This window comes from Hetaerina americana, unplaced genomic scaffold, assembly GCF_022747635.1.
Source record: "Hetaerina americana unplaced genomic scaffold, ioHetAmer1.1.p SCAF_9, whole genome shotgun sequence".
Lineage (NCBI taxonomy): Eukaryota > Metazoa > Arthropoda > Insecta > Odonata > Calopterygidae > Hetaerina > Hetaerina americana.
Window position 1 is genome coordinate 30,169,403 of NW_027287538.1, and position 576,716 is coordinate 30,746,118.

Below are 576,716 nucleotides of genomic sequence, written 5' to 3' on the forward strand. Positions count from 1 at the left end.
CCTCAGGTAAAAGATACGTTCTACATCAGATGTAACGAGACATGGATTGACTGCATTTCATTCATTTGGCTGACCATGGTATCTAACTCACAGTGAAGAGAGAACTAGATGAATGAGTAGGTACTTTTCAACGTATTATTTCTGGGACATTTAATAAACTTGTTAATAAGTATTCATAATATAATTTAAGCAAGTTTCCCTCGACTGTTAACCGTCCATGGCAAAATAGAGAATTTTGTATGGAGATTTGGACATGACCCATTACGTGCATGAATGTACCATGTAACATATCTACCAATCTACTGAATATATTGAAGGGGTAATTAAATGAAGTTTTACATGAAATAGTATTACAGATCTGTAATTGCCTAGTAAAGGAATTCAAACGGCATATTAAAAATCAGGTATGGAATCGGTTCCAGTAATTCTAGCTATACTGCTAAATGCCATAGAAATGTTGGCCAGTAGGACTTAAAATGTTAATAACTAATTAGGTTGTTTGAGAAGGTTATTTATGAATATTTATTGTATCTTATTCACTTATGAAATTTCAAATATTAAGTATTACCATACTTTGTTATTCTTTTCTCGTTTAAAGATCCAGGTGGTGATGAGCAAATATTAGGTTAGTAGGTGAAAATTAGTATATAAAGGGTTAGTTCCGGGGCATATCCAATGGGAGGCCATGGAGGTCTGGGCTCCTCCTTGGGGAATATGTTTGCTTTTAATGCAGTTCAAAATTAATGTTACTTGTCCAAAACTACTTTTCAATGCATTCTGACCTCCGGTCATAAAATTATCTGGAGAAGGGTGGCTTTGCGGTCTCTAAATTAGTGCAATTAATTTCCAAGTCAGCATTATTTTCTCAAATATTTTTAGGAAAGAAGATGGTACAATTTTCTTTGTGCCGGTGAAAATGTCTTCCCTCCGCAGCTGTTTTTTTTAGATCCAATTGCGGTTTAGATCCCATAATTAGTTTTTTATAAATTGATTAATCGTGCCACTTTGAGTCTAAACCTCAATGTGGTCTATCCTCTAACTCCAAGTATTTTTTTATTTGGACTGGTATGTACTTATTTCCCATTCTTAAGCCGCGTGATTATACGAGGACTAATAACTAGTATTAGCACGTAATTCAGGTCCACGAGTCGAAAAATGTCACTGTCACGATTAATTTTGCCAGCAGTCATTGAATTGGGTTGAAGATTCAGTACTATCCTTCGTACCCTCAAACGAATGTTTCCGACTGGTTTTTGTACATATTTTCATTAACATTGAGTCATATAACAAACAATTAATTCATGTTTATTGTCTTTACAGCGTGTAGGCTAATGGTGCTTTTATTCTCGCCCAAAGTTCATACGTCGGCTTGCGGGACCTTGTACGTTCAGTTACGTAAACGAAAATACATGCATCTCCTCACTTCTAAAAGGGTTGGATGGAAAAATTTACTGTCGGAACTTGCTCAAGAGTATATGTAATAAGAATATCAATATTTTTTAGTGATCTCATGCTATAGGTATTGTTTCATCAGCTTATTCACTTCTGGGGAACATTAGTCGTATTACCAAATTGGACAAAATGTACGGGGGCCACTCCTTTCATCTGGAATGTCTAGTAAAGGAACGTTCAACTGGGTAAATTTGAAAGTGATGCCCAGGAGCAGTTTAAGACGGGAAAACTAAGGATGAGATTTAGGATATTTTTCATTTGATTCGAAAATTGAAAAATAACGTAGTCTTCAGCCAATCATTTAACATATTTGACGAGAGATGAAGGCAAACCCTCAGATGGTCGTAAGTACAAACGAAATCAGTCGTACCTTCAACTTGAGGGAACGCTTCCTTCACCTATTGTTTTTACAATAATTGTATTTAAAACAGATAAACATTTTCATGAGAAGGGCTTTTTTAATGTATAAATCTATAAATAAATCGTTAAAATGGCCCTCAGAATTATTGCTCGCATTATGCTCAAGCCATCGAAATGCCAGTAGCTTTTATTCTGAAAAAAACTGCAAGCAATTGCGAATCAGTAGGCAACAGCATTCTGTTCTCTCCTCTGCCATGCATTTTAATATACATGTATGCAAAGCTTTACTTTTTTCCTTACACATTGTTTTCAACTAATTTTTCTCTGCATAAGAATTCGAGCCGTCTCCCTCATCATTCAGTTAGTTTACCTAATTATCGTTTCCTTACTGTATCTTCGTCTTGACCCTCTGTGACAGCCATATCCAGTCTGCAGGGATTATCAAACCTTTCCTTTTCTTCAAAGTCATTCATAACTTCAGCTCATTCTTGGTATTCAACCACTTCATCATAATCCAATGCGGTCACGTATACGCACAAGTATTGTACTCCTTTATTTAGATTCTATTCTAGTAATAACTATCCTTTAGTTATGCCGCCGAATACTCTTCAGTGTCACACAGAAAAATGACTTTTCTGCCCGAAAATAATTGACATGATTCGAAAATTCTGTGTAAACAGCCCTGTAGTTTTTCTGAAAAAGTCTCCTTCTTCGGTCGATTTCATTGGACTTATCCCTAAACTGTCTATGCCCATTCCATTTCGTATCCCCTGCACAACTCTCTCTCTTAAGGTATTAAGAGATTAATGAAATTTATTGAATCCATAAGTACCCTTCGCACCGTTCTCTTTTGAGCTGGGAAAAGTCATAATAAGCCTGATTTTCAAGCTAGTCATGGGTACAACCTCTTTGTCTTATTTCTCCCACACCTAACGTACTTCTTTCGACTCTCTTACATTCAATCATTCTAAGACTTCACATTTCATCGTCTTAAGATTTTGTCTTCGATCAAAATCATGCATAACTTTCTCCGTCTACTTCTTCTCTCAAACACTCCTTATTTTCCTTTATTCTCGTTCCATGTACTTTTCTGTGGTGATTCATTCTCTCATGAAGTGGTTTCAAGGGAGAAATGCTAGCCAAAGTAAGTTTTTTCAATCAACGCATTTGAATTCTAATGGGTTTGATCTACTTTCGGAATAGTCAGCGATTAGCGAAGCGAGAGAGAGATGGGAGAACCTAACTAAAGGGATATTGGTCAACCATCTGTGAAAGTACAACGCACGCCAGACAACTCTACATGCTCTCCAAGCTGGCCCCAAATGGAGACGTGAAGGCACCTTAAGAAACTCTCCTACTCTGGGAATTAAATTAATGGGCACGATATGGAACTGAAGTATTGAAGTTTCGTTTCAGTTCCAATCCCCAACTCAAGCTAGAATTTCAGAAAAAAATAACTGCCAAAATCAATACATGTTTAGTGTTGTTTTCTGTAGAGGTTAAATAGTTCAGCCAAGAGTTAATGCTGGAATGGAAATTTAATTAAGGTCATGAATTTTACATGTAAATAGATGCCTTTCTTTAATGCCATTTTTTCGTATTTCGGATGAAGTCGGGAGAAGGAGCTAGCTTATGAACGTAGGCTAATTATAAATTTCTTCTTTCGGGGGCATGACTGGATTTTAATAATTTTATGACAGCGGAGTAATAACTTCTATTGCATGCATTAGCGAAATAATGCAAAGGGTGTCTCATTTTTGTGGGGATATCGGTCTAGCTTGAATCATTTTTGTTGATGTTGGCACGGCATTGGTTTTATCAGATGTCCCTTGTATCATATTTGCCGATCTAGACTCGCGAAATAGTATATTTTCCTGTTTGAAAACGTCTCCTCAGGAAACTCGAAAGACCTCCCTAAATGGAAATCTGACGGACTCTTATATATAAATGCGGCAGCTGTGGTCCTAAACAACCAGCATGAGTTTGATTTTTCAGTAAGACGTCCAACTATTGCTATCTCAGCCCCATTAATGTTTTGAACGCCCCTTCTTATTTAAGTCCTAATCTTTGATTCTAATTTCAACCATAGATCACATTTCTAAGAAACAACTGGAGAATCCTCATATAAAGAGAAATAAAGAATCCTTCTAATAAATTTAATTTTATTTGACTGAATTATTGTCCCCTTCATTAATAGCACTTATGCATATTTTTCGCCATGTTACTCACAAATACTCGGCAAAGGAAATGTTCCCAATCTTTTGCCATTTTTTACGGAGTCACTTCAAATTATATGGTATTCGATGCTCAATGAATCTTATTTCTCTTAGCGGGCATAGTTTGATTTTACTTCACGAGAAGGGAATAATTCGTCTGAAAAAGGATATAAGGAATGAGCAAGGATGTTTGTCTTGACCATAGACCAAATAGATGACTATTATTTTGCCTGGCCACTAAAATCATACAATCACTCATCCCTTGCTATAATAAAAGCTGGTGGCATTTTGTTTCGGAAGCATTATTAAGGTAGGTTTTCGATAGACCATGGCACTGCATAATATTGTACTCCTAAACCATAACTAACTTTACAAATATTTTCTTAAACTCCAAGCCTTTTCTTTTCCATCATCTACATTTCTTTCCCAGCATTCTCCCCTCTGTCACCGTCTTCATCATCCCATTGTCTCTCCTGTATCCGCTTGGCAGGACTTACTTGAACTTAAGTTCCTGTTAGGTCACCCTGAAAACGATCAAAAAGTTTAATGTTCAACTATTGGGCATACGACTTACTGGCAAAAGTCTCGGCAATGAATATATTTTTAAATCGTGAGAAGAATTACTGACACCAAAAATCCCTTCGCCAATTAAACTTAACTTCGCATATTTTCTGTACATTACATTACTTCACACATTAATTTTCCATTGTAGTGAAGTTTCTTGGGGTGGGAAGAGTTTAGGTTAAAAAATTACATTCGTAAGGGGAAAATCGTATGGCATCCAGTCCAGATTACCCCGACCTTAAATCACAAATTAAGCGCAGCTTAACTCAAAGAGGTGGGCTCTACGTGGAGGAGTGTGCTTATAGGAGTTGGAAAGATTGCTAATCTGAGAGAAATAAAGAAAAGCCTGGGAAAAAGACGCTTCGTGGTTCGTAAATGGAGTACAATGGAGCATGAAGTTTCCAAGGGATAATGGTAATATGTTTGCTTCCAGTCAGGAGAATTAGCGGTGTGAGAGCGAAATAAGTGATTGATTCAATTCCAAAGCATGATACTTCATAATTAAATTTGAGTCACGCGATTCATTCCTTTTGGGGTAAGGAGAGTAGCAAAAGTCTAATTTTAGGCTATGACGGGGATATTTTTTTCTTATTGATTTCTTTAGGAATACCTAAAACTTGTCATTATCTTTTCCCCCAACCAACTTCACACGTTGTTCAATGCATGCTCTTGTGCTCCTGAGACTTCTTGTAATACTCCTCTTGAGAGTTCTGTTATCATTTTCATTTATGACTCTCTCTCTTTATCCTTTCCTCCCAAACCATTCATCCTAACCTTAATTCTCTGTTTGGTGGTTCGACCCACATCCATCCTTTCCAAACGACCAAGCCAGCGAAACGCGCATAAGAAATGTCATACTTGCATAATATCGCAGTATTGCATCCACGTACTATGATAGCCCATTCAACTAATCTATTTTGACCATAAATAGTTTCCCTGATCCTCGTATTCAGTAGCTATTCATGCTTATCTTGGCGCACTCAAGTTTCTCCTATACAATAATATTGGACGAAATTCACTGTTAAATACTGCCTTTTTTTTAGGTTTTATCTAAGTTTTCGTGCAAGAGTAAAACTTTTTGCATTTTTATACGTGCTAAGCAAAATCGTTCGTTCGTACGTTTTTTTTTAGTATGGGTGAAATGATTTGAATGAGTATCTTGTTATATGAATCCGTACTTCTATTCACAATACGTTCATGCAATTTATGTAGCATTTTTGTTATTGTCTTGCATTTTATTTATGTTCTTAGTAAACGCAATGCACACACACTTGCGTGCAAATCTGACAAGTGTAGGTTAAATAATCGTTCGGCCCTACGCCACGATATGTAACACTATCGCCACGAATCATGTAATACTTGTTCACACGTGCATTTCACTGTATAGAAACACCACGGAATTATATGCTGACAACGAAAATCATGCAATGTCTCATTTCTTGCTAAAATAAAGTCTAGTCGTATTTCCTGTTTCAGCAATTTTTGCAAAAATTTGGCATCAAGTATGATTCCAAGTTTTCACAAAGTGTTTTAATAGAAATTGTTTATTATTATATAATATTATTTATCTATGACAGACATTTTCCACATCAAAGCTTTTAATTGAATCTCGCAATGATATATCTCCTTCCTGATTCCACATTTATTCCCCAAGAGGCTGTACACACGTATATGTGCTTGTACGTGTTTTTATCTTTTCTGATCATGATCCTCTTCCCAAAACAGCGTTAAAAAAACCGTACGACTTTCCATCTTATATCTATAACACAATCTCAGATCAAAGTAACGATGTGAAGCTTTTATTAGGTATAAGGTGCATCTTAAGTCTTTGCTTACACTGAAAATAATTGAACCAGAATGTAAGCAGGTAGCACTACGGAAATGCATAGAAACAAGAAAGATTTAAATTAATATATTCATGAAGTACGCAGGAAAATTTTATTTTATCTTCTCTAGTTTCCTGGTTTGCTTAATAAGTTTTGCCCTAATTGTGTCGAAGTTAGAAATATTAGAAAATCACCAAAAGAACCAAATAGTGACATGTGGTGCTCTTGGAAGGTAAGCCACCAACAATTAGTTTTCATATAATTATAGTGGATCTTGCTTAGGGAAGATTTTAGCGGCGCTGTTATCTGAAAACCTCGAGAGACAAGAAGTACCAAATGTTGGGTTAAATTTAATTTTAGCCAGAGATTTTTTGAGCAACTAATACAATCTGCATTCTCCCTACCATCCAGGCTCTAATTTTCACTTTAGGCGTCTGTTTCCGCTGTACACGTACCTTAGCCCTGAATTTACGTGAAAAAAAATGGCACTTTAATAGGTTGGTGGAAAAATAAGGAGTTGATCTCAAAACCGCTGCTACCTAATGAAAGATTCAAGAAAGAATGTATCTCGTAGTGGTCACTTGTTTTTTTACGGCTACCGATTATACTCTTAACCATTGCATTGAAACCCGGGTTCGGATCCCGGCCAAGGCGAATGTTTTCTTTTACATTTTGAAATTAATTTATTTTAATGCACATTAGTGGATCACTTTCTTAAATTTACTCTCGCGACATCTCCCGCAGTTCCTTGATTTAGCATTTAGATACGCAGAGTAAGGTGGTCCATTCCCGCATTCTGTAATTCATTGATGTGTTTTATTTGAAATACTCAAAGACTTAAAAGTAAGAATATTCCTTCAGAAATTAGATGGACCATTTTAATATTCTTTTAGCACATCCAAAAGTTAAACGCCCAGTGCAACGACCTAAACTCACAGAATAGTCACGCACGTCAAATTCTTCGTCCGCTAATGAGATTAAGAGCACTTGACGTCTTACCACTGTCACGTCCTCCCATGTTATTTCATTGTCCCCTCTCCGTTCCCGTTTTCCTTCCTCCGAAAGTATTTTACGCCTTATAGCTCTTTAACTCCGTTACAACATCCTATTAACACTCATTTAGTTATCTCATTTGCAATAGAAAGGGAATTATACAATGTATTATAGCCCTCCACCCATATCCTCTTGACAGGGACACAGATCCGTGAGTAGCAATGGAAAAAAAATTTTTTAATACCCTCGGTTGATTTTTTTCATCGCCACTTTCAGTAATGCACCCTTTCCTCTTCGGGGTGGTGCATTGCTTTAAAGTCGGGGCAATGACGACTAATTCCATTAGGGCACTTTAGAAGGCCGACATCCGGCGGCTTATGGCGTTTTGCAGCCTTGCACAAAACGGCCAGTTTTATTCAATTTAGCACATTAGCGTGTTAGCAAGCGTTTGGGGGATTCCACCTCATACAATTCGACATGCACTTCTCAAAGCTTCTGGTCAACTCACGGGGGGAACTAGTGGTTCAGACGCTTCGAGGCGACCCCGAAAGCTCCAGTCTCCAGACGGGTCGCACGCACACACAATCTACGCGAAGTTTTTCCATTCGTTCATCAGACTCACACGTTCCTCGCCGTTAGAGTTTGATAGCATTTGTGAAGAGCGAATATTCGTTGAAAAAGGTGGTCTTTCACGTGGAATAGGTACTAACGATTTAAAAAAAAAATAGTTATGCGTGTGGCTTTCATCGAGTATTTCGTTAAAGGAATATCAGAGTGAAGTTCAGTGATACCACGGTGGCGAAGTACGAATTTCATGAGAGGAGGGCATAAAGTAATAAGTGATAGAAGTCGTTTTTAAAAGCGTTCTATTTCATTCGTCTTAATTTTTCCTTTTCATATTTTATTTCTAGCTTAATGCATGGCACACTGGCAAGTGTTGATGTATCGGTGGAAATTTCTATCCGTAATTTACATAAATAACTCTTCCACTTGTTCAAATATACTATTCCCAATTCTGATTTGGAAACTATCTTTATCTATAGCTACACAATGCGCCATAAGCTGTCGCAAGGGTGTGTGGCGGAACACCAGCCATGCAAGCAGAAATGTTAGTCCATATTCATTCATTCAAGATAATCTATCGGTTAAGGTAGGTTTTGGATGGACACAACAACCAACAATTCTCTTGTCTCTCCTAACAAAACCCAACCCAATATTCTACTCTACCACAGAGTCCTTCTTCATCTCCTTACACTTCCTTCCTCCCTTCATTCCGTCCAACATCCCTATCCTTTTCCTGCCCCTTCCTCGTAGTAGTAGTAGTTTTTAGGGGAGGCGACCGACAGCTAAGGTCATTTGCGCCATAGGGGATGGACAGGAAAGGATGAAGGGTGGAGAGAAACCTGGCGTCGACATTAGCCTACTCATTACGAAAGGCGCCAAGGGGTCCGCAGTTTAACGTCCCATCCGACGGACGGCGTACTCACTCAAAGTGCCCTCCAAAAAGCACCTCAATTAGGGATCGAGATACCTCTGAAAAATATTCAACACCGCCGGGATTTGAACCCGCGCCCTCAGGGTGGGAAGCCAGTACGTTAGCCCCCGCACCATCTCGATCCCCCCTTCCTCGTTTGCCTAACATTCTCCCCTCAATCACAGTCTTCAATATATGTATTTAAATATATATCAACTAATACACACAAAAACACTCTTACACACACACTCATACTTACAGAATTAATTAACATGCCTACGGAAAATATTTTATGGGAAAGCAATTCATTTTTGTGAGGAATAAATGCATAGGGAGGGGGTATACGAGTATTTCGTATTTCCACCTAAGTTTGGGAACGCTGATAGGGTTGAGATCATTCATGAAGACACATTAGGTGAAGTGGTTAACGTGAGGTTAGTCTTCAATTTGTCCCATTTAGAAACCATGGCAGCGTTGGTAACCTATACGTACCCTTCATATTTTTGACAGTACGCTTATCTGTAATTAAGAAAGTGTTCCTATATTTGTCTTGGAGCAGAGACAAAGCCGGCTCATGATTTACGTTTTGAATTACTTACAGCATCCTTTGATGATACCGTAGATAGTGGTGTGCTCTTAACGATTAATGAAAATTTTCCCGTGTTGAGTTTCTTGAAAGCCGTTTTCCCAAACGAACAGTTTCGTAAAAGTAAATCACAAATCTAATGATGTTAGCGGTGCCTAGCGTATTATATCTCGTTTTGTGTTAGGGAAGCCCCATCCTAATTTGTTCTCCGCACTCAAGGAATTTCGTAATTTTACTAGCAAAAATGAGCTTAAGGAGGTTAATTTCGTCCAGCGATATTTGTATGCACATTTAAAGTAAGATATTGTTTTCAAAATAAAATGTTCTCTTTTCGGGAACAATACTATTGGTAACGTGGCATTAGAGGGAATAAATGCGGGGTTTTTGCTGTCGGGGATGCCTCATCCCAAATGTCATTTGAGGCGGTAAGGAAACCCGCTTAATTTTGTGCACATTCTCCATGATAGAGGCCGAAAGAAAAATATGACTATTCCAAAGTTGACTTCTCTTAGAAACGACCTCGTAAGGCATTATCTTTCGATGATGATTCGTTAAAACCATGGTGATGCCTAAATAAAACGTATCGTAAAATCGTGTTGTGCTTGTTTCGTCCCTTATGTTGTCACAAACCGCTCACGCGTCCGAAATGTATAGCACAATGTGACACGGTTAAGGTCCAGCTATATGGAAAGCCAATAGAATATATCCCCTTCCTGTATCTCTCTGCTCTTGTTCTCGTGTCCCAGCGCCACACGGCCCCGAAGTGTCATGATTGTAATGGGTGGTGAATAGTTTCTTCATTGAATCTCTACCTTTTTATGTCTTCCTTACATGAAGTTCCGCTCCTATTCTAGGAAGCACTTAGTGGACCTATCGTCGACCTGAAGATGCTACCTGGCATATTTAACGTACGTCTTCAGATAAAGTCTACTTATGTGGATGAACACCAGAAACCCTTCACGAGCCAACCTCGCCGTAAGCCTTCGCACAAACGTGATAATTTAATTTTCATCTGCAGGCCCGTCTATTTCACCTAATTATATCGGCTGCTTAGGATTGAAGTGAATTCACTGCGTCAATAATGGGACTTCTTGTCGAAAATTGGCTCTATAGAAATAACTACACCAAAGATAGGAATTATCGATCGTTGTTGAAATTTGTATTCTTGAGGATCCTCGACGGACACTCTCTCTAAACTATTTTGTTAATTTCCAGTCTCATTGTAGTTTCTTGCGATGGCGTCTTCCTTTGCCTGCTTCCCGTAACTCCTATAGTTCCCCCTTCTTTCGTTTCTTCCATTTTTCTCTCCAGTAAACTATCGCTCCTCAGGATTTATCTTAGTCGTCCCATTTTATGTTCGTCATTATTTTTCGCCACATTTATTTTCACGTAGCTTTATCGTTTTTTTGCATTTTTCCTGCTGTTTCTATCGATCGTAGGCAACAACCAGAGTATAGGAAAATCCAATTATATATGTATAATTAACCCCTTCCTTTTGTCTACGTTAGTATTTTTCGGCATTGTTACCTTGTAGTTTGTCCTGCTTCCACATGTTTCACTGCTAGTGATTTCACTGCCAAAATAGCAAAACTATTTCAATTTTTCTAGTATGCAATTCCCGATTCTTATTTGAAAGTTAACTTCATCTAAATTCAAACTACTTCGTAAGGTATCGCAAGAGCGTGTGGCGGGGGCGTTGGGCGTTAGGGCATTAGCATAAATATCAGTTCATAGATGCATTTGAATATACGTTTGCAGGTCAATAAATAAGTCGCAAACGTCAGCAAGATGAACTCGGAAGATGTTACGAACACTTAATTGAGAAGGCTTGGAACATCTACTGTACAGTTTCGACTTAGCCCCCAGACATTTTCACCTGTTCAGGCCCCTAAAAAGTCATGTGAGTGGCCGACGTTGTGGAAAAATTTCCGTAGGCCCTTGAGGTTACTCGTTGGCTGCGACAGCAAACGAAAGACTTCTTTGCTGCAGGAAATCGAGGACTTGTTAAGAGATAGAATGTGTCTGATTGTACAGGGTGAACATCTAGAAAAGTGATTTAAATATCAGGAATTTACTTCGATTATTATTGCCTCTGTCCAGTTTTGCGAGTTACTTATTGACTTGCCCTCGTATATCGCTAATATGCAAAAACACTTGTACACATACATACCTGTATAAATAATTTAATATTTGGTGTGTTTAAGTGAATCATTAAATTTTAGTCAGTCAGCTAATATATTTAATCCCTTGGGTTAGATTTTGTTGTGATTGCATTTCCCTAATTACACTGCATTTCGGTTTCATTCTCTTTTATCTTAAGGTTGTACTATTTCATCCACATCTCCGTTCTGACATGCCCTCTTAGCGTGTTCTTTCTTCTATACTATAAGTGTATCCATGACGTCCGCAAATCTCAGTAAGCTCATATTTTCCCATGCATTCGTAATCTGCCTTTAATATTTTCCTTGTTCTCGTTTATTGCCTCTCCAATTCACACATTTTAAAGAAAACCCGCCTTAAAGCTATGGTTATTTTAACATATTTGTTTTCACCACACCTAATCACTGCTCTATTCTCTTTATATAGAGTATGTATCATCAATCTTCTTTCGTAGTAATTCATTTAATTTTCTTTCAGGATCATTATGATTAACAGTGTACCGGTGAAGAGGGATTTTCTGCGGAAACAAAAACCAACCACCGCCACATTCCTGACAAGACAAACCTGACGCCCCACACTACAATACAATGAACACTTCTTCTATTCCGCATACTTTCTTTCGCCCTTCATTACGTTCAACATTCCCATTCTTTTTCTCCCTCTATCTTGCTTGCCTATCTCCGCTATCACAGTCTTCGACATTCCAACACGTTGCAAGGCCTTGCATTCACTTCTCTTACCTCCTTTGGATTCCTCCCAACAACCCTTTCTCCCTCCCTGCCAGACCGTGCACTTCGTTCGTATTCCTTTCCGACCATATAACGTTTTTCATTCATCTTTTCGCCAACATACCTGTACATGTATAAAAATCCTCCTGTCTACGCCTATCCTCTTGCCTAAACGATCAAGTTTCCGCGCGGTAAAATATTACTCTCCATATTACCTTTCAATCATCTTCTTCTTGGATAAATAGCGTGATTTTCATGTCATTGTTGTCAAATGTTTCTCCAGATCCCCAAAAAATGTTAAGGTTGGTAGATTTTACTATATTCTCTCATCCACGATATTCTTGAGAGCAAGAATATCTTTTATTGCTCCTTCGTGTACATTTGTCCGCCCATTCTTCCTTTCGTGTAGAGACAATATTTATCCTTCCCATTGTTAAATCTATATTTTTTTCGAAATTTGTTGTCTCAGGCTTAACTTTATGGAATTTGCATAACATATTGAAATGTAATGAAATAATTGACTTTGTAATTCCACACACTTTATCAGGTCCTGATGATGACGTTCAACGTCGAAACCTGGTTCGTGTTTTTAAAATAAAGTGTGTGGAATTACAAAGTCAATTATTTCATTACATTTCAATATATATTTTTTTCCCTTTTATATCACGTGTGTGTTAAGTTTTAGAGTTGTGTCATTCTTAATTTCCTTTTTTTTCTGCATTGGTTCCCATGGTATTTCGTCGATCTCTAGTGTCTTGTTTTGCCGCCAACCTTTTGGTGCTGCGTCGGATTCATCTCTGTGAAAGTAGTTTCCGTTCTCATTATCGTCTACTTCGAGTATTCTTCTGTATTACATTCATTTTTGTCATAAATGTTCTCCAAAGAGTATTTTCATCTGTTCTCCCAATTTTCATCTTCAATTAGAATTTCTCAATTGATATTTAGAATGGCGTTCATTGAAGCTCTGTCTGCCGATTTTTTAAGCCGCTCATCTTTTTCTGGCGCAAGTGGCAGTCAGATTTATTGTATTTAATGACTTTCTTTACACAGTTTCTTCGTCCATTCTCCTCTAGCTTTAACATGCCTTGCGGATGATTTTAGTCCTAAATCTTTTGATGTATTTTTACCCTTCGTTCATTAATTTTTGCACTTTCTTCTATAAGATTCAGTACTTGGTTTATGGTCCATGGTTTTCTTTTCATAGGTTCCTTTCGACTCCCAAAACTCAAATGCTCTGATATATTTCTTCCATCGATCCTATGCCGTTGTATTTTCCATTTTATTTCTCCATTATCTGCTCAAATAACATCCTTAGGTCAATCCCATTCAATAGTTTAGGCTTCCATTAATTCTTTATTTTTTGTGATTCTTGTTGAATAAAGTTGATTCAGGGTGCGTTCCGAAAGTAATGCAATTATTTTTTTTAATTTATTGAACAGGTTTGCACAAACACTTAAAATTCTTCAAAGTGCTCTCCTTGGACCTCTAGACATTTTTTCCAGCGACTCTGCCATGACCGGTACACGCCCTGGAAGGCGTCTTAGGGGACCACTCGCAAGGTCTTCGTCACGGCTGGTGGGATCTCTTCTATGGACGAAAAACTGGTTCCTTTCAGGGCCTCCTTAATCCGAAGAAACAAAAAGAAGTCTGCTGGGGCGACTTCATAACTATAGGGGGGGTGGGGCAGCGTTAATACGTGGCATTTGGCCAGGAACTCGCGGACTCGTTGCGCGTTTTGGCTTGGCCCGTTGTCGTGATGGAGTTGCCAGGTAGCGGAGATGTCTTTTCTCGTACTGATGACCCTGTTTCGAAGTCTTTCCAGCACATCCACATAGTAGTCAGCGTTAACTGTGTGTTCTTGAGGAACAAACTCCTTATGGACCACTCCTTTACTGTCGAAAAAGACAATGAGCATTGTTTTCACTTTTGATTTGCTCATTCTTGCCTTTTTTGGCTTTGGGAACTGGTCAGTGTGCCACTCAGAGCTTTGGCGTTTTGTTTATGGGTCGTATTAAAAAACCCAAATTTCATCACCAGTGATGACGTTATCCAAATAATCGGGTTCATTTTCAATACGTTGAAAAAGTTCCCTTGTAATTTCCGCTCGGTTGGTCTTTTGGTCGTCCGACAACACCTTGGGCGCGACATTGGCGCACACTTTCCTCATCGCTAAATCTTCAGTAGCAATGCGAAACACAACAGTAGACGACAAGTTTAGTTCATTGGCTACCATCTTGATACTCAATCGATGGTCAGAGTCCAACAATTGGAACACGAGCCACATAGTTGTCGGTTTTGCTCGTAGACGGCCGCCCAGGGCGTTGTTCGTCGTGGACCTCTTCCCGGCCCTCCTTAAATGCCTTAACCACCTCGAAACTTGTGAGTAGGGCAGAGTAGGGTCCCCGTAGGCATCACGAATCACGTTGTTAGTCTCCTCAAGATATTTATTTCAGTTTAGCCCAAAACTTAATCGCGTAACATTGCTCGATCGTCGATTCCATTTTTTTCGTGACACGGTCGGCGCCCAGAGGTTTACAATAACTGGCGTCCTGCCGATTTCACAGCTTGGAGAGCACTAAGACCGGTTTTGCGGCAAAGCTTAGTGTCTCCCACACCTACTCCAAGTGGTTCGATCCCACTCCGACCAATAGGAGCGGTGCGGGAAATTTAGTTGCGGTAGCATTTAAGGTTGGTATGATGATACGCCGTCATTATGACTTTCTACCGTTTTGATTCATGCAAACAAAATATTCCTTTTTGCGACCAAGCATTCGAAAATATGCAATGATTTAACATAGATCATTTGTATTTCTCATTCAATATTTTTAATAAAATATCGCAGGAATTTTTTTCATTATATACATACCCTAATTCGCAGGTGTAACATTGAGTGTAACTTGTTTCTATTTGCATTTTAGTTGATAAATAATGGAAATTATTAATAGGAACTCTCCTCGTAGACTACAACCTTGATGCGGTGAAAGCGTTTGTGAGTTATGATGACCACCAGAGCTGTGCTAGCGGGAGCCTCCTTAATGATACGGTCACCCATGCTAGATAAGTCGGAGGGTAGGAGCCAGATGAATGAAAGGCAGTCTACGCAGCATCGATTCCTCTGTGAGGCGTCTGATCCCAGAGAGGCGGCCATTTGGGCGATATATTTCAGGTTATAAACGCTATTGAGGCAGACATGAGGAAACCACGCCTATTACTCATCCCACGGGTGTTATGATGGACACAATTATGAAAAGGTGTCCGGCAACTATGTTACTCGGCCCACTGAGATGTGTGAGGAGTGGAAAGGATTCCCTGGTTGTCATCGCACGATATTCACACAAAGGGGATTCGACAGCGGAGAAGGAGATGCAGAAGAGGCCCGAACCAGTTAAAATAGGCACTTGGAGGGGTTGGACAATGTTGAGGACATGGAAGTTAGAACATTACAGTGGAACCTCGCTCAACGAGCCCCTCGCACAGCGAGCAATTCGCATAACGAGCAAAAATATTGGCCCTGAAAACGACTCGCTCAACGAGCGACTTTTCGCGTAACGAATGACGAGAAGATGGAAGTTCCCAGTTTCATTTCGCACCTGCTACTGCAATTTGTCGCTAGCACTCGTTCTGATAGCTTCATAGCATCGCTAGTGATCACACATTTTCCTTTTCCAAACTAGGGTTCAAACATATTATTAGTGATTTTTTTGCAACATTTAATAATAATTTGAGCATAGCTTTAAAATTAACCTCGGATTAAAATCCGTAAGAAGAAAGCCACAAGGGAATTGAAATAACACTAGAAATGAAAAGTAAAATCATTTAAAATCGGGAACAAGGTGGCTGATCTAATACGCACATCAACACAATCGGTCGACATCAACGACTGGCCTTTCCTTCAAGAACACTGATCTAAGGAGATAGATGCTTCAAATAGAGCGACAAGAGTAATTACGCAACGGGCACGATTCTCAACGATGTTGGAAGTTTGTATTTCAAAAATATAAACGAAAAGCAATTGCAATGCGACCCCTTTGTCGAGAATATAATTTTAGCGAAGGGGAAAGTAATTTTTGCCGACCTCGTTGATAAGATTTCAGGATCATCAACGGCCGAAAAATGTATTTAAGGGGAGCCTGGTGTGGTTCGAGAGGTTAACGAGAAAAATCATCATCCACGGCGTTATGATGCATGATGAGGCAGAAAGCTCTATGTCAAAGGTAACAGTTAACATCATCGGCTACTTCAAAAAGCTCTTATATTCTGAGGGTACTTGCCACAATATTTTTTTAATTGTGACGAGACGGTTCTCTTCGGGAAGAAGAAGCCGAAGCGAACCTATATTTCTCCACACGGCAGTTGAAGAGGATGCATTTCCCGACCACAAGGCAATGAGAGGTCGTCTCATCCTGCTATTTTACACAAACTCGAGCGGCGATTTGAAAATTGAACCTCTTCTTGTTTACCATTGAGAAATTTCACGAGCCTTCAAGATGTGTTTAGTCCCAAACAGCAACTACATGTGATGTAGAGGTCACGGGAAACTTTTGCATTGTACCATGCGAGGCATCGCCCTAACAAGGTCGATGCCTCGCATGTGCCTTGCCTCGCAGTGCCGATGCGCGCCATACATTTATTTAACGGTCATTCTGAGTCTCATTTTTACCAATATTTGAAGCGTCGGGGAAAACTAATGTGCCTAGACAGCTTTCTAGTGAAAATGAATCAGGTATGAATCATAAATAATGAACTAAATGTACCGATTGTTTTTTGCTTTTACAAATCGAGTTCCTAATCCCGGTTGCATCATTCCGCGATTGAAGAAAAGGTGACGTTGAACCACGATCTGAAACAAAAATCATAATTTTCCTTGAATAAACCTTGTGCACAATTTATATTTTTCGGTATGGAACGCATTATCGTATTTTACATTCATTTGTATGTAAAATGTTGTTTCAATAAACGAGTGTTTCACATTACGAGAAATATCGCGGAATGGATAATGGTCGTATTATTAGGTTCCACTGTATCAAGTGAGAAATGGAGAGAGAAATAAGGTATTTTACGGCTGCCCGAGATGAGATGAAAAGATGGATTATTGAAGCGATAATTATAGCCGTATACAGTGGAGGGGAAGCAACCAGTGAAGGAATGCAATAGTTTTGAAGAAAACGGTAGGAAGTAGTGTAGTAAACAGACCAGGCGAGTGATAGATTATTTATTTGTAGAAGTAAAATCTGTATCAAAGAATTTGGTCATTGTTCAGGTCAACATATCACCAAGCACCCAAAGGGAGGAAGAAATCGATGGGGTGTACAAGGAGTTCCAGAAAATGATTGTGGTTGTTCCGAAAAGGAAAAACATGCTAGTGATGGGACAGCAGTGAGTGGGAATATAAGGAAGTAAAGCAGGCGACTATGGTTTAGAAACAAGGGATGACCACATGGAGAACGCAATCAATTTTTGAAGAAGAAATGGTTTAATCACAACGAACAAGAGGTTTATGCAAAGATCTAGAAACTGCAATTATTTCTTACAGTTTCCAGAGAGTGGATGCAGCCTCCAATCTTAATTTAGTAATAATGAAGAGAACCATCTTATTCAAAAAAACATAATATGGAAGACGGTTTAGAAATTGGAGTATAAAAGTATTAACCAGGACAAGAAGGAAGGAGTACCATGAGGCCATGGAAAAATTGATGACTGAAGGCAGGGAATCGGGTGCAATAGAAGAAAGATGGAAGCATCCCAAAAAAGCGATATCGAAAGCTGTAATTGAAACTATAGCATTCAGTTATGGAGTAAATATGAACATGACAGGGAAACCATAATGAGATGATTACGAAAATACCCAAAAAAGTACATGGAAGATTGAAACAGAGAATGAGGTAGAAGCAGAAATTTTAATAATAAGTTGAGGCGGGGAACTATTAAAATGAAAGAAGAAAGGTAAAAGATGCAGTGCGAGAATATAGAGAGTTTATAGAGAGGTAAAATTGGTGTTCTATTCAGGAAGGTGAAAGCATTATCAGTAAGTAAGAACGTATAATCTATTCACACTATCAAAGGTAATGAAGGAAAATTATTAATTGATACAGAAAGTATTTAGAGAGATTCAAAAGAATAAATATTGGGTCTGTCTATATTACAAGGATATTAACCCGGCAAATTTAGACAGAGAATTTCTAGTAGATGTGGATAGCCTAGGCTTACTCCATGATGAAATAGAAAGGGCACTGAAGTCATTGAAATCTAATAAGGTCTGAGGGGTTAGACAATTTTCCCACAAAACTACTTGATAGACAATGTGGGAGGAAGAGTTTTTATGGGTTAATTCATTGCATTTGTGAGGGTGGAACTTTGTCAGATCAGTGTTAGTTCCAATCCCAAAAACGGGAAAAGCAATAAAGAAGAAAAATAATATTCACGCACAAGAAAATGGTACCAAGGATCATCAATAAGAGAATGGAGATAAGTGGAAATAATTACTTAGGAGATGACAGTTTAGATTCAGAAAGAAGAGAGGTATGCATGACGTCATTGCAGTAATGAGGTCACTAAAATAGAGGAACATATCAATAAAAAAGTAAAACTTATCAAAGAAAAGAGTAGAACCAGGATGTATTTGTTTGTACCAGTGCTCTGGGTAGCAAATGGGGAGTCAGGATGAGCAATATTAGGAAATGGGGCATGACAGGGATACCCATTATCACCTATTATTAATTCATATGTGGAGCTCGGCAAGGGATAAATGGGTAGGGCTAGAGGCAGGAGTGAAGTAGATGGGAAATTCATAGAATCAGTTAGGATTCTAGATGATCAGGCTTTTATTTAGTCAGACAGCCTGGGGATAACAAACATTGCAGAGTCAATTGGAAAGTCAGAGCCAAAGGTATGGGATGATTATCAATATAAACAAATAAATATTATTAGGCTTCAGGTAAAGAGGAGAGCTAATTTAAATGTAAAACAGGGCAAAAAATAGATAAGTTGGAATACTATACCTATTTCAGAAGTGCTTTGGACCAAAATGGGTGAAGTACTAGCGACAATAGGAGAAGAATTGCATTAGGCAATGACAGGGATGTTAAGAAAATACTGTAAAACTTTGGTACAGATTGTGGTTTTGATTGCTGCAGAAACATGGTCATTGAAGCACTGAATGGTTGAGGCCTTAAAATTGAGTTGAGGAAATTCAACAGTGATTATGGACCCCCAAACTTACATTGACAAGTGTTTAATCTTCATTACAGAGAACAATGTTCAATTGTTAAAAAAGGACCCTACAGTGAGATTTCAATCAAGAGTGCAAAACAGTGGTTTCCGAAATTAAAACTGCCCTCACCCCCAGGGAAAAGTGGGAAGTAATAGAGATGAATCCAACCCCCCCCCCCCCAGATTTTACGGTATGCCCAAGGTGCATAAACCTTCCATACCGATCCGCCCAGTGGTTTCAGGTATCGGGTCCCCAACGCATTCCTTAGCTAGGGCTGTGAAGCGCAAATTTGTAGAACATTCCCAATTTCGTGGAAAATATAGCATAAAGAACTCTATAGAACTGACAAAGTCCTTAACAGATATAACTCCACCCAAGAATTCCATATTAGTGTCATTTGATGTTGTAAACTTATTCACAAGTGTTCCAAGAGAAGAAGCAGTGCTCCTAGCAAAGGAAGTGCTACTCAATTCCAAAACACCAGAAATTATTTGCAATGAACTCATATCTTTCATATTCTTCTCATATCTCAGAAAAATGTATATTGTACCACTAGTCCTGATGATGTTACAGTGTAACGAAACTAGTCGACGAATAAAGTTTTTTTGTAGAAAGCAAAGATATTATTTTTCCTAAGTTATGGTCATTGAAGCAGAAGTTCGGGGTAGATTGGAGGCTTTTGATTATGTGAGGTGCAGTCAAATGGCATGCTGTATTTCAGCATACTCTCTTTTACCTATATATTTGAAATTATATTTTATCTCCACTGATGGAGTGCTGATTCATGACGACAGTCTTTGAACTTTCCGGCCACTGCAGTCACGTTTTCCTCACTGAGCTGGAAGGGTACAAGAATTAATTTCCTGATGGCAGTGAAATAGATTTTTAAAATTCATTGTTACAGACTCAAGAGCTGGCAATATGTTTGTGGCTTATTTTGTTAATGATGAAATTTTCGTGATCTCAAAAACAAGTTTTTCATGTATAAAAAACTAAAAGTTGATCTAATACATTAATTCTCTTGTTTTTTGACTCATTCACTAGTTGAAAGCCATTAAATTATAATTAACCTGGACACATTTTTTTATCATTTATTTTGTGCAACTATGAAATATTCAGGCTCTGTCTAACACTTTGTCCTATAACAAATGAGGTTGAAGTAACAATTTTCAAAATCTTCTGTTATTTTGAAATGTACAATAGGTGTGTGATCTTTGGAACAAATATATTCAAGCCATTTAAAATGACTAATCTACTCGGCAACGTTCATCATTTGTTGCATTATTCCTTGATATCATCCACAAAAACCAACATTATTACTAATTTTTTTCTGGAATAGGAATTCGGCATGAATGCTACCAATTTTCCAATTTCAGTTTAGGAATCTTTTACAACATGATTCAAGTCTCAGTATTCAGAGTGATTTTCCTATTACTCAATAATATTAAAGCTTCACACACTGCTAGATGCCACTCGAATTAGTTTGGTGAAAGCAGAAAATCATAGGATGAAGGTACAATACCTGACCTGTTCTTACAATATGACCTGCGCTGTAGGTTGTCAGTAAAAGATATGAACGATGATTAGATCAGTGTTCCTGTATCCACAATGAAAAGACTCACTCCCCTACACACAAAATTTTAATTTAAAAAAAATGGGTGGTTTCCTTTATCAGGAAAGTTACAATACAAAAACATGGGTGAGATCATGGAAGCAGGAATGCTTCACATGAAGTGTGTATTATGCAGGGCAAAAACAGCATTTTTACATTTCACTCAAGAAAACCGATGTGTTTAATAAGGGTGGATATTTTAGTCAGAAATTTACAGACCCAATCGCAGAATGCAATACATACATATTTGTCTCCTTTTAAATAATTCACAATCAGCCTTCAAGTTAAATCATTTGATTTACCATTTTCCATTAAACTACACACTTTATTACACTTCAAAATATACAGGAACCAATAGGGAGGTGAAATTGTAGTTGAAAATATATATATATATTTGCATTATTTAACCCATTTACATAGGAAATGCTCTGTCCATTAAGGCAACTGCTGACTTTTAAAGACACATGAACCAAGGGACATGGTAACCATTGACATTGTTTGTACTAATTTGTGTGAGCGACAGCCATGTGAACTATACCTTTCCTATGAATATTCCATCCAAGGAATGGTGAGTCATTACTGTATGGCTTTGTATGACTCTTCGCGTAGAATAACCGTCTTTTATGATTTGGGCCTGTTCCACTTATTGAAATGGAATGGGAAAATTGTTTACGAGAAAGGTTAACTAAGTTTTATGAGAGTTCATATAATTTTTACTTTTTTGTTGCATAATTAATTATGATTAAATACAACACTGGAAGAACAAGACTGATGAAATGACTTTTGCATATAAGTACTACTTGCATGTGTAACACTTTTAACTAGATTTTATATTTACCTACTTACTAATGAAATTTGAAGAGACAAGTAATTTGAATGGGAATGATAATTACTGTTTCTCATTAAATGGACTTAAGCACCTGTTTTTGTCCACAAATTTCAGTGTATGATTTTAATCCCCCTTTTCAAATCGAAGACCTCCAACACTGTGCAACTGAAACCTATGAACACAATATAATAACAACAATTTCAAAGATTTCTACAACAAGTTCACTCAGTTTTGAGATTCTGTCTTCAGCTATTGGATAGAAAATGGACAGCATAACTTTTTCCAATTTTAACCACATTCTCTATGAACATCAAGTAATACATTTGGTATGAACAAACTTTTGGCATGAATCTTTCATACATTCCAAGGGAATTTCTCACAAAATTTCAACAAAAACATCACTCGCTCATATAATTCACTCTATAAAAGGCAGTATGTCTTCAGCTCGAACACATCACACCTCGTTTGCACACTTTCATTCACCAAAATTTAAGGGCTATGTGCCATAACAACAATAATGTCCCACAGAGATTTTCACATTATTGAAAAATAAATCGCTCACTTTGACACACATACAAGATAAAATGAGGCAAACACACAATGCTGACCTATTACATAATACCAAAATTCATAAGGAATAACTTAAATTGTCTGAACCAGACCAATTTTCACAGACTAATTAAACTAAAAATTTCTTATCCATATACATCCTCACGACAATCACATAATGGTACACACCATTTATAATAACTCTTCAAATTGCATTTTAGAGCCACGACCATATTTCAGCAGTATCACTAGTAGGCTTGATTTAAGACACGAAAATTATAACTTTCCAAGTACAACATCAAATATCATGTCTTCCCATAGCCTTGTCATTAAAAATGATTTTCTGCATGCATGAGACCATGAACAGTCATTCTCAGGAACCTGACTGTGTCCTCAGGAAGTTCCTCACACAATGGCATATTGCTCATACAGCAATTCTCGCACTCTGTAATATTCTTCTGATAAGCAGCCTTCAAGAACAACACGTCCAGCCTCATGCTGAAGAAAAGTTAATCAAAAGAAATAAAAATTAGCCAATTAATCCTTCATTCAGTAACAGGCAGTATATAAATTGACTTTAAGACCATGTCGTCCTTCAAAACATTAATAAATAAAAAAATTGGAATGGATCAATTAAAAATATTCAATTTAGACTAGAGGAAAAATCTATTTCAAAAGTATGTTGATGATTTACACGTTTAATATTTCACAGGATTGAATTACTGTTAAGATTAAGAACAAGAATTTTTTTGTAGAAATAGAAAAAATAAATATGAATTCAATAGTCCTTACCGTCAAAAATTAGACAATATTCGATTTTTTTTAAATTACTAAGCAATTAGTTTTTCATTCTATTTTTTGACACTGAGATCACATTGACTTAACTGTTGATATTGAGCAATGCCCACTGAGGACCCTGAGATATAATAAATATGTTTTACATCTTCTCAGCTGGATTTCTCTAAATTAGGATGGTCCCCAATTACATACCAAAAATCATCACTAAAATAAATATCTTACGGCTGTTTGCTACCCTAAATTCAAACTACCATCGTGGCTGTAATTCGTTTCATTACTAAGATGCTGTTTTTCGGAGTTTCAAGTTAAGTAACTTTCACAGTTTTAAAATCTCGAATTGATGTAAGACCCTCACCAAGAAAATATTTCTTTTTACCAACAAAAGAAGCAATGCCTTGATCGTTTTGAATTAATTCACACTACATTATCAGTGAATCAAGTAGTGTCAATTCAAACTTAACCTCAACAATAATTTCAAAGAAAAAATGCCATTATCATCCTGTAAATTCAAACCATATGAAAATATTGCAACATATCATTGCACAGTCACAATAAATTCCAGGATTATCCAGGAACTTTGAAATAAAATGGAAATTTCAGTCACCTTGAATATTTTGTACTATTTATGTCACATCCAAAATAGGTCAAAAATTTTTTCCAGATTAATACCTAACAAACTCACGGATTATTTGGTTTATTAATTTTCGGGGAATACCTTTCAGGTCAAAAATAGTTACTAGTCTATATTCAACTATAAAAGCAAGTAGCATTGGGCAAAATTTCAATTCTATACCATAGGAGAAATTATTTCTAGCAAAGATTAAAATAAAAAAATATTTTCTCACCCTCCTAACAGCAAGAATGCCTCCACAACACCACAGAACTCCCCCAGAAAATTCTGAAGGTATCCCATGCTTGATCAGTACCTGCTTGAAGTCAGAGAGCTTTAATTCGTTGATAAACACTGTTTGATGATCAGGGACCTGTAATTAAAATGTCAAGTCAGGTATCTCAAAACAAATTCAGAGACATCCCTTCATTTGAAAGATAAATAACATACCTTTTGCAGAAAAAAATAATGAAAATTCTAATTAGAAATTTCTAAATCCCTTACAAGCTGACTGGTAACATAACTTTTACAATTATTTTAAATTATCAAGATAGAGAGAGTTGACTCCACCTTATACACAAAGTGGATAGAATTGGCATCTGGGGAATACATCAGAAATTTTAGTAGATCACTGAATTGATCACAATATGGGATTGCAGTAGGAATTTTACTGTTTGTCAGTTACAAGGGGGAGGAAAAAAATTAAGTTTCCAATGACAATTTATTTTTTGATCTTCAGAAGAATTTTGAATATTTTCCATTAATCTTCTCACAAATATGTAAGGAATATGACTCTGTGAAAAGAGTACTTGAAAAGGATAAGAAAACATTAAAATGCTTTTAAAATTAAAATTAATTTGTACTCCAATCCTACAATCAGCTATTTCATTAATACAAACTATCAATTTTCTCTCATGCAAAGACTTAATGGCACCAAGGCTTATTTAGTTTTTCATGAATTCTCCCTTTCCAATGTTCGCCTAGTTTTCAGGAATTTAAGGATCAACAGGCCACTTAGGTAGATGCATGTTGCATTGAACTTGAATTCAAAAGCACTTAATTAGTTTATGGAGCCTAAAAATGGTCACAGAAAATATAATGTAGCTATCCGAAGTGACTTATGCCATTCCGCACCCCTACTATTCAATGGGTTTTGAGATAGAACAACTGAATTTCACAACGCTCCTTTAGATTCCAAGGCTAGCTAATCAAACCTGTGCAAGACTTCCACAAGCAGAAAGATGGAAAAGTCAACTTTCCCTTCATAACAAGTTTACTTTCGTGCATATCTTTGATACTGCAATCTTCACTAGAAATATTGCAACTTCCTCTTTAATTTTGACTTTAATAGAACTTTTGCCATATTTACCATTTGTGACACCACTAGAATACACTGCACGTATTTGGGACCAATCAAAATGATATAAGAAAGCGAGTCTTGCAGATAGACAGAACAGAAACCTGAGCATTATAGCTTCTTTAGTAATGAAGGGAACAGAGAGGGAAATTTATAGATTACATGACACTCAATTACAATGCTGATCATCAGGTTAACAGACATACCTTGCCGAAATCGGAAGCAGTGCGTTTAACGATGTTGAGCAGTAGACAAACCCCCTACTGCAACACATAAGCAGGTATGTGAGGCTATTTTTGTGATTCCAAAGAACATGGGACATTATTACTTGCTACTTCAAGTTTAAAAAGATGCCATGGGTCTCAAGTCTTGAGGACGCCCATACTCCCTGTCACCTACAGAGCTTCAGATAGCCTGCCTGCTCAGAACACTTGGACTTTCATTAATACAGAGCACGATTAGATTGAAAGAAGACTTTAATTTCAAAATAATTTAATTTAATATTTATTTATGACAAATAAATATGATGCAGCGGTCTCAGGGGTTTTTCTCAGAATGGGCTGAGTGGAGCATTTTTATCTCAGCGTTTCTTCATCAAGCATCTTCAGAAGTAAAGTGAAGTTATGCTTTTTTCCACAGTCTATATGCACTCTTATTTTTACTTTCGTTTTTGACCATTAGATTTACCTTGACAGTTGGTTTATACGGATTAAATATTCAGTGAGTTTGATGAATCCAATGAGTTTACTCATAGAAAACACATTTTCTCCCAATATCTCAATAGTTGGCAAATTCTTAGTTTCTAGACACACTGTGCCCTAGGTACTGATACTCAGATACAAGCACCTAGGAAAAGTACCACGGTCACCCTATTTTCCTTTCCCTAGGTATCGATTTATGATGGTAAAATTAAAAAAAAAAAGTTTCCAACTAACCTGATTAGCTGCAAGAGGTTCAAGGGTGTATATTTGGTCGGTCTTCAGAATATCTGTAAGAAAATAAAATTTCAAGGTAGTTAGTTATTAAATTTATCAAATAAGTCAATATAAGATGACAATTAAAATCTTGCAACAAAAAAATGAAGAATGGTTGCAAAAAAGTATAAAGACTAAAAGACTTAAAAATATAGTTAAAATTGAAAAATGGGAAAAAATATGATCAAAGTCAGGCTTTTCATCTCCGTTGTGCGATAGGATTTTACATAAATTTCAGGTTTCAAGAACTTAAATTTGAGGATCTGATTGCAGTGATTTATACTGAGAGCTATATGAAATAATACAATGAGCAAATTCAAGGACTATGTACACTCAGGATCCACAAATTGGTGCTTTCTTTGTAATTCATTCCCAAGTTCAAATTAAACACAATGGTTGAATGGTTGTTGTCAGCAGTTACTAGAATAAAAAAAAGTAGCTTTGAATTAGGTAGATTTACAGTAAGCTCTCAATTATGTGTGCTAATGGATGCATGGTGAAACATGGATAACTGAAATATGTGGAAAACATGGTCATGATATATATGAAGACTCTTCTTTTTCATTCCTTGAGATTAATTTGCATTTAAAAGCAATGGAATGAATGTATTTTCCCATTTTTCAGCCATTTTGATAAGGGTGGAATCACAGTTTTACCACAACACAGAACTATCATCACGCGAATAGCAGAATGTGTTTTCCTCAACATATTCTGGACAAAAACAACTTAAACACGCTCCACATCCAAGTTCAGGAGTGAAAAATATAAGTAGTAAAAATACCAGAGAGCACAATCATCTGATCAGTTTCAGTTGTTAGTCTGATCATCTGATCAGACTAACAACTGAAAAGACATTATTTATAGGCAAATTATATTATATTTATAGGAACAGGAACACAAAATATATAAAAGTTGTGAACCTTAAAACAGCTCATCCCATTTCATTAAGCACCATGGAAGAATTTTTGAAAGTGGGACTGAAGTACACCCGTATACATCACCTGTGAGTTATCTGCTTTAATGATTCCTCCTGAAACCTCAAACACTCTTGTGGATCATTATTCAAGTGTACTTACTTTTCTTTTCATTATTAATTTTCACATCTTCATCATCCTCTTCCATGGGTCTGGCATCACGTTCACTCTCCGTATCTGCAATCTGTGCATCCAGCCATGCAACCTCTGCCTCCTTGCCTTTTTTGAAATCCAAAGAGGATACGAGGGCATCCGTTAACCTCACCTGTGAATTGAAAGAGCCAGAAGATATTTATTGATTTGATTATTTCATTGATTAAAATAACTGATCATTTGAATATTCCTAGGCAATTTTTATGCTCCATATGATTCAGATTCAATTCTCCAGATTATATAATTGCCAGCAAGTATACGATAATTTAGACCACTATCAATCTGAGTGATAATTTCCATTTACAATGTGGTCAGATTTTTCTCTTTCTGTCTACAAGTATAGCCTGCAAGTCATCAAATGGAACATGAAACGAGAAAATTCACAAAATAAAAAAGCTAATTTTTCCGCTTTAAGAGTCAATAATTTTGATGGGAGTGTGCTAACATATGATCCACTTTCATTGATGCTGAATATAGACTGGATTTGATACTTTTTGTAATAGGTGGAATTCTTGATTTTCAAACACAGCATAGTTTACTATTAGCATCACCAGCTTTGCTCCTAAATCCTCAGAATGCAAAGGCATATCATACAGTAAATCGCTCCAGCCACCCATCGCTAGCACTAAAATCTTCATTTCCAAGATTTTTGGTAGCTCTAAGGCCTTTTCTTTCACCATCCTTCTGCTAATGGGAGCATTTTATGTACGTGCAACTTTAAACTAATCATGAACACTCTAGTTAGCAACTTTATACTTCTCTAGGCTTTTTTCTTCACACTATGGTTCTCATTATTCTGCCATTGCTTTAAAATATAAGCCCTGTTTGTATCGATCTTACAGTTTATCTGAGTGCTACCACATTTAGGATATTCTGTCAACTTCCTTTTGAAACACCTTTGTTTTTTCTCAATTACTAAAACTCTCTTCTCTAAACTCAATGACACTCTTAGATGACATCATCATCTCACATACTAGTATTGGCCACTGTTTTTTTATTAACTACAGGTGTATAGAGCTTGGAATTCTAGCTGTCCTCACTTCTGGCTGTTTTTGCGAATCTCATATGTCATGTTAGCAAACTCAGTACACCACATTAAACTTCGGAAATTCCAAATTCGTGGAAAATGCGAAGATTTTGCATAATAAATTAAAGCTATGGGAAGGACAAAAATGCAAATGAAAAGAAGGAAAAATTGACGGATGGTGAAGTCTAAATCTTAAGGGTTTTCATAATTTAGCATCAAAAGGAATTAAGGAGGATCTCTTGCCAATCCAAAACAATATTGAAAAAAAAACTTTGGACTGGAAGATATGAATGTATAAGGTAAATACCATAACACATCTATTTCGAGGTGGGATAGAAGGAAGCTAGGCCATTGAAGTGGCCATTAGTCTTGGCTGCTGACAGGAGGAGAGGGGTCATTGTGTAAGGTTAAAATTAGATTGACTTTTAGACTGATTTTTAACTTTCTAATTTCCAATCCATAAAAATCAATACTAGTATCTTTCTTAGTTCACCTTTTTTAGCAATGTACCTTAAACCATTTACAGCTTGTCCAATTATTCTAACTTTTAACTCGTTTTTGTTACTATAATATTTTGTCCTGATCATAATAAGTGCATTTAATGCACAAATACTCCATGTTTTTGCCATTCCAGGACACAGGCTTTTGAGATGCTCAAAATTCAAAACATTTACCTGTGTTCCAGGTATGTGGTCACTCTCCAGCAAAGACTAAGAAGTAGATACAACCAAGCATTTCCACTCATCAGATTCACATTTTCTCCACTTGAACCAAATTAAAATTGGGCCTTGAGTTGACCCTATTTTCAATTTCTGCCACTTTGATTGCCGGCCCATAATTACCATACTTCTTATAATAACATCTAAGTACCAAAACGATTTACACATAACATTAAATGGGGAAAACTGTCTACATAACTAGTTTCAAGATGTTCCACAAATGGAGTCACCCAAAAATTATTTGTACAATAATTTCCAAAAGCTTAATTGGAAAGGATCAATTAGATAGATTGATTCTTAAGGAAAATGCAGGAAACATACCTGGTAGATGTGTGTCTCTGTTGTGGCATCCACTACTTCTCCCCTGGCCGGTGCAAACACCCTTCCAATGCCACCCCTGCCCTTGCCATCCTCCTCCCCTGCCCAGAGCCGGCAGTGAGCTGCCATGGAGGCTGTTGCCTCCTTGGTTCCCCTCACCAGGATTATGCGCCTTGGTTTGAGCTGTGCCAGGATCTTTTGCAAAGATTCCCCATCTGAGCGACCTTCAAAGTCAATGAACTGCACCTGAGCTGCCACCCTGATGGTTCTCAATGATGATATGCACTTTGTTGGAACCTCTGTGATATCTGTCGTCACTGCAACTTTAAAGGAAGACAAGGACATTACAACCATTTACTAATTTAATACATACCCATATCATACAGACAATGTACATTGAAAGCTATAGGATGTAATAAATTTTTAAATTGTCAACATTCTTTGCATCTAAAAAAAAAGATCTTATCCCCTAGTCATCTGAATTAGAAGAGTAGGATGAGAGTTCAAATTCCTGACCACATTATAATATAAATACTGTACAATACAATATTTAACAACATACATAACAATTGCATAATTGTTACAAGCAAGAAATAGTCTTTAGGATTTCGTACTTTCCTGGCACATGATTATAGTGCAGTCTTCGTGGCTTTTCCACCAGGTCAGGGATTTAGTTGCTGAGATTTCAATGGCTAACTATGCCATCATTCTCAGGGAATTGATTCCAGGTCATCATTTAGCCATCCGGTTGATCAACAGCCAAATAGAAGTGACCTGAACCTAGGCGGAGGCTATATAAGGATGGCAAAATGATGACCCAGTATCAATGCGCCAAGGACAATGACGCAGTCAGCCATTAAAATGTTGTCAGCTGAATCCCTGACCTGGTGGAAAAGCCACAAAGACTTCACTAAAAGATGGCATTTGACTCAGTCCTTCTCCATGTAATATATGCTTAAGTTTCCAAGAAATAGCTATTCTTAAATACAGATTAGATTTCTAAAAAAGGCTTTGACATTGTATAAAATCGAAATTTAAGTAAACAAATTATTAGTTAACTCTTTTTTGACGGTTGTCAATGGCCACTGACAGCTCACCTATTTACCCTTATTCCCGTTTGGCCATTTACCAAGGTCTCATTCACTCTCTATGAAATTAAAGGTAAACACCATATCATCAAAGGTAATCACAAAATGCCAAGCAATCAATATTACAAATATAACCACCATGTTCATAATGGCATAATAACAACATAGAGCAAATTTATTCTCCAATTCTGGGATTACACACATACTAATTCCAAGTCTTTTATATTTGAATTGATTTCTGCAAGTAGAATCCTAAATGATTAAAAGAAACAGGCTTACTCTTACTTTGTAAAATACAGGACAAATTTTTGATAGTATTCTGCTAAAAGAATTCTATTCTGCAATTGTTTCAGGACATTTTCCCAGTAATTGTCCCTCAAATTTGCAACTCTCCCTGCTCTTTCACACCCAAATAAAAATTCCACACTTATCCTGGTTTTCTAGATACGAGGGTCATCCGGAAAGTAGTACTCGTTCGTGCCGCATGAAGTGCTGACGACGCGAGTAGCCGCTGGACGAGGTCAGATAGCTTCAGTGGCTTGTCTGCCTTCTCTGAGCCAAGTTGCGTGACGCTAGCATTGCCTGTGTTGTTTCTGTGATTGTTTACAATGTTTAAAAAAATTGAGAACGCCGCCAGTTGTGAAGTGAGGGCAGTGATTAAATTCCTCAATGCAAGAAACGTTCGCCCATGTGATATTCATCGCCAATTAAAGGAGGTGTATGGAGACAATGTAATGGACGAGTCGTCTGTTCGGCGGTGGTGTCGCAACTTCAACATGGGGAGGGGGAACACACACGACGATGAGCGTTCGGGGAGACCGTCTGTCATTACAGACCAACTGGTGAGCTCAGTTGACGAATTCGTGAGGAACGATCGGCGCGTCACAATTGATGACATCTGTGAGCATTTTCCCAATGTTTCTCGAACAATTGTTCATGAAATTGTTAAACACCATCTGCATTATGCAAAAATTTGTGCAAGATGGGTCCCTCGCGTATCTCAATGAGCTGGCGGCGAAGGACTATGCAGCAGGAATACAGAAACTTGTCACACGTTATGACAAATGCCTTAATTTGCTTGGAGATTATGTTGAGAAGTAGTTTAAAGTATCCTCTTTCAAATAAAATTTTTTATGTTTGTTAATATTTACTTTTGTCTTTTTATTTCACGAACGGGTACTACTTTCCGGATGACCCTCGTAGATGGAAGCTCTGTGAAGAGTTAGGTTTTAAGAATACTTGATTAACTCATTTTCAAAAATTTCAGAGATGGCATCATTCAAATTTTGTATTAGCTGGCGTCGATGATCCTTTTGCTTTTAATCTTTTAATTTGGTTTGGCTGAAGACAAAATCTTTTTATTTGAAACACATAATGAAGCATTCATTTTTCCCATTTCGTAGTTCCTTTGTACGGTGTAAAAATAATACCACAAAAATAAAAATAAACAACACCCAAAACTAGAAAATTATTTGAAATAATTGTTAAAGTTACAGACAGGAAGGGTACTTTAATTTCTAGAGATTTATATAGAGTATTAGTAAAATAAAAACCTGGAATTTCTTCTTCTTTAATTTCAAAATTTTCTTTGTTATCTTCAGCCTCAGGATTTACTTCAACCATTTTATAGTCTTCTGGCCTGAAATGAGAAAGAACATTTAAAAGGTGATGATGTTAACAATTAACTTAGTCTATAACTAATCACAGAAAGAAAAAAACAATATATTGATAACTAACTTTGTAATTATTATTATGCCATTTGTTGTTACTATTTTAGATTCTACAGTTTAAGTCCAATCCATTGCATTGCAGGACTTGAATAGAACCCAATTCACTATTCCAACTAATATCTATCCTCTAGGGATAGGGCCAAATGCAAAATTAAGCAACAAGTTGAGTTTGGAGTGGAACCATTCATCTGAACATCCATATAAGCTCCCGAGCAGTACTGGGCCATTTCCAATAAGTGATATTATCATTGCATGCATGTAAGAGTCATTGTGTAGATCACTGATAGCATGCAGCTTATATTCAGGCATTGGTTTTCATGAAACTAACAATTAAGATGGATTGTCCTGTTTAACCCCTTGGAAATGGAAAAATACTCCTTTTACATTCAGAGCAGCATGTTATAATTGCATACTATATTTAATTTGAAGAGCATCAATATATGTTTTTTCAAATAAGAAGTTATCCAAGCCTTAACCTTACATAAACCTGCATTTTGTCTTTTCAATGTTCACTCAAAAATTTAATTGGAATGTTATACTGCAAGAAAGACTTTATTTTGCTAGCCTACATTTTTTATGCTACAGAAATGATCCCTATGGTTATATTACCAATTAACATAAAATCACAATCATTTTACAAATGTTAACGGTCAAATTGAAACATTCCTTCCCCATTCCCACCAGAGACATTTATAGAATTATCCCTGCACTAACCTGATTATTTCTCCATACTCATCAAATTTGACCTTCTCCTCATAGAATGGGAACATTGGATGCTGTTTTTTGCTGCTCTTGAAGAAAAACCCTCCGCTAACTGGGGTCGAAATTTTTCCTCCTCCTACAGATCCAATTCCAACCACGCTGTCATTACCATGCTCAGTCTTCACCATAAGGTCATGCTTTGTCAAGTCCATCTCATCTGCAGACTCGTCACTGGAATCTACCACTTCACTTCAGTGGAGAAGGAAAACATTTAGACTTAGGACAAAAGCTTACGGATTTTTTCACAGCTCTTACTTTGCTGTATCAATGACCATTTAAAAAGTCTTCAGGGCACTGTTTTCAACCAGGTATGGGGTCAAAGCACAACAGACCATATGTGGGTTAAAAGGATGAAAAAGGAGTTAAAAAACTGTGCATCCTAAGAGATCAAGTAACATCTTATGATTCATTTGGAAGAGATGTTTCAATGTATTTCTTGAAACAATTCTTAGAAATTCCATTCTACTCTATAGCATTATATCAGATAATAAGGAAAAGCATTAATTTTGCAGAAAAACATATGAAAACAGGCATAACTATTATCCATTATTGTTACAACTACGAGGGTTGCTATTTATTTCCAGCCTAATAATGAAAAGATAGTAATTTATATTCGAAAATGGCTTCATTGTTTTTCGAGGTATTCTCCATGATAATTAATACACTTTTGCATGCGCTCACACAAATTTTTGCAACACTTGTTCCACTTTGATTGAGGTACTTCCTTAATATGGTTTTTGAATGCATCAACAGCTTCTTCGGGCACCGAAAAACGTTGGCCGTGCAATCTTTTCTTGATAAACGGGAATATAAAGAAGACATTTGGTGCTAAGCCAGGGCTGTACGAAGGATGACCCATAAATTTGATGTTTTGGGCAGTCAAATAGGTTGTTTATTCAGCTGATTTTTGAGATCTTGGATTGTCATGATGAAGAATGATCCTTCATTGCCGCTTGGCGATGCATTGCATGCCGGCATTGCATTGGTGATGGCCCCAGTTTTTCGGGATGCATATGGAATCATCTGCATTAATTGCTAGCAAAAAGGACAAACAATAACTGGAGAATATTGTGTGTTGCTATTACATTGGTTGAGTGAAGTAATCAAGAAAAAAATTCTCTTCCATTACAATTATGAACAGGTACAAACCTGCAGTTTCAGAAATGAAAGTTATAGAATCAAGTTTGAATTATTACAGCAACCACTGTACTCACCAGATGTGGCCCGAGTGGCTTTTTTATTTCCAAACTAGGAAAAATTGCTCAGCAGAAAAAGATGTGTCACATCAAACGACCACCCTACTCAATGAAATCAGCTGGGATAACATCAACCACCTTCCTTTAAGCCCGGCCGTTACCCCCAGTGACTACCACTTGTTTCCCACTCTGAAAAAACACCTTGGAGGACAGAAATTCAAGTCAGACCAGGAAGTGCAAGAAGCAGTCGTCAGTTGGCTTCATGACACGGTGGGAGAAAGGTACGACACCAGTATTAAAAAGCTGGTTACAAGGATGCAAAAAGTGATTGATCGTCAAGGCAACTATGTAGAAAAATAGCTAAATGCTCAACCTTTCCAATGATGTATGCAAAGTTGAGAATAAATTTGATTTTTTATGAAAAAAAATAGGAGACTTACTTTTCGAATCGACCTCATATTATGTTCTTTGTGACACAAAAATAACACACTTGTTTGAAATCACAATTTCAGTGCAAAAGGCAGAACGTCACAATGAAAGGAATGCTTAAGGTGCCACCAGAACAACACCTAAATCTAACGTATATTATGCTAAATCCATCCTGTACTGAAACTAAGGACTCTTCCATACCCTCTGTCAGGTCTCCTGCTCTCTTTGACCTCCCGCTCTTTCCGAAAGTAGTCCTCCAGCTCTGCTCCTTCAAGACGAACACGACGCTTAATCTCCATAGTAATGGGCCTCCCACCCCCTCCAGTCTCAATGAGTTTGCGGGCCAGAGTACCAGGAGAAGTCCTAAGATGAAAGGATTATAATTATTATTCAGGTTATAATCTAGGCAATAATAAGTTGAGAAGATAACTTTAATAAAAACAGTATACTTTCAGGGAAACAATAATTAATTCTGATTATCATGTTATGTCTTTATATGTGCAATGGGTGCAGAAATTGCACACATTTTTAATTATTCCTTGCACTTAGATAACAGCTACACTGCATTTTATATAAAATAAACAAATAGAATAAAAATACCTAGCAGTGGCTTAATTATTGGATTGACTTTTAAGCATGAGGCAAAAGTGGCATTTACTAATTTGTGGAAAGACTTCAGTCACAATTGTAAATATTTCGCTAATTTTTTCGTTTAATGCATATCAAGGAATGAAACTCTTTGACTCAACTTTTTAATGGTAAACTCACCTATTGGTAATTATAATACTGTTTAAAGGATTTGAACACCACTGCAAAAACAGATCCCTGGAAAATCCACACTCCATATCTGGCATACTAGCAAGAACAACCTAGAGATATGTAAAATAATAAATACAATCAATGGGCGAGATTAGTGATGAAAAATTAAACAGTGAGTTAATTTAAGTTTCAATAACAAGTATTCAATAAGTAAATTACTTGAAAAATCATACATAAAGAAGAAATGAAAATTAATTCACGACCATGAATTCATGATTTAATGCTCCATATGACTTACAATGATTAAACTATAAGTTACTTTCACGCATCAACCGAATTTTCACACCAATGGTTTCGTGTCACAAATTTCAATAGATCTCAATGTTTTCAAATATCTTCATTTCAATACATAGTGATTAAAATTTCATACAAAATTGACAACAATATATGCTTTTAAATGAATAATAATTGAGATGTATGATAACAACTAAACCATCCAATTTATTAAACGAAATTGAAGAGTCAAATTCTACACACTTACTTTAGGGCTGGGAACACGACCAAGTTCCGCTATACTGTGACAAAGCTGCAGATGCCTAAATTGGAATGGGTTGTTCCTTGCACCTTCAAATGTGCGCATAAGCTTATCACTCATCCACTCAATCTGAAAGGAGAGTTTAAAAATTCTCTTTAACCATTTTACTGTGGATTATTTTAAATGGTTGCTTTTTTCTGGATGCTGGTCATTTTTTACGTATTTCAAAATATTTTGCAGAAGTTCTATATTGCATCAAAACATGATATATTAATGGATAGATAGACTATTCTTTGTCTTTTAAATTAGCTATTAACAGTTTTTTATTTGAAAAATAGTAAGTTCCCGTCCTAAAATTGGGAATAGCATCCATATGTGAGCTACAGAACAATAAATTTGATTTTGTATGGACCTTAAGTGGTTCTCAAGATCATCAAGAATGTAGAGAGTAGGGAAAATGGTTACTTAGGGGGTGATCAGTTTGGGTTCAGGCAGGGGAGAGGCACAGATGATACCATAGCCGTAATGATGAGGCCAGCATTAGAGAGAACATAGAATACAATGAAGATGGATTTGTCTGCTTAGTAGCTTTCAAAACGGCATTTGATTGAGTGAATTGGGAAGAATTACTGAATGTATAGGAGAAAATAAATATAATTGGAGGGATTAGACACCTAAGTGCAACCTTTACATGTCTCAGACTGCTCATGTGTTTGAGGAGGATGGAGTTTGGATGGGCAGGGTTAGGAGGAGTATTAAGATGGATGTCCATTATCACATGTGTTATTCAATGTATATGTGAAGGAAACGATTAAAGAGGCATGGGTAGAACTGGAGATAGTAAATAAAAGTCAGCGGACAATTCATGAAATCAGTAAGATTTTCTGATGATCACACTTTTATTTGTCAGTTGACCAAGGGGTTGTGAGCATTGCTCTGGATATTCGAAAGTCAGAGCAATAGGTATGGGATGAGTATAAATAAAACAAGACTAAGGTAATGCAGTTGAGAAAAAGAAAGGCTAAGTTAAATAATGAAATATGAGTTCATAAACTGAAGCAGGTGGAACAGGTTATCTATCTCAGAAGTGTTTTGGACCAAGATGGCCAAAGTGGTAGGGGACATATGAAGAAGTATTGCCTCTGGAAAAGAAGCTTTCACCAGGAGGGAATTGATGTTGAGATGACATTTAGGTAATGATGTTGAGAATAGGCATGGAGTGTGGTTTTGTATGGTGCAGAAACATGGTCATTTAGGCAAGATGATAGACTTAGATAGCTTTTGAAATATGAGTATAGAAAAGGGTTGAAATGGTGACATGAGCAGAGGAAAATGCTAGATATGGTGGGGCGAGGAAATGGGATTGTTGGGAGAAATCCAAAGGTGGCAGGAAAGATGGATGGAGAGCATTTTGTTAGGCAATGGGATATTGAGGACTGTGATAGATGGGAGATCGTTCCTCAAACAAGGAAGGGGTACAAATATGAGAGGCATGCGGGACGTAATGAAGGGAGGAACTATGCGGAATCGAAGAGGGATAATTGCAGTTTTGGATGTCAAGTTGTGTTTTGTCTGGAGATGGGAGTTATCGCTGTACTGTACTGTAGCTTGTGCCCATACAAAACTTAACTTAACCTGTAAGACACCAAAGAATACATACTAATTATTATCATAGGGTAATCAATGAATATCATGAACGGGAAACTACCAAATTAAAATTTATTTCCTCAATGTTCTTGAAAGGAACAAAAATATCACCAAGCATAATGGGCAATATTCCAAACAACGGTTATATGCAGTGGTCTTGTGTTTACCAGGTATTGTTGCATGTTCTAAGGTAAAAGGGGTTAAGGTTCTGAACTCTTTATTGGAAGAAGTAAACAAAAACCTACTAACCTGTACTGAATTCATTATTCAGTATATGACTTTTGGGAATGAAAATTCATACATGGCTTAACTACATTCTTGCAAAAACTTTTACCATGTCCTGCATATCTCCTCCTATCACTTACCTGTGACTTGGCAAACTCCACCACATTGTAGCTGACATTGTTGAGTAGAGCAAGCGAATAAGCAAGTAAACCGGAGTCTTTGTTTCTCCAAAGCTGATCCAACATATGGGCCAATTCAAGAACCCGGCCAGCAGTATCAACAGCCAATAATACATTTCCATTGTTGCGCAGTGTCTGCAGAATGTTAGCTGAAATTCAACATCAATGAAATTTTTAAATGTACTATACGTGAACCTTAAATCTCAGCCTCTTGTCACTACAATATTTATGCCCCAGAAAGTTATAATGAGTAACTGATAAGTAAGTACAACACTTAAGACCTTATATGACCAGAGTATCAGGTACTTTGGTCTTTAGGGGCTACTGAAAGAACACCTCATCCAGTGGACCATCTTATCACTCAGCCAAACATACTTTTTATAACTGAAATTGGTAAAGATTTTAAATGGATGCACATAGTCTCAAATTCAGGTCGATAACACTCAACTGACAATCAATCTTATTCTTCACACATCCCTGAAAATGTGTTCCATATCCTAATTCTTAACGTTCACATTAACTATCATACATTCAACACCATACACACCACAATTTTCTTCCACCATGTTTATTTAAATTATTCTAAATGTGATATCCTCTAATATTACTATTATCCTCCCATGAACTACAACCTTAACATAGTGACAGGGCTTGTGCATTCCAATGACCCCTAGAACTAAGCTAGCAGGAGGAATGGTAATTGCTCCTGGTAGATAGGCCAGAGAGATAAGCCATCCATGCTAGACAAAAGGCAGTCCACACAGCATCTGTTCCTCAATGAAGGCGGTTGCAAAGGTGTCAGACCCCAGTGGGGCGGCCATCGAGTGATGGAGTCACATTAAATACACTATTGAGGAAGGCCAAAGAAACCACAGCAATTATTAATCCCAAGATTTTCATGATGAGCAGTATAGAGGAAATGATTCCTGTTAACTATGGGACTTGGTCCAATTGGCCCTGTGCCATGCTCGGCAATGGGAGAGGCAAGGCTTCCTTGGTTGTCATCTCATTGCTCTGCCTTGCAAAGCAATTTGACAACAAAAGCAGAAGTAGACCGAATTAGTTAGAATAGGAACTTGGAATGTTGGGACAATGTGTAGGACAGGAAAATTAGAGAATATAAAGCAAGACATGAAAAGAGGAAGCATAGATATTTTAGGTCTGTGTGATGTTAGATGGAAGGATAGCGGGGATCACTAGAGTGAAAGAGAGTAATATACAGGGTGCAGCGCTTGAATTCGGATAAATTTCAATTTGAATTTTCTGCCATATCAAAGTTCCATTGGAGGTCTCAATTAGCATTCTTGAAAGAAAAAGGCATCTAGTAAACAGTCATAACCTCAAAATGGCCAAGATGTTATGTATAAGTGCGGAGTACAATCGAAGAGCCACTATTATCAGAAGTGTTCGTGCTAGGCATTATATTTTGAAATAGTTCGATTCTTCTGGTACCCCAGGTTAACTGTTTACAATATTTTGGCTAATTGGAATGCATCAAAGAATTCTGGGGAAGGTTTCGCTAACCCGGCGAGGAAATCTCATTCGAGGAAATGCGTGCTTGTCCGGATTTAAGCGCCGCACCCTTTACAGTGGAGGGGATGAGAGCCAGCAAGGGGTTGTCATAATATTGAATAAAAGGTAGAAAGAAGAATAGTCAACATAGAGCAAGCAATAGATAAAATATTACTAGCAGAGGTAAAAGCAGAACCAATAAACTTGGTCATTGTTGCGGTTTACATGCCACCAAGCAATCATAACGAGGAAGAAGTTGATAGGATATGTGATGTTAGAGGAAATTATTGCGTGTGCTCCTTCAGAGAAACATCTGATAGTGATGGGGGATTGGAATGCGATGGCAGGGGAAGGAAGAGATGGTGATGAGGTGGTGGACTACATTTTAGGTATGAGGAATGGCTGCAGGGAGAAAGCAATTGAATTCTGCAGGGGATAGGAGTCAGTCATCACCAACAATTTGTTTAGACACCACAAAAGGTGTAGGTATACATGGAAAATGCAAGGTTACTCAGAAAGGTATTCATTAAATTGCATGTATATTATGGTTAGACAAAGGTTTAAGAACAGCGTGATAAATTTGCAGTTTCCCAAGAGCGGATGCACACTGATCACAATTCAGTAGTCATGGAGTGTAGCTTACAATTCAAAAAGATAAGGCAGGGGCGATGGGCTAAGAAATGGAATTTAGAAGCATTGACTGGAATGACACAGGAGGAGTACCAGCAGGCTGTAGAGAGAATCATGAGTGAGGGAAAAGAGCTGAACACTACTGAGGAAAAATGGAAATATACCAAAAAAGGGATATCGAAAGCTGCAAAAGAAACCATAGGAACTGTTAATACAAAAAGGACAAGGAAAACATGGACTATTGGTGAGATGATTAGGAAGATAGATGAGTGAAGGAAATGGAAGACTGTAAACTCAGAGTAAGGCAGAAGGAAGCACAAAAAGTAAAATAATAAAATGAAACGGGTAACAAATAAGGCAAAAAAAACATGGTGGAAGACCCAGTACGAGGAAATGGAAAGTTTGCACTTCAAGTGATTCTTAGGAACATCAACAAGTGTGTTGAGAGCAGGGCAAATGATAACTTAGTGGATGATCAGTTTGGGTTTAGGAAGGGGAAGAGGCACGCGCAATGTCATTGCAGTAATGAAATCACTAATTGAGAGGAATATAGAATACAATCAGGATGTATTTCTGTTTCCTAGATTTCGAAAAGGCTTTTAATAGAGTGAGTTGGGAAAAATTAATGACTATTGTAGAAACTAGGAATAGACTGGATTGATACGAGGCTAATCCGCAACCTGTACATGTCTCAGACTACTCCGGCACAAGCAGGGGATGGAGCGTCCATATGGGCAGTGCTAGGAAGAGGTGTAAGGTAGGGTTTTCCATTATAACCAGTGCCGTTCAATGTATATGAGGAAATGACTTAAAGAGGCATGGTAAGAGTTGGAGATAAAAATGAATGTCAGGGGGAATTGGTAAAATCAGTTGGGTTTGCTGATGACCTCTTTGAAGATCTAGTTTGTCAGTCAGCCAAAAAGATTGCAAATATTACTGAATGAATTGGAAATTCAGTGCCATAGATATGGGTTGAGAATCAATATAAATTAAACCAAGCTTATGCTGTTTTCCAGAAAGAGAAAGGCTTAACATTAAAATAGGAGGGCAAAAACTTGAGCAGGTAGAACAGTTCACCTATCTCGGAAATGTTTTGGACAAATATGGTAAAAGAAGGAGAAGAGAAAGGAGAAGGACAAAAAAAGGAGAAGAATGCACTAGTCAAAGAGGCTTTCACAAGGAGTGAATTGATGACAGGGCTGCTGAGTAAGGATATTAAGGGAAGACTCGTCAAAACTTTAATATGGAGCATAGTTATGCATGGCGCAGAAACATGGTCACTGAATCAGGATGATAGACATAGAATGCAGAATTTTGAAATGTGGGTGTGGAGAATGATGGAGAAGGTGAAGTGGAAAGAAAGGAAAACAAATGAGAGGGTGCTGGGTATGGTGAGGGAGGAGAGGGGATTGTTGGGAGAAAGAATAAGGAGGTAGGAAAGATGGATGCAAGGCATATTGATTGGCAGGGGGATGTTGAAAACTGTGATAGAGGGAAGAATGTTAGGGAAACCAGGAAAGAGTAGGAATAGGATAAGGATGTTGGAAGGAATAAAGGAAGGAAATATACGGAGATGAAGAGGGGCTTGCTGTAGAGTAAGACCTAGAGTGGTGTTTTGTTAGGAGAAACAAAATATTTATTTGGTAGTAGTGTCCATCCAAAACCTATTTCATGACATGAGAGATGACGTAATAATAGTCTCTTATTAAGAGAAAATACTACACTTAATGAGGACAAAAACTATACAAAATATACAATAAATTCAACTATTATAAAAAAATTAATGGCTATACACAGAGCAAAACCATGTGAGCAACAAAGGAATAGGTTAACGTTAACAAGATCACTATCATTGAGTGAGATAGAATGTGGTGGCATTTCCAGTGGAAAAGATATTCAGTAAAAGAGAAAAAACCTCGCCTTTTATGGGTAGCATTTTAAACTAGACCTCGTCTGAACCAAAATCAGTAACTACACATGACACCTAGCTAAAACTTTCCTCTTGGTTCACTTAACTTGCACTTATCCACTTTCAATAGTTATTACTCCTCTTACTTGTTATCACCATGCAAGTCATCAAGACTATACTTATGGGGTGCATAATGATTAGTCTACATCATGTGCTCATGGCATGTTAAGGAGTTATCCAAACTTAAAGTTACCACCTGAAGTAAAAATTATAGTTAAGTGACATATCGTGAATAAAAATCTTCCCTTTTACTAATAATTCCCAGAAAAAATAATAGGCAATCTTATTATAAACAAGAGGTTTTCCTTCCTAGTAATGAGCATGACAAATACTTTCTGGCTTGTCACTCCAACTCTGATGATAGTGTAACCTAATGAGAGATTAGGAATTCGAAACTAATACATACTCATCAGTTTTTCATCGCGAGTTCTCCTCCTAGCTTGTTGATAAGTTGCATTAAATGCATCTGTTATTAACAATGAGGGCCTTTGAAGTCGCTCAAGTTCACATCCATTCAAATGCCTTTCTTTCTTGTGGTTGAAGTCAGCTGCATACACTATATCCTCTTCACCAACCTTCACTATTTTCCATATTGTGCCACCAATCATATGACCAGCTGGGAGAGGTGTAATGGTTAAGCCATAGCCTTTGCCTGAAAGAATAGAAGTAGCAAAACTTTTATCAAAACTTGATTTGATGGGCTAGTTACCCCAAAGGCTTAATTTCAGGGTAATTGATAGCAGGTAAACTAATTGGTTATTCTTCAATAGTATATTTACTTTTTAATATTCACAACAAACGTATACCTTTCATTGCAACGCTCTGATTAAATTTAAGTTGCACTATCTTATCAAATGCCGCATCCACATCATCCAACGTAAATAAATCGAATTCTTCCATATTATGGCGAGACTGTAAAGATCAACGTTAAGAAAAAAGTATGTAGCATTAATTTCGTGGTTAAAAGTAAGGCCAAACATTGCAATGACCCTTACCTGGTATAAATCATACATGAACATCTGCCCCATCTTGTAGACTGGTATAGTGGCATAAATGGGACAGTTTAAGCCACACTTTCCCACCATGTAGGGAAGGGCTCCCAAATGTAGGGGATCCGGGTAGGACAAAAGAACGGCATCTATTTGGTTGACATACCTAATAAATAAATAAATACCCTGTATAATTAGCATTCTTAACATTATTTGTATTTTTGCTTTTAATAGAACATATGTGTCGCGAAAGAAAAAGTGAAATTACTTCACTTGTCTAACTACCTATTAAATTTATAAATCATTTAAATAAAATAACAATAGCGATTGTTTTATCCAAGATACTTGATACAAATAAAAAAAATATCGTATACAGTAACCTCCGTAATTCCTTGATAAAATCTTGGTCAAACGTTTCGTCCCATCCACAATCCAATAAAAACCGAAATTCATCTACTTGCAAAATATAGCAAGGGGGAGACTCGTCCATGGCCCCCGATATAGCATGCAGCTTAATAATGGATGTCATCTTGCTTGATATGATCCTGCCATAGAAAAATTAAACAAATTTGGTAAATGGACAGCGTAAATTATGGTGGGAATTCTGAGTCGTCGCAGCAAATACTTCTCATTGTTCATGCACCTTTCAGAGAAGTAGTGTAGATTTCAGGTACGAGAAGTGGCAAATTCATCCAATGATCAATGTATGTTGAACTCAAAACATTAAATTTTCTCAATTATAATATCTTTAAAAATTCATTCTGTTATTTCCCTTGCTTGTTTTTCAAGCAGGAAAAAACAAGTAGAAACAATTGAAAATGCATTAACGTTGCTCTAGTTATACTTAATAAAAGTTCCCGAAGATGTCTCTGTTGCTGCTGTCGAAATCTAAACGGCACCAAATTCGAAGTCTTTTATATCAGGATTTATAGGTAGTTTTCATTATCTCTGAAACCAGCGCTGTTTCCTTTTTTAAATTGCAATAGCGCAATAAATAGTCCCGTCACAAAAAAGGGATTGTTTACTTGGCCACAAAAATAATGTTTGCTTATTAGTGCAAATGGAGGGAGTACAAGTGGATTTCTATTAACTTCATAGGAAAAATGTTCTAGTTTAGAAGATATTATTTATTACTTGAACAATCTGATAGAAAGATAACTGCAATCGTGTGGCAAGTAAAGTGTCGTTGTCGGTAGGACCTGGATCTTATACTAGGTCTTAAGCATAGGGTTTTCTTATTTAGGCAAATTGACTAAGTTCTACACAATAGGCTATCAATTTCATGGAGATTAATGTGCTGGTTTAGGTGATATTGTTGTGGCTTTTTTGTAATCCAAAGTAAATGGAATACCATTAGGTGTGCGTTAGTATTACTAAAAAAATATGTAGTTTGTTCCGGCGGACACGTGAGATAAGTTCAGTTAACCTGGATACGAAGCAAGTTAACGGAACTTCGCCTACGACTCCCCCAAACAGACGATACATTTCTCAGTAATACCAACACATCCAGAATGGTATCCTCATTTCTTTCAAATTCCACGATCATACCTAGAACACCAGTAATTTAATTTCCCTAAAATTGTAGGTCCGGTAGTGTTGTCAACAGACAGGTTCGCATCCCTGTCTGTTGAATCCGGTCTGGTTGAAGGTTCCCAGTCCCTCTGCCTCAACTCCCCTCGGGGTTTTCCGGGTACCAGATCTGGGAAAGGGACTGATTCCCCTTACCTTGTGTGAATTTGACACGCCTTCGCGCGTAGTGTTAAGTCCCACCAGCTAGGACGAGACCGCGTATTTCTGTGGTAACTTTCGTCATATATATTTATGCTTGTTTCATCACCTTTTGAGAAATAAGCTGGAGGTTAATTTACTTAAACGTACTCGGAACAAAATAATCTTTTTAAGACAATTCAATTGATTTTAGTTTTCTAATACTGCTACATCACATGTAATTTGTCAACATAATTATTTGTAAATAGGTCCTTGCCTATTTTAAATAATATCCAACTACTTTTAAATCTCACTTTCGAAAATGCTAGATAAATATACGTACCCGTATTATGTACATATATATATGTGGGTCGCGGCAGTCCAGGGGGTAGAGTGTTGGACTACTGACCGGAGGGTCCTGGGTTCGATTCATCTGCAGCTACTTCCAAGCTATGTGATTTTCGGGTGATCTTCCTGGGAAACCATAATTGGCATACGGAAAGGAACTGCCTCTCCCCCCTACCCTGATGTGTGAATTTAACACGCTGTCAGGCTTATTACTGAGTGAACTCTACCATCACCTACCAAACCGACTTGCGGGTTGAATACTGTGTTCACGTTTTATATATATGTGTATATATATATATATACATACAAACATACATATATATAACAATAATAAATGTGTTTTTACATATATGTATACATTTCTCCGTAAAATTTGGTAGCTATTAATTTATGTTTCATTCAAGGGAAAAGTGCTCTTTAGGGAAAAAGTGTCATCTATCTATAAAAATTAGCCATTTAACTCGCAAACTTTATTATTAAACATCAATGCAAGCATTTCACTGTAATACTTGCACATATGTACAAATGCTATGAATGCAGTTCCAGCCTTGGATTAGGCAATGGGCAATACAAATGGATTCCCATCACAGCTGATAATGTGGGTCGTTCAATAACTCCTTAGAAAATTCAAGAGATGGAGCTTGTAGTATCAGAATGAGTTTTCTTTTAGTAAGCCTCATATTCCACTAAACAGCTGTTTAATTTTCAGCTACATATATTCATTATGCAGTTACATTTTCATAGTTGATTGAAGCAACCAACTTTTGCTATTTCGAAAAAAGGTTTCATGCAGTGATTAAGAACTTCTATTGAAAAGGCTTAACAGAAAAAGAGATGAAAGCAGTTGGATGAAGTACACGGCACATCTCCTGTGTTTGTGACTGTGAACTGGGTAAATAAGTTTAAACGTGGCTATGCATCCACAAATGATGAACATCATTCAGGACGTTCAGTGAAAGCGAACTAGAATGATTGAAAAAATCCATGATATAGATGTAATTGACAAATCAAATTCCGTTAAATAGTTGGGGCCATAGGCATATCACAAGCTTAAGTGTTTTCCATTTTGCACAAAACATTTGGTGAGAAAAAAATCTTGCCCCTCCGGCGCAACTTTATGGAATCGATTCATATTGGAAATGAAAAAATAGTTGCTGTAATTCCATAGAAATTTTATTACGATATGACCTGGGTTTCGGTGTTCGACGTCATCTCCAGGTGAAGATGATCAGAGAATGTCGAAACCTAGGTCATATCGTAATAAATTTTCAGTGGAATCACAAAGCCACTATTTTTCATTTCCAACATGAATTGACTCCATAAAGTTACACCGGAAGCCATCAATTGGATTTCTAAAAATGATCTGGTTCTGAAGAAGGTAAAGACAGATAAATCAGCCGACAAGGTGATGGTCACAGTTTTTTGGGATGCACGCAGAATCATCTACCGCTATTACTAGCTAAAAGGACTAACGACAAATGGAGAATATTAAGCATCATTGTTGCACTGGTTGAGCAAAGAAACCAAGAAAAAACATCCTAATTTGGCAAAGAAAATGATTCTCTCCATGTAGACAATACACAGGTGCACACCAACAGTTTCAATGGGGAAAATTATGGAATTAAAGTTTGAATTATTTAAATATCCACCGTATTCTCCAGATTTGGCCCCCAGTGTTTTTATTTATTTCTTAAAGAGAAAAAAATCACTCGGCAGAAAATGACATGCATCCAATAAGGAGGTAATGGCCAAAACATGCCTATTTTGAGGATCTACCAAAATGCTACTCACTAATTAATGAAATGCTAGGGAACGTGTATTGAGCTTAAAGGGGATTATGTTGAAAAATCAAAAATTACCCAAAATAATTTTTTTTCTATTATTCCTCTGGACTTATTTAATGATCCCCACTAATGACTAAAGATTTGTTGACCCAGGTTGATACATCCCAAAATAAACATGGTAGTAGTTCATACCTCAAATTAGCCTCAGAATATTTCTGGAACATGCAACCCTCAAACGCATAGTTTTATTCACTTGAGTATTCATCTTCAATACAATTTTCAATTTCTGTAAAAGCCATTATCTAGCAAATATTTTTGTTCTTACATTTATTTTTCTTAAAATAATTGTGGGCAATTTCATTCCTTTAAAAATTAGCTTTACAAATTTTTACAGCCAACATAACAAAGAAGAGAGCATAACCAAGAATTTCCAAAATTCATCTACCTGGTTAAAATGCTCACTCTGATACATAGTCTCTATTTCTTACAACATTCTCAATTGTATATAAAAATACTTAAAATATAAGAATTCATAAAACTGAATTAGAAAACGATTTATTTCTGCTCAGGTTACCCGAACAGCCATAAATCATTAGCAATCGCAGAAACAGTGAGTTGATCAACATGATTTGATGGTAATATCTCTATTGAAAATTATTTCCAATAACAAAACTTTTTCCTCAATGGTCTCCTATAGTCCTTACTACTGCCGTGGCTGGTCCTTGCAGTACTTTCCTGGATAATCTCATTAAACCAGACACAGGATCCCTACCAAAGTATTTCACTTTTATATCTTGCCCAACAGCTAAGCCTAATGCTTCCGGATGATTCACCTAAAATATGAAACAAATAATGAATATTAAATGCTATAGAAATAAGCAAATCACAAAAGAAGTAAAACATTAGACAAGACTTATTTTCCAACTTCATTGGACAATGTCATGATAAAAAAACCATTAGAATTCAACATCATGATGATTTAGAACCTAAGAATAATTTAAGTCATCTTGATTTAATTAATAATCATTCTATTATTTTCTTCTTCTTGAGGAAGTCACACATGAAAAATAAAGTTTTCTACAAACAATAGGACCAACTCATGAAAGTGAAGGATCACTTTGGTCTTAAAAACTGGGTGTCAATTGCGTTCCCTTGAAGTGTCATACACCCTGTTCCCAATAATGTCAGGATGAAATTGGAAAATTTTGAAATGTTTAATGGTAAAGTTCTTGATAAGATGAAAACATTAAAAATTGGAATTATGATGACTATTTACCACTAAGTGTCATTTCCTAAGCCACAATTTCCATTTTTTTCATGGCTTTCAAAAATATATTGGCAAATTGCTGCATTCACTTACCTACTTTTCACAAGTGATAATGAGATACAAGCAATGCATACTTAAATAAGCACTTAATGCACAAATCCATCGCACATAGTATGTCCTTATATATTCATAGGTAAAAACAGGTGGAATTGGAAATATACCATTCGCTGATAAAGGTGGGAGATACTCATTTTAATAAATTGAATTTTTGAACTAAGAAATGAACCATTCAAACGATTCACGAATTGAATCAAATCTCAAGGCTTCACAGGTCCCTAAAAAAAGGCATAGTTGAAATATTAGCATTACCTTCCTCTGGTCCAGCTGGGAATTGTGCAGAAGAGCAGGCATCATTCCTGGATAAAGTGTGACCATCACTCCAATTTCTCTGACCTCTACAATTTTTGCTGAGTACACAGCACCAAATTCAAGTACGGGCTCCTTTTCTGAAGTTAACCATGTATCAATCATTTCCTGTGCCTCATTTCTAGCATCAACATTTGGTGCAAAAATAGTGAAGGACCCATCCTCAAGCTGATTTACCTGTAATAGCAAGAAAAAGTTATAAATGAAGTCACTAAATAGTAGCTATTTTATCTGGCTTTTTAATCAAATATTTGATTAAACCATAGATATCACACCAACATATATTTTGCGATTAAATATTGAAGAAAAGGCTTTGGAGCTATAATTAAACAAAAGACAAAATATTTTCTTGATGAAATGTAATAGAAATGTTTTGTTTATGAAAATGTTTTCCTAAGTTATTAGTGTAAATATAAATGTACAGCGTAACCGTAACTTTCGTTCACACACAACTCTTACATATTCAAGTTTTTGGCAGAGGTACCCTGGAATATACAAGACACTATTACAATCAATAAATTTCCATGTGGTTTCATTCACATTCAAATGCCGCCAAGTTGTTCCATCATATGCTTTTTGGAGGCTTTTACAAAAGCCTGTACAATTTTCACTACATTATTAATAAATTTAATCCTGTTGTAAAAAAATTGCAGTCACCACCAAACTCCTTGATATCTATGTGATAAATGAGATTTATTCACCATAGAACATAGATAATTGTATGACCAGCCGAAGGGTTAGTTTGTAAGAAGTCTCCAAGTTATCCCGTTACCTAACAATCTCTTTATTAATTTTAAGTGCTTTGCTCATATATCTTCTATTCCTCACTCTTATTTAGTCATCCATAGCCCTTCTTCATAAATCTATGATTTGATGATACCAAACAACACATTTTTGCTGACTTGAGGAAATATATTACCTCATACCATTTTCTTACATTCTCAATAAAACCCTTGTTTCAGAGACTTCAGCATTCTGCTGCATCACAGTTGGGCATACTCTCTGGTAACCAAACTATACATTTACAAAGTTTTGTGTGCACTTACCCTGTCCACCTAAATTTTACATTTGAGGGATAGGAAATGATTTTACTGGACCAAAGAGGAAAGAAGTATTAATTGAACTATTTTAAATATCCTCTGAGACGGTAAGCTTATTGACAATCAAAATATAATTGGTTGTCAAAAGGTTTCAATGGCATATAAATATTATTTTAATAGCCGGAAGAAAGTTGGGTGACTTTTAATGCAGAGATTAATTAGGTATATTTTCCTCACTTCCTGTGGCTGTGCCTGCAAGTATAGTGGGGCAATCGAATTAAGCCATCCAGATTTTGTCTCCACAGGAAAATTGAAAGATTTGCCATAGACCATGGACCTTAATGAATAGTTTGGAATCCTGGAGAAGGGTATGGTCAATAAGATTTTTTTAAAGAAAACAGAAAATTTTTCTAAGGACTAATATGTCTCGAAGAGTAATCTCTCTCTACCCACTGTGATTAACCAAGCTTAAAAATCATGATCAATAACTTGAAAATAACCATGGCAACTGAAATAGGTTATTGGCACACGACTGTTACTTGTCTCAATATTTTTCACCCTCAAATGATAAAACATCTAGGAGACTCATGTTTCTCCCTTCTTAGTCTACAGCCACAAATCCTCACCTAATATCATTCTACTCTACATTACAATCACAATCATTTCTCCCCATTTAGTCCATATTTGCTAGGAGAGACAAGAGGGATGCCTACCTGTTCTCCCCTCTATTCCCTTGAAACTATAGCCATTGCCAACTGCCTTGTCCATTTTTCCAATCCTTATCAGCATTCACCTTCCTCGATCCTCACAAATACACATAATTTTATGTTACCTATCACATATCTCAAATCCTGTCCCATTTCTCTCTTTAATCCAATCTTCTCTATTCCTATAAATACACTGTTTTGCTTCTAAAAGTTACCTGAAGATGCCCCATTAAGGTTACACTAGGAAATGCTAGACCAAAACCTTTCAAGGGTAGACAAATACTGCTATTCCACAGAAGCAGACTTCTTTAGATATTCTGGGCCTACTTTCAACATGAAGGAATTTTATTGAGTAATTCCAGAGATTATGTTAAACGTTTAGAACTAACTGTCACTTCACACAGTTCTCTAACAGAACTGCTTTGGTTTCAAACTTTACATTCGGTGAATGATGAAAATATTAATTTCACTTTTGGTTGAACAAAATTTAAAATTTGAATGCATGAATTTATCTATACCCTATTCATATTAAAGAACTGAAATGAAGTATCCAATCGTTTTTCCAGCCCTTTTTGTGTGAAGCATAACATACCTGTGCTCCAGTTTCAGCCATCAATTTCTTTAGATTACTGCCTCCAACACCAATTAATTTAGATCTTTTTTCAGGATTAATAACAAGGTTTTCAGAGACTGGCCAATTACTCTTCCTTTCCTTTCTGAAAAACAAAATGGATTTTAAATGCTTGAAGAAAAAGATGAATTTTAGGATAATTACACATTCAGGTGTGATGTGGTGGAACTGTTCCATAATTACAGAGACGAAAACTATTACAATTTTCCACTTAATAACTGTAAGTGATTATTAAGTGGAAAATTGCAATAGTTTTCGTCTCTGTTATTATGAATCTTAGAGTTTAATCCACCTGAAACTACCCACAAAAATATACATGTACAATTTTTTAATTTCTGGGTCTTCTTTAACACACCTAGTTCAGATCATTAGAGCTGGGAATGTCACCCTGGAATCTACGAGGAGTACATTACTAGGAGTATTCCAATGGCTTAGAGCATGCTTTTACAAATACTGGCACTATACAATACTGTACTCATGAGCTTTAGCTAAAATAACAAAAAATAACTCCACAGTGCCTAAAACTCCATATTACTCATTACAATAACTCATTCTTTAGCTCTAACTACTTTCTAACTCCCTCAATTCCATCTGAAATGCTTACTCGTTTCCTCTCTTTACCTCTTCTTTCCAGCATTAGCCCCTCTATTACCGCCTGCAGCATCCCAATATCAGTTTCTCCTGCATTCAGATTGCTCCCAAAAACAACCTCCCTTCCCTTAGAAGGTCATCATTTCTTTTCCTTTACCTCCATTTTCCCTTCTCCATTCTTCTCTTCACCCAAATCTCAAAAAAGTCTATTCTAAACATATTCTCTAGCCTCAACGACCAAGTTTCTGAGCCATACAAATTGACACTCTTCCTTAAAATTTTCACCAGCCTTTTTCCACCTCCTTAATTAAGGTTCCCGTCAGAAACTCCAACCTCAGTAAAAGTCTGATGAGAGAATGAAGTATGGAAAATGGTGCTTTTTGTCTTTAAGGCCAGAGCAAACCCACACAGGAATTTCTAATCATAGCTCTAACCCTAGTACGCATGTAGATACAACCAGACTGGAAGTTAAATTCTACTTAAAAAAGTGGCACTTATCTGGAAATTTTTCAATCTAATTTAAGCTGTTTTACATAAATAGCAAATTTCTAGTATGCATGGACATTTTATTTGAATACCTACCAGTAGGTAGCTAGGTATTTATCTAGAGTATTAATTACCTTGGTTCCCTTAGGGCTTCACTCATAATGTCAATTATCTTTGACTTAGCATCAGTGGCTTTCTGTACTGTTTCCATGACAATCTTCAGTGGTAGTCCTGGTATCTTAACATCAACTTGTATGGCTGTTACACCTTTCTTAGTCCCGGCAAATTTGAAGTCCATATCTCCCATATAATCCTCTATCCCCTATAATAATGTTAATAATTGAAAATGTAAGAGTTAGCAAACATTTTAAAACAAAATATTCATCTTAGCTAGAATGATGTAATTCTATGCCTATGAAACTCTCACCATTCTCACTGCTTTTTTACTGTTCATTTGACTTTGTTTATTTTAACCTAGTAATCAGACTGTCAAAATGATAGAAGACCAGAATTTAATATGCAAAGAAACATTTAAACATTCAGAATACCAAAGAATGATTATTTTTATTAGGTATTCTACTGGTTATGGTAGATTTTGGATGGACACAACTACCAAAAACATATTTTGTTTCTTCCAACAAAGCACAACCCAACATCCTGCTCCACAGCAGGCCCCTACTGATACATGTTGCATTATAAAACCTGAAACCTACAAATTGTAAAAATTTCCTTACATGCCACTTTCTTTCATGGTGCCCATAAAAAACTTTGGACAGAATTCCAGGGACATTCCATGTTTTCCAGATCAAATTATGCAATTTATCTAGGTTGATCTTTCTACAACTTACAATTGATATAAAATCAATGGTTTCAGGTTCAATTTAGAGAAATCTCATCTGGGAGACTGGATAAAAATGCTGTGAATTTCACCAAAGTTATGTATTTGCTGCCTTACCCTTAGTTACATCAAGTGCATGACTTTTAAAGGTAAAATGCTTTAACAGGACATGCCATGGAAAAAACAGTTCTTTTAAAAGTTTACCTGTTAAAATGCCACTTAAGTCATTAAACCAATTATTGAACAATTTTTTAAAAGTTCATAAAGTTTTTAATCAATGTAGGTAAACAAATAAAACCAGAATAAAATAATTATTTGCTCAGAGATTAAAGCAGGTGCAACACTTGGCAATTAAAATTAAACTTAAAAAAATGCATAGTCATAAATTTTAAGAAAAAGAGCAATTCCCATTGTGAACACCGAAATGGAATGCGTAGACTCGATTAAATACCTAGGAGTTACCCTCACTCACAATCTCTCCTGTGTGTAACACATATGTGGATAAAATAACAAAAAATTAGGATTTATTAGAAGAGTACTGGATAAATGTGATGAAAGGGTGAAAGAAAAATGTTATCGGTCATTGGTTAGGCCTCATTTAGAATATGCTGCAAGTATATGAGATCCTTACGAAGTTGGATTAATCGCTGAATTGGATCGTGTGCAGCAGAGAGGAGCTAGATTTGTAAAACGTTGTTATGATAAACTTAGTAGCATATCCAAATAATTAGAGCAGCTAGGCTGGGAATCACTCACGGAGGGAAAGTTAAATTATAGATTGAAGCTCTTACATCAATTGGAAGATCTCTTTAGCAGTGATGTTGAAAATGTATTATTAGCCCCATTGCACTATGGTAGGAGAGGTCATGCTAGTAAAATTAGAGAGATAAAGTTTAGAACAGATAGATTTAAGACATCATTTTTTCCACGAACAATAGGGGATCATAATAACATTGTTTGACTACGGTAGGGTCATGTTCGGGTAAAATTATTCTCATGTGTATTCACCCCCTGCCACACACCCTGCCGGTGGCTTGCAGGGTATATATAAATAAAATAAAAAATAAATAAAGCATGCGCCACATGGATAATATAAAGCACATGCAAATTAGAAATTTTGGAATCAACAATAAACAGGTAAACATCACAAAAACACCATTAGTGCATATATTTGTACATTTACAAACAATAAAATATATCTCTCTCTAGAAACTCCTAAATTAATTTGAAAATGTAGGATTACAAAAATTTATAGAATTTGTTTTGAAAAGAAACATTTCTTGATGTGTTGAGTTTGTTACTCAATTTGTTAAGGAGTACTACTAGGAGTCTACATTTATAAAGGCAAAAGATTGAATACATCCATTTTGAAGAAAGATATAAGGATAAATTTAGCACATTTTTCACTGAAGCAAAGTGTAAGTAAGGTGTACAAGGTATTATGACTTGAGAGCATATGTATCTTAAAACTCATTAGACATTAAGGTCCATGTTGCATAAATGATTGAGGACCACTGCATTGGAGTAATGTGAACTACTTACCAAAATATCAGTCAATATTCTATAATCTTCAATGTGCTTAGAATCATTTCCTTGATAACGAGTGACAAGGCCCATTGCTACACCTGCTGCCGGTGACGACACAGGAACTCCAGCATCCATTAGAGCTAAGCTGCCTCCACAAATAGATGCCATTGAAGAAGACCCTTTGAAAATGATAAAGAGCTCCTTATGCAACAAAAGTATTCCTTAACTTTGATATTTTCTGCAAAAACAACAGATAAGCAAGTCTACAAAATGAGGCATTCACCATGATGATATATACGCACCATTTGATTCCAAAACTTCAGATGTGAGCCTTATGGTGAAGGGGAAATCGTTAGGAACGATTGCACGCAAACCTTTCTCTGCTAACGCTCCATGACCCAATTCTCGCCTACCAATAGGACCAGAACGACCAATTTCTTTCACTGCATACGGTGGAAATTCATAGTGCAGGAAGAAGTTTTTTGCCTTCAAGCCACTTTAATCATAAAATGGAAATTGGAAATAAAACAAACAACAAAAAAAAACAAGGCAATAAAATATATAGTAGACGAAAACATAACAACAGAGTTTTTGATAAAAAGCTGGATGCTTCTACAAAAGCTATGATCTATAAATGTGTGTGTGTAAGGAACATGACATAGTTGGTGTACTTCCTGTAAGTTCACTGCAGTTTGAAGGTGTACACTCCAAACTATTCTCAAAATTATAATTATTTTGAAAAATCACCATTGAATTATTAAACATTGGAAAAATATAATTAACTTTAAGGAGTAATATAATAATTAATTTTTATAATAAGGAGTAATATAATAGGTTGACAATTACTGAAGGTCAAATTTAACCACCCCAACAAAAGTGATGGCTTACTTTTGCAAATGAAACATGACAAAAATTACATTCTGAAAGATTAGCTACGTAAACGTTTACTCACGATGGCTTTCCATTAAAAGTCAATTCATGAATTAATAACAATTCTTACAAGTACACAAAGAGAGGGAAAGCTCAAACTATAGAGCTCTAAGGAAATATGGAGGTCTCACCTGAGCTCACACTCGGGCATTGTGTCGATGTTCTATCTATTTCAGTGCAACCTCTTTCATCCTGCTGGTTATTCAATCAAGTTATTACCTTCTGATATTACTATGAAACTATAAAATGAATTTCATTCCCGTAAAATTTTTTGGGTCCCATTTTGTTGGGTTTGTTCTGTTAAAATTCATTCAACTATCTATTAATTTCGAATTGCCCACCAAATAAGAAACATTACATCGTTATCAATTTCTGCTAGGGTTGGAAACAAAGTCTATATGTACTTCCCATTACATCAATTATTATTGTCTTTTGCTGAGTTATCAGAAATGTGAAATACAATTTATACTCAATGTATATAAACACTCAATCCGAAGTATCCGGCAGAACCCATGCAAGATATGGATTTTATTTGAATCAATGTGTAATTCCTTAAAAATCTACGAAAAATTACAGCTCATAATGCCAACCTGGTCAAGATTGAAACAGGGTCCATTCTCAGGGCTGAATCAGGTGAATCAAGAGCCACTGTACAAAAGACTTGCGTCTGCCCTCGTTGAAATAAGGCAGAACCATGAAGGGGTTTATACAAGTCTACTTCACAAGAAATATTCCTTAACTGGTCAAGTTGTCGGCCATCGCACCTATAATATATAAGGAATAAATAATATAGAGCAAAATAATGGCTACAACATTTCAGCCACAATTCCAAAACATTTTTAAAATGCAGATTCATCGATTTTAGAATTATTAAATATAGAGTGAAAGAAATACATTACAATTTTCTAAAGAAAAGACAGTAATATTTAGTCACTTATTATATTTTTTTAAAATCAGTGAATAATTATACAAATGTACGGTAAAAGTTTCAAATTTTATTTTTAGTATAAAAATGTGGTAAAATGTGCGAATATTTGTGAAGTTTAAGATTCTTACAATGGAAAATGTTTGCTAGCTTGTTTAATAAAAATATGGTCCCATACTTTGATTCATACTTTTTATCAGCGAAAATTTTCATTAAGGATTAAGTTTGCTCACATGTGCATATATCAATATAATTAAGGGTGCATGCCCATTTAAATACATGCATGAAAATGAATTCTTATTATTACAATGAAAATCTTTCATTGAATCAGAGCATTGGAGTTTATCCATTGTATTTCACATATTATTTCAATTAAATGGCTAACTAAAACATAAAATATAATTTTCAAAATTAATAAAACAATGAAATACCTAAGATTATCCTCAAAAATCATGGATCTAAACAATTCTCTGGAAACTTTATTAAAGCTATCATTTAGGTCAGCAGCACTGAATTTCTCCTGGAGTGCTTCCAACAGTTCATTTCTCACAGCAAATATAGCTTCATCCCTTGACAGTTTATCATGGGAAAATTCTCTGAATATAGCTCGTAATTTGCTTTCTACCTCACTTTTCACTGATGTCAACACATCTGTGGATTCTTCCTCCTTACCTTGGTACATTAGACAGGAAAAAATACATTATTCAAGTCAATGTCAATTAAAATTATACATAAAATAAGAACCAGATAGATTGCTCACACCAGGAGAAATAATGTTTTTGATAGGAATATTATTAAAGGGAAAATAGAAATAAGTATTCCAGGAACACAGGGACAACTGCATTGTGCAAATAAAAATAAATGCTAGAGAGTTTAGAGTCTCAACAAATCCCTGAAAATTATCAGGTCCAAAGAGAACAGTGTGCCTAAAATCCAAATTCCCGGAGTTTTTTAGGGTTTAGAGGGAATATTTTTAATTTTCCAGGGTGTTCAACATCCTCAAACAAATTTATGTTAGACAAATATTGATCATATGATAATAATGACTGACAGCAGGTGTTAGAAATGACAAGAAATGGTTGGTAGTCACATTGCTATATCAGGTATTTAATGTAATATGTCTTGATGCATGCCTAAGTATGCATGAATTGTTAAGATAAAGCCATTTTCAGAAATTCTTCTGTAATCGCCAGCTACTGACAGTGGACCTCTCCCTCCAAAGAGCATGGGGAGTGAGAGTAATGCATTGAAAAACAGTAATGCCTAGTTTAAAAAAAAATGGTACACCTTGAAAATAATGCAGCAGGGTCAAGAGCAGGACCATTTCAGTTGCATTAAAAATGTATCATGATCACTGATCAACTGGAAGCCTACAAAGCAATGACAAGGACACAAGAATATAATTTATTTACAACTGGATGATAGAGGAAAAAATTAGATATTTCCTTTTAAGTAACAAATATACATGTACCACAGTAAAAATTGGTATAAAATAGAAATGTTAAGAGAACAAAATGATTAGGTCCTTTTTTTTCACTTAATCGCTACCTAAATTTCTACAATCACAATGCAGGGACTCTCAATCGAAGGCAGGGTAAGGGAATGGCTTTAAGGAAAAAAATATACATGGATAGAAATGAATTAGTGCACCTCTTGAATACATGTCAAAATGCCAGGTGGAGGACTTCCCAACATACTCATAAAATATAGTATATCATATAATGATTTTTCCAGTATATCTACCAAAAAGCAATGAATGGGTAAGAATGAAGGGGCTCAACCAACTTATCTTTAGATTTCAGGACTAAAATAATGATGAGTTAAAAGAATGTAAAATGATTCATTCACAAATGCTTAATGACCAAAAGTTCTTGATTCAAAATGCTCACCAATAAATAAGTGACAAATGGTCATACAGAAAATTTCCACTATTTCTCTATTTAAAATAATGTTTAACTATAATCAGCCATTTTCCCAAGAGCCTGAGGAGCTTGTGTCACTTTCAAATTGAGTAAAATTATAGGACAAACATTGTCACAGGGGGAAAAAGCATTATCACAGGGAGATTTTTCGACATTAATGCCACTCGTAATGTAATTAAATTTGAATAAATTTCTTCATAAAACTATAAAAAGTAAAAATACATACTAAGGCATCTAATTCCTTCCAAACAACCTTATAGCGTATTTTTGAAGGAATGACAATGTACCAAGTAATGATGAGTGACGGTTGATTCCAAACAAGGAGCTTAAATGAGTAAGAAAATGTAAGTTACTGTCCCCTTATATTACTAGGTAATAGAAGCAAATCATACCAGGATACACATAAACGTAGACTTAATGCAGAGGGGCAAGGGGTGCTTGAGTAATGTTTGTGGTAAAAATAGTAGAGATAGGATGAGAAAGGAGTAGACCATTAGAGAATTAGAATTGGATTCAACAATTATAGACAAGAATGAAAGACATTCACTTTGCTGGTTGGGTCACATTGAAGGAATTAATCGGATTTGAACCACCACACAGATAATGACATAATTATTCATTTATGGAACATGGCTGTCATAAATAGTCATTACCTGGGAGAGAGGGGTGACCAAGTCTAGGAAAACATTGGTTGATAAGTCTTTCAAGATGGGGAACTTTAGAAATCTCAAGAGCAAAGTAACATGTATATACATGTATGAAGCATTATTTGGTGGTAAGATAGATGAAGAAAATATGAAAGGGAAGGACAGTGGTGGGAAAATTTAATGAAAGTGAATATATTTATTAAAGAACTCATTTCTGACTATTCATAGACCACTGTGAAATTAAATGGGAGGTAGTCAGTATAATACTAACATAATATTTTATAATGGACCTCAGTCTCTTGATTTTATCGAAAGCCATAATGGCATTTGTTTATTCAATTTGTTCTTAATAATAATTTTTAGTTTTTCACAATAATTACATGTTTTGTACTTTCACCAACAATCATGTTTATTTTACACTAAATTTCCCTAATCCAATTTCATATACCAATTCAAAGTTACCTTCCTGAGATTCCGAGGTCACTGGTAAACTCAGCTCTCTTTTACTACGCCCATATGTTTTCTGCAGCTGCTGAATAGAATTTATCACAGTCTGACACTCACGTACCCCTGTTTTTATTGCCTTCAAAAGATCTTGTTGAGCTACTATATCAGCAGACCCTTCTAGCATTACAACCAAGTTCTGCTTTGTTGCTGCAACCACTAAATCCAGTCCACTCTTACTCTGAGCTATTTCCCTTCTTGTGGGGTTAATAATCACTTCTGCGGGTCCATCAAGTTTTTCTCGAGCAAGGCCCACACGCACAGCACCAATAGGTCCATTCCATGGAACATCGGACAAGGCTAAAGCTGCAGATGCAGCATTTATACTAGCAATAGCAGGATCGTTGGAACCGTCCACAGCCAGCAAATTGCACATTATCTGAAATATTTATTCACGTTTTATCCAGACAATATTTAACTTCATGCTTATACAAAATGGGAGAGAGTAAAATATAATGCAAATTTTCAGGCTGTAGGATCCTTAGTAATTTATTAATTACCATTCATTTTTCCCATTAATCACTCATCTTTTTTAGAAATAATGGCATCTAGTACAACAATTTGATTGAATAATTAATTTTTTAAGTAAAAAGTACCAAAAATATGGAAAGACCAGAAAATCTCCATTTGTTTAGCACAATAGATGCTTCTTTCAGATTTCATACGCATAAAATAAAAGGCATTTATGTGCCTTTGAATTCAATTCAGGGTAATATTTTACACAAATTCAGTCCGTTTGAGTAAAACATCCAAAGGCTATGCCCATTTCTAATGGCATTGCTAACTGCTCCTTACAGAACAAGGTGATTGGAAAGGAGCGGGGCATTTGAAAGGTCATTATTTTCTCAATATATCATAAAAATAACCATAAACACATTACCGGAAAATGCGTTTGGTAGGTGATGGTAGATGGTAGTTCGCCTAGTACTAAGCCCAACGGCGCGTGAAATTCACACATCAGGATAGGAAGACCAGTTCCTTTCCCAGTGCCGGTTATAGTTTCCCAGGAAGATCTGGTGCCCGATAAGTCACATAGCTTGGGCGGAGCATCAGGTGTTCGGAGAGGCTTACCCAGGAATCGAACCCGGGCCCTCCGATCAGTATTTCTAACGCTCTACCTCGGGACTACCGCGACCCGCTCTAATAATAATATCCCAGTCAATTTTTTCACGCAAATGATATCTTTCGCTGAGATTTCCAGATAACTGGAAACTAAGTGTAAACTATATCATTCTGTACTTCTATTTACCTGCGTCTCACAACAAAATCCTTGGGGAAATAAAGGCCGCAATGACCTGTCAATCAGGCGACTGGTCAAGATTTCCCTTTCCGATGGTCCCATCTCGCGTCTTAAAAAATTGGTAGGTATCCTTCCCGCAGCTGCTGCCTTCTGCCGATAATCAACGGTGAGAGGCAAAAAGGATGAAGTAGACGGCTTCGTTTTGCTGACGGCCGTAACCATTACAGAAGTGTCTCCTATAGTTGCAACAGCGCAACCATCCGCAAACCTGGCATATTTACCAGTAGATATCGTCATCTGTCGGCTAAATGGTAATAGGCACGTTTAAATTAAGACATTTATCAATCATAATACGGTTATTAAGAGCACTCAAAAGTAATGATCACTGAAAGCAAATAATTCATTTCCTTAATACCCATTACTGAAAGATATGTCCACAGCTGGCACCCGGCTGGGATATGAATCGCCATATTTTCTTAAAAAACATACATTGATTGATGAAATTCTTGCAGAACAATTACTGAGATTTCCTTTGAACTTTCTGCATGCCCAAACTCTCCCGCTTACGGGCGCTGCCATTTTTTTAAAAGAAATGAAAGCCAATATGTGGAAGCGAATTACGTTCCTCTACTTTTTCACTTTCTCTCCAGGCGGTATTTCAAACACACAGAAGATACACGAATCTTCGGCCGTTCTCTATGAAATATTGTACACAAAATACAGGATTAAATAATCAAAAATACTGTAAATAAAGTGCTGGTTGATTATGCAATGAAGTTATATCCTTTTTTACATCACAAGTTACATTTCATTATTGTGTATCTATATAGCTTTTCAATTACAAATTACTGACAAATAAGAAAAATTACGGAAAGTTAACATTTAATTTTCAATGAAAGATTAAGAATGTAATTTAAGTAAACTGGTAAAACATGCGGATAAGGATTAAGGGGCAGTGATTGGCACAACCATATTCTTGATTTTAATGTTCATTTTATATATCTCTGAGGTTTACAAAAAACATAAACACTATTTTTTCAGGTGTTTTTCTGGTTTTCAAGTTGGTAGAGACTATTACTAAGTATCTCTTCCTATATTCCATCAAATTTAATGTAATCATTCTAGGAAACTGTAAGGACTAATATACTTAACACTAAATTGCAAACTGACTGGCTTGCAATAATTCCATTTTGTTGCCCATTTATACGAGTTCCACACATTTACGGAACTATAGCTTAATTTGTTTGCAAGAAACAAATAATCTCCCACCAAATTCATTGCTCCTTGTATTGTACTCTTCCCATTTCTGCTTATATGTTCTTCTGTTTCCTTTCCATATCTATTTGTCTATATTCCTAACAATCTCTACATTAAATCATTGGTTGCTTATCACTTTTCTGTTTACTGTTCTCATTATTTCAATCGCAGCTTTCATGACCATTATTTTTTTAATATCCCCCTTTTCTCTGATTTGTCCATCCTGTAGAACTTATTCAGTGTTTTATAAACTGCTTCCAAGAATGCTTTTATTTTTTTCATCTTTCTTTTGTGTTCCTTTTCATTATGCTTTTCCCCTTTTTTATTTTATTTGGGATTAGTCATCACAAGCAATAACTTATGAACTGAATATGCAGCTGGAGAACAGGCCACTTCGATGATATAATTCTATAAATTGTTTCTTCAAATATTATCAACAACCTATCGCTTAAGGCACACTTTTAACTAAATCAGGAACTATGTGCTACTGTTCTTAGAAGCTCTATCTAGCAAAAATTAGAACAACAAATAAAAATCTACTCTTATACTTCATATTAAATTAAATCATATTTTAGCTTTGGAAACTTTCCACCTCTCTTCATTTAATTCAAAATTCCTATTCTTTTCTTTATTCTACCTTGATTATCCAATAAGTTACTCTGTATCTCAAGGTCTTCAGCATCAATTTGCCTCTCAGTAATTCCAGTTTCCACATTATGTACCTCCAAGTTTCTCCTATTAAACCTCTGTCTTCCCATATCATCCCAAGAACTACTTTGTTTTTCTTTCTGTCCATGTTATTGTTTACATTTTACTCACATCTCTGAAACCCCCAAACTACCCTTAACCTTCCTTCAGTTATCAAGTTTTGAAATCACAGAAAATCATGTTTCATTTCATAATCTAATACATCCTTTTCTTTCACAGAATTTTCCAAATTGACCCACAACTATGGTGCTGTTTAACCTTGTGTTAGTTACATATAATTCACCTATTTCTCCTGCTAAACTCTTTTCTTTCTTTCCAATGTTATTCAATGCTTCTAAACTTGACTTCTCTGCATTTCTCCCATTACTCATTTCACCCAATACCATATTCCAATCCTCCATAGCTATGAAGGATTCCCTTTCGGGAATACCTGTCATCATTTCATCTATTAGATATACACTGCTTACTTCTTCCTTTATATGATTATATATGACAGGTAAGTCTCAATAAGAAGAAATAATGTTGGATTATTCTATCTCCACTGTTGCTATTATATCAATAACCTGCCATATGTTTGCCTTTCTTTCTCCAACATTGTTGGTTGTTACTACTGCTACCACTCACAGACTCTCTTCCCCATCTTGCATACATATTACCATGCACCCAGCTCTCATTTCTACAGTGCCCACTATCTTTCCATCTCACCTTAGCCAGACCTAAAATGCATAATTTTATCTCTATCCAGTGGTTTAGCCACAATGGTAGGATTGAGATAGAGCAGACTAATACAGTGGATACTATTCAACCATCAAAATGCATTAATCATGTCTTCAATAATATGCCATTACCAGATGTTTTTAAGTAGCTTAATGATACCTTACCTGTATCATTCATAAAATCAATCAAATGTATTTTAGTGGTGGTTCATTGAATTATGATGGCAGATGATTAAACACAATTTAAACGAAAAATCATTAAATTTCAAAAATAATTTTGTAATGTTTTCCATGATGAGAATAAAAGAAATAAAAAAGTTTGAACGGTAAATAAAGGATCAAAACTCAATGGTGCTAAAAATAAGTGAAATTCAACAAAAGAATAATTCTTTCTCCTTTCTTTATTTATTTCCTCTGGCTTTTCTTCAGGTGAAATCACAGGATAAAGAGCTTGTGCATGCAAAAATTTTTTCCAGACACCATTATTTGTCTCGCAATGCAAAAAGATCAATTTAATAAGTAATAATAATGTCTAAGTATTTAATATAGTAGTTTTCGTCTTTGATTTATGAGTGATGCACCAACCCTCTTGGTAAGGGCAGTAAATTGCTCTGAAGGGCTGACAGCTTGGTTCAGATTGCATAAAATAATATATTTATCTCTTGCAGAGTGGCAGAGCACTAAATGGAGTGATGCATGAAACGACATACACCTATGGGAGGAGCTGTGGAGTGGGAGAGGGTCAGATGACAAGCTAGAGGAGAGGAGAAGGTTGAGTATGGTTTGATAATTGTATGTTTGATGAGTCGCTATCTTAATGATAGAGGAATATGAAAGAGACTGGATAGTGGAGAGTAAGATAGGAGAAGAGGACATTAGACCTTGTGGGTTGTGAAAATAAATCTTTTTTTCTGTTTGAAGCAAGCAGTTCTTAGTGATATGCAATTATGTGTGGTTGGGCATTGGAGGCCATGGATTTATTTCCCTTTGTGTCCACGCAGATTTAGAATATATAAATTGAATATACAGAGTTCCATCATTGATAAAATGCAATTAGTACAACTGTAATTATAATTATTAGTAATTTAAAATGACTAAAACCAGACCTTTAAAATTAAATTGCTTAAGCAGCAATTTACCACTCCCTCAAATTCATTGGAATTAAACAAGCTCAAATATGGTGAGGGTATTCACGAGAATGGGTTCATACTCCTAATACGACAAGTGAATTTAGATATAGTTTTTCAGTAATTTGTACTTGATGATAAGTATGTGTACAATGTCAAAATCGAAGGATATAGAAAATTATTTAAAGCTTTAGGGCACGTTACCGTATTTTATCCATTATTTTAGTTTTGTTGAGGAATGAAGTTGTAAGTTAAAATATTTTAAATAGAAATCGTAATTTTGCCAATTATACAATTTCCTATCATTTTACTTGAAGGATACAACATTAACAAGTTTAAAGCTCCACATAGATACAAATATTATGAATAGTCTAAAATAAAAGTGTTTTACTATTTATCCTGCTTATTTAACATATTTATAAAATTATTCGCAATATTCAACTAATTTTCAATTATGAATTTTTAAAGCACATTTCAAAATTCCCTCCTCAGATAAATACTCCTTGAACACATATGTTGTAACAACAGAAACGTTTTCAATTTTGATTAAATTTTGCTGCGTCAACTGGGAAAGAACTTAAAATAAATTATATTTTCTTAAAAATACAATTTTGTCACAAAAAACACTAGTTCCTCGAGGAAGGGGCGTTTCCTTTAACCGGAGTGGGGATAGATAGTGATGTGCTGCCATCTGACAGAAAGCCTGTAACTATGATTTTCTCCGCTGCAAAAACAAGCAGTAGTCTATCGTGACGTCACATCGCGGCATGTCGTTCAGTGATGGCGGACGAATGCAGCGGAAAGGTAGCCCGAGGTCCCCAAAAAAGTCTCGTAAAACAGAGGAAAGGACTTACAAACCCGAACCAATTTCGTTCCATAAGAGAAACCTTTTCATCGTGTCTTTCCCAGTGATATTTTTATTTAATGTGCTTCGTACCCTTATATACCAGTTGTTTGTTATATTCAAATATCTGTACTCGTCAACTACACGACTTGTGCATCGCCCGAAAACTAAGGCAACTAATGTTGACATAGTAATTCCTGAAAGTGAAAGTGAAGTGGAGGAATACCCACAGGATATGTCACAGCTTCAACCGAAACATCCTACTGGCCCTGGACCAGGAGATCCGTTGCTGGCAAAGCAAAAACATCACCATCGCAGAGCTTTCGAATATATTTCAAAAGCTTTAAAAATTGATGAAGAGAATGAAGGTATGTGAAATTTTTGCTGCCACAAGTTCAGACTTCTAACTTTATCTTCTTTATGTTGCGTGTCAAGCTGAAGTTTGCGACTACGTTTAGCTGCGCGTAAACAGCTGTTCGAAATTGGCATTCATTAACACAGCTGTAGAAAAGTTTGATCATTCGTTGGTCTAGCTGTTTGGGAAATGGGTACTAGGAGAATTTTACTTTTATTTTATGCAAGACTTCGTGAATTAATCACTATGTAGTCCTTATAGAGGATTCAAATAAGCGTCACTTTAAAAATGTAACCGTTAACGGTTGACGGTTAAGATTGAATTTTTTGACGGAATTGCCATGAACATCGCAAGTGCTAATAGTAGTGCAATATTTTTTCCTGCGAATTGCCAAAAGCTTTTCACATTTGTCAGTGATTACAGCATTCATTACCTCTTCGTCGTCATAGCAAGTTATGGCGAACAACATTTTTCCGGGATTGTAGTTGGTGATAAATTTCACTTCGAGGGGGAGACATCATGAACTTCGTCAGGACTCTATAAGGTGTTTTTTTATTTTATACTTATTCGTCATTTTGATTTCCTTCGTTTTCGATTCTAGCTAAATTTCGCGTGTTCCGTATTTCGGTTTGTTTTGAGCGCAGTGAAAACTGATCGATGGCGGGATTATTACACCATGCGCTGACGACAAAGTTACAAAATAGGAGGTTTTCCTTGTTATTGTTTCTCGCTGAAATCTTGAAATGTTAGACCTCATCGTTTTTGGCGGGCTCTTTGACGCTGGTGTAGCAGTGGTCGTTATCAGAATTATCTTTCCAAGGTTGATGTTGTTGTTGTCGTCAATTATTCGTTTCCTCAGGAGATGTTACGTAACTCATCTCAGTTATAGCTAAAAATTGCAAGTGATTGAGTGTATGATTTTTCAGGGTGACATTTTATAGTGATGTCGGTAAAATTCTTGCGAAGGCAATTTGCTCCATGTAGGTAATACTCCCCTTGAGTTTTACATCATATATTGGGCATGTTTTCTTTTATATTCCTTACATTTTTTGCATTAAAATCCATGAACTTTCGGCTTGCATTTTATTTATCGTGGAACCCTGTAAAGAATGAATCCATTTTTTGCTTTCCCGTAAAACTTTTCATTTGGAACTATTGCACTCTTCATATATGAAGAGTAAATTGTATTAGGCAATTTGTATGTTGTTGAAAATTAAATTTTGTTACTTTTGAGTCATGAAAAAGCGACATGTCCATGGAAAAGTGGCAAGAATACCTAGACCGTCAGTAAATAGATTTTGCTTGTGTTATAAAATATGATTGGTGTGTTCGAGTACGGAATGATTTTTTACGATCTTATACGTTTTTAGTGTACCCATACCATGAAGAAATGTTTCGTATGAAATAGCGCCGCCGGAATATTGTGCAAAATCTGTGTTAATATATCGCTCATTTTAGTCTATATATTGTATCCTCCCTTTTGGGTGTCTATTTCGCTTACGGTGGGCATTAGTCCTTGTATATGTATTTCCGCTATAATTTCCAGGTGCGAATTGTAGATTTCTCTCATTGTCAAAGATTTCCTCCAGTCGTTTGTACCCCTCGTTCTGAAAGCACAGCTTGAGGACTATATCCAAGTGGCTCATACTGGAAATCCTAGGGCTGAGGGTATGCATATATTTTTCGTTAGTCTATTAAATCACCAAGTTTGCACAGGATGTTTTAATTCTCCGGAATTTATATGTTGGGATAAAGCAACCGATGTGCCTCGGACGAAGAATTGTTGTTTTTAAATATTTGTTTTAGTGAATGCCGCCGCCGGAAAACTGCACCTTGGTATCATCCGGGTGACATTTTGCTGCCAGTTTTAGTGTAAAGCATTATTGTGTAGTTTTCCGATCAACATTTCCCCTTCTTTTTTTCACTGGTTATAATAAGTACAGCATTAGACATGCAGAATCTTGCATCCGGGATATAACTTGATAGCTTCTTCCAAGGGGAGCCGAATTACCGAAAAACTTATGACCTGACACAAGTTCTCCACGTTTCTGAATATTTTGTGTCGCCCTTTACCTGAATTGTCGTTTGACGAATGAAGGCGGGCGCGATCTCGGGATAAGACGGGTCCGCGCCAAGGGCTTTGCTTTCCGTCTCGGCTTGGCGTCCGGACCACCCTTCCCGCCAACTTAGCCCACTTCCAATCGATAACAATACCTGGACGTGAAGCACCAACCAACCCTTCTCCCTTCACCCCCGTCCTGCTCCCCTTTTAACCTCATTCCCCAAAATTGGAGCCTCCCCTTCCTCTTCCCCCCCCCACGCCATGCCACCCCTCCTTTTTTACTAGTCCAGTTCGTCCAGTTTGTTGCGTGCCGCCCGATGAAGCATAATCGTTTTTTTCCTGCCCTCTCCCCATTTCGTTTGGCATTGCCGGCTGTTCATTAAGTTTTGAACGTTCTGCTGTTCACGTCCCAATAATTCATTCGATGTTTCTTTGAGCACCAACAAATCTTGACCTCTTAGCTGCTAAATACTATTTTAAGTTGGAATCGGCCAGTAATCATTCGGTTTTATGGAAATCCATGCTGATAGGTTGTTTTTAGTATGGCTTCATTGGCTTGTGTGCGTTTAAAAATTTTTAAGATTGTATTACACTGTCCTACTAATGGGTGTTTATTAATGACAAGAGTGAAAAACAGTAATGACGCGTGGAATTGCAAGTATAACGTATACACATTCATTGCAGTTCAGTGGTTTGTAGGAGAGCGAAGTAAGTGAAGCACGAACGTTTACGAAGGCAAGGACGATTCAAGCTCCTGTTATCGTAAAAAAAACCCGTAAAGCAGCTTGTATCCATTTTTGGTGTCTTATTCTCTACACTGTATCTAATTTTGCATTGGCCTAGTTCATGTATGTATCCGTCCTCTTAAGAATGGTACTAGTTCTCGTATGGTTTTCTGAATCTGGACGAGTTCCAAGAGTATGTGGCTGGCTTTATTAAATAAATACTTAAAACTGCATGCAATTGTAATAGCTTATCGATCCTACTTTTTCTTTCACGCAGATAGAAATGAATTAGTGATTATGATTTGAAATACTAGCGGTGGTTTCGGGTACATCATCCGTCGGCCGGAAACTATGATAGTTTTGTTTTACCCGTGAGTAGTATCTCAATCGGGTTATCTTTATATGTGGCCAATGTTGGAGTTTTATATATTTTTCTCACAGGAACAAAGCACAATTGAAAGCTTTGTTTATAGCAGAAATTATAGCTTGGCTAATTGTTTTATGGAATTAATATTAGTATTGTTTTGTAAGCCGTAAAAATTTTAGGCATCGAAGGACTCTTTTTATTTTAGAAAAATTTGTTGGTCTTGATTTTTGTTCTTAAAATCTTAAAAAAACGGAAAATAGAAAACGAAAATTTACGGTCCCGAATTGGTAACAGAGCGTTTTTCAAAATCTCCTTCTTCTCATCTCTCTTCTGGAGTTCCTGGAAGGGTTTAAAAGCCGTTACCATTGCGCCATTTTTATTTTCCCTCCTTCGAGCTCTATCCACGTTTTGAACTCCGTGTATCTTGCTTCTTGAAAAGTATGCTCCAATGATATTTCCCGCGGGTTTAACATCCTGTCACAGAAATTAACCCTGGGCTCTATCGTGCTTTTTGTTTGAGGCGAACCTGTTGTTCCCTTCAATTTTCCGGCCGGAAACGGATAATATCCTGCAGGTAGCTTTGTTATGACGTAGCTTCCGCCCCCCACGGAATATATATGGTAGGTACTTGTGGGATTCACGAAGAGGGGGGATATCTGTAGCCGAAGTTTTTTTAAGCCTCGCAAAGTCTTCTTTTATTAAGTGGCTGAAATTAGCTTTCAGTAACATTGGCAAGTCATTTTTGGTAGTAGGTGGGCGTAAGAAATGTCATTTTTAAACACTTGGAGATTCTTTATTTCATTTATTCGTTTATCTTCCCCTCCGTCCATTTTATCTTTTACATTATTCTCCGCATCCAAACCTCAAAAGCCTCCGATTAATGCCTATCATTTTACTCCAACAACCATGTTTCCGCGCTATACAAAAATACGCTCCATATCAAAGACTTATATAATAATTTATTTCTTTACTCAACGTCCTCAAATTTCCTCAAGAGAAAGAAAGTAAATTATAGTGATTCGTGAATCAATCGCACTAAATATTTATGAGCTCTACAAATACTAGATTAAATATCATTGATTCAGTATGTTTCACGGATATATTTATTCGTTTCATTGTCTGATTACAAGTAGGTTTGGCACGGCTCTGAGAAACATTCACATTGCCGTGAATTTATGTGCAACATTACAACTTTATACTGACCCTATCCCCTCGTCTATTTTTCACATTTTCCTTCTTCCTCCGCTATACTATATATGTCCTTCGAAATTCCAAGGCTACTCATTTTTCTCCGCTTTGGGAACGTCCTCCCTTCTATGTCAACTTTAGCTGTCCCGCTAACCCTCTTTGCCACTATCTCCTCCACCCACTCTTTTTTGCTCTCCTGAAATACCCCAGTTTGTTCTCTATCTTCTCCAGCACTACATTGTTTGGTTTTTTCTTAACGTGGAACCAGAAAGAATTAGAATTTCCTCCACATATGAATTCAAATCTAAAAGGCTTCCGATATAGCTTCCGCAATTTTTCTCTTTATGCCCCTAACTATTTTGCTTAGTGATGTTCAGTGCGAGTACATTAGCTGATTAAGTTGCTCTCGTTTATCAACTCTTAATTGCATGTTCAACTTAATCTTCATGTTTTGATAATCATATTATATTTGTATTCTAGTGATTTTTTTCACTCCACTTACTCCTCACATGCGACCTGTAAAACGCTCATAAATACCCCTACACCCATTTGGCTGACCATTTAAGGTTTTATGATTCGCAAAACAACTATATTTCATCAACTCCCGGCCTATTTTGATTTCTACTTCTATTCCTATCCATGCCTCTCATTATTTCCTTTATGTGGTGCCATGCCCAATAGCGCCGGCAATAAAAGTCAGCACTAGCGTGATCTCTTGTAATGTTTTGAATGACGCACCCATCCCTTGAGTCCGCTTCTATAATCTGGAATGCTATTGTTTTTCATTGGCTTTATTGCTTTCAAGTTTGTCCATCAGGTTAGGAGACATAAGTTATATAATCGCCCCTTCACCCACTCGCATTTCTGCCCCAAGGCTTTTCTATTAGCTTGCTTCCATAGCCAAAAAGTTATCAAAGATGAAGCGATATTACACATTTTATAGAATACATTCCATGCCTATCATTTGTATATTGATTTTACATCTTTTCTCCTGTAGTCTGATTCACATACAGGTTTCGATTGGAACTTCATCTCTGCATTGATTTTTCTTCAATTTTATTATGTAATTCGTATTATTCACTCTATCTCCGTTTTGAGAATTATCAAACAAAAGAACACATCCTGGCTATATCATATATTTACTTACATTAAGTTCTTATTGCTGCAATGAATTACGTAATCCGTTCACCAGTTAGACCATAACTGATCTTCTTCTATCTTTGACAGCCTTTTTTGAACCAAACATTTTCGATTGAATTATTGTAACACCCTTGTCCTTCATTTGTCGTGGAATATTTGTCTTGATACATGTAGTATATCCTTACCAACCTTAATCTCGTCGTTGGTTGTCGGCAGTGTTTGTCCCGACCGAATAGCGTGTTCATTTTCCATCTCTTGACAGTTTTCATATAATCACGTTGATTTATCCACCACCTTTTCTTCATAGGTACTCTTAGCTACCATTACGGTGTGTAGTGGGCTGTGATTCATCATCAGGCATGCAATATCAAAGTTGGGTTGATTTATTATTATTATTTTAAATGTGTGAAATAATCTCACAGTTTGAATTACTACATGCACTACTGTATAAAAATGTATAAATCTCTCTTCTTATGCGAGACGAGCTGCTAGTAACATAAGGAACCATGTAATAAGGGCTATGTTAAATTATGGCAACGTACTAGACCACTTACATAGGTAAAACAATTTCCCTTAACGCGGTCGCTGCTGGGTTCCCTTGGCATGTTCGCTGTTATCGTGATAGGACGTAGAATATACATATTGCGTTCTTAACATCGTCGCCGGAGAAACCTGTTTCAAATTTATGTAAGAGACTCAATATGTAATTTAACCTTTGCTTATTGAGAGATTCCCAGCCTAGTTCGTCTAACAGTATGGATATGCTATTAATTTTACACTAACCAATTTGAAAATCCGGCTCCTCTTCGATGAACTCGATCTAATTCGCCAATCAAACCGAAGTGAGTATCCAATATGCTTCCAGTATATTTTAAATGAGGTTTCATCAGGCGTAATACAGGGTCGCTCTTTAGCCCTCTCGTCACATTTTCCTAATACTATTCTATCAAATCCTAAATTTTTGATAGCTTTTCCATAGATGCCCTTTATATGATGTATTACATTATTCGTTATTAAATGCGTAAATAATGACAACGAAAGCGAGATCGCACTATGGAGATGCATGATCACACCCAAGGCCGGCTGGTTAGGATAAATGTAACCCGTAAGGTGACGTCATTACGTTTACAAGAAATGTTCATTAAAATATGCAAGCCGGAAAGACTCGAGAGCGCATATGAATGCGTGTGGATGCCTTTCATGTCACCGCTTCCAACCCCCGAAAATCTTCATTTTAGCGATGGACGCGTGGCTAACCATTTCCCGCCTTCCGCGACCTCGGTGTGGGCGGGTCTGCGAACTTCGGGATCATCTTTCGCACCGATGTTTCATTCCCAGATTCCAATCGACGTCCCCGGTGTGAGGGGACTTCCGAGCTGGCGCTTGGCTGGTTATTCGCCGGTTGATTAATCTCGTGTGTCGTGTTATTTGGGGACGTGTCAATGGCTCTCAAGGACTCTTCCCGTGGCCACACCCCCTTCCCACGCAACCGCGGTTCACTTTGCGTGCGTTCCGCAAGCGTATAGTCCATTGCCAAGTGTAGAAGGCGCTTTCTCTCTCTCTCTCTCTCCCTCTACCATTTCTCACCATTCCGTGCATGCCTCACGTGCGTAAAACAGCGTTCCGCCCTTCTCGGGTATCGTGTCGGCTTTCCTCTCCAGTCTGTTCGGTCGTTTCTCTCACAAGAATACGATGGCTTGGTATTTCACTTCAATGCAATTTCCACGGAGGAAATACAATCGGCGTTAATCGTACTACATCTCGTCACGCTGCCTGCGGGTTGTTGCGAATTTTTCTCTGCATGCATGCCGCGGTATATTAAAGAAACATCGTGATCTTCATTCCATCTGTAGTTGAAATTGTGAATGTAGACAAAATGCATTTATGATTGTGTAAGGGTCATTAAGTTGTTATTTTTCAGCCCGAAATGAAATTTAATAAATTTTCCTCTCTCACCAGTTATGGAAGTCGATGTGTTTGAATTAAGGTGGCTACGTAATATAATATTCTTAGGATCCACCCTTAATCGAGTTCGTGTTTGATTTGTGAGGAAATGTTACTGTAAAAACCTGATTCCGCCTTCCTCACCTCTCCCGTGTTTGTCCTTTGTATGTGTTGCTATATCTTCCCCTTATCTCTAATTCCATATGAATGACTGTTTGTTCGCCATATGGCGGGTTTTCGTGTTTGAATGTCTATTTGGCCAATGTGGCTCGTCTCCCTCTTCTGGCTTTGCGTGCCACGAAACGAATTGGTCCTATGCTTTTTGACGTATGATTGCTTTTCCTACTCTCTTGTGTCGTCCATTTCTCCTTTGGCTTGTGAAACAGCTCTCTAACGCCATCTCCTGACAAAAAGAAACAGGGCACTTGGCGTCATAAATACGCCACAGATTTCATTGTAAATTACGTTCCCTCGATAGCTCAAGTGGTTAGCGCATCGGCCCGGCAAGGTGAAAGGTCCGTGGTTCAATTTCAAGTCAAGGAAATATTTTTGCGCTTGGGATCTGCTCGATTCCGCCTTCCTCGCTTCTCCTGTGGTCGTCCTTTACATATGTGTTCCTATTCCTTTTCCTTATACGATATCTATTTCCACGTTAATGCATATTCGTTCGCGGGTTGTGTGTGTATACATATATTATTGCAAACTCACACCTATGTGTGTATCTGTATTAATATTTTGTTAAAACCATAAACATAGCAATCAACCCGAAGGTACGTTTGGTAGTTCACCCAGTACCAAGCCCGACGGCGTGTGAAATTCACACATCAGGGTAGGCGGGCCAGTTCCCTTCCCTGTGCCGGTAATCGTTTCCCAGGAAGATCTGGTACCCGAAAGCTTGGGTGTAGCAGGTGCCCAGAGACTTGACCGGGAATCGAACCCGGGACCCTCCGGTCAGTAGTCCAACGCTCTACCCCTGGACTACCGTGACCCACATAAATAAATAAATATAAATGAATATATATATATATATAATATATATATATATATATATATATATATATATATTATATACACATAAACAGATATAGAATACTAAATAAAATACAAACACCTATGTGTGTGTTTGTATTAATATTGAACTCGGATGGATTTTTTTCTTGTGGGTGCACAGTTTTTTTGGGTCCTTGGTTTCTTCTGCTTCACTAAAAGAATTTTATCTCTCGCAACTACTGCCTTGAAGCGGAAATTACATCTTCGTCCCTCTGTCTCACGTGTGGGTCGTTCTTCGGCTTAGAAATAGTTCTCGGTATTCCTGGAACGGCTCCTACCAAACGAATGGGTGTGGTGAATAATTAATTTTCTCTGAAGCGTGTTGGTAATGTTGCCTTTAAGGATAAAATCCCCCCCCCCACTTTTTTAGAATAATGCTGGGAGGGCATTGCCCCAGGCTAGAGGGATACAGGATCCATCCTCTTTTATTTTTTTAGACCAAGCTCATCTCAAAAGAGTGCCTGTTTTTCCATTCTGCTCTCGAGAGTCCAGAGTTCCTTAAAGGAGTTTAGTGTACCCCCATGACAGAGAGAAGCAAAAGAAAAGGTGGTCGATCCGCCTGCAGGAGCATGCTAATGGGCTCATATATTTTAAATGCTGTATCCCGCTCGCATTTTGGTTTCAGAGTTGCCATGACTTGTATTTTTATTCGGAAATGGACTTCAGTTAATCCCATAAGCGTATTTTAGACGTTCCTTCTTCATCATTGGGGATAAATTGGTTCTCCTTGCGAGTGACTCGATCCCACATATTCTGAATATTACTGCAGAATGCATACAAAGCGAGTTTTATCCATTTAAAGTTTTAGTAACATTGAGTGTACGGTAGTCAGTACGACATTTGACTGTTGGTTTCTTTTTCCAGAAGAGCCAAGCTCCTGTAATGGAGGGTCTAATGTCAATAACTTGTAATGCCTACATACTCTAATCAAAATAGTTTACTAACTCGGTAATCTGCTACTATTCGCCAATTTTTCCAGCATACCTCAATATGTGCTAAGCTTCTAGTATCACAATATGACTAGGAACCGTTCATTTGCGGAAATTCGTTAACATTTGGAAAAATGGCACACTGTGAACGACTCCGAAACCTAAGAGATTGTATATGTAAAGTGTATCATTTCTTCAAATATTCTGACTTTCATGCTTGGGATGAAAGTCACTGTTGGATGTTTTCGTCGGACTTCGATGACGTCCATAACATGGGATGGGGAGCAAGCGGCTTTATTGGATTTAAGCCCCCGTCGATTGTGTTTCAACAACCGGAAGATGTCACACTGGCGCACTCATTCACTCAACGTAGCACAAATTCCGAATGGATAATTGTATTTCGCCATGCTTGCCGTAGCAATATTGCTTTCAAATATAATCCCAGAAGAACCTATCGCTGTCTGCGTCGTTTCAGTGACACTGAAGGAGTTTTTTCACGAAAACTCACTGATGGTGGATAATAGTGTGGAAGGTTAAAAGTATATCAACTCCGGGCGGGTAAAACATGTATTTTTTTAATAGAGGAAACGCTTGATGATGCCCAGCGTGAAAATATATACACTGTAGATTCTAGCAAAGCAACATCGCTATGAGTTTTTCGTGTAATCAATCAACTAATTAATTTATTCATTTAGTCCAAAAACAGCATCATATTATTTCATTGGACAATCAACAAAAAAATTTCTATCAATAAATACTTAACGGATTACAAAAAGCAGCATGAAAATGAAGTTCCGTTTACATAGATGAGGGAGACAAAATGAGTAGTTAAGGAGAAGGAAATTGGGAGGGAGAAACAGTACGGTAGGAATGGACGGCAAATACATGCACATAAGGTAAATATGTCGTAACCCGGTAAACGTGCGGTAATTTAGTTTCATGCTGTTGCTTGCCAGCCCTTAAGATCACTCCTATTCGAGAATATTGGTGATGTATTGTTTATGATGCTTACTGGGAGTCAGGAAAGGCGATGAAAACGTTAGGTTAGGGCGTAGTCATTAAGGAGATCGTGAGCAATTACGAGATTCCGCAAATTTCGACCAATTTCTTAAATTCTCGTTTGTTATGGAGTTTCTATATGATGGCGAAGATCAAAATATAATGCGGGGATTATTGGAATATGTCATATGGGGATATTGAATCTAGTGCGTACATATTGGTCTTGTTGTAAGTGTGCACTGGTTGTATGTAAATGAAATGACAAAGAAAGGGTGGTGTGGAAAGGTTTGGCGCTTCTCGGCGGAGTATCTGCTGAGTGAAGTCCTCCTGGGGTTTCCACCGGATCAAGTTCTCCACCTGCACCGATGCGACGTTTCGCTCCCGCCTTACTCACTAATCGTCTTCAGGGGATCTGAATGGATGGTAGCATTCAGGAGCCCTGAAGATAAAGAGCGAGTCCCTCGTTGAAACATCGGCGGAGGTGGAGAACCTGACCCGAGTGGAGTTACGTAACTCAAAGGGAGATGCCCTTTCGCAGTATTCAGACCAAATATAGTTTATGTGGTGAATGAATATCGTTTGCGACACATCACGGAAAGTGCGACGTAAGGAATGATGTGGAATCCAAAGGAAAATACTCAGCTTGGTGAAATGTAGATTGAAGAAAGGGGCTGAGGGGTATTACAGATGCCAGATGGGTGATCCTCCAGTCTGAAAGAGGAAGAAGCGAATTCAAGACTTATTTGGCAAATGAAGGGCATACGAGTTTACTTCTGGCATCAAAGAAGGAGCTGGGGTAATAGAAGAGAATCCTTTTTCTTATTATACATTCCCATGTGAGTTATAATAGTTGCGTACTTGTTTAAGTTCAAAGAATACAAAACAGAGCTGGCAGCCTGTAATGGACGGGTAGGTTAAAGGCAGCGTGATAGGCATCTACTTCCATTGCAGTAAATGGTTGAAATGGAAGTCTTACAGTATTCAGGGATCGTTTCTTGTCCATATCAGTGTTTTCCTTGGATAGTATGCATATCGGATTGTGATTAAAACACTGTGTGATCTTTCTCTTTATAGCCCAGCTCATGTACATTGCACAGTGTTGCTCATCCACATGCACCGCGGAGATTGTATTTTATGGTATTACGTACTTTAATAACTTCAATTGCTTCTCGGGTGAAACCTCTCCATCGCCCGTCTACGTTCCCGGATGGCAATACACATTGAGGCAAAAACCGCAAAATGAGTTATTTATTCCGGTCATGAAGGCTTTTGAGTCCTTGTATTTGCTCCTGCTCGTTGTTTTGGAGTTTGAAGTGCTTTTCTGCCCGGAGAAGTTGGTCTCAAGATGGCTTATTTTTTTGGCGCCCTTCCACACTGAGAGTTTCAACTTTTAATTGAGCCCTCGGTTGAAGCTGCAATAAAGGAAAATCGGAACGACGTTCATCCCAGCGAGGAAAATGGGAGAGAGCTTCCTCTTCTATATTTGAGTTTTGGAGCTAGGAGAAACAAGTGCCCGTCAAATTTTTCGACTCAGGGTGCGTCCATTTCGTCCGTCGATAACCCATAGTACCCCTGCCATTCAGTACTTTATCCCGTGGTTAATTGAAAAGAAAAAAATAGGTTCATATCTTCTCTTCGATGGTCTTTATTTTTATACGGTATTCAAAATTTAGTACTTCAATTGATTTTAATTTTTCTTCATTTTTAAAAACCTCTTTTCTCTAGCCCTTTCGGAAAATTGATGAACAGAAACGAGTGATGGCTCATGAACCCATAAGCAACCACACGTGTGTGTGTGTGTGATATCGGGTGTTGGGACAGAGATGTTAATCATTTTATCGTGAATAGTTATGAATTTGTTTTTCGAAGCGTTCATTAAAGGAATATGCAGATCCCTTCCAGGCCCTTCCATCACGAAGTTTGGTGCGTCTAAATCTTCGTTACGGTCTGACCGAAAGCTGTGCTCGGAAAAAAGGATTTATGTAATAGGCATTGCCCTTTTTCCAAAATATTATACTCATAGATACAAAATACCTACGGTTTTTTCCCTTTTATTGCCCGGGGAGTTTAATTAATCTGCCGATACGGCGTGGGCCTTTTTTTTATCTCCTCGACGTATAATTAAATCAAATATTCTATGCCATGACCATAAATAAGTTGATCAAGGAGAATTATTTTTTTGATACCCTTCATGTGAACTGATGCTATAAATCTTGATTGAGATGCCTTTTCATAGGAAGAGTTGCATTACATATTTTTTTTGACTTCCTTGTGTAACTTTATTTTGTTTTCCGCTTCGCGTCCTATTCTGGCCTCATCATATGGTAGTGTGGATAAACCACAGAATAGGACGCGGAAAGTTGGCGAACAAAATAAACTAATATAAAGAGGCCGACAGATAATCTGTAATGAATACATTCGGTGGAATTCTAAAAAACAAGATGACCTCTTACGTCTCTCTCTCTCTCCCTTTATCTCAAATAACTTTAATTATGCTGAATCGCATGACTACGAGTACATGCGTGAGTGGGTTAGCCATTTTTTACTACGGGTTTATTGCAGGATGATGCCTTTTATGTGATTACGAGATCTGTAAGTGAAGTTTAAGTAATTTCAGAGAAACTGCATTTCTTCAGTTCCTACCCTTTACATCTGGGCAATAGTTTTGCGGTGGAGGATAGCTCTCATATCAATTGGAGATATATAATTCCTTTGGGTATAATCCCTTGGCTGGGGAAAAGTTTCTGTATCCGTCGTGGGCCGTGCATCTTTCAGAATTTTGTTTTTATCGAGTATCTTTTGTCCGAGAACTGACCGCTGTTCTCATTATTATCCACGTGCAATTTGTCCAAGCCGAAGGTGTTTTCATACTATATTGACCGCTCATTGGCCCAGGGACCTTAAGTGGCGATCTAATTTCCTCTGTGATAAAACTTCAAGTATGCCGGTTAAGCAATCCATTGTTTCTGGATGGAAATTATTTCCAGAGGAGGGAACCCAAGCTCTTGGGTGGGGTGAGCTTGCGAGGTGCCGTTTTGAATCTTGCAACAACAGCCGGAATGTTGAACCTTCCGAATCGTTCTCTTTGACCACGTTGAAATGAAGGAGGATTGGTTGGGAGAGGAGGGAGAGAAGTAAAAGCATATGACGTTGGTGAAAGCCGCCCTTTCTCGCTAGGAATGCCATATTGCGGTCCTTTTATGAGTAGGGGTCTTCCTAGCCCTGGTTATTGGTGTGGAAACGTGGCTCCTCTATTTTTTTTCCTCCGAGGGGCCAACGGATGGATGCATATTTGTGGGCGTTTGCTTCGCGTAAATTTCCGAATGCCCCGCATCCTCTCCCCTCTTGTAAAGCTCAAGTCCTGTCCCTGGGCCATAAATGCCAAAGCATTTTAATCCTCGGTGGATTAATGCTAATCCTCTCTCTCCCGCATCCGACCTCGGTTCCTTCCAATAGCTTACGGCAACCGCACCCTCCCGCAGGTACGCCTCGCGTCATGCCAAACGTTCTGGGATCATAGTTTCTCTTTTTGTGTGTTGTCTAACGAGCTTCCTCTAATTGCTCTCCCCAGTGCAATTATGTGGTTTTAAGCATGCATAGCGTGAGGATACAAATTCCACCAAATTTCCATGTTTATTTCTTCCTCCGAAAAATGATGGAAGTTTTTCTTAAGTCCTTTAAATTGTATTAACTGTGAAATTCTCCCATTTAGTTATGAGAATCTGTAACTTTAATTATCGGCTGTAGAAATGCAGTTCAATAGGGAGAATGTCACCGTATCGTCGTGAGTCTGTTTCGCCACGGCCTCAATTGTGAACTATGAAAATAATAACGCAGAAATTGGGTAGCGTGTCTTGATTCGTGTATTGCGATCAAGTAATCAGTCGGAGGATTTTAATAATTAATTATATGGAGAATATTTAGGAGGCATTGCCACGCTGCATTTATGGTGCTATGAAAAAGTATTTGCCATAGCCATTTACTTCGTGCTCTCTTCACGCGTCAAGATGATGGGGGAAATAGCTTATGGATGCATAGGCATTTATGGTTCCATTTGTTCTTTTTGGTTACCCAGAGACATATGAAGAAAAGTCTTTGAAAGAGACTGGTAATATTTCCTTTCGCTTTCTTTCGTCACGTTTAAATAATACCTTTAATACGTCGTGCGTAATGCTTAGTGCATGAGTTATTCGTGTTACAAATCATATCATCTCAGTAATCATTCGGAAAGTTGGTTTGATATGTGAGGGATATGGAAGGACACGACATATGAAATTCACGCGTCAGAGTAAGGGTGGCAGTTGAATTCCATCTGCTGCCCGTGGTTTCCCAGCATGCCTTTGCTTTGTCATGTTACAATGTTTAGAAATAAGAGGAAAGAGGAATAAATCGTTGAGTATAAAATAGAAGGCTCCGAGTTGGGCAATACAGATTAATTCAAATACTTGGTTGTCACTCTTCAGTCAAACTTTTCATGGGAAACGCGCGCCATGTGCGAGTCAGACTTAAAGGAAATAGGCCACATTGCGCGTGTTGCAGGATAATATAATAAAAAAGTGAAAGAGAGGTGATACTCCTCTTAAGTTATGCTAGGAATACGCCGCTATTATTTGGGATCCATTGGAGAAAATGTTAATTAAGGAATTGAAAAGATTATAGAGAAAACCCGCAAGATTTTTTCACTCCAGTAATTCCATGATGTAGATAGGCGTGTATGTAGGCAAGTGTACAAGTGTAAGTGTAGTGTGCTTATTCGCATGTTTAAATGTGTATTCATGTTTATGTGCATATTTATACGCGACTGGTCGGTGCCCTAACTCTCCATGGCTGACGCCGTTGTGGCGGCTTGTGGGGATTATGATGTATTTTGTGGCTCGACGTTACCCGATTATGATTTGGGGTTCGCGCGCTCGACGCACAGTGGTCAATATCTCCTGAAGGTTGGTTATATTATAAAATAATGTCACGATTTTCATAAAAATTTGCATGCAATTTTTTTGAAGATGCTAAACACGAATCCGTAATGAAATTTGCCAAAAAATAATACCCAGACAAATTATTCGCATATTTTTTGCAAATTTGACAGAATTACCGAACTTATTTTTGATTAAGAAAATTATACAATTTATAGATTTTGAGGTTGCTGAACGTGAGTCCGTAGTGAAATTTTCAGAAAAAAATCATCGCCAATTTATTCGCAAAAAATTTACAAGGTTGACAGAATTATGTAACTTTTTATTTAATTAAAAATATATATTATTTTGGATGACATAAAAAGTAGGGGAAAGTTTTTGTAAAAAATTAATTCTTGCCCATTTGTTCGCCATTTTGAGCTTCAATTACAGTAAATTTCAGGCCCCTAGACTTACATTGCTCTACCTTATTCACTCTGTGTGCACTCCCGACTTACTTGTTGGTTGCCTCCTGCGCTTCTTCTGACAGATGTCTCATGGGCAACACTGAATGTTCCATCAGGTCCCTGCCGGGCATAAGAACCTTGTATGCTGTTTTGGGCATCTAATACCAGCCGTATAGTTACGTATATAGTATATGCGGGCGGTTTCCATCGCATATTCATGGAACTTTTCGTGGCCTATATGTAATCGACAACACCAAGCCTCTAGCATTGTGCGGAATCCTCGTATTAGACCCCAGAGATAGAATATGTTTTGGCAGGGCCCTCGAAAAGCCGCCGAGCAGTGTTCCCATTAATGCTGTTTTCAGGATTAGCGGGTTCCGGTTTGTCGACTTTCAAACCCATTTCTGGCTGCAAGCGATCTTGGATCGACCGCTCGTTAGCGATAACAACCTCATAATCTGCTACTGCCTGTACGACCTACCACCTCTTCACTGGTAATTTGTATGATAAATGTAATAAACATTCATAAAATCTAATTAGTGCATGCAAATAGGATATACCATAGTGTAAGTTTACAATTTCAATTGAACGACTCAAAACTTCATCACATCCAATCTGGACATGCCAAAAACGCCTGTATCATCGCAGGTGACAGTAACTGCAACAAATAATCAAAATATATTGCATAATGGTTTCTAAGGGTCTACCTATATTAGCAGCAGCTCGTAGTAAGCCTAGAATAGTAAGATAGAATTGTCGGTTGGGCCAGAGAAATAAGTTGAGAGGCCACTGGCAGGTGCGAACTCAGTTCATGGCACAAAATTCAACTAATGAAGCGCTATAACTAGCTTATTATAAAAAATTATGGAGTTTAGTTTTTACCATTTTACAACTAATTAAATTGTGAATAATTTGATGCAGTGCATGTATCAAAATTATGCGGGCTTTTGGTTGTTTTAGAGGCCAAACGTCTTTTTCAGCTCAAAATAAACATACTTTTTGTTGTTAATTTGGTAAAAAAATTGCTCAAAAATTAAAATTCATTCAAGAAATGAAAAAAACCTTGCCGTTCTCTGGCAATTAAATTAAAAAAATAAATGTCCACCTTTTAGGAAGGAATTGGTAGCGATATTCAGTGAACGTTGCACTTCTGCATCTACGCGCTATGTACTTGCTACCTACGCGAAGGTCACTTTCGATTCGAGTAGGACGACAGGTGCGCGAGTTCATAACTACTTGCGGCGGGTACATGTTCAGGATTCTTTACCCTTGCCAATTTTATCATCTAAACACTCTGTATAGGGATTTCATTTTCCTCACTTTGGCCAGGTTTTGGGGACTTCGGACCACTGTGTGCCGTGGTGTCTGCTTGTCGAAAACTAGGGTGGTATTTCTAACCTTCTTAGGCGACGTGCGCACCCGCATGGAAAGCATGATGTTTTTCTCTTCAAATGAACAATGGAGGTGCTTTGTTTTTAAAGAGCTCTCGACCCTAATGCCTAACTTAAGCTGTATATTCTAATAAAATTAATCAAAATCGGGCAGGTTTTGTGCCAGGGTCCATGAAAACCTACCATAAGCCAGTAGACAGCCGTAAATAATGACAATATTCGTCTGCTCCTAAATTTTCACATACAAGTGATCTACTCAGCATCGATTTTGGTCTTGGGTTATATACTTCCTTCCCCTCTCTCTACTTCATTTTCAGCCTCTTGTTTCTATCAGCCGAGCGTCATGACTTCATTTTACCCCCGCATGCTTCGGCCATGGTGCCCATTCCCTGTGCATATCCTTTGCCCCCTCTCAACAATGGTTCAAATATTCAAATATCGCTCTACTCCCAATGGTTTTCAAAATCTGTTGCAATAGTTATTACTTCGCCACAACTTTAAAACTTTATTCGAAAATAGAAGCGTATTTTTATCGCCTTCGTGGATACGACTAATTTATCCCGTACTTTGAAAGTGTTACGTAATAGTTACTATGACGTTTAACAGTCAATGTCAAATGGCTCTCACGGCTGGGATATGTTACGGTCTTACGGCTCGTAATTTTCCTGTTTATCCGTATGCTCTTTGTGTTTTCGGCAGATAGATGTCTTTGTTCAATTCATACAATATGCGAAATTATTCCTTAATGGATGAAAGCATGAGTTTAAAAGGCCTTGTTCTCGGAAAATATCAATTTTTGGACGGCCAGGTTTCTTGAATTTAGGTTTAATAATTCTCCCTATGGTATTCAACGGCTGTTTTGTAAGTAATTTTCCAGATCTATAATTTGAAGGCCGAAAGTATTGTTTCATTTTACATGTCCTCTTCAGTTTTTAGTGGGTCTCCTGTTCATTTTTTCTCACAACTTCTTTTTCCCCTAGTCTCCATGTCGCCTATGATTTCATCTCAAGACGCAGGAAGCTCGTTCTGAATTTTAAAAAAATGTCTTGTCCAGTCGGTGGTTAGGGGATGAGATTCATACAACTAGTGCTGGCCTTTTATTCTTGTCAAGAAGAGGGTTTTCTTCGCGTCATAAGTAGTGGCGTCCTTTGGTGTATCTTACGTCATAGCAGCTCCTCATTTGGTTGTCACATGTGTCGAGCTCACTTTTTTAAGCCGTTCACTTTTTAATTAAAGTGTCAGAATTCATATATGCTTCCGGGAGTGTATGGGCAATCTTTTTTGCGTATCTTAACGGTAGTAACTTTGGAGCTGCGTTTTTTCAACTTTTGTTCATGTGTCACGAGATAATTTTTGTGAAAATGGCTTAAATTTTAAAGTTGACATTTAATATTTGGTCGCTTTTTGCTTAAGACACAAACGTAGTTGATTGTTTGTAAAATTTATTTAAAGTTAAAAGAAACTTGTTCTCATGAATGGAATGGTGGCTCATTTTTATCGTCATTTTTATGCTGTTGTGGAGACTTTTGAAATGTGGGCGTGGAGAAGGATGGAATAAGTGAAGTGAACAGAAAGGATAACAAACGAATAGGTACCAGGGACGGTAGATGAGGATAGGTGATTACTGGGAGAAAACTAGTGGAAGAAGGAAAGGTGGATGCAGGTTATCGTGGAATGGATGTTATCCATGGAATGTTGAAAACTAAGATAGAGGGAGATCGTTAGGCAAGGTAGGGGGTGATAGGAAAAGAATAGGAATAGTTGGACGGAATGGAGGAAAGAAGTGTGTATATGTATATGAAGAATTGAAGGGTTTAGTGTAATATATGGTTTCAGATTGTGCATCGTAAGGAGACGTAAAAATTGTATCGTTGTCCTTTCCATGCCCATCCGAAACCTACTTTAAACGGTAGTCTACCTAATAATAATAGTATTAATTCTGATTTGAGCGTGTTTCGAACACTCCTGCAGTAGACACGCTACGCCTTTTTCTGAACCAATTCCTCACTCATTTTTACCCAGGAGGAAAGTTGAGAATTACGTGTTGAATGCCGATGTTATCGTATGAATTCAATGACAACAGAGTCACAATTATAAATGATCAAATGTACCTTGGTAACATAAAGTAGGTCATATCGCAAAGCGTTGAGCCGGCAGCATGCGTGATAAGAATTTTTCCAGGACGGAGAATAAAACGTGGATTATAACTGCGGGGATAAGTTGATTGGAAGCTTATTTCTCTAGCTAAGTTAATGCGATCGTATTCTCTTCATATCGCCAGGGTCAAATTTGCCCGAGTTGAATGTGTTTTCGACAGACCAGATGAGGCCTACATGTACGTCTATGGAGGGATATCATAATCACTTGCCGAAGGCAGCATTTGGCATTTGGGTCGATGTTTTTGAAGCTTTATGGACGCATGATAAATTGCTATTCCACTGGAGATAATGCACTTTTGAAATGGGTATTAACGATTGATGATGATGTGATACACGCCGCGATTACGAAGAAAATTGCTCGCTGACAGTTCACAAACGTTAATCAAGCGCAAGGCAATGTAAAATCAGTCGATTATATTTTCCATGTTATTTTACCTTTTCTGCGAATCCCTGAATGTGAAATAAAATTTGGTTGCGTACCTTTGTCGGCATTGGGTTGAATTTCCAATTCTTTGCTGGATAGGCTTACGTATCTGGAATACGAGGGCGATTCAATAAGTACCCGTGTGTGACGACGCGTTTGATTTTCGCTAAGATGGAAAAAGAGCAGTATCGTTCGGTAATTCGCTTTTTGTTATTAGATGGGAAGAAATGCGAGGAGATAAAAGCAAAGTTGGATGCTGTTTATGTGAACACTTCGCCATCTATGACCACAGTTAGATATTGGTTCAACGAATTGAAACGTGGGCGAACATCTGTTTTTGATGAGGAGCGACCAGGACGCCCGGCAGACGTGGTTACCGAGGAAATCATTCAGAGTCCACCCCATGATTCTCGCTGATCGACGAACGAAAGTGCGCGAAGTAGCTGAGGCCGTGGGTGTGTCGACCGGAACGGTAATTAGGATTTTACATGATAAGTTGGCGATGAAAAAATTGTCGGCCCGATGGGTGCCACGATTGCTCACGGTGAACAACAAGCTGATCCGGCTGTCAACTTCGAAAACTTCATGTACCACGATATGAATTGCTGCCGCACCCCCCGTATATACCCGAGCTGGCTCCCTGCGACTTTTTCTTATTCCCAAACATGAAGAAATGGCTCGCGGGAAAAAAATTAAATGAGGAAGTTATCGCCGAGACAGAGCGTATTTTGGAGAGTTCGACAAATCCTATTTTTTGGAGGTGTTAAAAAAATGGCCGGAACGTTGAGGGAAGTGTATATTTCTAAAATGGGACTTTGTTGAAAAATAAAAAAAATATTTTCTTCATTTCTAACACGATTACTTATTGAACCGCCCTCGTATGTTTCATCAATTTATTGGTTCCACCAGTTAATTTTTCTCCTGTGAACACGAAATGAATGTGTTCATTTCGGTATTTGTCACATTTCACAGTACTTTATCTTTTAAGGAAATGTGCCATTATTTTCTACACATGGAGAATATATTCCAAGGAGTGTCTTTTGAGAGTGCAGCCTAAAAAGGCATAATGTTTTTTTCTTCTCAGAGGACGTGAAAGTCTCATTTGTATATTCCTCGGTTAAACACTTTGGCTTTTAGAATATTCGTTGTCCCGTCGATATGTCTCGAGAAGTGTTTGATTTGAAATGATGATGTTGATGTTCAAATAAAAAGGCATTTATGCCTTATAAAACAATTTGGTCGTGTCTTCCGATCTTTTAATCGGACAGGACTCTTAAGGTCTTTCGTTATTTTTACTTCGATACTATATTTTAGATTTCTCCCTCCTGTCATACTGTGTATTGCTCTTAATAATTCCTCGATATTTTTTGTCAAAACTTGATGATCATCTCATTTTAAATAAATTGAATTAATACTCGAGATGAGGTAGGTAAGTCCTCTTCTCACCTACACAGATTCCCTCCCCACCTTCATAGAATTTATGAACGCCCTATTGTGCTCTAAATTTATACATATTGTTGAATGAGTTAACTTTATGAGGCATTTTATTTTTTGCATTCATTCACATGCATTCATTCTCATGTTGCTAATATTATGGGTAAACGAATGATTTCCTCCTTGTTATTTTTTCATAAATTACCTCCTCCTAGGATGAAGTATGAATCTGCTCAGAATTGCGTAAAAGGCTTGTGGGTGAACTAGTTGTCATGGAATGTTATTTTAGTCTGCATTTCAAGACGACTTCGTATAAATTACTCGTGTTTTAGGGTATTTTATCATGCTATTTTAATTCGGAAAACTTTATTGTGCCATATTGTATTTTATATTTATTATCATACAAGTATTCCACATTTTACTCTCTCAATTTCAAATGTTTGCGCGTTTTCTTCAACGGCATAAAATGGCCAAGGAAATGACTTGGGTAATTTTCAGCATTCTGTAAGAAACATTTAAGAATTAGGTGCAGTTGTTGTTGGCCATGGGGTGCATATAGTATGGCGACTCGAGAGCAAGTTCTCCCTTGACCACGGGCTTGTGTTTCCGTCTCTGAATAGGTTCACGAGATTCGTGTTGCTACGACCACGAATATAAAGTCATTCTCTCGAAAAAGAATTCCACGTCACAGGCCTTTTCATCTGAGATTTTCCATTTTTTTGCGGAAGAACGTAGTCAGAAAATGGGAGTTTCTAACCTCCACCTCGTTGGATGAATGCTACAATCAAGTTCTCATTTATCAAAATTATAATCCCATTTTTTGGACTTAAGTTTAATCCATTAAAGCGGGACCGGTATGGCGTTCAGAGTTGTTTTTTGGGACCTAAAAAAAATTAGGAATAATAATTGTTCCTTGTTTCTCTAACGTACTTTTTCATCTTCGTATCACAGCTTAGAATTGCGTTTTTTCACCCTTTCTCCACTTTTTAGGAGAAATACGTATTATGTTTTATGAAGTTGGTGCTTTATATGCGTTGTAATTAATTCGTCATTTTTCAGGAATTACATCATGGGGGATCTTTTACATGTTATGATGTACTTTTTTCGTGGGTATACATATATTTCTTTCATTTTCGGTTTGAATCAGATCACAAATTTAACTTACCATCCTAAGGACGGCGTGTCCCACTTGAAGTGCTGTTTGCATAGCACCCCAAGTAGGGATCGAATTATCTCGGAAAAATTCTGCCACATCCGAGATTCGAACCCGATCCCATGCGGTGAGTTCTAAATTAAGAGTAGAGAACACTGACTGGTATGTTTCGTGAGGCAAATCTATAACGCTTAGGAGAGAGGACCGTATTGCCGCGTTGACCAGTTTTCCAACTCGTGGGTCAACAATATGCTTTCGGGTGTAGCAGTAAATGTTTTTATTCATAGCCTGATCCCTTTTGAGAATCTTGCGCAGAGAAACTCGACCTCAGGCTACCATCCACCCTACAGGACGTGAAAGAGTGTGTAATATTGGATATTTCGATTGATAGTTGTTAGAAACACGAGTAGAATTAGTCTCCATTCTGCGTCCGTCCCCTCATCTCTCCTCGGTAGCCCACACGTTCTTAATAGCGCGAGTGATCTCATCAGTGGAACACCATTTCAAGCGAACTGCCCAAAATTTTTACAACCCAACTTGTACTTTTCGCTACATCACGGGGAAATTTTCCGCTCTCCTTGGTTTCGCCAGGTGTGGTGTTAGTCATAGGTTGCGTTTCTCTTGGCAGTGTCGCTGCAATTGAAGTAAATATCGTCGCGCCCCGTGGGCGGACCGCCATATTCAGGCACGGCAAGGTTTGGTTGGGTCCGTGAGTCACCGTCGCAGTCTTTCCGAACGCTCCTCTGCTTGGCCTCTCTTCACGAAGGAGAGAGTGAGAGCTTCGGCGAGTCGTTACATGTCCAAGGGGGATTAACGATCCGACCCGCGTTCTCTTTCTGCCCACATTGCTGCTGACACGGGGTACGGGTGATGACCCGGCCCGCGAGTAGATCCATTTTCAATAGATTCGAATCTTTTTACGACTCGTTCATTGAACTGAAAGAATTGAAAACGAATTTTGGTTGGACGAAAAGTGAAAATCCAAAAACGTTTGTTAAGAAGATTGATTATGGTTCAGCAGAGCTAGCCACCGTTCACGGTAACACGAGAAAATAGTGTGGGTTGACGTGCTTTTATTTTGGAAATTCTCGTCAGTTGCTGAGTGAGTTAACGGGCGAAAATATTGATTTAGAGTAAATAAAAGAACAAGGAGCTATTTAATCTATTTTCTGTTTTGCTGTCATCTGCGCAAAGCGAACCTGTACGGATCTTGAATCGTTATTTTAGGCGATCTTCCTCAGGCAGCGATTATATTTTTTTACGTGCAAAGAATCAAGAATGTGTTTTTTTCTCTCGAAGCCTTCACTGCTCTACCAGTAATGAAGATAATACCTCTGTGATTGAAATCTTGAAACTCAAATTTCACTCAAATGAATTACTTTGGTCCTGTGACTCATGGATAAAAAGTGGGACGCATTTTTAAAATAAAAAAAAATGTATAAGAAGTACGACCCAGCCGATTTAGGGGGCAGCTGGACTTTATGCGATTATTAATTGGTTTATATACAGTGGAGTTTTGTCCCTAATTGGTATTTTGTTGCCGATTAAGACCCTATTTAATTGGGTCTCTTTGCCGAAGCATTAATTTTCCGTTCCTGGTCTATTCACTCAGGAGCGAACGACTCAGTGCCGCTGTAGCTTCCAAACTCTGCTCCCCGAACCCGTTGAGTTTGTAAAATATCGTTGAAATTCAGTTAGGCCTTGCTCGCCTCGCAGACGGATGAAAGTGGTGTGTCTTTGTGTTCGGCGCCTCAAGTTATCGTATCACCTCAGCGCGTAGGGTGCCGGCGAGATTGTTCCCGTCTCGATAAACCGTTTTGCGGTCCCCCAATGCCAGATTTCCCTCACATTCCGAGAATCTTAATTGATCGAATCATGTCTTCCTACTACCTGGGGCTCCTTTAGGGTGCAGCTTTAATGTAGACCCAACATCCTGGGGATCAAGCGCACGGCATGCACCATTCCCGCGGTAAAGATGTTAAAATTAGATGAGCCTTTAGATTTACGCTGAAATTTTTTTCATCCTGATAGTTTCTTGAAATTCATTAATTTTTTCGGAAATTCTGTCTTCCCTTATGCTTCCAGGTATCAAAAAAATTTGATTTTGCAAAGGCGAAAAATTTGGAATGTAAATGGGGAAAAGGCTCTAGAAAACGAAATAAAATAAACTATCGAGCATATTTTTTACCGGAAAAACCATAAAATATTAGGAAAGTAATGGTTATAGATTGCCGCTCGTTCTTTCGCGCATTCTTTGAATTTACATGAAGTTGTTGGAAACTTTTTGGAACGAATTTTTTGAGGTATGTTGCTTATTCACATTCTTGTTTTTTTAATGTATTACATGATCCAGTGTTCTTATCATTATGAGCACCATTAGTTATTATAAATCTTTCTATTCCCGGAATTTTTCCGTTCTGTGTATTGCATAAAATTAAACATTATGTTCCGTTGCTGCCTATAGTTCGCACGAGGAGTTGAAAGGATGCGTTTAAATCCTCTCGGAACATGTATTCCAATTGATACCTCTCTGCGATAATGAATTGTTTTGGACGTGGTGCGTATGATTAATTTTTAATATTTCCCAATGTTTTGTTCTTAATTCTCTAAGCCTATCTATTAAGGACTTCCGTTCCACGTTTACCACATTGCCGTTCGTTCTTCTATGCTCTCGAGAATGTTTACTAATGAATGCTGAGGAAATATCGTTTTTTTTTAAATATCGTAATCCTAATCTTAGCAGTAAATGGATTGATGTGAATAATGAGGTATGGAGTGATAAAAACCTGCTCAACTACTGGTACCATCTCCCGTGCCCTTTTGCCGCAGTCTTCCTAATTACGTGGGTCATTGCCCAGATATTCGTCACGAAGATATTTCCGGAATTCGTATCACGATGGAACTCTTAGTTCACGAATTTTCATATACATGTATAAGAAAGTGCTGTGTAAAAACAGAATATTTTTGCGTGAATTTGGTGACTAATGGCTATTCCCTCCGGATAAGTTGCTTCAATTGATCGGTTGTCACTAGGTAATTCATGCTGTGCAAATGATATATAGTAGTTATGAGAACTACTATTTTTATAAGGGATTTTTTTTACAATTTCAAAAGTGAGTTGATTAATTGTCTCAAAAGTGGGTAAAATAATTCTAATATTTGTTTCCACTAACGCCTTCTCGAGTATGGTGAATAGTACGAAAGAACTTTGCTTGATCCAGATATTCTTCTCTTTTAATTCTTAAGAGTCGTTTTCATTCACGCCTTAAGTGGCTGTGCTGAGGTTGTATGCAAAATTGAAATGGCGGAGCTACTTGTAACAATACGAATCAACGTTCTCTTTTCCGTCCTTGCCACTTTGAGTTGGGAGCACGAAATTCAAGAGAAGCGGCAGCTCTCCTTGAATATTTCTGGGGAAATTAGGTATTTCATTTTTTTTACTGCCACTAAGGCCTCGTTTACCTTTCTTTTCGTAGCCGTACCCCCGCGTCGTGTCTCAAGAGTCCTCTACCTATTTCTGTCTTCAGTTTTTATACAGCCTCATAACAAAGACTGGTTGTACGACACTGTTTCACTATCTCTTAGGCTCGGGATGATCTGCTTTCCACTTTATTTTTTCTAATTATTTTATTCGCTACTGTTTTGGCACAAATACGGTATGAGAACAGGGACGATCTTATCGCAAAGAGAGTTCATTTTCGTTCATTCTTGCTTGCGTCGGTGTTTCATCTCTTCGCAAATTTCTTTCAATTTTTGCTTTCGCCCTTGAAGCAGGTTCCATCGAGATTTTTAGTAAAATGTCATTTTGATAAAGTTTTAAGTGCAATCTATCAAATGACGATGATAAAACAGATTCATCCCACATTAGTTGTCATGCTATTGAAAACACAAGTTCTTTGGCTCATTGTTATTGAAATGGAGGACAAACACCAGTAGAATTATGGTTTGATGATGCAGAGTTATTATTTCAGGTAAAACTGATGTTGTGTGCGCAATAATATGTGTTGTAATATATTATTAATATAAGAGCATCTGCACGGCTTTTTTTTAATAATATTAAATCATTTGTGAGAAAAAGCAGCCGATGCCGCATGCTTTCAAAAATAGGCCCCTAAGAAATAATCCGAAATAAGTGTTAGACAAAGTTTCAAATATTAATGAGAACCTCGTAGTGCGTTAAAGTCGTATCTGTTTACTAACTATACATGAATAAGTGTTACGCTAATTACATCTTTCGTCATTAAAACATGAGTTATGGTGACAGTCGACTTTCTGTCACGCTCCGGCCCCCTGAAGTCGCCTTGTAACACATCAGGTAATTGCGCGTTGAGATTTTTCATATGTGTTGCATGAGTAAGCGACAAAATATTTTTGAATATTGCGTAACGGTACACATGACCTATGGTTTTAATTTAGAAAGGTTGAAGTTTGGATATAAAATCATCGCGTGCGAAAAAAATTCTCACGTTATTGTTAATTAGCTATAGCAATATTTGCTGCAGAGTATTTTGCGGCGGGCCATATTTAGTAATACTTACTCGTAAGGGGCGCTAGTTACAGGAAGATAAGTCTGCGATGGACCTAATGGCTATCAAGCCTTGAGCTAAGAAGTATCTTAGGTTAAATTATGTGTAGACATAGAAAAGATGGCCATCGCTCTGCTGCTATTCCATACATCTGCTGTTGGCGTATATTTCTCTCGTCATTAACTGTCACGTTTAAGACTGCGTAGCCCGATCTAATTAAGTTTGTTGTACATACATATATATGGTTTTTCTCGTATGGTGTGACAGCCCCTGCCATAAAGATTTTGTAGTGCAGTTTTTTTTAACCCTGATCATGATCCACGCCATGTTGTTTTCGTGAGGTGAATTTGTATTAGTTCTAATGTTTCGGAAAATTTCCGCGGCAGGTTTTCCCGTTACGATACTCATCATATACGATACTCATCGTATACTTCAAAATATCCTGCTGTGACGAAATAACTCATTCAGACATTGGACGAGGCCACACTGTGCGAAAATCCCATCGAATTGTCAATGTGTATGCTTATCCCTGTTGCTTATACTTATCTTCACCATGTATTTATTAAAATACATACGGGCGTGGTAGAGCCCATGACAACCGGTGTTTACTGTTCCGTTAAAAGGGGTAAAAAAATATTATTGACACTATCTTTCGTCGATGCATTTTTGATATTTATTATACGTTTTATTCTACCGCGAGTCGAGACATTAAATTTTTGGCCGGTGAAGTAGTCCAGTCCAATGACCGCCGTGTAGCTACGCCAGTACTCATGGGAAATGTAACGATATTGCCTCGACCTAATTAATCCATTGAGCAACGCGATCGTCGAAACCGTAGGGCGTGTTGTAATGGGTTCGGATGTTGTGTGATAGGTTATTGGATTTTATTTAACCTCGTGTCATCGGTGGGATATTGCAATAGCCGTCGGAGATAATTTCTCTCAATTGCAAATTAATAATGATTTAAGATGGGTGTATTGATGGGTACTTCGGAAGGCCTCTGAATTTGGATTTTTTTACTATTTTTTGGTACTTGCACTCGGTATTTGTAAGTAATGAATCGCCTTGATTCAATAGAGGATTTAGAAAACCCATAATGGGAGAGCATTTTTATGTATGGAAATTGAAAATCGTATTAAATTTGAGCATGGTCTAACTAATTTAGATTATTATGATTAATATTTTTAAAATTTAATTAAATCCGAAACTATTCCACTAGGGCCCACGGCCGCCATTCTCCCTTTCCTTCTCGGGTCCGATTGGATCTTTCTTTTGCTGCCATTGTGAGCTGCGTAATGAATTCCTTCCGTTTGTTTGTGTACCGCAGTTCCATTTTCCAAGGTTCTATTAGTTTTTACGTACATCCGAAACGTGAGTGCTGTATTTTATTGCAGTGGTAGTCCAGCGGGGCCGTTGAAAAAGCGTAAATTTTATTTGAAAATACGTAATTTATGGTAAATCTGCAGCTTATATTATATTTTAAAATCAGGTCGAGAAAATAAGTTTACATGCTAAACTCCTTAACTTAAACTTAATTTCAAGTACTGAATGTTAGGGAAAAATGGTAAACGAAGCAGTGCCTTACTATGATTATTTACCTAATAACCCCTGACACACACCCATATGGCGCCTCATAGGTTAACATGTGGATGCGACTCATTCTTGTTAGATCTACATTACTTGATATCTGGAGTCATCATTGTGGCGTGTGGTGTTTGGACAAAAGCCTATTTAATGTGATGAGAGCAAATTCCAAGGGATCATTCCTAAAAGGAATGGAAGATTATAGTTTGACGTTTCGTTCTTAGGCCAGTTGGTACCTAAACGTTTTTGCTATCGCAAATTGTGTATTGTGAGAAAGAAGATCTGACTGATCGAGTCTACACGTATTTCTCTCATTTTACACGGTGGTTACAACTACCCATATAATCCGGGGCTCTAATAATTCCGCCTGTGTCACTAATAATAAATTAGGCCATCGTGTACCATTCTGGTTTCGTATTCTCTATGTGTTTGGTGGCAGTCTTATCCTCTTTTCGTGATAGATTTCAATTGAGATATGATCAATAAAAATAGATAAGGTGATTTAGCTGAATAGCTACGAACAAATAAGAACTCATGTCATGCTTTAGAGAAATACGCGTGCCTAGAATTTTGGGGTGTATTTACTGCATCGGGAACGGAGTCCGAGGAGCGCTAGGGCTTACAGTGAATGCTCTACTTAGATGTGGAAAGAAATAAGATGTTCTCAATATGATCTCAGATGTCTTTTTCCTTCCGTGAACTTGTGATTCGTTCTAGAAATCGAATACCCCATTCATGTTCCGACTTGTCCGCCTTGAAGTCGCACCGAAGCGATGTCTCTGTTGGTCCTTGAACTTCTCTGCATCGGGCACTGTTTCTTGGACGTTACCGCCGCTCTCTTCGTCCTCACTTGGAGAGGCTTTTCTCGCGACCCGGCCATATGGGTCAAGCTGCTTCCCACCTCCCCGCCTCTCACCAGTACCCCCCATCCTCTGACGGCTTTGAGTCTTTCGAGTTGCGTAAGGAAAGTGGCGAAGGGGATGGTTGCCGATCGAGCTGCGCTTTCATCGTCCGTATTTGGCCACGTGTGTGTGCGCGCGCCCTCCTTCGGCTAAATCTCTCCTTCCATTCCTTTGAATTTCCATCTTTTTAAATTTTTTTCCGAACGGGTCCGCTCTCCTGTTCATTTCGTCATTCTGGCCTTGAAATGGCGGCGCGCTGTGTGGATCGAGTACAATAACCCGGCTTCTGCTTTGCCACGTTGAGAAAATTAACAATGTTCATCGGCTTCGCCGTCGTTTGACCGCGGTGACACATTCACTCTTCCACTTGCTTCCATCGGGGATAGATGTGTGCATTTTTGTCTGCCATTAAATGGTGGCTGGTGGAACTCTATGGACTTAGCGTTCCCAGGTATCCATGGCGATGGAGACGGTGAAAGGGGAAATGTAACGTAAATTAAAAGAGCATGTATATTGCGAAATATTTATTCCTTGTGAAATAATTAAAAATGAGCGAAAAGTCCCAAAACCAGCTCTTAGCACTTCCCAGTATCTAGAGAGCGTATTCTATGCTTTTACATTTCACTCTTTCCACTTCGAGAATCCTTTGTATTGAAAGCGAAATTTTGTCCCCTCGAACCTAGCTGTGCATGGGCCTTGCGTTGACGGAGGTTTTCTCGCGAAGGAAAGATCATTTCCTGCGGTTTTATCATGTTTAGAATGCCCTCGCCGTTAATCAAGCTTAGCGTGAGTCATGGAAAAAGTTCTCGTCAGTCATAAAATGGTATTCTCGTATAGTTAAGGGTTGAGTGAAATCTGTCCGGCTCCATCGAAATTTCAGAATTATTAATCGTTAGTTTTCGTTGTATCCCCCTAATACTAAATTTTCCCGGGGAGAAATACCACTTGGCTTAATTTCATTATTTTCCGTCTCCCAAATCAGCGTGTTGGGGTTGGATGCCTGAGAAAAGAATAGAGGAGGAACATTGGTCGTAGGTTCCCTACCATATTCCTGTTCCCATACCCCGGCTCTCTTACTCCAGCCCTCTTGATTATTCCCAGCTAGAAGATATGGTTTTGATTAGGCGGACTTCCTGTTCATTTCTCTGGGCCGTCGAATTTCGATTGAGTTTGTGGCTTCCGTGGCCGACAACGAAATTGCCTGTAGAAGTTTGGCGTGGGTGTTGAGGAGAGGGGCTCCTATGTCAACCTTTGTATTTCCCAGAACTCTGTTTTTCCAGCGTCGTCCCCTTGGCGATCGCGCGACCTTGTGCGTTCGGGAAATTGAAGTTTAGAAGAAAATATGGCTAATAGTTCCGTTATAAAAAAGTCGTGCATTAAATGTACCCCGGTGGCGGCGGGGTAACGTCCTCGTCTGCCATTCCAAGGGTCGCGGGTTCGATTCCCGCCTGGGTGAGTTTCGCTCCATCTAGGGCTTGGGTGTTTGTAAATGTGACCATTGTTATCGTTGTTAATAGTTCGATGTAAAGGCCAAAATGTGCTTTTTTCGGACTTATACTGAATAAATAAAATAAATATTTGATTGTCCACCGTTTCAAGTGGGTTTTGGATGGACACAAACTTAACACTCCTACATTTCTGAGCCTCTACCAAGACACAACCTGAGCCACACTACAATAAACCATCCCTCAATTTCGTGTACATTGTATTCGTACTTTCCCACATCCCGTCCAACATCCCTATCATTTTCGTATCCCTACCCTCGCCAGCCTGACATCCTCCCCTCTATCAGTCTTTAGCTTTCCATCGCCTATCTTAATGCTCTTCTTCCACCTTCGTGCCTCCTTTAGATATTAGATATTTTCAGATATTTTAGTACCCCGCAAGCCACTATTGGTGGGTGTGTGGCAGGGGGTGAATATACACCCGGCTTATTTTGACCCGAATATGACCCCAACAGCGGTCGTTCTTGCAGCAATCCTCTCTCCTCCCCCACCATGCGTAGAGTTCCTTCGCGTGATTTAATACTGAAAATACTTTTCCCTCGGGAATAAAAATGATGATAATGAATCATTTAGCGTATGGGATGGTTATTTTGTTGTTGAATCGGATCAATTGAGGATTGCTCAAGCATATCGTATATGCTCCCCATTTGAAGGTGATGAAATGGCATCCTCCGGTGATATGAAGGAAGAGTCAATCCTTAGATAAGCTTTTAGTATAACAACGGAGGTGGATATCGAGGGACAATTTGTCGTGCAATTCATCGGCAGGTAAGACAATAGTCCACGTCGCCTGAACAAATGAAGTGACCGTTGGGAGGATAGAATAAATGCTTCCATTTTGCAAACAGGTGAATCAGGAATGCATTAAAACTTATTTCCCCTTCATGGACTTCCCCCTCTATTTTCATGACTTGTGTTCTAGCGTCTACAGCCACACACATATTTGAGGGGTGTAGTATACGTTTATAAGCTATTTGAAATTACACTCTAGGAGACTGGAGTGTATTTATGCTCGGTAAACACTAATTATCGTTGTCACTAAGCCCCCACTCAAACACAATGCTGATTGACGATATGGACGTTAATGCGAATGTCCATCGATTACAGCACACAGCGGCGGAAACATTGCCTAAATTGCGAGTGGCTAAACGTCGATGTATCGCTTTATTTTTGTCGATGTTTCCGTTCAATTTGCCATATGTCCGTTAACTTCAGATGGGTCGTTGAGCACACATCAATTTTATTTAAAAACACGTAAATGTAGGCTAAAAAGAATTGTTTTTAGAATTATTTCCCATTTCATTTGTGGTATGCATTACGATATCTGGGAGCACACATAATGGAAATTCTAAACGGTCTCTAAATTCCGGCGTTCGTAGATGCCGAGTAGCCAATGCTTGCGTCTGCTATTCATTTTCATTAGATACAATACTTGCGCAAAATATGGTTTAGCAAGTTGTGTTCAAAAAGTAACGGGAATTTGGAGTGTCTGTCTCCTTCGCTATCGACGGCATAGTACACTGAGTTCTTACCACAAGGTCAAGCGATCAATAAACAATACTGCTTACAAGTTCAACGCCATTTGCGAGAAGCAATTTCGAAAAAACGTCTGTCTTTGTGGCGAAACAATTCATGGCTTTTGCACCACGAGGTAATACACCTGCTCACACTTCACTGCTTGTTCCTGAATTTTTGGCCAAAAACAGGGCTGTAATGGTGTCTCATCCTCCTTAGTCGTCAGATATTGCCCCATTTGACTCTTGCCAAAAATAAAGAGAAATTTTAATGGCCGTCGTTGTACAAATATTAAAGAACAGACGGAAGCTGAATAGACTGTGTGCCATTTTTAAAATATTGAAAGCTGACGGAGGCTGGAAAGAACTGAACGAGAGTGTAAATAAGCCATGTTATCTCGGCAGGAATGATCACCCGCTTAAAATCAAATACATGCCCCAAAGGACAAACACCGCCAAGTTTTCGTTCCTAAATATGGGAATCAAAGAGTGGAACCAGCTGCCTGATGAACTCTTTAAGCCCTAACCCAAAAGCATTAAATCATTTAGGCGTGAATGTAAAAGGTATACATGATGGGATTGTTAAATGACACTATTTAATGGCGACTATTTAATGACACTGTGATATGTTTTAAGAATGACTACATCTACATCTACACTACTGTTTGTTATATCATGTCATTGCCACCCGGCTTATCGCCTAACAGCAATGTATCCCAAATAAATAAATAAATAATAAATAAAATATAGATGAGATTAAAAACGCATCGCTGAGAGAGCTAAAAGCTATACCAAAGGTCGAGTTCGAGCAGTGTTTCGAGAATTGGAAAAAGTGCTGGTGTAAGTGGTATAATATCTAAAGGGGATTACTTCGAAGGGAATAACTTATATATAGACGAATAAATAAAATTCTTTCCAAATAACTCATATTCCTGTTATTTATTTACCAACCTCGTATATCATAAATGTAATGATACCAAAAGTGAAATTGGTGATGAAATTAGGAGGGAATGCTTGGGCGAAATATGCAGTCGTTCTTGGCATTTCTGTTGACGTAATGGATATCAACTCGATTCTTTAGTCAAGTGTAAGGTCCTGTTGACAGCCAAATATAGAAAGGCCCTTATGTAATGTAAATTGTAAATGAACATGTAAATGTAAAACTGTGATAGTAAAAATGTGGATGTGAAGTTGTGGCTATAACACTTTAACTGTAAAATTTTGGAACATTCATGTTTACGTGGACACATTTTTAATTTAAAAAATGTGAAACTTTTTTATACAGAGTTAGTTGTAATTTTAATTTTTGCAAATGGTGTTTTTGTCGGAGCCAGAATGTGTGTGGTTGCGATTTCTTTCTGAGACGCAGTTTTATTTATATATTTTTCAAGAATAGAAGATGTGGCCTCTCATTCGGGAAAAGCAAGTAACTACTCATTTTTTGAAAACGTGTTTTTTACTTAAAACTACGGGGGAAACTTGAAAAAGTACCGAACTTTTAGGAAAAGCGTGGAGCTCGTATTTCGAATCGGTAATTCCCGATGAGAAAAAAATGTTCCTTTTAGTTATGAGATCACACCAAGTTAACCCGTTGACAATTGCAAAAGCCGAAACTACATTGGAGCCATACTACAGCGAAATCAGTAACGTGAGAAGCGTATGGGGGTGATCCACAAAAAACATCGAATCAGATTCCAAACATCTTAGGGAACAATCGGAAAAAGGACGATATGTTCGTCGGGAAAATCGAGAAAAATTTGGGTATAGATGCCTGTAAAACGAGCGGCCGCCTTTGGGAGTCATACACTCGTGCCGAAATTAATGCTTGAAGCTTTTCTACGAGGGCAATTAGAAAATTTCTCGGAATGGGATAAAAATAAACGACACACCTCCGTGATTTTTTTGAAAATATTTCGATGTAGTCTTCGGGTACATTAATGTACTTGGCCCAGCGATGTTCCAATGTCTTGATTCCACCTCGAAAATTAGATTCCTTCAGGCCAGCAAAATATCCTTTACTTCGGCTATTAGTTCTTAGTTTGGAAAGAATCGCCGTCCACAGCGGAAATTGTTGAGCTTGGGGAAGAGATGGGAATCTGATGGAGCCAAATCAGGCGAATAAGGCGGTGTGGAACAATTCCTATCAATGCAACAATTTCAGAGTGTAAAAATCATTGGCCTTGACCGGGATTCGAACCTGGATCCCTCGATATCCGGCCGAGTGTTTAAGCCGGTTAAGCTATCGAGGCGCCCTCTTAAACTGATGAATGACTTTTACACTCGGTAATTGTTGCATTGAAATGCATATTAGAGGATGACTCCGTTAAAAGTTACGGCTGCGGCATCTCTCGCAGTTTCTTGGAACAATTCGTATCTTTGATTTTTGGGGTGGTGGCTAATTTTGGCCGACCACTACGCGGATCATCATCTAAGCTATCCCGACCAAACAAAGCTTGTTTGTCCTCTTTGCAGCAGTTGAATATGAAAGATCAGAGTCCCTCAGAGTGGTCTGAAAGTCGGCATGCATTTCCGTTGCTTTCATAACTCTCCTTAGGAAATATTTAGTCAATATTCGATTCTCAATTTTTTCCATCTTCAAAAACACTAGACGTGAACAGCAACAGACTGGTGTCCGCACCACAGTTCTCTTCCCTAAGTACTGATGCAGTGCGTGTTTACTCACAAAGGATTACCTATTACAACGCGGGAAACTCGTTGCGCTAGCGCTGACATCTGGTGGTGATTCCGAGAACCTTTCTACCTACCCTCATAGGTTTTTCTTAATGTCGGTTTGGCAGAACACCCTACGTTTGTTGTTCTCCTACGTTTTGAAAAAAAAACCTCGCAGCTGGCCCCCATCTGCCACTTGTTCATATTGGCACGGCGCGTGAAATATCATAGTTTCCAAATCAGCCCATCAAATAAGTGATCAGCTTCATAATCAACTTCTGCTTGCGGCCTCACGATGAACACGTCAGAGTTACCGAGCGTCACATTTTCCAAGCACGCATCTACGTCGTTAATTTGACGCTAACGGCAAGTGCCCTCGCGATAACCTCCCATATTTTGAGTCATTCACGGTTCGGGCTCGCGTGACTCTTTTATCTCTTATACCTTTCCTCCTCCCTCCTCATTCCGTTTTCCCCATGACAATCCTCCTCTGCCGTCCGCTTCCTCTTACTTTTCCCCATCCTCCAATCTCTTTTCATTTTCGCAATTTCGACCCGTGCAAACATTCTTCGCTCAGGCGAAAGACTCATCGTACCGATAAGAAGTGTTAAGGTTGACATTGAAAAGATTTGTATATGTGATACAATGTCTCTATCGCTGATTTTCGTTGTAGTGTTCTGGTGCATTGCTTCCTATTTATTTGTACTCTTTTCAGAGCCTGTTTCCGCGATGCAGTAAAACGTGCAGATTCAGTACGAAATTGCGCATCAAAATATGAATGTAATATAAGTAACGATAAATCATTGTTTAGAATACTATATGTATGCGTCTATTCATTCTTTGTATTATTTTTTCGGCGGTAGGATGGTACATAGCGCCAGTTTTCTGTCGCGAAAGAATTTCAAGCGCACTGTTGTTTATTTCTGTACATTTTCGTCTGAATTATCCTCACAGCTGCCAATCTTCGTGTAGAAAAAGCGGCTATTGTTGTTTTTTTTCCATCATGCACATATATTTGTGAGTAAAAAAATATGCAATTATGTCGCAAATGTGAATGAGAAGTGACTTTTTTTTCAGAAATGCCCCAAAAGGAAGACGAAAGACCTGATTTTTTAGAATTTCAGCTAAAGGTGAAATAAAGAATTTATTCAAACGTTATTAAAATAGGTGCACTTAATGAATTTTATTATTTCGCAAGAGAATATGCAATAAGAACAGAAGAAATATTGAGTATAGAAAATAAAGTATACATAACTCAATGATTTATTATTGAGTTTAAAATAAAATATTTTCCCATTTTCGAAATATTTTCCGGGAAATCATGAAAGGTAACCCGATAACTATGATAGGTAATAACGCGAATCGTTTCGATTACTTGCCATTAGGTCTCTTTGGCAAACCACATGCATATTGGGGTTCTGGGTTAAAGAATACTCTGAATTAGGGGAGTGGATATTTTCAGGTCATGTTCTAGGCATTCGAACAAATTTTCCGATTTACTTTATCCATGCGTTTAAATGAGTAATTAATTTCATCTGGCGTGTGACTGTGATGTATGTATGACGTGACTATGATGACGTGTGATTTCATCATAAGAAATGTTTAGACGTTTTTTTCAGTGTTCTCTACTTACACTTCAAAATGGCTGCTATGGAATTCAACAGAATGAGCGGCAGTAAATACATCTTATTTATTATGAAATATTATTTTTCTATTTTTAATTAAGTCACCAATATTTTCCCAAGGTAAAGAAGCCATTTACATTTCGGCGTATGACACCCTTTTAGGTAATTGAATTATGCAACCGAGAAGCCCTAAGGTATCAAGATTGAGATTATAAAATCTTTTTTCCGGAGTCGTGGTGATATGGTATCACCCATGAGCCAGACAGTAACGAGCAAGCATCTCCTTATTGTAAAAGTGCCTTTGGTTATCTGTTTTCTATTTAAATGAAGATAATGATGACCACATGATTAATAGTTATCAGTATATTCCCGTTTGTTATTTCAAGTGATAAACATTTTTAGACGAGGTTAATGTTCAGAATCAACTAATGTCTCTCAAACATTCAGGCTGTTGAAAATACAACAAAGCTATTCTCACCTTCCCACCCAGGGGGCTCGGGTTCAAATCCCGGCGGTGTTGAATATTTTTCAGAGGTATCTCGATCCCTACTTGAGGTGCTTTGTGGAGGGCACTTTGAGTGAGTACGCCGTCCGTCGGATGGGACGTTAAGCTGCGGACCCCTTGGCGCCTTTCGTAAAGAGTAGGTTAATGCCGACGCCGGGTTTCTCTCCACCCTTCATCCTTTCCTGTCCATCCCATATGGCGCAAATAACCTCAGCTGTCAGTCGCCCCCCTAAATACTACTACTACTGCTATTCTCACTACGGTCAGCAATTAGTATTATGATAATAACATCACTCCATTTTCCTTCCTCAGGGATGACTGATAGTCGGTGATTGTGACTTTTAGTTTATTTAACTCGGGTTCGTCGGTGACAATCTTATTAATAAATCATTCGTGTTATTTTATTTATTAATATATAACAATAATATCAGTGTGATTGAAAGGGGTAAACAAACTATAGCTTACATCTGTACCTTTTTGGCGCATACTTTTTGGGATTTTCTCCCGAATGTTGAAGATAAAACCAGTGAATCATGAAGTTCCTTTGGATTTTATTGCTGCAATAGGAGCTACTATTTTGTGAATTGGTACTGTGTGAAAAATTTATGCAAATCGCAGCAGTGCTGCACTTACCCATTTTTGACATTCTACGAAAGTTTTCCGATATTTTTCAAAAGACTGCAATGAAATTAATGACCGATTATAGCTCAAGATTTATTTTGCAATTACATTATTTAGGAGTAGCGAAATTATGCCCGAATAATTTAAGCCCTCACTTGGTGGAAGCATAGCTTACGAAACATGCGCTGCGCAAATATTTAATAATTTACGAGTGCATCAGCTTTATTGGATTAGTGATAACTTTGTTTAGATCCTTTTATTTTTTCGATGCTGAAGTTAATCCATAAGATGAAATTTTGAAAGATTTTACTGCTAGGGAAGGACGTATTAACATTAAGTAATATGCCCAGGAGGTACAGGGTATATTCCCCCAGAATGTACCTGTATTTGGGTATATTCCCCCCGAAGAATTCTGGTTAACAGATGTGTAGAAATTAGAAATGCACAAATTAGGTTGTTTTCATTTTCCAATAAGTTGTTAAGGCACATAAGGTACGTTATGTACTTAATTGAAAATTAAAAATTTTGGTGGATTTCTCCTTTTATCGCAAAACTGCTAAACAAAATACCTCTGCCAATATTTTCCTGTTTACATAAAATAGTTTGTACTCACACATGTAAACCTATGATAACTAAAGTTAATACAATTGCCTGTAGAATTTCGGGGGAGAAAAATCAATGTAAATATATATATATAGGTAAAAGGAAGGCTAAATCAAGGCTATACTATGATACGATAAACTGTTGACTAATATTACGGCAAAATGGATTGTAACTTGCTAGATAATTTTATTCTTAACGTGGCAAATCTGTTTTCACAATTTTTCTGTAAACTTTATCCCTTTAAAAAATCATTGAATGTGCAGCACAGGGCCAGATTACTTTATTATATTGAATAAAGGTCTGCGCATTCAAATGAATAAATTTATCATTTGATATTGTGAGGCGAGCGAGCCATTTTTTCTATGTGAATGGAACCATCCGCATCCGACGCGAACCCACGCCATCGGTGTGAATCATATTTTAGTGTGCTCAACATCCACTCGGTAGCCATAGAGCCGTATATATCGACAATGGGTCGGGCGAATCGAATTCCCATCATTTTCCACAGTGGACCATAGGAGGGAGCTCCTCGACGTTCCTATAGCCATAGGTTAGCGAAAGTTCGCCGAATCCTCTGTCAAGGGTCGGAATCGTGGACGGAGACTGCGGTAAACTTTACATGCGTCCCCGATCGGGAAATCCATGGTAAACGGCCACCAGAACAGTCGGAAAGGCAAACGAATGTTTGCTCAAATTTGTATAGCTGTCGATATTCGGCCGTCGACGTCGGACTTTTAAGTGTTGTCGTTGTTTACATTACTTGTGCCGTCGATAGGATTTCACTCCTTCCCCCCCTTTCTCTCTCTCAGTAGCTCTTCCCCTCCGCCAGCGTCCCAGGGCTTATGCAATTGCGGCCAACTTCTGCTACCATCGTCCAACATCGTTAAAGTTCTTCCCTTACATTCGATAGGACGGGAGCGGCTGGGAAGCGAATGTCTCCGTTTCCGTGTGTTCGTATGTATTGGATTTTGCGAGCGGGGAGCTCTTTTGAGTTTTGGCCTGTTTCCTACCGTATCTCAGTCATTGCGGTGGTTTTCTCTGCACCCCATCCCAAGGTTCCTTCCGTTTCTCAACCCCACATCCCCTCTACCTCCCTTTGGGTTAATAGCGTGCCCAAACCCTCCGGAACGGACGATAACCCTACGGCTACCACTTGGTCGGTCAATCCCCCTTGTCCCCCTCTCGAAATATTCTCCTCCCGGCTCACTCACCCCGCTCCGTTCCTCTCCTGGCGCTTTGTAGTCGAGGGGAATGGTTCTGAATTGCTGTCGAATGCGAAGTTTTCCGCTGAGGTGCCGACATGAATTTCATTGCGGGTATAGTGCCCAGCAACTGAAGATTTACATTTCCAGTGAGGATTAAATTTGTGTCTTGTGTCGTACAAGGGAATTATTATTTTATTTTTTATTATTATTCTACAGAATTACAGGCAATGAATACAACATACAATTAAAGAAAATCTTCATCATATACCCTATTGGTATGACCTTCATAATATACAATATTAGTATAAAGTAAAATGATAAATGGAATACTCATTCTGGTCCTGCTAAGCCAGTCAGTTCTGGCTTGACGGCAGGTGCCACGTAAACAAAAATGATAGCTTAAAGTGTTGCAATTATAAATCTACAAATATTCTGTGTCAAGTTTTGTCCCAAGCCCTAATCCATCCTGTGTAATAGCCAGTCTTTTATTTTCCATTTCACCGCATTTACTGACTGTAATATTTTTAAATCTTTAGTTTAAAATTAGAGGTACAGTAACCTCCAATTTTCTTCTACCTTGATTCGTATGAAATATTCTTGCTGTATACGAAAAATTATCCCTTAATGGTAATTTATTTTTATTTAAATAAGGTATTTTATATTTGTCACAAAAATAGTTTCCGATGATGATGACATATTCGTACAGCCTGTCTACGGGCAGAATTCCCAATTTATGAAAGATATTGCTTTCCGTCTATTGAAACTTAACGGTATCATTTATTGTAATTCTGGTCATTGGTTACTTAAGCCAGCATTTTTTTAAGCTAAATCATTTACATCTACACAATACCCCGCAAGGGCGTGTGGTGGTGGGTGTCAAGCCACCAGACAAGCATGCACAATCACAGTCATTACATAGTGCTTGCATGAATGGATACGCAGCAACAGAATGTATTCAAATCATGTGGGAACAATGTTAGAAAGATGGATCTATATTAAATTCATGCAGGATATCAACAAAACAGACATATACACTGCCAATACTAATTATCCCCTTCACACCTGCGGTCATATATCTATTTTCATTAGTAGTTGTGTAGTTCATTTGATTAGTATTTCAACCTACGGTCAATCAATGGCTCCCATATATTCAACAGATTCAGGCGAGATGTAGTGGAAGTTCGTCTTTTTGAAATTTTGTTTTTCTCATAATGGCTTCCATCCTAATTCTACCAAATCAAGCTCAAGGGGAAATGCATTTGTTTTACGTATCTACTCTCACGTTAGCAATTAAATGTGTTCTTTATATTTTCTGACCCGTTTATGTGTTCACATAGTTTTTGCATTTCTTGTAAACTAGGGTTACAAAATTTGTAGCCGTTCAGGATGTCAGCTCACTCCAATAACCAGCACCTTATTTTAGCATGCACTTGGAGAGAAGGAAAAGTGGATAATGTCTTATACCCTTTGAATCCTCCGGGGACTGAAATCCATTCGATTCAGTGGGTAATCCATTTTGATATGAACTCATGTTCTCAAGGCTCCTTCTACCCATTAAATGTCGTCCATCCGTTAAATGCAAATCTTCTGCTTAGTAGTTAACCGCATGATCCTTTCCTCACTCTAAACCCCGTGAATCTACGCTAGCCATTATCTCCGGCAAATTTCGATGGGTCCTCTTCCAGTTAAATACGGGTTTTATTATTTTTCTTATGATGTCCCATTTTTCTCAAATTGGTCACACAGCAAGAGTTTAAATGTTTCCTTGAACACTTAGAATGTCTCTTGACGATAGTGTTGGTGCGGTGTCTAGCGGACTGGCTTCCCATCCCTAATGCCCGCGTTCGAATCTCGACGAAAGCAGATTTTTCTTTTAGTGGTATCCCCGATCCAGAGGCGATGTTCAAGTTCATGTCCTCGCGGTTTCTGGAAATATCTGAAACCTAGTAAAACACAAAGATTGGAAATCAGCATCGCATAGACTTGATCAAGGGAACTTCGTGTTGGTAGCTGAATGCTCAACCAGCTCCTTCGCCATCAGCTGCTCCCTATGATTAACGTATGTAAATATAATCAATAGATTTTCTCTAATGAATGTTCTTATTTTGTTAATTTGGTTCATTTTGAGCAATAAATTGCTTTACCTCGTTTTATTTTCTGATATAAATATTTGTAAATGCGTAGGTATTTTCCCCAGTAAACTACTTATATAGATTTTAAATGGGATATTATGTAATTTATTTAATTATCATTAGGTAGTCAACGTTCAAGGTAGGGTTTGGATGAACACAGACTGCATCGACGCATTATTTTGTCTCGACTAACTTAGACTCATCCTGACACTCAACAGTTTAATAAACCCTTCTTTTATTCCGAATACTTCCTTCCTCCCTTCATGCCGTCCAACATGCCTGTCCTATCCTGCCTCTTCCTCATTTCCCCTACGGTTTTTCATCTGTCACTGAATTCAGCATTCCATCGCCAATGAAAATGCTCTCCATTTTTTCTCTGCCTCCTTCCGATTTCTCCCAACAATTTAAGTTATAATCAAAAAGTATACTATGGATTTAATAGGATTAATATATTTAATTTTTGTCAATTTCGCCCCTTACCCTGGAGGAATGCCTTTTTTCAATTTTTAATGTGTGGCTTGATTTTATGGTTGGATCGTTACTGAAATTTGGGATCATCAAGCTATCTACTATCTTTTGAATTTTATGTCGATTTGGTCCACGTCACGAGATATAATTGAAAATTGGATAAAAAATTGCTAATCTTCTATCTCCTACGATTCAATTTGCCATAGCGTTTTCCAATAATCAAACCATTTCATGGCATTAAAATTTTCACGTTTCAAGAATATTAATTTTCCGATCTTAATGGCCCTGGGAAAATCCTTAGAATTCCTCCCTTCTCTTGATTCATGGTAACACTATCGAGATTTTCTCCGAGAATTTTAAGGCATTTTGACATTCAACCATTTCTCTTTTATTCCCAATTCCCATAGTGGGAGAGAACTTAATCCTCGTTGCGTGGGAAATCTCAGGGTGTCTGGAAGATTTATTGAGCCTCTATTCCTGAAAGCCTTATATTTTCTTGGGGATTTTCATAATGTGATAATTTTCATTTAATATCTTAACAATTGAACGTAAAGATTGCAAAAAATATTTTCACTTTGTTCGGTCAACAGCGTTTTTGTACATGTGCGTAAACCTGATTCATGTTAAATTTTAAGTCCTTCTGAGCCAAGGGATCGTCAGGAGGAGACTTTATTTTAACGAAATTTGAGTGCAATGGATGGAAAAAAGGTTTGTTAATAACGTAGTAAGTTACTTCTCAAATTATGATCAAAAAATAAAATCAAAGCCAATACCTTGACGGTTGCTATATAATTTTTTATCAATACTCAATCACTGATGTATTCTGTTTGGGCTGGAATATATTTATAACACAGGAATATCAATTTAGGCTGTACCAGATACCTGTCCAAATTCAAAGAACTACGGATGATACCGGGACAGTAACTTTTAGCCAATATATATAGCGAGAGAATTTTTATTTACTGTATTTACAAGGGGGTTAAAGTGGAGGCGTTTTTCTCATCAATTAAGTAATTAAGATAAGCAATCAGGTCGAATATTATCGACCGTGACATCCCAGAAAATTATCCTTGTCTCTCCAAGAGTCATTATCTCGCAATCAGTCCTTGTGTCAAGGTGGAATTGTTTCAGATGGATATGTGGCACATTCATCTTCAAATGACGATGTCCCCTAAAATCGTCAGCATCGACACGTCGACGACGGTCACTTGCGCGACGCCTATTGAGATTGATTGAAACTGCTAAACAAAAGAATGGGCATTCTTGTGTGGGTTTTTTGCATTTAGGGGGGTTGTTTGAGTTCCAAGGTCTCTTTAGCTATTTTTGGCCCGCTGCTTACACTAGACAGTTGAAACTTTTGTTAATACTTCTGAACACGTCCTCCCTGTAGACGTAAAGTTTAATGACAATGTTCACGGCATGATTCCATGGTCCCATAGAACTCTCCTGTTGAATGGGTGCTTTTTTCCCCGCGGAAAAATGCTGATGATCCGTGGCCGAGGGTTCTCGAGTTCGTCGTCACAAGACGTTTGACCTTTTTTGAGCTGTCGCACCATTATATGCATATGCACCATTATATGCATATTTATCGCATCCATTGCATCATCACCAGCATGTTTCACTCAATGGAGGATGAATTATGATGTGTGTTAAATCACGCGAGTGGAAAAAACGGAATATTAAAAAAGCTGTTCTTGTACACTACACGACGCCATTTTAAGTACTGAAAACGACTCTCACTCTAGCGGCAGCTATACGAACCATGTCCATTGTGCTCTGCAGCCATATACTATTTATTTTCCTAAAGAGTGCCCGCGTATTATGCTCAACAAAATCTTTCTATCTGATACCAATAAGAAAAACATTGGGTGACCTCAGAACTCGAAGGCACCTATAATGGATTTGACCTTCGCTGTGAATAATTTCCTTTGCGACCAATTTTGTGTTGTGTATTCCTTCTTCCACTGTCGCAGAACGCGCATGAACATCATGTTTGCGACGCTTCGCGTTTATAAAGTTGTGACTTCATCTACTCCTACGGTGCGTAACTGAAAAGTTCATGTATATTTTCCCGGAGAGAAAAAAACGCGTATTTTGCTGCCTGCAGGACTGTTATAAGTTTACAACCGTAGCCGTAGCGCACGAATGTGGATCCGTCGTTATTCATTTCCCGTGTAAATGATTCCTATGTTCGAGGCGTGTTTACGTTTTCTCGCCAATCATCTTCTAGTCTGATTCCTTTCCCCGCATCATTGGGCCGAAAAATTAGTTTCCTTGGCGGCAAGGAATTGTCAGCCGTTTGCGACTTGCGAAGAGACGGGTCGTCTCTTCCATGACAATGCAGGTGAGGCAAGTAGCGGGGATGCGGTCGCTATCGTCTTTGGGACGTCAATTCTTTCACAGTTCTCGCACATGGCATAATGTTTCCATACGTATTCATGCCCTCGTCGAGGAGTCGACGTCTGTTAAAAATATCACGAATGTATCCTATTCCGTCATTTTCAACGTGAAAATGGGTTATCTTAATAAAGTATATAAAATAGTTATTTAACAATAGCAGTACAAAGGAAATTATTGACGAAATAGTGTCACTTTTACAGTATTAATGTGATGACTACATCATCCTGTACCTGAAGGTGATGTAGTAATAGTATGTATCAGTAGTGTACACATGGTTGATAATACATTTTTAACTAGTGGGAAACTGCTGCTATTTGGTTGTTAATATGCTCCAATTCCACCATAACACGCCTGAAAATACGCAATTCGTTATTAGGAAACACGCGACACACTGCTGAGATCATTTTTGTCATTCGGGAAAGTCGAGAATTATGGTAGAGGTAGGAATTTCAGGAAATGGGGATAAGGGTGAAGAGAGACCCGGCGTCGGCATTAGCCTACTCTTTACGTAAAAAATATGCCCCTGGGTACACAATTCAACGCTCCGTTCGACGGACGGCGTACTCAAGTTGGAGTGCTCTTCACATGGCACCGAATTAGGGATCGGGATCACTCTGAAAATGTATGACACTTCGGGGATTCGACCCCGGACCCTCGGAGTGGGAAACCCCGACTTGGTTAATGTATGAAATGGTTTATGCTATTTATTTGTTCCGAACTCAGTTAGTGGTCCATGCGCCCATGGAATTTTGCTGAGCCTTATGCTTGCCGCCAGGTCCCTCAATCACCCAAAAACTCAGGCTTACGTAGCACGCATTCCCGAAGCGAGGCAGTATCGATAGTTGTTAGGTTACAACCATAAGATGCACATTTCCATTGGATAAAAAAACTTTTAGTTGCGTCCTAAGTTTCGATTCATTGCATTGTCATATAAGAAATATACTACTTAACACTGTTCGCTCATTGATGAAATACTAAATCATGGGACTTATGTGAACATTTTTCATTCCGCGGAAAATTCCGTATCACAGTTGTTACGTAGACTCCCATCCCACTTACGAATGTCCTGGATTTGTCACTACTTATTTGGTAAGCCTTTTAACAGGCACATAACTGTATCAGATCCTGTGTGACATTATTGATTAAATAATAATATTAATACTTCTAAGTCGGAGTTGTACGTTTACAATTACTAGAATCTGAGGTACCGAATTTTTTTTTGGTTTGCAAAACCCAAGTATTGACATAAGAACCGATGGACTCCCATAGAGAAGCCAAGAATGGTGTGAATGAGGTAACTCATGCGCTCGATGCGCCATCATCGTGACTTTCGTGAACGAGCGGTCTGAAACTCCATCTCTGCAGCTGTTTGTCTATGCGTGTGTACACATTTTCGCACGCTCGTAATCTCACCCTCGGGACTTTGCTCGTTCGTACGATTTAATTTGCGATTATTTTTGCTGGGACGAGTCCTTGTTTCCCTAATGAACCGCCGGACGGCGAGCTCATTCGTGTCGCAGCCGTGATTTCAGTTAGAAAGGCCGTCGAAAGTTGGCATGGCACATTGCAGCAATGGTATGAGTTATTCAGTTGAAATAGACCCAATGGTTTGAGTTTTCCGGGTTGCTGCGAACTGCGTTGTAAAATATAACGAAACATTCTAACGATCTCATGCTCCCGAAAACTCTTCACGAATATCTCACTATATCTCGTGCGGTTCGGACATAAAGTTTCATGACCTCTTGTGTATTAGCGAATGATAGACCAACATTATAGTCCAGTAGTATCAATTATAGAACATGTCGATTGGGTTTGTCCTACTTCAAAAACGTAGGTAAAGCAAGATTTTGCGGAACTTAGTGATCAGTGAGTTATTAATCATAGCAAAAGAACAGTTTCAGTGAATAATTGAATCTCTCTTACCTGCGTGAAGACGTTTCATTTCAGGTTACCCCTACGAGGTGACGCTGGGTAACAAAAAAGAATTCTCATGGTTTCAATATTAGAGTGCTGTGATTACTGAAATATACTAACGGCGTAATCCAACTCATTCATTCTGAAATCAGTTTCTTACTTGAAAACTCTATTTTGCTAAAGATTATATAGCTTTTTTAGGAAATAATTTAAAATGCTGAAGAAAACGTCGAAGTTAACAAAATACTATTGCAATATATATAAAAGCAATATGAGGACATTTTGACGAATAGACATGATTTGAGCGTCTTGAAACCTGTAATGTTCTGCAGTCCTTATAAGCGATGTCTGCTAATCTACCATTCCTGTCCATCCTAAATATGGAGGGGAAATACTTGTGCAGAAAAAGAGTTCTATGTGCCATCATAAAATGTGTCTGTGATTTTATCACATAGTCAGGAAAAGGTGAATACATCAAAATATGATTAACATTGTTCGTTTATTAATGGCCCTCCCTATTGAGTATAATAAATTAAATGTAATATTATTAATTAAAAGCTCCATAGAACGAGTGCGTACTTTTCCATTAAATTAAACAGCATTAAATCCGCTGCAAAGAATATTTTTTTCATTATGAGCCTGATATGTGTGGAGTTTAATGAGACGCACACTGTAATCCTGCTTGACTAAGGTTTATGCAAGGAACAAAGTTTCGTCGCGGTGCAACGAACTGCGCACTTTCGTGTAATAAAACATTGTAGATTAATAAAGTGTGTTTCTTATTTTTTCGACCATGGGGAATTTACCCCGGAAACCCCGGTGTCTCATTGGTGTAAAACGCGTTTGCAGAACATGTAAGCTACTAGAATTACGCAAATTTAGAAATAGTGTTTGGCTCTTTCTGTACATATTTTTATGAAATAAGATGCTTTTGGATTCCACGTCCATTTTGTCGTTGCTGGTCGTGCTAAAACATATTTACATTGCCTCGCGTAGGTTGACTAAACTAATCTTGTCAGTCACTCGAAAGCTTGATAAATCTGCGGCTGTAAATTTTCTATGGTGTAAGAGTATGAGTGGGCAGTTCGTTCTTCGCTCTTTTCGTTTCTTTGCTGTCTGGGGACGTTTCATTTTGGAAAGCTTTGTCGCCGAAATATAATTCGTCGACTACGCTCTCTTGCCAAGTATCCTATGTGCACGCAGATGATGAAATCAAGGAGATAAATCCTATTGATTTCTACAAAGAACGGCCTCTTACTACATGGCTTCTCTAGGATTCCCATCTAGTGGAGACGTACAAAGAAATAGGCATCCCTTCCAAATATTAAACGCTATACGCCCGGGATATGTCCGAAATTTTGGCTTCCGGCCAATGTACATATATCTCAAGCATGTTGAACCAGCTCGGACAACTGCAATTCCTGCCAGCGAGGTCTTCCTCTTACTTGTGGTCTCACGCGAAAAATCGTTGCTAAAACCATTATACCCAGAGCAATTGGGGCGTGGAAACGTGTTTGGGAGAAATCTCTAAATTCAAGTCTGTCGAAATCTCCGCGTTGCGGTCATTGCCGATTTTTTTGAGAATGCAATTTGTTTTGGAACCAAATAGCCATGTCATATGTATCCATACCAATGAATATTTAAAAAATAATATTTGTGTTCAAATAGCGCGTTACGTGGAGTCATGGGAAAATATGACTTTGACTGCGCAGTAACTTAATGCTGATGCCTATTTAATTCTGTTTTTTGCAGCTTTTGGTAATCTTTTAAAGGAATACGCTTACGGCTGTGAATTTGCGAAAAAAATCTGTAGAAAATATTTACCGATTGTCTTCGTTACCTCGTCGGTAATGATGCACAACGTTTATTCGTTATTCTTCCCGCGGCATTCTTTTCCAAGTAATTAAAACGACCAGACTTTATGTGTTTGAACGACCGAACAGGTAGTTTCCGACTTTTTCCAGTACTTAGGCTAAAGGAATGGCTACCTTTAAAATTCACTCCAAGGATTGAGACCGTGCTTTTGGTAACGAAACAGTATTTCTCTGAAATGGTTTAGGGATAAACACCAGCTGGTCTGCGAACGCCTGTGGCTTTGGATTCTTTTGCGGTGGATGCTGAGGTCTGAGATTCTTGGCGACATGTGTTTCTGTAGCTCAGTAATTAATCCGAAACGAATCGGTGTCCCTAACTCGAGGCTTAATTCATACGTGGAGGAAGGAACCTTTTCCGCTTAATTGGTCGCTGATGGTTTTCCATAACGACACGTACACGCACGTTCCACATAAATGTGCTTTTGATTCCCATTCCAGAAATGAGATCATTGACAATTTATTGTCAATAGATGGAGCTTGAGTCTAGAATAGTAAGTGAAAGAACTGATTTAAATATTTAATTTGAAGTTTATCTATTCCGTCTCGTGTGAGGAAGCTAAAAAAAATTATAGGTGGCCCTAAACCTCACCTCATTTTCTAGTTTTCAGTTTTCCTCAGCTGCTAGTTTTCGGTTTTCGCGCTTAGTAAGAAGGCCTCCTGTGTTATTTTTGCGCCAATTCTTAATTGGAGGCAGTTCACCATTGTTTATAAGCTGCCATCGGCCCAGGATAATTCTAGTTTACTTTTCATTTACCGTGGATATTCATAGGATCGCGCATATCTCATTCTGGCATCATTAGAAATCTAACTCTTGCATAATTATCATAATGGAGGGTCGATGGTTAGATAAGTTTTCATTTTTGCGTGATGAGACCGTCATTGGCTAGATTTTGCTCCATTGTTCCATGTTCGCACTTAAACAGTCGGGTTAATTTTTAATAGAATTCCATTGGGTTGCGATGGCAATTTCTGGTGAAGGGTTAACATCCATTGGCTACCCTTCTAATTTTTCTGGTAATGGGCGCTAATATTAGACAAAATGGAGTTATTGTTCCGGGAAAAGCAATCGCCCAGGGCGGTTGCCGTAGTCAGCTGCTCTCCTCCCTAATGCGGTCGAAGTGCGGCGTCAGTGGGATAGGGGAACATGTGTTGTTAATGGCGTAATAATTATCAATAAAATTGTGATTAGTAATGGTAGCTCACTTCGGGTGCAATTGATGTACTTGTACAATTTAATCGCTTAGGTACGAGGTGCCATCGAGCGCTAACGTTAATTATCGTTATTCGACCTCTGAAATAATAAAATGGTTAGCTCCGAAGTGAAGGTGAGTCTGAAGTAGTTATGTACTGTCTCTCGAGAGGAAAGAAAAACTCATTTGAGCAATAATATATCTGAAGCGGCCACCTCAAGTGATGGTTTGAAAATATCTCTCTAATGTCTATTTAATCCACTGGGCAGTAATAGTTGATACGTCACTTTGCCCACCATTTGTAACGAAAATATTATAAAAGTGGAAACGGAAATATTATTTTCACGAAGTTAGTAATAATACGCCCACAGATAATTATGATTCGTAAATTCTATTATCAAATTTCCGTGATTCTAATTCGCCTGTTTGCCGGACCTCTAACTTTTCGAGTGAAAACGTTTGATAAAAAAGCTCAGCAATGCGCGTGATTGAGAAAGGTAATTTTTAAATGGATGACTCATCGAAAATTATTTTGTAGAAGGAATGGTTAAGTGACTAGTTTCGTTTTTTTATATGTGAATAAATGTTCCCCTGAGGATATATCCAACGAATTAGAGGTTAAGGCATTAATTCTTATTTTTTGCGTAAATGCTCCCCTCAGAGAACCCAACGAATTTTGGCAGAACTGTCCGAAGTCGGCAATTTAACTAAACACACTTTGCCTACGCAAGCCCAATAATTGGTGTCCGTGCTTGGGTCCCCTTAATTCCATTCGCCCTGATGAGAAAGCAAAATTCACTCCATTTAAGCATTTCTATAGAGGTACACTCACTGAAACGTTTTGCTTATCTAGCGAAACAGATTCCATCCGTAGCTTTGGACCTATTGCTCAGTCTATTTGCGTTAAAGATAAATGCATTCAATTTGGTTTGTTTGACGATATAACGAAGCAATTTAATTTTCTACCACTAAAGATAGATTTAAGGCATAACCCTTTGGATTTATGACGTTTTCTCTGGATGCTCTTAACATGCCGTATAGTGGTACCAATAACTCATCTAAACTGACTATAAATGCACACGGTGGGGGCCACTCACCTATTGGATGTGAATACCACGCTCGATGTCATTACCACTGCCATTGAGGTTCAACATTGATTAGAAATGATGGAGGACAAAACGCGCTCGATCGACCACCTCGTAACGTGTGTTAGTGCTTACGCGAGATGAAACTTATTTTGGGTATCGGATGCGGTGAGACTGACGCCTGTCATGTGATTTGAGGTCGTTGGGGCTAGCTGATTTATCCAGGTAGTTCTTCAGGGCTATGAGTATACAGAGTGAGGGTGTAAAATATAATGAGTCTTGAAGGTGGATTTTTTGGACCATACCTCTGATACTACAAGTTGATACTACCTGGCAGTTCCACTGGGTAACTAGAGTTGAATATTGATCTCGATGAAAGTCAACTAGTGCGCTTTTTTCCTTTCAGTGCTTAGTATTATTATTATTTATTGAATCTCACATTACAAACCCTGGGCGCCTGGCAGGTTGAAATCTAGGAGAAGACCAATGAGGCTTCCTCGCCAATCATTACATTACTATTCCAAGGATTTGGTTATTTTTCGATTCATAATATTGTTAATTTTAACTGTTTGTTTCTTTAGTTAAATATCATGTGGCGCAATCGAAGTTTTTTGATTATTATTAATGGAAGCCTACCGACTTATGATAGGTTTGTGATGGACCCTGGCACTTCACCCCGCAGCCACTTGTAAGCCCTATCTGTGTGGCACAAAAAACCCTTAAATAACACCCTACATATTAAAAAATAAAAAAAAACTGTACAGTAATCAACCCGAAGGTCGGTTTGGTAGATGATGGCAGAGTCAACCCAGTACTAAGCCCGACGGTGTGTGAAATTCACACATCAGGGTAGGGGGGCCAGTTCCTTGCCCTGTACCGGCAATGGTTTCCCTGGAAGGTCTGGTACCGGAAAAATCACATAGCTTGGGTGAAGCTGCAGGTGCCCGAAGTGGCTTGCTCGGGAATCGAAGCCGGGTCTCCGGTCAGTAGTCAGTGAGTCCATCGCTCTAGCCCTGGACTACCGCGACCCACCACACTACATTTGACAATAAATATTTTATTTATTTATTTAACAGAGAATATAAAACGGACATTGCCATAATTTGGTGGTTTGAATCCATTATTCTACTCTTCCTTCGCAACATCTCTTGACTGAGAGTTTTATCGGAGGCACCTTCCTTTCCTTATTTTTAGGAATACACCGATTCCGAATTCATTTTCACCCATTAGGGTTTCATTTAATTGAAGACCCTTTACGACCTATTCGAGGTTAATACAGACTTCCTTCTACTTGCATTGGTTTAATAATCCTCGCCAATGAGCAGAATTACCACGGAGAAATTGTGCCCAGAACAAAAAACAGCATCTGGTATGAACTTTACATTTACATGTAAGTATTTGAAATCGTGATACCCTCGTAATTGAAGAACACATTGTGTTGTCCCCTTATTTATTTGTTGTAACATACAAAGCAAGTTTAGTAAGTAGATAGTACTGTGTTCAAAATAATAAAATATTGTCTCGCCACGTAACGCCGGGCACCATTATTTATGCTCATTTGGCATATTATTGAATCCCGACGGCCTTAAAAATAATAAAAACAACAGCTAATCAAAGTTCACACATGAACTTTTACATCATTATCCGAGAAAAATCGTCATTTATAGAAGTCGGCTAGCATCGGGACAGGTGAAAATTCTTAGCCACTGAAACTGCCTGAAACCATTTCTATAATCGGTTCAACGACTCACAGATGTGTAGATTCACTCCTGGATGAGAGAATACAATTCCATCCCTTAATTTGAGCGTGAGTTCATGTAAACATGTAGTTACAGAGGACGAAGCTGACATTCACCTGCATCACTGAACTTGGCGGCTCATGGATGGTTCTCCGATTGTATTGTTCACCGCGGATCATCTCTCTTGTGTAATAACGATTAAGTATGAACCTGCCGTAAGAAGCGCTTCTCGGATAATGCCCTAATTTAGGTAGGTACATGATGCCTTAGCCTTACTTCTGTTTACCCTGAGCCGAGTAAAGACTAAAATGGTCGACCCTCGCATTATTTGCTAATAGCCATTGCACAGTCACAAATTCCATTCTATATTATTAGTTTTATTTTGAATTCCCGAATTTTTCACTCGGATCGTTTGCCATAAATTGCAGATAAAATTTCTTGATGCAATCGACTGATTCTCTGGTCCCTCTCTCCCCTCTAGTTCGAGCAAAATTTTAAATTAATGTTTTTTGAGTCCGCCCACGCTCTTTCAAATGGGTTTGTCGTGTACCGCAACTGGGCGAGAGAGGGAGGAAACAAAATGACAATCGTTTGTTCGGGCGATGTGGTCATGGTAAAAATGAAGGTAGGTAGCGTTGGCATTCATCCGCGCACAACCGCGTCTCGCTACGCGGGACGTATAAGCCATTTGATTGAGCCACGGTCGACGAGAGACCGTTAATTTCCAGCGTCCCCTCCCTCCACTAATTCCAGGCGCAGGTGCATCCACCCCTATGCCCAAACGGAGATATTGCCTCCACCCCAAAAGATCCCCTCCATCTCTTTCACTACCCAAATGTCCCTCTCACTCCCATCGAAAGGCTTTGATATAAACCAACAACAGTTATTGCATCTGTGATGGTCACCAATATCCTTTTGATTTTGTCCCTTTCGTTTGATGAGGTAAATATTTCTCCGCTTAATGCCATTCCTTTCTCTGGATATGTATTTTCGTTCCTCCCAGAGTTGTTCTAGTTACCGTTGGCCGATGTCGGCACCGCGATAATGGCTAACCCACATATCGTGGCTCTTCAGAAAAATGCACCCCTAGACCAAGGGGCTTAGTGGGAAGGTTAGTTTTTAATGGTACGTGCGAGTATAGAGATTGCTAGTACAGAAGGCTGTATGAAGAAAATACAAGTTATGCCCTTCTCAAAAAGCATTATAAAGCAGCATTGATGTTACTATTTGAAAATTGGCAGGGCACCATAAATACATACATGTAAGACGTGAAATTTCAATGATGTTTGCTTGGTGTTTGATCGATAAGAACTTTTTTCTTCTAAGCAGTAGCAAAACTCAAGCTATTGTACTCAGTATATAAAAATTAATCAATAAATTCGATCTTAGTGTTATTCACATAATCGAAATTGAGGATACTGACTGCCCTCCGCTCCTAAATCGCACACACCTTGGTATAGTTCTGAACGATAGCTGGTCTTATATTAATCAAATTTGACATACTTCAAATAAAGTAATTATGTTCTTATAAAAACGTATTTTGAACGAAACCTTACTGCCTTTACATACCGACAATTGCTCATTTATTCATTAATTTTCCCAAATTTTGATTGTTGTTTCTTTGTCTACAATGATTTAACGCTTTAGAATAACTTTAACCTGCAATGGATCCCACATTCATACGTTCGCCAAATTCTTAATCTTCGCAGATATGAGCGCTTTAGTCCCTACTAAGAAGAAGTAGGTTGTTGTGCAGTACCTGCACGAGTCAGAAATACCTTCCCGAACCATTTATATTTTCGCCAGCAACCTTCCTACTTAATTGAGATGCCTCCGAAAATAATTGCATATCCTTCTATGGTTACTAGGGCAGAATTAAGCAATCTTGTATTTCCAACCCACCAAAACAACACTTCCATAAGGCATTCATTGTGGCAGTATCACAAGTATGGAATACTATTCCAATCTATGTTTGGAAATCTCGTCCGATGGAACATTTTAAATATCAGTTCAATCATATTTTCGTGAAAGAATGCTTTCCTCGATATTGAATCCTTTGTCAATATCACTTTTATTTTTGAGGAACAATTGCAATCTAATTGTTCATTCATGTTCTTTGTTGTTCAAAGTGCCATGAGTTCTTCCGCTGTAACTTTTTTCGTTTGCTCTATAAGATAGTCCCTACTCTGGTAGTCTGTATCTGTCTTGAAAACAGATTAAATTATGATATATAGTATAGATACCTGTCTTTATGGAGGAACTCTGTCGGGAATTCGATAAAAAGTCGGAGATAACCGTTTTATCAGAAACTCGCAGAGAAGATAAAATTAAATTTGAGGAATTCTGTAATGCGATACGCGATTTAAGAATTCCCAATGAGAAGGCTTGTTTTTAGAAATGACGCTGAACTTCTTGATTCAATGTTAGAAAGAAACTTCTAATAGGACCGACTGCGGTGGTACGTGCCATTGAAGAGCGAAAAGCGTTAATTTATGTATGTGTGGTTACGAGATTGTGTACTTTATTTTCGCGGAGGCCTGTTTCAACTATCTTAAAATGATTCTGATTTTAAAAAACTTTAAAATTTTAAAAAACGAGGAAGGTGCAGAGATATAGTGAGGGCAAAGAAGAGGAAGTTTTTGCGATATGTGATACATAATGTTTGTTAAGGTCCGCCCAACACTTAGGTACTCTTGATAGATTGATTAACTTTGTTTGATATTATGCCTGTATCGAGCAAAATTCATTAAATTACAGTATCCATCATTTCGATTAGTTTTTCTGCTAATGGAAATGATACCCTCCCTCGAGTTTTGGGCAAATCGGAAATTAATTTTAAGAACTTGAGTAAATCGTGGTATCTCGCAAAGATTAAAATTTCAAAGTGTTTAGATTCGTTAATTAATTTTTTCCCATGTGTGATATACGATATATGTGAACAATATTTCATATATAGTTATTCGATTCTTGGAAATTTTTATTAGACAAATCTTATTTGGGATACGTTTTCGTGTTAAAGATGAAAATACAAATAAAGAAATAGCAAATATTAAAGGTATTGTGTTCTAGACTCGCCTTTGGTACGGATGTTCCATCTATTCTGGTGACTAGTTGAAATCAAGCCGGGTCCGCCTGTGCCGTCCCATCTACGTCGACGTTGAGTATTAATTCGGTTTATATTCTGTGTATCCTTTAGAGCTAACTGGAAATTTGGGTATTCATGCCCAACACCTCTTACACAATCAACACCCGAATACTCGATGGTGTGTGCGCAATATACTGCCGTTCTTGACTGATATCAAAAGGATAGTACCTCAAACTTAACTTTCAGTACGAGTATATGGCTGATTAGTGAGACAAAGCGTGCATATTTATTTAGCCAACCCTTTGAGTAGTTAGATACTGTTTGTCCCACCACAAATGCCAGTTCAATTCTCTTTATACCAGGCCTAATTCATGCCATTCGGTGCGGGAATATAACTCTCCGTGCAAGTACGAGTCGCATTTGCGGAAATAATTTGACTCTTTACTTGACGGCGAACGGTAAAGTAACCGGAGTGATATGATGAAATTCCTGGCTAAACTCAAGCGATGTGATTTTCTGAAAAACACCTGACGGCACGCATCAATTTCAAAGTGTACACATCATTCGCCTGTAGACCGGGATTTGAAACGGATCCCTCGATGTCTGGACGAGTGCTTTAGCCAGCTTAACTGCCGAGGTGTCCTCCTCCTACACACTGTTTATAGTATTTTCCTTCATACTCTGATGGGTAATTTTCATGTGCCGTACGAGGGGAGCACAGCCCAAATACACTTAAGATTCGTCCCTGCTGCTGTTGGTGGTTATAATTAAAGCGATAGACATATTTTGCCTACGAAAAAATGTAAAATTAAGTGTGTAGATTTTCGAACCAACACGTTTTGTTGCAAGCCACTAGAAGCTCATATTATACCTGCATGCATGTTTGTAATATATGCGTGACATGGTCGTATGCATTTCTTTTTCCTCCTTTATTGTTACATGGCCCTTAATTTCGAGCGAGGAACTTCAGCAAGGACTCCAGTAAAGCTGAAATCAATTTCTAATATTTTTCCCGCATATACACAACTAACCATTTTTGGTAACTAAATTAATATGAAGTGAAAAAGTTTTTAATTCCTAAATTTTGAAATACTGTTACTGCGAAATATTTAGATTAGGTACCGGGGAAGTTCAGTGGGGGGAAGCGCTTTGCTACTGAAAGGAGGAGCTGGATTTGGTTTCGTATACCTGATCATCCTAGGAAACCACAAGCGGTACAAGGAAAGGAATTGGTCCCATTCCATTGGTCCTGGGGCAAGATAGTCACGCAGAGTAATGACTCTTGTGTGACTCTCTTGACCCTTTGGGCTCAGTTTTACGTGAACTCTATCCTTACCTATTAAAAGAACCTTCCGAGTTTATTACCGTAGTTTTTATTTAGATTGGAACCTATTACATAAGATTTATCATTCATTCCCACAGTTTATCTAGACTTAACGTTCCCTGAAAATTTTTCCTCTGTGACTCTTTGGAGGATGGCTTGATACTCAAGTGAGTGGATCGTTCCGCAGTTGATCTGAATTTGTCGGTTACAGAAGTCGGATGATGCCTGAGACGAAAGATAAAAATCCAATTGGGGCATATTTATGGATATGCGAATGTCGTGGGAAACTAACGGTGGTCTAGGAAAACGGGATATCTCCTACTCTGCCATTTACACAAGACGAAAGACTTCTTCCGACAAGATTTATATTAAAGCCAATTTTCGCATTGATTGCTGCTCAAACCCGATGATCTGTGCTGTCAATCGATCTTCCTTTATACTATACAAATATCCTAACCTTATCTGCTCAATAAGGGATGTATGTACACATTTACATATATTTATTAACTGTTGACTACCTCTTGGTGTAAATTTACGGGTAGATCGTTTTCATTTTCGAAATTCGAACACGATGGGATTTTGACGGGCTATGTGGTGGGCAGAAAATTAGGTGTTGCTTTCCCCGGAGGTTAATGTGCAGGAGATATTGAAGGTGGGCTTCAAAACGACGTCACAGCTTCTCGCCCACCCACCTATCGGACCGCTCACTCATTCATCATCACCTCTTCCCCTTTACCCCAAGCGCCCACTCTCCCCCCCCCCCTCCTCGCCCCGTCTCAGTGGGCGTCTCACGCGGGAGTGTGGGGTCGTAGGCGGGGAATCGGCCATTCAGTCGCCGTCGGCACAATTAGCGCTTCGGACAGGAGGCAGGCGGAAGGAACCCGAGTGAAAGGATTTTATGGTGCTTCCCTTCCGCACCCACGCCTCCCCTTCCTGACTGCTGCCCCGTCATGATACCACTACTATGCCTGACCTCTTCCATGATCCGCGCGAGCCTATGCGGTCCAAGAATACGCCTAAGATGGGAATGGGGTTTCCACGTCATGTTAGAACGCTTTTGTGTCGGCCATTTTACACAAGGCATTACTCCGCACATGATGACACGCGAATTAATAGGACTGATGACTTGATAAACTCCTATATTACTCGATGAATGATTTCGGCGATTTTTCTCGAAGAAAGCAATGGTTCGATCATAGGCTGTTTATCAATGTTTTGACTTCAGTTCACCTTGATTCTTTCGAGATTTATAGCCCAGCTAGTTTGGATGGAAGGTTGGTTGTTTTAGAGTCAACATTGCTTGACGTCTTCAGGCGAGACTCGAGCGACCATAATGACTCGTTTGCTGTTAGGACTCGAAGCATGTTTGTTAAATCATCAACGGCAGTTATAAAAAATAGCTCAAAGTGTGCGCACCTAACATGTGACGTTGTTGTGTATTCGTGCGTGTCGGTATTCGGCTTATTTACTCTCTCACCGAGAAAAAAAATTCTACTCATATTCAGGTTGATATTGATTGTAATCGATCTTCGAGTGCCCACGAAATGTTACTTATGAAGTTTAATTTTGGATTGGAAATCCGGGAGGGATACTACATCATTAATACATAATTATTTACATTCTGCCTACAAAAAATATATGTTAATTTGCCCTCGTGAGGTTGGATTTTTTGTAGTTTTGTACAGTGGTAGTAGTTGTGCGTGTCTTCGTTGAAAATATTTGTTAATTATCTCGTAAATTCTTTCCTCCATATAGATTTCTCTTCTGGAAAATTTCGTTGTAAGTATTCGTGGGTTATTTCATATAGTGAATTGCCGTGGCACAAAACTCATACTTATAAATTCCAAGTAGTTGTGGTAGTGTTTTTGGAGGTAGACCGAGATGGGCCTCGGGATGATGTCAAACCCAATATGGTTGGGAAACCATTAAGTATTAAAGTTAGGTGTAGCATTCTCACGATCTATGATGCATGAATATTTCACTGGATTGAAAGAATAACCTAATGATTTTAATCTACACGATTGTTTTCCTTTTGTTTCAGTCGTGCATCACCAAAAATTTTCCATTAGACTAAACAAATCCCCCAAAGGTGCATTGGCAGCAACCGCACGGTCTTGGTGACGTCGTCGCGAAACAAAATTATATATATATTTATATATAAATGTATATATATATACAATCATATATTATATATATAATACATGTATCTATATATATATTGGTAGGCGACGATATAGTTCACCCAGTACTAAGCCCGATGGCGTGTGAAATTCACACATCGGGGTAGGGGGGGCAGATCCTTTCCCTGTGCTGGTAATGGTTTTCCAGGTATATCAGGTACCCGAAAAATCACATAGCTTGTGTGGAGCTGCAGGTTGATTTGTTTATCTTTGATTGTTAATCCTTTTGAACGGTAGTAAGCTAATTTTAGCCTTTAAAAATGCGTGCACTATATTTCGCCTAAGTAATCGAAAATGTGATTTTATTGTAAATTTACTTTTTTTCAAACTCAGAAGAAATATAATTCGATCCTTTTAAATTTAAAGTCATAAAAATGCATCTGTGACTCTCAAAAAAAAACAACCCATAGATACGCATTAATTTACCGAGTAATAAATAATCCCAAAGTGCAATATATAATTATTGCCTTCTAACCGACAACATGCTTTCCCGTCTGCTAATTATGTTATTGCCCTAATTAGATTAAAAAAACCTTTACTTCTAACTCATTTATTTGAGGTTGTTGGCGCTGTATAGCGAGCTGCTGGAAAAATAAGTTACATAGGGTTCGGGCCATGAACAATAGCCGTCGATTATTCCTGGAATTGAATGCGTTTTATATTAATTGGAGAATAGATTGAAGATTAAATCTGAGAGTGAGCCTTGTGTAGTAGCAAAATAATGAAGTCTTAGAGAAATTGTGATAACATCTTTACTGGAAGCGACTGTTTTAGTTTGACGGAGTGAAACAATTTGGGACCTGATTGGATATTAGATTTATTATATCTCTCTCTTATCCCACTCCGTAAAGGAAATTTAAATTATTTGGTTTTTCCCGGAAATTTACAATTCGTGTGCAAAATATATATATTGGAAGGAAAGCACGATTTTTAGGATTAGAGGATGTAAGTGATCGAGGATCTCTTGGTTAAAAAACCAGATCCCAAATTAAGCTCATTAAGCTTCAGATTCTTTTTATTATTTTTTAATGTAAGTTTAGGTGCGGCATTTATTCTAGTTTACTCATGTGCGTTTATAAAAACAAACTCTAATGAGCCCCTTTTCAATTTTTACTCGGTAGATCTGGAGGTATACCTTTGAATAATTCATGTTTAAGTGTATTTGTACATATATCCCCATTTTTCACTCCGGCATAAAATTTAATGGAACATAATTCTCGCGGCTTGAGCTCTCTTTCCGTCCAGACGAAGGGTTTTTTCCTAAAGACCCACCCATAATCCCCTTATCTTGGAGAAATCCTTCCTTTACCCTGGCAGTCGCTCCGTCTCGCTCCTCAGCCTTGATTTGAAAGGGTATTTCATTCTCTTCCTTACAGTACATTTTTAATGTATAATTTTCACCTACTTAATCTATTTTCATTCCATTTATCACAATCCTACCTTTAGAACTCCCCGTTGTCCGAGTTAAAAATCGAGTGTAGTTTTTTGAAGATCTGCACCTACTCTGATGGAACCGATGGTGTAGGTATGGCGTGGGGCTCTGACTCAGATGGAAAGTATTGGTGGCGTCAGAGATAGATTTATGGGTTTGTATTAGGACCTGGGAAATTTCCAATTTGTTTATCTCACGATTTGCTCAAATAATAAAGGACGGCGTCATTCAATTAGATTTGCAAGAGATTTTTCCAATTTGATATCCAAGTTCCGATCAGAAGTTAAAAAGTTTGACCACAGACTTCGGTCGATTTCATTTCAGATGCAATCCCACCAGTTTTTTTTGTGTAATCTACCATCAAAGGTAGATTTTGGATGGACACTAACTTAACACCGCAATATTTCTCAACCTCGCCTAACGAGGTTAAATCCTTACACCCAACCCTACAATAAACCCTTCCTCAAATCCACGTACGAGTACTCGTACTTACTGCCTCCATAGTTTTTTCCAACATGTCTATCCTTTTCCCCCCCCTGCCTCGTTTGCCTAACATTTTCTCCTCTATCACATATCCTTTCCGTCCATTTTACTTTGACGCTGTGCCGCACACTCACATCTCAAAAGCCTCCAAATCTACGCCTATCATCTTTCTTCAGTGATCTTTTCTCTCGCCGTACAAAACCACCCTCCTTATCAAAGTTTGCACTTATCTTTTCATAGCGTCAACTTTCCTGTCATCAACTCTACATTTCTGGTAAAGTTTTTTTGCCTTCTGCAATTTTTCTTTATATCACGACTACTTTAACCATCTTGGTCGGAAAAACTTCCAAGATAGGTGAACTGGTCTAGTTTTTTCCCTACAATGTTTAACGTTCAATTTAGCCTTCCCCCTGATAATTAAATAAAACAAATATAGGTCAAATATGACGTAAATTCATTACACTCACGATGAAATCCCAGGAGATTGAGGCTGGGCAATGCAAACAGGGGGTTCGACCGAGTCACCTGCCGTCAGGATCCGCAGTTGGATTTGTTTCCTTTGAAGTGGAGCGTGATAAAAAACCTTGTATCAACGTTGGCGACTCAAAAAGTGTTAGTGCCTTTATTCTTCTTTTCATCGCCTCCTTCGGTCTAATTGAGTCGAGGGAGCGTGTTTCTCGTCGCATCGATATGGACTTCCCTCGCAGAGCATCGCGCGGTCCCTTCACCAGTCTTCCCCCTGCGCGCCGCCAGCTTAAGTGTGCGAGGGGGAGGCGGGCGGGCGATGGTGGGGAGGGAGATCCCCCTTTCTGTCCTTCCCTCCATCTCGAAGACGTTTCCCGCTCCACGGTTGGGGTTGTCTTGGCTCACTTATCGATTGAGGGGGTCTCCTCGAATCTCGGGGAAGCTTTGGGATGAAGTGACGAGGGAGGTGGGTGGACTCGCCGACGTACGGGGGGACGTGGGGATCAGAAGACTGGTGGGCGGGTGGAGTCGTTTGCGTATAAAAGCTCCATTCCCTCGCACTCAGTCGCTCTCCGAAGCAGTCAAATAGCTGTTGTGGCGCTTTCGAATCCCGCCTATGTCGCGTATTTTCTCGACTTTCTAGTTTGCAGTGACGTCAGTTCTTGGGGAGTAATTAAAAATCCAATTACCTACCATCACTTCCACAAGCGTATCATAGTGCGCTTCGAAACCTTGTACAGGTTCTGCTTGGTGTGAACATCTTTTTTTTGGGGAAAATAATGTATTGTTTTAAAATTGCTTGAATGTATCGTTTTCGCCACCAGTGTGCAAGCGTCTCGAAGCCACAGGCAATATTTTTGATTTTTCAGGTTTCTAAATGTCTCGTTTTTTTGTATCTTTGATCTTGTGGTTGTTATCCAGAAACAGGTGCCTTAAAGAGGGTGAAAGGGGGGGGGAATATGCAGTTTGGTGAGCCAGAACGAATTCGTGCCCACTCAAGTCTGGTTTATTCCAATTACCCATAGTCTCAGATGGCGGAAGGAGCATCGTAGAGAGTTGAGGGTTCCGCCCTCTTCCATTAAAACCCATAGGACCACCCACCCACGCCCGCTCCTCGTTATTCTTGCGGACCATCAATTGCCTCCGGTGGACTGGGAAAATGGTTTGTCGACGAGGAATGGTTCGAGGAATGTTCCCTTTCCCTCAATCTCCGTCCTGTGAAACTGTTTATTTTTCATTAACCCTCCCATTTTATGTTCTCTCTTTCTTTCATATTTGTGGCTAAAACGGCGGTTGCATTAATGCTCAGGCGCTGCTCCATTCAGAGCTCAGAACATACATAATACGTTGATAATTCACGTCAGGAGTCTAATTGAAGTGGGGTCCATGTTTTCCTGCTTTTAGTTTTCGGCGATAGCGGTTAATAGGGAAGGAATAAAGGGGCTGAGATTGGGATTGCGTTGGAATGGAAGAAAAGAGCTTCATGAATCATTTATAATTTTCTCTTTGTATTTAAAAAGTCACGCATTCTTTGTGCGCCATGTTTACAACGGCGTCGGTATGTAAGTGTGCGTAAATGCAATTGACTCTAACTCTGTAATTTTCCTACAAAATTTCCGATCAATTATGTTACGTTCTTATTCGTAGTTGCTGTATCGTGTCTTTTTGTAACTAACGCCAGATTCTTTGTTCGACTTTTATTACTTTCTGGGTTAAAGGGAAGAATATTTTCGTTTTTATAACTGTTTCAGTTCAGCCATGTAACCGAGTGGGATTTGAAATTTTTTGAAGAAATATGTGTGATAGCAAATTTTCGTACCGTAATGCTTCCCGGATAGCGATCAACCTTTTAATTTGAAAAAAGCTGATCAGAAATCTCATTAAATTTGCTCCATAATTAATTGATTATATGTCCTCAAGAAAATGTATACAAGTAGTTCCACGGAGACTTTGGAACTGCCACTGAAAATTCATCCATCCTGAGGGCACTTAGATTTTTTAATCTAAATTAAAATCAGCATAATGTATGCTCGAGTCATTATTTGAGTGAGGCTCGTATTTTTTTTTCACAAATCTTGGTCTAAACCGGAGTAATTAGTTTCAGAATTAACTTAGATAGGGGAAGCTTGGCATAAAAATGAAAATGTATGCCAATAATTTCGTCTGCAGAGCAGAGCTCTCCAGGGAGTTGAAGATAATCTAACTAAGGGTTAAAAAAAAGGAAAAATGCATTTTTATCATGGTATATATTTAAGTTACGGCTGTGTGGTAGTAGTGAGAGGTTAGTGCAGTAATAGATGAGCGGAGGAAGTGGTATTTGCTTGTTGCCACGCTGAAAATCTCGATTGTTTCACCTGCTCTATCCTCATTACTGCTTTTCAATTTTATTTTTTATAATTTTAATCAAAATCAGCTAAAATGATAAAAAGACAATAGACACAATCAAATATGTGATACAAGGATGTAAGCATTTGGGCATGGAAAGTAGTTCTTGCATTGCCAGAAGTCGGGATAGTGAGGTGGTCAACGTACTGACTGCCCACCCCGAGGGCCCGGGTTCGGATTCTAGAGAAGAGATGATTTTTTTCAGTGGTATCCTGATTTCTCCTTGGGTGCTGCGTGGAGAGCACTTCAAGTGGAATACGCCGTCCGTCGGATGGGACGTTAAATTGTGTATCCCTTGGCGTCTTTCGTTAAATGAAGACTAATGCTGACGCGGGGTTTCTGTCCACCCTTCCTTCCCCGAACGTTCTACTGCCAAGTTACCTACCTATCCCTACTGGCGCAAATAATCTGTGCTGTCAGCACCGTACCCCAGCAACTGCTACGGTTTCTACAATGGCGTGCAGTGAGTTCAGATGCCATATTTTAAAATTTATATGCAGCCATTTATATTCGAGTATTACATTTTTTCCCATGTATATTAAATTAATAATTAGACCCGAAAGAGATGAATATTAACTAGTACTATGATGAAATACATGTATCCCCGAAACCGGAAAAGTAAGAAATCATTATTATTCCAGTGTTTTTTCTGAGGAAGGTTTAAGTTTGTTCGGACTTTGATTTCGAAGGTTTACAAAATGAAAAATCTTAAGCAAATATATTATAAAAACGTGGTTTGTCTATTTATTGTAGTGATTATACTAGCCCATTGAGGATCATTTGGGGAATACAGGTGAATAACATATGTCGTCTTCGTTTACAGTTAAGCAATAGAATTCGAAATTTTCAGCAACCCATCAGTCTTTCTGTGGGCAAAAATGGCGCAGATCTTTAATAAAACTTTAAATATAAAAATTCATTTTGCGTAAGATGCTCGTAAAAACTTCATTAGATGAACGCGTGTGTGTGTATACGTGGTACCTTAATTTTCAATTGTATTGATTTATGTTCGATGATTCAAATCGGCGGAAAAAGCCCTTCCAGTGCGTTTTTATTAATCTGCTGATGTACTTATTCGGGTAGGCTTGCCAAATTGAAATATCGCCTGGGCATTTTGCGTTATATTTATATGCCTACAGTCCCTACCTTCCCACAGAAACTCAAAAAATGTCGTGACGCTACATCTCTTAATCAAAGGTCGGCACTCCCAAGTGACCACGCATTTCCGATTGAATCGTTTTTAATCCCCGACGCCCGATTCTCTTTTCCTTTGTTTGCAAATAAAAATGTTTTAGAGGTCGAAACCCGTCATTTCCATTCCCCACTACACGCACACACCTCTCAATTTCCCCGTAATGAGTTATTCCACCCCTCCTTCCTTCTCCCAGTCCCTCCCAAGCTTTATAACTGTTCCATCCGGATAATCCCTTATCTGCTAATGGGAAATAGGTTGGTGGTATGAGATCTCGTTCGTTGGGGCGTGGAATGTGGACGATTCCCACTTCTTCCCCCAGCCACTTCCCCCGCCACCTACACTCCCACCGAGTGGAAGATTTCACGGAGTATCCTTCCTTTCGGCCTCCAACGCTTGCTTTGCTGGTGCTCCAATCGAGATGGCGCATTTCCCGAAAATCATTTTACTCGAAAGCTCCTTTGCACATTGTCGGCCGCTATTTGGGAAATTTGTTCCGATATTTCATTGAGTTTGCTCGTACCAAATCGCTCTGCCGTGGAGACTGATATTATTTTATTCCTCGCAATCGTCATGCTTCTCCATATTGCATACTTTATTTTTCTCTAAGGCGTATTGGGGTCATTCTGCATGACTTAAGAATGATGTATTTATTCCATTGGGATTTTGATTTTGCAGTGCACTAGTTTTAACTATTGATATTAATCAAGTAATGGAGTCTGGGAAACTAGAATGTAAAATAATATCCCTCTGTGCCCCGGGAAGAATTATTAAGGCGGGTAATATTACAATTGTGTTCAGTGGTCCACCATTTCTTTCTCAAGGAAATTGGGGTGTCGTAATAAAGGTCTCTGGAGGAGGCTGGAGGCGCCCGAATATAAATCTTACCTTGATTTGGTAGCAACTTAAGGTCATGTTGAAATTATTGCCATTTAAAACCTATACATGTACACTTGGGGTATGTTTAATTTGTGTGTATAAATTATAGTAGGTATTGTCGAGGGAAACGACCGACAGCTGAGGTCATTAGGGGAATGAGGATAAGAGGGAATTTATAGTTGTGGGATTTTCAAGGAATCCGGGGGAAGGGTGGAGAGAACTCCAGTTTCGGCATTAGCCCCCTCTTAACGAGAGGGACCCCTAAGGTTCCAAAATCTAACCTCCGATATGGCCGACAGCGTACTCCATTGAAGTGCTCCCCACACGGCCCACCAAATAGGGAACGACTGAAAACATATTAACATCACCGATATTCGAACTTGGGCTCCCAGAGTGGAAAGTTAGAGCACTAGCTACCGCATCCACCCAATATCCGCGTGTAAATTCATAAGAAAAAATAACCCAATGGTTACCGAGGATGAATCAACTTCAAAATTCAGCGCGATTTAACTGTCAAGGGAAAATAATTCCTTTGACGGTTTGAAGTGGACCTGACTGACTCAGTTGAAAGGAATACTTATATTATTAAATATCGGAATGGAGATTCGGGATTAGATTTCTTTCATTAGGTAATACTCTTATTTCGGTACATCATCTATTCAATTGTTCCGGAGACGGTACTGAAATTGAGCAGTCAATGGCCTTCATGGAAGGGGCTATAACCGTTTCGACTTAGGACAGAAGGCGCCATTAATTTACGTCACATTCTTCCTCGAAGATTTCCCCAGGGGGAAGATTCATGCTGAAATTACTTGCACGTCCTTTAAAAAAATATTAAAAAGTTTTATCTGTTTATAACATTTTTTGGAATTTCCCTTGTCTTTACAATTCTAAGGGAAATATTATTTTCGAGTTAGTAGGCTAAATTTAGTTAGTTAAGATAAATTTTTCATTTACTTTTTAACTTCATTGAAGCATTTCTGCATAAGTAATATAACAGCTTTGTAGTTTCCATAAGTTTTTCTGTCAGATACTAATGACTCTGATTCATATGCCTTTGACCGTTTTATCATAAGTGTACTCTCAATTGGCGCGAGGATGGTTGTGTTTTTTAATAGTTCTTCCTTTTGAAAGCCCCTCTTTACGGCAGAAAATTGCCGACTGATTCATAGTCTGAGCTAAATGAGATCCACATGATCTTCCCTCGCGTCTTGCATTAAATCTCCTTCGGTTGGGCCAAGTCGTAGACGACGACTTTTCCCGCTCAACTTCAATGCTGATAGTAAATGCGAGAGCCAAAATTTACTTATAATTTGGCTAGGTTCCCTGCCCCCTGTGCGCTGAACTAAGTAAGTTCAGTGCCGTAGTAATGCCTTCTTGTAATATGATAATATATCGGTCCATATACGTTTAATTAAGCAATACTTTTCAAATTCCAGAAGTGAAGAGGCTTATTACAAAACATCCATAATTCAGGTATAGGGTCCTCTTTATTGTAACATCAGTGCAACAATTTTCAGAGTGTAAAAATCATTCGCCTTGTCTGGGATTCGAACCCAGATCCCTCAATATCCGGTCGAGTGCTTTAGCCACTTAAGCTACCGAGGCGTCCTCTTAAACTCTGAAATTTTGGGGCTTTTAATCCCAGTCAAGGCGAATGATTTTTACACTCTGAAAATTGTTGCATTGAAATGCACATTAGCGGATGACTCCGTTAAAAGTTACTGTTGCGGCATCTCCCGCAGTTTCTTTGGAATTTGTAACCAGTGTTATGCGATGCAAGATGTACACATGTTATTTCCCATAAATGCAGTCGTGCTGGACTTCAAATGCTGGCGAACTGGAAATTTTCCACCACGTAATCAACTGGAACTCAATGCTTCCGTGAACGGGTTACGTATTCCTAAAGCGTTTGATGTAAATGGAATTCGTGAGACCGTAATCCATTCTCGAGTTATTGATGTTTTGTTTTACTCCTTGTAGTTACGCCCTCTGCTTGCCTGGAGACATTTAAAACTTATCCTACACGAATTGAAACAATTTACGGAGAAAAATATTCAGAGGTAAAATGTCGTGTTGGAACGTTAGTTAAAATTTCGCGTATTCACTTCCCATGCTTTAGAATCTAGTTTGAATTCTGGTACTTAGCTTTGTCATATTTTTCGCCTCTTTCCTTAACGTCCGGAGAACACGCTTGAGGTTCTTTTTTTAAATAAAATTGTCATTAAGATTTCTTTACCTAATATAAGCCTTTTTTGTAAAAACTAGCTCCTCACTTCAATATTCTCTTTTAAATCATTAGTTTTTTCCACTCTACCGTTCTTTCCATTACGGTCTCCACTGAACTAATGTTTTTCAGGACGTGCGTGATTGATTTGCCTGTACTTCTCAGTGTTATCTATAGGTTTATCTCTTCACTATTTCCTCTTAAAATCTCCTCATAAGTCAAATTTATTAAATGTATCAGTCTTCGATACCTCCACATAATGTTGTCATTTTCACTTATCACAAATATAGAGTAGTTATCTCAATATTTATATTTTCAAATTTCTTTTCCTAATGCTTGGCAAACTGTTATTTGCTGTTGGTAGATGATTCTTTTGGTAGAAAGCTTCCTTAGATAGACTTTCCGTGTTTACTGTTTTCACATTGCTTATTTCTGTTAATTTCTTGCAGTTAAAGCATATTTAATGGAGTCAATGTAGTTTTCTTTGTTTATTTGTCATGATTTATAAAAGTTGTAAAACTGCGCAAAGGCATTAAAAATGATAGATTCGAAGTTGGACGTGAACTTGTTAAATTTCCTCAGCCGTAGCCTTTGTGACAAAATAATCCCTTAAACTTTTATATGGAATTTCTTGAGCTAGTTTTGCTTAAATGAAATAACTTTAATATTTAAATTATTCGTTAAATAAGTTTTATGCATAAATTATATGATAGGAGATAACGAAATATATTTTCCAAGAGGGGATTAACAATTATTGGCATCCACGGAGATGCAGTAGTTAACAGTGATTAACGTCCTCGGGACAGTTTTAAGCTCCTGGCTTCCGAGGCGCCGTTGCTCATTTTGACCTCTGTGGCCTGACTTTACGTTTGATCGTGCGTCTCGAAAAGTGGTTATGAAGTTCTTCGTTTTTTCGCCTAAGAAAATGCAAACGACGTACCCGTAGAGTCAGAATTTTCGAATATCTTCCCTCTCGTGGACGGTCGAAGATATCGGAGGTGGTCGTAATCGTTGAGCCCAGGGCAGTACCCGTATTTGTGCTCCCGGCGACCCTGTCCGCACACCCCTTCTCAAATGCCCTCCGGTCACGTTGTCCAGGGAGCCATTACCGTTCGTCGTCGGGTGATACGACCCGGCTGGTCGGCACCCACCTCGCGTAGGGGGAGCGCGGATAAAATTTTCAGCTGCGCCCAGGGGCTTGAGAGATTTCGCCCCCGACTCAGCCTTTGGGAAGGTGCGACCTTCCCGCGCGGTAAGAGGGGGACGCTCTCATCGGGATATTTCGCGCAGGCAATAAATTTTGGTCGAGACACGCAGGCGAAAGTAAATTTATTCCGAGGGAAGGTCCTTTAGAAGAATAATTACCCAAGGTGCTCGGGATAAGAGAGTCTACGTACCAGATTTTTAGCACGTATGCCGGATGGCGAAATCTAGCGCGAAGTGTTTCCGTTCGTTCTGAATTGTGCTACTAATCGTACTTATAATTATGTGAATAGAACGGATGAATACCTATTGAGAAAAAGAGATGTGTGCTTTTAAATATAATTAGCTACACTCATGCGTCATATTCTGGTGGGGCACCATAACTAATTCCACTCCATCGGATGTATGAACTTCTAGATTAATTTTAATAGCGATGTACTTCTTATCATACCATTAGAAGTTTGTTGTTTTAATGATAACCATTATTACTATCGAATCATTCCTTCATTTTAGGTTACGTTTTGTAGCGGTTGGAAATAACCAGATAGCCAGTGTAGGCCGCAAAATCACTACCCCTATTATCAATAAAATGGGGGCAGAAATTTTATCGGTAAAAAAATTTTGAGCGAAAAAACCTATGTTTTTGTGTTATATTTAGCGCACTGACTTTCACATTTCCAATTGTTAATGGAATGATATTATTTCATTCACTGTGGTTATTTAGGAATAAATTTTACATCTGAATTTTTTATTAGGAAATTGCCGCTGGTGAAATAAAGTATATAGAATACGTAGCATGTAATGACATTTCATCATTCTTGGTCCACAGTGGCCAAAGAAATACTTATCCCCACCCAGAGAGAATGCTAATGAGAATCGCCGATTTTATCCCCTAATCAATGGATGGTAGGAATCTTCTATTCATTCTAGTTGCGAGGAGAGATTGCAGAAGGGCTTGTTGATTTTCCCTGTAACATTTTATTATTTTGATCCTTGGCTCCCCTCGACACCATCACGGTTGACTTCGGGGCGATAGCGTGCCCATGAATTAATCATGGCGGCTCCTCTCTTCCGTAGTCCGCTCGCCAGTTACGTTTATACTGGGTGACTACGTGTCCTCCAGTGCCCCAGGACCTAAAGAGTCTGCTAATCCGTGCAACTATGCTACGTCACATGCTCGCACCTAAATTCTTGGGAGTACGGGAATAGTCGGTACCGTCACTTTACATTAATTACCCTTTGCAGCCACACCACTGTTGTGAGGTGACAAGTTTATCGATCGTATACTGGTCATCTCATTTCTTGGATTCGCTGTCAGTTCAGAAAATCCGATCTGAATTGCTAATCCTGTGGATTATGTTATTTGCGTAGGCACGTATGTGTCCAAGGCTCACGAATGACTGATGTGTTCTACATTAATGACCTGAGTTTCCTCTGTATTCTCCGCCATTAACTCGTTCTGTTAAGGGTTTAAATATATTTCGTTTAGTTAGTTTTCTGCCGTTTCTCAACAGCGATAAAGTTTTCTTAACGCTCATCTATGGAACTCTTACATCTTTTATATCTTATACGATCAGCGTGAACAACGACAAAATAATGTAATAAATTTTCATTGACCAAGTTAGTTTAAATTAAATTAATTAGTATTCCCATTACGAAACGCCATAAAATATACATTTGCAAATATAAACGTACATGTACAAATATAAATAACGTAGATCTTATTTAGAAAATAACTCATGATGAACCCCATTTCTGGTGGCATTCCATCAGGTAGAAGGATAAATGTTAAAATAATGTAATTAAATTTATACTCGACAAGTGCTCTATTTTAAACAGTTAATAATAGACTTAGGGCATGAAGAACTATGTATATTTGAGACCTATAAATTTTAATTCCTATCGTACGGTCGGTAGCTCAAACTACTTGCTGTTTCGCAAGGCCAAATAAATATCGATATGTCCAAATCTATCTGTGGCTCTATCTCCAATCATATCTCTGTTTGAATAATAATAAAGTTTTCGAATTCATTCCAAGTGTGGAAGCAGATAACATTCTTGAACATACCTTTCATTCGGTTAATATTGACTGGGTTTCTTAGAATTCGCAAGCTAATCTGATATCAATATTTGATGGTGTCAATATGGTGTAGGAATGTTAATCAAATAAGAAAGATGTTCTGCCTGCGAAAAGCTAAAATTCGCGTATTTTGGTGCTCTGCGTGGAATTGTCAGTGTTTCTGTACAATATTTTATGCATTTTTTATGGCGATTGTCTATCTATTTTGAGGTTTTAATATTTATGATCGGCTCAACGAAAGATGGAGTAAAAACGTTTTGGACATCAATGTGTGGCCCACCATTAAATCCCTATTATAACGAAAAAAAATAATTATTACAAACAAGAACTTCTCCCTAATTATTTATGTGCCACTATGGAGAATATTTGGCACGCATGGCAACTGCAAGCATGATTTAAAAATGTGAATGTGGAAACTTGTTATCAATATTTTAATGCCTATTGAGGAGTGTGTAAAATTCCCAAACTGAAGGAAATATGGGACATTTTTCTGAAAGTAGTGTTTCATGGGTAGTCGATTGGTACTCCCCTGCTGTCACTCTTCACACCATTTTCTAGCCGATGAGCTCTAGGCTAGGACAATTAGTAAGGTTTTCAATTTAAATTTATGGAATTCAGGTATTTTTTTGAAGTTGTCCGGCATGCATGTAAAGATTAGGAAGGTATTATTTTCTACCCTTATATTTTTTACTAGCGTTTAATAAAGTTCACTCGGTTAACTATTTGAAGGGGATCGGGTCGATTCGGTGGCTAGTGAACTGATTTCTCACCCTGGGGATCCGGGTTCGAATCTCGGTGGTTCAGGATTTTTCATGTGTATTCCGATCCCTTCACCGGTGCCACGTAGAGAGCACTACAAGTGAAGTTCTCCGTTCGTCGAATAGGTCGCTGAATTGTGGGAACATATTTCGTTAACCAGGTAATGCCGGCCTCCAGGTATCTCTATTTCAATCTCCCATTCCCTGAAGATCCTACATATTCCAAATTACCCTCCTTTCCCTAATGGGGAGAAGAGCCTTAGCTGTCAGTAGCCCCTTCCCCCCACAAATAGCTAACTACCGTTGAAATATTTTTTCCCCTTTCGAGAAATTCCTCCGAGTTATTTTCTCGTGTTTCTGAAGTCTGTTTATGATATATTTCTTGCTCAAAATTATTTATTTAATAAGAACATGGACAAGAGAGTTCGTTGATGTGTGTAGGGAATCAGGTGCAACTTGATATATTTATCGCCGGCGTTGGTTGAGCGAGCTCCCTTCTGCAAGTGTCCTTCAGGGGGATGCAGGGACGTTTTACTTACACTGAAAGCAGACTGCGCATACAATTCCGTAGTCCAAGATATTTAATTCATCAAGAGAGTCCTTGCAATCCTTTGGTGTAGTTTGATTTCTCGTATTTCCACCGGCAGAAATGAAATCTTTATTGACTGTTCCATCGAAGCGCAGCGGTACGTGGTTTCAATAACATTTTTGGTGCATTTACAGAGGGGGGAATACGAATCAGCGTCTCGATGAAGTCTTTTGTTCTCACTCCCATTGTCTGACGCCCCTCTCAACTTCCATCCATCATTCTCAGTTTCTTGTTTCGCCGCGCTCTCCTACCCGCGCAGCGTGGATACTTTGGTTCCGTCCTGTGTTGCCAAATGTGTCCGCACATTCGGAAAAGAAAAAAAAAATATATTTAGATATCCGTCGAAAGTATATTCCATTGTCCTGGTATCCCCGTCTTCATCGGGGGATTACGAATTTTTCGATAAACACTCTCAAATCAATTACTTTATTTCACACGGTAGTAGTGTTAAATTTGGTTCGTGATAATGCTCTCTCCCATTTCGGGAATGTAGACAGAGCATCGCAAAAAGGTTTGGGTTAAAAATTTTGCGGTTTCTATGTAAATGCTTGAAGACTCAGGTATTTGAAGATTAAGACCAGCTTAATTTCTACGCATGTCAATAAGGATAAATACCCATTCTTTAATGCGAAAACAATAAAAATGTTTAAATTTCTTTTTGAACTCTCTCTCATCTTTAAGAAAATTGCTTTTGTTTATCTTACTCCTTTCAAATATATGTATTTTTCTACTTTCAAATTATTTCTCGAGTATTAAATAAAGTATATAGTTCCAAGAAACTGTGGGAGATGCCGCTATAGTAAATTTTAACGGAGTCATCCGCTGAATGTGCATTACAATGCATATTAATATGGTGAAGTATGTAGCAAAGCGTATAGTTACTTAATAAGTACTCATTATCTTGCTCTTACACGTCAGGATTATGTGCTTTGTTATTGTTAAAGGATACCTCAAATATTTAAGTATGGGCAGCATATATGTATTAGAGCAAAAGGAGCAAATTGGACTTCGATTTCCACTCTTAGTAAAAAGATCATGCCTCAATTTTCTTCACCATCAGTCATTCTGGTGACGATGCTGTTTGTTGAATTTGCTACGAGCTACTACCATAAGTTTATTACATAAATAGTTACGATTTAAGCGGAAGAGAGTAGTTATTTGATATTTAGAATGAAAACTGCAAATTTAGTAAGCTAAAAATATATACTGTATTTGGCGAACCAACAAAGATGATTATTGTCACTCAGGCAGAGTCAAGAAAAGGTAGGGCATTTGATAGCCGAATTTCCACATTATTTGACCCAAATTAAGATTTTAATTCTAAGAAATTGATTACTTTTTATAAAATTTTGAAACAATATCATCCCTCTCTGTTCTCGCTTATGGGTGTGTATAAATATTTTCATGCCATAAACATAGTTTTTGACTGGCGCAATTGATTATATGGAGTAATTTGTTTGTTTTCTGTCCGACGTAATTTTTCTGATTCGTTGATCAATATTGTTTTTTCTCACAAAAATGTAAGTACTGCAGTCATATGGGGCCCTCCTTCGTATTCCGTCGAAGTACTACCTAATAATCTCTTCGTATTCTTCCCCATTCTTTGTGGAGCTCCTTTCCACCTCATTGTGATGTCTTTCCCTCGCTCTTTAATCTCTTGCCTCCTCATTCATTCCCATTGTCTTAGAATTCCTGTGCTCAGTAGTGGCCTCCTTTGCATTGTCTGAATAACGTACAGCTTGGTAGAGATCCACGTATTTCTATCATGTCCGAAGCCACGACTGCAAAACCCTGTAGGGCAAGCGAGAGTTTCGCTCGAAGGCTGCATCACATGTTCCTCTGAGGGGATGCTTCATATCGATCTCTATTCTCATCAACGAAGAAAGGATGTTAAGGGGATGTTCAATGTTGAACTCTAGTTCTTACTTAAGAGAGTATGCACCAGTAATCATTTTAAAGATTGAATAGATGACATGCTCTGAGATTCGATTTCTTATGATACAATAATGCTGATTTGTCGCGTGGTTTTTTTCCTCGTGAGTAGTTAGTAACAATTTATATAATTATAGCATGTGAGAGCTAACTTTCTACAATTGTCCGGAAAATTTGCCGCAAACTGTCCGTAAATGAAATTTGGGTCAAATACTGTATTTGTTGCATTATCGTGAATGAAGAATAAATAATTATCTAATGAATTCTTTTTTTAAAAAATGTTTGTTATTTTTTCCAGCACTTAACTGTTCTATTATTTTTAAAATTGCGTAACTTCTGCCAATTAATTTGCTATAATGACCCTTGTATGAGGTTTTATATTTAGCGTGATGTGTGTGAACAAACACCTTGAGTTCACCGTACTGACGTCTTATATGAATGAGGGCAGCAAAACTGAAATAATTTGGGGACGAAAGACCAACGAAGCTTGGCCATTAATCATTATCTTCCCTTTCTCACCCCTTCTTCTGTATCAAGGATATAATGTCCTTCCATGCCATATTGTGGGTAGATTTTGGAGATCGGGCTTACAAAATAAAACAGTGCATGTGAAATTTATGAGAACAGCTGAAGTTTAGGGGATCTATGCTTCTCTAGAACCCTCCGGATGCCCTCTGTTAATGGGCCTGAATTCTGGTAATCCTTTGTGAAGAATCTCTGAACGACATTAATTATTTCGTGGGCATTAAATATTAGGAAGATCTCATTTCGCGAAGAGAAAAAAAATTCGGGAATTTCTCTTTATCCAAGTATATGGACTTTGACGAGGAGGGAAATAATATGCACCATACTAGTTGTTATTATAACCTTTTTGAAAACACGAAATAGTAAAAAATATTGAAAAAATTAAAAAAAAGCCATCTAATGGCTGGCTGTCTGAAAGATATGCAAAAGGCTGGCGTTGGCTCCTTAATAGATGCCTTTTTTATTTGCGATTCAGGTCAAAGTATTGGCATACAAATGTACGAGTAAAGCGTTCCTCAACATTTCATTAATCATGCGTTGAGTATATACCTCCTAGGGTTTCTTTTTAAAGCTTTTAATACGGAACACGAGGTTGCAAACAAGCACACTAGATTTAATTCCCGAATCGATCTTCATAGAATTCTGACAAAATCATTTTTATGTGGTGAATAAAATCATTTTTATTTGGTGAATAAATGCGACGGTATTTCTGCTCCGAAAATGGTGTAGTTTTAATTCATTTATTTGTCTAGCGACTTAAGTATATTTTGGCATTTTTTCTATAAGCTTTGATTTATTTTACTATACTGCGGTACTTACTATAATGCGGTATCATTCGTTCTCTCATACCAACCACAAAATATATAAAATTACTATAGAAACAGTGTTCCGGTTACAATTAGTTTATCAATGGACCACCAGAACTATGGACTATTTCACTTCTGAACTCGGTCTAAAAATGCACTCTGCATTGCAGTAAACAATTTTGCAGCTCTATATGCTTTCTAGCTCCCATCATTCTATCCATTATGCCTAATATTTTCCTCCCTCTACTTCCTTTACCAATTATGAGTCTAGATTCTTCCATTGCCACTCAGTATCTCCTGCATCCACTTTACGAGTACCATCCTTGTTCGTATTTCTCACAACTCTCTCTCTTCCTCAGCTATGCTAAACACTTCATCATATGCTTTTCTTTCCGTCCATTTGATTTTCTCCATTATAAGCGCAGTTTAAAAACGTAAAGTTGTCCACGAAGAGCCATTGAAACCAAAATATTTCGGTAGCGCATTTCCTATCCTCAGAGGAAGTCTATACGTAAATGTGCATTCATCTTTCCATTGACGAAGATTTTTTTGCTCCAAATTAAAAATTAAGTATTGTTCGTTCGTTTACTGTGTGTTACCGTTTCTTGGTGTTCTCAAAGAGACTTCTAACGAATTTTAATCCAAACCTATTAACTTTTCCTTCAACTTAGTAATAATCATGCAATATGCATATTTATTATAAGATCGCTCTTTCGTGATGGTCAAAGGAGCATGATGTAATAATGTTACAATCATGAATGGGAGCATTGCTGCTGGAAACCTTTTCATTTTTCCTGTACCAATAGTTATATTACTACTAGTTTCGATAAGTCACATAATTTTCAAGGTAACGTATGAGTTAGGTGGAAAGCTACTATCGTGTTTATTTCTCAAATGGAAAAGTTTCATCACTTCACCTCTAATATCGTAAAATTCGAGGGGGTATCGTAAAATTTTAATTATTGCTAAAAAATACTCGAGATGGAAACGTAATTTTTATTTGTTATTCTTAAGACTTCTCTTCATAGTCACCATCCAGAGTTATAGATCTCTCTTTGCGTTTCTTGACTTTTCGAAGGCTGTCATGGCAGATTGCGTCGAAAACTTTCGGTCCACCTCTTGAATGACGTCATGTATGTCGTCAAATCTCTGACCCCGCAATGGATTTTTGAGTTCTGGAAATAAGAAAAAGTAACTTAGGGCGAAATCGGGAGAAGAGGACGGATTTGGCAAAATTTTGAAGACTCATCGCTTTGATTGCTAGTCCCACCGTGATCGCTTCTGAAAAGGAGTCAGTAGTCGTGGAGCCCAACGTGCTTACACCTTTGACATGTGCAGTTCTTCGTGAATAATTTTCCATACTATGTCATAGCTAAGATCAGTCTCAGTCATGATCATTTGGATGGTTGCCCTTCCGTCTAAAAGGATAATGCCCTCCACTGTCTTCAGTGTGGCAGCATCGTCCGTGAGTTATGGTCTTCCTTTTCTTGGATTGTCTGTAAGTGACTTGTGGCCTGTTTGAAAATTCCTCCTCATAACTCTGTCATATGACGAGCTATCATATCTGTAAACAGCCATCATTTAATAGTGGATTTGACCATCACTATCATTTTTCAAATGAATAAACTTGCACTACGAGCCCCAATCTTCTCCATACTCCGAGTTACTCTTGTCTATGGCTTCTTGGTGTAAAATAAATCAGTATTAATAGCTGTAATGTACAGCATCGTGCACAGGAAGATCAATTAATATTCATAATGAATTTAATCCAGATATCTGTTATGTATCAGTAATAGTTACTAAAAAACGATATATTCACCTACGTATATTGCAGCCAATCCTCAAGCACTGCGCAAAATTTTGACTCTTTAAGTTACCATTGTGATGAGAGCCATGCTATTTACATAACTTATTTTAAACTTATTTTTGTGTTATTTTATAGATTATACTAGGACCACTAATGTAAGCCAATAAGAATAAACGACAACATGTCTACCTAAAATTATTTTACAGATAGAATACTCATTTGCATGGTACGAAGCGCCCTAAAGGACAGAAAAACTGTAACGAAATGAGTTCATCGATTAGCCTTTTTGATCATGCCCTTTGCGTATGCTTCCAATTTCACTCGGCTAATTTTCTAGTTACAACTTGCGTAGGTTTCCGAGCAACAGGAAGATCTTTTAATCCGCGAATTTATCCTAGCGTGGTAAAACGCCGGACCAAGTCTAGCATTAACGGACTGTTACAATGAATTGCGCATTGGTCCTTCACATTTGGAAGTTGCTATCCTCGGGAAAAGCCACTTAAGAAAGGCCGAATGGAATAGCTTTCTCCCCTAGTCTCCGTTCGAAATAGACTTGGGGTTCCTCGTGGTCTCCCGCATCGTTTCCACCTCGATTCCTTCTATTTTTCGAGACCCCATTGTATCACCTTCTTGCTCTCTTTCCTCTGGAGCCAGTCTTTCCAGTAATGTCTTCCTCCCGTATCGCGCCCGTCCGACTTCCCCTGCTCCCAAGGTTGCTTTGGAATAAAAATCCGAAGCGGAGAACATCCCGTCTTGGAGACTTTTTTTTTTGCCTTTTTTATTTTTTTAAATATGCCCTCCACATGTAAGATATGCACGTACACGTCCTACTGTGGTCGCAACCGTGAAAGTTCCTTATGTTTTTTCCGTCCCTTTTTACTCTACCGGCCTGTGTTTATTTTAAAAAAACTTCTCCTTTTGTCCTCAGCCCCGGACGCTTTTCCATTCCTTTTGTTCGTTCTCTTCCCTACTTGTCTTTCTATAATAAAAGACCGCTTTTATGAAAGTGAGTTTTACCTTCTGGCGAGAAAGTTGGTCTTCATCCACGTTACGTGCTGTGGTGGTCAATTTCTAGAATGGGGAACCATATAAAATCCGGGATTATCTCGGCTCTTATAACTTGAAAAAAGTTGTTCATCGTATCTGTTAGTGTTAATTAAAGGTTTTATCGATAGCATTGGTAGCGGAGAGGCGCAGTATTAATAACTATGGTGGGCCGCTTGAAATGTGGGAAAAATGTGTCAAAAATGTGTCTGTTTTTTTCGTAATTAAAATCGCTCTGGTGGCAGAAGGGTACACGGTTCTCCTTCAAATGCTACACCTCACACTTCGTCCTTGGCCTATATATGTAAAGGGCACACCGCGTCTTTCATCGGAATAAGTTGACTTGGTCTCGTCTTACGTGTATCACCCATGTAGTCACATGCCGGCGTCATCTTAGTAGTAACTCTCTAGTAGTATGTTTGGCTAATGCAGGAGTCAGCATGAGAAAAAGTCATGGACTCTAGGACGGGAGAATATTTGCTCATGAAGGTGGGAGTGCTCACTCGTTTGAGAGCGGCATTTTATTTTGGCTCTCAGGTTGGTGCTACCCTGGGAATGTTGTTCGCGCGGATTGCCGCTTGTTTGTTTTTCCTCGTTGAATTGCGAGTCTTGGGTTTCGTGCACCCTGCGGTATTCAAGTGAAGCCTTCTGTTCTTCAACGTTTAAAGTTTTTCTCGCTGCTTTCCTTCCCGTTTGGCATATTTTTTTCCCCGCTAACCTTCCTAAGCTTTTTTCTCATTCCTTTTGCCGACTGGAATTGTTTATAAAATATCTTGCGGAGAATTCATGGCCTTTTCTGCATTTATTTACGAGATTTATTTAAGTAGAGGAGGTTGACGACCTCACTTGCCCATGTATTATTTATTTTTAGATCACGTACCGGAATTAAATATATCATAGCCCTCATCGGATCTAAAACTTGCGTAGTTTCAGATGCGTCTGTATTTAATTTGCCTGGAGTTAATTAAAACCTTAAATGCTAGGGGCCTTTCACACAAATTAAAGTGGAGTATATATTAATTCAATCTTATATTGATAGGGAGGGCGAAATCTTTTGTGTTACTGTGCAAGATAGATGTTTCAAATGCCAGTGACCTTTGGCTACATTTGAAATTGCGGATGGCATGAGTGATAACATTCTGGTGATGACATTTATTCATTTGATACGTTTTTCGCTTGGAAATAACACTCTCTTTATATGGATTAACCACCGGGACCATTTCCATATCCCCATTTTGACTTTGATATTGGAGGCACCTTTCTCAGCTGAATTACTCCGACGTCTTTCCTCAATTTCTTGGTGCCACCTTCCACCTGAAGCGTTCAGTCATTTTCCCCGTACGTTTGTGAAAATGAATTGTCCTGGACGTGTTTTCTGCCACTTAATCATGTTTATGTATCGCCTCTGTTTCTTAGTAATACAAATATACTCGGTAATGCTCTTGGCGAATATTAATATTTTAGGTTATATCTGACGACCCCTTTGTGATCGTATTATCGCTCTCGTCATCTTAATGATTCCCAGCGGATGGTGATATTCTGTCTCTCGTCTCTTTCCTTTTTTTCCATCTCGCACTTCAATATCTTGTTCGCTTCATTCATCACCAAAGCATCCGTCCCCACGGCCCAATTTTTTTCGTCTCTCAATTTCCTAAGTGTCGCCTCAGTAATCATGGGACGGAATTCCGTTTTTTTTTGTTTTCCTCGCCGAAGATTTTGACAAGGATACTGGGTTTTTGCAGATAGAAGATTTAAAAAAATATATTTAATCTGAAAATTTTTCGGTAGCGTGTTGATTTCATTTTATGCCTCCTCCCCACTCTCCCCAAAGAGTAATGGATGAAGCTTTGCATACCAGGCGTTTCCGCATTCCTTCGTCGAAGGTTTTTAGTGGATTAGTTTTCCGCGGAAATTGTTCCAACACCGAGGTGGGAGAATGCACCACTAGTATTTTTTTTTAAACGCATTGGTTTTAGTCCCCCCGGATTTAACTTTGTGATAACATATAACTCGCATTATTATTATGCGAAATTTCTTTCTTAATGTCAATAATTACGTCAACAAAAGTTATATCACCTGAATTTTGTGGTTGAGAGTAAATAGTCATGTGACACTTTTCCACCCATTAGTGGCACTCGAAAACTGTGGAATGCTAGTTAACATGTCTCTAACTTCCATCGCTGTCGCAAAAATACTCATCCATTTGATAATTCTATGAATTGATTGTATTTTGCTTTCATGTTCTGCTGTTAATTAATTCGAAAATATTTTAGACAATCAGATGAATCATTCCATGTCTCCATTTTAAAAACTTTGTTTTTTTTTCAAAAAAGCTTTTGGTGGTGAATGATAAGTGCCTTTCTTTCGCCATGTAGATGAAATGATTACGCGAATAAACTTTGATTTGAAAGAATGGAATGCTCGAATGTTCCAAGTCCTAATGTCGTTACATAAAAGTAATTTCACGCGTATAAACTTTGATGAAACTACCTTTTTGCATACACCTTGGGTACTACGGATTGAGATGTATTCTTAAATGTAAATGGGTCCCCACGATGCATCTTAGAACGCTGGCATATCACTCAAGTGTGTTTTGCAATTGTTCGCGTTGCTTGAAAAATATATATACATTGAATTAAATTTTCCATTATTCTTGGGTTAGCTGTAAATCGTATTCAGTGAGCCTTTTATGGACACGTGAAGTTTTTACCTTTGATATAAACTTAGGAACTTCGACTGGGTTCAAGATTTTTGGAAAGGTAAATATTAAAATTCTTCCAAAAAATATAGTCTTTGATGGATAGGAAAAATATGTCTTCTTTATTTTGGCGTAATTTTGTTTTTATCAGCCTCCCCTCTTTTTGAAATGCCAGCTTGAAGAGCAAATGATATTTATAGAGGCTTGCGTACTCCAAAGGATGGCCATCCATAGCGCTGTTAATGGCCGTGAGTGTAGGAAATCCGGTCTTTTTCCACTAACTTTAAAGTGCTCTTGATGATCGCTTTAGGTGTTTTATTCCCGAATTATTTTTGGATTAAGTAGAGTACCTAGTTTCCTTTGTGCTTGAGTGTAGTTCTTTCTCGACGAAAAGACTCCTTCGCTTGGAAGATAGCGAAGTTGAGAATCGGAATACATAATTTGTCCCCGGGGACTACCAAAAATCGACCTAGCCTTTCCGGAAAAATCCTTACGAACTTCAACAGCTCTTCGCAAGAACTGTGTCTTTTGTCATGTAGCTCATTATTTCAAACAAACTGGTTCTACTTGAGTATACACTTACCGGCTTCGATGTGTTGAATTTGATTGTTATTTTACTTCCTCAGGTCTCTAATGTTTTCTTCAATGAACCTTAACTTGCCCTATTTTATTATTTTCAATACTTCGCGGTGATTTGGTCCAGATAATGAAATTCACATCTTCTGATACTCAATGTCATAGGTTTAAACTCGTCGAAAGTTAAATGAATATTGCTAATATGGAACTAATTAATCAGCTCTGCCAGTAAGCACTAGAGTAATCACTCGGAGGTTGGTTTCATAGGTAAGTGTATAGCTCACCCCGTACTAAGCCCTCTACGGCATGTAGAATTCACACATCTTGGTAGGGTTTCCTTTCCCTTCACAGCCTATTGTTTTTCGGTAAGAATTGGTACCCGTAAAATTACACAGCTTGGGTGAAGTTGAGGGTACCCAGAGGCGTTGCCCAGAATCTAACCTGTGCCCTCAAGTCAATACACCTACGTATCGCTATACCTCCTGCGGTATCACCCAACTTGCCGAAATTGCATTTCGTATTGGTTAAATACCGAAACTTACGGTGTTGAGTTGCGACGTTTTTGTATTCCGTATTGGATTGAAATACCAAATTTTGATTCCCAACCGAAGCAGAATGTTACCAGAGATACAATCATTGAGTGTCTGAGATAATTACGGTGTTCGGTATTTGAAAAGTGAAAAACGAAAAATCTGATTCAATTAGCTTTACTTGGACTCGGTCACGTTAACAAACGACATAAGTTACTACTTCGAACAATGGAAAAATCCGGCCTATCCTATATTATTCAGTGATAGGAAATTCGTTGAAATTGGCTAATATTGATTACTTGTTACAAAGTCAAAAAAATCTTGCTTATAATTGCTTGCTTGCTTTTGGGAGGCAATCGATCTGTCAAACCTCTCAAATGCTGGTTTTTGATCATTTTTTCACAACTACTATGATCTCCCTGAAGTGTAAACATAGAATTAACATTTATTTATCACTGCATTTATTTAGTATTTAGTAAAAGATTAGATATATCACCGGATTGTTGGACGTAAAGTGAAATGGGCTTTTTTTTAAATGTTTACTCACAAAAGTGTTTAATGAAATATCTTTTTTCTTTAAAATTGCGTGTTTGTTAGCATATGAATTGGCAGAAATAAAAGATAAATGCGAATTAAATTTGACAGAAGCGGTGTCGAAACTAAATCGGCATCCACTAGATTGGAGGTCGAATTCCAGTCCTCCTCGTGATGAAACGACGAAATGTGAGCGGCTGAATACGTTATCAATGTAGAATCAGCGAAAATATTAAAAGTTAAGCACCGAAGTGGAGGGGTTTCACGCTATGAAAGCTTCGGAATTAAAAAAAATGTTGCGGTTGAGGAGACCATCCCTTTTGTTTTCGGGCTAATATTAAAAAAACTGATGAGCTTGGTCATATCGGATTCATTTTAAAGGACTTAATTTTCTCGAAACCCATTCTATACGTATGCCCACTTATATAGCATATCGTATATATACTATTGATGCACGTAAATGCACCATGAGTGGAACGGCATCTCTTCGCCGCTTGGAATGATAAACGCGTGCATTAAGCAGTAAGGCATGGCTGGCCGCGCGAGCCGTTTGGCGACCCCGAGATTTCCCGGAAGGTTCTGCCCATGAGGTGGAGTGATGCATGGCATTGGATTTGAGGAATTTAGTCTTGGATGGCGTTATCCCCCTCCGCTCCTGTTACGGGGGGTTGAAGAGTAGCTGCTGAAAGATTCACGGTGGTGTGAGGTGTCGGGCGAAGGGGTCCGCATCCGTATGGACCGCGAGGAGGGTTCTAAAAGGCATGAATGCATAAGAGGCTCTCCAGGCTCCTCCCACACATCTCCCGTCCATTCCTCCCTCACTCTCCCTCCCTCCCGTGCTGATACACATCGCATCACCATCGTAGGGGAACCCCCCCCCGCAAGCCCTAGCTCATGAGTTTGCTCGCACGCATGTGTCCTCATTGTGTTATAATTCGTGCGAGGGAAGGAGATTTTCGCTCATGAGTTTTCGCTGACTCGCTTCGTCCTTCCCCCCCCCCCCCTAGGGGACAGTGAAAGGGTGGGGAGAGGACGCAATGGGAATGTTGGAAATGCGTGTGAAGAGTGAAGCAGCGTGCTCTCTCTCTCTGTCGCCTGTGAATGCATGTGTAGTTGCTGGGTGGAATTCTGGATTGAATGCATTTGCAAGCTCTTTATCGATTTTTAGTATATGCGCTCAATTGACTCCCAAGTTGGCCGCTGATTCGACTGCTTTTTATGCTCGTGAATTGCATACCCTCAAGTATTCTTAATTTTTCATGCTCTGTGGATGCATCTTCCTGAATCATCGATTGAATTCGCTTTTAGTTAGCATGGTTCATTGTTTTGTCATTTCTATTCGAAACTATATTACACTACATGTATATTCCGTTTTTCGAAGCTACATGCCCTTAGAAATCAATCATCTGTGCATCATTTTTAATACCACCCACTGTTTAGAATAAATGCCATTAAGAGATATTGGTTTTTATTTTCGCCATATTGTGCATAATGTTCGTCATTGTGAACGACCTTCCCTTCTTTCAATAATTCGCATACTTCTATGGGAAAAGAAACTTTGATCCCCTGGATTTGCCGTTTGCATTTTGCATATTTTAATTGCCGCCGAATTCCTAAGGAAGCAAAAAGTTTCATCTTAGCCTTCAGTTCGCTGTTTATTATTGATTATTCGTTCAAATTATATATCTTCTTTGTTAGTAACTGATTAGACGGCGACCGTGTCCAACCCTAAGATCTTTGTTTGGTCGGTTACTCTCAGAGGTCTGCTGTGTTAAACACCTTCATTACTTTTATTCAATTTGCCAGGTAATTATTTTGATTATTGCTAATTGATTTTCTATGTAATTGAAGAGGAATTTATAATCAAGAAACAAATAACGACGTTATTTTTCTCTGGCAGAACTAGTTATATGTCCTCAATCGCAGTCACAATTTATGGTTGGTATTTGTTGGCAGTGAGCTCGAATTTAGTGAAAATTTTATTAAACTGGAAACGTAAAGGCGATATACTCACTGAAGGTAATTGACAGTAAGTTTTGGTGACCCTCAGGGAAGTAAGAGGGCGTTTTCTTCTCCTTGTTGTAGGAAAAGGTAATTTGCATTTTTCAAAATAATATTGGGAAAATATATTAATTTGATAGGATGGAATCAGGAGTTCTTTCAGTGAGCATGAGACTCCATGTCTTATAGGCCACGTACTTAGTGAAATTGTGTCCAGGAAATATTGGCTCGAATTCAGCGAAATGAAGAGAAAGGTGCTGATTTTCGTGGATAATTGCAACTAGGTACGGATCAAAGCATGGAGTATCTTCGAACCCCTATAAGCCTAAAGATTCCAAATCTGCTTAAAATTATTCCAAAAGTGTCAACTTTGCGATGCTATTCTCGAAGTCGTAAAAATATTTTAACGTCCGCACTCCATCAGTGAGTGGTGGGAATGTAAGGGAGACTACCGAACAAATACTTTCATTTAAGGGTTAATTCCCCCCCCCCCTTTCCCTTTCCACTCAATACGGGAGTACGACACAAACTTGAGGAAAATCTCTCACATTTCAACAAGTCTCCAAAAAACTTCTCGTTCCACTTTTTCGGGACAGTTCTCTTAACTTGCTCCTGCCGCGTTTCCTTTTGGAGTAACATGTAGATGTAAGTTAACGCTTATATTTCAAAAGTCGCGCGAGAGGGAGTTGAGCTTCAAAAATACAGCCACTTAGTCTTGAGACATCTGTCGAAAATTCTTGGAACAGTGCCCGTGGATTATAGGGATTGCCCCGAGTAGTTATTATTAGCCATCTCCAAGGAGTGCATTGCGTCGCTGATGATGAACTACGTCTTCGGAGGAGGTGGTATTCTCTAGTCTACATCGGAGGAGTATTACTGTTACTCAAACTTGTGGGACTTAAAACTAGCAATAGCTTCCGCTTTATTCACATAAGACGCAAATTAACGACCTCGTCAATGACTATGCCGCGCCGGTCTCCTTGCTCTTTGGGGTCGGGAGCAGACTGCTGCGCGTATCGTGAAATGGTTGACGGCGCGAACATTTTATGGGAATATCACGAAAGGGATTGAGTGGGAGAGAGAAACACGACCTCCTCATCCTCTCCGGCGTTGAGTTCCCTGCTCTCTTCTCTCCACCTCCCTCGCCTCTCATCGCCCCTTTCCGTGTCTTGCTCCAGCGGCTGGAGGGGTACGCATTGCGGGCACAGCTGTTGTCAAGTGCTTTGTGGAGGGGACGACGGAGATTTTGAGTCTGCCCTCTTTGGCGGTGGCCTCGCAAGGAAGCACTGAGGTTGAGTGTGAGTGTTTGTGCGTCAAATGGAGAGAGAGAAAGACGAGAGTTGGTGCGCAGAAGTGAAAATTGGAGAACTTTTGGGGTAGGACGGTCTGTCGTTAGTTTATTGGTTTCGAGACTTGTCGTCCGCTCTTATCGCGATACGATACGGAAGTAACGATTCGCGCGGCCGAAGGTGACGGATTACTTTTAGGTTTGCGCCATTGGGTACAATTGGTTGACCGATACAAAAAAGACTCTGGGGAAACCATGTAATCAAAACCATGTAATCAAAGCTCTATCCGTCTTTAATCCGTATATCGCTGTTAGAGACTCAATAATATCATCGGGTGGAAAGAAGGGGAAGTAAGTGTGTGTGTGATTAAGATATTAATCCAGAATCAAAAAGGTATGAAAACAACATCTAATACTGCGAGACAACCTTCGGTGTATGGCAGGCAATGGAAGATGGACCAATGGAGATAGATGGTGATTGGGATTTTTGATTCTGTTAGGAATTATTGGGTTTAGGGCCTTCGGACTGTCCACGTAACATTTTGCTCGTGGAGAAATGACCTACTGAAGCAATAGGTTTTAGTAAATTTTATATTTCTGGCCAGATCGGCAAATGTAGATTCGACCATATATAATAGTTTAAACTTCTCGGCAAGATCTAAAAATTTTTTAATCATCTCAGTTCTATCCCAAATCTTTTGTTACCAAAAAGCCCCCGCCCACGTCCGAAATTGAGATAGTGACGTATTTCACATTTTATTATCAATAGGGGGAAATGTATTACTACGGCCGTTCCTCAATGCATCCGCTACTGCCATCTCCCGTTCTCTGAAAAGCCTTGAATCGCGGGATACACATTATGCTGCTAACAACTTAAAAGTCTGGGCTGATTTCGTAGAATCGTTCGCTACGGAGAACTAAATTGCTTTTTCGAATGAAAAATGTTCTTCCGAATTCCATATAATGTAGGTGTGGGGTCCAATGGGGTAACATCTAAAAGGTGTACTTTTAAAGAATAATTATTTTTATTAGCTTCAATTAATTTCATGAATGTCAGGATTTAATATTTATTATAGGTTTTGGGTTTTGGACGGTCCCTGAATACTTTTACCAGACATAATCAACTTCTGCAGCGTAAAGGACAAACGCAGACACCTTTTGCCTTCCTTCTTTAGGGCTTGATATATTGCAACCCCATTATATCATATTAAAAAAGCCTTGGTACTTTTCCACAGATTTTTAGTGTAAGGTACATGGCGTTTCACCCACTTGCAGCATCATCAGGTACATGATGATGCCGTAAGTCGGTGAAACGCGTTGTACCTTATAATAACAATCTGTGGAAAAGTACCGAGTCTTTTTAATATGGATATGAAATACTTCCACGAAGTGAAGCCTGAAACAGTAGAATATACTCATTATAGCAGTTCAGAATACCTATTAGTTTCAACCTAAATAGCATTAGTCCATAAATCACTGCCTCACTATCCCTCTGTACCATCTTTCTTTATTATGTTCATCCCCTTAAAGAGCTTTTTCTTTTCCCCGATCTTACACAACTCTCCATTTGTTTGTCTTCCCCTCTAGTCAGCTCCTTCGCTCTATCCGTCTTCAAACCAATATCTTAAAACCTTCCGACGAGTGCTTCTTCTATTTGCTTTTCAGACCAGGTACTTGAACCATGCTGCCCTCCTATTCAAAAGCTTTATCTGTATTCATTCCCTTTCATCGTTTTCACATCAATGACAATAATTTCATTTCAAACGATTGGTGCTTTTATTGCTGACGCAGTTGTGTCCTCTCAGTTCTACCATTCCGCTTTTTTTCTGAAACACGTGTAATACTTAACTTTTTCTAATTTATTTATTTGTATAATAGAAATGGTTTTTTTAGTCTTTCTAGTTTAACTTCATGGTTGCTGGCGTTTTCTTAAGATTTATCTTATTCTTATGAATCTCACAGTGGTCCCTAAGTAATAAATGCAATCTCCTGACTAACGGAAAATATCATTCGAGAGTTTTAACTGCTGTTGTGGTGATCTTTTTATCGCTTGAGTTTCGTAATTTCTCAGTTGCTAACTTTTTAGTAATGTTTAACGTGGATATTGCTCTCCTCTTGTGGTTGCTTGCCGCATATAATTTTGATGTAGCTGAACCGACTTAATGAGTTCCTCAAAATTTCTTCCCTTCCCTTTGATTATCCGATCCTTTCTATTTCCTCGACAAACAAGTCAAAAGTTACGAGCCATAACGGGGCGGTGCTCACCTGGCGTTGTCATTGTCTATCATGATTCTCCTTCCACTCATTATTTTGCAATATTTTCCTTCATAGGGTAACTTTAAGCTGCCCACTATTCCATCAATAATTATGCAATTCTATGGTTAATAAGCCACTTTAATTTGGTAGGTATTTTCTCTAAATATACGAATAAATCTTAACTAAGTTCACCCCACTCTTTATTAATGTTCTTATTACTGTTAGGGTGTATCGAATTCCATTTTCCACGATAAACTAGAAATGATCCTCACGTAAGAAGCCGTTTATCGTGCTCTCCATTGTTTTTGTTGGTGGTTCTAAGGACTACATTCTCGTCTGAGCCCTTATTTAGATTTACTGATTTGTTCTTACTGATATGAGGTTTATAATTGTTCTGACAAGGTCTCCTTCCTACCCTTTACCGCTGAAATTAATTATCCGCCCATTTAGAACCAACTGTAATCAAGGGGGTGTGATTCATCGAGACAATGGGAGGGATCTTCTCAACAGTTGGTGTAGACTCTTGATCGGAAGCCTGCCTGATAAAAATCCTGTTACGACGTTTATCCGCCTAACTTTCTAAAACCGCACCCAATTTAAGTCTTTTGGAGTCTGTGGGGTGCTAGGCATTCTTGTGCTGGGTTAAAATACAAACTAAGTCTGGGTCGTGATAAAGACATTGGAGTCACTTGAATGTTTTCTTATGCTGTGGAGTTAGATCGATTTTTCTCACTGAAGTGTTTGAGTACTATGACTTATCTGTAGTCTATTTTTGTTGACGGCGGAGTAATACTCTTGTCTCCTGCATTAAGGATTCCTTTTGAGCCCAGCGCTGACTTTTCACGACCGTCTTATTGTTTTGTAGAAATAGTACAAAAGAATTAACCGAACAAATAGTTTCGAGTGTAAGGTATTAGCATTATAAAATTCCTTCGTGGGACGGTTTTTTTTAGATCTGGACTGGATTAAGCTCACCTTTTTCATTCGAGATCCTCGTAAACTTGTCCCGAAGGAAAGTGCAAGCGGACCGTGAGAAATCCTCGGGGAGGCTCAACTAAGAGATGAGGAAGACGAAGATGCTCTTATCTCTTGCGCTTTCGCGACACTCACAGAAGAACGGGCCGGGTGATTTGCTAGTGGTTTAAGGCGTCTTACTCCCCTCACAGTTTTTCTCCTTATTCGTTGTCGGATGAGATCGGGGGAGAGGGCTGTTGGGTATAAGATGGAACAGCTTGGGGATCGCTTGATGGCGGGGGGTTTCAGATGGAGTCAAGCGGAACTGGAGCGCTCTTCCGAAAGAGTGATGGAAACGAAAGGAAATGTAAATAATTTTCATTTCAGGATGAAGTCATTCTCGGGGTATGCTCTCTCACCGACTCACAAAAGAATTACATAGCCTCGGTGAAAATATATAAGGAAGGTTGGCTATTTCTCACCTTGTAAATTAGTCGAGTATTTGGGGCCCAGCGTTTGATCATATTTCAGTTTTATGCGACATGATCAATAAAAAATCTCAATAATTGGTCAGAAAGCATCACATATTGATTGAAGTTCTTGGGTTTGGAGTCCTCTTTAGAACCAAGATTGAAGATATTCTAAAATGTTTAAAATAATGGCCTTCGCAACCAACACGTTACAAAAAATCTTCCGGTGTTCATTCTGTAGAATGAACACCGAGCACTCGCTAGAACAACCAGTCCACGCACCAACAAGGACATGGCCCAACAAAGTCGTACGCCTGTGAGTTGTCACTATGCAGTTCTTATAACGCAGCGATGGCAGTATCGATACGTAAAAAGCCTTTTAGTGGAATGTATGTGGTTTGGCGGGTGTTCGGTTTTCATTTGACTGCACGTAGTACATTCCATAAAAAACTTCCAAAGTGAAATAGTGACATCGAAATCATATTTCCGCGTGGACTTATTTAAGGTAAATTATTCAATGGCAAAAGTGGAAAATCGTGGTTATTGACTCAGCTCGAGGGCTTACCTTGGCACATCGAAATATTTCTATGCGAGAAAGCATTGCACAGATCCGGAACGCGTTGTCCTTGATGGTGGACAAGACCCAATGCAAAAATGCAGTGGTGCCATTCGTAAAATGAACTCGTTTCGTGAAGAAACTTCGCAAACAGTCGCTTGAAATCTTAGTGTTGCGATTGAGAAAAATGTTTCGGTGGGCCGAAGCACGTTAATGGACTACCTGCGTCGAATACCAGAAATGACTGAATTTTTGATCCTTCTTTCCTCTCATTTTTATTACACTTTCTCCGTCCATCGGATTAAGTTCGGTTGTATTTATCAAAAGTATATTCTTATTCGTAACTCCTTGAAGTTTATAAATGCGTAATTTTATTGGATATACATCGATTTCGTCACTCATTACGACTAAATCATAGCCATACTCTTTGTTTGTATTGCATTCAAAACTATTTTTATGGGACTTATTGAGTTAATTTCGCCACTTTTTCTCCGTTTGCCCTAAGTACTCTCCAAAATTCTTAAATTTAAATGATCCCCGAATGCGGCTAAAAATATATTGCCTTGGACAGCCAGTATAACTTGTTCCAACTGCTTTATGGTATTTTTCACGACAATTTTTGTGTTATCTTTTATTATTAAATACTTCTCCATTGAATCTAGATAAAGGAATTGTTTAGCAACAAATATTAGTTCTAGATATCTTGAGTGTAGAATACGGTTATTATGAGTTACGGCGATTTTTAAAAAATGGACACTTTAAAATACTTGTTTGGTACGGTACTTAATGTGATTGTTCCGCGGGTCTACGCACAAGATACTCCTAATTGTAAAATGTGATTTGCTGAAGAAATATGTGCTGTTTTAGCTGGAACCAATTAGATTCGTTTAATTTTTTATTCTCTTTTATTGTGCCTTGCGAAAAAAATAAAAAAGGGCACATATCCAAGTTATTAGCAGCTGATATTTTAAGGCGCATTTGGCACAGATTTTCTCGACGACAAATCGTTTCACATTGTTGATACGGGCTGTAGACTGCGAAAAACTTGGAGAACTCAAATATATTTCATAAATTAGGATCCGGAAAAATAAATTAAAATAAATAAGTTTGTTCAGAAATTAGAAGAAAAATGTACTAAAATATAGGCACAAAAATGAAAATGTATTTTTTAGCGGTAATTTATACTAAATTGGACCGTTTAGCAGAGTAATTATCAGAATAATTTATTTATCGACAGAAATGATGATGCTTAGATGGCTAAAAAAAAGAGTAATGAATTATTTAGTATGGAGCGTTCTTTGGTTCGCGAACTTTATCTTAGAGTGATTAGGACATATATATAGATTAGAGAGCTTTGAGGCATGATTTTTGAGTGTGTTGAAAAAAAGAAAGGAAAACGGAAGATTGACCGTAAAATGGAAGACAATCCACAAATTACTAGATAAAGCTTAGCAAAAAGAGGAAGTTGGTGAGGGACATTCAAAAAGGACAAATAAGAGAGTTGGAATATATATATATATATATATATATATATATATATATATATATATATATATATATATATATATATATATATATATATATAGCTACGTATTAAGATTTAAAAGTTGATTGATTGAATACTTTCGCGATAAACCCGAGTTTGGTCATAGGTGTTGCAAATACTCGCGAATAATTTTTTTTTCATTGCAGATGCACTGCGGCAATAGTCTTACTATTTATGATTAGTCACAGATTTAAAATGAAAAATCTGAACAGCTCCTAAAACTTAAAATTGTTACAGCCCACTCGAATCCTTCGATGTATAGTTATTTCTTATAGAATCGAGTTTTCCAATAAAAATTTCGCGGAAAATGAGCTTTTGGAAAAAATTATCCTCTTCATTTTTATTGGGGGTAGGAGATGGTTGCATGATGGAGAGATGGATGATGCTCCCCTATTTCTCTCGTCTCCAGGGTCCCGAAAAAAATTGTGAAGCGAATGGGTGAGCGGGATGAGGGTCGAACGCGGAGGCGGAGGGGGGCGTCGGGGTTGCAGGTGGAAGTCGTGTTGGGAGTGGGAGAAGTCGTTGGTGTGTGTCGTGTTCGAGATGGAGAGGGTGTGTGTGTATGTGTGTGTGCACTTCGTGTGCATGCAAGGTGGGGTGCGGTGGTGGCTTGTGTTGTCTCCCATAAGGTTCCCTCTTTCTCGCCGAGCCCTATCCGTACGCGGTGGCGTGCGTGCTCACAAGCGTGTGCAGTGAGCATTCGCGTATGCCCCTCTCTCTCTCCCTATCGATTCTTCTGCAGGCTGCCTTACACCCCGCCCCGCTCCCGCGCCCCCCCTCCGCCCACAGCCATTCCCCCTCTCTGCCCCTCATGAGGCCTTCCCCTCCAGTCCCCCACGCACACACACACACACACACACACACAAACTCATACATACATACACACATACACTCTCGACCCTCCATCCCTGCTTGTTCATCCCCTCTTCCTTCTGAGGCTGGTTGGCTCGTTCATTCGTGTGGGGTGGAGGGCTCGCCTGATCCGTCGGGTCTTTCCCTCTCTATTTTACATCCCCCCCATCTCTCTCTCACTTCCATTTCCTTCTTCTCCTCACCCTTGTTCCTGGGTGGCGGAACGGCGGGATAAAAGTCCGGGAATTTGTTTCGGCGTGCCGACTGTGACCGAACAGTGTGTCGCCGACTCAAGGAATTCCGGGGATGAACGAGGGGTTTATACAGTTTTCAAAAGAAGATAATGTGTTGGAATGATTGAAACTGCGTAGTGGTGATCATTGCGTTCTGAATTGGTTTCTTATTCACCTTAGACTCACTCTACAGAATTAAGGCGCTTCCTAATGTCTTCATTAAGCCTTAATGCCTTCTTTCCTCATCCTTTATTTGATACATTTCCCGGAAATTACGTCTGTCATAAAAGGTTCTTGTTACTGATGTCAGTATCTCCGGTGAAAGAAGGAAAAATTGCTTCTATCCACCGACTATTCAGACGCCCTGAAGATTTCTTGCTGTATAATGCTTGCTGGCAGAACAAAGATCGTTTTTTAATGAGATTCTTGAAACAATGAGGGCACTTATGATAGGCGTTTCTTGGTGGGTGGTCATTGGGTGATTCAGTATGCTGATTTTCAACGAGGAATTTCATTGCAGGAATACGCAATTATGAATTCTGTAAAAAGCATGGCACGGATTTACGTTGGACACGGATGACGGCAGGCCGTGGTCCAGGTCGAAAAGACAGTGTACCATGCACTGAATGTTGAAATAAGTTTCACTCCAGACAAGATAACTGTCCCTGAAACTTTATTTCGTGAATTTCAAGCAGAGTTTCCAGTCACCGCCTTCCTCTATAACTTAGTTCACTTCCCAGTAGAGTTTCCATGGGCCAGTGACTTAATCAGAGTTTTAAGTGGTAAGTTTTGTGGTAGAACGTTTTTCGGCAGTGGATATTCGTTTCATTATATTTGGTCATCTACATTTTTACCTGAATGCATTCGGCTTCTCATTTAATGTCTTAAAGTAAATTACTTGGGCTTAAATCATTAGTCAGTTTTCCACAGGTGCTTAAGCAGGAAAAGAGCGATCCCGAGCTGGGTCGGTTTTTGTTTCCATACTCCAGTGGACATTGAGTGGAACAGTCGGCATTATTGCCCCATGCCTGACGACAAGAAAAGACCAAGGCTGCCGGACTATAATTTTAAATTGCATGCTATCTAAGCTGGTCATTGATTCAATGACCGGTTCAGATATCCTGCCGGTGCCCTCCAGAATGGCTGTGCAATACTGGAAAACATCCCTTCATCCTATCCGAGAGAATTGCAATATTCCTCGTCGCGATTTTTTTCGACTACATTCGCCTTTTACTCTTACTATTCGCCCTTTATCTCATGCATCTATTTCGTTATTCGACGTTCACCTATTCTCCCAACATGGCCACACTATCGGAAGAAACTATTTCCGTGCTTAGCTAAAACCGGGATATCAATTCAAATTCTTTCACAATCCCCTCCTTCCTCACTTCTCTATTCCCTCTCAAATATTGACCGCCAACATTACTCAAGTACCCTGCCCACCGCAGTTATTCTGCATTTATTCCTGCCCTAGCGTGTTCAGATTTCCCTTTGATTTTGCTGTACTGGGTAATGCTACATTTTTCTTCGCAGAATATACATTAATTCACTGAATTTTGTGCAATGGATTAATAATTGTAATTTTTTCTGCCTTAAACATGTTAATTTTTTATGTATCCTATACATCTTCTACCCACAACGTTTCTACCTGAATTTGCTGACCTAATCTCATCTGTTGGCATTTAATAGAAAAATTGACGTAAAACGACTTAGGTGCTTTGGAGGTATTCGAATAATAATATATGTTCTCATTCATATTCATTTTTTCATGTCGCACACGCAGATGATCTGAAACAACTTGATAGCTGTTGCGGTGAATTTTATCCATCTTAGTGTAAGAACTTTAGGCGAGCGAGAAAGGGATAGAAACATGATAGGAATGTTGAACGAAGGTGAGGGAGGGAAGAAGTATTCGGAATTAAAGGTGGTTTAATTGTAGCGTCGGATGTCTTATTGTGTTTCATTAAGAGAGACAAAGAAATGAATCGTTTTTCACTCTGCGCTAAAGCTTACCTTAAACGGCAAACTGCCCAAATATAAGTGTTAGCCATCTACACTGTGAAATCAACGTAGCCCCGTTCTATGTAATTTATGGATTAGAGGATTTTAAAACAGTTGGAACTCTTAATTATTTCCTTGAAATTGAATACAAATTTACGGCTTCGAGCGATCAGAAGTATGTGAATATTTGTTAATTTTCAAACATTCGATTGGACAAATTATTTTATGTCCTTTTATGTCTAGGAAATTGAAGCACTGATGGGTTTTCATTCGTCTTAGCACTAATTATTACCCAGGTATTACACTTTTTCAACACTACGATAATAGGACCACAATAAGATTAAACAGACTCACACTGGTAATCAACGAGCTGACTCGGCTTGAAAAGCGGAGTGCTGAGTTTAAATGGAAGTCTGCATTCAAAATACGGAGAAAAAAAGGTTCCAAGCCCTTCCTCAATGGAAACAGCCCTTATCCTCCGAATACGTGCGGAATTTCGCTTTTCGTTCGATGCCTTTGCTGAGAAGGAGCCTTGATTTTCCAGAGGTAGGCTCGGAAACTGATTGTGGCGAACTTGGGCTTCCACGCGTTAGCATTTCTTATACTGTCGCTAGAATAGGCACGACTGTACTAATCATCTCCGAGTATGATAAAGTAATTCGACTGTTGTCGGTGCTCTTCTCCAACAGGGACTAATTCGGTGCTGGTGGTCTTTCATCATACGGTAAATGCAATTGAGCAGTTAAATGAAATTCTCCTTGATCTTTCTAAAATACGAAAACAGTTCTACCTCGAAATTACTATTGTTTTCCTTCTCTACGCCTATAAAGTGGGGTAACTTGTAATATTAAGCTTTTTGTACTCTTCCTTTACTTGTTCTCTTTCAACCTAACATTAGATAGTCTATTTTTTTGTATCTTAACGTATTAAATGATCAATTTTCTATTGATACCGACGCTTAACGTGGGAAATCTTTCTTTTTGTATGAAGATACGGAGAAATAATTGTTGTTACTAAGTATTTAAATCGAAAGGGCTCTATCAAGCCAATTATTTATCCTTGAATGGCTTACATAGGTAATGTTTCAACTGAACAACTGCGATTTAAAACCGCCTGTTAGCACTGAAGCCGTATTTTATTGCTATCTAGATAACTTTAAAACATTTCGGCAATCCCAAATGTCATTCAGGGGGAAAGATTTTTGTTTCTGAGCAGTTCTTATCTTCTAATCCACTTTTCAAAATTGTTTCTTTCGTCACCCCCATTATTTGTCACAGTGGGTTTTATCGTCTTACCCGGACCGGTCTGGCCATTGTAATAGCTGGCCAGAGAAGTTTGGGAAGGAAATGAAACTTAGCTCCAGTCTATCATTGTTCGAAATAGTTGGAGAACTCGCGGCGCTGCGGGAATGCTTAAGCGGCTTTTTCTATTGGGAGAGGCCTTAATGAATCCCTATCGATTCTTTTCATTCGTTTCGCCGGAGAATTAGGTTGAGGGTTCATGCCGCGTTCCCAATTCCCTGGAACAGACCGGTTCAGATGTGGCGAATGTGTGAATGTGAAAGTGCTTCCTTCTCGGAGTAGCAATTGTCCCTCAGGCCCTCCCCAAGTCCTCAGATCACTCCACCCTCACTCACGACCTTGTCTCCCATGCGGTAATTCCATACCGAGGGTTCTAATTGCGTTGCATTCATGTTTCAAAGACTCTAAAGAGAACGGTGGAGCAGCCCCAAAGTCTTTTAAGCGATGATGACGACTCCACAAATCTTTGTTCTGATCCCGTTGTTCATGGGGTGGAGCCATCTCATTAATCACCCCGTACTCACACTTCCTCATGAGTGGGATGGCCTTACCGAGAGCGCATTGATAATACCGCAGCGGATTTGCCGTCTTCAATATTCCCCATAGTTCTGCCCGTAGGGTAGAGCATTTTGGCTGAGAAGACTGGTGGATTCCTAAATCAAGAGTGATCGATTCCGTGGTATTCGAAGAAAAACTTTCCGATTCCCATTGTTCCGTCTCCTCAGTTGTGAGGCTTAAGACAGCTGAATATTTTATTTACTGTTAGGATCCTTAGAAGTCCATAAGTCTGTTAAAATTCAACCTTGAACGACTAAGCATCCTTTATGTGAAATAATTGAGGCCTTGAAGATAAGATCACTATATTTTCGAACGGAATATCCGGTGGTGTTTTCTAATGAAAAATTACATAGTATCAAAATTTGAGATTCCTTGTCTGTCGAAACTGTCAATTTATATTTCCTTTTGAACATTGATCTATTAAGTATATTTGTGCAATCAAACGAAATTTGGGATGACACTTTTTGAATAAATTTTTTAATCAAATCATTTTCATGTATTAATTATGAATACGTGACAATCAAAGTTAAACATTCGTTTACCTTCATATATAAATATCAATACAATATTCATGATGCCTTGTAAGATACAGCTAGAACGTCCGATGTATTAACTGTTGACATTAGATAATAATTGAAATGTTATGTTATCTAAAAGATTGAAATAGCTGTTGCAAGCAGATTTACATCAACTATTTCATCTCAACTACAATACTACGCATAAGAGATGAGATTATATATAAGTGCCTGTAATAAAATAAGAGAGTTTCGCTTTAAACTAGGCAACCTATTCTGAAATATTATTCTAGGGGCGGCATTGTAAGCAATCATGTTATCCACTTATTTTTGCTTCCAATTTAAATTTGAGATGTGGTGTAATATTTAACCTTAGTTCTTCGAGCAATTCCCTATCTAGTTATTCATAATAATATATCGTATTCTTATCTGTACTTTTTTAGAACCTTGCCTTAGAAAAATGAATCACTTTCATTAACATTTATCTTTCCTAGAATCGTTTTCGAGTTTTTCGTTCTACTTTCCTACCGGCGAGCCCATTCAATACTTGATAGTTCATCGTGTTTACGTATTCAATTACTGATCCACAGCTCATCCTCGGTATCTCTCAGTATTTTTTCCCTTCCCTTCACGTTTCTTGATTACCTTAATGGAGCTAATATAAATTAAATATTTACAATGAGTTTTCCACTTCTTTTATTATTTGTTCTTTTGTAATTTTATATAGCCCTCCCTTGTTAGAATTAATTCTTATTTTACTGAAAGTTCATAAAAATATGAAATTTCAGTGAAATTTTGCAATGCACTTAAATTATAATGTACTAATTTTGTGACAAAATTTAGCAAAATTTGTCAAAGATGAAATTTGAAATCGCCGGAAATCTGGAAAAGCTGGAAACAATGAAATTGTAGGTTTTAGCTACTCTGATTCAATATGTGATTACTTGACGTAATGATTTCCGGTCGTGAACGTTATTCCTTGGAAACGTTTTTTACGGCCCTAATTTTCTAGAGGAACATTATTTAATCACACTGAAAATTCTGCATTTGTTTATTTTTTACTGCCAAAAAATTGTCCATGCTCGACGATTAGGGCTGTTTCAGTTCTAAGTCATGGCAATTCCGCATTTTACTGGTTTTAATGTGGTATGTAACATTTATTACTCACCGTAACTGCAGAATAAAAGCTGTATTCCGAACCGAAAAAGATGTCTCCTTCTACACCTGTTAGATGTAGGCTTACCTTTTTCCGAGTTTTTCGAGGGGAAAAGCGGTGCTTCAGGTTATATTCTTCATTAATCACCTGCCACCGTCGAGCAAAAATTTTCTCGTGGATACAGTAAGTGGAAGTCACGGACTGAGTGAATCAGCACGGAATGCAATTCTTGAATATGCCACGGACGGCTGTTTTTGTGATTTAACTAAGCAACCGAATCGAATGTTACTGTTGACAGCTCCTAGAAAGGGAGGGATGCTATGGCAGGCAGGGGGTAGAGTGTACGAGTACGGTTCCTGTTCTCTCAGGGGGGAGGTTAATTTTTCACTCCTACAGGAATGTCCTTCATGATTTATTAGGCTTTTAATCAATTCGACGAGCCGAGGAAGTGAAATATGACCCTACGATTTCGGACTGCGTGTAATGCATCTCTAAATAAAATTAATTGGTTCGAGGATCCAGGAGGAAGGGAGAGATAGATGTAGTTTGGGCGGTAAAATAAATGGGGAACATAGGTCTGCAATTCTGTTACTTCGTGAAGACTCCAAATATTACAATTAATTCCTAGACAGCCTGATATTGACGTTCGTAACAGGCGTGTATATATGTATATTAATTAATTGTATTTCCCTGTGGCCTAGGAGGAAAATAATGACGTGATTTGTGACGTCCATTACAATTACTCTATTGGAGTCGAGAATAGAATACAAAATGTTTGAGTCAGACGAATTACTACGCATTTGTAATTCAAGGTGCCCAATCAGTGCTCTTTGATTTGTTGTGTCTTAATAGGAAATTTCTTTCGTAACCTGCCTTAGACAGGAACGTAATCGACCTTCTTGGTAGCTTAAAATCTCCACGTAATCCAATTTCCAGCGCTGATTAATTCCATCCCACAAAGGAAATGAAGATTTTCTTCTCGAATGGCTGTTTATTTTTTCAAAGCCATATTTAAGGTATCAAACCCTGTTTTCGTAAACTCCTGCCTGTGAACCCACTAAAGAACGGAATGGTGGAATACTAATTTTATTGCGAACTTTGTACTTGGGTAGATGGAAGTGTCACGTTAAGATCTTGTGATATATCATTCTTCGCATCATAAAAATTGTCCCCGTAATTAAGAAGCTCTGTTCAAATGTTCTACGTCGATATATCGCTCGTTAATGATCAGTGTAATTAATATGAAATTTTACAGCAAAGTATTCTATTCCATGCCCATTTGAGTCGAATCCATCTGATAAATTTGTCTCACGAGGGATATAGTACCATAAACCTATTTGTGAATATAGAAAATAAATTGTTTGGTGCCTTCAAGTTGAGGGTCCCCCATAAAATAAATTGCACGAGTGGTAGGTACATGCAAGGGGACTGCAATTAATGGGCGTTATGTCTCGTTTTGGAAAAAAAAGTCGAGTGTTTAAGAACCTTCATAGAAAGTGTTAATTGGGCATTCACAAGAGATTCGTCTAAACTGTCGAAACTTGTTTCGAAATAAAGTAAAACGCCGGTATTAGACCGGCATGGGAGTCCCTTCATCCGATTTGGGAAGAAGCCAGACTAAAAGAGGCCGAATGCAGTGGGGTTTACTTTTTACATGGAGTGAATTATTAAGAAACCTCAAACCGTGTCGTAGGATCAGATCACAAGGATAAAAGAAGATAAATGAGCACCCGCCCTAATAGAATTAAATTGGTGCTCGTTTATCCCGCGCATGAACGTGGACACAAAGCCAAGGTGCACGCGGTGTATAACTCCAATATTGGCTCATCATCTGCCTTTGTTTCATCAAACGAGGCTTAATGAAATGAATTAATAATTTTCCACTTTTAAATTATTGACAGTTGACCTTCCGATAACTCGCGGCCATACGCCCACGTGACGGTTTGTGGGGTGTGACGTAGATGCACTGGATGTAAATATATGGCGTATTGCTAGCATCGGAGATAGCATCCACATCTGATTTAAATCATTTCATTTCCGATCTGGCCGGAAGGGGAACAAAAAACTCATCTCCAGTCTATACTTTGAAATGGATTATGCCAGAAAAGTTAATCCCACACTCGAAGAGAGCCTTCGCGCGTCACAGGGATGGCTCCCAAACTATTACGGTAGCCACCTGACTCCCCGGAGCACCGAAGGTGAAGATACTCTTCGGAAATACTTCCCCCTCTCGCGTAACGCCTGATAAAGGGGGCGATAGAAAGAGAGAGGAGGGAAGCCCTTCTCTCCGAGGGCAAAACGGTATATCAGCCTATCTGCCCTCTTTGAAATTTGATTTCGGGAAATGTGGTGGCTGGGAGGAGGAGCGGGTGTGTGTTATGCACCCCTTCCCCCGAGGATTCTCGCCCGCAACTCCTCGCTCACCTCCCGTCCCCCACTCCACCACCTCTCCATTCGCTTCTTCCTATAATCAGTGGATATCCGGCGCTATTCCCCCTCCACTGCCTTCCCTTCGGCTCCCGAGTCTTTTATCTTGTGGATCCCTCGATCCCTGCACCCCCCTTTTCCGCGTCGTATCTCCTCCACCTCCTTTCCTCCATTCCCAGATGTGCTCCCAGTTCCCAGGCTTTCGTTTTCTGCACGATCTCACCTCTTTTCCACTTTCACCCAGCCGTTACCCCTTCGGCCACTTTATTTCTTTGCGTTGTTCCTGACGCCGACCGGCTTTTTCCTTTTCTTAGATGTCCGTTTCGTGAGCCGGGGATTGTGTCCGACATTTTCTGATTAAGGCGTGCGTGACATGAAAAATGTGTCAAGACCTTTCGTCACGTTAAATTTCTTTTAAGGGAGTGCCTCGGAACTAGAGCAGTAGTTGCTCCTCGCAAGGTTACTAGTGCTCCGCATTCTCATCGCAAAGTAGAACGATGCTTCTTATTACATAAGGGAACGTGAAAGTGATTCTAATGAATCAATGATTTAACTGCTAACTGGTTTCTTTCAAGGGTATTTTATGACGTTTTCTCATCAAGAGTCTTCGTAGAAAATCAAAATACACTTTGGACTCTTAATTTCATCATCTCTAGTTGACGAAGAAAGCTGTACTCAAAATAGGACGCCTTATAGTATTAATACGTTTGAATTTAGTTTTTTAAATATTAATTTGAGCTGTTCAAAAGTAGCTTTACGAGATTAGACCACCGGATTGTGATGGTGAATCTTTTATCATGCAACCCTCCTCGTAATGAACAGCCTCGGATATCAAAAGGAAAATAATATGGTTATTTCTTAATTAAAAAATAAATTTAAAATCTTCATCATTTTCATATTTACTCCACAGAACATGTAGATTAATGAGGTACGAATTGTCCTTGCTTTTGAATTTCTTGTTGTCTTTTATTGCATTCAGTTTTAAAAACGTGATTATTTTCAAAATAATGAGATAGTTTTTCTATAGTAAATATATGCCATGTTATACTTTTAACATAATTATCCGTGATACCTTTGTATAGAAATTGAAATAAACGTATAGAGTGAGCAATGGAGTGAATACAAATGCAAAAATATACCAGGCCAGTCATCGAAAAGTGAATACATATCTTTGACGTTAATATGCCTTACGGTTTGTATAAAATGTATAATATAGGCACCGTAGGGTGTTATGCACTTTTGTAAGCTCATCGCTGCCATTTTATTAGGGTCATGTTCGACCGAACCTGCAAAAAAAGATGGAGTTTTTGGTAGAGTGGGCGATGTTTTCGGCAAACTTGAAGAGCACAGGCACACAACTCATTCCTCCCGCCTTTTCCTCCGAGCCACATAACTTCCGCCCTGCATCCCCCCCGCCTCCCAACCGGAGCGAGAGAGTGGAGGCACGGGAAAAATTGGCGCCCACATTGAATACTCGGTATCGCCCTCCCCCCTCTATATCCCACCACGCGTCACGTGAGAAATTTATATTGCTTTCTTGAGATTTTTTTCCCGTGGTTATTTATTTGTTATTCCTATGTAGAAGCGAGCCATCATTCCGTGACGTTAAAAGAAGGAAGTTCCCAAAAAGCCGCAAACGGTTTAGCCAATATTAACGACGACAGCTCAAAGCCACGATGAGACACGGTAATGCCGTCTGGGAATGGCGTCTTTTTCGCCAGTACCTCGCTTAAGCTCTGTTTGAGGTAAGCACGGCGCTCACGTGCAAAATGGGAAGTGGAGCAGTCTCATTGGGTTGCCTTAGCGAATAATCGACTTTTAGATTGTGGCGGGTGCAGTTACAAGAACCGGTTTCTGGCTCAAGATATATGGAGTTTGGTTGCAGAACTAGATTCGATTATTGAAAGCCTCGACACAGTTTTACTAATTTTTCATGCTTCTAAAATGGAGTTAACTGTTGTTTTCTTCGTAATATTAATTATTTCGGGTACTTTTGACAGATTGATCATTAGGAAAGTGGAGATGTACATACCTAAAGATTGGCGAATCGTCTAGCGTTGATTAATATAAAAATATTATGCTGCCACGTCAGAAATCAGCCAGAATTTGCTGCTAAGCTTTCTGCCAATAGTTCGTGGAGTCAAAATTCAATTTTGATTCAGGTCGGTGATTTGTTTGTGTAGTTTCAATAATCCCTTTTCTCTATATTATGTCCATGGTGGTATTTCATTAATTTTTGCAATTATCAGTATTTTTGACGACACCAATATCTGGGCTGATCATTCTCTATGAATTGTAGCTGATTTTACCCTTATGTTATGCTTTCAACGCAGTAATGAAGTGGTTTTGAAGTATAAGGCTAGATTTGATCTTGCTCGGTAAAATTTCTTGGATGTGGTCGTCCAAAGGCCCATGATTTAATCCCAAGGGATCCTCCGCTCATAGCCTAATGCTTGACACACTCCGTCGATGTCGTCTTGTATTATCTTGCATTTAGTTACAAAAACAGACTCGCAATGAAGTCGAAAAGAAAAAAATAGTTCAAAACGTTGTTTAGACGCTTTTTATCTAGCTCAAAGATAGTCCTTCAAGAAAGGGAATACCAGGGGAGAATTCAAGGTTTTGGGATGGTGAAGGGCGGAAAAAATTTTTAGATATAGAGTCGGTCAAACGAAAAGTGTTAGGCGTAGTTGGTAAGAGAGAAAGAAGTTGTTAAGGTAACTTTTTGGAGGAAGAGTAAGTGAATGGAGGAGAAGCATTTCTCCTGTGATGGAAATATTAGGTTAGTGGGGGATAGTTAGGGAAAGAATAGTCATTTGGTACAATACGAAGGAGGCAGAAATTATGAGAAGCCTGAGAGGAAAATAGTTCATGCTAGAAGTTTAAATTGTTTGGAAGTTACTTCCGAGTTCCCAAATTAGTACATTGTAGCTTAAAAATCGAATTACCTTTTAAGAATTAAAAGAGAAGTTAAGAATGAGTCTATGTGGAGTTCACCACGGCCTTTTTTTATCATTGTAGTGCTATCTACCTCGTATGGTTTAAGTTTCCACTTGACCGACCGACACGGCGTTAAATAATGATGAGGCAGGGGATTTTATTTCGACGATCCGTGGGTGATCATCATCCTCACGGTATTCAGAAATTCCATTTCGCGAAAGAAAACTGTTTTGCGTGGTGGCGTGACTCCTTCCTCCGAAACAGTAATGCAAATAATCACTCCTGGCGTTGCATGCATGCGCAAATGTTGATATTCCATAAGTTTTGAAAGGGTCTGCTTTCGTTGGTTTGAATATCTCCTCTAATTTTCAGCGGAAAAAAATAGGTCGCGCGGTCTCCGGTTGTTAAAATGTCTCTCTGCGTAGTCTGGATGGGATGGGGATGCAAGAGAGTGAAGAGGTAGCTGAACTATATGGATAGTGGACAAGGAGAGCAAACATTTTTTTGGTTGCCTGTGAAGAGGTCAAAAGGGTCATCTCTCGGGGTTTTTCACTTTCCCATCCTCTGTATCGTTGGGGTTCCGTCTACATTCTTGTAATTATAAATGAGGTCGTGCGACTCTCCTTCCTCCGTAACCTGCACGAAGAAGAGAAAATATATGCATTGGCTGGCTGCATGGTTTGCTCTGTGGGATTTATTCACCATTTATTTCGTATATGTGACTGAGAAGGACCATTTTGATATGAAAAAGATACCAATGTCACTTGAAGTGTTTTTTTGAATTAACAAGCTTCATTAATTAGATTTTAAGCTAATCTTTACCATGAAGCGAATTTGCTGCCAGTAGTTCGAATATCTCTTGGTCAGCATAAGGAGAAGTGTGTTTAACTCACACTAGACTCTTAACTTTGCAACCCTTAAAATACTATTTATTTTTTCCATGGAATGAGAAACTTTCACGTTTATTTTCGTCGTTGGGTTGGTTGGATTTTACTCAAGTCGATGGAATACCTATGTAAAATATAATAAAGACGTCTGTTGTTGCATATTTTCTCATTTTTTCCGCATCATTTTGAAATTTCAATCCGATTACTTAAATTTACGGCTCGCCATAATTTCTCTCCTCATATTATTGCCTGAACTACTTTAGAATCACGAATAACCTTTGTATGGACGTCATATTGAGTTGTATTCAAAATCGCGGTTCGATGTAAAAGTTGGATTCCTTGCCGATATTGGGCGCTAGATGTTACTTTTTTGCTCCCTCACGGAGCCTATCGAGCCTTCGCTTATTTCTATTCGTTTTCACAGTATCCCGCAACCGCAGTGGGATAAGGCACCAGCAATTTAATTTATTTAGGACAGCAGCCGTGTAAATAGAGAGGGAGGAGTTTGTTAAGGCTAGATATATATTCCGGTGAGAACGGTCCCTTAAGGGGAACACGAATCCTTGAATACTGTTTCGACTTTTTCTCTAAAATGTTTCGCTGTTGCTAGATATGACACAGATATTCAGGGTTCGTGTTATTTTTCCGATGTCATTAGTAAAATCACACGATACCTACCTTTTTAACAAGCTGATCTCAGCGTTGAGTCCTCAAGTCTCCAGGAACTTCCAGTTGCAGTCAATTATTGTTTGATATAATATATTCCTTCATGATGCTTTTTTCCAAGTCTGGCAGCTTGTTATTGTAATAATTGTTAAGCCCTAATTGTGACAAATAATAGCTGCTCAATTTTTCTGAGATGCGTTCCAAATCCTTGCAGCTTCTCATATCTTGAGCCTTAACAAAAGGAAAATGCATGGGCCGTTCACTCGTCCATATTCCTATTGTCCAATTATGTTTTGTACGAAGCATAAACTCGTCAGTTTGGAATAATATATAATTCAAACCTTTTCCCCTAAGTAAGTTCGGATGAATTGTGACAAGTATTATGCATTGTAAGCTACCCTCGTTCTCACACTAAAGATCAAGATGCTGTAGGGATAGGTTTGCTATGCTGTCTTTTTTATTGATAAGTGTATTGCCGTACATGTTTTTTCCATGTTTAATTACCGGACCCTATTAGTACACCATTCGTGAGTGCTCTCTAAATCGCTTGAATGGGTAATCGCATTTGTCACGCCGCGCGCTTCCTATTGTGGGCTCACACTCTCCTTCTCTTCGTGTTAAAACCACCGTTTCGCATTCCTTTCGGCCTCGCAAAATCCGATGCTTATGTATATCGTCCCCTCGCAATATTCTTCCTCCTCCCCACACTCCAAAGGAACACAATAATCTGTGTGAAAACAGCCCCGCTTCGAGTTATTTTCTGCCCGTGGAGCATGGCTGGGCTGGACGGCGGGAGGAGGAGGAAAAAAAGGACGAACTCCAACCGACTGAAACCGCTCCCTCGAGTGCATCTGCCGACGTCGCCACACAAGCCAGTCCCGCTGCGCGTCCACTCCACTCCTTACCCGCCCACATCCCTCCTCAATTTTTTAATACTTTCTTCCGCTTGCCTTCGTTTCCCCGCTTCTTCATCCTCCCTTAATTTCCGTCCTTGGAAGACAGCATCTACAGCCCACTGTGGAAGGAAATCTTTTGCTTCGCCCACCAATAAGGGGCCTTGGTCAAAATTATTGAAATGGGAGAATCCATCGGAATGGTGGGTTGAAAGGAAGTACTGATTGGTGAGGCATTAACGTCAAATCTTACAGAGTGGGTGCAACTCTGTCACTGCCAAAAGATGATCTTAGAGTATTAGAACGTTTTAGAAGGTTTTGCCGAGATTAAAATCGTGTGAAAATCAAAAAGTGGATTTCAATCATTTCAGTCTTTGAGAACTCGTAATAATATATAGGGTCCTTCCATTTTTTGTCGTTTTCAATTTCTAGTTGCAATAGTACTTAGCAATGTATCTTTTAGAGTTTATCCGTTTTGTGCAGAAAATAGTTCCTTTACAGCAGAGCGACTTTTGGATAATATTTGTTCACTGGAGGACATGCTGTACCTAGATTAAATGAACTATTTATTCACGCCCATTTCTTTCTCATCTTGATCATCTTTAGTCCATCCCTCCTTTAACATTGATGTATCCTTTTGTAGATTAGACCTGAGCTTTTAGTGCATTAAAATATATTGAGCCCTTTATATACCTCACTGAATTCTTTCAACTCTGTGAAGATTGTTGTCATAACTATTTTTATTTTTAATCTCTCTTTAGACAAGAACTCATTGAAGCGATATTTTCATGGGTAGCTTACTGACTACAAAAAGGTTTTTGCTCTTAGTTTTTTTCGAGTATTTAAAATGTTTCCGCGGGAATGGACGAAAAGGGAATCAGTTAAGTAATGAAAATCGAATTAACAAAATCGGGTTAAACCTATTCGGATTTCAATTTTTATGGAGTATTCAAAAGGAAAGGGTGGAAAATAACATGAATAGGCAGAATACACGAGCGAACGAAAACGAGTTGAAGATTTTTTTACCTAGGCAACTGGATTTGGTTGTAACAAAATTGAGACACTAAGTAAGTAAGCACAAGTGCTTATTGAAGAAGCCAGAAGAAGCACTGATCACATGAAATGAATTATTTAGGCGATAGGTTACTTCACATAGCTTTCTCTATGTACGTGTATGTCAGTCGTGAACGACAATAATAAACAACAAATGAAAGAAGTACGGGAACTATGAAATTGTGTGGCTAAAGAAAAATGACGAAAATAAAATTGGCATTGAAGAAAAAAAAAGAGAAAACTACAGCCACATCTTTCACTGCAAGCCGTCACGACGATGTGTGGCAGGAGTTTTTAGGTCACCAGTCAATAAATTAATTGGTTATTGGTGATTAATGAGATTCGAGAAGTTCCTTTTGTCGTAAATTATGCTTATTTCTGTCGTGGTCTCAAAATGTACGAGGATAAATGATTCCTTTTATCGATCGGTTCGGCAGTGAATTTCCCTGAACTATCGGAACATGCAGAATGAAAATTATTACATGTCAGCGTTAAACTCAAATGATTTGTTATTGGGTGGTGAGGGAAGTTTATTGAAACTGTGAGAAGTGGAAACTAATCGGAGAGATACCGAGGCCTAAGAGTAAGCTTTGTGAAAGAACCATCAAGGGAGTGGGAACTACAAGGGTTGAATTACGAGAAGCCAATTTACAAGGACGAATGATGAAAAGCAGGTGATTGATGACGTTGAGCGCAAGGAATTATAAAGGGATGAAGAGACTTGTAGGGAGTCGGGGAGTTAAAGAGTTCTTATCTATCCAACTATCGAGCACTTAAATGAAATTCTCGATTCAATGATAGTGATTCTAACGTTAGGATTTTGGTTAGGACTTTGAACTTTGACTTCTACATGCAATTCCATGAAGCGGTTGTAAGATCCGGGTAGAACAGGTCAATCTCAATCTCGCATCAATTTAAACAATTAATTTTTATATTTAATATTTCACTAATTATTTCAAATATACTTCACTCCTAAATAAATCCAAAGAGAAATAAGACATATTTTATTTGACTAAATAAATTTCGAACGAGCATGCCATTAATATTTTCCCGTCATCAAGTTATCTTCCTCATCATTTCAAGCTGTGCAGATCATATTATTGTTTGAAAACAACACTCCGTGTCTACAAGCCACTTCATAATCCGGCACTTGGACCAAAATCCACGCACTGAGTGTCGCCGGATATTCTGGGTTCCTTGTTATGAGACTCGTTCCATTCTACCCACTAGTCCCCACTGTCTCTTTTCCTTCCTTACTGTTTTGTGCTTCCGTCGGGTGCACGACATCCATAGCTGTCACCTTTCGTAGGGTGCTCTTTTTCTCTTAAGTGCGTACCCATTTCGACCCACCCACAGGCGCCCGCTGTTGTGTGCGCTGGGTTTGACGAGTGGAGGTATCCCGGCGCTTCGAATCTCTCAGCCGGAGATAATATCCCACGCCCTTCCACCTCCACCTTGCCACACCTCACGCCCTCTCGGGGATGCAAAAAAGAAAATAGAGGACAATGATAAAATACCGCCGCGGGTTGTTCCTCTCTTTGTGTGTTTTTTTTTGGTTCTGCCGAAAGAGGAATTATTATTATTTTTTCAGGAGCAAAACTGGGAGAGAGAACGAAGGGTAGCGGAAATGGTCTCTGTTCTTTTTTATTTCCCCGGAGTGGAATGTTTACTCGGTGACGTCACCGAGTCCTTCCTCGCTTTCGCCCGCCATATTTTCCTTTTTTTATCCCATTCCCTGCCTTCTCTCCCCAGTGCACCGTCTAAGCGAAAATGTTCTCTTTCGAGTCGGAGTTATTATTTCGAACCCCGAGCAATGTGGAGCGGAGACCCCACTCTGTGTACCCCTAAACCAAGCTCCTGCGCGCTACGTCCGAGAAGGCTGGACGCCGTAATATTCAACCTGTTGCAAGTTTTTTTCCCCACCACACATTCTTTTTCGTATCCTGGGTGAGGAGGTAGCCGTGCTTTCTACCGATCAAACTGTGATACTCCGAGGTCTGGAACCTTTTTGGCGTATTTTTTACCCCACCACAACAAATGGGAATCAGTTTTTATATCACTGCGGCGACTGCAGGTTTTTGGGGTCTGGGAGACGTGAAAATATTTAGCGGTGTTCTTTCTAGACTGGGTTGTATCTTATCCCTATTAACGCCGGCAGTTAGCTTCTCCTAATTAGAAGGGCTCACACGTAAAAAGTTCCGGTGAATGATTTATGAGCAAATTTCCAAGCTCCATCTCCATCCTTCGGATTTAACGCGAGGACCATTAGTCAGGCTGCACGTTGTCGTAATATAGGGATTAATTCTAGGGTTCTTGTCAAGATAGCGGCCGAGGAATGAATTATAGTCCGTTATACAGAAGAACCATAGTTTCGTGGAAAGAATCCTGCTCAGTACTTTCGAATTGATCAATTGATCACCTCTTACTTAAGATCCAATTTAGGGGATTTAATTTTCTCCAGTCGTCATTCGAAACCTTTCAACTTTTTCCAATGAAACCGTTGTTAAACCCCTGTCCCAGAACAAACCTAAATACCGCTTTCTTTTTTTGGGGTTGATTTATTCGGCCTGGATTCTACTTTACGCTAGACGTCCTCTCCGCCTAAACTTACAGTTGCATAATTATTTTAATCGGGTTGAGAAAGCCCTGTATTTATATATTATTTTGGAGGCGTCTCGCAATATAAATGAAACGTAGACGGAAGAAAAACGTTTTTGAGTGATGGCACTTCATTCAGTTATTTCATTTTCCTTCCTGCTATCTGCCGTTCTCGTCTTGGATTTCTTATTAGAAGAGTTCTCTAATATTTCAACCTGAACAATCAGGGATAAGCCCATTAGTCAGGGTTGCTCGATGTAAATGAAGGTCTACTGAGGGCTAGAGATTATTTGAACACACGCCAATCTCTGAAATGTAACGAGTACCCTAGTTCTGGCTTGCCTGCATTTATCGCGTTAGGGCGAAAAATAAGAGTTAGTGATTGGAATCATCTGGCATCAAGCGTCTGGTTTTATCATCCAGGATGTTTTGATAAGAATTCGCGGTTGATCAGATGGCTAATAAACAAGGTGATATAGTACGTTTTAAAAACCTGACAGTTGATAACGGCGCCCTTTCTGGCTGGAATCATGTGAGAGCATATAGTTTCATCATCCAGGGTGGAATTTATTTATGACAAATATTGAGGAAAATACCAAATCCAGATTGATGCGGATTGCCTTATTATATTGCGCAATTGAAATATCCCTCAGTCGTTATTCTGATGGTAAATCTAATTGCAAGTGATTTCCAGTTAATGTTATACCATGGTTATAAGATTTTTCGATGGCGCTTAACTATTGCGGTCATCCCTGTCGGAGTATATGGTGACTGTTTGTTGAATCACTCTTTGCGTTCATTTCTTGGTTGATTCATGCTTTGTATTATAGTTATGCATAATTTACGAAATATCGTTCCATGTATTGTGAAGAGACACATTGATGACGGTATAGTTCACGTTCATGTATTTTTGACTCTTTTCCTCCTACTGTTTGGTTAAATGATATTATATGGTCTCTCTGAAATTCCCGTTTGCATAAAAATTGACAGAATTTACATGCGTGAACGTTTTTCGGCATATTAAAGTGTGTAATTATTTGATATCTCCTCGTGTAAATCAGTTATGCCTTATTTATAGGTTAAGTCGTATTGCATTAAAAAATTATGTGGAATCTGTGTCAGCTAGAATTACATGCATATATTTGGTAGCGGATATGGGTTTGAAATTTTCCAGTACCGAAAATGTTTTCATATTGTGTCGCCCCGTATATACCAGCAACGGGCACGATTGTTGTGTAAATTAGGTTGCCTATATCTTTGAATGTTAAGGCGCAAAGGTTTCATTGCCGTGTTCAGCCGTCGTCTGTTTGGTGAGGCTGCATAACTATCGTTAAATTTGTATTAGCTGAATGCTTATTTCAGTTAAGTTCCTGTTGAAAGGATTTGTGGTAAATATTTATTTTTCAACCTGCTAACAGCAAAAACCCCTGGTGAAATATTTTTCCTGGGCTTGATCCTGTCTTTACTGGATCGAAGTTTTATCTTCACAGGAATATAGGATTGGTCCCTTGTTCCTCGTCCAAATACCTGTTTTCTTTATCACTCATTATTTTCGTGTTTTAGTATTATTTATTGTTAAACTGTGGAAATACGGGGAAACTCGCAGCATCACACAAATAGAATTTTGTGTAGAATCCTCATTAACAGCAAAAAGTCTCACATGCTAATTTGGTTCGGATTTATAAATTAAATCACAGATTCTTACCAAGTGTCTGACGGTCATGGTAATTACTCTTCGTTGATAAACTGAAGGCGGAATTCGAGCCGCTTATATAACGTTGCTTGCTATCATAGAAAAAGCTGTGGAGTAAAATTGTAAACACATCAAATTTTGGTTAATTTTCAGATTTCTGTCATTAATTTTACTCAATTCAGTGTTATCCAAAGAAATCGCATCGTTACTTTGATTTTAAGCATAAAATGTTTTTCATTTCAATCGCCATTATTTTAAGACCTTATAATGAATAACTTAGTTCGAAAGATTTATTCCAGTTTTATATTCCCTTTAACATTTAAATGCATAATCTCTTCCCATTCACACTATAATTTTTGATAACACTTGATAAAATTTCACTATTATTGAAATTAGGAGCACAATTGTAAATATCAAGTCGTCCTTAAATGGCTGTGTTGGCTATTTGAAATAATATCTGCTCTATTTAAATTTTTGATGCAAATGAACTATTTTTATCAGTGTCTAATTTTAAAGGATTTTAATCGCCTGTATTCACCTGATAAGTGATTGATATATATGATCAATTTAGCCTATATATTCCTTGACCTTTTCGAAGAACGGGATCTCTATTTAATGCGCGTAGAAATAGATAATAGTGATAAGTGTTGAGCAATTTTGCTGAATGTTGAAATTTGAAAACTTGGTGTTAAAAACGTCGGCATTGTTAATTTTAAAGTTGATGATTTTTATTAATATCTTATTATCTGTGCGCTACGACGTGATATCGGACGTGGTTTTCTGCATAGTTGATGGAATACGTTCTATAGCCAACCCATTCATTATTTCTGGTATAGGTGAAGTTGTTATGTGCAGTCGGTAATTCGTCCGCTCACGATATTTTCCGGATCAACTTTTTTTGAACCCGAATATTGAAAGTATTAGGCAAAATTTTACCTCATTGACGTTAATTTTATTTTTTTAGTGAGATCCTCGTTTTACTTCATTACGAAAATCGATTTATTTGTTTGAGTGTTTTCAAGCCGGGTATCCAATTCATCCAATTTTAAGCATGAGCGTGGAATTTTGGTATGCCATTCGTTTTGGATTTTTTTTCAAATTCATTTACTCGTGAATTTTCCTGTTTGGAAATGTAGCTCTTTCTGTTGACTCTTTCGATAGTTAATGACAGGATTCGTTTTAAGCCTTTAGTTTACGAGCCTAAGTCGGGCTCCATCCTTTTTTTTTCTAAGGCAGTTTTGCGTGTTTTGTTTAACCTTATGTGTCGATGGGTTTATGCTATAAATTATTTTTTTTCCATTTCCAGATTCGAGCGAAAGATTATGCATTTTAGGTTCTATAAATCTGTGTATTTTCAATAACTGGTTCACTTGTCATCTGCTCTATTTTTCAAAATTTCTATTTTTAAATTAAGTTTGAATACAGATTTATTACATTAAAAAAAATATGATTTTAGTTTCAGGGATAAACGGATCATTTAAATGTATCCCCCAACAAGGAAATGCGTGTATACGGCTGTAATCCTCTTACTTCGTAAATCAACAATATGTAATGGCGATTTGACACGTCTTGTTTACCTCGTTTCAGGTGGATGTGAGATGTAGAGTGCAGAGAGGCAGAATGTTTGCATCATATTTCTCTTAATTACCAATCGTCATTAACGTTGTCTACAATCCATATCCTCTGATAACACACTACGCAATCATCAGGGTGTTAATAGTAATCCATTCTTTCTCTGACTTCTTGGTCTAACCTACTCCATTAGCATTTAGTTTCATATGCAGTTAGGTAAAGTCTTTGGTCAAAATAATGGTTGTGTATTCATTTAAAAATAACATATGCTAGAGACTTGTTGTGCTATCATGCCTTGGATACCACTCGTTAAATTTCTTAATGAAATTTTAATTTGAAGAACGCTTTTTTGATGAAAAGTGTGTTGATTGCCTTCGTCGGAAATCTGAACGACACATTTTTTTCTCCCGCTAATTCCTCCTGTTTTGAATTATATTTTAAAGTACATTACCTTGTACTGGGGTGATGTTACTGCAAATATGGAATAAATAAGAATTCGTACACAAAAATAAACACGGATGAATGGTTGCGCAGTAAAATCTGGCTGACAAATGTAGCAATATCTCTACATTTTTCCAGATACGTTCAGCATTTTTGTTCGAACATGGGTGACCGATGTTTTCCGGGTGAACTAACGCTTTTGTTTCCCGCGGTCTCAGTGAAAGAGGGAGTGTTGCGCGCTAGTCCCATCATCCGTCGGTCACAATTGTTTACGCCGGATTTATAAATGGTTGTGGTTGGAGATAATAAGGCACGATTTACATGATAGCTCCATAGTGGATGTCGATACGTTCGGCCATCAATTGTCATACGTGCTAGCGTTAACGGCTCTGCCATCTAACAAACGACCGTTGTCAGTAGCCGGAACCCTCGGTTATTCGACCGTATGCCATAAACGTATTTACCAGTGAAGTTTTTTCCGTTTCGTTTTCATCTTCTCATTCGACGTTGGATCCATAGGTCGCCGTTTGTTTCCATGGTTTCATTTCTGGACCTCGCTCGTCGACTCGTTTCGTCTTGATAATTCCCTCCCATTCTTTTTTTTAAAGATCGGTGCAATTTGAATTTTTGACTTATGGCGACAGGCGACCAGTAGAGATTTATAATTCGGCTTGTAGGGACGCAAAATTGATGGGTGAAGCGTGATTTTCGTATCTATTGCTTGTTCAAACTTGTGCTAATCCTCCCTGGGGTATTTTTGGAAACTAACTTTTCTTCCCCTATTTCTTATCAATATTGCGTCCTAAGATAGGTGAAACGATTGTTTTTATCCCCCCTTAATTTTATCTGGAATAAAAATTAATAAGATAACGTGATACTTTTTTCACAGGAAAAGATTCGTGTCCCAATGCCATATTAGGAAATACTTTTACCACCTATTTTTTACTGGCGCAATCGTAACTTTTATTTCATTAATGTACCACATTCCTTTGTTATTTTTTGGAATAAAATATTTTAATCAAGGTGTTTTTTTCTGTTTTTAGTTTGACCTATATCATATTTTTTTATTTTTTCACAGGTAAGTCACCCGATCGGATCCGGAACACTCCTGCTGAATTCCTGACTTGTTAAGCCGTTCCCATCGTCAGCGATATCGGCAGCCGTTTCGACTGAGTTGACGCGTTCAAGCTAAGGATTCAAAAGTATTTATCTTTTCTTCGTTTGAACATATTTTTATTAGGCATGATCGATTAGATTAGGAGCGATATCGATTCGATTAGATAGGCTCTCTTCTTCCATTTCTCCTAGAGTTAGATAGATGTTTTAGTGAGCAGATAAATTTGAACATTAATTGACTTTAATTAGCAATAAAATGTGATTCTTAAATGGGATAGTCATTTTTTATAGTATTAGTCATCGATGTGATAGTGGCTTTAGAAAAGTGTTACTTTCTCGTCGTAATTAATGTTAGGTTCATTGCCACGTCTGTGTCCAATAGTATGCTACCTGAAGAGGTCAGAGTGAGTTTATCTGGAAGGTGAACTCTTTTATAGTTGTAGAAAAAATTCATTCATGGATTAATATCCAATATAAGATCCTTTCATGCATTTTTACATAATATCATGAACCATCGCTTTGTCATTTAAAACTTCGTCTTAGCGCCATTTCTACTCGTAATGTAATTGTTAGGTCACAAAAATGCTGTTGTATTGAATACTTAGTTTCTCCTTTCCATGAAAAAAGCAAGTATTTTATCGTCGTAATAGTTACAATTCTCTCTCATTTCATGGTCCCAGTCTTCTGTTTTAGTGTATTGAATTCATTAATATGTTTTCAAATGTCGAATGGAAAGCATATATATTCTAGCGTTATGTTAAGACTTGTAATCAGTGACTACTACTAATCCTCGACTGCATACTTTGTTACAAAATGTCGGTTTTTTGTTTTTTAATATGTCAAGACATAGAATTCGCTAAATGGCACTTGCAAATATGAAGTTAGTAATTTAGGTTAGGTCCTGTTCTGGGTTTTAGTGCTCATATGAATGAAGAAAATGTTTCTTCGTTGGTATATTGGTACTGTTATTTCGTTACATAAAATTATCCCAATGTTCATCCCTGCTGAGATTAGGTTAAATACGTTTATTTTTACACAACTGGTAGGTCATTGGCTATAAATGTGTCGAGCGAAAGTAATTCTAGTAGATGCTTTTCTTCGCCAAAATATTGCATCTTCATGTATAGATCATTAGTATTTTGTGTGCATGTCTAATTTTTCGGATTGTCTTGCTTTGTGGTTATCATCTATTGTTATCGTTATTGAACCTTTTATACGTATATTTCACTCGTGTTTATGTAGATTAATTTTTATACGGAACTGATGAGCTCGTCGGACACCGCTCATGCCGGTTGATCCGTATGTCACGTTATGTTATAATCTGTTACGCGATGAAATTCCACGTTGAATTTGCGGTGCCTTATAACCTTAGCCGTTAGACTATTGTATTAAAATCATTTATTAATCGATTCATTGTAATGGCTTTTTTCAGAATTTCAAGTCTTCTGCTGATTTAATATTTGAAATATTTTAGAACAGGGATGTTTTTAATGCGAATGAGATATCGTCAGAACCATGAATTTTAGGTTGCATCGGATTTTGTTTTCAGACGGTGTGGATAAAAATAAGGTTATAATTCAAGGATAAAGGTATTTAAGTAAATAGGTTTTAGTTCTTAGAATTATTTGGTCACATTTGCCGTTTTTGATGCTCGTATATGCAAATTCAAAGAAACTGCGGGAGATGCCGCAACGTTCTTCTAAAAGTGTTTTCGTGGAGTCATGCTCTGTAATCCATGACCAAACTTATGAATCTGGACCTTCTGTGGTATCATAATTACTCTTGTTTGGTATTAAAATTTTCTGCGCAATAATACTGGTAATATTCATTTTCCCTTAGGCAATCCGTAAGTAGCTGTTAAGTCGAGGACGCCAACGCTTGGAGAGTTTTACTAGTTTAATATGTGCTGGCAGTGCAAAAGTAATTCATTCCTCCCAAAATTCATGATTTGCCCACTTCAATAAGTCGATTTGGGGAAAGTCGTTGCAAGGGTACCTTAATGAAATTTTTACGAATTATGATTATTTTACGATTATGCTTTGCACTCAACCATATCGCTAGTGTATTGTAAATTCACGTCATAAAATTGGAAGCACTTTTATGGACCTGTAGACCAGTTTGAAACCAACTTTATGTATGTGTTTTTCGTCATACTAAAAAGCATTTACTGGTCTTGATCTGTAAAAATATCGTTCTTAATTGTTTAGTCGTAAAAATGAAAACTAGTTTTTATTTTAACAGCAAGTGGTTTGAAATGTGTCATCGATTCAGTTTACTTTCTGTTCATTTCAAAGCAGAAAAAATGCTGTAGGGATGTACTGCTTTCACCTTGGATCAATATTGTAATATACAGCCTCTTAGATCATAGTAAAAAATCTCCTCCGGAGTTGGTCGTGTTATAAGTTTATAAGGCAAAGAAATCCCTCTGGGTTCTATATACATTCATTCTGATCCACCCACGTTGGTTAAGACATGCGTATGAAATACCTGTGTAAGGAGCGCACAATATAAATTCCAACTTGGGGGGGATTTCGTATCCTCGTCCCCTGAAAATGTATCCGTCCAGGGTTGCCTCGCTTTAAAAAAATCATAAGTTCTCAAGCCGCACCTACACTCTGAGTGGGAAAGTGCTCCTGCTAAAAATAGTGCAATCGCCGTTACGCTGTCGCGGAACCACTCTGATGGTAGGTAATATATCCCGCAGGAGCGCGTAATTCTTCTCGAGGAGACGTTGACGAGCTCCCATCATTCCTTGTGAGCTTTGATGGCGTTGATCTCTCTTATAGCGCGTGCGTCCAGGGACGCTCTTCCCAGAAAGGAAGCTCATACGTTTCTGAAACCGCGCTACGAAATTCCGCAGAAACTATTAAATTTTGTTTATGTTCTTATCACAGTCATTGCTCCAAAAGGCGGGCGATTTTGATGAACAACTTATCTCATTTACATGGCTTCCAGCTCTGAGAGCTTGAATCCCATATAATTTTGTGCACGGAATTTATATTTCAATCAGTCAGTTACCGTATCGTGTGATTTGAGTACCGCAGGTGTCTTATCAAATGTGCGGAATGGAGATGAACCTGCTGTATGTTTTTTCTACGCTTACATAAAACTCCTTCCTCGTCTCGCCAAAGAGAAGTGAATTTCTAGGTTTGAAAATAGACTTTTCCCACCTGGTCAGGGCAGATCTTTTGTCGGCTGGTATTGTGCTTAACTGTGGTTTCTTCCACGCCTTGCATGTCTTGTTATAATTTTGAATTAGTAAATTTTGTCGGTGAGTATACAGAGAATTACGTAATCATCGAGGTATGTACAATTTTGCTAGACTTTACATCATCTGTCTCCACTGATGACTTATCTGTACACTGACAGCTAAATTGAGTGGTATTGGATTCACAAGTGTTTACTGCTCTCTTTTATCTTGCTTACAGACAAACGTCTTTTAGAGTAAGATAAAATATCTTCGTGAATGTCCATTGAATGCAGATTAAATCAATGCTTTTGTTTACATCTCTTCATTGAATATTAAAATTCGTGTTGGATAAAACTGTGTTATGGTATAGTTTCCGTTGAGTCTAAGTATTATCCATCAATACGTTTTATTTTTTTAGTAAAAATAATATAGGATGCATTTTCGAATTAATTACGGAAAGGAAAACTGCAGCTTGGATTTAGTCACTGTGCGTCTTCCTCGGGCTGCAATGAAAATATTTTATTCATTTCCTTTATGCCCACACACACGTACACTAGCGCTAAAAGTTTACGAGAGGTCGTTGTTTCGTGAGAAAAGTAAAAAGTGAAGGATAGCATTCTTTTTCCCTCACCGCGGAAATTGCACGGCTCTAGTGGATTCAGTAGTATTGGCTGTCTCAGAAACGTAGGTGTTCATTCGTTTATCGGTGAAACTTTTATTACCGGGAGCACCACTGCAGCTTGCCCAAACGGTACTATAGCTGGTCACAACTAAACGGTTAGCTAATTTTAAACCAATCGATATTATTTTACCGATTATAAATTATGAATTGAACGAGGTATTTAATCGATAGTAATACCAAAACGTAACATTTGACTTAGTGTACATACCATCTTATCTATAATTCAGTTTGGATTGAAATATCAAAGATAATTTCCCTTTTTGTGCTGATTCCGTCGCGCGTACTACACAGTCAATATCCTTAATCATAGTTTCCAGGGAGTTGCGTTTGGTGATTCATATATCTGACTGAAGTAGTAGTCTTTAGGGGAGGCGACCGACAATTAAGGTCATTTGCGCCATAGGGGATGGACAGGAAAGGATGAAGGGTGGAGAGAAACCCGGCGTCGGCATTAGCCTACTCTTTACGAAAGGCGCCAAGGGATCCGCAGTTTAACGTCCCATCCGACGGACGGCGTACTCACTCAAAGTGCCCTCCACAAAGCATCTCAAGTAGGGATCGAGATACCTCTGAAAAATATTCAACACCGCCGAGATTTGAACCCGCGCCCTCAGGCCAGTACGTTAGCCCCCGCACCATCTCGATCCCCTCTGACTGAATACCGACTTAAATAATCGTCTCTAAAATTCCAGTATTAGTTTGATCGTAAATTTTTTAAAGTGTCATTCGTGTTCCATTTTTGAAGCGAGATTGGCCTTATCATCCATTCCATTTGTCGAACCGTTCCAACGTGACGCATAATTCCCTCGCCAGACTGCGCATATGCCCTCTTTATAGTCCAGCCTGAAATGGAACCTATTCACATCAACCGTACCGTTTTGAATTCAGATCCGCTTGCCGTATTCTTATGCATATTTCATGGTGTTGGTCCCTACTGTGGCTCTGAGTTCTGTCATGATTCCAATTGCTTAGCAACGATGATTTCTCGCGGAAGATATTGTGAATTAGTTAATATGTGACAGAGTATTATTATCCATCATAACGTTTGGGAGAGTCGACCTCATCGTTAAGAAAATATTTCCTACGTGGTTCATTAATTAATAGATAATATTTAGGGCTCTGCTGTAAATACTGCGTCTAATAATTAGGAACATTCCGAGGATATGCAGCACTAATCAATATTCGGTATGTAATGCAGCCTATTTCTTTATATCCGTTGGTACTAGTGTTCCAGAGACTTTTTAGGTGCTCATAATGTTATGTAAAAATGACGAATTTAAATATGTAGTTACCAATATTATGTATAGATTGAAAATGTTAAGGATGCGGGATAAGTAATTATACATAAGCATACGCTATTGAATGTGTTCGCGAATATTTGCACAGTCAATCGGTCCCATGTTTTGAAAGACGCAGTTCCTTTTTGTGAGGTAAATTCAACTTTTTTCATTCTTTATATCAGTACGCAGTTTGATTCATTGCCGTATAAAACCTTACTATGACTTCTAAAATTATTAAAGGCATTTTGGATTGAGTTATAGAACCGTACAATAGCTACATGAATGATCGAAAGTAGGTTTTGAAGGTTAATTTGTTCATTTTCATAGCTTTGTTTGAAAGGATATGTAGGCGTATTAGATGCGCACAGCGTGTGTACATACTGTGTGTAATGTTCTGTGACTGGCGGAAAAATGCAGGACGTTCTGCCTCATCAATAGTAGTCCTACTCCTTTTGCCGACCAAGATTTCAGTCCTTCTTGCCAGCAGATTCTTAAAAGCTTGCATTCTTTGGGGAAATAGAAGCGCGCTACTGCAATGCAGAACGTGACTTGATTCTAAACGGGTAAGAATAATGCCGTTTTCTTTTTTTATTCCTGGAATAAGATTTTTATTTTCTCTCCCCGTTATTTATTTAATTTTCTTTCATTTTGTTCTCTCTTATGGACGTTATTGTACAGCTTTTACCGTTCATTTCACAAAACATGCCGGAAATTTTACGATTTTATTTTGTAAATTCGCGAATATTCCGCGGTACTCTCATTGGGGATATAGTGGTTCTTATGATAAGGGATGTTGAGATTTTGTTGAGGAAGATGGTGGGTAACAAACTAAAGGGAAAGGGACAAAGGATTTGCGGCATGCCGTGATATGTTCGCCTCTTTTGTTTTCTTCGAGCCGACGCGACGCCCAGTCTCCACTTTAGTCCTCAGAGAATGTATTCGGTCGCTACGGACCATTTATCACGATTCAATTTCGCCGGGCTTTCCGTAAGAACGCACTATGATGGACTGCCGGGTCATATGTACTTTTCTCGTAAATAAAGACCCACGATCCATTCCTCTTTGGCTGTTTGCATTTACATATTTATCGAAGAGGATGAGTGTTTCGGTGTGCATCTGCTTGCGGAAAAGGCTGCGTTTTAGCAAACGGATTGGCATTTCTTTTTCGCTCTGATATCCTAATGATCCATTCACCTTCGACGCGTTTAAATGGAGAAGGGAGCAATAAATCAGTGTTCCCTTAAGCGAATTAAAGTTTAAAAATAAAAAAATACAAAAATATTTACGATTCATTTTATTTGGGACATTATCACTTTTAGAATAATTTACCGGGAACGTTCCTTTTTATAGCGGAGAAACGACTGCTTCTAAATCTATTGAAATTTGTCATATTTTTTGATGATTCGTATTTCAGAAATTGTGATATTGAAAGGGTGTAGATAATTTTGAATGTTGTGATAATTTTGAATTATTTGTGAAGTGATTATGCTCAGTACTCCGACTCATCATTTATGTGGAAAAAATTATTATTTTTAAATAGCCTGTTTTCTAACTTTTTCATCAGTATTACTTCATGTATTCCAACCTTTAGTATTGGTATTGTTGTTCGTTCTTCCTTGAACGTACTCGCTATTTTTCGAAATGATTCCGTCTGCGTTTTGTTTTGTTCAATCTTCCTTTGATTTCTTTTGTATTTGATATATTTACGCGTCATCACTTATAAGTTATGATTATCCCCAAACGTAGTTAAATTTGAGAATCACTTGTTTGCGAAATTGACATGCCTAATGCATGCTCAACGCCATTTCATGATTAACATTCAGTCAAATTAAGGTAACGAAATCGGCGGGTAAATTTGTCGTTTTATCTTTTTCAGCACCTCTTAGCTTCCGATAAATAATTCATGAATTCCTTTGCCGATTTGGAATATCTCTTCGCATTCGAAATGAGAGTTTTCTTTCAGAGATTCGATTGTACCCCATCGATCGTTCCGCCGATGTCGACATCTTTCTGCTCTGTGTTTCGTTTTTGAATTGATTCGTATGTTAGAGCAGTTGACGTACTTCTTTTTATTGGAGATGAGTAGAACTCCTTTCCACAAATCGACTAAAACTCGGGGATCTTGAGTAGTTTCTATGACTACGAAAATTCCGGTGAGGTAATTTGTGCTAGCTGGTATGTGTATAATCGGACAAGAATGGTATGGGTATGATGAGATGCACTTTCCATTTACTTCTTGTGGGTGTGTGTATACATGTGTGTATATACACTTATATACGCAGGACACATGCACATAACATGAAATAACACGTTCTCAAAATACATGCCGTGTGTAATCTTCGTTTTGTAGTTGCTACTACTATATTTGGGCCCAATTGTAGTCTGAGAAAGACTATGTTTATTCCTGCTGGGATACATCTTCCTGCCTCCTGCAGTTAACAAAAATGAATTAATCAGAGTAATCACTAAATATTTATCTGCATATATGTTCTGATTATGGGTGGATTTTGTTAAAATGAATTTCTGATTGCTTCATAATAGGGGCAGCTTTTGTTGGCAGTCACACATTGCGTGTTCATGGTACTAATAAATACCCTCGTCGTACTTAAATGTTTCTGCGTCTCCTTCCTCAAATCCATCCATTATTTTCCGGCTGCCCTCACTCTCTTCCTTCGTCCTCTTTTCAGAAACGCCGAAATACGGGCTTTTGCAGTTGACTTTTCGCCCCTCCTCCCTCTTCCTGCAGTTCGGAAGATATCCATCTTTTTATACGCTTCGGAAGCCATTTCATGCCTCCTTTCCCGTATCGCACGAAAGAAGACCTTCAAGCAAGTGAGGTTTTGCGTCTGGCGTCGCATGGATGCAATGCGCTAGGCAACATTGGGTGAACGAACGTATTTCTCGTGCGCGCTGTACTTTCCCAGCATTTAACTGCCGTAGTTAATGACCGAGAAAGTTAAATTTTTCCCCAACGTAACTCCGATACATATTTTATTATTGCCTCCCTTTTCTCTTAACTTTCAATCTTAATAGAAAATTTTATTGAATTTCTCGTATATCTGTGTGTGTAATATACATACAGTGATGTTTCAGATAACAAGCGTATTCGGTAGACCTCATTATTTCACATACACTCGCGTATTTTTCAATTCCGAGTATGGAACATTAATAGGCACAACCTTGCACCAATTCCCGTGCGAGGACACTTGAATAATTCTTAATGAATGCTCATTTAAATTAAACGTGTGCACTTTGTGTGAAAGGTGTGAATCGTCAGTTATTTTTTTATGCTCCTGTTTGTATGTCATCATACAGATGATGTTTCTGATGTGTACACGTTTGTACATTAGTTCCATAATTCTGCAAAATGTTACTCAGACCGAATATTATTTTACTATTTTACAGCGATAATATGTAATTTTTCGACGGTGACCTTTGGAAATATTTGCTATACATCGGTAAGTGTATCCGTAAGATCAAGTAAAAGGCGTCTCGACCTTTATTGGAGACATTTTTTTTGTCTGTGAGCATTGCATTCGGCTTAAATGTTTTGATGTCTCTATTGTTTTGTTTCACTATGTCGTTGGTGTCTTTGAATCCAGCAAAATGAAAAATAAATGGCGCTCTCTTCACCGAAAAAAGAAAGTAACTTATTTAAAGGCTTAAAAGTCTTTTCCATGAATTCTTAGGGTCCAGTTACCCGAATCCATGCGACGCAATTCATTACGTGCAAACTGCCGAAGCGGATCAAGGAAACCGTTCCTTCTGTTTAATGATATATGTTGCGAAAAACTTTTTCTTTCCGGTTGTTCCCTACTCTCCGCTGATTTACGGTACTTCCTATGGAAAGACATAGATTATTGCCCATTGAGTAAAGTTTTTGTGACACGGTACATTCGCAACCTAAGTGACGTAAATCCACCATTTATCTAGCAAAAACAAGACTGAAAGCAGTACAATGAAGGATCGGCAGCGGAGTTAAGTGGGTTATTTTGCCTCTCTTCTGACTTTAATACGTCTTGTACACGTTACAAATGGCAATTCTTGCGTCATAAATGAAGAGGAAAGTTTTACCCTCCCTCTCTATCATTGAGATGGTATTTCTCTGGAGTGCCGTTTCGATTCGGTGACGTAATAGCTTTTGACGATCCTCGAAAGGGCTTTTCGTGGGAATGCGGTGGCCCTTGGCTCGTAGGGTTGGTTGCCAGGTGACAGCGGTTTTCCCTCGTGAGGAAGGACGCGAACGTTACCGCCCCGGGAGGCCTCCTCTCATAGGCCGCATTCATTATTCAGCGGCCCACTCTGCTGATACCCGACGCCATCTAAAAAAAGGAAACTGTGCCGGGGATAGAACCCTGTGGAACTCTATCCATTGAACTGTTTCAGTCGTGTAAAAACCCTATCTCGCGGTGCTATATACTTCATCAATTTAGTTAAGAATCTTGTTTTGCCACTGCTAATGCCTCATACGTTAACTTATGAAATTTTTGGTATTTTGTGGGAGAGAGGGTATTTCAAGTGGTTAATTTGAGGTGGAGAATTAAGATTGACCGTCTTGGTCTCGCGTGTGCATGAAGTACTTCTACGTGTAGTACAGGAAAATATTTAAGAATGAAAACGAGGTAACTTTTGCCATCAACGATATTTATAAATAAAAATTGTGGTTATGTAAAATAAACAATCCGACCATAATTTTATATATAATCCGGCCACTTTTCTCTCTCAGTGATCACGAGCCTTCATAAAATGATGGCACTAATTCCAATTTGATTGAAAATTAGAATACTTTCTAACAATTTCTTGATCGGCATAACGCTGCATTTTAAGATTAGTTTTATTTTAAACGTGAAAATGTTAATTCAGGTTTTCAAGGCGGCTGTATTCTCTCGTTTTTTTCATGAAAACAAAGCGGTTTAACTAATTTCTTGATTACTCTTTGTAAATAATCAAGTGTGTTGCAAAATGAGCAATGCCGAGCACAGTGAATTCAATACATGGTATGAAACTTTAGAGTACCGGAAATAGATTTTTTCGGAGTTAACAATGTGTGCGCTCAGCGTGTTTGATTTTTCAAAATGCTATTTTTTATTAATTATAGTATAGTTTCAGATTTCTGTAGCATTTTAAAACTCGGAGGAATCCAATTAATTCTATTAAGATTTTGCAGAGGAAAACTTGTTTAATTAGAGTGCTCAACAATATTTTGTGTTGCCTTAATTAAAGGAATCGTTATGATGCGTGACTTAATTTTAAAGTGAGCTTATTAGTCGTTTCCATCGTATTGAAGCCCAATTAATAGCACTTAACGTTATGCTATTTAAATTATACGAGTCTTCTTGAACTTTATGATGAATTTTCAAGGCTTCGTTAGCAGAAGTTGAAGGGCTATTAAAGGCATATCAACCGAAAGTTTTACCTTTTTCATATAGTTCTGTTCATCAAATTTCATTGACCTTGCCCATGATAATTATCCGTACCAGCTACCGATACTCTCATCCATTCATTACATGCTGGAACTATGATGTGGCTGTTTCCGAAGCTTTCCTTCGCTACTGGAGGCTTGCAAATATTGCCATTACATTTCTGTCAACACCTCTTCTATCTTTTGAGCATTTTCGTACAATGCATTTAAAGATATATGATTTTTGTGACTCTTATCGTTTTTAGTTCTTTTTCTGCAATTTGCTTTCCTCTTGTGACTATGGTTTTGCTCCTAATGTGCACGTAGAAAAAATAATGCAGCTACCTGCAATAATTAGTTTGAGTATGTATGCGCTTGAAATGTTGTTCAAAGCAGTAAATTTATGAGTTTGCAATATCATTCATAGTTTCGTCGATAGCGAATTTTATCTGTACAAATTATGAGCATCGCGATATTTTACTGTGTATTCTATGCTTGACTCTAGGTACACGGAGAAATCATATGAGGGCGAATTAATGAACTTTTAGATTAATACGTCTGGGAAAACCTTAGTTCCTATGTCCTTACGTGATTTTGGTGTGCTATTTAGAGCTAGTGTATGCTAAATAAGATGTTTATAATATATTTACTCTAATATGAGTGGTTGTCTACTCGACAATACGAGGTATCTCATACAATTTAAAATTGACTACTGTGATTAGATCGTAATTTTTTCAATATCCCTTGTCTTTATTAAGGAAATTAGGGTAAGAAATTCACAGGGTCTTAGGGAACCTTCAGCCTCACGTATCAGTTTGACTTAGTCATTAGGATTGATAACTATCCATTTGTACGATAGTTGTATACATGGGGCTTAAAGTATGTACATTGTACAATATCTTAATATGCCTGAACACTTCCGACGAAATCCCGCTATCCGACTGCGTCCCATGTTATGCCAATAAGCAAATTTGTATGAAGTGAATCAAATGATTTTTGAAAATTTTATCGGTCAGCTTCAAAGGAAGGTTTTCTTTAATATCTAATTGTTTTGATCGTTGATTCAATTTTCATTTTGGTATTATAAGGTCTATTTTTTTAGTTCTTGTGATATAGTTGACCTTAATCTTGTTTAGGTGGTTTTCATTGGACAACAATAATAGTATGATACGTAATTGCCTCTTATAACTGTCTTCGGAAACCTGATAGCCGATTGATAATAGCATTTGGTCGTTGAACCGGTTATTAGTTCAAATACAGGTGATGCCTGTTAGCAACCCCCGCTAATCAAGCTATGTAACTTTCTGAGGACGTAAGAGAACCTACGGGGTGATTTCAGGTGGGACAGGAAAAATAACTGTCCCATTTATCCTGAATGTGGGAAGTTAAAGCGTGACTACGGAGTTAGTCCGATAGAAGAAAATACTTTCCCCGTCAAAACAATCTTTGGGTTAATATCTTCGATCGTGATCACGGTTTTCCATATTATCCTTTCATCTCATCGAATCAAGATCGTAAGTTTTGATTGGATTCGATACCACACTGCCATATGCCCATAATTATGACCTTCTTTACTTTGGCCGAGGTTATTCATTGTAAAATTGGATTAAAGACAGATTGCAGCTGAGAAGGCACGCAGTATGCTCCTAACAAATATTGATGTTATCCTCCAGCTTGGCTATGTTAATTACGTTAACTACGCTAATTAAAAGTAGACTAATATTGACCGTAGTACTGAATGGGTCCAGAATATGGTTAACGAAGCAAGACAATGACAATAGATTACAGACTTCGGAGATGTTTTCATGGAGACGAATAGAATTATTTAAGGAAAATAAGTTAAGCAGAAAATAAGACTTACGGGGAAGTTTTGCCTGCAGTAGGAGAAGAGAGGAAGTTGCCAGGTTGAGACGGAAGAAAACAGAAAGACTGAGTGGTGCAAATATAGATATGCAGCATAATGTTGAAAGTCGTAATAAAGGAAAAATTTTTGGTAATTGAGAAGGGGAAGGAATAGTTTTTTTAGATGACATGAAGAAAAAAGTATGAAGGATTGAGGTAGGAAACATTAATGGCCACTCCAGGACGTCCACGTGAAACTAAATACGGAATTCTTTGTCGCTAGGGATTGTCTAAGGCCTGCTGTATATTTTTAGAATACTATTGATGCTGATGAAAATATAGTCGATGAAATGTGTGGTTTTGATTACTACCTAAAATTACTCAATTTAGAGAATCTTTTCTTTTCGGTCAGGCCGATACAATTTTGTCCTAAATGTACATGTATGTTTATAAACTTGCTTTAAGTTCCAGATCTTAGCAATTATTTTCTTTTTCTCCGCGCCCATCGTCACTCCTTGTCCTCACTCAGTGATCCCTTCTCCTGCCTCCTTCACTACACCCTTCCCCTGGGGATTCATCTTAGATTTTTCGCGGCACATAAAGTAAAGGGCTCGCTGCCCTCCCTTTCAGGTAGTCCACGGAGAGGGAAATGGGGTTACGAAAAGTAAGGGTGTCCGGACAGTGAGGGAAAGGTAATGCTTCGACATAAGCGCCGCTATGATGTGGGCGGGCTCCCTCAAGGGCGTGCTTGTGTGAAGATGTGGTCCTTCGCACCTGTGGTGGCAGAATGGTTCGGTCGACTCAGCCTTTTATCGACTTACGTTTCCATTCTCTCCTTTCTCTACCTCCGGTGCTTTATCCGTCTCCACGCACCGATCCCATTGTCCTTATGTCTAGTCTCCTGTAAGTTCTTGTGCTTTTAGTGGTTTTATTTCATTCGGGGTTTTATTCTTTTCTGCTTTTGGTTCAATATGGCAATGCTCGAAAATTGTACGCATTTGAAATTCACTTGGTTTTAATAAATTAACTAGTGTCAGTAAAGAAGACTTTCTTCCGTCCGTCACAGTAAAACTAAGCGAATTCATGTACGTATATACTCAATCATGCATATTGTCTTTAAGATGGCGCGCAGAAGCAATGACTTTGGTACGTACTGGTTATTGTCTTTGACTACGTCGGTAAGTTCATCTTTTTTTCTGAAATGAAACTAACCTCATGCATGAATGCAAATTTCCTAGATTCAAAATTTATAGTGTAAGGCATTCAATAGCGTATTGGAAGTAAGAGCTAGAGATACACATTAATGCCTCATTTCTTTTAAGACTTCGGAGATTACCAGTACTATGATAATTGTCTTTTACTAAAATGTTTGCGTGACATATACCTTCTTGTAATGCCTCTGGGGCACTACATTGTTATAATTTATCAGATCATCAAGAGAGCGGTAGATCACTAAAATAACTTTCACTTGACTCATCTACATCTACACAATACGCCGCGATGGCGTGTGGCGGGGCGTGTTAGTCGAGTCTATCTTCCTCCTTTTTGTGGCATTTAAGGTTGCTTCCAAACCCTCGCGTCTTTTTGTTTAACGTGTATTTTTTAATTTTCCTAATTTTTATGAATATACGTGGTTTAGAATGTGCTAAAATATCGACGGCCAAATTTAATAAACTCAACTTTGTTCTGAAACATCTTTAAATACGTCTTTAATGTTTATTTAATACGTTTTTAAATATGGACAAATTAAATTAATGACTGATTTATTCAAAATCACCGAACAGTATATATTTTGAGGTTCCTCGCAAAAACTGCTATTGTTTGTTCTGAGTTATCTTTTCCCGGAGTGCTCGTACATGGCGCAAGTTATGCAAGGCATTTGGCTATTTGGATTTATATGTGAGTGTAGTTTTCAGGACTCAAGTTATCTCTTAGGAAATTGCGTCTTGTCAAGTTCCATGAATGTGCTCCATGAATTTATCCTTGTCTTTTCTCCTTCGCAAGTCCTTCGTTGTATTGCTATTATGTCGTCCCAAAATAGTTTCTTCCGCAATTTCCTTTTCCTTATGATACATTTTTTTCTTCAATTTTTCTACCGCTGCCCTCTCTCCCAAGTTATAGTCGCCATTTTGACCACTTAGGCTATGCCTTATATTCAAGAGAAAGTTTTCGGCTTGAAATGTACCCGTGCATTTTTATATTCCAACATTCATTTTCAAGTTTCACTCAGCCCGGGATCACATCATGTGGCGAATTACTCTTTGGGAGGTTAATTCGAAACTCATTACGGCAGTGTCTGAATATTAAATGGTAATACGAAATTTGGAGTTTTTTATCTGCCCCAAGTTCGAAATTAAAACGTGTTTCGGTAATGGGCATGGCTTGAGTTTCTAACTGTTCTCGGTAAGGTTAAATGTGTTATCGTGTTCGTCTCAATTCGTAATTTCCCTCCCGTGCGGGAAACTCCTTTCCTGGGGAAACATTTCAAGGCACTATAATTTTCTTCTGCAATTAAGGGTTTAATGGTAGGTCACATTAAAAGAGTCTCTCGAGTGTGAAAAGTTCCCTTGCATGTCTCTCGTTTCGGAGTGTGAATGGATCGGAAGAAGAAAAAAATTTCCGCGAAACTGAAAATCTTTGGTCGTATTAAGTAAATCCGTGGAGTATGAAATGTGCTATGATGGCTACCAGCAATTTCGTCTATTCATCCCCGGTTCTTAGTCTTGACGTTTGCTGCATTCATTTGATCTCTCAATATCTGCTTCATGTCTTCTCTCTATGTGACAGGTGTTCTGTTGCCTCCTCCGTCGTCCCATTCTTCCTGTGGCTTTCCATTTTCACTTGGATCCAGTTGACGAAGGAGGCGAGATGCGATGTGGGATCAAGCGAGGCATTATTGGGTCTCAGAATCGAATCATCGTCGTCTTGCGGCTGCCGACGGCCCTTCTTGGGAATGTTTTCCCATTTTTTCCTGTCATCCCCGGAGTCTTGAGTCTATCTGAGGGAAAAGGCGAATGCACGAGCCCCGTCTCCGTCTCGCAGTGATAGCCTTATTGAGTTCTAACCGGACATTAGCGATTATAAGCGTGCATTTACTTGCGAAGGTGTATGCTTAGGATATCCTAGGATGTATGATGCTAGTATTAAAAACTGTCGAAATGGCATGAAAGATGTTCATCGCTTATAGCCGTCGTCGTTTAAAATATTGGTGCCTCTGTATACTTCCTTTTTCTGCTGAAAAAAAAGCAATCTCATGTTAACTTTTACAATTACTAACTTAAAATAGGTGATTTTTATTCCCTTTTACAATTGATATGTAGGGTACGTATAAAGTGATTAAAACTAATTACTGTGCACGCTTGTGCCGATTTAAAGGTCGTTGTGAAGTGTATGTGAGTAATTGGCCTATAGTCCTGACATATCTTCGCCACTAATAACAGCCAGCGGTGGAAATATTATCAACCAAGTGTTCTTTCTTAATGCTGTGTGTTGGAATTTGATATTCTTTCTGCTTCCCCATCCATTCAAAATATCTGTTAATAGATCGTATAACAGGTATTATGTACATCTACATCTACATAATACCCCGCAAGCCGCCGCAAGGGCGTGTGGCGGGGGGTGTTAGGTCACCAACCGTAAAAACGAAAAATACCACATGCAAAAAACAACACGGAAAATTACACCCCAGCAGCGCACATACTCATGCAAAACTCCCTCCATCCAATACTCATGCAAACACATACACTGCAAAACAACAAAAAACTGCACCCCAGGATACAGCACGAAAGCCATCCTAAAACACGCAAGCCAGGACACAACAAGCAAGAATGTGAAACATCACTACCACATGAAAATGCACCACAAAACACTCTACCCCCCAAAGAGACAGTAAAAGGAAGGGAATGCGACCCAACGTTGCAGGTAGCAGGAATTTCCCCCCGCCGGGAGGGAAGAGGGACTGTAGTGACAGATTTTCATGTTTCGTCTATAAAAATTAGGAAAATAATATAATGAAGTGACCAATATTCGTGCGAAACATCAAAGTCAGAGGTGCGAATACAGCTTGATGTGGGAGTTCCTTATTTCTAACTAGTTGAAGCAATTTGCAGGTAGACAGTTTGTTACTTTGGTTAAAATAAGTACTGTTAATTGCAAAGCGAAATCCGACTATTTTTAAGGGTAGAATGTGCTGGCTAAATTTATTGTGAATAGAATATATTTCGACTTTATTCGGAAATACTATTTTCGTTACTCCCTTCGGCATCAGGATAAATATTTTCTATTTTGTTGCTATGAATTTTTCTGCTGCTGTGTATCTCTGTATGAATTACCCGCTAAGTTTTTATTTTGCGTTGATTCCGAGGAATATCTGCTTACTAAGATCGATCGTATTCTGGTTAACTATTCAGTAAACAGGAAAGTGCTAATTAACTGACGAAAGCAAGCCATGCGATTATGTTTGCTCACGGGCTCAGCCTGGGAAATGTAATTGCACCAGTATCAAGTTTGGACCGCAGGGTATCGGTAGTTTGATCAATTTCTCTCAAGTGAGCTACTTGGTCCTCAATGAGAATTGGCACGTTTATACGTTGTGAATTGACTTCATAGTAGTTACATGATAATAAATATCGTAATGCGTGTGTGGATAGTTATCCCGTTTAGCTATAAATTACGTACCTTACACTTTAGCGATGCAGTAATTGCCAAGTATTAATGCGGAACATACATAATTTATTGCCATCTATGAAAAATATCCACCAATTTCGGAATTCGTTAACACTTCACTATTATGAAGCTAAGTCACAACGCATGAACCTTCAAATTTTTGCCGTTATTTTGTGTCATTTTCGTCGGCCAGCCATAATCCCCTGCGTCACCCCAAGCACCATAACACTTGTGCCCTGTCGATAATTGATCAATAAGCTTAACGCGTCGTTTTAGTGAGCCGTGAAGATAAATGAGTGCTCGTGATGTTTTTGTGCTTAACGTATCGGCATTTAAAAATGAGGCTAGTTATCGTAACTTGGTGATAATGGGCATTAGTTTAGTAGAAAAAAGGCAGTTGACTGCCTTTAAAAAACTAGTAGACTATGCATATACGCTCGGCATTTATCCTGCAAATGCGTACCATTCAGCTGTTAGGTTTCAGTTATTAGAAGAGAGAAAGTCTCTCATAACTAAAGTAGTCTGAGATCTGGGAGGTTTCTGGTCCTGAAGACTGTATCCTTTTTATGAATTAAAACGTTATTTTGAACTTAAATATTTTTAACCTGCGATCCATTTAATATATGGATGGCATCCGGGGTAACTGATATTTATTTGAATTCCTTCAAAATTATATGCATGAATTTGGTCATTAAGGAAAATATTCAGGTTCTTTCATTAAATTCTGAGGTTCTACAAATTACATGATAAATATATTAGACAATATTTTGAATAAAAGTGGTATCGGAAATGGGGCATCATTTTAATTTTGTGCTAATTGCCTAACGGAAATTTTTAGTAATTTTCCTTTTTTCAAGCAAAATAATGTTATTTCGAAAAAACTGTTTCTTAAAGAAATCTCGCACAAAGACCCTAATGAAAACTGTGTTCATAAATAATCATGGCCATTGTACTAGCTCATTTCAATGCAGGGAAAGTAGTCTAGCGTGGTTTCCGCACTTGCGATCCTTTCTTTGTCCTTACTCTTCGCTTTTCATTTTCATTGGTGGTGAAGAGTATTCCTATACCCTCCCTTCTGCTTCTCTCAGTGGCACACCCAACTCCATTCATCTCTGCCTACTCGGCCCCACTGCCACCTTCTCCCCTTCCCGGGGACGTGGTTTCGTTCGCGACGCGTGCCCGTCCGACCCCAATTTTTCCCAGGTCCCGGTGAATAGTCGCTCCCCCGGGGGGTCGAGGGACTTGAAAAACGGCAGGGATTACGCCTTGCAGAGCCACGCCCGGTCGCTCTTCGCTATCTTCCGCCTCTTGCCTAACCCTTGGGACTACCCTCAACGTCCACACTCACAAGCTGCCGTAACATTTCAAACAGCATACACAAATTTTTTAACTTTTTTTATTGACTCCGACCATGACCTTCAGGTTAGGCCCTTAAGTAATACGGATAATTTGAATTCCACTCTTGGTATATCGCGGGGAATGGTATGTAAGGGTTCAAAGCAACGAAGAGAATTTCATTGGGGAATATAATTCCTTTTGCCATCACGGTTATCCATTTCAAAAGCCCAAACGTTAATGCGGCTAAGTTGGATGAGGCACAGGGGAATCGAGGGATTATATCGACGGGATATAACGAGAAAATTATGGTCCTTTACCGATCCATTTCTAGAGTAAATGAGTCCATTTCTCTCGCTCCATTTTCGACCAAAATAAAACTACATTTAACGATCCAAAACATGTTTTATGTTGGCTTTGATATCACCTGCATTCTTCTTCTACGACCTTTTCATAAAACAAATTCCTTACTTTCCGTCGTCATCATAGATTATTTATCTAAAATTTGCTTGTGGAAGCCCTGCAACGTTCCCTATCTTTTGCCATGTGATTTCCTCCCTCGCGTAACTTAACGTAGTCTTTCAATAACGTCTTCCTTGGTTTTGTTTTCATTCATCTTTTTTGTTGTAGATTATTTTGCAGTTCTCCACTTCCGTCGTTACTTTATTTGAAATAGACGGTAAAATATGGATTTACAAATAGAGTCCAATCAATTTCCTTCCTCTATCCAATGTATTCTGTAGATCTCTCCGATAACACGGGCATATATCTTACATCTTATTTTTACATTTTAGGCGTTCTTGTTGATGGAGCATAGTTTTTGCTATTACGTGCTCCCTGTTAAATTGAGATGTTCGTCTTTGTTCACTTCGATGCACACCTTTAATTGAAAAAATTCATTTAATTATTTTACGGTTGAAATGGCTAATTATATAATATAATCTCCTATAACTATTAAGAATTCTTTGTTCGATGCAAGTAAGTGTATCATCCCAAAAGAGTGACATGGTTATTCTGTCTCCATATATCCATAATCCGTCTTTTATAGTTTATTTATCCTGAAATATTTTCTTATTATAGTTTGTTCCTCCCTGTTTTTACTACGTTCATCATTTCTGTTTTCAGTGAAGGAAATTTTCCTGGGCCACCACAGGATAAGATAGATATTCTTTTTAGGCATCAGAAGAAAATGTTGCCAATTCTCCAGGCTAATGTAATTAAGGATCGGTGGGATAATAGCCCAGGTCTCGCATGCATAGTGCCATTCATCGATCTTATGTGTCGATTTGATTTTGGTCAGTCAGTTTTTTAATCCGACAATATCGTTACTTTCCGGAAAATATATAATTAAGGTGGCTTACTTTTACTTTGAGAGTCTGTGTATTTTGTTCCATAATTAAGAATACTATACACAGCTATTTCCACTTCATGTGGCTCAAATTGGGTTTCACTAATTATAATAAAGATGTATATTGCAGAAATCTGTAATAAACTCTCCTCTAAAGTTCAACTTTAATGACTTCGGTTAGCGCTACCATTATCTTCAATTAATTAGTCCAGGAAACTTTCGAAGAAACTCAAAACATTAATAATTACGATAACTACATTTTATTTAAAATATTTTAAGAGCGTTTGTAAAAAGGTTTCTCTAGGGTATGTTTGTTGTTTCTAATGCTTTCCAATTTTTCATTTATAAAAAGGGATGTGGAGATTAAAATGCCATCTAGCAGTTGGCAACTCTCAAAAGCTTTATGTCTGGATAATAGTTTTACACTACTTGGACAACTAGGGCATGAGATTAAATTAATCCATCTATTAGAAGATGCCTCTGAGCAAAATAGCTTCCTTTTTTGTCAAAGTTATGGCGTACGCTGATACTATTTACCACCTAAAGGAAAGTTTATACTAGAGTATCAAAGATTTTTCATTTCCAAAAATGAATTTTAGGTACACTCTAATTCAGAGCATAGTGCACCCTAACTTCCTTTAAAATGTGGTGTTCTAAATATATATGCGATTTTTTTAACCATGGTCGAATTTTTTTGTATTTTGAATAAATTGTTTTAATTCCGATTCTTATGCATATACACCTGCTTAAAAATTGACATCCTGCACGGTCGACTACTTGTGATTACAGCGATTTTACGAAGTTTTCGTTTCTTTCTCCTAGTTTGAATCATTACAAGTGCAATTTCTAATTAAATTATGTGAAGGTTTAATGGGCACCAATTGTGAAAAAGGGGCAGTAAAGAAGGCAGTCTATGAGGCAAAGGTTGGAGATAAATAGGAAATAGTAACTTTCAGGCAAAGTTTTTGCTGTTTACCATTTATTTCATTTGCGTTTTCAACCATTCTTATTCTCTTTTATTTGTACATCCTTCCTTGATGGCCATTAAAATTCACGTTATTTAATATATATATATATATATATATATATATATATATATATATATATATATATATATATAATACAGCAATCAACCCGAAGGTCGTTTTGGTGATAGTACAGTTCACCCAGTACTAAGCCCGACGGTGTATGAAATTCACACATAAGTTCCTTTCCCTGTGCCAGTTTTGTTTTCCCAGGAAGACTTGGTACCCGGAAAATCACACAGCTTGTGTGAATGTATCATGCGGAAAACCAACGAGGAAAAAATGGTGGGGGGTTAGAGAGAATTTTGCGGAGAAATCAAAGAGAGGCAGGAAAGATGAATTCAGAGCGTTTTGATTGTCAATGGGGTGTTGAAGACTGTGATAGAGGAGAGAATGCTTGACAAACGAGGAAGGGGTAAGAATAGGATAGGGATGTTGAACGGAATGGAATGGAGGATGTATACGAAGTTGAAGTGGGGCTTCTAGTAGAATAGGATATTGGGTTTTGTTTGTTAGGAGAAACAAGGGAATTTTCGCTGTACCGTTTGGTAGCTTGTGTCCGTGCAATAACATACCTTAACCGGTAACTTACTAATAACGATGATGAAATGGACATGCACCAAGAGGTTCGAGTAATAAATTCTATTAATTCTATTATTCGGTTTATGTTAAAGTGCACATTAACTGATGCTCCGGCACTGCGAAAACAAATTTATTGTGAAACTGTTACCTTTCAAAAGAGTACCTTAATGTATATGGGCAATACCTTCGGCTGTTGGTCCGTGAAATGCCGTATTGAATTCTTCCAAAGTAGATTAATTTTAAGTGTGAAAATTGAGTGAATACCATGTCCTAAGGAATGGCACAACGCCTAATAACATTATTATTTTGACTTTATTAGACAACATATCATGAAGTCAATATTATCACTGAATGAGTCAAGTCCAAACTTCGTGCTTAAAATTTTATTTTGGATGCACACCTCATTTTACGGTGAAAAAGAGATACGATGTTTTTCAGTGGAGATTGCGATAAATTTTCTGTGTATAAGTTATTTTTGTTATTAATATAGTTCGTTCAGAGTTACCGAAGCCTCTTTATGACATTGCCTCTCTGGAGAGGCGAATGGGAGAGCAGCTGTGGATTAAAAAGGTGGACACCTCCGTTCCAGAAATTATGGCCGGAAAAAATAACTACATATCTTGTATCTTTTTCCTTGCAAACAAACGCCTAGTTTTTCATGCGTGATTTATGGGTGTTGGCTATTCGGAATTGAGGTTATAACCCCACCCCCTCAGTAAGCCGATTCATTTCTTGCAGATAAAAAACGTGGGAAAGTGTTGGAAATTAGTAGACACAGACCTACCCCCGATTTGCGGCCTTTGAAAAGCTGTCGTGCCTTTACCGCATCCTCCCTTGTGTGTTTCACAATCTCACCGTTTCCTACTCTTCCATTCAGCCGCGGTACAAACTCTCCGATGCCTGGCACCAAAGTACGATACTAGTTGAATACCGCAAGCGTGGTTTTGTATCAGCGCTCCTCAGTGTATCGCAGTAACCGAAGGTTTGTGCGGTGCGGGAGGAATTTAAAAGTGATGGCTATTTGAAAATCTTCTTCGCTCCCGACATAAGCGAAAACGATGCCGATGAATGTACTTGCGTTCTTACCACGTGGTGACGTGCTAACCTTGTGGGTGGAGCGTTCGGCCACTGACGGGAGGGTTCCTTGCTAAAATTTCGAGTGATATTTTTTGACGTTCGGTTTACAAATCCAAGTGATGAAATTTTCAGGCTGCCAGAACTTCATGGAAAACCGGAGGTCGCTCAGGAAATTGACTCCCTACCTTGCATGAAGCAAGTTCACACACTGCAGGGCTGGTTCGTGTTGAAATCTATACTCCCCGGTAAAATAAAAGCAACCTTCAAGGTGGTTTATATGGTCCTGCATAATAATATCGATATAATCTGTATATTTAACCCCTGTTTACCCTCATCACTTCCATATCTGTTAAATCAAGGATCAAAATTGGAAACGGGATATCACTCTGCTCATGTTTGATGTCTCATCGTCAACTTTCAGTGTACATGAAATACTTTGCATGATCGATGCATCGAAACATCGCGAAGTGAGGCGCGTCTTCGCCTCAAAGTCGGGAGTTCCTTAGTCCCTTTGTTTTTATTATTCTAGGCCAAATAAAAAATATCTCAGCTACACCCCGCACCTACAACGTCTCTGTTCGATAAGCTCGGTGTGGAGTTCGATGTGGGGGTGATGAAAGTGTTCGTGAGATGTTTTTGTGTATGTGTGTATGTACGGAAAGTTCAGGTTGAGATTGTGTGCGGTTCTTGGGGAGGGGGGCTCAGGAGGAGGGCGGGGGTGGGGGTCGGGAAGGGTTGGGGCAGTTATCGCCGGCGCACCGTCTAGTTCGGCCGCGAGTTAACAATGGGGAGTAGCTCAATGGAAATTCCGCACAGTTTACTGCTCCGCCAGTGGCTTTGGCGATTACTTTATGAGTTCAGCGGGCAAATGATGACGGCGAGAGGCACAAGTCTTGGACCTTTTGGGGTTGGATTTCTAAAGGTGGTTCGGGAGAGAAGGGGGGAGTGTGTGTGCATTTACAGATTGCCCGGTAAAATATCATGACTCGGGAGTCAAATAATAGCCAGGGCATTTTGTCCTCTTTTCCCCTGAGGGATCCATCCATCTCCCTTACGCAATTCTTTCTCTATATTCGTCCAGCGGGGACCTCTCATTCTCCATTTTTCCTCTCCGGTGTTAAATCGTGCAATGGAACCAGATTTTTTTTCGTCGTTCCTTTCTCTTATAGCCGACTAAAGCCTAATTTTCTGCGGCGGTCATTAACTCCTGGCAGTTTTGTGCTTTATTTTAAAAAAGGAGGGTATTCAACTGGATCATGCGCTGCAATCCTACACACGAACGCGTGCCTTTGGATGTTATGGCTCCCAACTTTTTAATATTCTTTTTCACCATCTATAATTTTAAAAAATGCAAAGAAAAACTGCATAGCAATTGAGAAGCTATCATAGAAATGCTTATGATTATAGTTCATGGAAACCCAAAGACATTAAAACTTATTTTAAGGGCATATATGAAGCAGTTTTTCCTGCGACATCGGGGGAATTGTCCCTGTAACTCCCACGATTACTTCCTATCTGCGTTATTGTTGTCTGACAAACATTTTTTCTTCCTTCTCCCGCCTCGACTACCTAATACTCTCCCCTCCGCCGCGGCCTTTAAAATTTCATTATGTTTCAACATTTTATCCATCCTTATTTGGGTTTCACCAAATGATATAATTTCTTCTCCTGCTGTATTACCAACTTCGTTTTTTTCCCTTTCTGTCCAACTTAAACTTACTTACTTTTCAGTTCTTCTCCAAACGCTCTAAATGAGGATCATCTTCTTGCCTCATTGGCATAGTTTTATGCTCCATATTAACGTCTTTACCAACTTTTTTAAATTTCTTCAAATGACCTACTTTTCATTATGACCCTCCTATAAATGTTCCTTCTGGGAACGCATTTCTTCTCCCAATGTCCTCCATACTTATTGCTATCACATTTCATAACAGTGGTTCGACCAGTCCCATTTGTGCTGGAAAGTTCTTTCACTTGTATTATTTGGGATGTACAATTATGATGAAAAATTGATTACAATATAGATGGTACCTGGTTAAATACAGCACTTTTATCATCACAATGTTTTGGTGTGTTTTATTTCTCATGATGGGGAAACTTAGCGCTTTATATCCTCAATAGATTCAGACGAGATGTAGTGGAAGTTTGTCATTATGAGAAAACAAATTTGCACTTCTCCACAAGTTTATTAGTAACGTGCTACGCGTTTTGGTTCACAGAACCATCACCAGTTACAATTCTTGCACTTGATGATGGCTCTGTGTACCGAAACGCGTGGTACATTTCTAATTAACTAGTGGAAAAGTCCAATTTTTTCTCATAATTTTATACCTTCGTTCAGTGTTTTAGATCGTCTCATTGTATCAAAACAGATGTGTGCTTTCATGGGCACGCATGAAATTCTACCATTGTGCGGTTCCAATAGTTTTCGGTCTTGCTTCCACGGTTTGGGGACGTTTTCCCTATTCTTGTGTCAAGGCGCCCGAGATTTATGTTCGGGCGTTGTCATTCCATTTCCGGCCGTACCTTCAATGGGAAGCGTTTCCGAATTGAAAAATAAATTTGCTTTCAAACAAGTTCTTGTGGGCGTGAGCTCCTGGGACTACCTTTCTAGTTTCGGCGGTTGTTTTCGAAAATGTTTCTAGAGGGGAAGGAAAACTTTTTGGCTGTGAATTTTAAGCTTGTGGCTCAATGCAGTTAGGAATTATTTTTCACCTTTCTTTCTAAGGATGAACATCAATCAATGAACTTAGAGCTTTATCACCTCGGGAATACTCCCAGATTTCATTCTTTGCATTTTGTTGGTTGTGGGAGCACAGTAAATTAAAGAGAGAAAAAAATCTCCTGAGCAGGCCTCTAAATCCGTGGTTTTGAAAGTGTTTTTATCAATTTAATTTTCTCATATTTTAAATTTTCTCAGTCAAAGTTCATCTAAACCCGCCAATGTTCGACAATGTTTTTGTCAATTTAATCATCCCACATGCTCAGGTTTTTCACGTGAAAAATTCACTGGTTCCCCTTGATTTCAAATTAAAAGTTTACCTAGCCTCGTCCTCGTCAGCGCTATTCACAAAGGCGATTATTTTTACAGCCATCGAGAGAAGCTCCAATATTAATAGCGTAACCCATATTAATCTTAATTTGCAATTCATCAGCTGGTCGGTGTGCCGTAGCATATGTAATCGGAGAGGTGAATTGAGGAAAAAAAGCACGTTAATTTGGCTGCTATTCATCCACTTGCTTTAAAGGAGACGGGCGGTCATTTCGAAAACAAGCCACCGTGTGATGGAGCCGCCCGATGCAGAGGGCCCTCGGTCTGGGCCCCACACACCCACGAGCCTATCTTTTGACGTCGGTTAGGGGATAGGAGCTAATGGGGTCGCCGAATTTAAAACAGCCCTTTGCTTAAGCGGTGTCGAGTGTGCTGAATCTCCGCGATTTTGGAAGCGGCTCTCGTGAACGCGAGAGCGAGCACCACTGCAGAGTCCAAACATTCCCCGCGGGGTTGTCGGTGGTCAGCTGCGTAGATTGGGTGCGGACCCTCGGTCGCACCGCCAATTTTCTCCGGCTGCTTCTGTTCTTCCGCTGAATTTCACTGCGGTGGCATCTCCGGAGGCAAATTACGCGGAGAGGGATACAGTACGCAAAGTTATTTGAGCTCGAGATGACACGGCTTCCGTCGACTGTCATTGTTTCACTACTGCAGGAGTTTTGACCGAGAGCGCAGGCCATCGTGGTCCGTTAGTCGGATGCTATTCAGTTCCTAGAACGGTGTAAGGGTAGTTGCTTTAAATTTCCGAGTCGTGGCCGCTAATCCTCTCCCTGACTTTAACTCTGGCCGGTGATAATGTTTTTATTTATTTCAGTCGTGTGCATTTGAAGCATATGGAATGATTTCAAATCTGCTTAATCCTGTGGACACGTGTATCTAAGGCGCATAGTAAATGTTAACGCCAATGAACACTTCATTATATTTTGAAAATTAATTCTGTTAATGCTTGTTCGCGTTATTCATAACTAGGCATTCGTATTCATCAAATGCATTAATTCCCGTTTCCGGTGCCTGTCTATTTATTCGTTTAATGTTTAAAACGACTGGACATAAATGCATATACAGGCATTGTATATGCATTTATGTATTACTAAGACATAATGAGATTATTCATAAAGCCACAGGCGAATTTCATAGTGGGGATTTGTGCTTTTGGAGTTAATAATGAGAAGATGAGGTTGATGAAGTAAAGATATCTTATCTTAAAAAATAGACCAAGATATGTTTTTTGAAAACATCTTATAATAGCAGTTGGACAGAAAAGAAAATAAAACAAGGAAGTGCGAGGTTAGGTGAGGGGGTAGAGGAGATTTATGGGCGAAATCCAGAGGCAAAAAAATTCATACAGAATCTTGAATCGGCAATGGAATGGGATATTGAAGATTGTGATAGAGATGATCACGTTGGGCAATTGATGAAAGGGGAGGAAAAGATTGATTGTATAAGAATATTTCTTGAGAGTAGATGGTATTGAAGATCTTGGGTGCAATAAATGCAGGAAGTGTGCGGAGTTGAGGGTCTTGTTGTATCGTTGAATATCAGGTTTTGTTTTGTAGGAGACGCAATTCCAGAATTTTCACTAGTTATTGCAGCACCAAAATAATCCGTAACTTTTAGCCGAAGTTGTGAGTATATACGAGTATTTTGATATAACTTAATTAAGAGCTGTCAGAGTTCAAGTCACCTTCGATGCATTTAATTCACTTAAGTTCAGCTAGTTCAGGGCGACTTTATCTTCGCGGACGAAAGAAATTTTATTAATATTGCTAAGCTTTCAGTAATCGTTTCCGCCAATGGAAACATTCTCGACAAATTCGCAATGTATAGTGTTTACTCTTGTGATAGTACGCCGAACAAACAAAACATAGTGTTTCATTTATATCGAATCTGTGTTGAAAACCCAGTGTTCTAGTACAGAAAGGAAATTCATCACCTATTAATATATTTTAAAAATCACTTTGGAATGCCTCAGTATAACCGCGCAAAGGTTCATGCTCTGATAGTTAACTAATCCATTATGATTAAAGTTCTATTTTTCCACAGTGCTACAGAGTACAGGAACAGCGTACGAGGCTCTAAAATAGCATTTTTTAACCAAATACATGGGAGTTACACGTACATAAAAGATAGGGGATTTTCCTTACCTCTAACAAATTGGCAACTGACGCTCGAATCTCTGTAAAAGCCAAATAAGTTAAACTGGCAATCAGTATTACTGATAAATCGTTTACGCAGCTGCTCAAGTGAATCAAATGTACAGCATTACGGAACTAACCATTTTGTAATGGTTTAAAAAAAACAAAAATTTGAAATTTCCTGTATAATTATAATTACCTATTTGACCTAAGGGTGGACACAAATTGATTTTTTGTGATTTTACGGTATGTTACAGCGTAATATGAAGCCAGAGGATCACACAAGGATCCTTTGGAACGGTAAATTCGCTCGGCGTCCTACATGAGAACGAATGCATTATCTCAATTTCCGTTATAAACGAAAATTTATTCAATTTTTATATGGTGATCTGTAGTTTATAATCTTAAATTGGAGAACATTATTTATTCAGTGGGGATTTTATTTAATTTAGTTATTATTATTAAATATGCTATCAATGAAAAACCTATTTTCCCGACGCATCAATCTCTTTGATGAAATTTGATGCTAATGTGCCCAGATGTTCGGTTTCGAAGATAAAGTGACTTTGATCCTTCTATCATATGCAAACCAAATTTGACGTGCCGCAAATATCTCTTGAAGATTGCTAGATAATCCAGATGACAGCTGCAAAGCAGGTGTCACACTCCCCGCAATATTAAGGATTTGAGGGATCTGTTTAATAGATCCATGAGGAAAAGTGGATGAAAGAGATTTGAGAGGCAGTAATGTGCTGAAAGATGAGGCAGAACGGAGATTTTTTGGGTAAATCGAGGATGAAGGAAAGCGAGCGTGGACAATCCCGATAGAATGAGAGTTATAAAGTTTGAAATGAATAATAAGGAAATAATGACTGGCAAAGGCAATTTCGAATGGGAATAGTGATTGACATAAAACAAAGCGCATTGGTTATCGCTCAAATCCCTTGACTGACCATAAAAGTGTATCATATACTCTGTTGAATAAAAATGAAGAGAAAATAAATTTTTCGTCGTACATAGTTTAGACGAAGTCACATTTATAGCGTAAAGTTTTTTCGATGACATTCTAATATCTGCCGTTGCAAATGTTTTCATATTAATGTACCCCTGCAAATGTTTCCACATACCTAAATGAATTTATGCATTTCCGAACGACTTAACTATCTCCTGTTCTACTGTTCTACCTATGGATCTTTTACAAAATCCTCCCTATGCTAATATATTTTGAAAAGCATGCTTTTTAATGAACACCCCGTCGTACCCCTAACATAGCCCATCCCGACTCCTCATCTGCTATTCACAGCTCTGCAGTCTTAGACGTCTACATATTGTGGATGTCTCTTATTTACTCCATCAAAAGCCTTATTAAAATTGCGAAACAAAAATGCTTCCCAAACTTATTTCATGTTCCCCTCTAATAGTGTCGCCGTTAATGCTTTGGCATCACAATTGCCTCTTCTTTTTTTGAGCGCAAACTAATTTATTTTCTATAATAATATATTATTATAAAGCTACTTATTAGCGCATAAAAACTTTTCCTGCAACGTTTTCCTAAACTCTTAGGTAATTCCGTTGTAATGCTATCCATATCCACACCGCCTACTGCCTTTTATGGTTTTAATTTCCTTAAAGCCCTTTATATCTCGCCATCAAGATTGCCTCGACCTAAGCTATCCCCATTTATGTCATATTCTCAATGCCTAAACTTGCTGACCTGATGTATTTATCATATAGGTCCTCTACCTGTTCTCTTTATCCCTGTTGAATCTTACCTATCTCAGTTCGTATTATTCCTGATGTATCTTTGATAGTTTTCATGACTTTTCCCTCTGTACTTCCTGACTGGGCTTTCACCTTCCGGTACAGCGCATTAACTTCGCCCTTTGGTTGTAAACTTGCCGGATCCTTGCAGTGCAACTTCCATCCCGCATATTTCGCTCTATTTGTTTACCGCCCCAGTTTATTATTTATCTCTTTATACTTCATCCTACTCAATCCTGTTTTCCTGTTTTAAAATTCTTCCATTTCCTTCCCTCGTCAATTTTTCTGATAATATGTAGTTTCCTTGTCCTTTTCCATTTTTAATGCTCATATAGTTTCTCACACCCCAGCTCATCTTTTAGCACGAGAAAAAATGGGTAATAAAAATATAAAGTTTTCATGCTCGTGTACTGTGAAGAGTTCCGTCCGTCTATTCTTTTCCCGGAAAGAAAAAGTCTCCGTCCCGCTTGTCTATGAATATTGTTCTAAGTTAAACTGGAAACTTAATGCAATAAAGGAAGAAATAAATGCCGTCTTTCTATGTCCAGATTGCATCACGCAGTTATGGATCTTTGAACAAAATTGCCCGGGAATTTGTAAGGAGGTAGTCCTCTTTTGATTGGATAGGAGTATACATGTATATCTAGTTCTGTCGATCCGAAATTCCTTTACGCCATTTAATGATTATGACCCTTAAGATTCTAGCTTCTTTCGTTCAACTTCAGGATTTAATGATTCCTGGAAGGTTTTCTCATCGCTAGTCAATTCTTTTAGTTGTCGTTTACGAATGAAAAAGTTCCGGGGAATTGCTTGCGGATTCATTCATTACAGCTGACGTCCCAATCCCCGAACTGTTTGCCTCGTCCCTTTTCTTCGTTGCCTGTTCCAAACCAACTCCAATCCCTTTGTTACTTCTCAAATTCCGAGACGAAATCTGGAAATAGACCCTCATCAAACCGGTCTGCTTATCTCCTCGCGGAAAGGCTCAGGTGAGGCGGAGACACTCTTCCTAATTGCTGCAATTGAGATTTCGGTCTTAATGGACGCGCTTATATGATGGAAGCGTGAATGGGCGTTGGAATGATTGGGCCCATTTTTCTCAGTTGAAAGAATCCGAGAACCTTTACTTTTTTGGGAAACAAAGCGAAGTTTTCCAGTCTCGAGGGTTAAATATGGCTTTAAATTCCTGCAGGTGACTGGACGGTTGCGCGTTTGCAGAAAACCATTTGAACAAATGCGAGAGATCCGACCCGATTTCATTTGAGTTAAAAAAAAATAAATTGTGATGTTATTTAACGGTCAGTTATCGGGACGATAATTTGCCGAATATGATCGAGAAGAAAAGATTAATTTTTCGGGAACATGATATCTCGAAAACATGGGAGGTCGTCTAGTTACTTGAAGATGTTTTATCCCCTTTTTATTTTTCCCTTTTAATAACTAAATCTGGTTTATACCCTCGCTGTCAGCCTTCTTGCCTTACCGACAAATTTTCCAGGAGTCGAGGTGAACGTGGAAAGGGAGAGTTCGTTCTGTGGGCATTGACCTTAATAATTCATGTAAGAAGGGGAATGCAGCTTCCTCGAACTAAGAAAATTCTCATAGTTTGGGCCTTGTATTCACCCATGTGAAAGATTCAATCCGCACCGTCAAGAAGCCATCTAAATTCACTGCTAATTATGGAGGATACTTTTTTAATTAGGAAGGTACGTGTAAATACATTGAAAATTAGAGCTGAGAAAAAGAGAAGATATTTTCTCTTAAATTCCCATTAAAGATTTCTGCTCACGGTAGGCAAATGGTGAACAATCAAATAGTGTGGACGCCTTCGAAGCTTTCTCTTTCGTCTAGTTATTTTGTTATTTTCCAAATATTCCCGTTATCCAAATTATTTAACTTTTTCCAGTTGAAATCATGTTACCTACTTAAAATTTTTGCCTTATTTTATTGTCGCTCCTCAGCAGTGTTAGTTTTATATATTTTATTTCTATAATAGGCACACAGAGTAGCGTTGTCCTTTTTTAGTTCCGCTGAGTAAAAATTGGCGGAATTCCTAATGTCGTGAGCATGTAGAGTTTTAGTCCAAACTTTTTTTGACGTAGCTCTTTCAAGACTTTTTCCTAAAGTGTGGCCATGATGGCCTCTCTAAAAAAATATGTTTTTTGCATGTCTGTACTTGGTGCTTGTTTTTTCATGAAGTTATCTGTAGCGTATGATGCATTTTTTTATTATAGCATTCAAAATTTTCACACTCTGGCCCCAGTATTTTACAATGCTTTTTTATCTTCTTGTACTGTGTCTTCTTTATTCAAATAACCTCTCTGCGTTCTGCTGGTGGCTTATTGTGTGAAATTTTATTTATGTAATCAGATTCTGTAAGCATTTTATCAGTTTGTCAACAATATATTAATTTAAATTTCATATTATCCATCCTAAGATCCTAAATTTTTCAGTGTGATCCAGAGATAGAATTCTGTCAACAATTAGTTATTTGATTTAGTTGATTCATAATTTTTTTTCGAGTAAGACGCTTTTCTCGTGTGATGTAGTGAGCTCTCAAATTCAGCCGATCAGTTATTATGAGGGTAAGAAGAAACTTATCATTTCCTCCATAAATATTTGATATTTCACGACCATGGTTTCGATGCTGCGCATAACCGTGGCCGTGAAATATCAAATCTTTATGGTGGAAATGTTAAGTTTCTTTTTGCCCTCATGATGAAGGAATTCCACAAAGTTAAACCTGAAACCGTTATGTTGATCAGTTATTCTTTGAACTCATCATCTTGGATTGTTCTGCCGCGTGGCAAGTTCTCTCATGGTTGACCTCCATGCCTGTCTATCGTGAGCCAGTCTCTTGATTTCTTCATACTTCTTTCAATATTAACCATGTCCAACACCGTATAATTCTTTCTTCCTCGTCTTGTCTTCCCCTATATCATTCCCTCTAACAAAGTCTTCAACAAGCACTCATTCCTCATACATTCCTGTATAATACCCTATCCACTTCGTCTGTTTTTTCATATTCTCTATCAATTATCTCTCTTCTCCAATTCTACGTAGCGTCTCCTGATTCTTCTTTCTGTCCTCCCATGTAATTCCTACCATCCTCCTCAAGATCCACATTTCGAAGGCTTTAATTTTTCATAATACAAGGTACTAATGAAAATTTGTTTAAAAAGAGGGGAGAATTTTATGGTTGTTCTAATGGCCAAATCCCAATCATCTCGTCTTGGATTTGTAGAAACGCTGTGTTTTGAAAACCCGAAACTATTTACTCATAGTTGACATAAAATACGAAACGAGCGAGTGCGATTGATGTAGCCGACCCAATAAAGATTACAAGTTGTGACATGGAACATAATCATTTGCATAAATATTGGGAAAATAACACTCTAATAAGCTAACGCCCTTACGTAGTTACCGTACGTAATACTCAATTGTTATTGGAATAGTTTCTTGTAACTCTGCGACTAACCAACAAGTTTACCGTCGTACATTAATTCAGGAACCTAATCGTTTAATGTATATTTTTTTGATTTAGGCTTGACTCAAATAGAATAAACCGTCAATCAATGTAGAAACACATAATTAAGTTCAGATTTTAATAGTATTTTAGGATTATATGACATTCCATATTAAAAGAAAGTTGCTTTGGCATTAGGTTTTCAACTCTTTCGAAAAAGATTTGTTTAAAGCTTATTAATGCAATGATTGTAATACAATAAACTTAATACTGTTTAACTTTTAGTTATTGATTCCCCCTGGAGTTGAATTTCTTCCCTTGGTATAAGTTCAGGAAAGAGTTTTGAAATGTTTTGATAGGATTTATCTTCGGATGAAGTCTTAAAGCCCTATTTAAAGTTGCCAATGTGAAATATCAAAAATTTTTCACACTTTTATGCATGCCCACTTTCGTCAGTCTTTTCCCTTGAAAGGGCAAATATTTCAAATTTCTTCGGTTGTTTTCTCAAGTAATGTAGGTAAATCTTGGTTTGACTTTCATTACACAGAGTACAAGCTCAATTCGAAAAGACACACACTCCTTGAAGATCCATAAAATTATACTCCCATTAATAGCGTGGACGGTAAGGAGGCGAATACTCATTGCAAAAATCGACAATAACGCTAAAAAATGCAGAAAAAACTTCCGTGCAATTCTGAATATAATTAATATAATTATGATTTTCGTTATGGCCTCCACTGATTACATTCATATAACCTTTTAGAGCTTCTTCAGCATATAACGTGCTTGCCGGGAGAAATTAACCTTTTTCATTAGCGTCGTACGTGAGGGCTCGTGAACTGCTGTTTCTTTCTCTTTGAAAATAAATTAATTTTCCGCTTTTCATCCGAGGTATAATTTTACAATTTCAAATAAATTCTAGCTGACGCAGGAGGCGGAAGTAATTCATTTAAATTAATGAATTATTGATCAATGTTATTTCTCGCGAAATATTTGCCCACCAAAGCACATGCGCTTTCTCCATGTAATAACCTCAGTTGTTATCGTCTGAATGCGAAGCCTTTCTCACTCAGACGCGTGCTAGTGAAATAAGCCATCCTTCCCGACTGCTGTGTCTGTGAAAAGCGGCGTCTGATTTTTAATTTAACGGTCTTTTTAATCTTTTCCCATGCTGCGAATCCTCATTTTTGTCTCTTATATGCGTATTTCGTCCAGTCATATACCGCCGTTTTTGTTTCCTCATAATGTTTCCCCGGAACTGCTCGGGATATACTGAACAAAATTTTATTCAGTAGATTTTACTTTACTTAGTGAATAGTATGGTATTATTTATGGTACGAAAGGCGTGGAGTTTTGAAAATTCGTGGATCCCTTGGTCGAGTGAAATCGACATTACCCCTTCTCGGGAGTTATTTGCTTTCTCTTAGTGCTCTTGCCGTTCTTGTTGGATTTACAAAAGAAAAAATCTTATCCCCAATGGCTTCAAGGCGCCATTAAAAAAAATATTCCTGTGGGAAGTGGCTGGATGACGCTGTATTAAAGCTTAAGGAGGTTGTTTTAGCCATGCGGAAACCAATTGCGTTGGTTATACGAGGTTATATTTTGCATCATGATCGCAGGAGACGTGGACAGCAAGTGGAGTCTGAAATAGTTCAGCATTTGTTGAAATTTTAATAAGTTAAATTATCAAAATAATGAAATATTATAACTTTACTGATTATGTTTTTGTGATTGATTTTTCAGTTTCGCCTGCAAAATGCTCATCTATGAGGCACGGTTTTACGGCTCAATGTACAGAATGGTTTTACACCAGAGGCTTCAGCTGAGTTGCGATCATAGTTCTAATTTTTGCGCCTTGTCGCGATGCATACACATACTCGCAGACCAATGGCGAGATTTTCTCCAGTAGCGTAGTATGTGACGACTGGTATTACGAGCCAGCTGAAATGATGCGTGGTAGCTCCAAGATTCGTATTTTTCTCGAGCCTATGGATTGCAATCTGGAAATTTGCCCTGGCGTTTTCGTCACATATCAAGTTACCGATAGCAATGACGACAAAGCTCATGTCGTGGCATATTTCCATTCAGGTAAGCCCTGAAAAGAGCATTGGAATGCCAGATTCGTTCCTCTACCGCCCATCCTCCGTTAAGGTTTCTACTGGAAAGAAAATTTGAATTTTCTTCCCTGTATAGTCAAAGAATTTCGTTAATCCAAAGCTGTAGGTGAGGTGTTTTCACCTAATCCCTATATCATTTTGCTTATCCAGCGGACATAAATGGAGAAAATTAGTATAGCAGTCACTCCCCTCCCATAATAACTCTCTATGGAATGGAGATATTTCTTTACCAATTTCGAGAGAACTCACGTAAAAGGGGTTGCGTGAACGTCCGCAGTTTCCCCGAGGAAATGGATAATCACTGGATTCCCGCCAATGTCAGTCACGCCGCCGCTAACTGCTTTCGCGACGAGCATGGAGCATTCCCCGCAATGAATGATTTGTGATCTCCCCTTGTCTTCGTGGCTGGAAGGCGGGTTAGAGGTTGTTCGGAGTGGTTTCCCTCAGCGGCGGTAAGGGCTACGGAAACCCGATAAAGGGGACAGTGGGGCGGTTGGGGAGGTCTTCTTCAGGTCCCTTCAATCCCAGTCCCCCGTGGAGTCCCTCGGGCTAATCCCCGGGGGCTTTTGAAATTAGTCCATTTGAGGGATGGGGGCCTTGGGTTGTGCCAACCGCGAATTTAATTAAGGAAATCTGGTATCTTCCGCAGCGATACTGGCTGCTGGAGGTAAAGTTTACGCACGGCACATGAAATATGGGATTGGAGAAGAGATTGGATATGGGCAGGGTGTGTTGAGAGATAGAAGAAAGAAGGGGCTACAGGATTAGGACGAGAGTCGTCATGGAGATCAATCTTCGTCTGGAATGAATGTTTACGTTGCGAAGGCTGACGAGGTGGACAGTGGTGGTTGGAGACTACGTATTTACCCCGGGAGGCAACCTAGGTTTCTCAAAATCTGAAGCAATATATTAGTCTATGCTATGTTGCAGTAGAGGTACAATAAACACTTCTACCATTATAATCCTTTACGGGTCTTCTTCTTCTCATCTCCATTTGCAAGTTTGAAGGCGGAAATATGAAATGGTAAATGAAACCGAAGCATGTTTTAGAACCATGGTCAACATTGCTAGAACATGGTGAAGAATATGTAATTAGACCGAAGGATTATATTTCAATGAATATATATGAATTTATTTGTGAACGTCCTGAGTCTTCTTTAATCCAAGTCACTCCAAAGAAATATGGCAGTGTAAAAAAACCAATTCATAGATCTTTTAAGACTTTTAATTCGACTCATTGTTCAATTATTAAAAATATCACTTGTATCTGCGGCAACCAACTATTTGTTTACATGTTTGGGTTTAAGTAGAGATTTGTTTTAGTGATTACTTCGATATGGAATTCGATTCAAAATATGTTAAGTATGCCCGAAAATTCCAAGGAGAGTGGTCATATGTTCGCTTTTGACTTAAAGGTTTACATATAAGCCTAGCTGCCGTTTTCCGGGATACCGGCAGTGCTTGTGCTATCGATCTCAGTCCATGCTGTACTGCGTGAGAAGTGTATAGTGTGGGCTTCAGGTCATCGCCGCAAATTTTCTTTTTGGAATGCAAGTTTATCCATAGCAGGTGTTGAAGGAACAAGGGTGCGTTATGATGGTACTCCACCCTCCCATAAGGAAACTCAAAAGAGCCCCGACCATCATCAGTATTTCAATCCTAGGATTGGTTTACTGCAGCCCTCCATTCTACTCTATTTAATGTCAATTCTCAATATCCTTGATACCTTCTCTGTTTTACATCCTAATTAATTTGTACTATGTACATGTCTCTTGGTCTTCCTCGTAGAATCTTAAATTTTTTTTTTTAAAGAGCCCTATTACTCCGTAATTACCATCCGTTCACATCTTTAATTAGCTATATCAAAAAATGCTGTAATACGTTTTCCAACGAACTGCAGCTGTCACGGTGCGACCGTGTTAGCTTCCACAGCCGTTTTATGACATCTTAGCAACAATGCTGAAAGGGCGAGGGCTTTAATCAGCAATGCTTTTAATGCACGTATCCATTCAGAAGATCTGAGCTCCATTAACTTAATGGCTGTTAAAAAAGTATTTCTTTCGAGCCGACGATTTATTCAAACGTAAATAATTCTTAAAAAGCAGACGTTCGCCGTTCGGCATTATGAATTCTCCAGAGTTTTAATAAAGCGCAAAACGGAACAAAAACAGGAAAAATCTCTCTAAAATTCTGAGAACCGAGATAAATTTTGTACAAGAGTTATGTTGGTTTTAGACAATACAAGAGAGGAGCATTTAAATGTTATCGCGAATGATGGTTTCAACCTTTCCTTTTGGTTGTATGATATGATTTAAAATCAGTTGAATACCTGTATTCTTTAATTCAATGTATGAAATTCCCCCTCAGTTTGTACCTTCTCACAGTAGAGAAAAATTAAATCTAACCGAAAATCATTGAAATACGGCATAGATTTGAAAAATAAGGAAGTCTCTAATAGACCTAACTAATAACCGTTAAAATTGTAAATTTTTTAATAATCACTAAATACATACGGAAATCTTCAGGCCACTGTTACGCTGTTTCCATGAAAGGTTTGCATTGTCCGCATTACATATTGTCTGATTATTGGGCAGTTACTGAAATTCTATTCTATATAATTCTAACGATTAAACTAAGTTTTAGCAACATGTATTATAGTGTCCTAGTTTCAACCACTGTCCTACGCGTGCAAGACCAGTCCCTAGTTGTGCCTAAAATGCGATTTATAATAATGGCTACATAGATAGCTGTTTGGTGCAAATAATTAACTCAGTGACATAATGTTGAATGGAATTATTGCGGACTCTTTACGCTCGCAGATATATAGTATTTATATGATAAAAAGTTTCAGTTTTATCTCAACCAAATACGATGCATCTCGTATTCCGCCTCTCCTATCGTAATGCGATTGAGTTTTTAATATTTGCATTATCCCTAAAGAGGCCTACTTATTAACCATAATTATATGGTTATATTAACGATTTAAGGTTATTATATGAGCGATATCAGCTTAGTTCTTCACACGATCAATTTACGCTGAATGTTTAAACTGAATCGTTGTTGAATTAAAGCATTGTTATTGATGAGCGTATTTGTGAGAATAATTGAAAAAAGAATTTGAGCTGACAGAATATCTTTTATATTAAATTGTTTCCAGCTGTTGGATTTTTTCTTACGCGTTTGAGGGGAAGGTTAAAATGCATCTTGTGTATCAAGAGGTGTCCTCCTCGCAAAATTCTTCATTTTCGCTTATCGGTGGTTCAAACCTCGACCATCGCGTCAGTTCTCGCGTGGTCCCCCCAGTGGATGAGAGAAGCGGAGAGCTGTTCGTCTCGCCGTCACAGCTCCACGATTTCCCGCTGGAAGGGATAATGGCTTCAAACTTGAGGATCTCCCGCAGGAAGGATTCCGGTTCTTTAAATCGTACGCAATATCTCATCCTTTATGTATTTCAATATATCAGAGGGTGTTGGAGATGGGAGGAGGATGTGATGGCGGATGCCTCCTCATCCACTAGGGGGACCGAAGCGGGGGAGCGCTGACAGTCGGAAAGAAGCACGGCAAACGGAGGCGAGATGTGGAGGACAGTTGGCCGACGATTTGGCTTGGGAGGGAGGTAGAAGGAAGGGAGAGAATGGGATTCAATAATTCTTTCATTTAATCCTTTCTGTGCTGTATAAGCGGCGTGGGAGTAATGGCAGAGGGCACAGCCAGGGGTCAGGAGTCGACTCTCGATCGATATGAAGGGGTGAAAGAACCCCTTCCCTTCCCCACGAGTTCCTCTGCCTCCGTCTCGGCCTTCTGCGACTGCAGTATTTGAGTTATTAACTCCAGTTTGAACTTTTTGCGCTCATTCGTCTGCCTCCGTAGGCGCTTCCCCGCATTCATCTCCACCCTGTGGTATCACTCTTCTTTTACCCTCCTTTCCTAAGTAGCTCCTCTGCGGAGTCTCATTCTCTTTTCTTTTTAATTCTCCGTTACGCGTTTTATTTGAGATATAAACTGACCTCTAGAGTTTCACGATACTGTGCTGTGGCAATATTTCGTATTTCAATTGAATGATATATTGAAATATCCATGAAAGATTCGAACCTATTCCCACCCAGCCACGAAACTTAAATTATTCTTGTCAGAATGATGTTTACTTTCGTAATCCGTTGTACTTTTTCGACTGACATGAAGAGATAGGACCTAAATAATTAATTTTTGGCAATTTATTATTGTAAAATTGTAACCTTTTTCAACTTTTACGGTCTCGAGATGTACAAAGGAAATGTACTTAACAAAAGTGAGTTTTAGGAGATCTAATCAGTAATCATAGAGCCGCATAAAACTGTAAGAACAAAGTTATAGTTATTTTATTCTTTTATAAGTGCTGCAAATGTGAAAGAGAGCATTTTTGCTAATAATACAATGCTAAAAAGATACGATAAAGAGGTAATTTGCTGCTACTACTAATAATACACAAAGATTAGAATGTTTTGGGATTATTTCTAGCCACTCCTCTCGTTCCATTTCAATGATTTTTCGTTTCAAAGTCACCGATGTGTTTAAAAAACTCTTAAAAAACGTGGCGATTTAGTTTTTGAATATTTTACAAATTATTCATCCAGCATTGAGGTTTTTCTTGGTTTTAGTTGCAGTTATTCAATAAATCTCAGATAGGAAACAATCTACTATTAATACACCAAAGCAAGTATGTTTTGGGATTATTTCTGAGCGGGAATTCGTATACTTGGGGCTTCCTGGACATTTGAGCAATGGAAGAATGCATCCGTTCCGTCTTTTTTTCGGATGGTTTTGCTCACAATGTGTCTTCCTCCCCTGCGTGAAAAAGAAGCATGAAAGGTTGCGTGTATTTTCAGTTTTCTGAATTTCATGTATTAAATATTTTTCACAAATCTCTAATGGCTCTACAAAATGGATTTATGTTGTTTTTGGTCAGGATAACTCAGTTCCCTAGCGAAGAGTACCTCGTCCTTTTCGCTCACAAAATAAAAAACGGCTGTTTGTGGTCCGAATGGTCATGTGCCTACGAAACTCGTGGGCTGTTGATTAATATCGGGTTCAATACTCCTTGATCAAAAAGTTCCCGGAATAACCACCGTGTGGCGCTCCCATCGTTCCGATTTGAGTTCTGTTTTTTTGTTAAATTGGTACATCTGTTTTTGATATTCCCTTTAAATCTTAGTGTCATAACTTGACATTTGCAAAAGTTACGTAGCCAAGAGTACATCTATCTCTGTGTGTGTTGGCGATTTTTTACAATTGCAGAAATGGATTTAAATTTGCAACAACGAACTTGTATTAAATTTTGCGTAAAAAACGGATTTAGTGGCGCACGGACGTTGGAAATGTTGGAAAAGTGTTTCGACAACGATTCTCTAAAAAAAAACGGTCGTTTACCAGTGGCACGAGCGGTTCAGAAGTGGTCGTGAGTCAATCGAAGATGATGAACGCAGTGGCAGACCATCGACATCGAAAGTCGGTGAAAAAATTGATAAAGTAAAAGAAATGTTGGTCAATAACCGCAAATTAACCATCAGAGAAATAGCGGAGGACTTGAACATTGCCTATGGATCCGCCCAAGACATTGTGGTTAATGATTTGGGTTTCCGTCGTGTAGCAGCAAAGACCTCAATTTCATGCAAAAAAGAGACCGTGTTGACGTCGCAAAAGACATGATTTGCGAGGCTGAATCCGATCCCACATTCATCAAAAGGATCATTACTGGAGACGAGACGTGGGTTTATGAGTACGACACGCAATCCAGACATCAGGCAAGTGAATGGCGTTCACCAAATGAGCCGAGACCAAAAAAACCACGTCGTTTTCAGTCAAAAAAAGAAGGCAATGCTGACGGTTTTCATGGATTACAACGGTGTAGTGCATCATGAATTTTTGCCAGATGGCCAGACAGTAAACAAAGAGTATTATTTGGGCGTTATGAGACGTTTGCGTGAAGCAATTCGCCGAAAGAGACCAGAAATGTGGGCAGAAAACTCGTGGATTTTGCACCATCGTCGCACAGTGCTATCATTATTCGTAATTTTTTGACGAAAAATGCAACAAATACCATCCAACAGCCACCGAATTCACCTGATTATGCTCCCTGTGACTTCTTTCTGTTCAATCGAGTTAAAAAACCATTACGGGGAACGCGTTTTAGCAGCCGAGAGGAAGTAATGGAAAAATCGCAGGAAGCACTGATGGACATACCGAAAACCGAATATAAAAAATGTTTCGAGGATTGGATCAAGCGCTGGCATAAGTGTGTTGCAGTCGATGGGGATTACTTTGAAGGGGACAATATAGATTTAGATGAATAAACTTGTATTTTTAATTTTCTGAATAAATTCGGGGAAATTTTTGATCAAGGTAGTATTCGTGCCAAAGAAGCAATCTCCCTCACGTCTCGTTGTTAAATCACTGAAATAAATACCATCTTGATTATGACATTAGTTTTTGCGATTTGGCATTTTAATTTATGTGTCTCCAATTAAATGATATCAAGCTAATACTTATCGTTAATCCGTGCGTCCAAGACAATTACGAGATTATTATTGTCCTAGCGGGTATCTTTTAATTGATTAGGAATATTGGAAACTCGATGAATTGGCGAGGCTATTCAATTTTATTCGTAGATTTTTTTTGTGGAAATACAATTTAATTTGACAGTAGTCCGAATGAGAACAATTTTTAGGGATACAAGAACCAGTGGTACCGAAAAAGTATTTCAGCCACTGGCCTATGCGGTATCTAGAACAGAGTGTCTTCTTTAATTCCCATTGCCCCTTTCTTTTGCATTCCGTAACTTTTGGACGGCAAAATGAAGTCATTCACGTTGCGAAACATTTTTTTCTTTGCCTGCGTAATTAGCAAGTCTGGCGTGCATATTGGCTGAGCGTGGAAGGTACGTGGGAAGTGCGTCCCAATGGGAGTGGCCCTTAATTTGTTGGACACGTCCATGCAGATGAACCTAGGTGGGGTTTCGCGGAGGCCGTAGAAGCGGAACGTGGAACGTCGTAAGTGACGACATTACTTCTAATATAACAAGCAATAAAGGGATCTTGCGTGGTAAATATTTAGAGATTCAGGATGGCGTTTAGGCGTGACTATGCATTGCTAATTGCCCGAGGATTTGTAAGCCGAGCCCGTTGACGCTTTAGTTTCCATTGTGAGATGATTAAGATTTAGAAATGAGGACGCTTCTTAGCGCATCCTTAACAGCAGAATAACTTCCATGTCAACAGGAAATATTTTATTAGAGTTAGATGGTCAAACATTTATTTTATTCATAGTACTATTTTTCTCGTATATAAAAATTCAATTTTGTCAAACACAATTTCTCCTCGGAATTAACATTGTCATTTCAACTCCATAAGAAATTTCGCTCACCTTTTTGTTCCATTAAGTATTACGGAAACCACCGACTCAAATAAATACTTACCCTTGCTTCTACGATGTTTAAGAACTTCTTTATGTGACTTAAGATCGCCAATTCGGTCAATATAATATTCAATTTTTGTGAAATTATTTTAAACTTCCTTCAAAATATGCATATCAGATATGAGATAAATTAAAAATAGCAATTTTCCACAAAAATTTGTGGAAACACATTTTTGTGGAAAATTGCTATTTTTAATTAATCATGATATTCCACCATATCACGCCTGAAACTTCTCTTTTTATAAGATATAAGATACTATCTTGAAAATATAGCAACAGATTAAAATGCTTCCCTTTTGTTTGTCTTGTGTGTAGAGTGGTCAGAACCAGTTTTTACAGTGATAGGCGGCTAATGCCATTCCCATTGACTTTTAACGCGATTCCTCTATGTTTAATTACAATAGTAAGGTTAAACAAGACTTTTGGAATTTCATAAATTTAATCCTAATCATTACCCGCTGTAAAATCGTGAGAATTCAAAATGAAAGGGAAGTATTGCTTTCCAGCTAACTGGAGTTAATAATAATAATGTCTATTAATAATAATAATATTATTCTTATAAATGCACCTATCATTTCTGCTTGCGGGATATTGCATTTTAAAGGTGAAATTGCCGATGGATTAAGTAATAAATACCTAATCATTGCGACTTTATTTTTCCGTCTTTACGACGATTCAGTATCATGGCTCACACCTGTGCGTGTTCACGTTTGATGCGCGCCGATGAACCTTCTGTTAATTAATAATCAGGTCACTCTTTTGCCTCCTGCCCACATGCGTCTTTCGCAATGTTTAATATAATAATTGTGTGATGTAGATACTTGCAAGTGTTCGCCACGCGAGTACGCCTGTTGTTTACTTGTGTAAATATGTGGTAACGCAGGTAGCTGCGATTATTCCGCTAAGGGAGTTTTTTCGAGAGACTTTTTTGTGAGACGACGAACCGCATGTGCGTCTCCCTTCTCGACTTCGGGTTCCCCTCCTCCATCATTCAAACCCCCTCCCTCCACTCTCGGATTCGCACTCGCTTTACTTCCCCGCCTCTCATTCCCGTTTGTTTTCCCAGCTTTTTATTTGCAAAAAAAAACAAGCAGCCGTCTCGCCGGTCGCCTTTCTCCACCGGCAGCCACGAACTCTTTTTGTGCATCGCCTCCCCCGTTTTTTATTTTCCGTCTTTGACTCCACAAAGCGTGTGCATTAAGGATTCATATCCCAACCGGCCTCCTTCAACTGTTAAATAGCTCAGCTCACGTCATCGATGATGCGTCATTTCGCAACGGCCAAACGAGGCGCCGCCCTTAACGACGTGTTTATGCGCCATTATTCCCTCGCGGTAAGGCGGCGCCGGGAGTCCTCCATGAGAGACGGAAGCATGCAGCTACTGCGTACTCTTGGCTGGAAGTGTTCAAATGGCCCCTTCTTACTCTTTTGCTGGCTTTTCCTTAAGAATAATATTTCCAGTGTGTCATAATCAGGGAACTTTTAACGTCCTGCTATGATTTAGGGGTAAACTTGACTCCTACAGAAAATCTTCATTACGCAGACGTATACCTCCATGGTCGGTCGCCTTCTCGAAATTTTTTCACCCTCCGCCGCCTTGGTACTTTTCTCGTTACACTATTTTATTTCCCATTTTGTCATAATTTTTTGGTCTTCCTAGATTCTGTCCTATTGTTGGAAGTGCTAAGTTTCATCGTTAAAAGCTTTCTAAAGTCAGCTCTTTCGTAAAACAATGATTCATAGCCACTTCGAATCGGAAAATGTGTTCACTACCTCTACTGTTGGTTCCTTGATGAAATCGATTCTAATGCCCCAATCAATGTAAAATAGGGTCATAAAAAACAGACCAATTCCTGAAACTGCAAAATGTTTAATTGCTCGCTGTTGATCGATCTGCGTCTTGTTTTATGTATTGATTGTTGACTCAGAATTTTTTTGTGTTGAAACGTGAATTCTGACAGTTACAGTCATTATTTGACTATTGATCGATGTGGTGGAATGTATTCTGTTCAGTAAACATTCGCGGTGTGCCTCTAATAACTTAAATTTAAGAATGCGATATAAGTAATCGGCCATATAATATTCAAAATGTGTGGCTATATCTTTTTTACCCATAGGTAATTTTCTATAAAAGGGTAATTAGGTCCGATATAGGTATTGGTACTGATATCAAGGAGGCAATTCATGAAACGTCAGAAGAATAATCCATATATTAAAAAAATCACGCATCAACTATGCAAATCAAAAATGCAAGGAAATTAGAAGCCAAAACAAACAAAGAAGTTATACAAGGATGAAACCTCTCACCAGCACTAGTCAATATGTTCTTAGGTGGGATAAATAAAGGAAGGACGAGAAATGGGCATGAGCGACGAAGAAAGAGCATATTCTGATTCGCAGGTGACATCGCAGCAGTTACAGAAAAGCGAGAGGACCTGCAAGCAACTCTGAATGGTACGGATCAAGTACTTCGGGAATATATGTAATATATGCATAAACCAGATGAAACGAAAATCCTTGTGTGTAGAAAAGAGGAGCTGAAGACATAGTACATTTCAAGGAGTGAAACTAGAGCAAGTGAATCCCTGTATACACATACCTAGGCAGCAGAATAAATTGCGATAGAAGAAGTTCGACAGACTCCAAGGAAAGTGTAACTCAAGTTAAGAAGGGGTTCACGGAGAAGATGAACTGCTATGATCCAAAAAACTGAGGTTGGAATCAAGGAAGGAGTTAGTCGAAACGTTCGTATGGAGCATGCCACTACAGATAAGAGAAATGGGATGTTAGAAAAGAGACCAGCGAAGAACAGAAGCCTCGGAAACATGGTGCTGAAGGTGAATACTAAAGGTCAAATGGACAGACGAAAGTGAGGGTCGAGGAAGTATATAGAAGAGCAGATGAGGATACTTTTGGATAATAAAGGCGTAAGAGGTCCTATTGGAGAATTCTTAGAGGAGATGACTATATGGAAAACTCTATGGCGAAAAAAAAATGGATTGGTACAACTTAGGCACAATGGATTAGTTAGAAGAAGAATAGAAGATAAAATTGAAGGGAAGATTCCACAAGGAAAATCAAGAGACATGTCCATATGACAAATTAAGAAGGGTTTAAAACCGTGAATCTATTATAGGGTAAGGGAAGTAACCTTGAAAAGAGAAGAATCGAGGGCTGCAGTAAACCTATTTTAGGAATGAAATAGTGATTAATTTAAGCCCTGGGTGAAGACTATATTCCCCCAAATGGGTGAAATTGAAATTTTTGGGTAACAAAAAATTAATTTTAGTTTAAATGATAATAAATCAAATTCAAATCAGCTAGTATAGATGTTTTATTGATTGCAAACAGCGTCGTGCTAAAAAGCGTGGGAAGTTTAACATAAATTAGCACGATTAGATTACGGGGTAATGCTGTCAGTTACTCTCCGAGCGCTGCTATTAGTGATAATTGGTATTTTATGACTATTTAATTATGACCGTTTTTTAATGTCGATATCGAAGTGCTGCTTGCGGTACCTGGCATATACCACTCGGCCTTCAAGCCAGAGGTTTACGGTATATGCCGATAGAAATGCTCGCAAACCACATTTTTTAATCAATATCATTCATTTGTTTTACATGGTAAGGTCCTCGTTAATTGTTCATCTTTTATTGCAAAAAACTCCAATGCATCCGTGATAGATATTAGACATCCTTCTAAATATTCTAAATAACTCATTATATTCCTATTAGATGATAAAGAATTTAATTTTGTCCGCTTACTGACGTAAGGCCTCCTTACCTACCAGAGACTTAGTTATTTAGCTTTCGGTGTCCCTGGGGGAATAATGAAGGATATTTCTTGAAATAGGGAAATAATGGCTTGCTCGCCAGAATTTGTCAGTGGGATAAGTGAACTGTATTGCCGTCATAAAATCATCAAAAAAATAATTAAAACCGTCGCCATATCGCAATAATGCCGTGCCCCAAAATAAAAACAAGTTCCAGGTACACGAATGGGGACTTTAACCCCGTCTGGCTCCGAGGCCCTTTTCTCGGAACACCTTCGCGTGTTGCCGTGCACGGCATCGCATAGCAACGACCTTCGGAAAGACCTTTCCTCTGTTCTTATTTTTCATTTCTTTTTTGACTTTTATTTTCTCTCTCATTCCCGCTGGGCTTCTACCCTCAATGCCTTCTCTCCCTTGTCCCTCGATCAGAAATTCCTCCGCGGTCGACAACACGCCTCCTTCCGTGAATTTCATTTTTCGGAAACTTCTCTCCCCATCTCGTCTGGACATGCGGGTCGAAACCTTAAGCGACACGTGACACCCACCCCAATTTTTCCTCCCGTCGCCCTCCGCTCAACTCTCCCCCCATTTCCTCCTACTTCCGCCCTCGCCCTTCCTGCCCTTGTCTGCATCCACCTACCAACCACCCAGCCAACGAGTCCCAACCACCCTCAACCCCCATTCTCTTGTGCCCGTATAGTACTTGCAGGTATGGTCCCTCAAAACTCGGGAGAAAGCCTGAGAGCTCCCCGATTTTGCTCTTCAGGGAAAACGCGCTGAAAGCTCAGGGAACCCAGTGGCTTTCACTGAAAAATCCTGTTCATGACACGTTGTAGAATTATGTACGTTTTGGGGAAGACTTGTGATGTAATGTGATTTTTTAAACTTGTGTTAAGCCTTCTATTTTTATGATGTTCATTTCACTTATGATGGGAGTGATTTTGGTCACTGTGTGATTATCTTTTGATTGAGAACTCTCCTGCTGTTTTTTTCCGTCGATTTTTGGTACTAATTAATTCGTACGACAATGCCCTACGTGTCAAGTTCCAGTACAACATTTTATCGGTGTACAATTCACTATCAACTCTTTTCCAATTTGGTGCTCTTTCCCAAGATACGACTCGGAGAAAATTCAATACGACTTCAAAATGCTTACCGTTATTGTTTTTGCCTTATTTTAAGTCATGTCAACTGTTTTCAAATCTTTGACATTTCCTCCACTTTAGGTGATATAATATCTAACGTGTCTTCGCTCCAGTCCCTATATATATTTGTGTGTTGTTTTGTCTTTCATGTTCACCTCGCCACTACATATTTCCAGCTGCGGCTGCGACTAATTTGTAAAAGTCACGTAGTCACACCACCGCGATTGATAGCTGCATGCAGCTTAAAGAAGAAAATTGAGTCTGTCCTAAGCTTTTCCCAAACCTTTTTCCAAACCACTTTCATTTGATTTGGGTATTCCAATGATGCCTCTTCCCTAGCCACGTGACCACTCTTATTCGCGTACATTTTCTTTATGAATAATGAAGAAAATCCCTTTAGAAAACTGATAAAAACCCCCTCACAAAGGTAGGGTTTCGAGGATTACATTATAGCTGAAAACTGGTAAACCTGGCATATTGCTGTCTTATTTAGATTATCGCTTCCATCTGCTATCTTCGCCTCTTATTAAATAGTGCAGATCCATTTTTGCATGGAAATTTTGCACGGAGTTCTTATGAAAGCAGTTCTTATGAAATGGGTGATCAAAAACAGGCGCCCTAAGTATTTAAAAAAACTGAAGCCCTCGTTTTCCGTGAGTCTCGATGAGCCTACATGTATTCAACCATTTATGAGTTCATAACGGTAATGCAGGTAAAACTTATTTATCCCGCTGGTAAAAGCAACTGATTGTTTCCTTATTTTTTTAGTTCTGGGAAAATCAAGAGATATTCCCTTGCGCTAAAAATTAACAAGGCTTAAGGTAAATAAATTGAATTCAGAATTCAGTAATTAACTTGCAATGCGTTTTCCGGTTGGTCATACCTCGACTTAATAATTTATTTTTATTTTATGACCTTTGCCAACAAATACTTCTTAATCACCCTAAGCCTTTTTGTGTTCATAGAATTGTGTTTATAGCTTTGAATAGGTCATATGTATATCAATTACAAGAATATTCTGAAAATGGGTGGCCATGCCATTTTCCCGCTGAAAATACCAATGAAGCATTAAATATGCATCATCCTGTCGTAGTATTTTAGAGTAATTGGGAAAAAGGTTTTTTTCTATCATGTAGAAATTGGACACATGAGAAATATAAGCTGGATCCATCGAAAATAATCCACCTTCTTTCACTATTTAAAGTAATAATTAAGTAAGGGTTTCGTTACAAAGAGAGTAACGGAAAATAACGTGTCATTTTCCATTTTGGTTAATAGTTTTCTGAATATCGGTAGTATTAAAGACAGTGTTTCTGTGGTGTATTATCTGATTTTCTAGCAAACTGCTCAAATTTCTCAACATTTTTAATTCCTATGCTGTTCTCATTCTAAAAAATTAAGATAAGTTTGAGTCGTCAATATTTGATATTGTTTCTCCGATTTAAAATTTATTTAAGTACTGTCGCGTCTGTCATATACTTGGAAGAATTTTATAGCTTTCAATATTGGATCCAGGTATAGTTTTTTTGCGAGCGTTCGACTGCTGTCTTAGAATATGCCATTTAGAAATGATTAGTGGTTGATATAGAATGGATGTGCTTATTTAGAAGCAACATGTATTGTCCTTCAAGATGCTCAGAAGCCAGGCTTCTCAATTTAATTGCTTTGTTGAAGTATGTCAAAGTGTGTCATTCCATAGTCCACTGTCGCACAAGGCGGACAATAGACTGCTCTTGATGTGTCTCTCTGAAGGCACCGAAATCGGAACTGATATAAAATCCAAGTATTACCCGTCAGTAACTAGAAAAGAATCTGCCTCCTCTATCCGTGTGCCATTACGCTAGCCGATGGCGGGATGAGTTCCCTTTGTTATATTCTTTTGACGCATCATACTTTGTAGGGATTACGAAAACGGAAGTAGACATGCAGTCTCTGGATTGACAGGTGTATGACCTAATTTTGAGAATTTTGCTATAATTTTATTAGAAATGGCGGCACGCTTCATTGGCACCGATGAAAAATATAGATTAGCCTAAAAACATATCGTTTCAGATTTCTGAAACCGTCGGCAATTTGCACGCAAAATTTATTCTTGCATGCAATCTTGATACTCAGAAGTTCGACGAACCTGTGCGAGGACACAGATTACGTTCGATAGGGTGAACATTTGGAACAAATGATGGCCGCAGTCTTCCAACCGAAATCCTTAGTGTGCCGGGAGTAACAAGTCGCGCTGCGTGGATTCCGACACTTGTGATTTTTTCGCCACTCCTTAATGACTCCACTACATGCCGCCTCTTGGTTCACGCTTTAGGTTCTCGCCCTCCCCTCCCTGTACTCGCGTCTCTCTTCTCTCCTCGCTTGACTCCCAACCCTAGCCCGCTTTACTGCCCCTTTTCTCCATCTTTCCGTCGCCCCATCTGTGTCCTCTTACATCATATCTCTTCTCGTCCCCATCCCTTTTTCATCTCCTCTGAACCCTGTCCACGTTCCAAGGAAAGAGGGTGACCTTGTCTCACCCTCAAAGCCCTCTCTCTCCCCTTCCTCTTTCTCTCTTCTCGTCTTTTTTGCCGTATCTTCCCTTCTCTTGGATCTTTTTTTTTTCTCGGGAGAGGGCGTGAGTGTGTTTTGTCGTGCTTTTACCTTACCAGTCAAGCCCCAACTCCGGTTTATCATACCCCTCTCTCTCTCATCTACCGCCCATGGTCATGCGGCACACACGGAATCCTCCTTCCTTTCTCTCTCTACTTTTTGGTGCTCTCCACCTATAATAATCAAAGGTCCCGGAACTCTTAGTTTAGCTAGAGTGATATTCTGTCTATGCTGCATCGAATTTATTCCGGGCGATGTGTATGAGCCCGTTTTGTATATTGTTTCCATTGTCGACTCTCAATGTATAAAGTTGAGCTGAATAGGATAGCCCGGTCATGCATCGAAGGCATAAATCCAACGTATCTTTTTATGCAGGATATGGTAGATGAATTATTAGGAGATAATGTGCTAGTTCACACTTCGTATGGTTTATTGAAAGCGTGGAATAATACTTGGATTATTTTATTCTGTCCACACATTTCTATCGATTACTTCCATATAAAGGTGGTGACGGGGTTATTGAGATATCGCATGAGGTTCCCCAAATGCATGTGCAGAAATGCTTAATTGGTGTGTAAATACGAGTATATGGTATGTGTGTATATATATATATATATATATATATATATGTGTATATATATATGTATATATATATGTATATATATATATATATATATATATATATATATATATATATATATATATGTGTATAATATATATATATATATATATATTGTATATATATAATGTTATATATATATGTATGTATATATATATATATATATATATATATATATATATATATATATATATATATATATATATAGTATATGCTTTCATAGACGTAACACGGAAGTGCCGAATAGTACAATACACAGTAACACATAATATAGAAACACAAAAAAAGAGAACACTCACACGTATTTTCTTGATATTTCGACGGAAACAATCCGTCTTCCTCTGAAGATGTAGAAGTAATCATCTTCAGAGGAAGACGGATTGTTTCCGTCGAAATATCAAGAAAATACGTGTGAGTGTTCTCTTTTTTTGTGTTTCTATATTATGTGTTACTGTGTATTGTACTATATATATATATATATATATATATATATATATATATATATATATATATATATATATATATATATATATATATATATATATATATATATAGAGAGAGGAAGACGGATTGTTTCCGTCGAAATATTAAGAAAATACGTGTGAGTGTTCTCTTTTTTTGTGTTTCTATATTATGTGTTACTGTGTATTGTACTATATATATATATATATATATATATATATATATATATATATATAACATTTGGATGGCAGAATAGAACACAAAAATAAAATAGGTAACCCGTAAAAGGAGTCTGATCTGAAGAAGGACGAAAACTCAAATTTATCGATGTATATCGAACATAAATACGTGGGTGTGTGTGTGTGTATATTTTATAAATATACACGTATATATATATATATATATATATACACGTATATATGTTTGTGTGTGTTTTTGGACAGCATTGTAAGACAATTTCTCCATTCCGTTCACCATTTGTTCACCATATGCCGGCCCCGGTGACGGCGGGGTATCGTCCTCGGCTACCAACCCAGGGGTCGAGGGTTCGATTCCCTTCTAGGTGGATTTCCCTCCATCTAGGGCTTGGTTGTATGTAATTGTCTTCAATGTAATGCCTCTAATGTAAGGGTTAGGTGGAAGAAGGGATTATTAGTCTCCACCTCGCCCAATTAAGTCGATAAATAAATAAACCATATTGATGTATCGATCTTCTTGCGGTATTCAAATCATATCGTACTTCGGTGTTCAATATCGAACATCACTCGGCTGTTTAAAGGACTATCTAGAACGGAGCGGAATCCACGTATATTTAAGAGGTATTTTATCTAATGCAAAAATCTATCAGGATTTTATTTTGTTTTATACCCATTGGCCAATCAATGGGGATAGCTCGTCATTTTAGCCTCAATCTTACTGATAACGCTCATTCTTCTTCATACCTGTACATAATAGCTGCATATATTTTGGAGGCAATCGATCTACAAGACGATCATTTAAAAGTAGCCGTATTCCGCAGAATTTTTTGGCTGGACTTGTGCGTTAAAATCTAAGTAATTTGCTTCTATCGAAGATTTAATTTTTGTCTGTTTTCTTTTCATTTTTAACAAATTCTAATGTAAGTTTTCCGCTGCAGACTTATTCTCGTCCAAGCTTTAAATCGGCATCACCGAGGGCCATTCGCTATAAGTATTCCCTTTTAAATTTGTGCTCTCAGCAAGAAATGTTTTTTTTAATATACCCCAAATCTCCCTTCTGTTCATCAATCCATAAATTGTATATGCCGAGCTCTTAGTTGGAGTACAGGAATGGTGTGTACAAAACTCTTACGCCCTCAAGGTGATTATGCTCGGATAGGTATAAAATGATGTTGACAGCTTCCACAACGTAGAAATTAAGTTTTTTCGATTCTTAAATAAAATGAGGCAGTATCGTAATAGTTTACCCGAGCTCCACTGCCCACTAGTTTGGTGTGCCGCTCAAGCACGCTGTCGTATACTTTTTCCTTTCTCCCACTTTCACTGCAGTATGTTTTCCCGCATCACCCGTCCTTACTTTCCATGCCACTTCATTTCCCTTTCTCCTCCCTTGGGTATGTGCATGCATAATTCGCACCTCAACCTCGAGCCTTTGGCCTTTCATTTCTGTTCTCTTTGTGAACACGTTTCTCTGCTCCAACTTCTTCCTCCTCGCCAAAGTCGTTTTTACCTTCCCTTCAACTTTTCGCACCATAATTAGAGGACCTACACACAATCAAGGAATGAGGAAAAATCACTTCTAGAAATAAACAGTATAGCAAATAGAGTTTTGAAACATGTTTATCTAATATTTTACCTCAAATTAAAAATTTTTGTTTTCAGATACAAGTTATTTCTACTACTGATATGAATTTTTTCGTTTTTAATAGTGTACTTTAACTCCCTCTAATTAATGTTTTACGACTCTCGGAATTCGAAAGAAGATTTTTTATAATTTAATGCAACTATAAATGCATTTTTATTCTATAGTGTATCTTGTTCAGAATGCAACTTAAAATCTATTTAATAAATATATTTATCTTTTTAATCTTAATTATCAGTCATTGAACGGAAAGGTAGGAAAAAAAATTAATTCTCCTAAAAGTTAACAGAGGTTGGTTTTCTTAAACAAAGTGCTTAGTTAGCGCACAAATTATTTAATCTATGGTTGATTTATTCCTATAACTTTGTTTATGATGCCAGAAGGGGCAAATTTGTTTCAGGCGTTACAAGGGTGCAGTTACTTTATAGGGAAAAGGAACAACTTAAATTCCGCCGTGGAACAATAAAATTGTAGTATATCTGGAATTACAAAGTTTGTTTGCTCTCAATATCAAGAGAGATGAGAGGAAGCAACCTCTGAACAGGTTTTTGGAAATATATTTCAGAAGAAACTTATTTCTTAGTACGAGTACTTGAATTAAAATTGCTGTAACATCAATTTATTAAATGAGGAAAATAACTAAATGAATGACTACCCGATAAAATGTTGGCAAATTAAGCATACTATTATGCGCAAAACTTTGTGCTATAAAATGTGCAATATTTTTTACCTCTACCTTTATATGTCAGAGTAAAATTTAAACTGTAGTTCATATTGTAATGACCAATTTCGAAATTATAAATAGTAGAAGATTTTCTTACATAGCAGCGATGAAAGTACAGGACTCGAGGAAGATCAAGAGGCATTATGGATTCAATGTTTTGAAGGTTCTTGTAATTAAGGCAAAGAACGGATGTCGAAGATTAAAATTCAACTGAGTCATTTCATCCCCAGTAAAAAACTTGTGGCTTTGATTTTTTTGGTGAAGCCAGCCATATATTCCTCGAGTTTCAAGCCAATTATCCTTTGTTAGATTTCTTTTTTAGAAGGTAATCATCATTATGCTCATAGATGAAAAATATGCTTGATTTGACATTTAAGGTGAATGACGCAATTTACCAAGATTTTTCCGTAGGAAATGCTCTTATTGTTTACTGACTTGCTTCAAATTTGTCATTGCAAAGAGCTGCGAAGTCAGTTCAATATCCGTGAATGGATTTGTTACCACGTTCCATTCCGTTGTCTTCTCATTGAATCTTATGATTTCTTCATAGCTCCCGACTTAATATCTTTCGGTATCTCTTTAATGTACTCTACGTTTTAATTTTTTTGTTTCATGTAATAACTTATTCGTTTACTTCACCTGATTAGCAATTAGAATAATCCTTTTTCGAGAGTTCATACCCGCTCCTTGCTTATTTCACTGTTTTTTTTATCTGTACATTACTTCATAAGTGCGAAGTGGAATGTATTATTGTTAGGAATGAAGTATTTCTAAAGCGATAGGCTGCGCCGATACATGAGCGCGGAATGTCTCGTCCTAGGAGAAAGGATTTGGTTTGAATTCAGAGTGAAAACAATCTCTCGCACTCAGTTACTCCATTTATAACACCCTATTTTTACTGCTCACGCACTTAAACCCGGAAAATATTTCATTTTTTTATTTTTCTTGTTAAAGCTTAAAAAATAATTCAGATCCAGTTCCTTTATGTTAAAAAATATTGCATTAATGGGTTTACCCCACAGTATAAGGGTTATTTCATGGAAATAAGCGTCCTCATTCTCATTGAATTCATAATGGAATTGTGACTATATTTGCATCCAACTTTATCCTCGTGTGTGTTCCCCGCATTTATGATGGCATTTTACCGAATATTACATTTTAATTCAATGATAATGCTTTAGAATTGAAACAGTATTATCATGAATTCTATCGAGAAAGTTTGAAGTTTAATCTTTTACTCCAACTAAGTCGGACTCATTTATTTCTAAAGGTTTACTTGCTCATTTCAGTATGCGATGACATCCATCGAATCAAGTCATAGCAGACGTTTATATACTTTATAAACAGCGCCATACTTCATCAGCATAATTTATTTCAGTGGAAGCTCATACTAGCTCGTAAACTTCAAATGTGACTTACTGTCAAGAGGTTCTCTACTGTTATTTAGTCACAGCAAATTAGAGACTACTGGTGTTGCTGCCGTAATTACCACTTGTCCGTGCCCCAATATGTTGATCATTAATCTCATTATTTGTAAATGTTTATCCGAAATTAATATCGAAATCATCAATTTTCCATAAAGCTGTATGTCTTTGCTCCATACAGAGACATGAAATAGCGACCCATCGGACATCGCGTTACCTTTCGGCCACCAACTAACCGAACAGAGGTCGGTTTACACTTTGCAGCTGGTAGTAATATGCTTTTAATGGTCTAATATCTAGATTATGGTGACCGCCCTTCCAATCCTTCCCGAATTAATTTCGTTAAAAACCCTAATTCTTCCAACTCTTTCCTTTTTAATCACCTTTCTCTCATATCAACCTGCAAATCGTATCGTATGTCTGTTCCCGCGCGTGACATGTGGTTTAATTCACGATAGTGCATACGAGTCGAAACCATTCGTACCATGCTCGATAAGCGGCAAGTTTTACTCAAGTTTTCATGCTCACTGAACATTGAATGTTCACCAGATTTAAGCCCCAGTACATTGAATTCACTTCACCAAGCATGTTGGAGCTGCAACCTTCCATGAGCGTTAAAACTCGACCGTGTCCCCTGTGAAGTCTCACTACCATGAGCAGCTAGAAGCGTGAACGAAACTGGATGAAAATCTTTGGAGGGAGGAAGCCCCGTGCTAGGAGGTTGAACAAATTGAAGATTATTGATCAAACTTCGACTTTGGTGGAAACTTTACTTTCGAGTACACTTAAACTTTTCGCCCGTTAGTAACGCATTTTTTTACTCCGTGTTGCAAGCACCTCTCTTTCTCCCCTCCCAACCCCCTCACCCGCTCTTTCACGAGTTCCTCAACGAGCCTCCCCTTCAGCGCCGACTCATCCCGCACCGAAGCGTTCGTGCCGCTGCGCTCATCGCACGGCTGCTCTCCATCCCCTTTTAAAACACATGACCGTTTATTTTTTTTTTCATCTTTCCACTCCTCCCTACCTCAGACTCTCTCTCCTTTCCTCTCTTCCCCGATACTCCCATCGCCTTCCTGCGACATTCAAACACTCCTCCGCGCCCTCCTCTTCGTCCATCATTAGTGGACAACAACAAGTGGGCCAGGAAACTGCTGGGCTGAAGATTTCCTTGCCCTTCTCCCGCAGGAGGAGGACAAAAAGGGACCTCTCTCTCTCTCCGCATCTGGTGTCGCCTGGCTCCTCCTTCAACACCCTTTTCCCCTTCTCCGGGCTCCTCTTCTTCCTCCTTCCTTTTCCCACTTTTTATGCCTTCGCGTTTGAATTCATTCATCTCTCCTTGTTCTATCTTTTCCATTTTCCCTTCATCATCCCACCCTTGAAATGTGAGCTTTGTCCTTTCGGGTGTGCATGTGTCTAAGAGTGGGAGACGAACGAAAATCCTCCTGCCGTGATCAGTCCCCGAGAAGATATTTCCTCTCTTCTCATGAATTGAGTTCCAGACGTAAAGGTGTGTTATGGACTGCGTTGGAGGCCCTCTCGTTCATTATTTGGCTTTGAAAAAAAATAGGTTGAAAGGAAATTGTACTCTCGGTGACCTAAGCTACATCTCTTCGGTTTTTGCATTCCTCATTAACCGTCCAAGCGTCATTTTGAATCACCGAAAATGGGGAGGTGAGAGGACTCGTGTCAATGCTGTTCCTCTCCTTAATGAAGAATACTTTGGCTCTTCTCCTCCCTTAATATGTTGTAGTGCATCTGTTTTCAATCTTCTAAGAAATCTGTTCCGGCGCTATACTACGTAGCTAACTTAGAAATTTTGGTTATTTTGCCCGTTTTTGGTCCAAGGATATCTATGTGTATATACCATTTTTGTGGTAATTTCCATATTGAAAATATTAGCAAAACATGAGGGGATAAAATCCCTAAATTCACGTGCCACATTATAATATTTAGAGTTGAATTGGTAATCAAATTTCTTAAAACTTCATACCCTCTTAAAGTTTAAAAAAGCTAAAAAAATTATTTCATGAATGTATGAACTTAGTAAGGACCACAAAAACGATTGTATATTCCGAGTTTTTGCATACATTTCATACAATGCATGCATTTTGCATGCATAAAATGTATGCAAATATCATATTCAAGTGTTTGTGGACTTCACTAAATGTATTTTATTCATATATTAAAATGAATTACCGCACCATGACGCCTTTTAATATTAAACTCATTAGCCAAATTATTGTCAAATGAGGTTTATTACGGCTTGAATGAATATCTAGATGTGGATACGTGAAATATGCTTTTTGTAAAGGAAATAACGCATTGCGGCACCTGTTGGTTTTGTTGAAATCCGTAGTATAATCTGATAATTTCCACAATCATTTATTCGTTTTGACGAGGAAATTAAAGGCTTATGCAAATGAGTAATTGTGGAAGAATTGACAGTTTTTATGACGAGTAAAAATGTGTAATATTGTAGCCTTTTTAATATTAAGTAAAATATTCCTAGACGCTTATAGCAAAAATATCCTTGGCGAGATTACTTCATTTTTAAAAAAATAACAAAATATAGGGCCATGGCGATTTTTTTTCGAAAATGTTTACGAGAGAAAACGACATTTTTGCTATTTTTAGAATTATTCTACGAACTTAAGGCTGGTTTTTAATGAACCCTGGCACTACACACTGCTGTGCATCTACGCTATGTCTACCATGACACAGCATTTCCATTGACTCCATAATACATATTAAAATAACTCATTCCTAACTCTGAATATTTTAGACCTCCCTTCATCCATTTGAAATTCCTATCATAGCCTACGGATGTTATATCAAAAAGACAAAATAAAGGAACGAAATTGTTCCTAAATCATTGTTGAAGTAAATTCCCTAACCTCCGAACTCATAATTGCCCGTGTTAGCACATTTTACCTTCGGAATTCGAAAAATATCCCCTGTGAAGTGAAATTAGTCATTCCCAGATGATGTATCGCACGGAAGCAACACTGAAATTTCAGCAGCGTTCTTCCAAATAGCTTAGTTTTGAATGATCTCGTGGCTCTATTTTTATAGCTATTTCCGAAAGTTGATTAATGCATGACGGCAGTTTCCACTTTGTTTTCCTGTATATTGAAACAAAGGCGTAAGTGCTTAATCGAGTGAACTCAGATATTACTCAACGAATGTTATACGCGTGCGTCATGTTTTATCCGGGGAAGTGAACCTAATTGCGCTTTCTGCTTTCGAACTAACCGGGTAGGTGTAAAAAATTGTTTAAAATTGATTGTCCTTCCTTCAATTTTTATCCATTTCTTATTTTTAACCCTTCTTTAAGGGATCCGTATCCAGCAAATATGCGAGATATATGTCGTACATCCTTAGTAGTAGTATTAGTAATAATTGGGAGAGAATACCTAAAGCTGAATCTATTCAAGCCCTTAGGTATAAATGAGTAATTTGGTAGAGTTCGGATTTCCAGGGAATTGAGCAAAGGGTGAAGAGAAACCCGGCGTTTGCATGGCCTACTCTTAACAAAAGGCGCCAAGGGGGCCACAATTTTACTTGCTACCCGACGAATGGCGCACTCCACTTGAAGTGCTCTCCATAGAGCACCCTCAATAGGGTTCGGGATGCCCTTAAAAATTCTCTTCCCGCCGTGATTCGAACCCGAGCCCTCGAGGTGTGGTAATTCAGTACATTAACCCCTACACAATCCTGATCCCTGGGAACGCAAGAACTATATCCCATATCCTAGTCCTAATATCCGTATGTTACAGATGCGGGGTTATAAGATTTTTTAATTATATCTAGCTTTGATTGATGGGAGAGATGATAAATTGGCCCAGGAGTAATGAGGTTAAAGCATAAAAGCAATCGAAATATGTAACGTCGCAGCAAGCAAATACCCCTCCCTCCGCTCATCTTGGTCTCCACTAGCCTCCCCCTACTAATTCCCACCCCTAACCTATTTATATACCATGGCGACAATGCCTGTTTCCTTTTTTTCTAAACTCTAGTTAAATTATCTTCAAATCCCTGAAGAGCTCTACTCTGCTGGCGAAATAAAATGTGATTTTTATGCCACGACGCATTTTGCTATTATAATTTTAACGATAATAGGATTAGTCGCTCCCCCTACCTTATTTACTTCTTAAACTAATAAATACATTAAGAAGTACACTTTGTGAGACCAATTACGAACCCTAATCAAAAGATAGCCTTAGCCTATAATAGGCAGATTTGAAATAAAATTGAAACTCATCACGTTTGTCACCGCGCCAATCTGATCTTTATTTCCTTCCTTTTTGCTCAAATGCGTTACGTGCATTTTGAAAAAAATCACAGTAAGTCGAGTCGAGAGTTGAACAAAATAGTGATAAAAACTTTTAGATTCGTGAAGAACTGAATGTCAAGGTAGAACAAAAACGTCGAAATAGGTTTGTTAACCGCGTGATCTAGTGTCACTATCTCTCTTTCTCTCTAAACGCTATATTATTGGTATAACATGAATATTTTAACGGTTTATGTGTATAGATTTTATCCTCGACGTCAAGAATATAATACGAACCCCGTACTATTTCTACTGGGCGGTCCGTATTGACAAAATTGAAGAGATGAGTCGTCCCACCTAAATTCATTATTCGTCGGAATGTATTATCATAAAGATTCACTAATATTTTGCAAATTAACATTAATTTCCTCTTTACCGGCTTCCGCCAATGGATATATTTCCATGACTGATGTTCCAACATCCACTGCCTCACGCCCTTGCGTTCCACGCCCCTTTCTAGTTTTTCGTTTTGGAGCCACTTTGGACTTGTTTTTTAGTTCCCCTCCCACGTCGTTTTCGTAACTCTCGCATCGCCCACTGACGCCTTCGAGGCAGCACCTGAACGACGTCGCACTCCACGTTTCGACAAAAGGGACAAAAGAATTCAAATAAAAAAAGAACAAGGCCGTCTCTCTCAGTTAGTTTACTCATATATGCGCTTCGGGTTCCGCGGATGGTTACTTTTTTTTATCTCACACCGGTCGTAAAAATAAATTCGACGCTGCCGCGACAATGTTTCCTTTTACGAGTAATATCCTGGGTGGAGTGCACTCGGGAGCGTTGCTTTAAATTCAGAACGCTCAGCCTAGAGGGTGATTCATCTGGTGATATTATCCACATACCTTAGCCTAGGTGACAAGAACCCAAGTGCAGCCTTCTTTTATTTACTATTGGCGATTTATTTCGGACTTCGCCCTGTTACAGAGTTTCGCGTTTGAAGTTTTGAAATGGTTGGGGATTTAAAATTTTGGAGTTGGGACGGTTTTACTTCGAAATATTAGAAGTAACTAAGTGTAAGGAAAAGGAAACATTAATTTTCCTGTATTATTTAAGTCATATATATTTTAAATTTGTAGGTTTGTAGATTATCAATCTTTAGTTATCCATAAAGCCCAGTGTTGAGCGCATTGGAAAGTCAGTGCAATAGGTATGCGATGAAAATCAATGTAAGCAAGACATAGTTAATCCGTTTTTCGAGAAAGAGGAAAACTAAGTTAAATATCAAAATAGGACTTATGCCCTAGAACAGGTGGAACAGTTTACTTGTATAGGAAGTATATTCGACCAAAACGGTCAAAGTAGTAAAGCCATAAGAGTTCATTAGACAAAGAAGCTTTCAGAAGGAAAAGGAAATTGATGGCAGGGGCGTTGAGTACGATATTAAGAAAAGGCTCGTTAAAACTTTGATATGAAGTGTGGTTTCGTATGGCGCGGAAACAGGGTCTTTGAAAACGGTATAGGCGAAAATTAGAGGCTTTTTAAATGAGGGTGTGAAGAAGGATGGAAAAGAGAGATGGACGGAAAGGGAAGCAAATTAGGATATACTAGGAATTGTGAGGGAGGAGAGAGGGTTGTTGGAAGAAATCCAAAGGAGGCAGAAAAAAGGATGCAGAGCATTTTGATTGGCAGCGGGATGTTAGAGACTCCTATAGAAGGGAGAACGTTAGGCAGGCAAGGTAGAGGGAGGAAAAGGATTGGTGTATGTTGGAAGGAATGAAGGGAGGTAGAGTGTATGCGGAATTGAAGAAGGGTTTTTTTAGTGTGGGGTTGGTCTAGTTTGACGAAGCTAAGGAAATTTGCGATGTTCAGTCTTGTGTTCATTCAAAACGTACCTTAAATGGTAAACCACCAATAATAATATTTTAAAACTGATGTCCAAGGAACACTTTCTCTTAGCTTTTTGAAATTTTTTGCATGGAGTGTAATCCCTAGAATAAATAGAACTTTGTCAACATGTTTTCGTATATTATTTATAATATGGAGCTTAATTTTCATGTGTATGCATTAAAAAATACTTCTGATATTCGTTTTTCATCTAAGTAAGGCCTATGGTCTTCAATAAGAGTAAAAAACTCGTTGAATGATTTTGAATGTTCCTTTTCCTTTGCCCTTGCATTGGCAGGGGGGATATTCAAGATTACCTCACTCAAAAATGGCTCGTGGATACTACTGCACAACTCATGCCCTCGCAACTCCCACATGTTTAAAAAATGTCGAACAAACAAGCGAAAATTATTGCAGATCAGTTCAAAGTTTCTCGAGTTATAAATGGGTCTGGTTTTTTTACAGACATATATTTTAAACCGAGTCATACCGGGCGCAAGTGAAAGCAGCTATAAAGGTGGCGTCAAAACTTTATTTTTGGCCGGTCCTTTGCTAATCCTGCACTGTGCTAGTCATGCCGTAACAATAATTACGTGATCATACGCTGCCCTTTGTCAGGGAACCTTTTTTGTTGTACTATTATGGATCATAACAGTATTTATTGTTGTGGGTACATATTGTTTCCTGTAATGTATTTATTTATCCTTGTAGGAGTCATCTTTTTCTGCGAGAAAATCGTGGAATATTTTTTTTACCCCTTTTGAAAGACCTCGCATGCGGTACTTCGCGGAAGATTCTTTTTACCTGGATGAGTGATCGCCGAGAAAAATGAAATAGACTGTTACTACGGGAGACCTTTATACGTAAACTTTGTACATTTTAATAGCCTATGATGGCGTATTTTCTAGCTTCTTCCTCCACGCCCTCGTAAATGATAGTATGAATTTCATGGCAGGGCAGTTTGAAGAACGCTCTTTCCCTAGGATCCTGTTTTCCAAAGGTCCTCTACGAAAAAATATTGAATTTTCATATCGGTGAATGATCGAGTTTTATGCGCTATAACACTTTAGCAGTCGTTTTTTCCACCTCACGCGAATGTAGGTGTTCATCATCATTTTTTTGCTAATTTCTATTTGTATTTCCATAGTCATTTTTTATTCGCAAGTTAATACCTCGACGAACGTTTGGAAAAAGCGTGGGGCTATTTTATTTTCAGGATGAATAGTCTACATCATGCCTAGTGGTGGGAGTTCAAGGTGAAAGACGTAGTAACCTCTGGCAAAAAAATCATTGTGCTTGTTTGCGTTGAAAACGTCTTCATAAAATCTCGTTAAAGCGGAGGAGCCTTAAAATTGAAATTTTCGTGGATATATTTTGTTTTCTAGGGACGGAAATGGTACCAAATTCCAATGCACATGCAAAGTGAGGGGTTACATTTTGCCGTGAATATATCCTTTAGCTCCTGATCTTTTTGAGAGAGTGGACGTGACGGAGTAGTATGATTTTTGATATATTTTAGCGTGGGTTAATATTTTTGCATATTCTATACAATCGTAAATAGCATTTGGTGCTGGAAATCCGGAGCGCATATCTTCCCGGTAAACCTCTTTGGAGAATCGATGCATTTTTGTTACTGCTGTGGGAACTCACTGTAGAGGTAATTAATTGAGACGAACGCGAGACCCCTCCGAGTATGGTTGAAACCTTAGCGTGTTTCTCATCCTATCCGCCACCTTTTTCCTAACGATTTCTCGATTTAGGTATTTAATTCAAACTTTCGCAGTTGCCATTTTATTTAGCATTATAATTACTTCCATCTCTAATCTAAATATATTTGGCGTTTAATTTGTGTGCGCTCTGATAGAGCTTGTACAGCAGACCAACTTATGTGGTTTTAGTTCACATAATACACTTACCTACATCTTCCATGCTCTGTAAAAAGTTAGTTAGCTCTATCTTCCATGGAAATTTTGATGTTTTTTTCTATACTACTAGGTTCCAAACGTGGTATTGTCCGTTGTAAAGGACCCATTCTCGTTATAAAACTTAAAAGCTAAAATCACACTCCAATATGGTGGAGCACATGCTGTAAATAACTCATTTACTTGGGATTGGTCTAATATAAAGCGAAAACAATTCGAGAATCTGTGTAATGCTTAATGCAAATGAATCGCCCTCAAACTGTGGGGGACAGCCCTCGATTTGAAGGCAAGAGCGCGCTTGCAATCTTCCTGGGAGATCATCTTCTACTTGGCTTTTTGCCTGAGGTAATTACGTAGTCATAATTCATCTCGCTCGAGTGCACAGCCTTGGAGCACCATGAAAATTTAATTGAATGCTGTCCCAAGAGTGATAGAACGCATCTCAACGTATTCCCTCTATCCAGTTTTCTTAGTAAAAAAAATACTGATGAATAGCATTTCTTGCGTTATGTTACATGTCCAAAGGCATAAGAAACAACTCGAGCTTAAGTGTCAGTTTGAAAAGTCCATATTTTTGAATTGTTAACAAAATACAGTCTTAAACTGAAATGCGTAGGTGGACAAAGGAGAAGATGAGCATAATCACGTCAGCTAAGTTGTCTCGTGAAGTATAAGTTTTGATTACGTAATGTATTGCAATAAATCTTCAAATATAACAAATAATACTCATAATTAAACTGGTATTATAGAACAGTTTTTGGTAGATCATTTCGTTGTTTGAATGGGATCCGTTTAAAACTGAGAAACTCTGGAGTAGTATCGAGGAGCTCCACCACTCCATCAGGTCTCAGCTGACCTGTATTTGTTTTAATTGGGGGGTATTTAGCTGGACTACAGGGCTAGGACAGCATAAGGGTGTATTGATGAATCCTTCTCTTTATCAAATTACCTCATTGGCCTGTTGGATGCCGTAATTGAATAAACCGTTGTGGCATATAGCATAGCATTCAAGCCTAGCATATGTATAGCATTCAAAGGCTCGATTATTTCACAGCGTTGTTAAGTTATGAAAAGTTGAATAGACTCCATCATTGTTTTCTAATCCCTGCAGTATGAACAGTCAGTAAATGTGCTTGGATTCAAAATAAAAGGTAATAAGTTTCGAAATAGTAGATTAGTTAGTTATCTGAAGCGCGTGTTTTAGTTCAAGTATCGAGATAAACAATATTGAAAAATGTGTGATTTTAGTTATTTCAAATTCAGCGAGTATACTTTTTATGATGTAAATATGATAGCCAATAATTGCAAAATGGAAGTTACATTCTAATTCACCCCAAATTTTGCTGAAATGTATCACAAATTATGTAAAAATACACAAGTATAACTCTAAAATTAAATTTGTCTGCGGACTAAAGTATGTCTTGAACATCTATACCGGTACATTCATACTTAACGAATACGGTAACGAATTACATAATGTGCCCATTTTGCTAGGATGAATAAAGCAAGATGAAATTTTTATCTCCGACATTATGAAAGCTTGGTATACGTAAGCAAGTCTAAATATTCCAGAAGTTAGGAGGGTGTGGAAAAAGTCGCATGCCCATCAAGGGCGAGGCGATGGCAGGTAAGCGATTACTTCGGAGCATAACATGATTCGATAATGGCAAATCAGTTGATGCGCCAGTTCTGTCTTTTTCAAAGTTCTTCAAAGATTCTTTGCCTTTCAATGCTGGGGAAGGCATGCATATTACGACGTCCATTTCGTGGGAAACCGTAAATGCTACTGGATTCCTGGAGACATTTTCGGCTTATCGTAGTGCTTCCATGCCTCCACAGTTCTCACCTTTATCTCTCTGTCGTAATTCCAAATAATCCTCTCAAGACTAAAAGGCAGGCAAAATGTAGAAAACTCAACACCACTTATAAACCTTTATCTATTTATTTTTCTTCCATTCATTCATTTTATTCAAAGTATGATTTACAGGTACTGAGGATAAAGATTTCTACTTGAAATAACGAAAACGGTTGAAAAAAGAGTCATGGGGATTTTTGTAAATGTACATAAAATTCTTTATTGAGCTCACAGATTTTATTTCAACAGTTCCTGGTCGCATTTCCTCGTGCTCCGCTTGGTGACTTTTAATTCTTTGATTAGATCTCATGGTACATTTTTTCGCAAAAAATTTTATTTTTTAAGATGCTGATTTACTACGAATTAAAAATCTTTTTTAAATTGATCGTCATTTACTAACATTTGTACATTAGGAAGTGTAGGAAATCAAAAGTTCAAGTGGAAGAGAACATCAAATTAGGTTCAAAAATGTACGAATATGGGTAGTAATTTGGAATAAATGAATATATCAATAATGGCATGAGGGCAGGACGTTCACGTAAAGGAGTAAAATGTGAGCAAAATTAATGAGAAGTTACATAAAGGAAAGACCAATCAAGACACCAAAAGGGATTGCGGATTATACAGTTTAGAAATTTCATCTCTCGTTAATGAAGTTTGGGTTATAAGAAAGTGTTGGAAGAAACGAAATAGTTGGTGGAGAAAAAGTGGATGGATGAAATATTGAGAGGTCGTGGTATGTTGAAGGTTGCAATGGAATGAGTGTGTCGTCTAGGCAAGATGGGGAGAGAGACGATAGAAATACGTAGTTGTGAAGTGTAACTTGATGGTTGGTGAGGAGTATGAAGAACTATAAAGGCGAAATTTATTTGTGTAGCGCGGGGGATTTTAAAAACTTTCAAGGTTACTTCACACTTCTAGGAAATAATTTGGTACATAATATGCTGTGCTTTTACGCACTAGTAATAGGTATATTATGATAAAGGGTGAAAAATAATCTTTATTATTTTGCATATTAATTCAAGTTTCTCGCAATAAAATCGATCGATGAAGTATTTGGTTTGATGTTATATAAGGATATCCCTTTTTCGCGAAGGAATACCGCAATATTTGAGCTCCTTCGATTAGCTGAAGACGAGAGAAATAAAGTTTATCGATACCTCACTACGTCTTGTACCGAGGAAGCGTAGTGGCTCAAGAGGAAGATCCTGGATTTGAACCATCCATTGCATCTCGGCTAAAATCTACGCTGTGTGATGTATCTTCTTTGTGTACGTTCTTACTTAACATAAAATGGAAAACACCATGTCACATAGGGGAACTACCGTAAGAGGAAGATGTATAAATTTCTTATGGACTTGGGGCTAGGTGAGATTGAAAACTGTGATTGTTTTCTCAACCTTCCAGTATTTTCCGTTGGCCCTTCCTAAGCGTTTTCGTTTGCACGTGCTACCGTCAAACCGCAGAAGCAGCGGACACCGGCAGAGTGAGGGGGAAGGGGCAGGATTTTTCCTCCCAGGGATTCCCTTCGGATATTACATCCGCGTCGCAGTAGCCCTAGGTCCCCTCGCGCGTCTTATCTACCGCCGTCGAAAGAGGTCAGCTTCTTCTCGTTTCGCCTGGTCTGATGAAGTCGCAGCCCGCGTTCCCGGGTGGGAAATATCGCTCACCCGCGTCCATTTATCACGTCGCCGATCTCGCCCGCCGTCCTTGTCATTGCGGTCCTCTCTCCCCCCCCCCTCTCTCTCTCTCTCTCCTACATCATCTGCTATTCATGAGCTGCTTCTCTCCCCAGTGGTCGTCTACCATTCTCGCCGTTCCCCTTCTCATTTCCTAACACTCATCGCCTCCCTCACTCGCTCACCCATTCGCTTCGCTTTCAGATTCCATCCTTACCGTCACTCGGGCGTCCCCATCTTCCCGGGAACCTTTTTTGCTCATTCCTTCCTCCTTCCAAGCCGTTTCTTTTTGTCCCACTCCGGCCGCTTCCACCATTTCCCCTGCCACGCCCACACGCCCTTTTCTTCCGTTTCCCGTTCATGCTTCCGGAACCCGCGTGGAAATTTATTCCGGGAACGCGCTGGGCTAGGGGTTTTTTTTTGGGTATCCCTCGACGAAATGTTCTTCTCTCTTGGAGGAAGGTCGTCTCTTAATTGTGCGATTCCCAATTATCTGCCACGGGCCAGCGAAATTTCGAGCGAATCCATATCCCCCCTTTCTCTTTTACATGCGTTGATGACGCTTTGCATTAAGTGAAATCTTATCAAAAATCAGAATTTATTATCAGAAATCAGATTTATTAGATTCGATATAGCCTAAAATAGCAAATATCAAGCCCACTACGGTAATCAACCAGATTGTTTTTATAGGCGAGGTTGGAGCTCACTTCGTACCAAGACCTAGGTGCCCTGTGAAATTTGCACATCAGGGTACGTAGAACATATCCTTTCCCTGTGCTACCTGCGGATAGATTAGTTAACATTTAAATCACACTGGTAGGTGAAACTGTAATTGCTGAGGGTTATTACCTGCAATTGAACCCAGGCCTTTCAGTAGGTAGACCAGTGCTGTATTTACTGCACTAGAATACCGCCGGCCGCAACCTAAGGTATCAAAAATCAATACCGTATTTACCTGTCTCCTTCCTTGTGTGTTAATTTTTTGATAGGTTCTTACAGCTCTACTGGCACAGAAATTGGTATAATAATGAGACTATGATGACATACGTTGCACTTGTTCCACAAACATATGTAGACAGTTATATATTTCAAAGGTTTTAATGCTTAATTGAGAATGTTACCAATTAAAACTGTCTAGAACGTTGTTGAACGCCCATCACGACACGTAGGTAGATAAAAAATATTAGAACCGAGGGAGGGTTCATGGTAAACATGTTTAGATAGGGCAATACAATAAAATTAATGTCATGCCAAAATTTTCAATTTTCCGCGACTAAGAAGTTACGTATATTTTATATCATTAAATTTTCTCATCCTAATAATATTTGACAGGATACGCGCGACGTAGTTCTATTTTACAGGAATTGTAATAGGAATCCAATTTCCATATCAAAACCCTCCGCTTTTCGTACTCAAAAAGGAATTTTTGTATTTCACGATGACAGTATTTTTTGATTTACTACTTTTGTACTTCGTGAATACCGTAAAAAACCAGTCGTGCTTTATTTCACTGTAAGATTGCCAAGGAATGTGAAATGCTGTACGTGTGAATTCTTTGGATATTGTAAACACGGTATAGTTTTTCTCTTTTAATGGTTTTGTATTTTTCGCTGACCGACATGACTTTTCACTTCTTCGGCAACAGCCCACGAAACCCTCACGTTGTTATGATAAATGCGTTCCCTTGCCGTGCACCGATTGTTTCGTATCCTCCACCGTTCATTGAAAAATGTCCTCGCTCAAAAAGAGTTCTTTTTACTGTGAAATGGTACTTACTCTATTTTCTGGCAGCTTATATAGAACGGCTTTCGCAGTGAAAGAATCGAGACGTAGCTATCTATATTTTCCCTATTCTTTCAATGACTTCTTTGAATTTTTAAGTGGACGATTCGTCAACTGCTTGAATTCGAATCAAATGAATCAGTGACCGACAATATCTTTTGAAATGATTGGAAGAAGAAAGGTTTTTCCTATTAAGTGGGCTTTTAAACTATTTCTGCAACATTTTTATTGTAATATAACAGATTCCGAATTTATTAGAGCTTGTATATTTGAATTTGGTGACGCAATCATGAAACAACATTTAAGTACGTAACTTTAATACGTTACAAACTTTTTTGGAAGTATTTAGGAAAAATAATTTGTTCTATTGGACTTCAAGATGAGACCAATGAATAGGAGTATGCTATCGAATATGTGATATATTCACCAATACCAATCTGTCAAGGTGCTCATAGTGGAGTATTTGCGCTGTCGAAGAATGTTTTAAAACCCGGAAAAAATCAGAATCTTTTATAATATTGCGAGATTTTGGCCTAAAAGATTAAAAATCAGAAACATGGGAATTAAAATATCATGCTTTTAAAAATATAGAATCATGACCGCCGAAATAATCATCTAATTTTTATTCATCGTAGAAGTAATAAATAAAACGAGCTGGTAAATATCGGCGAAGATAAATTATAGTCGAGTAGGACTCCGCATTATTTTTGGAGTTTTGTCTATTAACTACGTTTGATCGTTGCTGTCTAATGCGCACTTATGAATCGAAAGGACTTGTCGCATTAAGCTCTTTTTGTTCCCTCGGGAATTTTTTTGGTTGTTTATTTCTGTGTGCGATTTCACTATCGAATTTTTCGTTGAAACTACCTCAGTGATTTTTCTCGAGTGAAGGTTTCCATGGAAATTTGCTCGCATCCGGTTTGATCGTCTTCCCCCCTCCCGTACACCGTCCGGGTTCTTATCATTCCCACCCTTCACCGAAGAGGCATTATCATTTTCCTCCTCTACGTCTGTTATATTTATCCTATAAATCGTCTTACTGCCTCCCTCGCAGCCCACACCACGCCCGCTCCTTGACGGCCGGCGGCGACCAACTCCTTCGCCGTTATCTCTGAGTCCCTGCGCCTCTCTTGACGCGGAAAGGGTGGCTTCGGATATTTCCCAACTGTGGCGCTCCCGTGCCCAGGGTTTGCTTTATTTTTTATCACCATTTCTGTTTTGGTCATTTTTTCCAGCCGAAAGCTGTTGATGCAGTTTTTGTCGTTCATTTTTTTTTCACCTTCCCTTACTTCCACCAATCCAAGCAGACCAAATCATGGACGGCAGGGTGGGCATAACAATAGAAAATACGAAAAAATAAGCAATCGATTGGGGAAAGAGATTTTTATATACCCGATCGTAAACATAAATTCGTTCAACTTTCAAACCCTTTTGAGTTTGTTGCTATAGAAAGTTGGATGCCGTTGTCGTCACAATCCCTTTTCCTTCAGAACGGTTTTTTTTTCAACTAGAGATCATGAAAAAACAATAGAAAGACGATTTATGGTCATTCATCGAAGCTTTCTTTATTTCTGTCATCAGAAAATAGAATAGTATCGTTATAATAACGTGTCATCCTCTCGTAAAATGGAGAATGCTTATATGATAGCATAAATTGAGGCAGAAATCCGTTGTTTTTTCCTTCCATGAACCATACCGTGTATTCAATTTTAATGCAACTGCGCATCATATATAACCTATCATTACAGCAAAACATTCCATTAGTTTTTTCAGTAGAGATAAATCCGCGCATGTTATAGCAAGAGTTTATGTGTTTGGATAAAATTTGGCGTTGTAACAAATATTTGAAACCTCAGAATGGAACCCGCCGTTGCATTATTATTTTGATACCTGGTTATTTATGGAATTGAGTGAACGTTGGTTGGAGGCCTTTGAAATGTAATTTGGGATGGAGGATTTGGCATGCTATAAAAAAGTAGCATGCGCGTGTCGTACGTAGTATGTGGAAGCAGAAGATATGAAGTTTTGTGGAAAATTGTAAAAAAGGTGGAGAAAGTTGATAGAAGGTGTACAGGGGACCAGAAGTCTCTCCTAGAAGGGGGATAATAGAATTATGGAAATAAAAATGTTTTCTAAACAACGGAGAGATGAAAGAAATTACATTTCGGTCGACCTGAGAGTGGGAGAGGAGACGGAAAGACATAAGGATTCGAAGCAGCGAATTACGTAGGACCACGTAGGAATCTACATCTACATAACACTCCGCAAGCCGCCGTAAAGGCGTGTGGCAGGGGTGTTAGGTCACCACCCGTGAAGAGGAACAAAGCCACATGCAAAAACAACACATGCATGCAAAACTATGCCCACAGTGGCGCACACTCTCATGCGAAAATCCCTTCATCCCACACGCATACAAACACATGCACCATAAACTAACAAACAATTGAACCCCAGGATGCAGCATGAAATCCACCCAACAACGCGCAAGCCAGAATATGAAAAGTAAGAAGGCGAATATGCAATGCCACCTGAGTTGCAACATAAAACGCTCTCCTCCCCAAGGAAACACGTAGGGGGAATGTGGCCCAACGCTGCTGGCAGCGGGAGCCCCCCCCCCCCACGGAATTGGACGAGGGATGGAAGGGGATCCTTAAAAAGATTAAAGATAGGACTAATAATACTGTAAAGAGCAATGCATTAGTTAAAGGCATTCTAATGAGGTAATGCAGAAAGAAAGGGTTTTGACAAAAACACACACGAAGTTAGTGCGAGTTTAAAGTGGAATGTTATGCCGAATTGATTTTGAGATCCATGGTTATATGTAATTGTTATGGGATCCGTCCAAACAGATTTATAAATGTTTGAATATCAGTTATAGTAATGGTAATAACAGCTGGATCCTTCATTGTTAAATGCATAAAGGCGCAACTCCTTTTGGGTTGGAATGGATTGGCGCTATTAAACCCATCGAAGTCGATCGTGATTAGGGATGGCATCGAGCAGTCGAGCGTTTCGTTCATCCGCCCCAGCAATGCTTCACAATTTCGCCGTGCCAGCGAACAAAAGGGATTTAATTTTGATGAACGGGGTTTTCATTTTTAATACCTCGTGATAAGCGTCATTGGTGTGACTGAAAGTCGATTGAATTTTGGTTCAGTCGCAGTTCAAGAGCTTGTTGTTCGAACTCATCTACAAATCTCCTTTTTTTTAATTGTTTGTCACTCAATTTGGATTATTTTTGAACCTTAATAATTAATTTCAGTTTGATGAGATCAATGTTGGTGAAATGAATTCGACATTTGCCCTCATTGAAGTAGATTCCGATTTCAATATTTCTACTCCTGGTTGAAATTCAATTTATATTCATGCCTTTCAATTCATTCATACCCCCTAACCACAAACCATATTCAATTGCATTCGGAGTACCCTGAACGTCATAGCGGTGGTTGAAATTTTTTCCTCTATCCTTTCAACCTAGAATTCTTCAGTAAAGGCTTTTTTCATGAATCTGCGGTAATGAGTCTGACCTTGCTCGCTGCCGATAGTGTCTGCAAATACACTGCTCCCTAAAGGTTGACCACTACCACTTGATATTTCACTTTGAATTTCTAAAACTCTGATCGAGATTTTATGGTGGCTACCCTACTGGCTTCCCACCCAGAAGGCCCGGGTTCAAATCCCGGCGGTGTTGTATATTTTTCAGAGGAATATAGATCTACTTGAGGTGCTTTGTGGAGGGTACTTTGAGTGAGTACGCCGTCCGTCGGATGGGACGTTAAACTGCGGACCCCTTGGCACCTTTCGTTAAGAGAAGGCTAATGCCGACGCCGGGTTTCCACCCTTCATCCTTTCCTGTCTATCCCCTGAGGCGCAAATGACCTCAGCTGTCGGTTGCCTCCCACAAAAACTACTACTAATTCTAAAACCCTAATGAATTGAGGGAATGGAAAAGAGTATGACTTGCTGCTTTCGTCGTCCGAGAGGCTGACGCATTGCTCCCAAAAAGTGTCATCAAATGTGGTAACTCTGCGTGCTGGTTTGTGTAGGGGCTCAGAGAAAGGGAATTCATTTCAAGACCGGCAGAAAGTAGTCACTACGTAATAAGTCGCCTGGTATGTGAATTACCGCCTGGCGAATGATCTAAATGCCGTGATCAACCAATGACAACTCACTGTTAGCGGTTCAATGATAGATGGTATTCCAAGAGTTCGGATACTGTTCGGAGAGCGTGCGCTTTGGGAGATCAGTCAATGGGCTTTTTCATCGATTGGCTGTCGTGTACTTTTTTCGATATCGCCCGATTCAAACGAGTCGCCGGGTTAATGAGCTGCCCCGAAATGGTTTCAGTGTTTGCTTTAAAGGAAATCTCCCCACTGCATTGCTTAGCCTGCATGGAATGAATGATAAAAGACTGCTCCGCTTTGGATTGCCTTCCGCATCACTAATGAAGCCATAGTGACGCGTAAACTCTTCCGAAAAGTGTGTTTAGCTTGTTGGCGAATAACTAGATAATGCTTGTAAGTCATACTCGGAAAATTTGTTTACATTTCCGTCCAAAAGCCCACCAACGTTTGAGTGTGCAAACACCTGTAAAAATAATGGAAAATATACGTACTCAACGGCTGAACTTTTTGCCCTAAAAATCTGCTGCTTATTAATGTATCTATTATTGAATATCTTACGCTGTGATGGAATAATATTTTTAAGGGAATATTAATTGATCATGGGTTATTGCAGTCTAATTTCAGTTCACTTAAAAAATATTTATTGATATTTACAGTTCTAGGTTAATTAATTGACTCAAATTCAGTTGGATTGCTCGTTACCCGTAAACTGAGTCGATCGTTACATTATTTATATTCGGAAAACTTCTCCATGTAGTTTTACGATATATTTTCCACACTGATGGATATTAAAGTAACATATTTACCTATGGCGGAGAATTATTCCATTTATCATTTACGCTTGTGCATTTGATTTAATATCAAAACATAACGACTCCAACACTCTGATCTTTTATATTGAGTGCTTCAGTTTTGATTCAATGATTAAGTAAAGAAAAGAAATACTTTTTCATTTGTAACTTTCATAGAAAGGCTTACGTTAGTAAAAATGCTATAAAAATTTTTTAACCTCCAATTAAATAAAATTTCTGCCGAGGCTAAACGAATACTTTGATCTCGTATTTGGAGAGTCCTTGGTCGGAGAGGAAGGATTCAAATGACTTCTTCGATTGCAATCCTGAATTGTGCCATTATTCAGGGTATCCCGCAATTCTTAAATTCTTAATAAATAAGAGGAGGGCGCCGTGAATGAGAAAACCCTTTCAATATCAGAATGTTACTTACAATTAGGATTGGGTGGATAATCTTTTAACGCTAAAATTTTGAGTATAGTAGAAATTGGGTTATAGGGCAATTTTCAAAAACTTTTTTCTACAAATCCTCATATATTGTATTGAAATTATATTACGGAGTACGTACAGAGTATCAATTTTGGATCAACGCTGATGGTATCACGGAAAATGAATTCCATGTAGAAATATTGTGGTGATGTTATTTTGAAAAACAAATTTTAAGCCCTTGAAAAAGTGTTTTGTCCTTGAAATATAATTTTCTTTTTCCGAGAAATCCCGAATGTCGAACATATCTGATGGATGGCCTCAGTGGTCCGCCGAGAGTGTACATTTTTTATGCGCCACTCTTTTTATTTCGTCGGGGCTCTTATTTTTATCTACATTCGTTCTCTACGTAGCTTAGTAATTTCTGACTACCTTTTACGAATAAATTCTGATTTTGCAAAAACGAAAAAGAATCATAAAGCGGGGCTTCACTTCGTATTCCTGGGAATTAAGAGTAAAGTCCCCATTCTCTGCATCCAGCCTGAAATATTATTCGAAGTGAAAAATTATTGTTATGTAGCATGAAAAAATATTGGCCTTGCTCTAATTCGTCATCTCGCTTCTTAAGTTTTTAGTTTTCTATTTTATTTTTTTGCTCTAATCTCTCATATTTTTTATTTCTCTGTTTCCCCCTGCACTGGATTTCTCATTCCTCTGATGCGCTTCTCATGCGCTTAGCGTTCGTCTCTACCCTCGCTCGACAATCCGTAATGGATGGCTGAATTTTTGTGTGCGATTAATTAGTTCTATCTGGATGCCTTTGACGTACATCGCTACTGTCTCCTAGTTTTCGTGTCCTATTCCTGTCCTCAGTTCTTGTGTCCCGTGTTTATTTTTTGCATAATAAATGCCGTTGTATTTTTCCCTTATATAATACAGAGAATGCTCGACGAGACTACAGGTAACGTAGGCGCTTGACTACAGTGATCATCACCTCGTTCCTTTTCTTGCATCGAGAGTATATTGCTAAAGTTTTCTCCTATCTATTGTACTTTCCGTACATATGGAGCGTCACTCTCGTCAAAGTTCTTAATCAAGGAGCCCTATTTGAGCGTGTTAAGTACGTAATGAATAATTTCCTTGAATCGTATTTTCTCGGAGAATTTTGAATATGATGTGCTGGTTCATATTTATTGTTAAGAAGTACAAACGTTTCAGTATTTAGTAATATATTAACATGTGATGAAATCGTTAAATTAAAGACATTTTTATCCGTTTATCATCAAGCATTTAGCTTCAGACTTCAGTCTAAGTCTCATTTTACGTCAAGGATGCTCGATCACCCTAGGCACCCTCGGGTGATCGGGTACTGAGTTCCTTGGCATAACGGGGAAATGAAGTATCCATGATCCGGTAAAATCGTTAATTTAGCAGTGATAATATGTGGCTTTGTGGAGCAGGCATAGAAAACACTCGAAACTGGTACTTATCGCTGAAAACTATTTTTGGTAATGGTGTGTAATAAATTCTTGACTGATATCCCTTTATTCTACCTAGCTTTCTCTATATTTTCCCGCTGCCTTTCGAGTAATTGTTCTGTAAAGGAAGTAAATAGTTCATTGTCGATTAGAAGAAAAATTATGATATTGTAAGTGAACAAAATTACAATGTTTTCAAGAATATGTCCATATAGAGTGAGATTAGGTCTATTTTTATACGTGTTGACGTTAGAAGATATAAATTATGTTTATTACTTAATCCTAACCATGGAGGAATTTTAGAGTATTATCATGTAGGCTTTTTATCGCGAGGTTAATCTTTCCTGTCAGTATTAAATTCTAAGATAAACAAATGGGAGTGTCAAAATATATTTACATGACGCTTTAGAAAAAAAGAGAAGATGCTGTACCGTCAATGCAATAGAGTCCGTAGTCTGTGAGTGTCGTTCATTATTATTGGTTTACTGCCGTTTATTGTAAGTTTACGATGAGCACTATAGAACGGTAAAGCAATACTTTCTTTGCCTTTCCTAACAAAAAAAAACAATCTGACATTTGATGTTACGTGAAAACATACTTCAGTTCCGCTTATTTTCTTCCTCCCCTCAATCCGTCCAACATGCCCATCCTATTCCTACTGCTTCATCGCTTGCCTAATACTCCCCCCTCGATCACAGTCTTCAAAATCCCCATCGCCAATCAAAAAGCTTCCACCTTCCCTGCCTCATCTGGATTTCTCTCAACAATCCTCTACTCCACACCATGCCTAGGATGTTTTTCGTTCGTTTTATCTCTATTTATTTCGTCTTTTCCATCTGTCTCCTCGCTCACATATCAAAACCCTCCAATCTACGCCTATCGTTTTACTCAAACCACCATGTTTGCGTCAAAGAACTCTAAAAAATTGAAAGCTTCTTTGTCTAACGTAATTCTTCTCCTTATACTACTCTGTCCCTGATACTTTGACCAATTTGATCCAAAACACTTCCGAAATAGATAAACGCAACATAAAACCTTTTTTTTTGTTCACATTTAATCTCATCCCATAACTGTATCGCACTGACTGTCCAATGCATTAGGCATTGCTTGCAACCCTTTGGCTGGCTGACGTGCTAAATCTTTGCAATCCGTAAACATAACTAATTTTATGAATTGTCCATCGTTTTTCAATGCTAACTCCAGTTCTTCCCATGACTCTCTTACCATATCCTGCGCATATGCATTAGATAGCGCAGGTGATAATGGACACCCCTGTGTCATCCAGTTTCCTAAACACCGCCCATTCCGACTCTCTATCCGCCACTCGTACATAAGCTGTATGTGACAAGTACAGGTTGAGGATAAGTCTCCTATCTCTCCAATCAATTCCAATTTTTTAAAAATACGTTCATTCATTCTGCCAAATTCACCCTATCGAACGCCTGCTTGAAATCGAGATAGCGAACAAATCATCTTCCAGGTCGACATTTTAACCTGAGTGGCGTTCAAGCGTCGAAATAAATATTTTGCAATGCAGAATGAGGATAAAAAAATATTTTACCATAGATAGTAGTGGTAAATGTGAAATAAATGAGGATGTGTGTGATATCATTGTAATAATTCCAGTACAGGCCTTACAAGATTAAATATTGTTTGATGGAGGGCCTGCATTCACCTAAACCTATTATTTATACCAATCGGATTGTCCTTAACGTTGCCTTTGATTGCTTAAATAAGCTCTGTTGAGCCTGGTAATAGAGTAAATTATCTACGACCGAGTTGTGACCTCTATGCAACGTCATTTCCCGAAGGTTAACTAATTTGAATATTCAGGTGAACTAATGCGATCTATGTCATTCCTTTTTCCACATCAATTTCTTCTCCTCCCATGTCCATTTTTTCACTTCTTTAGGGATAATATTAAATGGTCTCTTTCAATTTTCCTCACCTCACAGTCCGATTTTCCCCCGACCCACAGAACGTGGGAAACGTCTTTCAAACCGTTCCGTCATCCATTACCTTTTGACCTCAGCGTCTTCGTTTCACGCCTTCCACCGTTATGTCCCTCTGTGCACTTCTCACATCGTTACTGAAAGCATTTTCCCTAAAATATGGCCCGGTCATTTTTTACCACCTAAGCGTCCTTGGTGATATTTTTAACTGCTATGTGATTTTGATGTTCGACGATGCAAAGCTGTGATAAAAAGGGATAATTCGAGTGCCAAAATCAGGCTTAATTTACGTACGAGTACAAGAGAGGCTTAAGTAATCTATTTATATGAAATTTTAAGATCGATACCCTAATATTGACTTAGCTATTGGAAAATTATCTTGGAGGTATTTCAATGCGGTCGAATATTGGTTTTGCGTATGCAAAAAAAAAACTTTAGATATGAGGGCATTACTTCGTGTAGGGTATTCAAACGAAAACGGGTAGTGAAAAATGGGTTTCATATCTTATTTCAATTATAGCTTTTGGTGTAAGCTCGGGGTGAGGTGAAAATCAATTGAACCATGCCTCCGACGTCTGAGCTGGTGGAAAAAGTGTGAAATCGATCCGAAATTCAATCGACTCTTCCAATATCCCATGCGAAGATTTTGCTCATATGAATTGACTTGCGCGAAGTGAAAAAAAATACTCTTTGCGCCAGCGGATTGGAATCTTTATGGTTGCCAAAGCACGCTATTGAACTCGGGGATCGTTTCCTGTCGGGTGCTCAATTAAATAAAAGCGATCCGGGTGCGAACTTGGTGAACCGTTGTGCGCCCTTGTTGAGCTCAATCTGCGGTTACCCTTTTCAATACGGCAGTTACTTCCCATGCTTTCTCAGCTTCGTTGATGTCCACGATCGTTGTTTACAGGATGCCAGGATGCGTACATTTTCCTTATAATCCTTTATCTTCTCTGTAATATTTAAATTACGGATCTTTCATATCATTTACAATAAACACGTCTTGTTATTTATCTATATCGATACCAAACTCCAGTAACCTTCCATGATTACTCATTAATTACCTGTAATTAGTATTGTAGAAAATGTTCACTTTTAATTTTCCAATATCTTACCACACTACCTGCTACACCTTCATACTTCCGTAGGAAAGCCCAGGACAGTCATTGGCTATATAATGCTGTCGTAAATCTCTAAACTGTAATTAATGAAATGAAAAATGCGGTATTTTTAAATTTATTACATAATATTGATTATTTGAAAACAACGGCGAAGATATCAAGCTCATTCAATCATGTAGATATCAGTGAGTAAATTTTACTATCAGGAATTTGAGCCAATCAAAAAGACCCTAGTAGTAACTGCAGTAGAATACATTTGTCAACCCAATTTTTTCGCAAAATAAATACGAGTAGTAGTAGTATTTAAGGGGTGGCGACCGACAGCTTAGGTCATTTGAGCCACAGGGGAAGGACAGGAAAGGATGAAGGGTGGAGAGAAACCCGGCGTCGGCATTAGCCTACTCTTTACGAAAAATAAATACGAGTGAATATTTTTTAAACTATACCTGTTGTCAAGGATATCCGATTGTTTTCAAACCATAATTTAGAAACAAATTCATACTTTACCTTCACACATCCCCGTCCGAAAAATCTTCTATCTTCATTCTTCCTCTTCAGCTTCCATCATTTCTCCCTTCTATCACGGCCTTCGAGGTGTAATAACATCTTAATATCCCCTCCATCCACATGGCTCATCTCTTCCCATCAATCTCCGCCATGCCCCAGCCGTATGTGGAAGTTCGTCGCCTGTATTCCTCTCTCAACAAATATTTTGGCATGATTTTCGCTACCCTAATGTCAAATACCTCCATCTGTGATGTCAAGGTTTCAGTAACCTACAGAGGTCAGCTAATTTGTTAACTATCTTGTGCACTAAATCAACTCTGAAAGAGAAAATATTTTATGTTTGCAAAAATTGTAACAAACGTGTGCGCATGAAACCTTTGAGTGGGTTGGCTCACTAGGCAGACGGACAGTGATTGAGTTTAATTTGGTCTAAGTTTATCGATGAGCATTATGTTAAATGCACGCTCCACTTAATTTCATCTCTTGATTTTTATTCATCCTGGGTATTTTTTCCTTTTCATCTCTTATTACAATTGGTGACCCTTCGGCTATTTTATCCAATTGGGACCAAACAGAATTAATACTCTAAATTACCTTTTAGTTTTTACTGCGCATGCCTCTTGTCCTAGTCTTTAGCCTTTGAGAGTTTTCACACTTCGAAATAAAAATATTATTCAAATTGAATCACAATAGCTGGTTTTTTAAATTATATATATATATATATATACATATATATATATATATACATATATATATACATATATATATATATATATATATATATATATATATATATATATATATATATATATATATATATATATATATATATACATATACATACGTATGCATACACACACACACCCAAACATATACATCCATACACATAATAATAATAAAACGTTTGTCTGAGGGCAAGATTGGAACTAAATAGTCCCTTCTTCCATCTAACCTCTCATCGTTCATATGCATAAATGCGTCAACAATCATCACAACAAAGATTCAATTTTCTAGTGACTATAGGAAAATACGAAGTAAAACATAAAAGTGATAAATAAAACAAATACATTGGAAAAAGAAGATATAAGGATTTTATTTAATGCGTTTCCACGAGTCAATTTCTGTACGCAAATTAAGTTTTCGTTCCTCGAATTCATATTCAGTGATTTCTTTATTGGCTTTTTTTCCCATTTCCTTCTTTTTCTTCATTTTTAACTTTTCCTTTTTACGAATTCTTTTCCTGTGATTGATGTCCTTAGGGAAGTTAAAAAAAAGAAGCACTCTTGCATAAATCATCATACGTCATTCAGAGTCAGACGGTTCTCGTGGAAGTTAAAGGGGGAAACAGTAGTTATTTTTCCTATCCCTTGAGTTTTTATTTTTATTTCCCTCCCTTATCAGTGAGGACGAGTCGGGCCGCATGAATAGGAAATTGAAAAGTAGTGGAGTCGCCCTGAGGTCTGCTATTAACAACGTAGATACGTAAATCAAAATGGTCCCCCACCGGCAGCGTCTCAGTTTCCTCCTCCTCCTTTCCACGCCGGAGACGGTGATTCTTAAAAGGTCATTTGCTTTCTCGCTCTGCTCTCTATCCGTTTCTCTTCCGTCCCTAGCCCTGTCAGCGATCCCCATGAGTTCGCTCTCCCTCTCTCTCTCTTTCTCACTGCAGCTTCCCACCGTCGTCGTAATTTTCAGTTAAATCGATTGGTAAGAGGATTCCAGGGGTCCTCTCGGCTTTGGGGAAGTTCGAAAGGGAAGCGGAGGGCAATGAAGCCATGAGACACCGTCTGCCTCACTTCCCCACCACCACAATCCCCTACCCTCTCCCCCTCTTAACTGAACCAGCCCACCACACCCTCCCCTCTCGTCTCCTCCCCACAGTATCTCCCCCGATTGTTACTTGAATCGACAAGCCAAGCTTACCTTAATCGTAGTGCTGTTGGGGAGTCCAATTTTGAAAAATCTCTCGATGCCTTTCTGATCTCCGAAAGGAGATATGAAGTCCAGCTACCCTAGGCTCCGTAATCTGAGCCATTGTGCAGGATGATTCGATTGAGTCGTATTTTTATCACCCGAGCATGTCGTTCCCGGCGACAAAAAATATTGAATCTAGGTACTTAATTTCCAGTAGAATTGACGAACAGTGTAAAATGAAACAAACTACTTAAATCTTAAGCATATTTTATTAAGATAGCATATATCCTTTTTTCGCTTGCTTTAATATCATTAATAATTTGGTAGATTATTAAGACGCTATTAATATACAGCTGCGTTTAATTTTACTGTTGGTTGTGATTTTAGTCGTATTAGTTGTGTTAGGTGGTACTTCCTAATACTCATTTGTTAGTTCACCGTTTTTTCCAAACTTTCCTACCTTTTTGTTAACATGCTTAACGTGTGAATTGGAGATACATTTCTCTAATCTCTAATTATAATATCTCTAATTATTTCTCCTGAACTCGCACACAGGGATTGAAACCTGGAGAGAGAATTCATATTCTCTTGATCAAATTTTCGCTTTAGTTTTAATTTCTTGGAAACATGGCGCCAGAAAGAAGAGAATCTTTGACAAATATCTTACTAAATTCATAATGTTAACAATATTTTCCCTGATTGATTAATTCCCATGCCCTACAATATTACCGATGCGTCTGTAAGGTTTGAAAAGCCATCGATTCCATTGCCACCAAACCTCATTGTATCTTAGTAATATAAGTCAATCCTATTAGAGTGTATCATTTGATGTATGGATTAATTAAGCGATAAAGGCTCAATTATTATTAAATACTTCTTCATAATTTTGCGAAATGTTGTCTCAAATTGTAATACCCCAGAAAAAGTCCAAAGATTTTTCTACGTGATTTTGGTCTTAAATAACCATTTACAAGTTTTATCATAATTAATCTCTCCATATTCATATTTCCGAATAAATATTCGAGTAGTGGCCTAGGCACGCCAATTTAGGGGCATTTGCAGCGGGCGGAAATATTGTGCATTTCAAAAAAGTTATTTGTTAGACACCAAGCAAATGAAGTGAGTGTCTGTATCCCACTTCTTTCACAGCCGCTCGTCTGATTCGAGAATTGTTAGCTAGCTCCCCTCGCTTCATGCGAACTCGTTATTGTGTCTTTTGAGGTAATATTTGATCTTATGGTGAAGACGGATATTCCTCTCGTTTGTTTGGCCTGTAAACACGACGGATATTCAGTTCAGACGAAGCGAAGTTGCCTCAATGCATCGTGAAGTAGATGAAAATTGCCTTTAGCAATGTACGTGTTACGTGCTTAATAAACAAAACATAAGCCCACGGTCTTGATTTTTATGCCCCCAAATATTGTTCTAAGTCTTAATGCGGCTGGTTACTTAGTTAGAATCAAATGTAAAATGAAAGTGTGATATTTTTGACGAGGAGGTGATTTTAGAAATGTTTCCGCATGCATATAAATATGCTTAAATGTATTGAATACACGTTATCTCTAATATCGCTACCTGGGATCTCGTGCAAAACAAAGTACATCACTGCAATAACATTCGCTGTAAGAACTTCTACAAAAACACTATGTTATGTAGAATGCGTTTTTTGAACTGTGGAATAAATATGGTTATTTATAAGTTAGCAATTCTGAAATTAATTTCCTGGATAAGAATAAGGTCAACGCAGCAATATTAAAATTTTTCTGAATCCTTGGATAGCTATTTTAAATTGCCATCTTTTTAAAATTCACTGAAAAAGTTACAACAAATGTATTGTTTATTAAGATTATATTCATATATAGGATACATCTGACCAGATCAATGATCAAAATGGAATAATATCTTGAAAGGTCAGGTCATGAATAGAAAGCCGACATTTACTTACGTATTTACTAATCGAATGATTTTCTATGAAGGGCTCAAATTTTATCACTTTACATAAATTTTCTGTATGGCAAAAATATATTTGAATCAAATTGAAAAATGCGTAAATTAATTTTAGAAGGGATGCGTGATTTGCAGTGAAAATAAATTTAATTTATCAGTAAGAACTTCAGAAAAACTTCAGTGATTACATTAAGTTATTATTTTAGTGGTGTAATGTATAAATAGGGAAAGGGTATTAAGAGAGGTGACCGACAGCTGATTTCATTCGCGCTATTTGATTTATATAAATAATCTGCTAGAAATTAGGTTTTCACGGAAAAAAGGCAGGGAGGAGAGAAACCCGCCGTCGGCAGTAGCCTACTCCTAACGATAGTCGCCAAGGGTCCATAGTTGAACGTCCTATTCGATTAATGGCGTACCGTACTGAAAATGCGCTCCACATAGCGCCACTAGAAGGGATTGGGTCCCGCTGAAAAATTCTTTAATTGCCGATATTTGGACGCGGGCCCTCTTGTTGGGAAGCCAGTACATTAGCCATCGCAGCAATCCGATATCCAAGGCTATTATTTCTTAAAATAATATTTCCTTTCCCTTATTTCTTTTCGTACATATAAGAAATATTTTGAATTACGATGCTATTTCTTCTGGAGGTGCGAATTATTGAAATTATTATGCGCAGTTAGCCGTAGATAGCCCCCTTCATCGTATTGGCATCATTCATGAACTGGCACCAAGAGTCTGGGCCTGTTCTAATGGTCAGTATGTCGAACTACATAAAATACATTAATCAATATGGCGCCGGGGACGGTAAACATTATCTAATGTCAATTTTGCTCGGACTCATTCGACCATTGATGGTATCACGGAAGGTACTTATGTCATCAGCGTCATTCCCAGGCTATATTTTCACTTCAAGGCCGTAAACGAACAAAGAGTTGCATCTTGGCCACAGTATCATAAATATGCCTGATGGTATTTTTCGATCTACATGTAATTATCCATGTCTATATTAAAATCATTGGGTCAACCAGTCCTCAAACTTAAAGTACTTAAGTAAACCTGAGTAAATGACGCAGTTTCAGGGGTGACATGGTGGAAATCCTTCATGATGAAAGCAGACTTTTTGCTTTTCCGCTTTTTTTCTTTCATCATAAACCCAAGTATTTAGAAAGGCCCATCGCATTACTCATGATGAACTCTATTGCCATATTTCTTTTTTAAAATGGGAGATCGTATCGAGAAACAGAGGTTGTGGCTGGTGTTCTACCTCCAGGCAACTGTAAATTTAGATTCTTTATAACGAGGGGATGGGTAGCATTCATATGAAAAGAATATGATTTGAATTTTCAATTTCCGGGCATAAATGAATCCATGCTATCGATATTTCCACTTGATCAGGGTTGTTAATGCCCAAGCTCTTTTTTCATGTCCCTGCCCTTAAGCGGGGGAACCTTGGGGTGTTGTTCTACCGAAACATCCACTCAGCTCGTCTTCCCAATGTATTCCATCCATTCGTGTCGCATCCCCATTACGTTCTTTTGTGTCACAACGTTAACCATTCGTGGTAAAATTTAATGAAATCGTCAACTGGTTACTTAATACTTTTGCTTTTTTTAGATTACTAGTTATATTTTTTGTGATCCTGCGCTATTTTTTCCAACTTTGAGTATTTATTGACCACCTGTGATTGTCCAATGTGAATTTTGACTTTCATATTATCGGATAAATTATCGTAAATTTTGAGGTATTTTGGGAAATATTAGCTTGTGACAGTTATAAATGTGGAAAAAAGTATACACCTGCTTATAAGAAAAGTAATGGATCTATATGAATAATTATTAACCTTCTTCAATAGAATTCCACCGGCGAGATTCAAACGTATCTCAATTTACATAGCCTGAGATTTCTTAGGAAGATCTATTTTATGAATATTTGGTACCTCTTGACATCGAATTCCTCCCTATCTATCGACTCATTTACGATACATTTGTATCCTCTCCCATATAGCAGGAAAACATTACCATCTAATTGTGCATTGAACAAAAATCTCAGATGATAAATATTTAACACTTGTACTTATCTGCTATTTCAAGAAATATTACCAGAATCTCAAAGATGTCAGCTGGTTTTGACTATCTATATTGTTTTCTTGAAATTGACATGGGAATAATAAGTCAGAATCCCACCAATGGAAGATCAAGATGGTTGCAAAAACGATTTTATGTCATCTATTTGATTTTTTTTACATTAAGACTAGGCCGCGTTATTCCAGGGGTAGAGCGTAGGACTACTGACCAGAGGGCCCGGGTTCGACTCCCGGGCAAACCTCCGGTCACCTGCAGTTCCTACCTATGTGATTTTTCGGGCCCCACATCTTCCTGGGAAACCATAACCGGCTTAGGGAAAGGAACTGGCCCCCATACTATGATGTGTGGATTTCGCGCACCGTCGGCTTAGTACTGGGTGAACTTGTCACCCGCCAAAACGGCCCTCGGGTTGATTACTGTGTTTATGGTGTTAATATCAAAACGACCTTATATTTTCTGATTTTATGTTGCTTTTAATATCCATAGCCGCAGATTTCCTAGCTGTCGTCAAGGCTTTCGTAATATTTCCCTCATTATGACATGCTATTGCTTCAATTAGCCATGGTTAGTGGATGAGCAAAAACTGAATTCAAGTATGAACCTTCTTAGATTTGCTAAAGGGCCAATTCAAGATAATACTTAGAGTAGATTTTAATGCAATCATTGAGTGGTATATTTAGGAAATGTAGGTATGAATGCGTACTGTTAATCTTTGGAAGAACTTGATTTATACTCCACATTGAAATTCAGGAACTTGAGTTATTATGAGTAAAAAGTTCTAATGACTTCCGCAAACAGTTGCGTACTTTTAATAATGCATCGTCCGAGCTCACCGTTGTTTGACCCTTCGAGTAGGGGAAGCAGTGTATGGCGGCTCTAATGAAGTTTGTGCGTTCCAGCCTGAGTCCAGGCACACCTCCTGGCAGCACTTGCCTCTCCCCGAAAAGAATGCGAAAGAAGAAATTACGGGCCCCTTCCCGGACCCATTCCTCTTCCTCGCAGTCCTTCCCTCGCTCCCTTTCCCAGTCCGCATTTCCATTCCAAATCGCATCCTACATCTTAATAGCACCCTCCTTCCTTTCCCTCCTCCCCTACGCAAAACCACTTCAGGGGCACCCTCGGAAAGCCCTGCATCTTTCCGTAAAAACCTCTCTTCCGCTCCTTCCCATTTAGTCATTCCTTGGGTAGGGGAGTTTTTTATCCTTCTTCGGGGAATGGGTCAAGTGAAACTCCAACCGAGGGTATTTTCGATGGGGGTACTGATGCGGTCCGACGAATTCACCCTCCGTACCAGCTAGTGGGCCTACCTGGGTCTCCTTAATCCCCTTTCCACCAAGGCCTTTTAGTCATAGACCGTTAAAATATTAATTCCATAATTTCTCGAGGCGATACAATATTATGTTCAGTTCAATATGTTTTTTTTTAAATAAACAACAGGGATTGGTGACCTCAGACGTTATAATTCGAGAAAAAAGCAATCTGTACGAGTTAACATTCTCACCTAATGTTCCACTGGTTAATATTCCGGGTGTTGGTGAACTGCTTCTTCTTCAAACATAATTAAGTGAATATTAAAAAAAATCATGGAGATATTTTTCTTCTTCAAAATAATTCATGCAGAGGGTTTTGTCTCCGAAGGTGAAATATATGAATGTATGTGCATTGCAAGAGTGACCGTTGACCAGACTTGACCGTTGCCACCAGGATAATTGCCTAATTGCAACGAGATTTATGTAATATCAATAAAATAATAATTTCTCATGATATCGTTGTGGTGGGATAAATTCAGAGAACAGTAGGTTGGCACTGTGCGAATGTGACGTTTAAGTGTGATCTTTCGCAAAGGGTAGTCTGTTAAAAATTTACTAAGTTGTCACGTTGCCCTGCCCGGTCCTGTATGAAAGCGAGTATAATTAGAAAATATCAAGTAAATGTGAATGAAAACTAAGGATCATCGTAGGAAATATAATTTTCCATATGCAAATAAAGTTTTAATTCTGTGTCAGGTCCGGCCGGCGTTGTTCTTACTGATTATTTAAATACGGATTCTACTACTGCTACTAAAGTTTAAGCTTACCCCAGTAAACTTAGTTAATTTGTAAATTGCGGAAATGACGCAAAAGCTCCGCGGTAGAATCGAACAAACGGTCACCTGGTTTTTCAGGAGGCACGCCACAAAATCAGCTAATTAAGATCCACTTTAATGGTTCTGCTGCCATCGATTTTTGAAGTTAACTGTCGCGAGTTAAATTTTTTCCTCAACTTTTAGGTTCCCAACCAAATGGCTTTAGATTGCATCTCCTTGCTGTTTGGATTTGATATCATGTGGGCATTTAACTGAGACGTAGTAAGCGAAACTCAGTGATAATTATTCTCCGCCTCTCCCTTATCCACTTTTTTCACACCTTTTTTTTCGCTACCTTCCGTTTCCTTCCTCCTGTTCTCTCTTTCTCTCTGTAATCCCTGTCTTTCCGCACTCGTCAGCGGGTTGAAACAACTCTCCCCGTGCAAAAAAAACCCTTCCTTTATTTTTCTACGCTTTATCCTTTTTTTCTGTCTCTCTTCCCTTGACGCTTAAATCCAAGCTTATTTTGTTGCGGCCTGTAGACTTCTATTGGAGGGATCTCGAAATTGTTAACATCTCTCCTAAATGTCTCCTTTCAACCGCGTACGCTAAATAAACATGGTTAGAGGCTAAAAAAGAAATGGTGTTCGGTAAAACTTATCATTAGTTTCGTTTATAGTAGAGTGCGTTTTTATTAAATATACAAAAATAAACTTAAGCTAACGCTCTCCAGGTAGTCGATTATAACAATTTTCTTTCTAATTACTACAATTGGAGTTAAGCAATTCTTTTGATTTTTTAGCCCTCGGCACTGGTTTAGAGTGCTACGATCTTGACTCAGTTTTGAAAAATGTCTTTTATTTTATCCCAATGGATTATTTTTAGGGAAATAGAGATTGTGTTCCTATGCTAATCCACTTTAGTAACTTACGTACTCGTATATTTACAATCTCAAATTAGAATCAAATCCTTTGCTACAAATTTTCTACCCGCTTTCGTGAAATCTTAATAGGATGACGACAGGTCTGAATTAGTTGTTGGATAGTGTATTACAAGTTACGTATTATTTGATTGTCTACGAAGCATATTTGTAATTGGTCATGTTTGGCTTAAACTTACGAACATGATTCTCTTCGAGGTGTATTACTTAATGAAGTCGTAAAAGAGGAATCGGGCTCACGCGGTTACAAAATTCTATAGATAGATCTCAATGAATACGTATTCGTGATTCGCTATGCTGCAACTCTTTACTTTCGTTCCCATTCCCGATTCAATGTCTTTTTTTTCAAACTTTCACGTGTCTTTGACTCTTTTCACATCCAATTCAATGGTCATAATTACCGTCAGATGGTAGCTTTAAATTAGCAAAGGCCTCGCACTTGTATTTCATGATGATATTCATTTATGTTCATTTATATTCATATTTCATTATCGAGTAATGAATAGCTCACTTCACCGCGGCTAGGAAGAATTTAATTGAAAGGGGTTCTCCAAAGTTCTGGATTTTTCATTTGTTGATTCATTTTGTATCAGAATATTTAACAATCACAAAACATTTAATATCAATAAGATGAGGACTTGAACGTATGCACGTAAAGCTCGCAGTGCGATGTACGAGTATCCGTGCGTCTCAAATCTCGTTACGTTTGTGCGTGATTAAATTTCGTGGAATTGGAGAAATATGACGCTCTAATTTTATCCTAGGAGTGATGATTGATAATCATTTTGCGTTTACGGAATGTTCCGCTTCCTAATTGAATTTTGCGTAACTTTGGATCACGTTTAACTTTTGTAGTGCCCGCAAAGGGCGCTATTTTGTTATGGTGAAATTGCACGTTTGAAATAATATTTAATTATCGCTGGAAAGTTTTGAGTGAATTCTCTGCAAAAGACTTCGTTCTCAGTCAGTGGGGCTATTAAATTGCGAGCGGCGGGGGGCAGACTTAATCAAAATCCCTGGGGAGACCTTTTGTATCCCAGCCTGAAAAGGAGCGCTTGCTAACGAGGGGAGCCACGGGACTAAGGTCTTACAGCTTGGCCTAAAAAGTTTTGGAGGTAAATGCTTTAAGAGAAAGTTATTTCTCGCATGTTTAACACAAACAAATTTTTTACTCTTTATAGGGGCCACGGTGGCAAGTTCTGCTGCTATTTAATGTAAACTGCTGGAAACTACGGACGTATTACAATGAAGAGCACGGACAACCGTTTCAATATAGCATAAATAGTAGAAAATAGCCCTCGAAAAATAATGTTTAATAGCGCTCGTTGGGTCCGATATAGACGTTGAGTCAAACTTTTGAGTTATTATATAATGTGTGTCGTGCCCTATTTTATCAAATGATGTCACTGTTTTGCATTAAAAACTAATAAAAACTATTTATTTCTTGATTTTTATGTAAATAATTCTTTGGAAGTGATTACTCACGTATTTATATAATATATCGTAGTTTTTTGGGATTTGGCTTTTCCCACGTAGGTCGTGATTCGCAGGAAGTCGTCGGGGCTCATTTTCTAATATTGATGATATTTGGGATGGGTGAATCGAAGAACTACAATGAGAAATGAGTGGAACAGACGAAAAACACCCGATCGAAGTATGAGCTTGGTATTAGTTCACTCTTGTTGAAGAATTCCCTGGGGGCGGGGGCAGGAAATCACGAACGTGAACAAGGAGTATCTAATATCACTCATTGTTTAAATGTGACGACGCTGAACGTCTATACTCACAATTTCTGACATCCCAAGCACAGTAAGCACAAAGAAGTAAAATCACAAACAAAAGAAGACTCAAATTTGATATATTTCATTGTTCTCTGAAAACTTCGTCAGTGCGAGGGAAGTTTCTGACGGAAAGATAAGAGAGGAGGATGGGGGTGGGATTGAAGAGGGAAGGATATTCATATAGAAGAGGGGTGAGCGTTGGATGAACGGCTGGTGAAGAAGCCGCAAGGGACCATTAATTAATGAACAAGATATACTGCGGGAGGTTGTGGGGATTTTAATAGCCATGTGGATTCCTCTTCTATTATCTATATTTGGATTGATTTGGCTGAAGGAGTGTTTTTCGTATGAGTCCTTCCTTCCATCGAACAAGGTGATAAATTTCCACAAAATTGAAATCTCGCGTTACATTCGTTTGTACGTATTCTATGTTTTATATTTGTTACGCCTATCACTATATCATTTAAAAATGCTATTTTAATAAATTGTGATAATTATTAACAACTAATGTGCGTACATACATAGTTATCACCTATAATCCTTCGACATAGGGTAGGTTTTTGATGTAACTGCACTTGGCGATTCACGCTCGTAAGCCCTTTTATTAAATGACACAAAACTCATTAAATCTTATACCACAATCTACAATAACTCATCCTTTAGCTCATACTTTCTTCCTCCCTTAATTCCATTCAAGATGACTATTACTTTTCTCCATCTGCCTCACTTTCCCAGCATTTTCTCCTCTATTATCATTTCTCCTCTATTGCCTCTCAGTGAAGATGGTCAACAAACGTGAATACTAATTAGCTGTTCATTTTTGAAATATTGAATTCAGTGGTCTGGTATAGTATAATCAAAAACTCCATGGGCTTGGTGTAAGACTAGGAGAAAAAGGAAACGGAAGAAGTTCTCTGTCGTGCGGCTATGAAGGCTGGGAACTGGGTAGTGACTCTGATCCATGCTCTTCAGTTCAATTCAATTTCAAAATTAAGAACGAAGGCCGGCTGTTACGGGGACATGGAGCCTAACGTCTCGCATAAGCGGGTTTCGGACTTTTCCTAATATTTTCCTCGCCGTTTAGCTAAAGAGCATATTTTCGAATACTTTCAGTTATATTTTACCAGCTTGTGATCGTTTCCCTTAAACCGTCTCGGTTGAATAGAAAATTAGCTCATAATGTTAGGCCGAAGTTCTTTTCACTGTCCCCTTCTAAAATACGTTTACCTCGACCTTGTTTCACCTCTTCAGGTTTCTCTCACCCCCCCCCCCTTTCCCTATTTACTCCTTATCCTCTCTATGAGCCTTCCCACAGCAACTCTGCCAATGTGCCCATCTCGCCGAGATGTCGGCTGTTGGCCCTCCAGACCCCTCCGCTTCGCTGGTGAACTCGGCCGGCCAGGGACCTCCGTCTTCTTTTTTTAATTGCACTCTTGGGAAAACTTCTTGACCTCATACCCTAGTCGGGGAATAAAATCCGAGGGGGCGCCGCATTAAAGTGCCACGTATTCCTACTCATTGCTAATACGCGGCGTGGCTTCATTATGTCTTTTGGATTTTTATTGAATTTTTAATAACCTTTGGGTTTACCCCATTGCGGTGGATTTCGCGACTTTTCTGCATAATTTTCCCGTTGATATGCTTTTTAGGTTTAGGGTATGGTGTAGCCTTTCTTAAACTTGTCCATCGAAAAAGTACCTTCAGTGGTAGACCACCTTAAATAAAACAATAGCCGCGCTTTTTCTTATGAAGAGATTATTCACGAATAAAATTTCCTGCAGAATTATGAATCTCGCCACATCAGGGCCCTGGCGTCACTGGTTTTCGAATCCTTCGAATGAAATGGTTGAATTCATGGTTGTCATTTTTATCCTAAGCATCAACCTGAAACTAATTAGTCCGCTTTAGGGTTTGAAAGTTAATAAATGGAGGGGATTTTTACTCTCAATGTCTTGGTCAAGAAGTTTAAGAATGCAGTCATGAGTCTCAAAAATTTACCGTTGAGGAATTAGGTAGTTGTATTCTTGTTTGACTTGACACACTATTAAAAGTCATGTGAGAATTACCGAAAACGTACATTTGAATTAGTGTTTGGGCAAACATCATGTGTTCTTTAGGGCGTTACGCTACGGACCCTGTAGTACGTGTATATCGCGAGAAGATCTTATGAAATATTATCTTCATTACTAAAATGAAGTGAATTTCACCTACAGGGTGGCCATTCAATCGAAAAATCGGGCCAAAGTTTGAAATTTCTCAACTTGTTAAAAAATTCGGGAAAAATCGGAAGGTTAGGTGCATTTTTTAAAGAACGTTCAGAATTGAAATGGAGAATAGTGAATTCTCGATGAAAAAGATGTTCTTTTTGGCTTTAAGACCAGCTCTTGTATAGGTTTTGACAAGTTTGTAGGGGCCATCCCACGGGCCGGCCCTGATGTAAACCCGTACTAGTATGAGCATGGCCGGCTGTTTCGATACCTCTCCCACGATCAGAAATGAGAAATAGTTTTTAGAAAGTATTTCATCAATTACAAATAAGCGAGAGAAAAAGGCTGTATTCTCTCCTGTAAAATCGGTCGGAAATTTGAATCTAAAAAAATTACCTGCGACCGTAACCTAGGTTCATTTCACACAGTTCTCGATTCCTTGAGAAGGACCCATATGGCTGGGGAAACGAGATACAGATAACTTCAGAAGGTTATACCCATTAATTTTTCTTTTAATTCTGGTGTGAGTGGTATTGTTAACCAATCAATAGCTTGATGGATACGCTCCAACACCTCAAATATGAAATACATCCCTAATGTGAAATTCTTCCGACCAGTGGTTTCGTGTTCTCAAGGGTTTTTCTCGCATAACGTTCTTCAATGTTTCACCAAAGTCGTAAACATTCACGTCATTACTCGCATTCAGCCGATCACTATGTACGAAAATCCAGCGAGTTATCTAAAACTGCTCTAGATGATTTACTCTGGATAGCATTAATTCTTGTAAAAGAATTGAAAATTGCGAATGCGGTGAAAGTACAGGCAATGAAAATTTTATTTAAATGTGGAACAAGCTTTCGTTTGCTCAAAATTTTAGTTCTAGCGTGTGTGAAAGCTGTAGTAGGTCTCTCCAATATTAGTAAAAAGGCTTGGGATAAGGTTTTTGCTAGAGAATCCATTCTGCCATTCCTAGAGTTCCCTTTTTTAAATCTCTACCGTGAAAGATATATCTTTGTAGGATCTCCCTGTCCATTTCCCTCTTGAAAGGAGCTTAAGAGGATTCATGTTTGGAAAAAGTCAACTTTTTGCAATATTTACTCATTACTATAAACCCATGTATTTATTCTCCTTCTCGGCGGATGTTCTGTTGACTTCATGCTTGAGTGCGACGATTATTCTTAATTGGTAGTTTTTTATCGTTATGTGGCTTAACGGTCATCTCATTTCGTCCGGCCTATAAATTACATATCAGTCACTTTAAGTTTGTCCTGTTTATGTTCATTATCCTCGTTAATTCATGTTATCAATGTGTAATGGTGTCGCACGTAACATGCTCTTATGTGTTACATCATTATTAGCTAATGTCGTTGAAAATGTTTTTTGAAAAAGCCTTTGTTAGTCAGGTTAGTCAGTCTGTTGTCTTTGCGCTCCATCTCATTATATCATCTTTCTTTTAATTATTTAGCTTTGTTTTGTTAGCATACCCGTATATTGTTACACATTAGTGACGTATGAATTATTTATTATATATTAAAAACATTAAATGAAAGCCTCAGGGAACTGAAAACCAGGATATTGTTCATCGCTATGCACGAATCAATACATGCTAGCAGCATACAATACTTCTCTGGTAATAATTAATGGCGCGTAATTTCGAAAACTACGATTATAGTCCTTGTTGAAGTCACAGTGGCAAGCGATTATATTTTTTTCCGATTCCATCTCAATTTACCTGTTTATTACTTGATTTGTAGTCTTTTGGTTGGGTTATTTTTTAAGCCTATCGCTTTTCAATTATTTTTATCTCGTTCTAATGTCGCTAAAAGGAATGGAAAACCTCGCAGTCAATTAATGTTATCCCCGGCAAACCCTTCCTATGATCTTTATTCCAATATTCATTCTAGTGCTTACAAAATATCTAGACCGAAAGAATTATCGACATAACATGCGCGACTATTTCCCTCGTATTTACTTGGCGAGTAAACCTTTTAATTTATTTGTTAATTAATCTGTGTGTAATTTACGAGGATTTCAACTTGGGATGACTTTCCGGGATTATTATCATATTTTTTTGTTCCTCGAAAGGAGCATGTATTTTTAACTTGAATACCCTGCTATATTGCTGCTGTTTATATTTTTTTTTCAACCAAGAGCCGCAGATGGACGAAAGGTGCGAAAGTTGTGTATTTTTTCTTTCGCCGGGAGCAGAGGTGGTTGTTGAGTAAGAGGTCTTAGGGGTGGGAGTGTAAGGAGTCGGGATGGAATCTTAAGATTTTTTATCGAGGTTAGGATGTGGGTCAAGTGGCAAGGGGTCGTCCTTGCGTCTTTGCTTATTCCTCCCCCTCCCTCTTTCTGCATTATAAATAGAACGGCGAGAATCGCTGCGGCTAACTTTGCGCTTCCATCGAAATCGCCATATCACCCCACCTCTTGAAGGGGTGATTCTGTAGGGTACAAGTATATCGGGAAGCCTAGATTTCCCTACGTTGAATACGAATCCATCCACTTTGCGTTTGAAATGTGCTTGGCGTTGACGTTTATTTTTGGTCTAGCGATTATCGGAGTCATTTCTCCTCGTAACACTCCTCTTTTAATTAGAACGATATCATTTCTGAAAAATTCCAGTGCTACATGAAGAATTGTTATTACCCCTATTCTGTTGATACATATTGGGGTCATGCTACTGATAATACCTTACCAGCCAGTAGACATGATCAGAAATAACTCGCCTAATGATAAGATTTTGGCCATATACTGAAATGGAGAATTGGAGATAGTTTGACATTGAAGGTTGATTCGCCCTTCAATTATTATGTAGTTTAGTCACGTGATGTTATTGATTTAAATAAAAGAATTGATTGGACTATTTCCGTCATATCGATGATATCTCTTCAACTTGATAACAAAATTGGAAGTAAAAGTCGATTGACCGATGTTGGTTTACTTGTACACTTTTTTTCATTTTATATCTCACCACGATAAACACAATTGGTGTTATTCTGCGCATTCCTTAAGAGTTGTAAGATTTTATTCACACGCGAGAGTAACATAAATTGTCATGCAATGGCCATCGGAGTAATGTGATTCGTAAGCAGTCAAAGGAAAACTTCTCCGTATGTACATATGAGGGTCAGAGGGTCCTACTTTCTTCCGATTTGGCTAAGAACGTGTCTTCTAGACGGCACTGGCTTTACCCGAAAGTTTTAGGAAAAAACTGGGGAGTAATACTTGCCACAAATTTAAACAATAATTGGTCTTTAAATATTGATGATATTCGACCGCATAAAAGATCATAAATATTTCTCGTACAGGCCATACGCTGTTTTGGATCCAAACGTAATGACTCTCTGTAGTTATAGGTGTAAAGATGCGTAAAAGGTTCTCTGAACAAATTCGTAAAGTATGTATAATGACCACTTAGAATCTTAAATGAAGCACCGAAGTATTTGGTTTTTCTTCAATGCTTTTAATGATGATTAATAAATATTAGAACCTTTTTATTCTGAAGGGCATTTGACGGCTGGATAAGGGACTATTTAGCTCTCGAAAGTTAAGTTACGTACATGTATCCTTAAATCTTCGAATGATTCGGTGGTATTGTGGTTCGTACAGAGATTTATTATTTTCTTAAGATTAAGCTCGTGATGTTCCTCTCCGTGAACGATAACGATGTCCTTTTATCGGATTAGTGCTGAAAGTAGCAGGTGCAAAGTCAAAAATAATTGATCACTTTCCCACCCATGGCTGTCCCTTCGCGATTAAGGAGTAACGAACCCATCTCAGTAAGATTGATGAACTGTGTGCTAAAATATTCAATGCAATTCGAATATCCGAGATAACTCCCCAAGCTATATCATTTGTTATTTAGGATACTTAATGATAAGACTGGGATTGATGTGAAGCTCTAATCGAATGCATTTTAATTTCTGTGCTGTGTAATCGATTGTCCTGAAATAATTACATTGGGGTAATATAATCTAATTCGCCTCATCGGTAACCGTGGGTAGTAATTTAAATTAATTTGTGCAGGTGACTAAATCAGGTAGCAATTATACCTTCAACTGTTAAAAGTTATTTTTGTTGATTTTTGTCATAGGTACCGTAAGATTTTGATTAGCATTTTGCCTACTCTTGCCGTATTCGGGATCAGCAATAATCAATGAATCAGGGAGTGAATCGTGATCTTCTCATCGCATTCTTAATTCTTGTCAGCCCCACCATTCATGCTCTTTGGTTAACTCTGGATAATGTTCACCAATTCAAATGGGGAATAATCCCCTCATGGGTTGACTTTTTGCCCTAGTTCCGGGAAATGTGTAGTCTGTTTTCCGGTTTTATTCCCATGTGAATATGAACATTTCAGTTATCGCCCTCGTCCGTCAGTCCATGCAGTGCTCAAGTGGCAGCCCTCTTTCCGCTCTACTCTTGAACTTGAAGTGATCTCTTCAAGGACTTATTTTAATTTTCAACATTTTTTCGTGACGTGTGCGACGACTGGCAATGGCGTAAGCAAGGACCAAGGTCGGAGGGACGTGATAACGAGTTCTCGCCCGAAAATGTCGTTTTTGACATGTCTGCGCGAATCAGTGGCGTGCGAACTTTGCACCAACTTTTATTTGTGAATCTGAATTTGGCACCGTGGTAAATCATCGCAATTTTTTACTTGAAATTATTTTCACTTAACCTCCTACAGCCCCTTACTATTCACTTTTAAGCGTCCTTTACTACCCCTCGAGTTGAATGAAATGAATTTTCAACGCCCTGTATATTTTTCGTTTCATAATTCTATTTGAGATATTTTTAGCAAATGAGGAGTTTTCTATCGAGAGAACTATCAGTCTATTTCCATGCGACTTACTAAGAATTACATAAAAGTGACCATGCCACCTGCTGCAATGATTGCTTTGTGAATGACTTAGGTAATAATAAAAGAAACCTATAGCAAGACGTACCCTCCTTCATATATATTTCAGTAGTTATTTAAAATTACTCTCACTTAATTTTTGACATAGGTTGGCATAAAGGAGACTATCAGGCTTTACTTAGTGGAATTCTTTTTTATTAAGAGCAGGTATAGCGAGCAGTGCCCTAATAATACTTATTGAAATACGACCTAGCTACTCGAAAACGATGCCAGGCATCATCAAGTGAAAAAATAGCATTCACAAACACTATGTGACTCTCATCTGAAGAAAATCCTCTTCTACCAATCCTGAACATCTGCTAGCATGTACATATCTGTGCGAATTAACATTGTCACCTGATGTTGAGACCTACCTTGCCATGGCCGTGTATCTATGAATCTTGTTTGCGACATTCCAATGCTTCCTTTTCCTACGCCTAGAGATGTGGCCAGTTCTGTTTAACAAGAATTTTAATTTCGCCTCGACTGTTTAAAAAATAGTTTTGAAATTAAATACTGCTGGGTTCCTCCTAACTGCGATTAGGTTTTCAACGTTAGGAAAGCACTGAAATAGATTGAAGGCGTTAAGTGCCAACCAACGGTGCCCGCAACCCTCCGTCTAGTCGTATGCTCTTCAAATCTAAAGCGTTTCATTTCTCTTTCCTCATAAGTTAGCACTCTTCCCTCACTTCGCACATATGGAAACTAAAACAACGACGATTAAATGAATGCATTCCATTTAAGACCACATGACCTCGTAATTTAGGGAACTTCTGCAAGTGGGTGTCTCTTTAACCGTTGATAATTTCATTACGCCAAAAACACGCGCAAAATAATCGTGATCGCGCGAAACTTCCATCTCTCCGCGAACTAAATCCATTCATTTATGGTTGATGCACCTCGAATTTAAGTCTCATCGCCTCCTTCCTGCCCACACCCCGCATTCCCAGCTCCGATTGGGCGTACAACGATTCCAAGCGGTTGACGAGGAAGCATTTCAGTTCTAAGTCTCCTTCCCCCGAATCGAGTAAGCGATGTAAAATATCTAGCCGAACGATGATGACAAGGGTACTTCTCATATATAAGGGACGACTTTTTTTTCGGGTGGGGAGAATTACAGCGCCTTACGACCGTGCCATAAATAACGAGCCACCGACGCCACCCAGAACTTTGGGAGCAAGCAACCCTCCAGGGAAGAGGCGGGGAAGGGAGTTACAGTGTGTGTGCGACGGGGGAGGGGGAGGGAAGAAGGAAGGGGTTGACGTGGCTGTGGCGAGGAGGGGGTGGTGTGCGACAGGAAGCGAGCCGAGGTGAGAGGCATACGTGTGTTAGTTTGTGGGTGGGAAATTATCGATCCGTGTTAGGGCGGAAGCCCGGGTTGTGGGGGGTTCTTTCACAACTAAAGCCCACTTAGTAGTTTTTGGAAGGGTGCAGTTATCATGGGGTGGGAATATATTCCCTTTTAATGTTCATACGAGATCATTCTGTATAACTCAGATTTTCCATTCAAGCTAGGCAGCTTACAAATTTCTCTTTAGGTTTTTAATGCTCTTGCTAATAAGGTTAACATTATTTAAGCCTCGGGAATCAGTTATTTTACGTTCCCAATTATTTAGGAACCAAAATTAAAATAATGTCGTTAATAATTGTTTTATAAATGTATTTATGTTAATATCGCCTTCTTTTTCCTATCCTGCTTTGAAAGTATATAACTATTGGTTAGTTAATAAAATTGTTAATTAACCTGGTTCAAGGAATAATTGGCTATCAGATCATACCATCCCATGCGCAAAGCGGGTCGTACCATCTGAGCTCTACCGTCATCCATCAAATCGATTTCTGGTTGACGGATGTGAGTTAGGCCATGCTACCAGGTCAGGTTTATGTGTTTGCATAGGACGGTTGATATTCAGACACGCTCGTTGATACTGGCGTCTTCTTCAATTTCATCGTATTATTTGAACCAAGAAAGCTGCTGTTTTTGTTTCTGCATTGTCCTCTGTAGGACTTGGGCAAATTGCAACTGGAGCATTTAGTGGAGGCAAAGAAGCAATATGCATTTTATGTACGGAGTTATGAAATAATTGGCATCATGCTTTCCGAGTCTCGGAGCTCAGGAAAACGTTGCACGTGACTCCATAACATTACACTCCGGCTTATATCTTGTGATTACATAAAATATTTCTATATCCGTCCGCAGGATTATCAATGAACTTGGGCTTCCTATGGATATTAGACATTAATTCCCTCCCCATACTTTTTTAAAGCTTTATAAAACAGATAGTAAAATGTGGTTTTTAATTATCGTTAATATAGAAATTTTCGATGGCTGCGAAAGACTTCATTTCTCAACGTTCCAAAGAATAATTTTAATTCTTTTTATTAAAAACTGTCAAGTAATGGGTTGAGTATTTTTATTTGTTTAGGTTTTTGAATTTCTAGATACATTGAAGTTATCAATTTTACGTGAAATTGAAGTCACCATCTGGTTTATTTTCTTTTGCGAAGATAAATTGGTACTTTGGACAGCTTCCATAGTCTTTCTTCCGTAAATTCAGCGTCCTGGGCTTCCAGTTCTATTTTTAGGGAAATTTCCTTTTGTTGCTTGGTCCTATCACTTTGAACACCATTTCTGGCCTATGGGAATAAAACAACGGTTCACTACTATCATATATTTATGCTCAGCTATATTATCATGATATTTGAATGGGACCGTACTTAACACCTTATATCCCATCATCCAAATTATTCATCTGCTATTTCATGTAGGAAGGTAGCCTTATTATTTAATTGAAAACTACTACGTATTTTTGTGTTTCCAGCGACCCTCATATGGAATATTAACGCGAGTTATCATTCGCAGACATCAGGCATTGTCGAAAGGTTTTCCAATGGAGTTAATTTGTTTCTAGCCAAACTAAGTAGGAAGGCAGCGTAGAGGTTCATAAGACTTCTTGCGGTGCGGATGTGCTCAGAAGCTGGGGGGGTTGAACTAAGTTTCTTAGGAGAGGGAAAGGGATGTTTCTCCTCGTCTACAGGAAGCAGCGTGTGTGGTTAGGAGTGAGGCATTTGAGTAACTGGAAGTGGATGCGCTAATTGTTCGAAGAAGAATAAGTTGTAATGAAGAATTACATTCGTAAAGAATTAATGTATACATTTGATTTCATTTTTTTTGCTAGTTAACATCATTTATTAGTTGTAAATCGAATTATAAGATCATATTCGCTAAATTTAGGAAGCTCACAATGATATTTACTAAGGGAAGTAAAGTGAAAACGAAAATGCATTTCCGATTTATCACATGTTTACATGTTATCTCTTATTGATCATCAATTACTTTCAGCGTAATTTTTTAAAGGAAGCAGGCAGGAATTTCGTATGGTTGTTTGATAATTTTCAGTATTTAATACCCTTACTTCTTTTCGCCTATGTCAAATTTTCCTTCTTGTCGCCTATTTTTCTCTTAAGCGATTTGTTGAAACAACTAAGCTAATTTACCGTCAAAACTAATATAATGAACATGCATTTGCTCAAGACATATCCTTTACAACCCATCGTAATTATGATCATGACGTTTGAAACGAAAATACACTGCGTCAAAATATCTTCCTCCGAAACACTATTTGATTAAACGCTATTTGACGACTGAGTCTATTCGTGCCTTCACGTCACGTAGCTTCAGTAAACGACATGACGTCTCAATTCGACTACCGCTCACTTGCCTCAAATGTTCGCATGGAAACCTTAATATTAAGCGGTAGAATAGCACGATGTTGTCATTCGCCTATTTCGACGAGCTAATGTGCCTTAGTGAAGGTAATCCCTTCGTATTAGTAAAATTAGGACCATTGAAATAATCGTCAAATGAGAACCTGCCGAAGCTGAGACTTTGGTTATTGTGAAGCTGAGACTCAGTTATTTATGAAAATAAACTGGTGCATTTTTTACAAATAGAATAACTTCTTATTCAAGTAGACTCCACAATATTTGAATCTGTTGCCAAGTTGCCTCTGTTTAGCTCACGCTGGCTGATGAAACTGTCTCCTGCAACACTTAGACGGAGACAACTTAATATACGTCATTAAATTCTAATGAGAGCTAATCTGGAGCACCCTACATGCGTAAATTCTAAATCCATTTCTCGTTATAGGTAAAATAATAAAAATGGCTGTGTGTATCTCTTAAAATGTTCGCATATAATTACCAATTTTACCGTCAAATCGTGCAAAATCTCTATAATCTTGATAATTAAATTGGTTTTAGTTTTATGTCTCATTTTGTACTCGTTTCTTCACATCAGGCAGAGCCTACGTGTTCGCCTACGAACGATTAAGTTGCGAAGGCTGTATATAGGACTGCGAGGTCGAGAATCGTTTAATTTTAAATAATTTAGACGAGAGTATTTTGTGGGAGTTATATTGAGATGAAATACTTTTATTTTCTGTATACATATGTATATTTCAGGTATTAAAATGCATTAGAATGCTTCTTGACATTTCCTGCAGAATACGCTCCTTTTTAGATGCCCAAGGCTGAAGTTAAAGTAACGGTATATATATTGAGTGAGACTCTTCGATGGCCGAGTGACTCATCTTAGAAAGGAGTTATCGGTCTCTTTTGGATCCAATCCTTGATCTGTGGAATGTTGCTGATTTTCTCGTTCAATGCCTTCAAATTCGGGTATTTTTCCAGGAAGTTCTCCTTACACATGTCGCCGATGACTTCCATCACAGCAGCTACGTAAAAGTCTGCCCACGTTAGCTGAAATGATGAAACAAAATTGAATAATCAATTATTACTATCACGCCATATTCCTCTCACGCTTAATTTTCGATATTTGTAGTTTTTTTATTATTAACATCAGTAATTAGGCAGCGCGGTGACCGTTAGCTAAGAGTAGATGGATTTGGTAGTGGTAGGATTTTCTAGGAATGGGAAAAGGGTGGATTGAAATCCGGCTTCAGCATTAGCCTTCTGTTAATGAGAACAGCCAAGTAGTAACGCATATTCTAACATTCCGTCCGACGGACTGAGTACTCCACTTGAAGTGACCTCCACATGGCACCAAAATAGAGATCGATAGACCACTGAAAACCTCTGTCAAGGCCGAACCCAAGCCTTCGGAGTGGGAAGCCAGTGCTCAAGCTACAACACCATTCCAATCCCCCTTTTTATTAGGCTCGAACATTCTTTTCGGGTGTCTTTTTAGTGGGTACATACTGGTGGGATGATAAGGTTGCTATTATAGAGCGTTTGATTTTTGTGTTGCTGCTTTATATCATTTTTGGAAAAAATTCACGCGCCTTCATATGGACGCCAGATTAAATATCTGTTTTTTAATATAGATTTATAGATAACCCAATCCTAGTTCATTTCAAAGTTTTACAGTTATAAGCAACCAGTCACATCTTTAAGCGCGGGTAATAGTGACATGAAAGTACGGCAGGAACCATTATAAAATTTCGGAATCTGGAAAAGAGTCCACCTAAGCCCTCCTATGACAGAAATCAAAATTTAATATCCGATCACATTTGATTTGACTAACGGCTACGTTTAATCAGTGAGTATTACATAATATATTACATGTATATGTACATATACACTTATATACATGTATGTAGTGCTGCGTGACAAATGTGTATGGTTTGCGCAAATAATTATTGAAATATAAATAATAAATTAATTATTAAATATTTATTGATACAAATATTTGTGCCGATTGCCGATTATGTTGGTTAATTTAGGTTAATCATAATTTACCAAAAATCTTCGTGGAACTGTGAAGTTGCTCTTTCTTTTATGAAGTCGGAATCATCCATAATTAATCGCAGTAATCAACCCTGAGGTTGAAGAATTCTGCATGTCCGGGTTTTCACCGCGTTGTTGTTTGAAGCCGACAACAGTTTCGCCGAAGTTTCATCCGGCGTCTTCAGGTTGAAGACGCAACCCTGAGGTTGTTTTAATAGGCGAGGTTCGAACTCGCCACGTATTTAGCTCGAAATGGTGCGTGTTATTAACGCATCATGGTAGTGCAGTTCCTTTCTCCGTGCCGTCTACGATTTCCCATGAAGATCCGAATCCGAAAAATCACACAACTTGAATCAGTATTAGAGTGCACGGAGACCTAATCTAGAATCCAACCCGAGGCTGTTACATTAGTCCAGCGGCCTACCAGTGGGTATAACCCTTAATTGTAAAACTGTTGTAGATAATTGAAATTTTCATGTCCGTAGAATAGGAAGGAAATGACTTGTGGTTACCTCATATGGTGACCAGGTCAAGAATATAATTTCTTATAGCAATGGTGGAATGAGTCGAATGAGTTTCATAACATTTTTGCCGTCCTGGATGCGTGCTTACCTTCCCCTTCACAAAGTTTCCCGAATTCTTTTCGAGTTCCTTCTCGAATCTCTCCATGTAGAAAGGCACGATTTCGTTGAGCAACGGTCCTCTCTTCTTCTCCTTGATCGCTTCATCTTTCTCTCGGAACCATGAGCTCGTCTCTGAGAGGAAAGGGAAAAAAGAAAAGGGTGACTCATGACGTGAATCTAAACTCCTTCAATTCATTTATATCGTTTTCAAGTGAAGAATGACCGTACCAGCCAGGATGAATGTAGATGCTATTTTTAAAATGTAATGTGCGCACTTCTCGTTGAAGGAGGATTTCACGTTCGTTGAGACGTGGTCGAGAGGGACTAGGAGGAAATGGGTCTGAGATCTATTCTGTGGAGCACATTGGGCAGCGGTAATAAATGAATCGAGCTCGATAAAAATATATTGCTGCTTTGGCTCGGTAATATCATAATGTATAACCAGCAATCCAATCTGGATATTATCCAAGCTAGGTTTGCAGGTTACACTATCTCTCAAATTGATATATTTTGTAAGCACATGTAATAACGAATTGTTTACATTCTGTAGAGGCTGGATTATTCCAAGTCAAAAACCAGCAGGGCTTCTTACTTGATATTAAGATTACGCGGAATTGGGATTGAAAAATAGTACATTATATTTAAAAAATCATTATTTGGGAGTTTTTTATTGGTATTTATGTTATCATTTACGATACTCTGCCCCGGCTGATATTTCGTATTAATAAATGCTGTATTATGTCACATTTCCCATGCATTTATTTTTAAATCACTTTATTAATTTTTTAAAAAGCCGGCTTAAAAATAATCGATACGAGAACCCGTTGTTTTAAATTTTTTTATCGCAGTGACCTTCTAGTTTAGAAAAAGGAAGTTGAATCCACTCGGCAGTGCCACAAGAGCCAATAGACTTTCCTGAGTTTTAGATTTTCCTTATTCAATGGACTGTGGTGGCACTGTCAGTGCCAGAAAACATTTACTAGTAAGAAAGCCTAAACAGCAGATGTTAGATAAAGATAGAAATATAATGGTGCTTTTTTAATTCATGTAACATAGTATTCGTCATATTTTTTCTCGTCGCTCGCTTCATTTTGCTGGAATACTTACGAACTCGGAGATCTGTGAAGGTGTCTACAACGATGTCGCACATCATGGCTTCTACGTCATCGTCTCCTGTGAGTTTCAATTGTTTTGCAATGTAACGCGCGATGGCGGCCGATTGGTGGAACAGTTGTCCGTCGATTTCCACTGTTGGTAACTTTCCGTAGGGCGTCGCTGGAAAAAAAATAAAATTATCAGGGTTTTGCGGCAGTGGCTCAGTTCAATCATACCTTCAGAGCGATTGAATCAACACCGCGTTCTCGATTTTCACCCAATTGGTTTAAATCGTTTTCCGCTTGCCTTATTTTGCATTTTCTTTAAAAAAATTTGTACGGTTGCATTGAAATTCGCAGTCAATCTCCTTTATAGTTCAGTTCATCCTCTGCATATAAAACGTATCGCTAGGACGTTTTTCAGCGGGTCATTGGTGTCCCTTTTGGTAATACAAGCCTTGCCCCCTGAAATGTGTACTAACCGTACTTTCCCGCGTATAAGCTTATGTGTTTTGTTGCAATGAGTAATGAAACAATCGCCCTTCTGCTTATATTTTAGTATCAGAAAAAGTTTAATTTTTCGAACCCTGCAATATATCATAAAGAATAGAAAATTTCACTACTTTTCATGGCATATAAAAGAAAGATATCAATCTTAATTTGATAACGGTAGTTTATATTTATATATCCAATTCCCAGGTTCTATCAAAATTGGGTAGGTTTAAATTTCAATACTATAAATAGAGAGACTTCAAAGATTTGATCAACACCGGGAACTGTAACTTATTTGATTAGGCACCAAAAACCCCACATTACTTGTAGTTAATTATATGAAGGGTGACTGGAATGCGATAGCAAAACTCCTTCTGAAATATCAGACCACTCACGACGCAGTTGTTTGCGTTCCGGTTTACTTGGGGAACCAATCCCTGGTGTAGGATATGCAGATGTAGAATTTCAGTGATATGGAAAGAAAGAACGACACAGAGCAATGGAATTCATTATTTTATCCATACACGAGTGCCATTAGACGTGGTTTAAGTGGAATGGCAGGGAATGACTCCGCCGAATTGAAATTATGTTGGCAATGGGAAACCCTGCAGCATATACCGCACCCCTTTGTGATTAGCCCTTTTGCTTTTGAATTTCTTCCGAAAAAAAATTAAATCCTCCGAGGACATGCGTCGCTGATGTCGATTGAAGCATAGTGCACGTTAGGGTAGTCCATTGCAGCATTATTGAGAATGAATCGGAAGACATCGTTCGCCGACTCCCACCGGTTTGAAGGTTTGTAATTAGGATATTGGAAGTTAAAAGAAAGTTTAAAAAAATAGCACGTATATGCTTCCACCACTTATTATTGACACTATTTCTCACGTTACCCGAGTAAGTGCACAACGTATAGCGAAATGCAGATTGCTCGTATATGCCCAGAATGCTTCAGCATAAAATTACTTTTTTGCCAAATTATACTAGAGATTTTTCAGCGCGTCGGATTCAGTTCGGGGAGGTATGTTATAATTAGTACCTGAATAGGTTTATTTCTTGATCAACTTTAGTTATTTTGATTAGTAAATAAAAATTTCCGCTCTCTTGTTTTAAAACATAAACTCTTAAAATATTTCGACAGATCGTTACACCTGGAGCTAAGATGTTGTAACCCCTGGTGCATTAATAGAAAGTAATTGGGAAGAAAGGGATATATTATTGTAAGATGTGTTTCCAAAACTTCTCTATCCCTTATGTTGAATTTAGGCTTATTCTCGTGCGTCAAAGCCTTACAGTGTTAGAAAGTACTTATATTTATTATTTATCTGATATGATGATTACGCATAATAATACCTTGTCGTGCGTTACCCTGGACGTTTGCGTGACAAGATTTATAGACTCAGCTCTTGTTCATGTTTCCAGTTGAAGAATTTCACAAAGAGTCTTGTGAGACATTCTAATGAACAGGTTATGGCAATATAGATATTATGCATTGATCAAACATGAACTGAAGAAGATTGTACCCCTTTGATTTAAAATGAATAACCAATTGCTACCGGCTTTAATCGCATTCCTGTTCTGAAAAAACTTAGTGCTAACGAGGGTATCTTTTCCTCTTGAATTATGAATAAGGAGAATATGCTATTTCTTTAAAATGCGCCTGCTCGTGCGTGCAGCGCATCCATTTGCACTTGGCTGTGGGTCTTCCTGCAGCCGCTCAGGTAGTTTCTCGACCCTTGGGAGGAAGTCTCACGCTCGAACGTCCTCAAGGTCAACCAGGTGGGGAATGAACTTCGAATTCATTAGTTGACTCAGGCAGCTGAGAAGGGAGCGCATTCTCGCCTCTCCCTTTTAATTATGTAACGTGTTAAAATTCGTGAAAGTATTCACGCGACGCCACATAATCAAGACTGGTTTTAAATTCAACTTTGAAATTTGATCTGCAGTTTGGGTTTGCATTTGACCTCTGGCTCATCCTAGATCTACATACGTTATAGCTTTCTCCTAGGTGCAGACTTGCTACTCACACTGAATTGGTTATTTTTTTCATATTATCAGTAACTTTGGCAATATTATCGCAACAAAAACCCAAGACTAAATCGCGATCGTTTAATTAACTGACAATGTCTATCTCTATTATTTATTCTATTCATTGACGCAACCCGCTAGGAATAAACAAGTTGACTTTCTCGGAAGGCAATTCTAGAACTGTCGATTGCGTCTGCTGCTAGCAAAGCCGATTCCCAGGACAAGGACAAATCTCAATAATACATATTAAACCGAAGTATTTGTAGTTTTCCATTAATACGTTCAATTAAGTTTTGAACAGATAGATTTAATATGTCATTTTTTCCTTGAACGGTAGGGGATCATAACATTGCCCGAGCGCGGTAAGGGTAAAAATATTCGGGTCAAAATTAATTTGTTGTGTATTCACTCCCTGCCATACACCCTAACGGTGGCTTGCAAAGTACCGAACAATACTACACCAAATATGTATCGTTTATAAAACCTGATGTACGCTGTTCGTTCAATGCTTAATCACACCGCAACACTCAATAATCAAAGAGCTCTCGTTTAAATGTCTTTATTGATGGAATTTATAGATCCTTTAAGACTTACAGGGAGCGATGTTGTGTAATTTTCAGCTGTTACGACTGAGAGAAAAATCAGTCACGCGCCATGATGCATTTCCCTTTTTCCGCCCTTAAATGTATACCAAACTTCATTTTGAAGGGAATAAGTAAAGGAAATTTGAGCTTACAGTTTTTCATCGCAGGCCATTCCTCAAATGCTATCCTCTTGTCTTCGTACTCGATCCCACCATAGGCCAAAAGGTATCTTATCGGCTCTCCTAAACCTCTTATGTCAAAGTAAGTCATCTTGTATGAGGAAGCCATCTTAGTAGCTTGACTGTTGACCTTGAGATAACGGAATACAAATGTTCACTTAGTGCCCGGCAAGTTTCCATATACCGTTTCATTACAGTCCATGCACAATGAATAACGGAATGGCGACATGAAATTAATGGTGCGAGTAGTAATACCTTACCTTTTTTGAACTGTAAATCCCTTGGTTCCTGCTCTGGGACTCCTGCCGGCGACGGGCAGTGCTGTGTGTTCAGATGCTGCGAGATGACTGCTCTGAGTGGTGGGTCCGACGTGCCTCCTCGGCGAGGCTGGCCGAAGGCTGCGGTGATTACGTGGGTCGAAGGGTGTGAGAAGAAACCATTGCGGTTGGGACCCACTCCTCAAAATTTTCCGTTTTTGCTCTTCACAGTGACAGCGTACGAAGGATGTCGGAATCCATCTTCGTGTGGACGGGTTATTAGGGCCTCGAAATTTCGTAGAAGCTCATGGAATTCCCAATGGCACGCACGACACTGTTCCTCGACCATTTTCTCAAAGGTCTAGGTTGAGGCAGTGCAATTTTAACCCGGCTAGAAATATGGCAACGTTGCATCTCGTCCTTACGTCTGACGCTTTACCTAAGGTATCATCCGGCAGAAGCATTTTCCTCCGACCATGAATCTTTGGAGTTCCCTTTTCCCCCACGACCCTGTCGCATTTCCCCACCACCCATCCCACCCAGAACTCTGCAGCCTGTACGTGCGTGGAGCTAAGCGGATTGGAATGCCATTGACTGAAAACTTTCCCTCCTACCCTGGGACCTCCTGGAGTGAGGGTCGATTGAGGACTGCCCCGTCCTTTTCTACTGTTTTGTTTCATTTATTGATGTACCCTGCAAGCCACCGCCAGGGTGTGTGGCAGGGGGTGGATACACACCAGACTAATTTTTACCCGAACATGATCCCACCGTGGTCTGACTATGTTATCCTCCATGGTGTCATAAACGACCTGGTCCCGTCTAGCAAAATCTCCAAAAGAAGACCCTTGTGGTTATCCGAGGTAGCCTCCACCACTCTTCACAACAAAGAAGCAACCTGGAAATTAAGTAAATTCCACCCCAATCATTACACGCGAACCGAGTTATCCAAAATTCGCAAACTGACAAGGAAATTTCTTCGCCGTGGCTATACCAACCATGTATGGGCAATCACTGAGGATATTAAGGTTAACTCATCTAAAAGATTCTGGACCCTTATTGATACAAGAAGAAGGCCCACCAGAATCCCAAACACCCTGCGGCTCGGTCTTAAAATATATTTCGGTCCTGTCAGACCGCTTGCCTTCAATGACTTCTTCTCATCTAATTAATCCCGACCCACTCAGCACCAACAGCTACCACACACTTCTCCCGTGTGTTCCCGCACACTATCCCACCTTTCCACCACACCCAACAAAGTCTTGAATCTCCTCACCTCCTTGCCCCCGAATAAGGCAACTGACCATGAGTACATAGGGTCATTTAGCAAATATATCATCTCTTTTAAAATCAAAATCCAAGAATAATGTCAATAATTATCGACCCATCTCCATTCTCCCAGTTTTTTCCATTCTCTCTGAAAAAGTTATTCACAGTCGTCTTCTTTGCTTCACTCTTCCCCCCTCCCACCCCCCAACAGCACGGCTTTCTTCGTGTTAGCTCATGTATTAGTAATCTCTCAGTAATTTACTATCATGAATCTTTTGAGGAATCATTCCAACTCGCTGTCTCCTACATTCATGTCTCGAAAGCTTTTGATAATGTGGATCGCTTGCTATTGTCTCATAAACTTAATAACCAGTTCGATATACATGACCCGTTACATCGTCTACTCACCGACTTTCTCTCCAACAAGTCTTAGAGAGTTGTACTCGACGGTGTTTCATCTTCTCTAAATATAACTTCTGGTGTACCGCTAGGTAATTTTCTTGGCCCTCTTCTCTTCGCTGTTGTTGATTACAGTTCTTGTTCTCACTCGCAACTGCGGCATTCTCCTTTACGCTGACAACTGCAAAATTTTCAGGATAGTTGACAACCACTCGAACTGCGCCGCTCTCTAAGATGCCCTTACCTCCATCACCCAGTGGTGCTATGCTTGGAAGCTCAACATTAACCCCTCCAAATCTAAAATCCTCACATTTACCCTAAACACCAATCCTGTTATATCCTCCTATTGCCTCTCCGGCCACTCCGTCCCTAATGTCACTTCACATGATGATCTAGGAGTAGTATTTGATTCCAGTCTTATGTTTACCTCAAATATCTGAAACGTCTCCTCCAAAGCCATGTCTCTCCTTGGTCTCCTGTACAGGTTTTCCGAAATTGACAATCCTTTAGCTCTATAGGCAATATTTTCTGGGTGCATTCTCCACATAGTGGATTACTGTTCCTCCATTTGGTCTAAAACTGGTACCTCCAACGTTATAATTTTAGTCATACCGCTCAATTTCTTTATCAACATAGCTATACTTCGCGTATCCTCTCTTCGAAATCTCACCAAGTGCGAACTGCTCTCCGAACATGCCATTACTTTCCTGCAACAGAGATGCACACTAGCCGATTTCAATTTCTCCATGGGATCATGAACGGCCGCTACATGTCTCACGTCTACGTGTCTACAAGTCCTCTACCCGTTCTCTCTTTAAAATAACTGTGACAGATGGGAAGTTATTTATTTTGAGTGATAGGTATAGTATGAAATATGTTCAAATTAGTATTTTCTTGTAAATTATTTATCAATGTGTAAAGGAGTCACCGTAAGAAGGGTGAACGGCAGTCAAAGATTAATTACGACGCGTTTCTTGTAGTTAATGAGACAAAGAAGTAAGTATTGTGTTGGCTTGGCCGATACCTTCATCAAGCCCCACTTGTGCTTTCTGCATCCCTCTTTCTCGATGCTTAATAGTAGGCCGATTTAAATCATTTCAGTTGTCGTTGTAGATTCTCCTCTCAAAACCATCATCATCGTCATAAGTGCTCTAATTTATTATTAATAATTGGTTTGGTCTATCCTTTTGTGAGCTCCAGCCCTGCTTATGCTTCTTAGTTTCCATCCTCACCCTCATCATTGGCCATCCTGAGCTATACATGCACAATTGTTATTCCGCCGTCGCTTATTTAAACTCCATCCTGTGATTGTGAGATAATCGCGTGTACTTTCATGAGAATCAATTAATCAATGCTAAAACACCATCCTTGAATTGATAGCATAGATAATAGAATTTTGGACTCCAGAATTTTCACCCGTGTATCAAATATCTTTAAAAATTTCCGGAGTTATTTTATCATGATTGCCGGAAAGTTCTCTACACTCGTTAAAAAAATATTTTATGGCGCTAAAAAGAGGACATCATTTTTCAAACCTCTATTTAACCTTTCTTAGTTATTATGTGGTTTTACCGGGTGCTGCACGAAGATTCGAAGAAATGCATTAAATAAGTTATCCGAGGACACCGTCCTCGGTTTTTAGTTTTCTCATGATAGGTATTGAAAGGATTTTGAGGAAATACGTATACAAGTATGTATAAACCGGAGTTCCTACTCATACTCGTATTTGGAGCTGCGTCCGGCAGTAATGTTAAAGAAAAAATGACCAAGGAAAAAATGGTAGGAGAGCAACGAAAGAGAAATGCCTTGAAAGAAATTACGACTTGGGGAATGGAACAGCCGTCGATACCCAATAATTATTATTATTATTTTAGGTTTACGTTGCAATGAGGCAATTGTCCTGGTGGGAACGGTCAAGTTTGGTCAAAGATAACTCTTACAACGAAAAATACAAACATACACGCACTAGAAAAACAGGTCAGATAAGAGGCAAAATATTCTTACATACAATGACACTTCCACACCACACACAAACAAACTTCCACATCACATACAAAATGCCGTCCACATCACTTACAAACAATATTTTAATGACTACAATGAAGTTTATTACCCAGTGGCTGCTTTACATTTAAACTTAAAACTTCTAAAATTTAATGGAAAGGGCTCAAACAAACCTCCAGGAAGCTGGTTTGAATCAATAATAGTTCTATTTAAAAAAGAGTATTTTTTCTTATTTGTTTCTTGCGTCCTTATTTTTATTTTGAAACTATGGTCGTTTTTTCCCTTAAAGTTAGGCTTGAAGAAGAAGAAAAAAGCAGGGAGAAAACTTGATAGTAAGGTTATGACAAACGGTAACTGTCGCAGATACTCGATTAGCAATCACCTACACAGAAAGATCCCGCCATTTTTTTCTTCTTTGAGGCAAGGCCAGATCTATTCAACATTTTATTCGAATTTGCTTTGAGAATATGTTGACAATTCCCACCGTGAATCACCAAGCTATGAATAAGCATTTGAGATTTCAAAACTACCGAGTTTGAAACTTGGCGTGGGAACATTCAAAGCTTTAAATTTTTAACTATTCATTGTAAGAGCGAATTTAGTCATCTTTGATTGTCTTGTTTGATCCTTAAGATATTGAGTCAGATCATGAAGTGTTGTAGGCACTAATTGGTATATCTTTTGGATCTCACGTAAAAATGAAATACCACACACTTAGGCGCGTTCCCGCTCGTAATGTAATCTACCAGCTCGAGGGTAGAAACGGAATGGGAATTATGTCTCTTACCGCCATCCTCTCATCGCGGCTCCGCATCCAGGTTTGTGGGGAAGCTTTCATGCGTGTGCCACGAGCCCACCGGATCTCTTACTCGTTTTTTTAGCTCCCCTTGGTTCGCTCGAGAGGGTCACGTGAGACGGTCGGGAGATCGAATTTGATGGCCCTCACCTCGGTGACGCTTGGCTCTTTCTTCCCCACTCCCCTCCCGTCACCCTCCTGACATCCTTCGTCGGTACACGGGCGTCTTTTTTCTCCCCCGTATCAAGGAGGAATCCCCCGCGAGAAATACCAGTTTTCTCCTCGTAGAGAGGGAGGACGCCCCTCGGATCGCACCCGCCGCTGTTTGCTTTCTCCCCACCGCCTCTTCGTCTATCCCCATGTTTGTGCTGGGGACTTCTCTCGCCGGGTGAACGGAAATCCGTTGACAAGAGTGGTGGGTCGGTCTCCGCTCGCGAGAAGGATTGAAGTTTGACTCGTCCTCGACGTCTGTGCAAATGGGAAATGTCGCTGGCATTGAACTTGATTCTCAGGTTCTCTTCATATCTGTATCAAATGCAAAGAGCGTTCCAGTATCGGGCAGGTTTTTTTTCGAAGTGATATTTTCAGAAGTTTCATGGGAAAATGTAGGTCAGGTGATAGCTGTCGTAATTTTACGAAGTAAGCGGTGGATTCTTTCAACCTAAGGACAGTAACAAATGCCCCAGATTCTACCTTTGATAAATGGACCTCAAGGCAACTGTTGTACGCCTGGCCTAGCCCACATAGTATAGACTCATGCTATCGTTTTGTAGTCATTACAGAATAGTCAAGAAACATCTTTGCTCCGATTTTGTAAAATATCAAAACAAGTGAATCTAACAGGCAAACTATTTTAACGGCAAATATATTAAGATTTATAAATTTAAAGGGTGCCGTAACTGTTTAAGCGAAACAACATCTCCGTTCATCTTTCCTGTTTGAACAATTTCAAGAGAAGGATTATTTTCAGGGTTCTCTTCATGATCCGCTTTTCTATTCCAAAGTCGTCGTCGTAAAAAAACCTTTTATTTCAGAAGTTTTGGAATAAAAAAATCCTATTGAGCTTTGATGTCAGCTCTCGTCTCTCGTCGAGATCAAGGAGACTCTTTAGCTCTACCTAAACGATCAAAAATGCGACTTTTATTTTTTAAATATTTTTCTCTGATTTCTTCCTGTTACTCACGTGCTAATTTTATAGTATTAAGTGAAATTAAATGTTTTGTAAATTTTGGTTTTGAAATTCCTCGCTCATAAATGAGGAAAACGCTTGACGTTTGTACGAGTATATATCAACTTCTAACTGCTAGACCTGGTAAAGAAAGTAAGCCAGGATTTGTATGTAAGGTGATATATAAAAAAGCTTCAGTTTAGTTTAATGGTTTCTTGTCATCAAGAGGTCTAGTTTTGTCTTCCAAATACGCACCGAATTCTTAATTATTTTTTTGTAGTTTTACTAATTTTTTGCTCATTGCATAATTATTAATAGCGTAATTTTTTCCTTTTTTCAGGTAAGTTGGGTGCTAAAGCAGTTTTCCTTGACATGTTGTTGAGGATTATCTGCTGCCGATTCTCCTCAGTAAAGGAAACAAACCAGGTAATTGTTCGTGTGCCTAAGTTATGCCTTAACAGTCTTTATTTGAGGTGCTGTAAAACGTTTGCATAATTCTAGATATATTTTTCTAAAGGCTAAAGTATTAGAAACTCTTTTCCATTGTTTAATTTAAATAAAATAGATAGCTTATATCATTATCGAAGCTTGTAGATTCAATAGTTTATTCGTCCGCAGTGGATAAACCTATTTGTTGTATTTACTCTTAAGTGGCCGCCGACAGGCTCGGTGTGCACAGCTAGCCACCAGCTAGAATTGCATAATAATATCATGCTAGAAACATTTTCGCCGGATGGCCTTCGTTTTTTTTGGCGCTTGCTGTCAAGACCTTTAAGTGAAGGGTACAAAAGTTACGACGGCTAGGAGAAACTGTCCAGAAATTCTGGGTTACGGATTATGTCTTGGAAATGTGGATTTATTGTGGAATTGAGATATCTCTATGAGAAGAGATAACATGAAACATGGATTTGGATGCCAAACACTATGCCGCCAACTCTAATGTGCTTTTAGTAATTTCGGGCGTCCCGGCGACAACCGTATTATGATTCAAGTTGATGTATCACTAGAAGTTACCGAAGAGAATTCTAATCACATCTGTCTATGTTTCTGACAAAAATAGTTTGCGCATTTTCCTGTAATTAATGGTTTATACCTCTATCATTTTTGTCTGAGAGTGCTGTGCGTGTAGTAGTATAAAAAGCTAATTTAATTTAAATGAAGATTCCTTCACTGATGCATCATGGATTCGTGGCATAGCTTGTTTCATTCTTATCTTTAAATATTTGATTTAGATAAGAGCATTTTATTGGTATCTTAGTATCAGTATGGCATGTTTTGACATTTATGTGAACAGGGTGCACAGATGGGCATTTTTAACTGTATCTAATGTGGAACTAGCAAGATGAAGATCTGGATACTTTTTGCCCGAAATTCCCGGTTAAATCGAAATATATCTTTTTTTAAATACCCTCCACTTTAACGCCACGAATTAAATTCAATTAGAAGTATTAATTATGATAATGCCGGATATGCGGAATGGCAGTATGTCTGAATCATTACGTTATTATTATCATAATGGGCGGCTCTGAGAGAGAAATGATCACTTTTGGCCAATTAACGTTTTGCTCAACTACAGGTAATGCCATCATATATTTCCTGATTCTTAATAATTGTGTAAGTCATAATTTAAAAATTTAATTAAAATTTGGATATTACATTTCAAAACAGTTATAACTCTATAGAATCGTTATGGACCATGGTTTTAGTATTTTATTTTCTAAAATATACTTCATCATTGAATTTTAATCCAAAATCAAGAAATCGGTCGTACTGGAAATCACTCTTAAGTATCTCCAGAGAGATAAGAGGTAGTCACATCCTCGTTCATTTTTGTATTTAAGAATTTGTGTAATGTATTCGCGAGGTACTTGTAGTAATCATTGGGAAGGCGGCCTACAGTTGAGGCCAATTGGGATGGGTACGTTGGTTTAGTAGATAGCTCGCGTTTCGAAAATAGGGATAGTTAGGAGAGGAATCCGACGCTGGTACTGGCCTACTCTGAACGAAAGGCACTAACAATTTATCCCCCCATTCAATGGATGGAGTACTGCGCTTCGAACACCTTCCACTTGACGAGAGTAAACCTCCTGCTACCGCTGGAATTCGTGTCCGGGCCCTCGGAGTGAGAATCCGGTACACTATCCACCGAACCAATCCTATTACATATTCGCAAGGTATTTTTTCTCTATTATTTGAGATTTTTCGAATTCATGTTGACTATTTAGCTAGCACGTCTTCAGGTAAAATAGTCTTCGAATATGCAGCAGCAATGACGCCGCTGGGCGCCGAGCCTTTGGGCCGGCATACCACACGATCCATCGCGACGCATCCTTCCGAGATTGCGATAAAATGAAAACCTTGCAAACTTTCGCAGATTTTTATGCTCTAAATGCGGATAAACGCACACATGCTTACTTCGAGGCGAGATTTCCCGTGAACTTGAACTTCGTATTGTGTTTGTCAATCATTTTTGAAGGTATGAAAATCCAAAGTTCCTGAGAACCTTTGGTGTGGCTGTCAAACATATTTTAGTGGTTCGGGAAAGACATTTCCGGCATCCCCCGTCTCTCTTCTCCCATGAAGGATCGGCGGCGTCTTGGAAGAAAGGAAGTAAATGCGTGGGAAGGACAAGAAATTCCACTGAAGGAATGGGGGATGAGAGGGAAAGATTTTGGGGTAGGACGACGGAGAATGCGGGGTCGGGTCCAGATTAGTTTATTTCCACGGGGAGAGGAGAGGAGAATGGGGGTGGAGCGACAGATGCGATCAACCCCTAGGGAATCCCATCCCTCTAACTCCCCTCACTTCCTCTGTCGCGCAAGACGAGGAATGTTGCCCTCTCCCGTGGGAAATAGGGAAGTTAATTTTATTTCCTTGGGCGAGACAGTTGGCTGCAATATCAGCGCTATTTTTTTCAATAGTCTTGGACCCCATGTCGTCAACCATTCGATTAATTCGTCCCATATTTTAGGAAATCGTTCTAACCGAAAGTGGGGGTACCCGTTTTCGTAGAGCGAATTTAACTGAAGCTCACGAATGAATTTGGTAATTTGGTTCTTTCGCAAAGAGGTTAATTAAATGATTAAGTTATGTGAGGTGAAACCAACTCCAATAAAATAAACCACCCGATTGCTTCTTATTGCAATATAAATGTTATTTCGTAGTTGATTCGCATCCCTCTTGAAAAGAGCTCGTTATTCATAGAATGTTGTGGAATTGAGCTTAATAAATGCTCGTGTGGGTGCCTATTTGCAATAATAATCACGAAATAGAAAATTTGATGGTTGGTTTAATAATGCGTAGCTGTGTCCAATCCTGTAGAAGTTACCAGTGTCTATCTTGCACCGACAGGCTATGAATGGTTCGTGAAAACTATTACACTTCCATGTCAACGTATTTGCGACGTAAAAACATTTAATCCTTAACCTCTTTTCCGCTCTCTTTATCTGCCAAGCCTTCTCATGCATTCCAAAATTCAGTATTTCCCCCCTCGTACCACGGTTACATAACATTCTTCCTTACGTAATGGCCCTTAACGCTCAGCTACCTGGCAGAATCTCCCCACTCACTTCTCCTTTTATATTTCCGCCAGCGATTTCCTCTGCTTACCTACTCCATCTAACGCTTATTCGATTTTCTTACTCTGTATCAAGATAGCCTTCCCATGCTCACAATTTTTAGTGACACTTGAAACTAAATCAGGAGTTTGCACAAATCTGGAGTATTTATGTGCGTTGTGATTGTATCCAATATGGCTTTGGATTGATAACACGTTTAATTTGCTATTTTATCATTCATTCAGCTTTATTGTAATCTGTAAAATAAATTTGGCAAATGGATTCCTTCAGGTACAAAATTTATCGGTGCATTCAGTTTCTCAGATTTTAATGACTATACTCGTATTCTCCTTTTACTAGTTCATTAAAGAAATTATGATTTATATATCACACCAAGGCTAAGGTTAGATCAATTCTTCAAACCTACATGTTTCGATCGGTTTTACCTACACTAAAACTGCCATGAGGTCCCGTTTCATTGTTTTGATTGAAACACATTAGCCCAAAAGATTGCTGAGCAGTGTGTGCCATGGATGACAATGCAATAAATCTCCATTCATCATTCTTAATGTTTGACATTTAGAGTTAACATTTATAATTTAATATTAGGGCCAATGTTAGACCCATGTTCCTGGTCAGGAGTGAATGTATGCTGATCAATGATCTCTGACCTTTCCTCGCAGTGGTCTCCAGTACCAAGTCGAAGTTTCGAACGTCGATTCTATCGAAAGGACCGCATTGGCCATTTATATGCATTTTTATTTAACCGTCTCCTCTGTCAGTGGTTAAATGATGGGCGTATTTACCACGGCGGGCCAGTGAAATATTATGCGAACCCACGCTGTCTGTCGGAATGTACCCGGCAGCACTTTCACCCGCCTTCGGTGGTGTGCCAGCAGACGCATTATCTCCATTGGACGCACCTCCCACGAGCCGGCGCCCCACTAAAGCCAGGATCCTCGCCCTTATCCACCTCCCCTTCCCTCCCGTCCAATCCCCCGGAACCCTTAAAATGCGCATCAAAATGCCTCGGACCGCTCCCCCTGCCGGATTCCTCACAGGGCACCCTTCAAGGCGTCCACCCCCCCTTCCCCTCTCGCTCTCTCCTCATTCTCCCTTCTATCTGTATTTTTTCCTTCTCCCCTTCAGCCCCTAAAATTGAACTCGGCCGACCTCTGGATGCCCTCGCATCCACCATCCCTCTCCCAATCTGAAAATCAGGCTTGGAAACTGCTCGGTATCGGTTCGTGCAGCATTCTGGCTCTCTTCGTTCGTTAAGACTTCCTTCATTTTACTGCGTGTAAGGGAAGCCAGAAATCTTTTGAGTTTCACTGAGATATTTTGGCCGAGACCGACATATGAGGATGCCCACTGGGTTTAGCATTAATGTCTTTAAAAGTTTCCGGGGAAACCGCTCTTCAGTCCTCCAGATGATCATGCAGTCTGGAGTCAGTGATTTTTCCGAGTTGACTCGGGAAAAAACTTAATTTCAAACTAAGACTATTGCCCTCCTTGTGGTTATTGATTACCCCAGATTATGCAAATGGATTTCAATGCCCTTGCAAAGGTTTTTAGAATTTTGAAATTGAAACATTGGTAAATGATGAAATTAGAATTGGTTCTCGTCTCCTATTTCATTTTGAAAACAAAAACCTGGCATATCCTGTATTGAACGTAGACTTATGTGCTTCGACTGTTATTTTTTACGGCACCAATTCATAACAGGCGTGGTGTGGAAAATAATGGAAGCGCATTTTAAAAGATGACTTTAAAAGAGGGTAATACCTCTGCTATTATCAAGGGGGGTAAATACATGAATATGGGGTTAGAAACGGTCCAATTGCGGTGGCCTCTCTTCCCACCAAAATATTTTGAAGGGAATAGAAGGCCACTGCAATGTATCATTATTGTATTTCGGGATTCTAAAGAAGTTGTTTTGAAAATAGTCGTTTATTCAATTTATAAAATAGGCCGTTTATTCTGATTGGTTCGAGAAACATTGGTTTTGAGCGTAAGAGTGAAGCGAACCAAGTGTCAGTATTATTAAATAGTCTAGACGGGTATTTGACATTCGTTCAACTAGATATCATCTTACTGGATAGTTACAGAGTTACGAGTTACATGTAATGCGGCATTACGATAGAGAATCGAAACGATTCAGCCATGGCGATCTTAAATCTAAATTAAACCTTAGTCTTATCCATTCGTGCATTATCCAACGATTCCACTTCCATTCTCCTTCCTGCATTCTAAACCACTGTCCCGCCCATTTTTCTTTTCGATCTATCTTCCTCATACCCCTCTGCGCGGTTTCCAGACCCTTGGCCAGTCTTCGGCGGCTAACCAACCATATGTCTTGCGTGCCTCTTTGTGAGTTATCTTCATTATTCTGTTAATTTGGCGTGGTGTTAGTGGTATTAGTCTTTTTCGTGTTCACTAAGTCGTACTGGTGGTTTTGTGAAATTCCTCCTTTTGTGGATTTTCTTTTGGCTTACGGTAAGGGTTTATCGTATAGTAGGTCTGTTCCTATCTTATAGCTCTTTGAAGTGGGTGTGTAGCTGCCGCTAATGCGTCTGCTTCAAAGTGAATCAGGACCGAAGAGGTAGCAAAGAGGTGAGAGGTGAAGAGGAAACGAAAGATAGCAACGACGACGAAGACGAATTTGTTTTACGATTTGCTGGAATTGTGGAGTATTTTACTTAATGTTTGGGATTTCATTTTTTTTAAATGCATTATTATTACCTGTGAAAATTTCATATTAAGTTCATATTAATATAAATTTATTCAAGGGAGACCTCTCTCCATAAGATTAAATATTGGCTACGTTAAGCTCTCAAAAATTGTACACAATTATGACGGTAAAATTTCGTGCATTGTTAAAATGGGAAAGTACATGCCATTGTTTTTTTTCTATTACGTCGATAATATTCAGATATGCTTATCTGAGTCACATTACTTCTCGAAGCTTATCAATTTTCATTGGGGAAAAATCGCTTCGAATAAATGGTAAATTTAAATCCCGTGCATGACACTGCCGCCAAACATTTCATCTCGAAAGAAAGTGAAACGCGGACCGCTTAAGAGAAATCCTAGCCAAAATTGTTCTAAAAAATCCCGGTTCGGCTATTTTTTTTACCTCGGAGGTTATTTTTATTTCACTCCTGTTTTGGATATAAATGGCGGCGGGAGATAAGAGGAAATTGGGTTTCAGGATCGTTTCAATGAATTTTTCCTTATCTCTTATTCTCTCATTCTGGGGTTCCTTTTTTCTTCTCGGTTTCGTATCTAATATGTGTCACCCGCATTCATCTCTCCTTCTTTTATGCCATGTCTTTGTAGTTTCTCTCTCGTTTTACCCTTTTTTAACTGTCATGCTCATCCAATTCTTTCCCATTTCCTTTTTTCCTCCATTCACATTTATTCTTGACTCGAGAAATTTTCGGCTAAAAACCCATTCTTTCGTATTCATTCTCTCACTGGTGAACTCTCCACTCTCCCTTTTTTCGCCTTCATTACTCGAATTATCATTTCTCGCATCCACCTTCCGTTGCGATTCTTCTCATTTCTCTCCCCCTGTTTTTTTCCTTTTTTTGTCCACTACGCTTACCTCTCAGTCCTTCATATCGCCTCGTTTCTTACCCTCTCTTCTCGCCAGCAGGATTAGCTTTTCATCAATAGTATATTGACTTCAACGAAGCGACGGTATAGAAACATCGCGATCAATTCCTGCTGATTTTCAGCGTGACTTGTCTAGCGTCAAATGTCTTTTCACTCTTGTGGTCCACCTTTCATGGCCCTTTCGGAGATGGGATTCCGCTGACACGCTTGGCGGATATTATCGGTTCACTTCTTTTCGGAGTAGAGTCAATGGGAGATCAATAGTGGAGCCATGAATACGTGTCCGCTCTAGTCGTGTTTGTGAAATGAATAGTTTTCAATGTGATTCCAATATTCTTTCGGACTAAATTCACTCACTGAGTGCTGTTTGACGCCATGTGCACGTATGCACCATATTCATGCCAGTAGTTCAACTGAGCTCTGATCTTTTATATTACGATGAACGCAATCTATTGTTTTCCGACTTATTCTTGAGGGAATAGCGTCGTTTTAAAAAATATGCTGTTGAATCTATATTATTCTTGATATTTTTCCGTTCCCTGCTATTTTTACGATGCTGCAGTGTTAAATTTGTAAATTTGCAAATGAAATTTTTATTCGCCACCCAACATTTTTCTAGCTTCTGGTAGCAGTTCGACAGTTCAATATCTTCGTACTCAGCTTAGGAAATATTTGGTTCGTTGCAATGCGGATGAGTAACAAGGACACTAATTATTCGGCAGCGCGCATACGAGCGATTATGTAAATAATTGCTGGGAGGGTGTAACGAATAGTAATCGCGACGTGATCATTATAGGAAGAGTTTTTAACCATAATTGCGGATCATTTTTTCGTTAAAAGTTATTGGAAGTATGTAAAGAATTGATGGACTGAAGAAAAATTTGTGGTTTTGTTATTAGAAATTAACGTACGAAAAGTACTTCCAAGTGGTGCCTTAGGGGTAAAAATGAATTTCAGTATCAAATGTATATACGTTGGTATGCCTCGAGTAAATGCGGCATTTGTAAAAGAACAACTCAATAGTTACCTTAAGGGTGTTTCATTTTATAAAATATAACCCAAGATGAAGAGATTAAATTTTTATATATGTTTATCTAATCATTCCACTTACCTAGTTACATATTCAGCTTTTCACGGTATTGTTCTATATTTTTCTGGTGCTTAGCGTCCCAAAATAAAGTCGTAATCCTTAAATTAGTTAATGTCTTTTAGTTTTTATAAACTCAGAGGTTGAAAATGGATTTTATTAGTTTAATGGCCAAGGGGACCAGGCTGAACATAATGTCGTAATGCCGTCATACCACATTCCTCAAGGCGTTAATTGCTCTCGTAGCGCGAGTATAAATAATACCGCGGTTTTAAATGAAAGACAGGCTTATTTCCTCCAAATGCCCACCCATCTATGGGCTCCCGTCCCCCCTCTTCCCGCCAGTAGTCCCTACCGTCATCCCGGTCACGTTTTGAAATCCAAGTGGCCGTCCATTTGCGGATTTCCTCGGCTCAGTCCCAAAACTTTTTTTTTCCGCCCCAGGCTTCTTCCTTTTTCGCTGCCTTCCCAACCTTTCCTTCAAAGCCATCATCCTTTCCGCTTTCCCGAGTCAACCGCGGTCGCCGAAAAAGGAAAGTAACCTGAACGCGGGTTCAAATTCCTCGGAGAGTCCCCAATCGCACTGCGGTTAACAATGTGGGCGTTCCTCACTTTCCTTGACGCAGTCAATCACGCGATGCACGGTGACCTCACCCGCCTAAAGTTTCCGATTGCATGTGGAAGCAGGAAAATGAATAAAGCAAACGAAATAATCGCCCGAACTCCCAGAATGCAAAATTGAGGGAATGGAATGGCGTACGTAATTGAGAGAAAGGTAGAAATGCGGTAAAGCGTGCGTTGAACCTGTAGTTGAATACATTACAGGTGCCATTAACCGACACGCCATATATAATAATAGTCTGAACCATCCAGATTTGACGTTGGGGTTAACATTGCTAGACACGAAACATTTGTATTCGTGAGGGCAGTCTAGCAGACGTTTAGACTTAGGTACGTTGCCTAAGGGGCGAGTTTTGGGTTACCATCTTATAGATAGATAGAGGTATTTATTTGGGTGAAATTTAGACCTGATGGCCGCTTCTTCCATTTAATCCATCTTCGTATACATATTATATCAGGCATAACATTAATAATTACATGCATATAGACACATAAATACATATAGACAGACACAAAGGCATATCTTCGCCATGTTCGAACGATTAATTCATTTCAAGTTGCATCAGCTGCTGTAGAACGTTAGCTACCACATCTGAAATGGTAGACCACGGATAGAAGTCCTAGCTTAGGCAAACGTTTTGATTTGACGTTAAATTTTGAAGGGATCGCAGTAATACTATAACCCTGAGACGTGAACACTTGTGCCGCCTCTTGGAGTACATCGGACGCCGCTGTATAATGTAACATGTGTCTAAAATAAAAATAATCTTCCAAAATAAGTGGGGAAATATAAAAAACTGCGCATAACCATCTCTGACTACATTCATCTAATCGTTGGTGAAAGATTTTCAGTAAACATTTGAATAAATTGAAACGTTATACGAGGGTCATCCGGAAAGTAGTACCCGTTCGTGCCGCATGAAGTGCTGACGACGCGAGTAGCCGCTGGACGAGGTCAGATAGCTTCAGTGGCTTGTCTGCCTTCTCTGAGCCAAGTTGCGTGACGCTAGCATTGCCTGTGTTGTTTCTGTGATTGTTTACAATGTTTAAAAAAATTGAGAACGCCGCCAGTTGTGAAGTGAGGGCAGTGATTAAATTCCTCAATGCAAGAAACGTTCGCCCATGTGATATTCATCGCCAATTAAAGGAGGTGTATGGAGACAATGTAATGGACGAGTCGTCTGTTCGGCGGTGGTGTCGCAACTTCAACATGGGGAGGGGGAACACACACGACGATGAGCGTTCGGGGAGACCGTCTGTCATTACAGACCAACTGGTGAGCTCAGTTGACGAATTCGTGAGGAACGATCGGCGCGTCACAATTGATGACATCTGTGAGCATTTTCCCAATGTTTCTCGAACAATTGTTCATGAAATTGTTAAACACCATCTGCATTATGCAAAAATTTGTGCAAGATGGGTCCCTCGCGTATCTCAATGAGCTGGCGGCGAAGGACTATGCAGCAGGAATACAGAAACTTGTCACACGTTATGACAAATGCCTTAATTTGCTTGGAGATTATGTTGAGAAGTAGTTTAAAGTATCCTCTTTCAAATAAAATTTTTTATGTTTGTTAATATTTACTTTTGTGTCTTTATTTCACGAACGGGTACTACTTTCCGGATGACCCTCGTAAATAACTCATTGATGAACGTATCCACGTACTTAATAGGAGAGGTTAGCTTAAGAGCCGGGGATAGTAACTTCTGCTTGCATGAAATCAAATTTGAATTTCCTGCTCTGAGATCTCACTTTCGACGAATGAAGGAAGACGATTTTGTGGTTGTTCCCACCTCCAGTCATTGAATCCCGTGAACAAATCAAAATTACCTTATAGTATTGGTGCGAATACGTTTTCAACTATGGTCACCCGTGCGATTGCAAATAGTTTGGGTTCCGTAATTTGGAGGGTGGTGCCTTTAAATCATAGTAAGTTTATTGAGATTTTTTCCTAACTTTTCGCAGCTAAGACCTACTCATTATTAATGATTCATGTGGATAATTTTTTCAGATGTCATGTATTCTCTTTAATGCTAAGAAACTCAACTCTTAGCATTCATTATCGATCGGATTGTTTTGGCTACAATTTTAAATAGACTTGGCACCTTGCAATACTCAATAATAACGACCCTGGGCGCTTTTTTGGTGCCGTTTTTACCTTTGAATAGTAGCCCTGGCCGTTGTAATCGCATGTAACACGTATGAATGCCATTCGGGAAATCAACCTGGAAAGCATATACTTATTGAAAAACCTCTTCAAAAATTTATTTCAGGCAAATTTAAGTTTACCTTTTTGTCATTAACCGTTTAAACTAGATATTTTTTCAGGAATCAAACAAAATCCTATTGTGTAGTATTTAAAAAATCCATTTGTCGTATCCCTGCGTCTTCGCGAGGGCTATGGACGACAATTTGAGATGACCCAGTGCGTCTAGCGGCCGCCTCGCGGGTAACTGGGGGCTTGAGTGAGATGAGTGTTGGGAAAATATCGGGAAATATGATGAAGGGCAGTTCAACGGTGCTCTGAATTTTTCCCCAGACTTGAATACAGACAGGAACAACTTTATACAAACTTAAAACACGCAAATTGTGCTTCCAACAGAGGGGCGCAGCGCAACTATGTCGTCCGGTTGCGAGTCTCCGACTGTCTCCCCTCCAACATGGTAGCTTCAGTCATCAGTAATCATCTTCAAATGCACGATAAAGGAGTAGGTGACTCAGGCATGGGTCAAGGGTCCATATCGGTCAACAACCTCGGTTGCCACTGTCATCGGCAACCACTAACTCCACTTGCTTCATCATATGATGCCTAATGACAGGGCAGGTGACTTTGACATTTGTCAATGGTCCGAAGGTCACCAGCCTCGGTCACCATCGTCACGGGATGAACACTCATTCCACCCGCATCATCATATGACGGTTGCTCAAGTACAACAATTTGCATATTTTGGTAAACACTCGCATTGAAATTCTACTCCTTCCAGAAATAAATTTATTTAAGAATGCTCAGTTGTCGATTCGTCCGATGTATGCAGGCGAGGACCCGCAGGCAAGTCGAGCGCCGTGCTGGGAGCGTCGTCGTAAAGAGCGGGGTGCGGAAAATCAACGTGCTCGAACCGATTAATTACACAAGGAAGCAGCGGAGGTGGTAAAGGGCGAGGCAAGGACGAAAACAATCGATATTTCGATAATGTTCGGCCAGTTTCCCAATAAGGAGAAGAATCGCGACAGCCCGTGAAGCATTTACAGAAAAGAGGCCCCCTTCATCAAGATACACGAAAGTATTAGTGAAAACTTTGATAAGGAGTGTAATGATTATCTCTAATAGAAATTTAGGTGTTCATTGTTTTCTGATTAATAATACCTTATTAATAAGTTTCTCGCGCTTAAGCCCAAATGGTGAGAAAGTAAGTACATAACTATGTCTTTTCATTCGAAACATAAGTAAATGCCGTAAAAGTTCTGTAAATCATGCCCTGATATTTGAGGAATGTGAAAGAAAGTAAATTCAAGGCCTTTGAATTACGGTCGTAGCGGAGAAGTTGGACAAAAAGCATGGCATTCAAACAGAAAATAATAGTGCGCATGGAGTTGGAGAAAGGGTAAATGTCGGGTTCGAAAAGAGGAAATTGATGTTGGAAATTCGACTAAAGTGAAAGTGGATGGGGAGAAAATGAATGGTGGCGGAATGGTTGAGGCCTGCGATAAAAGGGAGGATGTTTGGTAAGAGTGAGGAAGACAATAGGTATTTGGGATGAGATGGAGGGGATGGAAACTATTGGAAGTTTAAGGAGGAAATACAGGTATAGTAGAGTAAGAGATATCGCTGCTGCACAGACGTACTTAGAAGTCTACCATGATTTGCAATAGCTCTCGTAATCAGTTAAACAACGTTTTCATGTATTCTTCAAATATACAACAACAATGAATTCGTCCGTAGATAGTCCAAGTATATAGCAAATGATAGTAGCTCTTGAAAGACTGTATGTAGCCATGTCATATACCATCATGCCTTGCCATAATCATAAGAGGACCCTCAAGCACAGATATACCTTTTTTCGAGTATCTGTGTACAACATGAACAATAATTGTAGAAAACTAGATTCGGTAACGGTGTTTGGGAATTAACTGCAACAATTTCAGAGCGTAAAAATCATTCGCCTTGGCCGGAATTCGAACCCGGATACCTCGATGTCCGGCGGAGTGCTTTTGCCAGTTAAGCTATCGAGGATTCCTTAGCTTAGCTGGCTTAAGTACTCGGCCAGGCATGGAGGGATCCGGGTTCGAATTCCGGTCGGAGCGAATGATTTTTACACTCTAAAATTGTTGCATTGAAATGCATATTAGCGGATGATTCCGTTGAAAGTTACTCTTTCGGCATCTATCGCAGTTTCTTGGCACTATTACACCTTGAATGAATGTAAAACTTCAATAGCCGTAAACAGTTTTAACTGTTTACGGCTATTGGAGTTTTACATTCATTCAATATTACTAGCCGTAAGAGCTCATTTCTATCAATACTATTACACCTGTTTTCTTAATGTTATTTTCTTATCTAGTGGTTATATCCCTTTGTTTACAAGGGGATCGAGATGGTGAGGTGGCTATCGTACTGGCTTCCCACCAAGAGGGCCCGGGTTCAATCCCGGCGGTGTTGAATATTTTTCAGATGCATCTCGATCCCTACTTAAGGTGCTTTGTAGAGGGCACTTTGAGTGAACTCTTGAGAGTACGCCGTCCGTCGAATGAGACGTTAAGCTGCGGACCCCTTTCGTTAAGAGAAGGCTAAGGCGGACGCCAGGTTTCTCTCCACCCTTCATCCATTCTTATCTATCCCCTATGGCGCAAATGACCTCAGCTGTCGGTCGCCTCCCCTAAATACGACTACTACTTTCTTTGGTTGCAAATCAACCCCACTAATAATTTGTCTGATAATATAACATTTTTTTGAGTATTTTATTAATTTGATTGCTATTTAAAATGTAGATTTACTTGTACGGGTATAAATTGTGCTGGCCACATCCATCCATTCATTTTCATTTCCACGCTTGAAATCTGGATCCTCCTGAAGAGATTGATTCCTGATTCCGTCCTTCAGCCGAATCGCCCAACGCGATTTACTTACCACTGCTACTTCATTCATTTCCCTGGTCTCCCCACTATATCACCTTAGCGATACACTGCATTATTGAACCATCGAGAAGATGAAAGGAACATCGACTCCCCTTTTTAAAAGTCAAGACTACCCTTACCCAATTTCCTGTCCCACCTCCTCGAAACGTAGTTTCACAAATTGAAATATTCAATCAAGGGGTTCCTTCATCGAGGAAACCGAAAGGGAATTGTACTTCTCTTTCGATTTAGTTCTGTCTCCATTGGACCACATTTTCCCTTTGCTTAGCGTTTGGGATCCGGTTGATTAATGCTGAATGGCACGCATATCAAATGGGTATAAACGATGCAAGTACTGAAATGTTTGTTTGGTCGCAAAATATTTATTTAGATAACTTCATTTCGTCAACTAAAAAAAAGTGATATTACTCATAGCCCATGCATTACGTACTTAGTTGTGTTATTATTTTTTGTAAGACCGACTCGAACGAAGTACAATTTCGCCAGCAATGAAAAGGATGTACTGGATTTGAAATTTTCTCTTAGTAACCCTCTTTTACTCCATTATTCCGAACAATTTAGTAAAATCCGGAATGATTTTGGAAGATTCTCACTATTTACGATTTGTTTTGAAATCAAATTGGCATTTGTAATGAGATATTTTATTATGTCACATTTAGAAATTCCACATCGAAAGGCTAAGAAATATTTCGGAAATTGGCTCTCTTTTTTCAAACGCGTGGAAAACCGATGGCAAAATTTCCAATTTTATACTTGAGCTAAGGTTTTCCGCGTCCGAAATCATGTCTTCGTTTACGAAAAAATCACAAAAATTCGTGACCTCTTTTCAGATATCTGGTTGAATTATTTATTCCGCGTGAAGATAACGCGAACAAACCTGAGTCGTATTAATAAACCACCTAGTGGATTAAGCAAAGATTTTCATTATTTTAATCAAGTTTGTAGATACTTTTCTTGCTAAAATTGCGTTGATTTCAATTGCGTATTGTAATATTTTAGGCGTAGAATGCGTATTTTAGAGCCATAACCTAATTTTGCGCCCTAATTCACCAGACTACTGTTTAATTTCAATTCTAAACCTGCAGTGAAAATGTAGGATATTAAATCAGACTCTCAACTCTTTTACCTTTAAAAACTTTATGAGGCACTTAAGTACTTTAGTTCACACAAATTCAAGTCAGACTACAGGGAAGTCCCTCGGAAAAAACGAGTCTTGCGAAACGCATACAAGTAACTCCGAAAGGAAACGAAAGGAGGGAACTTTGAGAAACAAGGTTAATGCGTTGTAGTTTTTTTGTAGTCCTGGAGTCGAAATGGTTCTTGCCTCATCGATATTCTACATATTTACCGAACAGAAAATGACCCCAATGTTAATTTCGGTTTGTGTTCCCATTCTGGCGACTGTCAGAGGGGAAGCGCGACTTTCAATGTTGTCCCTTTCATCCTTTCCGGAATTTTCCCTTTTATCTCCCCTTTCCGAGCCCTTAAAAATTTCTTCTTCCGCTCTCCCTCACTTTATTAGCCCCACTCGCGCCCTTTGACGCCAAGTGCCCTTCACCCCCTTCTCTTATCCTCAGACTTCCTCCGCGGCTATCGCGAGCTAACCTTTACCTCGCAGAACCCTCTCTTCTTCCCTCCCTCACGTTGAATTACTGGGCCACTTGTGGTGTTTCAGGAAGCTTAAGTAGGAAATGAAGAGGGTAAATAAGGAATTCCCCTTTTTTCCCCTTCTGCTACGTGTCGGGCGTTTATATGTCAAGACGCAAGTAGAAGACGGAAGGAAACGGAATTGCTGCGATCCTGGAAAGTTTGTAAATCCAGGAAAATCAGGGAAATTTGTGTCGTTGCTGAAATGCAGGGGGAATCATGTACCATCACTACGAAGTAAGGGAATCCCTCGAAATATCTTGACGTCATAACATTTTCGAAATAGCATCCCCGTTAGTGTAAGGGATTGATTGGTACGATTCTGTTTGGTAAATTCTGTAATGGTCAGTGCATGTAATCTAAAAAAGAAAGAAGTGTTGGTACAAGGGCATCATACTCCATAGATTCCACACTACTAACATTGCTGTTGTACTTGTAATGTAACAACTGGAAAGCATTTGAATGTCTAATTCCCTCTGTGCTAACCGAGATCTCCACATATATTTTAAAAATAACCTTCATCGAGAAAATCAGCCCCAGGCGCTGGAGAACCTCAAAGGCTTGGTAAAAATCGTTAAGTCAGAATTGTAGTGACCCTAGAAAGGGAAACCCTTTGTTATTGATGTTCCTGGGAAAATTTCTTCCTTCCATCTGCTGTTTTTCTTTGAGATTTTCGCAGGGCGCGATAGACAGATCGGGAAGGCAACCCTGAAGTCGCCGTTCCGGCTTGAACGTTGTGTTTGCCCTAGGATTGGTAACTCAGGGCATAAAACGCGGCATAACCTTGGATGTTTTGAGCGCTTGAACCCTATATCTACTGCTCTGTTCCTTCGGATTTTTTTTCTTGGACGTGATTAATTGAAGGAACGTCTCGTATACTCCCTCTGTGTCTGACGCGTCAGTTGCACGTGTTCGGGGAACATGAGTTTGATTTAATGGTCCCTCCAACGTCGTCCGCTCCCTCTCTCTCTACATTCTCTTTCTCTTTGCCTTTCGACGGGAAATGGATGCGTTCGGAAAGTTCTGATACTGACATTGAGTACCTATGGGTGAAATTGAAAATTTATATTCCTATTTACGTGCTCGTCCGCTGTTCTTTCCCTTACTATTGTTTCCCCCGTCCATGTGTGCCGTAAATAGAATACGACATACAAGTAGTGCATGGCTTTTGAACTCATGGATTTCGCCGTACCTCGATTATAAGATTTCTGAATATGACCCCTCTCAGCATATCCTCCGAAGGGGTGTGAAATGTCAATCAGTCGCAAATTTCTGCCCAAATGATGTTGACTGATTAAGTTTTGACTGAAACGTGAACATTCAAAATATCATTCTAAAACGAGCCGACAAAAATAATGAATATCTCCTGGATATTGGTTGAATAATTTACATCTTCCAATTATTCCCAAGTCCCGTAGAAACCATTTTAATGAGATTCCAATGTTTGCTCTTGTACAAGCCCCTTACTTCCTTAATATTTATTTTTATGCTTCATATTTCCTAAATGTATAAATATGGAGAAAAACACGTAGGTTACTGAAATGCAAAATTCGCATGATTTTAAATTACAAAAATATTCAGTGACCTTTGATTTATCCCAAGATTTATTCATGGGAAATGCCCTCTTTATTTATTGAATCCGTCGTAAAAAATATTTCTCCTTACATTTTTGCCATTAGCTACCAATGTTTCGATTTCTCTAACGATAAGTAGAGCATTTTACCCTCCACCAATGTAAAATACGAGTGTGCATTAAAAGACAAATTTCCCCCAAATTGTGGCAAGGTGCTTTAGTTTGCTTTTGATCTTGACTCAGAAGGATTATGCCATTTCCAAACCATATTCGGCTTCACTTTATCGTAAGAGCAAGGCGTTCGAAGAATTTTGTAAGGTACACCGGAGCGGAAGGGTAGTCGTGGATATCGCGCGAATAGCCCATCCCTCGTTGGTCATTGCCCTCTGGCAGAAACCACCTCCTCTTTTACCACTGCCACTGTCACCTCGTCCATTTAAAATCGGATTAGTCACGCATTGTACCATTACTTTCCTGTGGCATAAATCATGTACGTTCCGAGAACTTGCGATTCCTGAAATTCCGTTCTATAGATTATCTTGGAGGCGTTTTGATCTCAAAGCACTTGGGACACGGAGGACGGAAAGGAATGTTTGTTTAATAATTTGTGAAAGACTTTCCTGAGGATGCTTGCCTTGCATGTTCGTTAGAATTGGTGTTGAAACTGTTTCTTGTTTTTTCTTTTATTCGATTCTTTTCGATAACAAGGGGAGAATGTTTTTTGTTGAGTTTCGATTCGGTTTTCTCATGTTTTATGTCGATATTTATTCTCACTTGAGGGAAAATTCGTGCATTCCTGGCAGTTTGCCCACATTCTATTAATAGACCAAAGTTGAGTCATGGGGTCTTCGAGGCGAGGAATTGTGGTAGATGGTCTCCTTTCCTTGGTGGAAATCTTAACTCTGGGAATTTACCTAATATCTCTCAAGTTATTCAAAATGAAAAGAATATATTACCGAAGTATAAACTGCAGGGTGTAAATAATTTCCACCTCAAGCGTATATCTCGTCTATCAGAACTTAAAAAGTTCTTGTAATCGATTATTTTCACATTACGTCCACATTTCCTTGGCGAATGATGATCTCTACCCTCGTGCAAATAGTCATTTTTCACAGACTTTCCGCACTCTTTAAATTACATCGCACCTGCTCATTAATCTTCTGCTCACCACTGTTGAAAGTTGAGTCATAAGTGTCGGTGAAGTTCAATGTCGTTCAACCATAGGGTAAGAGCGAAATATACCCTTATTTCATATGTTTCCGTCGTGATTAATGTGCTTTTTTCAACGGTTTTTCATGGGCCACACTAGAGTCTTTATTTTCTCTTCCGTATCCATATCATTATTTTTCTTTTTGCGTTTAACGCAACTCGTGAACGTCCACTAAGAATCTGCAAACTTTGGTTGGAATAATTGTCGACGGTGTTTTTATGCAATTGTGAGTTTGTTTGACTGTCGATGACGCTGTTGCGTACATGAAGTCAATTTGCTTCCTGTAACGGAGTAAGCGTGTTGTGTACAATTCCGGATCCATTCTTTGAGTCGAATGAAATAGATACGGGAAGCGGCTACATGCCTACCTATCAACTCAGATGATAGACGTCCGCTTAGTCTGGATGCACGTTTTTCGTGTCTGCGTAAATCTTTCCGATAGCAGAATTTCATATTTCGTTCGTGGATATTAAAGGCGCCCGACCGTTAACCCTTTTCCCTCCCAAACACGTCCGGGGTTGCATTTTTTTTAAATATCCAAATGGAAAATTTCCACGCTCCATCGTCCTTTTCGCTGCCAACTCGGTTTTTTTCCCTTCCTTTCCTCTTCCGCCCCTGTTTACTCTTTATAATCATGTCTTTTTTTTTGTGCAGCCCACTTCTCTTGCTCGAAGCAGGGGAAGAGACCGACCGATTTACGTAACGTCCTAGAGGGGTGCCGCTGGGATTGGGGTAGCCTGGAGGGAGGGTGGAGGAGGGAGCTTACCCTTGAAGAAGGAATGCGACTCGGAAGAAAAGGCCAAAACGTAAATCCATATCCTCGCTTAGTGCTCGAGAGATACCTTGTCCTCCTGGGACACAGGCATGCATCCGAAAGGCATTAATTAAGTAAATTGGTTGGGATCCTGGGAACGTAGTGTGCTTGCTTCCCTTCTCTTATCCGTTCCTTCTCAAATGCTTGTCATCCCGAGTTTCTTTCTTTCCCGCGTCCTTGGTGATTGTGACGTGTTCCCCTTGAGCTGTGAACTGTCCCAAGTTGTCGGTGTGCTGCTCGCAGAAGATAAGGGAGAAGAGGTGTGAAATCGCTTTTGTGTGCGAGCGGAGGGAGGTCTTAGTTGCCTGTTTGCCAAGGCGGTTCGTTCTTCCCAGAGAATTTTTCGCTCTAGTAATGAGTTCCTTGTTCCATTTTCGGGTCACCGTAGAGACCGAATTGCGGGACGGTTTTGTGACGTTGTCTCCAAATGGTCCCAGCCCCCAAGGCTCCTTTGCAGGTTTTTTTTACATCCGCAGTCTTCCCTATTACTAACAGGGGGAGTGGGAAGTGAGCAACGGGGCTTGAATGTTATGTGTTATCACGGTAAAATTCAGCGGTGTAATAATTCCCGTATATCTTCTTCCCGTGACAGAGTTAGGAAGGCATTGGATGACTTCATGAAAAATGATCTCCTCTTCATCGTTCGTGGAAAACTTTCGTGATCAAATTAAGGTTCAAGGCCTGATTAAAAGAATGGCGCAGTTTAGTGTAATGGAGATTTCTATGCACATTTTATGCGGTTCGCCTAGACCACCGTATTGCCATGGCGTCTGGTATTTTATGCTTACGTGTGTTTTAGACGAAGGTGGACTAAGTAGTAAGGACACTAAAAGAAGATTATTTGAGATAAAGAAGCATGTGCTAAATGGAGGGAGTTGGTCCCAATAACCTTAAGTAAAAATGCAAATAACATGTTAGGTAAATCTTTAATATGGCGCGTCTTTATTTATGACTCCTAAACTTGGTGAATTGCAGAAGGGGATTAGCCTAGATAGAAGGCTTTTGAGATGTGAGTGTGTCGTAGAATGGAAGGGAAATTGAGAGCAATGAATGCAAACCAAGGAGTGCTAAGCCATAGTAGGGAAAGAGAGAAGGTTGTTGGGATAAATTGAAAGAAGGCAGGAGTATTGTGTGCGGAAAATAATGAGGGGAAAAAGAGATGCTGAAGACAGTGTCAGAGGGTAGAAGGTTGGGTAAGTGAGGTGAGAGTAAGCTGGGTAAGCATTCGGTTAATCGTGTTTGTTGGAATGAAGCTTAGTAGAAGGTATGTGGAGTTAAAGATGGCGTATTATAATGATTAGGTGTTCTGGTATTTAGTGCTTTGTTAGTTGCAAATTAGATACGTAGCAGTGCATCAGCATCAATTTGTTAGTTGCAAATTAGATACGTAGCAGTGCATCAGCATCAAAAATCTACGTATACATGTGCTGTTAAGAAATTAAGATTATACCTAATGTACCCTTCTATGTATAGTGATCGGAGCAGTGAATGCATGTATTTATATTTCCTTTTCATCAATTTAAACTTTCAATGTAAAATTGACAGAAAAAGACTATCGCAAACACTTTAAGGCTTGGGTATTGTAACAAATTCTTTATTCAAAAACGATATCCACTTGAAGGTAGGCATTTTTGTGTGGAAATTCAAAGAACGACGGTCGAGTTAGTCTGGTGGGCAACGCACTCGCCAGTTTGCCCAAGAGTCACGCGTTCAAGTCCTTCATCAAGCGGAAGCCAAATTTAAAACATCACGGATCAGTTTGCATGGAATCACGGGGTACACAGGTCACCAGAGGAACATTTGATGATAGTATATGTATTCGCATACGCGTAGAATGAAAGGATTTTTGCATGACTGTCTACGCCTTTGTGGGTATAGTTTTGCATTTGTGTGTTGATTTTGAATGTAGTTTTGTTCCTTTTTACGGTTGGTGAAATAACACCCCCCACCACACGCCCTTGCGGTGGCTGGCGGGGTATTATACAGATGTTGATAGATTCAATCCAGTACACATTTTTCAACTATGAAAGAAACAAATTGTCGAACTTCAGGATGGCCTATGTGTCATTCGATTACATTTCTTATCATGTTGCCATTTCATGCTTCAGTGACCTTAGCACCATAGTAACTTAGAGCAATATCAGTAACGCGTGCATTAATGATAAAGGAAATCGACATTCATTGTTTTTATTCATTCTCACTAAGGTGTAGAAACATTTTTACATGTTGCAAAATCCGTGATGTGAAATTAACTTTTTCGCTTGTAATGTTATTCTGAAAATTGTTCCATATTACAACCCGGTAAATGGATAATGTTAAATCGGGCGACGGAAGTTCATAGTGTGGAAAAACTATCTATCCTCCGCAACGGCGCTCGACTTAGCACCGAACCGCATGTCATTTCACGCGGTAGGCTTCCCAAGTTCAGGTGGGGAACGCTTTAGGTGCAAAGTTATGCTCGGTTTGATTTCAATTTTCTTGGTAAAAAAAATATATTTCGGCACCGAAAATTCGATCATCTGCTCTGAGGGACGAGGGAGCTTCTTAGATTGTAACCACATTTCTCACCTCCGCTTAGCTGCCCGGGATGGCGAGAGAGAGAAGGGGCCACGGAAAAGCAGGGATGGGGCAATCTTGTTATTGGCTATTTTCTCGAGTGGATGTCGAGTCTAGTGTACAGGGGAAGGGAGGGTTTCATTCAAGGAGTGGGGGTTATCGACTGTGTGGGTGGGGTGTGGTGTGCATGGGGGTGCGGGGAAGAGAGAGGTGGTGAACCCTCCCCTTTCCCCCTTTGAGGGACCCCAAGAGTGTGCGGCTTCACATAATGGACCGATCGTTTATATAAGGGAAGGAATCCCTTCTCTGGTTGGGGGAGTGGAAAGGAGGGATACTTGATTCGAAGTAATTCCCTCTATCCTATCTCCCTTCTTCTTTCTCCTTTTCCAGACTTGCATAGTCCTCTCCATTTCCTCCGGTCCCGTAGAAAAATAAATGAAGAAGCCACTCAGAAATAATAGTCGTATTTCGGATGAAGTCATTCCGGTGCTATCCTGCGGCCCTCTTTATTTTTTATTCATCCCCGTGATTTCCGCAATCTAAATCCTTGACGTGCTTACTCACGATATCGGATCAGTTGCTACATATTACGAAATGTTTGAGTGTGGAATTTAAAACTCAGTTGCTGTAAACCGAAAGAATTTTCATGTGCTCTCTTGAAAATAATTGTGTAATCTTAATGCAAAAAGTCTATGTCAAAATGTTAACTTATTACCGCTTCTTCTGATTCTTAAAATAATACTTTGGTTGTCTTTTAATCCGATAAACCTTCAGTTGTCTGGAAAGGTATTGAACAAAGGAATAATTGCCTCTCTACTCAGACCATCATTATTTGTGCATCGTGCAAGTCTTTTTGAAACAGCATTTAATTCATTTCATATTTTCCCAAATAAAAATAACTATTGAAAAAATGCTAATTAATATCATATCATCTTAATCTGTGCCAGCTGGCATAAATAGACTGATGGCTAAGGTTTGTTGTAGAATGGCTCGTTAGCTGAAGTATGTTAGAGTTTACTGAATTATTGGCCGTATTAATTATCTCATCTTATATCTGGGATTCTCTCAGTAGTAATTTTAATTTGATTAAAAGGAGACGGAGGTCTTATTAGTTTAATACGTAAAAATTCTTATGTTCATTTGGCCGTTATATTCAGATTCTGAAGATGACGGCCGTGCCGTTGAAACGTCAAACTATATATGTGAGCGTCCTTTCTCTGTTTTTCTGTGCCTAAATGTTTTAATCAAAGTTTATTTATATATATAAAAATATAACGTACATATATATATAAAATGTCAGATAAATATACAGACAGTTATTAGGTGAAAAATTAATCAATATTTTGAACTCCGTTTACCTCCTCGTTATGCTTAAATTGCCATGATAACATTTGCAATTGAGGTCTTATTCTGTAATTTCCGTAATGTCACTCGGTTCTTCCGACATGTGTAAACTTACTGTCCTGTCCTGCTGGCGTAGGTGCTTTCCGCTTGTGCGAAAGTCTGACTCTGACGTGCTCGTGCTCCAGCGATAAGGATCTCCTCGATGTGGTCGTCCATTCCACTATTGTGGGGATTCCGTTTCGCCTGGAGCGCCCTCTCTTCTCCGTCATCCCGTTGTCCCGCCCGCAACTCGACAATATGGAAGGGTCGGCTCACACAATTGCCCTAGCGTCTGTCATTTGTATTTTGTCTCCTCCTCCTCATTTATCCTTTATTCCCTTCTCGGTTCGAATGAGGGATGGGCGATGTGAATGTCGTCGATTCAACAACGCTCATCAACCCGAAAATTGATTTGCTCCACGTCTCCACATTCGTCCCATTCAGGTAACTTTTCGATTTCCCTGCGTCCCCCCACGTTTAAATATTTCTTTTCTCAATATTATTGGTATCCCACCACGATTCTTCCAACGTGTTTCTCTCCTCCATTGTCATGCTGTGGAACTTGTTTCCTAAGTCTCTCTCATTCTCTTCTCTTCGTTTTCGACAGAAAGTACCTCAATACGTGTGATATTTTGAAATCGTGTACCCATTCCGATATGTATATATATATATATATATATATATATATATATATATATCGGAATGGGCAAACGATTTCAAAATATCACACGTATTGAGGTACTTTCTCATATATATATATATATATATATATATATATATATATATATATATATATATATATATGTCACAATAGTTAATATTTATTACTTAACGTATGCCGGACACTGCATCCAAAATCTGGTATTACTACAGCTAACGCTTAAGAATGGTTCAACAATCGGATCTTTAATTAATTTTGTACACTTAAATTTTTGTTGTTTTTCTCCACCAAGTTTTCCAATGGACGATTTTTTTTCTGTTAATTTTGGTAGCATCAACTCGGGTAAAATAGTTGCCTCAGTTTTATTACGAATTTTTACCATATTCATTGCAGTTTTTAGGTTAACTGGTTGGTGGAAATATGATAGCTTAAAACCTTGTGATTCATTGAGAGGGTTATACTCGCAATTGTGTGTTGTTGTAACCTAGTCGTTTGCTTTTGAACGGTCGGTTTGAACAATTTAATTTTTTCTTCAAAAATAATTAACAGTATATCTTACTTAGGGATGAAATTAATACGTTAATTTTCCGCCTTCGGCTATAATTTTAGCGTGGTTCGATTTTGAGAGGAGTTATTTTTTTCAGAATTATCCATTGGGAAAATTGGGGTCGCCTTTTTTTCTGGTGTCTATGTTTATATCATCCCCGGTATTATTTTGGATATGGCCGGAGGGAAATGGGAAATTGCCCTATATCAGAGGTATTGTGAGAGAATTATATTAATGTTAGGATGTGGTAATTCGAAGATAATGTTTCTGATGAGCTGTTATTAATAATAACTGGTAACCTTTGTAATATATGAAACAGTTATTCTTTTAGTTTATATTGGACTCGGAATTATGGCGCGTTTATTACCTGTTCTTTCCATTATACTTGATATTATATCTTTACCATGGTGATTAAAATTGTATCATTACTTACAATCATTCTCAAATTAATGACCTTCATTCCGCATCTGCTTTTGTAATCTTTGAAATCGTATTAATGATGAAAAAATGATGATCATCAGTATTCATTGTAATCTTTCATTTATTGATTTTTCTCTTTACGATAGAAATCACTTTATATGTTCCATCACTTGCACTTTATTTTCATAATGATTCCATAAGAATTTTTCATTAAGGTTCCAGGGATAAAATTTGAAATTTCGCCAATGTTTTCTAATAGTTTTGTTAGATGCTGCTTGAATTCGTTTTGGATTAGTGTATTGCAGCATGTCGGCAATGTATCATTTCAATTACCATCTGGGTGAATCCTAGTAAATTCCTTTGGCATTTGTAATGCCTTTCAAAAAATCTTTTATTTATATTTTACAAAATTTCACTGCAAGTAATAGGTAGAGTATTCATTGAAATACATTCAGTACATTGACAGTTTTCTTATGTGCTTGCTGCTATTCCCTGATACTTGTTTGGGTCGTACGTTTTATCGAATGGAAAGTTACCAAAGTTTTTGTCGTCAACCCGATGAAATTGGACTTGTATATGTAAGTGTAACTTTTCTAAATGGTTAGTTCAGCAAAACGATGCATTCCGGTGTTCGAGTATCACCACGCTTGGTTATCTAGTGCTCCATAAAGCCGGATAGGATGAAGGAAACACCGTACGAATTCCCTTTGGAAATGTCCCTTTTACAACGCCTGTTCCATGCCATTGTCTAAAGGAGCCATGCAATGCAGCTGCCCTGGCCATTTATGGTAATGGAGCGAACCCTAGTTGCACCTACGTTCCCTAGAGCCTGTTATTTCATAACTTATACGTACTCTCTTCGGTTAACTTGTCCCTACCATTTTCCTCCCCAAGAGCATTTCTTATATGAGGTCAGATGAATCAATTCTACGAATGATTAGGTGACGACGACTAATGCGTCTGGACATGTAAGCTACCTTGAAATACATAGAAGACCTTCTTAATTGGTTCTTCGACCATTCGTTTTTATTGTAAGGCATTTTCCTTTTAGGTTAAATGATGACAACATGGTTGAGATTGGTTTACTCCATATTGAAGTTTACCATTTAATTATTACGACTCCCATACGAGTATATTTCCTTCGTTTGATAACCTCCAATATTTGACATTTATTATTGTCCTCCTTTAACCCCTTAATGTCCGTTGCTTTGGTTTGAAAATAATTTATTAATGTTATTAACGTGTAGGTTTCCCGTGACGGTTGAGATTGGCATGAATTTGCAGGTTTTGTTTGAGGTTTCTATTCTCTATTGCGGATGATGATCTAACACCCTCCGCCACGCGCCCTTTTGGCGGCTTGCGGGGTACTATGTAGATGTATACGGTAATATAAGGTGTCCCTATTTTTCATAATAACCCGAGCGATTCGTACAATAAGAGTGGAACCATTCCAACCAGAGTTATTACAAATATCGCGGAGCTTCCTCGCGCTTCTATCACCATCCCTAATTAGCCTGGCATTTGCCGGTATCAATACGTGGGGCTTAGGACGGATGGGGGAGCCAGTAAAAATGAAAGCACTTAGGCTTCTTAAATATCTATTCCAGTGCCATCATATGGCCCTAATTCCAGGCGAATTTTGTCTCTCGCTGGGATTGCTTCTTTTAAGGGGATTGCGAAAGATCCCACGGCTCATCTCCTTGTTCAAAGTTTCCAAGGTGTCCGCCTTCCTTCGGTCTGCCTCCTTGTAATCCCTTCAGTGCCTCTTGAGTCCCTCGCTCCCTAACATTAGGCAACATCAAGGAAGAGGGTGGGTGGTCTCCTGCGTTCCTCCGGCCCTTTAATCCTTAGCGGCAACCCTGGTATCCTTTCCCGATCCATCCCTTCCGGTTTTGTTAAGCATCAATCTCCTTGATCTCCCAGCTCGAGCCACGCGCGGCTTTTAAAGCCTCGCCTCTCCCTCTTCCCACCCGAGTTCCCTTGCCGTCCCAACAGTTCCTTTACACGCCACGTCGCCTTGCATCCATTCAACTTGCCTCACAACCCCCCATCGAATCACTCCGTGCCTTCCCTCGGTGTGGAGGGGCTGATATCCGAGTCGATTCGTTCATGAATCGATTCCATTAAGGAAATAAGTGCAGAGTTTAGTTGGTATATTAGAGTAGGAAAAAGTGTGTAGCCTTTTATAATGGCTCAATCAGATCAAACCTGGTGTCTCTCTTTGTTCAATTTGATAATAGTTGATTTAGTGTACTTGTACTATCTGTAGGTTATGAATCGTCTATGAGAATTAACATGAATCTTTTTGCGCTTGCTCAAAATTCTGAAGATTATAAACTCTGTTTCCCAGCATCGTTGTCTTAATTAGGTCTTAATGGTTCACACCCTCCTTTATGCTGTCCCAGATGACTTTTATTCCATCTCTCTCGTATTTGGCATTTTCTATCTAACACAGCGTTCATGATTCTGCTGCTTTCAGTTATTTTCACTTATTATGGCTTAAACTTTGATGAAAAGATGTTGGAAAAGCGGGGTAGAGGGACGAATATATTTGGTGTTTTGGACAGTATGAAGGTAAGGAGAAGGAATGAGGAGGTCGATTATTGTAAAGCGGGGGTGTCGGTGTCTTTATTAGTGGCTTAAAAAGGGCTTAGAATTACAAGTAAGTCATTGCTTAATCTCTGGGCCCATAAAAAATCTCTTTTGACGGGTAGATTTAATCCTAAAAAATAAAAACGTTTTTACTTATTCAGATTTCGTATCTCTATTTTATCTTTTTCTCAACACTACATTCCTCTCGTCACCAACACTTAAGAATTTCATCGTCTAAATTTCTCTCTATCCAGCTTACATTTCTATGCTTCATCACAAAATACTGCAATGTAATGTCCTGTTCCATCCTCAAACGCAAATTTATAAATCGTGCAATGAAAGTTTTATTCCGTGCTAATTGATTTTTATATTACTAGTCATAAATTCCTACTTTTTTCTTAATGATCATTTTGAATTACGCCGCTCAATGAAATACTGCGCTGGAGTATGAGGAAAAAGATAATGATGAAGTTGAAGAAATGTTGACTACGGTCGAGTAACGAATACAAACGTTTTCGTGCAGCAACAAAATTGAACATAATTTTAAAAGCAGTCAACAAAAAGTAACGCTTTAAAATATAAACACAATCTGATGAAATGCAACTGCTTCTTTCCCTGATGAAATTAAAATTTGAGTGATGGACAGTGGTTTCTTAACGGCTATGTATGATGGAAGCTCTTTATCACTGTATTTCTCACCACTAACTGAAATTATTGAGGCAATTTGATGTGTACATTCATTCAAATTTCCTTAAATGTCCTCCGTGAATGATTTTAATTATATTTATATGGCTAGGTAAATTTTACTAGGGTAATCAATTCACCGAAATTTTGTCGCTTCTTCAAGATTTTAATGTTCATTAAAAAAATAATACTTCTTTAAAACTGATTATACTAGATACTATTCATGCACGTATATCCGCTCTGTAAGAGTAACGGAGAATTTTGCAATTCGCTTGAGAGGAAGTAACGGAAGGAGGATATGGAAGTAAAAATCGGGAATGTTTCAATATCTGGATTCCGGTGTGTGCACAATAATAAATAGATATTTTATAATATGTATAACATACGCAATACATCTACTACACATACTGCATCAATACCACTATAATCTTGATAAGGGTAGACTTTTAGCACTGCAGTGCATAAGTGTGGTTTAGCAAAAACATTGATGGTATTAATTGATAATTTAACGTTTTAAGTGCAAATTTTTCCGTGTTCTGGAGTATCAACTTTTCTTTCAACCATGGTGTTACGTGAAGGTATTGCCAAAGATGACGATGGGAATCGTTAAATAAATACCAGTGGTTTCAACTGAATTGTATATCTAGGAGTTGTGTATCTTTTTTGAGTACGTTTTTGAGCAGGATTCTGATCTTTCGCACTGAATCGTCCCGCAGTCGAGTATCGCTGGATCCTCCCCCCTTATTCGGATCGAGTCGCTTATTGAGTTCCCCCTTTCCTGGCATCGATTTGCGTGGTCAGAGGTTAAGCGGGAAAGGGGAGTAAGAGCGAGCGGGATGGGGGGCCGGGTCGTGTGTAATGGGGCTTTGGCGTGCGTTCCGTCTCTGACAAGGGGTGCGTGCTTGAGGCAGGCTGCGTTGGATCTCTGCCTCCCTGAGGTCGTCACGGTGTGTGATGTGTGGGTTCTCTCTATACAAGGTGCTTCATTCTGTGCGTTCACTCCCCGCTTCACCGCTCCCCCCACCTCTCCTCCTATCCGCTTCTCCCAATACCCCTTCTATTACCTCGTTAATGGTGATTGTGTTCTCGTCTCCTCGGTCCATTTATGATCGCCGTGCTGCTCAAGAAGACGTGTGAACGGAATGGATGTTTTTCCCAGCAAACAGTTTTGCCCTCAAGATTCTTTTTAACAAATACAGCATAGATTTATGGAATGTAATGGAAACTTTTCTATAATATATATTCCATACTATAACTCTTCAGCAGTTGTGAAGTTGAATTCTTCGTTTTTATTTTCAATGTAACTAAATACATATAGATTTTACGAGATGTCTTCAAGTTCTGAGGTTACATATTTTTTCCTTGGGGCTGACTGTAGAGAGGAATATTTGTTTGAACTTAAAATACGCGGGAACTCTTAATGAATACAATTCACGGATGTCTGCAGCGTGCAGTGAAGAGGGTCCGCGTAGATGCCACTAGGGTGAGAAACATTTTCAATACTGAAATGACGTCGTTATTGCACGAGAAGAGTGTGTCATCATCCGTTTCCACCTCTTGCTTGGTTTAACACCCATCAAAATTTATCGTCAATTGAATGATGCATACGATGGTGGTCTTAAAGATGTGTATTCGTGGGGGAGACATGTCAAAGAAGGCCGACCTCGTGTGACGGTGAACCCAAGAAAGTTCGACCACGGACCAATGGCAATTGCCCAGTGGGTAAAAGGGACCCCTAAGGAAGCGTTTTCGGAAGTCATGGAATTATGCCCTTCTCGTTATGAAAATTCTTTACGTCTACAGAGAGATTATATTGAGAAGTTACAGAAATTTCAAATCTCTGTTTTCAATTTTTTGTCAGTAAAAAATAGGAAACCTTTTAATTGGGAGACATTTCGTATGCTCACTCATTTTAAGTTCACAGCAGCCAATACATCGTGTGTACTCGTACATAGTTGTCAAGGTTTCCCAAGAATAGTGATGATATATACATTTCTGTTTGAGATTCCATCCGAGCACAATGTACTCGTATTTAAGCACATCGACTGGCTTTCCAGTATGCTTCTTCAGGCGAAGCTAAAGTGGGGGTCGATATCACGATAAGGGAAATTGAAATCATTGAGAAATCTGATAAATTCAACCTTGAAGACGATTACAAGCTGCAAAACAAGCGCTAAAAATGGTCGGCCGTTGGGGGTGATAATACGAAAGGGTTAACTTCTATATGCGTGCAATATCCCACAACCCACCGCAAGAGGGTGTGGCGGCTGGAGTTTTATGATACCAGTAATAAGGTCACGCAGTAATAAGGCTGTTTAATGAGGTCACGCTGAACCCGATCCCATGCATATATGGTAAACCGAAAAAATGACTGGATTGCACTTCACCTGAATAAGTAGACTGGGAATCCGGCGAAACCGTTAGTAAGAAACGTTATACGCTGATGAAATCCCGAACGGAAATGTATTCAGTAAAATTTTCTATTGAGATTGGTTTTTGAAGGGCCTTCCAAATCCCAAGATTTATCAGTGATCCTCAGCTAAGCGTCCTGACTATATGAGGAGTCCTGGAATGATGTCTACGAAGGGGTCAAAGGTTCTTAGCCATTAAACAATGAAGTGCTACAAAATAGTAATATTTTGTCGGTGATTTCCAATATCTCAATGTCCCAGCATGTTCTTTGTTGCTTGGTAGTGCGCAAGTGTCTTCATTTAATTAATTAATAAATTCCAAAATTAACATGTTGATTTTTGCAATTTCTGTTCATTACTTTCCTGCTAGTGTTAGGAAACGATTATTTTATTGAAGCGGAAATTTAAAATACTAAGAGATGCGTCAGTGCCAAAGCTTCGGTCGCCATGCTCCAAACGTGATATAAAAATTTAAATTACCCGTTTTCAGCAATAACGATTAGAAAATTAATTCTTTCGAGAAAATTAATTCCTTCTTTTCCACCAGGGATGGCCACAATTCTTTCGAGAAACCTTGCCACCGGCAGGAAAATGTCCTCGTTGGAGGATATTTTTCCGCCAGGGATGGCCACAACCGACCTCACATCGACTAGTTCTCATTCTGTTCCAAAATATTAATTATTTGCCTTAGTTCCTCTAGATAATGCATATAATGATACTCGTACGAACGGCGAAAACCTTGTAGAAGTCAGAATTCCCCACCTTGCAGGTACTAAGCAAAAATTTGATCCCAAGTTAACCCGCCTAAACGGTTAATTATTCGTAACACAAATATCAGTTAAGTTTAGAAGTAAATTGAGTAAAATATTTTACGTGGAGGTTTGATTGTTTCATATTGGCCTGAGCTTATTGCGTAGATGTGTATGTTTATTGTTTTTATTTAACAGTTCAATGCATCTCACAATCCTCCGTAATAGCGAGTGTTACAGGAGGTGTTCGGGTTTCAACCATAAAGCCGAAGAGCAAGAAGTCAGAAAATTGGAAATTTTTATTACTGTGTTAATATTTCCTTTCTTTGTGTTGCATTACTGGATTGTGCGAGGTAAAAAAAGTATCTCTGACAGTGGCTACTGTCATATTCATCTCGCTCAATCTCTGTTCTCTGTTTTTCCGAAATCTTTCCTTTAATAGAATAAAATATTTCTAACCCTGAAACCGGAATGAGGAGTTTATTTTTGTATTGTGGAATGGTGAATAACAATTGTGCGTGACTTACTTAATGATGATTGTGGCGTTCATGATCCCTTTTTAATATATGATTCTTTTTTATTTCCTTTTATTACTTTCACGACACATATCCCATTCCATCGTCTGTCGTATGTACGTAAATTTTATGCGTGTAGGTCTGTGGGTGCATATATACAAGCTTACGGGTCAGTATGGTTACAGGTGCAAGGATGAAAAAAATGGTACAATTTAGTTGCGTGGATATTTTGGTGGCACCTTTTTCGCTTAAACTTCAATCTACAGCATTCTTCGACAAAAATGGAAGACTGTAATGTAGACTGTCTTCCCATTGCGCTGAAGGAAGTAGTTCTGCAACCGAAATAACAAAACACTGAAATTGTGTGCGTCCTTTTCCTGTGTATTCCATCGTGACTCCTGTGGTCATGCTTCTCGTCCGTTTCCTGAACATTTAATCAAAATAATGTACCCGTATGTTGTATGATGTGAAAAAATAAGCCTAAAACTGCAACGTTTCCGTGAAATATTTTGCTTCCAAGTTCAGTTTTTCTTCCAGAACCTGAAATTAATCAATTTTCTAACTTTTGAGTATCATTGAATCCTGCCACTTCGCAAATAATAGGCTACTTTTGGCAGGCCTGAAGTCTCAGTTTCGATTTAGAGCAACCACATCAATTTCAATAAGTTCATTGATATTGCTTCCAGATTTAATTTCTTTTGCAAAATTGAGTTATAAATAATAGTCACACGAACTCGAGTGAAGTGTGGTAAAAATGAAATTCAACAAACTTCTTTCACTTCGAAATTGCGAGAACTTTCACAAAATATTCCGAGGCGAGGGAATCAAGAGCAATAGGGGTTTTGGCCTATTTAGTCGGCCAGGGGGCATAGCCCCCTAGTGAATAAATATATATGCGCACGCAAATATATTCCTCCGAAAATCGCTCTGCAAATCTTCCATTATATTTCCATGATTTTTTTTCGGCAGTGAGAAATCCCTTCTTAAGGGTCTTGGAAAGCGTACTACGCCTTCGCGTGAGAATTTTTCGAGTCCAGAGCCCCCCGGATTTGTGTGAGCGACGAGATGGTTGGAGAGAAGATGGGTGAGCATTAAGAAAATGGGGTAGGGAAAATTCTACTGGCAAGGAATCCCCTGGCTCCAGATCCAGGGGTCCATCTCCGTAGCGAATCGCGACGGATTGGCTCCGTACATAAAACTCGAGGGGTGCCTATATTTCACCCGCCCTTATGTGGTGTCTTCTCCCCGAGCTGGCGGAATGAACAGTGTGATGGTATTTTTGGTTGAGGGTAGTTGAGATGAGAAGGAAAAGTTTCAGTGGAAGAAGAGGAAAATTGAAGCTATTACCTGCCCCTCATCATATGGGCTTACACAAGATGATACCCATTAGTATGGCCCCTCAAAGTTGTATTACTCATTTAGTATTTGTCTTACGTATTTGCGAGAAAGTTTTTTCATAGTTCTTTCATTAACTGCAGACTCAGTACACGCATCTTAAGCGGAGGGTAAATTATGTACTTTTCTCAACTCCTATAACAGTTGGTAATTAATCCCTAAATTACCTATATCACGTATCATATAATTTTATCCTATTTATTTTTTTTCAATAATTACACATGCCTTTTAACTGGAGGGAATTATCCAGCATGTAATTTAATTGTGTTGACCATGGAAGGATTCTAAATCGGGATTTTGTTTCTACTGGATTTTGACTTTTGGGTGCGTACGATATTAACTTATATGATACCACAAAAAAGAGGTAACGTATCCTATGGTAAGATCAATTTCCATTCAGAAGTGAGATTTAAATCCACATCCTTTGGAAGACTTGAGGTATGGGAAATGATATGTTTAACACGGCAGGCATCTTGCATTAATTGGGATTTATAGTAGATATACCTACTTAGGACAATTACTCGTATATTTCTCCTTGTTTCAACATTTTGTAGAGCTGTTACTAGTCCGTTACATACGAATTCATGAAATTGTTGCTCGTTGTGATTTTTAGTTGTATTATCACCTAAACCATTTGTCAACTTCCCATAATATCTGTTCTGTGTTATCTTAGACCTATTGGGGATGTTCAACATTAAGTTTGCATTAAGTGTTCTGAATCTTAGTAAGTACTGTTATGCGAATAAAAATGTACCTTGTGCTGTTAATAGTACTATAATCCTTCTTATGTGTAAGTATTAGAGGCGGTGGGATGCTAATACGTAGAAGTTCAATGTTCCATGCCCGCATTGGGAGGTTTCTCGTACTCGCTGGGCATATGTAGTGTTGTATTTAGTTATTGTAAATGATGAAAATATGTTATTTTTACTATTGAGGTTTACTTCCTTTCTCTAGGAATGTAAATTATTATTATTTTTATAGTGTGCTGTGTGATATTATACAGTAGCAGACGAACTAGATTTATCCAAAACAGTGACAATTAAAATTAATGTTGGAAAATTAAGCGCAAATATATATAGAGTTTGGTGAAATGGTAGATGATCTGTCGTTTTTAAAATGTCTGAAATTATCGGAATCGAATGGGTGGCTATGCACAAAGCTGAGGGTACATTCTTTCCCTTGTTCTTTTCATATTCACGTCCTCCGTGTGTGCCCTTGGCATTCCACTTTCCTTTTAATGGTCTCGGATGGCTCTTGCCCATCCGCAGCATCATCGATCCATTCGGGAATTATGTCCACCTATGGTCCCAGGCCGAGGAAAAGGTGGACACATTCAATTGGAAGTCTCTAGTCTCTAAGGTGAAATTTTTAGAGGTTTTCAGCATCTGACAAAGTTACGGAGGTGCAATTGGTAATCAAATATAAGAGGAGGGCCGTCTTCTATGTATGGAGAGGGTACCGTAGACTGACCGTAAGAATGCCTAGCATCCATGAAAGTACTTTTATTCGACATGTTGTATTTCGATGTGCGGCATTCATTTACATCACTCAGCTTCCATAGCGAAAGGAAAATTTCTGAGCTCATTTGTTTGCTGAGTAATGAACTTGAAGTGAGTGCTTATTAAAAACATGGGTTTATGTATGTTAGTATGTTTTTCTAGATAGGTAATTACAGTTCTGAAAGGAGGTGAGATAAAACACTTTCTCCTCATAATACATATCCTCCCATACATGGCGCAGAGGTTGATCATTTTCGTGCAGCCTTACTTGACAGTTCAAAAATTAAATTGCGGTCATCTCACAAACGAAACCTATCTTGGGACAAATTAACACAATTAATTAGCAGGACAAATTATCACTCGTGGTGGCATTTATTACGTCCTTCATGACTAATTTACAATGTTTCCCCATCAGTATCAACCTCATTAACCAGAGCTTGAAATTGTGTAATGAAATGGAAAAAATACTCTTTTAAACCGAAAACATTATTACCGTAAAACTGCTGGTACATTTCTCATTTGGGTAATGGGTCCACATTTAAACTAAATATGTCCACATTCAGGGTAAAATATTATGATGACTGAAAACATAACTGAGATCGAAAGGAACTTGAAACGTTAATCGACGTGGTGTTGGTCATGGCGCTCTTAAAGTCCTGATACTCAGTTTTTGTGACGGTATATCACGGCATGTGTGGTGCGTTTAAAATATTTTATATTTATCTTCCAAGGGGTCCATTAATCCCGAATAATGTCCGAAAAATGAAATTAAGAACGTATTCTGGACCGCCCTTTGTTTCGTTCCAATCAATTTGTCCCGGATAGTTTTGGTAAATGATTTAATCCATGCAGTTTGCGCTCAAGCTCCGCTCAACTCCAATTCTAATTATTTCCGAAGATTTATCCATTAAGCCCATAGTAGGCCATCCTCAGGAATAAGCAAGGCTAGATTTCTATCGGTAGGGATCGGGAGAGATTTGAAGCCGGAGGGGGAAACGGGAGGAAAGAGGAGGATGAGGCGATTGGATAAAAAGGTTGCTCTTCTCTTCCTGAAATTCAGAAATGGAGGTAAAGGAGAAAGGATTCAAGGGTCGAGCGGCGGGATGAAAAAAAGAATCCTTTTCCAGGGGACCAATCCCTGGGGGACACGAAGCGTGAGAGGGGATATTGACGCCTGGTCGGCCTCGTCCGAATCTCGTTGAAACTTTCAAATACTCAATGCACAGAATGATAGAAAATGATTTTACGAGGCTCAGTAAGAGTATCGCTCCAGAGAAATTTATTGAATACACTTTAGATGATTCCCGACGACCTCGTAGTGGCTCTCAATGGGTGACGTGGAAGTAGATGACTATAAGTTATCAATTTCAGTAGGATTTTTTTCCCAGCACCAAAACACCTCTTATATCGTTTAGATAAAACGAATTCCCCACTCGATGAAGATTATCCGAATTCTCGCTTGGTTACATCTAAAAGTCTTAATTTACCAGTAGTTACTTCCTCTCTACGTGCGTCAATACTCCTTGTTTTTTTTTCTTTTAAATATTTTTGGCCTAGTGAAGTAAGATTGTCCTCTTTTCTTTGTCTCGTTTTGGAAAAAATGGAGTTTCTCTTGTGGTAAGTTGGAATAATAATCCTCGTTTTTGCCTCCATGTAATTTACACGAGTGCGCATTCATGTGACTTGTTTTCTTTTAAATCCATTTTGTCTCGACTTTTTAAAAATTATTTCTGGATTTTCGCCTATATTCTCGACTTACCTGCACTCTTTTGTTTCAGAAAAAATATTCTCCATTCAGTCACCGCAATATTTGTTCCACTGTGCAAACTGATCAATATCACTTTCTTCTTGGAAACCCTTTCAACGCCGAAATTCATTGAGCTGATCTCGAACAGTTCAGTTTGTTTCTCTCTACGGCGTGAAATATTTCTATTTTTTCATTTTCCAGTGTTCTCCATGTTTTCAACGTGAGATTTATGTAACACGTTGTGATGCTTGGGTATTTACTGCATAATCCCACTGGGCGTGCCATGGTCGGAAGATTTCGATGAAAGGCTAAACCTCATAGGTCCTGAAGAAATGGGATGAAATGTGTTGGTTCAAACGACGTGCCAAGTTATAGATGAATTTCAACAAAATCGGATGAAAAATAACGAAGTCCATAGGGCAATGGAATAAGAAAGGTCCAAATAAAGAGCTTTACCGAAAAGAATCGGTGGAGAATTTAATTTAAATTAATTAATTTCGGTGGAGATGATTTGCAGCCATTACCAATTATTTTCCCTTACATCTTGAAACCAATATGATATAGAATGAAAAATAAAACCAAATATAGAATTTGAGGGAATTCAAATTAAGGGTAATCAATGTATAATTGAATTCACGGTATCATGTTTTAATAATGCAGTTGGAGTATGGAACATATTAATGACGTAAATAAGGTTAGTGGAAACCGTAGATGAAATTTATGTAGTAGTTGAAATAACAAATAAGAAGAATTAATGAAAGCAAAATTAAAGCTATGTTCCCATTGACATGCAGGTGAATTGAGTCACTTATGCGGAAAAAGAAAAAACCTTATTATTTTTATTCTTTCTCAAAAAATTGCTGAGGCCAGTATGATGGGAGTGGGAAAACAATGAAGATAATTAAGGTACTTGGGATGTGAGAAATGTGTGGTTGAAAATGGTGTGAGGTGGAATCACAATATCCCATGTTGAGCCGAAAACTTTCCAGCTAGGCATTTATTTTGAATTTTTGAGTCCCCTCGTTGCCGTCTATGTTTTTCAGTTTTAAACTTAATAACGTTATCAAGGTTAAGCAAGACATACGACCATGTTTTCGTTTTTCACATATCTAAAAATTATGATTAGAGCAGCTGATGTAATGAGAGATCACTTCTTTATGGAGTGTATTGCAAGAAAAAAATAAACTGCCCATGCCTTTGATTTCAATTGATATTTTTTTTCTAAGATTTCAAGTGGAAGGTACTCGTGATATTCACTCTAAAATCACGCTTTCAACTTTTAAGCAAAAAGCACCAATAATTATAAGTTAGTTCTGGTGGTTCAAAAGTGTTTTGTTGTTTTGATTGCAATGATTTAAAATAATGCTTTGATTCATTTTCATGAATCAGAATGAGATTAAATCTCTGCGTCATCTCCAAACGAATTACGCTGCGTACTAGTTGGTTAGAAATTAATTTCTTGTTTTTGCCGAGGATCAAATTGGTGTCCTAATTATCTTTCTAACAAACTTTTGATTACTCTTATTTGATTACAGAGGCAAATAAAGTTGGTCATGGGTAGTTGCCAAATGAACGAATGCGCTAAAAAAGGCAGACAGCTTTTGGAGGCTTTTTGATATTTAATCTGCCAACTTTTTGCTACCACGTCTCTCCAGAAAAGCATATTTTTTCCATTAGAACTCGCTGTCTCTCGCTGATATCAACGTAATAATACCAAGTTTCCATTGAGCTTTCGCTCCTCATACTTTTTGCTCAAGGAGGTTCATGATTTTTTCTCTAGACAAAAAACTGGAAGGTACAGGAAATTAAACCCATTTTTCTGTCTAAGGCCTTATCATTTTCCCTCAAAGAAACGCTTTTGCTTCATTTTCCTCCTGTCAGTTCCTTTCTCCTTATTTCTTGAAGCCCATTTTCCCAATAACTTTGACACATGTCTATTTCTTGGGTGGATGATTAAAAACATTCTGTTGCTCACAGTGGATTCTGTGGTGAAGTCTCGTACTCCGCGCGCTGTTCAAGCGATATTTGAAGAAATATTTGGCTCTATTAGGGAAACAAAACGCAATTTAGTAATTTTCCACGCTTTAATTAAGGTAATACCGTTTCTAGAGTTGGCGAAATAGAGGAATGAATGAATATATGCGTAAAATTATAAGTCCAATTGTATGCGAGTGAATTGTGTGCATTGAGCGAAAAAAGAAAAGCGTTGTTTTTTGTTATGACTCGGAAAATCATATTGTACACAATTTATACCGAGAACTGGTTGATGGTAGGTGTACGGCGAAGATCATTCGGTTACCGGGTTGAAAGAGGTACTACTATTTTGTTTTCTATGTTGAGCGAAAAATCTTCCAGCTTGGGAATTCTTTTTAATGTCTGAACCTCGTTTTTGCCCTCGTTGTTAGCATGTTGTAAGATGATGGAAATTGCAAGTTGAACCATGATATTCACTCTACAGGTATTTGAAAATCATATGCTGGGAGTGCAAACAGTCCAATGTCGACACGTGTGGAACTGTAGTAATAATTGTGAAAAATTTGTACAGGGTCGCACCCAAAAGTGGTAGGACTGATTTTTTTACAAGAATTTTATTGACGATATACTCACATCGACTTAATAATCTTCAAAGTATGCTCCTTGAGCTACTACACACTTAGTATAACGTTGCTCCCATTCCCCGTACGCCCGCTGGAAATTTTCTTTGGGGATGCCGTTGATGACCCTCGTCGAAGCCTCTTGAACGGCCTTTATCGAGTCAAAACGTCGTCCCTTGAGCTGTCTTTTCATCAAGGGGAAGAAGAAGAAGTCCGGTGGTGCCAGATCGGGAGAATAGGGCGGGTGCGGCGACGTGGGAACGCCGTATTTGGCCAGGAGCTGTCTGACGACGAGCGCGCAATGGCGAATTTTCGGCACCATCTTGGCGCACACCTTGCGCATGGCCAAATCCTGTGAAATAATGCGTTGGACGTTGGATGCAGACAGAACCAACTGGTCTGCAATTTCTTTACTGGTTAAGCGTCGGTCTGTGTTCAGCAGTGTCCTCACTCTGTTCACATTCGTGTCGGTTCTTGCCGTGGACGGCCGTCCGGAGCGATGGTCGTCTTCAACGAGCTCTCTACCCTCTTTAAACAACTTGTGCCACTCAAATACTGTGGAACGGCTTAAGGCAGTGTCACCATAAGCCTACTTGATCATATCGAGGGTCTCAGTTGCCGTCTTCCCGAGTTTCGCAAAAAACTTCACGGAATAACGTTGCTCTAAATTCAGATTCATTTTGTTTTTCGACGCGGACAAAAAACTTGCTTCACTAAAAACGGTGTCCTCACTCAACGACGGCCCGAGGGCGACTGAGGTTGGTGTTAGTCTGTTGCTAAGAGCCCCCTCCACCTTACCCTGCCAGGCAGACCCCCCTCCACCGCTCCGTTCGCGCCAGAGAAAATCAGTCCTACCACTTTTGGGTGCGACCCTGTAAAAGGATTTTGGTTTCCTTAATATGGAACAATTCGATGAAAGTAAGCGTGATTATATTAAATGACTCTCTACAAAGGAAATAATGGAAAATTTAATTATTTATTTTTATTATGTGCATGGTTTCTTAGTTTTTAATGCGGAATATTTTTCTTTCATTTTACACTTATATATTGGTTAATCTCATATCCTTTTTGTCACTTTTAATAATTCACCTCTCTTTCATATCAATTGTGAGGGTGCAAGATGCAGAGGACGCGTGAACTAACAGTATAAACATGATTTTTTATTCACAATGTGTTATTTCAAAGTAAGCCTAACCTTTTAATTGATGCGTGAAATGATATTGTTACTTTTGTTCTGGTGTTCTCTTTAGTAGAACTATTCAAAAATTTGTCTTGCATACTTAGTTATTTTGAATGGAATATGACTATTCAATTTACATCAGTCGAGACAAGAGCCTTAACCATTGCATTTTTGGCTGAATTTCTTTGAAGTATTTTCTCTTACTGCATGTTTTAAAGTCGCTTATTTATATACTCTAATGCGTTTTCTTTTTAGACCCACGCCGGGTCACTTCGCATGAGTTACTTTTCCGTAGTTACAAAGCATTTAAATCTCCGCTTTGATTCAAGAAACAGTCAAAAATAATGCCGTTAGTGGGCAGGCTGTTGTCTAATCTCTAGGAACAGGTATTTCATGACCCAATATGTGTCGTGAAAACTAGGTGAATGTGTAGATATTTCTAGACGGTAGCATATTATTGAGGGGTTTGTTACCAATTAATTTGGCTCTAATAAATTTTAGCCTTAAAGGTGAAATGCGAGTGGTGTGTGTTTCAGTACTATTATTCATGAATCATGGTTATCGGATGTTTTAGTTTGCCTATTTTACCATCTGTTTGACATTTGATTTGAAATTGTCCCCCTTTCCGAAGTTTCAATTCTTATTTCCACTTCTAATATCGACATAAATTTAAATTCATGGGCTCCGTTTCCTTTGGTGGCCATTGGAATTATTTAACGTCTCGCTTTTATGGTATCGAATGTTTATTTCCGAAAGTACCGACCAATGAGTGTTGTTCCAATGAGTCATTGCGTAGAATAGCACTACATGTCTTTTTAGCTTGTCAACACAGCTCTGAATTGTCTACTGAATGAGGATTCTTATTTGTTTTTTAGATGAACTACGGTAGTATTTGTTCCTCTGGAACCAAAAAAATGTTTTTCCTGGCTCTTGGTGGATGTGTTTTGTCAGAAAAAACTTACAGGTAAAATTTGCGAAGGAGGATGAATATAAAAAAAAATGCAGTAGACTGACAAAAATTCTCTTAGTAAAAGCGAGCACTAGTTGGAAGTGAATAATTAAGACTTATTGACAACTATGAAGTGATGCTACCAAATGGTGTAGGAGTATTACTTCTACGAAATCACGTGTCCCTTTTCAGAGGATCAGGGCTGTGAAACGAGATTGTTACTTGTATTTCATTCTTTCCCGTATTTTAATATTATTTATTATTAGTTATCCTCTGTATATTTATCTTTATATTCTCTGTATATTTCTCGGTTTATTTAGTTATTCTCTGATTGTTTTACCGACATCCTATTATTTCTTACTTACTAAAATGTGTGAAAGTGCTTTCATCCTATGTTCTCCGTGCGTGGATTAGCTACTCGGGTGGAGAACCATTCTTCGGGTGGAGACAATGAGGAAATCGGTGCGGTGCGGTATTACGTATTCCACGAGATAATGAAGTGAGAATTATTTGCTCTAGAGCGTGTGGAAACAAACAAGTGGTCCGTGTCGGTTCGCTCTACACAATTAGCGGTCGCGGGTTTCAAGAGCTTCAGGCTGCTTCCGGCTCCACGGGGAAGGCGCTTAACTTCTCGTAAACACCTTCAAGATGACGGCTCCCCCGAAGCTGTGAGCAGATTTCCGTCTGACGATAACCGCATGCCTTAACCAATGCATCTCCTGCTTCATAATGGAATTTGGTGGGCAAAATTTCATTTCGAGCAACTTTCAACAATTACGAAACTCAAAACATTCGGTTTGCGTTGTGACAATTGCAATTTCCTCGTTTCAATGCTCGTAGGTTGCACAACTTTTTTTACCCCGTAAGATTTTCTTCGTGATATTTCTTATAAAATTATAAATGTTGAAAATTGGAATTCTTTCCCAAAAAGAACGAAGTTTTTCTCAGCCTATATTTCATATTGAAAACCTGGAGTCAATGTACAAGTATGTATGTAAATCTGAATATGTGTGTGTGTGTGTGTGTATATATATATATATATATATATATATATATATATATATATATATGTGTGTGTGTGTGTGTGTGTCTGTATGCCTGTATGTATGTGTGTGTATGTAGTTTACTCTTTAGGGTCGTTTTTTGGATGGACAAAGGCTCCACACACCTACCTTTTTCACCTCGTTTTTTTATCGCTAGAGTTGTCAGTCGTGTCATTTCCTATGCAAGAATTTATCTAAGATATTGTTTAATTTTAATTCAGAAATTCATCCAGGTTGATTTATAATCCAATTATTCAATATATTATGAAGATAACCGTTACTTACCTAAAAGTTCAACCTGCGAAGCACGATTAATGGTGAATGAGAATTCCATCTTCTACCCGGATAATGAGCCTATTACTCAGTTAAAAAATATCATGCTTAATACGCACCTGCTAATAGAATATATGTTGCATCTTCTCTATGTGCCTCCATTAGAGGCTCATACTTCAAAATTATGCCAAACGTTCGTTGAAATTTTTTTCGCCGTCGCTTTTTGGACGTGCGTTGTTTATTCTGGAGGACTGAAACACCCAGCCCTGGGTTCCCCGTAGTGCTATTTCCTTATCCAGGCGTGGTTATGATGGAAGAGGTTTGATCACACAGCATCACCCTATGCCCTGACCTTGTCCCGGCTTTTCGGTCGCGCATCTCTGGCATTTTGAAAAGCCCGTTTTCGTGACGGGAATATTGGGCCAGCATATTCTCCATTGCAAATGACGAAGTTGTGTATCCCTCCATAAAAAGACTCATGGAAAAAGATAGCGGGATAAAAATGAGGAAAATACTTCCTAGAGAGAGGAAGAGTCATTACTTAAATTAGCCGCCAGGTCAATAGTTTTGTTATGAAACATTGTATTCCGTTTATTCTCCTTTCTATGTGCAAAATTGTGAAATCGCTCTTGGCAGCTTTATTATATGATTGTAATCACTTCATTGTATCTTGCGATAATGATACAGCATTTCTTTTAGGTATCTCTTGTCAGCGAGTGAATTCAGGTTATGGGGTGCTACTAAATGACCGCATGAAATTTTCCTGGAATGAAAGCATTAACAACTTTTTTGCCATTTAGGGTAAAGCATTAAAAACTGGTCGTCTTCTTTAGGTATTCCCTGTGTTTTATGTAACGAATTTCTGATTGGTTGCCGACGTTAGAAAGCCATCCGATTTTCCCAGTTAAACGTGTTTTACTATTTTACATTCAATGGTTACGGCTAGTGCTTAAAATATACATAGATAGGCATGTGTCTGCTATCTGTTGAGTTACTCCGCAGCAAGCATAGGACCACCCTGGACAGACTGCCATTTTATCTTAATTAATAATAATATAATTATTATTAATAAAATAATTAATTAATAATAAAATAATATTTTATCTTAATATACCCTCCAGGGTCTTATATAATTTTCCTTATTGGAAATAAGACCAAGAGTATGTGTTAAAAATCCGTTCTTGGGTGTCTGCCTTATTCTTAGAATGAAATACACTCGTCCATAAATACTTTTTCTTAGCGACTTGGTATTCTCATATGAAATTTATGATTTTTATATTTATCAGTTGATTTTTGGTTCCGTAAATTGTGACGTGAATGTAGGAATCATTGCATGTTTGAAGGTTTTCAAAAGTACTTTTCTCTTCAGAACTTATTTCCCCTTCTCCGCGGTAACATTCTCCTTCACCTCAATTGCAGTTGAATTTATAATCCATTTCTAATTCCCACCTTTCGTTGATGCTTTCTTCTCCTTCCGTTGAATTTTCATTCTCCTTCCGTGGTGTGGTTGCTTGTAGAAACAATAAATAAAATACTCTTCGATCAGAAGCTGCCACTACCTCGTTCCTATAAGCAGGTGAAATCCATAATCGTCTGTTGAAAAAGCCCCATAGATAAACTACTCTTCATTCCATCCGTGATAACATGCGATAGTATGTTATGCATGGCGTTGAAATTTTTTTTACGAAGTAGTTTCCAACTCTGAAAAAAAACATCAATCTGCTCGTTTCATTCATGATGTGATTCTTCTCAGATAAGAATAAGATCAATGGGATTTTTAAATCCTGTGGTGGAGAAAAGTATTGTGGTGAAATAATTTTCAAACCCAAGAGCACATCTTCAATTTTTTGGTAGAAATATAATTTCCTTAGCTCAAGCGGCAACGGCTAATTTATTGGAAGTACGCCCGAGAAATATGTAAGCGTTTACGTATCGAAGGTGCATTACCATGTTGGCATTGTGTATTACCCACCATTTTATATTGACCATGAATAGACCAACAAAGGACTTCTGAACAAAACGCAATACTTATCTCTACAGCGTCATTTTACTTTTTGATGTGTACTAAAAACTTTCGGCGAGGTCGTCAGCTTCATCACAGATTCCCATCTGTCTCTATTTAGAAGAAGGTGATGGAACACAGAATTAATGTACAACTAAACCAACTGCTCGAGCAATGCGTACATCTCCTTTTCCCTTTCCCTTTCCCATAGCTAGCTTAATACTCTCCATTTTATTGCACACTTACTTAGACTACTTTCTCCAGCAGCGAGTACCTCATCAAGCCGCTTGTCTTCCTTGCTAAAATTTCGCCAAACTTCCCAAAGCAGGTCTTGTCTTATCCAACTCATGTCTTCCTTTCTATATGACTAACTTGCTTCTTCTTTCTCAAAACCCATTTCCCAAAAGCCTTTCGTTCCCCTTTCATTTTCCATCCTCCCACACTCCCATGTCAAACAACTTTTAGCTCCATATTAACGTCGACACCATTTTATTCTTCGCATCTCAACTAAGAGTCGCGCTCGTAGATTTTAATTCCTCTTTGTTAATGACCCAAGTTTTATGTTGGTTTTTATCGCTTAGAAATGGACTCCCTTTCATCCATTCTCGGTTTCTCAAGAGAATTAATCTTCAGGAGTGTGTATGCAATTTGTATAGCGTGCCTGCTTTCTGCGTGTCGGGATCATAAGAAATACAGAATTAGTGGAAATGTGTTGACGGAAATAAGGGGATACTCCCCCGTCTCATACCTTCCATTTAATTGGAAAATGCACAAATGAAAGGGTCTTGTTAAGACCTCGTTCTTCATTTGCAATAGAATGTGACTGTGATAACGCTGTTATTTGGCTTCCAAATCAATTCATAATTCGGAGGGGGAGGGTAATTTTTGCTATGTCATTTTAAGATATCTTTTTCATTAATTGTCCTTTCTTGTATCGCAAAAAGCTGCAAGCTTTTTATTTGATTGATAGTTCCGTTGCCATAATTTGAATTTTATGTCCACCAGGAGCCAAGCCTCTGTGCTAAATAGCTATCTTGTCGGTTACTGCTTCTCTACTTAACCTGCAGTGTTTATTTTTCCGCTAAATCTGCTCTGAGCCTAGAATCAAAATCCAAAGGTTTCACTTGGCCGTTCAATATTTAACGTGTGGCTGAACGCCACCCGCAGCGTGAATGTTTATTGAACAATCCGTGGTTTCCCATCATTTATGTATGAGCCGGTGGAGGGAAATGCAATATGTACGCGAAAATAATAATGAAATATTTAGCTGGACGGGTTATCCAAGGTGTTCAGAATGGGGGTTCCACTGTAGGGGAGCAAGTGGTCGTACTTTTGAATGAACCACGTTCTATGCCGAGTGTGTTAACATGAATCTTGGGAGTCCATTACTGCTTAGAGCTCACAAGCTCCAACCATGTTCTCCGAGGTAGACCCCCTTGTAGTATGCGTCATTTATGGACACGCCCACGTACGGCTGGCGCTATGTATTCTCGCATAAGTGGATTCATGGCCGCTTTGCGCCAGTATGAGATGTACCCTTACGATCGCCGAATGCATGATGAATAAATTTATGGCCAATGTGCGGGGCATTTTCGTTTTCTATATTCCAGCCTAAAATTATGGTGCTGGGTGATCACTGTGAATAGGCTTGTCCAGGGAACTCATTGGTTTCCTAAGCAGTCTTAAGTGTTTATATATTATGTTCAGTTTTATTTTGTTTTATGCCTGCAGTTTCTCAATTTTTCTTTCATTTTAACCGTACAATTTTTTATTGTACAATTATGCTTAGCATAAGTTTGGTTTCTACAGTTCTTAACCATTCTTTAATTGGGTGGTGGTATTTTGAACGATTGGACAAAGCATGAAATATTTCAATTTTTAAATAGCTGTCCTGCTGCTTTAAAAAATGGTCAGAGAGGTTTAGGTGACCGTACTCTTCAAATATAGGAGCAATATGTATTTTTTCATCGCTTAAATGTTAGTTCTTATTCTGATACAGTGCCTGCGACAGTGTTTACAAACTCTTAATATTCATTGTAATAAATTTATTCTCTATAATCAGTGTTAAATAATTGTTTTCTTATTTGTACATGGTTACTCCATATATTTCGCGTGCTATAGAAGTTTCATTCAAAGATTGTTTCAACAAAGCTTCATAAAGTAGTTTGCTGCACAAGAAGAAACAAATAATTTCTTAGAACTTGATCCACAAAGACGCATTTTACAGCATGCACAATATCAAATTGATGTCCAATTACTTGTTTATGTGTAGGTATATCTGGTATTGTAAAGGATGCCCATGGTGATGAAAGTCGTCGTTGAATGTGTATCTAAACTCAGTGACGACAATTAGGAGAAAAACCATCAATAAACCCCAACCAACTGCATTAAAAATGTTTTCTCGAGTTGCAACTATACATTTCACAATATTTATTATAATAAGCTGGTATTAGAATTGCCTAGTGCCGTGACCAGTTCGATCATGTATGCGCACATTGAATCTATTGTAGTATTGTACAAAATATGTAACTTACAGGTATTACGTAGTATTGGGACATTTGTGTCAAAACGTGTTTTTTTTCTTCCATTTATGTGTTTGTTACTATATTATTGGGGATGTGATACTTAAATGTGCCGCTATAGTGTTACTGGGGTTCACGATTGTCGGGAAGTCGTGTCGCTGGTCAACAATCCAGGTTAATGCATGATTTTATCTTGGAAAAACTGTATACAGGTTAAAGATAATATTAAATATTAAAAGAATTGAAAGACTAATCGCGTACATCACACCTTTTCGTAAAATTATGGGACGGCAACGAAAACAGGTGGGCATCTCTGGGCGTATTAAAATTCGCTTCACGACGCCTTGCTCGAGTTGGTTATTCTCAGGGCCACGTCATGCTTACGTAAGATGAAACCCTTCCACGTTGCTTTCCTCTCCCCAGCGCAGGTCAAATAAACGTGCCAGATACCTTGCTCCGGTTTTTATGTGCCTTTTATGTACCTCCTACCCCTTTGATTCCGTGTTTTCTGCAGAGAGGACCCTCTCCTGTCCCTTTAGTGCCCTTGTTTCCCAGAACCCAAAACGTGTCTGATGCCCCCAGTAGTGCTCTAGTTTACGTAGCGAATAGGATGGGCGCGTTGAATTGCAAACTTGTTGTAAGCGTTTTCCTTGCAAACGCTTCGAATAAGTGGTAGCAGTTGTAAGAGCGAATAGCCCTCGTCACGGAGTGGTTCCAAGTGGATGGATGGATAAAATGTCAGGTATACTGGATGCGATCGCTAATACTACGAGGGTCATCCGGAAAGTAGTACCCGTTCGTGAAATAAAGACACAAAAGGAAATATTAACAAACATAAAAAATTTTATTTGAAAGAGGATACTTTAAACTACTTCTCAACATAATCTCCAAGCAAATTAAGGCATTTGTCATAACGTGTGACAAGTTTCTGTATTCCTGCTGCATAGTCCTTCGCCGCCAGCTCATTGAGATACGCGAGGGACCCATCTTGCACAAATTTTTGCATAATGCAGATGGTGTTTAACAATTTCATGAACAATTGTTCGAGAAACATTGGGAAAATGCTCACAGATGTCATCAATTGTGACGCGCCGATCGTTCCTCACGAATTCGTCAACTGAGCTCACCAGTTGGTCTGTAATGACAGACGGTCTCCCCGAACGCTCATCGTCGTGTGTGTTCCCCCTCCCCATGTTGAAGTTGCGACACCACCGCCGAACAGACGACTCGTCCATTACATTGTCTCCATACACCTCCTTTAATTGGCGATGAATATCACATGGGCGAACGTTTCTTGCATTGAGGAATTTAATCACTGCCCTCACTTCACAACTGGCGGCGTTCTCAATTTTTTTAAACATTGTAAACAATCACAGGAACAACACAGGCAATGCTAGCGTCACGCAACTTGGCTCAGAGAAGGCAGACAAGCCACTGAAGCTATCTGACCTCGTCCAGCGGCTACTCGCGTCGTCAGCACTTCATGCGGCACGAACGGGTACTACTTTCCGGATGACCCTCGTAGAATGTCGGCAAAACGAAAAATGTACAAACATGAGAAAGTATAGAAGCGCAAAGATAACTTGCCGTAAAATACCTAAGTATTTCACTAATTAAGATAAGGGCAGCAGGCATTACATTTATTTAAAATGTACCTTACTTACATATGCACGTGTGATGATTGTGAATGTGGTTAAGTGGGAAACTAAGTATGACTGGTTATTCCAAGTTCTTTCCGCGAGATAGGAAACAATTGATGGGTGCTCACTATATCGGATTCGGCATTTTTTCTTTTAAATAGGCTAAACAATAATTCATATTCCTCTGAAGTACATTCCCGGGTAATTATCTTCAATGCGATCGTGAACCCTTTTGGCTTTAGCACTCTAATTGATGGTATACTCTAGGTTTACTCAAGCAGATGTTGCAACTGTATTTTTGTTCCGTTATGTCTTTTTCGTTTTTGCATACGCCGTTACCTTTTCCAATCAGTTAGCAACTATTCAGTAACCTAATGAGAATTTTACGCAGTTAAAATATAGATTACCTAGATAATGGATAGTTTCATAGCTAATAATGTCAGCATTCGTTGATCGGCCGATCTGATTGATGGCTGGTAACCTAACACTCCCCGCTACACGCCCCTGCGGCGGTTTACGGGATATTATGCAGATGTACCTTTTTGGATACGATGCTTACATTTCCTGTCAGCAGCGTCGAGCGTCAGAATGGAAACCGCATTTTAACTAAGAAATAACAACACGAAAAAAATTATTTTTCTCGAAACCTCTTCCTGGCAACTGGCGATGGGTTCCGAACACGTATTCCCGTATTGTAGTGGTTTATAGTGCGATTTGTAGATTTATTGTTTTAGTTTATATTAATCCCAAAAATCCAGAAAAGGTCAAATTGGCTTGGATCATCTCTAGTCTTTGTATCCCAAGGAATTCTTATGAATATGCTCATGTACTTTCCGTAATGTATTATTTCATGAAGGATAGCCGTGAGAAAAAATTGACGGACATGGGTTGAAACAACTCGTCTTTTTTTTCTTCCGCGTCCTACCCCGCGAACCCTTTCCCTACGGCCTCGTGTGGCTCTTGTCTCAATAAATTGCCTAATCGCCATCGAAGCGTGAGTGTAATGCATTCATTTCGCCGTCGCGACGCGCGAACGAGTGTCGGTTTGTCCAGCGTATTGATTTTTTGTGCGATTCCCGATCCTCACTGGCGGAAGTGGGGTGGGGGGCCACATTCAACGGAATGGGAGTGCTTCCGAGGGTTTGTGTGAATGCGATGCCCAGCAATCCCACATTCCCGGAGTTGGTCACCCACGGGGCTCTGTCGGAATCACACTTTTTAATAGACAGCCTTCACTTGTTTTATTAGTTCGCTTACGGTTACGTTTTGCGGTGGAAGTGAATTTTCCGGAAAATGCGAGAGGAATCGGGCGAAGCTCTTGAAATTGCGCCTTTTTCCAAGTGGTCTTAATTCTTCGCCGTCGATCTTGCGAAATCGCCTTTCTCCGTCATTGGGCAGATGTTCGGTGGTGGTGTTTTAGTTCGCCGGCTTTGGTTTGCCCCTTTTTTTGGATTACAACTCCCAGTGCCTAATCCCAACGTGCGGAGCGAAGCCTTTTTTTGTAAGAATTTTGTTTCTTCTCTTTTACCTCCCGCTCAGATTTTTATTGTTCGATTCAGAAATTTATCAATTCTCTATTTTGTATGATCTTGCAAAATAATTTGAGCTCATGTTAGCCATCTTCCTCTGTTTTGGTACTGATGGTTGTGAAATTGAAGATATTTTGAACTGACATAAGGGCGTTGTGAAAACTATCGCTTTTGTTTAATCTCTGCGTGAGCGTTTTGTCTTGAATAATCAAATTTCAACGATTCGATTGAAATCCCTGGACGAGTGCTCGTACTTCACCGGTATTAGTGTGTAGGCAATGGCAGGAAATACCTTATTCTAAATTCAATCTTCTCTCCTACGTTTATTTTTACCGATTTTCTTTGACATCATTCTGAGTTTCTCCATCAATTTTAATTCCTACTAATCCGACCAACGAAATAGTCCACAATGTTTTGTTTAGGTTATAATTAAAATTCGATTTTCCATGTTAAACTTGCTCATCAAGAATGAGGAACACGGGCTTTCCAAATCGTGTATTTAGGAATCTGTAATATGTCTTAAAATAGCCCCCGTGGTATATTCGAATGAAGAGGAGTCGAGTGTCTAGGGGAAGGAATTTTTCAGATGAGTGATCGCCTCCAGCAGGAAGGGAAATTATCTTCCTCCACAAGAGTTGCTGACGACGCAATTGAGAAATTATCCCTCCCTACTGGAGAATGGCGCTCACTGCACGGGTCCATAGATCGGCTTGTCTCCTGCGGTGAGAGAACATTATGGAAAGAGAACACACTTGGTAATCTTCTAGTAGTTTCTCCTGCTCAGATATCGTTTTCATCACCAGCCATAGCTGTAAACAGACTTAAGACTTAGACAAATATAGTTTAAGTTGCAAAACCCAAACCAATTCGGGAAATGGCGTATTATGTATATTGCGCATTTTATCTAAAGATTATGGCTATTTTTTCCAATATGTGTCTGTGTTATATAGTTTATTATCTGAAGTATCGTGTTGTATCGCCATGGCACAAACAGTCTCGGAGAATTAAAACGCATTCATTAATTAATAACTTAGCTCTAGGAGTTTGTCTACAATAAGATTTACTTGTGCCAATTCTAGGACGAGGAAGACGCTTAATTTTTTATACCCATGTACCACATCATGCTTCTTGTCCCCTCTGTAGTATATGACAAAAACTCGCTGATGACAAAAATAAAACACATTACTGTTTGCAGTTGCCTCGTGTAGAATTCCATTCAAAAAGACTTTTGTTTTATTTTCATGGTTTTAATACCAGCTGTTTGACTTGATTGGGAAGCTAGGTGTGAAGCTGCGTGCACCAAAACATCATGACATATCGGGAGTATAAACGGAAACATAATGTCATAAATAATAAATCTGTGGAAAAGTACGAGTCTTTCTTTCTATTTTAATAATGGAAACATAATGGATTACTTTTTTCAGTGTCTCAGCGTAGCTAACCAGGCCGTGGTTTTCCGTGGAATTTTTGAAAACTGAAAAATTCACTGAACACCAGGCTGTTAAACTTTCCTGAGGTTGATGAACTTCGATAAATGCGAAATAGCCATAACGATTAGCCGGTTTCTTCCGAAATAATTGGGTGTTTCCTTTATCTCTTACCTGCCCCGGCCATTTATCGTTCGGTAATGATTTGGAAAACCTTTATCATCGTTCGTGTCTTCAGATGGTGCAGTTTTAGGCCGAAGCCATTTTTAATGAAATAAATTGTATTTTATACTACCCAATCAACGTATTTAATGCTTTTGAACGTTCAGTACAGACGATACATAACACCTGGAAAATTTCGAGCAAAATCTTGTGCCCTGGAAGTTCCGTTTAAGTAAAAGAAATATATTACATTCGTCGAAATAATGCTATCCCAATGGATGTGTTTTTGCTCTTATATCAACGTGGCGGAAGAGGATAGTAGTTTTGAGGGGAGGCGACCGACAGCTAAGGTCATTTGCGCCATAGGGGAAGGACAGGAAAGGATGAAGGGTGGAGAGAAACCCGGCGTCGGCATTAGCCTACTCTTTACGAAAGGCGCCAAGGGGTCCGCGGCTTAACGTCCCATCCGACGGACGGCGTACTCACTCAAAGTGCCCTCCACAAAGCACCTCAAGTAGGGATCGAGATACCTCTGAAAAATATTCAACACCGCCGGGATTTGAACCCGCGCCCTCAGGGTGGGAAGCCAGTACGTTAGCCCCCGCACCATCTCGATCCCCGCGGAAGAGGAATGGGTTGGTTGAATGTTCGGTTCTTTTCTTTGAAGCAAAGTATTATATTATATGGCTGCGTAGATTTTCGCGGCGGTAGTTTGAAGTACTCTGCATTGTCGGGTTTCACCGCGTCGTTGTTTGATTCAGACAACGACGCGGTGAAACCCGACAATGCAGAGTACTTCAAAGTATTATATTGTTGTTGTCTTGGACCATCCAAAGTCTACCTTAAACGGTAGAATACGAATAATAAAAATGGCAGTCGTAGGTGTACCTTAAGCGAATTTACCTATGACACTTCAAATGTTGTGTCTTGGAAGTCTGGTTCTTGCTATTAACACGAATCGAGATAAAATGGATTTAATGTTTTTTTTTCTTCTGCGTTTCCGAGGGTTGCGATTCCTGTTACCATGTACAGCAAACAAGTTTTACCCATCTTGGTAAAATGCGAATTTTTTTACTCTTCTCGCGGAGTATGTGAACCGAAAAAATAGAGACAGACCTGGATATTGAGTACCGTGGAGAATAATCTTTCAAAACTGTCCCCCCCCTTCCGGAAAATATAAACCCAGTTCCACTGGGTGAGGTGTCGGCAGATGGACCATCTCAGGAACTCCCTACCGTTGTATGTAATTATTTTGAGTATCACGTGAAGCCTGCAAATGTATTCGTTTCAGTTAATTAAAGGGGGATCTCCCCTCATACCTTCCCGCCCTCCTTGAATAATGGGGACTTGATTATTGCGTCGCGTGTTTGGCGAAGCCGAATATTTTGGGAGTCTCGGGGGGTTATTTCCCCCTTCACTCTTCTCTTATTTCATTTTGGAAACTCGCACTTCTTCCTCGTCGGGTTCCTTCCACCCTTCTTGAGGCGAAGATTTCATTTCTCTCGGGAACACGTCACAAATCCAGACCTTCTCCGCCCACATCATCCCAAACCGCGTTCGGGTCGCAGGGAAATGACGAAAATTTCAAATTTATTCCGGTCGAAGGCCGCGCAGCTCACGAGTCCGCTTGACGAATTCCGAAACTACCGTCCCCACCAGTGTTCACTTTCCGTCCCCGTTCATTCCTCACCCTCCTTTTACGCCCCGAATACCGACTTCTCCCACTCTTCAACTGCGGTAAAGTTTCCCGTAACGGAGGGGATCTCATATCTCCCCTCTCTCTCTCACCCTTGCAATCTCCCGAACCCCCACAGACCTTCCGCCGTCGGAAGACTGTTGACTCGGGTTGTTCCCGTTCCTGCCTCCGATGATGGGCACTCTTGATGAAAAATATTGGGTTTGACTTCGATAGCCCAAGTGCGTCATTTTTTTCCGATGGGTGGTCGAGGAAATTAAATTTTGCTGAAATCATCAAGTCCTCGCCGTTGTATCTGGATTCCATTATGTGTAAGCACAGCGATAGAAAAATGGGCGCGTATCGACTCTATAATATTGTTTATCATGTCGATATTTTCCTCATAAGTTAAAATTGTTAGGCTAGAGCGACAAAAATCCTCTAATGGGCTGCTTTTGACGGCAACAAATGCCAATGTAGACGGCGATCGGTTTTTACTGTCGTAGTAAATCAATTTAATTCAACGTAATTCCCAACGAACGATTTTTGAAGCGAAAACTAAAGATAGGGTGATGCTTATTTATCGTGAGAACAAAAGTATGCTCTTGCATGCTTTACGTTGTAATCGGTTGATATATGAGAAATTGCGTTTTCAGAGATGGCTGTAAATGTACTACGAAGTAGCCGTGAATCCTATTTCAGTTCCCTCTGCCGGAATAATTTGTTAGTGCAACTCTAATCCCCATCGGTGTACTTCACGGAGATTACTGGAATTACAGTGCAAAGCATGTCAGAGGAATGCAAAATTATGGATCCCTTGGGGCCTTCCATTTCAAATTTTCTCTTCCGCGCTGACACTTAGATTCTCATCGGCAAAAATAGTCCCGCAAAATTTTTAGCACCAAGTTATCTCACATGTGATAAATCAGGAGAAAACAATGTCCTATGGCGGGCTACTCAGATGGTACTGCATTTGTTTCAACTGATACCTGAATTGTGATCATATATATATATATATATATATATATATATATATATATATATATATATATATATATATATATATATATTATCTGTATATACTGATGTCTTAACTAAATTGACAGAGGCTTCAACTCTCTGGTAAATCTGATTTGGATTTTTAATTTTTACCAGTGGAAGGAAAAAACGTATTAAAATTGTTTCAGAAGGATTTCGCATCCGCAGTAAACCCGGCTATTATTGAAAAATGTATGTTTTAGCACCGTAGCTTCTACGTGGGGCAGAGAGATTTTTGTAAAATGATTTTTTTAGTTTTTGCAATACAAATACTTGTCAGCCCGCCCACCAATATTGTGCATCTTTACTTGTATTATTTTTATGAATCGTGATTATGTTATCGAAAACCGATGAAATATTTCGATTTTTATATTCATGTGGCACATCCCTGGTCTCCTCTGTCCTTTCTTCCGACGCCATCCCTCTTCTTCTAGCCCTTATTTTTTTCCGCCTCATCCCATCCTTCCTTATTTTGTACGTTTTGAGCAATCTTATCGCATTTCCCAAAGTAGGATGAATGAGCGAGCTAATATAATGTTTGAAAATTTAAGATCAATTTCCTATCCATCGATTATCGATTTCTCTCCATTTTACCTATAATTGTACTGCAATGGTTTATTTCATTAGCCAACCTCATGAATATCATACATAGCGTGAATACATAAATAGAATGGTTACTGTAAGCGTGTTACAAGGAATGGGATATGTTTTTCGCAGTTGACAATGTGTGATAATTTTAAATTTATGAAAACAGAAATGTTAGTTCATTTTATGAATAAACGGTCATTTTAAAATTAATAAAAAGGGAATAAGTTATGAGAAATCGCTCTCATTAATTTAGAAATAAATCTCGAACAGTTTAAATGTATAAGGATTAGAAATTCTTGACAAACGCACGGTAAAAGAAAACAAATGCTCGCTAAATAAACCTGGGAGGGTATTAAATGTTAAACTCGGCGTTTCGTGTAAAATATATTTGCACTGCTGACGTGACCTACCCAGAACACGTCAATTACTCTTATAGTCTCCTTTATTTCCTATATTTTCACGAAGTTCACTCATGGGAGCAGATGATTATTTTAGATGTAGGGCTATGTAAAAAATTAGGAAAAAACCTGAGCAAAGAGTAGACTTAAAGGCTAATATGGATCAAAGAAGGGCTTTTCAGATTTAAGTTACGGTAGAGAGGAAAGGTATATATGTTCTTAGCAAATGTCCTTTATAAGTCCACCGATGTTTTATTAATTTCGGGGACTTTAATTGCCTACCTTAATTGGTACACTGCTTAAGGTAACAATTCCGATCTTACTCGAGAGCACTTAATCTTCAATTCGTCTTCCGTCCGAAAGGAGGTTAATGTCGATAGGAAACGTATCCTTTGATGAATGCAGGTTGCATGACGCCTTTTCGGAAAGAGCTGGTAAATGTCAACGCTTGATTTCCCTCGTGCTTCTCGCTCCGATTCCTGTTTATGCCAATTAATTGGCAACAGTTATTCAGGAAATCATTTTAGTACTCGGAGGCGTGGTTAGTCTGATGGTTAATGCACTCACCTGTTACTCCAAGAATCAAGAGTTTGACTCCTGCCACAAGTATGAATACTCAGTCTCGAGGCCCTGCAGTCAGTCGTAGGATTATCCGGAGTTTTGTGTACCATATTATTTGCTTATGTAAACGGGTTTTTTCCTTTATAGGTCAAACCAGTATGGCCGCGATCCTTGAAGTCATAAGAGCAGGGCATCGGAATATTCCTTAAACATTGAAAATGGCCTCAGTAATCAAATTGACGTCAATTTCGGAAAGTGACATATTTAGCTTCAGAAGCGATTGTGTGAGGATAACCCTTTTAGTACACGAGAAACCATGTACCCAAGTCGTTCACAGATTTGATCTCTTATTGAAAAAATCTCTTTTAGTTATCTCGCGTCCAAACTACACTGCTCACATGCAATTTATGTGCATTGCATCCTAGTTCAGACAGACTAGCGCAGAAAATGATTTTAATTAATAAACAATAAAATATGCTCGAAAAGAACATGGATAAACAAAGGTTTTGCCTTAAAAATGTCTTATAGCCTTGAAAAAGGATTTAGTGTGCTGGCAGTGATGTAAATATAAGCCTGAAACTAGAAAACTCCTAACCGCCGACCCCTAGGGCTCAACCACGTTGTAAGGCTTTTGGATTATGTGTTCGGTCGTCCAGGGAGGGAAACGCCTCGACGGCGATCGCTCAGGCGGTGAAAATAGGATATCCGTACGTAGGAATGCCGCACGGGAGAGTGTCGGGACATACAGGCCTGCATTTTTACGGAAGCGGACCCCCAGCTTGGTTCGAGGCGTCCAAGCGCTTTTCGGTCGTTTGGCGGCTTCGGATTCCCCGACTGGCTGGCTGAGCCCGCCGATGAGGGGACGACCGAACAAGAAGGTACTGATGCAAGGGGAAGCGACGTTGAAGGAAAAAATGTTTGGAAAAATAAAAAGAGCAACGCAACCCTTTCCGTCTCGGTCCCGGGGAAAAAAAATAAAGGGAGGGCGCCGCGGATACCAACCGGGGAAGGGTTGGTGGAGTAGGGAGAGGATGCGCGTGGCTTTTTTTAATTTGAATCCCTTGTAACTCCTTTCCCGCTCGATTCGAAATGGCCGGCGGCGGCGGAGGGTTGGGTAAGGGCGTCGTGTCGTGCGACGCGGGGGAGTTGTTGAGGGGTGCACACGGCGCACATTCATCTCACCCCTTCCTGCATGAAACGTGATCCTTCCTCCGTCCTCATCCCCCACGCCGACATCGCCCCCCGTTCCGGTATATTTCGCCGCACTTTCCGACACTCCCTTTTCCCTGACGGTTTCAGACGTCCGTCTTCTCCTCGAGACAAATGTCGCATCCGGAAGCGTGGTTTTTTTCGGGCCTTTGCGTTCACTACGTTACTGTTCTATTCCGTTCGTTCACTGTAATAAATGGGAGCCTCTGAAAAACCTATAGATTATTTCATGTATTGTGTATCCCTACTTTTTGGCTTTGCGTTCATTTAATGATGTTGTTCGGTCACAGAGGGTCCATTTAAATGTCCTGCATGGCATTAAAATGTACGTGGTAGTGTATGTCATCGTTAGATAGCAGTTTATCGGTTGCAATTGAGCCCACATTTTGTGCATCTGGTGGAACTTTTTCCATGTTCTGTTTTACAGAAGTCACGTGCGCTGGTACTTATCCTGCATAAGAAATAAATGCTTGAATTTTATAACTTTGGATCTCGACGTTTCCTTTTTAGAGAATGTAATACTGTTGCTCTGGGTGCATTCATGGGCCTTCGATTGAAAAATGAAAAAAATATACTGCAATTTTAGCTTCTGGAAGTTTGTTGCGTGTAAGAGCAATTATAAATTGCTCTACACGTATTCAAAACCGCTCAAAAGAGGTAATTGATGAATAGCAGCCCTAGCTCAAACTCCTATTCCGACCCCCTTGGAATTAGATAACTTAAATGTCTCTATAAAGAATTAGGCAGTACTGGTTTATGGAAGTTTGTTTCTGAAACGGCCTGCGCTATTTTTATCATTAAATTCAAATTTTTTGCGAATTAAACAATATCCCTTAGTACTTTATTCATTGCAGCGGCCGTTTTCGTTACCGTTTGTTTCCACCATCATGTTTTTCTCTTGGATAGAAAGGATCGGTACGTAGGTTTAACCTTTCAGCCATATCTTTAATTCCACGTATGTCTCTTCCCTGATTCCACTTTTCCGTCGTTTCTGATTCTAATCCGTAACCCTTATACCTCCTTTAGAGCTCTTAAAAATTTCAATGGCTCTCCGTCCGAGCCTACTCTTCTCCAAATTTCCCACTCTTTAACTTCTTCGTCCTCCTCAGTTCTCATCCTCCCTCGGCAGATTTTCGTCCATGATGCATAGAACCTGTCATTATGTCGTGCAGGGCTCAATTTTTTATTGGTGGGATATCCCTTGGATATATTTCCGTGTGACGAGTTGTCTCTCTCCCCAATGTCGAGCTTCGTTGACGCAACCGCCGCGTTTTTTTCCCACAACTCACGCGACAACTGTTTTAAGTCCTAGTGCTTCCTTGGCACTCTCGTCTCTGCTCTTCCCCCTGCCTGTTTTACGCCCCGGTAAACCTTCCCTCCTGCAAGGAACCAGGCGAATGTTCCCGCGAGTACTTTTCCATTATCCTCCTGCCCTTCCTGTGGGACATGAAGCGCTTTGAAAGTCTTAAAAGATATATATGTAACGATTTAAACAGTAAAACTAAAATCACCCCGACCAAGAGAAGGTCGCAGGTGGTAAAGCGTGAACCGTCTGCGCCGACCGATCTAGAAATTTATGGAGTGTTAGCCAACCTGCATCACTCGGTGAAAGATTTTTTTAGCATTTAGTGACTTTTAGTAAAATGATACCGACAAAATATTGATACCAGGTTTCGATGCTCAAAAGTATCATTGGATTTTAACCCTTTCTGTTTAAAAAACAGTCTTGCAAAATGTAGTAATGTGATATACTACCTTGATCAAAAAGTTCCCGGAATAGCCACCGTGTGGCGCTCCCATCGTTCCGATTTGAGTTCTGTTTTTTTTGTTAAATTGGTACATCTGTTGTTGATATTCCCTTTAAATCTTAGTGTCATAACTTGACATTTGCAAAAGTTACGGTCGGTTTTCGGTATGTCCATCAGTGCTTCCTGCGATTTTTCCATTACTTCCTCTCGGCTGCTAAAACGCGTTCCCCGTAATGGTTTTTAACTCGATTGAACAGAAAGAAGTCACAGGGAGCCAAATCAGGTGAATTCGGTGGCTTTTGGATGGTATTTGTTGCATTTTTCGTCAAAAAATTACGAATAATGATAGCACTGTGCGACGGTGCGTTATCATGGTGCAAAATCCACGAGTTTTCTGCCCACATTTCTGGTCTCTTTCGGCGAATTGCTTCACGCAAACGTCTCATAACGCCCAAATAATACTCTTTGTTTACTGTCTGGCCTTCTGGCAAAAATTCATGATGCACTACACCGTTGTAATCCATGAAAACCGTCAGCATTGCCTTCTTTTTTGACTGAAAACGACGTGGTTTTTTTGGTCTCGGCTCATTTGGTGAACGCCATTCACTTGCCTGATGTCTGGATTGCGTGTCGTACTCATAAACCCACGTCTCGTCTCCAGTAATGATCCTTTTGATGAATGTGGGATCGGATTCAGCCTCGCAAATCATGTCTTTTGCGACGTCAACACGGTCTCTTTTTTGCATGAAATTGAGGTCTTTTGGCACCAAGTTTGCTGCTACACGACGGAAACCCAAATCATTAACCACGTCTTGGGCGGATCCATAGGCAATGTTCAAGTCCTCCGCTATTTCTCTGATGGTTAATTTGCGGTTATTGACCAACATTTCTTTTACTTTATCAATTTTTTCACCGACTTTCGATGTCGATGGTCTGCCACTGCGTTCATCATCTTCGATTGACTCACGACCACTTCTGAACCGCTCGTGCCACTGGTAAACGACCGTTTTTTTTAGAGAATCGTTGCCGAAACACTTTTCCAACATTTCCAACGTCCGTGCGCCACTAAATCCGTTTTTTACGCAAAATTTAATACAAGTTCGTTGTTGCAAATTTAAATCCATTTCTGAAATTGTAAAAAATCGCCAACACACACAGAGATAGATGTACTCTTGGCTACGTAACTTTTGCAAATGTCAAGTTATGACACTAAGATTTAAAGGGAATATCAACAACAGATGTACCAATTTAACAAAAAAAACAGAACTCAAATCGGAACGATGGGAGCGCCACACGGTGGTTATTCCGGGAACTTTTTGATCAAGGAGTATGTAGATCATGTTGTGATTTAAATTGAAACATCAAGTGAAAAAGTTTGTTTTTCTTGTCGACGGAAAGATATACTTTTATAGTGCAACGAAAGGCAATTAGCATCAAATCACAAAATATGGGGTGTTATTTTTTAAATTAGCACTTCACGAATTTCATCCGTGTTTAACTTTTGTGAAGCTGACCTGGTATTAGTTGTTTTGATGGAATAACTATTACTAGAAGCTTATCTTGGAATTTTCAGGCACATGCCATATTTGTTCTGACTTGTGGCGAGGATATCAGTTAGAAAATTTGAATTAATAAAAATATTGGCATAGTTTTATTGTTGTTTTTTTACAGAATGTTTATTGAACATTTCTCTGACGCAGTCATTCAGGAAATTATGTGATATTTTATTTAAAGCTTAGGTTCGATTTTATATCACATCTGATAATCATAACACATTTCATTCTGCCTCTGGTTGAGTACTGATTGCGTATGTTTATATGTACGCCGCTGCTTTTATCGAAGGAAATAAAGTTGTTCATTTTACCTCCTTGAAAAAATTACGAGAAACAACAATTAAAGAAAAAATGAGCATTTACCCTCAACTTTTATTTGCCCAATAGCTTGCTTTTTGCGTGTTTACAAGTTATTATTCGGTTGACTGGATGATCAATGGATTTAGCAAGTGAGAGAAATATTTGTTCACGAATATATTTGAATGAATCATATTCCATGATTGTAATTGGAAATGCAAGCATAGGTATATCTTTATTTCACCGTAAAAAATTTGAAAATACTTAGAGATAGTTGTGGAGAGGAACGCTTGTGGAGGCAGGAAACTAGTTTTTAATATTAGTGTTTAATTAGTGTTTTAATATTAATTGATAGTTGGTTCTTAACTGTTGCTTAAAATTAATTTTTGAAGTAGGGGATACCAAATTTGTGAAATGTGTGTCTGGAAAATTATGCGCTGACCACACGAGATATTGACACTGTGATTTCGTAATCACATAAATTTGTGAATGGATGAACTTAAATAGCAACGATGCCCTTTGAATATGAGGTAATTTAAATCATACTGCTTCCATAGATTTCACAATGAGATGCAAATCCAGACACAAAAGGTATTAGTTGAGAAAATTCCGCTACTCAAGTATATAAATTCTACCCACCTCAAATACTTTTAGGTACTGAGTACTTAGCTTGAAAGGCTGCTTCCTTACGAGTGCCTTGAAAGCATACTCTCTCGCGGGAGTCGTCCCCACCGTTCTCCAATCTCTCGACCCCCGCGCTCTTTACTTTCCCGCCCAAAATCAATTCTTGTACTCCCATCCCCCGGCCCCCACCACCCGGCTCCTTCCAAGAGGCGTGGCTGTCTGACTAATCCCCCGGCTCCCTTTTAAAACCTCACGCCAAACCCATTCTCCTTATCCGAGCCTCCCTTTTCCGACCGCGCGATGAGAGCAGGATGCCGCAGGGATTCACTACTGGCGGCTTCGCTCCCACAACGCACTCGTTCCGCCCTCACAAATTATTGCCAACCACGAGCAACCTTCCGGCGGCGTCTGATGTCTCCGATGCGTGATGTCTTACTCTTGTGTTGTCCCGCTTAGGTAAAGGTAGAGAGCAGTCGGGAGTATTTTAATTTGACCATCGAAATGGTATGAACTATTCGAAAAAAAATCCGTAAGATTTCAGTGTTTCGGAGAAAATTCACACCATACCGTTGCAGCGAAAAGGAATTTTTCCTTATTTGATAAAAGCAAATGGGTGCTCAGGCATTGTATCAAAATGTAATAACGTTGCCGTGATGAAATGGACATTAAAAGGTTCCCACCATTAATGCTCACAACATTCTAAATGTTGACATTTGGGAAAAATTAAGCAACAATTTTAGAGTTGAAGGATAACCTTTGAGTCTCCGTAAACCTTTTATTTTATTCGTCTATTTTGATTTGCGAAGTAATGAGGATTATAATTAACGAAAAAATAGATGAATGCCTTTATGATAAATTGAAAGTATCATTTTCCCCATCGGAAAACGTTGAATCTTGAAGTTCGAATTACGAGCTCTGCGACATGCACTCATTGTACAAAACCGAATTTACGTATATTTCCGCGTAATGTTACCTTATATTAATTAATAAGCTGCTACGCACGATGTTGTCATTTCATGCTTGTCGTTTTTCGTGAATCTACCTTCTCTCATTCCCGCAAGGTTCTTTGCAAATTTGGATGTTGGCGAATTTCATTTTTTTTATCCCAAACGGGAATTTTCATATACATGTAGGCGTCCAATTACAGCAGGAATCAGTGGATTCGCTCGGGGTCCTGAGGCTAGATTTGCTGGGATCTGGATTTGCTAACGTGGATCCCATTTTTATCACATGCCTTGTTTTTCTGCAATTCTTTGGTTCCCTCAGCAACGGCAGTCTTCATCGCAACAATTATACCAAAGTAATTTTAATTTGGCTGTGGATCTGCAATGATATGTACATTTACGGAGATGGTCTAGTGTTGCGAAGGACTTACGAGCGTATATTGGAATCGAGGGGTAGTTCCGGCTCACCCTCCGGTTATAATTGAAATAAAAGAGCGAGGATGTATGTGCGTGTTTTTCCGCGTGTGGATACATTTTGATGGAATTTCCATCTGCGCCGAAATAGTTCCGTTAGCTTTAAAGTTTTTTTCTCTCTGTTCATCCCCTTCCCTTTGCGGATTCCACAATTCATTTTTTTTTGTTTCTTTGGCCGCGTGTGGCGTTTCAGTCGGTACATTTGCCTTTCTCCGCCCCCCCTATGCAAGAACTTTAGCCATCACTCCGAAGTTATTTTTTCACATTTTTTGGATATTATTTTTGAATCGCCCACGCATTGTGTGTTCCCTCTTGTGTATTTTACCGTCAGAAAGTTTTGTTGGAAGGGCCTCGAATTAATTAAAAGGCTTGGGTCTTTTAACTTATGAATTAGTTGCGTTCATTGTTGGCGTACTTACGCCCTTTTTGAGGCACGAATGTTGCCAGAGGTTAAACTGAAATAACATCGGAATTTATAGGTTTTCTCATAAATTAATTTTCTTTTCTTTTGAGTTACTTCATTTCAGCCATCCTTAAGTTCTCAAAGATCTGTAAGAATATCCAAAGAATATAAATATAGATGATTATATCCAATGAATATAAATAAAGAATAAAATACTTGAAAAAATTGGGAAAATTTATTATGTGGCAAAATAAAATGAAATGCCTTCTTTCTGTAATTTAATTTTAACAAAACTCGGGAAGTATAAAAGACGCTGATAAAAAAGATAAGCGATATTGACTCAATACTAGCATTGTACTACTGTGTTTTTGTACATACTTGTTAAGTGTGCCTATACCCTATCATGTTTGTGGTGGAGATTCTAAATCGGAAATTGAATGTACTAAGAAAATTTTGAAGTTATCAAAAAATACTTGGAAAATATTTTTACCTTCGGAATACTATTTTTTGACTTTAAAAAATGCGTTGAAGGGAGATCGACCAAATGGGAGTAAGATTAGGTAGACCTGGTCATCGACAACCTGTCTACTTCATCTTAAAAACAATATTATTCCCCTTTTTGACGATGATCGTAAAACGCAATCGCTAGTAACATAGTTCATCTTCGTCTCCGTCGTTTGATCAGTAAGCCTATCCCTAGAAATAATTACTTAAAGTATGTTATTTAAATTATAACAGCCCATAATAACTGCTTGCAGTGTAACTATGCTGGCTTTACCGACCCCTCTTTTTAAATATTTATTTATTTTTGCGCATGACATTGATAATGTCCAATTGTGTCACCTGTTTGTGATAAAAATATAATTTGAACAAGGAAAACGGGCGAATTAAAGGAATCAGAAATTGTATTCGCGTAATGAATCATATATTCAGTTTCAATCATTCTGGTTAGAAATTTTCCATTTTATATATAATGTCCATAGATATTCAAGTGCCTACTTTATCAATACTACTATTGTCAATTGGGGTCCAGAGGTCTGCGATTCTCTCCTGGACATAATTTCAATCTTCTCGTCTACATATGGACTTGAGAGTTTTAATTATACTATCATTGAATGAAAAAAACAATTAGGTATCGCTCACGCCCACAAGTTTTATTCTTTCTGTTAAAAAGCGCAGCGCAGGGCTTCTGCGGAATTAAATAAAATTACTTCGATTGAGGAAGTGAACATTTTTTAATTACTGTATTCATTCAGTTGATTAATAAATTCACATAGTATGCAAAATGCTAATGCCACTCGCCCTTTCACGTTGCGAGCTCTTAGAGCTCGTGTGGGCACTTTCTATTTTTTCTCTCCTTAATTTTGCTGAGTGCCTCTAAAAATTCTCCGTCGCTCATTTTCTCAAAAACTCAAGCTTTGGCATCGCATTTTGCTTCGGCCTCCATTAATTCTCTGAATTTGATTTTTCTCCTCTAATTTCGGACTGTTCACAGTGTTATTTTACTGAAATTAGTGTGATTTTGTTTCATCATGGCATCAGTGAGACCTCATTTAGTTGGCCATTGCTCGTTCCTGTTCTTTCCGAAGGTGATGCCGCCCTGGAAGCAAACGTTACCTTCGAAAGTTAGTGTGCTCCTTATGCCCCGTGACCAGGACTATCATTTTTTTTTCGATTCATTAACTTCTTTTCATTCCTATTATCTTTTCCGAGAGAAGCAAGACTTGCCTTGGGAAGGCTAAAGATTACGTACCGCGGCAGGCCCTCTTCCGTTTGTAAGAGTGTATCCGCTGCTTGTTTCTTGTTGGCCAACAGTGTTTGGAGACTATTTGTGCATTGATTTTAGAAAGAGATATTTTAAATAATTCATTCTTTCTGCTGATATTTTTTATCATCGTCCATTATTGAAATTTGGTATAAATTATTACATTTCGTTTTTTATTTAGGTACTGAATTTTCGCAGGGGAAACTGGTGACGGCCATATAGAGCAAAGAATCGTTGCTTTTGGCAGGCGATAGTACGCTCCTAGAAACGTTAATTGAAAGGAAGTTCATGCCTTGATTCTTATACGAGCAAACGTAAGCATGGATGTTTCTTTATTTATCCGGATGTGATTGTGGAAAGAGAGCTCTTAGTAGAGGGAATTATGAAGGTAATTAGCTTTTCTAAGGTGAAAATTCTGTCACCAAGTGGATAGGAACCTATGCTTCACGCATGAGAAGTTAGTTCACTAGTAGTTGTGGCTTTGTCAACAAAGGCTTTAGTTTATTTACTACATCGCTAGCCATTTCCTTTGACGTAGCTCATTTGCAGGGAAATTAGCAAGGCTGAAGGTTGGAAATTGTCTCATTTGATACTTTTGATTTTATGTCGTAGTTTTTTGCTCTAAGTTTGTGGGTTGCATTTTCTTCGTTCCTTTATGGGCATGGAATCGAGTGCAGTACTCGTATATGAAATCTCAATTTTTATTTTATGCACAGGTTTAGTCAAATCCACGATAAAAAATGTCGCCCTCTTCGCAGTTAGCACATTATTTTCCCAAATATTGTGTGAGAATACTTTCATCCGTATCGCTTGATGACCTTGTCGTTGCTGCTCTCAGTAAATTTATATAGTAGCGACTGATCCTCGCATGCAACCTCGTGAATGTGTTCATGCTAAAATTGTATTTACCAGGACTCCTTTCATAGGCGCATATGTATTCAAGGGAAATGTGCTAGGCCCATTCCTCTTCCCATGGTATTCTCAGTAGACTATGCACATATTTGATTATGCTTAAGCTCAAAATACCAACGAGAGTTGAATTAAGATTGAGGATGGAACTGTCTCTACACATAGCAACACAGAATATTAATTGAACAGCACTTTGGGCAGTGAAGAGCGGGCGTGTAGCTCAGAAGTGACAACTTATCATACGCCTACGTCACCTAACCCCGTTTATTATTTTGCCTACAGTTGAATAAATAAGCGTACATATTCATTTACTTTTATGAAAAATTGTTGATTGTGGAATATTTGCGGGACGTGGCGAGGTGGTTCGAAATATTTCAAAATGATTCCTCTTTCTCATAGTGCTCCGGACGAGTGGATTGTTCTTCAAAAAAATACGCATTCGAGCTCCAGCAAGAGTTCTGTATTGGAATCCCCTCTGTTCTCATTCTTTTGGCGAGACCGCCCGTTTCCATTAATCATGAAATACGCAAGCAACTTCGGAGAAGATTAATAGCAGCTCTCTTTTTCACAATTCCCGAGATGCCTTGGAGAAGGGAAAGACTCTGGATATCGTACACTATTGCATGGCGCTAGGAGGTAGGATTTTTCTCAGAGGCCCTTCGCGGAAAAACTCACTCGTGCACAGCAATGGTCGAAGACGCTCCACGCGGCAGTGTGGCCCGATCGATCGTAGGTGTCACATTGAGTCCGTGCTCGGGAGGAAAACTAAAGAGTAAGGAAACCTTTACACAATTCAGGATTTCTGTGCCCATGTTTGCCATCACCGGTTGGACTTTCCTATGAATATATACTATAGCGATACCCTTGCGCTGACGAAGACGGCTTGGACTACCGTAAATTTTAAGTAGCAAGTAAATTGTAGGTATATATATATATATATATATATATATATATATATATATATATATATATACCTACACTAGTGTTATGGATCTAAAGAACGAATTAGGGTAATGCAATTTCATTTACTTAATCAATGCTAAGTTCTTCAGAAGACTATGGGATTTTACCACAGTATGACGAGTCATTCAAAAAAAAAATATCTCTGGCATGAGTACCACAACAGATTTTATTATGCGTACGAGTAATTGCAATCTGTAATGCAAATGAGTTACAGTAGTGATAGAAATATGCGAAGTAAAAGATCGTGAATTACTTCATGAAAATGAATTTTGGTATTACTGCAATAGAAGAATCTTGAAACTATTTTCAGTGGAACAGAATTATTTAACCAGTGACATCTAAGAGTTTTCAGGTCATCTGGGAGTAAACTGTGTTGAATAAAATATTGCTATAAATCTTGTTGTCTTCTGGATATAGATGAGGATAAATTTAGTATTCAATAGGAAAACCATCTCTATTCTAATATTTCAAATGAGAACGAAAATTTTGTGTGTAGTTATTTGTGAAATTCGTAAATAGATTTACTGCTTAGATGTATATAGAATTCAATCGACGACATAAAAGTTCAGTATATCTCTGTATGTTTATTACATGCAACATTGAGTACACGCTATCCACTTAAAAATGTATAGATCATTGTCCCTTCTACATTTATACATATGTTCTATGACTCATTAGAAGCAAACGGTTTCCTTAATCATTCTTGTCGGTAGATCATTGAACTGATTATGTAATTCAATTTTTAAAAAAGCATGATAATGGAGGTCTCCTGAAGCAGTATTTGAAATAATAAAAGTCGAAAGTCGTTCGTTGTGCCATTTTTAATGTTTTTTTACGATCCCATGTGACACCGAAAATATCACGAAAATAGCTATTGTTATCAATTACCCGAGAGCTCTTTGAACTTTTCCTTTCTTCGCGGTCGTTCAACCTTTATGATATTGCGTGTTACACGGCCGTTTTCCGTACGTGCTTGCTTTCTCTTTTGCGGTAGTCGCCTTCTTATGCATATTTAAAACTTCAATTTCAACCTGGTGGCGCGACGGTTCTTTCAGTCTTTATTGGATGTGGCACACCTCTCCAAAATATCACTCGATTTTTCCGAATCCCTGATAAGAAGACTAAAGGGTGTCTGGAGGAGATAAACATATTGATCGCTTAATATTTCAGCGACTAAGATGCCGCCATTAATTAAAGCCAGTCTGGTTCAATTTACTTCATTCTCTCTAACGAAGATAAACTTGAACGCATCGCCTCGAGTTTAATTATTAACGCGTCTTCCGCCCATCAAGTGGAGGCCCAACAAGTTTCAAGGAAGCTCCATGAAGGGGCTATTTGATTATTATGTTAAAGTGATGGAGGTGAATTCCCTGGGTTAGCGTGTTCTATAGCCCAGAACATAGTCACGCACTCTAAAATTCCGTTTAAAATTCTCGAAGGGAATATTGATGAGGAGACGGAAACGTGTTTGAATCATCATTAAAGCTTACTTTTGGATCGAAACGCGCATGTACGATTTGGTCCCTAACTATTTAATTAATTAGTCTTTGAAAATTTATGCTGGAGTTTAGAGGCTGTTGTAAAAATTAAGTCGATTGATGAATTCATCAAGTAGGAGTGACATCGACGGAAAGTTCCCGTAGTCAGTCCGCCAAATGTGGCGAATTCATTCGCCACTTCATACGTCAATAATTTGTTGTCGGGAGTCTTCTTCTGCCATTTTAAAATATGGATATATATTTCCGTATTTAAGTTATTTAAACTACACAACAACAAGGGTTGTTGTTCTATGTCTAAGTATGTGTACAGTATTATTCAATGAGGAATATTTTCATGAATGAGTTCGTATTAAAAATAAACTCCCTCAGAGACAGCAATTAGAAGAAAGGTGGAATGAACTCCACCTTAGGTGCGTGAATGGAACGGGAAAATCTCCAGAGACGGTAAATTGCAGGCACCAAACATGTAACTTAAAGAATCCAATGTTTTGTGGTGATTTTTGGAGAATTTTAATCTCCCGCCAGGGTTCAACATGCATAGAAAGCAGACAGAGATATAACAGTCGCACACACTTGAACTCAATACTCATTCTTGTGCCTGTTAACAGGAGTCCACAGTCGCGAGTATCAAGCTCACTACTATTTCACATACCTCGCCGAGGATTAGAGGGGGACCTCTTAACGGAATGGCATTTAAAGGCCCAAGCACACAGAATGGCTTGTAGGGAAGTTAATCCCGCGCCGGGGAACAACTCGCCATATTCAAAGTAACAGTCGCGCTGCTTTTGCCCAAGTATATTATGGCATAAGGAGATGTTCCATCGCCGGGGACCAGCTTCGGGAAGAACTTTCACCCAAGTCTTATAATAAAAATGGCACTGGTATTTACGAAATGGTTTTTGGGGGAACGTTTCCAACTCCAGAAAAGTTCTGCGGGAAAATTTTCACACCCAGGCACAGCGATAATAGCCAGTAGGCTAAGTCGAACAATTGATAAGGGTGGCCTCTGAGCAATCATCACCAAGATGAAAAACGGAAAACTAATGCGGGAGAGTTAAAGAATAAATGGAAGGAAAAAGAAAGGAATGAACGAAAAAGTAAAAAAATAGACACGAATGGTGATTAGCTGATGCGCACACTTCGCCCACGAGGTAGTGATCTTCAGCGCTCTGTAGGCAAATGAACATTTCAGCATTAAATTGGAGTGACTCCAGACTTCCCCTTAAAGTGCCACAAAACATTCATTGTCCTTTCTTTTACGGACACACTTGGTGTGAAACTCTTTACAGGCTAAGGGGTATTTCCCACATTTATTGAAATCAATAAGAAATTAAGAATAAGCATTTACTTTGAGAATGATTTATCTAGAATCTGAATCTGGGCAAGAAACCAGTCGTGTGTTTGAAAAATGTCTGCACCGGTAACTCTGGAATGAGTATTCTCGATCATTCTCATGAAAGAGATCTATGGTGAGGATTGCCACATGCGGTTAAAAGTCTGGAAGATTAAGTGTCATGCATTGGGAAGTTTAAGTAACATCATCTATAACCTTGAAAAGCGTTGCTATTCCAGATCCAGCGTAAGAGTTGATGCGTTCCCAAAACTAGAACTTCCTGTTGAATGAATTGAATAATACATGTATTAACTCAGTGCTTGTTCATTTACTGGCTATATATTAAGATATTTTGCAAAATTGATCGTATATTCCTACAACAGGATAATTATTAACACGATTATTACGATATTTTACAATATGTTCTGAATTAAATGACGTCTAAGCTAATCTTTCCTCTCAAATATTATTCTAAGGATGGAACCGCCTTTTGTTGTCCAAGCTTGCGTATTTTATCCTTATTTATACCTGCCATTATGATTTCTGACTCATCAGCCTTTGGATGGAATCGAAGTAATGACTTGTCTTGTCCAGCAAATAAAAAATGACCATCGAGTTCGAGATAATATTAAAGTGGGCGTTGAATACGGCACGAGGAGCTCTTTGTAAATATATTCCTAAATTAAGTTTTTATGAGCATAATCTAATGAGGTATCACGAAGAAAATGACAAAAGTTGGATATCTTGACTGAAGCCCTCGGTTAACTGTATGATAAAAATTAATTTCACATGTGAAAATTCTGGAGACACCATTGCCAGTTACTATGGGGTTTTGCTCCAGGGTTCTTGTACAGATAGCATTATTGCAAATTGATGTTCACGTACGAGAGAATGCTTAGAGATTTAGTACGTGTTTTTACAGCTTATTAAACTGGATACACTAAAAGAATTAGGGAAAGATTGTCTCATTAGTCTTTTACATGGATTCGTGTTTCTAACTCTTTTGCCTGTATCAACATGTACTCGTATAACCGTCTAAAGCAACGCTCCGTAGCGACGTCGCAAATATATGCAAAAACTCTGGTTCAAATCTTAACTAAACAGAAAAAAAAGGAAAGACACTCACGAGGATGTTTGACATTTCAATGGGCTGGCCCTCATCCGCGGAGTCCTTAGAATCCGCGGATGAATCCTGAATGTCCTTACTTTTTATGTCTATGTTAAGTTGATTTTTAACCAGTGTGCATATATATATATATATATATATATATATATATATATATACGAGTATATATATATATATATATATATATATATATATATCTACAAACACGCCTGCATTTTTATAAATAACTGCAAATGTTTACGGCGTGAGGAGTTTTTTTGCACAGAAACACGCAAAAATGTTGGTGTAGTGAACTCTTTATAACGAGAATTATGAAAGTAGATACCAAATCGACTGCCGTAGTTGATATTAAAAATTGGAAAATTCCTTTAAAGGAATCTTGGGATAAAGATCTGACGCCGCGGGGTTCGCTTGAACTTTGCCGCCTTCGTCCTCGCCCTCAAATGCACGGCGCGCCGTCCCGCGAACCCGAACGCGGCACGCGTGTCTAATTGCCGTGCAAGGCCCTTCATCCCTCGCAGTCGAATGCGCATTTCGCTTCGGCGTGGATGGAAAGAGAGAAAGAATTGAAAGGCGAGAATGTTTTCCTCCCGAGTCCCCCGACGACGCGCGCGCGAACGCTGCACACACCTGCCCGCCTCAAGAGGGAGTGTTTCAAGGAGGGCGGCGCCGGGATGTGGGTCATTCCCCACACCCTTTCCCCGCCCTGCTCTTTTTTTCCACTTTTATATATTCATCTTCCCCTCTCTTTTTACTCTCTCCCTCAAGCCCCGCGTCGTGGGAGGAGGATCGCCCTCTCCCAGAAACAACCGCCACTTGAATTATTCAGGAGTTGAACCATCGATCATGGTACATGCACGTGCATACGCTCGTACGCGGTCGACACTGCATTCGTTCTTCCTTAGTGCTGTCGTCCCCAACCGTCGCCTTGGTCTTGACCACGGTGTCTCGATGGCGTTGAATTGAAACCTTCGCAGTTTTTTTCGGGAAAAAAATATCACTCTTCTGTAACCCGTTATATCCATGGGTATGACATCCTTCTGGTAATTCTGAAGATTTTACACTTGAGTTACTATAGAGATGATTACTATGTTAAAAACCTATGCGTCTTAAAAAGAGTAATAACTTAAAAGTTGAATCTAGTTATGTTGCGTCGTATCAGTACAATTGCATTTTCGCATTCAGGGCGGGTTTTTAAAGCAATTACAATGAACATTTTTTCACGAAATTTTAAAATTCACAGATATGCAAAAATGGCTTCATACTAATGAAATTAATAGGCTGCCAAAATGTGCTGATATTAAATTTTTCTCTAACCGGATCCTCCAAGGAAATGAGGCCTTCCTGTGGCACCATTTTTTTCTTTCAGTTCACACTATAAGTAATTGTACACACAACTGCACTTACTTATATGGTGTATTTCAGTTGCAATGCAGGTTAAGATCAGGTACAATGAAAAATCAAATGGGTATTGGGAAAAGGTAATAAAAACCTTATAATTCACCTTTATTGTACAGTATGTATTAATAAGGACGTTAATTTGCATATTTGCCATACCTTATAATCGAAAATCATCTCTACGAATTTACTTTCTGTATTTAAACGGATTCTGGGTAAATAAACATTCACTTTTATTTCTTATTCACTTTAGAATCATAATTTAAATCTATTTTTCTATTGATATGAACACAGTATTCATCCATGAACAATTTACCATATATGTGATAACTTTCATTGGTATTTTGTATGCATTACTAAACCTTTTATCTAAAATAAAATATATGAGTTATTATCATACTTACAGGCTTGAGGTAAAATGTTTACATCATTTACTTAGGATATTTAAGTTTACAGGTCAAGGAGCACTATCATACATTTATTTCAGCAACCCTCGTAGTATGTTACAAAAAATATAATATTTGTTTAGCATGAGTTAACAATAGTGTTAATAATAGTATAATAAACGGTTTAATAGTAATATACACTAAATCAACAGGAAAAATAGCCGCCATTAGCCAGATTAGCCATAACTCTAATAGATAAATAAAATAAGGTTGCATATGATAAAAGGCATTGCCATTCCAAATTTAGGTAATTCTCAAAATGAAAATGGGATAGTATAATAATAAAGTATATATAAATTATAGCAATTAAGTGATAAAATACTGGGTACGTAACACTGTGTAAAGATATCAAAAAACGGGCCCTAAAAGTTAGTCTTGGTAGTGCATACCCGACACAACTCTCAATGCATGCTTTTATCGTGTTCATGTTAGTCACAGACAGTGTGCTTCCGCTAAGTCCCCATACGGTACCCTCTGTATCGGCCCCTTGTGCTGCCGAAGAATAAGGAATAAATTTACTACGTAGCAGTTTATCTGTCAAAGTTTCGCAAGCGTTGGCCTTTGCAGGTAAAAGAGATGAGACTATCTAATTACTTCCTCTCGTGGTGTCTCCAATTTTAACTTGCATTAATAAATGATTAATATCAACATATCACATAAAGGAAGGCGGGTAATGAATCTTCAAGGTAGGTGTATCACGTCGCTGTTTACTCGTCGCTGGTCAATATCTAACGGATTTTTCCTCAAGGATCATAACATAACATCGACACAGCATATAGTATGGTAAACGCTACACTTTCAAAACAGTCTTTACGTAGCCCCTCTTTATAGTAACACAGAGTTTCACAAACGAATATTCCATTAACGAAAATGATGTAAGAGGGAATTGTTCATTTTCGGAAGAGTATGAAAAATGTCCGAGTATATGTTGCATCATATGATGGCATTAAATTCCAAGATGTCCGTAAGCGAGTGGGCGTGAAATCATCAGGGACGTTATTTTTCAAATAACGCTCCGTGCATAGTGATATGGCCGACAAGAAATAATTCCATCTCGGCTCATTGCCTATTTGTTTTTATAAATCAACTCCATGAAAATTAATCTTTTCGAATTATCATCTGGGATTAAAAGAAATATCCGGCGTATTTGTTCTAACGTACGTGCTTTCATTTTATCTTATCTTTGTGTTATAGACCAGCCCGCTGAATACAGCGGTCATTTTACTGAAGTAAAACTCATTAAGCTTTCAATCTGTAAATGGTTGAGTTCAGTTCTCCATTCTCCCCTTGCCATACCCCGTGGTAGTACATGCGTCGTTCGACCACATTTGTGTATTTATGCTAGATCAGATGTTTTTGAAGTAGTTGGGTGGTTGTAGTTGCTCCAATTTTTCTTCTCGTGGTGCATAATCTTAATTTCCCACATTCCACTTAGTATTTTACTATTCTTTCTATTGGTTTTTATTTTGTCTACTTAAAGTGCTGTATCCATCGAGTTCATAAATACCTACTGATAATATTCTTAATTTTCGACTTTTACTGCGTCAGCTGTGAAACGGAGCGTGTTAATTTCTTCCTCACTTACTCGTTTTTGCCTAGTTATATCGTTTTTCGTATCAGGCATGCATTGAAATTTGCGGGTGCATTTTTGCTTAACTTTTTTATTTATTATAGGTTTTAGTTTTTTCCATTTTCCAATTGCATTCCGTCTACTAGGTCCTTCTAGAGTTGATGAATTATTATTCTGCCGGTTTAATTCATTAAACAATAAATAGATTATTTGAACAATTTTTTATGCTGATAGTTTATGGGGCTTCTCCAAGCTCATGAATACGGCTGCATTTTGACGTGAACATTTTCTGTGCCAAATTTAAAGAAAAGTATGGCCTTTTTCATGCCTCTGTCCTTCCTGAATTCGAAATGGAATATGGAGAGGTTTTCTTCGGTTTCTTTATTATGATCAATAGTTTAAGGTATAATTTTTTGGACGCTTGTGAAACCTGGCACAAGTTTTGATTTTTCCTTCATTCTTGGTCCTCGTCTGATTCAATAATGCAAGCATTAAGAAGTTCTAAAAGTTGCCAGCAATCGTTTCGTATTCGTAACTGTCTTCGAATATGCCAAACAGGGTGTATGGATGCAGCCACACGTTCGAGGGTCTAAATAATTTCTTCGTTGATATTTTCGGCTCTTATTGCATATTTTTTCATCAGGTCTTTCAGCGCGTTACTTCTTAATATAATCTACTTGTCCGCCTCGCTGTCATCTTTTATTTAGCTCATCTGCTAAACGTTTTGACACTTGGTACAGTTATTCGATGCATTCTTCGCCTCTCACCCTTATTGATTATTTTTTCTTTTCGTCAGCTTTTTCTTATTCTCATTTTTTTCAAAGTGCTTTTCATAGTTTTCCATTCTCATATTTTGTAGGTTCCTTCGCAGCAGCTTTCAACCCATTCTTCATTGATCTTCCGAATTATTGTATGTGTTGATTCTCTAACTTCAAGTTGAGGTCTCTCAAGTGATTTTAGCGATCTAGAGATCTAGGATCTTCTATTAACTTCTTCCATTTAAAGCTCTCTTGTATTTTTTTGCTGGCCCAAGGCGAAATATCCCGTTTTATAAACAAATCCTGCTATCGCAAATCACTATTATCACCTTTTGCACTCTAAATCCCTCAGTCACAATCCTATTAAAAACAGACACAGGTTTATTGGTATGTAGTGGAGTCAATGGAAAAATCCAACTGGGTAGACCAAGCAACTCCAAGCAACTCTTTGAATCTCGGTTATTTTTTCGTATTCAGTGGCAGAAAATGTTCTGCAAGCACAGAGAATAGAAGAAAGCATGGCATTGAGGTCAGGAATGCGTTTCACCATTCATAACACTTGGTGAAAGGTTGTAATTTCTGTTATCATGATGGGGCGGTGGTATTTTTGTATGCTAGTAGAATAAGGCGCAGGAATACGGTTCATTTCTCGCCCAATCTTTTTTAATTGAGGACTTGGAAATGTTTTACTTCGACGGGGAGCAATGTTTGATTTAGGATATTTTGCTTGAGAAAGGGAACACACGCGATGAACTTTCCCAGTTTTATTTGTTCTGTTACTTATGAATCACTCTCATTTCAGTCCGGGTAAATATTTCAGAAACTCGGGTGATTCGTCAAGAGGACTTTATTTCCTCTTCTTTTTGTTCTCATTGGAACGCTGTTCTTCAAATTTAACCAATATTTTTGGAAAAAATAGCTGATATTGCTTTCTCGGTATGCAGTCTTTGTTGGTTTAAGCATCTTCAGAGATCGAAAGTCACCTTCAAAGGAAATATTTTTCATTATTTCGCTCTCTATATTAATCGTCTTTTCATTTCAATCATTTTCGCAAACACATTTTGACAGTCCCTTCCATTGATGTCCTCTTTGAATAGCGATACTGAAGAAATAATTCTGAACCCGTTGAAGTGGATTCCGGCCGCTTCATCTGCCGGCCACTTCTAAAAATATAAAAAAAATATTTCAGTAGAAATACGTGCAGTGTGTTCTTAGTTGTTATTATTTGTATTCTAAAGTTAAGGTAGGCTTTGGATGGGCACATACGGAACAATGATACATGTCTTTGTCTCTCTTAACAAATTAGAACACGGCATCGGATTCTACTGTATACTTGCATAATAGATCTTCTTCAATTCCGCATGCTTCCATCTTCCCTTCCTTCGACTGATATTCATGTCCTTTTCCTCCTCCTAACGTCTTCGTCTGTTTTTCTTTCTGTCCGTCTCACCTTTTTCCATCCTTCTCCACACCCAAATCTCAAAAGACTCCAATGTTTGCCTATCATCGTGCTTCAACCAATGTGTTTCCCAGCCATATAAGTTTTCACTGATCTTTTCTCAACATCATTACTTCACGTTCCTGCCATCGATTTCCTGCTCGTTGTGAAAGCATCTTTGCCTTAACACTAACGAGATAGGTAATTTTTTGCTCCCGCTCTAGTTTATAACCTCCTATTGTACAGTTCTACTAGGTATTCCTCTTTCAAAAACCTTATCAATGAATTCCTCGCTGACTTTAATTTCCATCTTCAGTTCATCCCATACCTCGTCTATCTTTTCCTCCATGGATACGCTGAAAAACGCGGGTGATAATGGAAACACCTGTCTTTACTTTAAAATTATTTTGTGGAATTTCAATTTCAATTAGTTAATTAAATCTATGTGCACCCTAAACTTTCATGTTTTTAATTTTATGTTGTTTCCCAGCGTTTTTTCTTTGTTCTTTTGGCGGAGGTCATAATCCTTTTGTTACGCTTTTAGGGCATCGTTGTCGCCTTAACGTTAGCCAAACTTCGGTGCATTCGCTGTCGCATATTAAAAATCTCGGCTCTTGTCATTACAGATATTAATTCTGATTTTTAACTTTCATTTGATCTTGGTAACTGTTATTAATTTTCAAGACTCACGCCTTTGATGATACCCTTATATTAAAAAATGAATTTTGCGTCGACGTGGTTTCCTTTGGGGTGGCGTAGTATGGATTTAGAGCCACGTAAATTACCCTGCAGATTCGGTCGAGACTTGCTTGGGGCTTAATTGAGCAAGTACATCCGCACGTTTTTGTCGCTAACGTCCCCGATCGGATATCTGTATATCCAACTCGTCTGTAGCCGCTATAGGCGTTTCGGCTAGATAGACATACTGATCGACTAGCTCGTGGTGATGGAAAATAATGGTTATTTAGCTACTTTGAATTGCATGCATATTAAATTACATTATTCCAAATGCTAAATTAAAAACTCCATTCTATTTTGTTCAACTAACCTAAGCTCCTGATGCAATCAATGGAAAAATAGCTCTTAAATTTACTACTTATGAACATTTGGAAAGTATGTGAAAAAATTGTTAAAGTGTGCATAAAAGTTCTAGAAATAAAAATATGGAAGGTAAAGGTAATAGAGAACAATAGTAAACATTTTCTTTTGCACTTGGCACTACCAGAAATCTCTTTTAGGCATCCCTAGAGTTCTTTCCTATCCCTGTGAGTAAATATTCCTCTGTCAATTTGCTTCTTTTCCTTTTGCCTTAATACGATTAATCGCCCCAAAGGATTAATTAAAAATTGACGTTAAACGTCTTTTTGTTACCCCTAAGGATGTTTTTCTTGCTATTCCTGAGAATGAACGGTTGGTAGGAACTGCTAAGGAGAGCTCCCCTCTCTCTCATCTCTTGCTGTCCTTGGCAAAGACTTCGCAGCTGCCACATGCACTGTGGATCGAATTCTGGTGGCTTACCTCTACGCGCGCCGGTCAGAAGCGTCACCCTCGGGTGTTCTCTGAGACACGAGTATGCTCTGACGCGTGCCAAGGATCGAGTCCCTCTCACTGGGAGTGCCTAGTTTTCCCTTCCTCGGCATTCCAGGGCCACCGTCCGGCGGCATGTTTTAACCAAGCGACCGAGTCCCTCCAGCCATTCGAAGACCTCTCTACTGTGATGCATATTTACTGTGTGTTGTCTTATATCCCTCCAACTACTTCGGAAAAATAAACAAATTTTTAGAATGGTAGGAGAAAATGCCTCTTACGGCTACCGTTATCACTTATCAGATCGAGGCAATTGCCTGAGCAATGGAAACGTATTTTTTCCGGTTTATATTAGCAACATCTCCACTCGTTTCCATCGATTTTGCGTTGACTTTCCCTCGGGGAGGAGGAAGGAAGGATTGAATTCCATCTAACCGGCAGTCTTGCGGTGACGGTAGTGGCTGTAACGGAAGAACCTTCCCATGTAATACCCTCAGGTCCCTTCCATATTTAATCCCTGGTGTTACTGTCGCAGTTTCCACCTCAAGTGTACCCCGTGACATCAAAGGAGTCCTTGCAATCTTTTGATAATGCTCCGTGGTGTTATCATCCTTTCCTTCCGGCTAGAAACCTCAAGATGCCTTTTGATGTATCCTGTCTCGGAGAGCGAACGCCCACTCAGGGATAATTCTGCTTCGAGAGGGTGCTTTATCTCCCTGTTCGGGTGTCGGTGAGGATCGCCCACGTCCACTTTTCCTCGCCCTCACCAATAGAATTGACCCTGAGCCAAGTTTAAAGGTCAAAAGCTCCCTACCACGGCTAATTTTTAATCCGAGTTCCGGTGACTATTAACCTTTCGCGTTTTTATTGCCAATGAATTGTTTCTGCCTCTTCTGCAGCACGAAAAACTTTATTTTCGTCTGTTTTCTAAATCAATTGACCTTGACGATTCATTTCGTCTCGATGAACATGGAACTGTGTTGAGATGTCGTTAGATCTAATCGATCTCTAAAGTATTTGCGAGTGCACCACGTTTTTGTGAGAGGACATTTAAATAGGGCAGTGCAACTGAGGATTATGGCACTAGAACTCAAATCTGGAAAGGTCTGTGCGCAATTAGGGAAACAGCGTAATTGAAGGCAATACGGAATAATGCCACGTGCAAACTAGCACTGTAGCATGAATGCTGCGATGCTTTGTGATAATCATGCCTTTTGAGACTTCTAAAATTACAACTTGATCTGTTGATCATACGATTCGTTTCTCTTCAACCGAGGGAAATACAGCAACCAGGTCTAATCCGTTCCTCTTCCTTAGGTACTCCATAATTCTATTCTATATAGATTGTAAGAATTTAATGCGTCGACGATGATAAAATTCATCGTAAAAATATTCACCGACCGTCATGGGGATTTGTTCATGCTCTGCCATAATGAACTTAAGCCTTTCGAAGATGTATGTAGTAACGGACAAAATAATCTCCTGTCCTTATTGCCTTTCATATAATATTCATGGTGCTTTTTCAATATTTTCTAATTTCCCTGTTGTTTCGTGCTTTAATCGATCAAGTCATCGAACGATCGCATTTGATGAAGTAAAATGCGACATCCCTTCATGGGTATTTACTGTCAAACTTGCCTGCTAATGAGGGACTGATAAGAAGTAGGTATTTTTTTGTGTTTTTGACCACAAGACTAGAAAATACCCTAATCGAACGGCGGGTATCACATGCCGCAAAGAACTGTTTTAAGCATCGCACAGTGGAAATGTTTAATTTTAAACTTAAATAAAAATTGTTGTAAAACCACAATATTTATAAGGTTTTTTGCATTAAAAGTACTTGAAAAAGTTAGGAATCAATATAAATTTGGTAAGATTTATTTGTAATCATTTGTCAGAACACAGAGGAGTTGAATCAGCATCAAACGTTTAAAGAAAAGATAACCTTGATAAGAAATGATAACCTTGTGATAGATATATAGCATATACAGACATGTATTTTGTATTGTACCTTAAATCTTCATGATGTATTCCAATGTACATTTTCATTATTTTTCTATTTGAAAATGCTCAAAAAATTTGCTTTTTACTTGGGACTACCCAAACGCGTATTTTCATTTTTGTCGGGTGATTTATTTTCATACTTTAGTCGTTGGCATTTCTCTTTGACAATTTTTAATACGTTTTTGTGAAGATTAGTGCTTTCATTCGTCGCTGGCTCTATCAGGTTTAACTTGAGCCAAATAGACTTATTAATGATGTATGCGTCGCTATTTTTTCTTTATCTCGAGATCAGCGACTCTGGTGAAAAAAATGGCAGTGTTATAATTGATTACCAGAATGAGTATTGAGTTAAAACCCCTGAGAAATAAAAAATACACTCTCCCAATGTTTAATCCCGTTTGATTTGAGGATTTTCTCACGTGCTTAAAATAAATAATTAGTTAAAGTAAATGACGTATGAAATGTAATTTTAACTCGTGCGTGTGACGGTGTCATCACCTACAATGGATCTAATGTAACTTATTAGCATGACCTCGTACTAAGAGTCAGTTTACTTTATTAATGCATTTTTTATCAAATTCGAATTCATATTGACAATTTTACAAAATTAATTGCATTAATGTGGACCTCACATTTTATTCGGAAAAGATGTGTGCTCCATGCACAAAAAAAATATTAAACGAATTGTAAGTTATCATGTGTTAAATATTTACGTATGAAACATTTTAATGTATATAATTAAAGATTTAATTAACAGATATAATAATAGCTTCACATTTATTAATTAATCTGAAAGCCTTTCTTAAGGAATCGCCTATTATTGTCACTTTGTGCTTACCATTTTACATTGATTACGATGGTATTTGAAGTAGTTTTCAATTCAGCGAATGGTGGTTGCTATTTTTTTATTACTGAGATGGAGATCATTTTGGAGGTATATACTAAACTTCATCATATCCAAAATGGGCCCCATTAGAATCTCTATCCCTACCTTCACTGAAATGGAAATCCTAATTATTGAGCACAAATGATTTGAATGGGTAGGATTGATTTCCATCCTCCCGCACTCGAAGACACACCCTCACGAAACACTCCTTTAAACGGCGCTGATTTTACGGCGCGGCCGTAGTTAAATAATCCGGCAATTAGTTAAACCCCAATTTGATTCGATCCCAAGTCGATAATGGGATCTATTCTCTCCTCTCGCCTTGACCTTCCGAAAAGTTATCGCCACTCCGCTAATGAGATACCTGCTTTATCCGCGTTCAACCTTCGTTCCACTTCGACGCCATTCTAATTTAACTTCCACCGCGGCGTTTACTTTTTCTTCCCAACTCAGATGGTAGTCACGTGACCAGCACGCTCCGGACCATTTAGTTGCACTAACCGGGAAGCGTGATGGATCGTGACTACTATCCCAGGTGCACTACGGCGGCCATGAAAAAGTTCCCCACGGTGGATTTCGATTATTCTTGGCCCCAACCTGGGATCAACCATTGGAAGTTAGTACAGTAGTATAGGGTACTGGGGGTTGGTTATTTTTTGCGATTTTTTTCCCTTCTCTAAAAGACAACTCCTCAGATAGTTTGGTCCCGTCCCTTCTCGCTGCGGCCATTTAGATGGAATTGGATGCGAAACAGCGGCCCGCCCTACGTGGCCGGAATGTCATAAGTTCCTTGCATGTAACAGCAGTTTTGGCGGAAGCAATGCAATTGTTCGTTTAATGGAATCGCTAATGTGAGCGTTAGTATACTAAAGCGGTAAGTGTAATTTTACACAGTGTTCGAAGGGACCACACGAAATCGATTCAATACATTTTCCTGAGAATTGTGACGGCGATTTGACTCCCTTATCGAAGCGTTGCAGAAACTTCATCGCAATATTATAAAATATGATAACATTTTATTTGTAAATAGCGCACGCCCTAATGTCTTCTTCATCGTTATCCTTGGGATTTTGTTTTTCTGGTCATTTGTGACTCGGCCCTCTTATTTTAAACAGAAATACCGACAATCAGGGTCGTCGGTCAAGCTCTGATTTATTCGTTATTCTGGCATATATTCATTAATGAGCTATGCCGGGCAATTAATCTTCTGTCTTCTTTGGAATCTCCTCTCAACATTTCCCTTCAATTACACTCTTGAATAAGGTACGTTCCTCAGGAGTTTCTCTACGTTTTTATTCCTTCGTATTCTTCATAGAAAATCCTCACACGGACTAGATCTCGACTCTCCTGGCAAACGTTTTCGGCGTCGTCATTTGTATAAGGCGCCATTGATTCCGATATGGTTTTTCGTGAAAAATTTATTTTCAGTGCCAAGTGTAGTTCTAAAATTATGGAAAACGTGTAAGTTCGGAGGGAAAATATGAAATGCAAGGAAATATGATTGACTCCAACGTGTTATAATATATATAAGAAGCTCATGTCGCTTCTTTTATAGTCCCGCGTCCCCCAACTTCCTGTATCGTTGGCGATTTCCAGTGTTTATATGTGTTCTTTCTCTACACCCCTATGTACATTTGTTCCATCAAAAATGTCCAATGTGTACTTCTTTTCTTCTCACATATCGTGCGATGTTCTTTGTTGTCATCAGTAGTTCAATCCAAAGATTGAATGACTGCTGTCCTCCTATGTAATACTAATTCCCTTAAGGTAAATGTATGCATATTTATACCGCTGTTACGGCTTGCATTTCTCTAAAATTGTTTTTTGTATTTATCTCTGGGCCTCCTTTGTGGCATCTCTCATTCTATTATCACTTATCTTATTTTAATAAACAAATTATTTCTTTTGGTATGGATATAATTGTCTCTGTTACTCTTGTAACCTCAAATATGATTGTATTAAAATGCAGTGGAAGTTTTTGGAAGGGTAAATAACTTGTCCGCACTTAATCTACACTGTCATAGAACCATAAAAATGCATATATCTTCACTACTTAACGCCTACTTCCATGAAAGACATCATCATGAATTCTCAATCATCTGAGAATATTTTAGTATCGGTTCTCCAAACTCTCCTGTTCCCTGCCAATCTGTAAATTCCCTCATAGCTCCTTGCGCTGACACATTCCTACCTGGCTCTTGCAATTCATCCTAGGCCTTCCTCTTTGATTCCTCTCCGTTATATTTCCATCTATAATGGTCTTCAGTAAGCTATCATGCTTCAGTATGTGCCCAGTTAGTTTCCCTCTACTCTCGCAATTCTTCTGTACCACCAAATTCCTATCGCCTTCGTTTTTCTTTACCCTGCTACCCCTGTCATACGCACAGATACAGCATCCGTAGAAATTTAGATTTCATGTAAGGTGAATCACTTCCATACATGTATGTCGTTGTGCCACTTACCTTTATGAAAGCAAATCCTATTATGGGCACCAGAGAGTGAAAGATTATTCGAGTTCCGGAATTTCTATATCCTGAATCGTAGCATATTTTTTCCAAGTGATGAGATACCCCATAATTACGCGGTTCACTCACTCTCCGTGGTTTTTTAGAACACCAAACCTACTTTTAGTTAATCACAGATGTTTTTCATAGATGGTTTGTATAAAAAGTATCGGAAAAATATATTTATTTCAGATATTGCTACAATGCATCAAAACTCTTCAAAGTACATCCCTTGAGCTTTGACGTGCATTTGCCAGCGGTTTTTCCACGACTCGAAGGCTCCTTGGTGGGCGGATTCTGGAAGGTCCTTAAGGGTGCGCGTGCAAGCTTCTTTGACGGCACTGATGTGTTTCATTTGAGGGAGGATTTCACTTTTGAGAATAGGAAATAGTTTGCTGCTGCCAGTCGGGACTCTAAGGGGGTTGGGGAATCGTCGCGATGTCGTTGCAGATGGTCTTCGCAAGCAGACACTCGACTCTGCTCTTGGTCGTCCGTCCAAACATCTTTGGGAGGACGAATTTAGCGCAGATCTTTCGCATCACCAACATTTCTGTGATCTTATGAATGCCACTACGATCTGCGATCATTTAACCAACGGCGTGAATTTAGCACTTCACGCACACGTCAGGAAAAATTGTTATCGTTAATTTTTATACAAACCTTTTATCTTTGCTACGAAGGCAGTAATTCCCTAGAGATTCCTATTCCCCTCTAGGGAAAAAAGTGCATTTAAAACTAGAATGGAATAGTCAAAATTCTGCAGCCACTTGTAGTTGCATTATGCAGCGAACTTTTTCGCTGGGGAAAACAATTGCTTGAGATTTCTTACTTTTTACATCCACCAGAGATGGCGGAGAAGGAAAAACGGTGAAAAGGATCAATTGGAGCCTTCTCACCCTTGCCTTAGAGAAAGGATGTCTCAAGGAGCTCTCAACCTGAGCCATATCTTTCAGCCCAGAAGAAATTAAGTAGGGCATTTCGTGCCTGGGAGATTGCGTGTCGGTGAAATTACGGGCCGTACCTGTGTCCCCTCGTGCGCCATTATGGACGCTTAGCTATCCTCACTTGCCCGCGTCCACCCCTTCCCCGGGGTCGGCGCCATTAAACCAGTCTCTAGTGGCCACATTGCCCCGAAGTGCGGTCGTTTCACGGATGGCTCTGCGCTTTCCACCCCGCGTCTGGCGATCATTCCGAAAGTCCAGGTTGTTGGCGAGCGGGAAAGTAGCAAACTTTCCTCCCCTGTTTCTCTTTTAATAATTGGACTCCACTCTTCGGAGCGTCCCCTGAAGTCCCCACACTGTGTGCCGGTTCCTTCTGTTCTCTTTCAAATGCCCCCTATTTCCTCAGTGTCGAAGTGGGAAAAATTAAATGAAATAGCCTCTCTTCTCACCTTAAGCCATTTTATTTCCATGTAACGCTTAAGTTTCACTAGTCGATTGCTTTTCTATTAAGTTGTCCCGGCAATCAGTTTTACAAATATATGTTCTGTGTTCTATTTTGAAATATTCGGGTACGTGATGGAATTACCATTTCTTTGTGAAAAATATTAGATCTTCCACTGGGTCTTAGTAAATTGGTCAATACTTTTTCATTTCTTATGATAGGCACATATTCTTTTCTAGGCAATTACTCAAATTTATTCGAACTTGATATATTAGCAGCGTAAGTTAATGTATACTTTTCAATTGACATTGACCCTGAATTTGCATCGCCGAATGCGACAGGTTTTATTCCTTTGAATATGATTTTTATATTTATTATAACATTTGTGATCGTTTCACGAAAAATCGGCCTTTATTTTCAATATATAACATGGAATGCCATGAATGATATACCATGTAACGCAGACTTTGTAAATAGAGACAAATGAGATATAATGAGTATCTTCAACTGTACCAATTATGTTAATGCCTCGTATTGTGGATAAGTTACGGGTATCATTTCGTGATCTTTCTCGATCTTCCCAAAACTTGTTGCGTCTGACGGGGGTAGACATTGCATGATAATCACGGCCTCGCATCTCTTGTGAAATACCAAGCGCGTTTTGAAACCCGTACCGAGCAACTGGTTTTCCTTCCGTATCCCCTTTCCGGACACGGCAATGCAAAGGCGCTTGTACTTCGAGGCCATGTGAAGTGATTTTTTTCCGAGTGGGACAAAGTAGCGCCACGCTACTCTCATCGAGTCGTGCCGACACGCGTGTTTCGGAGCACGGCATGGAAGCAACACGTAGCCTTTTCGCATTCTCCCCGTCCTTGCTTGTGAAAATCATCCTGAACTTTCGCGTGTCGTTCCAGGTATTTGAGTATTTTTTCTCCTTCCCCTCATGTTAAAGTGTGAATAATCGGCTTACTTTGGTCAAATTGTACGCTATAAGCTATAGGCGGAGAGTTAAGTCTTTCAGTTCGTATAATCCTTTATTGCACGCACGCATTAATCGGACTGATGATCTTGCTGTTATGGAGCAGTTGGCCAGTGTCAAAGTGTAGATTTCCCCGAAGAAAGACGAAGATAGTCTAGTAATTTAGCGCCGATCAAGTTGTCAGTGTCATTTCCGATTTCCTACGCTATTCCTTTGCCATGGCAAACTACTCCTTCTGTCAATTCGCCTTCGCCATCTACTTACTTACATAAGATGTAATTGATTAATCCTCCATTGCGATTACATTACATATTTTGCTCATATTACATGTAGACACTCCCGTAATCATCCCCGTTACTCTCGGAATCTCATACGAGATTCCGAGACTCATCTCATATCTCGTATTTCCTGTTAGTTAGTAAAATGAAAAGTAGAAAATGCCTGAATTTTTTAAATTTAAAGTTTGGTATGCGGTGAAAAGTATGTGGCAATATGATGTCTAGGTGTATATTGAAGGTTTTTGAGATGTTGCTGTGGTGAATGATGGATGGATGGAATCGGTGATAGAACTTTGAAGACTGTGATAGAGGTGAGAAAGTTTGGCAAACGAGGTTGGGGAAGAAAAATAATAGGCATGTTGGATGGAATGCGAAAGTAGGCAGGAAGGCCTGCGGAATTGAAGAAGGGTTTTTCGTAGTGTAAGGTGTCGGGTATTGTCTCGTTAGGGAATGTTTAGAATGTTGGCAATAATTAGTCTGTGTTCATACAAAACTAACCTTAAACGGTAGACTACGTGAATAAACGAAATTAATACAATTGTTGGAAATTTTGCGCGAGAAAAACAATGCAAACCTCGTAAAATAATGAGCACCTTGCGATCTTTGTGCTCCAGTTTCCTGGGTACTGCGCGTTCATTGATCGCAAATTCATTGTAAAAAACGACATTCAGTAATTGGATGCCATGCGAGTGATATGGAGCATTACCCGAGTATCTGTGTTAATTTGGACCGACACGTAAGGGTATACCTCATCTCGGCTCGGGTTATCCAAAGCTGCAATGTTATCTCTTGGTGTGGAATCTCGTCATCCAGAACTGTAGGGGGAATATTTTTTTGTCACTACTCGTTAGGCTTCATTGTCCTTTCTTGTTTTTCCGAGGGAACAAAGTGTCGCCTGTCCGGAATCAAAACAGTCCAGTTCTTTCCCAAGGTCGTGCGGTAGGTGTATTTCGTTTCTGTCTCTCGCTCCCCGTGTATCATGTGCTGCCATTCGTCCCTGTGCCTTGGCTCCGTTCTTGTTTCCATACCTCCGCGGGTGAGGGAGTAGGGCGAGCTTGGGCGCTTGAACGAGTGTTTACGGCCGCCAGGCGCCGCCCTCGCAATGCACCCGGCCAACTCTCAAGCCAACTCTCCATCACAGTTGGTCTGGACCGTGGCCCATTTCTAAAAGTTGAACGTCAGTTTTGAATTACGTGAAAGCTTCCGCGGAAAGGTGTTGATGAATACGTTTCTGTTCGAGATGTCATCCGGGTATGTTTTTAACACAATGGTTTCACTGGCGGATGCGCTGATGAACTCTCGTGCAGAAATGTATTCGATTTGCAATTGCTCTTAAAAAATCATAAGTTTGACGTAAAACGCGCATGGGCTGTAATTATCGGCTCTACTGAAAAAGTTTCATCTTTTTGAATTTTCGAGATAGAAAATGTATCCCTGCATTAAGGCTAGCAGGCAATTATTTGAAAAAGAATAGTTGAAAAAAATAAGTAACCCCCTTATGTCATTGGCAATAAAATTTACGCAGGAATATATACCTCAAAAACATCAAACCCTCTATAATTTCACTTAATGTATGTAAGATATTGGGGTGGGTCAAAATTACTTAATGATGACCGTACAAAGACTCCTTTGTATGTAATAATAATGAAAGTCTACTATTTATTACCTCATTCTGAATTCGACTTAATTTAAATATGAAATACTTCTACAGGCATCCTTTATGCCTCGAATTCATTTTCTACCGCAAATGTCGTATGCGATTGTTCTGTCTTTTGAGTGGCTCACGAAGTTTATGAAGTATTGAACTGTCAGTGGATTACATTAATTTAAGCTACGAGAAATTTACAAATCGTCAAAGAACTACAGTAAATTATGTAACCGTTTCAAATCACACCATTTGAAAAGAAGGCATGACAGACTTTTTATCGTATTTACTCGCGCAATAATAATTGCATAAGCAGGCTACAAGGACATGGAAAAAACTGCCGACATGTCATCTAATGCTTGTAATATTCAAGGTTAGCTGTATTGCGAATTTTATCACCGGGCCAGTAGAATCTGTACCTTCTGTCTTAAATGGATTCGAAAAGGAGAAAAAGTTCAACGTCAAATTCTTGAATTATGTTTTTATCATACTCCTCTGTGAAGTGTTGTTTCTCATGCTTCTCTGATCATTATTCCCTGAATCCGAAGAGATTCTTAGCATGTCTAGTTTAATATAATTTTAATGATTTTACAGTTTTGTTTCAAGTATCGTATTTGATGTAGGAGAGTCTAGTTGCTAAACTAACATGGCAATGGGCGAATACCGTCCGGTATCAGTAAATAACTTTTTATTGTTATATACTGATTTATTCTATTCTATCCCTTTATCCCTAGTTTAACTAAAGTATTAGTTTGCAGAAATTGTTTTTATGAGGGAGTTCTTTGTAACGGAATAAGCCGACAACTTTTGGCAGTTCCAATATTTGACGGCGATATTTGGGAGGTGAATACATATCTATTTCGTAATAAATGTGGTATTCCATTATGCTGATGCCCCCTGAGTATATCTCCGTTCATACTTTGGGAGCATTAATTATCTCGTAAGTCACGTATTCCTCGTGATAGCAGCATATGGGTATCGTTAAGGCAGTGCTGCACCTGCTGCCGCATTCACAGGATATGGCCACACATTACTTCGTTTTACGCGGGTTGTACAAAAATGATTGCATGAGTTTGTTCAGGATAGCACCCAACTGCAGACATTTTGTATGTGTGTGTGTGTGTGTGTATATATATATATATATATATATATATATATATATATATAAGTCCAGGGGGTAGAGCATTGGACTGCTGACCGGAGGGGCCCGGGTTCGATTCCCGGGCAAGGCAATCTGGGCACCTGTAGCTCCACTCAAGCTATGTGATTTTTCGGGTACCAGATCTTCCTAGGAAACTATAACCGGCACAGGGAAAGCAACTGGCCCCCCTACCCTGATGTGTGAATTTCACACGCCGTCGGGCTTAGTACTGGGTGAACTCTATCATCACCTACCAAACCGACCTTCGGGTTGATTACTGTGTTTATGGTTTTTTTTAATATGTACATATACATACGAGGTCTGTCCAAAAAGTATCACGACTTTCGTGTTTTTTCAAAAAATATTCATTTATTCATGAATATCTATTTTTTTCTCCTTCAAATTAATCTCCATTAGATATTATACACTTGTGCCAACGTTTTTTACAATCCTCGAAGCACTTCAAGAAATCATTTTTTTTTATCTTGTTCAGCTCCTCCTTCGATGTAGTTTTTATCTTATCTATCGTAGCGTAGCATCGTACTTTAATGGACCTCTTCAATTTCGGGAACAAGAAAATGTCAGTGGGGGCCTGATCTGGGGAGTACGGTGGCTGCGGCACCATGAGTTTGTTGTTTTTTCCCAAAAATTCGCGCTCAAGCGACGATATGTGCGCAGGGGCGTTGTCATGGTGTAAAAGCCAATATTTTTTCTTCCATAAATGCGGGCGTTTGTGGCGGATTGCTTCGCGCAAATTGCGCATAAATTGCAGGTAATATTCCTTATTTACCGTTCTACCCTGTTGTAAGAACTCATAAGGCACTAAACCCCTTCAATTGAAGAAAACTATAAGCAAACCTTTACATTCGACCGAACTTGGTACACTTTTTTCGGTCTGCTGCAGCGTCCATTGGGATGATTGAGCTTTATTTTCCACGTCATAACCATAAACCCATGATTCGTCACCAGTTATGACCCTCTGGAGCAAATTTGGGTCGTCGCGGACAGTCCAACAGAACCATCAGCAATGTTAATGCACTGCTGTTTTTGGTCGAAATTGAGCAGTTTTGGTACGAATTTCGCGGCAACCCGTGTCATGCCCAAGTCATTGGTAAAAATCGAATGGCACGAACCAATCGATATGTTTGGGTCCTCAGCAACTTCTCAAACGGTGATTAGACGATTGGCCAATACAATATTGGTTCTTCACTTCATGAATGTTTTCGTCTGTCGTTGACGTGCTCGGGCGTCCGGCACGCTCTTCGTCGTTCACATCTTCTCGGCCCTCTGAGAACATTTTGTACCGCCGATATGCATTGCTATGGTCTAAGGTGGCTTCTCCATATGCCACAGTCAACATTCGGAATGTGTTCGGGCGCTTAGTTTTGTTTTTTACACAAAATTTGATATAGATTCTTTGATCCATTTTTTGGAACAGGCAAAAATCGAAGACAAACCAAAACACGTCCCAGCAAAACAGCTGTAAAAAATTAAGGGAACATTCAAAATAGCCGAACTATACTACCGAAAATATTTTTTCCTGCATCACATCAAGTTGAGATCTTTTTACGTCATTTACCCGAATTCCAGAAGTACTTTTTCTCATTTTTATGTCCAAATCAAATACTAATCTCAAGTGTGCTTTCTTTTGTCGTGCTCCCTTATATGGAGATGGTACTAAGTGTATTTTTTCGTAAGTGTGAAGATTGAAAAGTTAAGGTAAGTAAATTTTATAGTAAAGTGATCGGCGACGCCTTTTAATTATTGGCCGCTACCGTCGCGCGTGGTTTATAATTCATTCCAAACCTCACTTTCTTCTGCTAAAACACATTTTTCGGAAAAAATAAAATAAAAGTAGTACTTAACCTTGCTCACTAAATACAGTAAAATGTTTGCAGTGTCCGTTTTACAGTATAAAGAGTAGGTATTTTTAAAATGTATTTAATCGTGTAAACTGGGTACTTACAGCAGAAAGCTGAAAGGAAATGGAACGGAAAGTCTGTGCATAGATATGCCCTGGTGCAAGAGATCGATTCTTCGGGAAAGAACATTTATATCTATTACATTCTTGGATGCTCGCGTTTGTATTCTAGAATTGTATTCTTACCAAAAAGCACTGGCAAACATTCAGTAAACCTAGTCTAAAATGTTAATACAGGTTAAATTAAATCAACTTATATTTGAGGTTTTAAATTTATATCCTTTCATCTTTACCTTGAGAGAAAGTACCATTTACCTGGAGTAACGTACCATGAGAAAAATTTTCCAGAATGTGATGTCCGATCGCAGAAAAATTAACGTGTACGATAATTAACCGCATGCAGTTTTAAAATGTAAATTGCTCCGTATTAATTATAGTACTTCATACTTAATGTTTTTCGGCTTCTTTGTGTTTCTTTTTCTCGGTTACACGTCCTATGCTAAGCGCATCACATAGTTAAAGCAAGTTATAATACTTGTTCGCAGTCTTGGGGCTGCGAGGTAATTAACTTGAAAGTAGCGAGATAGTCGGGAAAAACAAACTGGTAGGTGAGGAGTGTTAAAAAGGTACCATTATACTATAATTATAAGCTTAATGCAAACAGTTTTGTAGTAATTAGAATACTTGTGCGCCGTGACACTCCCGTTAGAAAATTAACTTTATCAGTGTTGCTCCAAATTGCGTTTGTCGTTAAACCGAATTCCAAGGAGTTATTAATCTATTTATGCAACGGGCTAAAGGCACATGTTATTTAAATAGTTAGTTTTGAAACTTTGGCTCGGAGAAGCACCGTAAAATTTTAAGAAAACTCAGTTTGGCGGTATACGTAAGGCATCTATGCTAATTGAAGCCTGTACAAGGCCGATGAGATGACCCCACCTTTCTCTGTTTTTCGATTCCTTAACCGCGATGTCAATAAATGTTCCGTTAATTTTCTCCTCCGCCAAACCAGGCTAGTGAAAAATAAAAGTTGTTTGCGAAACTTCCTCGCTTCATGGCGGGGAATACTCGGGAATGGAGTGTAGTCACGTGAAGGCCACCCCGGAGCGCCGCGTACTCCCGTTGTTTCGCGAGGACTGAAAACTCGCGGGCCGAATCCCTTCGTTTTCAGACCCCTGCCGGCAGATGGAACCACTTACTTTCACGGGAGGCGGGGGCGGCTCTAGATCCCCTCAGAAGTGTGGTGCCACGGAGGAACCTGATAGGGCAAATTGATCGATGGAGTCGTGTCGTGTTTTCGAATCAAACTAAATTGCCGCTCGTTTTGCGTTATGACTGAGCCGCCCTTGCGAGTATGTTTCCGTCGTCGGCTGGGAGAATTAGCTCCCACAGAATGGAAATGCAAGGTCGCGCCTACGACCCATTTTGAACGTGTGGACCGTGTGTTAGCTGAACAGTGTGTTCTCAGTAAAGCGTATAACGAAAACGTTATTTTTCTCGCGCTGCCATTAAATAAAGTTAATAAAAATGAAGAACGAGTTCAAGGTTAGGGAGAAGATGAAAGTATGCGGACATTAAACAGAAAAAAGTTAGTCTGCACTAGTATTCTCTAACCTCAAACCTGCTGTTTTCCAGGTCCGCCTATATATGCATATATATCTGTGTGCATAGTGCATACCATATTTGTATGAGCATATTTAAAAATGTGGTAAAATAAAGTACATTATGAATATTCACAGTTCATAAAATCGTCGACTTTACAGAAATTTTTATTGCTTTAACTTCAAAATAAAAACTGTGTTCTCCTCTTGAATTGTTTATGTGCTTTTATGTTAGCTTAGAGCTCTTAAAGAATATCGAATTGCTATGCTAAGCAATTTATTTTATTTTACTGCCCCTTCATTCTCGCGTGTGTAATGCATATTTGGGATCGTTACATAAATGCTTAATATCAGTTTTAATAACTCATGGCAGCCAATGGCGCCGGCTGCGTTGGTCATGTTGATATAACTCACCGGCCTGGACATCTCAAAGTCGAGAATGCAAATTATTCTAAGTATGTAATGCTTGCTCCAGGATTAGTTGACTTGTATTAGATAAAACGCTGATTTAATACACCATTAATGCATCGGAAACCTAAATCTAGTACTTTCGAAGTTATGGAGTGGTAAATACGAAAATTCGTCGAATTCCAAATAAATTTCAAAATATCTGTCGTCTTGTTTACTTTGCACGTATCCATGGACCATTTTTTTCAACTTGAAGATGCGTATGGTTTTGCGATTGTGGCGATAGCACCGCATAGTCTGTCTCATGGGCCAGGCGGCGCGGCGGGTTGATTCGAGGGAATTTGTGGGAACAAATATGGGGGAAGGATCTTAACGAGGGTACTCCATTGAGGGCCGGATTAAGGGGTGGGCCGAGCGGGAAGCTGCCCCCGGGCGTTAAGCCATAAGTGAAGCCGTGCGCGGGTGACCTGAATTGCTTCCGCATCTGCAAGCTTCAGTCTCTACCCCATCCGCGGGTCATCAATCATACCGCAACACCGTATAATCTTCAATATGCGATTGTTATCCATTGACCCTTTCGCCGTGGCAAACGTACGTTTGACCTTCTCTTGCTCCAAGGGCCCAGAGCCCCTTCTTATCTTTATGGTTCCAACTCTTTCTTACCAAGAGACGGCCAACTTCCTCCTGTCCCAAACTGGTTCTTCCCTTGCTCATATGGGTTTTCATTCTACTGTCGAAAGGTATGGCCACTCTTTTTTATCTGTGCGCCACTTTGTCCGTAAGCATTACGTGACCGAAAGTGAGAACAGATATACACGCGGTTTTGTGTCAAATTGATCGGATCATCACAAGGAAAATAAATCTCTTTTGCAAAAAATTTAAAAAAAAATAATTTCTAGAATTTAAAGCTCCTCTAGCGAGCGAATCCAAATTATTGTAGGAACTAGGTTAGGATTTATTCATGGAACGAAGGTTAAATTACAAATGAAATCTCTTGCATAGATTGAAAGGATGTCTCTTTAGCGATGATGTGGAAAATCTCCATCGTAAAACGTTAGGAGAGATCATAAAAATAAAATTAGAGAGATTAAGGGTAGAACAGATAGATTTAAAATTTCATTTTTCCCACGAACGAAAAGGATTCAGAATAGCATTATCCGACCGCCATAGGGGGGCAAGTATTTTGTATTCAAAGTTGTCTGTTGTGTAATCACCCTCTGCCACACCGCCATAACGATGGCTTGCAGGGTACCATATGTGTATGCATGGGTCATTGAGGTTCGCTCTGAGGTGGCCACCGTTTGGGACGCGTGGAAAGAAAATGTGCTCAGAAAATTATAAGGGACCTCATACTTCTTTGCCTTAACCTGCAGAAAGGGGGGACGCGGTCCGTCACCAATCTTCCTCACAGGAAGGTAGGAAAACTATCGAAAACTATCCTGCCGCAGCTGAGGAGTTAGGATAACTGTTGAATTTTGTCGGAATTGCCATCATCTTCTTACCATCTCGAATTAGGTAGTGTTGCATATTCTGACGTCCATTATTTGTTCTGCAACTCTTTTGATTTGGGTGCGCCATTTTCATCTGTGTGCCTTTATTTTGTTTTTTAGCGCCCTATTATTTAACTTGTTCCGCATTTCTTCATTTCTAATGTGATCATTTTTATGCAACCTTTGACAGATCTTAGACATTATTTCTTCAACGTGTATTTTGAGATCACTTGTGATTACAAGATGTCTACGGTCAAGAAGGAATTTCGGAAAGCGTTAAGCGAATTCAAAAGTAAAAGATTAGGGGAAATTTTGAAAAATAATACGAAAGCATATTTGTCGTACGTGAGAGAGGTTCAGAAAAATAAGTCAACAGTTAATTCACTCAAAAATGATAAAGGCGAAATAGTAACCAGCAATCAGGAAATGCCTAACTTGTTAAATTCCTTCTTTCAAAGGGTCTTCACCAATGTCCCGCCGAATGTCTCCGATAGCGTACCAAATCGTGCCGGTCAACCGATGCCCACGATTGAAATCTCATATAATGGCACAGGACGTTTGCTGAAAAATATCAAGCCTAATAAATCCTCCGGGCCCGATAAAATACCCGCTCGTATATTTAGGAATCTAGCTTTGGAAATTGCGCTGTATCTAGAAATAATATTTAAGAAGTCGCTGGTAGATCACAAGGTTTCCAGAGATTGGAAAACGCCTAACGCAACACCAATATTTACAAACGGAGATTAGGAGAAACCGAGCAATTGCAGACCTATTTCCCTCACATCAGATTCGAGGAAGATTATGGAATATATAGTTATTAGGACCCCTCCGGACACCCTCAGTTTCACTGAAACTGTAATTTTTCGGGTGCCAGTATTCCTGAGAAAACATGGGCGGCACAGGGAAATTAACTGCCCCCTCCCCTACCCTCATGTGTGAATTTCACACGCCGCTGAGCATAGTAGTTAATGAGCTCTACCCTCACGTATTAAACCAACCTTCTGGTTGATAACTGTGATTTTGATTTGGTCAATTACTTGTTACCGTTAAGTCTGAATCTAGTTCCATTTTTCCGGCTTCAAGTTTAGCTTCTTAAGTGTTTTTTGAAATTAGCCTCTTAAGTGTTTTCTGAAATTAGCATCTCAAGTGTTTTTTGAATTTAGCATCTAAAGTGTTTCCAGTTTCCTTACCATGATCACAGAGTTAATCACCCCAAGCCCTGCAGTACCTCTTGCCTCCTCTTCCTCGGATTCTTGAGTCATGGTTGCACCAATTCATCGAAATAAGCCTGTGACAGAAATCATTAACCTGCAATTTGGATCGTTTGGTAAAATTCCCCTGGTCTCTGAGGCAACTTGTTGCATTATAATAGCCAGCCAGCCATGGGACTTAAAGCTTGACTAATTTGAGGAACTTATACCGGAATAGAATTCTCTTCATTAATTTTGGTGTTCTGAGACAAGGCCACGAAGCAGTTCGGGGTGTCGAATTTTGCTATGCACAAAATTCAAAATAACCCAAGAAAAAATTACGAAACATCGCTCTCTACCAAGTGTATATGTAGAGTACGACAGAAAATTGTTTATGAAAAAATATTAACGACGACATGGGCCAGCCAAAATGAAATACCACGATGAATGTCCACTGTACGCCAACTGATTTTTAGTCAGTACGCAATAGTTAGTGAAAATTTGTCAGATTTTTAGATTTGAGCGAGCTTTGAACCTTCAATTTCCAGTGGTAGTATTAAAATTTCACTTTGTTCTGTAAATGGGTTGTCAGTTAATAGTAACTGGAAGATCTGGGATCGAATCCCGTCCAAATCAATGATTTTATTCCTGAGAGATTTGTACACGTTATGTATTATAGTATTGTGGATATTGTCATCATTTTCGGGGACTTCATTTTTGGATATTTTCCCCATTTATCATTTGGGTATGTAATTCTCAATTATCATACGTTCGCTAATATGAACATCAATGCAATGTGTTTCCTCTATTGCTTTTCCTAATAATTGCAGAGCTATAATTCTAACTATTCTCCCACGCCGAATTCTGGTATTGAACTCTAAACTTATATATTAATGTAATAATCGAGCAAGAACGGCAGACAGCTAATCCGGGAATAGTTGTAGCGTTGGATATGACCTTTAAGAGGCGAAATGCCAATACTTCATCCCCTCAGTGGATACCACGCGATCTAATCGCTTCACGTGGATTAAAAACATTATGACATTGTAGTTTCCGTGATCAGTAATTTTTGTTTTTCGCCAACTTATTATTCTCACTGGCCCATTTTTCAAGCTGTTAAGTCAGATAAAGTAGTTAGCTTTTTTGCAGATCTCGATATTCCGGGATTCACGTTCGACTAAATTATCAGAATGCCTAGTGTGTTGCAGTTATTTCTCGGTAGGTACATACTGTGGAAAATTTTTATGATCTTCCCTACGGCCTTCCATAAATCCCCGATAGTGCTTGGATTCACTCCAAATTCCCCGAGTAACTTTAAAAATAATGCTTTTCGGCTAAATAAATGGAAGGGCACATTCATTCATTATGACGTCATGTCACAGATATCGTATGTACAGTTATTTAAGCCAGACTTACGAAAAACTGTAGTGCCCTCGGGCTTCTTTGAAATAAATATTACATATGCAATACATTGTTATGAGTTCTGTGATTTACGAGGGTGATTTTTTTTCAACCTCCGATGGGCCATAAAAAAAGTGAATATTAAAAAATTATTTTATTGCGAAAAGTTATGATTACTTTTCGACGTAATCATCTCGACGATTGAGGAAGTTTTCGTTCCTGTGGGCAAGCTTTCAATACCCTCTTCATAAAATGTTGCCATCAATGAGTGTCTTTGCGTTGTCTCGAAACTGTTCGTTGGTTTGGAAGCGTTACCCTCCAAGCCACTTCTTCAGTTCAGGGAAAAGATGGAATTCACTCGGCTCTAGGTCGGGACTATTGCGGGTGATCAAAAATCTTCCATTGAAATTCTCAAGGAGCCCTTTGGTTGCACCAGCACTGTGAGGGTGGGTGTTGTTATGGATCAGAACAATTCTTGAAGTCGAAGAAAAACTTCTGTTGCCAAAAATATCTACTGGAAGGGTGCTTGCTATGCAACATATCTTTCCCAAAGTTATTTGAATTCATCCATCAGCCTTTCCTAATAAAATCCCATAAATTCATAGTCACTGATTCATTGTCTTGTTGCATAAGAGTTTTTTTTTTCTTAATTATTAACCTCCTTGTACATATTTGAACTATTTTTCTTTAAAATAAATAATTTTTAAGTGGGAGTATTGATGCTGCTATTCAGACTGTGATTATTGTTCTCATTTTTTTGTTTTAAGTTAGGATACTTATGTTTTCATCAGAAATTTCAATGAAGACTCAATTTTATTTGTACCTGAGATGTGGTCTCAATCTGAAACAAATAAGAACTTTTTTATGCGGTCGCAACGTCTAACATGAATTCAACTAAAATGCATTTCTGAAACTCTTTTGAAACGATCATCTGATTAGTGCAGTTAAATTTGTAATAATAATTGCCATTATTGGATCATCATCCAGTGATGTCTTTTTAAGTGCTAAATATAGCTATAATGTGTGCTGCTCCAGTTCCCAATTAGGTCTGGATTAAGAAGCACTATTAGTTTTACTGATTTTTGTCTGCTGGTAAAAATTACTCCAATTTTTTTGCAATTTCATCATGAGCACTCCTACCTTTTTGTGTTCCAGGTCAGAAGGAGCAAGCCATTGAGCTGTACAAGAAAGGTATCCTTGAGTTGGAGAAGGGAATTTCAATCGACTGCTTGGGTGGAAAGGGTGAAGTGTGGGAGAGAGCCCAAAGGCTGCAGCAGAAAATGCGCACAAACCTCTCGATGGCCAGAGACCGCCTCGAGTTTCTAGGTAGGTCTTGTGATCATAAATGTCTATGGAAAAAGCTGCACACAGGGTGAAAAGTATGCCATTCTTATCAGGTTAATCCAAGTTTCAAAGTAATAGTTAACATTGTAAAAATTTTTTATCCCAAATGGCTGCTCTTCATGTGCTTATTTGTCAGTAGTTTTCCTGCTCAATGCATGTAGAAGCGCGAAATGCTACTTGATAGCAATAAAATAAATAAATGTTTACTCTCCCTTATTATTCAAAACAGCCCTCATAAACATATATAAATATCACTTTGTTGAATTTCTGCTTTTATGGAATACATCTTTAACTCTCAATATTTTTACTATACACTGTTCTTTTATGATAGAGAATGAACATTGGGATATATGGTAATATGTTTCAATTATTCATAATAATATTTTACTTTTGTATACTTTACAATAATCTTTCTCAGTTATTCTTCTGGCTGAATGCAAGTATTTTAGTGAATTCCATGCAAAAATCTAACCATCCCCCAATAGAATGTTTCTGTTGCGATATTGCAATATTATTTTATGAGGAAATCAGCAGTGAAAGCAGCAACTATGGCTGTAATTTGTTTTCCTTTTAAAGCATGCATGTTTTGTGTCTCAAGGTGTATCCTATGAAAGGAATTGAGGGTAGTAAAAGCACTGCTTTTGAAACAAAAATAGCTCCTAAAGACCTTGAGAGATGAATTAGTTGGGTTTAAGGAACATATAGACTTTTAAAGGTGGCCAGGCTGTTGAGCATTACCTGAACCTATCCCGAAATCCATGTGGAACCTTATTTTGTCAACCTTTTATTTTTCGAAACAGCATGATTTATGTTGTAGATTTATGTAGGTAGTTGATGTTGTAGAAGCATGTTGGTATATATGTGTGGTAATTATTTAAGGTGTTTTTCATTTATAATGTTCATTTATGGCTGCCATTCTGAAAGAGATTTAAATTGTACAATACTAAGTTGGAGGGTTGCTTCTCTATAATATGGTCATCAAAAGAGCAAACATAAGAAAAACTGTAATTGTATATTGCAAAGTTGCATCTCATTCAAATAAGCAGTCAATGTTGTATATTAACTTATTATTTCGTGATTTATTCTTAGTTGATGTCATGGTCTTTTTTCATCAGCACATTTGGCGCACCCCTTTTGCATTTCTTTTGCACATTATTTTAAAGTATTTGTTGAGAGAGTTGCCTAGTCTATGTTCACCAAGTATACTCCCAGTATCAATCTTGCTAATCAGTGGTTAAATTGTAATAGGGCTGCAACAAAGTCTCCTGGAAACATCCTGAAAGTAAAAAACTCTTTGCCAGTAATACATATAGCCTGTTGAGTCATGTGTAAATTTTATTTCTGGCTCTATTATATTACTTGTGATTGGTTGGTTAATTAAATGGATACTGCACTTTAAACTGACATACTCTGGTGCATAGAGTGTACTTGAGGTCGGAACTCTAGTGAACTCAAGCTAAAATTATTGAAATTCTTGCCATTTCTCTGACATGCTTACCAACCAGAATATTTTGCCCATCACTTTCTAAATAGCATAAGTTATACTAGTAATAAGTAAGGAACTACAGATAGCCCAATCCAATTTTCCATAATATTTGCTCCTGATTAAGAGTGGATCTTTCTATTTCTAGCTTAATCTCTCTTCATAAACTTTAAAAACGTTACTCAATGCAGTTTTGAAAATTGTCATTATTTACTATTTAAACTTAGTGTTTAGTAACTTTTAAGCATACATTTGATGGATATCCAGGTAAAATTACGTAACTCACTTATTTAAGTAAGAGGTATGTACAGCACATCCCAGAGTACTTGCTGTCCTGTTACAAACAGATCATTGTTTATGCAGATTCAAATGTATTATAAAGCTTGGCTTTAGAATGGCTTCAGTCTTAAGAACCCTTTTACTCATTATGTGCTGATTTATTGAAAGTTATTTTGCATTAGCTCAATTGAAATAAAGTTTAAAATTTTTGAATTGGAATTGTATTATCATTTCATTGGTCATTGCTAGTTTTTTTTGGAATTTAAATTATACAATATTCCAGGAAATCTCTTTAACTTTAATTGGTATTAATCTCTTTTAACAACGTGGAATGAAAATTAACGTTTTCATCCAATTTGTAGATTTGCATGCGAGTAAAAGGGTGAAGAGATATAAGTGTTGCTAGTTGATGTATGAAGGGTGCATTCAATCTTAAGTAGGATCAACCATCATACTTTATAGGCAATCAAGTATGCATAATTGATAGTGAAAATCGTCACTACTTTCATTATTGCTGAGTAAGATATGTAAATTTAAAATGCAGTAATCCTTCAATGAAGTATGAATCTCTACATTTTTACAATAGAAAACTAATTAACTCTCTGAGTAGAACATTAAAGTCAATTAAATAAGTAAGTGAGCTAATTCAGTGTGACTGATATTTTAAAATTCACATTTACTACTTGAAATTTATAATTAATGGTTAGTCTAATTCTGATTCACTTAGTACATTTAAATTAAACAACAATTTATTTGTATGAATTCAAAGTATTACTATGAACACTTAGCATATATCATTGATAAAAGCTAGTATATGTGTGTAGCTGTGAAGTGAGTTTAAATTTTTCTTAGCTTGTAGCTATTTAAAATCACATAGTTCTACCAAAATAAATAAAATTGATTGCTTCACCATAGAAATAAAGTGTTTTGCACTCTTCTACATAAATCTCCATCTGTCAAAAATTGGTTAAACTAATGATTCAGTCGTCTGTGTTTGTGACTTATTTATGCTTTTGTGGCTATTTTTTTCTTTTTTAAATTTTTCTATATTTTTGTTTAAACCTCTTACCTCTCCATTCACCTTGTTTCCCTCACCAGTCAATCTGTTCCACTTAGAGCACTTAGCTGTAGCCGAGATGGAAATGCTTCCTGAACTAGTATCTGGGTCCCATCATCTGGCTGCCTCACACCATGGTCCAAGGAATCTACGCGGCGCGCAAGTGTACCCAATGTCTCCTACACCTCCCCACCACTGTAAACCCTCTGAACAGGCGTGTAAGTCCCCCCTGCGCAATGCCAGACTCCAGTCCACAAGGGGCCCACACTCTCCCTCTCCCACACGACGCAAGGCATCCCCACGCAAGGGGGGAACCGTTTATCCCCTCGAGAATGGCAGCACTAGGGCATCGCCAGGCCCAAAGCAGCCAACACCAGTGCCTTCTTCTTCGGGCCCTCATAAAGGGGTCCCACATATATTTGTCACTCCCACAAGTGGTAGAAAAGTTCCAGAAGGTACTGCATCTCGGTATAATATGATAACATTTTCCAAAACTGAAATGTTCTCTTGTCATTCCTTAAGCACAAAAATGTTTTCCAAAAATGTAGTGCTCTCTTCATAAGCATAGCTTTATTAATTTTTATTGCTATTCCAAGAAAATAGGATTCTCAATTTGTGTCTTGCAAGATAAAGTATAAAACTCTTTTGTCCTTAGTGAAAATTTTGAATCTTTTTTTCATAAGTCCGTCATCGTACAGTGCCCCAAAAAGGAATTTAAATGTCAATAAAATGAATGTGTCAAACATATTTTATGTGTTAGTGTGCATTTAAGGATAGAAGTATAAGTTTTAGTTGACTTATATTTCAATTGAAATCAGTCGATGTCTTTAAATTTCAATAAATAATGTTTCAAAAATCAAGGAAGATATCATCTAATCTGCAGATGTAATTTTAATTTATTTTAGAAAAAATATATTTATGTATGAAATTTTTGTCTCATGTAGAATTTTAATGCATGTCCACCTTAATACCTTGCCATAAAATACCCAGTCAATATATAATTTTCGTCCCAAATGTGTCGGGATTTATTATTGCCAAGATAGTGTTTCTTCATTTATCATAAAATATGATCTCATTTTGATTATTGAAATTTACCTAATGGAAGGGATCACAATTGTGAAGTTCACATTGAGCAAATATCAAGAGCAAGTGTTTTTCTTAGCCTTGAGGAGGCATTACAGTTTTTGGAAAATGTTCAGTGAAAAATTTTTGTTCATATAATTGCTATGTGGAAAACTTACACAGCATGTGGTAAAGGTACATACTAACCGTAACATGCAGTAAGGCCTCTTTAGATTGATGCTTTTTTTCCTGAGGGAATTTGGCTTTTGGTGTTTGTTTCAGTTAATCATTTGTACCTTCCTTATGTAAATATTTCCAATTTCCCAATTGTGGATTTATTTCAGAGGATTCACTATGAAAAGAAATGTAAATATGTAATGCTAAATCACCTAACTTTGTCACCTTTGCTTAGATAGGTTCTTTTAGTGTACCTGAATTTGATAGGCATCATTTAGTGTTCTTCGTCTATGGAATAGGATGAAGGCTTGGGATGAAAAAGGCAAATAAGTCATGAGAAAGTGTATTCAAATATTTTCTTTGTCTTTATGAGCTAAAAGTGTTCATTAATAATAAAATGACCATAATTCTTTGAATTCATTCCATTCTTTGGGTGTGATATTTGATTTTATGAAATCTTTTAGTCTGTGGACGATTCATAGATATATTTAACATACATATTTCCTTTGCTTCATAAACTAATAATTATTATCAAGTTTCCAAATTCACTGTTTAAATTTAATAGACCAACATGAAAATCCAAGAGAGCTCCTGGTTAAACCTTTGCTGCATATGATTTAAACCTTCTGTCTGTGATTAAGCTGACTTACTTAATTTTCACCAGTCCCTGTTGTTATATAATTGTGCTATCCAAATTCCATCTTAATAATGATCCTTTTGCATAAATTGGCTCTCATAATTAATGGCAAATATCTCAAGATCAATAAAAAATACGAGTTAGTAAAGAAAATAGAACATCGAATGCTATTGTTATTTACATATTCACGTTAGTGATTTTATTGTGAAATATATAGTTAATCATTGTTTGCCTTCTCATCCCCTGCTTTCATTGTATTGCATTAGAGTTATCAATACCCACAAGTTTTTTTTTTTTAATTTTGTTTTGAGGAAGATATAAATTACCTCAATGCTAGGCCTAGAAGTAAAGCTTCTCGATGTTTTCAATAGATGAATTCTTAACTAACCTTTATTCTGTATTCTGTGTAATTTTGCTGAATATTATAAACTTAGCTATGCCATTTAAGTACTTTATTTCAGGGCAAGTCAATTATCATCCTTTCAAATATTTCTTCATGTTCAAAATCTTTTCTTCTTTATCTGAAATGAAAAAGAGTTGTGGTGTGACCAGGGTGGTTGATGTTTGATATTGCTTTACATTCCCTGCCTATTTTCTTGCCTATTTTTCACTTCTTGCCACAAGTATAATAAAATATTGCTCATTAAAACTTTTAAATGCTTTGTATCCATTTTTTTAATTTTTGTTCTTAAACACATCACAAATGTGACCATTCATTTTAGGATCCACCGTTGCTCCTTTTTCTATCTACATTTGTTTCATAATGGTGATTGACGTTTTCCCACTAATTATATAGTTGTTGTTTTTCATTGTAAAGGTAGCTTCCACATAATTATTCTACCTTACATTGAAAGAGTATTTTAATTGGTCATACTTTTTCAGTGTGAACCTGTACCTGTCACTTTTAAAACAACATGCTTGTAGTAGTTTAAATAAGACCTGTTTTTTTGCTGTAAGATAGCGTGTTTTATTTGTATATGCCATGCAATTTATCATGAACGAATTTCTAATTTTGTGAGGATATTCTTTAAACATGAAATCGGTATTTTATAATACTAAACATTAATCAAGCATGAGCAATTGTCAAGTTTTATTTTTCGGCTCTTTTGCAATGTTTGGAATCACATTTTTTGCATCATGAAAATTAGCTGTTTGACAAATATTTGAAAATCTAAAGCTGTCAACTGTGTTATCTCATTCCATTTTAAATTTTGCAAGCATCTGGTTTTATGAAATAGCAGCATCACTGCTTTAAATTCTTTATACTTGTAAGTGATTCATGTGCAGAAAAAAAATTTTTAGCTTCCTCTTGGCCAGCCTATTCAAAAATTACTCCCTAGAACTGTCATCAGTACATTTATGTACTTCGGTATGGTTAACTTGAAAAAGGTCATTTCACCATCTTGTTTTCAGGGTATTGTTTTCATCTTATTAATGTAGTAAACATATTTACAAGATAATATAATGTTAAATACAGTGCATAAATGCATAATAAATAACAGTACAAATTTCTTGTAAATAATTAATCATAGTGAGCACAGAAAGTGAACCTAAAAATATAAATGGCTTGAATATCATATGGAGAAGGGTGAAAATAAAGCTAAAGGAAGGGGAATGAAGAATAATTAGATGTGGTTTGGAAAGAGAGGAAGTGGGTTAGAAAATTTTTGAGGAATTAAACAATATTGAATGGAGGTGTTACTGGGAGGCAGGGCATTGAGAGCAGTTAGCAAAATAAACATACATGTATTGAGAAAGGGAAAGGAGTCACGGGTTCGATTCCCGCCAAGGTGGTTTTTCCTCCAACTAGGGCCAGGTGTATATAATTGTAATATTGTTATATTATTGTTTAAAGCCCAATGTAAAGGCCGAAGTACTCTTTTTGGACTAATCCAAAATAAATACACATTCTGGGTGCCATGAATATGGTAGGAAGTTGGAAGCAGCTTCCATTATTGTGTGTGTGTGTGTGTGTGTGTGTGTGTGTATATATATACAATACGTATACATACACACACATACACACACACAGACACGCACATACATACATGCACATATAAATTTGTCAAAAGCATTGCTTATATATCTCTATAAAAAGTCACATATTGAATTCGGCCTGATTTCTTAAATTTTAAGGAATTATAAAAAATATTTGAAAGAAAAATATATCCTCATTCTTTCTGGGTAATGAAGACAATAATGTTTGTAAATTTAATTTTAAAACCCCAATTTTTCTGTGTGGCATTTATTTTTTACTGTTGGCAGTGCTAGGGAGTTCCTCCTAATTAGTAATTATGATGTCAAATTTTGCGGTGACAGCCTGTTTTCAATCTATGAATAGAATTTTCTTAATTTTAGGATTTTACCTCCTTACTATCTCCCTAACCCTAGACCCAACTATGTAACATCTGTAGGTAGCATCTTTGATAAGTATCTTAAAATTTGTACTTGAATTAATGATCTATTATTAAGGTGTATTACGTTGCTCTAATTTGCATTGGCTTTTTCTTCCCAACTAAAGCATCAGGTCGTCGAATAGCCTTTTCTGGTAAGAAGTTTGGCAGTGCAGCCTCGGGTATTGGGGGCACTAACAACGTGAGCTACGCCCATAAAAGTCAAACCCTTCCAAGGAGTATGGGCTCTAGGTCACACTCTGCCAGTGCTGGTGGGGCTAACCGTCCAAAACCCTTGACCTCAACTCCACCAGCCATCAAGAGACAACTGTCTGTAAGTATGATTTTGTGTATTTATTTTCTGATGCTCTTCTTTGTGGAAATATTGACCCAAATCTTTCTTTTAAATTGTGGTTGTAAATAAATATAGCCACAGCGTTTATAACATTATTCCCAGTCCTACTGGTTCTAGAGAGTGGAATAATAAGTGAAAAAACTTATTCCGGAACTGATATTCTGGCCATTTTCACACACTGAAATCCTGTATGTACTTGTAATATCTAATGCAGCGTATTAAAGAACAAATGGAACGTTTTAGATGAAAGAATTAAAAAATTTTGTCCTTTATACATACGGTAGACCTTTGATTCACCAGGTTTCCTCAAAAAGCTTTTGAAATTACATAGTAATTTTGAATCGGAGAAGGTGGGCTTAAGGAAAAAATTTACAAAAGTAATTGTGCATACACAGTTTTGTTTACCCAGTTTGTGTTGAAGATACATTTGAACATTCGACATTGTATGGTTTTCACATGTAAAAACATCTCATAGAAGGCACATTCATTCTTTTGAGTTGGGAAGGTGGCTGCTGGAAATCGACCCCGTATTTTGGTTTGCTGATTGATTCATCAAAGCATAGGTACATGTTACCCTATATATTACTTTGAAGGAGTTAGAGAGCTAGTTTTGTAATTTCAAGAGTTCTTAAATTCAAAATCAACGAATCTCAATCACATATATTTTTTATAAAATTCATTTCCTTCATTATACCCTACCCACTGACATGGTCTTGTCTTTTTGTGATTTGTAGTGTGCAATTTTTACTAATCATTCATATCTCTGAAATTTTCTTAGACTTATCATTCATATCTAAAATTTCCCTTGGTATTGTGTTCAAAACTCTGGTAACAGGTTCATTGTGTGTAATGCTGAATAATGCCTTGCCTTGAATTTCATTTTGTTATGTTTTAGGGCTGCAAAAAAAATTACTGTTGTGCTGCAATGTGTTTGTTTAAATGTTTTATATTAAGTGTTGATTATCTAGTAATTTAATTATCATAGATAATTACTTTCCTTTGGTCATAGGTAATCAAGAAGTGCTTAGTTGAAGTTGCATTTTCTTGGTGTTTATTTCATTAAGACAGTGAAATGAAAGGGAAGTGCCATAAAAAATAAACTGAAAAAATCTTCTTGTTGGCGCTGTTACGGAAACTATTTTCAGCACAGCCCTTCACTGAATATTTGTATCATCTAGATGCTGTGCGGCATCTAGATATGCAGGAAAAATTTTTATCAGCATAAAATTTTAGTGCGATATAAATATTTTAATTGCCGACATTCATAGAACTGCTTTCTTTTTACCATAAAAACAGATTGAAATAGGTTTTCAGAGTTTTTTTACTTACTTGCTTAAGTCAATTTAAACATTCCACTTTTCATAATCATATGTAATGTCTACTTCAATGACTTGTGATCTCTAAAAGGACATACAAAACCAGATCAAGTACCCATTATTCAAAGCTACACAAAAGTCAGTTGTCTGGTCAGTAATTTTCACTAATGGAGTCTGCTGATTACAATAAATGCTGCAGCATTTGTTACTTGTCTACATTACACAATGTGCAAATTTTGAAATCTTATAATTGTATTCCAATGCTTTCAATAAGAGATTAATTTTTCTTGATGATACTGGGAGGAAAAGCAACAGTGGGTGTTAATAGGAAAAATTTGCAGCTTGGAGGCATGCTCTAGGGTCCAATCTCCTTTTCAGCACCCATGTGAGTAACACGTGTACCCTTCTTCCTCTCCTTACCTGGTCACTTAATATTAGGTTAAGTCATTCTTTCATTTCCCTAGCTACCCTATGACTTGCTGTGTCCTTCTCTCCCCTGGCAAGAGACAACCACCTCCACCAACTGTATTCTTTTTTCAAAACTGATATCATACCCCTTAATCTAACTGCCTCCAAATATTAGTAAGCAAAAGGTAATGAGTATAAGGGGAGGCATTCATCTTCTACCTCAGTTCCCTTGTGCTTTTTCAAAGCAAGACACACAACCAGTTGGTCTGTGCTCATGGGTGAGCAAGCAAGGCACAAATTTCACTGCAGCTTGTTTCATGCCCAATTCCTCCATTAAAATCCACCAACAGGAATTCAATGACTCTTCAGTCACCCTTATCAGTTCTTTATTGGTCCAGCAGTGATCTCTCTGAATGGATTGACAAATTTTCATCACAATTTCATCAGTTCAGGTGGCCAAAGGACATCCAGAATGAATTTGGTCATCAGTTAACTTTTCACTTTCATGGATAAGGTCTTTTGAAGTAGGAGAACTATTCACAAACTTGTGTTTTATGTATGGTAGCTTCCTTGGTGACTTTTAACCAATGAGACTTCTTCTAGTTTTTTCTAAAAGGAAACAAATCTTCACAGCCCCATGTTATGCATTCGTATGGGCATAACAAAATATGCAGGCGAAAAAGTTGAGCGACTCACAGGGAAATTATCACTGGAACTAAATGTAATCTTTTCCAAAAATTTTAGGTGGCAACTCAGAATGATTCTGTGAAACCTTACCTCGTGACGGAAACCCTGAATACTAGTGCCAAACTCTCCTCCTGTTTCTTTTGGTGACTTCTCTCTTTCCTTCGTGTATTTCATTTGAACCAATGAAAAAAACTGCCATTTTTGGAAAAGTTAAACGTAAGATATACAACCTACAAGTAAGCAATTTATAAGTTTGGTTATTCTGTTTCTTTTGTCCTTGCCTGAGGTTTCTATGAAAGGTTGCCCAAAGTTTACTCTTTGTGGAGCTGGGCCCAAGGGAAAATTCACATTTTATACTCAAGTGGAAGTAAGGAGCCTATGCATATTGCAAAACATTTTTGCGCTCATGTATAGCAGTCTTATTTTATCTCACATGATACAAATGTTCTAAATGCCAACTAAATTTTTTGAAACGCATTAGTCCCAAAATAAGAAATGACTCACAAATGAGAAATGAATTCCCATGTATAAATGTACTTTTTAGTCTAGACTATTAGACTTTTCATGATATACTATCCAGAAAAATAATTTAATGGATAAAGTTTATTTGAAAAGTTATATAAATCATCCCTTTTAATTTCCAGGGCCCTAGTAGTTCACCCATTCGTCGCCCTGGGAGTGTGAACTCCGGAGTAAATCGAGGCAGTAGCACTCCTGGAATGAGTAGAAAAGCAGCCACATCATCATCATCATCCAACCCCACTTCTGCAGCTTCATTAGCCTTGAAAGGAGTTGACCCTAAATTGGCTCAGGTACTTTTTGTCGAATTTTCTTCTGAGAATCTGCGCATTTTGAGTACTCCGGTGGAAATCTGCAGCCACCTTTAGTGTGATTATTTCATATTCTGTCATTGAATCCCCTGTTTATAACATATTTCCATTCTTTTATGAGGGCAGTTAAAAGAAATTGGATTGTCATGGTTTTTTTTAAGTCCTGAGATGGTATAACATGGCTGATGGTGCTTAGGTAATACCAGAATCTGAAAGCCATTTACTAACTTTCCTGTTTGCTCAAGAGTTGAGGTGGTTCATGCATGAATTTCAGCATAGGATAAAACATCAATTTCATAATTAACGTGATGCTTAAATAATTGGTAAACTCTTATTATGTATTTATCCCTCATAATAAATTTAACTTTTGAAATTTGAGTTCATATCAAGCTTATGATATTTCTGTATTCATGCATACCTTGTTCAAGAATGTTCTTAATTATGACCTGCATTGAATTAAGAAGATTCTATTACTTATCAGCCATTCATTAGATTTTATTTGGAATTGGAAGTTGATTTGATAAACTTTAATATTTGTAAATGAGTTCTAGCACCATCTATCTGGAAATTAGAGAAATCTTGGAGATGTCAGGAATTTTCGTTTGGGAATGGAATACTTTAATTCTCTGTCTATATTATGATTTTTTCTCCAAAGCTGTAAAAGAAATTAGTTTTGTATGACATACAGTAAAAAACTTAGACCAAAAATTTCATAGATTTTTCTTAGCAATCAATGATATATATTTCAGGCACGTGTAGGCATTTAATTTGAGCATAGCCAAAACAAATAATATTTAATATCATAAATTATATGAAGGAAAGATATTCTTCTATTGTTATATGTTCTTGACTCACATAAATTCAAAAGAAATAATTGTCTCATAGACATTGGGTCAGATCACCAATTCATAGATTAGTGGCTTTTGAGATGTCTGTGTGTGAGCACAAATGAAGATAATAAAATGGATGGAAGGGAAACCAATGAAGATGACTGTTAGGTGAAATTCAAACAAGGCAGAACATGTAGATGCAAGAGTTAATGGGATGCTTAAGATGGTAATATAGGGGAGATTGCTGGGAAAATGAGGCAGAGGAAAGAAATAAAAGAATAGACATTTTGGCTGGAATTAAGGGAGTTAAAAAGCAACCATAGCAAAAGAATGGTTTATTGTGTTACTTAATTGGGGTGCATGGGTTTTTTCTGCCATGTTTGTTAGCTTGCAGGAGTACAGTAGTAGTCAGTGCCAGATTAAATTGAAAACCCACGCTAAGCTGATTGGCTACTACTAGTAGTAATGTGAATGAAAATCTGACATGTTTAATAGAGTGGTATGGGAAAGAATTTGTATTCCATTTCGAACATTGCATGGGATAATCAAGATGATTCATATTTACAGATGCATAAAAAACTACAAATATGTTTAATATGCATAAAAATGATAATGCTATACTTGTGTTATCAATTATTCTGAATAGCCTCATATAGAAAAAAGATGACTAAAACTTATACCTAACTTTACAACCTTACTTTGTTCTTACTTAACTGATTTTTCGACTCCAAACTATTTTTGCATCTAACAAAAAATATGAATTTCATAACAGTGGTAATATTTCAGTTAGAATTGTAATGATAATGTATATTAACACTTATCAAGATTATCGATTTTTATTTTATTTACTTTGACAGTTGATTTTAGATGAAGTTCTTGAAGGTGGTCCTCCTGTTGAATGGGGTGACATTGCCGGACAGGAAAGTGGCAAGCAAGCTCTGCAAGAGATGGCAGTGCTCCCAGCATTACGTCCTGAACTATTCACAGGATTAAGGGCCCCGGCTAGGGGTCTCCTTCTCTTTGGACCACCAGGAAATGGCAAGACATTGCTGGCCCGAGCAGTGGCTACTGAAGTTAATGCCACATTTTTCAGCATCAGTGCTGCTAGCCTTACTTCTAAGTATGTTGGCGAAGGGGAGAAGCTGGTTCGTGCACTGTTTGCTGTTGCACGGGAGTTGCAGGTACCATGATTTTTTTCATTGCAAATGATGTTTTTTAGGCGATTTAAATCTATTTCATGGGTGAACAATGCTGAGCAGTACAATTTAAGGTAGTAGTCAAATGAATGTCAGTTTTCTACTTGTTTTACTTTAAGGATGTATTTTTATTTTTTAAGATAGTTTATTTTTTTACAAAGATATAAATATATTGTAATTTTATTCCCCCTTGTTAGTTATATTGGCGGTAGTTTGTTATATTTTCATTTTTTTCCCCATAATTTTGGTTTCATCATTTGAATGTGACTTTGAAGAGAAAACCAAGAAACTGTAGGAGATGCTGCAACAGTGACTTTTAATGGAGTCATCCAATACATGAGCATTAAATTGCAATAATTTCTCAGTGTAAAAACTATTTGCCTTGACTGGAATTCCGGTCTAGGCGAATGATTTTTACATTTTGAAATGGTTGCATTGAATAGAATACTTTTATCAAATCTCCATTGAATGCTTCAGGAAGGTGATATTTTATGTGTTTGAGTATGGAAGGTTAAAGGAGTAGGATTTCATTGAAAAGGGCATATTTGCCATAAAGATAGAGATCCAGAATTAATAGATATCATATATTTGTAGCAGTACCACCTTATCGCCAGTATTGATTTCAATGTGTTTTATTAATGGAAATTTTGATGATGTAATTTCAGAATGGGATAATTAGGTGTCACTCGCAAAGTTCATCCAAAGGGTAGCTTTATTACTTAATGATTATGGCCATGATAGCTGGTAAATTTTCATGTCCAGTAATAATTTGGAAGAAACACAGCAAAATGTTTGATCATGGTTTTAATGATAAATATCTCACGTAAGAAAGGCTAGAGTTTAATCAAAGCTGAAACATCTACATACTACCTTGATCAAAAATTTCCCGGAATTTATTCAGAAAATTAAAAATACAAGTTTATTCATCTAAATCTATATTGTCCCCTTCAAAGTAATCCCCATCGACTGCAACACACTTATGCCAGCGCTTGATCCAATCCTCGAAACATTTTTTATATTCGGTTTTCGGTATGTCCATCAGTGCTTCCTGCGATTTTTCCATTACTTCCTCTCGGCTGCTAAAACGCGTTCCCCTTAATGGTTTTTTAACTCGATTGAACAGAAAGAAGTCACAGGGAGCCAAATCAGGTGAATTCGGTGGCTGTTGGATGGTATTTGTTGCATTTTTCGTCAAAAAATTACGAATAATGATAGCACTGTGCGATGGTGCGTTATCATGGTGCAAAATCCACGAGTTTTCTGCCCACATTTCTGGTCTCTTTCGGCGAATTGCTTCACGAAAACGTCTCATAACGCCCAAATAATACTCTTTGTTTACTGTCTGGCCTTCTGGCAAAAATTCATGATGCACTACACCGTTGTAATCCATGAAAACCGTCAGCATTGCCTTCTTTTTTGACTGAAAACGACGTGGTTTTTTTGGTCTCGGCTCATTTGGTGAACGCCATTCACTTGCCTGATGTCTGGATTGCGTGTCGTACTCATAAACCCACGTCTCGTCTCCAGTAATGATCCTTTTGATGAATGTGGGATCGGATTCAGCCTCGCAAATCATGTCTTTTGCGACGTCAACACGGTCTCTTTTTTGCATGAAATTGAGGTCTTTTGGCACCAACTTTGCTGCTACACGACGGAAACCCAAATCATTAACCACAATGTCTTGGGCGGATCCATAGGCAATGTTCAAGTCCTCCGCTATTTCTCTGATGGTTAATTTGCGGTTATTGACCAACATTTCTTTTACTTTATCAATTTTTTCACCGACTTTCGATGTCGATGGTCTGCCACTGCGTTCATCATCTTCGATTGACTCACGACCACTTCTGAACCGCTCGTGCCACTGGTAAACGACCGTTTTTTTTAGAGAATCGTTGCCGAAACACTTTTCCAACATTTCCAACGTCCGTGCGCCACTAAATCCGTTTTTTACGCAAAATTTAATACAAGTTCGTTGTTGCAAATTTAAATCCATTTCTGAAATTGTAAAAAATCGCCAACACACACAGAGATAGATGTACTCTTGGCTACGTAACTTTTGCAAATGTCAAGTTATGACACTAAGATTTAAAGGGAATATCAACAACAGATGTACCAATTTAACAAAAAAACAGAACTCAAATCGGAACGATGGGAGCGCCACACGGTGGTTATTCCGGGAACTTTTTGATCAAGGTAGTAAATTCATTATTTTTGTTTTAAGTTTCCAAAGAAAATGGTAGCATTTAAAACTCTATATTATACTGGATGCTGGTATCTCAGCCATGCGTTATTAACTATGAGTATATTTTGGATACGACTGTGACACATAGTGGAAAAGACCCTTGACTGTCATTGTTTTCTTCTTAGATTCAGGCTTGAATTTGTGGATCTTATCCATTTCAGAAGGAAAAATATATAGTTTTCTTAATTCGGCTTAATTTTTTAATTTTACGACACTGTTTTCAATACATAGTCATCAAGTGCTTTTTCGAGCTTTACCTTCCATGTATATACCTTTGGTCCTGGGTTTAACAGTATGGTAAAAGGTAACAACCTTTTTTCCAATTTCATATATATGGAAGGTAAAGCTCAAAAAAGTACCTCATGATGATATTATCTATCAAAATTCAGATTGTAAAATTAAAATATTAATTGGAATTAATAAAGCTGTATTTTTCTGTAATTTTTTTGTTCTTGCTAGTGTTCCTGTTTCTTGTCAATGGTTTCAACCCATTAATACAGAAAGGTGTCCCTAATTACTCTGGTCCTCATGAAGGAGGGTTTTGTCGAGAGGCCCTGACTGGTTCTGTCGTCACTTTTCCATTTGATTTGGATGACTTTTAAGTGATTGCAATAAAAGTGACATGTCATTCTTAAGGTATTACATAGTTATTTGAAGTTAGGGAAATACTTTCAAATTGCTTGTTTATTGTTCACACTGGTTATAGATTGTTGCTGTTGAAGATTCTGCATGCTTATTACATTAGGGGTTATCTTATTGTAGATATTTTGGGATAATATATATAATTAGAGAATAAAGTAAAGAAGGTGAAGTCATTTTCGTATAAAGAAGGCACATCTACAAATATTCAACACATTTGTAAATAAGAATTGTGTGTTGCAAAATGGAAAAGAAGTTATAACTGGAGTATATTAAAGACCACCTTGCATGAAATACACAATGGCATCCAAGTGGCAAGGAAAACAAGTGGTACATCATTAGGAATAATCCAAGTGGCTACAGTCATATTATGGAACTACACCTCAGGATGTTCTATTCTAATTTACATCCTTTATACCTGAAATTGGCTCCTTATTTATATCATTTGTACACAGTGCAGCAATGAAAAGTATGCAATAATGAAGAGTATCCATACTCAGGTATCTGTTTTGCCACTGGATACAACCCATATACTAAGTAGATGCAATGAATTAATTTCTTCCTTCCTAAGTGAGCTGGTGTGTGTATATGGAGACACGGTCCTTCACCTTTGCAAATCTTTACCTGCATGCATCTTAGGCAATAGCCCTGTCCATGTACCCCCCAACAAGCCATCCGACAGGTAGCTGGCTGAGTTGGTAATGGGGGGCATTTCAATCCAGGAAGAAATAAAGTAGAGGGAACAGATACATCATCATCTGAAGTGAAATGTTTTTTATTAACAGCTTGTGCAATTTAACATATTTGGTGTGATTAAACATGGTACTCCTGACCTCCTAGAGGGCATACTGATCATTGTAATTGTCTAAGTACAAATTTATATTAGTACAAGGTGGTGTAATTACAGCTTCATGTTTGGCAGCCATACGGATTACATAAATTTCCACCCTGTAAATTGATAAGTCATTGTTGGATGCTTAAAAGTCCAGTTTAAATGAGGGCATTTAAATTAGTATGGTTAAATTATTTGAGTTAGTATTGAATTTGTAATGAAATACTTACAAATTAGTTTGTAATGAATCAGAATTTTTTCAAATATTAAATGGATTGTGAAATGGAAAATTTAGGATTGAATGATGAATTCTCTTCCAAAATATTCAAGACAATCATGCCTGCATTTTGAAAGTTACACATTTTTGGCCAATTATGATTGAAAAAAATTTATTCTATGACCTCAGGCAAGGGTTTAATCCTCTGCAAAAAGAAGGGTTAGAGAATAATTGGTGCAAAATTCATCATGTGATACAACTTTTTGTGAAAGCTAAAAAATGGCTAAAACTTATGTGATTTTCCCTTTCCATTTTTCCCATTTATGTTATGGAAAACCACCGAAACTATTTCATTGTTTAGCTCATCAGAAATAATTAACTTTTGGCTATCGAATAGCCTGGATTCCCTTTCCATCCCTTGTCTGACCTCATATGGTGTAATGGACCACTTTCCTCCCCTTAAAATTGCACGTATTTTCTGGATAGCCCCTCAAGCTTCAATCAATACTCTACAGTTCAAAGAGTTTTATATTTCTTCTATTGTATCACTCTTTGCAATATTGATAATTGAATTTCTTGGGTGTATATTAAACCATAAATTCATAAATTAACAAATTACTGTTGGGAAAAAGTTATCAGGAAAATCGTCTTGATGACTTACCAAAATCACAGCCTCAATGAACATATCAATCACACATCAGGGCAAAGGGAGGCATTTCTTTTCCCTTTTGTTGCCTGTGTTTTCCCGGGGAGTTCAAGTGCTGGAAAATGTCATAGCATGTAATTACCTGGGTACTTTCAATTTCATCAGATGAATTTTCATCCAGGAGCCTATGGTTACTGGCCGAATGGATGAACTATGAGACTACCACTCCACATAATGTTTTACAGCCAATTACAATTTACAATTGGATGGATTTTTTGTGATCTGTATGTACGATAAAATGTGTCACTTCTTTTTGAATAATTATACTATGGACCTTTGTCAGCTTCATAATATAAGCATTGTGTACACTTATTAGTTGATATTCCATCTCAAGCCATTCTAGCTGTTTGGCATAAGCGTAGGATAACATTGTGCTGTTGAAATTAATCATTTCTCTTCAATGAGCTCAAATTCATTCTAGCCTTGTAGAGCTTAAAGTTTGGGTCCAAAACGATATTAAATCTTACACACACACACATACAAGGAGGAGGTCTTAGTTCAGAGAAAAAGATATTGCTTAAGTTTTATACTATAATCATTGCGGCAAATTCAGTGTTTCCTGATTTACGGAATAAATCAACATATTTTTGTGTTCATATAACTAATGAATATACATACTTTCCACTGCTTACAATTCCTGAATAGTCAGGTAGGAAGAGTCTCCTTCAAATGTAACTGAAAGGAACTGGAACCAAAAATTTCTGTCGGTAGCTAAACTTACTAACTGATGTACAAATTGTTGGAAAGTTCTCGGGATTCATTGAAATACAAGGTCTGTCCCAAAAGTAGTAGGACTTATTTTTTCCTGGATAAACGGATGGGCGGTGGTTTCTCCTGCTAGGTTCAAGGGAAGGGGGTTTAAGGAAAGGCTGGAGGCCGGTGGCGGTCGCAGCCTTTGTGGAATGCGGATCGTTTGTTTGCAAAACCTCTATAACGTGACCTTGTTATGCTCAGTCATAAACTGGTAATTTTAACAGCACGACACCACAAAATTTTGCATGAAACAGGGCAAAACCAGGAAAGAGACTTGTGACATGCTCAAGGCAGTTTATGGTGAAAACACCAAGGATATATCAGGTGTTTTTGAGGGGCAAAAGTTGTTTCGGGAGGCAGAGAAGATGTTGAAGATGCCGAATGTTCAGGATGCCCTTGGAACTCAAAAAGTTATGACAATCTTGCATGAGTGGAGGCTTGATTTGATAGGGATCACAGATTAAGTGTTCGCATGGTTTATAATAAACTTGGCATACTTAAAAGGGATGTGTATTGACTTGTGACCAAAAACATGAGCATGAGAAAGGTGTGTGTAAAGTTGGTGCCACAAGTGCTCTCAGACAAACAAAAGGAAAGTCGCATGCGGATCTGCCATGAGGTTCTCAACCATGTGAGTGAGTATGCAAATTTTTTAGACAATGCCCCACCAGATTTCTTACCCTGCCTCAATTCCCTGCTGAAAGGATATCACCACAGCTTGGTGGAAGCATTACGAGCGACCATGGTGAGGGAACTTAGCAGCATTTGGGGCACCACCTTCCAGAAGGCATGCAAGGCATAGAAAACATGCTGGCGGTGATTTGTAGATGCTCAAAAGTGCTACTTCGAAGACTTTTGAGAGAATGTATCTGTCCTGGCAATAAATTTTTTTTAATCAGCTCAGTACTACTACTTTTGGGACCAACCTTGTACATTCATGAGTATGTAGATGATGTACATATGTTAGATGATGACCTATGATCTTATTAGATTTTAATGACTGGTCAAAACCTTCCAAAAATACATAGTGGGGCATAATAGCTTAAAAACAACACTATTTTTCAGTTGCAGTAAAGGCAGAAGTAACAAAAATGGGGTAAAGTTTAAAAATGTTAACTTTAGATGACATTGTTTAAAAAAATTAATAGATTAATTTTAATGATTATTTGAAACTAATTTCAATCTTGTATTCTTTCAATAGCCATCAATAATTTTTATTGATGAGGTTGACTCGTTGCTGTCAGAGCGTCGAGAAGGAGAGCATGAGGCAAGCCGTCGCCTCAAGACCGAGTTTCTTGTGGAATTTGATGGACTTCCTTCAAGGCCAGAAGAGAGGCTTCTAGTGATGGCTGCCACAAATAGGCCTCAGGAACTGGATGAGGCAGCTTTGCGACGTTTTCCAAAGCGCATATATGTGGCTCTGCCAGACACTGACACCAGAATACATCTGCTGGAGAGACTCCTGAGGAAAAATGGCCATGGTACCAGCAGTGGAGCATGTCCACTTTCACCTGAAGAATTGCGACGATTGGCAGTTCTCACGGAAGGATATTCTGGGAGTGACCTTACTGCTCTTGCGAAAGATGCTGCATTAGGTCCAATTAGAGGTGAGTACTCTTCTGCTACATACATATACATGACAGATATCATTAGTGCATTCTTGTATTGGTATAAAATTTTTATTCTCCATGGAACATACGTATAAAAACATGATGGCATTGGATTTATCAGAAAATACAAGGGTCATATATGCCATATTGTAACTAATAAAAAACAGATTCAAAGATAATTATAAAGGAAAAGTAGTGCCATTTTTCAGAAGTTCAGCTCCTCTTTATTAAAATAAAAACTCGATATATAGTTATCTCAATAATTAAAATAATAATAAATATTAATAAATTTAATAAATGAGGTGATACAGTTAAACACTCAACACCTTTTTTTTCTAAGTTACTTATAATTTAGTACTGACTTCATTTGAGGAGAAAATCTGTCATATATTTTATTTAAATGAGTTGGTGATGTTTTAATTTAATGGGATATTCTCATGCTTTGGGTCCCTTATGTTTCATATGGAATTGTTAGATGCCAATGGCAATAATGGTGAAATATATTCTGGGGGTAAAATATTCCATAATGTTACATGAATCAAAACCTTGGATAATTCGCTTTTTCCATTTCATGTGTCCTTTAGATGTTTTTACTGATTATAAAAAGGCTTTATAACCATTCGATTTCATAATTATTTCAGACAATTAACTTGTTGACATAATTGCTTGTTTCCTTTAAGTGAGACTTTTCAAAATAATTTTAGTTAGGTGTCTTTCAAAAATTTCCAGCAAGTCTTAAATTATGTTTATTTCTTTTCCCTATCAATGTTAAGTGGTAATGGTGGATAATTCAAACAAAAATTTCAGTTTAATTTGATGAATTAGCAAACATTTGTCAGGTAAGTGCAAATATGTAATGTTAGGAGACATCTTATATTCACTTACAGTTGATTGTCCCTGGGTCCATCCTAATACTACCTCAATTGTAAGACTGCTGTTAATGATAATTAGTGTAGGTAATGAGTGTGCTGGCACCTGGAGTTGGTGGATTTTTTATTGATGATCAGTGTCAATTCAGTTGCCTTGTGGAGGGTATTTTGCTGTGTGAATCCTATCCCTCAAGGGGTAAATGAAGATGTGGACTAATGAAAATACCATCTTCTCTCCATTCTCCAAAATTATAATCTTCCAAAAAGTTTTCTCCACATATTGCAAGTGGTGGAACTAGGGCTTAATTTGATAGATTTTCATAGACAATAGTAATGTCGTGTTCCATCGGTAAAAACAGTCGCATGAAAATTTTGGTTCATGATAAATTTTTTTCGATGCTTCCTATTTATTCTGTTTTCGAAGTTATGGTCTACTATAAAAATTCTGCATGTTTGTGTAGGTGAACACATATTGCAACCTTCATTGAGTTGATATATCCTTCTTCTTACATAAAGGTATCATTCATTGCTTCAGTAAACTCTTTCAAAGTGAGAAATGTCTTCTAATGAAGGAATCTCTTTTCTTTTTAAGAGCTCAACCCAGAGCAGTTACGATGCATGGATCCAAACAGTGTTCGCTGCATAACATTCCAGGACTTTGTGGACTCTTTGAAAAGAATACGTCGAAGTGTTTCTCCTTTAAGTCTAACAGCATATGAGAAGTGGAACCAAGAATTTGGAGATGTTAGCATGTAAAAGAGAAAATAATAGCAGAACAGGCATCAATTGTGGTTAGTTAGTCATTGGAGGAAATCGTGCTCACATTTTTTATGAGAACAAATTCTAACCACTTCCTTGGCCTGCTAAAAACACTTCCAATGTTAGTGGCCACAAATTTGGAGAAAATCTTATTTCTTTGCCTTTTGAATGGGCAAGAGAGGGTTGTATGTTTAAAAGAGTCCAAAAGCTGTGAGGGAAAGACATTCAACTGTGGCTTGAGATAGCTCACCTCAACTTATCCATTTTGTCTCTGTTTTATAAACCAACTTTTTGAAATTTTTGGGTTTCATAATGGTAATTAGGGGTTCCTAACTTTTGGCTTTTAAAATTTAATGTTTAACATACATTATTTAAGTCACTCTGTTGAATCAATTTGGTCTCATAGTTGCAGGTTCCACAGATTGAGTTTATTCTGTATATTAGATTTCAGTATGCATGTATCACTTGAAATAAGCTTTCAACTTAACTAGTTATATTTCTTTAGACGGTGATTAAACATTTTGATCATTGGCCACAATATAATTTAAGTTGCCACTTTATTTTATATTACATTTTACTTTCTCCACAAATTGTGCTGATGCTAGAAATGCCTTGCTCAAAATACTAAAATTTTTTTTGCTGTGAAGGCTGGGAATATGCCTTGCAATTCTTAAGAAAATTTCCTAATGACAAAATATGTCACAAGCATTGTTTGCCTGGGCAAATTACATAAATTACGTCTCATTTATAACTGCCTCGAAAGACTATGTTTTGCTACTTTTTTACAAACAAATAATGGATTGTGTGTGTCTCACTGTGACCCCCTTTTGGACTCGTAACCTATTTCTGTTTTTACGTGTGGTTGAAATAGCATAAGTTGTTATTTAGCATATGTAGTTGGCAATTTTTTTCATGTACAGCATCATATTTGAGAAAGTTTTTTCTTTAATGAAGTAGGGATTTAAGTGAGAACATTTGAAGAGTCTCCAGTAAAGCATTGCCACTTCATATGTGCTGTCACATTGGGGAAGAAAGCTCCAGAATGCTAAGGTTTTCAATCTAGAGCACTGTCTTTGTACGATTGTATGTTATGCTTCAGGGTATGATGTGAGAGCTAGTGTATGAGTTGGTTTCAGTGTTTGGAATGTAATTTTTGTTGGAAAGTCCGCACATAATAGGGATACAGTTTTATAAATTCTATTCCTTGCAATTATCTCAAGAAAGATTTAATGTTGCACGCTTTTCAGTGTTTTTGAAAGCAAGGAATGCCAACTTGCTAAATTATTTGAGGATAAGTGATTGAGGATATAGAAGACAAGCAATTTTTTGGCATCTGTTTTATGGTGGCATTCTTTCCAGTAACTGTGATCTGTAAGCAGGTTTCCATTAAGGGTAATCTGCCAGGCAATTCCAATTATAATGTGGTTGAACTTGAGTATGCATATGGTGGTCATGTCAAATCAATCATTGAAATAACTGAATTATTAAAATTTGTGTTTCATATTGATGTTCATAGTTTTGAAATTATCACTAGTTTTTCTCTATATCATGTAGGTATTCATAAGTTCTGGCTTGTTCTTCAGTTGTTGTTGATTGTACTAAAAGGTTATTTGTGTGTATGGCCTTTTCAATATGCTCTCCGTAATATTTTTATCCATATTCTCCACAAAGGTTTGTATGTGTATCGATACCTCATTTTTACTGAAAGTGTTAATACACAAAAATGCCAAGAAAAAAGTGGGATTGTGGTGGCAGATACTTGCGTCAAAACTGAAATGAAATATTGAAAAATGTATTTTGAAGTATAAAAATTTTACACATAGTTTGCATGAGTGCATAGTGGTACAGCAGATTATTTTTTCCATCAAGCTTCATATGAAACAGGATCCACATGCCCTGTTTTATAGCAATATTAATTCATAGTACAAATAGCATTACCTATGTAAAGTGAAAATTGATGGTAGATGTAGAGTTCTGGGATCTATTTACTGAGCATTTTCTGCCACTTCAATCAGACCGTAAAAGACAAGCATAAGAGCTTCTTGAAGTTGTGTGATTTTCTGCTACTAAATTAAATAATCCTTTTTAATAAAACTGTTAGTGCACATAGAATTGGCATGCTTTATTTAATGTCTTCACCTCATAACATTTTTCTTTCCTGTTTTAAGACAGGTACAGGTTACATGTACCATCTGGTTTTACTCTTCTAAGCTGCACAACTTCTATCCCAAAATTTCATATTGTTGAATTAGTATATATTTAGAAATTGCTCTTGGCATAACTTGGTGGAATTGTTTAATGGCAAAATGAAACAAATTTGTAATTCCGCATGAACATTCCAAATTGTATGTTTAGAATCTCAAAGTCGTTCCCTTTCATTAGTATGCGAAAGCCAGAATATATATTACATGCTTTTTCTAAATTAAATGACAGATTTAATGGCATTAATAGTATATCATATCATATGTGGATAATGATTTTAAGAATAAAGATAGTCATCATTGACACCCAGCTGAACATTGAACTAGTTCTGTTCATGCATCACAAAAAAATGTAAATAATATAAACAGCAATAATTAGCATTCTAAAATTCTTCAGGTATTTTTAACAACATTATTTTAAGGGATCCTGGTAAGTTAGAAAATAGGTCAATATAATCACAACTGTTGGCATCTCTCGTAATCTGGCTTATATGTGAGTAGTAAGTGCAATTTTGTGCATGATATCTAATTTCAAAGAGTCCTTCATTCCTTATGCTTTGTGATGGTACTCTGAAAGATATTGCACTTAGGAGTTCTAAGGAATCAATCTTGTTATGCAGTAATTTATTAAGGAAAGTTATGATATTAATTTTTCTATATTTATGTAAGGAGGGAAGATTTAATAGAGGTAACATTTGATGATAGCTATAAAGATCATTGTGAAAATTGGATATGAATACAATTTAGTGCACAAATTTTCTTAAGTGCGTTGCATTGTATGAATATGGAGTTCGTAGTAAGATGACCAAAGAGTAGAGCAGTATTCACAATGTGACCTAACTGATGAGATGAACAGAACTTTAAATGGCTGTATATGATTGAATTTTTTAGTATTGTAAGATAAATCCAAGCGATTTGTTTGCTTTATATTGAACATAGTTATTTTGTTGATGGAATGCTAACTGTGAGTCAAATATAACTCGTAGGTCTTCTATATTTGTAGTAGTAGTTTTTATGGGGGGCGATCGACAGCTGAGGTCATTTGCATCATTAGGAAAGTATGAAGGATGGAGAGGAACCAGGCGTTGGCATTACCCTACTTCAATGAAAGGCACCAAGGGTTCCACAACTAAACGTCCCATCCAAAGGATAGCATACTTACTCAAAAGTGACCTCCACAACACACATTAAGTAGGGATCCGGATACCACCACAAAATATCTTCCGCCTCCAGGATTCGAACCTGGGGCCTCTGGGTGGGAAGCCATAATGTTAGCCCCTGCAACATCCTGATCCCCCCTTTTATATCTGTTAATAGGATAATTGTATAGCCTATATTCATAATGCTGTGGAGTCCTTTTCTGGCTGAATGTTACTGAATAGCATTTTTTTTCAATTGCAAGTTTCATAGTTATGCTCACACCAGGTTATAAGACTATAAAGGCAGTTTTGCAGAGTAAGGTGATCATCAATTGATTGAACTATTAAAAAAATGTTTTATTCATTGACAATCAAAAGATAAGGAATTGTGTGTGATGCCATTATAATATCATTTACAGGTAATTTAAATGATAGTGGACCCAGAAGGGATCCTTGGGAATGCTTGATGATGGCTAGAAACATTTACTTTTAGATGCATTAATTTTTATCACACTCATTCCCAATTTTCCAAGAAGAAGCTCATGACTAACTGTATCAAAAGCCTCATAGAAGTCATATATATACTTTTTATGATAACAGTTTGTAAGTTTTTTTCCATATCTTCTATAAGATACTTTAGAAAAACCAAAATATTAGCGAGTCTCTTCCTTTAGTGAAACCATGCAGGTAATGAATAATGATACCATTAAAGATAGGGGGGATTATTTACAACCAATAATTCTAAGATTTTTGCTATTATTGAGAGCTTGGCAGTCAGATGATAGTTACCATATTTCTGTTACTCTGGTTATGTATTGATACTATATAAGTGGGCCAGGAAAAATTCCAGTAGTTAGGGATTTATTAAATAGTACATACAAAGGATAAAGTAATCGCTCAAGGCACATACTCAGAAATAGGGCTGGGAGTTCATCAGGACCACAACCCTTTTGGAGGCCAAGTAGGCATAGTATAGTTTTGATTTCTCTTTCTTTGATCTCTTCTTCATTTGATGTCTTCTACTGGGATTGTTATAGATGAAGAAGAAATAAAGGTGTACAAATGAAAATTGTGCAGAGGAGTACTATCATGTTTTACATACATGTGTGAAATATTTTGCAAACATTTTTGTTATGTCACCATATGAACTTGCAGAAAGATCATTAAAAAACATTACATTGGGTAGTGTATCTTCCTCATTATGCTGATATGATTCCAAAAATTTTTTGTATTATGCTGGATAGCTGACTCGAGTAGTGTTATGTATCTGCTGTAACACTTCTGCATCAATATAGCACATTCTGACCTTTACCATGAAATTTAGCATAATCAGATTGCAGTCCAGTTTGTTTATATCATTTGCACTGTAACTTCTTCCTACCAATTAAATTGTTCAATTTAAAGCTAAACCACCTAGGAAAACTCCTGGTGTTAAAATTGTTAATTGGAGAAAACAACTGGATGCCCTGATATAGAATGTTATAAAAGTTATTAGAAGCCTCAATTTGATCTAGATTGATGAGTTAATTCCGCCAGTAAATATTCAGAAAGTAATTTTTCAGAGCGAAAAAATTGCATTACTTAAAGTCGTATTAGCACAACATAAAAGGAATTACCTGAATTGAACATAGCAGTTGAAGGGAAAAATTTTTGGCAGGATGATGGGGATCACATAATCGGAGAATATTGTCCTGAGAAGTGGAAGTGAAGTCTGAATTTGTAAAAATTAGGTCTAATAATTTTTCATTATGATAATAAATGTTATTAACTTGTTGAAATTGCAAGTACCACATAGAGTCTATCAACACAGGAGCAGGCAGAGACTAGGTTAAACATGACTATGTTTAGGGTACCAGTTCTGCCTGAGAAACTGTTGATGGCAGAGTGGATGGATCTGGCCCCCTACCCTAATGTGTAGTTTCGGGTTTAGTAGTAGGTGAGCTTTCTCCTCGCCTATCAAACCAAACTTAGGGTTGAAACTTGTGACGAAGAAAAACTTATGCACATTAATGAGGAAAATAAATTCTTTAAAATACTAAGAATTTCCTGTGTATTTCTGTATTTTTCGCCCAACATTGTGGTTGTGATGAAATACCTAACGAGCATATATTCTGTCGTTTGCCAAATTTGACTTATTTTGGAATTCATATGAAAAATGATCTTCTTTTCATTAGAATACCATTTTCACAGTTTGATTAGTATTAAAACTAATACGTAATTCTAATTTTGTATGTAGTTCAATTATTAATTATACCTGAGATATTACTCGCCTATTTATTCCAAATAACATAAGTTGCCCCAGCCAACGGCTGCCTCCCCTGATAACCGTTACAAAACCTCCAGTTAAACACTTGATTTCGTATCCCAAACAGAATTTTATATGGACTTTTTGGTTTTCAAATTCTAGCCACAAATTACTCCGTGCCCACACAAAAATATACCACTTGTGTTCGAACAGCTGATTGATAACTTTCGAAACATTTAAATGTTGGTATGGCTAAAATGTTTGCTCTTAATGAAATGCTTTCAGCATTGAAAATAATCGATCGAATATGTAAAATTGAAAACATCTGGTCAATATGATCTATTTAAGTACACATATAATAAATGCGAAGCTTTCATGTATAAACATGCCGCTAAACGCCCTGAATGAAATTCTGAGGAAATAAATATTTGCCTGTTGGTAAAATACCTGTCGATATATCGAATCAGGCCAGTACCAGTGGTTCTTATTTCGGCCTTATTCTGGGCCATCTGCGAGAGGATTTCTCAACTAAGGAAACAGACAGACCTCCCCCTTCAAAATGAAGGCGGGGGTTGAGGGGATACCGTATAGCCGGGAAAGGATCCAATAATACTTCGAACTGAATATCGCTCGAATCGGAAGAAGTCTAGTTTTCTGTGATCTCTACCTGCTGAATATTCCGTAAATCAGCTATGGCACCTAAAAGATATTGCAAGTTCAGCTGTGACTCAAGAGGAGGAAAACAATTCAACTCTCCGAGGGTAATAGAGAGATAAGTAAGTTGCGTTAATGAGATTCATGCCTAACCAACTCACTCACCCATGTTGCCTGCCAATTATGGAATCACTTATAGCTTGAATAAACGTCAAAATTTATTTTATGTGTAGATTAACTACAGGTATATTATACCCAAGTGGAAGTTGATTATGTGGGTAAAAAGAAACTTAACATTTCCACCATAAAGATTTAATATTTCACGACCATGGTTTCAATGCTGTGCATCATCATCACTTGATGATGTGCAGCATCAAAATCGTCGTGAAATATTAAATCTTTATGGTGGAAATGTTAAGTTTCTTTTTACCCTCATAATGAAGGAATTCCATACTGTAAAACCTGAAACTGACATGTTTGGAAGTTGATTAATGAATAATTGGTTCTACTTGCCTAGATTAGTGAAATACTGGTTCCACCTGCACTATGTTTGGGAATAGTTACAATAAATATACAATTCCAGAGTAATGTGTGTGTTTTGTGCCATATGTTGGCTAAGTTGTTATCCTGTTTGAAATGTTGTAGAAAATGTTGACATTCCTCTATATTTTAGTTAATTTACATTAGAATGACGTTATGGCGTTGTTAATTCCTTGAAATGAATACCCAGCATTCAAACTTAGAATTCAGTGTTATTTATAAATAATTTGTAATATTCATAACTTCACCTGTGTGTGTGTGTGTATATATATATATATATATATATATATATATATATATATATATATATATATATATATATATATATATATATATATATATATATATATATCTCTCTCGAGTGCTTTCAAGTAAACATGTCAATTTCTGTGTAGATTTACTGATATATTATCACAAAAATATAGCAAGCGGTTAATAGGAAATAATGGTTTGTCGCTGGCTTGATTGATAATTTTTAGTGGCCGCCACCAAATAAAAGTCATTTTGGAGTTTTGCTAGCTTTTGATGAGTTATCCTTTTGATTTAAATAAGCTTTAAAAAAGTCAATCAATTCACACTGCAACCATTTTGCATGGTTCAAAACAGAATTTTTTAGATTACGTGTTTCTGTTGCTCTTATGATATGACTGGGAATAATAATTTTGGGTGTGATGTATTTATCACCTGTATCACATTTCATTTATGTTGGCTCTTTAATCTCACCAAGGCTCTGTGGAAAAGGCTACTCGGGTCCTCCACTGGGTCAGTTCCTTCTTCGATGGTGCCATCGTTTCAGAAAATGAGTTGTTCTCCATGCTCAGGGCTCGAAATGGAAAATCCTGAAACATTGACGTAATTGATGGAGGAACTGACCCGGTGGAAGACCTGAGTAGCTTTTTCCACAGTAATTTTCTGGGAAAGCACAAGGTCATACTTTTCACAGAGGCTCATTCATCCCCAGCATCATCCCAGAAAATGTATGAGAATTTAACGGCTTAAGTTTTAAGTAATCATATTGCCACAGAGTACATGTATTACTTGGAAGAGGTGAAATGTGAGACTCTTTTTGTAATGAAATTTGTTTTTTAGCCTCGTGTACCTCTTTTTTGTTTTTGTTTTTTTGGATTATACTTTTGGCAACTTTGATGGGACAACCAATACAAGAAACCCTTCAAGTGGCTGTCAGGAATGGGAGTCCTCATAGGGATCTCTGACAATCAGCCCTTGCCAAAATCAGGTCATGGGAGTTTCTGGAAACGAAAAAGGTAATCCACCCTCCTTTGCAGGATAGATGGGTTAACAACCATGAGAGTGGTAATATTGTCGTGGGCTGAACGGAAAACTAAATAGCTCTGGCATCTCAACTGAAGAAATCCTACTCTAGATCCCATTGAAAATTTAAAAAAATATTATTTGGCAAAACTGTGGGGCGATTACAACCCCAAAACACACCAGTTCCAGACAGCATTGGAAACTGAATTAATTAATAATTTGCTTTCCAACTAGACCCAAGAAAATACCATGTGTAATGGCTGTGATTTTATAACTGACCTGTCATCTCTTTTTCATGATCATATTCAATACAGTATAGGAGAACCAGCTGATGCCAAAGAAAAGGAACTGATGTTTAGCACCAAAAAATAGGTTCAGTTGCAAATGTGGGTGTTCATGTGGTGCAGAAATCTCTATGTTCATCCTTGTGACCAATGTTGAACAACCCATATGACAGAACCTAATTTATTACAGGATATTGTTTTATATTTCCTTTTAGAAGATGACATAAAAAATACAACCTGTAGGGCTTCTTTCTGCCATTGGCCATGGAATCACTTCATGTATTAATTCACAAGGTGTGAATTAACACAATTAGGCCACAGGAAACATTTGCCCAATTTAATTACCCTAATACTGTCTGAAGCAGTTGATTTTCGATTTTTTAAGTGTAACTCTCATAGACTTGATTTTGAGATTTTTTCCCATTCAGTTATCACTGAAGAATCCATAAAGCAGTCTTGTATGGATATGAATAAAATGAACTAATGAATTATTTTTACACAACCTGTCTCCAATGACCCTGGAAGTAATTTACTATTTGTTCTAATTCTTCAGATCATCTTCAGTTATTTAAGTTCATATGTTATAAATACATGAATAATATTGGCCTGTATTTTTTGTAGCTGATACACTTCTTATCTTGCACATTTTGTCTTTCGCATTATTTAGGTAGTGCACAATGTACTGGCACTACTTGATGGTTTTTCATATGCCTTCTGAGGATCTCTTTTCCACATGGGTGAAATATGATAATCCTAGCCCTATACATCCTAAGAAATAAAAGATATGCTACCAAGGTGGTAACCTCTTTGATAGTAGTGGAATATATTTTCCCCAGAGAATGAGCATTACTTTTACTGTGGACATGTATTAGTTTTTTACAACTTTTTTATGTTATTGTCTTAAATTTCATTCATAGTGATTACAGCAATAATAGTCATTCGTTTCATAACTTAGGGAAAATGAAGCTTTTCCTTCAACTGTTATTTGTCCAGAGTTCATATTCCTCATAAGTACACAATTCTTGGCATTCTAGAATAATTCTCTTCCTTTAGTGCAGAGCCAATTACTAGAAAATAAAAGAAGCATCTTTGGAAAATTATGGTGCTACCTACCAAAAATTGGCATTCCTTTGGCAAAGTTTTGTTTTAAATACAGGTATTTAAATGTGAGGTCCAATTGTTAATTAATAATGCGTGATTTGTTAATTCAACATTTGAGAGTTTTTCCGTCTATTAAACATGATGACCAATGTTTATTTTTCTTTCCTGCGAGCATCAACTAAGTCATACCTTAATGTCGAGGCGATGTATTTTAGTGATAAAATATAATAAAAATTATATGGAAGACTGTAAGGGTGTATGTCAATCATGTATAAGACGGAATTTGATCTACGGCGCAGGAATGTGACGCCAGCGTTATCTAACAACCAAGAATGTAACTACTTCGTAGTTTTATTGTGAAACACCTCTCTCTTTGAGCGGTTTTCCCACAGAAAACAGAGTTAAAGGTCTTAACATGAGAGTGGGCATTCCATGTATCGAATCGTCAGGTTGTATGTCAAGATGATATCTAAGCTTGCAACATAAACAAAACATGGATTTGAGTGACTTTCGTGTTTGCTATAGGTTTGTTAGAATATTTATGACCGGCGTTCTAAGTAAATTGTCTCAAAGTGATATGTGAATGTGCCGGGTTTCATTACGTATTTCGGAGGCCACCTGATTGTCAGTTTCGATGATAAGATGACATGACTTGGATAGCCAATGATTATGTTATTCACGCAAACCGTCCTGTCCAAGTATTCTCTGTGCATGTGTGGTAGTTAATAATGTAATGTCCCTTTCTTTGTATGAAATGTCCTATCGTTGGTATGAAATGTGCAGGCTTTTGGGTTTTATCTGTGCTGACACTTGAGAGTATTATTAGAGAATAATGCCTCTTTTTTATCAGGAAAGAGTCATTACACCTTTTCTTCTATTTTTACGTTCAGGTGAATTATGCTTCAAGAAAAGGGCAAGCCGTCCTCTTCTTGCTGGAAATTATGATTGTTGTCTTCAGCTGCGCAATTTAATTTACCTTGATGGTAGGTTGAAAACTTATTTTATTCCGTCTTAGATACCATCAGAGCAAATTCGCTAAATGTTGTGTGTATGTCTATCAGTATTGATTATTTTCATTTTTTTAGTTAATGAAGTGGTGATTCAAGATATGCGATGGAAACCTATTATGCCAGGGCTTTAGCTGAACTCATCCTTCTTGTGAGCAATGCGAGGGTAATTTTTACCATAAAAAGATACTCCTTTTACAAGTACTCCTATGTTTTATTACTCTATGGACTGTCCCTACTCACATCAGCTGTTGGAGTTTTCAGATACGGTAAGTACTTATGCCAGTTGTATTCTATTGGTATTGTATTCCATGGAGATTCACTCCGTTATAAGTGTTTCCGCTGGCACTAATGAAACTAAGGGATAATTGTTCTGAGTTGGGTTTATGGAGAAGAGTAGACATTTAATTGATATATAGGTTTAAGAGTGATAATTTACTAAATGAGTGGTGAAAAAGGAGTACTTGGGGTGCCAAGTAGGTAGAAATTGTCAGAGTAATGGATGCGCCATTTATTCAGGCCTAATAGAAATATGGGCGGAAATGAAACTTCATGGGAAGTAATCGACAGGGAGGAAAACCATTTAAATGTTGAATAACTTGCAGGTGAATGATAAGCAGAGAAAACTGTAGTGATGTGAAGGTGAATCCGAAAATATACCAAGAAAAATAAAGTTACTTTGGTAAGACCCCACATTTGGTGGAATTATGCTGCTGGCTACCAGATATTGGCGAATAAAAAATATTTGGATTGTAGAGAATTTCATTCAAATTTAAACTGATAAGTGCAGCCAATAGACATTATTCTTGAGAGTATTAGTACTTGCATACTAATTCCCAGAGTTAACCCTGGGGAAAACTCTTATGTTTTATTACTCTGTGAGCTATCCTTATTAAATACTTGAATAAACTTTGGGAAAAATTTTATAATACCATTTGAAATAAAAAAATCTTGAAACTTTCAATTACTTGAGCAAATTTCAATGACTCAATGATGTACCCATGAAAAACTTTATGAGAATCACTATGAGAAGTTATTCAAATATAAGCAATTATAATAGGTGACAAATGCTGTTATAATTTTAAATATAAAGGTCTTATTTTTCTCTTGATGTAAAAATATTTCCTATTCTTGTTATGTCTCTGAGAGAACTTAAGTATACTTTTATGAGGTATGTCCAGAAAGGATCCAGCCATGATATAATTTGAGAAAAATAGCCTGCCTAGAACACTGATGCCTTTGCCTCTTTTGAAGTGCTTTTCTTGGGACCTCTCGCACTTATCTAAGCATCTCTTTCACTTTTCAGAACAACCAGCTAATTCCTTTTTCGGAATTGTCATTAGCTGCTTCCTTGCATTTTCTTTTATCACATCAGCATCAAGAGTTTCATGCTGCAGTTGGAGGAGACTTTCTCCAAGTTGCGAATGATTACCCCAGTTTTCTAAAAAAAGGTCATAACTAAAGATGAGTCGTGGATCTACGGCTATGACCCTGAAATAAAAGCCCTGTCTTCTCAACAGTCAGTTCATGAGATAAGGGAGAATCCAATGAGGCAGCTTATGAACATTCCAATTTTCAAAAATATCAGCGGAGTCTTTTTTTGGAATGGTTGCTGCCTCATTGCATTCTCCTTTATCTCATCTACTGATCGTTGGGAAGACTGGGCTTTTATTTCAGCCAGAAGAGTCGTGGATCTACAGTCATAGATCCATGACTCTTCTCCAGTTCTGACCATTTTCAGAAAACCTGGGTAATCGTTTGTGACTTAGAGCAAGTCTCCTGAAACTGCAGCTTGAAATTCTTGACGTTGATAAGATAAAAGAGAATGTGACGAGGCATCTGATGACAATTCCACAAAGGGGCTTTGCTAATTGTTTGGAAAAGTGGAAGAGATGCTTGGATAAGTGTGTGAGTTCTCGGGGAATGCGTCGAAGATGATTAAAGCATCATTGTTCTAGGTAGGCTATTTTGCTCAAAATATTGCATGTCTGGATAGTTTCCAGCCTGACCTTGTGCATGCTGTAGGTTCTAATATTAAAATTATTTTTGAGCTGGAATATAGTCCAAGCCCCTTACTTTTCATATCAATATTGGGGAAAAAATGGGGCTAAACATATTCTACAAAATAGTGAATATAGGTCATTTAGTTTAATTACAATACAATAAAAAAATAAAATGACAGGTCAGATTACCCTTGTGGATTTACTTTATATTTTTGCAAACTTACTGTTTGTATTAATATGGTAATACTCTAGGGTATTCTTTTTCCAATCAACACAATTTCTGGTAATTCTATTTTTTCTTCATTGAGAACATAAGGTGCCCTAAGTATAAAAGTTAGTTTTCTATATTATTTTAGCTGTGGAAAAATAGATTTATATATATTGATGTATTGAATGTTATTGCACTTGCTAATAAAAATTTTCCTCTCATTGCAGGCAACCCTGTATATGGTCCAAAAATCAAAATGGTATATGATCTATTGAAGAAAATATGCGCCAACATATGTTTGCCATTTTTTGTGATTGAGTATTATTTTTATCAAATGAATATGAAAACAACTGTTGAATCATCTGATTTTTTCCTTGAAAGTTTATTTTCCCAAAGCAAAGAAAATCCTATTATATTATTTCAGGAAGTCTCAAAATTGATTATTCCTTCACGGTCAAGTGAGTGTAACTTCCCAATTTTGCTGTTTCGCTTGCTAGGTGTAGCAACTCTTCACTTTGCAATACTTTGCATCTTCTCCTCTACAATAGCACTTATCCATCACTTACGTTCCTGTGGTGCTCCGACAATGCTCAACTTAGCATATATATTTTGTATATTTTGGTTCAGTGTAACAAATGAAGCAGGTTCAATTAATCTTTGGGGGTTAGCAGTTGTGATCTCTGCATTTATTGACAAATTTATTCTCAGCCAAAATTCTGAACTGGGCTGGCGCCTTGGTGTACCTGTGCTGTTGGATGAACTCAGAATATTGAACTTGGTATTTTTTACAATATTTTCTGCAAAAGCCCTTACTGATTGATGTACAAGGTGTTAAATGTCCAAATGGGATAATAATGTGAATGCATTTGTAATTTTTTTCCTTAAGATTCATGTTATTAGGGTGAAAATCTAAAGATGTAATATATGTATTATATATGCATACTGTATATCCTCTAGCGTACTATTAATATTTTCATCTGGGGCAAAATAAGAATCAAAACATTTTAATTGGTGCAGATGGATAAATCTTTTTTGGTTGGAGATTAAAAGTTGTAATTTTGCCTGTCAGTTAAGTTTCATTTGGGACATTGCTTGTGCAGTTGTTAGAATATTTGAATTTATTATTGATTATTTTATTAATGCTTTTTTTGTATTGATTTTCCCCTACATATTTCTGTGGACTTCCTATACTGTCTTGATATTCTGTCATTGCATTTTGGAATTTTCTGTCTCATTATGCTCGTGATTAAATTCAGAGGATCCACAAAAGTGTGTCTGGTAAAGCTAAGGTAGAAGGTCAATTAATGAGATACAGAGGGAGTACCACCTGGGTGAGGAGCTTTTGGTTTTGATACCTTTCTTAACAAGGGATATCTCTAATATGGGTTATATTTAATATTAAAAAGTACATTTACAAGCCATGGATCTCTCTTCATACTCTTACTCATATCAATGTGTATATTCCTAAACTTATTTCCGTTTAGCTTAGAGCATAAATGAAGTTTATCTAATTGTGCAGAATGGTTCTTTGTAAAAAGCGGCCACTTCAATCCATACATAACCATTAAAATGAAATTCTTCTTTATGTGCTGACTTTGTCCTCTATTTTTAGTTTTGATTAGCATAAAGGTGGTGTTTACAGTCCTTTTAATGCCCCAATGGTACACTAGTGAGTACATATGTAATACTGATTGTATGTGATATAAAATTGTTGTATTTTTGTAAAAACAAGAGTAAATCTAAAATATCATGGTTGGTTTCTTACTTCAAATAGCATGCGTTGAAGGGTCTCCTCACATCTTGTCCTTGAGGGACTTTAGAGTTATTTTCCACATCTGTATCTTTCTTATTGTCTATTGTTATCATGGATGTATAGTTCGGAAGATAGATTGAATAGGAAATACTACAGCAAGAAACTCAAATGCTGGTTTGATAGGCGAGGGTAGAGTTCACAGTATACTAAATCCAATGGTTTGTAAAATTTACCTGTCATGCGAATAGAGGCTTCCTGTGCTCTCTGTAGTTTACTAGTAGTCGAAATGAAACCTGCGACAGATAGCTTTGATAAAGCTAGGGTTGTATAGAGCTCTCACCTGGATTCAAACCTGGTCCCTTGAGTCATTAACCCAGCTCTTTATGCACTGGACCACCATAGGGAATGAAGAAAATATGCGTAAAAGTGAGACCAAGGAGGGGATTGAGTGTGATTTAAAAGCGAACAGAGATAACTTATGGACTCCCTGAAATTAAAATCCCCAAAATGAAATTCCGTTTTAAAAGGAGTCTATTCTCAAATTGTGCTTCAGCGTGATATATCATAGATAAAATTATTCCCTCATTTCACATCATTTAATCTAGAAATTAAACTCCCAAATATCCAATAAATCCTAGCATATAATGTACCTAAGGTTAAATTATTCAATAGGATTTATTGAGGGAGGGATGTGGTCAGAGGACTGTCAGCTCTGTTTCAAAAGAAATTAGATCGGCAGCATTAGACTTGGCATAAGAATATTATGTAAACGAGGATACCTTAGTCTGAAGCATACTTGACGATGAGATAGAAAGGGCATTAATGGAAATGAAATCAAATAAGGCCATGGTGGTAGAATATATTTCCACAGAACTATTCAAAAGTTTATGAAAATGTGGGAGGAGTTTTTACGGACTAATTCATAGCATTTATAAGGGAGGGATCAGTGTTATTTCCTATTCCAAAAAAGGTTAAGGATGTATCATGTGAGGAATAAAGAACAATAAGTTTGATTTTGCTTGCAGCTTAAGTGGCTCCTATCATCGCTAAGGAGATGGAGAGCAGGGCAAGTGAACACTTAAGGGATGATCAGTTTGGATTCAGGAAGGGGAGAGGCACGTGTAGTGCCTCGGCAGTAATGAGGTCACTATTAGAAAGGAATCAGGATGTACTTGTCTGTTTCATGGACTCAGAAAAGACATTTGGTATAAGTTAATTGCGCAGGATTGATGAAAATGTTAAAGAATATAGGAGTGGTAGGATAGGGGGCATGTCAAAGTCTGTGCAGGTGTAAGTGGTAAATTGAAAAGTCCGGATTGGCGGTTGTTAGGAAGAGGGGTAAGACAGGGTTGTCCATTATGAACTGTGCTTTTCAATGCATTGAGGCAATTTTAAAAGAGGCATGGGAAGAACAGAAGGTAGCTATGAAAAGCAGTGGAGCATTCATAATAACAGACGTACGGATGAACAAGGTTTAAATTGTCAGTCAGCCAAGGGGAGGCAAACCCTGCTGAATTCATTGGAAGTTTAATGTGATAGGTATGAAATGAGAATATGTGTAAATAAAACAAAGGTCATGTAGTTTTCTAGGAAGATTAAATCTAAGCTGAATACTAAAATAGGAGTATGAAAACTAGATCAGGTGGAACAACTTACCTATGCTGGAAGTGTTTGGGACCAAAATGGTCAAAGTAGAAGGAAAAGTAAGGTGAAGAATTGTATTTGGCAAAGAAGCTCTCAAAATTTGTGGGAAAATGATGACGGAGACTCTGAGTAAGGATGTTAAGAAAAGTTTTATTCAAATTTTGATGTAGAGCATGATTTTCTACATCATGGAAACATGGTCATTAAAGCAGGATGATAGGCATAGATTGGAGGATTTTGAAATTTGAGTGGGGAGAAGGATGGAAAATGTGAAGTCTGAAAGAAAAACAAAAAAGGAAGTGTATGGTAGGGGAGGGAATAGAGATTTCAAGGCGTTTTTGTTTCGTGATGGAATGTTGAAGACTGTAATGAGAAGGGAAAATGTTGGGCAAATCAGGAAGGTGAAAGAATTAGATAGGCATGTTGGACAGAATGAAGGGAGGAAAGAAGTGTGCAGAATTGAAGAGGGGCTTTCCACAGTGCCCGATTTCAGGTTGTGCTTTTTGTTAGAAAAGGCAAGTAAATGTATTTTTGCACCATTGTTTAGGCTTTGTCTATCTAACACCTACCTTAACCAGTAAAATGCAAATAATAATAATTCAATTGACGTTTATTACACCTCAACTCATTTACTTAGGAGCAACAGAATAAGTTCAAAATAAACATTGCACAATACCAAATATGTTAGCTCTTCAATGGCAAAGTGAATCAATTCAATTTAATGCTTGATTTTCTTCATGCAATTAAGTTTAGCAAATTATAATGGAACTTACAACTTCAGTCATATATTTGATTTTTTCAGGTTAAACTTTGTGGAAATCCATTATCACTGAAGTAAAAAATACAAATGTATCTTTTCACAAAATTTTTAAGCGGTACCACTAGTTTCAATGCATCGGCGTCATCCTCAGGTACAAGGTAATACATTCCATGAACCTTCCTGAACACCTCCATTCTCAGACCATACCCGGCTCACCCGACGTCACTCACTGCCCCTGCCCCCTGAACCACCCCTTCCAACTTCAACCAATTCCAGCCACCTCTTTTCCCTCTTCACCTTCTCCATATATATGTAATCGACCTATACAGGGTGTGGCACTTTAATCCAGACAAAAAACCGTTTCCTCGAATACGTTCTCCTCGCCGGGTTAACAAAACCTTCCCCAGACTTCTCCGCAGCATTATACTTAGCCACAACATGGTAAACGGTTGATCTGAGGTACCAGAAGAATCGAACTATTTTTAATTTAACGCCTAACGCAAGCACTTTCCATAATAGCGGCTCTTCGATTGTACTGCGCACTTTTGCGTAATACCTCGGCCATTTTGAGGTTATGACTGTTTACTAGATGCCTAAAGCTTTCAAGAACGCCAATCGCGGCCTCCAGTGGAACTACGATATGGCGGGAAATTCAAATTGAAATTTGTCCGAATTTGAGCGCTGCACCCTGTATCTAAACTGGGAGAGGTCTCAGTCTAAGGGGCTAGTAAACAAAAATAGTATGGCAATGTAAATGCGGTGTTGGGAAGAGTTCCAGACCTTTTTAAGGGAAAGGTATTCGGAATGGGCAAGTGGTGGGCAGAATGTACGTAGAAGAAATCTGGAAGACATTTCAGGAGATATTGGAGGAGGGATTGAATAACTTTGTCCCGAAAACAATTCTCAAATAAAATACTGACCTAGAGTTCTACAAGGACAAAATCAGATTCTTGAAGAAAAAACTAAGGGTGATTCATAAGAAACGGAATGGCTGTAATTACAAAATATTAGTTCATGAATTCGAAAGAGAAAAGAAAATAGGCAAAGAAACTTTCCTACAAAACATAATCTCGAAAGATAATGGAAATAAATTTTACAAGTACCTGCGGAGGAGGATGACACGACAGCTATAAATAAAGAGGATGGTGCACTTATCGTAGGCGATAAGGACAAGGCTAATGGATTGCATAATTGGTATTCAAGTGTATTTAAGGGAATAAACAAAATTGATTGAGGGAAGTAAACAAATACAGATATACATGGATTCAAAACGAAAATGTAGACATGAGGAGAAACAAAAACTCTCCGGTATTGACAATCTTGTTTTTACATAGAAGGGGTTTCAAAGTAAAGCATTGTGAATGTTAATTTTTGCTTGTGTTTTTACTACATTATCAAAATGTAAATGTTTTAGAAGTGAAGTAGGTATATTTAAAATCCTCGGGACTATGTTTTATGCGTCTTACTGAAACTTGGTTAAATATTAGCTCAAATGACTCTGAATTATTTTATGACAGAAATTAAAAAGTGAGTAAAAAATATCCGAATGAAATATATGTAAAAGTATTAATGCATTAATGAGTCACGGAAGAAATGGAAATGCAAGAATGAAAATTAATACATTTTCGTTATTTGGTTTTTTTGTTTCCTTTTGACGGCCCACTTGATCAGTCTTCAGTTGAAATTCGGTCCCAAGTGAAGTTTCAAGAAGACTTTATGATATCAAATTCATTCTGAAGAATTAGGTGGTACTGGAGTTAATGTGTTAGATCTTTCTTCATCGGATTCAACATTCTGTCAGGTGAGAAATTATTCTAGTGAAATATATGATAGGATGTTGCGATCATGGTTATTTTCTTAATACTTAGGCTTAAGCTGTCTATGGCCATGTGCTCTTGTTTGATACGTTAATCAGGTTGTGGAATTTCTAGATCTCAAATAAATTCTAATACTTCTGTCAAAGTTAATTGTGTCGCTTCAACGTGCCAAGTTCCAATCGCCAGTATATCTTGATGCATTATATTACGATCTAACAATCTCCCGACATCTTAAAGTAATAATCTCTTGGCAACGGAACTACTTTAATTTACACATGAAGTAAGCATTTAGAAGATAGTATATTAAGTTAGTCGTAATACTTGACGCCGAACTGTTCTCCGATGTTTAATGCAATGTAACCGATGTATCAACTTTACATATCTACGTAAAGTCAAAATATAAGTAAGTATTAGCGGTTACTTTGCTGTATATGAAAAGTTTTTCATTCATCTAATTTGGCGTATTCGTTAAAACCGCCTATTGCAATCATGTCATCAAGGAAGCTTTCAACCTCTTCGAACAATTTGCCTCTCTACCTCATGATCGTCATGATAGCTATGGATTTTCTCAAGTTCAAGTAAACACCCTTCACCCCCTTCATGGTTAGTGATTATTGAAATGTGTTTTGAAGTTATTTATTTATTTTTTATCAACTACGTAAGTAACTAAATGAAATATAAACTCCTACTTAGACATAAGTATAATGTGATAGTTATTGACTTGGCTATTTGGTAGTTATTGACTTGATTACTATGTTAGAGAAATATGTGTTTTGTAGGTATAAGCATAGAGTAAACAACTGGTTACTATTTGGTCGGTAACCAATTATAAAGTAATGACTGACTTGGTAAGCACAATACCCTATGTTTACTGAGATTACGTAACAGTGCACAACACTCATTGAAGTGCTCATCATAGTTGGCCCCTCCATTTTAACATTTAAATGACCTGCCATGCATGGATATTTTTTCCATGATCACTCCTTGGGTTATTTTTATCATCTTTGTGTTGAAAAATAGTTTTGAGTGCTGGTCCATTCATTGTTTAATTTTTATTAGCAAAATCATACTTGTCGTCTGTGACTCCATTATCCTTGTCTTAATTTATGTAAGATTCTCAGCTCTGGAGCTTTTGTAAATGTTTCTGTTAAATTTCGATGTTATCTCTTGATTAGCCATGTGTTGGAAACATTAAATAGGGAATGACTTGATAACTTATATGATTGGCCATTAGTTAATAGAGTAAAGTTTGTTTGATTAGTTGTGAAAGCCTATAAAGAGTGAATCATGTATTTTTTAACGAGTGCTTAATAAATAATATAATCTTGATTCAAAATTTTTAAAATTATTTTTAGGTACAGATTGTGGTAGTCTCTTCTTGTTTAGAACTATTACAAAAAATAAAGACGCTATGTCTTCAGTAAGAATCACAAACCAGTATTAAGGGGAGGCTTGCAATGCCACAAGGATTTTCTTGTGCATATTTGACAAGAAAATATTCAATTTTTACTCAAAGTGATGGAAACAGATAAGATAAAGTTCAACCTGAAAGCTGTCATTGTAGAACCCCATATTCCCTTCCCCGTGATTTTTTAATTCTTAAATTCTGATTTCCCTCGAAAACCTGCTCTTAAAAAAGAAGTATTATTATGTGGTAAACTACCTGTTACAGCAGGTGTTCGATGGATGTAACTACTAAATAAATATTTAGTTTATGCTAATAGAGCACAACATCCTGCTCTACAACAAGCCCCTTTCGTCTATGTGTATTTCCTTCCTCCCTTCATCCTGTCCAATATCCCTTAACGATTCCTGCCCCTTCCTCGTTTGCCTAACATTTACCCCTCTATTTCAGTCTTCAATATACCACTGCTGATCAATACTCCATTCATTTTTCCTGCCTCCTTATGCTCTCTCCCAACAATCCACTCCCATCACCCACCATACCTAGCTCTTCCTCATTTGTTTTCCTTTTGGTCCATTTCACCTTTCCATCCTTCTCCACACCCATAGTTAAAAAGCCTCCAATCCACGTCTATCATCCTGATTCAGTGACCATGTTTCTGCACCATACATAACTATGCTCCATATGAAGGTTTTGATGAGCCTTTTCTTAATATCCTTACTCAACATCTCTGTCATCAATTCCCTTTTCCTTGTGAAAGCTATTTTGCCTGGTGCAGTTCTTCTTATATCCCTGCTCCTTTGACCATTTTGGTCCAAGACACTTCCAAGATGGGTAAGTTGTTCCACCTGCTCTAGTTTTTGCCCTCCTATTTTATTGTTGAGATTAGACCTTTTCTTTCTGAAGAACCACTTAACCTTTGTTTTACTTATATTGATTTTTATCCCATGTCTATCGCAATGAATTTCCGATTCACTTAGCAATGTTTGCAACCCCTTGATGACTGACAAAAAAGAGCTTGGTTATCAGAAAACCTAACTAATTTTTATCTCCAGTTCTTCCTATGCCTCTTTAATCATTTCCTCCACATATGTGTTGAACATCACTGGTGATAATGAACAACCCTGCCTTACACCACTTCCTAGCACTGCCCATCCTGACTCTCCGTTCCCCACTTGCACCTGAGCAGTCTGAGACCTGTACAGATTGTGAATTAGCCTCTTATCCCGCCCATCTATTCCTATTTTCTGCGATATACTCATTAGTTTTTCCCAATTCACTCTATCAAATGCCTTTTTGAAATCTAGGAAACAGGCAAATTTGTCCTGATTGTATTCTGTATTCCTCTCGATTAGTGAGCTCATTACTGCAATGGCATCATGTGTGCCTTTGCCCTTCATAAACCAAAACTGATCATCCCCCAAGTAATCATTTGCCCTGCTCTCTATCCTTTTGTTGATGATCTTTAGAACAACTTTACCTGCGTGGGAAATCAAACTTCATGCCCTGAAGTCCTCACATGATGTAGCCTTTACCTTTTTCAGAATAGAAATTGATTTCACATAGTCTTTCAGCCAGATTCCTTCCTCATAGATGCTTTGAATCAGTCCATATAGACTCTTCCTCCAACATTTTCCTAAACCGTTTTGTTGTTCTTCAGGAATTTTATTTACCTCCAAAGACTTATTTGATTTCATCTACTTCATTTCTCTTTCTGTCTTTGCTTGCTGGTCTAAGTTTTTTACCTTACAGTGCTTCTTTTTTTCTATTTGGATGCTATAACAGTCGACCTGTCAAAAGCCTTTGACAAAGTTGATCATGATCGCTCAATGCTTAAGATGGGCCCATTACCACAACACACAGATGGAAGAGTAATCTCATGGGTCAAAATTTTCATGGAAGGTTGAACACAAAGGGTGAAATTGGAAGTAGTGTATTCTGAAAAAATGAAGGTAGCATCAGGAGTTTCACAAGAAAGCGTACTTGGCCTGCCTTTGTTTTTAATCTTTATAAATGGTCTCCCGGACAATGTTAAATCTCAGATAAGACTTTTTGCGGACGGCTGCATTATCTATAGGAAAGTCGAGAATGACAGTGACCTCAATGTATGGTAAAAGGACGTTAATAAAATGGCATATTGGGTGACAAATAATTGGATGGATATTAATGTTAGCAAATGAAAATCCATTACTTTTAGTAACAAGGCAAATGGAACCAATAGTACAAATTCTCAGAAAATCTCATTCCTAGAATTGATAGCTGCAAACACTTCGGTGTATAGTTAACCAAGGATTTAGGGTGGGGGCTAAATGTGGAATACATTGTTAAGAAAGCTTTCAAAACCCTGCATTGGGTGATGAGAAACCTCAAAGGAGGCATTAGAGCAACTAAGGAAAAGGCGTGCAAGACCCGGGTAAGATCAGTTTGAGTGTGACTGAAATGTTAAAATCGCAAAGTAGAACAAAAATAAGCAGACTTTATGGAATATTCCGCATTCTGAAGGGAGAGAAAGCTTGGGCAGAGCTAAGGAAAGAGGTGGGAAATCAAATTTTTTAGGGAGGAATGATCACAAATTCAAGGTCAAATGCCGGGCACAAAGAGCAAAGAAAAATATTTTCATTTCTAAGTAAATCAATTGTTGATTGAAGCAGTTTACCTGCAAAACTATTCAAGCCCTTTCCTAACAGGGTTAATACTTGGAAGAAAAGATGCAAACAATTTATAAATAATTTGATTGATGTTTTGTTTAAAATTGTATGCAAAAGCTTGGTTTTGATTTTTTTCTTTGTTGATTAGGAAGCGGATGTTAATGAGATGCGGATTTTCTTTTTTTGTGTCAGGGATTGGTGTTTGGAAGTTTCCTTTAAGTGTGTTTTTTCTGACTGATTTTATTTATTATCTATTGTGATATTGATTGGATTTGAGATGTCATGTTATTTTTCCAAGGCAAGTTTGTTTGTAATACTTGGAACTTGTGGGCCACCTGACATTGTATTTCTGCACATATGAGTTTTAATAGTAATAATAATAATAATAATAACTATACTGAAAATGTAGGACAAAATTTATCCACCCAAAATATTAATTCCTTTTGGGGAATTTTTGACATGAATTCAGCGAGTGAATTCATTCATTGATGATCACAAAGGAATTGATATAGTTAAGACTTAAATAACAAGAGCTTATCTATTTCCCTTCATTTTTGCAATAGTTCTTTCTAGAATTTCACACCAGCATATCCAGGGTTCTTGGCAAATATGGATAAGTTGTAAGCAGTTTTTGTAAAGTCATTACAACCTCTTGTGCTATTCTTATGCACATCAGCATTGATTTTCAGAGTGACTATGGTTTTGTTTTGCTGCACAAAGGGAAGTATGGAAACAGGGAAGAGTTAGGATGTTGAATCTTTTTCAGTAAGGACTACAAGATAGTAAAAGCATGTCATGGCATATTACTACAATGATTGTGTTACATATGATTGTGTTAACTGCTTCATTAACACAATTCCCCCAATATTCTCCAATCTTTATTCTTAAGGCAGTAGCGTATTAATAAATTAAAATGGCCTGGTTCCTTTCAAAATTGAAGGAATTTTTGCAAAAGTCGATTCCTTTCATATATTTCAAGCAAACAGTATGCACGTATTTCTTCAATGTTTACGAGGGTAATCCGAGAAGTACCTGACTCAACAGAGAAAACGCAAAAATTTTGGAAAAAATGTATTTATTTTTCAACATAATCTCCTTTCAGTTCTGTACACTTTTCCCAGCAATGTTCAATAAGTTTGATAAACTTTTCAAAGTAATAACTGTTTTGCTCCTCAAAATAAGCATTAACTGCCGGCATCACTTCTTCACGGTTGGAAAATCTTTGACCACCAAGCCATTTTTTCAAGTTGGCGAGCAGAAAATAATCAAAGGGGGCTAAATCTGGCCAATAGGGTGCATGAGGTAGTAATTCAAACTTTAATTCATGAACTTTGGCCATTCCAATAATGGGTTTTTGCGCTGATCTATTGTCTTGATGAAAGAACCCTTTCTTCTCAGCAAAATGCGGCCGCTTTCGCTTGTTTTCTTCGCTCAAACATTGCAATTTAGTGTCAATTGTTTTGATTGTTCTTTTGTCACAGGTGTGAAGTAATGGACCCATGTTTCATCCATGGTTATGAAACCGTGCAAAAATTCTGCTTTATAGCTGTGAAACTTTGCTAAACACTCAATTGAAATATTTTCACGACACTGGTTTTGCTCAAGTGTGACCAAACGTGGCACCCATCTTGCACACAGCTTTCTCATGTCCAAATTTTCAGTTAATATGCAATGTACTGCACTTTTTGAAATGTCTATGTATGCTAGCTCGCGCAATTTCAGTCGATGACCATCCAGGGTCACTTTGTGGATTTTCTTCACTGTTTCTGAGCCATCTGATTCGATCGACCAATACAATGCTCATTTTGACGGCTCATACAGATTCATTTAAACTCTGCTACCCAATATTTTACTGTTGTGAACAAAGAAGTAGATTCATCCAGAGTAGAATCCAGTTCAGCTTTTATAATGGTTTGGCTTAGGCCTTTCAAATAAAAGTATTATAAATAAGTAATTTTCTTCATTTTCACAAATTCACTGAAAAAGTTCACTATTGATGGCTGTTAAACAAATACTAAACAACACGGCATCTTCAAACTTGAACATATGCTTTATAGATTGCATACTTTCTAATACAGTGATATTTTTCAAACAACTACCACCATCTCTAGTTCCGGCCGGGTACTTTTGGGACTACCCTAGTATAATTGTAGCATCGGTCACCCAAGGTTTCTTTTTCCTTTCAACTCCTACTTTTGCAATCAGTTCCTTAACTCTGTTTGTGATGTTTTTTATTTTTTTGTCCAATTTTCCTCTTCCATTAATTTAGCCTTACTTTTCTCTCTACAAAATTGTTTACTTCCTCTCTAAAGATGATCTGTTCTTCCCATTTCTTTTGTTTTACCTTTATTCAGTTTGTTTCCTTCCTGTCATTTTTATTTAATTCAGTGCAATGTTCAACTCTGGCACTATCAAAATGTGATTGTTTCCTATATTGCCTCCTGGTAGCCGCATGATTTTATCCCCCTTTTCTGTAATTATGTTTTAATTTAATCTTCTGTATTCGTCCCTTGGAGAATTCCCATTCATCGTCTTATTCAGTGATTTTAAAACTACTATCATCTTCAGAAAAATAAATACTTGGTTATTCCACTTATATTTTTATTAAACACGACCCGGGTTTTGACTTACAAAATCATCATCAGGTAAAGTACAGAAAGACACAGAGCTTTATATAGTAGACAGAGAAGAGAAGGGGGAGGTGCTTCAGAGGTGGGAGGAGTGGAAAGAGAAGGTAACCTGTTATGCATGTTTGGGGGGAGGGGAGGAAGGCGGTTGGGTATGGCGTCCGGGTGGGAGAGGTCAGTTGGGTAGGGCGTCAGGGGGGGGGGGAGAAGGGCTGTGGAACAGAGGGAGGTCCAGAAGGGGGGAATGGGAGGAATAAGTTAGGTCATTAACAATACCCCTATGATGACTGTTCTTTGAAATTTCCAACCGTTCCAAGGCATCTAATCTTAAGCCTTTTTTTCTCTATATGTAAAATTTTAGGGACAAAGTCGCTGGAGTGGTTATTTTCTAAAAGTTGTTGCGCAAAATGGAAGAAATATTTCCGTTTTTAAAACAGGGGTAATGTTTCTTCACATGGTCACTGAATTTCCTCCCGGTTTGCCCAATGTAGGAGGCTGAGCACTCAGAGCACAATTGATACTCCACTCCTTTCCATTTTGGGAATTTGGTCTTTGCAGTTAGATAAAAGGTTCCCTAAGTTTGCTCCATTATAGAAGGCTGGTTTAATCTTGTTTTCTGCAAAAGATCTGGTGACTTTCCAGGATAAATTTCCCAGAAAGAGAATTCTTTTCCACTTCAAGACATCTTTTTTGGGGGTTGATTCGAAAATTGATTTGACCACTATTTTCTCTAATTTTTTTAAATTTGGGACAATCCTTTCTCCAAAAGTAATATTTCATCTGGAAGAAACTTGTGAGCTGTTAAATTTAATAATCTTTCACCAAAGGAATGGGGTGCTGGGACTGAATAGACTCTCTGCTTTAGGGGGACAGCTTCACATTGTGCACTAAACAAATTATTTAACTTCCAGGAAATAGTTGATCTTTTCTCAAAGTCTATTAGACTGGACCTATGCCTGATCTCATCATCGAAACATAACCACTCGGTCCACTGTAGACTATGCGTGAGTTCAATGTGGAGGAGGAGTAGGTTGTGAGAGAGGGCGTCTCTCTTTACATACCATTCAAGGAGTTCCCTTTTTAGCCATGCTCTCTTGCCTGCTTCTACGGCGTGTTTTCCGGAGGATGACCAGGTCTTCTTACTTCTAAGTTGGATGTATCTCAGGAAGACTCCATGGGTGATGCACTGACTATTGAAGATGATGTTCAGGGATGCGATGCGGAACTTGATTGAAAGTCTTCTGTACCATATTGCCTTATCAGCGATACATGCACACTTGATGAGCAGAATGGTTTCAGGTGTCACTTTGTGGAAGGGATTCGTTTCAGAAAAATAATCTTGTTATAATACTCCTCAAGCCTCTTTGCTCCTCCATTTCTCTTTCTCCCTCTCCCACTACCCGTCCAGGCTTCCCTTACCACTGTGCAGAAGTCATTCCCTTCTTCCAAGTCCTATATCATCTGGTGCCTTTCTCTCTCCTATCATTAGCTATATATTCCTGTATAAAAAATTTTTAATTCTAATTAAAATTAAATAAAATAAATGGATGCTAATGGGATATTAGGTCTTACAAATTTAATTTCATTTTTCAGTGAGTGATAATTGAAATACTCAAGGAAAAATATCTTATTGAGTGCCATAAGTTGATCTGGTTTTCAAGAATTTGCTTAGCAGAACAAATCTCAGTTTTGAAAATTGATGATGGAATGTACAAATAATTTTTTTTATGCAAAAGAGTATCATAAGCTATGGGGCTCAGCTCAGCTTGGCCTGAAGCGGACTATATATGCCGAGGATGAATTACAAAAGAAAGGAGTTTTTGAGGATTGGCAGAAGGAGTACAAGGTATTAGGGAGCTTTTACCTCCAATATGTTATAGCCATCAATAAACTAGGTGAATGTTATGATCAAATTATTCATCCCCAAAAAAGGATAATTATAAGAAAACTATTGGATGCATGTCTGTGTCGATTTCTTGAGGTCAAGCATCGCATGGTGCAATTAAGTATGGATGACATTAATTTACTTGATCGAGCATGCATAAATGAAAAACTAATTCCATTTGATACAGAGATTAACATCCCTTCCTATTTTAGAAGAGAGAAGAAATATGAAAGAAAAGATCTGAAGCATTTGTTGGAAAAATATTTAAGAGGTGTAGATAATGATCTCCCAGTAGCTGATCCTAACATAATGACTTTTACTAGAGCAATTTTAATCATTCAGAAGCATGAAAGAGTTAGACAGGCCCAAAAGAAGTACGACAATTTCCACAGGCTAATGAAACTACGGCAAATGGGGAAGTATCCATCACTTGCTCAGGATGATGGGAGCATTCTTACTAGAGCTGCTATTATCATTCAGAAGACCTGGAGAGGGTACAAATGTAGAAAGTCATACCTGAAGAGGAAAATTGAGGAAATGGTGATTATGGGAATGGTTCCACCTTTGGAGTATAATACTCATACTCACAAAGCAAATCATGAGATGAGGGTTGACCGTCATCAAATTCAGAGACAACGAGCAGCAAGGTTCCTCCAGGTAATACCTGGAGATAAACCACGTCAGATATTGAGGAAAAGAAGAAGGATGCTTACCAAACTCAGAAATAGAGACAGGGATTGGTACTATAGAAATGTTTTGTTTAGGCGGCGGCCCAGTTTCACTGAATTCAATGAAGAACATCCCCCTGCCAATGGTAGAATAGAGAAAAAACTGGGAGAGAAGCGCTTTATACCCAGGAAATCTAAGGTACCGCCAGTTCCAAAGAAAAAGAAGAAGAAAGGCGAGAAAGTAGAAAATTCACCAGAAAAGAAAAAACAGGAAAATGAAGGCCCATTGGAACGACCCGTCCTTCGTAAGCAGCTCATATGGGAAGCTCAAGAATACAAGAAATTATGGCAAAGCAGAGATGAATCTTGTAATTTCTTGCAGCTTCACAACATGGATCCCATACGAAAGAGAAATTTCAAGGAGCTGAAAAGAGATGTGAGGAAGATAATGAATGAATTAATGCTCTTGGAACTTCAGCGCCTGCAGGCTGCCATTAAGGAATATCACTTGAAGAGGAAGAAGGGTAAAAAGAATGGTAAAAAGAAAGGTGGAAAGAAGAAGAAAAAGAAGGGAAAGAAGGGTGGGAAAAAGAAAAAGAGAGGGCAAGTTGACCTCACTGGTGATCGAACTTTTGAGTCTTTGTTTGAAGAGTTGGTGGCGAATGGCGTCATTAGGAGATATCCTGAGACAAATTTATTCTCATTCACTGGGGAATTATCTTTATGTGGCCAAGATGTAGAAAGTCTAGGCAAACCAGTTGATGCTTCACTTGGTGATGTAAGGAAGTTAATCAAAGAATATTGTATTATTCCATTGGGTTCTGAATTTGTTCATATGCATGCTCCATTTGTTAAGTCCTTGCTTATTGCAGGACCACATGAAACAGGGAAGCACCTAATTTTGAATGCAATCTGTACTGAACTGGATGCTTTTTTGTTTGACATTACCAATGAGAACATTGCTGAAAAATATCCAGATAAAGAATCATTAAAAATGTTAGTTCATCTTGTGACAAAAATGTCAAGAATATTACAGCCATCAATTATATTTTATGACAATGCAGAAAAAGCCTTCATTAAAAAAGTCCCAAAAAGTGATACCTCTAATCCGCGGAGACTAGGGAAAATATTACCAAAAATTACTAAAGGTATAAAACCAATAGATCGTGTGATGCTCATTGGGATTTCTGAAAGACCATTTGATGCCAAGCAGAAAGGCCTGAATAAAACTTTTCAAAAGTTTATTTATGTACCACGGCCAAAGTATGCCACATTGTGCCAACATTGGAATGATATCCTTTATGATTATGGACGTCTTAATAATGGATTTGACTATCACACCATGGCCAAAATTTCTGATGGATATAACTTAGCATCTATTTCAAGAGTGATAGGAAATCATTTAACGTGCATGAGATTGCTCACTGTTGGGTTTAAAAAACTACATCATGATGAATTTTTCATGAATCTCTCTGAGGAAGTTGCTGTTTATAATGAGGGAGAGGCAAAATTTTTAAACTGGCTTGCAAAGTGCCCTTTAGGTAAGAAAAAGCATAAATATTTGAAAGCAATTGAAGAATTGAATGTCCAGAAAGACAAGAAAAAGTAAGGTAAATATGAACGCTGATTGTTTATATTTTTTGCAAGAAATATCCCCATATAATCCAAAACTGATAGCAAATGGAGATTTGATCAATCTTATGCAATGCTCAAATGGAAAATTTATCCCAGAATAATTTTTTGGATTGTACTTATGCTTTATTGGAGTCTGGGTTTTGTTGCGTGTGTAAAATAATGACCTTATATCTTTGAGTATGACTCCAGAACTTTCTTGCATTGCCAGATCTGTGAAAATGTAAATTTGACATAATTAAGATTCAAAATGATGTGGGTTTGATGGATGAATAAATCAGTGTACATCTAATTAGAATTGAACTGCTTTTCTTTATACTCATAGAGAGTACATATTGCCAAGTTTTATGTCTTGTAGAATTGATTTCTAAGGCCTCTAGTTTGATCAGCAGACTATTTCTTTATGTATGAACCTTAATAGATTAGTTTTCACTTTACCTTTTCAAAACAAATTGCAAGTGGCTTGTTCTGACCTGAAAATATGCACACACAATTGTATTACTGAACTGAAGTCAAGAATACCAATGTATCTTTCCACAACATTTTTATTCTGTAAAACTAGTTTCGCTGCATTAGCGTCATCCTCAGATACAAAGTTACACGTACATTGGTTTTATATATAGATGGTGGAGGTAAAGAGGGGAAAGAGGTGGCTGGAATTGGTTGAAGTTGGACGGGGTGGTTGAGGGGGCAGGGGCAGTGGGTGTCAGGTGAGCAGGGTAAGGTCCGAGAATGGAGGTGCTCAGGAAGGTTCATGGTATGTGTTACCTTTTACCTGAGGATGACGCCGATGCGTTGTGGATTAAAAAATTTAGTGAAAAGATACATTCGTATTTTTTACTTCATTGATAATGGATTTCCACAAAGTTTAGCTTGAAAACATCAAATATATGACTGAAGTTGTAAGTTCCACTTTGTTAAACTTAATTGCATGAAGGAAATCAAGCATTAAATTGAATTGATTCTAGTTCTTTTTTCCATAGAAGAGCCAATCTTTTTGGCATGGTGCAATGCTTATTTTTAACTAATGCTGTAGCTCCTAAGGAAATGAGTTGAGGTTTAATAAACGTCAATTGAATTATTATTATTTGCATTCTACTGGTTAAGGTAGGTGTTAGATAGACACAGCCTAAACAATGGTGCAAAAATATATTTACTTGCCTTTTCTAACAAAAAGCACAACCTGAAATCGGGCACTGCGGAAAGCCCCTCTTCGATTCTGCACACTTCTTTCCTCCCTTCATTCTGTCCAACATGCCTATCCAATTCTTTCACCTTCCTGGATTGCCCAACATTTTCCCCTCTCATCACAGTCTTCAACATTTCATCATGAAACAAGAACGCCCTGATCATTTTTCCTGCTTCTTTTGACTTCTTCCAACAATTCCCTCCCTCCTTCCCCACCATACCTAGCACTTCCTTTTTTGTTTCTCCACTCTCAAGCTTCAAAATCCTCCAATCTATGCCTATCATCCTGCTTTGATAACCTTGTTTCTGTGATGTGGAAAACCATGCTTTTAATCAAAATTTGAATAAACCTTTTCTTAACATCCTTACTCAAAGTCTCTGTCATCGATTCCCCCACCTTTTGAAACCTTCTTTGCCTAATGCAATTCTTCACCTTATTTTTCCTTACTACTTTGACCATTTTGGTTCCAAACAGTTCCCAAATGAAAATAGATCAGCGACATCAGACTTAGGAAAAGAACATGATGTAGATAAGGACAGCTAAGGCCCAGGCATACTCGATGATGAGATAGAAAGGGCAATAAGGGAGATGAAATCAAGTAAGACCATAGGGGTAGAACACATTTCGGCGGAACTATATAAAGGTTTAGGAAAATGTGGGAGTTTTTATGGACTAATTCATAGCACTTATAAGGGAGAGACTTGGCCAGAAGACTCTGCCAGATCAGTGTTACTTACTATTCCGAAAGAATACAATGAGGATGTATTTGAATTCTATGGTCTCGGGCTCAACTTTGTGGAGGTTCATGTTGTTTAAATGAATATACTTTGTAACTTCCACACAATTTTTATTCGTACTACCGGTTTCAACGCAACGGCATCATCATCAGGTACCTCATCAGTACCTGATGATGACGCCGTTGCGTTGAAACCGGTAGTACGAATAAAAATTGTGTGGAAGTTACAAAGTATATTCATTTAAACGAGGATGTATTTGTCTGTTTCGTGGATTTTGAAAAGGCATTTGATAGAAGTTAATTGGGCAGGATTAATGAATGTGTTGCAGAATATAGGAGTACACTGGCATAACAGGGGGGTAATCTGCACAAGTTAAACTCAGCACAGGTATGAGTAGTAGATTGAAGAGTCAGGATGGGCAGTTGTTATGAAGAGGTGTTTAGGCAGGGTTGTCCGTTATCATCGGTGCTTTTCAATTTATATGTGGAGGAAATGATTAAAGAGGCATGGGTAGAACTCAGGAAAAAGAACTTCCACATCATCTACAAAATGCCATCCACATCACATACAATTAATATTTTAATAAGTACAATAGTATCAATGAAGTTTATCACCCAGTGGATGCTTTACAATTATTCTTAAAACTCCTAAAATTGGAAGGAAAGGGCTCAAACAAACCTCCAGGCCGCTGGTTCTAGTCAACAATAGTTCTGTTTAAAAAAAGAGTATTTATTCTTATTTGTTTTTTGCGTTTTCATTTTTATTTTAAAACTGTGGTCTTTTTTCTCATAAAGTTTGGCTTTTCTACCTCATTCCATAAATCTTCGCACGCTTTATCATTTTTAACAATTCTATGCATTGCGCCTAACCTGCTCCTTTTTCTTCTATTTTTCAAACTATCCCATTTCAGTATATCCAACATTTCTGTGACACTATCTCTTCTTTTGTACCTACCGAGTACATCTGCCATTCTTTGAACTTTTTCTATCTTTTTAATATGTCCCACCTTATATTGATCCCATACTATGGACAAGTATTCTAGGATGGGGCTAACCAGTACCTTATATGCTTTTTCTTTTGTGGCTACGCTACTTCCTTTTAAATTTCTCATTACCCAATGCAGTACTTTAAATACCTTCCATTTCATATTATCCATTTGAACTCCTCACCCAAGATCCCTAATTAAGTAAATGCCTAAATATTTTCAATGACTGCTCCATGGGATTCTTTCTCCAAAGTCGGTGTAAATTTCCTTTTCTGCATTATTTTTATTTGAAAAATTTATATGCTTACTCTTACTAAAATTAATGCCCATATTATTATTTGTAACCCAGTCACCAAGGTGATCGATGTCATTTTGTAGTATTACGTGGTCATTTACATGCTCTACCCATCTGTACATAATGCAGTCGTCAGCAAAGAGTCTTAAATGGGAATGAAAATGTTGGGAATAATAATAAATGTAAATTTTGGAAATAATAAATAATATTTGGGAATGTAAAAATTTGTTTCACCTGCTCTAGTTTTTGCCCTTCTATGTTAGCATTTAGCTTAGCTTTACTCTTCCTTGAAAACTACTTTGTTTTATTTACATTTATTCTTATCCCATACCTTATCATACTAACCTACCGATGCACTCACCAGAGTTTGTAACTCCTTGGCCATTAGGAAACCTGGCTGATGTTATGAATTCCCCTCCAGCTTTCTTACCTACATTTCTTACTATGCCTCTTTAATCATTTCCTCCACGTATAAATTGAAAAGCACCGATGATAACGGACAACCCTGCCTTAACACCTCTTCCTAATAACTACCCATCCTGACTCTTCAATCTACTACTCATACCTGCGCTGAGTTTAACTTGTGCAGATTACCCCCCTTTTATGTCAGTGTACTCCTATATTCTGCAACACATTCATTAATCCTGCCCGATTACCCTTTTTCTGTAGGCTTTCCATATTCTCACACTGCATGTTCCACCACACTTGTTTCATCCTATTTGTTTCGCACCTCAGTTTATAATGGACTCTTTATACTTCCGTCTACCTCATTCGGTGTTGATAGTTTTCCATTTCCATCTCTCGTCCATTTTTCTAATTATCTCGTCCATAATCCATGATTTCCTTGCCTTTTCTCATTTACTATTCGCATAGTTTCTTTTGCGGCTTTCAATGTACCTTCTTTGATATGTTTCCATTTTTCCTCTATAGTACCCAGCTCTTATCCCTCCCTCATGATTTTCTCTGCAGCCTGCTGGTACTCTTTCCTTTTCGATCCTGCTTCTACGTTCCATATTCATTAATGGGATAAATACCATAATATTTTTTAGAGTCCTTAGGGATAATGGTTTAAAGAGGAATGTATAACTATTATGGAAATCTATAATTTCATATATTTCCACATGCTCCTATTCTGCTATGAGAAATCAGTTTACGTTAAGTCGAAGCGCTTGACTGTTGAAGAAATGGAAATGTCAGATTCTCTGCCATTGAACGTGATTATTAACATTTGGCCAGGATTCTGAGATTAACATTATTATGGTATGGATGAATGTTTTTCCGCCTCCTCATCTTCTTAGTCTCTTTCGGCTCGATAAAATTCTTATCCTTTCATTTCTCTGTCAAAGAGGTTTTCCATCTCGTTCATGAATGCTCCCATTTTAACTTTCTTCAACCCCGCCTTCCGCGACGTTTGAAACCAAAACCTCAGAATTCTCCGCTGCCACTTGAGTGATATTTCTTCGAGATTATTCAGTCGAGATCATAAACGCTAATTAAGTCGGAGCCCCTTTTGTCTTTCCCTTCCCCTTAGGATTCACCCTATTCATTCTCCCTGGGCCACCTTTTTTATTTCCTTTCAAAGGCTTGGTGCGGGCCTTTACCCATGACCGCTTCCATTTCGGCCTCATCTCATCCCTTCTCCCGAAACATAGCCGAGGATCACGAAGCTGACGTCGGACTGGGGATGCCTATTTGCCATTTGCCTTCTGCGGGGAAAGGTAAGTGGACTGGTTTCCCTTTTGTGATTCTCTCTCCGGATCCTCCATCCGTTCCTTAACGCCGGTATGGATATCAGGAACGTTTTCGGATTCTCTTTTTTTTGTTTTTGGGCAAACTGACGGAAGCTTTTAAAAGTGTGCGGAATCGGGCCTTCATCTTTCGCGAGCCCTCTGTGCACGCTCGCGCGTTGTAATTTATTTTTGGATTGGAATTCAATTACCTTTTCAACAGCGACCTCCTTTATTTTACAATTGAAGAAAATACTTCTATTTTTTCCGAATTGGAGTAACTCCGCTTTTTTTAAATGTAAAAGTTACGAAAGTTCAGGAAGCATCTGGATCATTGTGCGTGGAACCTTCGAATGGCCGCCTTTGACCGAACTGAGAGTATTGTTGCGTCTATGTAGTGAATTCACAGGGTGTGCAGCAGTAATTGAAGGCTGGGGAAAAGGAATGTGGGTGAGAAGTCGGCGGAGGTTAGGATTGTCTTTTTGGCATAGGTAGAAAATTTTGATGAGAGGTTTCCGGTTCCTAAGCCGGTCTCATCCAAAGTCTTCGCGTTTTGCGTGCAACGAATGGCAAGGTTGACAATATGACCGTCGTTGATGGTCTAATCAGTTCAAGGGGGCTCTTACGAACTAGCGAGTGGAGTCACTCCGTCAGGCGGAGTTTACTGAAGCCGCACTTTGAAACTCCGCCTGCTGTTATTACAAGTGAGCGGGCCGGAGTCTCACCGCCGTCACTGTTTACTTTAGGGGTCGGAGTTTTATTAGTAATCGGAAGCTTCGTGTGTATGAAAATCATCGCGTTCATATGGTCTAAAAATGGCATCAGCCATTGGTGATTAGCCGTTCAATTTGCAGGTGATATATTGGAATTTCTCAAGAAAGAGGTTCATGCATATTTATTATTTATGACAGCAAATATCAATTTAATATGTATTAAATTATTGATTAACGGATGCGGATGAGAAGAGAGTAAAATGCATCGATTTCCTAGACGAGAAAATGTCGACTATCATTCATTTTCAGACGAAAGAACCTAGTAAGGTAAAGTGAACTGTTATCCTGCAGTAGCAGTTGTCACTTTAATGGTTCATCATATGAATTTCAGCGAAAAGATTTTCTCTGGAGAATATATGTCGTGTTATTGAAGCTTCTCTACTGACACGATGGTCCGCTGATGCCCGTGAATCAATGAATTTATGGTTATTTTTAATGCAAAATTATAGTGTTTAACGCACTTATAAGCCCAAATTTAATTATTTTAATCCGCCAGGTGAAGATCGCCAATGTAAACAAAATGCTGCCATATTGAAACTACACTCAGGCGTAGTGACAAAGGCAGGGTACCTGTCCTGGTTATCACTCCGCCCCGTTAGCGTGGTATCAATCTACCAGAAAAACGTTCGTAATAGCTTTGGAAGGAGAGACTCACTTCCGGCGGGGTAATACCGCCCGGCAGAGTCACCCTGACTTTCGTAATCGCTCCAGGTGGTACGACTCTTTTCGAACGGTATCATACCGCCGACAGGTAAACTACGCCAGCGGTGTGCGTTTCGTAATAACCCCCAAGACGGGCGGCACCCCTTCCACCCTCCTGAGATAAATGTTGAAAGCCAGCGGTTCTCGGCGATATACTTGGGGTCGGACTTAAGTGGTTGTGGGGGAGGGAGTCAACTGGCTATCATTTACCTCCCCCCGAGTCAAAGCCACGGAATTTACTTCCTTATTAATGGATGGGTATTGTTGTTATGAGGGTGAAGCATTTTATTCACACTCTGTACTATATTTATTTTGTCTTGTTGAAGTGAATGAAAGCGTTTCTTTAATCCAAATTGTTGTTAGTTATTAGCAGCTCCTGCGACATGTAATTGCTGTGAATTGGAGATATTATATCCTAAAATGACCTGGTGCACAGAAAAACTTTTGTCCAAAAGTGATTTCGTTGGTTTAACTAATTATTAGATAATAAAAAGGAGTAATATTTATTCCTGAGATTAATGCTGTTAATAACGAGTAATTCTTGATTCATTGGCAATAGCAACGTATTAGTGCTAACCAGATGAGTAGAACTTAGGACGTCTTTCGTTATATATATTGTTTATATTTACCGCATAGAACTTGAGAAATATCCCACGGTGTAGAAAAAATTCAATTTTTTTTAAATTTTGTAACTTAAGTCTAATACAAGTGGAAAAATTATTTATTAATTGGTAGCAAAGGCGTTTCACCAATATCTACGATATTTGGTCAAATATCTTTAATTTATTTTAATTATTAACGTTTCATTGAGACCGATAATCACGTTGACCATTTGAAATTCTAAAAATAAATTATTCTTCAGAAAAATTCTTAGCTCTACTGGTCAGATTTAAGATCTCTGGTTTTAGAAAATAATTTTAAGCACGAGGATAGTTTTTGAAAAATTCTTTATCACTCCTCTAAATTTATTTGTCTTTTCGCGAATTCCGTTGAGGTACATCGGTGACCGCAGTGGGATATTCGGATCTGAATGTGTAGCGATGCAGATGAAGTGTATCAGGGTCGGACGTGGGCCTTCCGGGCCTCGTGGTCAACAAACCCATCTCGACGTCCATTGCCCCGAGGCCGCCTTGCCTGAATAATGGCCTCTTGTCTCCTGTTGGGGAATCGAGATCATCCACGCGTGGGGAGGCAATCGGCAGGAAGGCAGACTGGTAGACAACGGGGCGTGCTCCCTGTTTTTTTTAGTTCATAAAACCTGGCATATTTTTGGTTTTGCAAGTGCGAACTTGCTTGCGAAGGACTACTCAGTTAGTCCAATTGCGTTTTTGGATGTCTTAAAATATAAAACATGTTTGGTTGCCAGCGTGATCAATGCAATTTTCCTGTTAAGGATTTCTGCAGTATATCTACATCCCACGTTGGATTGGTTGTAAATTTGAATGATAGATCGATTTTGGGTCTGCGTAGGGTTTAAAGCTGTCGATCATATTAAAATATTCATTCACGTATTGATTGCGTTATCTTAAAGTTTAGCTCTCCGCGCGTCAGATTGTTAAAGAGGATAGCATCACGGAATGTGTTGCGTTTGGTCTAAGTGATTTTTTAGCGCAGGATTTTAGATTTTATCCTGAAGAACTTTACGGAGGGATGGAAACTGTACGTATTCAGAATTCGAACAGTTGAGGAGCATATCAAATCTTCCCTAAGTGTCAGTGTTGGGCTCGTCGTTTCCCAGGGGTGGAAGGCTATGCGCTATCGGAAGCGTGTTATACCTGTAGGTAAGGATGCTTTTGGAATGACAGTTAAAAACCGATTTATGCCGGGTTGGTTTTTAAATGATCTTGAATGTACCAAGTAGCCTTGAAAATTATAATATGCCGAGTGAAGTGCAGTTTCACTTTGTTACATTGGATTGTAATACTTCTGGCGTAGCAACAATTCGCCGAGTGTGATATAAACTAAACTAAAAAGCTTGTGTCAAAAACTAAACGAGATGTTTGGAAATATTTTATTTGCCGAACTATTTTGTCGAGTGTCTGCTTTCTAATGAAGTTTTTTGTCTTTATGAGAAATAGTTGTGCATATTTGATGTCATCGCTACACATCTACTTTTTTTAGAGTGCTAAAGATTGCGTACTGATTCTCTGCAGCAGAAAAATGCAATGCTTTGGAAAATCAATATTTTTTTCCATTCCAATAAACTGTTGTTTTAGGTAAGGTGTTTGTGTCAATTTTTCATTCCCATGCTTTTTGTCAGCTTAGCGCAAAGACTCTTGAAAACTGTTGCCTTCATTACTTGCAAGATATCGATGCATTTACAAGATACTTTCCACGGCGTCAGGTTAAAAAAAATATTAATTAGTTGTAAGCTTAGGAAATTAGTCTGAAGAACCTTAGAAATTAATTACATTTCCGTTCAAATAAAGACGATTGTAATCGAGGGACATGGAAACAAAATTCAGCAATTTTTATTTCAACGATGGATTGAAAAAGATAGATTGAAATACTGTCAAATAGATAGATTAGTCATACACTATCAAGTTTGAATGAGAATACTCCGAATGAAACCAAAAATCCAAGCAAAAAGAGGAAATGAATGATTCCTACTTCGTAAATCTATGAAATCTAAACTACTTATTACAAATAATGTCTCGCACAAATAAATTAGACGAATAAAAACTATTTCATTTTGAAATTAAAATACCTAAAAACGTGTACGAAAATCAATTCGTTTAAATTTTAACATTTTTACTGTCGAAAGGTCAAATAAAATTGTCAAGAGTGCAGCACACCTTACACCTGAAAATTGCATTCAAGTCAATATATTTAAGTCAATTAATCAAATAAAATATCAAATACTCGAGGATCAAAATGGTGCGGTGGCTGATGCATTGGCATCCCACCCAAGGGCTCAGGTTCGAATCCCGATATTGACCGGATTTTTCGATGGTATCCCGATCCCTACTTGGGGTGCTGTATGGAGAGTAATTTGAGTATGCCGCATGGCGGATGGGACGTTAAGCGGTGGACCCCTTGGCGCCTTTCGTTGGGAGTAGGTTTATGCCGACGCCGGCTTTCTCTCCACCCTCTCTCCATTCCTGTAACATCTTATCCCTCTGTGATTACCCACCTATTCCTTCTGACGAAAATGATCTGTGTCGTCGGTCCCGCCCCTAACAACGGCTATTACTAGTAAAATACTCTAAAATTACTCTTGAAACAAAAATTTGAAGGATCCAGGTTCGAATCCCGGTCAAGGCGAATGATTTTTACACTCTGAAATTATTGCATTGAAATGAACATTAGCAGATGGCTGCGTTAAAAGTTCCTGTTGCGTCATCTCCCGCAGTTTTTTTGGAATTTAAAATTAGGACATTGCGGGAATAGCCTACCCATGTAAGCCACTCCTTTATTTTTTCATGATTTTCGGTACGAGTCTAGTATAAACTTGGTTCCCTCGCTATGCATAATCTGTGAAAGACTAGCCCTCCGTCACTTCATCTTCCTTTTTTTGGAACCGCTCCTAATGCAAATGCTTCTCAGTGTTATTAATCCCAATAGTTTTCGTTTCACCTTTTGGCTAACAGTGACAGGCATCAACTCAATCGTGACTACGACAAAAAATACGCTCTGAGTAAAGGCCTGAGTGAGAGGAATTTGACGTCAATATAACAGCTGGTATCTCTGGGTATGGCCTGTCAGCATGACGCCGCAATGAGATGTTTTCTGCATGTATGAATGAATTAAATTGTTGCCATGTGTTGCGTGTATAAAACGTACGCATGAGACTCAGATAAAGGAGACTGAAAAACCTTGGATAACAAAAAAATGAGTTCAAAACGGCCATACATACGAGCCTCATATAGCGTCTACATTGTTGTCTGGCAGCCACCATGTGTATGGCAGGGGATGATTCCAGTCATTCCACGCACAACAAAATTAATCGTTACTTAAATATTAGTCGCCAATATTTTTGCTAAACCTTTCAGTTGATTCGGATAATTTTTGCACCAGCCGGCATACACTACGGAATCTGTGTGTTAAATCTTGATATAAGCAAGCGAAGCGAGCTGTTATTATGGAGAACAAGCATAAGATAGATATAATAATAGATCACATGGTAGGCCACTTATGATGAAAATATCGTTTTCTCATAGCCATAATTTGGTGTTATTCTGATCAGTTATCGTTCGCGAGAAAAAAGACATTTTGCATAAATGTATATGGGTTCTACATTTGATCTCTCTCTAATTTTATTTTCATGATCTCTCCTATCTTAGTGCATACGGTAAAGATCAGTGACAAATTTTATATTAGTTAGTGATACAAATGGAGTGCGAGGGCTGCTAGGTTTTTGAAGAAATGCTACGGTAAGAAAGCGAGCGTATAGAGGAACTAGGAGTTCCTCCAAGCACGAAGGGAGATGGGGCGTGATGGCATCGAAGGTATTATTTAGGCCCCTTGTTACATCAGTGGATTTGACCATTCGGATGTGATTTGGGAAATAAACTGTAGCACCGGGAAGTTTTTGCAGATACAGGGACATTTTTCTTTTCTCTTATGATTCGTGATCACCATAGAAACTGGCTGCGCAACGAAGAAAATCAGGTCGATGAATGTTGCTTGGGACCTCTGACACATCCATTCAGTTAAGGAAGGCTGATGACCGAGCACCTCCTGCCACACGCCTCCTGAACGGTTTTCAGGATAGGATGAAGTTTTTTCACACGATCGCAAAAGCGAGCTACTTCCAATTAATGTAAAATTTAATATGTTATGTGTATTTATATCTTGCTCCGTGAGTGATTTACAGCCTTCTAATATTCTAGATACGCTTATCGTATCAACGTTTTGCACATGTTTTTTTACTAATACAGCTTCTCTTCGCTGTAAGTGTTCAAATTTGATAATAAAACCGATTTTATGAGGATCCAAAATACTAGCAGCATAATCTAAATTGGGCATAACTAATGTAAGATAACATGCTTTTTTACCCTCTCGTCTAATTTTTCATTTACTCTAGTAAAATATACTATTTTATCCCTCTAACAGTCTTCCGCATTCCATCGCTAATGAAAAACTCAGCTTCCAACCCTTTCCTGCCTTCCTTTGATCCTCCCTGCTCCCCCATCATGCCTAGTTTTTCTTCATTTGTTTTTCTTTGTCCCTTTTCCATACTCCACCTCGCGTTTATAAGCCTCCAATGTAAGCCTATAATCTTACTTCAACGGCCATGTTTCCGCGCCGCACAAAATCACGCTCTAGAAAAAGGTTGCACTATTATTTTCTTAGCATCCTTACTCAACATTGTTATCGTGAACTCCCTCCTTGAGGGCGCGTCTTTGCTTAACTCAATTCTTCTTCCGACGTCCCTACTAGATTGACCATTTTAGTCAAATTCACCTCAAAGGTAGGTAAACTGTTCCATCCGCTCGTGTTTTTATCCTCCTCTTTTGACGTTTAAATTAGCCTTCATCTTTATTGAAAATCTCATAATTCATGTTTTGTTTACATTGATTTTCCTCTCATACCGATGTTAACTCCTTGGCTGACTGGTTAACTAAATATTGATCATCCGCAAACCTAACTGATTTTATAAATTCTCCAACTTTCATTCCTAACTCCACTTCTCATACCTCTCTTAGCATGTACTCTACATATACGTCGAGAATCACGGATGGGTGACGTTGGACACGCCTCTTTTCTCCTCTTCCTAACACTACCCATCCCAACTCTCCATCCGCCACTCTCACATGAGCAGTCAAGGTCCTAGAAATATTTTGTTCATAATTGAAAATAATACTCGAATATCAGTGCTATGAGAACGATCACTATATCTTATTATAGATTGTAAATCAATTGTATAGATTTTTGTGTAGGAGTGATGAAAGGATTTATTTTCTTGTAGGCCGTTGTTTATCAAATACTTCTGTTGAAATATTTCGTAGTAGGGGGATCGGGATGGTGCCGTGACCAACGTACTGGCTTCCCACCTTAGGGTCCGGTTTCGTATCCCGCAGATATTTTGCAGTGGTATCCCGATCCCTACTTGAGGTGTGTTGTGGAGGGCACCTTAGAGTGAGTACGCCGTTCGTCGGATGGGATGTTAAGATGCGGATCCCTTGACGCCTTTCATAGAGTAGGCTAATACCGACGCCAGGTTTCTCTCCACCCTTCATCCTTTGCTGTCCATTCCTGATGGCGCAAATTATCTCAGATGTCGGTCGCCTCACCTAAAACTACGACTGATATATTTCGTAGTATTTGCTGCGTCGACATTTTTAAAGGATATTTACATACGCCAGGGGCAAAGGGATTTATGTGACAAAGAAACTATTAAATTGATTAAACTCTTACCTCTATATTTTGGTATCTATTGTCATATTTTGAAGCTGTGAACCTGTTTTTAAATGACACGGCATTTCGACTTCATCGATATATTCATTCTTTCTTTCAACGGTTTTATGGAAAATATATTTGCGATGCTACTATACCGTAAACATTTATTGTATCAACAGTTTTTACCCTTAAGGTTAAGTGTGACGTATCCCATGTATCCCTGGTTTTCATCGGCATTGTATGGATTCGCGATCAAACGTTATTGAATTAGGGAATTTTGGCGAGTCAAGCATTTTTTCCGAATCTCGGTTGTTGAATTCACTGTAGCGAAAGCTATGGTTATCGTGGAATACGGTTATGTGTTGTTCAGCTCCGATTGATCCGTTGGTTTTGATTCCCCTTGAATGAAAAGGCTCGGTTAGATACACAGCAACAAATTGTGGCTTGGATCTCATCGATCCGTTTGATTCCTCTATCGCGAGGGGTATGGGTGGATACTACGACGCGCTCTGCGGATGGTGTATTCTGTCACTCTTAAAATTGCCAGAGGTGGGGACAGCAAAGCGGAAACAATGATTACCGAGAGTTCATGAGGTCACCAATGCTCTCTTCCATAGTTGAAAATTTAACTCTGACGTTTTCCTCTTCGGCAAAAGCCTTCTAATAACCCAACCCTTCACTGCTGAGCGCTTATGTTCATTCCCTGTAAAACACAGTGTGTGCTATTCTTTTAAAAGGTCTCTAGAGAGTCACAGGCACGTCGTCGAATGGGGAAAGATAGAAAATTGTGTCGTAAAGTACCCGACGTGTGTCAAGCCCCTGGCCCTGTCGCTCTGACAGTCAAAGGTCGGGGAGAACGTGTTGTAACAGGGTCAACCAAAATGAAGTGAAATACAAACGACGCAGAAGGCTTTTACAATAGAAAATAAATAGCACTTTGAATTCCGCAAATTATTTTTGTTTTTCTATGCCTGGTTTCTCCTGCGAGTGCAACTTCTGGCATTTTTTACTGAAAAGGTAAAAATGGGGCTAGTGTAAAACAAAAAACCAGAGAGGAGAGGAAGTACACAGGGTTGGTGGTAAAATGTAAAATCTACCACCAGCACTGTGTACACCCACCAATTGGGGAGGGCGGGAATGAGAGAGGTTTTCGTTTTCAAGAATAAAAAAAATTAACGGGGGAGAATATGAACTGTTCCTAGTATTCAGTTTAAGCTTTTATTTTCTTAGTGGAGTGGTGTGAAAAATCTCTCCAGTGTCCTGGATCCACCAGATATTTGGCAAGGTAGGATATTTCCTATTGAGAGTTTCAAAAAGAGCTAAAGGTGCTCTTTAGACATTTTTGAAATTCCAAAAGGCCTTTATAAATATCAATACAATTGCGACAATTTTGCATATGTGCTCTCCTGCTATGTTATAGCTGTTCTTGGCATTTATTTTGTTAATTTTTCATTATTATCTATTGCTCTTAGCCTTTCTTTTTCTTAATGTATATAATATGTATTGCCTGTCAGCCAATGCAAAAACCTTTGTGCCGTGTTTGGCTGCTTTGTTGAATAAATTCAATCTTTAGGTCCACATTTTTTTGGTGAGGTTCCATACATTTTTCTTGGTATAGAAGGTGATCCTACAGAAGTTTTTCAGACGAGACTTCGTTATTTTCAGGGTGGGATTCGTTCAGAGAAAGTGGTTTAAAGTCAACTGGGCTTGGGTGGAGTTTTTTCACGAGGTATTGTAAGCTTTCAATCATTTCTAAAACATAATCGACATAGAAATGTAATTTATAAATGTTATTCTTAAGACTTTATATAGTCACCACCCAGAGTCATACATTTCTGCCAGCGTTTCTCGGTCTTCCACTTATTGGATCGTCTGTGAGTAACATGTGGCCAGTTTTCCTTTCCCACCTCACAACTGTGTGATATCATTTCCTTAAACAGCCTTTGTCTACAACTTTCATCGTTACTTTTCCGGGCACTGTAACCCCTCAAATGAAGGAACTTGATCACACTGCTAGTCTCTATCTTCTCCACACTGTGACTAACTTCAATCTACGGCTGTCTGAACAAAAAATATAAAATTCAAAGAACTGCGGGAAATGCCGTGGTGGTAACTTTTTTAACGGAGTTATCCGCTACTATGCATCAAAATGCAGGATTTTAAAAGTGCAAATATCATTCGCCTTGACCGGGATTCCGGTCAATGGGAAAATTTTTACACTTTGAAAATTCTGCATTTTAAAACAAATCAATATTAATGGCAATAATTGACAAAATTATGTACACATGGATCGATTAATGTGCAGAATGAATTTTATCCAGATATCTCGGTTTTTTATGCCTCACAGCTGTGAAACCATAGTCATAGATGTGGAAAATACATTGTAATTTATGACATTGCTGTGTTTTTATCAGAATATATAATGGTCTCCTGAAAATTGAAGAGTCGGAGAGGCTGTAAAAATATAAATGTCACATATTTAAAATTCAGAGAGCTACTGGGGTCTTTTTCGCAATTTTAGATTGAATAAATTCCAAAGAAACTGCGGGAGATGCCGCAACAGTAACTTTTAACGGATTCATCCGCTAATGTGCATTTCAATGCACCAATTTCAGAGTGTAAAAATCATTCGCCTTGACTGGGATTAAACTTAAAGCCCCAAAATTTCAGAGTTTAAGAGGACGCCTCGGTAGCTTAAGTGGCTAAAGCACTCGACCGGATATCCCAGTCAAGGCGAATGATTTTTACACTCTGAAATTGGTGCATTTAGATTGAATTTTTGAGCTCAGAAAATTGAGCTAGGTCAAAAATTAGAGTGTGAATATTTTCTTAATAAGTTGTTTCTTTTACATGTATTATGCAACAATTCTGTCAAGTAGCGCGTGAAACGTCAATTTCATCAAAAGTACCTTTCCAATATTTTATTCGGAAGAAAATTACAGAAACCTCTTGGTTCGCCGTGGGGAAGCAAGGAACTATTCCCTGGCGTTCTCAGTATTTGGCTAAGCGACGATGCTTCTAATAGCTTCTGATTTTTGTTCTTGTGTTATTGGTTTTTTCCTTTTCGACTTGATCCTTTTGAAAATAGTCTTGGTCCGAGTTTCTGCGCTTGAGTCCTGTAAATGTTTTCTTTTACTTCTAATATAAGAAGTTTAAAAATGAACTTTAGTTGGTGGAGCAATTTACCTATCTTGTTTTGAACGAAGATAGTAAAAATATTAGGGAACTAAGAAGAACACTTGCATTTGAAAAAGAAGCTTTCACAAGGAGGAGGAAATTGATTACTTGTAAGGATGTAAAGAAAATACTCATTGACAATTCGATTGGAAGCATAGCTTGAGTATCGCCAAAATTTGGTCGTTGAAACAAGGTGATAAGGGTATAGTGGAGGATTTTGAGTCGTGGGTGAGGATAAGCAATGAAAAGTAAATTGGACGGAAAGGGAAAACAATTGAAGATGTAGTAGTAAAGGTGATGGAGGAGAGAGGGTTGTTGGGATAAATCTAATGGTGACAGAAAAGGTGGTGATAGAACATTTTGATTGGCGATGAAATGCCGAAGATCGTGGATGGGAGAATGTTCAGAAAGTGAGCTATGATAGGAAAAGAATAGGTATGTTGGACAGGATGAAGGGATGCTGAAAGTATGCGGAATTAAAGTAGGGTTAATTTTAACGTTAGGTGTCTGGTTGTGTATTGTTATCGGGACTTAGATATGTAGCGTTAGTTAATCTATGCATGTGTAAAACCTACCTTAAAAGGTTGGCTAATCCATAAAAAAAGTTAAAATGGGAACATTTCGTTTTAATTTTTTAATTAACACTCTTAATTATTTTTTCTACCGTTGTGGAAACGAATCCTTTTTATTATTTCTTACGGACAAAATATAATTGGTGACACAGCTCCAAATTTGATTTTCGCGAATCTGAACGAGGTCTGCGAAAGGAGCCTCACTACTCAAGGAAGCGTGTGTCTAAAACTTCCAGGGAATGAATCCTGTTTTTATTTTGTTTCCCCCGGCTTAATTTCACCGGAAGGCTTTTTTTATGAGATTTAGCATTTAAGTCGGTTAATGCGTCTGCCAATGGAATAACAATTTCATATTTTTTTAGAAGTTGTATTGAGAGCACTGTTTTTTTAATCTTGCCGGGGCAATATTTAGAGCACACGAATGCAGATTGTATTCATGGCTGGACAGTATTAAGAATAATTCAAAAGCTTTGGCGCTCGCAGGAGTGGTTAAGAGCTCGGGAGGGTCATAGCGTCGCAAAAATATATCAGCATGATGGATTTGCTCATTGAGACAAATTACATCGAAGTAGTCAAAACTCAGATTTGTCACAATATTACAAATATCGGAGAATGGAATCGTTACCTATTATTCCGCGTGTTCATCTACTTTTATATTAGCATGCTAAGAGCATGCTTACCTTCCTTCTACATGCAAATCTTCTTTTATGACCCTGGTCTTTGTATATTGTATAACCAGCACCCTTGCCGTGGCTTGCGAGTTATTCATACATGCAAATAGGATCTCACCTGCAGTTAATATTACCGTGTACATTTATTGTGTTACCTTTCTATGAACCGTAACTGATATCTTTCCTGAAAGATCCATAAGTGATAGATTTGATGGAACTATATGATCCTTGGAAAAGTAGGTAATCGCCCACGGCTTGACACTTGTCATGATGTTATTATATTAATCATCCGAAGGATGGTTTTATACGTGAGGGTTTACCTGATAGCAAGCCTTATACGACGCGTGAAATCCATGTTTATGGGTAAAGGGGGGGCAAGGTTTTTTCCCAGTAACGCCTGTGGTTTCCCAGGAAGATCTGGTATTCATGGATGACACAGCTTGGGCTAAGGTGAGGGAGTCCTGTGGCGGACAGTAGCACATCACTGTAGCCACTGAATTATCACATCCCCCAGTTACCTTCCGTCTTAAGAAATTAGTTTAATTCCAGCCGCCAAAACATTATTGGAAACTAAAACAAAAGTAAGTTTAAAGGCTGTTTTGTTTATTGTTTTTAAACAAGCTAATTCTCCAAGTCAGAGAAGTTACCATGAATAATGGAGTCCATTACTCCATTCGCCTAGGTCGTTTTCTCTCTACAGCTGTGTGCAACATTAAAGTATCTGTTGTGGTTGTGGACCCTCAATGCTACATTGTATTGAGACCTTGTTACTTTATCAAAGTAGGATTCCATTATAATCATTCCATCAAATGACTGTTGTGCAGGCCATCCTCTCGAAATCCCCTCCAAATATTTGATCCTAGCAGTTTATTGGTAGTCGTAATGAAAGGAACTGAATAAGACAAAAGCTAGAGGAAAGCCAAAAATAAATCATGAAAAAGGAAGTACCGGAAGACCTAAGTGCAAGAAACTATAGTAGAATGAAGAAACGGTGGGGTATAAGGTGCTCATTAAAACTAAATCCCGGCCACATAATCTATGACGACGATCAATTTATATAAAGCGTGTTTTCATGTTATGAAAAAATATCCTTATTTCTAAACAGTTATTTGCAATTTAACGATATTTAAATTAATGTTATCCTTGATATAACCATATATTACCCCTAAAATACTGCCCTTTTCTGCTATGGGTTCTCTCTACTTAATATGCATGCGCTGTTATAGGTAATCGGTTATGCGTGATCGTGAACTCTTTAATTATGGATAGATGACGCGGAGACACGCTTTGACAAGATAAATTGCATACCGGAAGTCACAAAGTTTTAATCGAGTTTTTCATATTTGATAGCATGGTTCCCAAACTCCGCAAATGCGAATAGCGTTTTGATTGGTTAATATATGCATGTGATTTCAGTTCGAAATTTACTTTACATTTAAAATCCACGATGGGAAGCGTATAAAAGAAGGAAAATTGAGGACAACTGTGGAATATAAAAGTCTCTTGTGGGATAGTCAAAGTGCAAATACTATATGCATTCGGATTTTATTTTGTATGATATACCCCCCGGGTGCATCAGCGTTCAGGGTTTTATTCTTACTGAAGTTGATGTCCGACGTGACCGGTCGCTTTTATTTGGTGCGTAGTGCATTTATACTTTAGTAGCAAGTCCAGTCACATCAGGCGTATGTGACAAACTTGAAAAGTGCTCTCCCCAGTGTGACAGCGAAAACTTGGAAAATTGCAATATCTCATACTCTGAGATATATTTCAGCTTCGAATGAAGTCTAATTTAATGAAATGCCTCAGAGCTATTTTATTTGCAGGGTGTCCAAGTATTATTTATTGGCTGTACATTAAAGGATTGGCTTTGACAGGGACTCAGATTGTCACCATACCTTAATCAAAGCAGTGCCTCCACGGTTAATGAAAAGTCCTCGTTGACTTATGGTTATCGTAAAATTCATTCCTGGAGAGCGGAGTTATTCGAGAGTTTTAGGTACACTACAAAGGTGAAGAGCGAAAGATTAAGTGCACCGTTTTTGAAAATGCTAGCTAAAGAACTTAATTTAATTCAGATCCATTTCCTGATTCCATTTCTTACTATGTCGATGACATATTTAAAGATAACAGACAACGTAATAGTGTTGTTTTGGTAATGAAATTGACGAAATTTCTTGAAGAACATTCATTATCGCAGGTTCTATTTAGTGCAGTGCATGCTGTGGCGTTTTGAGGTATTCCGTGTATGGCTTCAAACCTAAAAAAATGGCAGATAGCCTTATTATCGAATTCTATGGTCTCGGGCTCAACTTTGTGGAGGTTCATGTTCGTTTAAATGAATATACTTTGTAACTTCCACACTTTTTATTCGTACTACTAAACGAATACTAAAACTAGTACTAAAAACGAGTACTTACTAGTACGAATAAAAATTGTGTGGAAGTTACAAATTATATTCATTTAAACGAGCCTTATTATCCTTTTCAGTGGTGAATTTTTCTCCATGAATAAATTATTTAACTTTTGCTGCTTAAAAAGAGGGGCCCTTAACATAATAGGTTATGATTTTCAGATGATTTAGCAGTAGGAATAAGCTGACCTGAAATTAAACTAATATTTGGGGAGCTGTAGGTAAGTGTTGATAATGCAACAATGAATGTCGTTTCTTGGAGACAATTTAACGTTTATTTGAAGGCCGAAATTAGGACAACTCCCTCAATCGGTCGATGTACTCAGAATTCTTCCAACGATGCAGATCCAGCGTTGAAAAATGCCTAACTTCCATATCGTCAACGGAAACGCGACAGCCATACGCACCTGCTAACCAAGAAATTATTGATGACTGTTCAGCCATAAAAATTGGAAAAAGGCAAGATGCGGTTGACATTGCGGGCGTCGAAGAGGTAGGCATACGTATATATATACGGTTACGGCGATAAAACTGCTGACTTTGTCTGCACTATGTGATATATCTGTCACATTTTAGTACTTGTATGTTTCTCAAAATAAAATTTGCCTACACTTTTGCAATTATTACCAGTAAATTCACATCAAACTGGGAAAGATTAATATTTCCATTGATGTTACCTTACTTTGATCATCTTAACCTTATTTTCTATGGTATCCGTAAAAAATTCACAAACTACATGGATTAATTTTTTTCAACTGGTGATGCAAGTAACATGAATGAAGTTTGGTTTGGTGGTACGCAGAATGGAAGTTAGGAAAGATCTCAAGATTGCGTAAAGGATTAATTTTCTGATCAAGGCGCTTTGTCATTAGTTTTGACGGTTTTGAAAAAGAAGAGTCAATTGAAATTTCTTTGTGGTTCTGGAAAGAAATTATCTTTTAAAAAATTCCCATTACTGATTTTTGGTTCAAAGCGTTAGCAGACTATCCCGAGATCATTAAAGGCTATCAAATTGTTGCTACACTTGGTAGCGACAAATTCGTGTAAGGGTTTTGTGTGCTTGTTATAGTCGAAAAGTAAACACTGTTACGAATTATTTCGAGGCGGACTTGACGATAAACTGTGTGAAACTCCACCTGATGTGAGTGCTAGTTTCAAAGATGCTAACTCAATCATTCCATTAGTTATAAATTTTGTAATTCATCCATTTCAACAGTTTATAGTTACGCTACAATGTAAGAATATCACATACACGATTAAATAGTTTTCCATTTGAATAATTCTGTACTTTCTAACCTTTCCACGATATAATTCGTAATTTTAGTTATTTGCGATACTTGAAATTATTAGGGAAAGGGAAGGGGTACTTCATGGTTGGCATAGCTAGCTAATTAAGTAGATTAGTTTTGGATCTGAGAAAGGATGCGCCTGTGTCTCAGTAGTTACTTTACTTAGGCTGATTGAAACCAAGCAATAGAAGGAAGGACTAATCCAAACCTTTTCTTTTCCCTCTGTTTTCCGATGGAATTCTTAATCACTTATCTCAAGTGTTATACGAGATAATAGACAAAGTAAATAAATAGGCAAGCCCCCAGAAACCTATGCCCCAAATGTAACCTTTGTCTGTTTTTTCATTGCCTACAAGTAATGTCTGGAACTATCCCTTATAGATAATCCTGTTTTAAAATAGTCTCATACAATGCGTACAATTCCCTAAGGGTGTAATTGATTTTATACTATTTGGTTCACCTGAACTTTCATTCTGTTTTTGACAAAAAACATTTTGGTACTTATATTTGCTCAATCCCTCCCATGGACTACAAAATTGACGTATCTGAAGGGTATGTGTATTCTGATGGCATTCCTAAGCTGTGCTGATGGGAGCAATGCTATTTGCAGCTGATAGGGTCACCCAGATAGGTCGAAGCTGATAGGGCAGCCAGATAGGTCGAAGGATAGGAGACAGACGAAAGGTAGTCCGAGCAGCGTCTGTTTCTCAATGAGGTAGGTGGCTGCAAAGGTATCGGATCCCAGTGGGACGGTCAGTTGAGTGATGATGTCACCATAAAAGCACTATTGATAAAGGCACCTGGAAGCCCACGAAACAGTGATGGACATTTCTGGGTATGAGTCCAGACGACTACGAGGTGCGGCCCTCTGAGCCGTATGTCGTGCCTGACAGCAGCTTCCGCGGTCGACATCTCACGAAATCCTTACAAAACGAATCGATAGCATCATCACGGAAGACATAAGAGAGGACCGCATCAGTTAGAATAATTACGGAAGTTCCTGGAAGGAAGAATTTGATAGTGATGGGGGATCGGAACGCGATGGTAGGCGAAGGAAGATATGATATACGTATATGATAAAGGTGGGGGACAACGGTTTCGGAACAAGGAATGACCGCGGGGAGAAAGTAATTAATTTCTGCAGAACACAGCAGTTAATCACCCCCAATACTTGGTTTAAACAATACAAAAGGCTTAGGTATACATGGTAAATGCCAGGTGATTCAGAAAGGTTTCAGTCTGATTATATTATGGTTAGGCTCAGATTTAGGAACTGCGTGATCAATTCGCTCATTTTCCCCGGAGTGGATGCGGACTCGGATCACAATTTTGTGCTGATGAAAGGTGACATCATATTTAAGAGGGTAGGGTAAAACAGGGAAGACAGATGAGAAAATGGAATATAGAAGCTATTCCGAAATGTTAAGAAAGGAATATCAGCAGGCTGTAGAGAAAATTATGAGTGTGGAAACGGATATGTATACATTAGTAGAAAAATTGAAACTAGGAAAAAATACCGTAATCCACCAACGAGACTGAAGGTACAGCAGATAGGAAAAGGACAAGAAAAACATCAATTACTGACGAGATGATTTAGAAGATTGTTAGAAGTTAGATTTAGAAGTTGGCTCTCGTCCCCACCGCTGTATATTATTCTATACTTATCACTCCAGTAATCCCCGCTATCTTTCCATCTCACCTCGCATAGACCTAAAATATCTATATTTCCCCTTTCCATCTCTCGCTTAACATTCTCCAATTTCCCTGTCCTCATCATTGTCCTAACATTCCACGTTCCTATTCTAACTAATTTGGTTTTCTTCTCCTGCGTCTTCTGTCCTGCTGCTGCTGGTTTTCCCTATATATATATATATATATATATATATATATATATATATATATATATATATATATATATATATATATATATATATATACATTCAAACACGAAATCCCGCCAAACGGCGAATAAATACTCATATATACAGAAACAGATATAAGGAAAAGGGATAGGAACACATATAAAGGACGAACACAATAGAGGTGGGGAAGGCGGAATCGAACGGATCACAAGAGTAAAAATATATCCTCAACCGGGACTCGAACACCGGATCTTTCCACTTGCCGGGCGGATGCTCTTAACCACTTGAGCTATCGAGGATAGTCAATTTACCCTGAGATCCGTGGGTCTAATATGTCGCCAAGCGCCCCGATTCTTTCAGCCAAGAGATGGCGTCAGGGGGCAGTTTCACCCATATATGAGTATTTATTCGCCGTTTGGCGGGATTTCGTGTTTGAATGTGTATTTGGCCAATGTGGCTCATCTCTTTCTTCTGGCTATGCGTGCCACGAAACGCACTGTTCCTTTCCTGTATGATGTTGTATGAATTCTAACCCACTGTCCTTTCCTTTCCTTGTGTATTGTCTATTTCTCCTTTGGTGGGTGAAACTGCCCCCTGACGCCATCTCTTGGCTGAAAGAATCGGGGCGCTTGGCGACATATTAGACCCACGGATCTCAGGGTAAATTGACTATCCTCGATAGCTCAAGTGGTTAAGAGCATCCGCCCGGCAAGTGGAAAGATCCGGTGTTCGAGTCCCGGTTGAGGATATATTTTTACTCTTGTGATCCGTTCGATTCCGCCTTCCCCACCTCTATTGTGTTCGTCCTTTATATGTGTTCCTATCCCTTTTCCTTATATCTGTTTCTGTATATATGAGTATATATATATATATATATATATATATATATATATATATATATATATATATATATATATATGCAACAAGGTTGGACATATTAGGAGAATATGGCGTAGATGAGGGTACCTTAGATGACCAGATATTCTTGTTAACTAGATAGAAAAGCTATCAAAGTAATTGAAGTCAAATAAGGTTGTGGGGGTTGATAACATTCCCGCGGAACTACTCCATAATTCCGGAAAATGTATGAAGAAGCACCTCATGCAGCTGAAGTGGTTCTCAGGGTCATTAATAGAAGGATGGTGATGGAGATGAGGGTAAGGGATTACTTAGGGCGGGAGTGGCAAACCTATGGCACGCCTACCCAAAGTGGTACGCAGAGCGATTATATTGGCTCCCAGAGCTGGGGGGGTGCTACGGGAAATGCCGCAGTGATCACTCGGCGGGTTGGCACGCGAGTCAAGAGTACACACTCATTACGTACATACGAGTATACGTTGGAATTCAATAGCCAAAAGGTTCACCATCCCTGACTTAAGGGAGGATCAGTTTGGGTTCACAAAATTTGGGGGCACGATGAAAGCAGTAATGGGGTCACTAATTGAGAGGAATAAAAATTACAGTCAGGATGTGTTTTTCTGTTTCATAAATTTCGAAAAGGCGTTTGATTGAGTGAATAGGGTAGAAGTGCAGAGTGCATTCAGAAAATAGGAGTATATAGGAGGGATAGGATATTTATCTGCAACGTGAACATGTCTCAAACAGCTCAGGTTCAAATGGCGGATGGAGAGGTCGAATGGGCAGCGTTAGGAAGAGGATTAAGGCAGGGTTGTCCATTACCACCTTTACTGTTCAATGTATGTATGGAGGAAATGGTTAAAGAGGCATGGGAAGAACTGGTGGTAGGAATGAAAGTCGGAGAGGAATTCGTAAAATCAGTTAGGTTTGCTGATGATCAAGCTTAGGTTTGTCAAGTCAGGGGGTTGCCAGCATTGCTGAGTTCATAGGAAATTCAATACTGGCTGGTTTTTCTAGGTTCGATTTAGATGAATATGTAAAATCATTTGTTGGAAGATTTTTTGTTTTCACGAGTTGTACAATTTAAATTTTCCATATCAGGAATGAGTTTCAACATGCGATGCATTTCAAATTGTGTGTAAATAACGAAACTTTAAATTTAGTGCTAGAATTTAGGACACGAAATTTCGGCCAGTATAAAAATACAGGGCCTTTCCAATTGTCGAGCTCAGTTTCCTGTGCGTTGAACAATAATGTTCAACCGAATGTACAAACCGAATGCTTTAATTATTATAAAGTGATTCATCATTGTGGGAGTTGTGCTTTCAATTACACTGTTAATAATAGCGTTTCACTTTGTTGATCTACCTCTGGGAGCTATTGTTGAAGTAAGAGTTAATGATGGAAAACTTTTCGTGGGGAATATTGTCATTTATATGTATAATGCGTTGATCGTCTAAAAGGTATAGTATTATGTATATGGTGAAATATAATGATAAAGGCTTATCTTATAGAAATGAAATGTAAAAAATATGCTTTAATAGCTTTGTTATTACAGCTAGTATTTTCCGGAGAGGTTGCTGTAGGATAAGGATTTCGTGTTTGAATGTGCATTAGGCCATTGTGGCTCGTCTCTTCTTCTGGCTATGCGTGCCACGAAACGCACTGTTCTTATCCTTTATGATGTTGTAAGATTCCTTTACTACTCTATCCTTGCCTCTGTGTGTCTTGTCTGTTTCTCCTTTGGTGGGTGAAACTGCTCCCTAACGCCATCTCTTGGCCAAAGAATCGGGGCACTTGGTTGCATAAAGCATCATAGATCTCAGTGAAAATGCGTTTCCTGGATAGCTCAAGTGGTTTAGAGCCTCCGTCCGGCAAGTGGAAAGATCCGGAGTTCAAGTCCCGCTCTAGGAAATATTTTTACATTCGTGATCTGCCTGATTCTGCCTTCCCCACCTCGACTGTGTTAATCCTTTTATGCTTATTAAAAGCTTAAATGCTTATTTTCTATTTTAGCCGCATTAACTATATAGCAGGTATGTGACTGAGAGATGATTTACAGTTAATTCTTCAGGACAATTACATACTTCACTGATAAATGAACTATTCCTCTTTTAAAATAAAATTTCTTAGGGATTTACGTTGGACTTTGACTCCCCGTAGGTTAAGGAACACTGCTCTGTCCCTTTATATAAGTTTGCAAGAATTTTAACGAGATTGGAAATTTCCATGCCAGGAACTTCCTGCCGTTGTTGGAAAGGTCTGCAACGAGGAGAATTCTGGGGCTGACGATGAAGACGGAAATTCGGAAGGCGTTCCATCATCCGGAACCGGCGTCCCGGTCGAGTTAAAGCAGCCGTCCGGCTTAAGCATTCAGGTCTTTAAGATGGTCTGCGCGCTGAGATCCCTTACCTCCACGGGTCACTTCCTCGCGCACTCGTATATGCAGCGGCGCGGTTTAAATTGCTGCACGCACTCGAGAGGCAGGAGGAAGAAAGGGAAGCGAAGGAATAACTCCGGCCACAAAAAGCGTTGCTCCTAGCCATACTGAAATGGAGTTCGACGTCACCTGCTAATTACCTAAGTTTTATGGAACCTGACCACTTCTGAGTATTGTATCTACTGAATGCTAATGCTCGAATAGTGCTGAAAATTTAAAAAAAATTACGAAATCTTAGGTCAATGACTATAAAAATTGCGACGTTAGGGTTGTCTAAACGATGTCACGTAAATAAATGATAGCTGGACATATATTATTTCTTTGGCATTAAATCGTTTAATTTGACCATGAAATGTATGTGAAACCTTAGCTAGTATTTATTTTCCACTTAGAAAAGAATTAGTGAATTATTTTGCTGTGGATAATAGATTTGTTGTCTCAGGCGTAACTTTATGGAATTTGCATAACATATTGAAATGGAATAATTTTCTTTGTAATTCCGCACACTTTTTTTTTAAATAACACGACCCAGGTTTCGAAGTTGAACGTCATCATCTGATCTCAGATGGGTCGTGTTTTTTTTTTTTAAGTGTGTGGAATTACCATGTAAATTATTTCATTTCATATCAATATGAATAATAGATCTTGAAAAAATTCTTTTATGTGCGTCCACCCATATGCTTCCTTAACTCTCTCTCTTTTAAAATGAAAAGTAGCACAGCAATATAACGTTTAGCCATAACAGCAGAAGATGCGACGGAAGGAATGCCATGTAAGAGCACATGAAGTTACCGGAAGAATGTACAAAAGTTTAAAGTTGAATAAAAATGAGAAACCTTTAGGATGAAGGAAATGTGGAGAGATTTTTGTGGCAATATGGAGAAATGTCAGGCTCAGAGTAATTCTTGAAAAACATGATGCCAAAAACTAAAGGGGTGCCAGTTGGTAGAAAGGTATAGTGTAATACCCAAGAGTCAAGAGATGAGTTGATATGAGCGCCAGTTCTCAAATCTGAGATTAGTTCTCTGAAATTCTCCAAATCTTCCCTGTCTTCTGATAATTTCGTTACACCCCGATAACTTTTCTGTTTTAGATTTCCGCTTTCCTCACCTAATGTACTTGTCCCTCCGTCTTCCCTGCTGGACCTTACCTTCCATTTCCCTTCTATTATATTCCTAACAAATCCTTTATACCTAAATGTGTGTCCAATCTATCTGGTTTCTCTCCTCTATAGAGTGATCCACAATGTCTTTTTCCATTCGAAATGTATGTATACTTTCACGTTCTTCACTTTGTCTGTCCATTTAAACTTCAGTATTAATCACCAGCACCATGTTTTAAAGGCTTCAAATTCTCCTTCTCTCTACTTTTCCGATGGCACATGTCTCTGATTCATGGAATTTCTCATTCCGTACAACCGTTTCAAAGTTTTGCTTTTCTGTCTTTTTTGGGCATATTAGTTCCCTCTTCATTGTGAAAGACTAACCTATTAGCGCGAGCTTTTCTTCGCCTGATGTCCGTCGTGCTTCTTGCATCCATGTTAATTTGCTCCTAAGTTAAGTTCAAGGTTCTACTTACTCCAACATCTCTCCTCGTAGAGTAATTTACTCCTAAATTTCTCTTCCGTACCCTTGGATTTTAGTTTTCCTCCTACTGATGCACAGATAATGTTCTCAAAGTAGTTGGCCCATAGCGGTCAGAGATACTTGCGGGGAATCTCGCTTCTCTGCTATAACAGCGATGCCATATGCGAATCGGGGCATGTTAATTTCTTTCCCTATTTACCCTGGCTCCTTTAATGCCTGATTTCTGTGCTTTTTGTTATCTTTTTCAGATATATGCTGAGCAGTGCTGGCGAGGGGTTACACCCATTTAGAACTCTTTATCAATTAAGGCTTCTATTTTTCTTCAATTTTTCGTTTCCATTGTTGTCGCTTGGTTTTCTTTAGAGTTGATGGCTTATTCTTATGTCGTTATGAGACATCCCAAGTGTTTCCATTTGTTCGAACAAGTATTCCATCCGTAGATGTCGGAGGCCTTCTTTAAGTCCAAGAATGTCACATAAAATGACCTGTTGAAATATATAAATTTTACAGCCAGTACTTTTAAGGTTGAGTATAACCTCCCTTGCTCCTCTTTTTTCCTGTACCCGACGACTTGGTTTTACGATAGGTTGTCTTCAGTCTTTCGTTCTATTCTTTGGCTGATTTTTTTGTCATTATTTTGGACGCGTGTGACACGAGGCTCTGGGCTTCTCGCATTTCTCGGTTTTTGTTCTCCGTGATATTTCGATCGTTGCACTCTTCACGAAGTCATCTGGCACACTCGTAGCTATCGTTGATATTCACCAAGAGGATGTCCTTCCCCTTTTCACCGATTGCCTAAAATAGCATAGTATATTTCGGTATAGTTCCTATGTGTACTCCTTCCATCTGTTTCCTTTCTTCATATTCTATTAGCATCATCCCATTCGAGTCTTCGTAGTTATTGGATTTGGTGGTTTTTCTCCGAAGTGATTATTCACTGGTGTGTTTGTAGTTTCAATATTTCCTTCCAGCATAATGTTGTAAATTTCTTGGGAGCAGATTTCAATCCTCTCTTCCTTGGCTTCTCCGAACTCCCTTATTCCTCGAGTTCGTGACTTCTTACAAGTACAGGGCTTTCACAGTTTCGCTTCTTGGATTCTCGTGTTGTCTCCTTTCTTCCATATCTTAACATTCGCCGTTATGCATGGCCGTCTATCTTCCGCTGCATTACTTGCGGATCGCTCTTCTGCTATCTCTGTAATTGTTTCTCATTCCGTTTTTTTTCTGTGCTACTCTCCTTTTCTTTATGCAGTTTCCCATAGATGGCCTCGGTGAACCTTTCCTTTGCCTGCTTTTCCTCCTGGGTCCATCTTAATTCCCATGTTGCTTTCTTCTCCATTCCATCTTTAATATCGTACTTGTATGATGGCCACTTCTGCCATCTTTTCATCTTTTTCTGAGTTATGTATCCTTAATTCCAGAAGTCGTCGGTTCCGGCCCATTTAATTTCGCTGAAACCTAATATACCTAGTTCTATCTTAGTCATTTCTGCCTCTTCAAACTTTTAATGACTACTAGGGACCTGAAGTACCACATTGCTATCCTTTATTTTTCCATTTTGACTAATGTTCTCCTCCCAGGAGTCACTATCAGGAAATACGATTGGGGCACTCGTATTTACCTTAGGAAAATTTTTACGGATGGAATTCCATCAGGTGTTTGTGTGTATGGGTGCACCATCTAGGAAATTAACGTGGTGGTTTCCCGTCGCCCCTTCCACAAAGAGATGGAATTAGATATTTATTAATCAAACCGAGAACTCAGGGAAGTTGAACGGAATGAATTGAAAAACTTGATTTTAAATGTATTTGTGCATTAGACTTACAGGGTTCGTCCGGAAAATAAGTGTACTGAGCTCAGGAAAAAAAATTTATTACACTTTTACATATCTTAAGCTAATATTCCTCAAAATAGGACCCTTGTGAGTCGATACACTTGTTCCAGCGGCGTTCCCATTCCTGGAACGCTCCCGCGAAGGCATCATCGGGAACCTCTCGAAGACACGTCGTCACGGCCTCTTTGACGGCGTCCAAAGTCCCGTATCGCGTTCCTTTTAAACTCCTCTTTATCTTCGGGAACAGAAAGAAGTCCGGTGGTGCCAAGTCCGCAAGTTTGCAGTGATCCGCAAGTTGTGTCGCGATTTCCAAACGATTGAGTCTTTGATCATCACTGAGCACTTTCGGTACCAACTTTGCACAAATTTTTCGCATCTGTAATTGGTGCCTAATAATGTCGTGCACTATTGTTTTTGGCACATTACACTGCTCTGCTATCATCCGAACACTAAGACGACGATCAGAGTTCAGTACATCGCGAACTTTTCGCACATTTTCGTCGGTGAGTGTCGTTGATGGGCGTCCAGGCCGTGGTTCGTCGTCGACCTCTTCTCTGCCCTCCACGTACATCTTGTGCCACCGAAAGATCATGTTTCTGGACATGGCTGACTCCCCGTAAGCCTGGTTAATCATACCGACAGTTTCGGTAGACGATTTCCCAAGCTTTACCGCAAATTTGATGGAAAAACGCTGCTCCAAAAACTTCGGCATCGCGTTCCGTGACGTGGGTCGAAGCGTGGAGGTTCGCGTTAACAGAGCTCCTCACTACACCACAATCAGTACACTTATTTTCCGGACGAACCCTGTAGAAGAAGAGAGGGGATACGACCTAGATGAGGAAATGATTTTGGTACAGAACCACTTTATAGGCTTAGAGAAGATACTTAGTCGATTCAGGTAGCTGGACTGTGTTCTTGACTATAATGTCCAAGGATTGCATGGAAAGTAGAATGAAAGCCTTTTTGAACCTTTGTCCAAATATTTATTCGGAATTTGATCAGGAAACTTCGTTTGGTAGAATAATCACAATACTTAAAAAGAGGAAGGTGAAAAAATAAAAATTAAAGGAGAGCGTTTTAGTATAGAAACGTTTATACACATCCGGTGCGTGCATTTTGGCCGAGACTTAGCATATAAAGAGGGATATTTAATGAAAGTAATCACTCCTACAATTTTTATTCAAGTAGTTTTCTTTTAAAGTATGAAATTCTTAGCAGTTAAATAATATGAAATACTGTTAGCTAAAATTGGGAATGCCCCTCTGGAGCATGTCGGAATATACGTATATGCGACTGATGCAGACGCATTAATTATGTCAAACCAGTAAAATTTGTGCCGCCTGTGCATTACACATTAATATAACTAAATAATTATTTGTATTCTTGCGTTTAAGGATTTGGATGAAGAAACACTGATAAACGATATATTTCCTTTCCTAATAAAACACAACCTGGCATCCGACATTACAATAAACCCTTCCTCAATTCCGCATTTTCCTTCCTTCATTCATTCTGTCCAATATGCCTGTCCTTTTCCTTTCCTTTCTTCGTTTGCCTAACGGTATCCAGTGTATCACAGTGTTAAACATTCCATTGCCAATCAAAAGGTTCTGCATCCACTTTCCCTACCCCGGCTGGATTTCTCCTAACAAACTCCCTCACCATGCGTAGCACTTTCTCGTTTGTTTTCATTTCTGTCTATTCTACCTTTCCATCCTTTTCCAAATCCACATTTCAAGAGCCTCCAATCTGTGTCTGGCATCATGTTTCGACGGCCATGTTTCCACGCGGTTCAAAACCACGCTCCATATAAAAGTTTTAGCGAGCCTTTCCTTAACATCCTTGCTCAGCGTCCCTGCCAACGATTTCCTCCTCCTTGAGAAATCTCCTTTGCCTAACGTAATTATTCTCATAATGTTCCTACTACTTTGACCATCTTGGTCTAAAACACTGGCTTTGTATGTAAGTTGTTCCACCTGCTCTACTTTTTCCCTCCCATTTTAACTGTTATCATGGTCTTCCTCCTTAAGGAGAACCTCATTACGCTTATTTTTTACATTAATTATCATCTCCTGCCTATCACACTGATTTTTTTAATGTGCTCAACAACGGCTGTTAATCCTTGGCTTACAGGCTAACGTAAGTCTGAGCATACCTAACTTTTATTCTCCAAGTCTTCCCGTATCTCTATTACCTTTCTTCACGTAAACGTTGAAATCAGGGATGATAATGTCTCAAGTCTCACTCCTTTTCCACTGCGATCTCTCCATCCAAAAAGTGATCAATCTGAGACATACGCAAGTTGTGGATGAGTCAAAAGTCGCCTATCCCTCCACTCCACTCCCATTTACTGCTATACATTCAGTAATTTTACCCAATTTACTCAAGCGGACGCCTTCTCAAAATCTACGCAACGAGTATATACATCCTAATTGTAGTATATGTTTCTCTGTGTTGGGATGAGAACGAACACTGATCGGACAAAATATTCTTGAAAAATTATTATTATTATTATACTAATTAATAGCACTGAGAAATGGTAAAAGCGCATAAAATCACATTTATTCACTATATATTATGCTAATAAAAATTATGACATTAATTGTTCATTCCATTAATAAATATGTTATGAGAGTAATTGCGTTATTGGCAAATAAGTATTTGCAAATGATACACAGATGATTTTAATGTAGTGAAATTGCAAATTGATGCAAGTATCCAGGAGGCCAAGGGAGTAAAACAGACTTCCATGAGAGGCATTACATGATTCCGGAGCTGCTATAAAGAAATGAGGTGAAATGAAGATGTCGTTGGGGAATGAGATAAAATAGCTACGAGAAATTTGAAGAATCTTAAAAAATTGGGTGAAGAGGAAGAAGTGGTAGGATGCCAAATGATGCGAAATAAGAGATCCCTAATAAATGAGTTTTTAATTTTTCGTAGACTTTGGTACAACGCGTTTCACTGACTTGCGGAATCATCAGGTGCGAGTTACACGTACAGCTGTTGCATATTTACCCTTCGGACATAGGAGGTTGGCTATGTACGAGAGAGAGGGAGGGTGGAAAGTTGAAGGTGGGGGGGGGGTCCGGGTTTTCGGGATGTCAAAGACGGTGGGCGGGGTTTTTTCGGTGAAGGGAATGAGAGGCGGCGGCGTCTTGATGACGACTAGGCATTGGGTCTGATCCGGGGCATGGGTGGGGAAGGGGAGGGAGGAAACGATTCCACGACATGAAGCCTGAAACTGTTAAATATGTATGATATAAGGGAGAATACTAGATTAGCGGGAAAGGAGGAGGGATAAACGAGGGGACATTTCAATCGGCGTGAATTGTGTAGAAATTGTTGGGAAATGCAAAGTGAATAGTGCAGATCATACTATGTTTATGTTCTGTAGAAGTTAAAGGAAACTGAGGGAGATGCCGCGACAGTAACTTTTATCGGAGTCATCTGCTAATGTGATTATAATGTAAAAATTTCAAAGTGTAAAAATCATTCGCCTATGATTTTTACAATTAGAAATCCTTGCATTGTTTTGTAGAAGTTGTTTAGAAGCCCATGACGATGTCTATTATTTTTGAGGATCGTAAAATAATCTACAACTTATCCATATTATTTATATTATATATTGGAGCGATAGTTTAATGACATATGATTCATTTAGATCGATCACCTATTCATTCAGAGCTATATGTTATACCAGTCGTTACACACTATCTAATACTATAATTACATCAATTAAGTAGAGGGTGACGTTTTATAAGCCAAATGAGCAGTAATTCCATATTAAACGCAATTACAGCACATCTTGTAAGCGTATTTTCTGCATAAAAATTTTAATTTGGTGGATTTATAGTACCATTATATATTTTCAAATATATTACTTCTATATATATGTAAGAATAAGATAGTACCGGAAATCGTCGCGGAGAAAATTGTGATGAGATGCAAAACTGAATTTAAAAAATGGTATTCAGTGTTGAATAAAATTTGATCGCTGGGACTGCCAAAACTGGGTGGCTATATATTTGGCGAGATTTTATCAGAGAGAATAACAAAATTTGGCATTGTTTAAATTTTATTATGGTTATTAGTAGGCATATTTGAATAGATGGAATCTCATTTCAGTTCTGCGAATGTTGGCTGTGAGTTGCTTTTTGATGTGGCTGTCTGTTCGTATTTTTCGAAAATTTGATGTAGGCTTCGACGATTGCTGCATCGAGAATTGGCGAAATATTCGGCTTTTTGGCCATTCGTGTTTCATTGAGGAAGGACAAGAAGGCACGTTCCGAGTCAAATTCCGTCGTAAAGTTTTGACGACTGCGAGTCAAATTCTTGTTTTGTTGATTTACTCCGTCGAAAACAAATGCATTCCACTTCATCCTTGGATATGAGCAGTTTACGACCGGCCCTAAAGAGCTGAGATTAAGAGGACTAAATGCGTCCCCAAAGCCAAAAACTCTGGAAAGGATAATTTATAATTTTTCGCTCGTCCAGCTCATATGCTTCCTTTTTTCGGGTTTATATATTTTTTCTCTTTGCTTGCGTTAAATTAATACACTAGGATGATTTGCATTCGGGTGCGATACGGTGTTAGTTTTATGACTGTCGCGTATTTTCCCGCAGTTTTTAATCCCTAGAGTCTTTTGCCTAGGCCGACTTAAATGACATAACACAGAAGATACAGAAGACAAATCGTCATGCATGTTGTTTTTGCCGAGTCGCTCACTTTTCATAGCTCGAAATAAAACGACTGCTGCTCCAACTGTCGCTTACGACGTGGGTAGTCCATTTGCATATCTTCAGTAGAACCGGATGCGCGCCGAAGGCTGTTCTTTCGCAGCAATTCTAAGAGCTCAATTTTAAAGGACGGAATTCCTAATGAATCACTGTTTATCACTGGCAGATTGAGTCAGAACAAATTAATATTACCCATCAAGCGGACTTGGTGAAAGAAGTGAAGCTTCTTTTATGGTATGTGAATAAACTGTGTATGTGTTATCTGTAACGGTGTATAGACTGTTGCATTAAAATAGTCGAGAAACAGGTAGGAATACGTCTTATTTGTCAACTTGTCAGTTACTAGTCACTTTAAGCTACAGGTTCTAATACGACTGTTGCGCTGTACGTTACACCGTTACGTTCTAAAAAAACCCTAAGGTTAACACGACATTTTAATACCCTAGGGGGATTGGAACCGCAACCAGTGATGTTTTAGGCAGCTGGGATACCGAGCTCACTACCAAAATTGGGTGCTACGACGGAGATCAAGTGGGAAAAAAGTTAGATTTATTTTCGCTAAATGAAAATTACTATACTGAAATTTGCATTTCGAAATAATCAGTTTCTTATATTGCAAATAAAAATTATCAGAGCAGATAATTATTTAGGTTTACTAAGCTTGTTAATTTGGGATTGATATTATATGAAACAAATTGTCTGAAGTTCCTTACTTTGAGTTCCTTTCTCTGAAGTACTTTCTCGCAGTAAGTTAACCGACTGTAATTTACATTTTGAGTAGCCGAGGAATAGACTAACATTTTTTCCTGTTCAGTCATAAAACTTGCGGTTGTTTACTCTCTAGGTGAACTCTCTCTTCGCCTATCAAAATCAACCTTAGGGTAGATTACTGTTGTTTATGGATTTTTGAAGTCATTTAATAAGAATTTTCCTTGATCTTACTCGTTCCTTGATGCTAGAACGGTGCTTGGCTGCACTAGAACGCAATAGGTAGACAGTCGACCGAGTTCTTTTGACAAACTTAATTTTCATTTCTCAAAACACGTTGCTTTTAGTAAAGGTGACCCGAACAATTCTGGTCTCCGTTGTTCGGAGGATAAGCAAATAATTTTATCAACCGTTTATGAAACCGAACGTGAAAAAAGTCAATTTGATATTAGTTATTTTCTGTTAAAGAAACTAGTTTTCTACGAGCATTTGAAATTATCAGCCTACATAAACTAAAGTCGTTGAAGCCAGAAATATTGAGAAATTTAGGTGAACTGAATTACCAAGTGCCAATATGCACTGCACTTCTTATTGTAAATTAAACTGTTTTTGTCTTTAGCAATGTCTAAACAAGGCAAAGGTAACTTTTACAACGTTTTCTTACATGTGGCGCCATTATATTTACATTATTTTATTGTAATTAGTATGTATGTAATTTTTTCATATAATTGTAAAGATAGTTAGGGATACTTCCGGATATATCGTCTTGCCAGTAAAAGATCAAGAGAAGGTACAGATTTCACACTTAACGATCAGCCATTGGCGCGTGGCGCTAAGGGACATATTTGAGTTTTAGTTGGTACAAATACGAAGTAGGTATAATTGCAAAACATCAAGATATACGTTGCCATACCCTGACTCGTTAAAAACGTATTGACTCTGGTGAGTGAAAACAGAACTAAAGAGAATTTATTTGTGTTTAGAATTAGGAATTTCAAATTTCACTGGAATATTTTATTTTTATGGCCATCCATTTGCAAATACACGGCTTTTGTTTTTTAAAATGGATTGCAACAATTTAATTCGTAACAGTCAGACTCCACACCGACTCAAAAATACAATAAACCAAGGCTATTTTCTATAACTATCTTTAAGAATTGCTTTTCCTGCAAAAATAACGATTGTTTTTGCCGTTTGAAACTAATGCAATCTTTGGTATCTATTTGTTAATGCTATACCTGGATTTGTCATCCCGGGATTCACGGATGTTTTACAAACATGTCGCAAATTTTAACGGGATCTAAAAATTTCAAAATGCCTATTACTTCACGTAGATATATGAAGTAATAGGAGTTCTCTCATCCGTGTGTTTTAACACAGCTATCGAGTCATATTTATCTAGATGTAACATGAAAACTTAGGTTATTTGGATTTTTTCATTTAAAATGCCCATTTCGTTTCCATGTAAAAAATGTTGGTGAGGTGTTTCGGTGATTGATAAACTGAATTATTTAACGCCGAGATACTCTCGAGATTTAGATATCTCGGACTAATGACACGATATGTTTCCCTCTGCTCTGAAACAAATGATCGGGCGATACTGCAGTCGATTGAGAACAAGCGACAAAATTTACATCTTATTTACATGCCATGGCTGATGCATTGCATAATTTAAGTACCCTGGATTCGAATCGTTCGATTCCCTCGAGAATCCGGCGTGTATGTGCTATTGATTTTCACTTTGTGCATACAATTGTAACGATTTGACAAGGTGTCAGTAATTAAAAAATAAACACTATGGAATTTTATTAAGCAACAAAGAGATTTATATGAGTGCTGAAGTTAGACTTAACTTCTTATTCGATAAAAAGATATATAAACGTACGAATTAAGAATATTTTTATGTGTAACCTTAAGGAGTGCAAATAATCCGTATCTTTCACGAGACTAATTTTGATTTATCATGTCAGCGATTGAAAGCATAAACTTAGAGCTGATACAGGTTAACCTGCGCATGAATAAAATGTGTTACATTTTAATAAATTCAATGCACTCAAATGCATCATTTTTTTAAATGCGCACTCTTATATGTTGACTAATCGAGCTGACTAGGCTCGGATTGCTCCGGCGTATGCATGGTTATCAATTCTGCGAGTGTCACAGCAGACCCTGGCGCGGTGTTGCTGGAAATAGTATACCCTGATATAGTTTAATCATTATCCAAGGAGCTCGGTGAATTGCAGAAATCTATGACGATTTTATCATTTCAGTAAGTGGATGTTAGATGCACGTACGGTGTCTCTCTCTCTCCCTGAACGAATTTTCTTCCTTTGAACTTTAAAGCATAGTATTCATATTAATTTTGATGCGTGATTTTGGCATATCAGAATGAATCTATTCACTTAGGTCTGTCATACTATATTACCGCGATAAGGCTGCTGGTTTCAATCAGTGTTATAATTCTATAAGTGGAATACGGCTGATGAATTATTTTTCCAATGAATCCGGATGCGATCGAGCGTTCACTTGATTCCTCTTATAAATACTTACTATCCTACTATCCGGACACCTCTTAAACATTTCGCTTGATTTAAAAACGATTTTGTTTAATGCCGTTTATTAAGCCGTTTATAGGTCGCAATCGTTCAATATTAAACTCATCATCATCTTCTAAAGTCGGAGCCTTGTCGTTGGAGTAATTTGTCTCTCTATGTTGCCGCTCTTTTCAGTCCATTGTAGGTTGTTACCCTCATAGCATTTTTTATTTTTTATGATGAATTGAATTTGAATGGATATTGATATATGAATTGAATTTGTATGTGAATGAAATTCATATATGAATTGAATTTGAATGGATATTTATAATGAAATGAACATGTCGAAGTATTATCACTTCATCAATCTCAATTGCATAAAGGCATATGGGGTATTATAGTTTTTGAAGTTTAAAAAGCAAAAGAGAATGATAAGTAAACAACTACGCAATCCATAAATATAATAAACGTTTCTCTACTTATTTTTGTTGACTATTTTGACCGTTGCTATTTTGACAGCTAAAAACATTCGGATTTAGTGGGAACTCAGTTTTTTCGACAATGGATGCAGGCCGTTTTTCTGGTCGATAGCAATTAAGGTAATGTGATTTAAGTGGCAGTATTAACGCTTTTGTTCCAGCAACAGATGTGATTATTACGGATATTTATGTTAAGTTAGACCTCCAATCACGTCGTATCTTCATTCAAGGTAAAGTTGACACCAATTATATTCCAATTTTTTGCCACTCTTTCCACTATTCTTTTATCCTCAATCGAACCATGCGACACCACGTGGATAATAAGCAAAGGTGTTAGAAAAACAAATAGTAATGTAATTTTGGATAGTAAAAATATATATCTTAACTTTTCGGAGAGAAAAACATTCAAGGGAAAGTAAAGTTGTAAAAGAGAAGTAAGACCTAAATACTAAAATTTCAGTTATACCTTCGTTTTATTGTAATCGCGAGTTGTTCTAGGGAAACAATATCCCTTTAAACCCATTAAATTGTATGCAGGAGAGTTTAGCGGGCCGTTTTGATGGAAATATGCAAAATATTTTGCTAAAATATAACGGTTATGCACATCTCTATAATAACAAACTGTTTTCGGGTTAAACGTGTATGCACAATGAACTTCACTGCAACGCCTAGCGAAACATTACTGCTCTTCGATCTTTGAACAGGTACTGGTACTGCCAAATAAATATTGTCTAGGTTTAGTTAAAACTATGGGAAACTCATCAGTCGTGCTTATCCTTTGTCAGTGTGGTTGTGCAGCGATAAAGTTGGCGCGGCGTGATGGATCGTGAACGGGATCCTATTGGGGAGCAAAGTTACCTTGTCTTATTTTCCCAAAGTTTTATTTACCTACGCTAACGGCTGGGGAATTTCGGTAAAATTGATTGATATCCTGAGTTAAACCGTTAGTAATGTGAACGGGTCTAAACTGCTTCAAAATGGCTGTTTAGCCGAATAGATTGGATGTCACAGCACCGGGGCTTAATTTTAGGTGAATATATGTTCCCAGCAGCAAAGAGTACGTACTTGCTTACCCATAAGTTTACTCCTTTTCTGGCTTAGGAATCTCCGAAATATATTTGCAGTACTTTTCTCCTCTCTCATCGAAACCTAGAGAGAATGGCTTCGTCCATTTAAGGGGAATGTAGAGACGAATATTTTTTACGAGTCATTCCTTGAAGCATCGAAGGATGCGTCTGAGTAACATTATATATTATTAGTTTTGCGAACAATTAAGATGTAATTTATTCCATTTGCCAACTGAGGTGGTAGCCATTTTCCATAAAAGTTGAACTTGATGAAAAAAATATATTTTGATCACCGAATGATCATGTCCAGTTGCAATAAAATTAAAAGAATAAATATGGTTATTTTTTGTTTTAGGGAAATGTGTTAATATTTCCCATTCAAATCTTGTGAATTTTCTCTACTGAATACATATACCTCAGAAGTACCCAGTTTTGTGTCGGATGGCGGAATATCTGTCCCTGGTGAATCCTTATTCCACTGACGTTCAACAACGAAACCACTCTCATTGAACAGTGACGTTATTTTCGTGATGTACCTATTCAAGGATGGCCAATGATCATCAATACCGCGGGAACCTAGTGATAAAATTAATAATTGAATTGAATTTAATAACTTATTTCGCTAATATGGTCGAGTTAACCACTTGAATCACATAAATAGTATTTTTTAGAAGCATTTTAAAAAAAGCGGAATAATTAATTCCATATAAAGGGAATAATAATTATTTTTTAAATCTGAAGCTAACTCGGAGAAAAAGTTCCCATTGTAGATTTCTGATATTTAAATCTTGTCGCATAATAAAAGATTGCACGTTTAAAATATTCTTGTTAGATGAGACCGTATATTTATTGGCAGTAATATCCTGTCTGTTATAACAATTAGACGAGACAAATACACGTTTCCGTAGCCAATTGCCTTCGTTGAAAAGTGAAACCGGTCTAATGTCCTTAAAACTCACTGTAATTGCTGTGTATAGGATTTAAGGTTATAGTCAATGGGGAGGGATATTTTTAATGATAATGTTAAATTCATATATTCACTGAATGAATTTCAATTACTGAATTCGCATAAATGCCTTTTGGTACTATCAAAATTCATGATAAGACGTTACGCTGCGTATGGCAAGATTGTGCTAAGTTGTGGGAGGCAATTCTAATCGCCTTAATTAGTAATTTGGGTAATTTTCCCAGCGATTATTTATAAATTTTGAGTCCGATGCTGCCTCGGGCATATTATTTGTGTTATCTCTGATGGATTAGCGGCCCAAGGATGGGTACTCAAGCTGATAGTGCAGTATCGAAATCCCAAGACCACGTGGATCATCATAGATGTCCGGTGAGAAAAATACATGCTATAATACATTGTTGTGAATTTCGAACGGCGAAAGAACAACTTTAAGGGAGAAAATGATCACCTGAAAATTATTTAGGATAAAGAATACCTATCTAAGAGATTATCTATTTATTCAATAACTCCATATTAAGTGTGTTAAAGACATCAATGAGCAATATACCTGACACACTGTCCCCGCTTATATATTGTCTTGTGTGCATTAATCTAAATCTACATAAATACCCGGCAATCCGACAAAAATGTGTGGCAGGGGGTGGGATGAGTAAGGGATAAGAGAGAGGAAGGGCAAAGAGAAGAAATATTCACAAAAAAACTAAAATCATGTGCAAATATATGTACATGTTGGCGGAAGATTTAGTTCAAAACAAATGTTAGTTTATCCATTAAAGTTGTTCTTTGCCATAAGAAAAAGGAGGGAACAAAAATGAACCACAACCATTTTCACGACAGACCCCTTCCATAACAAGAGAGGTCAGGAATATTGTCCTTATATATTCATCCTAATATATAGGGAATAAATATAATTTGAACTATTTAATTTTAAATGATGGAAATCGAGGAACAAAGCTATGTTTCACGAAGAGTTTACCAGTTTTTTATTCCACAAAGAGTGAAAACGATCACGTGGAGACTTGACTAATTGGTTATAAATAACATTGTGAAACAATTTGTAAAATGGTTCTTCCTGCATAGAGGCCGATTCCTAAGCTACAAGACTTAATGGTAAGTCAAAAATGTAGGCGGTAAGACGGTGCCATTCAGTCCTTGAATACAAGCTGGGTAAAATAATGAGGTCAAATTCAGATTGAACGAATGACATTTTAAAGTAGGGACAAGTAACAGTCACTCACAGAAATAATTGTTTGAAACAGATTACTACGTTCAGTTGATTGTTTTCCTCTAATCTGACATTGACCTCGCCAAAATTCGTGAACCTCAAAACACTGCCTGCCTGTAAATAACTACTAATGCATTTGTTTGCTTTGATAGCCCATCCATTGATTTTTTTTCTCCCGGGCCGCAATGGTAGTCCAGTAGGCAATAAAGTGCTTTCATCCACTAATGCAAGGGTTGCCAGATCGACTCCTGCCTCATAAATAGGCAACGTGCTGCCTTTATTTTATCTCATATCCTCCAGCATTGAAATTTTCACGCATTTGAATTTTCATGCATTTGCAAATGGTTTTCGGTTTATCTGGCAGCACGCTAATGAGAATTTGACGCAGAAGGGTGACTTGATTCCCACATGGACGATCCCGAACGTGGAAGTATTGTAAACTCTGATGTTTTGACCCATAGGGAATTGGGTAAACAGCCAGAAAGAGGTTAATAGGGATCCCAGGGCGAACGAACCCCAAGCGGCGTCCGAAAAGCAAAAAATATAGAATTTTGGAATGAAATCGACAACTTTGTTTACATTGATGACAAAGCACAACGTTCTATGAAGGTCTCATAGTTGGTTTAGCCAAATGGCGGCAATTACTCATACGATAGGATAGCCAATAAATTGTCTCGGGCTTTATTTTGACAGTTTTCAACCCTCCTTCCTCAATGCCAAGGTTCGCCACGATTATATCTACGCCATGTTGTCATACGCCTCGAGTGTGGGTGGCAACGGATGTTGGAAGTCAATGTCTTAATTTATTTTAATTAAATGATTTATCTTAAACAAGATTGCATTGGTGTTAACCGGAGTGGGCTAGCTGAAAAAATTTCTGCATGAAGATTTAATTTAGCTTTTTTCAGATTCAAATTCAACTGATTCGCATGTGTAGTATTAACTACGCTGAATGCTTTTCGCTCAATTTCATACGTTTTCTATTTCAGAGAGGCTTAATCATGAATGAAAAGTCTCTAAAATTTACATTTTTCGTGCAGCAGTCTAGCAGGTTAGGGTAGGTTTTTGATGGACCTAGGCACCGTACGCTACTAAGCCTGTGAGCCCTTACTAACTTGGCACACACACGCTCACTTAAAGCCTTCATTTTCAATATGAAAAACGCTTGCTACTTTAGTGGCAGCTACATTGACCATGTTCACCGCAAGGTGTAGGCATATATTTTTAGTCTTAGTACAGAGTACACAAACATTTTAAGCTCAACCTCATATTTTTATCTCTTCCCAGTTCTGAGAAAAAAATTGGGACAGCTGAGGAATACGAAACACCTGAAATAATTTTGCATGTGCAAGTTTACTCTCATAAAACTCATTTCACTTGAATGGAATTCAATCCCCAATTACTAGTCCCATTTGGGAAACGCCGCATGGATTTGGTATTCTTGGGGGATAATGTAGCTAAACGAATTAGATGGAGTCCCGAGAAAATCCGCCTGATTCGTCAAAAAATGTTGCAATAAGAATATGAGTGTGACATGCCTTCTGGAGGGACTAGGTTGGAAGCTGCTTGAAATGCGAAGAGAACAAGGAAGACACAAACCTTTAGAAAGGTTCAGAACAAACAAGTTTAGCAATGATGTTAAAAGAATTATAACGGTCACACACTATTTAGGTAGGTTATACCTCAAAAATAAGATAAGGGCGATAGACGCCAATATAGATTGATGCAAATAATCGTTCTTTCCCCAGATAATCAGGAATCATAATGGTAAGAAACCAAAGTCGTTTTAGAAATAGTAAATACATTCGATTTACAACTCGGGGCAAAATTAAACGCTGTGTAGACAAAAGATATATTCGTAGCTGCATGTGCATGTTATTTGATAGTATATGTATTTGCATGCATGTAGATGGATTACTACCTACAAGTAGTTTTTCATGCGAAAACCTACTTGCAGGCATGTAGGTTTTCTCATGAATTTATATGTCTCTGTGTGTATATATTTGCATCATTTTTTTCGTTTTGCATGTGGCTTTATTCTCTTTAATGAGTGGCGATCTAACAACCACACGCCACACGTCTTTGAGGCGGCTTGCTGGGTATTAAGTAGATGTAGAAGTAGTTCATGATGGACCTCTTCTGTGGGTGCTTCTATTTCCCTTGAAAATCCGTGAAAATTAGATTAAATGAATGCATTTGGCGTATACATTTGGAAGGAAAATATTGGGAGACCCGAGTTAAAATCCTGTTGAAAGATGAGGATTTGTCAAAACCTAAAAGCTTTCCTCACATGACGTTAAAGGGTTGACTGCTTTCAGTTTTAGTTTAGTGTACAAATACTAGTAGATCTACAGCTACGTAAGACCCTGCAATCCGCCTGCGGGGGCATTTGGCGGGGGGGTGCTAGATCACCGCCCGTAAAAGGGAATAACACCACATACAAAACCAACATATTCATGTAAACCTACACCCACAGATGCGTATATATTCATGCGAAAACCTTTTTAACTTCCACGTATGCAAATATATATGCTATCAACTAACATACACATGCACCTAAAAATTTAGTCGTGTGTGCAGAGTAGTAGATGTGTGTGCTATGAGTGATCTTCGCTTAGCGTGATTAATATTCGACCTCATTATGCGGCTGTTGGTATTTTAGATTGCGTGTATTGATTATATCTTCTTGATTTTTATTTAATTTATCGGAATTGGTATTTATTTTGCATTAATTAATTTGTATGATGTGGTATTACCAGGGGTAAAGTTGGGGGCTACCGACTGGCCCTGTGCACCCTCAGCTTCACCCAATCTCTGTGTCTTTTCGGGTACTAGAGCTTGTGGGTACTAGAAACCTGTAACGGTTCTGGGAAAATGACACCCCTACCTAATGTGTAAATATCGGATGCCATTAAGCTTAGCGAGGTGAGCTCTATCCTCGCCTATCAAACCAATCGGGTTGATTACTGTGATTATCTATCGTGCTACTGAGGTTGTCGCGTCAAAAACATCATTGAGGAAGGCAACGAGAAATCTCCTCAATCAATTTCCCCACGACCTTACGATGGACAAAAATGTGAATATGAGACATGACAGCTACGGAATCCGGCCCTCTGGGCCGTGTTGTGCCTTGTAGCGGGAGAAGTTAGCCTTCCGGAGTCATCTCACGAAATCCTTGCAAAGCGGACAGATAGAGGACAGGGTAATTAGAAAATATAGAGCGGGAGAGGGAGAGAAAACCTACGTGGTGAGATGGAAGGATAGCAGGGATAATAAAAATCAAGATTATAGAATAATACGCAGTGAATGGCCAGAGAACTAGCGAAGGGTGGCAAAAAATATTAAACAAAAAGTTATGCAGATGCTTAGTGAACATAATCAAGCGAGTAGTAATATTAATTGTAGAAGTAAAAACGGAACCAACGAACATGGTCATTGTTCAGGTCTGCGTGCCACCAAGCAATCGTGGGATGAAAGAATTCGACAGGGTATACAATCAGTTAGAGTACATGATTGCGGGTGTACCTGTGAGGAAACATTTGATAGTTATGAGGGTTTGGAACGTGACTGTAGTTGAAGGAAGAGATGGTAGAAGGTAGGGGACTGGGGTTTAGTAATGAGGAATGACAGCTAGGATAAAGCAGTAGAGTTCTGTGAGGGACATCGTTGCAAACACTTGATTTAAACACCTCAGTAGGGGTGTATATGTATGTGTGTGTGTTTCAGGAAGATATCAGACTATATTATGGTCAGGCAAAATTTTAGGAACAGCGTGATTTAAAGGCAAATTCTCGAGAGCGGATGCGGATATTTGGATCATAATTTAGTACGAATCAAGTGTAGCGTCAGATTCAAGAGCATAAAACAATGTTTACGGATGAGGAAATTAAATGTTGGAATGAATGGAAGCATTAACCCGAACGATAAGAAAGGAGTATCAGCAGACTGTAGAGAATATTATGAGTGTGGTAGATAGTGCATTGTGGTTAGATGCGTGCAGTAGAAGAAAAATGGGAACACATGAAAAAAGGATAGCAAAAACCGTAAACGAAATAATGGGAAGAGTAAATAGGAAAAGGATAAAGAAATCGATGATTTACTAACGAGGCGATAAAGAAGGTTAATGATGGAAAAGATTGGAATAATGTGGACTCAGAATTAAGTTCAAGGAAGTACATGGTGATTGATGCTGAGCTTGGAAACTAATTGGGCGAAATAAGCGTGGTATAAGATGCCATGCAAGAAAATGGAGTGTTTCTAAAGGAAGGGAAGGCATTTTTATTTTTTTGCCTAATTTAGCGATTATGCAATACCACATCCTATTTTACGATTTTTTATACACCGATGCTAAGAAATGTATAGGTGTTGTACCTATCCAAAATTCGCCTTAAATGTTAGACTACCAAATACTCGTAATGCGAGTAATATTACGAAGGAGAGGTAATGTTGTTCTCTTCGATTAATACTTTTTATCTATTGATTTTGAGCACATTCTCCATTATATTATGTTTTGACGAATTTACCGTAATATCCGGCAAAGTACCTACCATGTAGACGTTTTTTTTGTCTTTGAAGCATCGTCAATGTCCAGAACGATCACGTTACGCTAAAATGTGTTTCTTAATACCCCTTTGAAATCTATAAGATATCTCAAAAGGGGAAATTCTTTCCCCTGCCAGCGGTTAGAATCCCACACTATTGGCTTGAAGAAATGCGCTCTCATTCACTCCTCACAAGAATTATGTAGGAAAGAGAGGCGCAAAAAATTAATAGAAGCATGGGTGTAAAAAATAAACAAGAAGTAGATGGAGTGGCGAGGACAAGCAATGTCGACACATCCGTCGCTTCTCCAGTTACGTGTTTCTCGGTATCATTGGGGTGGGAGGTATGGTAACCTCGTTTCTTATACCCTTCCTTTCCTCTTCCCCTTTGGAGCGGTTCCTTGGTGTGAGAAGAGATGAATGTTTTCTCATACGTAGCTGGAGCCAGAGGTGTTTTGGGGAGGTGGTTGGTGGCTGCGGAGGTCTGAAGTGGATCGAAAAAAACGGGAGTAAAGGAAGGGTGAGGTGCGTGGCGGATTTTTCATAACTCCTCTTTTTAACGCTCTCCTTTTTTCTCATATTAGATTGCTTTTTTCGCTTCAAAGTGCTTCTCATAAGTAACAAGTCTTCAGGGGAATATGCGAGTATGAGAAATACTTGGAGTCATGGAAGTAACATATGCGACAGTTTCTGAAATTATGTTTTAAGTTTATCCTATGATTTAAGAGATATTGATCTATGAATACAGTTCTGTCAGTGATGCTACGCAGATGGACGAGATCTGCAGTCTCCGGGAATTAGAATCCATTGCTTGTTACTTAAGAGGATGGGCTACATTTAGGGAAAAAATTTAGTAGTTAAAATAAATTGGGGCGTATAAAATATATTGGAGTGTTTTATGTAATTTACTTGAAACTATTTGGAAACTATCCATGATTTTAAGGTTTCCACAAAGAAATGATATTTGTGCTCGAATCTTGAATACGCGAATTTGCGAAAGTGTAGAAGTTATTTGAGTTTGAATTTAGTTGAGGTATTAATTTTACTAAGATTTTTAGCCATTACATTTTATAATATAATATTAATAATTTGTTGCATTTGTTTTTGAAAATATAAACAAAATATATAAAAAGGAGGGAATTAACTAGAGAGGGTGGGGCATTTCACGCATTTGAGCTGTATTTTAGAGGAAAAATGGGATTGCAATGAGAATAAGGGGAAGAAGTGTGTATTTAAAAAGAGCCATTTGCAAGAAGGGGATCGATGACGAGTGCCCTGAGTTAAGGTGTGAAGAAAAAATCAGTAAAGGCTTAAATATAGAGCTTAGTGCTTTATGGATGTGGTTCTTTGTCTTTGAAGCAAGAGGATGAGCATAGGTTGGAGGAATTCGGGATGCGGGTGTGGCGGAGTTCGGAGAAAATAACTTGGACAGAGAGGAAGACAAACGCTGGGGTTTTTGGTAGGGTGGATGGAAAGAGGAAGTTGCTGGCAGAATTCCGGAAAACTCAGAGAAAGTGGTTGGGGGAAACATTGAAAGGGCTGGAAAATATGTTGAAGGCTGTGATAGAAGGAAGGACGCTGGGAAATCGGGGTAGAGAAAAGGAAGTGAGTGGGCTTTTTAGACAGCGTGAAGACAGGCAGAAGATAAAAAATAAATGAAGAAAGAAATTGCAAGTTCCCACGATAATTAGAAGTCGTTAGAAATCGTCCAAAACCTACCTTGAAAATAATTGGTAGAATACCTTCATTAATTCATTAATTTTGTTGCATCAAAAGTTACAAAAATATTGTCTAAGAAAGGACTTTTTAATTCAATTAGGTATACATATATTATTTATACCGGATGATGTAAAACGTACTATGTTACTGCATAGGTGTCTATATCCAAGAGTGTAAAAACGCTCACATGAAGGGCACCATGCAATTTTTTTGCCTAGCTTCCTGAAAGGGATGGAATGAAGAAATACATATTTATATATTGATGTGGAAAATATATTTAATGTATTCCGTCAAAGTACTGGCTAGAGAGTTGTGTTTTACAGTTTTGCGTAATTTCTAGACTTTTGAACCAACTTTTGAGACTGATGATTTGTAAATAGATACGTAGGTGCGGTGAAATTCTTTGGTCTATAGCTCTGCTTTCGAATCATTTTGTTTACTAAAAACGGTGAGAGACGTCAGCAGTCATGTATTGATCTCAGTATTTGGATTTTGATCTCTTCGACGGCTGATTTCGATTCATAAAAGAAAATAGACCAAGTCTATCAAACCACAACACTCATCGTACATCCAGACCCGTGACATTTGGGTCAGTTAGCCAGGTCTCAAAGAGTCGTTGTGCCAATTTCATTTTTCTGAACACGCTGTTAATAAGTCTTTTTCAATTTTAACGATTTTCACGAAACTACAGAAAACAAAATGCAAGAAATTTCGACACGAATCTGTTTCCTTTTAAAAATAGGCCTGGAAGCACGGTAACATCTTTTACAACCAGTTAAATTCGTTGATGCTCCCATTAACTTTGAGCCTTCAGGCTGTAGTGTCAGTGTCCAACTGAAGGCGAACTAAATATGAAAGCTCTTTTCCCGTGTCGGAATTATGTAGTCAGTTGTTAACTATGTTCCACTACCAGTTTATTCCGTGAATCTGGGATGAACAACTATCCTCTATGTCTAAACTTTTGGAGTTTGGGTATACTGGGAGACTTCCTGGTCGTGACGTTTTCGCTTGCTTGTTTCCCGGCGCGAGCAGCCTCAATGTTCGGCGTCACGTGCTGTAGGCGCATTTAATCTGCCGCGGTCTCTCTCTCTCTCTCCTCCGGTTAAATTCACTTGCTGCTGGAGTTTGCCTTCTTTTTTTCGTACCATCGTGCTGCAAAAGGTCGTATTCTCCTCATTAACCGATACTATGTAACAACTGATGAATCCTATCTGCGTATGTGTACATATTTGTCCCGTGAGTGCCGGGTTTTTTTCAGTTAAACGCCAGTTTTTCAATTTATAATTATTTTCAAATTAAAATTAGTATTACGAGCTGCAAAAAAATTAACTGTCTTGATACAAAAGGAGAAATGGATAGAAAAAATACAATGAGCAAGTGCATGCTCGTATGGAAAAGTCCAAATTCTTAAAATAGAGCAGCATACAAATAAATTCATACAAATGATAGGATTTTCTATTATACTATTCAAAATTGATGACAAGAATAGAACTAAAATATCTACACGATCATATTATAATAACAAAATCACACTATGTTATAAAATCAAAATGGTCCCAGTAAATTAACTCTTAAAAGAGCAACATTTCAAGTAAGTCGATTATTGGCTCTTCAAGAGGTGGAAAAGATAATTAATATGCAGCTAATTCAAAGTCATGGATTTTAGTGCTGACATTTGCCTCTTATCATTGTTATTAAAATAGGTTGACACTTCTCATTTGTTTTTCCAAGTTCCATACAATATGAAGTGCTTCCCTAACTTATGTTTGCTAGAAAAATAATTATAAGTGAATAGTATATGAGTATTATTATTAGGTAATCTACCGGTTAAGGTAAGTTTTGGATGGACATAGCTACTTGATCAATATTTTGTGCTTCCTAACAAAATATAAAATCCAGTATCCTACTCTACATCAGGTCCCTCTTCATCTCTGAGTACTTTCTTCCTCCATTCATCCCGTCCAACATCCCTATCCTGTTCCTTCCCTTTCCTCGTTTGCCTAACATTCTCCCCTCTATTACAGTCTTCAACATCCCACTGCCGTTCAATACCCCCTTCATCCACTTTTCCTGCCTCCATAGGATTTCTCCCAACAAACCCCTGTCCTCGCCCACCATACCAAGTACTTCCTCATTTGTTTTCTTCTCTGTCCATTTCACCTTCTCCTATGTGAGTATATTTAATAAAAATTTTGGAAAATGGGAGTTGACGCCTTATCCGGAATCGCACGTATGCCAAACTACACAGGTGCGGAAAACGGATGGAGATTCGGGTTGGGCAGTTCCAGGCAAGATTTTAAGACAGGGATGTCCTCTGTCATCTGTTATTCTCAAAAATATGAGGAGTAAATGGAAAGGAAAGCCTTAGAAGGTCTGGAGGCTGGAGTGAAATTAAGTGGAAAACCCTTCAAATCAGTTAAATTTGCGGAAGATCTAGCGTTGGCGTGATCTTCCGCGAATGGATAGCCTAGCTAGGCAAAAGGATTACAATAATTACATAGCGCAGAGTAGGTGTGATAAATATAAAATGAATATTTGTCATAAGAAAACGAAAGTACTGATAGTGCCACAGGTACTAATGATGCCGCAAGTCGGTGAAACGCGTTGTACCTTATAATAAAAATCTGAGGAAAAGTACCAAGTCTTTTTAGTATGGTTATTAAATACTTCCTCGAAGTGAAGCCTGAAACAGTAGAATTTGTATGAAAGCACTGATGTTTGTAAGGAGGAGAAAAGTGAAGATAACAATTGTAGTCGTAGACATAAGCTAGAGTAGGTAAAGCGGTTCATTCTTTTGAAGAGTGTTTTGAATGAGAATTGGTAAAGTAGTGGGAAGATTAAAAGAAGGATTACGCTGGGCAAATAAGCGTTAACATAGAGGTGGTAGTTGATGTCAGGTGTCATATGTAAGGCTATGGAGCAAACTTTAATATGTGGTGTAGGTGTTAATTTCTCGGAAACTTGGGTATTGAGGCAAGACAATGGACAAAGATTCAGGATTTTGAGATGTGGGTTGGGAGAAGAATGGAAAAAATAAAAAAGACAAAGAAGAAAAACCAATTACGAGTTTCTAGGCAAATCGGGAAAGTAAGGTGGGAGCAATCTGGAGGCAAGACAAGTGGATGCAGGAGACATTGAGATGAGATAGATTTTCGGAGACGCTAACAGAAGGGAGAATGTTGAGAAAACGAGGTCGAGGGAGGATAGAGGAGGAAGAATAGATATTTTAGATAGAATTAAGGAAGGTAGAAGATTTGCTAAGCTAAAGAATGAATTATTGTGATGCGTATATAGTATGGGGTCTAAGCATATGTCGTGTCATGTAATTTAGTTCTTTGGAGTTTATTAGAGTGAAGTCACAGATTTTATGAAAAGCTTACCCTAAGCTGGTAGAGAGTCACTATAAATAGTGTAGATTTATGTAATTGTTTAATTGGAAGCACATTTAGTTTTGAAAAAAATTTGAAAATATCTAAGTTTGTAAATTTACTACCTTGTGCTACATATTTGGTAATTATGTTTTGAATTGTAAGGACAGGCATTATATTATTTGTCTAAGCACGCATTGCGGTTTATATATTGGTAAACAGTTGATAAGCGTTACGCATGCTTTTATCGCACAAACATCGTCAACTCGTTTCGCTGAGTTAAAAAAAAATTACTTCAAAAGCTATTCGCCAGTTAAAAATCGTAGCAATTACGCTAGGTAATACTTTAAAAATGCCTTAGAAGCTTTAATAAATGCCTTTAATGGAGAATTTTTTCTTGATCATGTGAGCAACGTGGCTTGGTTAAAATATTACGCATTCATATTCATTTTGGGTGCAACATATTTAGTTTTAAATTTAGATTTACTTTAGTGCGCACGCGTAAACTTAAGCCTTCGTAAGCCCAGAGGAAGAAAGAGAGGACGAGTTGAAGCAAAATTAATAGATTACCCGGCCGGGAAGAAATGCCCTACTCCCTGTTTTCGCTTTCTTCCTTTCAGTCAACATTGATTTAGTCTTTTCCGCTGACTCCCCTGAGCCCTACACTGGTGCGCCATTTATATCGAGTGTGTATTTCCCACACCGAACTTTAATTTTGTCTTTCTTCCATAATCTCCGACTAGTGGAAATTTGCGTACCTTCGTTTGTGAGCGTGTGCAATTCCAATGGATTGGCTTAATTGGGTGTTGTTTTATCCAAGGTTTGCTCAGATTATTTATAATTGAATTTCCTTTAGTGACACAATTGGGCATTAAAGTATAATACTTAGTAATTAAATCAACCATTATATCCCTCATACTAAGACTAAGCAGAAATAGTGCCATTTAATGTTCGACGGTTAGTTGACAACTTAACTAGTTAGTCAGTGAAGTGCATCGCTGGCATTAAATTGAATACTATTACTATTAAATACGCAACGTGAATAGTTATTGCAGATGGAGGAATTTTAATGCTGTAAGTATTTTCAACGGTAAGGATGGTTAATTTTTTGTTTGGCTCGGCTGTTTGATGGAAAAAAGGGTGGAAAGAGAACAAGAAATACTAATAATTTGAATACTCTAATTCAGACGTCTATAGCCTTGAGTGATAGTTGATGCATATACTAAGTGGAATTTTATTGTAATGAAAAAATGAATAATCGAATAACTTTGCGTTTCCACTGAAGAATTTTTATTACCGTCTAGTTTGGCTACACTTTAGCATCATAATACCCTGACAAGTTACTAGTCCAGTTGATGATCAGTGTAGCGACACTAGTCGGCAATGAAAATTGTATTTCGTATAGCCCGTTTATGCAGAAATATGTTCTGGAGAGTTAACCCTTTCCATTATTCATTGATGTTTAATTGTAAAATTAAATTCGGCTTTTGTAGGTGATTGCGAAAAAAATAACTTGCTTACTCTTTTAAAAATTCTAAAATAATACTCCATAGTGTTAACGTAGTGACCAGGACCATTTTATGCTGATTTGAATCAGCGTTTCCTCGACGGTCGAACTGTTATCGTGAATAAATTAAGTTCTGTGCTTTTACGAGGCATGTAAAAAAAGTAACAGGAATATTGTGATTTCGCATAGTGCACGGCTTAGTGCGCCATGAGTTGTTACCGTTAGGTCAAATGATCAATGAAGAGTACTACTACAAATTCAACGCCGTTTGGGGGAAGCAATACGAAAAAACGCCCGTATTTGTGGCGAAAAAAATCATGGCTTTTGAACCACCATGATAATTCACCTGCTGACACTGCTCAGTGCTTGAATTGCCAAAATTGCTGAAATAGCACTGTAAAGATGTTCCAACCTCGATATATATTCACCAGACATGGCCCCGTGACTTTTTTCTGTTCTTAAAAAAATGGGAAACCTTAAAAGACCGTAGTTTTTAAGACGAATGTTTGACATTTAATGCCTTAAAGAGTGTTGATCTTAAGCGATACACATTAGGACATATCATCATACTTGTCAGCCATCTGCTCACAAAGTGTAGCATTTTAGATGTGAGCTAAAAATTGAAAAAAATGTAACAGCTATAATCAGCTACTTATAAAAAGCACCTGTCCTTACTTTCAGCAGCCTCTGATCCACAAACTTAAGTAAGGATAAGATTGATTTGAAAAATGAAAGAATGCATTTTATTTTTATTAATTTGGAGCAGTAACTGTGACTGAAATCAGAATCGGCATCGAAGAATATTTTGCATCTCATCTCGTATATTATTCCTAAGCACCGCTTCAGAAAATAATCTGTATACTAAAATTGGCAATGGAGTGTTTTACTTTAAGTAATCTTTTCCTCTTTTCTCTGAGAAAAGACTAACTTTTGACTATGGAAATTTGAGGTGTCACGCTGCAGCTTTATCGATGGCAATATATTTCATGGTGTTTGGTACAGAGTTATAAGTAATATAATAAATGCGTTAACTATGAAGAGATAATATAGGAGTTTGCGGGATTTGTCTTGGAACGAAAGGAGGCAAAAGGTTATTCTAGCAGGATAGAAATCCTTGGAGGTTCTAAATACTTTGTTGAGGAAGAAAGGCTTGGCTTCCAAAAGAGATACTTAGGAACAAAAGTGTTATAAAGTGTGGTTTCGGAGCAAGTGGTGGGAGGGAAGGTCTCTACTGTGGATGGGACTAGTTTAATCTTCCATTTAGTGGCAAATTATATTCGTTACTATGGCTCGTAGGTGAAGATTAGGAAAACTAGCTAAAATATAGCTGTCCAAAACAACTACACGCAGCAGAAATCTTTGTGGGAGCTACAATAATGGACACTTTGTTAAAAATGTAGCACACTGCTGATACTACAAAAACCGTGCTAAAGTAGCGCGTGACTTAAAGCTAGCTAATATCAAACCGTGGAAACCGTCAGTATTAGCACTGGTTTGATATACATATCCCTCGTATCTCCTAATGACCTTTTAGATGATGTCTTCATATGTATTCGCATCCATGAATTATTGTCTGTTTCCTGTATCGAATTTGAAGTTATCTTCTGTTGTTCTTCCCGCTCGCCTTTCCTTCCTTTACTTCAATTTACTTCTGGGTTGACAACGATTCTCTCACATTGAATAGATGCAAGTGAAAAATGAAAGGAATGAATTCATGGTCAAAATAATAAGCGATTGGAGAATGATGAAAGGATGAGTAATGATGATTGGAAACAGATTCACCCAATTTGATTGTTCGATAAATGCTGTTATCTATGTTGGTTTCCGCATTAGTGATTGCTTTAGAGCTCGTTTTCCTAAGCAAAATATTTATTGATTTGGTTAAAATTTATCCGTGCTACGTCAATGCCAATAGTGGCAAATTTGGTGCCATTCCTGATGCGCATAAAATCCGTAATTTTGAGTTTCAGGAGCGTAATTTTCTGTAACTTCAACAGGTTAATAATTTTTAATGACTTCAGAAAGTATTCTACCTCGAAATATATCTAAATAGTTCATCCCATTGTCTCAGCGTTCAGTTCTTTCCATAGTTTTCTTGTAACAAATACATTGGGAGTTTCATTGGGAAAGAATTGAACAGAAGAATGCTGGAGGCTGTAAAAACTAGACATAAATGGAAAAGGTAACCCTATAGAAACGTTGTTTCCGCCAGTTACGAAGTAGGTGCTGCTACTCGACTTGTTTGCAAAAGGATCAGCTGCCCAAATTCATCGGTAGTTGCGCCTAGTTTATGGATCAACAGTAGTGAGTGAAGGTAATAATAGGCAATGGTGTCGAAACTTCAAAAATGACGGCACAAATGCGCATGATGAAGAGCGGCCCAGTGAGAGAGTGGCCGGTCCGGTATCTAGACCGATGAAATCGTTCAACAAGAGTGGATCATGAACTGCGATCTGATCGACAATTGACGATTCTTGCTCTGGCTGATTAGTTTCCTCTTGATGGACGCACTCCTATTTACATGATTGTAACGAAAGAGCTCGGTAATCGCATATTGTGTTCAAGTTGGGTACCGAAAATGCTTACCGACCAACACAAAGAGCAAAAAGGGTTGATTGGACGAGCTTTTTTGGACCGCTGTCTACAAGACGGAGACGACTTGACCTTGTCCTTGGCGAAAATGTCCTCTTCCTGCACTTGAAACAGTTGCTTGGTGAACAACTGTTAGAAAAGGACGAGAAAAGTAAGACCGCTGTTTTCAACTGGTCCGATTCCCAGGCGGCGAACTTCTATGCTGAGGGATTAAAGAAGCTTGTGCAGCGTTACGAAAGAACGAAGGGTGGTTATGTAGGAACGTGAAGAAGGTTTGCTGGAAACTTAAACTGTCAATAAAAATGTTTCTATGGAATATATTTTTATATGACCAAACGGATCTAACTTCAAAAATAAATCTCGTACATAATGCGAATGGCATTCGTGTTATTGATATTCTTATCATTTCTAATATCTACCGCGCAATTCATTCTTATGGATCTAGTTGGTCCGACTTGTCACTTGCTGTCAAGATGGCTTTGTATTTGTATTAATATTCGTTTCCATGTACTAGAAATTGATTCCCACTCATCAACCGCCATATTTATTTAGCTTATCGTTATTAAGTAATGGCATCCTTAAAGAAATTAATTTACACCTGTCCGCATCCCGCATCAAGGGCGTGGCATCAAGGGCGTGTGGCTGGGAGTTCATGTATGGCTGGTACGGCAACGTTTAAGAAATGACCGTTTTTAGGCATGGCAACAGCCAGACATAAAAACGGTTGTTCCTTAAAAGATATCCCTCGTATTAGGGAAGGCGACCGAAAGCTAAGGCCATCAGGGATAGTTGGGTATTCTGGAAGAGGTTGCATCTTCGGGAAATGGCAGAAGGCTGGAGAAAAACCAGGTCTACGTTTGCTTACTGTAAGCGGAAGGCGTCAAGGGGTCCACAGTTGTACGTCCCATCTATGGACTGTGTACTGATCTTGAAGTGCTCTCCAAAGAGCTTCCCATCGGGACCACTGAAAAATCATTTCTCCGCTGGGATTCGTATCTTGATCCTCGGGATGGAAAAATAGTACACTAGTCAAATCACTAATACCATCATAAATTGAGAATGATAATATACAAATTGATCGGAGGTTTTTATGCATGTAGAAAAATGGTAGTAGGCTCAAAAGAATCTGATTTTGATCATAATAAAGGAGAATGAAAATAAATTCGATTATCGAACAAAAATTGTCACAAATGCGTGCTCCCCATACTTAATTTAAATATATGAATATATTTATCGCTTACGTGTAAGATATTTGTTGAATATTAGCGTGGTCGTAAGAATAGAAAATGACAACTGCGGAAAAGAGTGGAAGTAGTAAAAATATATAACAGAATGGTTATGAAGATCAAAAAGATGGGACGAATCACCAAAGAAGATAGCGTTTGAACAAAGGGTTTATAATGAAAAAGGTTTTATGGAAACATTCCGGAAGAGATAAGAACTTATTGGCAAAAGTATGAAAACGTTTTCAGAAATAAAATGGAAGCGAAAATGAATGGAATGTACTATGCGGCGATCTACGACGGAATAAGTTAACAAAATTATAATAGATGTAAAATATGAAGTTATTATGCAAAGATACTTGGCGAGAAGGGAACCGTGCTAACAAAGTTCCAACTAAGCCAATCTTCGGTGTAATAACTTCTTTTGAATGTTTATGTAAGCCATGCGTGCCTCCACGTTTAAGACGCTCTTTGCAACCTTGGCCTGAAATAAGATACAATTAACGTGAGGGAGACACTCTTGTCGCGGGAGCAAGATATGCTGTGAGCACAGTCACAGCGGATTCGCGTCCTCTGCCGGCTCTTAATTCGCGTGTCGAGCAGGACTCCAGCCGCCGGGAAGCAACGCCAGCGTGCCTTCTCTCTCTCTCCACACGACGAGAGACAGAAGCGCTTTCGGCTTCCCCAGCAGGAGATAGTGCGGGGAATGAGGGAGTGCATAACTTTAAAAACACAAGGGGTGAGGATAGCATTAATTCTTCGGGTCTTTGCTCCATGACGACTGCACACACGACATGGAAATGTGTTGAAAACTTAATTAAATATTTCTTCCCTGAAAAAGATAATAAATTCACTTGATCTGCATATATTTTTGATTGGGAGGACAATCTCAAGAAAAATATTAGAAAGAAGTACTAAAAATAAGATGTAGTGGTATTATCCTACTATCACAAGGTTTTTAAAAACTCTCCGCCTTATGGTGACTGACAGAAATTTCAATTTTTACTGTTCTTTTTTTTCCATGTTTCCATGAACCTACTTGTCATGAAATTTTGCTACATTTAACTTTTAGGCTTCTTGACCCGCAAGATTCTTGATGCAAAACATTGTTTGTATTCGTGTCAGATCTCAAAGACATGAAGTACACAGGAAACACTTTAAGAAGACGTAGTAGCATTTTTAATGCTAGCCTCAAGTGTGATATTTTTTTCCAAATGCTGTTTGGCTCGGAGGGAAAATTTTAGCATTCCTAAAAGAGAGATGAGAACGAGTGAGTCAAAAAATAATCAAATATGGGACCAGTTACTAGTTTAAGTTTACTCAAAGATGCATTAATCGATTGAAAGCCTTTGTAATGGTAAGCATCATATTCCCCTTTAAACATTAATTAAGAATTCACCGGCTATATTCATCATAATTATGATCATTATATGCAGTCTACCTTTTAAATGTAGAAATTAGTAGCTCCCTGAAAACTCTTACTTAATGTGAGTAAACTTCAGAAGCGCATCCTCTCACATGTAATACCTTATTTCTTAAAATTTATAATCCTCATATTATCCATTTTCCATATTGATTTTAAAAATATTGTGCATGTACATTCCAAAAGCATCCAATCTATGCTTAAATACTTTCGCCAGAGACAAAGTTATGGACCTCCGAACCGTATTCTACGTTCTATATTAATATATCTTCCATACGTGTATATATACTCGTATTTGCATCTTCTTGAATCCCGAGAGTGCAGGCATACACGTTGAATTTTGAGAGAGGAGTTGAGAAAAAAAGCATTGCTCATACGGAGTGCTTGTTTAGGTGATCGGGGCAGAATCAAATCAGAATTTTTCCCTTGTGAGCCACACGGCCTTTAAAGAAGTTATTCCTCAAGATCCTTCCTGCAAAGTGGTGGACGTGTTAAAGAAGAGGAAGGAAAAATGGAGCAGGGAGATGTTGACCTTGCGCACTGATTCTTTCAAGGAGCTACCGGCAGGAGTGCACTTTGTTCTTTGAAGAAGCGTTTTAGTACAGAGGGAATACGTTCGTAGCGACTGGAAGTCTCGTCTCTTGTATCCTTCTCTTGGAGTCAATTGGGTTTTGGAGCCCGCACGGGATAGGTGGATGCAAGTAGTGGGGGATGGGAGGGTGGATGTGTTGGTGAGAGGTTGGCGACAGTGGGCGGGATATGCATTGAAAGGAGGTCATGGATTCACCTCTGCATGATTCTCCTCCGCCCTTGGATTATCAAGATAGTAAGATAGTGTTGCCAGCCACCTGAGCGCGGACTGAAATCTTCGCTTCACTTTATCCATTCCCGAATAAATGAAGATGTTTGTTCATTCTTTGTATGCATCGGGATAGTACGTGCCAACTATCAGTGTAAAAACGAAGTGTTCAAAAGTGAGATGTCTCTGGCGAATGCAATGAAAACTATTACACGTATTAGCTATGAAATAAATACCCATGCAAGTTACCATAAATGAATCTCATTCATTCACGACCCAGTTTTAATGTGATGTATCATCTTCAGTAACTAAAAGTCACGTCGAAACCTGTATGTGAATAAATTTTATTTGTAGAAAAAATATTTTGCTTTTGTAATATAAACATATCCACACTTATGTAAACACTCCATATCTGTTATCTCACACAAATATTAACACTTTTTATCGCTAGAATCTTCGAAATCTTACCACTATTAGTTTTCTAATTCATTTTTCACAAGCTAGATATGTTTTAAGAAATGGTAAGGTAGGTGCAATAGAAGTCTTTCGCGTTTTTAGCGTCTTTTTTACTGTCGGAATAAATAGTTAAAAAATGCAAAATGTACTTTTTATTAACATTTAATTGATACTTTTATTAAAATGATTTAAAAATTTCATACCATTGCTCTTCTTCGAATAAGATCATTCACGTCCGATTGTTTTGGTAAAGGGAACACCACCCTTTAAAATACCATTCAGACATCCGCTAGCAATAGCACGTTGTGAAATCCAAATTCCAGTTTTAGCCCTATGATTAATGATGAAGCGTAATAACTGACAAATTGGATAGACTATTATATTATATCAAGTCTTTGTAATTGGCAAGTAATGCTTTTCAAAAACATTTGCTGGGAAAAAATCATTTGCTTTCGTAATAAATATACCATGATACGAGCATCCCCATAAGTAGCCTTACTGAATAAAAAAGATTACATACTTTTTAATTTTCCAGCGTTATGTCATTAACTTTCATTTTCTCCTTCAATTATTTTATTTGTTATTATTTTTTCACTTGAAAGTTGAAATAAAAATTTAATTTACTCATAAAATTTTTATTTTTCAAGATATCTGTTTTAAATGAATGTCCTATATCCTTAGTTTATTTGTAGATTCTTTCTGAGAAGACTTCCAGGTGAAAAGTATTGCTATTCAGGATTGTTTTTGTATGCATCCGAATAGATATTATTAAAGTTGGTCTTCTGTGCAAAGTAGATTTTAGATGGATAAATTTTATGGATTCAAACAGACCAACGGTACCATTCCAGTGAATAAACTACAATACGAATGCATATTAATTTAGGCTCTACCATCATTGAAAGCCTTTCATTACATTTCTTGACGTGAATATAATATATTGTTGTCCTCATTCCTATTTAGAAATGATATTTCCTATTTTGATATTAGTAAGCTTAAAAATATAATAGAATTGTCATTTTTTATGGAAAAAATATGATTTTGATGGTCTTGAAATGGTTTGACTTTTATGCTTCCTAGTTAGGGCACATTCAATTCTAAATGAGGCTCTTGGTAGAATGGAGAATGTACTAGACGAGAAGCAAGAAATCATCGAATATAACTTTTTACGACTCCAAACTACCGATATTCAATAGATAAAATGTGAATTAAAAATTAATTAATGTAAATGTGAACTGTGAGTTAAACTGCTAGCTCTTCCCCACCTTCTGTATCGGGCAACACTTTATATTTTCAAAAATTACAAATGATATATGTGTAATCCGTGGAATGGTGAGAAAATTACTTATGAACCTATTATTATGCGGTACTCCACCTTTTATGGTATGTTTTGAATGAACACAGTCTGAGAAATGTTTCATTTACTAGCCTCGCCTAACAAGATACTGCGTACCTGACATCCCATTATACAATAAACTCATCCAAAGTCGCATACTTCCTCCCTCACTTCATTCTGTCCAACATGCCTATCCTATCCCTCCCCGTATCTCGCTTACTTACCGCTCTCCCCTCTTTCATTCTTCAACAATTAATCCCTAATTAAAATGCTATGCATACACTTTTCCTGTCTCCTTTAGATTCATCCCAACAAGTCTCCCTCCTCCCCAACCATATTTTTGCATATTTTACTTTCCATCAATTTTACTTTTCCCAGGCTTCTCCACACCTAAGTCTCAGGCGCCTTAAATACTATATACATCTATCATCTTGTTTCAACAACCTTGTTTCTGCGCCGTACAACACCACGCCGTAAGTCGAAGTGTTCACGTCTCTTTTAAGCGTCTTTACTCAACGTCCTTGGATTCAATTCTCACCTTGTAAAAATGTCTTTTTCCAACACAGTTCTTTTTCTTTTACTGCTTTGGCCACTTTGGTCCAGAACACTTCCGGAAACGGTTAACTGTTCAACCAGCTCTAACCTTTTCCCACTTACCTTAACGTGTAATTTAACCATTCTATCTTTTTTGAAAAACTCATAACCTTTGTTTTTTCACATTACTTCTCACCTCATGTCTATCACACTGGTGTTTCAATGGGCTCAGTAATGATGTTAAACCCCTACTGACTGGAAAAATTAAGCTTGGTCATCCGAAGACCTATCTGATATAATGAATTCCCCTCGGACTTCCATTCCTATTTCCAGTTCTTCCCATGTAGCCTAAGCTTATTTAATTCATTGAATTATTATAAATATGGGTATAACTTTGGAATCTAAGGCATATAAAAGTATAATAAGGTTTAGTAGTCGTTAATGCTTAAAAGAAATTTAAAGTTTAAATTCCAATATACTGAAAAATTTCGCTTTTGATAATGGTTCGGAGTTAATGAATTAGCCGCTATTGTTACATTTAACTGGGAGAGACATTGAAAATCTGATTAAACCTAATTTCTTAGTTTTAAAACTTCGAGTGGACCGAATGGCTTGGTTATATCATATCACTTTAGAGATGCCTGGAGAATGGGCTCCGAAACCACGTATGTCATAGGAATGATCTGTAGGTGCTGACAAAACTTGGCTCATTTTCTCTGACACTGAAGAATCTTAATCTTATTTGAATGGAGTATAGCCAAATTTTAGGTTGAATATTAGGCTGTTTTGTAAAGGTCACTTTTATCTCCGTCTGAGTGATTAAGTACGACTTCTGAAGAGTCTCAGTTGATAACTGCGGTTTATTCCCTTAGTTTTTCTATTACGCCCCATTGCTCGAATAAATATGCCACTTATTTAAAGAGGAAAATGAGAATTATTCTCTGATAATAGCAGCGGTTTTTCTCCGGTGATTTCGGTTTTGGTTTGCCCCTAGTTAGGAATAAATATGCCAATTATGTGAAGGGAAAATGAAAAGTAATCAAATCAGTAAAGGATAGTAAGCCTTTAATCTCATTTTTAATTGCATGGCGGGGTAATTTTATTTTTGTCTTTTGAGTCTTCGTAGCAATGATTGAAAGAAAGGAGTGGCTACTAGTTTCTAGGTTCTCTGATACAAAACATCAGTATAATTTCCTTGTGAATGAAATCTGAAAACTGCAGAATTCTGAAATAAAATTTGTTGTCTGAGGCGTAACTTTATGGAATGTGCGAAACATATTGAAATAAAATAATTTACTTTGTAATTCCAAACACTTTATTTTTAAAAAAACACGACCCAGGTTCCGACGTTGAACGTCATCATCAGGTGATGATGACATTTAACGATGATGACGCTTTTTTTAAATAAAGTGTTTGGAATTGCAAAGTAAATTCTTTCATTTCATTTCAATATGTTTGCAGAATTCTGTTCAACTTGAATATGTAATTGATTTACCCTAAAAAATCGGTACTTATGGACTTTCATGGAAACATTAGTTTTCGTTTTTTCTCCAGCTTCAAAAAAAATATTAATAACTTGGTTGGTGGGAATTCATTACTGTTATTTACATTTTTAAGTCGTCCAAAAGCTCTTCTTGAAATTAAAAAAAGGCGGCATATGACCTCCATTCGTAGTCGTGCGCGAGCATTCGTAGTCGTGCGCGAGGCGCCACTGTCCACGAGGTTAAAGCCAACTTTAAGCCAACGTCCCAGTCAAGGCGAATGATTTTTACACTCTGAAATTGTTGCATTGAAATGCACATTAGCGGATGACTCCGTTAAAAAGTTACTGTTGGGCATCTCCCGCAGTTTCTTTGGAATTTTTCAGATGAGAATGAAAATATTAAAAGCATGGTTAGCAAGATAATTCAGTTTCTTTCCTAACATTTCTGTTTACTTAATTGTAATACGTCGTTTTTTATGAGCCTTTCTTATGAAATTAGTTGCAGTTCGTTTGACATAGTCAGTAATATTTTTCCTATTCCACCGGGTAACGATAATTACTTAATACAAGCGTCTATCGAACCATAGGAGTCTTGCCATCGGCGTCTATCAAACATCATAGTAATACCACTAAGTAATGATTATTTGACCGTTTTAGCACCATATTAAAAACATTATTTTAAGAATTAATAAATACTGACATCTCGTCAAGTGTTGGGTGACAATAGGCCATACCACCTGAGGTTATCATTAAATTACTCGTTTACAAGTACTCAACCTACCGCCTGCCTCCGCTGGCATCGCGCCCCTTCAGTTATTTCGTATCTGCGCTGCATTCTCTCTCATTCACTCTTCCTTTAGCTGTTCATGTCTGCAAACCTCTTGGCATAAGTTAATATTCATCGTTTTGTATATAATTCTCCAATTACCTTTATAATTTTTAGTTGCGTTTATTTTAAACATTGGAAAATATTTGAATTTAAAAATCAAATATTACTCTCTCAATATCTATGCACTTTATTGTCTCTCACAGTAGGTAATTCCTTTTCAGTTGGGGTCATACGTAATTTTGGTCTTCGAAGGTCATTTACACCCTCTCTTTGAGCCTCTTTCAGCTTCAAATCTGAGCGAACTTTGCAAATTTGCGTCGCTTGTTGAATGCAAAGCCATAGGACGAAGCCCGGGAGCGAGTTCCGTCCCCTGTCTCGGCTAGGTGTAGAAAATAAATCCCGAATGTGTTTTATAGCAGCCCGGCGTTTTCGTAGACCGGCCGGATGTAGACGACAGATGAAATCCGAGCGAGTGATTTGTGGGCGCCACGCGTTGGCACGCATTGAGCAGCCATTTGGGAGGGCGGAGTTGGTTGGTAGCGTCAAGACTCCTGCGCTTTTGTGAGCTATTGGTTCCTGTGAATTCTTGACGTCTCGCGCTCTGCATTAGGGAATTGCTACGCTGCGGGTTTTCTTTGCTCCGGCGGGAGACTGAAGCTTCCATTGGGCGGAGACGGGAGATCAATTGCAGCCTTTGCACTCATTGCATGGGAAAGGTTTCATCTGTTTCTGATATCTTGAGAGGTGTTGAAACCTGGGTGTTTATTGAACTACGGAGATATTTCCTTCAATGTCTTTCGATCAAAGGGTTATAAAAAGTAATTCTAGAACTGCAAAATCTAATTGGAATGGTAGCTGGCACATTTGCTTCCAATAATGAAAGGTCGGTTCGAATATGATTTGTAATGTACTTTCAGCGGTGTATTTTTTACATTGGAAGAAATTAATATTTCTTTCATGTGGCTCGAAAGATTTTGGAAGTATCTTATGATGTAAATTGAAAATTGAAGGTACTTTTAACGGATTTAAACAATTTACATAGTCATGTATAGTACTTTTAATGTATAAAAATGTAGTTACCGGACGGAAGTATATAGTAGGAAACTGTCTTCGAAAACGCAAATATAAGTGCATACATTTAAATTGAGCCAAGGTTAAAATACTGGCACTGATAACTTAAGCGATTTAGCAGTAATTATTTCCCAACAAAATATTGCTTTCAATGGAATCTTAGTATCTTATGAACAACAAACTGTTATTCATTGTTCGCGTCAAATAGTTTGATGTGATTTTAATAAAATATTTTGCATCATCCTAAATTTGAGCTCTAATACGTTAAAAATGTATTTATAAATTGATCAGTTGTAATGTATTTATAAATTAATCAGTATAATTAAAAAGTACTTGTATTCCTTCGATTATGAGTAACCATATCCTTTTCTCAAATTGGAATATGGGTTCAAATTTTAATTCTGTCTGAAAATGTTGTTGTTTATATTAAAAACTAGAATTACTCTACGCAAGATTGTTAGCGATTAATTTTAATTAGTAATAACTATGCATAGTGACGTACGACGGCTTAAGTTGTTTAGCATTTAAGGCGAAATTTACGAAGAAATATTTCACTGAAATATTTTGTCCAATCATTGACCAGGGTCCATATCCGCGCCTTAGGAATGAGGTGAGCCGAATACCCGCTAAATCGACAGCAGTAGTGGATTTGTTCCATCCGTCGTTAAAACTATTGAAAACATTACTCGAAGCCAAAGAAGCTTGAAGGATATGCAATACATGATATCCAGCGTGATTCCCTTTATTTGTATGGTATTAAATGTGCATAATGCAGTTTGAATTTCAATAAAATATTTTAGTCATCATTATTTAGTCTGAATATGATGGTTTGAGGCTTTACTTTGTGAAAATTCATCATCACTGAATAAATAAAATTTGGCATTTATTTAAGAATTACCAAGTTCTATTTATTCAGTGACTATTTAGTCTCTTTATCTGTCTTATTCCATAGTTAATTCCACGGAGAAAAGTATCGATTTCATACCTAGTGTCGTTAAACCTTCCGATTCGTTTTTCTTTTCGCGTTTCTATCATTGACATTCATTACCGGTCTTTTTTGATTGGGATTGATAGGTAGGGGTATTTTTAGATGCACTTGTCATTACATAACTTACAAGGTGTGGGTTGAAAAAGCTGTATCCAATATTGTCAATGGTCATGTAAACATTTTCATGGACTTCAGTTGAGCGTATAGCAGTAATTGGCCGGATCCTGAATTTTGGTATATGGTTTTCTGAGTAGTGTTAGACTGTGCAAACTCCTTGATTTATTTAATAAGAGCATACTGATACCAGCGCTGATGTAATTTTCATCCACGCATTGAAATGGAAAACTGACAATTTTGAAGACACGTATCAACAGTTGAGAACCAGATTAGTAGGTGATGTATTCGGCTAAAATATGGCAATCCGGTGTGTTCTATCTAACTCCCAACTCACAGAGATGTCCTTGCTTTATCAGAGATGATTTATATTTTATTAAAGAAACGCGTGTAACTTTTGTCAAAAACTAATAGTTCATTTTTTCAATTGATCCCAGACTCACAAAATCAAATGAATTTGGTAACCAAAGGGGTTAGAACAAGGAAGAACTTATAAAACGAAGAATATTTGTAAACTGGGACAATTCAATAAAATATGATCGTTTTCCACAATTTGTTGAATGATAAATGAACTAATGGTTAATTAAAAGATGAGACTATGTTAATACTAAACTTACCCATTGCTGATTCCATAGTTTGCCTTCATTTTGAAGGCAAGGAAATAGTAAATTATTCCTTGAGGTTCACGAAACCCGGTACATTTTAGTTGCTGACGGAGATCTCGTTATTCTGGAATAAAAAATAGCTGAACGCATAATGAATAACTGATAGTAGCACTTTTCCACTTGATAAAAATATTTTTATTTACGACCGGGTTTCGATGTATTACATCATCATCAGGTCACCTCAGTTACATCATCATCAGGTTACGATCAGTTATTCATTATGTTCGACTTCCACCACATCACGCCTGAAGCTACTCAATTTAAGCTGAACGCATATCTGTGTACGTGCGTATTAGAGTTTGTATGTCCACATCAGAATGATTTGAGATTTAAGAGACACTTCTATTACGGTTGCATGCATATAGTCCGGTTTATTATTAGCAGACATGTTCTCTGGATAAAGCCCAGACGATCGGGAATGAGACTCTTCAGCAGGACGGTCATCAGAGGCCGGATTAGCCTAGCGATAGAGAACTTGCCAGAGAATATATACGATTGAAGTTTGAAAGTTATGTCGCATAGACGTTTCATTGCGGCATAAGTCCTAAAGATGATTGGATTGCCATTTGCCTGATCAATTCGTCTCGAACACAACTGTTATCACTCAGCATTAAGGAAAATGTGGAAAATTCGGGGATTTTTCAAGGATTTAGCAAAAGAATGAGAGAAGAGTTGAACAAATGGGCTGTTGGGCATTACTCTGGAATTTTCCGAGAGTAAAAAATAATTTGAAAGGCACGTGATATCGCTGGAGTAATTACTTCATTAATCATTCTCCCTTAAAACGCAGTGTGTATTGTGTTAGAAGATTGTTAAGAAGAAAGTATTAAATGGTGTGGGAATCCAGTAAATGAAGTTGAAAATAACATTTATTTGCTAAATTACCCGAAAGTCATACTTTGTTCTCCTGTTCGAAATATTAGTTATAGCCTTTAAAAATTTCGTGGTAATAAGGCAAAGTAGAAAATCGCAGTCTCTGCTAATGCACGAAGTGGAGTAGTTTGCTTTGTGTCCCAAGTATCTATGTATGCATGAGATTATCTGGGAAATATTTTCACCAGCATGATTTACCAATGTGCTTACAAAAAAAGATAAAAATAAAATATTTTCATGGCTCTAGTAATCATTTAGATGACCCGTGTACCCAAATTTTCGAGAATAAAATTCATTTCAGCTATTAAAGTTATCCCATCAGATTAGGAAATTTCAACCCCACATGAGGAAGGCGTCGTAAATTTCTATGTGGACTCATCTACGCTAGAAGCTTCCAGCACTTGAATACGCAGCGTAAATTTATCGCGCCTTTTCATCAGAGACTCGATTGTTCTGATGCTGACTTATCTACGCGAAAATTTCACTCCACTCTGTGAATGTTATGCAAACGTGTAGCAGCTGACGCTCAGCGGAATGTTTGGAATTTGGACCAATTGTATCATAATTCCCAAGAATGTGGTGGACGTTTTGTTTCCCTCGAGGGAATATCTTATTCTGAGTTATCTCCTAAATCCTAGGTTTCCTGCATCGCTCGCAAAATATAGTAGAGTGAGCGAATTTGTTGCTGCATTTTGACAGTTAATTTGGTCGCAGGGTGAAATAAGAATGAAATCCACTTGAGGGCGAACACAGAATTCGGTAACCGATTTTCCAAAAATCGATTCCATTCGCGATTTGCCTGAGCGCACATATTTTCCTCTCGACGATCGGGAAGGTGGCAACTCTCATGCTCCAGGGCCAGCAACACCCACGTTCTTTTGTCCGAAAAGTGTTTCGCGCGTCAGTGAATACGTGGCAAAATTTCAATGTACATATTTTTTTGCTCCAAAGGGAGACAATTCAATTCCGGATAGAATTTCACGTAGCACGTCGTCGAATGCCTTTCTTTCATTCGACGGGAAATGGTTTCCCGAGGGGGAGAGGGCTCTTCACGCTGAGGAGGAGTGATGGAAGTTAGGTGGAGTGGGGTCTCCTGGCGGAGACTTGCGTGTTTATTCATTTTTAAGCTCCCACTAGCCCTTCCCCACTCCCCTGTTATTTCTCTTCCTCCTGTTGTCTCGCAACTCCATTTTACGTCTCTTGAAACGGTGCTCGAGGCTGCCAACAGATGGCTCTGGCCCCATTCAGGGGGTTCTCAAAAAAAAGGAGGGCGTACGGAGAACCGGGACCAAGATTTGTGCTCTTTTGCATCGCTTTCAGCTGCCCTGGGACAACACTTTTACCCGGAGCTTGAAGTGGCATAGAGTGTACGAAGTGCATGGAAAAGCTTTCCCATGATGCTGAGGTTATCGCCGTTTATCCAGTTTCAGCGTTGACCGCTTCGCTTGATGAATCAGCCTCTAATTCTGGTGTACTTCTTTCAACCATTATAGCTAAAATGTATGAAAGAATTTTGTTGTATTCATGTTCCCACTGTTGGTTTTCCTTACGGTTGATGGGCGCATCAGATATCATCTTCTTGTTGTTGGCAATACCCGCTTTGAATGTTCGGGGATTGGGAACTGTGTCACTTTTTGGTGCAAGGTTACTTCAACCTTTCTTACGATTTGCGTGTGCGAGTATGTGCGTGTTATTTTCCGCACCTTCCTTCGGTCTTCTCCAGGGCATTTGCCATAAACGCATAAATATGGATGTTGACATACACGCTTTATTTTCGATAGAAATGATATCCAATGTTTGTCGGAGGCTGGAAATGTTGTATAATATCAGATGTTAGCAGTAAAAATTAATTTTTCCATTGCCTCCTCAAAATTGTACCGTATATCGTGATGTATTAGTGTAGAGTTATATTTATTTGAGTGCGTTGATATGGTGGAGGTCACTTTGTGCAGAATGAATCATTGATCGTTCAATCCTAAGATTGGTTGATTGCATCCCTCCATCCTACCCTATTTGATGCTAATTTGCTTACTCCCTGGTATTTTTTGCAATGTACTTTCTTCTTTATTTTTCCAATGTATTTATCCCTTGGCCTTCCTCTTGGGACTTTTCCCTCTATTATATTCTTCACGAATCCATTGTGCCTAAGGGTGTGGCCAATCCATCTGGTTCTTCTTTTCTCTATTGTGTTCTATAAGGTCCATTCTTCGTCTCTTCGTCTGTATACTTCCTCATGTCTTACTTTATCCGTCTATTTGATCTTAGGCATCCTCCTTTAGCACCAGGTTTCGAAGGCTTCTGGTCTTCTCTGGTTTACTTTTCCCGTGGTCCATGCTTCTGATCCATAGACTGCCACGCCACGCTCCTTACAAATGTTTTCACGTACGAGTATTGTTTCCTCGTCTGTAGTTCTATCTTCTTTGAACACAGCAGTTGTCTTTACATCGTGAATTCCCACTTAGCTTGAGCTATTCTTTGCTCGATGTCTGTATTAATTCTTCCGTTCCATGTGATGATACTTACGAGATAGGAAGGAATCCAATTGCTCTTATTTTGATCCTTTCAGTGTGACTACTGTATTCCGCTTCTCTCTTCCACATACAAGGATTTTAGTCTTCGTCTTGTTTATGTTCATGTGGTATCTTTGTAGAACTTGATCCAATACATTTAGTGACCTTTGAAGACCCTCCTGGTTTTCTGCTATCATTGAAAATATCGTCGGCGAAGTGGAGTATGTTTATCTCTTCTCCATCGATCCTAATATCGTTTAATCAAGAGCCTTGTGCTGCTCTTATCGCCTCCTCCAGTTACATGTTGAACAATGCAGGTGAAAGATTGCATCTTTGTCTAACTCCTTTGTTAATTTCAGCCTCTACATGGCTCCTTGGCTTCTATCTCTCCTTCACATTGTGGCTACTTGCTTCTTGTGTAGCTGATAGGTTATTATTCTGTCGTTGTAATCCATTCTGAGTTTTTCCAGCAGTTCAAACATCTTGTTCCATTTCACATTCTGTATAGCATGCAACCCATCTATTTTTTCAAGTGATAATTTCTTTTATATACTACCCCAATAATCAACTACCCCGAAAGCTGGTTTGATATGTGAGGAAAGAGATGAACTAGGAATACGCCCGAAGACGGGGGTAATTCACAAAGCAGGTAAAAGGGGGCAGTTCTTATCCCTGTGTCGCATTTGGTATCCCTAGGAGACATGGTACTAGAATAATCACACATTTTTAGTGAAGCTGAGGGTACCCAAAGGTGTTATCTGGAATTGAAATCCGGATCAGTGGCTAAGCCCCTACCCCCCTGGGCTATCTTTTCCCCATTTAAAATAAAAACCTCAAACATTAAAATCAACCACAACCCAAAGGTCGGTTTGGTAGATGATGGTAGAGTTCACTCAGTCCTAAGCCCAGCGGCGGGTGAAATTTATAAATTAGGGTAGGGGGTCATTGCAATTCCTTGTGCCGATTATGGTTTCCCAGGAAGATCTGGTACCCGAAAAATCACACAGCTTGGGTGGAGCTGAGGGTGCCCAAAGAGGCTTTCCCAGGAATCGAACACGGGCCCTCCAGTAGTCAAACGCTCTATCCCTGGGCTACATTATTTTTCGGCGACCCATCTATTCAAAAGAAATGGTGATTAAAGTTAAACTTTAAAATATATCGGTACTATGAAAATCACAACAGGCCAGTTAAAGTTATACATTTTTGAACTCGATTTTGTCGTTTCCTAAATGAGGGTAGAAGTTCCCGTCAATATCGTCTCCTACTGGCGGCCAGATTTCCCTCACACTCAATTGATAGAATCATAAACGCAATGGCTGAGTTACAGTCATCGAAATAGGGAGGGATTGTTTCTTCTGTGAAAAGAACGAGTGCGGCAGAGAAGTGTCCTATTATGAAAAGAGTAATTATTCTTCCACTGATATTGTCTTACCGTTCCTGTTAAGGGAAGGTCACACGAATGCAATGGTTTTATTTAACGAATTTCATTGCTCTTCACCGCTACCCATGTTTTCTGCTATTGATTGAAAGCCGCTTGCCTAAAACTTAGTCTTTAAACCAGTCAAAAGAACCAGCGTTTGTCGTATCAGCATGAATGTATTGCTCCTGCATCAAAACCGTTAAGGTTATTGTGCTAAATGATGCTTCCTCTAAGAGCTGACAATGTTTTTCTATACTTAAAATATTTAGTATGCGTAAATTAGTAATATGTAGTTGCCAGGACGATAAACATTATTCGAAAAAAAACTGCAAAATACACATTCTGGTTTGTGCGTCGCAGGTCCTGTCCTTAAGTCACACTTCATCGGCGTTCTCTCTTGCATAAACTCAAGGCCGGATGGAAATGGAAAGAGTACTATTGAACTCCCCTAACTCCCATTGACTGTTTCATGCACTGAAACTCTTGAATTATTTTTTTGAATCCACTGAAGCGGGTAATTGGGTGGAGACTAGAATCTGATTCAAAAGAGGTCTGCACGCCAATGTATCACCGTGCTATATTTCCCTCCTATTGTTTGCCAATATAATTCTATTTGACGAGCTTCCAAGGTTGGAATATTTTTTTGCAAATCAGACGACAAGTTGAGTAGAATGGTGGATGTGATTCGATAAATTTCATTCCATACTCCATGCGTCACGTACGTTTTTGCTCATTGTTCATATTGAGCGTCGATTTTGAAAATGGATTACACCACTCGCTTCAGTCATTTGTAACATGCCTGTCCCCTGTGACTGTTTGAGTTTGAGACCCATGATTTACACCATACTTCAGCATTAAGTCATGGTCCAATTGAAGGCACTCGGCAACCCTAATAGCTAGAGCTCGGTTGAATGGATGGAATAATGTTTGTAGAGCACACTAAATCAAATTGGCTTGAAGAACGGGAAATACATAAAAAAATGGCGAATCCCAGTTGGTCTCAAATGTTTATTTCATAACATAACACAGGTCTGGATTAGTCCACAGATCTCTCCAGTGAAGATTGTAAAGATTCAAACAATTCAACACAGAATAAAAATCATGTAAGTTTTTAAATCCTTCTTCACACAGCGTGCGTGTCTCATACCTGCCGTTGAAGAGTTATATTTTCTACTGTATGGTGAATTTTTAAGCTTTATATGTTAAGAGTTTTAAAAATGCTTATGTTACCTTCCACTGAAAATTTTTCGAATTGGGTGCTCCCTTAGATATTTTTGGTTACTCTGATCGAGATTAGTATACTATCTTCATTTAAACTGGGTAACTCAATCAAATATGAGTTAATCATAAAATTAATTAATAATTTTAAATGAAACTTTTATTGAATACCTGAGACACTGGCTGATATATCTCGTTTTCCCTATTCTTTAGATATGCTATTCGGCAAAGGTGTTGACTGGCTTTTTAAGAAAAATATGTATTTCATCAATCTTTTCAGTGTCGTCAATTTCGTATTCATCAAAAATATTAACAATATGACAAATTGAAAAAGTTCATCGTTGCTATTTGATGCTCTTATCTTCCCTGTTACCTTGACGAAGGCGAAAGCAATTTTCACCTTTTTTGAGCTTCCCACCTACTAGTAATTAGACCTAAGGCTCTGTTAGCCATTACTTTACTTTTTGTTTTTCGGTACCTTTCTAAATTATATTTTTCCTCTGCTGCCCGTATGATTAGGATGTTATCAGATGACTGAAAAATGTATGTGATATTTTGTTTAGGGTTCAATCAATATTTTGCAAAAAACTGAGTGTCACGCTACGAATCAATGGCATTTCGTCTGCTAAGAAATTTCCAGAATTATGGAAATGGTGATTGTTTTTTGGTTATGGCAATGAATCGTTGATGTATTCATATATATCGTGTATGTATTTGTTCGAATTTGAGATTTACTCTGCGTGAAGGATATAGTGGTTTAACGTTTCTCTCGCCATTGAGTCTCTAACAAAGGAAGAAACTGGTACCACTTTTTACTCTCTTAAAGACCGTTGCGGTAAACGTGAGCGGAGCGATAAACAAAAAATACTCTTTACACTAGTCTAGGGAATTTGAATTCTCATCCATAATGTAGTAATATAAAGTATTGCTGCATGATTCATTGGTATTAAGTAAAAATAGGTGTAGAATTATATAGATAATAAAGTGTGTGAAAAAGTAAGCAATCGAATATCTATATTTTTTTCTGCAGGTTGTAATTCGCGGGCGGTGAAATGTACATGCATAAGTGGCGGGCGTGGACCTACCGTAGCCTCTGAACAAGTAGAATCATCTTAACAACGGGTGAAAGTGACCTCTTTCCTAAGCAGTTTGACGATAAACTTTACTCCCCAATAATAGATCATTCGTTGACTGAGCTGGTTAGTGTTAATTGCCTATTTACATTTCAAGTTCTCAGATCAAACTGAATACCAGCTATATAGGTGTAGTGGCTGGATTATTTGCCTTAAGAGATATTGAATAATAATAAATGTTGAAGACATTATAGTTAGCTGCGATCCGGTATTTGATGGAGAGTCTTCTGTAGAGGCTGGCCTTAACTACGTTCAGCCTCTACATAAGACTCTCCATTAAATACTGGATTGCAGCATTGAACATTTTCTTTATCAGCTAGTGCATAGCATCATTCCGAATTATAGTGGGCAATTTATTTTACATTTTCACAGTTTAATGACTATTCATAACGAAATTCAAGTCATTAATTACAACTCTGATAAAGGTTCAACATGTAGGCATTCTTAATTTGGCCTAGAGATTTTATTTCATTCCCGACGTATTTGAAATTCCATCCTTTCTATTCCCTGAATGCATAGTATTTGAACTCGTGAATAGCATACGCGCGGAATGATTTAATGAGAGGGTAGATTACAGGTGGGAGTAAAGGAGGTTAATAAACCGTCGAATCCCGGATTAGAGGTGGTTGACAGTTTTTGGTGTATATGTATAAGAAATGAAATTTTTTCTAAGGAAGAAAAGTGACTACATATAATAAGAAGCGTACTCCTTCTCACGATATTTCTCAGAATTAAAGTTTAAGTTTCTAGGGATAATCATAAATGCTGATTAATAAACATAAGAATGAGTTACTGAAGGAGTGATCGTGTACAATTAGCAAATTGATAATGCGTCAATAATTGCTCGAGAATTGCACTAAAGTCCTTTTTTCCGCCCCATCCCTTACTAATGTTTCATACATTAGATAATATCTTTTAATCATTGATGTCATGTAAAAACTAATATATCTAATACATTAAAATACTACGATATATGACTTTAATAATTCCAAGAAGCTGCGGGAGGTATAAAAAATAATAGAATGTAGTGCAAATTAGAGAAACATACTCTTGTATTGTGTATCACTGGGACTGTTGTACTGTCAGCAATATCTTACGAGTGTTTAAAACAACTTTATTGATGTCGCGTTTTTTACAGTTTACCTGAGATTAATTTTCTCCTAGCAAGAAGTGGTAGTGTACTCGTGTAGTCCGAAGAATGATGCTGAAGGAGGAAAAGGGGTCATGATTATGGGGCTATGCAAGAATATGGAATGGATTCCCTGGAAGGTGGTGTGAAATGGTTTCCGTTTAAAATTACGATGGGATAATGGAGTAGTAGTGTTACCATCTCGTTATCTGAGAGAAAATAAAATGGTTTGAGAGGAATGGGTAAACTGAGAAAGTCATGGGTGAATGGCTCTCTCGGAATGTTTGAAGTCTCAGGAGCAGACATATAACGTATTATATCATGTACCACATCTTGTTTATGTTAAAAAAGTAAAATATTGTGCATAGAGATATGACAATATAACATAAATTAATGAAAGAGTTTCCAGAAATCTTATACATACATTATTGTATACCCTGCTCTAATCATAAAATGAGGTTTTTATGATTTTTCCTACCTGTTAAGGGAACGGCAGAAAGGGATATTATGTATTCAATAGAGGAACATTTTATCGGCATATCTTATGTACTTATTTTTTGCAAAGTTTTTATGACATTATTACGAATGCACACTGGGAAATACTTGGTCACTTTTTAAATCGTCCTCAGAAGGAAATGAGAACCAGATAATCTAATTAAAGTAGCGCGAATGAATTCTCCTAAAGAAATGGAGTGAGATGAATGTCAATTCGAAATGGAATGAAATTCCGAATGCGGGTCGTAATCTATCCGAAAACATCAGCACAAGTGGCTTCCAAATCGTTGTTTGTTTGACGGTAGCCAGGCACCGTTCAATTCCGTAAGTATTGATTCGACAGATAGTGGAATGGTTGAAAATGGATGAATATAGAGGGTCAAATGGTAATGGCGACGTTAGGTAACAAGAATTGAAATGAGTTCGTCGGAAACCCCATGAAATGGTAAAGGCAACAGGTTCATCGCATTAAAAACATTAGCGTCTCATTTGAAGGACGGAATTGCAACAGGGAAGGTAAATGATGTCATAGTTGGTAGAACCGGTAGGTTTGAAGATATTGATATGCTAAAAGATATGAGTTTGTTGATTGTTCCTGTTCCATAGTGAAAAACAAAAGGAAACTTGGCATATATTTATACGTGTATAACATTTGTTGTATTTGTAGTACGTATACGTATAGTATAGCATTTGTTGCGGCAGTAGTCAGAATATGAATTACATGATGCAGTTCTTAAATTACAAAAGATCATTGTAGATTTTTGTAACATCTTCTCTACTCCCGCTTTAAGGATACATTAGAAAAGAGCCCCTCCCTTATCCTATCTAATTATCTGTGCCGTCATTAATAGATCAAACAGGCTCCTTTTCCTAAAAAATCCCATTTACTATTGGCACATCAGCCACAAGAATAAAACATTTTTCTTTTGGAGAAAATTCCTATGATTTAGGAATTAATTACATGTTTATAATCATTTTACATTATTTATCCGTTTCTCCGTCATAATTCATAGGAGAATTCGTAAATAGAATATTTTCTTCAAATAAATAATTTTTTCAACCTGATTATTTCTCACGCTAATAGAAATGGATGCTTTAGTCACTGTTCTCAACTGACCAAACTTCATTTGAACAAGTATGACTTATAACTTTCAGACCTCAGAGGTATGGCCAGCAAGTTTTTATACCAAATATCAAAAAATATAAATATTCAAATATATAAATACCAAGCCATCAACAGACAAATTAAAAATGAAAGAGAGCATATTAAAATTACACTTAAGATTAAAATGCCAGTGAATTAATACAATACACACAATTAATGGTGACTAATTATTTTGACTTTTTTCCTGCTGCTCCCATTTATCTCCACCAAAGCTATTAACTGGGAGGTTGATTTTGATAGGTGAGGATATTCGGCTCAGTGCAAACTAGGCTCTTCGGCGTGTGAAATGTACACATTCAGGGCAGGGGGATCAGTTCCTTTCCCTCTACCACCTGCGGTTTCCCACGAAGTTCTGCTCTCCAGAAAATCGCACCACTTGGATTTTAAAGGGGGTCGTCGAAAGGTATTATCGGGGATTTGAATCTGGTACCCTTCGGTCATTTGCCACGCTCTCTTCCCCACTAGGCTGTAACCTCTAATTTGCCTTTATTATGATTACCATATTGAATCTATTCATATGTCATTCAACCATTAAATTTTAAAATACATTAATTTTACTGGTAAATAGCACGCATCATGTAATAGACACATTTGACCTCGTGAAAATTATGTATTTATTGCGTTGATTAAGAAATAAAAATCACGACTTGGTAATGTCAGCTGTCGTCCCTTCTCTCTTTATCTGTCTGCGATAGTTACATTCGCGCAAAACCCCGAACAACTGAAATTTATATTGGACATATTCTGAACACTAGAACAAAAAGCTTTAGCTGATGCATTGACGGTTAGCGTTCAAATTTGATAAATTTCATTACTTATTTTCCGTTCAAAATATTTTTCACCTACGTGGCTAAAATTTTAAACCAATTTTCTCTTGTGTAACCATTTCGACATTTCCATGAATTGAATCAGGTGGTGGTGGCTTACGTCTCAATCTCTCATAGACGTTACAACTGTGTGTATCAAATGGTTCATGTTTGTACTTATTGACTCAACCTTATTCGTTACTATTATAGTTATGCTTATAACTTTAATAAGTTTTCGAATTGTAGTCGTATGTATTCGGGGAAAATATGAGTTTCACTTATTAATTTATTTCTCAATAAACTTTCGGCGGGACTTATTCGGGAGATAATGCGCTCATAGACTAACCGAAGGTCGCTGGTTTAAATTCCACCATCAACATTTATTTAATTAATTAATTCACTTCATTGGAGCGAAATTGAGACTCGATAGTCCCTTCGTCCACCTAACCGCTACATATTACATCAAAGGCAATTTCAAACATCCTAGACCTAGGTGGAGGAAAACCCACGTAGATGGGAATCGAACCCTGCGACCTCTTGAGTTGGTAGGGGAGGAAATTACCCCGCCACCGGCAATTGGCATGTGATATCCTAGAATTTATTTTTCTCTGGAGTTGAATTAATGATGTGCCGTGATTTCAGCCTCCGGGGAACTTTGTGAGAATTAATGCTTCAACTTCTTGGAAACATTACTCACATAATGGCGCAGGTGCGCATCAATCCTGTCCAAAAAGAATCCTCACGCCTCAAAGTGAATCGCTGATTTACACTATTTCTGCGTTATGCTTGGTATGCGGTCCTCGAATTGCGGACCAGTGAATGGGAAACGTGATTAAATCTCTGGGCCCGAGTCTTAAAGAGCATGTTTCCATCCTACTACCCCTTAAAGGAATTCGTAAGCATGGAACCCATACATTGAGCGAGTTCTATCACATTTTCCCGACTTAAAAAAGGATAGTGAGGAATGCGCTAGCTTAAATGGGACACTGAGTTAGCAATGTGAGGATTATGACTCCTGAATATTACCGTGCGATGGTCGATGGGACCCAATGTATTCCATGCCTTAGACAACAATTTGTGCGTGTAAGGCCATTTAATGTTTATTACTTAAAAGTGGGAGAAGGCCTTTGGTAACACGTTAAGGTACCACAGCTTACCGTAGGCAAAGACGCGACAATGAATGATTTATGACGTAATAATTTTGCGCCGTGTCGGGGTATTAGGGGTTGATGTGATTTTATCCCTTGTTGCTAACTTTATGTACGGAATTAATGCTCGAAGGAATTCTAAGGGGAGTTGACATATGGCGTGTTTGATCATGAGAATTTCGCGTTGCTCCGGAGGAGATGCGGGGTCTCTGAGGTCTTCTCTCCCAAATGCCTAACCTCCCCTAACCCCTCGAACGGAAAAGTTTTATGGAAAGATTCTCGAAGGTGATCAAAGCTTCTTTGAGACTATAAATAAATCTAGCGCTGGTATTATGGACTTTATGTAGTTTCTGTTGAGTGTTCACGAGTCCCCTTAGACAGATTGATGACACGCCCGCCCACTACTGTATCGCCCGGGGGGGCTGAGGGATTTAAGGATGTGACGAACGGTTTATTTCGAGGGAGAATGAGTCGGTGTTATTCATCCCGATGACGGAAGGTGGCATTAGGATGTCTGCACTCTTCGGTTGGATGGGAAGAGAGTATTGGTGGTGTGGTGTGAGTGAAAATATCCCCCAAGTTAAAAGAGGAAAAAGTGAGCAGCTGACTACTGCTTTGGCTTGTTTCACACTTGTCTTTTTGGGAGAGCTTAAGGATCTTCCCTGCCTGCATTGTCTTGCGGGACTACCGTACTTGTCTCTCAACGTATACGTTTGGTGAATCTCTTGTGTTTTGTTGTCACAACCCTTCCAGAATGGCCGCATGGGACAGCCATTTCAAAATGTTGTGCTCGTTACAGTATTGTTTGCACTATTTTGCTTATTTACAAGCTTCTCCATCCCATCCTTCATCTGTCTCTCTCTATGATGGGGGCGGGGGCTTCCGCTCCCTGCAACGTTGCGTGACATTCATCTACATCTACATGATACCCCACAAGCCGCCGCAAGGGCGTGTGGCGGGGAGTGTTAGATCACCACCCGTAAAAAGGAGCAAAACCAAATGCAAAATCAACACATACATGCAAAACCACACCTGTGTCCTTGGAAACGGAGATCATTGTATGTCGCATGCCCACGTGGTAGTGGAATTTCTCCTTCTTACTTTTCAATTCTTATTTGAACGCTATTGGATAAATTTTTACTGCAATTTAAGGTGCGTGTTCTATGTTAGCTAAAAGTAAATATATTTGCATGGGTGTAAGTTGAAAAGGTTTTTGCATGATTGTAGAAGACTCTATGGGTGTAGGTTTGCATACATGTTTGACTTTGCATGTGGTTTTGTTCTCTTTTATGAGTGGTGACCTAACAACCCCCACACGCCCTTGCGGCGGGTCCCTTGCCACCTTCTCCAAGCCCTTGAGGGGGTCACTTGCCAAACGCCCCTGCGGCGGCTTGCGGGGTATTATGTAGATGTAGATGAAACTTCTTCATCATGTCAAAGTATGGTTGGAGATGCCACTGAAAAATTCTACCACCGCCGGGATTCGAATCCGAGTTGAACGATTTGAACTCGAAGGATTTATTGACTGCCCAAAATAATAACTTTGTCTCAAGATCTGAAAAAATTCATAGCGTTATATAAAATCATCGAGGAGATATTGCTGTTGATGTGCTATACTTTTTCCTCTTTATATGACATCACTTTACTGGGCAATGCGCTACTATGACTTCTGTTGTGGTATATTATTTTCTATTTCAAAATGTACTTAACGACTGTTGACAATAGTATACGTTTGAAAATATGAAAAATAACCTTACCGTTTGTTCGATAATTTTTGACCACGAAAAAGATTTAATTTAATTTAACCGCCGAAGAAGATTTTCTGCTTTTTTCTTAAAGTTTATTTTGTGGTACTCTATAGATCATATGATTAATAAAGGAAATGTATATTTTGTTCTTTTTTCCTTGGTGCATACCTGTATATTATTGCAACCTATTTTGGTTTTTATGACAATGTAACTCTTATCTACTTCTACAGATCAAGGGAAAACGTACTTGCCGTCACCGTGGTACGGATAGGATGTTGTATTAGTGGTAATTGGTATGGCTTCGTGTTTGTCTCCACCCTATTATACAGAAGAAAATGTTTAAAATGCTTAGTTATTTTGCTCTGTTGTGGAGGCATGCTACAGTTTGATCTAAAACCCATGAATATCCGGTTCTTGAAAGGAAAGGAAATATTGAAATTTAAGTTCATATATCGGGCCAATATGCCTTCATTTCGATGGTGATAATAAGTATCTCCTCCTTAGATCTCCTCTTCTTTTTAACTTTATGGGCTGGTTAATTGGCGAATATGGATGGGGTCACTTTTAGGGTCAGTATTCCCAAACATAAGCGCTACGGACTCCAGCAAATAATGCAACCCGTATAATTATAAGTACGAGTAAGTAATGAAAACGGGATAGCCGAGACCGTAAACTCATGTTATATTTACAGGGAAGTAAGTTCGTAAAAATAAACGTAATTTTAGTCTACCAAGTTTTGAATGGTCTGTTATTGCTAATAACATTAATTGCAAGTCAATTTGTTTGTGGAGTTTCACTTTTGCTTTTAAATTCTAAATACCACGTTATTGAAAAGGTTTTAACTAAATTGGTATGTGCATGAGTATGCTGGTTGATGGAATATGTATTTGAATGCGTGTGGGTCGAGAAGGTTTTCGTATGAAATTATACGCTTCTGTGGGTGTGGATTTGCATGAATGTGTTGGTTTTGGCACGCGGATATATGTTTTTCTTACGGGTGGTGACTTAACATCCCCCGCCACACGCTCTTACGGCGGCTTGCTGGGTATTATGTAGATTTAGTCGTAAATTAATATAGGCGGACCTTATAACGTAGCAAGAACAATTTTGTATTGTTTCCATTGCATATCTTCATACATTTCTGATCACTTTCTCCCGGCCGAAATTCATATTGACCGTATATTTTTTCTTCTTTTATTCTTGACAGCCTTCGTACCAGCTTTCGTCTAAAATTTTGATACTTTTCTTTCGTTGCTCTTTGACCAGGGTTAATCTCTCACATTAAATCATGTCCTTTACTATCCCACCGCTTCCTGTTGGGTCTTCTTTATATTTCGTCAAGAAACTTCTCTTCCCTGACCATTTGTAAAACTTCAATCGTTTGTCTTCATCCCTGTCCAACTTATTTTTTTTTCATTCCCATCCGTATCCATGTTTGGAAACTCTCTTATTTGCGCTCATTCTCTTGCCTCGAAGACCAGATTTCGGAACTGTACAGTACTCAACTCAATAGTAAGGAGTTAACTAACGTTTTGTTTGAGTATTTGCTAAGCATAACTGTCAATTACCTTGTCTTTGCAAACGCCTCTTGCGCCATCGTAAGTATTCACATGTCCTCGTTACTGCGCACATTTTGCTCGAAAATATTACCCAAAATAGTACAGAACATTCAAAGTCAAAATGCAACGTTTGTAAATCAAAGAATCCTCGCCACCGTGCGTGCTGTGGAATACTCTTTAAATCGTCTGTGTACTGCAAGAATAATGCTTACGTGGGGTTGATTTGATTTGCGAATGGATTTTGATAAAGTCTCAAAAAAAGTTCTATGTAATCTCTTGAAAAAGGTATCTTTAGAGCTGTTCAGTCCTTGTGTAATCATTTTCTTAGGTAAATGAAAATGGGAAGTGATGGTTGTCACTTAGACATGGGTGCATCTGAATAGAAAGGAAACCATAGGATCGTCTGCCTTTAAGTGGATCAGAGCTTCTTTTTTCCAATAGGTCAATTTTAGACCATGAATCTATTTCGAGAATGATTATTTTTTGCACATATGCGACAAAATTGGGTGTTAAACTTACAATTGTAATGTAAAACGTACTGCTGTAGGCTGCCTCTCCTGAAGAAATGCGCTTGACATGGCATTTAATGTACTACTGATACGACAAGTCTAAGTAGAATGGGATCACATGTGTAGAAAGTGACGTGTTTCCTTAAAGGCAAAAAATAAATATATAATGAGAAATCAAACCAGCAGCGACTTCATACTAAACATGTGATGGGAATGCAGATGAAGTTCGTTAATGGTGAAAAATGGACTCGAGATAAATTGAATTTTTACTTAATAAATCATCAGCTGACGGCTCTCTCGTGGCAGGTCATTTTAATCCTAGCGATAATGTATCCGTCACTCTTGATTTTTCATATAAAAAGAAAAACTTGAAAAGTAAACGACATCCTTGTACCTGTTTATACCATTATTTGGCTGCTTGAATGCTTTTTTTTCCACCCTGCAGTTTATCTTGAAGGGCACACTCTTGTCTGATATAGAAGTTTTTATTTATTAACTAATAATTACATTTTTTCGTTATTAGATGTGAATATTTAATTTTACTCTCGTTTTCATCCAAACTTTGCAGGCCAATCGTGCTACGAGTTCCTCTTTTAATATTAGTTGCTGTATTAGTTTTGAACCTTTTGTCAAAGCTCAGATTAGTCAGTGAACTTTAAGTGGAATTGATTTGGTATTGGAACATTGCATAACGTCAATTGTAGGCCACACAAATTTTGAAATATTTTACACCACTGCTTACTGTTATTCTATTTTAATATCAGTGTCGTTAAAGGAAGTACCCTAAAGCTAAAGTTTGCTCATTTGTAATACGTATATATAATTACACTTGATGAATACCTAGAATTACCCTTGTTGAAACAGTTTTTAGTTTGTTGATTAAATTTCACACAAATTCTTTTTTGAAATGTGGCAATTTTTTTTAGCGTAACGGCTTTGTTACGACTTGATGACATTTCAATCTTCCTCAGAATTTTCTAATTAGAAACGGTGACATGAAGATATTTCAATACTTTTTATAGCAGTTTACTTTTGTCCCATAAGCTGATTGATGATTAAGTTACAGTCAATCAAAATATATAGAAAGGCTTGAAAAAATGCGAGGCGATATAAGAGTATTTAATGATTAATAGCGGGTTGGGCAAATGTAATCGTTTGTCCTCAAGAAACTCGAGACGAGAACGGAAAACACGCCCTGTATAGATGGGTACTCAGCGGTGGAGCACGTTGTAGAGGTGGATGGGTAAGTTTATTTTTAAATTTCTTTAGCATAGTCATTTGAGTTAATGAAAGAATAGCACAATGGATAGGTTTTGCAATCATCTGCATCAAAAAAGAGAGGGAAAGAATGACATTTAATGTGGATTCGTTTTGGCGCCACTTTAACTTTAGTAGACAGAAAAGATAATGTTCTTTCATATCTTTGCTCATTAAGCACCAAATTTAATGTTCAAATAATTTTAAGTATCATCGTTTGGTGTTATTGCCACCTCTCCTTTGCTTTCTTGAACGGCCACAAGAGGGCAATTTTTGCTTTAGTGCTGCCAAGGTGAGGTTCATTTTTAAATTCATGTATTGGGGTGCGGTCACCTTAGACAGAAGGAACACATCAGGTCGCTTACATGGCACTCGCGGAGGACTGAATCGTTGCTATGAGATTTAAGTCATTAAATGTACGTGTTTACCTTTTTGTGGAGATAATCGTTCTCAAATACAGTCCACTCACATTAATTCAGTATTAAATCTCGTCCTTTGGACAATGATGGGATTAAATAAGAAAATTTTGTGACCTTTCGTGCCGGACTTGACTTTCATCTGATTTGTTTCATTTTTGGTTTAGCTGTTGCATTTTCTAGTGTTAATGATTTAATTATCCTGGGAAAGGAATTTGTTTAGCTTGTCAAAATATATTTTATAAATTTAGATTTGTAAAATGAGGTATTTGTTATTATCTCTTTATAACCTCTTATTGTCTCCAATAAGGATATTCCTTTGAAATTGGTTTTGTCGAGCATGCATATCTCAGTCCTTTGTTTTGGCTTAAATTTGTCTTCATCTTGTGATCTGGTAAAAAAAAGATGTAGGAATAGGTTCATGGCCTAAAATCACACTGCGCGTGCTTTCTAATGTTCTTATGAATTTAAAATAGTGGACGAGGTACACAGATATTACACGAGCTTTGAGCGATTATCAAAGCGACAGTAATTAATTTTGGAGAAGAATTAAATTTTTTCAACGCTGAGAGGTATTTATAAATATGAAAAACGAATTACGCGAATTGGTATTGAATTTAAAGCCAGTCAATGGAGTCAGAAAGGTGTTTAGAGGAGCACATTGCATGCCTCTACCAAAAAACTAACGAGGTAATCAGTCAAGTAGTTCCCAAGGTAAAACCTTCAATAAGTTGTGAAAATTAACATTCGTCATCGACTTATTTGCGTCTATTGGATATTAGCATCCTCGTTCTTGTTGGGAACATATCCATTTATACAATTATAGTGGTGTGTTTACGATTGTGATTGATAGAAAAATCTTCATGTACATCCTTTTATACTGCTTATCTACATGCGAAGCAAATCTATATAATGCCCCGCCAGCCGCCTCAAGGGCGTGTGGCGGGGAGTGTTAGGTCACCATCCGTAAAAGAGAACAAAACCATACGTCAAATCAACATATTAATGCAAACCTTCTCCCACAGTGGCTTATTCACACACGCAAATACATATGCTATCAACTAAAGAACGCCTTAGAATGTAGTGAACACTTATCCAATCATGTGCGAGCTAGAATTAGAAAAGTAAGAAGGTGAAATTCCACTAATACATGGGCATGCAACATACAATTCACTACCTGTTGTCTCCCCCAAGGGTACAGATAGGCAATGTGACCCAACGCTGCAGGTAGCGGGAGGTCCCCCCAGAGAGAGAGAGACTATGGATGAAATCTTTTAGTAGCCATTGTAAAGTATCATTATCTTTAATAAAGTGTTACAGGTCGAAAGTATCTCTGACCCTGGTTTCAAGTTCATTCTTTTATCTCAGATAAGTATGCGGTTACGTTTATCGACGTTAGTAGAGGAGTATGAAAATAAAAAAAAATGATTGTCTCTTTTCGGTCTTTCAGCAAGTCTACTCGATGACCATTTATTCATTTTTCAACAGTTCCGGACCTTGAGCATTTGTGACAGTTTGGAACAACAGAAAACTGATGGACTGGAAGAGAAACTTGTTCAGATATCACGAGGAAACTGCAAAGGAATCAAGCGGCATTAATAGAATTTTCTAGCGCCAAATAGAAATTGTCTCTCCTAATTTGTGCCCCTCCCATTAAAAAGCAGTTGTGTGAGTTGTCAGAAATTAAAATGCAGTCAAACATTTCTAAGAGTCAAAGTTCGTATTGCTAAAATAAGCTGGATTGCTGTATTAATGTTTTCAAATATTTCCTGACCTTCTGGACTCGTACCACTAGGAACACCTCAATGACCATTGATTTTACGTACAATGTTACATACATGGTTAAAAAAACTGTAATAAATTCAAGCACTAAACTCAGTTTACGTTTTAAAAGTATTTGCAAACTGTTTTCAGCGATAGATGATCATTATTAATGTGCATGACTAAAAACTATTTATTGATATTTTACCTTTAAATATTTGGTATTGTTCATATTTTAGATTAAATACTGTTTTTTGGTAGCATTTTACAAGTATTCATCGAAGCCAACTGGGAATTCTGTATTTTGATGTAGAGGAGTTGTTTACATGTCCTTAATGTACATTAGTATGGTATATAGCATTAAAAAACCTCTACAAAACTCACTCTTCTCAATTTTAGTGGGAGAGTAAATTAATAGCGCAGAGTCTGCTCTCTCTAATACAAAAATCCGTCGAATTCCTTTCTAACGACGTCCACATAACATTATTTTAACTTATTTTTAGGGAGTGTCGGGGCATATCTTTGCATACTTGTAACTTATGTTGTTATACTAAAAGTTCCCAGCTATCCGAAGTCCCGTCGGCGAATTTTTACGTTAATGCATCTTTTAACGACCCCCAGCTATTTTCCCTACCCCACCTTGGTACATGTGAGATATTCCTATTAAAATCTAATTTCCTGGGGGCGTAGCTGCTTGGTTTAGATTTTCTCGAGCCGGAATGTTTTAGGCCTCGCATGGTGCGAGATGAGCTCAGTCATCGATTCACCTTTATAAATACTTGAGCCGCTTTTCATCCCGCCCCTCCCACATTGTTTCAGCGCATTAAGTCGGGCGTTAGCGGGAGGAAGGGAGAGGCCAATTACTAAAGCCACCTTCGATTTCGAGTGTTTCCTCAGTGTACCTGGCCGGAGCGTGCGGGACTGACGTCTGGGGATATAGGCACGGACTGCTGCGGTCGACGTAATTCCGCCCTCGTATGGCCTCTTGTGGTTTCTCCCTCAAGAGTATTATAGAATAAAGGTCAAGTAAAGGACGCGTGGGAAATTAAGTAGTTCATGGTAACCTGCCAAACTCGAAGAATGAGTACTTTTAATGTTATTACTATCGGTTAGCTACCGGTTAAGGTAGATTTTGGATGAACACAAGCTACTAAACAGTACACCAACAATTCAATTGCTTATTTCAATAAAACACAGCCCCGACACCCAACCTCACACTGCGCCCTTCTTCAATCCCGCATACTTCCTTCCTCCATTCATTCCGTCCAACATTCCTATCCTACTCCTGCCCCTTCCCTGCTTGCCTAACATCCTCTCCTCTATCGCTGTCTTCAACATCCCATTGCCAATCAAAACGCTCTGCCTTAAAAATGTATAAATGTGAAAGTTAATTTGTTTGTTTGAGGACGTATCACGTCAAGATGATTCAAGGTAAGGGGCTCTAAATTTTGCATAGATAATGTAAAATTAAAAAAAGTAACATACGCTAAATCCAATTTGGATATACTTTTCTGGACATTTTTGAGATAGAAAAACTCAATTTTTTAAAAAACGTTTTTTTACACAGATAGCAGCACATGTTTGACTCAGAATTCAGATTTCGATTCATTTCTTTCGAATAGGAGCGTTGGTTAAACTCGATTTCTTTCTCTTGCTATTGTAACCTACAATTCACAAACGTATATTATGTTTTTTTCGAAAGCTGAACTGAAGATTGGTACTCTGTAAACAGCTGCTGCAACAGTACATAGTCTCGTGTTATTTCTTTAAAGCGAACTTAAGTAGTGCATCATTTTTTAGAGGCGCACAGCCTAAAACAGGGCTTCCTGTTTGTTGTACACTGTTATTTACCGTTATTTATTAATTGTTACCTGCTATCTGTTATATGATTGCTTATAAATGTTATGTACTACAAACTTGGATAAATAAACAACTTTTGAACTTGAACTTCAATAGGAAATCTTGATACAAGCAACTCACAGAGCCGCCATGAGAGAACGTAGACGACACCACTACGTCTCAGAAGACGAAAAGCGTCCAGGAAGACGACAGAGACGCCTCAGCATAGGAGAGGTCGTCACAAATAGGGGAATAAATAATATGCCCCTGTTAAATTCGTTGGAATCGATTATATTTTTGAAAGTTACCTTTGGTTTTTTCGAGTTCTATGTTCATAATTCTAGGCAAAGTTCAATCGCATGTTTCCAAAGCATCTGTCTGCAAAGTCACACGCCGACAGACAGTACCATGATGGAAAAACTGCCCACGTTCATTGAAAAGCCAATGATAAGACTTAAATCCAGTTACAGCTATACAATCCGGCGAAGTCAGTCGTGGCAGCTAGTATCTCATAAAGGAATAATTCACGGAATTATAAAGCCAACGAATTATGATAACCGCATTTTTGTGACTTTCGGCGGTGAGGTAGTGCGTGGCCTAATCTTCCATCTTATCCTGGCGATTTTAATTCTTATCGTCAGAGAAGTGTGTATTATCACAGAGTAGGTATTGGGAATTTGGTCGCTTGTGCTATAAGATGTGGGGTTACACCTTGTGGGTATGAGCACCCCAACAAGCCTTATGCTTGCTCAAGACTTAGATGCATCCAATTCTTTCAGTTTATGAAATATTTTCTCAGTTTTTGTCTCCTGCTTTAGCTCGTCCTCGTGCCTTAGCCCCCTCCTCACCCATTTTTGCCTGCCCCTGCTCCTATCGCAGCTTCGTATTTTGCTTGGCCGATGTGTTAAATGTATGAATATAAGAAACCACCAAACCATGAAATTGGACTTGAAGGTCATTTTGACGTGTGGGTATAGCTCTAAAAACTCGAAGGCCATCAGCGAGCAGCTTAAAAATCACTCATAATGAAGAGGGAGAGGGACGGTTCCCTTTCCTGCGAAATCAATCGAGAGTGGATCATCTAAAATATACGCTGTATTGTTTAATTTTTTTATATTGTGAACTTTATCGAATAAATGGGTAAAAAACACATTAAAAAACATCAAAATAATGCGATGCTCTAAAGTTAATGCAAGAAATATTGTCTCTCGTCAATCGCGGCACCCATGGTATTTTAAATATTTATTTTGATAGTAAAATAGCTCTGGAATATAAGCACTCTATGATCAGAAATTTCACTTGCCGGGTAAACCTTGAAAACTGAGGAAAATTCGCTCTTTTGGAAAACTAAGTCAAAAGAGTTGTTTCGGAAAAATTGATATTTTCGGTTCGGGGAAGTTTCCGATCATTTTGATATGTATAATAAATAATTCGATGAAATTTCTGCGGTGTGGTTATTTGGGTTGAAGGTAATGTGAAGTTAAGTTCTAATGCTCTGTAGCTTTATAAATGACGTTCGCATGCTTGGGTGGCTTTCAGATTTTTTTAAATTTTTGTCGCATTCATTTTTAATGCGTCAATAATCACTAGAATACATCAGTGTTATAAACCCTTTTGTCATTCCGTAGAAATCTCGATGAGGAACTGATCGGCGGGGGCAAAACGAAAGAGAGTGGTGGTGGAGAATGCTCATTTTAAAAGACGGGGTGCTTCTTACCTCAGCGATATCACCATTGCCAGTATTTTGTTGAGTATCTAAATAACTGGGAGTTAAAATATTGTTATCTCCAATATGCTGCGTGTAATTGTAATATATCGTGTTTTGAAACCCTTCCAGCGTCGAACTAATCTCTAATCACTAATACCTTGACGGAACGTTCCAGAAGAGGAGGGGGGCCTTTATGGTTACTTATAATGGTGCAAATATATTATAAAAGTGATTGGGCGAACGTTCTGTTGATGATATATGGAAAAAACCTTGATATATAACAAAAACAATTCGTAAAACATAAATGGCTACCAGTTTTCTTGGCCTCTGATTAGCGGTTACTCTGCGAGTGAAACTAAGGGCATTTTATGCTAATGAGCATATTATCTCGTGGAAACTTTCGTTCGAGGCAAGCCATCGCCTAAGAAAACTGATGCAATGCGAATCATCCGAAAGCCGTAAGTGGCTCGTCCTTTTAGGCGGAACGCATGCAAGTACATTGGAATTTTCCCTGTGAGATTAAGCGAACACGTAAGAGAAACGAAGAAAGGAATTGACGCATGGTTGCGGAAATATTCCTCCTCCAGTGCTCTGTTCCGTACTCACGCCTTAAAATTTGATTATATTGAGCAAGGAAGGTTTCGCTCCGCCGTTCAAAACCGCTTGCAGCCGTTGAGCTGCCTGCGATCGGTGGTCTTCCCGTGCCTCGCAAGGAAGCCGAGGGAACGGTCGGGGGAGCATTCCTCGCCGTTGAACGAGCGAGGAAGATTAAATTTCCGCAGAAATACATGAACACGAACCCTCCTTTTTGTAGAGTGCTGATGAGTTCCTCCTTTAAGCCGCAGCTTGGCGAGAACATGCTCCCGAGGCAGCAGGGATGAAATGGGTGGGAGGTCTCGTGTTAGGAGGGGAATCCGAGTAGAGGTCAGAGATAAGGAGATGCTGGAGTGTTTTTATTATTTTGGTCATGATATTCTACCGATAGATTTTGGATGGATTCAGGCAACTCACCACTATGTTAATAACGTTGTCTAACAAGGCACGACGTGAAACCCTATACTGCAATACACGCTTCTTCAATTCCGCACATCTACTGCCTCTTTTCATCCTTCCAACGTGCGACTTCTCGTCCTCTCCCTACCTCCCTTGCCTAACATTCTATCCTCTACCACGGTCTTCATCATTCCCTCACCTATTAAAATACTCTGCTATCCACCCTTTTTGTCTCTTTGAAATCCATCCGAACATTTCTATCGTCTCCCCTACCATTTCTAGTACTTCTTCTGTTGTTTTCCTCTGCATAATTTTTCTCCAATTTACGCCTGTGACCTACCTTCAATAGCTATTTTTCCGCGCCATACGAAACTGCGCTCCATTTAGAAGTTTTCGCAAATCCTTTCCTAATATCCTTACTTAAGGTCCAGGTCATCAATTTGCTCTACCTCTGAAAAACTTATTTGCTTAATGCAATTTTCCTTCTTAAATCCCTTCTGGTTTGATTATGTCCATCCAAAACTGTTCCTGGATAGGTAAACTTTTCTACTGCTATAGAGGCCTCCCTATTTCTAGAGAACATCATGACCTTAGTTTTGTTTACATTAATTCTCATCCCGTACACACCACCCAAAAATGTTTCACGTATGCACAGCTTTATTTTTATACTTGTACTGTAAGTAGAATAAAGCATATATACCGGGTGCTAACATTTTTTTCGGGAAAATCATTCAAAATAACTTAGGTTTACTTGTATTAAATGGAAAAAGGAAGAACGACGCAATATACTTGATATGGGACGAAGGATGGGTGCTGGGTAAAATTTGAAGAAGAGATGACAAGTGAATGGAATAGAAGTACTGGAACGGCATGGTGTTCTAGAATAATGTTTGGTAGTCAAGAAAGAGGGATGAAAATTATCGGATTATTAGATTCCATGAATGGTGGCAGAAAACATTTGTAGCTGAAGAATATCTTAACATATAATGAAAACGGATAAATTGTTGGGTGTCATGATGATCAGTGATTGAACGTGATTTGTTTTTGAGTGAATCGTGGCATTGCATTATATATTCCATTAAAATCTTCCAATCAGTAGAAAATCAATAATGATTTTATTTAAATCCATTTTCTGGCCTTTATACGTGAAATTGTAAGGTGTGCAATCAAATTTAGGAAATGTTAAAATTGCGGTGTGTTAGTATTTATGCTTTCTGGCAGCATATTAATTTCGTTGTCAGGGTGCTCTAATTGACACGGACATACTCAATCCATGTATCAGTGTGCATTCAAATGGGAAAGTACCTCTGCAAATTCATAATTACATGAATGTTATGGAGATCCTGCTCTGAGATTGAGATTACCGTTTCGTCATGTTGCTTTAAGGATTCCACATTTGTTGTGTTAGCCCATGTATACTACACGCCCACCTATTTTACGTGCACATCTATGCTACAAACTGCTTGAATATGACAGGTAGTGAACATCATTTGGAACACAGTTAATGCATAAAATTTTCATATGATATCCAATTATATTACATCAGTTATTGTCCCTGCAAGCATGAATCGCGAGTGAGTGCATTAAACTGACGCGTCGCGACACCTTGTGGAGGCGACGCCGGATTTATGCGTGAACGTTCATCTCTCTCACTACGTTCTACGCTTTTGGATGCAATGTCAAATGCGAAGTCTTAGCACTAACCAAATCTAAATTCTTCGCCTAAAACATTCTAAATTCGACATTTTCGGGTTTCTCTTGCGTCGTTTGTCGATAGGTTAGCACATTTTCGCTGTTTTCCAGGTGGTATTGCTACAGCATTCATCTGCCCAACATATCATTTTTATGGGTGGGAATTATTTCGCGATTGGTCAGAGATATCCAATTGACCGAGGATAATCTGTTTCATTTGTTTGGATTTGTATAGCAGATTCAAATACCTCAATGTGTACCTATTATAAAATATTTTTGGTTTCTCATCTTTGGTAAATTTATTTGAAGTATTTTACTGAATGGTACAATTTGAGACTATTGGTAAAATGTGAGAATATAAATTTGGTTATAATTTTTTTCTGGTATCACTAGGTCTACCTAAAGTTGACTAGTCAACTATGAGCTTCAGTACTTTCTTGTTATGCATAAGATAGATGCTGACTAATGGGTACAATTTATCACTTCTCCGCGAAATTTACCAAAATATTTTTCCTGCAGATAATTAAAATGAGGTCACCAAATACAACCAAGCAGACGGCGAGTAGGCATTCGTTCTGGTAACTCAGATATTTACTTCACATGTACGTCTCGCATTAAAATCGCTATTAAAAATTATGTTAACATATGCCCCTAATGTAGAGTCTTATTGAAGAGGTAGATCAATGCATGGTTTTCATTCTGAGGAGGAGAAGTACGCAATGTGAGGAGGGATTTGCCTTTGCTTCCCAGATTTAATTCAAGAACCAAACTGACAGGATGCTAATTTCTACGTGGCGATAAATATACACAAGAGATGGACTTTATAATATGGCGCTTTTCAGCACAATGTGTTGGAAACTTGAGATTCGTAGCTATATCTCCATACTTTACTTAATTTTTATGTTCGCTGTATTTGTTCTTCCTGTAAAAATGCATGCGTGTAAACACTCTAAACTAATAATTACGTTAATTAATGTAGTACCTTTTCTGCGGATTAGTAAAGAATACGATAATTCAGTGGGATATATTTTTCGTGTACATTGTTCATAGCTATAATTATGTAATGTATCTAATGACGCACACCTTGCCGGAGTAATAAAGGCTTACTAAAGTATTAAAAAAAAAACGCGCAATTATAATTAGTGTCAAATTGCAGCAATGAAAATAGTGATTTGACCATTAGTTTTTCGTTACCCCTTTCGATCTATTCTTTTATAGCTTATTTGTCGTTTTTTTCTCAGGCTACAGTCAAACGGGACAAAATACGTTCATAAGATCTCGATATAGAATTGATGTAAGCTGTTATTGACACGTTTGTTCCCTATTACATTCTATACGTCTGTCTATCGTTTTATTGATTCCCTTCCTTCTCTTTTTCTCCCTCATTCTTCCCCACCGATAACGATCGCTCATACCCTGCAGCGCGCCTTTTGAGGGGCTTGCCAGGTGCTTTGTAGACGTACACATTTTACTCAATCTCAGCCCTTTCAAAGGCGGAGCCCCTGGGGATGGAGATCAGGGTTCACGGATGGACGCCACGCTATCAGGCAGGCACTTTCGTAACTCTGTTGGCGCGCCTAGATTTGCGAATGAGCGAATACTATTTCCAAAAAACGAACTTGGGAGGTCGAGGCTCATCGTAGGAGTAAGGGGCCCCATGAAATAAAAATTCAAAGGGCGTTTTTGCTAAAGGGAAAAGGGTAATGTGTGAAGGGGATATGAGTTAGTTTTGCTCTCGGCCTCTAACGGAGGAAATAAAGGGAATGCGAGGAGAACGCCAGGGTTCGGAACGGTGAAAAGGGCATTATTTGAGTGAGATTCGGAGGGCTTTAGTTATCAACGCTGCATGAACAAGATTCCGGAAGTAAGAGGTTTCGGGTCGAAAGGAAGGAAAAAAAGGTCTGGGGTTAGTTTGGCATTGCGAGTGAAGGCGGGTTTAATTAAGGCGAAAGAAATTGCGTGAATGATAATGAATGTCTTTTGGTACGTAAACATGCGCGGAGCAAGGCCATGTCTGAAGGGTGTTGTTTACTCGTGGGATTTATAAACGAAAGATGAATCATATTCTTTGCCCTGGTTAATTCACAGAACTATTAATCATCTGGTGTTAACGTGCTCAAACTCCTTGACGTATTTCCATACCCTAAATATTTAATAATGTACATCGTAAACATATAAATAGGGGGATCTGAAAGATGTTACTTTTAACTAGTTTCTTTTAGCTCAGTATAATAATAATAATCATAATAATTCGTCCATTTTCAACGGTCTACTTTTTTTCCATATCTCATTAAAGAAATTTTGCTCAAGAAACTTGAATATTGCTAACATCGTGAGAGCAGCCATTTGCATTATGTTGGACGGTCCAATTTCAATCATTATTTTCGTTCTTAAGCCCGTTAAAAATTTCTTTGCTATTGCATTGAATCAACGAATTGCAACTCGCATTTATCGCATTTGAATAGCACGCGCAGCGATGCACAACTGTTAAAAGGAAAATGCATGATGATATTTTTCTTGGTATTTTGCAAATAATCAGTGTTTTCCTCAAGTAAAGACATTACCTTAAAATTTCAGGCAATATAAAAAAAAGTTCGCTAATTCTTCTCGCCGGTATAGTATTCCTAAATGTTAAGGCAACGAAAACTTAAAATAGCTTTAAATCAAATTTTATCGATTAGAAATCTCTTCACAAAGTTCTGGGGTTTTCGTGCCGAAATGACAAGATTTAATTGAAATAAATGAAATAAGTAGAAATTAAGTTATTATAATTGATTTTTATCCATTTTTTATCGTATTCAAAGTAGTAAGTTCTCCCATAAATGATTCTTTGGCCATGTGAAAACCTTGTGAAATGTGAGATTCAAGTTTGAAGTCGGATCGAATGGGACTTAGTTTACATTCTAGATGTTCTGCAAAACTTTTATCAAAAATAATTAATTGGGTTCGTTCCGAAACTCATAGCCAGTGCCTCCAATACTGCGATTTCGTTCCGACATTAACGGTGCTGGCGAATGAATATGACGCCATGGCAGTGTTCTAAACCAATTCACCACTGTTACTGCTGCCTTTCAGCTACTGTTTTGTGATAAGAATAGCGAAGGTACGAGCCGTACAATTATAAGATGGCTGCTACTGATAATGGCTATAATGAAAATGGAAAATTATAGAAAAATAGTCGTTGAAGCAAGACGATAAGCGTTCATTGGAGTCTTTGTGAGGAAATTTGGGTGTTAAGGTGAAATGGACGAAGAGGAAAACCAACGAGGAAGTGCTCGGAATGGTCGGGGAGGAGAGAAGATTGTTGGGAGAAATCTAAAGGAAGCAAGAAAGATGGATACAGAGCACTCGGATAGGCAATGGGACGCTCAAGTCCGTGGTAGAAGGGAGAATTTAAAGCAAGCGAGAGATGGTGGAAATACAGGGTGCGTTCCAAGATTAAATCTTTTATTTTTTAAAAGTAATTTATTGACTAGATTTGCACAAACCCTTAAAATTCTTCAAATTACTGTCCTTTGGCCCCTACACACTTTTTCCAGCGACTGAGCCATGACGATACGTGCCCTGGAAGGCGTCTTCGGGGCTCTCCGGTAATCTTCTAAAAAATACTTAGGGTCTTCGTCACGGCTGATTGGATCTCATCTATGGAAGACCTGATTCCTTTCATGGGTGCCTCAATCCGAGGGAACAAAGAGGTCTGCTGGGACGACGTCCGGAATATAAGGGGGGGGGGGGGGGTGGCAGCGTTGGAATCTGGTGTTTGGCCTGGAACTCGCGGACTCTTAGCGCGTTGTCACGATGGAGTTGCCTGATGGCGGAGACGTCTTTTCTCGTCCTGATGACCCTTTTTCTGAGTCTTTCTAGCACATCCACGTAGTAGGCAGCGTTAACTGTCTGTCCTTGAAGACCAAACTCCTTATGGACCACTCCTTTACTGCCGAAAACGACAAAGAGCATTGTTTTCACTTTTGATAACTCATTCTTGCCTTTTTGGGCTTGGGGAGTTGGTCGGTGTTTTAATCAGAACGTTGGTATTTTGTTTCTGGGTCGTAATAAAAAACCCTGGTTCCATCGCCAGTGATGACGTTGTCCAAATAATCAGGTTCATTTTCAATTCGTTGCAAAAGTTCACTTGAAATTTCCGCTCGGTTGGTCTTTCGTGACACGGTCGGCGCGTAGAGGTTTACAATAATTGACGTCCTGCCGCTTCCACAGCTTGGATAGTACCGAGACCGGTTTCGCGGCAAAGCTGGGCGTCCCCCTCACCTCTTCCAAGGGGTTTGATCCCACTCCAACGAATAGGAGCGGCGCGGAGAATTCAATTGCTTTACCATTGGAACGCACCCTGTAGGATAGGCACCTTAGACGGAATGAAGAAAGGAAGTATGAGTTAACGTAGATGCTGGCATTAAAAAGACACATCTATTTGCAGAAAAAATCCACTTTATTGCAACTTCGTCTATTTTATCTGGTTTTCCATTTATTAGTTAACTACAGCAAACATCACATTGCTTAGGAAAAATTGTCCCCATAGCGGATATCCGGGTGGGGACTACTGTGAGGGGAACATAATTCATAGTGGACTAACGAAGGATAGGGATATGGAATGCTAGGTCAGTATGAGTGAGCGAAAAGTTGTAAAATGCTTAGATGGAAATGGACAGGCTGGAGATAGATATTCTGAGCGTGAGCCAATTTAAGTGCACCGGAACCGACTACTTCTGGAATGACGGATACAGGGAGATGAACTCATGAGACGACCCTAAGACTGCAGGAGCAGTCATCATATTCAAGAAGGAATAGGGAAGAAGATTCAAATCATGCTGGCAATACAGTGTGTTGATTCTTATGATAGAATCAGAGGAACCGAATGATCGTACATTTGCTTAGGCCTACCCATTCAGGATTTGAAATAGAAGTTTACGAACAATAGTAAGAGAATCTAGAACAGCAAAAGGTATGTTAATGGATGGAAGGAACGCTAGTGGGAGAGGGTCGCGAGGGAAGCTGCGTGGGATAGGAGGGGGAAAGTAAAACACCTCGGAAGAAAGACAGGTAGAAGTCGGTAACGATAAATGCATGGCAATGGCAAACACCTTCTTCGAAAAACATCGGGAAAGAAGATACACACTGAAGATACCGGGGGGCATATCAAATTAACTTCATCCTTTTTAGAACGAAATTCAAGAGCTAAGTTAAGCAATGTAAGACCTACCCCGGAGGAGACATAAATAGCGATCACGGATGAGAGGCATGCAATATTGGTAGAGTGGACCAGCGAAGGCCTTTGTTTCTGGAGTGAACAGTAAAGATTATATGAACAGACGAAGTGAAGGAGGAGGAAGTAAATAGAAGAAGAGAAGAGGAAAGGGCCATATGGAGAACTCTGTGGCAAATAACTAGATGGATCGGGCGTACCTCATGGCGCAATGTATTAGTTAGAAACATAATAGAAGGGAAGATTGAAGGAAAGATCCAGCGAGGAAGACCAAGGGACAAGTACTTAGGAAAAATTTAGGACGGAAAACAGAAATGCAATCAGAAGGTGTGGGAAATAATAATGGATAGAGAAGAATGGAGTGCTACAGTAAACCAATCTTGAGATAGAAATATTGTTCATTTCTGTCATTGTGCGAAGAAGTCATTATGTGAACGTTATAATACAAACAGTAGCTTCATTCTTTTTCCAAAAAATATTGAAACCGATATAATCTGCACAAACAGATACTGACCGCAGAATTTAAATCTCGGTAACATATACTTATCACATTTATTAGCTCCATGATTGCTGCTATTGTCTGATTCAACTGTAGTGCCGTCTCTAAGTTTACCGCAAAATTGGAGGTCACAGGCAGCAGTTACGGCGGTAGGTTTTACGATAAGAAACCTCACCACCCTAACGTAATATTCACTGGGGGAATGGTATCACCAGTAGATAGAACTTCTAGTATCTACTAGCGTGTGGAACACGCCCCCGTATTTGGAATTTTCCGCTAATGTATGAACAAATATTCTCATAGCAGGCTTACTCACCTCCTAATGAGTGCTTCTTTCATAATTATAGTCATTCATGGTTACTTGTGCCCCTCTTCCAGTCTGTTTAAGAACTTAGAGGAATATTTACTCGCCGCGAAGTGCCTATTCATTTACCCTTTAGTTTTGCCCTAGCAACTACTTTAATGTTGAATTTCCGTTTCGTTACTCTTTTAACTCCCAGTGTATTTGATTATTCCAAGTTCGCTTTTTGCTAATGTACTTAGAATGTACTTACAATAATGCATAAATGAAAACTGTAAATGAGAAAATGATATAATAAAATAATTGCGTGATTGCTTATAGCAGTGAGGTGACGTGTAGACCAATAAACACGAATGAATATGAAGGATGGACAGTCAGATTTATTCACAATCCGGAATGAGCTCGGGCAGAGAGGGAAACCTTTCTTGGTTTCCGTTATTTTCCTTGAACAAACATGCACAGCATATGCTCTGAATTCGTAATTTCCGGCCCGGCATGCTGGCCAATCTATGTGGGTATGCTCCAAACTCCATAGCTGTACCTGGTGCGAAAAATAAGAGTACATTTGGTATTCCCTTGTCTCTTTGCTAGTTTCGCAAGCCAAATTAGCGTAATTTAACCCGGTTCACGCTTTTAAATGCTAATTGAAAGAGAGTATGGAGGAACATATAAGTGTAAGATCATGTTATTGTGTCCACTAAAATATAATCAAATAAGGTAAATTTCTTAGGAAAATAAAGGTGAAATATTATAGTGCTCAACATTAAGTACTGGTTGTAAATTAGCAAGTATTGGATGTTCTTTTTATGCAGCAAATCAAGGTAACTTGATGATATCGAACTTCCTGGGCATGTTCAACGACTGCTCATTCTGATGCAAACGCGAAATTCTCTATTGAGTCATTAAATTTTCTTATCAAGTAATTAAACTTTATAGGACGATGAGTATTTTCTTTGTTTTCAGGCTAAGAACCATTAAGATATTCCCGTGAGATATTGAAGGAACATTTTTGGTAAAAATGATTATAGCCTAAAATTGCTGGGATTTAATAAATTCCTGATTGATTTGGACGATTCTTTACCCCCTGGAAATGCCCACTGCCCCTCTTTACCATTCTAGAATGACTCTGAAATAACAATAATTATCACGAACTCGGATCACATTATTTAATCGGGATCCGCAAAACAATAAACTTGCTTCTACTCTTTAAAAAACCTCAATCAATACTTAAAATCTTTCTTTACAACCTGAAACGCAACAGATTGAGAAAAAAACGCTACCTCTTTCTTTTTTTTTAGTTTCAATTCCAACCCTTTTTCACGTGCACACCCTAAAACTCCGTGGAAATAGACAACGAAAAAGGACCCCATTGATGGATAGTAAGGGCATTTAACCACCTTTGAAGGGAAACGGCTGTGGCCAAACAAAAGACTCCCGGGGAAAAACTTTGTAAGTAAGTGAAGAAGCCGTCGTCAATTATTCATCCACGATCATTCCTCTTTTTATTTCCCTTCGCCCGAGGCAAATACACTCGCCGAAAAGAAACTAAGGGGACTCTTTCCACTGCACTCCATTTCTCATAGGTTTCGTATCCAGGAAAACCCTCTCTATAGTGTTCCACTCTTACCCCCCCCATTGATCCTTTATAGTCTCCTTCACCTTTTTAAGGCTCCGCAAGCTGTTTTAATATTTACTTCCTTCATTCCTCTTAAGTTATTATTTAACATTCCCTTTCCGCTCTATTTCTGCTGTTAAACTCACACCAAAATACTTTCTCTCTGAACCCATTTCGTTTTTACTTTCCAAGTAATTTAAGGAAAAGCGTTTAACGCAAATGTTTTCTAAATTGTCCAAATTGATTTTTTATTTTTTTCATGAACAACTTGGCTCATATGTTTGCGAGCTGCCTGTGAGAGCATTGTTATTTGCGTAATTATTTTCAGTGTTCATGAATAACGACCAGGTTCTTGGTTTGATGTGAAAATTTGTAAAATATTGATTTCGAAACTCACCCTGCAAATATGTTTGGTAGGAGGATTTAGAGATTTCATTTACTATTTATTTGCATTAAGTTTACTAGTGTTTTACTTTAAACGACGAAAAATGAAATCTCCAAGTCCCTTTTTTCTCATTACTCCATGATGATGTTATAGCTTCTCCGTACTCATATGATGAGAATGTTATGTAGCCATGGGGCTTCAGGAGCTGATTTTACTCTGTTGTTAAACGAATAGACTTTACCGCTTCGTATTAGTTATACATATTTCTGCGTGGATGCGAAACTACGTGTAGTTGCAGTCAATGTAAATAATTGCATTTGAATTGTAATTATGACTGTGTGAACATTGAAATTTGGATTAGCACCCAGGGTCTACAAAGTATTGTGCCCGGTTAGTAAATTTTTTACGGTAATCGCCAAGCCTTATGGCTAATTAATTAAAAATAAAAAAAATGGCAATTTTCCACAAAATAATATTTTGTGAAAATTGCCAATTTTTAATTAATTATAATATTCCACCATATCACGCCTGAAACGTCTCTTTTTATTTATTGCTAATGTCCTGTAAGCCAGTTTGAACCAATATATACATGTTTCGTGCCATTGCTGTTTTAAGATAAACTGTTAAAACTTTTCCTAGGTGTTTTACCACGGATTTCCCACAGATGAAACGAATCGCGTCAATTGAACTTCCGTGGAAAGTACGTTACTCATTCAAATATTATGATTAAAAGGTCTGCCCCGAAAGCAGTGGACGGAGTCGATTGAAAAAATTTATTGCCAGAGTTAATACATTCACTAAAAAGTCTTCGCAGTTGCACCCTTGTGCGTCCACACACCGCTGCCTGCGGGTTTGCCACGCCTCGTACACCTGGAAGGGAGCGCCCGGAATGCTCCCTCGTCATGGCCTGTTGTTACGCTTCCATCGAGCCGTGGTGATGTCCTTTCATCATGAATTTGAGACTGGGGAAGAGAAAAAGTCTGGTGGGACATGGTCTAAAAAAATTGGATCTTTAATGAATGGTCGAGAAACTCTTGGCAGATCCGCGTGCGAGGTTCCTTTAGTTGATCCGAGGATACTCGCCGCACCATTGCCTATGTTTTCGGTTACAAGTCGATTCACATAACATTTAGGTATACCAAGTTCATCAGAAACTATGCGAACACTTACTCTGCGATACCTGCCCAACAAAGCCTTAACTCTTGCAAGATTTTCGTCACTTTTTGAGTTCGAAGGGCGTCCTGAACGTTCGGCGTCTTCAACATCTTCTTTACCTTCCCGAAACAACTTGTGCTACTCGAAAACACAGAAGTATATATGTGTAAGTATATTTTTCGGAAAAAAAATTAAGTGAACGTAGAAATTAAACTTACCTCGTAAGTTTTTGAGAGATATTACCGGATCGAGTAACAAAACTGAAATTATGATTCAATGTTTAACTGAATCGGTGGGAAATACGCGCCTAAGAGGTCATGGGATCTTAGCACGCGATAGTATTCAACAATGAAAAATGAGTCGTAGCCCTAGTGAGTTGAAACTAACTGAAACTACACACTAACCCTTAAATCCTTGAGTTTTGAATCAGTGTACTGACGAATGCTCGTAATGATACGTGAAACTTTCAGAATATGTACGTATTCAAGTTTGTTTAAAATTCAGAGCCATCTACGTAGAAGTCCTTGGTTCGGATAAACAAATTCCGAAATATCTTTCATTTCATTCGTATGTGCACCGACTTTCCGCCCTGTGTATAACCATTTTATTTTATTCACTGGAATGCCAAATGGCTGCTTTAGTGACTTTCAATTTTAGCTTTGATGCGGATAATAGGTTGAATTATGTTCTGTCAACCAGTTAACCCGTAGCCCTCGGAATGGTGCAAACAATGCTTTCGGATGTAAACTTTGAGTGACTTTTTACCATTCAAATAATCGATCACCTTGATGGACGTCTCCCAGAAGAACCTCCAATTTATTTCATCGTGATATCCGGCATTATGAGACATGGTTACTTTGGAATGTTTCTTGCCAGCCGACTGGTGAAATTAAAATCGCACGCATCGTCTTCAGGTCATGTTTCTTTACGCATGTATGCTCGTAAATTAAGTAAAGAAATATTGGAGGGCTTTTGCACCACACGAATGAGAAGCACATTGTAGATAACAATCCACAATTAAATTTAATATTACTAGCATATTACTTTAATTAGTCAGAAGAATTTTAACGGGGAAGTATTGACTTGTTCAACTCAATAAGGAAAACATACCCAAAAGTTGTGCTTAAATAATGTATGTGATGATCGTTAACAAAGGTAATGTAACAATTTGTTAGCTCTTTTGTGGTAAGGGTTACTACCTGCTTGGCTCCAAAAGCCATTAAACTCTTGGTTGTTTTGATGAAATACTTTCGAAGAGCTCTAAAATTTGGTGACATCAACCAGCATTTATATTTAAATTCTTTGAGCAGTGCCTGCTTGATCCTGAGTTCTAAAATATGCCCGAAGATATTTCAAATGCATTTCAATGATAGTTTAACTCTAACTTAATGCCATATGAATAATGCGATGCAATACTGTACCGCAACGTGACGTCTAACCAGATACAAACGTTTCGAGCCATTTGAATGTTGTCAATTTTAAAGCACATTTTAATATCATTTATTAATATTTTTGGGTAGTTTTGGCCTATATTTATTGAATTTGTGAGAAAATATAAGTGCAAAATACGAAGCAAGGAGATAATTTAATGTGTTCTTCATTTTATTCAAACGCGACTTGAGAGTAGTCTTTGACATTTTTTTCTTTAGAATCATAAAAACCTATAATATCTTTCCAGGAAATCATCCATTTTTATCCAAGTTCACTCTTTCCCTCCGCTGACTAACTCGGGGCTGAATCTTTTGCAATCTTCTGGATCAGTCACCGCCTGCAACTTTTGACATCTTCTCGCTTTGTGTTTGGTATCTGTGGAAATTTAATTTTTGTTTCCACTTTGCTCCATCGCAATAAGCGAGAGAGACAGAATTTGGGTTCTGTTATCGCCACTCAGGGCCGTTCAATCGGGATTAAAACATCCGGACGGATTCAAGCATTCAGTAAAGGCTTTTGATTGCACGCTCAAGTTGGATTGGTCTCGTACGGATCTTACCTACTTAACTATTGCTATGCTATACCTATTAAATTAGTTTCAAATTGCAATATTAATGTTGATAGCAAATGGATATTCCAACTCTCACGCCATGCAGGCAGGTTAGAAAAATAAAAATGCTTGAGAAATAAGTGAGGGTCGGACTTTGAAGATTCAATGAGCACACCAGATAAGGGGAACACAATTTTTTCTAGGCAAATTTTCTAACTTTCTGCCAAATACGAAGGCGGTTCAATAAATACCCGTGTTAGAAATAAAGAAACCATTTTTTCTAAAACATTTTTTTTTATTTTTCAACATAGTCCCGTTTTAGAAAGATACACTTCTCCCAACGTTCCGGCCATTTTTTTAACCCCTCCAAAAATAGGATTTGTCGAACTCTCCAAAATACGCCTCTGTCTCGGCGATAACTTCCTACTCGTTTGAGCTAAATTTTTTTTCCGCGATGTATTTCTTCATGCTAGGGAATAATAAAAAGTCGCAGAGAGCCAGATCGGATGAATACTGGGGGTGCGTTAGCAATTCATAACGTAGTTCATGCAGTTTGGTGGCGACAAGTTTGTTGTTCACCGTGAGCAATCGAGGCACCCATCGGGCCGACAATTTCTTCATCGCCAACTTGTCATGTAAAATATTAATTGCCGTTTCGGTCGACACACCTACGGCCTATACTACTTCGCGCACTTTCGTTCGTCGAACAGTGGGAATCATGACGTGGACTTCTTGAATGATTTCCTCGGGAACCACGTCTGCCGGGCGTCCTGGTCGCTCCTCATCAAAGACAGATGTTCGCGTACGTTTAAATTCGTTGAACCAATATCTAACTGTGGTCATAGATGGTGAAATGTCTCCATAAACAGAACAGCATCAACCTTTGCTTTTATCTCCTCACATTTCTTCCCCACCAAAAACAAAAAGCGAATTGCCGAACGATACTGCTCTTTTTCCATCTTAGCGAAAATCACGAAACAAGTCTTCCTAGAATGGCTGCCAAATCCAAACTAACCTTTAAATCAGTCCGAAATTTGTTTGTGTGATAAATGGCAGCACACGATGATAACATAAACTTCCCTCAGGAACGCCCTTTGTCGTCAAACGCGGGTACTTATTGAACCGCCTCGTACTCCTTGGGGACGTATTTTGTGGAATTGTGTTGTTTTTAAACTCCCATGCTTTGATTTTCATGCAAATCGTATGAAGATTGGATTTTTTAAATCTCGCTTTGAATAGATCTCGCTCACTTGAGGAGGGGAAGGATATTGGGGGTATTGTACTGTAATTTGTGCACCCAAAGGCTATTGGAATGGAAAAAAACTGGCATACTTCTGCCGGATGATAAATCCCGAGCAAGTTTCAGTAGCAGGAATGTAAGTGGCACAATAGCGCGGTAATATATTTAATTAGGATTGAATATTTTCATAAAGTCATTATACAAAACCTCAGGATTTTATTTGGGCCTCACAAAATATTGTTTGTGACTATTCTAATTCTAATCTGCATGGTAGTCTCAATGCCAACAAAGAAAAATCATACGAGGGTTTACTGATCTATTGATCATCTTAATAAAAAATATTAGTGATTTTGTGTTAATATTTGTATTTCTTAAATATGAGTAGTCCATTGAATATTAGTTTTTGATGTAACCAGCATTTGTAAGATGTTGCTTTATTTAGAGGAACGTTTGTAAATCACTTCTTAGCGTTACAACCAAAACACAAAATCACTTGGATTGTATTCAAGTTGTTTCTCAGCTCCGCATACTTTTTCTTTCTTAATCCTGTCTGAAATTCTGATTCTTTTCCTCCGTCTATCTCGTTTCCGTGATAAAATCTGTTCTATATCGCGCTTCAACATCTCGTTGCCAGTTTTCCTCAATTCTTCCAATTTCTTTCAGCAACTCCCTTTCATCTTCTGCCATGCGTAGCACTTCCTCGTTTATCATCCTTTCCGTTCATTTATTTTTCTGCATCCGTCTTCATTCCCCTTGAAAAATTCCTACCCACTCGTTTTCCGTCCACAACGACCAAGTTTCTGCACAATTCAAAGTTTTCTCTAATATTTTCAGGGAATATTTACTTAAGGCACTTGGCAATAATTTTCTACCCTTTGAAAATGTTGCTGTCGCAAAATAAATTCTTCTTCTAATTCAGTAATTACCTCGGCTCATCTCGTTTAGATTTCTGCGGTACTAAAGGATGCGTTTTATTAATTTCTAATTTTTCTTATCTGAATCTTGTATATATTGAAAGTAATGTATTGTGTGTGATTAATTTTCCTTTTTTACTTCTCAAAATAATTTATCAATGCCCAGTGTTATGGATTATTGAATAAAAACAATTTTCAGTTGTAATTGATTGACAGTTTAGCGTCAACAACCAATTAGTTATTTTGAACACTCTGTTCTCTATCGCTTTTTTTTTGAATCCGTCGTAAATTTTAATTTTGTTCGAGGAGTATACTGTGTTCGCAAATGCAAACTTTTCTATTTTCTTTCAATTAGGATCACACTTTTACACTTTTAAAAACGATTGGAAAACGTTTTAACGTATTTTTTAATTTGTATTTTATTTCTTAAGTGTATTTGACCTTTAAATAAAACAATGCATATGAATATTTCTTTAATACTACGGAAAAATTTTCTTTTTATTTTTGATATTAATGTAGTTCGTTCCTCTCGAGTGTAACTCGGTTATATTTTCCTATGGAAACCCGCTGACCGTATTTATTGAGATTTTGATCGTTTTATTTATTATTTTTCATCACATTCGCTATAGCTCAATGGTATACATTTTATAAAACTCCATTAAATTCCACTTTGTAGTGAATGTAAATCTAATTCAAATTTGCCTTATGTTTATCCCTACTATTTGCTTTCAAATTCCACCTTAATCCTTCATCCATTCGTTTGCTTCAATTCATTTCTATTTGATTTAATCTTGTTGTAACGGGATAGCTTTATCTTTTCCCATTCTATGTGCATAATTTGTTTGCTTCATACGTTTTACCCTATTCCGTTTAACACCTTTGTTTTATTTTTCGTTTACTCTTTTACCTAATATTTCATTAATCCACTTAAATTACTTCATTTGGGCTTTTAATTACTAAAAGGACGAGTTTTATTCTCAATTCTCTTGTTGCAATAGACTGGGTCATGGTCCGCTGACCTAAAGACCAATACGACTTAGTACCATACTTTTAAATTACAAGAGGAATTTAAAAAGGTCTAGTTAAAATATATTGAATTTTTATAACATATTTAGTGGTGAATTCGAACCAAATTGTATTATAATGTACAGATGCATTAAATTACACGTGTTTACTTGGATAGAATGGAAGATAAATAATAAGAAATATATTTAAGATTCGAATTTTGCTCACACTTATTTTTCATTTGAAAACAAATGTCCATAATATTTTATATTTTATGAAATAATTATATAATGTGGCTTCTTTTTTGCTAGCTGAATTTTCTATCAAGTGTATTGTCACTTATTTACTTTGCTAAAACTAACTTTATTCAGGTGCAGAATGAGTTAAACCCTTGAAAGCATCCGAGGAAATTTTAGATTGGCGATAGACGACTATGATATGGAATACATGTGTATCACATTTAGTAAAAGTTTATATTCAGTATAATATAGCATAAGGAATAAAATTAGGCTGCGACATATTCTTTTCAAGGTATATAATGCAGTCAATGACACAAATTCTCCGAGAAACTCGCATATTTGGCCTGCTGTATAGACAAGAAAAACCTTATAAAACGTGAAGATTAAATGTTCACGCCTACCTCTGAATAGTTTATTCTGCTATCAAAATTTGGTAAATATTTTCATATAAACTTCAAGGTTCAAGGTACATTAAATTACATTGATATAATATTTAATCTACAGTTTTAATTACATTTGAATCAAAGATAGTGGCCTCTGATGCGCATAAATATTTATATACGGTTTTGATCAAACGAATAAATGAAGTGCACAAAAATAATAATTTATTTAATTTTGTTTCATAATTTTAAAAATCTCTCAAATTCTTCTTTAGAAATGCTTAGTAACAATATGTTACATGAAAATGAACTGCATGAAAGTATGTGTTTTGCATTCTTAGCGACTACGATGTGTGTTTATTTGAATGTTTTTAACGGAAAGTGTTGGCTCATAAAAAATTGACCCAGCTCTTGTAGTTCACCGTGAACTGTTATTAGGTGACCAAAACTTCTACTTTTCCGTCGCGAGCCGTTAATTCCTCGGTAATTAATGGCTAAGCACAAATGCACAAGCTCCTGAAATGGCATCAGTGGAATTAGTTGAGGGGTACCTCCAGTAAATACCTAACCGACCAGGCGAATAAATGCATTTTAATCTTCACTTCCCTTTCCCAAGCGCTCCGTAGTAGATGGACCCAAAACCTCAATTCTTTCGACTACTTCCATCTTTTCTGCTCCTGCTTTCCTCCTCCTCCACTGTGTCCTCTGCACTCCCCCTCCTCACGCAACTCTTCCTCCTCCCTTCTCATCCCTCCGTAAAACTTCCACCCACCTACCCCCTTTCCGCAATGGCCTCTGATCCCTTTCGTAAATCCCCACTTACTCTCTCTCCAGCTCCCTCCTGCCCCTCCTCAATTTGTCTTAACTCAAACCTTTCCACTTTCCCCTCTCAGTTTTTCCTTCAACCCTCAAACTCTGCCACCCCTCGCCCGTGCCGTGCACCCTTTCCACCCTCCGGCCCCCATCCCACCACTCCCAACCCCTCTTTCACTCTCTTTTCCCCCGGCAGAAAGAAGTCCTATCTCTCCGGCAGTGGGGAGATTTATCACCCCATATCTCTCCCCTTCTCTCTCTCCCTTCCTCCCTGTTCCTCTCTCTCCCATGTTCTCACCGCCACCCTCGCCCTTTGCTGTCCTTCACTACAGAGTCCCAGCTCACAGAGAACTTCGCGCTCTCCCGGATCCAGTGCGCATTCACGCCTTTGAGATCCAGTCTGGGGGATGATCCCCGCGTTTTTTAATCGACTTCGTATTTCGAGGGAGAGATATATAGGAGCGGGTGAGGAGGGGGTTTTGTGGGTTCGGGGGTCGAAAAGGAACTCCTTCACCTCTCCCTGTTTAAGCCTCTTCTCCCGCTGCTCCGGGATCTTTAGCAAAGATTGGAGACGTCATCGTAAATTATCCAAAACTTATGGGATTCCTTCGAGGTTTTTGTCAGGCTATTTTTTTCCCTTTTATTTTATTTTATTTACGATTGCTTTCCCCGCGTGTGATTTTTTTGTTCTCCCTCTTGTAGGCATTCCTTTGTTTATTGCGCTCGTCCATGTGATTGATGGCATGGGATTTTTTTCGCGGTGTTCTCCTCTCCCGTTACACATTAGCATTTTGGTCGGGTTACATGGGACATGGCTTACCATGCGCGTGTGCCTTTGGGAAGGAATGTGGGGAATAGTTAAACCCATGAGGCGCTCCCTTTTTTTTTTTTTTTTGAAGAATTTTGCAGTGCAATAATATGCTTAGGACACAATCTGCATTAGTGTCTGGTGACTTGAGTCCTTCTCTTGTAAAATTGCAATAAGTCAATTGCCAATAATGTAAAACCATTCAGGAGTAGATGCCTGTAAAGCTTATTTATCTATTTAAGACATGTAAGATTTATTGCTGGGAGCTATGTTATCAATTCATATCGTATGTTTCTGTCCAAGTCTTTTCCAGTTTGTAACAGGCTTGATGCTCATCACTTCTTTTTTAAATGTGTGACGTAAATCGAGATTAATGTTGCAAAGACTAATTTTGTAAATGATGTGTACGTCCGTAGTATGTAAAATGCAAAAGCTTATAGCAAAATTTGTCGCACTCTTTGCTTTTTCTTGCTTGCTGTCTGTAGACCCTCATAGCCGCTCTTTTTAACCACTATCTGATTACGAGCAAGAGCAAGAACGAACTGCGCTGTACGATATGTTGACCCGATTTGATGCAATTATTTGGTTTTTGTAAATGTTCCCAAGATGAGCTCTCCCACTGGGTATATTAACGTCATCAATATATACCAGATAGTGGTTATATTTTAAAATGGCCATTTCTTCATTTCCCTTTGTGTCTTAACAATCGTTAACGTTTCGTATTGAAGCCCACTTTGAATTAATGACTGATTTAAAAAATACAATTTCCCATTTTGGAGGTTGATAACTTGAACCCTTTTCCCTCATTCATTTTTCGTGATTCTGTCATTCCCCATGTCCAAGTTGTGTCCTTTATAATAGTATGGTTCTTTATTCCAGCGTGTTTGAAATCACGGGTTTCCTTTGCTTTTGGTTCGTTGCCCTGGTTGGATTTAATTGAAACGTACTTCCCTGTATATTGCAATGTGGCTGCCTGATATGGCCGTATCTATTTTTCGTTGATAGTTATGAGACGGCTCATTTCGTTAATTTGGTTCCAAGCCGAGAGAACCTTGCTAACATTTGTTAATACGGAAGTGGAGAAGAATGGATCTTCACCGTCTAAAGACCTCTATAACCAGGTAGTGAGCATAAATTATTCATGGAGTACAGCAATCGATTATACCGGGATATCCAATGTGGCTGGCCTTATTAATAGCATGATAGTAGATAATGCCTCATTTTCTTCTCTAAGTTTCATAGCCATCTGGAATCAATTTTGCAAACATATGTCGGGAGTAGCAAATTATCATGTAAATCATTATTCACGGTTTTATGTTTCGTATAAATTGCCACATGCTCTTGTTTTTGAAAATTTAGCACATTTATACTTATCTAGTTTAATATCAATGGATTTTTGTTTTACGTCTATAATCGCTCATCTCTGCTCTGAAGCACAGGCACTTCTCACCTCTTCAATGATTGCTTAGGTTATTGCTCTAGCATTTTCTGTTTTCATAACTCCGAGTAAATTTTTCTGTGTTCTTTTATTTTCAAAAGCTCGATTATGTATCAATCACTGACTGAAACTGAATCAATGACTGTAACTGAATACAGATGTCTTGTATTTATGGACGGGCTTATTTTGTCATCACGCTAGGAACGCATTCATAGTCATTCTTCATCTTATAATTTAGGAGACTATAAATGAGATTGCTATCGGTAAACTTAGCGATTTGGTCTAAGAATTTGAAAATCATTCATCTTTCGTTAGTCGGTACCTATACGTTGTGATCGCTCTTTTCCCCAGTAATATAGCCCGAAATAAATCCTACGAATCGACCTCAAACTCCCCAAGTTTTTCTTAGGATAAGTTCTTTCGTGAACTTCTTACATTAAGTGTCAGTTGAGCTTTGTAATGCACCGAAGCAATTGGGATCAAAGTTTTCCCGTTTTTTGTCGCCTATAACGACGCAGCTCTACTAGGGAAACCTTGAAATTTGTTGGAATCCAAATTATTCATTCTTGTCTAGTCTCCAAGCGATAAAAAGTTTTATGGGATCATTCCATTAGATTCTCTACGAGCCAGCTAAGTCTTTTTGGAGATGGCCATCATTCAGTATTGTGCAGCTTATGCAATACTTTACGGCTTGGTCTACCATAAAACTTTGTATTGAGACTCCACTATGTTACGATAATATTGTAAAGTATCTTCGTCACTGTAATATTTTAAGCTTGTAAAAGAATGTTTAAAGTGTAAAAAATGTTTCAAGGATGGAAAATTGAATTAAGGTGTGAATTGGAAAGTTTGTACGATCCCATTGAATAACTTCTCCTATTTATTGAATAATTTTGATTAAATGATGCTTTTAATCTTATTTTTGGCGTACCTTCTTTCTAATAATTTTGAATGAGGTAATAAGTTTATTAAATTCTATCATTTGGGATAAAATCACGTTATAAGGACCTAAATTAAACGACTTACATCAATAAACACGCATAAGCAAAGTTAGATGTAATAGCGGCGAAGCCTGGGATTTTCACCATATAAATGGATACCGGAATACTCTTTGGGAGGTTTTTATCAATAGCGTGTATGCCCTGTGGTAGTGAGAAGTAAGAATTGTGTTTAACGTAGATTAAATAGACAGTACGTGCTCCTCCGCAAAAATAAGTGAGAAAAGAGAAAATGATCGAATCAACCGTATCATTGTGTGTGTGTATGTATATGCATGTATGTATGCACGTATGTATGCACGTATGTATGCATATATATATATATATATATATATATATATATATATATATATATATATATATATATATATATATATATATATATATATATATATATATATATATATATATATATATATTTGCATATATATATATATACGAGGGTCATCCGGAAAGTAGTACCCGTTCGTGAAATAAAGACACAAAAGTAAATATTAACAAACATAAAAAATTTTATTTGAAAGAGGATACTTTAAACTACTTCTCAACATAATCTCCAAGCAAATTAAGGCATTTGTCATAACGTGTGACAAGTTTCTGTATTCCTGCTGCATAGTCCTTCGCCGCCAGCTCATTGAGATACGCGAGGGACCCATCTTGCACAAATTTTTGCATAATGCAGATGGTGTTTAACAATTTCATGAACAATTGTTCGAGAAACATTGGGAAAATGCTCACAGATGTCATCAATTGTGACGCGCCGATCGTTCCTCACGAATTCGTCAACTGAGCTCACCAGTTGGTCTGTAATGACAGACGGTCTCTCCGAACGCTCATCGTCGTGTGTGTTCCCCCTCCCCATGTTGAAGTTGCGACACCACCGCCGAACAGACGACTCGTCCATTACATTGTCTCCATACACCTCCTTTAATTGGCGATGAATATCACATGGGCGAACGTTTCTTGCATTGAGGAATTTAATCACTGCCCTCACTTCACAACTGTCGGCGTTCTCAATTTTTTTAAACATTGTAAACAATCACAGAAACAACACAGGCAATGCTAGCGTCACGCAACTTGGCTCAGAGAAGGCAGACAAGCCACTGAAGCTATCTGACCTCGTACAGCGGCTACTCGCGTCGTCAGCACTTCATGCGGCACGAACGGGTACTACTTTCCGGATGACCCTCGTATATGCAAACATGCTTACATATGTATATGATGAACAACGATACAATTCACCTTCTAACAAATCACAACATGGCATCAGATATTTTAGTAAACCCTTCTTCAATCCCCATACTTCTTTCTTTCCTTAATTTTGTTCAACATGCCTATTCTATTCCTACCCCATCCTTGCTTGCCCAACGTTCTCCGCTCTATCTCAGTCCACGACATCCAATCGCCCATCAGGATCGGCATTCGTCCTTTCTGCTTCCTTCGGATTTCTACCTAAAATCCCCTTTCATCCCCTATCATGTTTAGCTCGCTCTCGTTTATTTTTCTTTCTACCCATTTAATTTCTTCCATTCTTCTCCAATCCCACATTTCAATAGCTTACAATCTGCATCAATCGTCTTGCTTAAGCAAACACGTTTCCGCGTCTTACGAAACCACTCTCCATGTTGCATTTAAAATTGTTTTTCCCAAACATCCTTAGTTAAGCCTCTTTTATCAATTTCCTACTCATTGGGAAGGCTTCTTTGCCTAACAAGTTCCTTTGCTTACTGGTCCTAATTCTTCCGAGATACAGGTACTCTGGTCAACCTTTTTTAGCTTAAGAATTATTTTTTTTTGACTTAGCGTTTCTTTTTCTGAAAAACGTCATAAACCCTGTTTTATTACACTTATTCTCATCCCATACCTATTGCACTGACTTTCCTATGCGCAGAGCAATGCTTGCTATCCCTCGGCTGACTGGCAAACTAAAGCTTGGTCATCCGCAAGCTTTACAAATTTTATTAATTGTCAACTGGATTCATTGTCATTCATATAACTAGTTCTTCCCATGTTTCTTAATTCATTTTCTCCAACGTAGGAAAAAACTGGTGACAGTTGACACCCTGTCTTTCCCCTCTTCCTAACACTCTCTCTCCATCCTCCACTTGCACCTGACCAATCTGAGAAATGAGTAGGTTATGGATAAGTTCCTAAATTATATTCAAATTTTTTGCAATGCATTAATTTATTTGCCCTATTTACTTTATTGAACGCATTCTGAAAACACGGTAAATCCGAATTATATTTAATGTTGCTAATAAATGAAAAAGAAACACTTTGTTCCAATCCACCACTTTATTACAGGTACGACTAGTTTCGACGCTACGGCGTCATCCTCAGGTACAAAGTTTAAAGTCACAATCATTGTATATATACCCTCTTCTGGAAAGGGTGGGGGAGTTGTGGGAAGAGGGGGCGGGGAGGGGAGTACAGGGGTAGGTACGAAAGAATGTGGGAGAGGGTAGGAAACACCAGGAAAAGCGTTAGTGAGTGGGGGGGATTGGAAGGTGGGTTAAGAAAGGGGAAAATATTTCATTGGTCGGTATAATGATTGTGATGATTGATTGTGACTTTAAACTTTGTACCTGGATGACGCCGTAGAGTCGAAACTAGTCGTACCTGTAATAAAGTGGTGGGTTGGAACAGTGTGTTTCTTTTTCATTTATTAAAATGAACTTCCACAAAGTTGAGGCTGAAACTATTGAAATAATTTAATGTTGCTCTCTATGCGTGACCACATTACGGCTATGGAATCACGCATCCCTGCCCCCTTTCCTTGCACCGTAGGATCATCTTCTACATAGTTATGTACCCTTCTCTCTCTACTTAATAATGATCCTAAGTATCACTTTGGCTGCGTGCGAAATCAGGCTTATTGTTTTATAGTCCTCACATATGGCTGCCTTTCCCTTTTTTTGGATAGTAAGTAACACTTATTTGGCGAAATAATCCGGTTTCAACCCTTCTTCAGATATGGTACGTTTTAATCTGCAAAAACCCTTCTTTCCACGTTTTCCTAAATATTTACTTATTTTTGAGGGAATGTTCCTAGCCACTACGGACTTATTTGAATTGAAATTCCTTAATGCTTGTCTGTCTCGCAATGAAGTATGCTTAGACGCTTGGTTTACGTTGTGATGCCTTTCTATGTCTAAGCTTGCTGGCACAATGCCTGCCTAGTATAGATACTCTTTGTATTCTTCCCATCTCTCTTGGAGTTTTCTTGGTTCAGTAGATAATTGTCCTAATATATCATTGATAGCATGAACGGACTTTCCCTTCTTACTTGTTGGCATTGCACATTCCTATACGGATCGGGACTTTGCGGTGGCTAACGTACTGGCTTCCCACCGAGAAAGCCCGCTTTCAAATCTTAGAGACAACCAATATTTTTCAGCGGTAACCCGATCCCTACCTGAGGTGATTTGTGGAGAGCACTTTGAGTGAGTACGACGTCCGTCGGATGGGACGTTAAACTGCGGACCCTCTGGCGCCTTCCTACAAGAGTAGGCTAATGGCGATGCCGGGTCTCTCTCCGCCCTTCCTTTACATCCATCCCTATGGCGCAAATGATCTTAGCTGTCGGTCGCCTTCCCTAAGAACTGCTACTACATTCCTATGTATTGCATCAATTTCGCTCGTCCCTTGTAAACTTAAAATACTTCCTCGCATTGAGTCTTCCACCACACTTTTATTGCTCCAATAGTTTCCCGCCTATTTTTTATTATTTCACATTTTGTACTTTCTTCTGCCTTACCCTCTGTTTACGTTCTCGAAATTCTTCAATATCTTTCTGTCGCCTTTCTTCTCCATAATTTCGACTGTGATTCATGATTCCCTCGTCATGTTTCAGTTAACTATTTCAATAGTTTCGTTTGCGGCTTTCGAAATACCTTTTTTTTTTATAAGTTCTTATTTTTCTTCCATTGCAACGGTCTACATGCCCTCGAGTGATAATTTTCTTTACATTCTGCTGATAATTCTCTCTTTTCATCCGGGTTAATGTTTCTACATCCCATTGCCTCAACCATCTTCCATGTTCATCCTCTTGATTCTGACGCTAACTTTCATTTGTAGGTATTATCACATGATCTGAGTCAGCATTCGCTCCCTGGGAACTGAGCAAATTAATTACCTTGTTCCTACGTGTAAATCTTTGCCTAACCGTAATATTGTCTTAGTGATATCTCTCTGAATTAGCTGGAATTGCTCATCCTATTGTGTCTGAACCGAGTGTTCGTTATAATTAAACTCTGTCTCGTACAGAACTCGGTTGCTTCCCCCCCCCCTCCCGGTCGTCATTCCTTGTTCCTAAACCGTAGTCCCACATCTCACTTCCATCCCTCCTTTTGCTTACCGTTGCGTTCCAACTCACCATCCCTATCAATTACTTGCTTCCAGGAACACCCACAATAGTGATAGGAACTCAGAAAAGCACAGGAATGGTGGGGAAGGTGAAATCGTGCGGTTCATAAGCGTAAAAAGGTTTCCTTGACCATACAAGCCACTGTTATCTACCCAAGTGTGGGTATCGTGTTTGAGGGTACAGGTCACCTAATACTAAGCCCCCCTGCGTGTGAAATTCATACATCAGGGAAAAGGTGCCAATTCCTTTCCCCGTGTCATCCATGGTTTCTAGGATGAACTAGTTCCCGAAAAATTACACCTCTTGGTTGAAGCCGAGAGTGCCCAAAAAGTGTCCGGGAATCGAGCCCGGGGCCTCTATTTAGTAGTTCAACGCTCGACCCAATGGACAGGTAATATGGCTGATTTGATCGGCATTTGGCCGTCGAAAGTTGAAATCTGTGATTGCGAAGAGAATGTTAGGTAAACAAGGAACGGGTAGAAATAGAACAGGCATGTTGGACGCAATGATATCGAAAGGGAGGACGTGGAATTAAAGAGGGGCTTATTTAATTATCGGATGTGAGATTTCATTTTGTTGGAAGAGGTAAGTAAATGTATCATTGTACCATTGTACACGCTGTATAGGCTGTGTCCATCCAGAACCTACCTTAACTGGTAAAATATATCTCTCTCCATCTATATACGCACACACATAAATATACATGTATATATATAAATATATATATATGTATGTATATTATGTATATGTGTGTTGGGCTGCAACGTTAAATGTTGCTAAGAGTTAAATTCTGGTTACGTCAAAGCAATTCAATATTAGTGCTGAAAATGTAAAATTGTAAAAAGTCAGTGAATGTTTAAAAGCTCTCCGAAATGGAAAGTTTCCACAAAGTTAAGCATAAAACTATACGATTCGCTGTCGCATAAAAGTTTGTAATCGCGCGACGTGATCATCTTTACACATTTATCGGCTTATTTCTTAAAATACGCTTATTTACAATAGCATTTAATAAACGCAGTGTGATATGCTTTGAAATTATAGGCTTAACTTTCAGTGTGATAAGTTACCATAGTAATAATATTTACCTGGGAAAAAATTCAGCCTGAATAAAATTTGACCCTGTGGGAGAGCATCATAAAAAATACTTGTAGCAAGCCTGGACAACCTTTTTCACTTTTCTCCCACATCGATGAGTGAGTAAGAGGAACGTTGTCACGGGGGTGGTGTGTGACGGTTTAAGGCTCTCAACCAAAAGAGAGACTGGATGAAAGGGGCTGTAGAGATCAGGGGCATTGGGGAAGGAGGAGGCAGTGTGTCGTGAGATGTCGGGGTAGAAGTGGTCCCGAGGAGCAAGCGGGAAGGAAGGGGCATCGTCCGTGGTATCCAAAAGAGATTCGGACCAAATCAATATCTCTAAGCTTTGACCCGAACTTTTTAAGATCCCTTCCGTTTCTCGTCCTATTCACACGAGCGTGGCTACTTCTCCTCTCGACTGCCGCTACCATTCCGCACGTCAAAAAAAGCACGCTTCATTATTTCTTTTTTTTATTTCTTTCTTATCATTCCTCGTCCCGGGGACCGTTAGCGTGTTGCACGCGGACTGGCGTGTCTGGGTTTTCCTCACTCTCCTGCTTCTCCCTCGGGGAGAAAAACCCCACCCTGCGGGGAATAAAGGGGAGGTTGATCTTTCCCCCTACTTTTATCCCTTCCCCCCCCTGCGTCCACCCTTCTGTCACGTACCGTCTCCCAGGGAACCATGAACGTTCCGATTTCGGTCCTACTCCCCCGTCCGCTGCGGAGCGCGCGGGTCTGGCGCCCCTAAGGAAGTAACGGATAGGGGAGGTGGGGCGGGCGACAAAGGAAGGATGGGGGTGCGTTGGAGAATAATGGGAGAGCTGAAACTAAGCCGGGATCACGTGATCTGGTTTCCCAAAAATCCGCGCGGAGGAATTTTTTTTTCATCATTTCCCCTCTCTTCTCTTTCGCCCCACCTCAATCTCTCTCTCACCCAAAAAAAGGACGCTTGTCCAATGGCGAGACCCCATTCCGGTCACGTGCTCCATACTGCTCTCAAACGCCCTTCCTCCATCCTCATTCGTATCTTTTTGTGTATATACGTAGATGAATGTATGTATGTATATGTATCTATGTGTATGTGTATATATTTATGTATGTATGTATGTACGTATGTATATATGTATGTATGTATATATGTATGTATGTATATATGTATGTATATATGTATGTATATATATATATGTATATATATATATGTATATGTATATATATATATATATGTATATATGTATATATGTATATGTATATATGTATATGTATATGTATATGTATATATGTATATGTATATGTATATGTATATATATATGTATATGTATATATATATGTATATGTATATATATGTGTATATGTATATATATGTGTATATGTATATGTATATGTATATGTATATGTATATGTATATGTATATGTATATGTATATGTATGTGTATATGTATATATATGTGTATATGTATATATATATGTATATATATAATTATATATACATACATACACACTCATGCTAATAATTTTGAATAATGCTTGAATAAAGATAAATTAAAATTAAATAATTTACTTGAATATTTTACGTGGTCGCAGCCACCATTATCAGAGTAAGAGGAGTTACTGATATTTACTTAAATATTTTGTTGTCACACAGCTACATGCTGGTGCTATATTTAGACGTTTGTGTACGCACTTTCACTTTTACCAGGTAAATGTGAAATTGGACCCATAAATCCACGCTAGATTTACTAGGTAATTTTTAATAGGAAAATTTTCCTTATTTCCGTTCCTAAGCGTATATTATTATGAACGAAATCAGTTATGCTTAATAGTTGACTAATGTGTACCAAGGACATGAGAAAACGATCATAAGTTATATTTAATTAAACATTTGAAACCTTTTGTTAACTTCCGAAAGTGGAGTAATGTGAACCTGTACTTCTAATGTACTACTGCTCCTAATATTGTATTAATGTGGGCTGTAGAATGGCGTCCTCCCTCTTCTGACTGGATCGGGGTGGATAGTAACTTGCATTTTTATTTGTGGAACACATGAATTTTGCGTTTGCATCTATACCTTTTGCATTATTGCTAAGTAATGTTTTCCTCATATGTAGGCATCCATTAGCACAGATAAATTTTTAGTACTAAATATATGAAATATACGTGTTATAAAATTCTGCTGCAATTCTGCTCGAACTTTTCTTTTCCCAACCTTTTCCAGCTTCAAGCCTTCTCCCATAATTCACTTTTGAGCAGGCTGTGCTGCAAAGCTCTTTCGGCGATCTGCGATAGATGAGCAGGAAATGTGCGATAGTACTTCAAAAATTATTTTTAGTTCTTTTACAGTAAATAAGCTCATAAAACGTAAGGATGTCGGAAATTTCAGCACACCTCATTAGACTTCTTCACTGAGAATCCTGCTCCTTAATCAATCTTAACTACCTTGGCTATTTCTTGTAGTGGTTTGTAATGTGTTAATATATTGTGTGGGAGAAGTACTTGAAGTTTTTGAGTAAAATTACTTGTTGGTATGATGTAATTGTCGGGTATAACAAATGGTATTGATGACTCATTCCACCTCCAAGCCACTTAAAACCTATATTTGTTTGGGTCAAATTGAACCAACGGGTACGCTCGTATGAGGATGCTGACGGTTTAGGCCGATTTTGGATGTTTTCTTTAACCATTCTCTCCTGTTGGTCTGTAATACGTAAGAACCCAGACCTTGTTTATCAAAGCTATCAATTAATTTGTTAATCCTCTACAACCTCGATGAAATGGAAGAATTTCAAGTGCGGCCCGCCATCATAAAAGAGTGTAAACACTTACTATTTCATAAATGATTGTAAACAATAATAAAGCAGTCAAAATTATACCGAGAAAATTCTCCTAAACCAAGAAAATGTTGGCCTTATTGTGGTTTTAGTTTTCATTACGTGTGCAAAGTTTCATAAGCCAATTAAAATAATAATTGATATCAAGGTTTTATATCCGGATGAAGATATAAATAAATTAAATACAAAATCATTCCTACACAGAATTATTCGACGATCACGGGCAGTTAGGGATTTAAAAAAAGTACATTAGAGCTGTATTGCGGGAGTGTTTATGGTGCCGATACTTTTTAATGAAGACCTAATCAAATCAATTTTTAATGGCAAATTTTGTCGAAAAAATTTAAATTATCTGACTAATATTTAAAGGTATGCCTTTTTCTTGTAATTAAACGCATGGCGCTCAGTTGTCTGTATTGATGGAGGTAAAAGTTGGAAAAATGTATTTGTGTGGCATTAAGTGCTTATCTCCTCATTTAAGGAAAAAACATTTCCAATTAATGTTTAGGGTATAACAATTAAGGGTAAATAAAACTTAAGGCCACGTTAGACGAGTTACATCGTACTCGCTGTGACACGTCGTATCTCTATGACGCTTTCCTCTGGTGTTTGGATGCTCACTATATTCGTCATTAGATGCCATATGCACAGAGAACAAGTTGCCAGTTCCAAATGGATTTTTGGAATTGGGAATAAAATCGTGAGGCATTCTTCCCTCGACAATACGCTGATTGCAAATTCTTCGTCCGGAAGGTCGAAAGTCAAATCGATTTGCCGTCACATGACTATGACAAAGCATGGCATCCGAAACGTAAATGAGGTAGCTTAAATACCGTAGTATTTTAATCCAATGAGAATGAAGACATTGGCGAATAATTTGGGGCCTCCACTTTTGTGCAATTTTTCCCAGCTCAACAAGGTCTCTACCAGCCAACTGAGAATTAAAAGGTCATTTAGAAATAGTCATTTCCTTTGTCTTGAAAACTGCGCCGTGATTTTATTTTCATAAATAGAACTCGTGTGCGAGTGTCCCTTTCTACAAGGCGCACAAGGCAATTTCACAGCGCAGCTTTTACTATATTTTTACTGTTCCCATCTTTTTTTCCTTTTCACCACTATTTCATCTTTACTGCTGGATCTCGTAAACGTTATTACGATGGTCTGGCTCAAATTTTATTTTTTCGTAGCTATAAATGCCATCTGAACGGAACTCAATTGAAAAAGGACGCCCTAGCACCTCGTAGAGAGGAAGAAGTATTGTGCTTTGCCGACTTTAGACCCAGGGTCTTTTATACTATTAATTATTTCATCCATCATTTTGTGTTTAATATAAAATGTTGTCTATCTCATATTGAAGGCCAATTCTGAGGCAGAAACGAGAGAAAATTTGAAGAATATAGGATTACTCGAATTTATTTGTTAGATTAAATAGCCGGGGTTTAATAGTTTAATGCCGTTTTACTTTAGTTTCACGCAAATGGGAAAAGTTGACATTAGCAATTTAAGAGATTTAATGTTTCATAGATTCACGAAATATCATATTTTTTAGGTTTCGGGGATATGTCATCGTAATGTTTTTACATCAAATAGATTTATTCATTGCAATAATTTCTGGGTAACGATTGGGAATAAAAAAGGAGTTTTTGTTATGGATGCAGTGTGGTATCAATTGGATTCCCATATCCAGGATAAGGGAGAATTATGACATTGTTTTCAGGCGACTTTCGCTGTGGGTATTCTCTTTAACGACTGTAGCATCCATCACCAAGTATTCGGAAAATTGTTGGTTTAAGTACATGAGGGAGGCTTTACCATAACATTTTCTGCAAATATTTACTGTTAAATGTAATATTCAATATCTTTGTTTGTACTAGGAACTCAAAAATAGTTTTGAAGCCGTATTAGAGTTGGTCGAGACCTTATCCATTTGTAAAGTTGGGAATTGTTGGATGAAATGGCCACAACTATTTCCCCTTCGTTTGGCACTCTTAGAGAATGTTTTGGTAGTAAGTTTTAAGTTGGCTTGCTGTTTCTGGTATGGCTCCTTTGGTTTTCAGGTTTGGTAATTTATCAGGACGATCCTATTAAAGTACGTACGCTCGCAGTTAATTTGGATGCAGTTTAAGAACTAGTTATTTCGCATTAGTCTATGATTTTCACCATTGTACGAGGGTCATCCGGAAAGTAGTACCCGTTCGTGAAATAAAGACACAAAAGTAAATATTAACAAACATAAAAAATTTTATTTGAAAGAGGATACTTTAAACTACTTCTCAACATAATCTCCAAGCAAATTAAGGCATTTGTCATAACGTGTGACAAGTTTCTGTATTCCTGCTGCATAGTCCTTCGCCGCCAGCTCATTGAGATACGCGAGGGACCCATCTTGCACAAATTTTTGCATAATGCAGATGGTGTTTAACAATTTCATGAACAATTGTTCGAGAAACATTGGGAAAATGCTCACAGATGTCATCAATTGTGACGCGCCGATCGTTCCTCACGAATTCGTCAACTGAGCTCACCAGTTGGTCTGTAATGACAGACGGTCTCTCCGAACGCTCATCGTCGTGTGTGTTCCCCCTCCCCATGTTGAAGTTGCGACACCACCGCCGAACAGACGACTCGTCCATTACATTGTCTCCATACACCTCCTTTAATTGGCGATGAATATCACATGGGCGAACGTTTCTTGCATTGAGGAATTTAATCACTGCCCTCACTTCACAACTGGCGGCGTTCTCAATTTTTTTAAACATTGTAAACAATCACAGAAACAACACAGGCAATGCTAGCGTCACGCAACTTGGCTCAGAGAAGGCAGACAAGCCACTGAAGCTATCTGACCTCGTCCAGCGGCTACTCGCGTCGTCAGCACTTCATGCGGCACGAACGGGTACTACTTTCCGGATGACCCTCGTATGTATATTTCATGAATGGGAGTTTCATGTACCATGATTTTAAATCTAATCTAAAGTCTACATTTAATCTAAAGTCCTTCACAGGGTGGAAGAGTTTGCATATTCCGTTGACCCCAGAGCTCTACTGGCGAGGAAAATGATATTGCTCGTAATAGGGCTACCCATGGTAATTCGAAGGGTGGGAGACAGACGAAAGGTGCATAGTCCGCAGAGGGTCTTTTCCTCGGTCAGGCAGCTACGAAAGGCGTACGACCCCAGTGGGGCGGCCATTTCAGTGATGGTGTTACGGACTTGAATATACAATTTAATAGTGCATTGTGAAGCCAACTCGGTTATCATTCTCATGAAAAATATGGAGGAACGCAAAGAGAGAATGAATCCTGACTACTACGGGACCTGACTCATTGGGGTGGGATCCTTGCCCAGCAGCGGGTGAAGCAAGGCTTTTGTGGTCTTCTTCACTCTGAATCCTTCTACAACCCAGCAGAAAGTAGAGAATTAGAAGACCCAGGAAAGTACCGTAACGGATAGAGTAGGTACGTGGAATGCTAGGATGATTATGAGGATCGAGACATAGAATGTTAGAACGATAATGAAAATAGGGAAGCTAGAAAGCATCGGAAGAGAAATAAAGAGAGGAGATTTAGAGATGCTAGGCTGGTGTGAGAAGAAAGAGAAAGACAGCGGGGATTAATTGAGTGATAGTTTAATTTCAATTTATGGTAAGGTGGTGAAGAGCCGACGTGGAGGGGTCGTGGTGCTGAATAGGGAATTGAAGAGAATTGTTAATGAGTATATGTAGTTTAGGTGAATGGTAGTATCGTATTGGTTAAGGTAAAGTGGATCAGACCAATCTTCTGGTAATCTAGGAGTATATGCCGACAAGTAGTCACTGGTAGGAAGATGTAGACAGCTTCTACAAAGAATTAGATGAAATAATTGGCAACTTGTCAGGAAGGAAGCAGCTAGTCGTAATGATGGGATTGGAGAGCAATGGTAGCCGAAGGGGAGAGTTGAATTAGGGAATTACAAAGTATTTGGGGAGTGGGAGAAGTGGAGTAAACACTTCGTTTTAGTATCATCACCGGCGTAGGTACACTTGGGAGGTGTCGGAAGAAAAAGCTAGGTACCAATTAAATTATATCATGGTTCGACATAGATTTATTAACAGCTTTATCAACATTTTCAGCCTTTCTCGTGCGGATGCAGGTTCGGATAATTTAGTCACCATTTAATAAAATAAATAAACAGTTGATTTGTAAATAAATAAAATAAAAATAAATAAGAGAAAAAGGAAAGGGCCAAAGTGAAATTTTGTAGGCTAAACCAGAGTGAAAGGTAAAGAGTACCTAGATAAATATCTAAATGAGGATAGGGAGATAAAAATGGTGGGGGGAAGGTGGGTGGTTGAAGATATCTACGATCAGATGGTGAAAATTAGAAGCTCTACTCGTATATAAGAGGATAAGATAATTGTCAGGATATAGCAAGATAAATAGTATACCTGCAGTAAGTGATTAAACATGTTAGTTATTATTCGAGCTGGAAGAGATACAGGACTGGTGGAAAGAATGCAAGCTTTATGACAAAGATATTAGGCCGGCCCGTTTAGAAATAGAACGGGAATACTTCAGACGAGGATATCCTGGTTCCAGAAATACACGATAGCGAGATATAAGATGCGCTAAGGGGGATGAAGTCTAACTAGGCAGTAGGAATATATAATATATCTGCAGACTTATTTAAGAGTTTAGGGAATAATGGAAGGGTCTATTTAAACTTAATTATTTATAAGGAAGGGATATGGACATAAGATATCCATTGTTTAATTTTGATCCCGATCCAGAAGAAATGTAAATCAGCTGTTTGGAATATAGGATGATAAATTTAATGTTTCATGAGGCAAAGAAAGTTCCCAGAATCATCCCTAGAAGACTACAAAATAAAGAAAACCACTGCCCAAGAGGAAATAAGTTTGTTGCTAGAAGGGAGGGAGGAATTGTGACTCCATTACAGTTATGAGAAAATTAATCTAAAGCGAAATGAAATATAATTACCATGTCTTCGTTTGCTTCATGGGATTTGAGAAGTCGTTCGACCGTTAGTGAGGGTGAAGTAAATGGAGATAATCCGGAGTGGGTGGATTGACTGGAGTGATAGACGACTGATGGGGAACTCCGATTAACCAGTCGGCCGCAGGACAAGGGCAGAAGAAGGATAGTCGAAATAGGCAGTGATTGGCAGGGGAGTGAGGTATCACTGTGGCTATCGTTGGTACTTCTAAACAGGCGTGCTGAAGTAATATTGAGGGATCAAAAAATAAATGTCAGGCTAATGAAAAGATGATAAAGACAGGTTTTCAGAAAATCAAACTTTCCTGTGTCCGTCATTTCTTCAATTGAATGGATTGTTATTGAGTACTTTACAGGAACAATGCGAGAGATACGGTATGAGGATTAATCACGAGAAAACAAAAGTAATGAGACTCGAGAGAAGTAAGAAGGCAAAGTTAAACATTAAAGTAGAAGGGAATAAATTAAAGCAGGTGTAGTAGCTAATGTATTTGGGCAATATTTTAGGAGAAAAGGTGGATAGTAGTGGCGGAATCAAGGGAAGAATTACGGTAGTCTATGAGATATTTACAAGAAGAGGATTGGCGACGGTGAGGCTGAATAAAGACGGGCAGAAAATATTAGTAAAGACTTTGATATGGATCGTAGTGCTTTATAGACCTGGTCTTTGAGGCAAGAGGATGAGTTTTAGATTGGAGATTTTTGAGTTGTGATGGTGAATTGGATGGAGAAAATAAGTAGACAGAGAGGAAGACAAACGCCTAGATTTTATATACGGTTGACTAAGAGAGGAAGATGCTGTGTAAAAATCGGAAAAGACAGAGGAAATGTTGATAAGTAGTGGTATTTTGAAGGCTGTGATCGAAGGAGGACTGAATAGTGTGACAGAGAGCATGAACGCACGGAGAAGTTGCGAAGAAATTAAGAAAGAAATAATGTTAAAGCAAAGAAAGAGGAAGTTCTGGTAGTACTTGGAAATAAATCGCTAATTTGGTCCCTTCAAAATATACCTTTAAATTGGTAGAATGCTTGGATTGGCTTGTCTTAAAATACGTAGTAATATTTTGTCTACTAGTTAACCGTGATTATTTTTCTTTTAGTAAAAGCGGGAAATATTAACCATTGAATAAAAAGAGACGTTTCAGGCGTGATACGGTGGAATATCATGCTTAATTAAAAATTGGCAATTTTCCACAAAATAAAATTTAATGCAACCGATTTCAATGTAACTACATCATCGTCATCATCGTACACGTGATGATGATGCAGTTACATTGAAACTGGTCGCATTAATATTTATTTTGTGGAAAATTGCCATTTTGAATTAACCATTGAATTTTTATTTTATTTTAACGTTCAATCCTATGAACTATAGAATTGCGTTTAAAATGAACGCTACATTGACCAATACCACTCCACGCGTCATCCCTGGCTCATGCAGTGTAGATGAATTTACATTCTGTATGACCATTCGATTTTAGTGTTGATGTTCCTGGAACCTTCATAGCGAGGTATTTACAGCAAAACGAGCACTAACCGCCACATGATAATGGCGGGCGAAATCGTCTGCTTCACTCTTAGAGAATTTTATGCTTGTGCTTGTGATTTTTCTTGGTTTAAATGACACGTAATGGTAAGTTTTTTGTTGAGTACTAAAGCATAACAGAGATTTCATAATACCGCCATGGTGGTGTAGGATAAGGAAATTTATTTATGGAACGCATATTTCAGTTATTTTCTAGCCCCGGTGATGGTCAGTTTTTAAAAATTACTTAAGTGGTGTTGAGCATGCAAATTACGAAATTGCTGGTCAGCTCCATGTTATTATTATTATTATTAGGCAATCTTCCGGTTAAGGTAGGTTTTTGGATGGACAAAATTACTAATTCAACAATTTGTGACCCCTAGCAAAACACAAAATCCCACTCTACATCAGGTCCCTCTTCATCTCTGAGTACTTTCTTCCTCCCTTCATCCCACCCAACTCCCTATCCTGTTCCTTCCCTTCCCTCGTTTGCCTAACCTTCTCCCCTCAATCACAGTCTTCAACATCCCACTGCCGGTCAATACACCCTTCATCCACTTTTCCTGCCTCCATAGGATTGCTCCCAACAAACCCCTCTCTTCGCCCACCATACCAAGTACTTCCTCATTTGTTTTCTTCTCTGTCCATTTCACCCTCTCCATTCTTCTCCACACCCACATTTCAAAAGCCTCCAGTCTACGTCTATCCTCCTGCTTCAATGACCACGTTTCCGCGCCGCACATAGCCACGCTCCATGTCAAAGTTTTTACGAGTCTTTTCTTAACATCCTTACTCAACGTCCCCGTCATCAACTCCCTCCTCCTTGTGAAAGCCTCTTTGCCTAGCGCAATTCTTCTCCTTACGTCCCCACTACTTTGACCGTGTTGGTCCAAAACACTACCGAGATACGTAAAATGTTCTACCTGCTCTAGTTTTTGCCCTCCTATTTTAATGTTAAGCTTAGCCTTTTTCTTTCTAGAAAATCGCATAACCTTTGTTTTATTAATATTGATTCTCATCCCATACCTGTCGCACTGAATTTCCAATTTACGCAGCAATGCTTGCAACCCCGTGGCTGACTGACAAACTAAAGCTTGGTCATCAGCAAACAACTGATTTTACGAATTCCCCGCCCACTTTCATTCCTACCTCGAATTCTACCCATGCCTCTCCGATCATTTCCTCTGCATACAGGTTGAACAGCAACGGTGATAATGGGAAACCCTGCCTTACACCCCTTCCTAACACTGCCAATCCGGACTCCTCGTTTCCCACCCGCACCTGATATATATTGGTGTAAATAAGTTAAAGTGTATCAATGCGTAATGATTTTATATGCATTTAATTCGACGAGGTACGTGTGTGTTGTACTTGAACTGGTTTAAATGTTGCATTTGTAGGTCATACCGCGATAGACGAATGCAAACATTTCTTAACAAATTCTTCAGCTTCCAAAAAAACTGCGGGTCAAGGTGAATTGAAATTGTTTCGGCATGGTAGAGATGATGTTGAAGACGCCGAATGTTCAGGACGCCCTTCGAACTCAAAAAGTGACGAAAATCTTGCAAGAGTTAAGGCTTTGTTGGAAAGGTATCGCAGATTGTGAACAGAAGTGTTTGCATAGTTTCTGATGAACTTGGTTTAGCTAAAAGTTATGTGCATCGACTTGTAACCGAAAACATAGGCAATGGTGCCGCGAGTGCTTTCGGACCAACTAAAGGAACCTCGCAAGCGGATCTGCCAAGAGTTTCTCGACCATTCAGTGAGGATCCAAAGTTTTGCGTTCAGGCCCGACCAGACTTTTTCCTCTTCCCCAGTCTCAAATCCATGCTGATAGGACGTGCTCGGTGAAAGCGTTACAATAGGCCGTGACGAGGGAGCTTAGCAGCATTCCGGGCGCTCCCTTCCAGAAGGCGTACGAGGCGTGGCATACCCCCTGGCAGCGGTGTGTGGAGGCACAAGGGTGCTACTTTGGAGTGCATGTATCAACTCTGGCAATAATTTTTTTTAAACGACTCAGTCCAACTACTTTCGGGACAGACCTAATACAAGTAATACCACTATAACTCAATGAAAAATATTTCTATTCAGCCACAAACCATGTTTGTTTCAATGCAACTGTGGCAATGGTTTTCTGATTAGGAAAGAAAAAAATAACATGCCGGTAAGGGAATAAAATTTTTGTATTATCGTCGCAGTTAATCGCTGTAAATGTTTTCCACAATCTTCCTTACTCATCATATTTATTCCACTTTTGGTTACTAAACCCGAAGTTCAGTTGACGAAAGGTCTCCATGCCGTCCTCAATAATACTAATTCTCTAGTACCCTGATATACTTATTTTTCACATATTTAAATATGAACTACCAATTTGTCTCTAACCTTGTGGAACCTGGCCTTTTTTTTCTGTTCTACTTGGGTCCTAACAAATCTTTTTTGTCTCACTGTAAGTTCTATTCGCCTTGCTCTCCTTTTCTCCATAGTGCTCCAAGTGGCTATTTGCTCTATTACTCTTTGTATAATTCCCTGTTATTCATCTTACTATTCTTCTTCAACAACTGCCTGCTACTGCAACTGAATAGATTTAGGGTGTTCTTTTTTATTCTCTGCCTTGATTACACTCAACTCCTGATTCTTCATCAATTTGTTTATGCGTGAAAATGCCGGGCTGAAAGAATCATTTCCCGCGTGCGTAAATTCACAGTTAAATGGCGCTTCGTTTCCTAAGAGCTATGTTTCGGAATGAATTAAAGCATAAAAGAATAGTTGATTATCAGGTAAAAAGCTTACAGTACACCTTCCTCTAAGTCTCTAACACGATGGAAATCAATTCTGATGACTGTAGACTTATGCGCACCCTGGCGTTTAAAACGATAGTTATCACAGCAGAACTAATGAAATATAAGCTTTTCTTATGTGCAACGCACTATTCTAGCCATCAATAGCCTTGACATCCACAGTCTCACAGCCATCTAGGCCGTGAGACTGTGGATGTCAAGGTGATAATATTCATTTTGCCAAGAGTTCAAGATTTATTTCATGAAATATTTCGTTGTAAAAGACGAGACGAGAAAAGGTGAACTCATTTAAATTTAAATTTTTTGGCCATGACGACTTTTCGGGTAAATAATAATAATTTAAATCCATCAGGTAGGCTTTATCTTATTTCACTCAATTTATCTTGATAGTCAAATGTGCATTTGAAATTAATATCGACTTTGTTATTAATTATTTAGAGCAACGAACATGACCATTTGGGTAATTCATCGTAAATTTGATGAATTGGATATTGTTTTACCATTGATTTTCTAAAGGTACTTAAAAGGAATTCAAAAACATCTGATGCCGTTCTCAATGGCGACCCATTTCCTGCGGACTCCTTCGCACCACGAACGAGAGCGAACCTTCCCTTAATGAATTTATGGGAGGATCCTTGAAACCGAGAACTGGTGAGAAAGGGGTCGAGGCCTAGGGATTACTTCCATGATTGTTAGACTCCGAATTTTGTCTCCTGAAAAACGGCGTTAACCAATTTATTTTCAACCATCACGATCATGAAATAGTGTACAATTGGTAGGCATATGTTTTCAAAGGCAATATTGTATCACGAACAATGTTAGTGGTAGCATGTTCGAAGAAATTCCGAAAACCATTTTGTTTTTAATTAGGTGATGTCGGGTAGTTCATATTATAATAAAAGAAAATGTTATAATAGATCGTAACAAAGTAGTATATATGTATGTATGCATGTTTGTTTGTATATATGTATGTATGGATATAAATATAAGAATATATATATTACATATAATATAATATAAATATGATGTATTATGTATATAATATATTATATATATAATATATTATATATAAATATATATAATATAATTATATTAGATTAGAAATGGATAATATAATTATAATCAAATAAGAACTTCAGTTATGCATATATATATATATATATATATATTAAATATAATATATTATATTTATATATATTATGTATATATTATATATAATATATATTATATAATATATATTATATACAATATCTATAATATGTATAATATATAGTATATATGCATAACTGAAGTTCTTATTTAATAATGATTATATTATTCATTTCTTTAACACTTCCGCATTGAAATTAATGAGCTTCACCCGCCTTCTAATGGCATGTGAGTCGCGAATGAGTTGCCACTTGCGAAGTTACTAATACCGCGACTTTGTTTCGACTTTTACTTTTCTACATCTCCGTCTCATGTCTTTCTACTACGCTTGGTGTCGGATATTGGGGAAAGGTGCCAGAAAGGTTCACTTCTCGCCTCGGTGGAGATAATTCCCTTTCGTCACTTCCGATCTCTTCCTCTTCTCTCTGCCCTTCTCTCGCCCCACGGATCCCTAACTCTTACCCTGTCTGTTTCCTCATGTCCACATCCTCTCCGTGTTGCCAAATGATGTCTGCAAAAACGTCTCGAAAGTTTTTCGGTAAGAGACTGAGGAGTCACAAGTTCGGTTGTACCAGATCGCTTTATGAGGTTATTGCTGGAAGTTTATAGTCAAAATATAATATGAGCGGATGCGTATTGTTGTACCTTCACAGCCTACGATGAAGTGAATCTGATTCATGTCTCGAAGGAGCACTCAGGGTAACGTGAGTGGAGTTGTTTAAGGACTATATGTTTAGTTGATTGTATTAGGGTGTCAGTTACCGCATACTCAAACTGATGTTGAATTATTGTGAGCAATTGTTTTTGAGTTTGAAATAAGATTTATCTCCTACGATGCATTACAACTAATGTAGCAAACTGAGTTTTTCATCCTGTTTCATGCTTTCATTTCTATCTTGTAAATAAACTACGGTCTCTATCTTTCCGTACTCGCTTTATCAGAAGCCTCCCTGGCAAGCGGTAGAACTATATCTGGAAAAGAGATTAGCGTGATGGAATCCTTCTAAAAGAACATTTAATGCTTTGGAGGTAGCGAAAATCCACAGAAATTGATGCAAAAGTATTTACCACTACAAAGTGTTGCTGAAATTGTAATATATTTGCAACGGAGAATAATGGGAGTAATGGGTCAGATGTAAATTAAATCTCATAGATCTTGACTAGCAATATTTAAATCGAGGTGGTTCCCTCTGGTAAATATGTAAGATATTAAAAGGCACTCAATTCCGTACCAAGGACGAAAAAAATGACAGTTGTAACAGATGCATTTACACGTTGTTTTCAAGGGTGCAACATCGTTAATGGGTAATCGCTTTTCCTAGCATGACTCAACACACAAAAATTTAATAGTGGAAAATCCTGAAATCGTAATGTTATGTCATTTTTACCACAATGGCGTTGCTGACGCAGAAGAGGTTCCTCTTTAGATCCAGAGGTGATTGAAAATGGATTAAATGCTATTTAGTAGTAAAGTGTTGTTCAAAAGCTTAAGAAATGTCGGACAAGGAGTTACTGACGGAGTAGAGAGCTTAGTAAAGGAAAATATTAGGAGCTGGGAAAATTAAGTTTATAATCACTGATTAGGTGGATGTTAGATGTATAGTTCTTAAACAGTGGCTGAAAATGTTCTTCTTTATCGCTATGTTTTTCTTACCACTAAGGGTTTCTATAAGAAAATATGTAATAAAACTGTGACTTTTAATGAAATGAACACAATAATCTAAACTCTTAAATGAGCTGTTCTTATTTTTTGTGACTCTTTTCTTGTGTAGAAGCACTTTTTCCCCTGAAAAATGGCCTCGCGACACTTTTCTGTATATTGATATTCCACCGTAAAGGATTTTTTATATTTTTCGTCCCAAGAGGGTAGACGAATGAAAGTTTTCGTCGGCCCGGCGAAAATTCCCAGCTGAGCCATGCATTATGGTAGATCTACGGGGAGGAAGGCTTGCCCGGCGGGAAGAGAAAATTCGCGAACTCCGGTGACGGCGATCGCCCGGCCGCAAGAGAGGCGGTAACGCCACTGGGCAACCTGACCTTTCCCCTCACTTCCATCCGGTCCCTCTTCAAACTGTGAAGAACCGTGTGAGGTTGAGAAAGAGGGTAGAAGGATAAATTGCAGCGAAGTTTTTTTCTTTTTTATCTCAAGTTTTCCCCAACCTCCCGTCCACTTTCCACGTAGATGTGTTTCGAGACATCTCTTTCTTCTTCTATGGTCGTGCACACCTCTTCGTCTGGTGAGCCTTCCCCGTCCCCTCCGCCCACATCTCCACCCCGCCCACCCCTTCCTCATTCCATTTCATTGCCTTTCTCCCTTCCCTCCTCCCCGACCGAAAAAACCTTTGATCCCCTTTTCCCACCTTCCATTTACTTTTTTTTTCTATCCCTTATCTGCCTCCCGACGTGAGACGGAAAACCTCTAAAGAAGAGAACTTGAAAAAACTCGAGCTCCGCGTTTTTTTCCCACAGAGTTTTCCCTTTCTCTCTTTTGTTATTTCCTCACCACTTTTTTAAGAGATAACTTTCTCCCATCTCGGTTTTGTCATTCAGGAAGGGCTGATCGGTGGGATGACTGGTTGGAGGTAGCATTCCGTCCCGTTCTGGGGAAGTGGTGAGAATTTGCCGGACGGGGGGGAGATCACTTATTTTCTACCCCTCTTCTCGTATTCATCCGTCCTATCTTCTCTCCCCCTTCATCATCCCTCTCCGTCAAAATGGTATCTTCTCCACTGGTTGCGGTTAACACTCTGCATAATAATGCCGAGGGATCAGATTGGTGAGGTGGTTTCATTCTATTGCAGATGCTCAAAAAGTTTCTCCAACACCAAAGGGCACACTTGCACAACCTTGTGAACTTGGCGTTAAGAGGGTTGATTGGTTTAGGTTGTTGAGGGAGTTCGAACGGAAACGCTTCCGTCAGTAATAGCCTCCTCAGTTTCCGAGCCAACTTTCCCCGGTTGTCGTTGTGAAAGTGTTGTCTTGTTTGACACGTATGGGACAGTTATAGTAGCGAAGGTGAGGGCTTGTCCTGCAGCTCTCGACCCTTGAACGCTCTACTGCGTCGTTAACGCCAAACCAATCTTGCCCTAATTCACCGATACAAAGTTGTTGGAGATTCTAGGCCAGGGGCCAGGCAAATGTAAAGGGCAGATACACGATGTAATCCGCGTTATCTTTAACCGGTGAAGCGTGGATCGGTAGGATGCTTTTACGCAATTTTCTTTATTTAATCGTGCTTGGGAATTTGTGACGAATTTCGGCAAGGGAAACACGGCCAAGGTGCTTCGCTAATTAACTCTCCCGTAGTATAACTCTGCGGGTTGGGATTCGAAATATTTCCAGAGGGAGACTAAATTGTCGATATTTAATCCTAGTATCCTATTTTTTTGCATTTTGTGACGATTCCATTGGAGGTATTCCTTCTAAAAGTTACTAAGATAGCGTCTACGGAAGAAAGTGAGTATTAATATCAACTGGTAGCGTTAATTAATGAGAATGAATTTTAATAGAATTATTTATTTCAACAAAATTATTTGCATTGCACTATTTTTTTCTAGAAGTGCCTCAAAGCTATTGAATCGAAATTCCTCCTAGGAGCCTAATCTCTTTTATGTTTGTTATATTGCCAAAGAAGTTTCTCTGCCTTGTCAAAGTAAAATTTTACATTAATGATGTAAGTTATTCGTGCTCAAACGTGGCGTCTATGCTCCTGAGGGTTTACGTGATTTTATATGCTTTTCCATGACTTGTTACCCTGATTTCATCATACAAAATCAGGAAGTTCCAATCCTAAAGCGTTGTTAAAATTTTCTTTAGTCTCTCAGTACAAATTTATACACGCTCTCATGGCCAAACATATAGTATGTCAAAAGGTGAACTTTCAAAAGGTTAATCCTTATATTTGCTAACCTTATGACAATATGTTAGTCTGGTAATTATGTTTGATGCATAATAATTGGATCCAATGTATGTTTTTGTATCAATCTGTTGAAAAGCTTATCTATTGTTTATGAAATAATGGAACGTCACTCCGGAGAAAAATAATTTTAATAGTGTTTCGCGTGTTTTAGGCCATTTATAATTACTCAAATGAGAAGGGTTTTTAAGCAGTAATTTTCAATTATTATATTAATACATTTTTCGTATACTACTCCCGTCACTAGGATAGTATGGATACTGTACATTGTTTTTATGCGGCTTGGAAATCATAAGATTTATTTAGTTCAGTTTATAATATTATGGGGTTGTTAAATTTGATGCGAGAGCCATACAAAATTATTTTCATATTTTTTTAAGAAAAAATGTGTAATTATTTCATTATGACTATGGTAATTAATAATGAAATAAAAGTTGTGAAATGTTATTCATTGTAGGGGATATCAAAATTAGATGTCAATGGACTATTTGACCAAACTATCTGCATCCCATTTTACCCGTTAAAATCATGAACTGAAAGGGATGTAATGAAAATTAAAACGAAAGCGCGAGGGGTATGATGAATTGGAAGGATAAATATTCAGGTCTTCAGGAATTGGATTGCGGGAAAAAGTAAAGAATTGCATGGAGTAGCAATTGGAGTGTTGGATCGTAGTCTTCCGTGGCGTTCAGGATTCGTGGATGTCTCCATTTTCCGGGTTCCCGCCGCGTTGGTTGTCATGGTTGACGACAGTTTCATCTTCGACCTGAAGACGCCTGGTGGAATCCAGGCGAAACTGTCGTCAACCATGACAACCAACGCGGCGGGAACCCGGAAAATGGAGACATCCACGAATAGCAATTGGAGTGTTAAGGGCGAGTT

At 38.2% G+C, this 576,716-nt stretch overlaps 5 protein-coding genes and 1 long non-coding RNA gene across 12 annotated transcripts; 3 read left to right on the forward strand and 3 right to left on the reverse strand.

The window, feature by feature from the left end:
- Window positions 1–21,197: 21,197 nt before the first annotated feature.
- Window positions 21,198–43,918, reverse strand: Cpsf100 (cleavage and polyadenylation specificity factor subunit 2). Its single transcript, XM_071597850.1, has 16 exons — window positions 43,783–43,918; window positions 43,520–43,684; window positions 43,146–43,305; window positions 42,957–43,062; window positions 42,557–42,802; window positions 38,001–38,188; window positions 35,995–36,117; window positions 35,463–35,563; window positions 34,896–35,057; window positions 33,022–33,258; window positions 32,131–32,216; window positions 29,493–29,812; window positions 27,375–27,537; window positions 26,260–26,312; window positions 24,203–24,340; window positions 21,198–23,057 (listed from the first exon to the last, which is right to left on the reverse strand). Exons 2-16 carry the CDS (start codon window positions 43,666–43,668, stop codon window positions 22,965–22,967), a joined length of 2,325 nt encoding a protein of 774 aa, XP_071453951.1. The 5' UTR covers window positions 43,669–43,684; window positions 43,783–43,918; the 3' UTR covers window positions 21,198–22,964.
- A 3,163-nt stretch (window positions 43,919–47,081) lies between these two features.
- PNPase (polyribonucleotide nucleotidyltransferase 1) lies at window positions 47,082–61,176 on the reverse strand. The gene is made up of 11 exons (XM_071597577.1): window positions 61,075–61,176; window positions 60,669–60,963; window positions 59,378–59,798; window positions 56,778–57,018; window positions 56,012–56,185; window positions 54,794–54,987; window positions 54,507–54,670; window positions 52,261–52,448; window positions 51,011–51,134; window positions 48,615–48,848; window positions 47,082–47,811 (listed from the first exon to the last, which is right to left on the reverse strand). The coding sequence occupies exons 2-11, from the start codon at window positions 60,954–60,956 to the stop codon at window positions 47,659–47,661; spliced, it is 2,181 nt and encodes a 726-aa protein (XP_071453678.1). The 5' UTR covers window positions 60,957–60,963; window positions 61,075–61,176; the 3' UTR covers window positions 47,082–47,658.
- Window positions 61,177–65,234: 4,058 nt separating this feature from the next.
- spas (spastin) lies at window positions 65,235–415,622 on the forward strand. 5 transcript variants are annotated; one of them, XM_071598122.1, is made up of 9 exons: window positions 180,749–180,845; window positions 294,354–294,439; window positions 391,985–392,155; window positions 395,034–395,447; window positions 399,390–399,595; window positions 402,672–402,839; window positions 404,545–404,868; window positions 411,474–411,879; window positions 413,344–415,622. In XM_071598122.1, the coding sequence occupies exons 3-9, from the start codon at window positions 392,110–392,112 to the stop codon at window positions 413,505–413,507; spliced, it is 1,728 nt and encodes a 575-aa protein (XP_071454223.1). In that variant the 5' UTR covers window positions 180,749–180,845; window positions 294,354–294,439; window positions 391,985–392,109; the 3' UTR covers window positions 413,508–415,622. The 5 variants fall into 5 exon arrangements, with proteins under 5 accessions (XP_071454220.1, XP_071454221.1, XP_071454224.1 ...); XM_071598119.1 differs by lacking the exons at window positions 180,749–180,845; window positions 294,354–294,439 and adding an exon at window positions 65,235–65,679; XM_071598123.1 differs by lacking the exon at window positions 294,354–294,439 and having other exon boundaries at window positions 180,741–180,845.
- On the reverse strand, window positions 281,795–288,621 carry LOC139699102 (glutathione S-transferase-like). The gene is made up of 5 exons (XM_071598125.1): window positions 288,384–288,621; window positions 288,097–288,253; window positions 284,857–285,024; window positions 283,739–283,881; window positions 281,795–282,139 (listed from the first exon to the last, which is right to left on the reverse strand). The coding sequence occupies exons 2-5, from the start codon at window positions 288,230–288,232 to the stop codon at window positions 281,972–281,974; spliced, it is 615 nt and encodes a 204-aa protein (XP_071454226.1). The 5' UTR covers window positions 288,233–288,253; window positions 288,384–288,621; the 3' UTR covers window positions 281,795–281,971.
- A 7,735-nt stretch (window positions 415,623–423,357) lies between the features above and the next one.
- Window positions 423,358–427,914, forward strand: LOC139698702 (uncharacterized). 3 transcript variants are annotated; one of them, XR_011703009.1, is made up of 4 exons: window positions 423,358–423,471; window positions 423,837–423,929; window positions 424,032–424,222; window positions 426,392–427,914. It is a non-coding gene; the product is annotated as an uncharacterized lncRNA (long non-coding RNA). The 3 variants fall into 3 exon arrangements; XR_011703007.1 differs by having other exon boundaries at window positions 423,373–423,676; XR_011703008.1 differs by having other exon boundaries at window positions 423,373–423,570.
- Window positions 427,915–441,012: 13,098 nt separating this feature from the next.
- Window positions 441,013–442,980, forward strand: LOC139699040 (dynein regulatory complex protein 11-like). Its single transcript, XM_071598043.1, has one exon. The coding sequence runs from the start codon at window positions 441,013–441,015 to the stop codon at window positions 442,978–442,980; it is 1,968 nt and encodes a 655-aa protein (XP_071454144.1).
- Window positions 442,981–576,716: the final 133,736 nt, after the last annotated feature.

Coding starts and splice junctions, on each gene's coding strand:
- PNPase (XM_071597577.1), bottom strand. CDS start 60,956: ATGACGATATCTACTGGTAAATATGCCAGGTTTGCGGATGGTTGCGCT. Junction 54,671..54,793: donor TGAAGTTTTGGAATCAAATG/GTGCGTATATAT, acceptor TCATTTTCAAAG/GGTCTTCTTCAATGGCATCT. Junction 47,812..48,614: donor CCCAGCTGGACCAGAGGAAG/GTAATGCTAATA, acceptor TTCATATTTTAG/GTGAATCATCCGGAAGCATT.
- Cpsf100 (XM_071597850.1), bottom strand. CDS start 43,668: ATGACATCCATTATTAAGCTGCATGCTATATCGGGGGCCATGGACGAG. Junction 35,564..35,994: donor GTCGTGTTCCCAGCCCTAAA/GTAAGTGTGTAG, acceptor ACATATCTCTAG/GTTGTTCTTGCTAGTATGCC. Junction 23,058..24,202: donor GCATTCTTGCTGTTAGGAGG/GTGAGAAAATAT, acceptor ACTTTTCTTCAG/CATGAGGCTGGACGTGTTGT.
- LOC139699102 (XM_071598125.1), bottom strand. CDS start 288,232: ATGGCTTCCTCATACAAGATGACTTACTTTGACATAAGAGGTTTAGGA. Junction 285,025..288,096: donor ATGGCCTGCGATGAAAAACT/GTAAGCTCAAAT, acceptor TTTTTTTTCCAG/CGACGCCCTACGGAAAGTTA. Junction 283,882..284,856: donor CTTCACAGATCTCCGAGTTC/GTAAGTATTCCA, acceptor CTTTCCTCTCAG/AGACGAGCTCATGGTTCCGA.
- LOC139699040 (XM_071598043.1), top strand. CDS start 441,013: ATGACTTTTACTAGAGCAATTTTAATCATTCAGAAGCATGAAAGAGTT.
- spas (XM_071598119.1), top strand. CDS start 65,235: ATGTCGTTCAGTGATGGCGGACGAATGCAGCGGAAAGGTAGCCCGAGG. Junction 402,840..404,544: donor TTGACCCTAAATTGGCTCAG/GTACTTTTTGTC, acceptor TTACTTTGACAG/TTGATTTTAGATGAAGTTCT. Junction 411,880..413,343: donor TGCATTAGGTCCAATTAGAG/GTGAGTACTCTT, acceptor TTTCTTTTTAAG/AGCTCAACCCAGAGCAGTTA.